The sequence below is a fragment of the Mesoplodon mirus genome, assembly GCF_964341445.2.
Source record: "Mesoplodon mirus genome assembly, chromosome: 1".
Lineage (NCBI taxonomy): Eukaryota > Metazoa > Chordata > Mammalia > Artiodactyla > Ziphiidae > Mesoplodon > Mesoplodon mirus.
In genome coordinates, this window is record NC_138976.1 from 44,788,515 (window position 1) to 45,365,230 (window position 576,716).

General features: G+C 40.7%; 3 protein-coding genes across 11 annotated transcripts; 2 read left to right on the forward strand and 1 right to left on the reverse strand.

The window, feature by feature from the left end:
• Window positions 1–15,351: 15,351 nt before the first annotated feature.
• UBQLN1 (ubiquilin 1) lies at window positions 15,352–59,224 on the forward strand. Of its 2 annotated transcripts, XM_082611732.1 has the most exons (11): window positions 15,353–15,774; window positions 38,577–38,728; window positions 39,852–39,967; window positions 44,175–44,437; window positions 44,914–45,072; window positions 45,244–45,478; window positions 50,716–50,858; window positions 53,793–53,876; window positions 55,084–55,199; window positions 55,458–55,626; window positions 57,236–59,224. In XM_082611732.1, the coding sequence occupies exons 1-11, from the start codon at window positions 15,592–15,594 to the stop codon at window positions 57,386–57,388; spliced, it is 1,773 nt and encodes a 590-aa protein (XP_082467858.1). In that variant the 5' UTR covers window positions 15,353–15,591; the 3' UTR covers window positions 57,389–59,224. The 2 variants fall into 2 exon arrangements, with proteins under 2 accessions (XP_082467859.1, XP_082467858.1); XM_082611733.1 differs by lacking the exon at window positions 53,793–53,876 and having other exon boundaries at window positions 15,352–15,774.
• A 15,876-nt stretch (window positions 59,225–75,100) lies between these two features.
• Window positions 75,101–95,461, reverse strand: IDNK (IDNK gluconokinase). 7 transcript variants are annotated; one of them, XM_082612190.1, is made up of 5 exons: window positions 95,344–95,421; window positions 91,012–91,042; window positions 90,499–90,581; window positions 78,001–78,044; window positions 75,101–76,121 (listed from the first exon to the last, which is right to left on the reverse strand). In XM_082612190.1, the coding sequence occupies exons 3-5, from the start codon at window positions 90,532–90,534 to the stop codon at window positions 75,776–75,778; spliced, it is 426 nt and encodes a 141-aa protein (XP_082468316.1). In that variant the 5' UTR covers window positions 90,535–90,581; window positions 91,012–91,042; window positions 95,344–95,421; the 3' UTR covers window positions 75,101–75,775. The 7 variants fall into 7 exon arrangements, with proteins under 7 accessions (XP_082468316.1, XP_082468315.1, XP_082468317.1 ...); XM_082612189.1 differs by having other exon boundaries at window positions 95,348–95,390; XM_082612187.1 differs by having other exon boundaries at window positions 75,102–76,121; window positions 90,499–90,585.
• Window positions 95,462–157,833: 62,372 nt separating this feature from the next.
• FRMD3 (FERM domain containing 3) lies at window positions 157,834–467,298 on the forward strand. 2 transcript variants are annotated; one of them, XM_082611517.1, is made up of 14 exons: window positions 157,834–158,067; window positions 312,825–312,929; window positions 341,204–341,246; window positions 360,804–360,882; window positions 366,493–366,590; window positions 377,469–377,592; window positions 393,746–393,833; window positions 395,377–395,465; window positions 398,476–398,539; window positions 399,604–399,692; window positions 408,152–408,226; window positions 408,537–408,605; window positions 414,684–414,808; window positions 463,279–467,298. In XM_082611517.1, exons 1-14 carry the CDS (start codon window positions 157,921–157,923, stop codon window positions 463,875–463,877), a joined length of 1,794 nt encoding a protein of 597 aa, XP_082467643.1. In that variant the 5' UTR covers window positions 157,834–157,920; the 3' UTR covers window positions 463,878–467,298. The 2 variants fall into 2 exon arrangements, with proteins under 2 accessions (XP_082467643.1, XP_082467644.1); XM_082611518.1 differs by lacking the exons at window positions 157,834–158,067; window positions 312,825–312,929; window positions 341,204–341,246; ... (8 more) ...; window positions 408,537–408,605; window positions 414,684–414,808 and adding an exon at window positions 437,864–438,124.
• Window positions 467,299–576,716: the final 109,418 nt, after the last annotated feature.

The following is a 576,716-nucleotide window of genomic DNA, read 5'->3' on the forward strand; positions in this document are numbered from 1 at the left end:
AAAATTACAACCTTACAGAAAATCTATACGTACAAAAAACTTTCTTTTCCCCTGGTCGTTTGAGAATAAGTTGCCAACCTGATAGTCCAGAATACTTTCTCTGTTTTGTAAAAACAAGGACAGTCTCTTACATAACTGCAATATAACCATCAAAATAAGGAAATTAACACTGTTACATTACAACAGCTCAATTCTTAGCCCCCATTCAAGTTTCTCAAACTGATGGAACAATGTCCTTTACAGCAAAAGCACCCAGCTCAGAACCACATGTTGTATTTGGTTGGCCTGTCTTCTTCCTTGTCTCCAGTGTGGAACAGTTTCAAAGGTTTTCCTTGATTTTCATAATTTTGACACATTTGAGGATTACAAGCCATTTATTTAATAAAATATCTCTCAGTTTGGTTTGTATATTTCCTCATGATTAGATTTAAATTATGCATTTTAGGCTGGAAAATCACAGAAGTGATGCTGTGTTCCTCTCATGGTATCCTATTAAGTGATGCATGATACAGGTCTGTCCCATTCCTGAGGTTGTTTGCTTTGATTGCTTGATTGATATGGTCTACAGGTTTCCCCAGTATAAAGTTACTCTTCTCCCCTCTGTAATTAATAATTTGTGTGTGTGTGTGCTTTAAATTATGTAAATGTACTAATCTTCATCAAATTTTCAATTTATTCACTCATTCACTTATATCTTATGGACTTGTGGCTTCCTATTCTATTCAATGAGTTGTAATCCATTATTTTGTTCTCAAATTGTCCCCAATTTGGTCATTGGGAGCCTCCTCAAGCTGACTTTTGTGTACTTTTGACACGTCCCATTGTTCTCTTAGCACGTTTTTTTGCTTTCTGGGACAAAAAAGATGTACTTTTCCTACTGCAGCCCTGTGAATCAGGTATTTTCCAGGGAACTCTGGGTCCTTTTTTAAGGGGGGAAAGAGCCAAGATCTGTGTGCTTGGTGTGCTTATTGCTCCTAGGCCTCTCAGTGGACAGAGTCAGGAATAGACACATGCACACACACACTCATGGATACACATATTTCCATTTATAGTCATATCTATATTGAAAACTACGAGTTCAACAGATTCCAATCCCAACATTATAAAATTCATTCTAGTTTTCTCCTTACCACATTTGTAATTCCCTTCTCTGACAGGAAGAAACCTGGCTTCCATCATCCTTAATATATTTACAGTTGAATCTCATGATTTGGGGTAGTTTGTTCTATAATGTCACTGCAAACACTGAATCATTGCTCCTAGGGGAAATACAGAGTTAGGTCCCTGTGAGCCTCTCATTAACATTTTTATCAACTGATCAGTATATAACCTTGTTTTATGTGTTTCTGTTTAAGGACATTTTATTAATATATATTATTGATTCATTAATATTGAATTTATGGTTAACAGCAATATAACTCATGCTGGAACAAACCTCATTTAACACACGTATTTTCTCTGTAAGGCACATCACAGGGTTCTTGCCCTTAGGAGCACTAGACTGCACTTCAGCACTACGATTGGGGCCATTTTAAACAGTGAAATCACCAACAAAAAGCCCCAAATGTTACAAAACAAAAAAATTAGACTGTGGAAAGGACACTTGTTTATAATGTGGAAGCTGAAACAAAGGCAAGAGTGTTACTTGTCTGACCTCAGCTGGGAATGTGTGCATCAAGTAACTCAAATTTTTTGCCACTCTGTGCATGTCTACAAATGATTGTGAAAGCATCGCAAGTACTGATTTTGAGGTTACAAATGAATTTTTGCAAGTAAGTGAATTTGCAAATAATGAGGATCTGTATTCATTTGATCAATTTCCCTGTTTATAACCAATCTCCCATGGGTGCTGCCATCTCCTCCACGTGGGAATGCCCTTGTTACCTTGCTCAGGCTATAATGCCTACCTACCACCTAGCCTCTTCTTCCCTATTCTCGCACTCACCTAATGGTTTTAGGACTCTTTCAGGAAGAGAAAGAGGAAGGAGACTACTTCGTTTTGAAGGGTTTGAAAAGAATCTCTCCAAATTAATGAGATATTTCAGAGGTACAAAAGATTAGATAAAGATGCAACAAACATTTGTGTATCGATGTGCTTAAAGAATAAAACAATACAGATAAAACAAAGTCCTTTGTCTATGACATAGGAGCCTTGTGTCTTCTGTCCACATCCACAAAACTGTGGCAGACTAATCCATTAGCTTGCAAGTAGGGCAAGTAGAGGCTGATACTAGATCAGCCTCAGGTTTACCCCACTGTAACAACTAGTACTAAGTTTTGCCGTCTTTCAGACAACAGTGACAGAGACATGCATTACATTGAACATAGAGGGAAATTTGCAACTGCTATGGCAGAAACCAGGTAAATTTTTATAACTCTGGCTGGTTGGCTAGGGAGTGGGCATACAATGCTTGTTAAGAATGGCAACAGGGGGCCTCCCTGGTGGCGCAGTGGTTGAGAGTCCGCCTGCCGATGCAGGGGATACGGGTTCGTGCCCCGGTCTGGGAGGATCCCATATGCCGCGGAGCAGCTGGGCCCGTGAGCCATGGCCGCTGGGCCTGCGCATCCGGAGCCTGTGCTCCGCAACGGGAGAGGCCACAACAGTGAGAGGCCCGCATACCGCAAAAAGAAAAAAAAAAAAAAAAAAAAGAATGGCAACAGGGCCTCCCTGGTGGCGCAGTGGTTGAGAGTCCGCCTGCCGATGCAGGGGATACGGGTTCGTGCCCCGGTCTGGGAGGATCCCATATGCCGCGGAGCGGCTGGGCCCGTGAGCCATGGCCACTGAGCCTGTGCGTCCGGAGCCTGTGCTCCGCAACGGGAGAGGCCACAACAGTGAGAGGCCCGCGTACAGCAAAAAAAAAAAAAAAAAAAAAAAAAAGAATGGCAACAGTTAAACTGTTCTTTAGCTCATCCCTTCCTTGAAGTCTATCATGCTAATCTTAGATCTATCCAGAGATGACAGTAAAGGTTTTTTTTTGTTTTTGTTTTTTTTTTAACAGCACATCCAAACTGCTAAAAGAAGCTTTGGCCCTCTCAGAGAGATTTTCCTCAGGCAAACTAATTCCTGTGGGAAACCATAAATGAGGCATTTAGATTAAGGCTCTTACTTCCCCAGATTGGTTTACAATGCTGATGAAGTAACCCAATGAAGACTGAGAAACAGACCCAAAGAAATATAGATAACTTCTTGCAATCAGCCCTGATATCATGGAGAACTCCCCCTAGCACTTACATTTAATTTAAGATATCTTATTTTGATAATGGGGCAACAGATGGCTCAGATTAAGGTGGACTCCTCCAAGAAGATTGTCAGCTGAAGGACACAAACTCTTGCCATAGCTGGAAAACGTGGCTGCAGCTGCCACAGAGCCTAAGGCTGGAATAATGTGGGCAAATAATAACTTTGGGTGGACTGAAACATTGGAATTTTGTTTGGTTAAGCTGAGGTCAGCCACTGCACTGCTTAAAACAAAGTCAATGCACCTTGTTTTCCACAAACGGTCACTCTCTCCTTCCATGCCTCTTACTCCCTCCCTTCTCCTCTACCCCAGTCTCAGCTACTTTAAGGGAAAGATGATTAGGGGAGGGGCCAAGATTTCTATGTCAACATGGGGCACTGGAGGTCTATGCACCTGGCAAGTATGCTGGGAAACTTCGGTGAGGGGAAGAAGTTGAACTTGTATGGCTCTGCTGGATACAGGTGCCCAAGTCACCATTCTACCAGACCCACAGGGGAACTGGCTCCTGGATTCAGCTTAATGGGGTTCAGGCAGGGTTCACCTAGGGAAGGAGAGCTGACATGACCTTGTGGGTGGGGCCCTCCAAGCCAATTCAACGTACTGTTGCTGTTACTTTTACATCTAAATGTACAGTAGGAATCAATGTGTTATATACTTGTGTTTCCTCATACCATAAATGCCAGAGGAGATTCTCCTGATTGGGAAGAGCTGCACGTAGAGAAATGTTAGTACTTTTTTTTTTTTAAAGTAAGAAAACAATTTTATTTACAATAGCGTCAAAAAGCATAAAATACTCAGGAATAAATTTAATCAAGGAGGCGAAAGACATACACTGAAAACTACACAATGTTGTTGAAGGAAATTAAAGAAGACACAAACGGAAAGACATCTTGTGTTTACAAATTGGAAGACTCAATATTGTCAAGATGTCAACACCACCGAAAGCAATCCACAGATTCAACGCAACCCCCACCAAAAGTCCAGGGACACATTTTGCAGAAATAGAAAAATTTATCCCACAATGTATTAGGGAATTTCAAAGAACCCCGAATAGCCAAAACAACCCTGAAAAAGAAAAGCAAAGTTGGAGGTCTCTCACTTACTGAGAAATGTTAATACTTTTGAGGCTTCACAATTTCAGCTACAACTCTACAGGACTGATGATTTTGCCCACTGGAGCCTCTGACAATGGCAACCTCCATTTGTAGGTGCTCCTGGGGTTTTCACTCATAGCTTTCCTAACAAACAGGGCTGCCACATATACCCCTTTTAAAAAGCAGCTATTAGCTTGCTACTGAGCTCTGGTTGAAACTGAACGCCTGACTGATAAAGGCTTTGCAACTCAGCCTAATGCTCCCATTTTGGGGTGGGTCAACTTGGACTGAAAGACACCAAGGTGAGAAGGGATCAGTAAGGCTCGCTTATCAATGGAAATATGTTCAAGAATACCACTGTTCTGGCCCCAGTGGCATCTTGGTTTTATATGAAAAAGTGGTAGTTATCCCCCAGGAGAAAAGTTATCCTTCACCTTCTCCTCCCTCTGGCTTTTCTGCTTAAAGCAAAGCCACTGGCTCAATGGGATCCTCAATTCACAGTTTCCCCTAAATGCCTGGGTCTGATTCACTGATGGTTTGGCTACACTGAGACCTGATAGGAGTTCTTGGACCTGTTGCAGCCGTTCAATCCCAGTGTTAACATGTAGAACCTAAAGTGGACAAGGTCACTATACTCAGTGGGCAGAATTCAAGGCCACTCTCTTATCTCTTACCAACAGTCCTCTTGATGAACCTTGTTATATTTGTACTGACTCTTAGGCTGTTGCCAATGGCCTAGCTCTTTGGTCTGTACTTTGAAAACTACAGACTGGCAGATTAAAAACACTCATCTTCTGTGGAGATGTGAACTGTGGAAACAAACCACAGCTGCTGATCCAACCACTTGGGTCTCTCATATAGATATCTATGGTGGAGCCATTCTGATGGGACTAACTGGAGTCAAGCTCCTGACAGAGCTTTGCACTGCCTTTATTGCCACTACTGCTGCCTGTGTCCATCATTGTACTGGACATGATCCACACCCATCAGAGTAGGAGTCTATGTTTCTGATGCAAAGGCTACCACTGCATGTCAGACTTGGACTGCTGACAAAAGGTGACGCATTTGTCTCACAGAGAATAAGGCCACGTTGCATGAGTGTGGCCCCCACCCACTCCTGGCATTTTGAATACATTGGACTTTAGACCCTTGTCTCAGGGCTACTGGTGGTACCTCACTGCTCTTGACCTTTCTTAGCTTGGGTGTTATTGGTCTAGTCCAATCAACTGACTATAACCACACCATTGTGGCCCTTGAAACTAATATGTCATGTTTCTGGCTTTCTGGACCATTTACAGTCTGACAATGGTATACTTTTTATTGCAAAAGCCACTCAACAATGGGCTACTGGCCAAGGTACTTAGAGGACTTTCCATGCTCTCTATTATCCACAGACATCTGGTATAGCTGAGTGTTGGAACAGTCACCTCAAAAATCGACTCAAAAAGATCTCTTACTCTATATCCCTCATCCCCTCCTAGTTCACATGCTTCAGTACTAGGTATTTTGGTCACTGAATGGGGCTGTCTCCAGATAGGGATCATCTCTTCTTGCCCACTTCCTAGGTAATGATAAGGACAAAAGGGGTGGGGTAGGGGTGTATAAACCTACTTTGAAAATCCAGAATTCTACCCTGGGCATGACACTTCTTTCTTTCCCCTACTGACAACTGCAGGTTGGCCTGGTTGGTACACCCTCTTGGTGGCAGCCCAGCCAAATGGAGCCTATGGGATTTAAATATAAATCTGTTTCAGCTACTTGAATTCTATTGTTAGATGGATATGGTCCTAGCTTATAAGGATAATGACTACATAGTTGAATATCTTGCTCCTTGAGTCCCCCTAACGTGTTCCATAAGGGCCAAAATGGGAGACATAATGGGTCCCTATATATTTTATAAAAATGTTTTTATGCCTTTTGCACCTACCTTTCTGGATAAAAGGTCTGGGTGTGAGTAGGGGGTGACTGGGAGAAGGTGAAGTTATCGTTACTGGAATGGGACACACTGATTTTTGGTGGGGTAGGTAAACAATCCCAGCACTAGGAGAAGGAACATCTTGGACCTTGGGAGGCACAGGAAAAGGAGAGACATATAAAGATCTTCCATCTTTCAGAGCTATCCCTGGGTCTTTCCTCATGAAGAAAAACACTTAGGTGAGGCTCTCCTAAACTAGCAAACACTAAATTTAACTCACTGCTGGGTCTGCCACAGCTCACAGGATAGCTCTGACCACAATTGCCATTCTCCTTAACCTTAGTAAGAAGCCAATTGAAAATGACAGGGAATGGCCTGGCCCCTGCACCTCCCATGCAAAACATGTGTCAGTACCTCTGGATATCTTTCCCACTCCCATTCCTGTAGCCTTCACTAGTCACTCTGTGGGGTGGATGAATGCCACCTGGTGGGCAGCAAGGATAAACAGGACAGTTTGGACTGCCTGCCTATAGGCAGTCCCTCCATAAACAAGGACTAGACTCAATTATTCAAACTGAACTAGGAACCCTAAGGTCTACCAACCAGCTGCTGACCACATTTAGGGGGTCCCAATAATTATAAACATTTTCTTTCCAGGGACACCATGTGCACCCCCAGGACTGTACGTCTTATGTGGAAGTTGGGCATTAACTTGCCTCCTCTTAAAAACACAGTGGCTTGTGCTTTAGGGGAGGTCATATGAGACCTTTAAAAAACACCGTCAGTAGATCACAGAGCCCTCAGATTACTGGGAGGACTATATGAAATGAAGCTGCTCTTGATAACTTGGGGGAGTTTCTCAGAGGGATTACTTACTTACTTGCCATCTATATGCAACCACTGGGCAGTTATTCCTACAATGAGAACCACTGAATTAGAAGAGGTAGGACAAAATTTGTCCTGACTTCAGCTGAAGGTGGATGACATTACATTGGCTCTAGAAGGCATTCAAGCCAGCCTCAGTTCACTGCTCAGAGCTGTTATGATTGATATAATTGCCCTAGATTTCTTCCTTGCAGGCCATGGCAAAATATGTGCAATTGCTAAGACATCCTGCTGTAACTAGATTAATGCTTTGGGCCAAGGGGAAAAGTCAATACAGAAACAATACCTAGGAAGCAGCCAAAGTAGATTCTGATGGTTTATGGGATTTGTTCAGCTGACTTGGTCTGAACCCCTGGGGAGCACAGTAATTAATACTGCAGGTTGGCCTCATCCTGCTATTTGGAGTCTATTGATGGTACCCTTATTAAATGTTATACGAAACAAATTTAATGGACTTGGTCCCAGCCTCTGATGGTCAGATTAATCAGAATGACAAACAGAGTGGCATACTGACGGGAAAGTTTGCCAGAAGCCAAGAAACTGTAGAAACAAGGAGTGGATATTATTGAGAGAAAATTCTTTATGAGTCTCTCATAATTCTGCACATCTTATAAATACAGGCACTGACTGTCTCTGGTGGGCGGAATAATGGCTCCCCAAAGATGTCCATATCCTCATCCCCAGAAACTATGAATCTGTCACCTTACATGCCAAAGGGACTCTGCAGATGTTATTAAGGATCCTAAAATGGAGAGATTATCCTGGATTATCTGGGAGGGCCCAACATCATCTCTGTGAGGTCTTTATAAGAGTAAGAGGGAGGCAGGAAAGTCAGAGGAAATTGACAATGAAGCAGATGTTCAAGTGATCTGGCCACAAGCCAAGGAATGAGGACAGTCTTTAGAAGCTGGAAAAAGCAAGGAATGGATTCTCTCCTAGAGTCTCCAGAAAGAACACAGCCTTTCATTTTTAGCCCTTTAAGATCCATTTTGGATTTCTGACCTCCAGGGTTGTAAGAAAAATCTGTGCTGATTTAAGCGACTAAATTTATGGTTGTTATAGCAGCAATAGGAAATTAACACACTGCCTTTGTCCTGGACCATTTTTTCAAGGATATTTGTACAGTGGTTTTTGAAAACATAATATCTCCCTCCAGAGCAAAGGGCTGGAGGCTTACTGCACATTTAAAAGACATGGGCTCAGGACTTCCCTGGTGGCGCAGTGGTTAAGAATCCACCTGCCAATGCAGGGGACAAGGGTTCGAGCCCTGGTCCAGGAAGATCCCACATGTTGCGGAGCAACTAAGCCCATGCACCACAACTACTGAGCCTGCACACCACAACTACTGAAGCTGGTGTGCCTAAAGCCCGCACTCTGCAACAAGAGAGGCCACCACAATGAGAAGCCCACGCACCGCAACGAAGAGTAGCCCCCACTTGCCGCAACTGGAGAAAGCTTGTGCACAGCAAATAAGACCTAACGCAGCCAAAAATAAATAAATGAAATAAACTTATTTAAAAATAAATAAATAAAAGACATGGGCTCCCCACGCTCTTATAACGCAACCCATTGCATGTACAGGTGTCACCTGGTCCCCCTTGCATCATTCTGCAGAAGTTAGGGATTGGGGAACCAGTGCAAGAAGATGCTGATTCACTGCCCACTGCTACTGCTGTAACAAAGCCCTTTGTTTCTAACGTAAGAGTCATGTGCCTTCTGCCAGTATTCCATGAAACTGTTAGCTTATAAAGGAAAAAATCTCAAACCCTTCACAATTCTTGTTAGATTATAGAACAACTCAGATAAGCTATGATGTTGTCTTCACCTTTCAACTCATTTGAGAACCAAGATTTTAAGAATTATTTGGATGAAATGAAAGGACTGGATGACTAAATTTTTTTAACACTTGTCATCTTCAAGTTGCCTTTTTTTTTTTTTTTTTTTTTGACTGCACTGTGCAGCTTGTGGGATCTTAGTTCCACAACCAGGGATTGAACCCAGGCCCTCAGCATTGACAGCGTGGAGTCCTAACCACTGGACTGCCAGGGAATTCCCTTTAAGTTGCCTTCTTGAGTGCTACAAAACTCCCCAGCATCTGAAAGCATCCTTTTTTTTTTCCAGAAGCATTATTATTCTCTGAAATTCCTAGATGATTTGCTTCATAGATTTTGTACCCTTTAACTTACTTCTCTCTGCCTTCAGAGAATAACTAAAATTTCTCCATGGCTCATTTGGTTAGTTTATACAACAAGGTGGCAGACTCTTCATATAAGGTAACCTCCTAAGGTCAGGAAACACATTCCAAACACATGTGTTTGAATAAATCTGTCCTCTGAAAAGAAATCATAAGGCTTGGAGTTTTACGCAGAATAAAACCAAGCTTGAGTCTAATTACAAAAATATTTATCCCTGTATTTGTATGTTTCCAGGAGAACCAGTCTTACTACTTCTGTAAGATATTCAAGGCTTGCCCTAGGAACTGTGTCTCAGGTTATCAGTATTATCCTATTTATAAGAGAAGTCAAAAGAGAATAGTCTATGAATATTTTGAGGCACTTTCATAAGGCCTGAATAAATTCAGACTCCTAATAGGAGATGAGTAGGTGAAATGTAATAACATTAAAAGCAAGTTTATAATGGAATCCTGGCAATACTTACCAATATTGGAGAAAATCCAAAGTAAGGTTTATCATGAGTAATATAATCAATTCAGAATTAAAGAGACTGTAGTGAAATATGATTTTTTGATATTTGATAACATTTGCTATTCTACTTTGTGACAGAGGCATAGGAAAAATGTAGATAGTAGGGATGATCCCACCAGCTCTCTGTACAGCTTGGTGCCCAAGGGACATTTGGCAATGTCTAGAAACAGTTTTGATTGTCATAATAGTGGTGGGGTGGTAGTACTACTGGCATCTACTGAGTAAAGGTCAGGGATGCTGCTAAACATCTTACAATGCACAAGACCACACCCCACCCCCCCTCAAAGAAAGAATGATCTGGTCTCAAATGTCAGTAGTGTCAAGGTTGAGAAACCCTGCTGTGTAGGAACGATAAAAAACAGTGAGACTGGTGATGGAATAGTGCTGTATCCTGGCACCTAGTTATGGTTACATGCATCTATACATAGGATAAAATTGCATAGAACCACATACACACATGCACAAATCAATGAAGATTTAAAAATATGGTGAAAACTGAATATGATCTGTAGTCCAGTTAACATATCAATTTCCTAGTTTGATATTATGCAGCAAAAATTTAAGATGTCACCATTGGGGGAAGCTGGGTGAAGGGTACAAGGACTCTTTGTAGTACTATTTTTGCTACTTCCATCTCAGTCTATAATTATTTCAAAATAAAAATTAAAAAGAAATGGTGAGGGGGCTTCCCTGGTGGTGCAGTGGTTGAGAATCTGCCTGCCAATGCAGGGGACATGGGTTCGAGCCCTGGTCTGGGAAGATCCCACATGCCATGGAGCGACTGGGCCCGTGAGCCACAACTACTGAGCCTGCGCGGCTGGAACCTGTACTCTGCAACAAGAGAGGCCGCGATAGTGAGAGGTCCGTGCACCGCAATGAAGAGTGGCCCCCGCTCGCCGCAACTAGAGAAAGCCCTCGCACAGCAACGAAGACCCAACACAGCCATAAATAGATAGACAGATAGATAGATAGATAGATAGATAGATAGATAGATAGAAAGAAAGAAATGGTGAGGGACTTCCCTGGTGGTCCAGTGGGTAAGACTCCATGCTCCCAATGCAGGGGGCGCAGGTTTGATCCCTGGTCAGGGAACTAGATCCTGTATGCCGCAACTAAGAGTCCTCATGCTGCAACTAAGAGTCCGCATGCCACAACTAAGAAGCCCGCATGTCACAACTATGAGCCTGCATGCCACAACTAAAAAAAAAAGAGATCCGCATGCTGCAATGAAGATTCCGTGTGCTACAACTAAGACCCAGCACAGCCAAAATAAATTAATTAATTAAAAAAAAAAAGAAATGGTGAGACTGGAGCAAAATAAGAACCACAGGTGTGTTCTTCAGAGAGGTTTCTCTTCCCTTGTGCCTCTGCTGGCCCCCTCGTGGCTTCTGTATGTTATACAGTGGCTGGCACAGTTGTGAGATCCTACTTAGCAGCTTGTATTCAAAGCTTGTGGTGGCTGTAGATGTATTTGTACATTCTACCCAGTGGCCTAAAGTTTTAGTTGACAAATTAATAAACAACCATCCTCACCACCTCTTCCACAGTCCTAAGGCTCAGAAACTTACCGAACATTTTACTCTGTTCCCTTTGATTTGGAAGTAGCCCTAGAGATATTTGTGGACTGTTCCTAGGCTGTGGACCACACTTTAAGATCAGTGTCCTAGCAGAGTTTCTATTTCTCACCACTGCATCTTTCTCATGAAGTTGCCCCTTTCAACACACTTAACCAAATCATATCCATTCCTCAAGGTCTGGCTCAAATCATTTCCTTTAAAACCCTTCTCTGACTCTCTCTCCTTCCCTGGCACCAAGCAGGCAGTGAATAATGTTTCCTTCCTCTGAAACTACTGCAAAGCAAATAAGGCTCAGGTTATATATGGTATGTATTATCTATCTATCATCTACCTATCTATCACTGCACTATAAACCTTGGGGGAGACAAAGGAGTATAAAATATGATTTACTGATCTAAATGAATTTCTTCTCTAGTGGTAAAAATGACAGTTCGACAATTCATGTTAGCAGTAAATGCTCTCATGCCAAGAAATTAGCTTAGGCATTGTGTGGTACTAATGATGATTAAGACTTGATCCCTGTATTCAAGGACCTTGTCTAGTAAAAGAAATATGCACATAATATAAGTGACAGCAGAAAGGTAATAAAGTCATATGGGAATATATTTAGAGAATATGTCTGATCAAAAAATGTAATCAGGGAAAAATTGTTAGGGAACATCACATTTCAGGTAAGTCTTGAAGGATGGGTAAAACAAGTCAAAATGAGAGGGAAGAATTTCTACTTGCAGTGAAAATGTTGTGTTGAAACCTACAGGCAGGAAAGCATGAGGCAAGCTTGGAATGCTTAGTGGACTCATTTGGTTGAGGGTAAGATATGAATGAGGAGCAAGGTTTTTTGGTCACAGAGGGCCCTGGACGCCATGCCACAAGTTTAGATATTATTCTGAAAGTTTGGTGAGAGTTAATGACAATTTTCTGGGTGTCATAATGGAAGCTTAGTTCTGGAAGGATAACATATGGCACCAACAGAAAATAGTTTTGAGGATGGTGACTTTAGACTGAGGCAAAGGAATCTGTAGGTTACAGAATTAATGAGAGTGTGAACTAGACTGGTAGCAGGAGAAATAGTTTTAGATAACAGAAGGTATGTTACAAGTGATGAATTGTCAGGTGAAGTGTACAAATAATTATGATGGTCAGAGGAAAAAATTATTCTGCTTGGGTGTTTTCTAAGAGAGAAAGCAGCAATAATGGGCACAAACTCGGGGGGTGTAGTGACTTGAAGGAATGATCATAGGTGAGAAAACTACAATGTACATGTGCTTCTAGAGATGAGAGTAAATATGTTTGACTGCAGCAGATTGTATCTATAAAGTAATGGGAGTGAAGCTCGAAAGACCAGGAGTTAGTTGTAGAAGGCCTTGCATCTAGTTAAGAAGCTTGGGCTTCAGTTTTGAGACAATGGGAGTTTATGATGGATCTCAAGTAGAGGAGTAACATGATGAAGGCGTGTTATTTACACCACTTATTTGACATAACATATGTACCACCTTGTGTTATTATGTAAGTTTAATCCTGGACACAGGATTAAAGTTTGCTCAATAAATTCTTGTTGATTGACTGAATCGATTGACTCATTTTGTCAAGGAAGAATTCTTCTGCCATGTGAATAATAATCTCATTAATATACTTGAATTTTGAATATTGAGACTTATAAAAAGGGATCTATCCAGTTAGATCTGGCTCATATTGGCTTGTGAAAACTGAATGATAAATTTCAGGAATTTTGTGAGCAAGGACCACAAGTTGGTAGCTTGAGATCGGCCATTTTGCAAGTATTTACATCAAGGAGATTGGGAAATGCTAAAAAAGCAAAGCTTGTTTTCTGGAGAGTTGGTTATTAAACATATATCACCACGGCACTGCTTATCTCCACCTCCCTCCATTCTTCTACCCCCCACCAAGGTATTTGAGGGCGGAGACTGAATCTTATTTGTCTCTGTATCCTCAACACAGTATTTGGACATTAACGTGCTCAATTAATGTTTATAGAATGAATGAAATATGCTCTTGTAATATTTTTTTTGTTTATTTAATAAACAAAAATCATTCAAAAGAAATTCAAATAGAAAACTAGACCTTGCGGGCCAAATTAGATCCTATGCCTGTTTTTGTAAGTAGTTTTACTCGGACACGGCCAGGCTTAGTCATGTATGTATTGTCTATGGTTGCTTTGTGCTACAAGGACAGAGCTGAGTATTTGAGATAGGAAATGTATGGCCCACAAAGCCCAACATATCTACTATCTAGTCCTCTCTGAAAGTTTGCTGATCCCTGATCTAGACCCACACGTCCAACAGTTTCTTAAAAGGTAGGATGGTTTCTAAAAAGGTCCATAATGAATTACTATACTGTATATTCTTATAGATAAATTATATTACTTCATAAATTGTGCATAGACATCAGAATTTTGTAGAAATTAATGTAGACACAGATAATTATAGAGCAATTTCATAAGCGTAGGGTTAGATATAAATGGTTTTCCAGTGGTGGAACTTTCTACCTTGAGAAGTAATGATTACCTCACATGTAAACATAAGCAAATAGTCATCCTTTAGCAGAAAGCCTTGTGTAATTTGTTCATGTTATTGAACAATGCTGCCAGAAACATAGCTGATCTGAAATGATGTCTATATTGCAATTTATACTTTAAGAACTTCTCTTAGACACAGATTCCAAAATGGCTCTGCTAAAAAGTGGTCTTCATGCAAGAGTACTTATAGCCAGAACACAGTTGTACGGTTTAAGAACAGAAATACACAGTGTATCTTTGCATATTTGGGTCACGGTGTGGTGTCAAGAGTTTACATTTGCAATACTGGTTAATAAAGTTCAGGTCCAGTGCTGTACATTCCTTGCAAGTCATCTTTAAAGGCAAATGACGAGGTCATTTAAAATTTATAATTCTCTACGGGAAAATTAACTTCCTGTTATTTGTACCCATACTACATCGATAATAATTTTTGAACAACTACCTTTAATGCCACCTAAAGTCTGAAATGGAGCAGTAACTTAATTTGATAGAATATAAAATGAACACCTCAGCTACATTAAACTGTCCCAGTTGGGTAGGCACTCCTTGGGTACACTGTTTCTGCCCCAAACATCCTGGGGGACCGTATTCACAGAGAATTCAGGAGTGGGCTAGCAGGGCTGTCAGCGCGGGAGCGGAGGCCACTGTCAACACAGGTGGCCTGATCACCTGACCAAACCGGGCTGACCCGAGGGTGGGAAGCTATGGTCGTGGAGCAATGACTCCGCGGAATTGCGCAGGGTAGCTACTGGCGCGTACACCATTTTCCCTTCGTTATGATGAGGATTTTTTTTCCCTCCATTAACCTTTCACCTCCGGCGCATCGGACTGTAAGAGCAAGCGTTTAAAAATTTTCAAGTATGCAAAACTTAAGCACATTTAAAAATGAACCACAAAAAACCTCGCGGGCATTTGTTTCAGACCCTCCTCCCAGTAGGGTATGCGAAGCCAGAACAGGCGCGGAGTGAGGGCGCACCGTAACCGTGGGGTGTGAGATGACTGGGTGGAAGAAACTACCTAGCCCGCCAGCGCGCAGGCGCATTTCCGACCGCAGCGCCCAGTGGTCGAGCCCCCTTTCCAGTAATTTCGCTAGCCGTGACGTCATCCCCGTGCGCCCTTACGGTGCCTCCCAGAAGCCGCAAATTCATTTTTTGGTAAAGGGGTAAAAAGGAATGAACTGACCTCTTCCGCCCCGCTTTGTTTTCAGTCCTTCTCTCTGAACGCGCCTACGCTTTGAGCAATGGAGCGGGAGAGGGAAAGAAAAGCGGCCAGAGCTCCAAGCGGCAGCAGCCAGGAATGACTCGGCGACGTCGCCAGCCACGTTACCCGGCGTGCCTCGCGCAGCGCCGGCGGAGGGACGTGGGGGGAGGGGCGGGGAGGAGGAAGCGGCGGCGGTTGCGGATGTCGTTGCGACCGAGTGGCGTCTGAGCACAGGGCGGCTGCTGAGCGCCCGACCCGGGCCTGCGCCGGAGCCCACGCCAAGCTTCGCTGCCCCTCGCCCGCTAGGGCGGCCTTGCGCCCGCTGTCACTGAGGCGACGTGCCCCACGTTCTTCGCTGCTCGGGCTGGCCGGCTCTGGCGTCCCCTGGCTCCCCCTCGCTCGCCCGCTCCCTCCTGCGCGCCTGAGTCACCGCCGCCGCCATGGCCGAGAATGGTGAAAGCGGCGGCCCTCCGAGCTCCCAGGACAGCGCCGCCACTGCCGAAGGTGCCGGCGCCCCCGCCGCCGCTGCTGCCTCCACGGAACCCAAGATCATGAAAGTCACCGTGAAGACCCCGAAGGAGAAGGAGGAGTTTGCAGTGCCTGAGAATAGCTCCGTCCAGCAGGTGAGGGCCGCCCGAGGCTCGGGGCGGGGTGGGGATGGCGGCAGGACCTCCTCCCGCGGAGGGAGAAGGTTTTGCAAGGGCCTGGGAGGAGGGGGTCGTCCCCGGAGGTGCCCTCGGCTTTTCTCCCGGGCCTCCTCCCAAGTTAGATCACACCCAGGTTCGTGGGTTTGCACCTGGGGACACCGCAGAGGTTTGTGGCGGGGCCTCGCGGCCTGTTTGCGGGAGGTGCCGACGCCGCTTCCCTCAGCGCCTTCCTCCTGCTCGGGCGTCCGCAGACCCCCAGCCGCCTCCCCCAGCTCCCCGCCCCCAGCCGCCTCCCTCCGGCTCCTCACAAAGGAAAGGGACCCGCCACCTGGCTCCAGGCGGGGTGGAGGCTGGGCGAGGGTTTGCCTTAGCCTAGTCCGCGGTTTTGTCTTATGAAGGGAAAAAAAAAAGAGGGGGTGATCATTGTTTTACCTGCCTGCGGGTTAAGGTGGATTTTGGGGGGTGAGGATCACGTGTACATTTAGTTCTGCTGAAATCTTTCCCACCTTCCAGTCTTTAAAGAAAACATTAGCTATGATGTAGAAATTGCTTTCAGCCGCATCTTGATAGTACAAGGCTTAAGGAGAAAGGTGGATGACTTTCAGTGACGACTTGCTGGATTTCTTTTTACAGTATATTTGTTATCCCTTAGATGCTAATCGTTGGGGAGGATTTTGTTTCATTTTAGAGGGATAGCTATGTTCTTCAGATACTAGCGCTTGCAATCGGATAAAAGAGAACGAAATTGGAGTTACTGGAGAAAAATAAAAAATAATTTACGGCTTAAAATCTGTTCAGGAATACAAATTTTGTAGTTAATAATCTTGAGGAATTTAACAAATCGTTTTAGTTTGTTATTGAATATACGTCCCAGGATATTGCCCTAATTACTGAATTGATTTCAGGCAATGTGAACAGTTTATGAAGAAGCAAAAATTCCTGAAATGTACCTACAGATTTCCCTAGGAATAATAAATGATTGGGGTATTTTTTTATGTAATTCTGAAAGGTGGTGTGTAGTGAGAAACTTTGACCACCTATTGAATCACTTTTGGTCTTTCAATTCTCCTATAAAAATTTTCCTTAACATTTTAATATTTTGCGACATACAGGAGAATTGAAATAATCGTGCAGTGAACACCCATGTGTCCATCACCTAAGTTAGCGTTTTGCTTTATTTGCTGTATGGCACAATTAATCATTTATCAGTCAATTTTTTGGGTGCATTTCAAAGTAAGTTGCAAGTATTAGTACATGTTACCCTTAAAAAGCACTTAAGCAATGTGCATATCATTAACCTGAGTTCAGTTTTTAACTTAAAATTTTATTTACGTAAGTTTGACTTGCAGTGAAATGCGCACGGTTGCCACTCCATGAGTTTACACAAATACATACACCTGTTTAATCCGAAGCCTAATGGAGTTGTAGAACTTTGTAATTAACTAGAAAGTTCCCTCTTGCCCTTTTCCAGTCAGTTCAGTCACTCCCCTCTATCAACCAGTGTTTTGATTTTTTTCCTTCATGGACTTGTTTTGCTTATTCTAGAATTTCACATAAGTGGGATTATATGGTATGTACTCTTGGGAAAGGCTTTTTCATTCAGCTTAGTGTTTTTAAGACTCGTGTGTCCTCAGTAGTTCTTTCCTTTTCATTACTGTGTTGTCTTCCGTTGTATGAATATACCACCATAATCTATCCATTTTCCTGTTGAGGGTCACCTGGGCTCTTTCCAGTTAGTTGCTATGAGTACTCATACAAATCTGTATTGTTGGACAAATGCGTTTATCTCGCCTGTTAGAAGTGCTTAGAAGTGGAATGACTGGGTCATAGCGTAGCTGTAGGTTTAGTTTCATAAGGAACTATGTTTTTTAAAAGTGCTTGTACCATTTTACAGTCACACTGACAGTGCATGGGAATTCCCGTTGCTCCACATTCCTACTAACATTTGATAGTATCAGTCTTTTTTTAGTGGGTGTGTAGCCATATTAACTTTTGAAGCCCATAGTTCTATTTAGGATTCCTGGTTCAGGTCTTCACCATCCTGGCTGCTTTCAGCATTTTACTGTAAAAGATTAGAAATAAAGTCAATATTTTGTAAATAGTAGAATTCATTTAGTTCAGTTTATTATGCTTTTATCTGTGAGGATGTTTTAACTTTTTGTGATGGTGAAACTAGAATTTCAAATTCTGTGGAAGTTTTCATTTTACTTCTCTGTAACCAAAGTAAATTTTTAATAGATAAAATTAAAGTCTTTCTGTAGCAACTTTTTCTCATGGCAGTTGAATTTTTGTTTTGATGAATACTTTCTGTTGAAGCAGAAAACGTGATAAAAATTGAAGCTCAACACTGCATCACGAAGCAGAAGACAAATTGAACTACCTATGGGCTCTGTTAGGGGAAGTACATACAGAAAAATGTACAAGAATAAGAAAAGTAGTTTTCACATGGTTTGTAAAATTCTACTTGAAGCACAAAAAAAGATCTGTCATTTTATAATTTAAAATTTTTTCTAAGGGTTTCACAGATTTAAACTATTTGCTACAGATTAAAATTTGTCATTAAAATAAACTTAATGACATTGAGATTTCACTAAAAATGTTTAGTAAAAAATTGGGAAGTATTTGGTCCAGAAAATTCTTATCTAATCTTAGAGGTAAAGAAGGTAAGTAAAAGACCTACAAAAGGATAATATTGAAAGCTTAGGCTTTCTATCAGGCAAACCCCATTTTCTGCAATTTAAAATTTCTTTCACTGTTTCTATATAATGTAAATTCTCAGTACATTATGCTGAAATAGTATTTATATGAGCATGTTCTAATAATTGATGAAATTATATTAAATCTCTTAGGTATAAAAAAAGTTGTAAGGTGGTTATTAATTTTCTTATTTTTCCCTCAATTTCTGTTTGTATATAACAGGCAGAAACAAGATACTTTAATACAGTTTGTATTTAACATTTTTAACTTGTTCGATTGATAATAAAGCTTACACTTTTTAAAAATTAAAGTGAAATTTATTTTTCATTACGTACTCAGAATCAGTCGAGTAATGTTTAAATTTCTAACTAAAGGTGGTTAGAATATAAACTTCACTATGTATGTTCCAAGGTTGTTTCATTAATAAGGGTTTTCATAATATAAGTAGATTTTTAAAAATGTGTAATGGCAAAAAGTCCCTGTGTATGAGATTATGTTTTCTATTAATTATTCATTATTTTCTATGGGAAACAGTTTGAGGATTTCTAAGTGTCAACAAACAAGATGAAGTCCAGAGGAATGTTGTCTGTGTGTGAGTGGTTACAATTAGTGCAGAGAATAGAAGGGCAGTTCTGTATACTAGCTCCTAACTAGCTTGTTCTGGGATTTTGTGGCTCTCTAGATTATAGTGTAAGATTTTGAAATGCAGTCATCTGAAATATTCAGGCGGTGTATATTCTAGTTTTAGAAAATATATTTGTCACTTGAATCTTTTAGAAAAATACTAACATACTTAGACATAAGGTAAATAGTATATATTGAATAGAAGTGAACCTTTCCTTGATAAGGGAAATTACATTGCGTCAGTGTCATCATCACAAACATCATTTAAAATTATACTTTATAGGGTAGATCTAGAACTCTTGTCCACAGTGGTGCCACCAGCCACATCTGACTGTTGAACACTTAAAATGTGGCTAGACTGATTTGAAATGTGCTGTAGGGGTAAAATACACACCAAATTTTGAAAACTTGTGGCTTATTTCTTTGCATAATGTTTTCAACATTTATCCATGTTGTAGCATGTATCAGTACTTCCTTTTTATTGCTGAATAATATTCCCATGTATGGTTATATATGTTACATTTTATTTTTCCATTAGTTGAGGGACATTTGGGTTGTTTCTACTTCTTGACCATTATGAATAACACCTACGTGAATACTTATACAAGTTTTTTGTGGCCATAAGTTTTCATATTTCTTGAGCGTATGCCTGTGAGTTGAATTACTGGGTCATGTGATAGCTCTCTGTTTACCTATTTGAGGGACTGCCAAACTATTTTCCAAAGTGGCTGTACCAATTTTTATTCCTACCAGCAGTGCATGAGGATTCCAATCACTTTCCATTGTGTATAACACTTGTTATTGGTCTGTCTTTGATTGTAGTCTTCCTAATTGCTGTCAAGTACCTTACTGTGATTGCTTGGCTTTCTCTTGCTCAAGCAGCAGTTCTTAATATGGTCTGGGGGGTCCCCAGGGCCCTTCTAGGAGGATCATAAGATCAAAATTAGTTTCATGATAGTTCTGAGAGGTTATTTGTGTTTTTCACTCTAATTTTCTCACAAACAAGCAGCATACTTTTTCAGAATCTTTTAGATGTGAAACGTGAAAATCCAGTTGTCTTCTATTATGAGACTAAAGTGATTTGCAAAAATTTTAAACAGTGCTATTCTTCAAACTAGGAAAATAGTTATTTTTCATAAAGAAAGGTATTTAATGTAATGAGTTTATCTTGAATGAATTTTTCAAAGATTTCTCAGTCTTAATTTCTAGTATATCAATAGATATAACCTACATAAACAAAAACTCTGGGGTTTCAAATTTGTAAGAGTTGTGTCCTGAGGCCAAAAATTGCTGCAATGGAGTATTTAATAGATTACGTAGATACTTTTAAGATTGAGGATTGGGCTTCCCTGATGGCGCAGCGGTTGTTGGGAGTCCACCTGCCAATATAGGGGATGTGGTTTCGATCCCTGGTCTGGGAAGGTCCTACATGCCATGGAGCAACTAAGCCCGTGTGCCACAACTACTGAGCCTGTGCTCTAGAGCCTGTGAGCCACAACTGCTGAGACCAGTGTGCCACAACTACTGAAGCCCGTGCGTAGAGCTGTGCTCCACAACAAGAGGAGCCACCGCAATGAGAAGCCCGCGCACCGCAACGAAGAGTAGCCCCTGCTCGCTGCAACTAGAGAAAGCCCGCACGCAGCAGTGAAGACCAAAGCAGCCAAAAATAAATACATAAATTAATTAATTAAAAAAGATTGAGGATTGACTTCAGTAAGTTATTATTTCTTGCCTAGAGACTATGGTAGCCTACTGGTCAGTCTCCTCCATTAATTCCTAGAGCAATCTCTAAAAAATAGTAATGAGATCATTTTATTCTCTACATAAAACTAACAGCTCCATATTGATCTTGGACTTATATAATGTGGCCATGAGGCCCTGTGTGATAAGATTCCATCCTGTGTCTCCATTCTGACACCATCTTTCCTCCTTGGCTCTTGCTTTATTGACTTCTTAGTTCCTTGATCTGTTAATCACATTTTTTTTCCTGCCTCAGGAGTTTTGTGCAGTTTGTTCTTACTACCTGGAATGCCTCCCACTCTTTGCCCATTCTCAGTGCAAGGGTCACTTTCTCAAAGAAGTATCCCTGATTTTCCAGAGTTGGTTGGGTTTCCCCATTGTACTTCACAGCACCCTGTTTTTGGTCATAATTTATTACAGTTTAAAGTCTATATTTATGTGATTATTTGATTAATGCTTATTTTTTTGCTAGAGAGGACCTGTGATTGTTCACTATTGTGTTACCAGAGCTTAGCACATAGTATGGGTTCAGTAAATATTTGTTTACAAATGAATATATTGTGTTACTAGAGCTTAGCACATAGTATGGGTTCAGTAAATATTTGTTTACAAATGAATATATTGTGTTACCAGAGCTTAGCACATAGTATGTGTTCAGTAAATACTTGTTTACAAATGAATCTGTCATATGCATGATAATGTGTAATTAATAATTACTACCAGTTGTTCAGTCTTTACTGAGTGAAGTACAGTTGTCCCTCCCTATCTGCCAGGGATTGGTTCCAGGACCCACTGTGGATACCAAAACCCACAAATGCTCAAGTTCCACAGTCGCCCTCTGCATTTGTGGATTTGGACGGCTGAGTGTGTACATAATCTCATTGGTTTCTAGCCCTCCTCTCACGGCTTCGTTTTAAACTGCTCTCCCCTTAGCTCATCACTCTTGACTGCCACAGGGTGTTCACTCTCGCTTCTGGTTACTGGAACAATTCTTCTAGAATAGCCTTTCTTAATTGAGGATCTTCATCTGAACCACAGAGCACAGCAGGGATTTGAATGACTGTCAGTTTTTCCAGCTAATATACTTTTAAATGCATAGGAGAGAAGTTAATTCTTTACATAAAGTAGGATGTGCTGGTAAATGTTCATCAACTAGTTCTTTGGGAAAAAACAGCACTGATTTACTGTAGGGTTTGCTGATTTCCATTTGTAAATACCTCTCACCATGGAAGGTTTTAGGCTACTGATACTAAACTGGCTTACACAATTCCTGAAAATTCAGCAGTCTGAGCCGGTAGGAGCCATTGCTTACAGTGGGTGTCTTAAGGCAGGTGTCAGCAAACTAGAGTGGGACAAATCCACCATGCCCATGCATGTCTCTATTATCTGTGCTTTCAGGACAGATCATGTGGCCCACAGAGCTGAAAATATTTACTGTCTGTCCCTTTACAGAAAGTTTGCTGACCCCCGCCTTTAGGGCATTAGGGCTTACTGGATCTCGACCTTGTCACACTTCCTCAAAACCCTTCTCATTGGAAAATTTTGCCATGACTTAAGTTTAACAGTGTGACCAATAGAGATAAAATGCAAGCTACATATGTAATTTAAGTTTTCTCAGCCACTTCAAAAATAAAATTAAATTTTTATTAGAATATTTAGAACATAAAATTTACCATCTTAACCATTTTTGAATGTACAGTTCAGTGACATTAAATACATTCATATTTTTCTGCAACCATCACCACCATCCATCTCCAGAACTCTGTTCATCTTGAAAAACTGAAACCCTGTACCTGTTAAACAATAGTTCCCCATTATCTCCTCCTGCCAGCCTCTGGCAACAACCATTCTACTTTTGGTCTCTATGAATTTGACTACTATAGGTTTCTCATAAGAGTGCAATCATAGGGCTTCCCTGGTGGCGCAGTGGTTGGGCGTCCGCCTGCCGATGCAGGGAGCGCAGGTTCGTGCCCCGGTCCGGGAGGATCCCACGTGCCGCGGAGAGGCTGGGCCCGTGAGCCATGGCCGCTGAGCCTGCACGTCCGGAGCCTGTGCTCTGCAATGGGAGAGGCCACGACGGTGAGAGGCCCGCGTACTGGGGAAAAAAAAAAAAAAAAAAAAAAGAGTGCAATCATAGTATTTGTCCTTTTGTGACTGACTTATTTCACTTAGCGTAGTGTCCTCAAGTTTCACCCATGTTGTAGCATGTGACAGAATATCCTTCCTCTTTAAGGTTGAATGATGCTCCATTGTATGTGTATACCATTGTATGTATATACCCACTTTGTGTATCCATTCAGCTGTCAATGTCACTGGGTTTCTATTATTTGGGTATTGTAATGTTAAATATGTTTTATTTAACCTAGTATATCTTAAGTATCATTTCAACATGTAATTGATATTTTAAAAATTGAGATATTTTACTTTTTTTTCATACTAGGTATTCAAGATCTGGTGTATATTTTATACACACAGCACATCTCAATTTGGACTAGCCACATTTCAAGTGCTCAATAACCACATTTGGTTAGAGACTTCTGAATTAGATAGCGTAGCTAATAAAATCTTCATGCTTCGTTTCCTACTTACCTCTCTCCCTTTATTCACTGCATTTCAGCCATTTTTAAGTCTTTCCCTCCAACTATCACTAGCTCTTTCCCTTTTTGAGCTTTTGCCAGTGCTGCTAATGACAGTAACATAACTACTTATTCCAGGCTTATCAAGGCATACTGCATTATTGTTATTTTTTTTAAGTTTCACAACTTTATGATGAAAGTACTGTTGTTACCTCTTTTTTAAAGTGAAGAAACCGAAACTCAGATTAGTAATGTGATTAAATTTATACGCCTGTTAAATAGTGGAGCCTAGATTGAAATCCAGTGACTAACTTTGGAGCCCACACCTAACCACTGCTCCAAGCTGCCTTGACTTTCCTCTGGTTGGCTTTTCAGCCTTTGGGTTTATTTAAATGTCAGTTCATTAAAAGTTGATTGGACTCACCAATCTAAATTAGATCAATGACTATAATCTCTTGATACCATTTTGTGATTATATGGACTTTTTCCTCTCCATCCCATACTGTGAGAATTTACAAAGGGGTGTTTTGCTTACCTCTTAATCCCATTGTACCTGCCTAGTATTGCACTTGGCACACATTGAGTAATGCAAATATTTATTGAGTGAAGGAACAAATAGTGTTTTAAAGATTTATTTGCAGTATTTTGTACTTAGTTGGGACTATTTTAACAATGTGATTAATGTGACGTTTATTCTTAGTTTAATCAAATGTCTAAAGGCATTATTTTAGTTGTTTTTGTATCTGAGCAGCTTAAAAAGAAAATCCCATTAAAATTAGGATTGGGAATTTTTTAAGAGACTAAAGTTGCGATCTCCAAATCTGTTTGATGCAAATATTACTGAGTTAACAAATTCCATTTATTATAGGCATAAATAAAATGTATATATATGCACCTCTATTTTGCAACTACTTTCATTACAAGAAGATCTGAACCCTGGTTTGTTCCAGGTAAATTTATGCCATTCTGAGTTAGTTTGATGTTCTGTAGATATGACAACACGGACTGCTTGGTTTATTGATTAAGCAGCTTCTATACAGATTTCTAGACTAGTAAAACGTTTTTTGATAAATTTTTTATAGCCTTTAAAACTCTCTCCAGTTTTTATAAAGGATATGGCTTTATTCATTTTTAAAATACAGACTGCAAAGAAAATGAAATACATTATGCATGCTGTTACTTTAGGAAGTTCAAATGATGTAGAAAAGTATGAAATAAGGGGACCCGTTCAAAAAAAAAGTTACTCTAAGTGTGTATCTATCTATCTGATTCTGTCCGGAAAAGTGTTTCTCTATTTACCCATATATAATTTTCTATTTATTCCTGTTAAGCAGATGGATTATTACCCACACTTTTACCTTACTCTTTTTATTTGTATTTTTGCAGTCTTTCCATATTGGCATGTGTAGAGCTAACTCATTCCACTATTTGTGATTATTTGTGTTTATATATTAATATTTTGAGAAGTGAGTAAAGGGTGTTGTCATTGTTAGTATTGAAATGTGGTCTGCATTTTGGAGAGAGCATGAACCTTGGAATTTGAGAGATCTGACTTTGGGCAAGGCGCTTTACACCTCTGAGCCTCACAGGCCACATTTTTAACATGTGATATAATATCTGCTTCACGAGATTGTTCGGAGGATTTCATGAGATAATATGTAAAAGTACCTGGCTCAGAGTTTATATACTTTACTTGTATTGGTTTCTTTCCTCCTGTACTCTTGTTTGCCAGTGAATTGAGTCTTAATTTTTTTGTAGTAGAAGGAAGAATGCGAGCATGTGTAAGTGAAACATTTTAGTTTGTGGATGTTAGATTTAGGTCATAGAAACTCCTAGAAATTACATTTTTATTGATAATGCACTATAACATTTTTGACTGAGTGTTCAGTTTTATATTTATAAGAAGGTGCCCTTTTCTCATATAGTTGCTTATGTCTCTAGTTTATCTTATACCCAACATCTTCGTGTAAGATGTATGCAGTGTTTTTTTTGTTTTTGTTTTTGTTTTTTTTTGCGGTACGCGGGCCTCTCACTGTTGTGGCCTCTCCCGTTGCGGAGCACAGGCTCCGGACGCGCAGGCCCAGCGGCCATGGCTCACGGGCCCAGCCGCTCCGCGGCATGTGGGATCTTCCCGGACCGGGGCACGAACCTATGTCCCCTGCATCGGCAGGTGGACTCTCAACCACTGCGCCACCAGGGAAGCCCGTTTTTTTTTTTTAATATATATTTTTAAAATTTATTTTTGGCTGCGTTGGGTCTTTGTTGCCGTGTGCGGGTCTTTCTTTAGTTGTGGTGAGCGGGGGCTACTCTTCATTGCGGTACGCGGGATTCTCATTGCGGTGGATTCTCTTATTGCGGAGCACGGGCTCTAGGCATGTGGGCTTCAGTAGTTGTGGCACACAGGCTTCGTTGGTCCGTGGCATGTAGGGTCTTCCCTGACCAGGGCTCAAATATGTGTCCCCTGCATTGGCAGGCAGATTCTTAACCACTGCGCCACCAGGGAAGCCCCTGTGCAATGTTTTTTAATGAGGGTACTTTAAGGTTACTCAGGCTCAGGCATTTGTTGCAATAAATTTTATGTTTCTACAGAGGAATAGTGTTTGTGGACTGCCTCTGTCTAAAGCTGCTTTGAGAATTTTTAAGATTGCTAATTGTTTTTTTTCCTAAGTCAATATTACTTAGTTTCTGATTTTTTGTTGTAGTATTCAATAAAAGTGTAGTAGGTAAAACAGACATAGAAGTAAAGTTCAAATGTTAGAGATCAAATTTTGGAAAATTTGAAGCCACTGTAAACTATTTTCTCTGCCTTTTTTTAGAGTGCAGAATAGAAGTTTAAGGATATATGAAGTATGTGCAGGATTTTTGGCTCTTCTACAAACACATAACATTGTTTAAATTGATCATATTTTGATTAAAATTTTATAAAATGCAGCTTATTTGGGAAAGTATGGCATATCTCTTTGATATGGTACAGTTAAAAACTAAGATTTATTCATTTTTGTTTCTAGTGGAGTGGCAGGCAGCTGAGTGTCGTAATCCTTGGGTTTTGTAAGTTTCTTCCAAGCTTTGGGTAATTTACTCAGAGTAAATGAATATTACATTAGTTTATTTGGGAGTAGTTCTCATACCTAAATTGTTTGACATCGGTTGTTTGAAATGTAAAATGTATTTGTATAAGAATCAGATTATAATAGGTAGTCAGATTATACAGTTTCCCTTTGTATGGTACTAGAAGTATAGCTGTACCCTATCTCTGTCATAATGCTTTCCAGCTTTCACCATGAAGTGCTACAAACTCATACTTTTGAATTGGCTTAGGTGCCCCTCAGAACCAAGAGTTCCATGAGGCTAAAGGATCCTAGTATCAGTGATGTTAATTTTCAACAATGCTGTAATTCTGTAGGAGGAAGTTATTTCTTATGGGTCTTGTTAAGGACTTTGGTTTCTTGAGATTTTGTTGTGAGGATTGAATGAGATGATGTGGGGTGTGGTTCCAGGCACAGTGTAGCTGCTAAATTAACAATGAATGTAAATGCTTTTTGAACTGTGTGCCTTAGGTTCTTACTCTTTTGCATCTAGGATACCATAGAGAAGCCGGTAGTCTGTCCAGAAAGCCCACCTATCCTTCCTAACACTGACAACTCATGGCTAGTAGGATTCCAGCCCTTAAATATTACTAAGGGCTCAACTAAACTATTCACAACTGTTCTATAAGCATTTGATGCTAGATAATGATGTTCATGGATGACTGTCTCTTATTCTTGGGTGATCATCCCTGCTGTGATTCACATGTCTTAGAGCCACTCTGGTCTGCTACCTAAAACTAAGGTATCTTTTTTTTTCTCTCCCAAGACAAGTTTTGTTTATTTATTTTTTAATTTTTATTGGAGTATAGTTGATTTCCAGTGTTGTGTTTCAGGTGTACAGCAAAGTGAATCAGTTATACATATATCCACTCTTTTTTTACATTCTTTTCCCATATAGGTCATTACAGAGTATTGGGTAGAGTTACCTGTGCTATACAGTAGGTTCTTACTGGCTATCTATTTTATGTGTAGTAGTGTGTATATGTCAATCCCAGTGTCTCAATTTATCCCTCCCTCTTTACCCCCTGGAAACCATAAGTTTGTTTTCTACATCTGTGACTCTTAAAACTAGGGTATCTTCATCCCAATTTGTTTCTGATGACCTACCCAAGACAAGGTATATGATAGCTTTCTGGCTAGTTGAGTCACTTGAAATTGGATGCTCAGGAAAGTTGGTCATTTACATTTCGACTTCCTGCTGTTTCTTATTTGTAGGGCATTCACAATCAACTTTTAAACCTATTTTAATTTAAGTATAGTACAGAAGAATGCACACATAAATGTACAGCTTCATTTATTAGCACAAAAGTTAGAAGCAGAATATTATCAACTTCCCAGATGTCACTTGTGATCCCTTACAATCACCACCTCCTCTTAACTACAACTTTTCTCACTTTTGACACTATGGTTTTTGCCCCTTTCCTCTCTTTTAACTTATGTTAATGATACCTTATGTTAATGAAATAACATAGTTTATTGTCATTTGTGATAGGCTGCTTTTGCTCTACATTGATCCATGGTGACATGTGACTGTAGTTCGTGTGTTGTCATCGTGTGTAACAGTCTATTGAATATATCACAATTTGTTGTACAGTTGAGGGTTTGGGTTGTTTTAAGTTTTGGGGTAATAAAGTTTGAACTTCCTTGAACGTGTCTTTTGGTGTATCTGTGAACACATAATTCATTAGATAAAATCCTAGAAGTGGAATTGTTGAGTCATAGAATAACATACATTCAGCTTCTACTGTGAAATGTTTTTCTGAAATATGTGAATTTATACTTCTGTTTGCAATATATGTGGATTCCAGTTGCTCCAAATCCTCTGCAACAGTCTATAACAGTCTTTTTAAATAGTACAACAACTTTATTTTTTTATTTATTTTGGCTGCATCAGGTCTTCGTTGCAGCATATGGGATCTTTTGTTGTGGCACCCGGGCTTCTCTAGTTGTGGCCAGCGGGCTCCAGAACGTGTGGGCTCTGTAGTTGTGGCACACGGGCTTAGTTGCCCTGCGGCATGTGGGATATTAGTTCCCCCACCAGGGATCGAACCCGCGTCCCCTGCATTGGAAGGTGGGTTTTTAACCACTGGACCACCAGGGAAGTCCCTGTAACAGTCTTTATACCGGACTGTTCGGTGGGTGTGTCACTGGTTTTAAAGTTACCTGATGTTAATTAGGATGACTCCCCTTCCTTTGTATTATTGGCCATTTAGATTTCATTTTTGTGAAGTTCTTATTTCAGTCTATTGACTAGTTTTCAGTTGGGTTGTCTCTTGCTGATTTTCATGCTTTATGTATAAAATCTGGATTCAAGCTCTCTGTTGGTTTTTGGTATTGTAGATACTTTTTCTCTGTTGCTTATCTTTTTACTCTATTAATGATAGTTTAATTTATTGTGCCTTTTTTATGGCTAAATCTTTTTGTGTCCTGTTTAGGAAATCTTTTCCAGTTGAACTAATTTTTTTTTTCTTTTTCTTTTTTTTGCGGTACGCGGGCCTCTCACTGTTGTGGCCTCTCCCGTTGCGGAGCACAGGCTCTGGACGCGCAGGCTCAGTGGCCATGGCTCACGGGCCTAGCCGCTCCGTGGCATGTGGGATCTTCCTGGACCGGGGCACGAACCCGTGTCCCCTTCATCGGCAGGCAGACTCCCAACCACTGCACCACCAGGGAAGCCCTGAACTAATATTTTATTGATTCATCTTTTTGGTACTGTTTAATTGCAAGGTACTGTTTAATTTGCATGTAGTTAGAGTACATACTCCATATGATTTAAAATTTTTGAAATATGTCGACTTGCTTTATGGACCAGTATATAAGTTTGTAAATGTATTTAAAAAGAATAATTATTCTGTAGTTGTTGGGTACAGTGTTCTATACATGCCAGTTGGGTCATCAGTTAATTTTGTTGTTCAAAGCTTTTATATCTTTTTTTTTTTTTTGCCCTGTTTTATTCTATCAGTTACTGAGGTAAATATGCTAAACTATCTTACTTTACTTTTGGATTAGTCTGTTTTTCTCTAGTTCAATTTGATTTTTGCTTTATGTATTCTGAAGCTGTATTATGTACATATATACTTAAAGTTTTATCTTCTTGTGAGTTGAACACTATAATGTTGAAATGTCCTAGTTGCTTTTGTATTAAAGTTTGCTTTTTCCAGGGAACTATATTCAATATCATGTGATAAACCATAATGGAAAAGAATATGAAAAAGAATGTATATATATGTATAACTGAGTCATTTTGTTGTATAGCAGTAATTAACACAACATTGTAAATAAACTACACTTCAGTTTAAGAAAAAAGTTTGCTTTGTCAATTAGAGTAGCCTCACTAACTTTATTTGGTTAGTTTTTACATGGACTATCTTTATTCATTCTTTTTATTTTCAATCTTTCTTTTCCTTAGTAGTTTATGTGTATATCCTTTTTAAGCAGCATGAAGTTGGGTTTTTTAATCCAGTCTGGCAATTTTATCTTTTTAACACATAGTCTGTTATGTAATCACTGATACATTTGATTTATGTTTACCATTATACTATTTGATTTCTGTTTTTCCTGTCTCTTCTATGTTGCTTTTTTCTCTTTCTTTTGGATTGTTTTGTATTATTCCAATTGTTCCCCCCTTTTTCCCAGTTGCCCCTTTTATTAGGTTGGTAGATGCATGCTGCTTAAACTATTCTTTTAGTAGTTATCCTAGAGATTACTATATGCATCTTATAAAATGTCTAAATCAGTAAGTACTTGTACTTTCCAGTTAATTCAAGAACCTTAGAACAGTTGAACACTGTTCACCTGCCTGTGGACTACACTTGATCTTCCTTCCTTCCTTCTTTCCTCTCTTCTTTTCTTCCTTCCAACACAAGACATTGTTACTAATGCTTTATAAAGTTGGTTTTTATTTCAATTTATTCTTTCCATTTTTTTATTCCTTCATCTAGGAGAAGATCATTTTCTTTTGTCTGAGGAACATTTCCTGTAGTCTGTGTATGCTGGGTGACAAGTTCTCTGTTTTTGTGCATCTGAAAATGTCTATTTTGATTTCATTTTGAGGGATTTTGCACTGGATATAAAATTTTAGTTTGCCAATTACTCTTCCCCCTTTATAATTTTTTTTTGTGTGGTACTCGGGCCTCTCACTGTTGTGGCCTCTCCCGTTGTGGAGCACAGGCTCCGGATGCGCAGGCTCAGCGGCCATGGCTCACGGGCCCAGCTGCTCCGCTGCATGTGGGATCTTCCCGGACTGGGGCACGAACCCATGTCCATGTCCCTTGCATCAGCAGACGGACTCTCAACCACTGCGCCACCAGGGAAGCCCTTTTCTTAATTTTTAAATCATGGATAATTTCAAATATACAGAAGTAGAGATAATCGTAAATTAGCCCTGCCATGAATCCTTCACCCAGCTTTGACAATTAATTTTGGAGCCATCTTGTTTCAGGTGTACTTTCCCTTAAGGGCCCTCTCCATACCCCATTATTTTGATGCATCTCTCATGCCTTATATTACTTCATCCTTTAATATTTCAGCATGTACCTCTAAAAGCTAAGGATTCCTTTAAAAAATGCAATATATTTCCTGCTTTACCAATTAATAATGTCTTAATTTCACCAGTCCAGAATTTCCCCATTGTTTCAAAATGATTTTTAAGTAATGTTGGCATTAATTTATTATTATGTAGTTTTAACTTTTAAAAAATACTTTACTTTTTCGAGCAGTTTTGGATTTACAGCAAATGGAGCAGAAAGTACAGAGTTCCCATACTCCCTGCTCCCCCTACTTTAACCTCCCCCACCATCGACATCCCGCCCCAGAGTGGTACATTTGTTACAATTGATGGACCTCTATTGACACATCATTATCACTCAAAGTTCATAGTTTAAGATTCACTCTTGGTGTTTTGACAAATGTATAGTGTATGTGCTCTACCTCTACCCTAACTCCTGGCAACCACTGATCCATTTACTGTCTCCATAGTTTTGTTCTTTCCAGAATGTCGTCTAGTTGGAATTATACAGTACATAACCTTTTAGATTGGCTTATTTGACTTAGTAGTATGCATTTAAGGTTCCTCTATGGTTCTTTTCATGGTTTGATAGCTCATTTCTTTTTATTGCTGAATAATATCCCATTGTCTGGATGTACCAAGATTTATTTATCCATTCACTGGTAGAAGAATTTCTTGGTTGCTTCCAAGTTTTAACATTAATGAATAAAGCTGCTATATACATCTGTGTGCAGGTTTTGTCTGGACATAAGTTCTCAATTCCTTTGGGTAAATACCAAGGAGAGGGTGATTGCTGGATCGAATGGTAAGAGTATGTTTAGTTTTGTAAGAAATTGCTAAACTGTCTTCCACAGTGGCTATACCATTTTGTATTCCCATCAGCAGTGAATGAGAGTTCCTATTGTTCCATATCGTTGCAGCATTTGGTAGTGTTATCTCTTTTGGTTTAGCCATCCTAGAAGTTGTATAGTGCAGTCAGTCTCCTTATTTTAATTGGCAGTTCCCCTAATGGCCTATGATACAGAGCATCTTTACAGATATCCTTATTTGCCATCTGTATATCTTCTTTGATGAGATGTCTGTTACAATTTTTTGCCCATTTTTTAATTCAGTTGTTCAGTTCTTGTTGAGTTTTAAAAGTTCTTTGTATACTTTGGCTAACAGTCCTTTATCAGATGTGTCATTTCCAGATATTTTCTCCCAGTCTGGCTTGTCTTCTCATTCTCTTGCAAAATATTTTTTTTTCAAGTGGGATCCAAATAAAGCTCACACATTGCAAGGGACTGATAAGTTTCCTATTTTTCCTTTTCTGGCAAGTAGGCTTTTATTTCTTTTTCCTGCCTTGTTGCATTGGCTGATATTTATAATATGCTGTTGAATAGAGTGAATAGAGAGCAGACATCCTTGTTTTGTTACTGATCTTAGAGGGAAAGCATTCAGTTGTTCACCATTTCTACACCAAATTGTAGATATTTTGTAGATGCACTTTATCAGATCTGGGTAGTCCCCTTTTATTCCTGATTCCCTGGGACTTTCGTCATGAATGAATGGTTTCAAATGCTTTTTTTTTTTTTTTACTGTCAATTGATAAGACAGTGTGGATTTTCTTTTTCTTTTGTCAGTGTGGTGAATTATTGATTTTTCAAATGTTGACTTACTTAGCCTCACATTTCTAGGATAAACCTAACTTGGTAATGAAGAATTATTCTTGTTCTATATTGCTGGATTTGTTTGCTAGTATTTTACAGAGGATTTCTGCATCTGTGTTCATGAGGGATATTGGTCCCTAGTTTTCTTTTCTGGTTTTGGTATCAGGGTAATATTGGCCTCACAAAGTAAATTGGGAAGTGTTTCCTCTTCTGTTTTCAGGAGAGAGTGAATGAGTCCTGGCAGCTTGAGTCTTTAAAGAAATTGGTCCATTTCATCCAAGTTGTCAAATAATTGCATGTAGTTTTCCTTATTCTATTAATAAAATCTGTGAGGTCTGTAGTCATTTCCTTCTGTTGTTCCTGATATTGCTAGTCTATGTCTTCTTTGTTTTTTCTTGGCCATTCTATCTAGAGGTTAATCAATTTTACTAACATTTTAAAAGATTTTTCTCTTATTTTTCTGTTTTTATTTTGATTTCTGCTCTTATTTTTATTTTTTGTTGGGTTTCATTTGCTTGTCTAGTTTCTGAAGGTTGAAACTTAGATTACTGATTTGTGATCTTTCTTAAATTTAAGCCTTTAATACTGTAAATTTTCCTAGGCATTGCTTTAGCTGCATCTCAGAAATTTTGACATATTGTAACTTCATTTTTGTTCAGTTGAAAATATTTTCTAATTGCTCCTCAAGACTTTCTTTTTGACCCATGAATTATTTAGAAGTATTTTGTTTAATTTGGGAGTTTTCCAGATATCTTTCTGTTATTGATTTCTAGTGTAATTCCATTATTGTCAAGGAATATACTTATATGGTTCAATTATTTAAAATTTCCAAGGTTTGTTTTTATGACCCAGTTTATGGTCTTACCTTGGTTGAGTGTCCCTTGTGTACTTAAAAGTATCATTTCATCTATAGGTTCTCCTCTGCTTTTGCCCTGTAGCAATTTATTTGTTAAGGACACCTTTTTTGTTGATTTTAGTAGCTGTATCCTTTTAATGTCACTTAATGTATTCCTTTATTGCCTACATATCTGGGGGAACTTTATTAGACCTAGAGCAGGCAGTGGTTCTTAGTAGTGTCCATCAGAATCACCTGGGAAGCTTGTTAAGCCATAGATTACTGGGCCCCATCCTCAGAGTTCCTGATTTGGTTGGGGCCTGAGAATTTGCATTTCTACCAAGTTAACCTGAGAATGGCGAATGTTGCTCATCTGGGGACAGCACTTTGAGAAGTACAGCAGTTTCTCAATCTTGTTATTGATTACATTTGAGTTGGAAAATTCTTTGTTGTTGGGGCTGTCCTGTGCATTGTAGGATGTTCAGCATCTTCGGTCTCTACCCACCAGTGGTACTTAAGCCCTGTTGTGACAACCAGAAATGTCCTTAGACATTGCCAAATGCTTCCCAGGGCAGATAGAGGCCTCCATTCACTTTAGGAACCTCTGCTTTAGTGTGACTAACTGGGGAAAACTCTTAGATCTTTATCTCTAAGTTTGTTTATTTTAGCCTGGTTAGATTCTCCTTGGAGACACTATATATTATAATCTTTCTGCTTGGATGTTGAAGGTCCAGATGCCAGCATTCTGTTTGATAGGTGTGAGGTGAAGGGGGAAAGGCTCAGCATCTGGTATGTCTCTGTTTACTTAATCTTCTGTTTTTAGTGTTTTATGTCTGTTCGCAATGTGTCTGGTGTGTTCTTTAGTTCAGAGACCCTCTGTTCCCCTTCCAGAGAGAAAAAAAAATCTTCTAGTCTTTTGTTGGGTTTGGGGAGGGACAGTTGCTTGCTTAGTGTGCAGTGAAGATGTGTCTGCTTCTTAGACTTTCAAATCCCCTTATTTTAGCCCTTAGGCACCTCTCACCTTATACCTTATCCTCAGCCTCTGGTGGTACCATGTCAAGTCTTCCAGGAATTCTGTAGATTGTGGGGATTGAATTAGCTTTTAGCTTGGCTTTCTGTATTGCCAGTTCAGGATTCAGTTCTCTTGGGTCCACTGGATGTCTGGGTTCAAAACTTTGTTCCAGTTAAGACCAAAAGGTCTCAATTTGTTCTGTTGTCTGAGTTTCTGCTTTAAAAATTTCTTTGTGCAGATCGTATGTCTGATAAGACTTGTATGTAGAATATATAAGGAATTTTTACAGCTCAATGATAGAAAGGCAAATAACCCAATTAAAAAATGGCAAAGGATGTTAATAAAGTTCTCCAAAGGAGACATATAAATAAGCACATAAAAAGATGCTCAACATTGTTAGCCATCAGGGGAATGCAAATCAAAACTACTGCACATCTACTAGGATGGCTATTAAAAAAACCAGTCAGGTAATAAATATTGGTGAAGGCATGGAGAGATTAGAACCCTTATACATTGCTGGTAGGATTGTACAATGGTATAGCCATTAGCCACTTTGGATAACACTTTGGTGGTTCCTCAAATGATTAAATCAAGAGTTACCATATGACCCAGTAATTTTATTCCACATCTAGGTATATACCCAAGAGAAATGAAAATATATGTCCACAGAAAAACTTGTACATGAATGTTTATAGCAACATTATTCATAATAGCCCAAAGGTGGAAACAGCCCCACTGCCCATCAGTTGATGAATGAATAAACAAAATGTTGTATATTCATACAGTAGAATATTGTTTGGCCATAAAAAGGGATGGAGTATTGATATATATACCATGACATGGATGCACCTTGCAAACATTGCATATTATATGATTTCACTTATTGTGAAATGTCCAGAATAGGCAAATCTATTTGACAGAAAGTAGATCAGTGAGTGGTTTCTTTTTTTCTTTTTTTGTTAAATTGGTATCTGTGGGGTCACTGACTTCTTTTTTGTTTTTTTTGGCTGTGCCACGTGGCTTGCAGAATCTTAGTTCCCCAACCAGGGATTGAACCTGGGGCCCTGGCAGTGAAAGTGCCTAGCCCTAACCATTGGACCACCAGGGAACTCCCCAATTAGTGGTTTCTTATGGTTTGGAGTGATGGGAGAATAGGGAGGTGATAGCTAAAGGGTACTGGTTTCTTTTTGAGAAGATGAAAATTTCAAAATTGACTGTGGTGATTGTTGCACGTATCTGTGAATATACTAAAAACCATTGTACACCTTAAAAGGGTGAATTGTATATGTGAGTTATATCTCCATAAAGCATGAAGAAATCTTTCCTCGTTGTTTCAGTGGGCATTTGAAAGGATGTAAGAGATGTGTGTCATCAATCTGGCATCTTACCTTCAAGTCCTAAAATGTGCTAAAATGCTATATAATTGTATGTTAAACAATTAAATTATATATTTTGGAATGACATGAAGTGTATCAAGGATTCTGAAAAGGATTTCTTAGTTTAAGGTTAAGAAACACAAACTTAGATTAACCTCATTTTACATATGAAAATGTTTTGATGTTCTTGAAGTCAGACCTAGATTTCAAGCTTAACCTAGCAGTTTATTAGCTGTGTCACTGTGAGAGGAGGGGGACATATTGAACCTCTCTGTTTCTATATCTGAAATAGATTAAAGGTCATCTTCTTCAGTTACTGAGGATTAAAAGAGCTGGCATTGTAGTAGCTACTATTTATTGACCACCACGTATGTGACTGATGCTTGAATTTTACATACATTCTCATTCAACCCTTATAAAAACATGTGTTCTGCTCGTTATCTTATTACTATTTCTAATAGCTGCCAAAGGGAGAATGAGATGTTTAATAATAGGAGAATGGTTAAATCATGGTTTGACTTACTTCTTTATATAGAATATTGTGCTAATGGTACTTTAAAAAGATTTTTCTTGTTGGAAATTGCTTATCTTAGGTGTAAAAGGGTTATATATCATTTATGTCCTTTTTTTAAATTAGTTTTTATTGGAGTATGGTTGCTTAATAATGTGTTAGCCTCCACTGCACAACAAATGAATCAGCTATACACATACAGATATCCCCTACCTTTTGGACTTCCCTCCCATTTAGGTTACCACAGTGCATTAGGTAGAGTTCCCTGTGCTGTACAGTATGTTCCTATCAATTGTCTATTTTATACATAGTATCAATAATGTATATGTGTCAATCCGTCTCCCAATTCCTCCCACCCCACCCCTTTCCCCCATACATTTGTTCTCTGTGTCTGTCTCTATTTCTGCTTTGCAAATAAGATCATCTATACCATTTTTCTAGATTCCACATATATGTGTCATTATAAGATATTTACTTTTCTTTTTTTTTCTTTTTCTTTTTTTTTTTTTTTTGGCGGTACGCGGGCCTCTCACTGTTGGGGCCTCTCCTGTTGCGGAGCACAGGCTCTGGACGCGCAGGCTCAGTGGCCGTGGCTCACGGGCCTAGCCACTCCGCGACACGTGGGATCTTCCCAGACCGGGGCACGAACCCTTGTCCCCTGCATCGGCAGGCGGACTCTCAACCACTGCGCCACCAGGGAAGCCCTGCTTTTCTTTTTCTGACTTACTTCACTCTGTATGATGCTTTCTAGGTCTGTCCATGTCTCTATAAATGACCCAATTTCATTCCTGTTTATGGTTGAGTAATATTTCGTTGTATATATGTACCAGATCTTCTTTATCCATTCCTCTGTTGATAGACATTTAGGTTGCTTCCATGTCCTGGCTATTGTAAATAGTGCTGCTGTGAACTTTGGGGTGCATGTGTTTTTTTGAATTATGGTTTTCTATCATATATTTTCAAATAAAGGAAGGAAAATTCAGATGGAAAAGGTCCAGAATATTTATTGCAGTATAATTTCGCATTATCTATATGAGTTTTTAAAAAACCAGTTGGTTACATTGAATGTTGTAACTTGATTATGGAAAATTTCATTTATACACAAAGGTAGAATGTGATGAACTTTTGTGTACCTCTCATTTTCAACAGTGATTGGCATATGGCCTATCTTGCTTTATATTTGTATTCCTCTTCATCTCCCTTCCTGCCCCTGCAAGAAAATGTTAGATATCATTTACTGTGTCTTTCCACTTACTGTGACAACCAAAAATATCCCCTTTTATTTCCAAAACATTGCCTTGGTGATAATGCTATCATCTATCGAGAGCCACTTCTGTAGGGCATTGGTGTATGTAGGGCATTGGGGTAAGATGTGATTCTTTTAATTTCTTTACCACCCTGAGGTTTCCTGACTTTGACAGTGGAGTAAAAAAACCTAAGTATACAGGTGATTTTGATGAAGCTTTGAGAAACTGATCTAGTGTAGAATAAGTAAGCTTTTCTTATAGTATGACACTCTTCTTTTCTCTGTTTTTGCATTTTATTCTTGTCCCTGGGAAGCCTTTCTTCACGTTTTCCTGGCTACTTTCTAATTAGTTTTCACTGGAAAACTTTCTCAAACTACCCTTTGTGCTTCCTCTGTACTTTGTGGTTTACTGACTGCTTGCCTTCAGGGAAAGATTTTTGCTTTCTATCTTTGCATCTGCATGATACTGCTTGTTAATAAATGTTTAATGAAAGAGGTGGGATGTAAAGTCAGTATAATTGGCTTTCTTTATATTGAGCTAGAAAGGAGCAGGATTTGAGATGGAAATCTGAGGAAAAGATTATTGTAAACTTGGTAAGAGCTATGTGTGGCTTGAACTACGTTTAGCACCATTGATATAAAAAGAATAAGGCTATGACAAAGAAGTGAATTATTGGATCTTAGCAGAAGATTGAATATAAGATATGTACACCTGTAATAAAATGTTTGCATTAGAGATGAGTGAAGTGGTAACACTCATTTCCGACTAAGATCAAGATATGGACACAGAAAGACTATGTCTTTATATTTGAGTTGTTGCAGTATCTGTAGTGGGGGCTTCTTTTGAGGCACTTCTTCTACAAACTAGACTAGATGATGTTATGCAAACATCTGTAATACATATTTATTTTATCTTATTTAGTTCAAGGAAGAAATCTCTAAACGTTTTAAATCCCATACCGACCAACTTGTGTTGATATTTGCTGGAAAAATTTTAAAAGATCAAGATACTTTGAGTCAGCATGGAATTCACGATGGACTTACTGTTCACCTTGTCATCAAAACACAAAACAGGTGTGTTTTTAGAAGACATTTAACTTTAAACCATGAATAAATGTTTACATTTCTCTCTTAAAAATAACCAGTCTTGGCTTTAAATGGCTTTCTGTCATTAATATGTAAATGGATTAAAATTCATTTATTTGCTGCTCATGTAGATAGCAAATGTTTTAATGATTCAGTAATGCTAATGCTTACACATCTGATATTTTAGGTTTATCATTATTGAGTTATTATTTGAATTACAAAACAAGCAAATTAATGTTTTTAGCTATGTTTTTTGTTTAGAGAGATTTTTGGACAGAGATCAGGGGTGACTCATCTTCTTGGCAAACCACAAATTAGTAACCATGTTTCATTAAATCTAAGGCATCATTCAGTTTTTAAGAGATGCCTTTGTGTACCACTAAGTAAAAATATCACCAATCAAATTGGTATATTTTCTTTTCACTTAAAATTATTTTATACTTAGTGAAAGAGCTCCTAGAGCTCCCTTAGACTTATTCAGATATGGTATTTTATCATCATTCAGATGAAATGAGATTCAGAACTCTTAACTCATGTCACATGGAAAGGGTTTCCAATAAACTCTCCTTATTTTTTACTTAAGGATATTAAGTAATAATCAGTTATTACTTGTATTGATTTCTCAGCCTTCTTTTGGTGAAGTCTCTCTTTATTTTTTACTTTTAACTTTTTTAGGTTCTGAGTAAAAGTGCCCCCCCCAAACCTTAAGAACTTAGAAAGGGGTAGATAAAAAGTAGCTTATATAGTCAAGCTTTGTGATTGTGACCAGTCATTGATTCTCTTCTGTGAGGTGACCTATCTCCCTCTCTGATCCTCTTCTGTGAGGTGACCTATCTCCCTCTCTTACATAATCAGTATGATTGAAAGTAATAAAATATTTATGACAGTATACTTGAGGAAGGGCAGTTGAAATATAGTTTGGATTTTGTGGGGTTTCACTATGTTTCTTTATATTTGTGTTCCTAGTGCTTAGTTATTTCACGGTATTTACTCTATGATAATTTGAGTTGTTCTGAAAACTTAAACTTTATTTCTGCGTATTGGAGTTCCAGAGGTTCTTTTGAAATAATTAGCTCCAGTGTTTATACCATGATATAATTATTTTTCCTAGGCCTCAGGATCATTCAGCCCAGCAAACAAACACCAGTGGAAGCAATGCTACTGTATCATCAGCTCCTAATAGTAACTCCACATCTGGTTCTGCCACTAGCAGCCCTTTTGGTTTAGGTAAGTATCTTTAGTCATTTTTTATAAGGATTTTTTAAAAACTTCCTTCCCCCCAGGGTAGTTTTAAATAAAATGATAGAATTAAACATTAAGTCACTTTAGCAATGAAAAAAAAACTTGTATAGCTTATTTCTGTAGTTGTAGGTATTAAGGGAGTAGTAGTTGGGAATACAGATGTACTTGCTTAGCTTACATTTACATATAATAAGTGGTCAGTAAGTGACACATTTCTTTTCAATAATGAAAGAAATGTACTGTATGTATACCTGATCCGACCACCACATAATTGACTCTGGAGAGGATTAGCTAGTTGTTGATCATAAGCTAATCCCCTGAATACAATTTTCTTGTTTGTAAAATGAAGGGATCAGATTGCATTAGTGATTTCCTAACTGTTCTAAATGCTCACAAAAAGGCCTGGGCCTGGGAGCAAGCCCAGTGGTTAAGAAGCTTCTCCATCAGCCAAAACTATCAATAGTTTTCTTATATCAGTTTTTACACTGAGGTTCTTTGGGAGGTTTTTGGGGGAAAAGAGTAGTCTGAAGCTAACAAAAGTTGAACTAGGTAGATAAATGGCTTAATGCTTCTTTCAGTTCCGAAGTTGTATGACAAGTATAGTACCTTGAAATGACATTTTAAAAAATATGTACAGTTTTCTCATATCGAGGATCAAACCTTCCACCTCTTCCAGAAAAAGTTTTTTAGTAATGGCATGGATTCACATTTGCCTTTTTTTTTAATGTTTGATGCTCTTATTTTTTAAAATGATCTTGGGTTAAATGTGTCTCTTTGGGTTGAAGCAGATGAGTTTTAGATGGCAAAATTATTAACATGAACAATCTAGAGAGATGAGGATGAAATTATTTAGTGTTCAGACTCATGAAAGGTATTTTTGAGGTAAATCTCTCCCCTCTTCCCTCATTTTATAGACAAAGAAATTGAAGCCCACGGAGGCTTTTAGTTAATTTGTCTGAGGCCATACATCTCCCTAGTCCCTGCATTTCTTATCTCATTCCCACCCCCTCCTATCTTAGTTACTTTTCTCCATCAGTTATTCCATTTACCCTATATATTCAGCTTTTCTTTTGCTGTTTCTTTTCGTTAAGGTCTATTCCATGTTTAAAAGCCACAGAATCCCACTACCACCTTTCTTCTGCTTCCTTTGTCCGCTATCTTTGGAAAAGGCATTTTCTGTTTTCTGTCTATATTTCTCTTTCACTAAGTTTGCTGTGCTCCATTTCTTGTCCCCATCACTTTACTGAAAATTCCCTTGATAAAGTCACCATTGACCTCTTAGCTTGCCAAATTTTTTAGATTTTTAGATACTTAGATTAAAAGAAAGTGATTTAAAATATAATTCACTCTCTTCCAATGCATACCAGGCTTTCCTTGAAATTTTTTTTCTTTAATTCCTGATATTCTTTTTCCCTGGTTAATTTTCTGACCACTTTTTTTCTCTCTCATTTGTGGGTCTCTTCTTCGTATTCCTTATATTAGTATTGTTCCCCAGAGTTCTGCCTTGTTTTTCTTCTCTTCTTTTACTCTATTTTCCCCAAGTGACATTATCCTAACTATAACTTGTTGACTCTCAGATCTTTACCTCAGCCCACATCACTTCTGAACTCCATGCCTTGTATTCAGCTCTCTTTGATATTGCCTGATGTTCTCTGAGTCCGTTAGCCTGCATGTGCCTCCTTAGAAAGCAAAGAAGAACAAAACAAATATAAAAACTCATCATCTTGTCTCAAACTACTACCTCTCCCCAACCAAATCTCTTGGTCCATAAAATCTTCTCTATCCCACCCCATGCAATTATTCTATTCTGTTGTTACTTCCGTGATGTAGCTCCTCAGCTTTTAAAAATGTTTGCTCTGTGTCATTTCCACACTGTTATTAGAATATCTTAAGTGACTGTCTTGCTTTTAAAATCTTTCAAGACTTTGTGATGTGGTCCCCATCTACCTCTCCATCCCCATTTCTTACCATATCTCAACAGTTATACTAGTTAGGATAGGCTATCCTGTGGTAATAGATAACCCCAAACTCAGTGGCTTATTACCACAAAGCTTAATTTCTTGCTCTAAAGCTTTTCTTCATTCTTCGTTTTTTAAAAAAATTTATTTAATTGAAGTAGAGTTGATTTACAGTGCTGTGCCAATCTCTGCTGTACAGCAAAGTGACTCAGTTATACACAGAGACATTCTTTTTTTATATTCTTTTCCATTATGGTTTATCACAGGATATTCAGTATGGTTCCCTGTGCTATACAGTAGGACCTTGTTGTTTATCCATTCTAAATGTAATAGTTTGCTCGTGCTTCATGTTCTTCACTGGTCAGTGAGGCCTCCATCTACATAGTCCTCAGGGACTCAAGCTAATGGAATTCTGCCATCTTGTAGCTGCACCATTTGGAATGTGGCAGATTAGACAGCTAAAGTGTCTCAAGCTGGACCTTGTATTCTGTACTTGGGCCAGAAGTGACACACATCATTTCTTGCAATCCTTTGGCCATAACTAGTCACATGGGCCTGTCCAACTGCAAAAGAAATAGAAGGCTGCACATGAGACGTTTGGTGAGCACTGCTGTTTGCCCTTTTGGTCATACTGAATTGTTTGTGGTTTTAAGAATACATCAATTCTCACATTTATATCTGTGCTTTTGTATATAATGTTTGTTGTGCCTAGTATTAAATCTTCCTCCCAGCACTCCCTACTTCTTGCCAACTTACTCATTTTCCAAGTTCATTAAATGTCATCTTGTGGGAAAGCAGGCATTTCACTTAGGTACTATATTACCGTGATATCCTGTGAATGTCTCTTTTGAAGTACTTATTCTGCATTTGTTTTCTTTGTCAATCTTTCCCACCAGATTGAGTTCTGAGGGTATACTTGTGTCTTTCTTGTCACCTTATTCCCAACATGTAGCACAGTGCTCAGTAAGTGAGGAATGAATGCATTTGGCTGGTTATATAATTTTACAAAGTTTTACAATAAGCACTTAATCATCCTCTTTGGATCTATTAGGTTTCTCCATGATTTAATTCCTCCAGAGAGGCATCTATTTTCATGATTGGCAGCAGCTCTGTTCCAACCAGTCATAAGTGAATTCTACTTGCTACGCTTAAAGTAGTCTTCTGGAAAGAGATTATTAGAAGTATAATCTACTGTATAGTTTTCATTTCTTCCTTTGCGGACATATTCCGGGGTGTTTTTCTGATACCAGCCAGTTCTCCAACACTGCCTGGGTGGGTATCCAGTAGTTCAATTCGGACATTACCTACTTGGAGTTAGTGTCAAATCCCACAAGTTAAAGGACTTAGTCCCCCATGACTGCTCCTACTTCAGATACCAGTCCAAGTCTCAGGCTACCAGTACTTCTGACTGGCAGGCTGTAAATCGGGTGTTCCCACAACCCCCTTATCAGGTTTGGTAATTTGCTAGAATTGCTCACAGAACTCAGGAAAACACTTTACTTAAATTTACCAGTTTATTGTAAAGGATACATCTCAGGAATAGACAAGTGGAAGAGAAGCATAGGGCAAGGCATGGGGGGTGGGGGAAGAGTGCGGAGCTTCTATGCCCTCTCTGGGCGTGTCCTCCTAATAGCACCTAGATGTGTTCACCAACCCAGAAGCTTCTGAACCTCATTGCACAAGAGTTTCACAGAACTCCATCTCTATATCCTTTTCTAGTCCTGGAGGTTGGTGGATGGGGCTGAAAGTTCCAGCTCTCAAATCACTTGGTCTTTGTGGTGACCACCCCATCCTGAGGCTGTCTAGGGGCTCCACCCTAAGAAACATCATTAGCATAAATGAAGTATGATCCAAAGGGGCTTGTTACAAATAACAAAAGACATTCCCTTTAGTCAGGAAATTCTAAGGGTTTTAGGAGCTCTGGGCCTAGAACCAGGGACAAAGACCAAATATATTTTGGTATTATACTACACATAGGAAATATATATTTATTTGGTTTTATTACTTATACTTAAATATCAAAGTGAATGCATTTTTACAAGTCTGAATTATAGAAATTAAACATGTACTTATGAAAGTAATAGGAATTCTATTTTTGCTTTAAACTGAATGGTTTTCTGTTAATAGGCTATTGATTCAGTTAATATTTTTGCATCTTCATATTTTAGCCTAGTCGTATTAATGATGAAATTTCTGAATTTCATTTATGTGTGTTTTTCCCTTTATCTTCTTAGGTGGGCTTGGAGGACTTGCAGGTCTGAGTAGCTTGGGTTTGAATACTACCAACTTCTCTGAACTACAGAGCCAGATGCAGCGGCAACTTATGTCCAATCCTGAAATGATGGTCCAGATCATGGAGAATCCCTTTGTCCAGAGCATGCTTTCAAATCCTGACCTGATGAGGCAGTTAATTATGGCCAATCCACAAATGCAGCAGTTGATACAGAGAAATCCAGAAATTAGTCATATGCTGAATAATCCAGATATTATGAGACAAGTACGTGAAAAGTTTCATTTAGCTAAGAAATTATATACTTATTTCTTCCTATTTAATTTTCTGTATTTAAAGAGCTTGCCATATTTATAAACTAAAAAAAAATTCCTAATCCTTGTTCAGGAAAACTCAACAAAGCTGTAATTCGAACTATTTAAACTTTGAATTTTATGCTGTATTTTAAAGATTTTTGTAAATAGTTATTTTGCAGATTTGGGAAACAAAAAGAGTCCAATTCAAGAGATGGACAGTCATGCATAACAAAGTGCTTCTCTTTTGATGTTATTTGAATGTTAGCTTGCTTTTTGAGGTGATTTCCAACAGGAATTATTCAAAATAATTTTCTGATTTAAATATTGAAGATTCCTAATTCATAGAATTAGAAAACTTATAAAATTAACTGTGGCAGTTAATAGCTAAAATAGTTCATGTGTATTTCAGTGCCTTCTTTTTCCCCCCCCTGGAAATCTTTTTCTTAGACATTGGAACTTGCTAGGAATCCAGCAATGATGCAGGAAATGATGAGAAACCAGGACCGAGCTTTGAGCAACCTGGAAAGCATCCCGGGGGGATATAATGCTTTACGGCGCATGTACACAGATATTCAGGAACCAATGCTGAGTGCTGCACAAGAACAGGTAATAACACTGGCTCTGAGGCTCAGGCCAAGGCTCCTGTTTTAACTAAATATATGTGTGGTTGAGGGTTGCCTTTATATGCAGAAATGCAATTTTCATTAACAGGGAGTTCCATATCTGTTATTTAAGACAAAAGCTTATTCTTTATAATTTTTCTGTCTTTTATTACAGTTTGGTGGCAATCCGTTTGCTTCCTTAGTGAGCAATACATCCTCAGGTGAAGGTAGTCAACCTTCCCGTACAGAAAATAGAGATCCATTACCCAATCCATGGGCTCCACAGGCTTCTCAGAGTTCACCAGCTTCCAGTGGCACCACCAGCACTGTGGGGGGCACGAGTAGTGGTGCTGCCGGTGGCACTGCCGGGCAGAGTTCTACTGTGCCAAATCTGGGGCCTGGAGGAGGAGGTATGCTCGCTACAGCTGATACTTGTTCCCTTTGTTCTCACGTGTTTGGACAACAAAAACATTTCTTACACTGGTTTCCTAAGTGCTTTGTGTGTGAATGAGGAACAACTTTTGTGAACTGCCTTTTCATGTTGCAAGGTGCTCTTTTTGTTTTTTAAATACATAATAATTAGTATTAATCACTTGTGTGCATTTTAGTGCAAAAGGTTACTGAAGGTTTCCAGAGGCAGTTTTGTGGTTTTCTCTTCTCGTAAGGTGGTTTGGGAGAAGTGGGTTGTCTTCTCCTTTCAACAGCATAGGAAAACTGAAGTGTAGGGGTAACACAGTTACCTGTATACTTAATCACTTGGACACATTTTCCTTGGCTTTAGTCCAGTTTTGTGTTCTTCTATAGAAAACAATGGGTGTCCACTCCTGACACCAGGACTAAACTAGCTGCATCAGAGTACCTGCCAGATTTGTTTAAAAATCAGATTTCTAAGTCTTAACCTCAGACCTTATGGATCAGAATCTGCCACAGTGGACTTTAAGATCTGTGTTTGTGTAAAGTTGCTAGAGATTCTGATGTGTGAGCAGGTTAGGAATTTACTTTTAGTCATTTTTCTGTAGACTAGACTCAGTAAGTGGATATCCTTTTCAACTATTCAGATGTTAACATGCTAAGAATTAGGTCCAAAATCAGTAGCTAGAATGATGATTTTAGTCCTAATAGTTAGCATTTAAATGAGAAGAAATGAAAGCATGGACCCATGTCCCTAAGGTGAGAGTGATTAGGTATGTTTTAAAAGACACCTATGTTTTGGCAGAGGAAGTAGAAAAATGGGATGCTGGATGAGGAATTTTTAAAAATTCACTACTGAAAGGAAATAATCAGAATGGTCACCGTAGTATATATTCTTTTATAGAATACAGTGGATATCATCAGGTTTTTGGATAAAATACAAAATGTTTTTATAAAAATTTAATACCATTTTAAAAAATTAAGGTATGATTGACATATAACGTATTAGCTTCAGGTGTCAGGTGTAAAATGTAATGATACAATATTTGTATAGATTACAAAATGATCACTGCGATAAGTCTAAACATCCAGATAATACCATGTTTAAAACAAGGAAAAGAATTATCCTGTTCTGATTTTACTTAATGCTTATTTGATTCTTACTGACAGACTTTTGAGAGAAATGCTTTATTCACATTTTAGAGGTCTAAGAGCAGAGACAACAAAGGTTTAATCGGGTTTCCCCACTGATAGGCGAATTGCTTTTTTACTGTAGCATGGTGTCTGTAGTAACAACTTTGTCTTACAAACAAAAAATGGTTTTGCAACTTCTTACTCAGATTTTTTATTTAATGGCTTGATACAGTATTTAAGATTTCATGTTAATATTTCCATCAAAGGAAAATAAGAAACAACAAAAACGAATGTACCCTGATGGCTTAACATTGTTATTATATATTTTTTTACTATTATAATGTTTACTCAACTCTTCGAAGTTAGTTAGGTATGCATATATATTCGTAAGTACACCCCATATACCTGAAAGGTGAAATTGGTGACTCTTCTTTTGCCCCGTAAGCGCTCACTCTGGAAGCTGAGGAAATCTTAGAGCAGGGGTCAGCAAATTTTTTCTGCAAAGGGATTATAATACTTTAGGCTTTGCAGGCCAAGAGGCAAAATCAAGAATATCACATTATGAAGGGAATTCCCCAGTGGTCCAATGGTTAGGACTCCATGTTTTCACTGCCTAGAGCGTGGGTTTGATCCCTGGTCAGGGAACTAGGATCCCGCAAGCCACATGGCGTGGCCAAAAAAGAAAAAAAAAAGTATTACATTATGAGAGAAAACAAAGTTCCACAGTTCTTTTATTGATGGAATTAAAAATATAATAATAATGGGTATAACATTTTATTACACATATCCACTAATGATAGGAATGGAATTCTTTTTAGGGATGACATTTTGCTTAATTGATGTTCACAGTGTTTCCTTTTGTCAGTTGCAAATCATTTGCAAATGTTCATCTGTTAATACTGATAGGTAATGAGATTTTACTTATTTCATTCAAATGTGTATTCATTCCCAAAATATATTATTATAGTAGCACATTCATCAGTTGGAAAGCATTTATAGGATTCTGTTAGATTCTTTTTGGCTTTTAGCATGTCATGACAGATGAATCACTTCCAATTGAAGATTAGGTGGTAGTGCCTCAATTATACAATTAAATGAATTTTAAAATGTGGGTATTTCTTGGCGCTTGCACTGAGGTCCAAAAAATGCTGTTGGAACAATACTGTGAGCTCAAAACTATCTTTACTGCACGTTTGTGGGAATGGAGAACTTGCTGCTTGTTTTAACTTGACAGCACGAGAATGTATAAAGCAGCCTGACATTGCCTGTGATTCAAACAATTTCATTTGTTGTCAGAATGACTTAACCACAGTATGAGTTTGGCGTATAAATGCTGTTTTGCCTTGTAATTTTGGGAATTCATTGAGAAACATTACCAAGTCTTTAGCAAAAGATAATTTCCAAAGTCATTTATTGTTTGATAACGGTGGTCGAGTGGTTCAGAAGAATTTCAGTCTTAGCTCTGAGCTAGAAAAATTGCAGTAAAACTTTACCTCTTTAAACACAAACAAACAAAACCAGAAAACTTGACCTCTGTTAAGCCATCAAACTGCTGTGTGTTTGGGCAAGTCAGCATATTTCTGACAAAAGTTCATGAAATTGACTATGGCTGAGTTCACAAGAGTGAAGTGAAGTTCATCATTGATACTCTTACCAGTTGAATAACGTGAAAGTTCAAAATATGTTCCAGAGTACCTGCTGATGAATAAGACAGTGATTAACTATAGTCTTTAAATACCTTATAAGCATTTAAATACTTATAAGCATTAAAAATACTTTATAAGCATTATATCTTTGTCCGAGTAATTCTTTTAATACTCCACATGTGTTTTTATCATCATCAGATGTAGCATATCTTAGCAGATTCTACTTCAGGTTGTACCAAATGAGTGTTCTCTCAACTTTGAAAATAGTTTTGCCTGTTAGTCCATGCAGACTGTTTATAAAAACTAATTTTTCAGTTACTTCAAACTTGACATTGACTCCTCAAATACAAGAACTGAGCAGTATCAGTAACATTTGTCAAGAAGCAAGGAATACTACTCAAAATAATTTGCATTTAAAAAAATTATGTAGTTTCATATTCTGTATAATTTTTAAAAATATATTTATTTATTTGGCTGCACCGGGTCTTAGTTGTGGCACGTGGGATCTTCATTGCCGCGTGTGGGATCTTTGTTGCAGCATGCGGGATCTAGTTCCCTGACCAGGGATCGAACCCAGGCCCCCTGCATTGGGAACACAGAGTCTTAACCACTGGACCACCAGGGAAGTCCCTGCATTGTTTTTTAATTGATTATTGATGTAGAGCCCAATGTCCTTTAACTCTTTTTTTTTTTCCTTTAACTCTTGAGAAACTGTTCTCCTTGAAAGGCTAATGGTCTTAAGTTTATTTTCTCTGGACACATTTATTTGGCAGCTGCAGTCAAGATTTAAATAACAATGCTAATTAATCACCACTAGTATACTGCTTTCCTTGCTTGGCTAACAAAAGAACCATTTGGGAACCTAACTTTGGTTGCAGCCTTATTTTCATTTTTTATTTTTTGTGAAGCAGTTTGGCTATGATGAGATAATTGTATTTTAGATTTGTATTTTTCTGACTTTACTGTGAGTTGGGAATACTGTGATAAGTGTTGTAGCAGTGTTGAAGTGTATTCTTTTAGTGTCATTGCATAGTAAATACGGTTTTGCCATCTCATTTGATAAAATAATCCATATTCTTCTGTGCCTTAAAAGCAGGGCATTCATAGTCCAATTCTCCCCTTTTTCTTGTTCTGATATAATTGGTATTCAGTGGTAATGAAAAAAGAAATAACAGCATGGCTACAGTGATTCGTATGGCATGAGGTATAACTGACTCACTGTGATTTGTGGTATGCTGAACAGCAGTATAGAGCAGTATGATAGTGCCATGTGGAGCCTCTGTCGAAACTACTCTGCTTTTGTAGTGCAGAGGCAGCTATAGATAATAAATGAGGGAGCATGACTATGTTCCAATAAAATGTTACTTATGGATCTTGAAGTTTGAATTTCATACAGTTTTCAGATTTTATTATTATTTTTTTCAACCATTTAAATATGTAAAAACCATTTTTAGCTCAGGGGCTGTACAAAAACAGGTCATGGGCCATATTTGCCCTGCAGGCTGTGTTTATCAGCTATCTTTGAATATCCTTGGGCTCTAGGATGTGGGGGGAAGAAACCTAAATTGAAATAACATGAGAGAATAGGAAAAGCAAAAATTATTACAGAAAAAGAGCAGAATTATGATAAACTAGAAAGGTAAGCTGGAAGAGTCAAATATTTTGAGCCCATTAAACTACACTGGGTGGAATAAGAACAGAAGGGAAATGAAAAAGCTAATCCGTTGTAAGTTTACTTGAGTTTGAGTATATCTAGCCAGCAAGTGAAAATCTGGATATATGTTGAACAAATTAATTAGCTTTCAAAGAATGTTGAATTCTTGTAAATGTAGCTATAGCTCTCTACAAAAAAAAGAGAATAATAGTAACAAGCATCTACACATTAATTGTCAAAACCACTCTATCAGGTAGATACTGTTTACCCCATTTTACAGATGGGGAAACTGAAGTATGAAGAAGCTCCCTTAATTTGGGGTTGAATCCATTGAGTGCCAGGATTCAGTGAAAATGGGGTGGAGGCCTGGGCGAGAAGGCTTCCTTCTTTCTTAAGTGGGAACATACATTGAGTGCTGAATATGATTCTAATTAAGCGATCCTGGAGGAAAAGTTGGCTCAGACTTCTTCACTTAATGCGGTTTTTTCAATAGTAATTTTTACCATATCAAATTTTTGCCTTAAATTGATTTTTTAGAACCTAGCCTTTCCATAAGATGTGATTTTCCTATAAATGCAACCAGAATGTTTAAAGTCCATAAACCCTCCTTTATTGGTATATGTTGGGCGTGTAGTTTTGGAGATCTTAGTTTTAAAATTCTTTCTTAGTTCAGTTGATAAGTAATATGTGTATTTATCTGCAGTTGCTAAAATTATGCATAGTATATATTGTGTTTTAAAACTTTCTTTTATGTATCTTTTCCTTGATAAAATGTCTTTTTTTTTTTTAAACAAACTTTCAGCTAGTATGTTCAACACACCAGGAATGCAGAGCTTGTTGCAACAAATAACTGAAAACCCACAACTTATGCAAAACATGTTGTCTGCCCCCTACATGAGAAGCATGATGCAGTCACTAAGCCAGAACCCTGACCTTGCTGCACAGGTGAGTTTATAATTGTATTATAAAGGACTGAGCACTGTGTATTGAAGTGGCCTAATCAAATAATTGTGATTTGGGCACATTTGTGTGTGCTGCCTTAACACAGTAGAAAAGTAGGCAAACTGCATCTCCAAGTTTTTGGACAGTTTGTTTCTTTACAGTAAATTAATACTTCATAATATAATTAAAACAGCTTCGTTTCCGCTGTTCACTCCCTTCAGAAAGAAGTGCAGGTTTAGTTTGTATCTACATATGTTGATATAGGAGATGAATACAAAAGTTTTGAATTGCTCTCCCTTTTGAAGCCTATTCTTTAGTGTAAGGTAAATCTTGAAGGTGATTTAGAAGTATTAATACATTTGATACTTTTATTAGATCACACAGATTCTGAATAATAGTCATGTTCAAAATGGCAGTTATAAAATAGCCTGAAATTGTCAACTATTGGTGGAGAGAGATTTGTGGGGACAGTATTCTCATTCTTTCCGTTACAGATCTCCGCCCAAAGTTAGTATACTGGTCCTTTATTAAATAATTCATTTTCTAACTTGTTTCTGAACAGACCATAACTAAAAAAAATGAGTGGATCTCAACCCTAGCTTAACATTTAGAATGACTTTGGGAACTTTAAAATTAAAAAAAAAAAAATTCTTAGCCCTGTCCTGAGAGATTTTGATATAACTGTATTGAATTTTTTTCCCCCAAGTTCCCTAGGTGATTCTGATATACCCATAGGGTTAAGAACCACTGGGCTTGAAAAACCTTGGAGAATGTGAACTAAATCTTGATCATCTGTGATTTGTATTTGCTATTTATTAAAAATGGCTTCCCTTCTGTGGAATGTTGGGAATTTGAAAGTTTCCTTTATAGTCACTTTCCATTTCCAAAATTTTAAAAGCTTTTAAAGTTAATCACTTTCTTCATTATGTCAATTGAAACAGTTTTTATACTTCTGAAATTTGGAACCATGTTGATTCAAGTATATAGCAGATATCTTTGAGTTGCAATCCTCAGCAACAGCTTCTGTCCTATTAAAATTTGTAAAATTGGAAATAAAGATTTTTTAGATAAATTTTTTGTATACTTTAAATTTTGTATATTGTAGGTATGTTTTATGAAATATTGTTTTATTCATAAGAAAATTATTAGACTGAGTTATTAGTATTAAATACTTCAACTTACTTTCATAGTACTTTTGTTTAAAATAAATGGAAAATATGTATGCAAAGTGATCCTATTCGTATGGTTTTAAATGTATATTTAGCTAATTAATAATAAGCATTAAATGTGCATCTTGCTTTAAAATTTTGACTTTAACAAGCACATTCCCGGCCATTTAAACTAACAGTTTTACATTTATAAAGTGACTTGAGCACTTTTGTATGCTGCTTTTTTACTCTAAAACAAAATGTTGACAAAAGAAAGCTAGATATGAATCGTCCTTTATTATAGACAATTGTTAGAAATGCTTACAATGTACTTTGGTTACCAGCAGATTAAAGTTTGTAGTTTCTCTATTCTGATTTTGATTTTTAGGTATTCAAAAAAGTCTGATTGTAGAAACTGTTGTTATATATAGTCAGGTACATTAGGAGAAATATCCTAATCAAATGAGATACAATTTTCTGAGAAGGAATGAATCAGTTTAAGATGACACACTTGTTCAAATAACATGAATCCTGAAAGATAAATGTGATAACTTTATTGATATATGTTCGTAATAAAAAATATTTGACTGGAGCCGTTAAAGAAGCAGGTTTGTTGGTCTCAAGTAGGTTTTACTTTATTTACTGTGAACTTATTGGTCACTGTGAAATAAATGCTGTATATCCATAAAACATTGTCTGACTTCTTCCTACTTTATTTTGTTGAAATTAACTTAATCTGCTTTGCAACAATTGATAAACTAAAGGAGGGAGGGAAGAATTCTCTCTACTTCTAGTAGTTAACATACAATTACTCTCAAATATAGTTACTTACTTGAGGGCAAGGATCATCCCCCACCCCCCCAGACTTTGGATGTGGACTGGTAAATAGGCTATCAGTAAAATCATTGTTAGTTGACTTTTCACTCCATCTGGGGAAACTGATATAAAAATTTGTCTTTTTTGAAGCTGAGAATTTACTAGTTTCTGGTTATGCTGATCGTGTATTGTAATCTTATTTTCAGGTATACAACATCATGTTAATATTGACCCTGACTTTTTAACTCTTAACACCCATTTGAAGGTTAGGAGGCATGCCATTTTTCTCATTTGTGGTGGTAATGAGGTGGAATCCAGAGGCTAATCTTCGTGTTCTCAAATGGATTTACATCTTTTAAGGTCTTTTTAAAGCATTTTAATACTTTATCCCCAGAGATCTATCGGTGCTAGTCCTAGGCTTATATTCACCTAGCAGCTCCATTTCTCTGGCAAGTTGGTTGCTGTTCTGCGGTGTTATTTTTCTGGACCTAATATTACCTGTTTTGCAGTAGACAGGTAGATACAGCAGCTCCAGATCTGGATTTTCTCTGTGCTTGCCACTTGTGTGTTGAGGTGTCTGTGCAAGCCATGTATAGTTTCATGTATTGATGCTTATGTTTATTCTGTCAGTGTAGCAGAAAATATCTCTTCATGAATGCCAGTTACTCCCATTTTTCTTTCAAGGGCAAATATTCACCTTTACTCAAGGAAAAGTCAAATGTTTGCTTTTATTTTTTAGGATATTGCATGTCATTACCATAATCACCATTCCCATTGAGAGAGAAGATGCCTTGTTTTTGTTTTGTTTTGGCAATCCCTTTTGTGGACAGTATCTTCCCTTTTTTATTCATGTTCTACCTTCCTCCTTGTTAAGTGCCAGATTAGGCACTTGGAGGAAGATAGACTATTAAACAAGGTACACTACTTGTTTCAGATATTTCCAGTTAAAATTGTTTGAACACTTGCCCCATAGATGATGCTGAATAATCCCCTATTTGCTGGAAATCCTCAGCTTCAAGAACAAATGAGACAACAGCTCCCAACTTTCCTCCAACAAGTGAGTAAGAAAAGAAGCTAGTTATCTTCGGTAATGATTTGCTTGAAAAAGTTTGGTGGTAAATATTTTCCTTGCTTTTCTCTGGCTGATAGCAAAACGTAGAATACAGTCTGCTGTCAATTTGCAGAGAATTCAGCTTGATCTTAATTGAGCCCCATTTCACTGCTGACCTTTTGCTTATATTTTTTAAATATAAATTCTGAGGAAAGGACCATTTGGTTTTTGCTTTTGAGGATTTAGGATTTTGAATGCTTCGTTAATACCATAAACCATTTCCTTTCACTTTACTAACTTTGAAGTGCTTCATTGTCATGTTACACTTTATGGTTTAACTAATCTCTAGTAACAGGAAAGAGCTACCCTATCCTATTTTACATGTTTGATTTCTTTGTAATGTTTCAGGTACTCCAAATTAATAGAATGCCTGTTTTCCAAGGGGTAGATCTCATTCCTCAAACTCGAATTAGCAAGATTAAAATTGTCCGTGTTGTCATATAAAGAAGGTTTTATTATTAGAAAAGTACTTGAGATGGCCATGGTAATTTTACTATTTAAAAAGAAGAGAAGTCAGTCTTGGCATTTTGAAACTCGTAGTTCTAGGGAGGGATTTTAAATATTATGCAAATGATCCCCAGGCCTGTAAACCATAATCCAAGGTTAGTGTCCTTGATCTGTTGTAATGATGGAAGCCTATCTTTTTTTGGTTAGTCAGGTGGTGTATATTTGGAAGTAGGGAAGCTGACCCGGACACATGTATTAACTTCACCTTTGGAACTATTGTTTTAGAGTGTATCTGACTGGTAAAATTGTTACATCAGCAATAGATAACACTTGGTCAGGAGGAATATGTGGCTTTCACCATTATTACCATGTTATATAAACTGTGCATTTGGAGGTTGTCTCTCAGAAATAATACTTTTATCTGTTGGAAAATGGGGAACAGCTGCGGCTTCCAGAGGAGCTCCTGATTGTCTTTCATTATGAAAAATGGCTTTCATGATGGACTTGGGAGGAGGTCAAGTAACGATTTGCACACTAGATTGCTGTCAAAGAGGAGGTGCTTGTGTTTATTTTGGGAAAGAAATTATGGATTCACAGTGTCTAGGAGTAAGGTATTAGATTTTCTCAAGAAGCGTAGCAAAGAAAACATTTAAATTTTACCTTCACTGACTTTAATTCCCTCGTAACCACTGGTTTTCTTCCTTAGATGCAGAATCCTGATACGTTATCAGCAATGTCAAACCCTAGAGCAATGCAGGCCTTGTTACAGATTCAGCAGGGTTTACAGACCTTAGCGACTGAAGCCCCCGGCCTCATCCCAGGGTAGGTTTGCTTGGGGAAGATTATGAAAGTGCACAATGGTTTTCTTCTCTGAGAATTTCAGACTTAATGCCATCCTCCCTTTTTTTGGTTGAGATTGTTTTATTTAAGACAGAGGTTTTCAAAGTTAAAAATGGTTATTTTAAGAAGATAACTTGGCTAATACTGTGTTGAAATGTAACTGATTTACCATCAGCTGGCCTGGTCTGGCCTCTTGTTTTGCAGGAGTTTAGGTTTACTAACAATTTACGCTTTTTCTAGGTTTACTCCTGGCCTGGGGGCATTAGGAAGCACTGGAGGCTCTTCTGGAACCAGTGGTTCTAATTCTGCATCTGGTGAAAACCCAAGTCCCACAGCAGGAACCACCGAATCTGGACACCAGCAGTTTATCCAACAAATGCTACAGGCTCTTGCTGGAGTGAATCCTCAGGTAATGATTCTTTTCTGCTCTTCTTAATGTTAGTAATTAGAAATTTCAAGAAAAGAAAAGAAGGTGGCCATCTCTTTGGTTTAGCCTGTAATGAAAAGTGCATTCTTAATTATATTGATTCTAAAAAACAGGCATTACAAAAATGGTTAACTTTGGTACTATATTGGACACTGAAGGAAACGTTACAGTTGAAGGGAAGAAGAAATGCTTTGCCTTGATTTTTGAAAGTTGCCTTTAAAAATGCATTCTTTTTTGCAGTCCCTGTTTGAAAATTATTTGAAATAGGTTATATTTTATGAAAGTTTGTCAGGGAGGGGCTTCCCTGGTGGCGCAGTGGTTAAGAGTCCGCCTGCCGATGCAGGGGACACGGGTTCGTGCCCCGGTCTGGGAAGATCCCATATGCCGCGGAGTGGCTAGGCCCGTGAGCCGTGGCCGCTGAGCCTGCGCATCCGGAGCCTGTGCTCCGCAACGGGAGAGGCCACAACAGTGAGAGGCCCGCGTACTGCAAAAAAAACAAACAAACAAACAAAAAAAACAGTTTGTCAGGGAGGAATAGAAACTTGGTTATTCTCAGTATCTCCTGAATTCTATCTAGTCTTTGTACTTTGACGTAAAAGAATTCCTAACTACCTCACCCCACCCACTACTGCCTCCTGTGGTAACTTTTATTACATATATACACCTCACAGATACGGCTGAAAAATGTGAATGCCTAATATTCTTGCATCTGGAATCATTTATTTACTAAGCATATGCCATTATGATTCCCAGTTCAAACCTATCACAGTAGCTTGTCCTTAAACTTCTACATGGTGAGAATACAGCATAGTTTTTTTATTTTAAGCCTTATTAAATACAATAAAAACAGGTCAGAGTTCTATAAAGAATTTGTATTCCCGATACCTAGCATAACTTCTGGCTCAGTAAATATTCTTGGAATTAATAAGAAAAAACGATTTCATGTATTAGGCCAAATTGTTATCTAAGTTGAACAATCTACAGGCCTCACCATTATCAGGTTGTCCAGAATTGAGTGATCATTTATGTATTTTTGTCTTATATCATTTCTGAAAAGGAGGTGCAGCTGAATAGTCAGAAGTGTAGTCTGTGCGTGTGAAACTGGAACTCTTTTCTGAAGATTTGATTGGCTGATACAGAAATTAATTCTACATTCTAAGCCTCATTAGAACTTTAGAATTTTATACATGAGGACACTGGCTTTTATAATTACCCAACTGGTCAGTAGCTACAAAATAAATAATCTAATTCTAAACTATTTGCATACATACTGTTTAAAGTTTGCCTGTACGTTCATGAGCTTCTTAAGTAATGGTTGAAGTCTATTAAGCTTTTTTTTTTTTTTTAAAGCAGAGTTATGTGATCTTTGACATCATTGTTTAGGTATAAATTAGATTGTTTAAAATAAAGTGCTAATTGAACTTTTAAATATGTTGAATATGTTTCTAGAGAGGCCAGTGCTTTTATAGCTCAGTAGTCTAGCATATGTTATTTTAAAAAGCAATTAAAATTTTTAAGATTATTTAGGTGTGACATGGACTGATTTTCCTTAGAGTTTTTGTTTGTTTGTTTGTTTATTTTTCTTTAACAGCTACAGAATCCAGAAGTCAGATTTCAGCAGCAACTAGAACAGCTCAGTGCAATGGGATTTTTGAACCGTGAAGCAAACTTGCAAGCGCTAATAGCCACAGGAGGTGATATCAATGCGGCTATTGAAAGGTTACTGGGCTCTCAACCATCATAGCAGCATTTCTGTATCTTGAAAAAATGTAATTTATTTTTGATAACGGCTCTTAAATCTTTAAAATACCCGCTTTATTTCATTTTGACTCCTGGAATTCTGTGCTGTTATAAACAAACCGAATATGATGCATTTTAAGGTGGAGTGCAGTAAGATGTGTGGGTTTCTCTGTGTTTTTGTTTGTTTGTTTTTTGTTTTTTCCTGGAACAGTGGGAATCAATGCTTTTTCATTTAAGGCTACTGCATGCATCAACCACTTCTGCATTTATTGTAATTTTTAAAAAACATATCACCTTTTATAGTTGGGTGAACAGATTTTTGTCTTGCATCTGTCCAGTTTATTTGCTTTTTAAACATTAGCCTATGGTAGTAATTTATGTAGAATAAAAGCATTAAAAAGAAGCAAATCATTTGCGCTTTGTAATTTGTGGTACAATATTGCTTATTGTGACTTTGGCATGTATTTTTGCAAACAAAAATGCTGTAAGATTTATACTACTGACAGTTTTTGCTTTATTTGTATACAGAATGTGTGTGCACATTTGGGACTGCATTTCTAGAAACATTGCAATAGATCATCTGAGCAAAAACATCTGTAACCAAAAAAGTGAAGATAAGGAAATACTTTAAAGCTGAGTATTTCCTAATTGTGTAGAATCTTACAGCATCTTTGATACACATCTCAGCAAAAGTACTGGTTAGTCGGGTTTGTTGAAAATATAGTAGAAAAGCTGATTCTGGTTATCTCTTTAAGGACATTTAATTGTACAGACAAGATGATGTAACATTGTCTCAACATTCACAGATTGACTGTAAATTATCTTAATCTTTGTGCATACTGAAGGAGCACTGTAGTATAACCCAAAAGTGCATTTGCCTAGGACTTTTCAGCTTCTCCCATAGGTAGTTTAACAGGCATTACAATTTGTAATTGAAATGTTGCTTTCACTGAAAGTGTCTTGATGTTTCAGTTATTTTTAATTGCCATATAAAAATAGAACTGTCTTCTGGGTTTATCATTTTTCTTATGCACAGGCAATACATGAATTTAAAATGATTTGTGAGCCACTTGTTTCTGAAGTGTTTTGGTAGTTCTATTAAGAAATAGTTAAATATTGTGCTTTTCAGAGCCTGAGAGAGGGGAATTTTGGGGGTGGGGTGGGGATCTATCCTGGATTGGGCCAGCCTAAATAATACTGGCAACCAAGATTCTGTTAGGATTTCTGTGCATATAGTGTAGTAAAGAAGTATCTTTAAGGGTGAAAACAAAGAGCCGTTTTAACAATGTTGAGTACATTTGGCTGTTCCACAGCTTTTTTCTTCCCTCCCCAAAGAAATTCTGTTTGCCTAACTCTCAAACTGTTGGGGTGGTACATTCCTTTAGGACCAATTAAAACATAACTTTGGGGTCAGTAATATATTTGGCTGACTCTGGTTCAGTATTCTCTTAGGTCATTATATTCTCTCATGTACAGTTAAAGGATGTAAAAGTAACCTAAAGTGAATTCAGACCAGTAAAATCAAGGGAAATACAAGTTGAATTCTATTACTTCTGTAAGTTGCTTGCTATTAAAAAAGGTAAAGAGGCAGGTTGCCCACCATTTCGTGCACTGTTCTGACACTTTCCCCTGGAAAAAAACATGTACAAAGGTCAAGATGGAGGCATGACTAAGAGGAAGTTGTTAAGGATGATATTCATGTGTCTGCTCTCTCTGCCTTATGCCTCAGAATGGTTTTAAAACTTTTGTACTGGCGAATGGTGGTATACAGTGTGGGATAGTGTCATAACCAATTTGACAATTTATTAATCACAAAATAACAATAAATCTCTAGCTTTTACACTTGTTTGTCTTGCCTTTTTTGTAGAAAGAAAAAGGTGTCTTCAATTTACTTTCTCTAACCATGTCTTTTAAAGACTATTGGAGTTGGTTTACTTGATTTTATTACACTTGAGATTATTTTTCATTAACTTCTTGTTTCCTCAATTAAAATATATGCATATATACTATATTGTGTGTTAAAAAGAGAGCCAGCTGGGAAGTCAGGTGGCCTGGGCTTTGCTTGCTCTTTTTGGTACTTGACTAGTTATTAGATTTTTGAGTCAGGGTGTCATGATTTCTCCACTGAAAGTGGTGGTAAGGCCTGTGTGGCACACCCAACTGGGTAATCTCTTAAGTACCTTTTAGTTGTTGCCCTGGTGTGATTTTTGTTGTTGTTTGTTTGTTTCTAATATGTTCATCTTAGTTCAGGAGTTGAAAATACTTAAAATTCTCAAAAGCATTAAAAAAAACTCTTGAAATAATAGACTTAAATTGTTCTCATATTGGGTTATTACAAAATGAATAAAGAATAGAGTGGTGAAAATAACATTTCAGGATTTTATTTCCCAAGTGGAATATTTGTGATCCTAAACAAAGTGCAGCAAATCAGATAAATGACAGCTGGCCTCTGTATTCAGAATTGGAGTTTCAGACTTGGCTTAAATATAGTAATGAAAGGAGTTTTTGGTTTGGGGAGATATTATCACTATGTTAATTTAATAGGCAAGTTACAACAAATTAGGACAGATAAGAATGTCACTAACATTAGTGATAAAAGTGAAGCTAGGGCACATGTTTGTGTCCTTGAGCAAAACAAAAAAGGTTATGTTGTTAAGGCAGGGAAATACTGCATACTGTATTAACATTAAACATGTTAAGTCAATAAGAAGTCCTGCATTAACGAAACCTTTTTAATACAGCTTTGTCCTATCCTCTGCTGTCCTTTTTTAAATTTTCTTTTCTTTTTTCTTTTTTTTATTTTTTTGCTGTACGCGGGCCTCTCACTGTCGTGGCCTCTCCCGCTGTGGAGCATAGGCTCCGGACGCACAGGCCCAGCGGCCGTGGCTCATGGGCCCAGCCGCTCCGCGGCACGTGGGATCCTCCCAGACCGGGGCACGAACCCGTGTCCCCTGCATCGGCAGGCGGACTCTCAACCACTGCGCCACCAGGGAAGCCCCTCTGCTGTCCTTTTAACTATTCTTTAAGGTAACGCTATATCCAGTGAACACACTTGGGGAAAACTATACTTAGTAAGTGCTGCACATGGTATTCTCTTCTCTGGAATTTCATCTGTCTTCTTTGGCTTATATAAAGCCTACTGTGCCCTCTGGGATCAGTTTTGTAGTCTTCCTAAACTTTGCTAACCAGTTGATATACTCTGAACTGTCAACTGCTGCATTCTGTCCCTCTCATGCATTTACAGTTTGGGGGATTTTTGTTTGGTTTTCTGCTCTGAAATTTTCTTGGCAGTTACTTAGGTAACAATAAGTGTTTCTCTTCAACTTCTTTGTATCTTTCCTCTCATCAACCATAGGCAACCACTGACTCAGAAAGTAAACATTCATTGAACATCTGTGGAGTAACAGGTTCTTTTCTAGTTGCTCAAAGTGTATAGCAGTAAATAAAGTCTGCCCATATGGGGTTTAGGTAGTAGAATGTAGGGAGACAGTAAACAAAACACATATATGACCCTGTTAGGTAGTGGCAAGTGCTTTGGTGAAAAATTAAGCAGAATATTAGTTCAGGACGAAGGGATTTTATTTTGTATAGGGTAGTCAGAGGAGGCCTCGTTGAGAAGGTGACATTTAAGTAGAGACTTGAGGAATATGTGGGAGGGTGAACAGCTTTTCAGGAAGAGGGGCAACTAATGAGAATACCCTGTAATGTGAATGTTTTGAGTGTGTTTGTAGAATACAGGGAGTTTGGTGCGACTGGCAAGGTGAGCTAGGGAGAAAGTGGTGAAGGGACTGTGGCGAGATGGGGACAGGTAAGTGGTGCAGGTGTTTGATGTGGGGGGCTTAATACTCCAATTTTTTTTGTGTGTCCCATCCCCAGAGTTTCCGATTTACTAGTCCTAGGGTTGGAGGAGAATTTGCATTTCTGACAAGTTCCCAGGTGAAAACCATTGGACTAGGGGAACCAGGGTGGAAGCTGAGAGACTGTTAAGAGGTAATATCTCAGAGATAATACCAGCTTGGGCTGGATTGGTAGCAATAGAGGTAGTAAGAAGTAGTAGTCAGATTTGGGGTATGTTTTGAAGGCAGAGCCAGTAGGTTTTACTGATGGATAAAAGTGTGAGGTGAAGAACAAGAGAGATGTCAAGCAAGGTGAGCAAGGTACATACGGGGAGGAGTGTAAGGCTAGTTTTGATGTGTTAAGTGAGATGTACTTGATTAGATATATAATTGGAGATAATGAGAAGGCAGTTGGAGGAGAGGTTCAGGCTACAGACAGGTTATACAGCTGCCAGTGTGTATATAGATAGTATTTAAAGCCAAGGAACTAGATCCGTGGTTCTCAACCAGAAGGGACTTTGCCCCCCAGGGGGGCTTTTGGCAATGTCTGGAGACACCTTTTTGACATCATGATTGAGGCTGCTATTGGCTCTAGTAAGTAGAGGTCAAGGATGCCACTGAACATTCTCTGATGCACAGAGCAGCCTTCCACAACAAAGATACCTATCTGGTCCAAAAATGTTAATAGTGCCAAGGCCGAAAAATCCTGACTAGATGAACTTCAGAGATTGTTTATAAACATACTTTGGGAAGATTTGAGTCCTGGTTTACTCTAACTTCCAGTTCAGAGAGATGGTAGGAAACCAGAAAAGGATATGAACAGGCAGGTAGGCTGAAAAGCAAGTGGAGAAACTTTTTCATGAGGAGAAAGATGGTAAATGAAGTGTGTTAAATGCTGTTGCTGCTTCAAGTACTCATCATGGATTGAATAGTAACCTATGGATTTAGTAAAGGGAAGGACCTTTAAGACTATGACAGGGGTTTTAAGGGTGATTAGCGTAAAATTCTGGTTAGAGTGAACCTAGAAAATACCAGGAAGCAGAATTTTGAAGTAAAGAGAATCAGAGAAATGGGGGCAGTAGCTGTGGTGAGGCGAGTGGTGGCGGTATAGAGGAAGTTTGCCCTTTGTGTTCTTTTAAGATGGGAAGTACTGCCGTGTGTGTGTGTGTGTGTGTGTGTGTGTGTGTGTGTGTGTGTGTGTGTGTGTGGGTGGGTGGGTGTGTGTGTGTGTGGGTGGGTGGGTGGGGGGGGGGGCTTGCTTTTGGAGGAGAGTATGGAATAATTGTTTTCTACCAAAAACTACAAACAGAAAAGGGTTACCACCACCTTTGATCCCCAGAATAGGTTTGATAGATCCAGATAAGCAGGCAGACACATTTGTTATATGGGCTAAAGTTTGAGGGAGAGGGTTTCTTTGTCTTTCAAGCCATCATCTTCCTCAGCTAGGTAGCCAGCTGCCTTTCCTTGTCAGTAGGAGTGGTACCTTCCAGGCCCATCTGAGCTTTTTGTGGTCAAGGAAATGGAGGAAAAGCAGCCCCCTCCCAACATCTTTGCTTTGGTGAGACTGAATAGAAATAAGGTTGAGGTTTTTTCCAGAGCTGAGATGGTGATGAAGCACATTCTCAGTTTGTAATTCCAATTTATACATGTTACCATTTGTGCCTCAGACTCCCTTAATTATAATGTAACCTGTCGCAGATTCACAACCCAGTCTCTTGCTTACCACTGTATGCTTAGAACAGAACTAGGCACATATAGGAGCTCCCAGTATAGTTTCCCTCAAAAGACCGAAGCTGAATGTGGGGTCTGATTCTTTAGTGGGATGTATAGTAGTTGCTGTATATTCAAGCTAGATGTTTTTAAAGCTATTCATAGACCCATTCTCCACTCCTTATACTTTCTAGAGAGGGAAGGAAATTTCCACTGTGTTGTGGTTATCTAATGCTTCATAACAAACTACCCCACAGCTTAGGGGCTTAGAACAAAAATCAGTCACTAATTCTATTCATGAATGAGCAGTTTGGCAAGGATTGGTGAATACTGCTGGAGCAACTTGACTGGGTCTGGAGAATTTATTTTCAAGAAGGCTTATTCACATAGCTGTTTAATTACTACTTTCATCTGGGAGTACAGTTGGGGTCTCAGTTCCTCTCCACCTGGGCCTTTCTACAAGGGCTACTTGTGCTTCCTCACAACATGGTGGATAGGTTTCAAGAGCAAGTATTTCAGGAAAAATGAAAGTTGTCAGTTTTTTAAGGTCTGGTCCCCCAAACTGGCCCAATGTCATTTCTCCTGTATTCTACTGGCCAAGCAGTCTTAACTTGCCCAGATTTAAGGTTCATAGGCCCAACTGCTTGATGGGTAGAATGTCACAGAATTTGTGATCATCTTAATCTACCATACACTGTGATCCCAGAAGGGGAACACTGTTGGAACACATTTTTGTTCTTCAGTATTCACTCTTTTCCAAGGGAGAAGTAGTGACTTAACTGCTTATTGAATACTGTAGAAGGAACAAGGTACACTTGACCGAGCCCCTGTTCTTTGGGAAAGTCTGTCCAAAGGAAGCATGCATTCTGGTCGGCTGTCTTAGCACATATGGTAATAAGGTTAGTGAGAAAGCTCTTCTTGTGGGGGAAGACCTGTGGTTTTCATTTTTTCTAAAAAATACAACAAAATTTACTGTTGTAACCATTTAAAAATGTGTAGTTCAGTGGTATTTAAATACATTCACAGTGTTGTGCAACTATCACAGTCATCCAGAACTTCTTCATCACCCCAAGAGGAAACCCTATAGCCATTAAGCAGTCACTCACCATTCCTCCCTTACCCCGGGCAACCACTAGTCTGCTTTCTGTCGTCTGTGCGTTTACCTATTTTGGATGTTTCATATAAATGTAATTATATAATACAGGAGATAGTGTGGGTTCAGTTCCAGACCACTTTAGTAAAGCTAATATCCCAATAAAGCGAGTCACAGTGTTTGGTTTTCTGGTGCATATAAAAGTCATGCTTACACTATACTGTAGTCTATTAGTGTGCACTAGTATTATGTCTAAAAAACGATGTATATACCTTAATTAAAATATTGCTAAAAAATGCTAACCATCATCTGCACCTTCAGTGAGTCGTAATCTTGTTTTATGGTGGAGGGTCTTGTCTCGATGTTTGTGGCTGCTGACTGATTAGGGTGGTGGCTGCTGAAGGCTGTGGGGTGGCTGTGGAAGTTTCTTAAAATAAGACAATAAAGTTTGCCCCATTGATTGACTCTCCCTTTCACAAGTGCTTTTTTGGTAGCATGCAGTGCTGTTCTTTTTTTTTTTTTTTTTTTTTTTTTTTTTTGCGGTACGCAGGCCTCTCACTGTTGTGGCCTCTCCCGTTACGGAGCACAGGCTCCGGACACGCAGGCTCAGCGGCCATGGCTCACGGGCCTAGCCGCTCCACGGCATGTGGGATCTTCCCGGACCAGGGCACGAACCCCCGTCCCCTGCATCAGCAGGCGGACTCTCAACCACTGCGCCACCAGGGAAGCCCTAAAGTTTTTTTTTAAATTAAGGTTAGAAAAAGTTGATCAAGTGAAAAAGACAACCCACGGAATGGGTGAAAATATTTGCAGATCGTGTATTTGATAAGAATCTAGTATCCAGGTTATAGAAAGAACTCTTAAAACTCAATAAAAAAGACAATCCAATTAAAAAATGGACAAAGGATTAGAATAGACATTTCTTCAAAGAAGATAAGCAAATGGCCAATAAGCACATGAAAAGATTAATGACATGCAAATCAAAACTTTAATGAGATGCCACTTCATATCCCATTAGGATGGCTATAATCACGAAGACAGGGAATAACGTGTTGACTAGGATTGCTGGTGAGAATGTAAAATGGTGCAGCTACTACTTGGAAAAGAGTTCAGTTTCTTAAAGGTTAAACCATGGAGTTAGCATTTGACCCAAATATCTGTGAACTGATGACTGGATAAATAAAATGTGGTATATATATACAATGAGAATACTATTTAGCAATAGAAAGGAATGAAATATTGATACATGCTAAATCAGGGACAGACATTTTTAGAGGCCCTGGGTGTTCCTTGGACAAATGTGTTTGCTAGGTGGGATGAGAGAACTTCTCAAGGTCTTCCAGCTTTGCATACCCTAACCACTAGAGCCCTAGTTACGGAAGGGGAAGGTATGTGTCCTGGGAGATTAATCTACTAGCTCCCTGTCATTCAGCCCTCTGACCTCAGGGATAACCAACTACCACAATCTTGCCCTTACTGAAGGTGGAAAACCTACCAAATTCTCATTTCTTGAGAAGGGAAGTTCAAGTTAAACCCTCTGAGCTCTTTGCTTATTGTAAAGATAAACGTTATAAATGATATGTCCTCAGCTATTTCAAATCAAGGCCTAAAAAATCTTAATGACAAGGATCTCTGATGATGAAGGAAAAGCAGTGCCTGTCATCCAGGAGCTGGCCTAGTACTAAAAGGTAGGCCTCTCTGTCCTGCTAAAAATAGACAGTTTCACAGAACACCTACAATACTGCTCCGTGACCGTGGTCAAGACAAAAGACCATTCTGTAATTCTGCCTGAATGAAGAGAAAAACATGAACATCGTCCAAACCACAAAAATGACCAAATATTGGGAATTCCGTGGCGGTCCAGTGGTTAGCACTCCGCGCTTTTCACTGCCAAGGGCCTGGTTCAGTCCCTGGCCAGGGAACTAAGATCCCACAAGCCGCATGGCATGGCCCAGAAAGAAAAAGACTAAATATTCTGTCTCCCTGTCCTGGCTAATGTACTTCTTTAAGAATGATAGTTTTAGCCTCACTTCATGCCTCTTACATTACTGAGATAGCCAATCATCCTGCACTTCCTCACAGCATCCATTTAGAGAGAGCCCTGCTTCTTCGAACCCTCCCCCAAATCACCTAACTTGTCCAAATCACAAGTCCTTTGTAGCATCCTATGGAGATTTCCCCTCACGATTCTGAAGGTGTGTGTTCTCCCTTATGCAGTGAGCAATAAACCCAACTTGTTTAATGCAGGTGTGTTCCTCATCATCTGGCAATGAGTAGTGGCTGCCCTTTTTAGATAAGGCATGGATTTTCCATTTTCCACGGTTTTGGCCTCAGCACTTTGCATGTGTTATATCACATGTGTTATATCCGTTCCTACAACCTTATGAGGCAGGTGATGACCCCATTTTATAGGAGAGGACAATGTTTAACCTGAACTTCCTCCAGTGGTGGGGAATGGAGAGAGGCAAAGTGGAGGGAGTGCTGCCAAAGGGGGTGGTAAGTGGTATTTGCAGGACTGAGGAACTCTTTGGTTGGCTTCTGTTTTTGAACCACTGCAAACGTTTTCCCGCCTGCCCCTTCTTCCAGGTCATAGTGGCTGGGCAGGGGTGTGGTCAGGGCTGGGTGAGCAGCATTCCACCGCCCCTGACCCAGGAACTGACCCTCAGTGACAGATTCTCAGGGGTGGGAAAGCAGTTTGTGCTTGCTATGTCCCCCACAGCCACCAGAGGGCAGTACTGGTCCACACCTTGGCCTCCCTGCGGCCATCCTTGGGAAGATTAGAGCCCTGATTCTCAGCCCCACCAGACTCCTTTTTCTTGTTTGTTTTTTAAATAAATATTTTCTAATGCCCCCTTTGCCATCATGAAGTGAAATTAACTCCGAATAAAACTTACCTAAGCAAATAATATGATACTTTAACTCTGAAAGGAGAAAAAAAGGAAAGTAACGTAATAAACTGATGGGTTTCAATATGTGATGCTTGGACATGGCTACACTAGATGAGCACAATAGAGTTAGTTTGATGCTTTGCCATCGGATCACTGAGAATGAAAAATTACAAATGCAGGTGGATGTAGGTTGTATTTGACAGAAGTTCACTGTGATTTTCTGAAATGGTAACTCTTGGTATTGGTAAACTTAAAAATAAAATAGAATCCAATTGTCCCTTTATTGCATTCTTGGAAATTCCAGTGTATATTAAAACTGCAAAAAACCCCACAAAGCTTTTATTTATGTATAAAATAGAGTTAGATTCAATGTCCTATAATTAAAAACACTTTTTCATTTGGTCCTACATGAAAGTCCAGCAGGATATTTGAAAATTAATTCTTGTGAAGAACTGCCTTCACTGAGAACTCTAGCTGGTATCAGAGGATATGAGATGCCCTATCTTTCCACCCCAACTTAGGCCCCCTGAGAGCCAGAGCTTTGTGTTGCGGGTCCTCAAACCCTCCAGAGTGCCCATCACAGTACCCAGTACTTACTAGTACACTGAAATGATTGAGTCCTTTCTCTACACCTTGGGGTGACTCTTGTCCAGCCAGAGTATATTGCCTGGACAACTTAAGGGCCTAGATCCTGAATATGAATGTTGATGTAAACCAAAGCCAGGCAGGAGGTGCCCCAAATAGTCTGGCAGTGACAAAAATCCAGGGCTCCACATTTTTTTTTTTTAATTGGGTATAGTTGCTTTACAATGCTGTGTTTTCTGCTGTACAGTGAAGTGAATCAGCTATATGTATACATATATCCCCTCTTTTTTTGGATTTCCTTCCCATTTAGGTCACCACAGAGCATTAAGTAGAGTTCCCTATGATATACAGCAGGTTCTCATTAGTTATCTATTTTATACATATTAGCGTATATATGTCAATCCCAATCTCCCAATTCATCCCACCCCCCTTCCACCCATTGGTGTCCATACATTTGTTCTCTACGCCTGTGTCTCTATTTCTGCCTTGCAAACCAGTTCATCTGTACCATTTTTCTAGATTTCACATATATGCATTAATATACAATATCTGTTTTTCTCTTTCTGACTTCACTCTGTATGACAGTCTCTAGGTCCATCCACGTCTCTACAAATGACCCAATTTTGTTCCTTTTTATGGCTGAGTAATATTCCATTGTACATATGTACCACATCTTCTTTATCCATTCATCTGTTGATGGACACTTAGGTTGCTTCCATGACCTGGCTATTGTAAATAGTGCTGCAATGAACACTGGGGTGCATGTGTCTTTTTTTTTTTTTTTTTTTTTTTTTTTTTTGCTGTACGCGGGCCTCTCACTGCTGTGGCCTCTCCCGTTGCGGAGCACAGGCTCCGGACACACAGGCTCCGCGGCCATGGCTCGCGGGCCCAGCCGCTCCGCGGCACGTGGGATCCTCCGGGATCGGGGCACGAACCCGCGTCCCCTGCATCGGCAGGCGGACTCTCAACCACTGCGCCACCAGGGAAGCCCGCATGTGTCTTTTTGAATTATGGTTTTCTCGGGTATATGCCCAGTAGTGGGATTGCTGGGTCATATGGTAATTCCAGTTTTAGTTGTTTTTGTTTTTGTTTTTGTGGTACGTGGGCCTCTCACTGTTGTGGCCTCTCCCATTGCGGAGCACAAGCTCCGGACGCGCAGGCTCAGCGGCCATGGCTCACGGGCCCAGCCGCTCTGCGGCATGTGGGATCTTCCTGGACCAGGGCACGAACCTGTGTCCCCTGCATCGGCAGGCAGACTCTCAACCACTGCGCCACCAGGGAAGCCCCACTTTTAGTTTTTTAAGGAACCTCCATACTGTTCTCAGTAGTGGCTGTATCAGTTTACATTCCCACCAACAGTGCAAGAGGGTTCCCTTTTCTTCACACCCACTCCTGCATTTATTGTTTGTAGATTTTTTGAAGATGGCCATTCTGACTGGTGTGAGGTGATACCTCACTGTAGTTTTGATTTGCATTTCTCTAATAATTAGTGATGTTGAGCAGCTTTTCATGTGTTTGTTGGCCATCTGTATGTCTACTTTGGAGAAATGTCTATTTAGGTCTTTGGCCCATTTTTTGACTGGGTTGTTTGTTTTTTTGATACTGAGCTCCATGAGCTGTTTGTATATTTTGGAGATTAATCCCTTGTCCATTGCTTTGTTTGCAAATATTTTCTCCCATTCTGAGGGTTGACTTTTTGTCTTGTTTATGGTTTCCTTTGCTGTGCAAAAGCTTTTAAGTTTCATTAGGTCCCATTTGTTTATTTTTATTTTCATTACTCTAGAAGGTGGGTCAAGATCTTGCTGTGATTTACATCAAAGAGTGTTTTTCCTGTGTTTTCTCTAAGAGTTTTATAGTGTCCAGTCTCACATTTATGTCTTTAATCCATTTTGAGTTTATTTTTGTGTATGGTGTCAGAGAGTGTTCTAATTCATTCTTCTACATGTAGCTGTCCAGTTTTCCCAGCACCACTTATTGAAGAGGCTGTCTTTTCTCCATTGTATATTCTTGCCTCCTTTATCAAAGATAAGGTGACCATAGATGTGTGGGTTTAACTCTGGGCCTTCTGTCCTGTACCATTGATCGGTATTTCTGTTTTTGTGCCAGTACCATACTTTCTTGATTACTGTAGCTTTGTAGTATAGTGTGAAGTCAGGGAGCCTGACTTCTTCCAGCTCCATTTTTCTTTTTCAAGATTGCTTTGGCTATTCAGGGTCTTTTGTGTCTCCATACAAATTTTAAGATTTTTTGTTCTAGTTCTGTGAAAAATGCCAATGGCAATTTGATAGGGATTGCATTGAATCTGTAGATTGCTTTAGGTAGTATAGTCATTTTCACGATATTGATTCTTCCAATCCAAGAACATGGTATATCTCTTCATCTTTTTGTGTCATCTTTGATTTCTTTCATCAGTGTCTTGTAGATTTCTGAGTACAGGTCTTTTACCTCCTTAGGTAGGTTTAGTCCTAGGTATTTTATTCTTTTTGTTGCAATGGTGAATGGGATTGTTTCCTTAATTTCTCTTTCAGTTTTTTCATTGTTAGTGTATAGGAATGCAAGAGATTTCTGTGCATTAATTTTGTACCTTGAAACTTTACCAAATTCATTGATTTAGCTCTAGTAGTTTTCTGGTGGCATCCTTAGGATTTTTTATGTATGGTATGATGTCGTCTACAAACAGTGACAGTTTTACTTCTTTTCCAATTTGTATTCTTTTTATTTCTTTTTCTTCTCTGATTGCTGTGGCTAGGACTTCCAAAACTATGTTGAGTAACAGTGGTGAGAGTGGACATCCTTGTCTTCTTCCTGATCTTAGAGGAAGTGCTTTCAGTTTTTCACCATTGAGAATAATGTTTGCTGTGGGTTTTTCATATATGGCCTTTATTATGTTGAGTTAGGTTCCTCTATGCCCATTTTCTGGAGAGCTTTTCTCATAAATGGGTGTTGAATTTTCTCAAAAGCTTTTTCTGCATCTATTGAGATGATCATATGTTTTTTTATTCTTTAATTTGCTAACATGGTGTATCACACCGATTGATTTGTATATATTAAAGAATCCTTGCATCCCTGGGATAAATCCCACTTGATAGTGCTGTATCATCCTTCTAATGTGTTTTAGATTCTGTTTGCTAGTATTTTGTTGAGGATTTTTGCGTGTATGTTCATCAGTGATATTGGTCTGTAGTTTTGTTTTTTTGTGATATCTTTGTCTGGTTTTGGTATCAGGGTGATGGTGGCCTTGTGGAATGAGCTTGGGAGTGTTCCTTCCTCTGCAATTTTTTGGAAGAGTTTGAGAAGGATGGGTGTTAGCTGTTCTCTAAACATTTGATAGAATTTGCCTGTGAAGCCATCTGGTCCTGGACTTTTGTTTGTTGGAAGATTTTAAATTACAGTTTCAGTTTCATTGCATGTGATTGGTAATTATATTTTCTATTTCTCCCTGGTTCAGTCTTGGAAGGTTATATGTTTCTAAGAATTTGTCCATTTCTTCCAGGTTGTCCAATTTATTGGCATATAGTTGCTTGTAGTAGTCTCTTATGATCCTTTGTATTTCTGCAGTGTCCACTGTAACTTCTCCTTTTTCATTTCTGATTTTGTTGATTTGAGTCCTCTCCCTCTTTGTCTTGATGAGTCTGACTAAAGGTTTATCAATTTTGTTTAGCTTTTAGTTTTATTGATCTTTGTGATTTTCTTCTTTGTTTTTATTTCATTTATTTCTGCTCTGATCTTTTATGATTTCTTTCCTTCTGCTAACTTTGGGTTTTGTTTGTTCTTCTTTCTCTAGTTCCTTTAGGTGTAAGTTTAGATTGTTTATTTGAGATTTTTCTTGTTTCTTGAGGTAGGCTTTTATAGCTATAAACTTCCCTCTTAGAACTGCTTTTGCTGCATCCCATAGGTTTTGGATCATCGTGTTTTCATTGTCATTTGTCTCTAGTTATTTTTTTATTTCCTCTTTGATTTCTTCAGTGATCTCTTGGTTACCTAATAGTGTATTGTTTATCCTCCATGTGTTTCTATTTTTTAGGTTTTTTCCCCTGTAATTGATTTCTAATCTCATAGCATTGTGGTTGGAAAAGATGCTTGAAATGATTTCAATTTTCTTAAATTTACTGAGGCTTGATTTGTGACCCAAGATGTGATCTGTCCTGGAGAATGTCCCGTGTGCACTTGAGAAGAAAGTGTATTCTGCCACTTTTGGGTGGAATGTCCTATAAATATCAATTAAATCTATCTGGTCTACTGTGTCATTTCAAGCTGTGTTTCCTTATTAACTTTCTGTCTGGATGATCTGTCCACTGGTGTAAGTGAGGTGTTAAAGTCACCCACTATTATTGTGTTACTGTTGATTTCCCCTTTTATGGCTGTTAGCATTTGCCTTATGTATTGAGGTGCTCCTATGTTGGGTGCATATTTATAATTGTTATATCTTTTTCTTTGATCCCTTGATCATTATGTAGTGTCCTTCCTTGTCTCTCTCTTTTTTATTTTTAAAGACTGGGAGCATTTTATTTTTATTATTTCTTTTATTTGTGGCTGAGTTGGGTCTTTGTTGCTGTGCATGGGCTTTTCTCTAGTTGCAGCGAGTTGGGGCTATTCTTCGTTGTGGTGTGCAGGCTTCTCATTGCGGTGGCTTCTCTTGTTGTGGAGCACAGGCTCTAGGCCCACAGGCTTCAGTAGTTGTGGCACGTGGGCTCAGTAGTTGTGGCTTGCGGGCTCTAGAGTGCAGGCTCAGTAGTTGTGGCACACGAGCTTAGTTGCTCTTCAGCATATGGAATCCTCCTGGACCAGGGCTTGAACCTGTGTTGCCTGCATTGGCAGGCAGATTCTTAACCACTGCACCACCAGGGGAGTCCCCTTCCTTGTCTCCTGTAACATTCTTTATTTTAAAGTCTATTTTATCTGATAGGAGTAGTGCTACTCCAGCTTTTGATTTCCATTTGCATGGAATATCATTTTCCATCCCCTCACTTTCAGTCTGTATGCGTCCCTAAGTCTGAAGTGGGTCTCTTGTAGACAGCATATATACAGGTCTTGTTTTTATATCCATTCAGCCAGTCTGTGTCTTTTGGTTGGAGCATTTAATCCATTTATATTTTAAGGTAATTATCGATATGTATGTTCCTATTACCATTTTCTTGGTTTTTTTTGTTGTTTGTTTGTTGTTGTTGTTTTTTGCGGTACGTGGGCCTCTCACCGTTGTGGCCTCTCCCGTTGCGGAGCACAGGCTCCGGACGCGCAGGCTCAGTGGCCATGGCTCACGGGCCCAGCCGCTCCGTGGCATGTGGGAACTTCCCGGACCAGGGCACAAACCCGTGTCCCCTGCATCGGCAGGCGGACTCTCAACCACTGCGCCACCAGGAAAGCCCTGGGTTTGTTTTTGTAGGTCCTTTTCTTCTCTTGTGTTTCCCACTTAGAGAAGTTCCTTTAGCATTTGTTGTAGAGCTGGTTTTGTGGTGCTGAATTCTCTTAGCTTTTGCTTGTCTGTAAAGCTTTTGATTTCTCCGTCAAATCTGAATGAGATCCTTGCTGGGTAGAGTAATCTTGGTTGTAGCTTTTTCCCTTTCATCAATTTAAATATATCCGTCCACTGCCTTCTGGCCTGCAGAGTTTCTGTTGAATAATCAGCTGATAACCTTATGGGGATTCCCTTGTATGTTATTTGTTGCTGCTTTTAATATTTTTTCTTTGAATTTAATTTCTGTTAGTATGATTAATATGTGTCTCGGTGTGTTCCTCCTGTATGGGACTCTGTGTGCTTCCTGGACTTGAGTGACTATTTCCTTTCCCACGTTAGGGAAGTTTTTGACTATAATCTCTTCAAATATTTTCTCAGGGCTTCCCTGGTGGCGCAGTGGTTAAGAGTCCACCTGCCGATGCAGGGGACACAGGTTTGTGCTCTGGTCCGGGAAGATCGCACATGCCATGGAGTGGCTAAGCCCGTGAGCCATGGCTGCTGAGATTGCGCTTCCGGAGCCTGTGCTCCTCAATGGGAGAGACCACAACAGTGAGAGGCCCGCCTACCACAAAAAAAAAAAAAAAAAAAAAAATTTCTCAGACCCTTTCTCTTTCTCTTCTTCTTCTGGGACCCCTATAATTTGAATGTTGGTGCGTTTAATGTTGTCCCAGAGGTCTCTGAGACTGTCCTCAATTCTTTTCATTCTTTTTTCTTAATTCTGCTCTGTGGCAGTTATTTCCAGCATTCTGTCTATCTTGCAGCTCACTTATCTGTTCTTCTGCCTAAGTTTTTCTGCTATTGATTCCTTCTAGAGTATTTTTAATTTCAGTTATTGTGTTGTTCATTACTGTTTGTTCTTTAGTCCTTCTAGGTCCTTGTTAAACGTGGTTTTTTTTGTATTTTCTTCATTCTATTTCCAAGATTTTGGGTCATCCTTACTATCATTAGTCTGAATTCTTTTTCAGGTAGATTGCCTATTTCCTCTTCATTTATTTGGTCTTGTGGGTTTTTACCTTGCTCCTTCGTCTGCAACATATTTCTCTTCTTGCCATTTTGTTTAACTTACTTTTTGGGGGTCTGCTTTCCTCAGGCTGCAAGGTCATAGTTCCTCTTGCTTCTGGTAAGTCCACTCACAGTGGGTGAGGTTGGTCCAGTGGCTTGTGTAGGCTTCCTTGTGGAGGGGACTTGTGCTTGCGTTCTGGTGGGTGGAGTTGGATCTTGTCCCTCTGATGGGCAAGGCCGCATCAGTTGGTGTGTTTTGGGGTGTCTATGAACTTAGTATGATTTTAGGCAGCCTCTCTGCTAAAGGGTGGAGTTGTGTTCCTGTCTTGCTAGTTGTTTAGCGTGAGGCGTCCAGCACTGGAGCTTGCTGGCCGTTCAGTGGAGCTAGGTCTTGGTGTTGAGATGGAGACCTCTGGGAGGGCTCTCGCCAGTTGATATTCCCTGGGGCCGGGAGTTCTCTGGTGGTCCAGCGTCCTGCTCTCGGCTCTTCCCACCTCAGAAGCTCAGGCTCGACCCCTGGCCACAGAACCAAGACCCCAGTTATGTGGAGATTTTCTTGCCTTTCTGGAAGTCTGAGGTCTTCTGCCAGTGTTCAGTAGGTATTCTGCAGGAATTGTTCCACATGTAGATGTATTTTTGATATATCTGTGAGGAGAAGGTGAGCTCCACGTCTTACTCCTCCATCACCTTCCTCATTCTCTCCACATTTTCTTAGGCAAGGTCCGTCCACCCAGAAGGGCCCTTTCATTCCATTGGCACCCCATGCACATACTGTATTTGTGGTTCCTGAGACAAAGAAATGCATATCCTTGTGAAAGAAAACAGGTCATTGGTTCCAAAACTCACTTTTTGGCCAGAACCAATCAGTGGCCCTGCAAAGTGGCTGGGTCTTGTGGCCCTGGTTAGGATAGAGGGATAAGGAAGCTTCTTCCTGGCGCCCCATCAGGGAAGGCTCAAACCCAACCCATGCTGGCCAGATTGCAGCTTTCCCTGCTGGTACCTGGTAAGCTGCATGCCAGCAATGCACCAGTGCCCCTAAGCTCCCCACAGCCTTGCCCAATCCTGCTGCCACTGGCATAAAGCTGCCCATTGGAAAGTTTCGTTTCAGTTTTCGGCCATAGCAGCTCCTCTGGTGTTCCTTCCTAGCCTGCCTAGTGTTCATCATTGACAGCTTTTACAGCAGGAAGGTGGGCAGGTTGATAACAGCCTGGTCTCACAAGGGTTTCTAAAATGAGGTGGGGGCAGGCTGAATCAGTGAGTCATGCCTTTCATTCACTCAAGTTCCACCTTTGCAAACTTTTTTTTTAATCTGTGAACTGCGTGTGCTTTTTATTTACCTAGAAATGACTCAGAGAGAGAGAAATAAGAGGTGTGTGGTGTAACATGACTTGCTGGTGAGTTGTCAATTTTATACGCTTTTCTGCTCCTGAGACCGATCTCCAGAGGGTGCCAAGTATAGCCAAGTTTCATTTATTTGTCCAAGTACAGGCATGATCAAGAGTGTTCTAAATAAGTCATGGTTTACAGCATAGATTATAGAATTTCCTCTGATTATTTGATTGGGTCACACGAATTTAAACTTCAATTGAAGCTTCACTTTCAAAGTTTCCTCTCCTTTTCTCTGAATATGCCAGAGCATGATGACGAAAGTATCACAGATTCCTAAAAATCCACCCAAACAAGCATATCTCAATACATTATGGTTTATTCACCTTAAGAAGAATCTAGAATACAGTATCAACAAGGATACTGGAACATGGTTTGGGATGGGAGACAGAGTTATGCCCAGTTGTGTTCTGGACCACTGATATAAATTCTCACTTCATTTTAGAGTTTCCATAATTGTAGCAATTATCTCTGAAAGATTTTTGTCCACACTGATTTGAATGAAATTTTCTGGAGCTGATGGGGGCTCCAGAGTATCAAACTGGGACTGCAATAACTCAGGGGACATAAAATGCCCTTTTCTTTTGAGTAAGCGTCCAGAGATGACCTCGAATGACCCAGTCAGATGGACCACAAGGAGCTTCACTTCAGCCAGCTTTTCTTCCTTTCCTGACTCATCACACTTCAGAGGTGCACCATCTTTTCCTTGTATTAAGATGTCTCTGTATACTTTCTTCAGAGCTGAACAGGCAAGTATTACATGCTGTCCAGAGGCTACATCTCTGTTGAAAAAATAAAGTGTGTGGGGGGAAGATGCTAGAGTGAAGACATTTAAAATAATTGGTGTCAAGTCTAGGTTGAGGACTAGAGTCCCACTTCTCCGACAGTGGAAGGTGTTACAAATGGTGGCCAAGTATCAGGCAGTCCTGGCTTTGAGGTAAAGATCTTCCACTAGTGAGGCATCTTGGGTAACATATTTACCTCCCCGAGCATCAGTTCATCATCTGCTAAATGCAACTACTCAAAGTACCTGCCCATAGAACTGTGATGAGTAAGTTTATCAAGGTGCCCAGCACACAGGAAATGCTTGGTAAGTATTGGCTCTGCCCCTTGGATGTAGGATGTGACTGAGCCACCACTTGTAGACATGGGTGGCTGCTGGCAGGCACCTGTGCCCCACACACAGCACAGCTCAGGCTCTCCTCAGGTATTCAGGGATTTGAATTTCACAACTGGCTTCTCTCCATTCCTACTCTACAGAATGCTGGGAGTCTGGGGAAGTTACCAGTGCAGAGCTAGAGAAAGGAGAAAAAGGAGCATCAGCCCCTGTGTGGTCAAGGTGAGCAGGATGTGAGAAGTTTCCAGGGATGTGCTAAGGAAAAAAAAAAAAAAACTGAGCCAGAAATAGAGGTAGAGTGACAAGGCACCAATAAGGGGAAACCAGTGTGGTTCAAGACCATACATGAGGGTGAGCCCCCTTTCCACTAAACCTACATGTACCAGCCAGAAGAGGCAGTCATCTTGGGGCCAGGAAGGAACTGTATAAAGAGGTGAAGGGTCAAAGCTGGCTTGGGTACTTAGAAATTTCAGTTCAGAACTGAGAATTCTGAAGGGGCCTGCCTTGATTCATGGCCATTGTAGACTGGAGACCCAGTGGATAGAGTGTGTCATCAGCAACAAACCTATGTACCTGAGCCTTCTGGCTCTTCCCAGGGGCCATGAGTGAGAGCTTGTTTATTCTGAGCCTGGAAGTCTGATCTCTATTCTCCTGAGGATCTTCACTTCTGCTTCCATCACAGGTCAGTATGTTAGATCTCTGACAAGTCTATTTATGATAGAGACCCAAGTGGGCAGGAGTTCTCAATTCCAAACCTTAAACCCCTAAGCCCATGCAAAGACAGGGCTGCCAGCCATGTCTGTGCAGTCTAAAAAAAGTAAACTGATTTTTAATCATAAGTATACTCTAATTTCATATGGCCCACATGGTTTTAGATAAAACATGACTTCATCTGAGACAGCAAGATTTAGAACCTATTCCCTGCCACTTCTTTATCTTCCATGTCCCAACCAGGATTCCCAGGGGTCTGGCCCACAGATGGGTTGCGGAGGACCTCGTTTGCTCAGAGGCATGCTACAGAGCTGAACAATTTGAGACTTCAATCCTGGTGGCCAGTTATCTGTTGACTTATGAATGACCCCAGGTCTTCCTGGTTGTCAGAGTTTGAAGTAGGAGGCAATAAAAGTGGTGGCTAAGGTATAGCTATACGTCATTATTATGTTTTTAGCACTTACTATATATATTAGGTACTGTTCTAAGTGCTACCCATGCTTCATCTCACTAATTCCTCACAACAGTCTATGAGTAGGAACTATATTTATCCCCATTTTCAGATGAAGAAACAGGTTTATGGAAGCCAAGTGGCTGACCAAGATTCCCAGCTAGTAATTGTGGAGTTGTTTAGAAGGTTGACTCCAGAACCCAACTAAATTACACACCTGTGGCTGATTAAAATCATTGTTGGTTACTTGATAGAGGTGCATTTCATTTCTGGGATGCCATATCAGCAGTCAGTTGTGATTTCAAGAGTGTATTTTTTCCCCTGTACTTTGTGATGGGTTTTCTTCACTCACTGGCTTACCTGGGGCCTGATTTTCTCTTACCTTTGTAAAATGTCATGCAAGTTGCAGAGCCATGGAATCCTGTCCTGAAATTAAGGCAGACACAAAGTGGCTTTTCCAGGTTTTGTTCGTTTTTACAGAAAGTTAATCATGTTCATCAATGTTAAGGTCCAGAGAGATCTTAGTGGTTTTAAGGAGCAGGCCATGCACAAGGCTCAGGGGTCAAGTCACTAGGCAGTTTAGCACAGAAACATTTTCCTGGTCCAGGTGTCAGAGGCTCTTTTCATAATAATAAAAATTGCCCTAAAATACCAGTATGTAACTTCCATCATCTTCATCTTCCCATTTTAAGTATATTTTCTCTGGTTCTGATATGTATATAAATCTTTTATTACACTGCGTGATTCTTTAGGTGCCTCTGATCTCAAATGCAGAGAGGTATTCACAGAAACCCTTATGTCAGCTGCTCCCTGGTCCTATTCTTCAAACCCTCCAAAAGCAAAGCTCTACTCAGATATAAGCAGTGTGAGAATTTTGTATTTCTCCAGAGAAGGCAGAGGAAGTTTACATAGGGCACCCTACAGTGTTTCACAAAGGAATCCTCCTAGGGTAAATACTGATTGGCCATAATGCATTTAAAGAAAAACATAACTTTTTATTATGGAAATTTTAAACATATTCAATGATTTTTGGCTCACAGTCTGATTTTATATATGTCCCAGCCATATCCTTACCTGTGCCCTCCTCCTTTATCATTTTGATGCATATTCAAGAAATATGATGTGTCTTTTTTGTGTGTGTGTGGTACGCGGGCTTCTCACTGTTGTGGCCTCTCCCGCTGCGGTGCACAGGCTCCAGACGCGCAGGCTCAGCGGCCATGGCTCACGGGCCCAGCCGCTCCGCGGCATGTGGGATCCTCCCGGACCAAGGCACAAACCCGTGTCCCCTGCATCGGCAGGCAGACTTTCAACCACTGTGCCACCAGGGAAGCCCATGATGTGTCTTTAAAAGTCCTTGCTCTTAAACATTTGATTACTACCATTTTATTTAGGATTTTTGCATTTATATAATTGAGATTGACCTGCATTTGTTTTCTTGTATAGTCCATGTTAAATTTTGTTATCAAGGTTATACTAGCCTCAAAATAAGTAGGGCAGCTTTCCTTCTTTTTCTGTTCTTTGAAACAGCTTGTATACAATATATTATTGTTATGAGCTGAATGTTTTTATTTCCCCAAAATTAATACCCCCTAATGTGATGATATTTGGAGGTAATTAGGTTTAGATGAGGTCATGAGGGTGGGGTCCTCATGATGGGATTAGTGCCCTTTTGAGAAGAAACCAGTGAGCTAGTGTGTACTCTTTCTCTCCTTCCACTGCCCTCCCCCTCAATCACTCAGTGAGGACACAGTAAGAAGGCAGCCATCTACAAGCCAGGAAGAGAAACTCCAGGCTCAGAATAACCAAGAACCTGACCATGCTGGCATCTTGCTCTTGGACCTTCACCCTCCAGAACTGTGAGAAATAAGTGTCTATTGTTTAAGCCACCCCATCTATGATATTTTGTTACAGCAGCCTGAGCTGACTAAAACTCATCTTAAAAACTCTGTGCCTGGGGCTTTTTTTTTTTTTGAGGAAAGATCTCTGATTACAGGTTCAATTTCTTGAACGAGCATTGTGTTATATTCAGATTTTTCTATTGATTCAGTTTTGGTAACTGAAATACTTTAGAATCAGCAAGGTCACATTTTCATTGGGGGGGGGGCGGGGAGTAGACTGTGTCCCTGAGCACTGTCTCTGCCATTAGATCACTGTCATCCAAGCCTGTTTTCCCACAGTAATTTATATTTTTCTATGAAAGTGTCCAATTTTGTCTGTCTTAAAATTCACTGGTATCAGATTTTTCATGGCCTCTTTTCATTCCTAGTCTTAATTGTGCTTTTTTCCCCCCTTGATCAATCTTGCCAGAGATTTGTCTGTTTTTATCTTTTCAAACAATTAGTTTCACTCATCACCTATATGGTTTCTTTGTTTTATATTCCATTAATTTCAGCACTTATTTCTAAATTTTTCTACATTCTTCCTTTTTATTATTTTTTTTCTACTTGAACCCTTAGATCATCATTTTCATTTTTGTTATTTTTCCAAAAGTGCATTCAGAGGCTGTAAATTTCCTTCTAAGTACTCTTTCAGCTATATCCCATAAGTTTTAGTTGACAGCACTTTTGTCATATATTTCCAAATATCTTGTCATTTCCACTATGATTTTTAACTTATGAATTATTTATATGAATGTCAATTTTTATTTTTCAATTTTACTTATTTCTAGTTTCCAACCATTTTATGATTTGTGAGAATTTTTATTATTGATTTCTAATTCTTGTGCATTATGATAAAAAATGTGATTGATTGGTATGATATTGACTCTTTGGAATTTGTGGCAAATTGTGCCATATAGCACTAGTACCATGTGGTCTAGTATATGGTCAATATTTATAAATATTCCATATGTACTTGAAAAGAATATTTTTTATTCATGCTTTTCAATATACTTGTTATTTAAATCTTCTATATCTTTACTAATTTTTCTTGTCTGTTTCGTGTATCTTTTGTCTGTTTTGATGTTTTCAAGAGAGTTGTTTTAAATTCTCCCATAGATTAAGAATTGACAGTTTTCCCTTCTGTCTTTGTGTATGTCTGAAAATGTCTTCTGCTCTTACTCTTACTCATTTTAAATAAGATTTCAGTTGGTAAAGAATTCTTGGTTGACAGTTATTTTCCCTCAGCAGTTTGAATACTTACTCACTGTCTTTAGGGTTCTATTGTTGTTGAGAAGTATCTCTTGTTATATTGGGCAATCATTTAGAACATGTATTTTCTCTTTGGTAGCTATAGGTAGAAAATAAACCTCTGTCCTTGATGTTTTGCAGTTTTACTATTTATCCTGTTCAGGACTCATTTTATATATTCAGTCTAAGGAAATTGTTAATTATTATCTCTTTGAATGTTGCCTTTCCCCCACTTATTCTATTCTCCTTGGATTCCTTTTAGCTGTATATGAAACTTATTTTATTATACCAGTCTCTTAATTTTTCTCAAATATTTTTCTAGTTATCTAGCTCTCTTATTCACTCTGGGTAATATCCTCTAGTCTGCCTTCTAATTCACTAGTTCTCTCTTCAGCTGTGTCTAGTTTATTGTTTAATCCATCTATTGATAATGAAACATTATCAATAAATTTTCCATTTCTTGTCTTTCATTTGATTCTTTAAAAAAAATTAAAGTATAGTTGATTTGCAATATTGTATTATTTCATTTGATTCTGTCTGTTTCTTGGAGTATGACATTCCATTTGTGCTTTTTTGCTGATTCTCTCTCACAGTGGTTCATTTACCTGTATGGTTTGTACTTTTTGACTGCAGGTGCATCTTCAGATTTTTTTCCCTTGTAGGAGTGCTGAGTTTTGGAAACATTTCCATAGGTAGTTTCACCAATTCCAGACTAGTATTACATTAATTTTTCAACTTGGTCTATGTCATATGAAGTGAATTAGGCGTAGGAAAGTCTCTGGTTTTCCACCTGTGGTCCAGGGGAGACAGCCAGATTCTTTGCTGCTTCTTGAATCTAGTGAGTGGAGATATTTGTAATCTTCACTCAAATAAAGTCTTCCTTTAAATACTTTATGCAAGTCCTCGCACTTAGTTTCAGGTCCAGCTCCATGCATCATATAGGCCTCATCTCCCATCTCTACAGGGGCATCAGAATCTCAGTCCCCAGCCTCCTGGCTTACATGCATTTCCAAAACTTGGGGGAAGAGGTTATTTAGGTTTAATTAAATCTTGACACTTTGATTCTGGCACCTGAGAATTTCTCAGTTTGCTTCTGACCTTGGTTAAGCCCTTGGCTATGCCCCCCCGCCACACACACAATCTTTTCCACCAGGAGCCTTTCAAGTTCTCCAGCTCTGGGTGAGCTCCTTTAGTTCCTGAATATCTCCCCTGGGCTCAGGCTTTCCCATTTCTCATTCAGAGTAACTAAATACTCAATAAGTGAAAGGTTCATTCCACCAAGGCCTTCACTCTACTCAGCAAACTAAAGACCCTCCAGTTACTAGGACCCACCCTTGTCAGGAAGCAGAAGAGGATTTTACACACACACACACTCACACAAAACACACACATATATTTAATTTTTTCATATTAAATAAAATTTTTAAAAAGCATGTGTGCTAATATTGGGTTGAGGTTCCTGGAAGTTTTACTAGTGATAGAATTTTTTAAGACTTTACCTCTATGGGGACTTCCTTGATGGCGCAGTGGTTAAGGACCCGCCTGCCCATGCAGAGGACACAGGTTCGATCCCTGGTCCGGGAAGATTCCACATGCTGCAGGGCAACTAAGCCCATGTGCCACAACTACTGAGCCTGCTCTCTAGAGCCTGTGAACCACAACTACTGAGCCCACGTGCCACAACTACTGAAGCCTGCATGCCTGGAGCCCGTGCTCACAATGAAGAGTAGCCCCTGCTTGCAGCAACTAGAGAAAGCCCGTGTGCAGCAATGAAAACCCAACGCAGCCAAAAATAATAATAATAAATTAAAAAAAAAAAAGACCACCTCTATGTACACACTAGTCAACCAGAGACCACTTAGAAGTATAAATGCAACAGTTACAAAATCCACACAAGACACAGATCAAATGACAACTATCACCTAACTTACACAAATAATAAAACAGCTATTAATACATAATTCACAGAAATTATTACTCAAATTACAACAGCTACTACAATGTGCACACATTGTAGCTCAAATTTAATGAATGAAACATTTGTTTATGTTAGCACTTGTCTGACTGTAGTCAGTAGAACCATTGTGGTTCTTTTTTTTTTTTTTTTTTTCTTTTGTGGTACACGGGCCTCTCACTGTTGTGGCCTCTCCCGTTGCGGAGCACAGGCTCCGGACGCACAGGCTCAGCGGCCATGTCTCACGGGCCCAGCCACTCCACGGCATGTGGGATCTTCCCGGACCAGGGCATGAACCCGTGTCCCCTGCATTGGCACGCGGACTCTCAACCACTGCGCCACCAGGGAAGCCCAATTGTGGTTATTTCTAAACAAAGTAACAAGATAATGAGGCTTACCAGCTCCAGATTTGCAGACCACAAAGAACTCTGTGCTTTATGAGGAGACCTATGTGCTCTTGGAAAAGAGTGTATGTTTAAGGTTTATTATTGGCAAGGTTTTCTAAGACATCATACTCAAAAACTAAATGTTCTGGAGAAGTCTATGAGGAGAAAAAAAGTTGTAGGAGCTATACTTACGGAACTTGAAATTGCCACTGTAACACAGCATTTTCTGGGCTTATGGCAGGGGTCCAGGAAGAAGAGTGTCAAGGATTATAGATAGCGGGGATAATCAGATGGACTTACTGAGCTGTGCAGTACTTTATGATGGAAAATTGCCCATGGGAAAAGCTGCCAATTCAAGCACAGATTTGGATTTCCCCTTTCCTTCATCCATTTACAAGTGTTTGTTGTGTGCTTAGGGAGATCCAGACACTCTGCTCTGGGTGCTTACTTTCAGTACTCTAGACATGATCACCCTAAGTTTAACTTCTAAGATTCCATTTGCACTCAACTTTCTAAATTCCTTTCTTTCCTGTACTCTTACTGTGAATAGCTAAGCTTTTCTACTATATTCATGAACTAACAGGGATGAAAAAGAGAACACTGTTAGTTATACAATGACCTTAAACAAAATGTTTTTAAACCTCTTTGGCTATATTTTCCAAAACAGCTCCTCTAATAGAAGGCTGTAGCAGAGCAGGGTGACTGGGCCTTAAAGACTCACACGTCAGCAGGATGAGCAGTTTCCTACCTAGGATCCAGTCCTACAAAGATATAGTGCCTTTCAGGCCTGCAGGAAGGGCAGCACAGGCCACTTCCTTGGTAAAGTGGTATCCTAATCATTAAGGGGACTGACTTTATTGTGTGTTTTACATGTAAATGGGGGCATCCCATTTCAAGCTGCAGAAATGATGTCAACTTTTAAAAAGTTAAGGAGTCTGCTTATAGCATATGGGGCCCACAGTGAGGTAACTTCCTAAGCACTTGGAAAAGCAGGAAAGAAGCTTGTTCTTTAAAGCTTTAATTTAAAGAGCAACGCTTAATAGAAAGGAGCAGAGATGTATAAACTCACCTGAAGGAGTAAAAATGACCCTCAGGCTAGCAGGACATCACTATGATCCAACTACATATTTTTACACACATAAAGGAAGCACATCTGTCCCAGCAAGGCTTGGTGGGTGTGAAAGCCCAGGGCAGGAGCATTATGGAATTAAACAGCAGAGTACTGACCAGAGGACATGTCTGGCCATAGGACTGAGTTCTGGCCATAGGACTTTGAATATCATAATCTCATTATCAAACATCTTCCTGTAAGGGGACGGATGGTCTCACACCATTAGAAACTTCAGCCCTAACTCTCCTACTCTTTTGATTGCGTGTTCACTGAGAAACCTGATTGTATGTTGGCTTCTGAAATCAGATCCATGTGAAGTGTTACGGGCCATGTGGCACTTAAATTTCTCCTTGTAAATTAATCAACTGGCGTTCTGGTTTTATGTAGAAATCTTGTGAACCTGACTAGTGGGGTTCTCATATGAGACGTGAATGCGTGTTCAGTGTGTTGACGGTATCAGGCATTGAGCTGACAAGACAGAGCCTGACTACCCTTGTCCTATCTGGGTAGGCAGACAGCCTTTTCCACAATACATCCCTTGTCACTGTACAAGTCTCTAGGTGAAACAAAATCCTGAGACTAGTGCCGTGGGCTGCTAACCCCCATTCAGCAAGAATGTTTGGTTTAGAAGAGGTAGTTGGAAGGTTCAGAGGGCCAAATGCTAATTCACATATTCAGTATTCACATACCTACTTAGAGTTCAAGGAGCAATTATAATGATGCATTAGGACTGATTCACAGATGCAAACACAACAAAAAAATGAGTTGTTCTTCTGCATGAGTAAAATGTTCCTAGTGGGTTTGGATGAACCAAGGAGAGGGGATAATTTGTTTAATTTCTAGTACTTTAGACATCTCTTCTTTCTTCACATTAGCATAGGAGCAAACTTGTGTTCTGTTGTTTTACTTAGATTGCACATTTCCTCCAGTCCATCAGCACAAATATCTCTTTGTACAGAGATCAATCTCTGTATTATTTTATGGCTTAGGAAACAAATATGTTATGGTGTTAAGTTGGGTATTGACTTTATTATTCATTACATTTTCTGCATGCCTGAAACATTTCACAATAAAGACAAAACAAATTAAAAATAACGGAAAACATGTTTGGGTAATAAGCTTCCTATCCCATGTATAGGAAAATGGAACTTTACTTTGAATCCATATTTTATTGTTTTAACAGTGCCTCAATATGTGCCTTCGTCAAGAATTAAGCATGTTGCATCACTTAGTCATAATAAAATTCCTCAGAAGCTCAACCATGAAAACTAATATTAATACATGGAAACATTAAACTTTTTTTTTTTTTTTTTTTTTCTTTTTGCGGTATGCGGGCCTCTCACTGCTGTGGCCTCCCCCATTGCGGAGCACAGGCTCCGGACGCGCAGGCCCAGCGGCCATGGCTCACGGGCCCAGCCGCTCCGCGGCATATGGGATCCTCCCAGACCGGGGCACGAACCCGTTTCCCCTGCATCGGCAGGCGGACTCTCAACCACTGCGCCACCAGGGAGGCCCGACATTAAACTATTTAAACAAAAATGGATGCTTTCAGACATCTGCCCAATCAGAATGTATGCTGGACCAGTTTATTCACTGCACCAGTAAGGTCTGGGTCCACCAGCCATAAAAACAATGAGAGAAGGTTGGAGATAAAACAGAAGCACTTTCAACTTTATTTTACAGAAGTTTCCAAGTATTGAGTCATAATTACACAATTGGGATCCTTCCTTGGAGGATCACATGGGGCCACAAGCAGAGAGTTTTTCCAAAGCAGCTCCAGAGGCTACCTAGACTCCCATGTGGAAACCAGAATTCTCAGACCTGCTGTGTAAAGCCAGGTGTCACCTGCCTCAAATACCCTTCAAGGCCTAGGCCCCTACAATGGATGTGCTCACTGAGGGCTGTGCCTCTCTCCTGCTCTCACCCTCACCCTTGCTTTCACCCTTACTTGCTCCACTTAATCAACCCTGATTCACTTGTAGATTATTTGTGTGTGTGTGGAGTATCAGGGCCTTTAACACAGTAGAAAAAGTAGAGTCTTAGAGGTTAGAGAGATCCCCCTCACTCTGTGCCTTTGCTCAAGTTACTTAACTTCTCTGTGCCTCCCTTTGTTCATCTGCAAAATGGGGGAATCATATATAATAAATTGAGCTGCTTTGGGACTTAAACAGGAAAAGGAGTAGACTCCATTTTAAACATTACTTTTTGGCTGATTTAATAGCTGCAATAAACAGCATTCATTTCCAACTCTGAATTTTGAAAAGACCTTTAGTAAATAAATTTAGTATGCAGTGGGCTCTAACTCCACAAACAATGAAACTTAATATGTGCAAAGCACCATATCGAGCACTGGGGATATAAATATGAACGGTGCAGTCCCTGTCCTCGAGGGGGTCACAGCCTGAGGATGGGTATTTATCAATTAATCTACCCACAGGACAGTAATGAGGGCTCCAAGAAATATAAGAAGGGCTATGATAAGACAAGGGGAGAGAGCAATTTTGATCAGGCCCTAGGAAGACTAAATCTTAAAGGGTAAAGAGGATTTTAATGGAAGCAGGGCCTGTCAAGCAGAGGGAAGGACAAGACTTGGCATATTAAAGATGGTTTACCAAGACTCTGGTCTAAATGGATGAGGCAGGAGCTCAGCACTGGTGAACAGGAGGTGTGGGAGTTGATAGGTGAGGAAGGTCAGGAGAAACTGTCAGGACTAGAGAGTCAAGATCTTGAGTGACCTGCTAAGGAGTCTGGACTTTATTGTTAGGGTCTTAGGGGGGACTTGGACACATGAGCTCCAAATTTTGTATTCATGTTTGTGAAAAAAGGGAATGATTGAGATCTCCTTTTCACAGGTGCAGAAACTGGGGCAAAACAGAGGATATATCAAAGCAAATTCACTGAACTCTGTGTGTAAATAGTTACTACGGACAATATGGTAACTAAGGCAAGTCAAACACACAAAGTCTTAGGGGAAAGAGAGGAGGAAACAACATAACCCAAATGAACATCCCTGCCTGCTGGATCTGATGTTCTAGGTCCCTTCATTCCTGATAGTCTTTACATGCAGGGATGGGGGGGCAGTGTACCCTGAACCCCCAGCCCAGTGCTTAAGCACTTGGCCTATCTAGAGAAACAGTGTCTTCTGGAAAGGGATGATGGTTAAAGGGCAGGGCAGGAGCTCAGAGGAACAGATGGAAGATAAGTGTGTCCAGCATTGCTGGGGGAGGTGGAAAGAGGGCAAGGAAAGTAGGAGGAGAGGACAACGGGCGATGGACTGGTTTTATCTGGTGCAAAAGTGAACTTAAGCCCACAGAGGAAAGAATGCATGTAAAAATAATATATACCCCAAAAAAGACAAGGGGGAAAAACTCAAATTCAATTAGTAGGTGTTTTTGGAAGATGAAACCAAGGGTGATGAAAATTCTGTGAAAGGATTTTTCGGCACTGGTCGAATTTTCTATACAGGATAAGTATTATATTTATAATCAGGGAAAAATTTTCAAAAAACCCTCTTTTAAATAGACTTTGAGGTTGAAGTCTGCTCAAGTGTCACCATACGCTGACAGGACAGCATGAACCTGGCACATATGGGAGACTCACTGACTGGCAGCTTGGAAATTCTTTATTATTACCCTCATCATCACGCTAATAATGTATTGCATCCTGGGTGGCATATCTTTCTATACCAGCGCTGTCCAACAGAGCTTTTTGCCCTGAGGGAAATGCCCTCTATCTGTGCCACCTGGATTAGCAGCCACCAGCTACATGTGGCTGTTGAACACTTGAAATGTGGCAGTGCAACCCAGGAACTGGAGTTTACATTTAATTTAATTGAACTAGACTTAAGGAGCCCTTGGTATATTCAACTCAGGTTCTTTCTCTTCATATCTTAGCCTTCTGAGCACAATACCCTCCCCAAACCCTCCTGAGACTCTTTCGCAAGGCCAACCGCTATGTCTGCCTCTAACACTCTAACTGATGTTCAGTACAGTATCTTTGGGGTGGGGGGCTGGTTGCCAGAGCAACCAGGAGGTCCTTGGTGCCAGCTCAGCTGTGACCCACACCTTCACTCTTAGACTCGCTGGGCTCTCATCAAAAATGTAAGCCATCTGCCACCTTACCTCTTTCTCTCTGCTTCTAAGGTCAGGCTAACTTGTACAGCTGCCTCTGAATATATTTAGTAACTTGTTGTGTTTCTTCCAGTAACTGATAACCTTCTCTTCTGTACAATAAATTCCTCTTCTGAATTCTCCTCCCCAGCCCCCCATCCATACTGCCCACTTAACAAGCCTCACTTGTGAACAAGAGGAAGGATGCTCAAATGCCATTTTAAAATCTGTCCATTTGGGTTGCTTTACTTTGTTCCTTATTTTAATTTTCATTTGTACTTGCCAAGGAGAAAAATAAAATAACCCTAGCACAGTCACACTTTACACACTCCACAGAAATGGTTTCTGTTACATGTATGTATCTATAGATAAGATGTTAGCAACAACAATAAGAAGTGATATTTACTGAATGCTTCAGGCACTTCTGTGTACATTTTTCATATTATCTCATTTAATACTCCCAAGGACTCAATGAAATAGGTCCTGTCACCATCCCTACTTCACAGGAGGAAAATGAGGCACAGAGAGACTAAGCCATCTGCCAAAAGTCACAGAAGCTCAGTGGTGAGGCCAGGTTATTCTATATTATGTTTATTATCTCTCGTATAATATCATTATTATGTTTAAGTTATTACTCTGTATCCCTTTTTTGCTTCCTTCCTCCTGCCTTCTAAGGTCAGATGCTGTAAACTTGATTTTGATGGTTTAACGTTTGAACTATTACACACTCGAGGCGCACTCCCTGCGACAAAGAGAAACCCTCAGAGTGCTCTAGAATTAGACCTAACGTGGGTTAATGACTCCAGTCCTTCACGGCAGGACAAAGAGAAGAAAGTAGAGCCCAACTGGGGTGAGCCAAGGTCATGGCAGTGAAAACACCAGTGTTGCTCTTTGGCCAGTTCCATACCATACCTGCCCTTTGGACACCCTTGGCACGTGGGCCCAGCTAGAGCCCCTGCTCTCAGCTGCTCTGTGGACTCAGCCCTACACCCTGCCCTCAGTCCCTCCTGGGTTACAGCTAATCACGCCAATGAATCCAGTTTGTGACTCTGGTTTGAGAGAGACCCTCTAGGAAAGGGCCTCATGACAGTGTATAAAGAAGTGAGGTGCTAGTCATTCATTCTTACACTCATTCATTCATTCACTCACAAATTTGCCACAAATATTTTCTGACATGTACTGTGTGTCAGGCTCTGGGGATCTATAATGGTTAACAGAAATGGCCATAGTGCCTGCTGCCCTTTTGGAGGTAAAATCTAGTTGTAGAGATAAACAGTAATCAAATTCTCACACCATCGAATGCCATGTTGCAACTGGGACAAGGACGATAAGGGATACGGTGCCATGAGAGTTTATTATAGGAGGTTTTACCTAGAAATCAGGGAGAGCCTCCCTGAAGAGGGGGCAAAGGAGCTGAGATGTGAAGCATGAGCTGGGTAACTGAGAAGAGGGCAGGGAAGTGCATTATTCCTCACAGTGGGAACAACAGATACAAAGGCCCTGCGGGGAGGAGCATGGTGGTAGAGCAACTGAAAGAGGCAAGGGTGGCTCCAGTGGATACAAGGAGGGGACGCGTGGCTCCAGAGGGCCAGATCTGAGTTTGTGAAACCCACCGGAGCAATTTTGTTTTTCTCCTTGGTGATCATAAATAGTGATGAATGAAAAAAAGAGCTGCAGCAGCCCAGGGAGCAGGATTCGTGACGTGACATCAGAGCCCTCCCCACTCCTGCACCTGGATGGGTAGTGGGGGGGGTGCTCCTCAGGCTGCTGGTCGGGAAGCAGCCAGGGCTTTGCTTTGCCCGGCAGAGATGCCAGGGCCTGGTGAGGTGGTAGGCTGATAAGTCCTGGGAAGAAAAGATGAACTTCCCCACATATGAGGCAGAGGGGAGCCTCTGCCCTCTCAGGGATTACATTCTGCAGATTAAAATCCCTCAACAAAGTGTTCCGGCAGATCCTGCCGAGCTGGGGCAGAGGGTGGCATCACGGTTGATGCCAGTTTAGAGTTTAGATGGGAGTTCAGGGCCAGAGCTAACATATGTGGTGGACCCGCTGTGCGCCTGGCTTTTGGAGCACTGTACGTGAGTGCGTGACTCAGGAACTCCACTACAGCAAGCGCTGCAGGAATCTTAACCTGCATCACCCTGCATCACGGGACATCTGTGTTGGAAATAAAAACAGACAGCAAACCTTACCTGGTCATTCAGAGGTATCCCTTTTCTCATCTTCATTCGATTTTCCTCTGGGTGATAGTCATCTGCATCGTAGAATTTCCATCCTAGCTTTAAGAACAAAGTGAAAGAGGGTATGTGGCAGGTAGTGCGGCCCACGTGACAGCCACTGTGGGGTTACTAAAACTAACGGGCAGGTACAGAAACAACCCTGCCACCCTCTTCCCCACCAGCAGCCTGAGGAAACCACTGCCCCCCGCCCCCCACCCACCCAGGTGCAGGAGTGGGGAGGGCTCTGACGTCACGTCACAAATCCCTCTCCCTGGGCTGCTGCAGCTCTTTTTTTCATTCATCACTATTTATGATCACCAAGGAGAAAAACAAAATTGCTCTGCTGGGTTTCACAAGCTGCATGGAGGTGTCTGTGGTGAGTTTACAAACCACTCAGGCCAGAAGAAAAGGCAGGGAGGGGAAAGGGAGAGAAGCAAAGAGACAACATGATGGGACTAGCAACTGGGAGGCATTAGAACAGGTTACCTGGGATGCCAGCAGGGTACCGACGGTGGATCTGTGGAGAGGACATAAATGTTACAGGACTGCCCTTTTCCAGCCTGCGCTGTGCCTCTTCCATCCGAGGAGCCCTGGGAAGCAGAGGGCTGCCCTACTGGTCTTAATCACCGACAACTTATGATACTGAAACTGAGACAGATGCTCCTGACCCTGGAGCCTAGAGCATGGCTTTAGTTTTCTCCAGGAACTTAAATGAAATAATTATCCAGTCATCACCAATTTTTCTCCCAAAAGCAATACATAAGACCTCATTAAACTCCTGAAATTTTTTCCTTAAGTTTTTGGTCCCTGTTTCATAGATAATTATTTTTTTGAGAAAAAATATTGAATTATTAAAGTGATAAATTCTACTGAGGATATTGGAGGGAAAGGTCTGACAGGGAATTTAACCTCTAAGCACCCACACAAGGTTCAAGGAGCTCATAAAAGCATTAAAGTATTGGGGCTTAAAAGGGGCACACTCTTCAAATAAAGGACATGGAGAATTACCAGCACTCATTATTAAGTCTGGGAGTTGAATGCTCTCCGTGCAATGCATCTGAGAATGATCTACCTGTCCAGACCCTAACAGGCTGCATGGTCAGTGAAGAGGGCTTGGGTCCTAGAGACTGAGGTCTGGCCACGGTCTCCATTCTGCCACTAAATGACTGTGTCCTCCTGTGTAAGTCACCTTGTCCTCTAAATCTCAGTTTTCTCACCTGTAAAACAAGGGAACTGAGCTACATTTATCCATTCACCTACTCATTTCACTCAGCCAATATCTACTGAGCACCTACTAGCTCCTAGGACATAATGCTCAGCCCACTGAGACTGGCCATCTTGAGGCTTACAGGCTAGCGCCGTGGCGTAGGGGTGGAGGCCGTCAGGCAATTAATTAGAAACGAAGCCCCTTCATGCTATCAGTTTCTGAAGTGTTACCCAAAATGCCAATCACTGAAGTATGAACTTCAGAATTTTTTACTGTATCCTCCTACCATTTCATCATGCCCTCTTGCCTAAGTTTTACACACACTTTTACAATTAACTACTTGTTATTTTTGTTTAATTCGTTCACTCTTTAAAATTAAACAAATGTGTTAAACAAGAAAACTCTTTCCTTCCCTTATACAGGAAGCCACCCTCACTTGCCTTAAACAGGAGGCAACCAAAAAGATGTATACAGTGAAAACAAAACATTGTGATGAAATTCTAGCTGCGTACTATTGCTTACCAAGGGTCCTCTCTCTTTTGTTAAGAAGGTATCAGGGAAGTTTTAAAAAGACACACTTGTACCAAACTGAGACTTGCTCCCGAAGGTAACCAAAGGATTGAGAGAACTGGAACCTCTCCCACTATGTTCACTCCTTTGCAGGCTGCATAGGGTGACATGTTGTAGCCTACTGGTGACTAAACCGTCCCAGCCGAACTCCAGGGCTGGTGAAATCAGCGCTGTGTACAACGGACCAAGTTAGATTAGCCAGGAATGAACATGTCAGCCACCAGTCATAATTTAAAAGAAAAGCTAACTATATTGGGGTGTAGACGGGCAGGAAGGAGATAGAAGAAAACAGAAAAACCACTCTCTACCACTCTAACCAAACTTCCTAACCAGAGGACAGCTGGACTGTTTGAATATGGACCAGGGACCCCCAGCAGAAATACGGCAAAGTGCTCGGCTCACAGGAGACTGGTCAGGGCCAAACATTACAAACCAGTTTGGGGCCCAAATGTCTTCCAGTGGGATGGTCTAAATCAGGATCAAGGAGACTTAAAAAGACAGTAGGCAGTAGGCTGGGGCACAGAATAATGAGAAAGGTATTGAAAAGGCCTGAGCTTGTTGCGACAGCAGGAAAAAGAAGGAAACACGGAAAGAAGCTGAGGATGGCTTCACTAAGATTGTTAAAATATAAAGAAAGCTAACACCGCCACCCACTCAAATGGCTCCATTCATTCATTCATCAAGTCAATACATATTTACTAAGCACCTACTATGTGCCAGGCATTGTTCTAGACACATGTCAATAAACAAAAAGGAAAAAGATCCCTTACATTCAAGTAGGGGAGGGAAAGGCAATAAACATAATAAACTTATTACTTGACATTACTTTAACAGTGTTTTAAATGGGATCTTTCTGGTTTGAGACTATTGTTTTCTTAAGGTATTACCCCATTGCTCCAAATGTTATGGAGTATATTTAAAAATCCTGCAGGGCCCTAAGAGGGGCTCACAAAAGTCACCAAAGAACTCAGTGTTGCTACATCCAATGATCAATGTAATCAATTCTCAGGCATTTTATCACTCAGTCCATCGACAACAGTTGACATTGACCTAACCATTAGAGGGCCCAGGGCTCAGTCCTTGGCCAGCTTATCCACACTCACTCCCTTGGTGTCCTGAACATCTATGTCTTTAAACATATCCACACACCAATGAGTCCTACATTTTCACCTAAAGTCCCTCTCTCCTGAACTCGACTTGGATATCTGATTGCCCACTTGACAGATCCACTTGGATGACTGATAGGCATGTCCAACTCACCACATCCCACACTGAGCTCCTGAAATTTTCTTCCAAACCTGCTCTGCCTATTGCTTCCCCATCAGTCAACAGAAACTCTTTTCTTCCAGTTACCCAGGCCAAAAATCTTGAAATCATCCATGACTCTTCTCTCCTTCATATCCCACATCCAGTCCATCAACACATCTTTTTGGCTCTACTTTCAAAATATTCCAGCATATGACCACTTCTCTTCACCTGCATTGTTTTTCTGACCTCATCTCCCAATCACTCTGCCACAATGGCCTCCCTGCTAGTCCACAAGAAAGTCAAGCCTTAGGGCCTTTGCACTTGCCATTCCCTCTGCCCATATGCCCTTTCCTGGCTATCCACGGGCTTATTTCCTCTCTTCTTATAGGTCTTTCTCCAACACCACTTCCTCAGAGGAGCTCTCCCTCACTATCCTGCCTGGCTTTGTTCCACTTACCTTCCTTTATCTTCCCCTAGAGCACCTACTGCTGCCTGGTGCACTGCACATGTTTTTATTCCCTTACTGCCTCCCTCCCTTACTAGGATGTAAACTCTGAGGGCAGGGATTTATCTGTCCTGCTCACTACATGTCAGTGACTTTGAGGAAGGATTGAGCTTGATAAACATTTACTGAATGCATGAATATCATAACCATATGACATATGGTACAGTCTCCCCTCATCTGATCCAAGGCTTGGGTCGGGGGGCAGCACGTGAACTGCCCAAGCTCACAACCAGACAGCAGTAGAACCAAGACCTAGGGCTCTTGACTTTCACTACATCACACCAGAGCGGCAGTTTTTCATTCTCCGAGTTCTTCAGTCATACACAGTGAGGGACTTTCTGGCTCTGTGTTTGATTTTAAATTTTCAGTTCAAGATTCCCTGTCTTTGAGGCTAAAAATGCCACAATAATTTTTGGAAGCTAAACCTACCTACCTGGAGAAAGAAAGAGTCTTTAAAATACACTGGACCGCATGGGCAGTTCCTGATTCAGATCATTCTAGAAGGGTCTGGATACGCCTTTGGAGGTTGTGATATTTTAGTTGTCTTTTGCTGCCTCTGGTGGAATGCTGCCGTAGCTGCCTTTTCTAATAAAGGGCATTGTCAGACTTTGGTCTAAACAGGAAGCCAAAGGCTTCCTCAGCCCCCAAGTTGGCCAGACTGGGCTGGGCAGAGGTTTTGTGGTATGCAGTGCGCCTCCCTGCTCACAAACTTTCAGGGGCCACTCTTCATTTTAACACCGAATCCTTCCAGTTGAAGGGGGAACACAGTAAATAGGCAGGTTAAATTGACGTTCCAAAATCTAATCAGGAAAGTCCAGGGCCCGGCAGGAGGGAGCTGGCGCGCTGTCCAGCTTGACAAAAGTCTGTAGGAGCCTGGGACGAGGCTTGCCCCTGCTCTGTGGGCCTTGCTCCCTTGCACGGTGTGCCCACACGAGGCCCCCAAACACGGGCACCTGTGACGGCCCGGGCCGCTCCAGGTGGCGCGGGGAAGTCGTTACTCTATTCGCGCCCCAGCAGGCGCCTCTTCACAAGGCGCTTTCGCTAAAGCCTCTGCCTAAATTTACAGACGGAGAGCCCGAGTCTGGGGTGTGGCCCCGGGCCGGGCGCCCCCGAGGCGAGCAGGTTGGCAAGTGGGGAGAGGGAGCAGATGCCCCGGGCCTCAGTTCCCGCATCAGCAAAGGGAAAGGACCCTCCCGTCGCCGCGGGCCTGGAACGCCGGCGGGTCTGGCCTCCGCCGCCCCGCGCCGCCCCCCAACTGCGCCCCCCCCGCGCCCCGGCCCTCCCGGACCTACTTCCCCGAGCCGCTCACGCCCATCACCAGCAGCGCGCCGGGCGCCGCCATCGCCCACAGTCCCGTCGCCTTCTGGGGCCGGTCTGCTCCGCCTTCCCAGCCACGGGGGGCGGAGCCGCCCGCCACCCAGCCAGGCCCAGGCGGACTCCACCCCAAAACCCCCACCAAGACCCCGCCCCAACAGTGCCCCACCCCTCATCCCGTCCCCAGCCGCCCTCCACCCACGCCGACACCTTCCCCGCCCCCTCGCGCCCCTTCCCCGACGAGACCCGTCCCACGCCGAGACTCCGCCCCCATGCGCTCCGCCCCCAGCCGCCCCACCCTCCGCAGCGCCCGGCGAGACCTGCGAACCCGGCGACCCACCGCTTCCCCTTTCCCCCACTTCCACCCAGTTCTCGCTGCGCCCTCTGTGCCCGTTTCCCTCGTGCGGTAAGTGGAGCCTCCCGCAGGCAGGAGGGAGCCGGCCCCGAGTCCCTGCACCTGCGGTCCTCCTCTCGTAGCCCCTCTCCGTTGCAGGGAAGCCTTGCCCTTGCAGGCCGGACCCTCTGGCTCCTCCTCCTTCAACAATGGAAAGAGCATTTATTTGTTTTTTAAATGTTGTAAAAAGAAAAAGCAGAAAATGAATTCACACTTTCCCGCACCTGCAGGCAACAAGCGTCCGTTCCCAAAATGATCCCCCGTCCCGCATAGATAAATGGGTGTGAATATTTTATGAAGTTGGGATCATGCTGTACACGGTGTTTTGTAACCTGGCATTTTGTCACAATAATACAATACAAGGCAGATTTCTTTTGGTGTCAAATATAGACTGGTCCATAGTGGCACATGTCATGGCTCTGCTATTTAATCTGGTTCCTGTTCTCAGGTAAATTACTTAAGGGGAAGAAGCACCCTTTGACCATTTGCTTTAAAACAATGTTAATTATGTGCCATTTAAAATACTTGATTAAAAGTACTTCCAATGACATTCTGCCCAACCTCCTTCGTTATCCAAGATCATATTACTCTGTGTTCTTGAAAACAATGAAGCTGACATAAAAACATTTATCTAAAGAATATTTCAATTACCCCTGCACTGACTTTTTTCTTATGTAGCTCAAGCGGGTGAAATTTCAGTGTTCCTGGATAGAGGTTGTACAGATGAAGGAACAGACCTGGAGAGAGAGGTGACGCCTAAGGTCTTACAGTTCAGTTGTGTTTGATGAACACTTCTTGAACATCTACCATCCGCAGGACTCCAAAGGTGAATACTGTTACCCTCCAGGTGCTTCCAGGCAGGTAGGGGGATAGATGTATAAGCATTGCTGTAACCTGTGCTCTGCTTTACCAGTTCGGGTAAAAAAATATATATATATATAGAGAGAGAGTTCACATTTCTTTCAAAATTCAAACGCAGAATGGTTAGCAGAAATTCTGTTTCTTCTCCCCAGATGTCCCTCCCAAGATATGTCCAAGGATCTCATATTTTCTATACTAGTCATAGTGGTGGCAAGAAACAGCACACTCAAGTTGGGTTATTTGAAAAGGGTTCAGTAAAGGGGCTATTTACAGAGATGCAGGTGGGGTCAGTTAAAGCAACACAGGGTCCTAGTCTTAGTAAGTGAGGGGAGGTGTGAGGGGCAGTGGAAGGGAGCCTTCATTGGGCTAGAGTGGGAGGGGAGAGAGAGAGCGAGTGTGAGTGCTGTTTGGATAGAGACGTCTGATAGGAAATGTGGCCTTAGGAAGAGAGATAGATAGACACCCCTTATTGAACCAACACGGAGGGAATCAGGAGAATAAATGACCTCCCCTCCCCTTCTCTTGCCCTTTGATCTCCTGCTAGTGACCAAACCCCACTGGCCAGTCCCAACTGGAAGACAGAGAGCTAGAGAGTCTGTTGGGTCCGCCAGTGCATGCCAATCTCTCGGACACAGAGGAGGGAAGAGAAGGTTGGAGGGTGTATCTGATGGGTCAAAGGAAAGCTATCCAGCACTTTTTTTCTCAGGAGTCAGTGAACAAATCCTCCTGTGCTTGCTTCCAGGACAGCAGAACTCAGAAGTGACCCTAAGAGCTGAATTTCACATTTTTGACTACCGAGAGTGCCACCTGCTGGTCCTGGTTGTCTCAGGGCTCAGCTGTTGGGCAATCTGATATTAGGTCCTGTCTATCTACTGCAGGAACTGCTGTACTAACTGAGGCACATGGTACCCTGGAAGCCTGAAGAGACCCTCAGCAAGGCACTGCTTTCTGCATGTGTTACTATAGTGACCCAAGTCCAGATCACCCCCAGACCGAGAACATCCTGCACTGTAAGTCTTATCTGGTAATAGTGGCTGTAGAAAGCCTCCTGTATGCAGCTGCTCCTCCTACAGGGGTTAGATGGGGTGCAGGGGGGAGCACCTTAATGCACACAAGCACTTCCCTAGGAAGCAAAGCATCTACCAGGATGGCTGGGCAGGGCAGATATTCCCATAACAGTGGTCTTACATCTGACAAGTCTCATTAAGAAGAGGTTATATCAGCACCTCTTCCCTTCCAGATGGGTCCTTGATCTTGGTTTAATTTTGAGAATTCAAATAGATGCATGGAAGAGCTCCACAGACCAAATCCCAAGTCTTAATCAAGCCCCAAGGTAGCCTATTATACATTCTCCTGGAAGTAATGGTTGTGAACTTGCTTCACATCTTCATAACTAAAAAGGGTCACTCAAAGGGCCCAGAACAAAGTTTGTACAAAGGTAAAATGATTTTTGCTACCTCAATAGATGCAGAAAAAGCATTTGACAAAATTCAACATCTCTTCATGATAAAATACTCAACAATTTAGGAATACAAAATCCTCAACCTGATAAAGAGCATCTGTGGATCCCACGGCAAATGTTCTACTTAACAGTGAAAGACTGAATGTTTCCTCTATGATCAGGAACAAGCAAGCATGTCTGTTCTCATCACTTCCATTCAGCATTCTACTGGAGATTCTAGCCAGGGCAATTAGACAAGAAAAAGAAATAAAGGCATCCAGATTAGAAAGGAATAAGTAAAACTATACTTCCAGATTATATGATGTTGTATACAGAAAATTCTGAGACATCTACGATGACCCTATTAGAGCTGATAAATGAGTCCAGAAAGATTTCAGGCTACACGATCAACATACAAAAAGCAATTGTATTTCTATACACCAGCAGTGAACAATCTGAAAGGGAAATTAAGAAGAAAAATCCCATTTACAGCAGCATCGAAAAGAACAAAATAATTAGGAAAAAATTAATAAAAGAAATACAAAACTTATACTCTGAAGATGTATATATGGGATATTAGGAATTAAGAATACTCATCCTCCGCTGGGAGAAATGTAAACTGGTGTCACCTTTCTTGAAAGACAGTTTGGCATGATAGAATAAAACTGAATAGGCATATACCATACAGTTCTGCAATTTTATTCCTAGGTTAACACTCCAGGACATATGTACACAAATGTACAGGAAGTTGTGTTCATAATAGCTCCAAACTGGAAACATCCTGAATATCCATCAGCGATGAGATGGCTTAATAAATCATTGCATATTCAAATGATGAAACACAGTATAGCCAATAGTATGAATGAATTACAGCTATTGATACAAAGGCATATCAAAACCATAATGCTGATTAGAAGAATTACATCTATGTAATTCCCATTTCTTGTTTAAAAACAAGAAAATTAAGCAATATGTTTATAGTCTAAGGATATATACATGTATAATAAAACTATGCAGAAAAGCAAGAGAATGATTAACCAAAAATTCAAGATGATGTGTGTCAGAAGAGGCACAAAACGTCTTCTGGTAAACTGGCAATATTCTATTTTTAACCTATATATTGGACAGTGTGATGGTTAATTTTACATGTCAACTTGACTGGGCTAAGAGGTGCCCAGGTAGCTTTTAAAACATTATGGGTGGGGCTTCCCTGGTGGCGCAGTGGTTGAGAGTCCGCCTGCCGATGCAGGGGACATGGGTTCGTGCCCCGGTCCGGGAAGATCCCACATGCCGCAGAGCAGCTGGGCCCGTGAGCCATGGCCACTGAGCCTGGTGTCCGGAGCCTGTGCTCCACAATGGGAGAGGCCACAACAGTGAGAGGCCCGCGTACAGCAAAAAAAAAAAAACAAAACAAACAAACAAACAAAAAAAACCCAACATTATGGGTGTTTCTGTGGGGGTGTTTCTAGAAGAGGTTAGCATTTTAATTGATAGACTGAGTAAAACATATGACCCTCACAAATGCAGGTGGGCATCATCCAGTACACTGAGGGCCTGAATATAACAAAATGGCAGAGGAAGGGTGAATTTGCTGTTTCTTTTGAGCTGGGACATCTGTCTTCTTTTACCCTTGGACATTGGGCTCTTGGTTCTCAGGTCTTTGGGCTTGGACTAGAACTATGCCACTGGCTTTCCTGGGCCTCCAGCTTGCAGAAAGTTGATCATGGTAGCACACCACAGACTCCATAACTGAAAGAGCCAATTCCTCATAATAAATCTTCTATATATCTATATATTTCCTATTGGTTCTGTTTTTCTGGAGAACCCTGACTAATACAGATGCACAAGTGTTTATTATTTTACCTTAAACTGTACATATGCATTTTATATACTTCTATATGTATGATATATCATGCACACACACAGTTGGGATCTTTCCTATCTAATTTACAAGTCCCAGCAGCAGTGAGGGACTCAGGAAAGTGAGCTGGTGAAGCAGGAATGAGTAATGTCTGTCATGCTAAGAATCTAAATTGACCTTGACTTTCATCTCCTCCAGCTTGGTTTACTTCTTAACTGGCTGCTAGTGTTTCTGCTGACGTTGCACCTGATGGTAACTATCACTGACACCAATGATGTTGTAGAGTATTCCTTTATTGGCGTTAGGTTGTGAATACTCATTTTAGTTAAATTAAATCCACTTGAAACAGAACAAAAATACACTTTTGCCTATTTTTTATCATGTCTCTATCTCTTCTATCTTCTCTATCAGTGGCCAGTTGATTCAGACAACACTTTGATGACATACATTACCTATTTTCCTTCCCTCCCTCCCTCCCTTCCTTCCATCTTTCCTTCCTTCCTTCCTCCTTCCTCCCTCCCTCCCTCCCTTCCTTTCTTTCATTTAAACACACTCCAGATACATTTTCTCTTACCTTTTCATCAATACAGTAATGACGATAGTCTTTACAAGTATAAATCCTCCAGACGACTAAGTTTCTCCTCCAAATTCTCTTTGAATGGTAGATACTATTATGCTGCGTAACTCTGGTAAAGATAGCTTCTTCTTTTCTTTATCGTCTTGAAGAAAAGTTAGTTGAGTTTTCTTGGGTTAATTCAAAGTATGCCAGTGTTTCAAAACTTTTGCTCATGTGGTATACATTTTCTAAGTTTTCTTTACAGCATTCTTTTAAATGAATGAAAATTGCTGAGTTGCTTATTATTTGTCTCCTCTCCCTTACTCTTTCTTGGTTCTTCTCTGTAATAAATTCTTAGTTACCCTGAAGGGGCAGGGAAATATGGGTTTCAGCTTAATCAAACTTCCTTGCTGACTGAGGGTCATGATTAATGTCACCAGGAAATTTGAATATAACTAAGCCTTCAACAGTATCAGGAGACCTTCTGCAATTGCAGCTTCTTATTGACGATTCAGAAAACATGTCAGGATATTTCAGTGCTCTGGGTCATCATTATGAATATCAATGATCATCCCATACGGTATTTTATTGATGCATTACAAATTACCCCAAAACTTAGCAGCTCTAAAACAAGTATTTATCATCTTACAGTTTTTGAAGACCAGGAATCTGGGACTGGCAGTTGAGCTCTTAGTGGGGCTGCAGTTTCATCTCAAAGCTCAACTCAGGGAGGATCTGCTTCCAAGCTTACTCACATGGTTATTGGCAGGATTCAGGTCATCACCTGATGTTGACTGGAGACCTCAGTTCTTTGCTGTGTCTGCCTCTCTGAAGGCTGCCTGAGGGTCTTCATAACATGGTAGCTGGTTTCCTTCAGAATGAGTGATGAGAGAGAGGGAGAGAGAGCAAGAGAGAGAGAGAAATGAAAGCCACAACCTTTTATAACCTAGTTGTGGAAGTGACACGATCACTTCTGGAGCAATGTGGGAGGAGACTACACAGGTGTCAACATCAGGAGGTTGGGATTTTTGGAGGCCTTCTTGGAGGCTGGCTACCACAGACAGAATCTATAATGGAATAATTTTGCTCTTTTTATTAATTTATTTTTTTTTGTTTTTATTTTTTTAGCTGCGCCTCGCAGCTTGTGGGATCTTAGTTCCCTGACCAGAGATTGAACCTGGGCCCACGGCAGTGAAAGCCCCGCATCTTAACCACTGGACTGCCAAGGAATTTCCTAATTTTGCTCTTTTTTTAAAAAAAATTCAATCCTGGTAAAATACATAAAATTTATCATCTTAACCATTTTGGAGTGTGCAGTTCAGCAATGTTAAATATATTCACACTGTTGTGCAACAGATCTCCAGAACTTTTTCGTCTTGCAGAAGGGAGTGATTTTTTTAGAGCTGTATTTCTTATTGATCGAATGCTAGTGGATGGCATTACACTGTTCTTGGTGCTCTGTTTTGGTTTAGCTACTTATTCTTTCTACCTGTCTGAGGTATATATTGACTTATTAGCCCTGTTCTTCCCATGCTATACCCACACCCGTTGCCTTTGCCATGTGACTTGGCAGCTCCTCCCCCTAGAGCTGAGTGTAGTTTTCTGCTTCTTGACTCTGAGCTTGGCCATCTGATTGACTGGCTGATGGGATGTGGACAGAAGGGACAATGTGCGTATTTTGAGCCTAGGCCTTAAGAAGCATCATATTTTTCTGTTTGTCCTCTTGTGCTTCTGTCATCACCTTGAGAAGAGTTTGCCCTCAGTAGCTGTTGTTCTCTGAATCAGAGCTCCAGACTTGACACACATAGAATTGGCCTGAGCCCAACCCACTCTGAAGAGCCACACCTGGCTGGACCTGCTGCTTAGAGCCAAGCCACCCAGCTGAGCTTAGTCTGGACCAGCAAAGTGCCGATCAACCTGCAAACACATGGGAGGGCTTAGCTGAGATTGGCAGGGCCACCTCCAGCCATGTGAGAAATAAACGCTGAATGTTGTATGCTGCTGATGTTTTGTGGTTGTTTGTTACAAAACATTATTGTAACATTAGATAATGAATATTCTGCCCCTTTCCACTCTGGTCTCTGTGCCAGTGAGTTCCCAAGTACACTACACGCACACACACTCACATAGATCGGATTGATATTCCCTCTGCACTGTCATGGCCACCTGTCTGCTGTTTGAATTGACTTCATCAGGGTCCGGAAGCAGTCTATTCACTGAGAATGGGCAGGAAAAGAATAACAGTTTCTCCTAATTGCAGATGTGGGAAGCACCTCAAGAGGGTTTCTACTCCACACAGGGTTTCTGGAAAGCAGCTGATTTTGCCATGAATGTTTACCTTCCCTCTGGGGAGTAGAATCTCATCTGGGGAGTGCTCTGGGGCAGCGGATTTGGTGTGGTCCTGTTCTGTGCAAGATGGGGTGTACTGATTAACTATGGGGTGGCTTGTGATTGATCACGATGGATTCAGTATGGATGGATTTATCATGGATTGTAATAATGTTTGCTTTATGTCTTGATTGTTACTTTATTTCTTTCATTTCAAGGGATCATTCATAACCATTTCCATAGCCTTTGTCTGTCCTCCTGCACCCCTTCCCCACTCCTCCTCAAGCACTGGTGTCTTGAGAAGGTGTGTCTGTAAACATATTTCACCTTTTATAGGTCTCGTGTTCATAGCACCCAGCACACTGTTGAGTTCACAGTGGATGCTCAAATGTCAATGACCTTACACAGTGCTTTTCATGGGAGGTGCTCAATAAATATTTGAATAAATAAATGTATTGACTACATAGAATTAAAAATGGAATCACTTCTCTTGGCCTCAATTTTTCTCATCTGTTAAATCAAGGGGAGTAGAGTGGTAAAGTAGGTGATTCCTAAGACCCCTCTTGAGGCTCAGCCAGTATTACACTTGTATGACACAGTACTGGGGAGCTGGCTACTGGCCTGACCCCTGAAATCTGACCACCTGAGGAGTGGGAGAGGAAGAGGCTCACAGTGGTCAGATGCAGGGCACAGCACTTTTATACACTGTCTCTTACTTTTCATAATGACCTTGTGAGATTGCGATTTATCAGATGAGAAAATGACACAGCAAGGTTAAAGAACTAGTTAATAAATGGTGAAGCAGGAACTTGAAAAAATGTTTACCTGAGTCCAAAATCCAAAATCCTTTCACTTTTAACCATAACATCACGTGATCCAACATGATTTATAGTAGCACCTTGGTTTGGATAGTGTCCTATTACACATTTGAGATGGAAAATTCTAAGCCAAGTTGTTTTTACAGTATATACCTTATTATTTTTCAAGAATATGGTTAAATGAATTCAAAGTGAGAAATATTTGTACAAGTGCAAGATTATAATGTTAATAAACATTTTACATTGGACACAGAGAGCCAAAGTTAGAGGTAATGACTGTGCATAGCTCTTCAGGAGAGGTGTGTTTCTGCAGTCTGCCATTCATTACGTACATGGCATTGTATTTCAATAAGTCATGTATACAGAATGGCCTCAGTCCGAATTCTTGCTCATGTTGGTGATTTCTCAGGGGGATCTCAAGAATAACTGGCTGTTATCCAGGATCTGGGATTTGGTTAAGAAATCAGGACTCCAACAAGCAACAAAATCAAAAATCAACAAGTGAGACTGCATCAAACTAAAATGCTTCTGCACAGCAAAAGAAACAATCAACAAAATGAAATGAAATGAAATGACAATGAAATGGGAGAAAATATTTGCAAACCATATACTGGATAAGGGGCTAATACCCAAAATATACGAAGAACGCATACAACTCAAAAACAAAACAAAACAAAACGCAACAATCTGATTACAAAATGGGCAGAAGAGTTTGGCACATGGTAAGAGCTCTGAAATTGTTGGAGATCTTGGTCGTTATTACCAACTCCACCTATGACAGCCTGACCCTTGTTTGTAAATGTTGGGGCTCCCCAGCACTCTGTGTTGGGTCATGTTCTTTTCTCTTTCCACCAGTCCTCCAGTGCCATGCTTTTGTATACAGACAGAGACACAGCTCCCTGGTGTCCTCACCTTGCCCATCTCCATGTCAGCCCTCTCGTCCAAGCTGCCTGGTCTCTCCCCGATTTGCTGCAATTGTCTCCTATTGCTCATCCAGCTTCCACTTCTGAGGCACCCTGCATCTCCCCACCCTCAAATCCATTGGATACCTGGTAGCCAGAGGGTCTTTCTGAATTAGACCATCCCTTTTATGCTCATGGCCCTTCATTGGGGGAATCATCATACTTAGAATGAAATCCAAGCTCCTTTACATTACCTACAACATCCTGTGTCACCTGGCCCTTCCAAACTCTCTGGCCTCATCCTGGGCTACTCTCCTTTTTTGTCACCATGTACTGGCCTTAGTTATACCCCTGTATCTGGTCAAGTGCATCCCCTCCTGGGCCTTTGCACTTGCTGCTCCTTCTGACTGGAACATTCCCATTGCACCCCTCCCTCCAACTCCTCTTAACTCCCACGTACTCCTCAGATCCCAGCTCACATGGGCTTCCTTCACTTCCACTTCATAGTGGAAGATTCCTCTGACTGCCTCTGGCTTCATCTCTCTCAATCATAGAATCCACTCTCTTCCTTCATAGCACTCATCACAATTTATGCTTAGACATTTATTTTGTCTTTCTTTTATTGGAGTACAATTGCTTTACAATGTTATGTTAGTTTCTGCTGTACAATGAAGTGAATCAGCTCTATGTATAACTATATCCCCTCCCTCTTGGACCTCCCTCCCATCCCTCCCCCCATCCCACCCATCTAGGTTGTCACAGAGCACCGAGCTGAGCTTCCTGTGCTTTATAGATTGTTCCCATTAGCTATCTATTTTAGGCATGGTAGTGTACATATGTCTATCCTAATCCCCCAATTTGTCCCACCCTCTCCTTCCCCCTCGTCCACATGTCCATTCTCTACATCTGTGTCTCTATTTCTGCCCTGCAAATAGGTTCATCTGTACTATTTTTCTAGATTTCACATATATACGTTAATAAACGATATTTGTTTTTCTCTTCCTGACTTACTTCACTTTGTATGACAGTCTCTATGTCCAACCACATCTCTACAAATGACCCAAATTCTAACTTTTTATGGCTGAATAATATTCCATTGTATATATGTACCACGTCTTCTTTATCCATTCATCTGTCTTGGACATTTAGGTTGCTTCCATGTCCTGGCTATTGTAAATAGTGCTGCAATGAACATTGGGGTACATGTGTTCTTTTGAATTATGATTTTATCAGGGTATATGCCCAGTAATGGTATTGCTGGGTCATATGGTAGTTCTATTTTTAGTTTTTTAAGGAACCTCCATACTGTTCTGCATAGTGGCTGTATCAATTTACATTCCCACCAACAGTGCAAAAGGGTTCCCTTTTTTCCATGCCTCTCCAGCATTTACTGTTTGTAGATTTTTTGATGATGTCCATTCTAACAAGTGTGAGGTGATACGTCATTGTAGTTTTGATTTGCATTTCTCTAATAATTAGTGATGTTGAGCATCTTTTCATGTGCCTCTTTGCCATCTGTATGTCTTCTTTGGTGAAATGTATATTTACATCTCCTGCCCACTTTTTAATTGGATTGTTTGTTTTTTTGATATTGAGCTCCATGAGCTGTTTTTATACTTTGGAGATTAATCCTTTGTCCATTGCTTCGTTTGCAAATATTTTCTCCCATTCTGAGGCTTGTCCTTTCATCTTATTTATAGTTTCCTTTGCTGTGCAAAAGCTTTTAAGTTTCATTAGGTCCCATTTGTTTATTTTTGTTTTTATTTTCATTACTCTAGGAGGTGGGTCAAAAAAGATGTTGTTGTGATTTATGTCAAAGAGTGTTCTGCATATGTTTTCCTCTAAGAGTTTTACAGTGCCTGTCTTACATTTAGGTCTTTAATCCATTTTGAGTTTATTTTTGTGTATGGTGTTAGTGTTCTAATTTCATTCTTTTACATGTAGCTATCCAGTTTTCCCAGCACCACTTATTGAAGAGGCTGTCCTTTCTCCATTGTATATTCTTGCTTCCTTTGTCATAAATTAGGTGACCATATGTGCATAGGTTTATCTCTGGGCTTTCTATCCTGTACTGTTGATCTATATTTCTTTTTTGGTGCCAGTACCATACTGTCTTGATTACTGTAGCTTTGTAGTATAGTTTGAAGTTGGGGAGCCTGATTCCTCCAGCTCTGTTTTTCTTTCTCAAGATTGCTTTGGCTATTTGAGGTCTTTTGTGTTTCTATACAAATTGTAAATTTTTTTGTTTTAATTCTGTGAAGAATGCCATTGGTAATTTAATCGATTGCATTGAATCTGTTGATTGCTTTGGGTAATATATTCATTTTCACAATATTGATTCTTCCAGTCCAAGAACATGGTGTATTTCTCCATCTGTTTATGTCATCTTTGATTTCTTTCATCATTGTTTTATAGTTTTCTGAATACAGGTCTTTTGCATCCTTAGGTAGGTTTATTCCTAGGTTTTTTGTTCTTTTTGGTGCAAGGGTGAATGGGATTGTTTCCTTAATTTCTCTTTCTGATTTTTCATTGTTAGAGTACAGGAATGCAAGAGATTTCTGTGCATTAATTTTGAATCCCACAACCTTACCAAATTCATTGATTATTTCTAGTAGTTTTCTGGAGGCATCTTTAGGATTTTCTATGTATAGTATCATGTCATCTGCAAACAGTGACAGCTTTACTTCTTTTCCAATTTGTATTCCTTTTATTTCTTTTTCTTTTCCAATTATCATGGCTAAGACTTCCAAAACTATGTCGAATAATAGTGGTGAGAGTGGACATTCTTGTCTTGTTCCTGATCTTAGAGGAAATGCTTTCAGTTTTTGAGAATTGAGAATGATGTTTGCTGTGGGTTTGTAGTGTATGGCCTTTATTATGTTGAGATAGGTTCCCTCTCTGCCTACTTTCTGGAGAGTTTTTATCATAAATGGGTGTTGAATTTTGTCAAAAGCTTTTTCTGCATCAATTGAGATGATCATATGGTCTTTATTCCTGAATTTGTTAATATGGTGTATCACATTGATTGATTTGTGTATATTGAAGAATTCTTGCATTCCTCAGATAAATCCCACTTGATCATGGTGTATAATCCTTTTAATGTGTTGTTGGATACTGTTTGCTAGTATTTTGTTGAAAATTTTTGCGTCTATGTTCATAAGTGATATTTGTCTGTAGTTTTCCTTTTTTGTGATATCCTTGTCTGGTTTTGGTATCAGGGTGATAGTGGCCTCGTAGAATGAATTTTGGAGCATTCCTCCCTCTGCAAATTTTTGGAAGAGTTTGAGAAGGATAGGTGTTAGCTGTTCTCTAAATGTCTGATAGACTTCACCTTGGAAGCCATCTAGTCTTGGACTTCTATTTGTTGGAAGATTTATAATTACATTTTCAATTTCATTACTTGTTTTAGCTCTGTTTATATTTTCTAATTCTTCCTGTTTCAGTCTTGGAAGGTTATACCTTTCCAAGAATTAGTCCATTTCTTTGAGGTTGTCCATATTTTTGGCATATAGTTGTTTGTAGTAGTCTCTTATAATCTTTTGTATTTCTGCAGTGTCAATTCTGATTTCTCCTTTTTCATTTCTAATTTTATTGATTTGCGTCCTCTCCCTTTTTTTCTTGATGAGTCTGGCTACAGGTTTATCAATTTTGTTTACCTTTTCGAGGAACCAACTTTTAGTTCTTTTGATCTTTGCTATTGTTTTCTTCGTTTCTCTTTCACTTATTTCTGCTCTGATCTTTATGATTTCTTTCCTTCTACTGACTGGGTTTTCTTTGTTCTTCTTTCTCTAGCTGCTTTAGATGTAAGGTTAAATTGTTTACTTGCGATTTTTCTTGTTTCTTGAGGTGAGTTTGAATTGCTATAAACTTCCCTCTTAGAACTGCTTTTGCTGCATCCCGTATGTTTTGGCTCATCGTGTTTTCATTGTCATTTGTTTCTATGTATTACTAAATTTCCTCTTTGATTTCTTCAGTGATCACTTCGTTATTAAGTAGTGTATTGTTTTGCCTCCATGTGTTTGTATTTTTTACAGATCTTTTCCTGTAATTGATACCTAGTCTCATAGCGTTGTGGTCAGAAAAGATACTTGATACAATTTCAATTTTCTTAAATTTACCAAGGCTTGATTTATGACCCAAGATATGATCTATCCTGGAGAATGTTCCATGAGCACTTGAGAAAAATGTGTATTCTGTTGTTTTTGGTTGGAATGTCCTATAAATATCAATTAAGTCCATCTTGTTTAATGTATCATTTAAAGCTTGTGTTTCCTTATTTATTTTCATTTTGGATGATCTGTCCATTGGTGAAAGTGGGGTGTTAAAGTCCCCTACTATGAATGTGTTACTGTCGATTTCCCCTTTTATGGCTGTTAGTATTTGCCTATGTATTGAGGTGCTCCTATGTTGGGTGCATAAATATTTACAATAGTTATGTCTTCCTCTTGGATCAATCCCTTGATCATCATGTAGTGTCCTTTTTTGTCTCTTCTAATAGTCTTTATTTTAAAGTCTATTTTGTCTGATATGAGAATTGCTACTCCAGCTTTCTTTTGGTTTCCATTTGCATGGAATATCTTTTTCCATCCCCTTACTTTCAGTCTGTATGTGTCTCTAGGTCTGAAGTGGGTCTCTTGTAGACAGCATGTATATGGGTCTTGTTTTTGTATCCATTCAGCCAGTCTGTGTCTTTTGGTGGGAGCATTTAATCCATTTACATTTAAGGTAATTATCGATATGTATGTTCCTATTCCCATTTTCTTAATTGTTTTGGGTTTGTTATTGTAGGTCTTTTCCTTCTCTTGTGTTTCTTTCCTAGAGAAGTTCCTTTAGCATTTGTTGTAGAGCTGGTTTGGTGGTGCTGAACTCTCTCAGCTTTTGCTTGTCTGTAAAGGTTTTAATTTCTCCGTCAAATCTGAATGAGATCCTTGCTGGGTAGAGTAATCTTGGTTGTATGTTTCTCTCCATCATCACTTTAAATATGTCCTGCCAGTCCCTTCTGGCTTGCAGAGTTTCTGCTGAAAGATCAGCTGTTAACCTTATGGGGATTCCCTTGTGTGTTATTTGTTGTTTTTCCCTTGCTGCTTTTAATATTTTTTCTTTGCATTTAATTTTTAATAGTTTGATTAATATGTGTCTTGGTGTGTTTCTCCTTGGATTTATCCTGTATGGGACTCTCTGTGCTTCCTGGACTTGATTAACTATTTCCTTTCCCATATTAGGGAAGTTTTCAACTATAATCTCTTCAAATATTTCTCAGTCCCTTTCTTTTTCTCTTCTTCTTCTGGAACCCCTATAATTTGAATGTCGGTGCATTTATTGTTGTCCCAGAGGTCTCTGAGACTGTCCTCAGTTCTTTTCATTCTTTTTTCTTTATTCTGCTCTGCAGTAGTTATTTCCACTATTTTATCTTCCAGGTCACTTATCCGTTCTTCTGCCTCAGTTATTCTGCTATTGATCCCATCTAGAGTATTTTTAATTTCATTTATTGTGTTGTTCATCGTTGCTTGTTTCATCATTAGTTCTTCTAGGTTCTTGTTAAATGTTTCTTGCATTTTTTCTATTCTGTTTCCAAGATTTTGGATCATCTTTACTATCATTATTCTGAATTCTTTTTCAGGTAGGCTGCCTATTTCCTCTTCATTTGTTAGGTCTGGTGGGTTTTTATCTTGCTCCTTCATCTGCTGTGTGCTTTTCTGTCTTCTCATTTTGCTTATCTTACTGTGTTTGGGGTCTCCTTTTTGAAGGCTGCAGGTTCGTAGTTCCCGTTGTTTTTGCTGTCTGTCCCCAGTGGCTAAAGTTGGTTCAGTGGGTTGTGTAGGCTTCCTGGTGGAGGGGACTAGTGCCTGTGTTCTGGTGGATGAGGCTGGATCTTGTCTTTCTGGTGGGCAGGTCCACATCTGGTGGTGTGTTTTGGGGTGTCTGTGGACTTATTCTGATTTTAGGCAGCCTCTCTGCTAATGGGTGGGGTTGTGTTCCTGTCTTGCTAGTTGTTTGGCATATGGTGTCCAGCACTGTAGCTTGCTGGACGTTTAGTGAAGCTGGGTGCTGGTGTTGAGATGGAGATCTTTGGGAGATTTTCGCCACTTGATATTATGTGAAGCTGGGAGGTCTCTTGTGGACCAATGTCCTGAAGTTGGCTCTCCCACCTCAGAGGCACAGCACTGACTCCTGGCTGCAGCACCAAGAGCCTTTCATCCACATGGCTCAGAATAAAAGGGAGAAAAAGTAGAAAGGAAGGAAGGAAGGAAAGAAAGAAAGAAAGAAAAAAAGAAAGAAAGAAAGTAAAAAAGAAAGGAGATAAAATAGTTATTAAAATAAAAAAATAATTATTAAGAAAACAAAACAAAACAAAAAAAAAATGGACAGATAGAACCCTAGGACAAATGGTGAAAGCAAAGCTATACATACAAAATCTCACACAGAAGCATACACATACACACTCACAAAAAGAGGAAAAGGGGAAAAAATAATAAATCTTGCTGTCAAAGTCCACCTCCTCAATTTGAGATGATTCGTTGTCTGTTCATGTATTCCACAGATGCAGGGTACATCAGGTTGATTGTGGAGCTTTAATCCGCTGCTTCTGAGGCTGCTGGGAGAGATTTCCCTTTCTCTTCTTTGTTCTCACAGCTCCTGGGGTTCAGCTTTGGATTAGGCCCCGCCTCTGCATGTAGGTCGCAGGAGGGTGTCTGTTCTTCGCTCAGACAGGACGGGGTTAAAGGAGCAGCTGCTTCAGGGACTCTGGCTCACTCAGGCCCGGGGGAGGGAGCGGTGCGGATGCGGGGCGAGCCTGCGGCGGCAGAGGCCAGCGGGATGTTGCACCAGCCTGAGGCGCGCCGTGCGTTCTCCCGGGGAAGTTGTCCCTGGATCACGGGACCCTGGCAGTGGCAGGCTGCACAGGCTCCCCGGAAGGGAGGTGTGGATAGTGACCTGTGCTCGCACACAGGCTTCTTGGTGGTGGCAGCAGCAGCCTTAGCGTCTCATTCCCGTCTCTGGGGTCCGCGCTGTTAGCCGCGGCTTGAGCCCGTCTCTGGAGCTCCTTTAAGCGGCACAATTAATCCCCTCTCCTCACGCACCAGGAAACAAAGAGGGAAGAAAAAGTCTCTTGCCTCTTTGGCAGCTCCAGACTTTTCCCGGACTCCCTCCCAGCTAGCCGTGGCCCACTAGCCCTCCCTTCAGGCTGTGTTCACGCCGCCAACCCCAGTCCTCTCCCTGCGCTCCGACCGAAGCCTGAGCCTCAGCTCCCAATCCCGCTCGTCCCGGCGGGTGAGCAGACAAGCCTCTCGGGCTGGTGAGTGCCGGTCGGCACCGATCCTCTGTGTGGAAATCTCTCCGCTTTGCCCTCCGCACCCCTGTTGCTGCACTCTCCTCCACGGCTCCGAAGTTCCCCCTCCACCACCCGCAGTCTCCGCCCGCGAAGGGGCTTCCTAGTGTGTGGAAACCTTTCCTCCTTCACAGCTGCCTCCCACTGGTGCAGACCCTGTCCTTATCCTTTTGTCTCTGTTTTTTCTTTTTTTCTTTTGCCCTACCCAGGTACGTGGGGGAGTTTCTTGCCTTTGGGGAGGTCTGAGGTCTTCTGCCAGCGTTTAGTAGGTGTTCTGTAGGAGTTGTTCCACGTGTAGATGTATTTCTGGTGTATCTGTGGGGAGGAAGGTGATCTCCGCGTCTTACTCTTCCGCCATCTTCCCCCTCTCTCTCTCAAGTGGTAGTTTCTTAAAGTCTAATTGCAACGTGGAATCTGAATCCATATGAATGAACTTTTTGTTCTCTTTTACATTAAAATCCCTTGATCAGTCTTGCACTTTGAATGGATCTTTTACCTATGCAGTGATTTTGTAACATCATGCACCGGTCACTTGGAAAATAGATTCACAGGTGCAAATCACCCATATGTTGACACACTTCATTATACAATATATTTTAAAAATCATCTTTGTAATATCACCATCGATCTCATCAGAAAGGACTTTAAGTCTTGGGAAGCCGTCAAGCTCCCAGGGGATCCCAGGGTTCTGTGGACCTCACTTTAAGAACTGCTGTTTTAAGAGTTGTTTGTTAACTGCTGACTGAGGCAATTAGCTTCTGTTCTGATTACCTTTTCTAACCAAGGTGAGTAAAAGCATATAAAGTTTGTAATTTCATTTCCACATTTACTTTTTTAGCTGTCCGTCTTCACGCTACTCTTGTCTCCATGACTGTGGGAGCCATGTCTGTATCCTTAGCATCTCGTGCTGTGCCTGGTGTATAGCAGGTGCTCAAAATACACCTGCTGAAAGAAGGACTGGGAGGGAAGAAGGGAGGAATGAAGAAAGGAAGGGGGGATGGGAGAGAGGGAAGAAGAAACTTACCTCTGGTACCTCATTGGCAGGGACTGGCTTGGATTTCAAGTAAAGCATGACTCCTAGTGGAGCTGGTTTGTTGGATAAGCTGGACTGAGAAAGTCGCAAGCAGAAAGCACCTTTCTCACCTTGACCTCCCTCAAGTGCATTCTGTCAGCTTGTTTTTCTCTGCCCCTGTATGAAATTCTGAGCATATCCCATAGCATTTCTGTTCCTCATTGGAATCAACATTTCTTGAGTCAGAAGTACATAATATTTTTTAAAATATTTATTTATTTATTTATTTAGCTGCGCCAGGTCTTAGTTGCAGCACGTGGGATCTTTTAGTTGAGGCATGTGGGCTCTTTTAGTTGTGGCATGCGGAATCTTGTTCCCTGACCAGGGATGGAACACGGGCCCCCTGTATTGGGAGTGCAGAGTCTTAACCACTGGACCACTAGGGAAGTCCCTGAAGTATAGAATATTAATGATCATTTATGGATGGAAAAAATTAGATGAAAGTTGAAGATTTTCCCAAGGTCACAGAGCAAGTATGATTACCATCTAAATTTAACTCAGCTCTTATACTTGAGTGTGGGATGATGTATCAGGTGGAGTGAACAGTTTTTCACTTTTTAAATTCACAGAACAATCACTTTATTTTATACATTCTTACTTGGTTTTGTTTCTTGGTTTATCTCTGGCTTTTATCATATGACATTAAAACTAGATATCTGAACCAAACTTACCATGTTTTAACCTCATACAAAACTTCAACACAGCATGGAATGGGAACCACCCATGAGTGTGGCCTTCAGGTTGGAGTGAAAAAAAAAAGTAAAGCAACCAAGACTGAATAAAAGTGAATGAACCATGAATCATCTGAAAAGACTGCTTGGCCTCAGATGAACTAGAAAACTGTTGACTCACTAACCTATATTCTTCTCTGCTTATACCGTTAGCCTGCTTTAGTCACACAGTATGTTAAATAACTTGGATCTTCAATATAAAGCACTTCACTGAGAAATTTTTGCTTCTTTAGTTGTGTGTGGGAGTTACATTGTCATAAGCATGTAAGAACAAGGGGATAGATGTTGAGAGAGAGGCAGAAGGAAAAAAAAATCCTGTCTCATAATCACGTGGTTCTGATTATGTATTCCAGGAAAGTAGTTAAAAGTTTTGGCAACCTTACTCAGGAAAAAGGAAACCTAAGAAAAATTATCATACAAGTGAAAGGCTTCTTTGTTCAGATGCTGAATGTTTACTGACATCCAAGCCAGGTGATTGAATTTCTTCTTACCCTCGCTGGTTGGATGGAAATACCTCCCCTCTCTCCTGAATGGCAGGAATGGAATGTGACAGATTCCAAATGAAACCACCAGCATCCTTCAGTTTGAGATTGGGAAGCATACTGAGCAAAGCTGTGAAAGGATAGAAGCTTATCTTTTTTGCCTTTACTTTTAAAAAATGTGGTAAATTGCACATAACATTAAATTTACCATCTTAATCCTTTCTCCGTTAAGTACACATTGTTGTGTATACTCACACAACAATGTAAGGGTACCTTATACTCAAGAACTTTTCATCTTGCAAAACTGAATTTCTGTACCCATTAAAGAACAACTCCCCACTCCCCCTGGTAGCCATCATTCTACTTTCTGTCATACCTCATATAAGTGAAATCATACAGTATTCAACTTTTGTGACAAGTTTATTTCACTTAGCATAATGTCTTCAAGGTTCATCCATGTTGTAGCATGTGTTAGAACTTACTTTTTAGGACTGCATAACATTCTAATGTATGTATGTATCACATTTTGTTTATCCATTTGTTGATGGACATTTGGGTTACTTCTACCTCTTGTCCATTGTGAATAGTGCTGCTATGAACATGGGTCTGCAAATATCTCTTCAAAACCCAACTTTCAGTTCTTTTGGATATATACCCAGAAGTGAAATTACTGGATCATATGGTAGTTCTATTTTTAACTTTTTGAGGAGCCTCCATAATGTTTTCCATAGCAGTTGCACCATCTTACAATCTCACCAACAGTGTACAAGTGTTCCCTTTTCTCCTCATTCTTGCCAACACTTGTTTTTTTCCTCCCTCCTTCTTTCTCCGTTCCTTCCTTCCTCCCTCCCTCCCTCCCTCCCTTCCTTCCTTCCTTCCTGCTATCCTAATCAGTATGAGGCAAAATCTCATTGTGGTTTTCATTTGCATTGCTTGCATGGTTAGTGATTTTAATCATATTTTTATATGCCTGTTGACCATTGTCTTTGGAGTAATGTCTATTCAGCCTTTTTTGCAATCTTCCTCCATCTTAGTGGACTTGTCCATCTCCTTTCTTATTTATTTATTCCCCACCTGTATCCTAAAGGAGGAGTTGTGGCAGCTTCCAAAGATATGTTTAAGAACACAAAATGAAATAGTTGAGAAAGTGGAATAAAAGGAAGCAGAACAAAGAAAAGAAGATGAAGCTAGGAATAGATGAGTGCACAGGTGCATTTCAAAGCCCTCTCTAGTTGCCGTAGCTGCAAGCTCCTTAGCAGCCAGGACAAGGTGGGGAAAATAATTATTCATCATAAGGTAAACCCAAACCGGCTTCTCAAAAAGCACAGCCCTTCCTGTCGCTGTGGCCTGAGAGAGGTTTTCCTTACATAGGGGACACTGAGAGACATTGAGGACGACACCCTCTATTCCTTCATTACAAACAATTTAATAGCAGTTTCCACACATCTCTTTCTTAAACACCCCTCCACATCAGGCAGTGGCAGGAGAAGACTGATATCTCAGCCCATTCAGTCAGGCAGAGAGAGAGAGAATTCAACCTTCCTTTGCCTTTTTGTTCTATTCGGACCCTCAACGGGTTGGATGATGCCCACTCACATTGGGGAGGGCCGTCTGCTATACTGAGTCCACTGATTCACAACTTAAGCTCTTCTGAAAACACCCCTCACAGACACACCCAGAGATAATGTTTATGCAGGCATCTGGGCATCCTGTGACCCAGTTAAGTTGACACATAAAATTGACATCACACCTCCGTCAGCCAAGTCCTTCCCCAGTCCAATGCCGGAATTCTCCATCACTAACCCTTCTACTCCCAGGCTCTTCCCAAACAACCTAAGTAACTATTGTTACCTACAGCAGAAGTTTCGAGCCTATTCATGTCAAGATACATAGAGAAAATTAAACATTTTTATTGCACCCAAGTATGAACTGGAGGGGTTTGGGGGTGTATGCATGGTGCTTGGTGAGAAAACGTTACTTTTTCTTTACATAATTGTAACAAGAAAAAATGCTAGATATTTGGGAAGATATGAAATAATTCATCTGCATTAAATGCCCAAATAATGCCTCTTCAATTTATTTATTGAGGTATAACATATATAAAGTATACAGATAAATGTTATAAATTTTTACACATACATACATCCATGTAATCACCTCCTAGGTAGAGATATGGAACATTCTAGCACCACAGGAGGCTCCTTTCTGCTCTGCTTCCAGCTCGTAACCTTCAAGGGTTAAATGCCATTCTGACCTGTATTATACATCAGTTTTATCCACTTTTGAACTTCATGTACCCAGAATCCTAGAATATATACTCTGTAACTGATTTCTTTTATTCAATATCACATCTATGTGATTGATGAATGAACTGTATTAGCCATCCATTTCTTTTCATTGCTGTGCCATATTTGTTGATTAACATAACACAATTTATCCATTCTGCTATTAATAACCATATAGGCTGTTTTCAGGTTTTGGGCTATTATAAATAAAGCTGCTGTGAATATTCTTGCACATGTCTTTTGGTGGGCATAAGAGCTCATTTCTTTCTTTTTTTAAAATTATTTTAAAAATTATTTTTTTAAGACTTTTTTTTGACGTGGACCGGTTTTAAAGTCTTTATTGAATTTGTTACCGTACTGCTTCTGTTTTATGTTTTGGTTTTTTGGCCCTGAGGCGTGTGGAACCACCAGGGAAGTCCCATAAGAGCTCATTTCTTTGAATATACCCGGGAGGGAATTGGATTGTTTAAACCTTCTACATTATTACTACCTTTCTGTTTGTTTGCTTGTTCTATCAGTTACTAAGAGAGATTGTTAAAATAAGTTGTGAATTTGTTTACCTCTCCCAGTAGTCTGTTAGTTTTTGCTTTATATAATTTGAAGCTATGGTATTAACTGCATACACAATTAAGATTTAAAAAATCTTCCTATTGAAATTATTCTTTTATTATGAAAGTTCCCTCTTTATCTCTTTTGCCATTTGGGATACTCACTATCCCTTTCTTCAGGAACCAGCATCAAATATCTAGTTTCCCTGATTATGTTGTACACTCACAAACTTAAAAAATCTTTTTAGATGGCTAATGTGTCAAATTTCTGTACCATTTGGGATTATATTTGTCTGCATGTATCAGAAAAGCCAAAAATAACAGTGGATTAAATAAATTGGAACTTTATTTTTCTCTCATATAAAAGAAATCTGGAAGTGGGCAGTTCAAGACTGGATGGTAGTTTCACAAAATCGTAGAGGACTCAGGCTCTTGTCTATCTATGTTAGCACAGGCTTCCAGGCTCATGGTCACCTCATGGTTCAAGATGGCTGCTCAGAGCTCCAGCCATCATGTCTACATTCCAGGCAGCAGAGAGGAGGAAGAAGAAAGAATAGGATAAACTCACTTCTGCTTCCATCCCATTGTTATCTGCTTACATCCCATTTTGTTGTCCCAAAATTTAGACATATAGCCACACCCAACTTCAAAGGATCCTGGGAACTGTAATCTTTATTTATGGATGTATATATAACAGTTTGTTACTGTGTTATATTTAGTATTTCTTTAAGAAACCGAGGGTAGTCATCAGTTAGATTCATTAAACTATAGCTTGCTTAATAAATAATGAACTGTAATCTGCCTTCACTGACCAAGCTCGCTTTAACTGTTTTTACAAAAACTTGCATGTCCTACAAGCATCAGGTGGCCTAAACAATAAGGTGTTTGCCCAAGTTGTTATTCAGTAACTTGGAGTCAGGTGTGTCCAATTTGAGCTTGAGCTGGTTAAGACTGGTTGGGAACACTGACCCACCAACCAGGCATGCACGAGTGTCCTTTTGACGTCAGAGGGCCCAAAACTCCACCCTCCGAATGTGCTAAGGCACCGTTTTCTGAGTACATGTCCCATGAAGAAGCTTGTAGCTTAGTTGCACCTGTGCAGAATGATGATTATCTCACCTTTTTCTTATTTCCAATCACCTTCCTCCATGCTCCTGACAACCCAGCTTTATCCTGTGAATATCCTGAGCCCCTCGCCTTTGGGGAAGCGGGTTTGAGATTTGTTCTCCAGTCTCCTCGCTTGGCTGCCTTGGAATAAACCTTTTCTCTGCTGCAGACCTCCGCATCTCATCTGGCTTGCTGCAAGTGGGACGAACACCTGGTTCGGTAAGACCCCCCTCTCTTGTTGGGTTCTTTTGGCTCTCAGGCCTTCCCTCCTGGGCTCTTATGTTCCTATATTAAAGGAACCATCTTGCTCCTCCTGGTTGGGAGAGGTCTCCAGTTCGTATAGGATGAGTCTGACTGTTGGCTGCCCTGTGGGTTTCTGACTCACTCCCATCCCTTCTTCACCTGCCAGTGACAGTGCTGTCCGTGCTCCAAATGAAAAGTAGACATTTCCAGGAGTTTTAACGTGGTTCTAGTTTAAGAAACCTCAGACATAGGGCTTCCCTGGTGGCGTAGTGGTTGAGAGTCCGCCTGCCGATGCAGGGGACACGGGTCGTGCCCCGGTCGGGGAAGATCCCACATGCCGCAGAGCGGCTGGGCCCGTGAGCCGTGGCCGCTGAGCCTGCGCGTCCGGAGCCTGTGCTCCGCAACGGGAGAGGCCACAACAGTGAGAGGCCCACGTACAGCAAAAAAAAAAAGAAACCTCAGACATAAACACAAGGTGAATAGAAATGCTTTATTCTTGTTCCCAGGAAGCCCTTGTCTTTCAGTGTCTTACTATGAAGTTTTCATTTATTTAATTTAATTCAATAATAGAAGTTTCAATGTAATCATAACAGGTAACACTTACTACATGCCAGGGATCTTACTTGTACTACTATTGCCCTATTTCACAGACCAGACAACTGGAAATGTTAAGTAATTTCCTGAGGTCATATAGCCAATAAACGGCAGAGTGCTGGGCTTGTGTCCTGGGAGAACCACTGGCCCTCCCTTCTATTGCCTTTTGAGGGAAATTGGAAGAGTTATGGCACAATTTTGAAAGCAAAGTGAAACTCGCTTGAAATCTCCCAAGACACTGGTTTCAAGAAACACAGCTTTCTAGCCTCCTTCCTAGTGTTCACTCTTTCATCCCCATGAGGGTTATGGTTAGGAATAACAGTGCAAGGGGTACTTCAGTCATTATCTCATCTCTCACCTTCTCTCAACTGCCTCCCGTGTGCTCTCAGCTGATCTCATCGCCACTGAGGTGTCAGCTGACGATCTCAGAGGCTGTCATGCGCAAGGAGCAGGGATCTGGTGGTAGAATTTCAGGCGTGGATGAGCCCTGTGTAGGTAGGATATGTTTCTTCAGAAAGGCAAGTCCCTTCTTAAATCATCTCTGATCCAACTTTCCCTCTCCATTTGCCCCTCTCTGTCCATGTTTTTCTCTGGTTAGAAAACATCTGTATTTTCCATCTTGGTACATAATAATGTGAGACGCTTCAAAGGCCCTGTGATCCAAGTTGTGGAATACACGGGCAAACAGCAGTCTGAATACATCCTTTCTCCCCAGGGTTTCAAGGAGGAAGCTCATTTCCTCCTATGAAGGGTCCCATGCTTCCCACAGCCGGCTCCTCTGTTCAGGTGGCCTCCAGCAATGGATCCCTTAAGGGGAAAGCAGATGCCCTAAGGCAGAGAGTCTGACTGCTTCAGATTCCCCTGGAGGGCTTGTTAAAATGCAGATCTCTGGGCCCCACCCCGAAACTTTCTGATTCAGCTGGTGTGGGGTCTGAGAATTTGCATTCATAGCAAGCTTCCAGGTGATGCTGCTGGTCCAGGGGCCAGCTCTCCCTGTTGTCTCCAGCCAGGGAGACCAAGGGTTACTCCAAGCATTGCCTGACTGACTGTGGACGTTCTGTGTCAGCTGTATTTCTCCTTCTGTCAGAGGAGAAGGGAGGAAAAGGTCCAGGATGAGAATTTTCAAGCGTGTTTTTCAATGCCTTGCTACTTGCTTAAGTTACTGGGATTGGATGCTTAACCTAGCTGGCCCCAAACTTTCCTTCTTCTTGTTTATTTGTTAATAGGTCTGGAGAAATAAAAGTGTTGGATCTCATATTTTATACAACAGTGTCAGGGTAGTAATTTACCGGGATCCTGGGACAGTCTTCCAGAAGCTCAGGGAGAGCAGCAAATCTTTGCTATTTTTTTTTTTTCTTTTTTTGTGGTATGCGGGCCTCTCACTGCTGTGGCCTCTCCCGTTGTGGAGCACAGGCTCCGGACGCGCAGGCTCAGCGGCCATGGCTCACGGGCCCAGCCGCTCCGCGGCATGTGGGATCTTCCCGGGCCGGGGCACGAACCCATGTCCCTTGCATCGGCAAGCGTACTCCCAACCACCGCGCCACCAGGGAAGCCCAAATCTTTGCTATTTTTGAGGTTAAAAAAAAATTACCCAAAGTGGAATATGTTTGTTGTAAAAAAATTTAAGTGCCATGGACTTTTGTAGAGCATAAAATGATAGTCTCCAGTAGTCCCTCTCTTCTCTCCCAAGGCATTTGATGCTAAAGGTCTAAGGTGTTTCCTTTCGGACCTATCTTTAAGCACATATTAAGGACTGATACCTGGCTGGTTCCCAAATATAGGGCTGTGCCAGTTACTAAAATATTGAAATGCCTCTATGAGCACTAGTACACAGCCTCTGCCTGAGCCCCCCGAGTGCCCTGCCTTCCAGGTTTCACACTGCAGGGAACTTGTTTAAATTGGAGTTGGTTGGTTGTGGTTTGTTTTATTGAAGTATAACTGACTTACAATGTTATATTAGTCTCAGATATACAACATAATTATTCGATATTTTTATATATTACAAAATGGCCATCATAATCAGTCTAGTTACCATCTATCCCCATACAAAGTAATTACAATATTATTGACTGTATTCTGTGCTGTACATTACATCCCCAAGACATTTATTTCATAACTGAAAGTTTGTACCTCTTGATCCCCTTCGCCTAATTCACCCATCCTCCCCCTCTCTGGCAACCACCAGTTTGTTCTCTGTATCTATGAGCTTGTTTCTGTTATGTTTGTTCATTTGTTTCATTTTTCAGATTCCACATAAAAGTTAAATCATATATCTGTTTTCCTCTGTCTTAATTCACTTAGCAAAGATCCCTCAAAGCCCATCCATGTTGTCCCAAAAGGCTGAATAATATTCCATTGTATATATACACCACATCTTCTTTTTTTTTTTTTTTTTTTTTTTGCGGTACTAGGGCCTCTCACTATTGTGGCCTCTCCCGTTGCGGAGCACAGGCTCCGGACGCGCAGGCCCAGCGGCCATGGCTCACGGGCCCAGCCGCTCCGCGGCATGTGGGATCCTCCCAGACCGGGGCACGAACCCGTGTCCCCTGCATCGGCAGGCGGACTCTCAACCACTGCGCCACCAGGGAAGCCCCTACACCACATCTTCTTTATCCATTCATCTGTTCATGGACATTTAGGTTGCTTCCATATCTTGGCTATTGTAAAAAATGCTGCAATAAGCATTGGGGTGCATATGTCTTTTTGAATTAATGTTTTCATTTTCTTTGGATAAATACCCAGAAGTGGAATTGCTGGATCATATGGTAGTTATATTTTTAATTTTTTGAGTAACCTCCATACTATTTTCCATAGTGGTTGCACAAATTTACATTCCCACCAACAGTGAAATTGGAGTTCTTTGTGAACTCAAGTCAAAGGAAATCTGGAAGAGTGGCTGGAAGCCCACAGCATGTTCAGTGGATTTGGTAACACAATTTAAGTTATTCTTTGAGAAAGATGATAAAAATATACTTTCCTTCTGGCCAAAATATAATAGAAATATGTCCAGTACTGTGGGAAAATTGGGGAAAAGAAAAAACAAGCTTTTGCATTCTAAAATTGCTGCTAGTATTGGGACTTCCCTGGCGGTCCAGTGGTTAAGATTTCACTTTCTAATGCAGGGGGTTCAGGTTTGATCCCTGGTCAGGGAGCTAAGATCCCACATGCCTCTGGGCCAAAACTCCAAAACATAAAACAGAAACAATATTGTAACAAGTTTAATAAAGACTTTAAAAATGGTCAACATCAAACAAAAATCTTAAATAAATAAATAGATAAATAAAATTGCTGCTAGTATTGCTAGAAAGGACCTCTACTACTCCCTCTGGTGGCAGGGCTGGAACCCAGCTAGTTTTAAACACAAGTTTAAGGGAACCAGGTGTGAGTAGGGTGATGTATGGTTAAGTTCTTAACGTTGAAGTTTTCCAAAGTGAAATTTAGCCTTTTTTTTTTTTTTTGAGAAGAAAAATCTGAACAAAGTAAATTTTTACAAGGTCAAGTTCATGTGCAGAAAAGGCAGTAAAAATTCAATTTTCAAAACACATTGCTGTCTTATGAGTGAGATATATTCCACGTTCAAAACTTTTGTGGGCAAAATGACTACAGGCTTATCTACCTCAACTGCAATTTCTCCTTACTATTAGAGATTGATTTCTGGGTCTCTGAGAAATTTCCTCAGCTCCTTCACTAATTGTACCTGACCTCAACTCTAGGTCACAAAAGCAACTTAAGTTTGAGAACTGACTCACTGATACTATAAGTTAATGTTTGGAACCTTTCCAACGCTACCAGTTCCAGGGAATTAAAATTAAAATGTAGCATCTCACCAATATTTCATTCTTCTGCTTAATTCACATTAAGCTTATAATCAAGCTTATAAGCTGTCACTATGGAGAGCTTTGTACCTCATCCGAGATTGTAATTAGAGCACACTGTCATATGTGGAAGTTGGTGATTTTGGGGGTGTTCCAGTGTAAGGGTTGGTAGCATATTTTCCTACCCTAAAATTTTAAAATGAAAAGGCCACTCTTTATTAAAATATCCACAAGTGCTAAGTTCCCTAGTAAAGCAAGTTTAAGAGAAAATAAACTCTGTGATACCACTTTAACTGAATTTAACCTTGGAAGTTTTCTTTTTTAAAAATTTTTTATTGAAGTATAGTTGATTTACAATGTTGTGTTAATTTCAGGTGTACAGCAAAGGGATTCAGCTATATATATATTGAGTTATATATACCTATTCTTTTTCAGATTCTTTTCCATTATAGGTTATTGCAAGATATTGAGTATTGTTCCCTGTGCTGTGTAGTAGGTACTTGTTATTTTATATATCATAATGTATGTATGTTAATCCAAACTCCTAATTCACCCTTCTCCTCTCCTTTCCCCTTTGGTAACTGTAAGTTGGTTTTCTATGTCTGTGAGTCTTTTTCTGTTTTGTAAATAAGTTCGTTTGTATCATTTTAGAAGTTTTCTTAAAGATCCATTGGCTCTCTTTTCACTGAACCTGGAATGCTTCCAGTCTCAACATTTTCTGATCTGGGTCTTATCTCAATACTTGCTTAAAGATGGTTACTAGATTTATTGTGGTGATCATTTCATAATGTATGCAAATATCCAATCACTATGTAGTATACACAAAACGAACATAATATTGTACATCAACTATATTTCAATAAAAAGACTTGATTTAGATAGTTCTTTTTATTTTTATAATGGCTTTACTGAGATATGATTCACATACTGTACAATTAAAAGTGTACAATTCAGTGGTTTTTAGTATACTTGCAGAGTTGTGTGACCATCATCAAAGTCAAGTTTAGAACATTTTTGATCACCCCCGAATGAAACCCTGGACCCATTAGCAGTTCTCCCCGTTTTTTCTCAAATGCCCTGCCCCTTAACCCATTCTGGACATTACATATAAAATATTCATAAATTATGTGGTGTTTTGTCATGGTTTTCACTTAGCATATTTTCAAGATTCATGTTACATGTTATAACATGTATCAGGACTTTGTTAGTTTTTATTGCCAAATAATATTCCATTGTATGACTATACCATATTTTATTTACCCACAAATCAGTTGATGCATGTTTGGGTTGTTCCCACTTTTCAGGAAGCATTTTGAATAATGCTTCTATGAACATTTTTGTGCAAGTTTTTGTGTGGACATTTGTCTTATTTATTTATTTAATTTATTTACTTTTGCCTACGTTGGGTCTTCGTTGCTGAGCGTGGGCTTCCTCTAGTTGCAGTGAGAAGGGGCCACTCTTTGTTGCGGTGCATGGGCTCCTCATTGCGGTGGCTTCTCTTGTTGCAGAGCACAAGCTCTAGGCATGCGGGCTTCAGTAGTTGCGGCTCATGGGCTCAGTAGTTGTGGCTCGCGGGCTCTAGAGTGCAGGCTCAATAGTTGCGGCGCACGGGCTTAGTTGCTCTGTGGCATATGGGATCTTCCTGGACCAGGGCTCTTACCCATGTCCCCTGCATTGGCAGGCAGATTCTTAACCACTGTGCCACCAGGGAAGCCCTGGATATTTGTCTTTATTTCTGTTGGAATTGCTGAATCATTTGGTAACTCTTTTATATATATATATATTTTTTTTTTAATTTTTATTTATTTTATTTTTGGCTGCATTGGGTCTTTGCTGCTGCATGCGACCTTTCTCTAGTTGTGGCGAGCAGGGGCTACTCTTCGTTGTGGTGTGTGGGCTTCTCATTGCGGTGGCTTCTCTTGTTGCAGAGCATGGGCTCTAGGCACCCAGGATTCAGTAGTTGTGGCATGTGGGCTCAGTAGTTGTGGCTTGAGGGCTCTAGAGCGCAGGGTCAGTTGTGGCACATGGGCTTAGTTACTCTGCGGCGTGTGGGATCTTCCCGGACCAGGGCTCAGACCTGTGTCCCCTGCATTGGCAGGCAGATTCTTAACCATTGCGCCACCAGGGAAGCCCTATTTTGTATTTTTAATCTTTTGATTAATCTGTGTTTAATTATTTGATAACTCTGTGTTTAATCTGCCCAAGTGCTTCCCAAAGTAGCCGTATCATTTTACATTCCCATTAACAGTGTATGAGGGTTCCAATTACTTTACATCCTATCAATACTTGGTATTATCTGTCTGTTTGATTATAAGCATCCTAGTGGGTGTGAAATGGTATACAGTTGTGATTTTGATTTACATTTCCCTAGTGATTAGTGATGTTGGGCATTTTTTCATGTGCTTATAGGCCAGTCGTATATCTTTGGAGATCTATGCAGATGTTTGCCCTATTTAAAATTGGGTTATTTGTCTTCTTCTTATTGAATTGTAAGAGTCCTTTCTACATTCTGGATACAATTTCCTTATCAGATATATACTTTGAAAATATCTTCTCTCATTCTATGGGTTGTTTTTTCACTTTTATGATACATTGAAGTACATATTTTTAATTTTGATAATGTCTAATTTATCTGTTTTTTCCATTGCTGCTTGTGCTTTTGGTGTTATACCTAAGAAGTCTTTGCCTAACCCAAGGTCACAAAGATTTTTACCTATGTTTTCTTCTAAAAGTTTTAATAACTTTTGCATTTAGGTCTACGGTCCATTTGCAGTTTTTGTGTGTGGTTGAAGAATGGGTCCAATTTCATTTTTTTTTTTTTTCGTATGGAGGTATCCCATTGTCCCAGCACCATCTGTTGAAAAGACTATTCTTTCCCCCATTTAATTGCATTGACATCTGTGTTGAAAATCAATTGACCATAAATGTGAAGATTAATGTGTGGATTCTAATTCTATTCCATTGGCCTATGTCATCCTTTTGTCACTACCACACTGTCTTCATTACTGTTGATTTGTTGTAAGTTTTGAAATTAGAAAGTGTGAGCTTCTAACTTTTTTTTAAAAGATGGTTTTGGTTATTCTGGGTCCTTTATATTCTCATACAAATTTTTGAATAAGCTTGTCAATTTCTGCGAAAAAAATAGTCATTTAGGATTTTGATGGAGATTGCACTAAATTTGTATATCAGTTTAAGGAATAGTGCCATCTTAACAACATTCTTCCTATCCATCAACATGGGATGGGATTCTTTCTATTCATTTAAATTGTTAACTTTTTTGAACAATAATTTGTACTTTTCAGTTGTACTCCTCTAAATATTTTATTTCTAAGTATTTTATTTTTTTGGTACTATGGTAAATGGAATTATTTTCTTAAAATTTCAGATTGTTCATTGCTAGGGTATAGAAATGCTATTGATTTTTGTATATTGCTCTTGTGTCCTGAAACCTTGCTGAAAGTGTTAATTAGTTCTAATAGCTTTTTTGTGGATTCATCAGGATTTTTTGTATATACAATAATGTCAGAATAGAGATAGTTTTATTTTTTCCTTTCCAATCTAGATGTCTTTTATTTTTCTTGCCTAATTGCCTTGGCTATAATCTTCTACACAATGTTGAATAGAAGTGATAAGAATGAACATCCTTGTCTTGTTCTTGATCTTAGGGAGAGAGCGTTCAGTCTTCTAACATTAAGAATGATATTAGCTGTAGGTTTTTTTGGTAGATACCTTTTATCAGGTAGAGGAAGTTCCCTTTTATTCTTTGTTATTTTTATTACAACAAAGTGTTAGGCTTTGTCAAACTTTTCTGCAAAGCTTTTTTTCAAACAAAGCTTTTTCTTTTTTTTTTTTTTTAAAGAATTTTTGAAGACTTAGAAATTTGGCAAGATGGGTACACAACTTGATAAGGTCCATCAAATGCAAGACTGTCTTTTTTTAAAATTACTTAATTAATTTATTGATTTTTGGCTGTGTTGGGTCTTCGTTGCTCTGTGTGGGCTTTCTCTAGTTGTGGTGAGCGGGGGCTACTGTTTGTTGTGGTGTGCAGGCTTCTCATTATGGTGGCTTCTCTTGTTGCAGAACACGGGCTCTAGGCGGGTGGGCTTCAGTAGTTGAGTCACGAGGGCACAGTAGTTGTGGCTTGCGGGCTCTAGAGTGCAGGCTCAGTATTTGTGGCGCTCGGGCTTAGTTGCTCTGTGGCATGTGGGATCTTCCTGGACCAGGGCTCAAACCTGTGTCCCCTGCATTGGCAGGTGGATTCTTAACCACTGCGCCACCAGGGAAGTCCTCAAACAAAGCTTTTCCTGCATCTATTGAGATTATCATGTCCCTTATTCTATTGATATGATGCATTACATTAATTTATTTATGACTGTTACGTCTATCTTGCATTCCTGTGATAAATTCTACTTGGTCATGGTGATTAATCCTTTTTTATATGTTGCTGGATTTGGATTGCTAGTATTTTGTTCAGGATTTTTTCATCTATATTCATAAGAGATATTGATCTGGAATTTTCTTTTCTTAAAAACCTTTGTCTGGCTTTGGAACCAGGTCACACAGAATGAGATGGAAATTGCTCCTTTCTTTCTCTTCTAGTTTTTGGAGGAGTTTGTGAAGAACTGGCACTTTCTTCCTTAAACACTTGGAAGAATTCATGAGTGAAGCCATTTGGGCCCAGGCATTTCTTTGTGGGAGGTTTTAAATTTACTAATTCAGTCTCTTTACTTGTTATAGGTTTATTCAGATTTTCTATTTCTTCGTGAGTCAGTTTTGATAGTTTGTGTCTTTCTGGGACTTTATTCAATCTGAATTTTCAAAATTTGTTGGTACACAATTTTATATGATTATTGACCAAGTGTATCCCCCCTCTTTTTGGGAATTGTCCACCCCTTTTCTCTGTGGTTACTGTGGCAGTGTTCCCTAGCAACATTTATAAGATATGAGCCAGGCTGTATAGATACTGTTGACTGGTCCATCTGACCAACGAGGGGTTGAGAAAGAGCTACTTTCCCTTCAGTCACATAGACCAGTTAACATGTAAGGTCAGAAGCTATTGGCAGCCACATTTACCATCCCGTTGCCTGAAAAACAGAAAACCATTCTGCAGTGAGAGGCATCAGCACAGCTGACTTGAGTGAATATGGGAGGCAGAGGTTTGGTTAGAATTAAATCCTGGTTTTAGTTCATGTTATTGAAATTGGGTTGCACCCCTGCCAGTGATCCCTCACTCTCACAGCCTTTTGTTTATTAAATCCTTTGAGAAGACATCTTTCACATACAACTAATATAAGAGTCTTGACTAGTAGAGAACCCAGTCCTGGGGAGTGGGCATTGTAAATGGAGGCAGGTGAGGCTGCATTCTGTGTTCTCAAGGTGGTGTCACAGTCAGTGGTAAGTCTCAGTCTCAGGAGTTGGGCTGAAAGTAGTCAGAGAATGATAGAAAAAGGATGTAAATCATCCAGAAACATCCTTCCTGTTAGTAGCTAGTGAACTGAGGCAATTTAAGTTCAGAAAATCACTTGTTTGGTTGAAAGATAATAGGTGCATTCTCTGTTATACCCCATTTTAAAAACTAAGATTGAGGTTCTCATTAAGAAGGTGGAGAATCTGGCAGTTAGGAAAGAAAAGTCTTGGAGGACCTACATCTCTGCAAAGCACCTTCTTCTAGGACTTTCATTGAACCAACGGATGTAGCTTTCAGGACTAAGGATAGAGCCTAAGTTACAGGGGCAATATTTCAATGTAATTTTAGAGGAAAGCCACCTTGCTATCATATCCTACATTCCAGTTTTGCATGTGTGGCCCAAGACCAAGGTCCATAAATTGATAGAAAGGTGATGGGCAGAATCCTCAGTGTTTTTGCTAAGGAACAAAAGGTGCATGAACTTAGCTCTGTTCCTGGAGTACTACTTAGCAGAGTTAGGGATGTAAAGGTAATAAAAAGATTTCCAAGGAGGACTATTGTCAAATGAAGTTCCTTAAATGGAACTTATTAGTGATCCATGAAATACACCAGTAATTTCATGTACCTTGTTGTGTCTAACAAAAGGGTAAGATATATATTTTGGGCCAGTGACCATCTAGAGATCTGTTTTTTGTAGTTATTTTCCCTTCACCATTGTATATTGGGTAAGGGTTGGTTACATTTATCATTTTCCCACCAGTTGCAAAATCAGGAAGAAGCATATCTGGTCCAGGTTGGGATTGTACTAAAGAAATAATAGATGTTACCTAAAGATCCTGAATGAAGAACAGTGGTTCTGTGAAATCTCCTCTCAGTACAGTAGCTGGGTGTGACTTTGCCCTTTGGGAGATGATAGTTGTAGTATGTTAGGTAAGGTCATTTTTGGAATTTTGTGTGCAGTATAAGAGTGTATGAGGTAGGTAGAAAAGGGAAGGATGTAACTGATATCTACTGGGATGATAGCCCTGCTAATTTTGAGAATGGTCTCTCCCTTTCATCCACATGCTTACAGTGGTGGGACTCCCAGCAGCCATGTTTTGAAAATATAACACAACCCTTTGGCCACTTTTGATTTATTCAGAGGTGTCCATCTGGCCCCAGCTTGGCCAGTATCTCTTGAGGAATGAAGGCAAAGCAGAACAGAGGTGACAGACAGAGAGACTAGTTGAGTTGAGTTCAGGTCCCAGCTTCCAGCTTGCTCCCAGGGTCCTACTGTCTACTGCCCTTAGGTTCTGTGATCCAGTCCTTAAATCATATCACCCCCTTTTTGCTTTAGTCAATTTTAGTAGGTTTCTACTACTTACAACTAAGAGAATATTAACTAATGTAGTCTTTTAAAGAGACTAACATCCTATTTGCCACATTTACGGTAATAGTTTTAATATAATGATATATTATACAAAGAGAAACAACAATATCATTCTTAGCCTATATGCTTCCTAAGTATAAAACTATAATTTCTCCTTCCCCTCTTCCTTTTTTTTTTTTTTTGCGTCCTTCTCCTTTTTTTGTTCTCTTGGAGCCCAGCACAGTGCCTGACATCAATAGATGCTCAATTAATGTTTAATGACCTGAATTGAACATAAAATAAAAGGAAAGTAAGAAAGAAATTCCCCCCAAATCCTGCCACTAAGTGAATCAAACCATTTTACTTCTCTCTGGACCCAGATTTGTCCACATTCTTTCATCATTTTTATTTAAGTGTAATTCCAGATCAGACCCAGTTTTGTATTCTACTTTTTTTCCCCAATAATGATATATTATAAACATGATGTTCACAGCCTTCAAAATTGCTATTATTATTGCTTCAGTAATGGGAAAGATAAATTTAGAAAGTATTTATACTGAATATTTCATAAGGCAAAACAGAAATTGAAAGTGCTTTCATCACAGCCAACAAGGCAAATCTGCTTCTCCCCTTCTGTATTGTCTTTCCTTGCAAAATCACATACTGCTCAAATCCAAGTCTTCTCTTATACCACACCAGCTCCTGCACTTCTGAATGTGGCTGGAGGAAATAAAACACAACCACACTGGACAGGTGTCACTGTCAATTTCTGATCGCTTAACCCCAACAGGACCCTTGATGCTGCACAGCAACCATTGCATATTTTTCGAATCTATTCAAAGTCCCATTCTCCTAGATTATTTCATTCTTTCACTTCCAGCCTCTATGTGAGCTGATGACCTTGCATTTTCTTTCACTGAGATATGAGAGGCAATCAGAAGAGAACTTACAAGACCTTACTACTGCCCTCCTAGCTAACTCCATTTGTTCCAATATGCTCTGCTTCTCCTCCTGTTACTATGAATGAACTGAACAGGTTCCTCTTTAAGGCCAGCTCTTTCTTGGCATTGATTCTATCCTTTCTTACCAGCTCAAAGATTTTGCTTCAGCAATTCCCTACCAGCCTTAACACCCCTGTCTCTTGCATCACTATTATTTTCTTCTTCACTGAACTCTTCTCATTAGATTACAAATGTATCATTACTTCTTTCCTTAAAACACACACACACACATGCACACGCACACACATGCACACACCCAAAAAACTTCTCATGACGCATTTCACTATCTTTGTACTGCTCCATTTCTTTCTTTCTTTTTTTTTTTTTTTTGCGGTACACGGGCCTCTCACCGCTGTGGCCTCTCCTGCCGCGGAGCACAGGTTCTGGACACGCAGGCCCAGTGGCCGTGGCTTACGGGCCCAGCCGCTCCGTGGCATGCGGGATCCTCCTGGACTGGGGCATGAACCCGTGTCCCCTGCATCGGCAGGTGGACTCCCAACCACTGCGCCACCAGGGAACCCCTCCATTTCTTTTTTAAATTGAAGTATAGTTGATTTACAATATTATATTAATTTCAATTGCTCCATTTCTTACCTTTCTTTCAAGCAGAACTCCTTGAGTCCAGTGGTTCTCAAAGTACACTTTGAGATGCAGCATCAGCATTGGCACCACCCAGGAACTTGTTAGAAATGAAAATTCCTGGGGCCCCCTTCAGATCTAATGACTAAAAAATTCTGGGGGTTTTTACCCAGCAATCTTCTCTTTAACAAGCCCTCCAGATGATTCTGATACGGGCTAAAAGTTGAGAACTGCTGTTTAGCATATAGTTGCTGACTCCAATTTCTCTCTTCTCATTGTCTCTTGAATGCATTCCAGCCAAGCTTTACATCCCTGCATTCTACAGAAACTGCTTTGTTGAGGTCAAAAATAACTTCCAGGGGGCTTCCCAGGCGGCTGGGCCCATGAGCCATGGCCACTGTGCCTGCGCGTCTGGAGCCTGTGCTCTGCAACAGGAGAGGCCACAGCAGTGAGAGGCCCGCATACAGCAAACAAACAAACAGAAAAACAAAAAAACAAACTTCCATTGGTGGGAGCTACATTTCCAATTGTCAGAGAGGAAAGCTATAGAGAAGCAAGATAGGAAAACTAGAATGAGCCCAGTGGTACTGAAGCAGAGTCAGAGACAGCAGTATGAACTCATGCTTAGCTTAATATATGTATATGTATATTATATATATGGAAATAATTCTAGATAAGTGTGTATATATGCATGAGCATACATGTACGTGTTACCTAGCCCAGTCTGCTGAGGGGACCTAGAAGCAATAACACCCCAGTAGCAATGAGCACATTCAAGGCCTAGATATTAGTTTCTAATACCTTTCTCTAATAAAAGGAACCAGGGCCCCTTGAAGAAATGGCTGACTTTAGGGCTGGGGTGGGGGAAAATACAAGATGAGGTAGAGCATCTTATAAAACAAGAAAGTAGCAGCGTGCTACAAACAAATGTTTCTTAGTTCAGGACACTATAGGCCCTAGCTTTCTTTTTATCTCACTGGCTAATTGTTCTTAGTCTCTTTTGCTGATTCCTTCTCACCTCTCTGACCTCTAAATATTGGTGTGTCCCAGGGCTCAGTCCTTGGACGTTTTCTCTTTCCATCTACAAATTATTCCCTGTTGATCTCATTCAGTTTTGTGACTTTAAATACTATCTGCAGACCCCAAATTTCTATCTTAGCTAGACACCTCCCCTGATCCTAGACTTTTATATACAACTGTCTACCTGAAATCTCAATTCAAATGTCAACAAGCAAATAAAATTCAACTTGACCAAAACTGAGCTCTCGATATCTCCCCTGCAAACCTGCTCTTCCTACAGTCTTTTCTATTTTCACGACTGGTGGTTTCATCCTTTTGGTTGCTCAAGTGAAAAACTTTGGAGGTATCTTTGACTTTTCTTCTCTTACCTCACATTTAGTCCATTAGAAAAATTCAGTCCTACTGTCAAAATACATCCAGAATCCAATCCATGCTCACCACCTCCATTGCTATCATCCAGGTCCACATCATCATTATTTCTTGTCTAGATTATGGAAACAGATTCCTAATTGGTCCCCCTGCTTCTTCCCTTGAATGTCTCATGTTCTTAACACGTTCACAGTTAGTTTGTAAGTCAGATCATGTCACCTTTCTGCTCAAAATCCTTTGTTGACTTCTCAGCTCTCTCAGAGTAAGAGTCAAAATCCTTGAAATTACCTAGAAGTCCCTTCATGATCTACTTAGCCCACAATGCCTCCTGACTTGGGATCCAATTATTCTTCTGCTCTCACTCCAGCTCAGCTACATGGACCTTAATCTAGGCACACAAGTGCCTCAGGATCTTTGTACTCACTGCACTTTTGGCCAGGAATGCTGAGTTTGTGGTAATTTGTTTTGCAACAATAGAAAACTGACGTAGATTGAATGACATGAAATTTCCAGTCATCAACCATGTTGACCTCCAAAATAACAATTTCATATAGTTCCCCTAATAAATTGCAGCATCCATCCCTACTGTCAACACCCCTATTTCCTTTCTTTGCTTATTTTCCTTCAAAGTACGTATGACCATCTATCTTACTATTTTCCTATTCTTATTATTTCTCACTATAAGGTAAGCAGACATCTTTTGTTCATGCTGTGTTCTCAGTGTCCAGAGGGGTGCATGACCAATAGTAGCTATGGGGTTGGCCAAAAAGTTCGCTTGGGTTTTTTGTACCATATGTAAAACCCGAACGAACTTTTTGGCCAACACAATATTTAGTAAATGTTTGTCCAGTGTTGCATGAGTGAAAGGAGGTTGGTGGAGGAGGTGGGAATTAGCACAAACCACTTTTTTTGACAAAAACTCAAGCTGAAAAATCTGGTGGGAACTTGAATGAAACCCAGGAGCTCTGTACCTACTCTTAAACTTTGGAATTTACAGAAACCAGAAAATTCTAGAGAATTTTACCTTGTGTGTTGAAATGTTTTCCATTTGACATAAAATAACTGAAATAAAAAACTTGGATGGAAAATATTCAAGTGATTTAACCTCAGATGATCAGGTCAGAAAATCTGGGAGCTAAATTTAGAAAATTGGGAATGGAAACAGCAACAATTAAATAGCCACTTTCCTTACTCCTTTGATTTGAGGCTACTTGCAGGAGAGGAAGGAAACGCTGCAGAGTTCCAAGGATGGGCTGGGCACCGGACAGCACGTCCACATTTCCATGGGCAGCATGCTCTCACCTCAGCCCTCAGGACAGGTGGATGCCTGTGGATGGGCCGAAGCTCTTTAGATTGATTTGGGGGAGAGTCTATTTATCCCAAAAGACCACCTGTAAGAGAGAGATCTCTAGTGTTATTGAAGTTTCCCAGCCCATCTAAGATAAACATGCTTGGTAAAAAGATGGCATGAGTCTTTTTAAAATGGCATTAAATCTCTACTTGTTTTATTCGGTACAGTCCGTATCTGAACACTGATATCTCCTTGATCTACCTTCCGAGAGTCTCTGGAACCTTCAGGCTAGAGTGTTTGTTACCAAATCCTCCCTTTTCTTAGACTATTATCTTTGCAAAAAAAAAGTTTATGGACAACTTCAAGGAAACAAAACTGGTTCTATAATCCTACCCCTGACTGTATTGGCTGTTTATATTTTCCAATACTGTGTCAAATATCATTCATATTTATATGTGTTTTAAAAATAGTTACAATTATAGTATAGATACTATTTTGATTTTTTTCATGTAGCATAATTTAAAATGTACTTGAGCATATTTCTACATAATCCTCATAATTGTAATGTCAGAAGCTGTACTAGATTTCCCAGAATTAATACATGGCTATTTCCATATTTTTGGATAATTGGATTATTTATTATAAATAGTGCTTTAACACACCACTTCAGAGCCTCTATTCCTCTTACAGATGGGGTATGCAGAGCTGGCTCTGTGTGTCAGCTGAATAATTGGTGGCTTATTTGATGTGAAATGAGACCAGTCCCCCCCAATTTTTCCGTTAGCCTGCTGTATTACCTAAAATCCCCATCATTAGCACAAGTCAGGTCAAGGCTCAAACTTCAGTTAAGTGCATGTTAATTTTACTTGGAGGGATGACACTTGTGTCATTGTCACCCATCACATCCCTATCATTCACTAATGTACTGGATTGACCCGCCATTCACCAGCCAGATGTGAAAGGAAAGGGACTGGGGACAGCTGGGGTTTGGCCTGGGGCATGGGCAGTATCTGTGCAGGAAGTCATGTGTCTTAGGCTCAGGAGCCCTGTGGCTGGTGAGGAGCCTCCAGGAGGAAGAAGAGGGGTCCTGATCTGGGGGTGGACGGCCCCACGCTGGAATCAACTTCCTTATACTTCATGTCTGGGTAACATCTTCCTCCAGCTCTCGGTCTTCCTCACGGTTCTGTTGTGAAACTATAGCATGTGCTTCCAGTAATCCAAAGTGACCGTGACATCAGTAGACGATCTCTAACCTTGGGCACTTTCGTATCCGCTCACGATGACCTGGTACAGCAGGGCCCAGTGAATCCTTGAAGGATTGGGAGCGCTGCCACTGTGCTGGGCGGTGGTCTGTGCCCTTTGCTTCCATTTCAGAAATAGTGTCAGCTGTCTCTGGAATATTTCAGCAGAATAACAGAGAAAGGAAGGCAACTGCAACAATTGTGTACATGATAAACTCTCCTTCTTCTTCTTCCTGGGAAATGGCCTCTCTGGATGAACGAATTCATGCAGTGTTTACATGGGGAAAATTAAGTTAAATATCTCTGGCACCAACAACCTGACTACCAGCCAGCTCCAGCTGGGCAAAAGCCTTAAGTAGAAGGTGTTTTCAATGTCTGCCTCTCCTTTCTGAGGTGATTATTTTCCAACTTTGCTCAGTGCCCCCAAGTTGGCTGGCCTGCTCCACCTTATGGCCTCTTGATGTTAAAAAGCCGATAATCAGCTCTGCTGTTATTCTGGGTTCCCCCTTTGACAAGCTAAGTGGAGTTTCTTTAAGAAATACGTGTATTTTTTGCCAGCAATCAGAGATATCGGTGACTGAAGTGATGGCTCTTGAGCACGAAGGAAGCGTGTATTTCTCTCTCTACAAAACGGTCCCATATCTGCCAACTCAACACAGACCAGCCCACAGGAAGCTTTGGATAATGGAGGCAGATCAGAGATGTGCTTTCCCTGAACTATCAGTTTTCTGCTGTGCTTTAGTCAGGGAAACCAGCCCTTGTTTTCACCTACTGCTCTCAGTTGGGCTTTCATATTAAGTTGTCAGGTTTTAGACAATCTGATTGTGATGGGAGACCTCATAGTCATGCAAATGTGCAAATAGGAAAGGATGAGACTGCTGGCCCTGACAATGGTTACTTTCCCCAGACAGTCTAGAGCTCGGCACTTAATAGGGATTTAGAAAATTCCTCCTTCCTTCTTTCCCTTTCTTCTTGCTTATATGGTGTAGAAGAGGAGAGGAATATTTAGGCAGTAAGTGGACATAGTTTTATACAGCAGTGGGGATGATTTAAAAGAAATTAAATGAATGGCCAATGTTCTCAGTAGGTCAGTCAATGAACCTTTGATCATGGTCTCCACTGTTGATGTGACCACTGTACTCAGACTGACTCAGAGTCTCAGCCTCGAGACCCCTGAAGGAGTAGGTGGGACTGAGACCTGAGCATTCCTTTCTCACTGGCAACAGCCTTTAAATATCGTGACAGTGAATTTAATGCTGTTAAAGACTAAGGAAGGGCCCATGGTGATGAAGTTTCATCAGATGTGGGCATACTGAGTTGGCACCGCAAAGTAGGAATACCATCAGGTGACTGATTTTAAATAAACATGTCAGAATGTATATAGCAAACGTTACTGTTTGAATATTCTTTCCAGTGAAAATGCTTGGAAGACCCTCACGCACTTTGTGGCAGGATAACGTTTGAGAGGTTGACTAGTCTCCCCAGCTCCATGCCCCATCATTTGTCATTTTTCCCTCTTTGGCGGAAAGCAGAGAAAAGAAGGCTTCTTCCTACCTTTGCATTTGGAAAGCCCATGCCCTCTGTGACCCACAGAGGACTGGGGCATAGCTAATGTGTTGGGAAGGCGAGGAGAGGCCCCTGCCTAGACTAGCTGGGGTGGGTGGGGAGAGAGCAGACAGTCACTGGAGCCAGAGGGAAGCCGTTTCACTCAGGGCCCACCGGGAGCGGCACTGTGGCCTTGGTTTGAGCACCCAGGAGCCAGCTGGGGTCCCAGTCAGTGCTCACACTTGAGTGAACATCACTCAGCATCTGAGCCAGGGGCTGGGATAACCCAGCATTTTGTCGGGGATCTGTGAAACCTTTACCTCCATGACCACTAGCACCTCACTCAGAGGCTGTGCAGCAGGATTGTCACATTGTAAGGACAGCCCTCCTGACCCTACACTCTCTCAGGACACCTGTAGGACCCAAGAGAAGTGGCGTGGCATCCTAGACACCCAGCAGGTGAGGGTGGGGTGACAGGACAGTTCCCCAAACTCTCCTGGGAAGTGGAAAGGTCGGGGAAGGGGGGAAACAACTCGGCAAGGCCATGAGCTGGGACAGTGGCTAACACAGCCTTGTTACACCATAAAAGGCCCTGGTTGGGTGCTAGAGGGCCTGGCTTTTAATCACAGCTCTGCTTCGATGTCACCAGGTAATCCTGGGTGCAATACTGCATTTCTTTGAGTCTCAATTTCCACATTGTATGCGTGCATTTCTTCATTCACCCTCTCATTTGAAACTTTTTTTAATTTAACAATTATTTACTTACTGTTCACCTCTCACTTGTTCAACAAACATTTATTGAGCAGCATTCTTAGGCGAAACTCTGCTGGGCACAGGATTTTCAAACAGACATGACTGTGTCCTCAAGGAACTTACATCCCAGAGCTCCAAAATGAGGGGTATAAGTGGTTGGTCTCTAAGCTTCTGCCAATTTGACATTCTATAATTCTATTATTATTGCAAGTTTTACATTGATATCTTGCCTCCCTCCTTCCCCTCCCCCAAAGGGTAAAATCTTTCTTTCACAGAGCCTGTGGTTCAATGACAGCAAACTCTTGCCCTGAGGGATTAGTTTCAGTATTTGGAAATGGCTAAAGGTCATGTGGACCCAGGTGCGGTGGCAAAGGCAGCTAAGGCCTAGAAAAGAACCAAGTTCCAGGTGTCCTGGCAGTGGAGTCTTAGGATCCTGTATTTATTTCTGCTTGGAGTCACCTTGAGCACGGCCGTGAATGCCCTGTGGTGGTCTGCCTGGGGATGTGGTTTTTGTTAGGCTTTCAAATCATTTCCCCAGAGAGAAACTTGCTGACACTGGAGTGAGTGCCTCCCGGCTGCTTGTGGGCAGCCTCTGTCAGTGAGGTCACTGCGGTGGCCTGCTTTGTCATCAGCTTCTCGTGTCTCTGCTTTTGCCACAGATAGTGCTATTTCATCCTCCCTCTCCCCCAGCTTCCTTCAAAGATTGACAACACATTCAAGTAGTAAAGGATGACACATCTCAGAACCTACTCATCATAGATGCCAATTACATGCCCACTCTCATCTCAGTTTATAGATACTATTCTATCTTCTGGGCAAAGAAGCCAGTTGAATTGAAGAAGCCTTTGTCATCTCGTCAGTACTTCCTAAATATCTAGTCAGATTGTCCCGTGAGTGTTCACTTGCATATCTCACACCTTTTCTAGACCAGGAGCTCTTGATTCCATCCACACCTTTATTCCTTTATCCTCCAAGTAGATAATAGTTACCTGGTACCAGGCATTGTGCTAGGCTGGGATGATGCATAAGACCTGAGTCCTATCTGATGAAGCTTATAATACTGGAGATGGGATGGACACATACATAATTAATTGTGATACAGCATAGTAAATACAGATAGAGAAGTATAACAGAGACAGTGGAAGCACAGAGGAAAAGAGGGCAGCCTGAGTTCTTCTTTGTGGTAGTCTGTGTTCTTCTTTGCATAAATATACTGCTCTTCTCTGTGGCAAGGATTATACTTCCCTACTATTGTTACTCAACTTCTCTCTATTACTGTCAGGCTTGGCCATGGGAATTATTTGGCTGATTGAATGATATATATATCATTTTGAGGCAGAAGCTTTAACAGCCAGACTGTAATCTGTCATATTCTTTTCTTTTGCTTTTTGCCACGATGACTATCAAATATTCCAGATTACTCTGTCATCCTGCATCCTTGAGTGAAGCTGACATGTGATGGTCATGCAGAATAAGCAAGAAATAAATTGTTTAAAGCCATTGAGATTTTAGGGTCATTTGTTACTGCAGTATAACCTAGTAAATTCTGTCTAATAAACTTTTATTTGCCTCTGTACCCTGGTATCTGGTGCATACTAACTCCTCCATAAAAGTTTTTGGAATGAATGAAGAGCTGAAGGGGTCAGATAGGCTTGAAGGAGAGAGTAAGGAAGGGAGGTTCAGTGGGGTCTCGATAGTCTTATGTAAAGAAATTCAGAAGGCACTTGGCTATGATGGGTGTCATAAACTTTTCCTTATGAACTGGACAGGAAAGGCTCATAGTGCTTTTGTCTCTTTTGATGTCTTCTGTTTGCTTGCTATGTCACAAGCAAGCTTTGGAAGCTGACTGATTAGCCAGAAAATAAGTGATATTAAAAGGATATTGGGTAGCTCACAAAATCATTGGGGAGGGGGAAGTGGGATAGAGAAGCAGACTTGGGGCTAAGTTTTTAGGAGTAACACCTCAGAACTTCTCAGAGAAGGCAGTGTCTCCCAACTTCATTAGTAAGGGTAAAAGTAAGTGGCTGTAACAAAGATGCTCAGTATACCATGGTTTAAAGACTATGGACTTTCTCCTCTTTCATCTAACGGTTCCAAGGGGAGCACTCTAGGTTGGTGGTCATCCAGGGACCCAGAATATTTCCAAGTCATCATTCCATTATGCTATAGGGAATTGTCATCATATGGATTATCAAAGCTGAGTGGCTTCCATATCTGAGTCCTTGCCATTGAGAGAAGAGGAAGCACATTCATAGCCTTGCCCAGATCTGAAAGTGGCACCTAACACTTCTGCTTACATTTTATTGGTAAGAAGTTAGTCACATGCCTGTACTTAGCTGCAAGGGACACATAATGTAGTGAGGCAACCACGTGTCCAGTAACAGGACTATTAGTGTTGGATGAGAACTACTAGTATGTGGGTTAGTTAACTACCATAGCACTAATGCTACGCAACAAACCTCTCCTAAACCTGGTGGCTTTAAACCACAAGCATTTATTCTCACTCTGACAAGTTTGCTCATGGGCTGCTGTTCAGTTGACTTAAGCTTGGCTGGGCAGGAATGCTCTGATTAAGGCTACAGGCTGGCTGGGCATGGTGCCAGGCTGTGGGTTCGATTCAGGCCTATTCCACATGTGTTTGTCCTGGCACCCAGGCAGAAAGGGAAGTGTCTTTTTGGGGCATGATATTCTCATGATAGAAGTGCACAAGAATGCACAGAAATGCTTGATGCTTCTGGAGGCTCAGCCCAGAAGTGCCACATTGTCACTTTCACCCAGTTTCCATTGGTCGAATCAAGTCTCATGACCAAGCTCAACATCTATAGTGTAGGGAAATATTCTGCCTATTCTATTGGGAGATGCTGCAAACTCAAATAGCAAAGGTGTGTGTGTGTAATTCTGTTACAGGGAGTATGTGAATAGTTGAGAACAATAATTCAACCTACACCCGATGAATTAAAGGGAGAATAGTATATTTTGGTTGATAGCTAGAAATCTCTGCCACACCTTTTTCATTTCTTGGTAGTCAGAGTGTTCCCACCATGAGGACAAGGACACTGGCAACAGAAGTTCTGGGAAGTACTCCTTGGTGTGAGCCCTCCCAGAATCCGCCATTAGCCCCACCAAAGAGCCTCTAGGCTCCAGTGTTGGGTCGCCTCAGGCCAAACAACCAACAGGGAGGGAACCCAACCCCACCCATCAGCAGACAAGTGGATTAAAGTTTTACTGAGCTCTGCCCACCAGAGCAACACCCAGCTCTACCCACCACCAGTCCCTCCAAAGCAAGAAACTTGCACAAGCCTCTTAGATAGCCTCATCCACCAGAGGGCAGACAGCAGAAGCAAGAAGAACTAAAATCCTGCAACCTGTGGAACAAAAACCACATTCACAGAAAGACAGACAAGATGAAAAGCAGAGGGCTATGTACCAGATGAAGGAACAAGATAAAACCCCAGAAAAACAACTAAATGAAGATAGGCAACCTTCCAGAAAAACAATTCAAAATAATGATGGTGAAGATGATCCAGGACTTCAGAAAAAGAATGGAGGCAAAGATTGAGAAGATGCAAGAAATGTTTAATAAAGATCTAGACGAATTAAAGAACAAACACCTAGAAGAATTAAAGAACAAACAAACAGAGATGAACAACACAATAACTGAAATGAAGAATACACTAGAAGGAATCAATAGCAGAACAACTGAGACAGAAGAATGGATAAGTGACCTGGAAGACAGAATGGTGGAATTCACTGCTGCAGAACAGAATAAAGAAAAAAGAATGAAAAATGAAGATAGCCTAAGAGACTTCTGGGACAACATTAAATGCATAGCCTAAGAGACTTCTGGGACAACATTAAATGCACCACATTCGTATTACAGGGGTCCCAGAAGGAGAAGAGAGAGAGAAAGGACCCGAGAAAATATTTGAAGAGATTATAGTCGAAAACTTCCCTAACATAAAGGAAATGGCCACACAAGTCCAGGAAGCTCAGAGAGTCCTAGGCAGGATAAACCCAAGGATAAACATGCTGAGACACATAGTAATCAAACTGACAAAAATTAAAGACAAAGAAAAATTATTAAAAGCAACAAGGGAAAAATGACAACATACAAGGGGACTCCCATAAGGTTAACAGCTGATTTCTCAGCAGAAACTCTACAAGCCAGATGGGAGTGGCATGATATATATAAAGTGATGAAAGGCAAAAACCTACAACCAGTATTACTCTACCTGGCAATGACCTCATTCAGATTTGACGGACAAATCAAAAGCTTTACAGACAAGCAAAAGCTAAGAGAATTCACCACTACCAAACCAGCTCTACAACAAATGCTAAAGGAACTTCTCTAAACAGGAAACACAAGAGAAGAAAAGGACCTACAAAAACAAACCCAAAACAATTAAGAAAATGGTAATAGGAACATACATATTGATAATCACCTTGAATGTAAATGGATTAAATGCTCCAACCAAAAGCCACAGGCTCACTGAATGGATACAAAAACAAGATCCATATATATGCTGTCCACAAGAGACCCACTTCAGACCTAAGGACACATACAGACTGAAAGTGAGGATATGGAAAAAGATATTCCATGCAAATAGAAATCAAAAGAAAGCTGGAGCAGCAATACTCGTATCAGATAAAATAGACTTTTAAATAAAGAATGTTACAAGAGACGAGGAAGGACACTACATAGTGATCAAGGGATCAATCCAAGAAGAAGATATAACAGTTATAACTATATATGCACCCAACATAGGAGCACCTCAATACATAAGGCAACTGCTAACAGCTCTAAAAGAGGAAATCGACAGTAACACAATAATACGGGGGGACTTTAACACCTCATTTACACCAAGGGACAGATCATCCAAACAGAAAATTAATAAGGCTTTAAGTGACACAATATAAATAAATAAATAAATAAATGACACAATAGACCAGATAGATTTAATTAATATTTATAGGACATTCCATCAGAAAACAGCAGATTACACTTTCTTCTCAAATGCACATGGAACCTTCTCCAGGATAGATCACATCTTGGGTCACAAATCAAACCTCGGTAAATTTAAGAAAATTGAAATCATATCAAGCATCTTTTCTGACCACAATGCTATGAGATTAGAAATAATCACCGGGAAAAAACATAAAAAGCACAAACACAGGAGGCTAAACTGTATGTTACTAAATAACCAAGAGATCACTGAAGAGATCAAAGAGGAAATATAAAAATACCTAGAGACAAATGACAACAAAAACATGATGATCCAAAATCTATGGAATGCAGCAAAAGCAGTTTTTAAAGGGAAGTTTATAACGATACAATCCTACCTCAAGAAACAAGAAAAATCTCAAATAAACAATCTAACCTTACACCTAAAGGAACTAGAGAAAGAAGAACAAACAAAACCCAAAGTTAGTAGAAGGAAAGAAATCATAAAGATCAGAGCAGAAATAAATGAAATAGAAACAAAGAAAACAGTAGCAAAGATCAATAAAACTAAAAGCTGGTTCTTTGAGAAGATAAACAAAATTGATAAACCTTTAGCCAGACTCATCAAGAAAAAAACGGAGAGGACTCAAATCAGTAAAATTATAAATGAAAAAGGAGACGTTACAACAGACACCACAGAGATACAAAGCATCCTAAGAATCTACTACAAGCAACTCTACGCCAATAAAATGGACAACCTGGAGGAAATGGACAAATTCTTAGAAAGGTATAAACTTCCAAGACTGAACCAGGAAGAAATAAAAGATATGAACAGACAAATCACAAGTAATGAAATTGAAAACGTGATTAAAAATCTTCCAACAGGGCTTCCCTGGCAGCGCAGTGGTTGAGAGTCCGCCTGCCGATGCAGGGGACACGGGTTCGTGCCCTGGTCCGGGAAGATCCCACATGCCGCGGAGCGGCTGGGCCCATGAGCCATGGCCGCTGAGCCTGCGCGTCCGGAGCCTGTGCTCCGCAATGGGAGAGGCCACAGCAGTGAGAGGCCCGCGTACCACAAAAAAAAAAAAAAAATCTTCCAACAATAAAAGTCCAGGACCAGATGGGCCTCACAGGTGAATTCTATCAAATATTTAGAGAAGAGATAACACCCATCCTTCTCAAACTATTCCAAAAAATTCCAGAGGAAGGAACACTCACAAACTCATTCTACGAGGCCACCATCACCCCGATACCAAAACCAGACAGAGATACTACAAAAAAAGAATATTACAGACCAATATCACTGATGAATATAGATGCAAAAATCCTCAACAAAATACTAGCAAACAGAATCCAATAGCACACTAAAAGGATCATACACCATGATCAAGTGGCATTTTTCCTAGGGATGCAAGGATTCTTCAATATACGCAAATCAATCAATGTGATACACCATATTAAAAAATCGAAGAATAAAAACCATATGATCATCTCAATAGATACAGAAAAAGCTTTTGACAAACTTCAACACCCATTTATTGTAAAAACTCTTTAGAAAGTGGGTATAGAGGGAAGCTACCTCAACATAATAAAGGCCATATATGACAAACCCGCAGCCAATGTCGTTCTCAATGGTGAAAAACTGAAACCATTTCCTCTAAGATCGGGAACAAGACAAGGTTGCCCACTCTCACCCCTGTTATTCAACGTAGTTTTGGAAGTTTTACCCACAGCAGTCAGAGAAGAAACAAAAATAAAAAGAATCCAAATCGTAAAAAAAAGAAGTAAAGCTGTCACTGTTTGCAGATGACATGATACTATACATAGAGAATCCTAAAGATGTTACCAGAAAACCACTAGAGCTAATCAATGAATTTGGTAAAGTTGCAGGATACAAAATTAATGCACAGAAATCTCTGGCATTCCTATACACTAATGGTGAAAAATCTGAAATAGAAATTAAGGAAACACTCCCATTTACCACTCCAAGACAAAGAATAAAATACCTAGGAATAAACCTACCTAAGGAGACAAAAGATCTGTATGCAGAAAACTATAAGACACTGATGAAAGAAATTAAAATGATACAAAGAGATGGAGAGATATACCATGTTCTTAGATTGGAAGAATCAGTATTGTGAAAATGACTATACTACCCAAAGCAATCTACAGATTCAATGCAATCCCTATCAAATTACCCATGGCATTTTTACAGAACTAGAACAAAAAATCTTAAAATATGTATGGAGACACAAAAGATCCTGAATAGCCAGAGCAGTCTTGAGGGAAAAAAATAGATCTGGAGGAATCAGGCTCCAGGACTTCAGACTATACTACAAAGCTACAGTAATCAAGACAATATGGTACTGGCACAAAAGCAGAAATATAGATCAATGGAACAGGATAGAAAGCCCAGAGATAAACCCACACACCTATGGTCAACTAATCTATGAAAAAGGAGGCAAGGATATACAATGGAGAGAAGACAGTCTGTTCATTAAGTGGTACTGGGAAAACTGGACAGCTATATGTAAAAGAATGAAGTTAGAACACTCCCTAACACCATACACAAAAATAAACTCAAAATGGATTAGAGACCTAAATGTAAGACTGGACACTATAAAAGTCTTAGAGGAAAACATAGGAAGAACACTCTTTGGCATAAATCACAGCAAGATCTTTTTTGATCCACCTCCTAGAGTAAAGGAAATAAAAATAAACAAATGGGACCTAATGAAACTTTAAGGCTTTTGCAAAGGAAACCATATACAAGATGAAAAGACAACCCTCAGAATGGGAGAAAATATTCGCGAACGAAGCAACTGACAGAGGATTAATCTCCAAAATATATAAATAGCTCATGCAGCTCAATATTAAAAAAGAAACAACCCAATCAAAAAATGGGCAGAAGGCCTAAATAGACATTTCTCCAAAGAAGACATACAGATGGCCAAGGAGCACATGAAAAGCTGCTCAACATCACTAATTATTAGAGTAATGCAAATCAAAACTACAATGAAGTATCACCTCACACCAGTTAGAATGGGCATCATCAGAAAATCTATAAACAACAAATGCTGGAGAGGGTGTGGAGAAAAGGGAACCCTCTTGCACTGTTGGTGGGAATGTAAATTGATACAGCCACTATGGAGAACAGTTTGGAGGTTCCTTAAAAAACTAAAAATAAAATTACCATATGACCCAGCAATCCCACTACTGGGCCTATACCCAGAGAAAGCCATAATTCAAAAAGACACATGCACCCCAGTGTTCATTGCAGCACTATTTACAATAGCCAGGTCATGGAAGCAACCTAAATGCCCATAGACAGTTGAATGGATAAAGAAGATGTGGTACATATATACAATGGAATATTACTCAGCCATAAAAATAACAAAATTGTTCATTTGTAGAGACATGGATGGATCTAGAGACTGTCATACAGAGTGAAGTAAGTCAGAAAGAGAAAAACAAATATCATATATTAACGCATATATGTGGAACCTAGAAAAATGGTACAGATGAACCAGTTTGCAGGGCAGAAATGGAGTCACAGATGTAGAGAAAAAATGTATGGACACCAAGGGGGGAAAGTGGCAGGGGTGAGGTGGTGGTGTGATGAATTGGGAGATTGGGATTGACATATATACACTAATGTGTATAAACTGGATAACTATTAAGAACCTGCTGTAAAAAAAAATAAAATTTCAAAAAAATTTTTAATTGAAAAAATTTTTATAAGTAAATATGTATAAAATATAAATATTTCATTATAAAACAATGAAACTAGAGGCCTTTGTGGCTTCAGAAAATCTTTGGATCAATATTTCTAGGTCATCTTCATTCTTTAGAATGTTTTAAAACAAATTGTGATGGGGGGATTCTTGGAAGATGGTGGAGGAGGAAGTACCAGGAATCTGTCTACACTCCTAGGCAATAATTGCATTGGCAGAAGCTGTATGATGTAACTGTTTTGGAACTCAGAAATTTATTGAAGGCTTGCAACTTCCAGGGGAAGCTTGGACAGTAAGTTGTAAACTGTGGTTAATTTCAGTCAATTACTTCTCTTAGCCAAGTAACAGCTACCTATCCCTATCCTCTAGCCCCATGGCAGAAGCCCTGAACCCATTCCTGGAGCAGCCTACACACAGCTTGCAGGAGCTAGGATGGGCAATAAGGACCCTGTCTTCCAGATGTCAGGGATCTGTGCTCTGATTGCTGATTGATGCTTCTGATCACAGAAGTACAGGCCAAAGAGGAGGGTGAACATTGTTGTTGTACCTCCCTTCATTCTTGCAAGTCCCTGTCCAGCTGAAATGACTTCCAGATTTAAAGGACTGACACCTTTTCTCCCCTCTCTTCATTAAAGCTAGGACATTCAAAAACAATTGCACTGCACATATAGAGAAAACTAGAAAGTGACCGTGCATGTCTAGGGAAAGCCGCAGACTCAGAAAAGACCTGAGGAGACCTCAGGCTCATCCCTTGAACAGAGACAGCCTACAACAATAAAGCAAGCAAACAAAAGAAACAATAAACAAAACAATAACAAAACCCAGCATTCCTGGGCAGAAGGAGAATCTGTTTTCAGAGTTACCACATTATTAGACTTAAATATCCAGTTTTCAACAAAAAAACTACAAGGCATAAAAACAACAGGAAAGTGTGGTCCATTAAAAGGGAAAACAACAAAACAAAACAGAAATTGTCCCTGAAAAAGACATGATGGCAGATCTACTAGGCAAGGACTTTAAAACAGCTATCTTAAAGATGCCCAAAGAACTAAAGGAAGATATGGAGAAAGTAAAGAAAACCATGCATAAACAAAAGAGAAATATCAAAAGAGAGGAAACAGGGGAAAAAAAAACAAGAAGTAATTCTGGAACTGAAAAGTATAATAACTGAAATGAAAAAGTCACTAGAGGGATTCAAAGGCATATTTGAGCAGACAGAAGAAAGAATCAGTAAACTTAAAGATAGGACAAGAGAAAATTTTCTAGGCTGAGCACAAGAAAGAAAAAGACTGAAGAAAAGCAAACAGAGCTAAGGGACTGGTAGGACATCATCAAGCAGACCAACATACACATTGTAGGAGTCCCAGAAGGGGAAGAGAGTGAGTAGGGGGCAGAGAGAATATTTGAAGAAGCAATGGCTGAAAAATTCCCAAATTTGATGAAAGATATGAATACAGACATCCAAGAAGCTTAAGTAAGATGAACTCAAAGAGGTCCATACATTAAAACAAATTAGTCTAAAATCTAGTATCATTGTAACTTTAGTTCATAACTACAAATTTAGTTTTCTACATAATTTAAGAGACTAATGCATTGAAAAGAATTATTAGTTTATGGTTTGGGGCACACAATGCACAAAGATATACTGTGACGTCAATAATTAAAAGGGGCGGTGATAGAGCTGTGAAGGAGGAGATTTTTGTATACTATTGAAGTTAAACTGGTATAAATTCAAATAAGAGTTTTATAACTTTAGGGTGTTAAATGTAATCCCCATGGTAACAATAAAGGAAATAGCTATAGAATCTACACAAAAGGAAATGAGAATTTTAAAAGTTCACAAAATTGTGAAAATTAACACAGTCTTAACTAGACGATCAAAGAAAAAATGAGAGAAATTAGAAAATACTTAGAGATGAATGAAAATGAAAACACAACATATAAAAATTTATGGGACACAGTGAAGCAGTGGTAAGGGGTAAATTTACAGTTATAAATGCTTATAGTAAAAAATGAGAAAGAACCCAAATCAACAAACTAATTTTATAACTTAAAGGACAAGAAAAAGAAGAAGAAGCTAAGCCCAAAGCTAGAACAAGGAGGAAAATAATAAAGGTTAGAGCAAAGATAAATGAAATAAAAGATAGAAAAATAATAGAGAAAATCAATGAAATGGAAACTTGATTCTTTGCAAAGATCAACAAAATTGACAAACCCTCAGCTAGACAGACTAAGAAAAAAAGAGAAGACTCAAATTACTAAAATCAAAAATGAAAGTTAGGACATTATTACTGGTTCTAGAAATAAAGATTATAAGAGAGTACTATGGACAATTGTATGCCAAAAAATTGGATAATCTAGATAAAATGGACAAGTTTCTAGAAATGCAAAATCTACCAAGGCTATATCACAAAAAATTAGAAAATCTGAATAGACCATAAATAGTAAGGAGACTGAATCAGTTATCAAAATCTCCTGACAAAAAGCCTGGGTCTAATGGCTTCTCTGGTGAATTCTACCAAACATTTAAAGAACTAATACCAGTCTTTCTCAAACTTTCCAAAAGTTGAAGAGGAGGGAACACTTCCTAACTCATTTTATGAGGGCAGCATTATCCTGATACTCAAACCAAAGTCACTACATGAAAAGAAAACTACAAAGCAATATGCCTTATGAACATTGGCAAAAATCCTCAATAAAATATTAACAAACAGAACTCAGCAGCATATTTAAAAGATTATATACCATGACCAAGTGGGATTTATTCCTGGATGCAGGGATGGTTCCACATATGAAAAGTGATCAAACTAATACACCAAATTAACAAAATAAAAGAAAAAACCCACAGGATCATCTCAATGGATGCAGAAAGAGCATTTGACAAAGTTCAACAAACTTTCATGGTAAAAACACTCAACAAACTTGGAATAGAAGGAAATTACCTCAACATAATAAAAGCCATATATGAAAACACCCAGCAAACATCATACTCAATGGTGAAAGACTAAAAGCATTTCCTCTAAGATCAGGGGCAAGGCAAGCATGCCAACTCTTGCCACTTTTATTCAACATTGTACTGGAAGTCCTAGCCAGGGCAGTTAGGCAAGAAAAAGAAGTAAATGCATCCAAATTGGAAAGGAAGAAGTAAATTTACCTCTGTTTGTAGATAATATGATCTTATGAGTAGAAAACCCTAAAGATTCCACAAAATCCTGTTAGAAGTAATAAGTGAGTTCAGTAAAGTAGCAGGATACAAGGTTAACATGCAAAAATTAGTTACATTTCTATACACAATGAACAATATGAAATGGAAATTACAGAAGCAATTCCATTTACAATAGCATCAAAAAGAATAAAATACTTAGGAATTAACCAAGGAGGCAAAAGAGTTGTACAATGAAAATTGCAAAACATGCTGAAATAAAGAAGACATAAATAAATGGAAACACATCCCATGTTCATGTACTAGAAGATTTACTATTCTTAAGATAGCATAATGTCACCCAAAGTGACCTATAGATTCAATGCAGTTCCTATCTGAATTCTAATGATGGTTTTTATAGAAATAGAAAAACCCATCCTAAAATCCATATAGACTCTCAAGGGACCCTGAATAGCCAAAACAAACTTGAAAAAGAAGAACAAAACTGGAGAATCCGCACTTGCTGATTTCAAAACTTACTATAAAGCTACAATAATCAAAACAGTGTATTACTGGCATAATAGATATAAAGACCAACAGAATAGAATAGAGAGCCTAGAAATAAACTCTTGCATATGTGGTCAAATGATTTTTGACAAGGATGCCAAGATCATAGTGTGGGAAAGGACAGTATTTTCAACACATGATGCTGGGAAAACTGGGTATGCAGCATTAAGTTGGACCCTTACCTAACACCATATACAAAAATTAACTCAGAATGAATGAAGGATCTAAATATAAGACTTAAAGCAATAAAACTAGTAGAAGAAAACATAGGATGAAAGTTTTATGACATTGGATTTGGCAATGATTTCTTGGATATGATATCAAAACCACAGGTAACAAAGGAAAAAATAGACAAATTGGACTTCATAAAAATTTTTAAAACATTGTGCAACAAAAGACATTATTAACAGAATAAGAAGGCAACGTACAGAATGGGAGAAAATATTTGCAAATCATGTATCTGATAAGGGATTAATATCCAGAATATATAGAGAAATACTAAACAGCACATAAACAAACAACCCAGTTCAGAAATGGGCACAGGACTTGAATAGACATTTCTCCAAAGAAGATATATACATGTCCAGTAAGCACAAGAAAAGATGCTCAACATCACTAATCTTTAGGTGAATGTAAATCAAAACTACAATGCTCACACCCATTAGGATGACTACTATCCAAAAAAAAAAAAAAAACAGAAAACAAGTGTTGGAGAGAATGTGGTGAAATTGGAACCCTTATGCATTGGGGGTGGGGATGTAAAATGGTACAGCTGCTGTGGGAAACAGTATGGTGGTTCCTCAAAAAATTAAAAATAGAGCTAGCATATGATTCAGCAATTCCACTTCTGGATATATACCCAGAAGAATTGAAAACAGGGTCTCAAAGAGGTATTTATATATCTATGTTCATAGCAGTACTATTCACAACAGCTAAAACATGGAAGCAAGTCAAATGTCTATCAATGGATGAATGGACAAGCAAAATGTGGTATACATACAATGGAATGATATTCAGCCTTAAAAAGGAACAAAATTCTGTAATATGCTACAACATGGATGAATCTTGAGGACATTATGCTGAGTGAAATAAGCCAGTCACAAAAGACAAATACTGTATTTTTCCACTTACATGAAGTACATTGGGTAGTCAAAATCATAGAGTGGTGGTTGCTGGGGGTTGGGGGGAAAAGGAATAGGGAGTACTGTTTAATTGCATAGAGTTTCAAGATGAAAAGTGTTCTGGAGATGGGTGGTGGTGATGTTTGCACAACATTATGAAAGTATTTAGTACCACTGAATGGTACCCTTAAGATGGTAAATTTTATGTTATCTGTATTTTACAACAAAAAAATTTAATAACATCAAAAATTCAAAGAAATGAAGTGTGCAGTAAATAAAATGAAAAATTGACTTTAATTTTCACTTAACAAAAATTCTGAAAAAAGTACTCAAAATATAAATATTAATACCCTCATATAGCATAAAGTATGTTGAAAAATCAATCTCCTGAAATTGCAAAGATACATTTAATGAATAGAATTCATTAAATTATGTTTCTTCTTATGTTTTTAGAAATACAAAGAAATTCCAGCAATACCTGAATTTGGCTAATTGCAAATTTCAAAAGCAAATAAAAAATGAAAAGCAAGAAGCAACAATGGAAAGAATTAATGAAAATCAATCAGTCATTTCATAGCAAATAATATCAACAATGAGAAACCAAATGTATTTTTATGTTAATTGAAAAATTGTGAAAAATTGTGAAAATTAATTTAAAAAAGAAAACTAAATATTTTACATTCATCTGAAAGACAAATCATAAAACCAAATTAACCATCAGATGAATTGTGATGGTCTAATAGGCAGGTGCTAGGCAATGTTGCTACTGCTTGGTGCTCTCCGGCGGCAAGTCAATAATGCATGGAGTTATATGCCCCCAAATAACATTTACTAAATGCAAGAATTTAATAGAAGGAGCCATATAAATGGTGTTCAAAATATTTTCAATGATCAATTTTTGTTGTTGTTGGCTTAAACAATAGAGATTAATTTTCTCACAGTTCTGGAGGCTGGGAAGTCCAAGGTTAGGTGGTGGCCAATTGGGTTCCCGATGAGAGCTCTCTTCCTGGCTTGCAGGTGGCTGCCTTCTCCCCATGTCCTCACATGGTGGAGACTGATCTGTTTTTAACTACACTTAATTTCTTATTTTTAAGATTTTTTTTGAAGTGGACCATTTTAATTAATTAATTAATTTATTTTCTTGCGGTTTGCGGGCCTCTCACTGTTGTGGCCTCTCCCGTTGCGGAGCACAGGCTCCGGACACGCAGGCTCAGCGGCCATGGCTCACGGGCCCAGCTGCTCCGCGGCATGTGGGATCTTCCTAGACCAGGGCACGAACCCGTGTCCCCTGCATCGGCAGGCGGAATTTCAATCACTGCGCCACCAGGGAAGCCCAAAAGTGGACCATTTTTAAAGTCTTTATTGAATTTGTTACAATATTACTTTTTTTTTTTTTTTAATGTTTTGGTTTTATTGGCCACAAGGCATGTGGGATCTTAGCTCCCCGACCAGGGATCGAACCCACACCACCTGCATTGGAAGGCGAAGTCTTAACCACTGGACCGCCAGTAAAGTCCCTAAATACCCTTAATTTTTTAAGAGCACTTTCACGTTTACAGAAAAATTGTGCAGAAAGTACAAAGAGTTCCTATATATCCTACCTCCCCACCTCCCGCCCCTGCTTTCCCCTATTATTATCATCTTGGCCTTTCCCAGAATGTCACATAGTTGGACTCATACAGTATGTAGCCTTTTCAGACTGGCTTCTTTCACTTAGCAATATATATTTGAGGTTCCTCCATGTCTTTCTGTGGCCTTGATAGCTCATTTTTTAAAATTTGTTTTTATTGCTAAATAGTATTCCATTGTATGAATGTACTACAGCTTATCCATTCACCTATTGAAGGACATCTTGGACGTTTCCAATTTTTGGCAATTATCAATAAAGCTTCTATAAACATTTGTGTGCAGGTTTTTTTGTGGACATAGTTTTTGTCTCATTTGGGTTGATACCTAGGAGCACAATTGCTGGATTGTATGGTAAACCTATGTTTAGCTTTGCAAGAAACTACCAAATTGTATTCCAAAGTGGCTGTACCATTTTACATTCCCACCAGCAATGAATGGGAGTTCCTGCTGCTCTGTATCCTTGTCAGCATTTGGTGTTGTCAGTGTTTTGGATTTTAGCTATCTAATAAGTATGAAGTAGTATCTCAATATAGTTACTATTGCAATTATCTAATGAAGTATGATGTTGAGAATCTTTTCATCTGTCTATTTACCTTCTGTATACCTTCTTTAGTGAAGTGTCTGTTAAAATCTTTTGCCTATTTTTAAATTGGATTATTTGTTATTTTGAGCTTTAAGGGTTGTTGTGCATTTTGGATACAAGTCCTTTGTCTGATATGTGTTTTGCAAATATTTTCTTTCAGTTTGTAGTTTATCTTATTCTCTTAACAGTGTCTTTTGCAGAGCAGAAGTTTTAAATTTTAATCAAGTCCAACTTATCATGCTTTTGGTGTTGTATCTAAAAGTCATCACCGAACTCAGAGTTAGCTGGATTTTCTCCTACATTATCTTCTAGAAGTTTTATAGTTTTACATTTTACATTTAGCTGTATGACCCATTTTGAGTTAATTTTTATGAGTAGTATCTAGATTATTTTTTTTGCATACAGATATCAGGTTGTTCCAGCACATGAAAAGGATAGTAAAAAAAAAAAAAAAACAAAACAACCCAGCAACAACAACTATTATTTTTCCATTGGATTGACTTTCCTTTTTTGTCAGAGATCAGTTTACTCTGTTTGTGTGGGTCTATTTCTGGGCTCTCTATTCTGTTCTATTAATTTATTTGTCTATTCTTTTACCAGTACCACACTGTTCTTCTGATCACTGTAGCTTTATACTGTTTTAAAGTCAGGTGGTGTCAGTCTCCATCTTTGTTTATCTTCAGTATTGTGTTGGCTATTTTGGGTTTTGTGCCTTGCCAAATAAACTTTAGCATAAATTTGTCAATATCTACAAAATAACTTTCTGGGATTTGATTTCAATCGCATTGCATAGATCAGGTTGAGAAGAACTGACATCTTAACAATGTTGAGTCTTCCCACTCACAGACATAGAATATCTCTCCATTTATTTAACTCTTTGATTTCTTTCATCAAAGTTTTTATATAGAATGTGTATATATTTTGTTAGATTTATACCTAAGTATTTCTTTTTCAATCATCAATTTTAATGGCTGTAAAAATGCTTAAAAATCTTTTTTAAAACCCAATGCACAATATTTACAACCATCAAGCTTTTGGGGCCAGGCCACCTGTTTTCCATTTGTGGCTCATCAAAGTGCTATGACCCATGGGTTGGGAATTTTTCGGTAAGGAGCAGCAGCTTCTACCACTGAGCATGAGACATCTCTCCCACTGCTACTTCTTTATTAGGAACTGGACCTTGCCAGTTCTTCTCTGCTGTGGCCAATGTTCTCACTCCTCAGGTGGATCCATTTTTCATTTACTCAAATGTCTCTGGTTGTCTGTAGGGACAGGTTCAGATTTGGAAATTTTTGGAGGGGAGTTTTAGTCAGGCTTTTGTTTATCAGACCTAGAAATTTTATCTGTTCTACAGATCAAATAGGACCTTAGTTGGATGTCTAGTGATCAGCAAATTCCTGTGGGTCACATCACTCTGAAGTCATTTGGGTCCCACTGCTCATGACTGTCTCCGTGCCCTCCTGGGCACTGAAGGTTAAGTACCACTCTTTGTCCTCTGCTAATCCAGGCTCCGATCATCTCCATTTAAATCAGGGAGCTCCTTTTAACTGCAGAAGTTTTCAAAGCACCCCTGGTCACAGAGAACAAACACTTTGGTACTTTTCAATGATGGCCGTGCTTCCTTCAGCAATGATTCTCCTAAAGCTGTGGTGGAGGCCCCCTCAGGACTCATGGTTACGAGAGAGGTGAACTGGCTTCATATGAGCATCCACTTCAGTATTTCCTTCTCCTTGATTCTTTGGATTTTTTTCCTGTACGAATATTGGGGGATTTCTTCCTTCTCATTTTCATTTAGCTCAGTCCAAAAGTCAGTCAATTTATTTAGATGGTACATTGAAACCAGAGTCACTGAAAAGTGCACTCAAATCAACAACTTTAGGTTTATTTACACACATACTTTTCAAGTTAAATTAGCAAAACCTTGTAATTCTTTCTCTTCCTGGGGTTGACTTTGTAACTGGCTTTCCATGGGTGCCTGGATCTGATTCAATATTAAGAGTGAGAGTAGTCAGAGGTGGTGGGCAAGAGGTGGCAAGGAGATTGTCTTCCCTTTCCAGGGTAACTGCCTCAGGTGAGGTCGGAATAGGGTCTTCAAACAATGCAGGAACAGCCTTTTTAGATAAGGGAAGAGGCTTTGCTTCTGCTGTCAAGAGGGACTTGGGGGCTTGAGTTACTAGGAATTAACCAAATCCTCCTTTATGGCCCCATTTCTATTCCCAGATTCCCAGTCTTTCCTGATGATAATTATCTCTCACACATGAAATCTGGTGAGGCTGATGATTCACTTGACTTTGTAATTTGGCAACTTGTAGAAAAAATTTTGAGTTTGCTTTTTAGCCTTGTGGTTCAATTAATAAAAAATTCTTTTAGCTCTGTCATAGAAAGAATACGGCTTTTTAAAAAAGTTGTGAGCTGAGAATTTAGGACTCAGTGTGTCATTGCTTTTCTTTAAGTGGCCCAGTTTTAAGCTCACCTCTTGAGTTCATTCTTTGAATTCCTCTTGCTCTTCATGTTATTTCGTGACCATGGCCACTCAGTTTCCCAAAGCCTTGTCTTCAATGGGGACTTCACTCCAGGTGACCGTATGTGGTAATTTCCCCAGCTGTTTTTCATGTATTCCAAGGGCTTCCCAAGCCCACATTATACTTGTTGAATCTCAGCCTTCCAAACCAGACCAGATAGCCAATCTCAGATTCTTCTCATTTCCTCAAAATGCCGTTGCTTGCAATCCCACTTTCGGTGACCTCTGTTCTGTCCTTTTCCCTAGTGTCCTTATTCGACTTCCCTGAAATTTGAGATAACAATTTTGGGGTATTGAGCTTGACTCTTTTGGAGCTGAAAGCTTGCTACAGTAAGAAGAGACAAGTATGTAGCCTTAAAAGAAAAGCTTGGGTTGTTCTGCATGGTGACTTTTCTTTGATCTCTAGGCTATCTTAGATCTGCTCTTTGGGTTGGGAGAGATGATTCAACCCCAGTTGTAGTTTTCATACTGGAGTGGAACAGTCTCAACACTGCCGTCTCATATACATATGGAGCTTTATAGAGTACAGACCTGTCCTCCACTGGCCTTGTCTCATCCCAGCTTCTCAGCCACCTGTGAGATGAGCAGAACAAACATAGATGGGCTTGCCTCTGAAGCTGAGAAAAGAAATGAAGAGGCTTTCCCAGGATTCTCAGGGTCGACCAGTAGCTAGGCCAAGAGTCAAATCCACATCTTCCCAGACTCTCCACACTGACCTCCCTGTCAGGTCCTGCCCTAACATTCCTCAGCCCGGGGCAAGAATACACATGGGGGCCCACATACTATTATCTAAATATTAACAAGGAATAATCAAGCTGTCAATTGTTAAATAAAATATACTCTATCCTCCTATCTTGACAGTTTGGAGTTTCCAGAAGCAAATGCTGAGACTGAATTTGGCCTATTGGGTATTTATTAGTTATTAACACAGGGAGGAAGCAGGAGCAGGCAGAAGGAGGAAATTGACTGCAATGCAGACCCCAGGCAAGCCTCAGCCAATCCCACGGGGGCGTCCTAGAGCACTGATGGCCCATCAGAGTGTATCAAGTTTAGGTGAAATGACTGGGCCATCCCTCCCACCCCAAGTACAGGGCATACCTTTGGATGAGGAGGCTCTGTGCAGCTGCAGCAGGAGCCGACAATTGGGCAATGAACCCTTCCTCTAACAAATACTCCTTAATAACGACCTGTTCAGCCCAGGCAAGGGCAGCAGGGTGAGAGACCCTCCTTCTCTTCCCACTTCTGGATGTCTTGGCCTCCACATCCAAAGTCCACCTGCCTCCACAGCCGCCCTTGGGCCTATGGGCACACCACACAGGGGCTTGAGACACCCTGGGAGAGACAGAGGGGCAGGAGACGCCTACCCCCTGGAGGCAGAATCCCAGGGTTCCCAGTACCCAGAGATTGGCCTAAAACCGGACAGGGCATACCTCCATTCTTGGACAATGCGGGAGCAGAAGGAAGTCCCTTAAGGGTCCCCCTTAGGGCAGGATAAGGACCCTCTTGCTCGGGTCTAAGGTACTGCTACCAGAGATCGAAGTGAAATGTTGGGAGACAAAAAAAGAGAAATTGCTTAAGGAAGGTTCTGAATTTCTTAGAGAAGGAGATTGACTCTCAGTTAATATTAAATAAAATAAAAGCTTACAAAAATCCCCATGAGTACCAGGGATTGTGACTGTTAGCCTTTTTGCCGTTGTAGCCAGGCAAGGGCTTCATGTCACTCTCGGGGTTCGCTCTTGGTCCAGTAATCCTCTCCCGCAGGGAAATCCTCCTTGCGGGTGTAGGTCTGGATCGCCCTCCACCCCCCGCCCGCCGCCAGGTCCCTGGGGCCAAACAGAGCAGGTCGCTGTCGGGCGCCTGGGGGAGCCGGGGCAGGGACGTGCGCGACCAGGAGCCAGAGTGATCGCGGCCGGAGAGGGAGGAGGCTGCCGGGCCCAGCCTGACGCAGAGGCGGCGGCGGCGGCGGAGCAGGCCACTGCCGGGGCGCCCCGGCCACCAGCGTTAGCCCTCTCTCCGTCTTCTCCTGCCGCGGCTCCTCGCGAGTGGGAGTGAGTACGTCGCGCACCAGCCAGGGGTCGCGGGCTCGGGGCATCCTCTGCAAGCGAGCCCGGGCGGAGGGAGGCGCAGGAGCGCGCGCGAGGGGCGGAGGCGGGGAAAGGAGCGGGCGAGGCGGAGGCGAGGGAGCGGAGGGAGGGGAGCGAGGAGAGGGAGGGGCCCGCCTGCCGCGCCCCTGCCGCTCGGTGTGTGTGGCCGCAGGCGCCTGTCGCCGCTGCTGTCCCGGGGCTGAGCCGCGCCCGGGTTTCCAGGACGGTGCGTGAGCGAGTGTGTGTGTCCGCGCGGGCGAGCGCCGCGCCGGCCCGGAGCCTCTCGCTCGCTTCCACGGGCCGCGGTGCATGTTCGCCTCCTGCCACTGTGTGCCGAGAGGCAGGAGGACCATGAAAATGATCCACTTTCGGAGCTCCAGCATCAAATCGCTCAGCCAGGAGATGAAATGCACCATTCGGCTGCTGGACGACTCGGAGATCTCCTGCCACATCCAGGTGCTGGGGCGAGGGAGTGGACTACACGCCGGGCGCAGGACTGGGGGGCCTCTGCGGGTGGGCGTGCACCGGCAGGGGCGAGGAATCCAGTCGGGGGCCTGCTAGAAAGCCACATTTCTCTTCCTCCTCCCCCTGAGACTGGGAGCCCTACCCAGGGATGGGGGCACTGTCCCCCGCAGGCACCAGGCGCGCGTTTTGCGTTCCCGGGGCCCCTTCCTCTGGCTTACGCGCTGCGCTCGTCTCGCTGCGCCTAGGCTGGGGGCGCAGGGCACCTGCCTCCTGGGGGACTCTAACCCCTCTGTTCCCTACCTCGTCGGGATATATGAGTTCTGAGAGCCGAGAGGGGTACCTGCATGTCGCCCACTTTTTCCTTCCTCCCTTCCTCCACGTGGAGAAGGCATGCACCAGTATGGGTTCACTCATTTCTTTCTCCGGCGCCCGGGCTCCGAAGGTGCCCTCAGTCCCAGGGACCTGCTCCCTCTCCCTGCCTCCCCTCTACCGGTGGCCTTTACTTCTCAGCGTGGAGCGGCGGCGAAGTTTCCCGGGAGTGAAGAGAGGCCAGGCAGCCCCGGGCTCCAGCCTTAAGGGATGGGGCGCGCGCTGCGCGGACTGGAGCTACCTCGAAAGGAATCGTGTGAAATCTGAGTGTTTCAGAGAAAAGAAAAGGGCTATGAGGCCGACAGGGAGGGAACCCTGCAGGACCTTGGTTCCGGGAAAAAGCGCCCTTTGGGATATTGGTGGACATTTGCTCTCGTCCAAGTTGGAGAAGGCCACAGTTGTTTGGGCGAAGGCAGCTTTGCTGGCAACCCCGTCCTCGGGTAGTAAGTGCCTTTGGGCTTGCAGTAGATCTAGTGTGAGCTGCAGCGGTGTGTGTGTGTGTGTGTGTTCTTTTAGTGCGTGTATATGTAGGCAGGTATGTGTTCTGTCCCAAGACCCACTTGGGGCACACAACCTGGAAAGGTCATGTCAGGGTTCAGCACTATTGGCTTCTGACTTTTAAATCTCTTTACTTATTTATCTCTGTGATTTCCTCTTCTCACATACCTGAGTCTTGAAGCTCCAGGACGGAGTGAGCTGTTTTAAAAATACTGGGCACCCTACCCCAGTTCTGGTGAGAGATGAATGGAAGCAGCGTCTCCCAGGGGCAAGAATCTGCCTCTGGGCTGTGTTAACCAAGAATGAATGAATGAATGAATGAATGGTCTTCCCCCTTTTTTTTCCTTTTCTTGTGGGAGTTTGTGACATAGGGACAGTGACAACTAATTTGTGAGCTGACAACTGGATAAGTTTCAAGGGAGGAATGTGGTGCCCCATGACCTCCCAGGAAAGTAGGCTCCCACTGACTTTTCTGGAGGATCTTGAATTTCATTCTGGGCTAAGCATTGCTGCTAAACTTAATAATAAAAGGATTAGCAGGATAGGCAGTTTTTCTGCTGCCACAGGGTTGCACAGAAACATTTGGCATGTACTCTCTTGTGATTCAGAGAGAGTAGTTTGTGCATTTTGCTTTAAGTCCTAAAGTGGGTATACAAGAACTTTAACCCATATTGAATATGTAGATAATGAAGGGACCAGTGGCAGAGAGTGGGGCTGTTGAGTTCTCCTGGGCTCTCTCAGCCCTCTCTCTGCCCTGTCCTTTCCCACTTGGAGTTGACACCACTGTTTTTTTTCCCTTTGGGGGAGGATGTCTTTCTTAGAATAGATAAATAGTCCCCGAAGGACATGTATACATTGCCTGGTGTTCTGGGAAACAATAAATTATAGCCAGTCTAATAGCAATTTGGAACGTTAGAGTTTGTATGGCCCAACTGATGCCAAAGAGGTTAAAATGCTATGTTCCAAAATGTTGATTTTGGCATTGCTTAAGAAAATCAAGTGTTTTATTTGGAGGCACATCTGCCCCCAAATGGTGATTATCATTTAACCAATTAAAATGAATTAAAAGATTTTATTTTGATAATTTTGGACCTTATACCTTCCTAGAATATTTCAACCTGGGAATTGATGTTACACCTCTGAGCATAAGGTCACAAAAAACTTTCCATTTGTTTAGGGTGAGGACAAAATGATTTTTTTTAAAAAAGAAGCTTTTGGAGTCACCAGTACATGCCCTGGGGAATCCACCTGTCTTTCCTTTCTTGCTTGCCTTTTTCCTCCATTTTAGGGAATCACAAAGTTAAGAGAGTGTAGATTGTTACACAGTTCTTCCCTCTATAACCCACACAAAATATGAGTTATGGATTTTTTTTTGCAAAACAATAGCTTTTAAATATTCTTTTACAAACTATATAATTTGGGTGGTTATTGACCAAAAAAACCCTTTCAAACAAACAATGTAATGGCTCAGTGTCAGCAGCCTGATAGCCAGTTCCAGTAGGAGATGCCAAGAGTCACTTGCTGTGGCTCTTCATAGGATCTAGGATGCTGTCCCATTATGTCATTTGCATGTGAATGTTTAGGTAGAGCGGAAGAGGAATTCCAACCAGATAGGGAGCAAAAGGAGAGTCTAGGGCATCTGACAGAGGCCTGGGGAGGGGAAGGAGTTGCTAAATGTTCCCTATTGGGCTTTTCCAACTGAGCCATCCCTTGAAGTCTGGAGACTGTGGAAGGACATGGCTTAGCTCTCACCTCTTTCATTCAGTCTTGCTGCTTCAAGTAGAGCAGAGTCCTAGCCATCCTCCCCATTCCATCCACGTTTTCAGACGCTGGCAGGGTATTCACAACTCCTTCTAATGAGCTTGCCATTTTTAATACTGACTTTTATTGAGTAAAATATAGACTTTTTACATTATTTCTTTGTTAGCAAATCCTGGTAAACATGGTTGCTATTATTGGAATTGCCTGGAAGTTTGTACTTGTATTTGAATAGAAATCCTGGCACTGTGCCTAGTACACAGTAGGCACTTAATAATTATTTATAGATGTAGATTGAATAATTTCTGTCTGGGCTGTTAAATTCATGAGGTTAGGAACTTTTGTTGTGGTAGTTGTTCAAGGAGTCCTCAGTACCTAGAGCAGAACCTGGCATATAGTTGTGTTCAGTAAACACTTGTTGAACGAATGAATGCTACTGGCCCAGTATTTAATGTAGCTCATTACCTGTCAGCATGAGGGTAGCATGACAGCATTGGACTGGGAATCAGGAGATACATGATTTAGTTATGTTACCAGCCAGTCATGTGACACTGAGTGAGTCATTTGACATTTGGAATCAATGTTTCTTATTTTGTAAAATAAGGGAGTTGGGTTAGAATGGACGGCTCCAGTTTAAAAAGTCTGTAGTTTAACTATTACCTAGACCAATTACCTTTGAGTAAAACATTGCTGTTGACAGAGTGGTTGTACACACATTATCTCATGTGATTTTCATTCCTATCCTGTTATCTCCGTTTTATTGATATTATTGTGTTCTTGAGTGTTATCTCAAGTTTATAGGTGTAGAAAATGAGGTTCAGAGACATTAGGCCACTTGAGTCACCTGGCAAGTAAGTAGATTAGAAGCCATGTCATTTGACTCAGAATCCAGAGCCCTTTCTTCTCTGCAGCTGCCTCCTGAGACTTGAGAATTAGGATGCGTTAGGCTGCAAATAAGACAGTGGCCAAGTTAAAGTGGCTTAAATAATAAGGATGCTTATTATCTTACCTAATGAGAAGTCCAGAGGTAGGGTAGCTTCGGAGTTGTTCAGCAGCTGTGCGTGGACCTAGGTACTTTCCATCTTTCCACTCTGCCACCTCAACACGTCACCTTTGTCATTTATAGTCCTGATTATAAGGTGGCTGTAGTAGTTCTGAATGTCAGTCAAGTACTAACACATCCACCGTATAAGAGGTGGTGTTTCTTCCTGCATTTCTTTTTATCATGGGGGAACACCATTCCTGGAGGCCCTCATCAGTCTTCCCTTCAGATCCCATTGGCCAGGATTAGATCCTATACCCAGGACTTAGCTGCAAAAGAGTCTAGAAACGTGTATGTTTGGTATCTGCTTCACTCCCTATAACGGGAAGTGGGCTTTGACATCACGGAAGCAATGGAGAGGTGTGTGTACGTGTGCATGTGCCTGTGTGTGTGTAGTAGGAGTCTGGGGAACTGCTGTTGGCTAAGCAAGCAGGAGTGTCTTTCAGAATAGGTCAAACTGAGTTACAATTATTGTTACAATAAAACTGTCAGGAAAGTTTAATAAGATGTTAAGTAAGCCCAGGCTTATTTTAGGCAATCTTTGTATGATCAAATTCCACAACAGGGGCTTCCCTGGTGGCACAGTGGTTGAGAGTCCGCCTGCCCATGCAGGGGACACGGGTTCGTGCCCCAGTCCGGGAAGATCCCACATGCCGTGGAACGGCTGGGCCCGTGAGCCATGGCCGCTGAGCCTGCGCGTCTGGAGCCTGTGCTCCGCAACGGGAGAGGCCACAACAGTGAGAGGCCCGCGTACCGCAAGAAAAAAAAAAAATTCCACGACAAGAAAAATTATTGGATAGTCCTTTGTAGTTGGTGTCGTTAAATCAGTTCAGTCCTTACTGAGCTGGTGGGTTCTGGGCAGCTACAAGCCATCTTGTATAGAGCAGGCACCTCTGCTCTTGTTGAAGTGTCAGTATGGCAAAGTGGTTGAGAGCTTATGTTCCCGAGTGCTACTTGCCTGGGTTTGAACCCTGGCTCTACCGTTAACTAGCCAGGTGATTTGGGCAAGTCACTTTACCTCTTTAGGTCTCAGTTTCCTCATCTGTAAAGTGGGGATAATAATGGCACAACCTCATGGGCTTGTAACGATTAAATGTGGGATATATGCCGAGCGCTTAGTACCTAGTCCATTGTAAGAGCTGAAAAAATATTGATGGTTGTCTTACTATTATGTGAAGGTATATTAGATTTAATCCTAAGTAGTGGGAAGGCTTTGGCTTGGAATCTAATGTCTTTAAGACCAAACTCCATTACATTTTGGTTGTGCAAGACCCTAAGAGAGTCACTGGGCCTCCTGTTTTTTAATCTGTGAAATGGGCATAATAATTCCTCAATTGCCAGTCTCCATTGGGTTGTTGAAGTGATGTCTATAAAAGCATGTTGCAAATGTTAAAACATCACCCAAATGTAGAATACTATTCTAACTAATTCAGTTGAAAAAAAAAAAAGAGAGAGTAGTTTACTGCATCCTGATTTTCTTATCTTCTGGAATAGGAATTGGATGGTCACATGCAAACATACATATGTGCTAAATATCAGGCCCCATGATGATTCTGCTGGTGAAATTCAAGCTAGGTGCAGCTGACAGCCACACCTTTTCTGCTAGTAAGGACAATGCAACTCTTTTCTCTATCAAACTCATTGAGAATGCCATTCAGAGTACAGTGAAGATCAGACACAAAAGGAATAGGAGAGACAGTTTGTTAAATACTGTGGTCTAGCTCTGACGTGTTTAGGCCTAGATTACATGGGCCAGCTCTTTGTATTAAGTATATTCTGACAAAAAAAGTGATGTTATTTCAATAGTCTGCTAAGATCTTATCTCGTGATGTCCTCAAAGCAAAGGCAAAGTGTATTGACTGTGGGGAGAATGCAGTACTGTTCGCTCCACATCATTTGGACAGTCTATCAGCTGGGTGCTTTTAACTAACAAATTCTAATTCAAACTGGCCTTAGCGCTAAGGATGTTTACTGGATCACATATCCAGAGGTGCTGATTTAAGTAAGGACCTAGTTCAAGGACTATCATGCCTTTTTGTGAGGCTTTATCCTCAGACTGATAGTGAAATGGTTATAGTAGTTCCAGTTCTCACATTTTCATTGGACACCCTCCAGAAGAAGAGAAAAACCACTTCCCACTCAGCATTCCAAGCAAAAGTCCTGCAGTCATTCTGATCAGACCTCCTGGGTCACATGCCCACCCTGAACAGTGAGTGTAATCAATAGAAGGGAATGTGCTGATTAGCTTAAGGTGACCAGAACCTGACCCTGGGACTCAGAGTGGAATCAGCTTCCTTCCTGGTGGTGGTCTGCATGGGGGAGAGGTCAATGCCTAGAAATCAGGGCTCTCCTCCGAAGGAGGAGGGGGGAGGGCTGCTAGAAGTTAACCATACTAGATTCTTTGTCTGTCTGGGTCAGTGATTCTCAAAGTGTGTTCTGGGGACCCCCGGGAGTCCCTGAGATCCTTGCAGGGGGTCTATGAGGTTCAAGCTATTTTCAAAATAATAAGATGTTGTTTGCCTCTTCTGGGTAAAAGAGTTTTATCAAGGTATAATTTGCATACCAAAAAATTCACCCATGTAAAGTGTACAATTTTAAGATCTTCACAGAGTTGTGCAACCATTACCACAGGCAATTTTGGAACATTTTCATCATCCCCAAAAGAAACCCTATGCCCTTTAGTAGTCACACTCCCCTTTCCCCTTAAACCTCCTAGCCCTAGGTAACCACTAATCTAATTTCTGTCTCTAGAGATTTGTCTATTGTGGCCATTTGATACAAATGAAATCATACAATGATCTTTTGTGTCTGGCTTCTTTCAGTTAGCATAATGTTTGCAAGGTTCATCCATGTTGTAGCATGTATCAGTATTTCTTCACTTTTAATTGCTGAATCTATTCTATTGTATGGATAGATCACAGTTTATCAGTTTATCTGTTGATGAAAATTTGGGTTGTTTCCACTTTTTGGCTATTATGAAGAATGTTGCCGTGCATATTCCTATAAAATTTGCCATTTCTTTTCGGTATACACCTGGGAGTGAAATTACTGTGTCATATGTTTAGTAACTCTGTTTAATTTTTTGAATTGAACAGTTTGCCAAACTGTTCTCCCAAGCAGCTGCACCATTTTACATTTCCACCAGCAGTGTATAAGGGTTTCAGTTTCTCCACAGTCTTGCCAACACTTGTTATTATCTATTTGATTATAGCTATCTTAGTGGATGTGATGTGATATCTTATTGTGGTTTTGATTTGCATTTCCTTGATGCTAATGATGTTGAGCACCATTTCATGTGCTAATTGGCCATTTGTATATCTTCTTTGGAGAACTGTCTGTTTGGATCCTTTGCACATTTAAAAGTTGAATTGTCTTTTTATTTTGAGTTTTAATAATTTTTTATATATTCTGGATACAGACCCCTTATTTAATAAATGATTTAAAGATTTTTTTCCCCATTCTTAGGGCTGTCTTTTTACTCTGATGGTGTCAACATTTAAGAAATTTTGATGAAATCCAATTTATCTATTTTTTCTTTTGCTGTTTCTGATTTTTGTGTCATAGCTAACTATTGGCTAAACCAAGGTCGTGAGATTTATACCTGTGTTTCCTTCGAACAGTTTTATAGTTTTAGCTCTTATATTTAGGTCTTTGATTCATTATTTTATTGATATGCGATCACATACCATAAAATTTCACCATTTTAAAGTGTAAAATTCAGTAGATGTAGTATATTCACAAAGTTGTACAGCTATCACCACTAATTCCAGAACATTTTCATCATCCCCCAAATGAAACTGTACCCACTAATTGTCCCCACCTGGGACTTCCCTGGTGGTCGAGTGGCTAAGACTGTGTACTCCCAATGCAGGAGCCCCAGGTTCCATACCTGGTCAGGGAACTAGATCCCACACGCGCAAATAAGAGTTCGCATGCCACAACTAAAAAAAAAAAAAAAAAAAAAAGACCCCACATGCCGCAACTAAAGATCCTGCGTGCTGCTACTGAAGATCCTGCATTTTGCAATGAAGATCCTGCCTGCTGCAACTAAGACCCAGCGCAGCCAAATAAATATTAAAAAAAAAAATAGTCCCCATCTGATCCATTTTGAATTAATTTTTTTTTTTTTTTTTTTTTTTTTTTTGGCGGTACGCGGGCCTTTCACTGCTGTGGCCTCTCCCGCCTTGGAGTACAGGCCCCGGACGCGCAGGCCCAGTGGCCATGGCCCATGGGCCCAGCCGCTCCGCGGCACGTGGGATCCTCCTGGACCGGGGCACGAACCCGTGTCCCCTGCATCGGCAGGTGGACTCTCAACCACTGTGCCACCAGGGAAGCCCCTGAATTAATTTTTGTATATGGTGTGAGGTAAGGGTTGAACTTGGTTCTTTTGCATGTGGATATCCAGTTGTCCCAGCCCCATTTGTTGAAAAAATTATTTTTGTATTTGTCACCCTTGTTGAGATGTTGATTTGCCTTTTCCACTCTCATTCTCTCATAAGTATACAACAGAGTTTTCCAGAGGCTGCATGATATGTGATATTACAGCACATTGACTGTGGAAGCAGATGTGAGAATCCAGCTGTCTTCTGTTGAGCCAGACAGTAAAGATATTTACAAAAATGTAAAAAGCACTACTTTTCTCACTAAATTAGTCTTTATTTTGTAAGATAAAGTTATTTTTCATAAAAGTATGCTATTTATGTTAATGTGCAATGGGTTTATTATTTTTTTTAATGAATCAATGATTGAATATTTTTTAAAATTGTTAGCAAATATTGAGATATACAACCCAAATAAAAGTTCTATAGATCATCAATAATGTAAGGAAGGGAGTTTTCAGGCCAAAAAGCTCAAGAATTGCTGGTTTTGGTGGCTATCAATTTACTGAACTTCCTGAAAAAAATTTTAAAAACCCTAAGTAAAACAAAATAGAACTCCCATGCACCTTGGGCCTCCAAGATTGCAAGTTACAAGTACTTGAAATGATGTCAATTAAATAAAGAACCCAGTTATACATGGAGAATGTGTATATGTATATTTGAAATTCTTAGTATGAACGATATACCTGTGTGTGTGCATGTGTGCATGCATGTGTGTGCGTATGTGTGTGTGTGCAATGCAGTATTAAGAGTAGAAGATCAAGGGCAGGCTCTGCTGTTGTAAGCATTTCCCAATTGCACTTGCTCTCCAGCTGAATCTCGATTTTTTTCAACTCTAATACTTAGATAAAGCCTTGTCTTACTTTGAGACCCCTCTTTTGATTATGGAAAATGTACAGCAACAGTGCATTAACATGTAAACTGCTTGAATCAGGCCCATCAGTCACTGAATTCTTAAGTTGTTACTTCTTTTTCTGAGTAGGCATTTTGGGAACTTCTAAAAACATGGGATAGGGAGGGTGGGAGGGAGACGCAAGAGGGAGGAGATATGGGGATATATGTATATGTATAGCTGATTCACTTTGTTATAAAGCAGAAACTAACACACCATTGTAAAGCAATTATACGCCAATAAAGATGTTAAAAACAAAACATGGCAGGAAGAGAAATATTGGAATTTGTCCCACGGAGAATCTAGTATGAGATTCACATGCGTGAGTGATAGGCGTTCAATAGCTAGCAGGGTTCTCTCTCAGTTCCCACTTTGTGTGGGGAAGGATTCAATTTGCCCCTCCTGTGAAATAGCAGAGAGCCAAATGTGGAGTCCAGAGATGGGGAAAAATGGGATTATGATCAGGAGCCACTAGGGCAGGTTTTGGAACTGAGGTTTGAACTTAATTCAGACTAAAAAGAGTTGGCGTTCAACTCTTGGGAGAGATGTATAAATGCTTTTCAGTCTCTGACATTCATGTGGATCTTCTGTTCTGTTGTTAAAATGCACATTCTGATTCAGGAGGTCCTGAGGAGTGCCCTGAAATTCTGCATTTCTAACAGGCTTCCAGATGATGCTGATGCTGCTGCTCTGTGAACCACACTTGGAATAGTAAGGCGTTAGTGAAATTTATCTGTTTTATAATAACATTCTTAATTTCCTTAAGTGTGGGGCTTTTTGGCCCTTGTCTCCCTTGATAATACCTCACCTGGCATATTTCCCTCAGTAGAGGTTCAGTGAATGAGTGAGTGAATGAATAAAGAAATCCATCCAGGTGTATCCATCACTGATAGACTGAAGTGCTGATTAGATATTGATGCTGCGGATGAAATGATTTCTTTTAACTCCCCGGCCCAGCCAAATCAAGAGATTGTTTTTCAAACAGGATTTCCTGTGTTGGCCAATCTGATGAAGCATTGGACGTCCGTGAGAGCGCATGGGGGCCCAGGATTAATGAGAGAATTCTTGTCCCTCTGGGCCACACTTCCCACTCTTGCTTTCCTGTATCCTGGACTCTGGTGGCATTGTGGAGGAACTCTGGCAACTTCTTGACACAAACAAATCATTGTGTATAAGCCATCAGTGCCTGGAAATTCCCAGAGGCTTAGGGGACCCAGCTGTTCTTGTTTTCAGAAGTGACCTAGGGGGACAGTGACCCCAGAGGACAGTGAAAAATACATTTGAGGTGTAACATAAGCTCTGGAGCTGTTTGTCTGGTGACTTTCCCTGAAGGTGCATGAGGGAAGTGAGAGGATCACTTTGGAAAAACATGAAGTTAATTCTAAAGGGAAAGATCAAGCAGTATTGCTAAAGATCAAGCAATCATGTTTTTCAAAAGTGAATTAGTAAAGTTTTTTGAAATAACATCAATCTTTTCCAGTAAACATTTGAAAAATATCTTCTACATGCCAAGCACAGAGCTGGGAACTAGAGATAAAAAGAAAATAAAATCAGACATCAAGAGGCTGATAGTCATTTGGAGGCAGAGAAGCAAGATAATGATTCAAGGACAAAATGACAGATATATGTGGGTGGAGGATGAAGAGGAGGTGTCTGTATGAGGCTGAGACATCAATCAGTACCTCTGGTGTAGATGAATCTTAATTAATAATTAAAGGACAAGTGGAAATCAATTCTTTGAAGAAGGGAAAAAGGCGTTCCAAACACGGTGAGCCCTTGCTTGGTGTAAAGCCATGGCCATGAAACAGTATGATTGGACATGGAAATGAAGGAAGAGAATCTGGGATTAGTCCCAGGTGGTTGGTTTCAGTGACAGGGGTCATGGTGATACCAATCCAGTACTGGCCACAAGTTTTGGGGACCCACTAGAAAATGAAAATATGGGGCTCCTTGTTAAAAATTATTAAGAATTTCAAGATCACAAGAACAGACCATTAAACCAGATGTGGGATCCTTCTTAGCATGGATCCCACACCCATGAAACTGACCCTGAGAAGACAGAATAAAGGAGAAGCAGGTTAGGGGAGAAGATGTTGAGTCTGGGCATGTTGACTTCGTGGTGCCTGTAGGGAATCTGAGTGGAGAATTACTGGTAGCTAGTTGGAAATAAGGAATGAAAGTCAGCAGAGAGGTCTGGCATGGAGACACAGATAAGAGTGTCCTTAGTATTCATGCAAGTGGTGGTAGAAACCATGTGCTATGAATGAAACTATTATGATGGGTCTTCCATTTTTGTCTTTCTGCTTGGGGCATCCTTGTAGATCAAACCAATGGAGTTTGAGCTCTGGAATTCTTTCCAAGAGCACTTGATCATTTTCCGTTAGTCTGGCAATTCCCACCTGAACGAGAGCTTCTCCATTTCCTTCTGCAAGAAAAAAAGGCAGCCAACTCAGAGTTCTCGGTGGAAAAGCACTTTCCTTCTCTTAATTCTCATTTTCTAGCTTGGAATAACAGATGAAAAAAAGTCCTCTCCCAGCTATAAGGCTCTGAGTTACAAAGCATAGGATTTTCACTCTAGGGAAGTTACCCTTTGAGACAGTGTCATGAACATTAAATAGATAATACATTTTAAAATCCTATCAATGTGGTGTAAAATTGAAGTCAACATGTCATATGAGGAGCAACTTTGCAAGTTATGCTGCAATCATTTATCTTTTTAAAATATTTATTTATGTCTCAGATATCTCCAATGGCAAATTTTGTTTTCTATTTAGTTTCCAGGAGATTATTGTGAATGTTGATTAAAATAAATTCAAGTTCTGTAAAATCCCTCAAAGAAATTTTTTTTTTTTTTTTTTTTTGCGGTACGTGGGCCTCTCACTGTTGTGGCCTCTCCCGTCGCGGAGCACAGGCTCCGGACGTGCAGGCTCAGCGGCCATAGCTCATGGGCCTAGCTGCTCCGCGGCACGTGGGATCTTCCCAGACCGGGGCACGAACCCGTATCCCCTGCATCGGCAGGTGGACTCTCAACCACTGTGCCACCAGGGAAGCCCGAAATAATTTAATATTAGTAACATAATGACCTGGATCTTAGATGTACAACAGAGCTTTGTCTGAATATATCTATTATTATGCTAAGGTTTGAAATATGATTATTCTGTAGTAGGGGAAGCAATTAGCATATTAACAGATTACAGTTTGGTTTATTACCTCTCACCTCAGAAGCATAATTTGTTGCTTTAAGGCAACATTAAACATCACCAATTGATGGTGAATGTTAGTCTGGAAAGGATTGACTGAATCAGGGTCTTCATATGCAAACTGTGAAAATTCAAGTGCAATATCATTTACTAATGGATTGGTAATAAAATTAAGCAATCTTAAATCAGTAACTAATTAGCTTTATTAATAGAAGAGAGCACAAAAGCCTACTCAGTAAGTTGGCTAATAATTCTCCCTTGCTGTTACTAACCAATGTTATTTTTGGGGCTGGTTTATACACATATGACTGCCCATTGTTCTGAAAATAATGCTAGTCTCTGTGATCTTCATCCATATGTAGGTGTCATCTACAATGTTGTGATGGTGGGAATTTATTGGCTCTTTGTTTAGCAGCATCCTTTCTTTCTGCTCATATGCCTCTTGATATCCTTGAGTAGTATGCTCATAAAGTGTATTAGCTAGTTGATTAAATTGAGATCCAGAGGTGTGATTTGCCTGAAGTTGCCTATTTAGCAAAATTAGGGTGGGGTATGGTGTCTTGGGTTATCAATTTGCTCCTACTAAATACTAAACACTACCCTTCTTTTGTTTTTGAATCTTTCTTGGCAGTCTAAATGATGTAATTCTTTTCCACTGACAACTGTTAATAGCACAAGGAAAAAACCTCACACTGACCACATTTCTGGGTAAAGAAAGCATGTTGATGTCTTAGAACTGTCATCTAAGGACACAGTTTTAGTTCTTCTCTACTTTCTTTAGTCAATATATGGCTCAGTGTACTTCCAAATGAAAATTGACATCAATTGATCAGGTAATTATGAATTGGCATCTAACATTGCTAGATATTGAAAGATGTCTTCCCTTTCCCTTTACATGTTTGGCATGGTACCAAGTAATACGTTGCTTGTATTTTGAAATTTCAAAGTTACTTTCAAAAAATTACAAAGGAAAAAAAGAGGGAGGATGATGTCATAGAATTGTCTATCTATCCTCTGTGGTAGTTTACCCTGTAGTTTTGAGATTGACTCAGGAAGTCAGATTCTTAGCAATCCCAGGCCATGGTATTTAGAAGACTGCTAGAAAAATATGAAAGTAAAGTTTTTTGGTTAGGCACTAGTTACATCCTGGTCAGACTCTCTTTGTTTTGAAGGCTTAGGTAGAAGAGTAATAAAATCTCTGGAGTCAGGGGTGGAAAAAACACTTCATACCACCTGGAGCCTTGTCAAGGGTAACTTCACCTCTTGTGTTCCCAAATCTCAAGGGAGATGTATTTCTGCTGAAGGATCATGGCGGGGGGGGGGGGCAGGGCACCTTGAATGACATATTTTGTCTCCACATTTGGAGACATATAGTTTCTCCACCAGGTGTAGATGGCGCCTTCTTGGTTCAGTGCTGATTAAAAGAAAAAAGGAGGAAAAGTTGTACAGTAATTCAAGGGCAGCCGTGAAGTCTGAGTTTGCAGCGCCAGCAGGAGTGTGGTAATTTGAGAATAGCAAATTAGAAGAACAAAGCAGATTTTAATCATATGCCACAGAGAGGAAGGTGGTTTAGGTTTATCTCCAAATTGTCCCTCCATTAGAGAAAGGGAGGTTTTTAATGCTATAATCCAGTATTTATTATTAAAGATTTCTTTGTTTCTTTCCCCCAGCCTTTCTTTACTACACTCACTGGGTGGGAAATGCCAGTCTTTTTTCCCATCCATGTACTCAGCAGTTGTTAAATATGAAACATGTTCTTGATGTTATTGGAAATGGAGAGGGGGGACAGATTTTGAGATTTGAAATTCAAGATCTTTACCTTTAGGAGATTTTTTTTCTGAAGGCAAAATTGTCCCCTCCCATCCTTTCCATCCACCCATCCACCGACCGATCCATCCATTCATCTGTCAACCCAGCCACCCGCTCCTCCACTCATCCATCCAGCAGACATTTGCTGAGCATCTCTCTTAAGGACCAGTCTGGGTATGAGAGATAAAAAGATAAGTAAGAATATGGTCCTTTCCAGTCTGGTAGAAAAGACAGACACATAGACAGATTCAAGGTGATACTATTACGTTTGAAGAACACTAAGGTATTATTGGAGCATATACAGAAACCGAGGTATCAACTGGGGGAAGGTGTAACCCTCCTTTAATCTCTAATCACTCTCTTCCAAAGCCACTACTCCTCCAAAGGATATTCTTCGAAATGGATCACTGATATTTTCTTACTCCCATTTAAATGTGAATAAGAGCATCTTTAAGAACTTTGCTCTTTGTCTTGCAAATATCTCAGCAAAAATTGTACCTTGCTATAAAATGTGATTTCAAGAGAAGTCACACACCCCATTCCCTGCTTTCTACCAGCTTTTCACCCTCAAAGTGTGTCCTATATAGAAATTCTTGAGCAGCCACTGGGGATCCTAATCCAGCCTGGGAAGGACAGCGAAGAGTTTTTTTTGGAGGAGATGATGTCTTAGAATCCAAGACTTAGATGAGTTTTAAAGAAAAAGTAGACATTGTTTGCCCACTAAATTGGGGGACTGTGTTGAAAAGGGGTACAGTTAGGAAAAGAGGGGCCTCTGGCAGAAGGCTGTACATAGGCAAAGACATGGTATTTGCTAGAACTAAGAGAAATGCATTGATTTTATATGTTAACAGAGAGGTCCATAACATGCAGTGGGGAGTTGGCAATTATCTGCTCAGACTATGCAGACAGTGGAGTGGGCAGCTGGAGTCTAGAAAACAGTATTGGCTACTGTTTACTAGGGAATAATTAGGACAACCCCACTAAGGCATGGTTTGTGTGGTTCAATGACCATCGCCATTGTTTTGCAGGGTCAGCTTGGCTACACTTCCAGAGTGAAAGGTAAGACGTGTCGCGTGTTTTATCTCAGGCACCGCCCTGAGGAACACTGGAGTTTTCAAGTTCTTAGTTGAGGTTTTAAACTTCTATGTGCTGTTGGGGTGGCGATGGTTCCATGACCTGTGACCTTCAGTGAGCCCAGTGATGAAGCGAATCTTTCTTAATTACAGATCAGGAAATTGACAGACTTTTCCAAAGCAACTCATCCCCTTAACCTGTTAGGGTGGTCCTCAGCCCAGCCAGAGAGGGCCTGATGGAAGTAGTTTGGGGGTTTCTGGAAATAAGTGTTGAACAGAAGTGAGAGGAATTGAAAAAGGCCTCCTTCTGCATTTTAGATCAGCACTGTCCAGTAGAACCTTTGTGATGATGAAACTGTTCTTTATCTGTGCTGTCCAATTTGGTAGCCACTGGCCTCACGTGGTGATTGAGCACTTAAAATGTGACTGGTGTCACTGAGGAACTGAATTGTCAGTGTTATTTAATTTAGTTCATTAAAATCTAAATTCAAATAGTTACATATGCTAGAGGCTGTCATACTGAACAGTGCAGTGTTAGCCTCTTAATGGTGGTTAACTCTTGAAGGAGAGAGGAATTGAGAGTCAGGGTGTGGAGTAGCACCGGAAAACTTTCCTGCTTTCCTCTGCATACTGCTATACCATTTACACTTTTGGTAAGCATTTGTTACTTTTGCATTTTTAAAAACTGTGTGACGTTCTGGAAAAGGCAAAACTTTGGTGACAGTAAAAAGATGAGTGGTTGCTTGGGATAGGAGAAAGAGGGATGAATAGACAGACAGCATGGAGTATTTTTAGAGCAGTGAAACTATTCTATATGATGCTATAATGGTGGATACATGATACCGTTAATTTGTCCAAACCCACGAAATGTATAAAATCAAGAGTGAACCCTAATGTAAACTCTGGACTTCGGATTATAATGATGTATCAATGTAGGTTCATCAATTGTAGGACATGTACCATTCTGGTGGGGGCTGCTGATACTGGGGGAAGCTCTGCATATGTGAGGATGGGGGGTATATGGGAAATCTCTGTACCTTCTACTGAATTTTGCTATGAACCTAAAACTGCTCTAAAAATAGAGTCTATTAAAAAAAAAGACATTTTGGAGAAGAAATATGTGCCTTTATTTTCAGAGAGGACTTAGAAAGTTGGAAAAGATTTTAGATTTTTAGTCTAATGCCTGCAACTTTCTCAGGGAGCATCTAAGTCCAGAGAAGAGAAGGGACTCACTTAACCTGGTGAGTGACAGAGGACTAGGACCCAGGCATCCAGATTTCCACTTTCATAGTTCTTTCAATTTCATGATAAGGCATTGTTTATGTGAGTTTGGTTAATGTTGCTATGGTTTTCCTGTGTACCTAGAAATAAGTGACATGCCATGATTTAAGTTCAAATTCAACTGTTCATTGCTGGCATATAGGAAAGAGATTGATTTTTTTAATATTAACCTTGTATCCTACAACCTTGCTATAATGACTTATTAGTGCATGAGTTTTTTTGTTGATTCTTTCAGATTTTCTACATAGACAATCATGTCATCTGTGAATAAAGACAGTTTTATTACTACCTTCACAATCTGTGTACCTTTTATTCTTTTTCTTGCCTTGTTGCGTTAGCAAGGACTTCTAGTATGATGTTGAAAAGGAGTGAAAAGGTGAGAGGGGCATCCTTGCCTTGTACCTGATCTTAGTGGGGAAAGCTTTGAGTTTCTCAACATTGAGGACGATATGAACTGAAGGTTTTTTGTAGATTTTTTTTTTTAATCAAGTTGAGAAATCTCCCCTCTATTCCTAGTTTACTGAGAGTTTTTATGATGAATGGGTCCTGAATTGTCAAATGCTTTTTCGGCATTTATTGATATGATCACATGATTTTTCTTTTTAAAAAAATATTTATTTATTTATTTTATTTTTGGCTGCATTGTGTCTTAGTTGCAGCATGCAGGATGTTCGTTGTGGCATGTAGGATCCTCCGCTGTGGCACACTGGCTTCTCTCTAGTTGTGGCGTGCGGGATCCAGAGCACATGGGCTCTGTAGCTGCGGCACGCAGGCTCTCTAGTTGTGGCCCGCATACTCAGTAGCTGCGGCGGGCGGACTTAGTTGCCCCAAGGCATGTGGGATCTTAGTTCCCTGACCAGGGATTGAACTTGCATCCCCTGCATTGGAAGGCGGATTCTTAACCACTGGACCACCAGGGAAGTCCCTTGATTTTTCTTTTTTAGTTTGTTGTTTTGATGGATTACATTAATTGATTTTTTTATTGTTAATTTTTTTAACATCTTTTTCGGACTATAATTGCTTTACAATGGTGTGTTAGTTTTTGCTTTATAACAAAGTGAATCAGTTATACATAAACATATGTTCCCATATCTCTTCCCTCTTGTGTCTCCCTCCCTCCCACCCTCCCTATCCCACCCCTCTAGGTGGTCACACAGCGCAGAGCTGATCTCCCTATGCTATGCAGCTGCTTCCCACTAGCTATCTATTTTACGTTTGGTACTGTCTATATGTCCATGCCACTCTCTCACTTTGTCACAACTTCCCCTTCCCCCTCCCCATATCCTCAAGTCCATTCTCTAGTAGGTCTGTGTCTTTATTTCCGTCTTACCCCTAGGTTCTTCATGACATTTTTTTTCTTAGACTCTATATATATGTGTTAGCATACAGTATTTGTTTTTCTCTTTCTGACTTACTTCACTCTGTATGACAGACTCTAGGTCCATCCACCTCACTACAAATAACTCAATTTCATTTCTTTCTATGGCTGAGTAATATTCCATTGTATATATGTGCCACATCTTCTTTATCCATTCATCTGTTGATGGACACTTAGGTTGCTTCCATGTCCTGCCTATTGTAAATAGAGCTGCAATGAACATTTTGGTACATGACGCTTTCTGAATTATGCTTTTCTCAGGGTATATGCCCAGTAATGGGATTGCTGGGTTGTATGGTAGTTCTATTTTTAGTTTTTTTAAGGAATCTCCATAGTGTTCTCCACAGTGGCTGTATCAATTTACATTCCCAACAACAGTGCAAGAGGGCTCCCTTTTCTCCACACCCTCTCCAGCATTTATTGTTTGTAGATTTTTTGATGACAGCCATTCTGACATTGTAGTTTTGATTTGCATTTCTGTAATGATTAATGATGTTGAGCATTCTTTCATGTGTTTGTTGTCAATCTGTATATCTTCTTTGGAGAAATGTCTATTTAGGTCTTCTGCCCATTTTTGGATTGGGTTGTTTGTTTTCATGATATTGAGCTTCATAAGCTGCTTGTAAATTTTGGAGATTAATCCTTTGTCAATTGCTTCATTTGCAAATATTTTCTCCCATTCAGAGGGTTGTCTTTTCGTCTTGTTTATGGCTTCCTTTGCTGTGCAAAAGCTTTGAAGTTTCATTAGGTCCCATTTGTTTATTTTTCTTTTATTTCCATTTCTCTAGGAAGTGGGTCAAAAAGGATCTTGCTGTGATTTATGTCATAGAGTGTTCTCCCTATGTTTTCCCCTAAGAGTTTGATAGTGTGTGGCCTTATATTTAGGTCTTTAATCCATTTTGAGTTTATTTTTGTGTATGGTATTAGGGAGTGTTCTAATTTCATACTTTTACATGTACCTGTCCAGTTTTCCCAGTACCACTTATTGAAGAGGCTGTCTTTTCTCCACTGCATATTCTTGCCTCCTTTATCAAAGATAAGGTGACCATATGTGTGTGGTTTTATCCCTGGGCTTTCTATCCTGTTCCATTGATCTATATTTCTGGTTTTGTGCCAGTACCATACTGTCTTGATTACTGTAGCTTTGTAGTATAGTCTGAAGTCAGGGAGCCTGATTCCTCCAGCTCCGTTTATCTTTCTCAAGATTGCTTTGGCTATTTGAGGTTTTTTTGTGTTTCCATACAAATTGTGAAATTTTTTGTTCTAGTTCTGTGAAAAATGCCATTGGTAGTTTGATAGGGATTTCATTGAATCTGTAGATTGCTTTGGGTAGTATAGTCATTTTCACAATGTTGATTCTTCCAATCCAAGAACATGGTATATCTCTCCATCTATTTGTATCATCTTTAATTTCTTTCATCAGTGTCTTATAATTTTCTGCATACAGGTCTTTTGTCTCCTTAGGTAGGTTTATTCCTAGATATTTTATTCTTTTTGTTGCAGTGGTAAATGGGAGTGTTTCCTTAATTTCTCTCTCAGATTTTTCATCATTAGTATATAGGAATGCTAGAGATTTCTGTGTATTAATTTTGTATCCTGCTACTTTATCAGATTCATTGATTAGCTCTAGTAGTTTTCTGGTAACATCTTTAGGATTCTCTATGTATAGTATCAGGCCATCTGCTAACAGTGACAGCTTTACTTCTTTTACGATTTGGATTCTTTTTACTTCTTTTTCTTCTCTGATTGCTGTGGCTAAAACTTCCAAAACTATGTTGGATAAGAGTAGTGAGAGTGGGCAACCTTGTCGTGTTCCTGATCTTAGTGGAAATGGTTTCAGTTTTTCCCCATTGAGGAAGATGTTGGCTGTGAGTTTGTCATATATGGCCTTTATTATGTTAAGGAAAGTTCCCTCTATGCCTACTTTCTGCAGGGTTCGTAACATAAATGGGTATTGAATTTTGTCAGAAGATTTCTCTGCATCGATTGAGATTATCATATGGTTTTTCTCCTTCAATTTGTTAATATGGTGTATCACACTGATTGATTTGTGTATGTTGAAGAATCCTTGCATTCCTGGGATAAACTCCACTTGATCATGGTGTATGATCCTTTCAATGTGCTGTTGGATTCTGTTTGCTAGTATTTTGTTGAGGATTTTTGTATGTATGTTCATAAGTGATGTTGGCCTGTAGCTTTCTTTCTTTGTGACATCTTTGTCTGGTTTTGGTATCAGGGTGATGGTGGCCTCGTAGAATGAATTTGGGAGTGTTCCTCCCTCTGCTATATTTTGGAAGAGTTTGAGAAGGATAGGTGTTAGCTCTTCTCTAAATGTTTGATAAAATTCGCCGCTGAGGCCATCTGGTCCTGGGGTTTTGTTTCCTGGAAGATTTTTAATCACAGTTTCAATTTCAGTGCTTGTGACTGGTCTGTCCATATTTTCTATTTCTTCCTGGTTCAGTCTCGGAAGGTTATGCATTTCTAAGAATTTGTCCATTTCTTCCATGTTGTCCATTTTATTGGCATATAGTTGCTTCTTGTAATCTCTCATGATCCTTTGTATTTCTGCAGTGTCAGTTGTTACTTCTCCTTTTTCATTTCTAATTCTATTGATTTGAGTCTTCTCCCTTTTTTTCTTGGTGAGTCTGGCTAACGGTTTATCAATTTTGTTTATCTTCTCAAAGAACCAGCTTTTAGTTTTATTGATTGTTGCTATCGTTTCCTTCATCTCTTTTTCATTTATTTCTGATATGATGTTTATGATTTCTTTCCTTCTACTAACTTTGGGTTTTTTTTGTTCTTCTTTCTCTAATTGCTTTAGGTGTAAGTTTAGGTTGTTTACTTGAGACGTTTCTTGTTTCTTAAGGTAGGATTGTATTGCTATAAACTTCACTCTTAGAACTGCTTTTGCTGCATCCCATAGGTTTTGGGTTGTCGTGTTTTCATTGTCATTTGTTTCTAGGTATTTTTTTTATATCCTCTTTGATTTCTTTAGTGATCTCTTGGTTATTAAGTAGTGTATTGTTTAGCCTCCATGTGTTTGTATTTTTTACAGAGTTTTTCCTGTAATTGATACCTAGTCTCATAGCGCTGTGGTCGGAAAAGATACTTGATATGATTTCAATTTTCTTAAATTCACCAAGGCTTGATTTGTGACCCAAGATATGACCTATCCTGGAGAATTTTCCATGAGCACTTGAGAAGAATGTGTATTCTGTTGTTTTTGGATGGAATGTCCTATAAATATTAATTAAGTCCATCTTGTTTAATGTATCATTTAAAGCTTGTGTGTCCTTATTTATTTTCATTTTGGATGATCTGTCCATTGGTAAAAGTGGGGTGTTAATGTCCCCTACTATGATTGTGTTACTGTCCATTTCCCCTTTTATGGCTGTTAGCATTTGCCTTATGTATTGAGGTGCTCCTATGTTGGGTGCATAGATATTTACAATTGTTATATCTTCTTCTTGGATCGATCCCTTGATCATTATGTAGTGTCCTTCTTTGTCTCTTGTAATAGTCTTTATTTTAAAGTCTATTTTGTCTGATATGAGAATTGCTATTCCAGTTTTCTTTTGATTTCCATTTGCATGGAAAATATCTCTTTCCATCCCCTCACTTTCAGTCTGTATGTGTCCCTAGGTCTGAAGTGGGTCTCTTGTAGACAGCATATGTATGGGTCTTGTTTTTGTATCCATTCAGCCAGTCTGTATCTTTTGGTTGGACCATTTAATTCATTTATATTTAAAGTAATTATCAATATGTATGTTCCTATTACCATTTTCTTAATTGTTTTGGGTTTGTTATTGTAGGTCTTTTCCTTCTCTTGTGTTTCCTGCCTACAGAAGTTCCTTTAGTATTTGTTTTAAAGCTGGTTTGGTGGTGCTGAATTTTCTTAGCTTTTGCTTGTCTGTAAAGGTTTTAATTTCTCCATCAAATCTGAATGAGATTCTTGCTGGGTAGAGTAATCTTGGTTGTAGGTTTTTCTCCTTCATCACTTTAAATATGTCCTGCCACTCCCTTCAGGCTTGCAGAGTTTCTGCTGAAAGATCAGCTAACCTTATGGGGATTCCCTGATGTGTTATTTGTTGTTTTTCCCTTGCTGCTTTTAATATTTTTTCTATGTATTTAATTTTTGATAGTTTGATTAATATGTGTCTTGGCATGTTTCTCCTTGGATTTATCCTGTATGGGACTCTCTGTGCTTCCTGGACTGGATTATCTATTTCCTTTCCCATATTATGGAAGTTTTCAACTATAATCTCTTCAAATATTTTCTCAGTCCCTTTCTTTTTCTCTTCTTGTTGTGGGACCCCTGTAATTCGAATGTTGGTGTGTTTAATGTTGTCCCAGAGGTCTCTGAGACTGTCCTCAGTTCTTTTCATTCTTTTTTCTTTATTCTGCTCTGCAGTAGTTATTTCCACTGTTTTATCTTCCAGGTCACTTATCCGTTCTCCTGCCTCAGTTATTCTGCTATTGATCCCTTCTAGAGAATTTTTAATTTCATTTATTGTGTTGTTCATCATTGTTTGTTTGCTCTTTAGTTCTTCTAGGTTCTTGTTAAACGTTTCTTGTATTTTCTCTATTCTATTTCCAAGATTTTGGATCATCTTTACTATCATTATTCTGAATTCTTTTTCGGGTAGACTGCCTATTTCCTCTTCATTTGTTAGGTGTGGTGGGTTTTTTCCTTGCTCCTTCATCTGCTGTGTGTTTTTCTGTCTTCTCATTTTGCTTAACTTACTGTGTTTGGAGTCTCCTTTTCGCAGGCTGTGGGTTCGTAGTTCCCGTTGTTTTTGGTGTCTGTCCCCAGTGGCTGAGGTTGGTTCAGTGGGTTGTGTAGGCTTCCTGGTGGAGGGGACTAGTGCCTGTGTTCTGGTGGATGAGGCTGGATCTTGTCTTTCTGGTGGGCAGGTCCATGTCTGGTGGTGTGTTTTTGGGTGTCTGTGGCCTTATTATGATTTTAGGCAGCCTCTCTGCTAATGGATGGGGTTGTGTTCCTGTTTGCTAGTTGTTTGGCATAGGGTGTGTCCAGCACTAGCTTGCTGATCGTTGAGTGAAGCTGGGTCTTGGCGTTTAGATGGAGATCTCTGGGAGATTTTCGCCATTTGATACTACGTGGAGCTGGGATGTCTCTTGTGGACCAGTGTCCTAAACTCTCCCACCTCAGAGGCACAGACCTGACACCTGGTTGGAGCACCAAGAGCCCTTTATCCACACGGAAAAAGAGAAAAAGTGAAAAAAATGTATATATCTTTGCTCCCAAAGTCCACCTCCTCAATTTGGGATGATTCGTTGTCTTTTCAGGTAATCCACAAATGCAGGGTACATCAAGTTGATTGTGGAGATTTAATCTGCTGCTCCTGAGGCTGCTGGGAGAGATTTCCCTTTCTCTTCTTTGTTCGCACAGCTCCTGGGGTTCAGCTTTGGATTTGGACCCTGTTCTGCGTGTAGGTCGCCTGAGGGTGACTGTTCTTCGCTCAGACAGTACTGGGTTAAAGGAGCAGCTGATTCGCGGTCTCTGGCTCACTCAGGCCGGGCGGAGGGAGGGGTACAGAGTGCGGGGCTAGCCTGCAGCGGCAGAGGCTGGCGTGACGTTGCACCAACCAGAGGCACGCCATGTGTTCTCTCGGAGAACTTGTCCCCAGATCACGGGACCCTGGCAGTGGCGGGCTGCACAGGCTCCCGTGAGGGGCCGTGTGGATAGTGACCTGTGCTCGCACACAGGCTTCTTGGTGGCGGCAGCAGCAGCCTTAGCGTCTCATGCCCATCTCTGGGGTCCACGCTGATAGCCGTGGCTCGTGCCCGTCTCTGGAGCTCCTTTATGCAGCGCTCTTAATCCCCTCTACTCGCGCACCAGGAAACAAAGAGGCAAGAAAAAGTCTCTTGCCTCTTTGGCAGCTCCAGACTTTTTCCTGGATTCCCTCCCGGCTAGCCGTGGCACACTAACCCCCTGCAGGCTGTGTTCACGCCTCCAACCCTAGTCCTCTCCCTGCATTCCAACCGAAGCCCGAGCCTCAGCTCCCAGCCCCGCCCGCCCCTGCGGGTGAGCAGACAAGGCTCTCGGGCTGGTGAGTGCTGGTTGGCACCAATCCTCTGCGCGGGAATCTCTCCGCTTTGCCCTCCGCACCCCTGTTGCTGCGCTCTCTTCCACTACTCCGAAGCTTCCCCCCTCCGCCACCCGCAGTCTCCGCCCACGAAGGGACTTCCTAGTGTGTGGAAACCTTTCCTCCTTCACAGCTCCCTCCCACTGGTGCAGGTCCCGTCCCTATTCTTTTGTCTCTGTCTTTTCTTTTTTCTTTTGCCCTACCCAGGTACATGGGGAGTTTCTTGCCTTTTGGGAGGTCTGAGGTCTTCTGCCAGCGTTCAGTAGGTGTTCTGTAGGAGCTGTTCCACATGTAGATGTATTTCTGATGTATTTGTGGGGAGGAAGGTGATCTCTGCATCTTACCCTTCCGCCATCTTGAAGCTCCTCCAATTGATTTTTTAAAATTTATTTATTTATATGGCTGTGTTGGGTCTTCGTTTCTATGCGAGGGTTTTCTCCAGTTGTGGCAAGCAGGGGCCACTCTTCATTGCGGGGTGTGGGCCTCTCACTATTGCAGCCTCTCTTGTTGCGGAGCACAGGCTCCAGACGTGCAGGCTCAGTAATTGTGGCTCACGGGCCCAGTTGCCCCGCGGCATGTGAGATCCTCCCAGACCAGGGCTCGAACCTGCGTCCCCTGCATCGGCAGGCAGAGTCTCAACCACTGCGCCACCAGGGAAGCCCCCCTCCAATTGATTTTTGATTGTTGATCCTGTCTTGCATACCTGGGATGAATCCCACTTGATTGGGTCATCTAATGATTTAGACAGAGCAAATTAATTCCTAAAACTTGTCTTTTTTGATAAATAAACAGCACCTCTCAAATCAGTTATTTTCCCTCCATCATTTATTTTGGAGATAATATCTTTTCTCTTTATTAATTACTATAGAGCACATAGTAAAAGTTCAAATAATACAAAAAATTTTTAAATGAAAAATAAATGCTCCTCTAACACCAGACCCTAGATGCACTCCTCAGAGGCCACCACTCTCTACAGATTTATTTTGGTGCATCCTTCCAGAATTTCCTTCCAGAATTTTCTGTTTCCTTTCAGAAAAAAATAATGACCTCCTTTTATTATGGACTAATAACAACCCTACTGAGGTGTAGTTTTTATGGGCCAAGTGACCTGGAGAGTTGTTTTATAGGGCTAGCTTGGCTGACACTTCTAGAACTAGAGGTAAGATGCATTGGGTTTTTGTCTCAGGCTCTGAATGCCTCCAGAAATGTTGAGATCCACTTGATGTTTCTCTCGGCTCCTTTATTCTCATTCATGGGCTTGTATTTGTGCTGGATGACTGATAGTCACATCCTATTTTGGGGGGAGTGTCCTCACTGCTTCTTTCATTATGTCATTTTATATTCCCCCTGTACCGTGACTGGAATAAATGAAGAACGCTTCCATGCTCTTCCCCTTCTCTGCTCACCTCTGTGTCTTGCAGACTTAGGATGTCTTCAAAGAGGACCTTTCCTCCCAAAGACCCTGTTTAAAATTCCACTCCCTCAGTGATATGTGAAGAACAGTCAGAGATGCTGAAAGACGTTTGATGTGTGAGATTCCTTCCAGGGAATAGTGACTTACTTAGATCCCAGAGGACCCCAGTCAGTGAGGGGCAAGAAGAAAGGGGGCCTGGCCTCAGGGCAAAGGAGAGCAGAAAGGGAAGCCACAGGCATTTGCTCAGGTAGTGTGTGAGCGTGCCTTGCAGTGAGGGTTTTAGGTGCCTGTACGACCATGGTAGTCCCTGTGCACATTTTTGCAGGAGGGCTTAGAAAGATTTTCCAATCACAGTTGATCAACCAGTAAGCATTTATTAAACCAACAAAGTTTTAATGCCCCATCACATACACTATCTGAGTCTTCTCTCTAAAGTGACACTCCAAATCACATTGCTCCTTGTCACTTTTTTCATAGCACTTATGGCTATTTATTAACTTCTTCAGTCCTTTGGGTGCCTGCTTGCTCTTCCCCACTAGACTGGCAGCTCCGTGAGGGCAGGGATGCTGCTGCATCGCAGTGTCTAGTGCCTGGGATACTGTAAGTGCTTAATACAAATATCGATTAGCTGAAATAATACATAATGAATACACTTTACCAAATAGTAATGACAGTAGGAGTGGTCACCACCATTTGTGGAGCACTTACTATGTGCCAGTTCCTGTGCTAGCCACCTTTCATCTCATTTAATCCTCAGAAGCAGCTCTATGAAGTGAGAATTAATATCCCTATTTTATAGGTTAGGAAAATGGGCCAAGAAATATATCCTGTCCCAGGACATACAGCCAGTAAGCAGTGGGCTGAGATGTGAACCTTGGTCTGTCCAAGACCACGAAGTTCAAGGTCTGAGGTATAATCCCTAGGGATGTTAACCATGAGTAGTCACTGCAGAAACGGGCCCAAAGGGCCCAAAGGAGCAGGTTGCCACCTTCCAGGTGAGTGTCAGGTGGCTGGTGGCAGGCCAGGCATCTGCTCTTCAGGAATTGAAATGGAGACACCCAGACAGTCGTCAACACCGTGCTGCGGGGTGGGTTTATCCCTGATGCGAGTTCCTGGTAGATATTTTGAGCAGTTGTGAATTATTTAGGTACCGAGGCAGAAACACTTCCTGGCATTGAATCCTAACTGAAAATTGCACATGAAATTAAAGTCAAGAGGTTCAGCAGTTATTTATTTATTTTTTCTGTTAATGAATGAGGAAAAAAACACCCGTTCAGCCATCAGCTTTATGTTTCACCTTCTTGTTTCTCTTCCCTGGATCTCCAAGTGGCTCCTCAGTGCTTTGTGAGTCTTTTTTTTTTTTTTTTTTTTTTTTTTATCATATCTTGCAAAATACCTGAGAGCCATTTTCACTGTTCTGAGTGCCCAGAGAGTGCTCAGTTTGATCCGTTCTCCCACAAGGAGAGCTTCAGCAGATAGAATTGAGGCCTAATGAGCCCCCTCGTCATGGCAGACTCCCTCCTTCTCTGGGCCCTCTCCGAGCCTTGCTGCTTTCCCTCCTTCTGGGCTGTTGTGCTAATTGGAGATCAACTGAGCTATTATTGTGAATTTATACAACACATTATGTGTTGTAAAATGCCTCATATTTAGTTTTTCAGTCATTTCTTAAGTAAGTCACTAACTAGGGAAGGAGGAAAATTCAGAAGGATCTAGGCCCAACTTGCAGGCTTATCCTAGTGGGTTAACCTGGTGAGGGCAAAACCTGTAAGAGGGACCAAGTGCATGTTCTTAATGAGGGTCGGTGCTGGTCAGCCCCTGAGAGGGATCCCTGCATATTTCCATGTCTTTTTTTTTTTTTTTTTTTTGGCTGCACTGCGTGGCTTGCGGGATCTTAGTTCCCCGACGAGGTATTGGACCTGGGCCCCAGCAGTGAACGCAGTGAAAGCACCAAGTCCTAACCACTGGACTGCCAGGGACTTCCCCCCATGTCTTTTTTTTTTTAAGTTTTATTGAGATATAATGCACATACCATACAATTCACCCATTTAAAGTGTATAATTCAGTGGGTTCTAGTATATTCATAGGGTTGTACAACCATCACCACAGTGAACTTTAGAGCATTCCATCACTCCCCAAAGAAACACCAGACTGCTTAGTCATCACTCCACCCAACCCCTGCATTTCCCCCAGCAGCCACTAATCTACTTTCTGTCTCTATAGATTTGCCTATTCTGGACATTTCATATACATGGAATCATAAGATATGTGGTCTTTGTGACTGATGTTTTTCAATTAACATAATGTTTTCTGGGTTCATTCATGTTGTATCAGTACTTCATTCATACTTGTATCAGGATGTATCAGTAACTTTATTTCTTTTCATTGCCAAATACTATTCCATTGTATGGATATACCACAGTTTGTTTATCCATTCATTTTCTGATGGACATTTGAGTTGTGTCTACTTTTTGGCTATTATGGATAATGCTGCTATGAACATTTATGTACAGGTTTTTGTACGAACATACATTTTCATTTACCTAGGAGTAGAATTGCTGGTGCATGTGGTAATTCTATGTTTAAGCTTTGAGGAACTGGCAGACTGTTATCCACAGTGGCTCAACTATTTTACATTCCTGCCAGCAGTATGTGAGAGTTCCATTTTCTCCATATTCTCACGAATAACATTTTATTATTTGACTTTTTGACTACAGCCATCTTAGTAGGTGTGAAGTAAAGTGGATTTGCACTGTAGCTTGGGTTTGTATTTCCCTGGTGGCTTCCACTGTATCTTGACAATAAAATTTTTTATACATATCTAATTATTTTTGGTGAGAACACAAGTTCTACTCTTGGCAAATTTCAATTATATAATACAGTGTAATTGACTATAATCACTATGTTTTACATTACATTCTCAGACCTTACTCATCTTATTTACCAGTCTTATAGCTGAAAGTGTATACCCTTTATCAACGTCTCCCTGTTTTCCCCAGCCCCTGGCAACTACTTTTTTACTCTCTATTTCTTTGAGTTTGACTTTTTTTTTTTCTGATTCCACATATAAGTGATACCATGCAGTTTTTGTCTTTCTCTGTCTGGCTTATTTCGCTCAGCAAAGTGTTCTCAAATTTTATTCATGTTGTCGCAAATGGCAGGATTTCATTCTTTCTCATGGCTGAATAATATTCCATTGCTATGTATATAAATTTATCCTTTGATGAATACTTAGGTTGTTTCCATATCTTGGCTATTGTGAATAATGCTGCAGTAAACATGGGAGTGCAGTTATCTCTTCATTATGCTGCTTTCATGTCCTTTGGATATATACCCAGAGGTGGGATTGCTGGGTCATATGGTGGTTGTATTTAAAAATTTTTTTTATCAAAGTACAGTTGATTTACAATATTGTGTTAGTTTCAGATGTATAGCAAAGTGATTCAGTTACACATATTTTTTTCAGATTATTTTCCGTTATAGGTTATTATGAGGTATTGAATATAGTTCCCTGTGCTATACAGTAAATCCTTGTTGCTTATCTATTTTATGTATAGTAATGTGTATCTGTTAACCCATATTCCTAATTTCCCCTCCCCGCTTCCTTTTCCCTTTGGTCACCATAAATTTGTTTTCTATGTCTGTGAGTCTGTTTCTGTTTTGTATATAGATTCATTTGTACTATTTTTTAGATTCCACATAAAAGTGATATCACATAGTATTTGTCTTTCTCTGTCTGACTTACTTCACTCTCTGATAATCTCTAGGTCCATCCATGTTGCTGCAAATGGCAATATTTCATTCATTTTTATGGCTGAGTAATATTCCGCCTTCTTAAACCAATCATCTGTTGATGGGAATTTGGGTTGTTTCCATGTCTTGACAATAAAGTTTTTACTTAGGCAGCTGGATGTTCTGCTGGGGGTTAATATTGGAACAGACGAGGAGAGTGACTGTCTCTGGAACCCTCCTGTCCTCAGGCAACCTGACGTCCATGGGGCATCCCTCACCCTTGAGCCTTTTCTGTCCATGGGACTGGGGGAGGGGGTAGACCAAGTCTGAACCACTGCCCAGGCCTTCACTCTGTTAGCCACCTTCAGAGTTGGCCTTCTGCTTTACTGGCCATTCTTAATTATCCCATGACCCACAAAAAGCATGAAGATTTAAAACAATTTGCTTTTAAAATTCAGTTACAGATGTCCTGTCATAACTGCAAGCTGAGTTATGAAAGTTTCTAAGGTCACAAGTGTTTTTATGAAGACACTATATGTCAAGCCCGCAGCACAGAAGAAAGTCTGTGTTTTCCAGCTTTCCTATGTCCTCAAAAATGAATGGATAAGCAGAGCCCAAATCCTTGGAAATATGTTTTTTTTGAAAAATTAAATTCCTTATCTTGAGAGAGTTGTAGATTTATATGCAGTTGTAAGAAGTAATACCAAGAGATCCCATCCTTGGGCTGTTTACCTGTGGGAGAAAATAAAGATTTACTGAGGGACTGGAAAATAACTCTGGAAGCATGCCAGGAATTCCAACTATTTCTGCTGCCATCAGCTCCCTGCTTTCCCCAGGATGAGGACCATATGACCCAACAATCAAATAAGCTGCTCCGGAGGAGTGGTTACTTATTGACAGCAGCTATTCAGTGTTGCGATTTATTTTGGCTTAAGGTGGACAAACCTAATAACACTACCTGCTTCTCTTCCTTCTCATTCTTGTTCTTAAGGGTCAGTTGCTAATATTGAATCTTTCCTGCCATGGCTGCTGCTGCTGCCCCTAATCCTTTGAACTTTTAAAAGACATTAAGCCTGCCAAAGGTCTCATTTTAACTTAGACCTACCCACACTGGGAAAAAATCCTCTAAATGAGGCAAAGAATGTAAATAAGCTAATGATTATAAAATTGGTCAGTGTAGTACCTGGCATATCATTTGAGTTTGGTTCTTTCACTGATTCCACACATATTTATAGAACTATAACTCTGTGTTAGGCATTGTTTGAGATGCTAGGGATACAATTAGAGAAAAAAAAACACGTAGAAATTTCTGCCCTCATCTAGCTTACATTCTCCTGAGGGGAGACAAAAAAATTACAACAGAAAACAAAACCAAAAAGTAAGATAATGGATAAAAAGTAGGGAGTGGGGGCAAAGTGGGGAGGAGGAGGCAGTGGGGATGGATTCCATTAAAAAAAACCTTTTAATATTGTGCTGTACATTACATCCCCAGGACTTATTTATCTTATAACTGGAAGTTTGTACCTTTTGACCCCCCTTCACCCATTTCACACCTCTGCCCCTCCCACCCCTCACTCCTGACAACCACTGATCTGTTCTACCTGTGAGTTCAGTTTTTTGCTTTTTTGTTTGTTTGTTTGTTTTGTTTTGTTTTTGCGGTACGCGGGCCTCTCACTGTTGTGGTCTCTCCCATTGTGGAGCACAGGCTCCGGACACGTAGGCTCAGCGGCCATGGCTCACGGGCCTAGCCGCTCCGCGGCTTGTGGGATCCTCCCGGACCGGGGCACGAACCCGTGTCCCCTGCATCGGCAGGCGGACTCTCAACCATTGCGCCACCAGGGAAGCCCTGCTTTTTGTTTTTTAGATAACTCATATAAGTGAAGTCATACAGTATTCCTCTTTTTCTGTCTGACTTATTTCACTCAGAATAATACCCTCCAAGTCCATCCTTGTTGTTGCAAATGGCAAAATTTCATTCTTTTTTATGACTGAGTAGTATTCCATTGTGTGTGTGTGTATGTGTGTGTATCACATCTTCTCTATCCATTTATCTGTTGATGGACACTTAGGTTGCTTCCATATCTTGGCAGTTGTAAATAATGCTAAATAATGCTGCTATGAACATCAGGGTGTGTGTATCTTTTCAAATCAGGTTTTTGTTTTTTTGGATATATACCCAGGAGTGGGATTGCTGGGTCATACAGTAGTTCTATTTTTAGTTTTTTGAGAAACCTCCATACTGTTTTCCACTATAGCTGCACCAATTTACATTCTCACCAACAGTGTACAAGAGTTCCCTTTTTGCTACATCTTTGCCGACGTTTGTTATTTGTATTCTTTTGATGATAGCCATTCTGACAGGTGTGAGGTGATATCTCACCGTGGTTTTGATTTTGCATTTCCTTTATGATTAGCAGTGTTGCACATCTTTTCATGTGCCTGCTGGCCATCTGCATTTCCTCTTTGGAAAAATGTCTATTCAGTTCTGCCAATTTTTTAATCGGGTTGTTTGTTTTTTTTGATGTTGAGCTATTTATATATGTTGGGTATTAACCCCTTATCAGTCATATCATTTGCAAATATTTTCTCCCATTCAGTAGGTTGTCTTTTCCTTTTGTCAATGGTTTCCTTTGCTGTGCAAAAGCAGCCCTATACATTACATAAAGGAATGAGCATGGCTGCGTCTTATAAAAGTTCATTTACATAAATAGGCAGAAGAGCAAGTTTGGCCATGGACTGCAGTTTGTCAATCCCTGCACTAGAATAAAAAATGTGAGGGAGGTGAGAAATCAGGCCCTGTGGATGGGTATCTTCGGGGAGAGCGTTCCGAGCAGAAGCAACAACCAGTGCAGAGGCCCTGAGGTGGGTTTGTGGCTGGCCTGAGAGAAGAACAGTAAAGGCCGAGTGAACAAGTGGAAAACTAGTAGGAGACAAGGTGGGAGAGGTGGAGGGGCCATTCCTATGGGGGTTTGTAGGCCAAGGTAAACTCAATGCATGTTTACTAAGAATATTCAAAAGAATAATCAATGAACTGCTTTTTTAACAATTGAAGTATGACATGCATATAGAAAGGTATTCAAGCATACAGCATGACACTTTTGTAAAGTGAACACTGGGTGACAGCACCCAGATCCAGAATCACAACCGGACTGGCACTTCAGAAGCCCTCCCCATGCCTCCTCTCGGGCACTGCTCCTGGTGGGTGACCACTAGCCTGGCTTCTAACACCACAGGTTAGTTGTGCCCATTGTTGAACTTCATATAACTTTTCATAAGAGGCACGTGTGGTATGCTCTCTGTTGCCTGCCTACATCTGACTCTTTGGGCTTAAGGTTATGTTTCTGAAATTCATCCTTGTTGCTGCTTTTGGTTATAATTTAATTCTCCCTAAGGTGTGGGAGTCAGTTCTATGAAGATATTATTTAGTTGTGTTTTCCACTGTTGATGGACATTTACATTGTTTCCAGTTTGGGCCATTACAAGCTGCTTTGTTAGCTTTAACTTAAAAAAGAAAACCAAACTCAAGCACACAGAGTCAGCCAAATATTTAGGGGCTTTTGGAGTTTTTGGAAAACAGTTGCAAGTGTTTGAGAACAAGACAGGCCTGGACCATTCACAGACTGTCCAGGGATGAGGTTGTTGTTTTCCTGCTGCAGCTCAGGAGGTCCAAGGCGGCCAGCACTGCAGCTGCCACAGGCCTAGCTGTGTGGCCTGCGATCATGGAGTTGGTGTGGTTTGCTCAAGTGGCCAAGCCACCTTCCCCTGTGGCACTCCTCTAGCAGACATCTGTCCGAGTGTTCCGGAAAGAGGCTCTTGTGGTGGGGCCTCTGGGGCTCCCACGAGCACTTCTGCAACCATGGTCTGCGGGATCACGGAGAACGTGTGTTCCCTAAATCTGTAAACCTGTGATGCAGAAACGCGAAACTTTTTGGGCCATGACACTTTCTTCCCACATCCTTGGAAAGAACGTAAAAATTTAGGCAACTCAAGGTCAAATCTGCCTGGAGAAGGGAAGTCTGTGTCTGCGAGTATTCTTCATGAAGTGCTCAGGCAGCACCATGAGCAGATCACTTTCCGGTGCTTTGGAAGCTGACCTTTCTGAGCACGCGGGTCTTGTGCTGAACACGCAGGCCAGATGCGCTTTGCAGCTGCAGAGTCATGAGGTGGAAATCTGATCACTCTTAGGAGGACCTTGGTGGCTCTCCCGTTCCTCCCGGCTCTCTCAGGCCACGTGTCCTGTTGCCCCTCTGCTCAGCCAGCACACCCTCTCCCATCTACATCATCCTCTTAACGATGCAACGTGGCCCCGGCTGCCCATCTGGTGGCCTCAGCCCTTGGCTAATCTTAGAACACTCCCAGGTTACCACTGGGGCTCACACAGCCTCCGTGTCCTTCTTGAGCGCTTTCTGATTTGACTGGAGGGGGAAGTTCCTCCTTGTAGACTCATTCTAAATTGAGGAGCCCAAGAAGACACACCAGTAGGTAAACTGAGGAAATAGGTGGGCTGGAAAAAGCAAGAGAGAAGGCAGCCTCCCAAGTTAGCAATTCTGAGCTTTCTCACCTGTTCATAGATGTAAGCTCTATTTTACAGGATTTCCCAATAGCATGGATATTTCTAGACTCTTCCATCGCTTCTACAAGAGTCATTGTAAAATACCCCTTTCATGGTGCATTATTATATGGGGGGGTGCTCTCTTTCTGTGTAGAAGAAATTCTCATCATAGGAATAGACACCAGGCACAGAGCAGATGTGTGGAAATTGTTTGCTGAAAGAATGAATAAGGAAAGTATGTCTTTGAACTTTCTATAGCAACTCTGACATCCCACTGTATGCGGTCTCCTGAACCCAGCATTGTTTGTTGTCTGACTCTAGCTGACCTAATCTGACAATGCAATATCGCGTAGAAGACTTCCTGTCACTCATTCATTCATTCACTCATCAAATATTTACTGTGAAAGGTCCTGTGAGAGGATCTGGGTATGTAGCAGTGAACAAGACAGTACAAGTTCGTGGAGCTTCTATTCTAGTGGGAAGAATCTGGCAATAATCAAACAGTAATACAAATAAAAATTAGGAAAGGTGGTGATGAATTCTATGTAGAAAAGTTCAGTTGGGTCAGGGGGATGAGAGAGTGAGGTGGAATAGGGATGAGGCAGTGTTCTTTCTAGGGTGGCTGGGAAGGTCTCTCTGATAAGGTGGTGTTTGAGCAGAGGCCTAGAGGAAATGAGGGAGAGCCAAGTGGGCATCTGGGAGAAGAACATTCCAGGAAAAGAGAAGAGGTTGAAAGGCCTCAAAGCAGAAGGGAGCATGTTGTATCTGAGGAACAAGAGGGGTTGGAGGAGCGAGGGGAGAGGGCTGGGAGAGAAGCCCAGACAGGTGGAGGCAGGTCCACCTGATGGGTCTTCCAGGTCGCTGGAAGCACTTGGAAGCCACTGGAAGGTTTTACTAGAGGGCAGCATGGTCAGACCTGTGCGTTTTAAGAGGAGCACTCAGTTGCTGTGTGAGAATCGGCTCAAGGGGGACAGGAGCAAAAGCAGGGAGACCCACTGGAAGGCTGATACACTCTTCCTGGTGAGAGATGTACCCTTGTGTGGTGAGAATTTTTAGAATGCCCAAGGCTGCCAGACTGTCCAGTGGTCCAGAAGAGGGTGTTCTACTTTTGTGTGAATTTCAAGCTCAGGATATAAAAACCTGCTTGGACTTGGAGAGGGAGCTGGTGAGGGCTTCCCTGGGCCCCTGCCCCCCACTCCTCTTCCTCTCCAAGGGCCCTCACCACAGAGCGCCGTGGGGCACAGACCCCGTGAAGCCAGGCAGCATCTGGGTGTTAGCAGCACTTGTTGCTCACCCGAAATGACAGCAGGACGCAGACCCCATTGTCTAGGGTGGCTGGGAAGGCCTCTCTGATAAGGCGGTGTTTGCGCAGAGGCCTAGAGGAAATGAGGGGGAGCCAAGTGGGTATCTGGGAGAAGAACATTCCAGGAAATGACAGCAGGACGCAGACCCCATTGTCACCAGCTTCAGGGCAGCCCCCTCCTCCTCTGAGGAGGAGAGTTTCACCTAGCTTTCATCACACAGGGCCTCCACAAGCTATAGTTCCCCTTACCCTTCTTGCTGGAGTGAATTGGGCCTTTTCTTTCCTCCCTCCCTCCCTCCCTCCCTTCCGCCTTCTCTCTCTCTTTCTTTCCCTCTTTCTTTTCTTTCTTTCCCTCTTTCTTTTCTTTCTTTCTCTCTCCCTGTCTTTCTTTCTCTCTCTCTTTCTTTCTCTCTCTCTTTCTTTCTCTCTCTCTTTCTTTCTCTCTCTCCTCCCTCCCCACTCCCACCCTTCCCTCCTTCCTTCCTTCGCCCCTCCCTCCCTTCCCTTTTTTCCTTTTTAATTGAGATATAATTTACATATAGCATTGAGTAAGTTTAAAGTGTACAACGTATTGATTTGACACATTTATACGTTGTGATTTGATTACCACTCTAGCTTTAGTTAACACCTCTAGCATGTCACATAATTATCATTTCCTTTTTGTGAGAACATTTAAGATCTAGTCTCATAGCAATTTTGAAATATTATCATATAGTATTGTTGACTGTAATCACTGTGCTGTGCATTAGATCTCTAGAACTTATTCATCGTCTAGTTGCAAGTACCCTAAACAACATCTCCCCAATTCCCCAACACCCCAGTCCCTGGTAACTACCACTCTACTCTCTGTTTCTATAATTTCACCTTTTTTTGATTCCACATATAAGTGCTATCATGCAGTATTTATCTTCCTCTATCTGGCTTATCTCACTTAGTATAATGTCCTTGAGGTCCATCCATGTTGTTGCAAATGGCAGGATTTCCTTCTTTTTCATGGCTGAATACTATTCCATTGTATATTTATACCACATCTTTATCCATTCATTTACTGACAGACACTTAGGTTGTTTCCATGTCTTGGCTATTGTGAATAATGCTGCAATGAACATGGGAGTTCAGACATCTTTTCAATATCCTGTTTTCATTTCCTTTGAATACATACCTAGAACTGTGATTACTGGATTATATGGTAGTTCTATTTTTAATTTTCTGAGGAACCTCCCTACTGCTTTCCATAGTGGCTGCACCAATTTACATTCCCACCACCAGTACACAAGGGTTCCCTTTCTGCCACATGCTTGCAGCACCTGTTATCTCTTGTCTTCTTGATGATTGCCATTCTCACAGGTGTGAGGTGGAGTTGGGCCTTTTCTGTCCATGATTTCAACCATGTCTTCTGGGGTGTGGCTTTCCTTACACGTCTCTGGATCTGGACTCACCCGGTTCACTTAGGTGGTGGAAGTGTGGCCCTTGAGTGTTGGCCATTCCAACCCGTATGTCCAGTTTACACCTCTTTGTCTTCACCATTTGGATTCTGCCTTGGTTATCTACTGCTACATAACAGATGACCACACGCCGAGAGCCTTAAGACAACACTCATTTACTAGCTCTGTAGGCCAGAAGTGTGGTGGACTCAGCTGGGCTCTATGCTCAGGGAATCACAAAGCCACCGTCAAGGTTCAGCTGGGTTGGGCTTTTATTTGGAGGCTCAGGGAAAAATCTGTTTCCAAGGTCATTCAGGTTGGTGGTAGAAGCCAGTTCTTTGTGGTTGTAGAACTTAAGACCCATTTTCTTGGCTGTCGGCCAAGAGCTACTCTCAGCTTCTAGAGGTCACCCACATTCCTTGTCATGTGGCCCCCTCTGTCTTCAAGCCACAATGGTGCATTGAATCCTACTCATGCTTTGACTCTCTCTGACTTCCCTTCTGCCACCAGTTGGAGAAAGCGCCCTGTTTTTAGGGATCATGTGATTATATTTGGCCTATCTGGATAATCCAAGGTAATCTCCCTACCTGAATGTCAGCTGTGCCGTGTAGCACAGCGTAAGCATGGGGGCGCTGTCTCATCATAATGACTGGTTCTGGTGATAAGGGCAGGACATCATTAGGGCCATTTTAGAAATTCTGCCTACCCTGACAGATTCTTTTGCTTCCAATATCAATAGTATTTGCAGACCTGCCTTTGCCCTCATGACTGGTGTACCTTGGTGATTACTACAGTGTGCTTCTACTTCCAGGACCTGAGTTCCTTCTTTTTTAGAGAGGCAGTTGGCATTTTGAAGCCACTTGGTGCCCTAGAACCCAGCATAGTGACCAAAAATTGGTGTTTAGTGTTTGTCTGACGCTGAATAGGAGGGAACCAAGAAATGGTGGCCTATTATATCATTATATGATCACTAAAGCTTCTCATTAAAGCTAAAATTATAAGGGCTGAGATGTTCAAGGCCCTGTGTGTTTGAAGTTCTCATGGATCATAAAATGGGAAGTGATCTAATGTCCTAGTGCATCTGCTTTTTCCTGTCACAGCCAACTTCCAGGAAACGTACCAGAGGAGTCTTCCCACCTCTGCTGGAACCTCCCATGATCAGGAGCTCATTACCTTATGATGCAGTCTATGCCATTCTTGAACAGGTCTATTTATTTAAAAAATCTTCCTTCTATTGGCCCACATTGGCTTCCTTCTGACTCACCCAGTGTACCCATTTATAGCCTATAGCCACACCAAATGCCTCTTTTCTCTTATGAAATATGCTTATGCAGAAGTTTAGAGGCAGGCACCAAGCCTTGGAGCATCTCTTCTCCAGCTAAACTCCAGCTTTTCAGGCAACCTGGCACGTTGCCTTCTCTTCTGGTGCTGGGTACACCTTTAGAATGCAGGCTCGCTCAAGGGCAAGGCACTTTTTCTGTTGTACTCATCACTGTATCCCCAGCACCTAGCACAATGCCTTGTACATAGTAGGTACCAGTAAATATTTATTGATGGGCCGCAATCTCCTTTGGAACTTAGGTGTTTGCATGTTCTCCCGGATTGACATTGCCCACTCTTGTGAGCCATCCCAGGTCTCTACCTAGAAACAGTTAATGTTCTCTGTCTTAAATCCTTTCCAGAACTAGGCATATAAATAGATAAATAAAACAAGTTAATGATTCAGGTGCTTGAGAGAGTTGCTTCCATAAGTAACAAATTTTGGTGCTTGATTTAAATTGTACCTCAGAGTTGCAGCAGGCAGGAGGAGGTAACTTCATTACAGAGGAAAAAAGGATCATATTAAACTTGGAATTGGTTTGCCTTCTCCTCTCAAGTGCATGGAGTCACTTAATTAGATGCATCTCTCAATGTGAGCACTTGCTCCAGAGATGGGAATGAAGCCCCACTGACAATAAGAAGAAATTCCTTTCCAGAACAAATAGAAGATGTGGTTGCCTTGCTGCTTATTAAATAGTGGTCGCCTTGGTACCTAGAGACAGCAAATATGGGTATTCATGGTGGGTATTTGCCACAATATTCTAATATTACTGCTCAGTTTAAAATGCTTAGTTTTGTATAACATAATTATTGACACATTTGCATCATTTTTCTACAGGAAAAAGTGTAGGTAATTATATCGGTAAGAAATTGGAAGTTAGAGACACTGGCTTGGTAGCTCAGGTCTCTAACCTGAATGCATTACAATGCTCCCGTGAAAGAATTCCACACATAAAAATTTCAGGATGTTGTTCTGCTCTCTGAAAAATTGATGTGGTACCTTATAGGTAAAATAAGGGTCTTGCCTCGTCTTTACAACATTTATCGCTCCTCCTTCGAGCAGGTATTTACTGATTCCTGTGATACGTAAAGAAGTGCAGATTTTGAATAGAACTTTCAAAGGAAAATCTCTAGTTGTATCATTTAAGATAGCTAGAAAAACAATGATAGAAAACAGTCGTTTATTGTCTTTTAATACTGTTTGATAAACATCAGAATAAACTAGTTTGTTTTTGACAACTTTTATCTGGACATAGTGTATTTCACACATATTAGACAAATCAATTATAAAATAGAGCTCACTATTCTGGGTAGGAAATTTCAGTTGTTTAATTATTTATTTGTTATCTCTTTCAATAGTGCGCCTAATAATTAACTGACATGATTATAAAGCTTTGAATTGTAAGTTATATAGTGCTAGAAAGAAGCTAACCCCTATTCTCCATTCTTCTCCTCTCTTCCAAACTCATATTTTGCTGTCTCTAGATTTTTGCATGTTGTTAGAGTCCAAAGAATACATTAATTCTGCAACCTTTTTAGCTGAATTTCATTGACTAGTTAATTGACTCATTCAGCAAACATGCATTGGGCCTGCGTTGGGTTTAGATCACAGCACTAGGGTTAGAGAGTAGAAAAACTCTATAAGAGATAAAGGAGACTAACCTTAAAAATTTTTTTCTAAGTTAACAACACACCCATCACCTCACATAATTACTTTTTGTGTGTGTGTGGTGAGAGATTCAAGATCTATTCTCTTAGCGGCTTTCAAGTATATACTACACTATGGTTAACTATAGTCACCATGCTGTACCTCAGATCCTCAGAACTTATTCATCTTGTAACTGGGAATGTGTACCCTTTGATCAACATCATCCCATTTTCCCCACCTCTCAGCCCCTGGCAACCACCACTCTACTCTCTGTTTCTATGAGTTTGGCTTTTTTAGATTCTCAGAAGTGAGATCATGTAGTATTTGTCTTTCTCTGACTGCTTAATTCACGTAGCACGTTGCCCTCAAGATTCATCTGTGTTGCAAATGACAGAATTTCCTTCTTTTTTACAGATGAATAATATTGACATTATATATAAAAATATACCACATCTTTATCCATTCATTTGTCAATGGACACTTAGGTTGTTTCCATGTCTTGGTTATTGTGAATAATGCTGCTGTGAACATGGGGGTGCAGATATCTCTTTGAGATACTGGTTTCATTTAGAGGAGGCTTACCCCTAATTAGTCTATAGGCCAGTAGTTCTCAAAGTATGGTCACACCCCAGTATTGACATTGTGTATGTGTTTGTGCACACACATGCATGTACTGTATACATGCTGATAGCCCTGGAATATACTACAGTAGGAAATGGACATTCATGATTTAAATAAAATTAATGCACTTTATTTTTTAGAGCAGTATTACATATACAGAAAAATTGTGCGGAATATACAGAATTCCCATCTACCCCTTTTCCTCCATCTCCCCCACTCTCCCCTATTATTAACATTTTGCATTAGTGTAGTACATTTGTTACAATTGATGAACCAATATTGATACATTATTATTAACTAAAATCCATAGTTAACATCAGGGTCACTCTTTGTGTTGTGTAGTTTGTTGGGTTTTGACAAATGCATAATGTTATATATCCACCATTACAGTATCATTTAGAATAGTTTCACTGCCCTAAAAATCCTCTGATTTCTACCTGTTCATCCATCCCTTCCTTTCCCCAAACCTTAGCTACCACTGATCTTTCTACTGTTGTTTCTATAGTTTTGCCTTTTCCAGATTGTACTGTAGTTGAAAGAAGACATTTTATACCCTGTTTAGACTGGCTTCTTTCACTTAGCAATATGCATTTAAGGTTCCTCCATGACTTTTTGTGACTTGATAGCCCAGTGAATAATAAATATTCCATTGTCTAGATGTGCTAGCTTTGTTTATCTATTGAAGGACATCTTGGTTGCTCCCAAGTTTTGGCAATTATGAATAAAGCTTCTGTAAACATTCATGTGCAGGTTTATACGTGAATATAAGTTTTAAACTTCCTTGAGTAACTACTAAGGAGCACAGTTGCTGGATCCTATTGTGAGACTATGTTTAAGTTTGTAGATTCTGCCAAACTTCCTTCCAAAGTGACTGTAACATTTTACATTTCCACCAACAGTAAAAGAGAGTTCCTGTTGCTCCACATCCCCACCAACATTTGGTGCTGTCAGCATTTTGGATTTTAGCTATCTAATAGGTATGCAGTGGTATCTCACTGTAGAATATTTATTTATTTATTTTAATTGAAGTACAGTTGATGTACAATATTATATAAGTTATAGGTGTACAATATAGTGAATCATAATTTTTGAAGTTTAGATTCTATTTATAGTTATTATAAAATATTGGCTATATTCCTTGTTGTACAATATATCCTTGTAACTTATTTTATACCTAATAGCTTGTACCTTTTAATTCCCTACTGCTGTATTGCCCTTCCCCCTTCCCTTTCTCTGATGATAACCACTTGTTTGCTCTCTATATCTGTGAGTCTGCTTCTTTCTTGTTATATTCACTAATTTGTTGTATTTTTTAGAGTCCACATATGAGTGATATCATACAGTATTTGTCTTTCCCTGTTTGACTTATTTCACTTAGCATAATACCCTCCAAGTCCATCCATGTTGTTGCAAATGGCAAAATTTCATTCTTTTTTATGGCTCAGTAGTATTCCATAGTGTGTGTGTGTGTGTGTGTGTGTGTGTGTATAATATATACATACATACATACATACATACATACCACATCTTCTTTATCCGTTCATCTGTTGATGAACACTTAGGTTGCTTCCATATCTTGGCAATTGTAAATAGTGCTTCTATGAACGCTGGGGTCATGTATCTTTTCAAATTAGTGTTTTTGGGTTTTTTTTGGACATGTACCCAGGAGTGGAATTGCTGGATCATATGGTAGTTCTGTTTTTAGTTTCTTGAGAAACCTCCATACTGTTTTCCACAGTGGCTGCACCAATTTACATTCCCACCAACAGTGTACGAGGATTCCCTTTTCTCCACATACTCGCCAACATTTATGTTCTTTTCGATGGTAGCCATTCTGACAGGTGTGAGGTGATATCTCATTTGTAGTTTTGATTTGCATTTCCCTGATGATCCTGATGATTAGTGATGTTGAGCATCTTTTCATGTGCCTGTTGGCCATCTGCGTTTAGGATAATTTTCTTTTTAAGAAAGCAACCTAGGCACCTGAGCCTCATAAATGCACTGCACAGATAGGCAGGAGTGGAAAGCTGTAACATAACTAATGCATTCTGAGTCCTGCATGTGTCAAAAATAATTTTCTTCATCATCATTTGTATTCATTAATATAGCTAGTTTCAGTCAACTGTCAGAAATGGTAAGAGCTCTCTGAGGCCCTCTCATCCACTCCTCTATTATACTGAATTTTTTTCCCTGCAGCATATCCTCCACAGTTCTTCAGTTTTAAAGAACCGGTCCTGTTGGGCTTTTCATCTTATTGTCAGTGCAGTGAGTTTGCAGTTGATTTGCCTGCAGGGGAAAAACATCTTGCTGTAGGTATCTTCTGGTGTCATTTTGGACAGTACCTCACACAGAGTTTTGGTTTACATAGATGGTCCCCTGGTATTTTCTAGGCTGAGTTTGCTTTGGTGCCCGATGGAGGTCAGTGTCAGTAATAGTCATGATCGTCAGCTTCACCAACTCTGCCTGTTTCAGGATTTTTGCATTTCGGTGGTAAAAACCAAAGACCCAGAAAATCGACAGGATATTGCCATGTTAGAGGTAACATACACTTTGCACATCATGCCTCATCTCAAAACTCTTTTTGAAAGTTAATATGGCAGATCTTATGGTAAAGCTCTTTTTAAAAAAATCTCAGAGCTATTTCTCTGAAGTTTTGCTTTTCTCTGTTTTATCCCATTAATAATAATTATAATATTAGTTGGGAGAGGGGGTTGGGAGTCTTGTCTTGGAGCTGTTTTTGCATAGAAAGTATATTTCTTTTGCTCATGTATACATATATATGTGTGTTTTGCTCATATAAAAATACATGTGTGTATATACATATTATATATTATACATTATACATTATATACTGTTTATATATTTTTGGCTAGGGTATTCTAGGCCAGTTCTGTCCAATAAAACTTCCCTGAAGATGGAAATCTTCTGCAATGTCTACTACAGTAGTCACTAGCCACATGTGTCTTTTGAACATTTGAAATGCAGCTAGTGTGGCTGAGGAACTATATTTTTCATTTTTAATTAATTTAAATGTAAATGATATGACCCCATGTGGTTAGTGGATGAGAAATATAGGGGAGCACATAGACTGCTTGTTGAGTGCTAGCTCTTTCCTTTGGCAAATTCACAGATATTTTATGGGAGGTGGAACTAAACTAAATCTAGAATCCTTTTGGCCTATTAACTTCAACTATGGAATTTGAGATGTTTACTTAAAAATGTTTCTTGATGTGATTCTCTGTGTCCAGTGTGACCCCAGATAGTTCTAAAGAAGTTTGTAAATAATGCACAGGAGGTTTCAGGAACATGAAGATTCAGTCTTGCCGTTGGCGTGCTCTGTGGGCCAGGACAAAGAGCTGAACAGTTCTGAGCTTCAGTTTCCCACATATAACGAGAACCATGGAAAGTACACTGTCAAGATATCTAGCTTCAGTGGTAGATGGGACCTGAGCAGAGCCATGGAATGAATTCCCTCTGCTCTGGAGAATTCTGATTTGGAAACCAGAGAAGTCAGGTGACTGTGAAGTGTACTAGTCAGGACTGGCTGGGTTATGTTGTGGCAACAACAGGTCCACCCAGAAATCTCAGGGACTTAACATCACAAAGGCTCAGTTCTAGCTCCATCCAAATCTAATTGGATGGGCAAGTGTCTAATTGTCATTGGGCAAGTGTTCAGGGTCCTGTCCTCCATGAAGTCACTCCACGATCTTGGCTGTTGCCATCTTGTGCCTTCATCATTGAAGCCACCAAGTTCCATGCAAGAGGGAAAAAGAGTGTGAAGGGTTGCACACCAGCTCTTAAATGTTTAGACTCAGAAAGGACACAGTCCCTTTTGCTCACACTCCAAGGGACAGTGCTTGACCTTGGCCTTGACCGTGCAAGGGGGCTGGGGAATGTGGAGGAGTCCATAGATATTTGGTAAGTAGTAAATGTCTTTTTCATACCAAATCCTTTGCATTTAAAAAATTCGAACACTTTAGAGTGATTTTGGAATTTTCAACTATTTCTGTTAAGTCACTTAGATATAATTTGGAAGGTTGTGCAAGATATTTTATCTCTAGGCTTTAGTCCCAGTTTGGAATTTAATTGGATACTCTATTTCTCAGTAAATTTGACTTCTATTTCATGTTTAACGTTTGCTGTTACAATGCTAATTCACCTTGAGGTCCTTTGGGCACAGGTGCTCATGGATTAAAAAAAGTTATTGATAATAATTTCATTATCCAGTTGAGCAGATTTAGTCCATATCTTTTGGGATGTGGACTAAAATACAAATGGAAAGAGTATCATACATAATTTCCTCAAGCTTGTACTGAACTTGGGCATTACTGTATTTTAGAAGCATGCTGTGATTTGTTTTGTTTATTTTTAGTTTTGCAAAACCCAGTGTACTACAGATCCTGGTGAAATTCATTCTTCATTCATAACAGCCAGCTTTAAAGTGGCAAACATGGAGAAATCACTCCATTTTTTCCTAAATCTCCTCTTCCCTCAACTATCATTTTTCTGCCATCAAATGGAACTTATACAGATGTGCTTTCTGTCATTATATCTGAAATTTTCCCAATCATAGAAATTTCCAGGGCATTTGCCAAGAATGCAGATTCCCTGTTTTCAGTGGATCTGAGATGTGGTCTAGGAATGTGTATTTTAACAAGTGCTCCTTTAAAAAAATATTTATTTATTTATTGAAGTATGGTTGATTTACAATATTGTGTTAGTTTCAGGTGTACAGCATAGTGATTCCATTTTTTTTGCAGATGATATTCCATTATAGGTTTTTACAGGATATTGGGTATAATTCCCTGTGCTATATAGTAAATCCTTGTTGCTTATCTATTTTATGCATAGTCGTTTGTAGCTGTTAATCCCATATTCCTAATTTGTCCCTCCCTGCTTCCTCTCCCCTTTGGTAACCATAAATTTGTTTTCTATGTCTGTGAGTCTGTTTCTGTTTTTGTATATACATTCATTTGTATTATTTTTTAGATTCCACATATAAGTGATAACATATAGTTTTTGTCTTTGGCATGTTTCACTAAGCGTAGTATTCTCTAGGTCCATCTGTGTTGCTGCAAGTGGCATTATTTTATTCCTTTTTATGGCTGAGTAATATTCCATTATATATATATAATATCTATAATGGAATATATCTATATAATGGAATATATATACATATATATATAAGATGTGAGATATATATATATATATATATATATATATATATATATATATCTCACATCTTCTTAAGCCAATTGTCTTGATGGGCACTTGGGTTACTTCCATGTCTTAGCTGTCATGAATAGTGCTGCTATGAACATTGGGGTGCATGTGTCTTTTCAAATTAGAGTTTTCATTTTTTTTCCAGCTATATACCCAAGAGTGGAATTGCTGGATCATATGGTAGCTCTATTTCTAGTTTTTTAAAAAACTGCTGTTTGCATAGTGCAACCATAGTTTTCAAAAAACTACTGTTTTCCATTCCCACCAACAGTGCAGGAGGGTTCCTTTCTCCATATTCACACTAGCATTTGTTATTTGTAGATTTTTTTCATGATGGGCATTCTGACCGGTGTGAGGTGATACCTCATTGTAGTTTTGATTTGCATTTCTCTAATAATCAGCAATTAACAAGTACTTCTTGATGATTCTAATGTTGGGATAGTCTGGGAACTCTGCTTTATCTTATTTTAAGGTAATCAAGTTGGTCTAGGATTGGGAGGTTGGATTCTTGTCAGGCTGAGAATAGGATTCTTGTTACATAAGTAAGGTTAATGACAAAACACTAGCTAGTGTCCTTGACAAAGTACAGTTGATAAATTGGGTTGTATTTCATCAACTTCTCAAACTTCAGTCATTGCTCTGCCATTTTCACAGTTTTTGTGTGGTCTCATAATGTGTACAGTTATTCAATATTTTTCTTTCCATTACATAAACCAACTTATTTAAATGGGAAATTTTATACTGTGAAATCATGATTTTACCATTAAAAATTTTTGTGTACCACTTATAATTATTTCATGTACTCAATGTGAAGCCTGCACCATATTTGGGGAACACAGTGTAAATTAATTCGTTGTTCTGTGTAAGAAGGTCTCTGCTTTTCAAGTACCAGTTTATGGATTTGTTGGCTGAATTAGCCCTGTAAGCTTGAGATATGCAAACATGCTTGTCAGGATTCAAGCATTTACATTTCATTCATAGCCATCAGTAGCCTTTATCAAAGCAGAACATTTTTGGTTACACTAATAAATACTCAGAGCTCATAATAAATGATCATCACAACTGTCATTTGTGAATATAACCATTTGTTTGACCCTGCCTTTAGTTAAAGGCTATGCTCATCTCTATGTTTATTTATGGTCATCACAAAAAATAATACTATTTTCAAATAGCCTTTTAAAAAAAGTAAATACTAAGTCCATTCACCATGATTTTTGTTTCAGAAAAGGTGCTCACTGTACATATCACTAAGTACCTGTACATATTGTTCAGACATGGGACGTTTTCCATGTTCTGCAGAAGGTTCTGAAAGGTAAATTTAAATGTGTACAGTGTTGATATTTTTGGCAATATCTAACAATTCCATCTTAACTGAGAGCTACATCCTTTCCATTTTCTTGTATTTACCATCAGTCTAACACCCTCTCTTGACCCCATGTTCTTCTCAGTTCCCACCTTTAAAGGAAATTTCTCTCCCACTCCAGGCAGGCTTTTCTCCTCTTATCATGGGCACCAATGGCTTCTGCTTTATTCAGTTCAGTGGCTGGTTCTCAGATCTCATCTTATTTGACCTATGGGCTGATGTTGACACAGATGGCCGCTCTTTCTTCCTGGAGACTTGTTGTCATTTGGTTCCCAGGATGACCCCTTCCCTCCACCTTGATTTCCTTGTGCCTCTGGGTCTCTACTCCTCAGTCCCCTCGGCTGAGTCCTCCTCATCTTTCCTCCCCTTTACATTGGACTCAGATAAAGACAGTGAGACAAAGACAAAGATGCATGCAGAGAAATGTTTCACAGGATAATTTATTTAAGTAAACAATTGGAAACAATAGGAGGATGGTTAAGTAAATCATGAAATGTCTATGTAATGGAATATTGTACAGTGTTAAAGCATTTTTTTCAAAGAATAATGAATGATATTGGAAATATCAGTGATCTTTTAAATAAAAGTAGGATATTCAACTGTTTATAGAATTATGCAATTTTATAAAAAATTACATACATATACAAGCACACTCATATGTATCACATACATGCAGAGACAAAAGGCAGGTATAAATATATCACAATTTTGACAGATGTTAGCTATTTGAAAAATTCCAAAAAGAACACGTTATTATTATAAAGAAAATAATTTTTGAAAACGAAAGCAAAACTTGTAAAGATTGGAGAAAGATCTGCTTCCATGGGTGGATTTCCAGGGAACTGTATGGCAATGGGGCCAGTGGAGAAACATGCCAGATTTTCCTGAACCATGTCTTTTGATGTTGCCTTTTTATTTTAAACTGGCATGAAGTCCAAGGATATCATGCACAGTTGCGTTCTGATGTTAGAAGAAAAATACATGTGGAAAAACTTGATGTGATTTTCTGAATATCCATTACTTAAAAATATTTTGCTCGTGGAGGAGCCAGGACAGAAGGGAGGACAGCTGTGGAAGGAACCCTTCTATGCTGTACTGCTGGAGTCACCAGCTTTGACCTGAGCTTGAGGTTCAACTGTTTAATTGACTAGGACTGAGTCTTAAATACCCATACACACCTGTTCTAATATCGTTGAATGACTGGAAAGTTATGGAATGTAGATATCTTTCAGTAGGAAAGCAGAGTTTGATGTAGCACATTTGGGGCCAGTTTTGGGGGAAAAAAACCAAGGCAAACCCCATGCCATGTGTACAGCCCAATGAAAGGAGATTTCTTAATGGATGGGTTTGCATGTGCTTTATTATCATCTCCTCTGTGAAGTGCATCTTTATTAACCAGGACTCATGGTGTGGTTGCCAACTTTTTGTTGCTCTCTCTCAGTGTGTCAGTTTTAGGTTCCAGTGGAAAGATGTTTCAATCAAATCATCTTCCATTTAGGACATTAATTCATCGAGGGCTGGATTGTCCTGCAGTGACCTAGGACAATGACAGAAGTCTTGACTTACTTTTAGTATATATGGGACTTTTCCCCTTGGACCCAGGGTGTGATGCATATACATTTAAAATTAAAAATTAAATTATGTATTTCACAAATACATACAAGAGTAGATAATAACAGACACCATCAACTGCCATCCAGTTTCAGAAGCAGCACGTTAACAAATATATTTTAAAAGTATTAACAAATGCTCGAGCCCCATTCCATGGACGCCTGTCCCTGTCCCTTTTCTCCCCTCTCCAGCATCACCTGCCATCCTGAATTTGGTGTTACAGGTGGATGTTAATTTGCTTTGGGGAGGATAACTTTTCCAGGCAACTATATCCGGTTAAGTAGACGAGAGCTCAAAATACCCCTTCCCAACTGAGTGTAACGTAATCGCTCTTCTACCAGTGGTCGGGGTCAGCCTCCAAGGTGGTTTTCTTGGCTGACCTTCCCTTTTCCATTGTGCTGGCACCGCCAGGATTTGTGTGGAAGGACAAGGGTTGACTATAGCTTTTGGAGTTGTCGATGCAGCAGAATCTTCCAGACAGGTGACCCCTGACGACTCAACACAGACTGGGAGTGCTGGTTGGTGCCTTCCAGTGTGTGGCATCTCTCTCCAAGATGGGTGGGGGGGTGTCACTGGATGAGGCTCCTCAGTATGCGTGTCCCCCCAGGGCCCTGGCAGAGAACATTAAGAGTCCAAAGAGTCAGGAAATCCAGCAAGCACCATCTTTATTGTCTCCAATCACATTTATGATCTTTTCTTGATCAGGGTTCAATTTGTTGTCAAAACCCTCCCCTCTTACCCCTGGTGGAACAGTGGACTAATCACTAAGTTTTCTTTTATCTCAAGTTCCTGTACTCAAATGTTGTAATTGAGGTAGCTAAGAGGATGCAAATTAAGTGCAGTAGTACTTCCTGAAATAGTCTAGGTATTCCACTAAAAAAGGGATTTCATGGGAGATGCAGGTTTAAGTAAACTCCTTAAAAAATGGCAAAGCTTCACAGAAGCTTCAGTATGCTAATTTATTGTGATCCTCCAAGAGTGAAATATATATGTAGTGATTATCAAAGTCATTTGACATGGAATTTTAAAAATTAAGCATCTCATGAAATGATAGGCTTGGGAAAGACTTTGGAATCTGCTGGAATATAATATTTACTTTCCATGCTTTTTTTCACTTTGTTATGCTTGCTTTCTAAATGGCTGCCCCTGGCAACAACAGGAACTGTGTGTGTGTGTTGGGGCGGGGTGGGGGTGGGTAGGTGTGTTAACAAACTGGATCTTTCCCAAACTGGTTAATTAGTTTATCAGTCTGCAAATTATAGAAAGCTCATTAAAGGCATTTTTTTTGAAGTATTTTGGTTTTCTAGCATCCAAGTCTCCTACATTCTCCAAATCTCTTTTGTGCCAAATAAATGAAAAGTTAATTCCATTATGGAGTGCTGAGCTGCAAAAGGAAGTTCGAAAAATGCCCATTTATTTTTCCATTGCAGCCTTTCCCAGGAGAGTCTGTCTTCGGACCCATTCTGCCGCTAATGGTCTAGTGTTTTTGACAGATTTGCAGTTGTTTTTGCTTCTTGGATGAGCAGATTGCAGGGAAGTTCCTGTAGTGACTGTGGGGAAAAACACAATTAGCTGATAAAAAGCCACGTGATAGAAAATAAAAAGGGGTTGAGTGTTAGTGTGTTTTAGAGTGAGGTGATTGAAGGGAAGAAGAGCAGGAAACACAAATCATATTTATTGGGATTGGAACAGAGTTTGGCTGCCCTCTTGTCTTTGAAATTTCAGTGGCCTGGCCCTGGGGGTATCTAACCTGGGGAGGCTGAATGTACGTCATGAGCCTCCTTGTTTCTCTTGTGTTGATTGGACCTGATTGTTACATTTACTGAGATTTTGACTAGCAAATTACCCAGAAGCATTAATTTTAAAATTTTAATGGCATTATTATTTTTTCATGCTATTATTTTTAATAGTATTACTTAATTTTTTCTACAGCTACTGGAGCTTGAATTGAAAATAATTTTAAAAGTGGTAAGTTCAGTACGGTTGTATGTAAGACCAATTAAAAAATTGTATGTTGAATGACTAAACTTGCATTTGAAGGTGGCGAAATCAGTGGAGCTGTGTGAAATTATGTCTGAGATAAAGGGAAATGGCATCTTTGATTATTGTGGGCACCAGACAGTCCAGGTGGTTCTGCTGAGTTTCACAATGAGCTTATATTAGTTTATTATTCTAAATGCCCAGCTCTCAAATGGCCCTAAAATATGGTGCCAAGTCCCCATAGTACAGCAGTTGGAACACTTTTCTTTCTTTCCACCTCTGCTTACCTAATATGGGATCCTACAGACTTCTGCCATGGGTCACAGCAGGGCCACTTGAGAGGACTGTTGAGATGGCCAGAGACCTGAGCAGAATATCCTCCTTTCCTCCTGTCATTTATGACCCACACACAGATGCACACACACACACACAGACACACACACACACGTATGTCTGTGGGGGTGAACTTCCACTGAGGAGGAAATGGGAGACTTCTGATGGTTTCACAATCTATTCACTCTCTGTCGCCCATTTTCCTGTGGTGTTTTCTCCATTATGCCGCACAGACAATGTCTAAAGTCATTTCCTGTTCCTTTTCTTTACTTAGTCAAACATTTAATGGGGGTGATGCTAATAGTCCAGTATTAGGTTTGGTGAGTGGGAAGGAGATTTTTCAATGAGTGAGACATGGTGCCTGCCCTTAAAAACCTCACCATTGAGTGGGTGGACCTGTGTTATTAGCCAGAGAGGTCTTCGTGGAGAAAGTGAGTTATGAGTGTTAAATGAAGTGGGGAGAATGATTCAAATATCAGAAGAGTGGAAGTATTGTGACCAACTTTTTTCACACAGGGGTTCCCTTTTCTAAATTGTAGATATTCTACTTATAGCTTCATTGGCCATTTATCTTTTGTAATCCCTTGTGCACTAATCCATAGTTTTAAGCAGTGGAATATTGCTTTTCACTGTTGATCAATTTCTACATGGGTTGTAGTGGTATCCAGGACTAAATTTGCATTGAAAGATGGCTAAGTCAATGGAGCTGTGTGAAATTAATGTTAGCTCAGGACTAAATTCAGAATGAGGTGTGTCAAAGGGCTCCAAACAAAATATTTTTATTTCTGTGCTTCCTTTTTGTGCATTGGTATGTTCCTCTGCAGCTGAGTTGAAGGGGAGCATATTACTGGGATGTTTGTGCATTCTTTTTTTTTTTTTGCGGTATGCGGGCCTCTCACTGTTGTGGCCTCCCTCGTTGCGGACCACAGGCTCCGGACGCGCAGGCTCAGCAGCCATGGCTCACAGGCCCAGCCGCTCCGTGGCGTGTGGGATCCTCCCGGACCGGGGCACGAACCCGTGTCCCCTGCATCAGCAGGCAGACTCTCAACCACTGCACCACCAGGGAAGCCCTGTTTGTGCATTCTTGATGCCAGTTATTTCCTTGTATGTAAGTTATGTAACTGTAATAGAATTCTAGGAAAGAACCTCAGGGGTTAAGTGTGCTTCTTTCAAAAAGAGGTAAAAGCAGTATATATTTTGATATAGTCAGATGTGAGACTACTAATGCTAATAGGAAAACTTGTAAGAGTTAATAGCTTGGGCTCTTTCTATTCTGGCTATAACCAAATATTGGTGAAAATTCAGCCTCTGTTCTGGATGGGAACTTGAATGAAAATTTATTTTGACCTAGCCTTACACTGCTGTGATGGGTGGTTAACCCATGGTAAGCTTCTGGTGAAGACGTTTGGTGAAATTTTAAAAATCATTTTTGGAGTGTTAGATCCTTGAGTTTACCCTTTCCCCCCAAACTTCAACAATATTCCTGTCCCAAAGCCCCTGGTATGTTGTCAGCCCTGGGAAGTCTCTTGACGCTATCCTGACACGTTTAATCATTCCCTCCTTTGTGCTAGCTCATAGTTTCGCTGTTGTTCCTTCTACAGAATAATCTGTGGTTAAATCTCTCTCTCCCCAACTCAACTCATCAAGGGTTCTCCCAGTACATCTGCATTCCCAAGTCTGCAGGCCAGGACTGTCACGTAGGGAGTGCTTAGTAAATATTTGTTGCATTCAATTCATTTGTTGAGAGCCTACCTCTACTGTGATGTTGGAAGTTCACCAACTCCAGCAGCGTCCTGGAAATCTGTTATTACATCCCACCTATGTCTTCAGAAGCCTTTCAGCAGATTTCTGAGATGAGGAAAAGATGGTTCATATTAAAATTGAATTTCCTACAAGTAGAGAGAAATATACAGATGGTCTTTATCTCTCTCTTATTCTATTGAGATAGGCTTTGAGATAGGCTTTGGGGTGGAGAGGGGAGGGAGGTGGTGAAGTCTTGGTTTTTAGGAACAAGAGAAAAATTAGAAGTGCTTTTAACAAAACCTGCTTGATTCATTTTGGAAGGTGGCTTTTTAGTGACCTTTCATAATCCACTGCTAATGGGATTTTCCCCACTGGCATAAATTTTGCTTCCTGGTGATGATAACTTGGGTGACACCATTAATATTCTCTTCCTTGCTCTGCTGAAAACAACAGCATGTCAAATGAGATGAATGGCAGGGGCTATATGGGAAGTAATGCTGTTTGCTGTGCAAGCAGCGTTGAAAGGATCCCTGCTAACCAAATGCTTAGACAAAACATGCGTACAGTGGCTCTTGGGAGAATATTCATAATCAGTCTATGGCATCATGTTGATTCAACATGTCATTGTTAATGCAAGAGTTTACTTCAAATTCAGGCATAGTGCTGAATATTCAGTGATTGCTATCAAAGGACTTAGTGGTGTGTGTGTGTGCGCGCGCGTGTGTACTGAAACACTAACTAATGTTCCTTTGAACAAAGGCACAGAATAAGCCCCATTATGTTACAGGTTTTAATGACTTAGACATAGATTCATGGGCCAGTGGAAACAGGTAGGCTCACCTGGAAGAATATATAAGCTGAGAAGATGAGCTGGGGAAGGGTTTCACCACTTGAGCGTCAAACACCCTTGAACTGCCGTAGTTGAGAAAGTACACCTCTTTTCTCTGCTGCCTGCTGGCCACCAAATGTAGCTTCCCAGGGACTATGGAGGCCCTGATGGCCAAGGCCTTAGCCTATTGTAAAGTGTACAGCCTAGAAGAGATGCTTGATGGTGGTCAGCCTTGGTGAGCTCTCAGCATTCTGAGTATGCAGATTATGTTTCTATAGCTCCATTGGTCTCAGCTTTCACAGTTGTGCCTTTGGGTGGAATTTAGTGAATGTATATTATTCACCGTTGATCAACAGAGATGTGTGCTCGTACAAGCGGGTAGTATGAGCAATCCTTTGCTGTAGGATTATACATTAGTAATATATATTCACATATACATTATATTATATATTATATACAATATTATATATTATACACATTATACATTATATGGTATGTACATTAATATATTAGAATCTGGTAAAAGAGGTTTTTTTCCCTGAAAATATTTTGAAGGTGTTTAAGAGTCATTGGCTTGTAAGGGGACTTGTAGTCTCTTGGTTGAATCCACCTAATTTTTATAGATAAGCAATCGTGTGTGTGTGTGTGTGTGTGTGTGTGTGTGTGTGTGTGTGTGTGTGTGACATGATACATTAGTGCCTGAGTAGAGAGCTGGAATTCAGGGCTTATAACACCTGGCCTAACACTCTTTGTACTACTCTACACTAACTTGTCCTTTCTTTGCTCTTCCCTGGTTGACTTGAGTCATGTCTGGGTAATGGGAATCCCCAAAGCACACTCTTAGTGATTCAAGGTAGTATTTCCCATCTGTCCCTGAAATGGGAGATAGTACAGGTTGCACCACACCCCAAAGGGTTTGACAAGAAAGCCAGCTTTAGTAGTGAGACATGATTCCTCTCTCTTTCAGAATTTAATGATCTTAAGAACGTTACTTCTAAATTATTTTTCTCGGTTTTAATGACATTGCTTAATGTAATTAAGTGCTATGCAGCAGTAAAGAACGATGCACTGTTTACAGATCTCCCATATCCTAAAGGTCAAAAAGGAACTGGAAAATTAGTCATGTGCCTTTTAAATTATTTATGAATTACGCTGTAGTCCAAAGAGATGGATGTTAGTGTTAAAGGGAAACCAGCTGATTTTCCACATCAGATTACAGAAGGGCATTTTAATATCAGAAATAGAAACTATAAGTACATGTAATTCTACACACCAGGGAGCAAACATCATAACGCAGGTTTGTTGTTTATGGACAATCTTTCCTGGCCCCCTGTGTAGAATTCTGATTTAGGTTCATGTGTCTGATGTCAACTCAATGAGGATTTGTTAGTGAATGCCCAGACAGAGCTAGTCATTGATATTTGTTTCTCTGCCTGAAGCCTAGGGACAGAGTTACAGCAGTCCTCCAGTCCACAAGGAAGCTAAAGCATTGACATATGTTTATTTAGTATCCATAGCAGTGGACTTTATTTTATGTTTTTTTGGGGGGGATTATCAGACTGTGTCTCTAGACATATATATTGTTTCTTTTTACAACTGCTTTGATTTTACTAGGGTGCAAATAATATTTCCCAAGCCCAAGTAATTTCCCTTCCAGTATATCTGAGACTTTTGCTTGACTAACCATTAATATTTTATACCCCTTTGAAAATTAGCAACATATTTGTAAAATACCCATGTCTACACATGACTGACTCCCTTTTCCTTTGCTATATGTCTCCATGATTGATTGAGGGAATTTTATGACTTAGAAAAACTCCAGTACATGTGTTATCTTCTATATTGGCAAGGACTATTATTTGGAAACATGCTCACTTTCATAAGATCCCTTCCCATGGCTAGTGTGGAAACAGAGAAGGAGCACTTGATCTAAACCCTTTAAAGAGATTTATAAAAGATTGTGAGGGAAGGTTTTGTACTAATTATTATTATTTGTTTTTAAATTTATTTATTTTTAAAATTAATTTGTTTTTAGCTGCACTGGGTCTTTGTTGCTGCGTGCCGGCTTCCTCTAGTTGCGGCGAGCGGGGGCTACTCTTCATTGCGGTGCGTGGGCTTCTCATTACGGTGTCTTCTCTTGTTGCGGAGCACGGGCTCTAGGCACGTGGGCTTCAGTAGTTGTGGCACGCATGCTCAGTAGTTGTGGCTCATGGGCTCTAGAGCGCAGGCTCAGTAGTTCTGGCAGATGGGCTTAGTTGCTCTGTGGCATGTGGGATGTGGGATCTTCTCAGACCAGGGCTCGAACCCGTGTCCCCTGCATTGGCAGGCGGATTCTTAACCACTGCGCCACCAGGGAAGCCCATGTACTAATTATTAAGAAGGCCTTTAAACATACTCTCTTAAGGAATAAGCACTCATCCTTAAGCTCCAAAATTTCATCAGAAATGTTCTCTTTCAGCAAGGAGAATAAATTCTCTCTAGTGAGTCTGAAGGCCTGCGATGTACCTTTAGAATCAGAGGCTTTTTCTGAAACACATTTCCCATGACCCATAGGGGTGTGTGCAGGCTCAGTACAGGCACTTGGAATCCTTGCACCCAACAAAATTTTAAATTCACATCCTGTCGTTTTATACTGTGCCACGGTTTACATTTGTATCAGACAAGGTTTTAGTTGCGGACATTAGAATCTGCAATAGCTCACTTAAACACAAAAGGATTTATTAAGTGGTATAGGTAGCTCACAGATGCACTGGCAGGTTGGAAAACAGATTCAAACAGATTCGGGGCTGAGCTCCCAGGAATGATTCCAAAACTGCACTGTCGAAGCAGACTGTCAAAGGTGCTGCTGCCTCTGCTGTGACCAGGGCGCTGCCTGCCATGCCAGTATGTCCCTGCAACAGCCCCTAGTCCTCCTCTGCCGTCTCCTAAACTTTTACAAACACAGCTCACGGCGCTCTCGGGAGGGCATGGGCCCAGTGTTCATGGCTGGAGTTTTTGACTTGAATTGGTTTGCTGGTGGCATCTGTGCTCCTTCCTGCCTGTGGGTTTGCACAAGCCTTTCTGCCTAATTGCTGTACCTCTCTTTCTTCCCTTTTGATTGAATTTCCATCATCCTTCCTTTGGCTTGTAGCCCAAGATGTCTTACTTCCAAGAGTCCATCCTTAATAGCTGCTGGCTTTAGGAACTTTCCTATTTCATAATGCCCTACAGTATTTTTTAATAAAATAGAAATTATATATATTTAATGTGTAAAAATGATGTTTTGATATATACGTTGTGAAATGATTACTACAGTTAAGCTAATGAACATATCCACCACCTCACATAGTTATCATTTTTGTTGTTGTTGTGAGAACACTTAAGATCTACTCTCTCAGCAAATTTTAGTATAAAATACTGTATTATCAACTGTAGATACCATGCTGTACATTAGATCTCTGGAACTTACTCATCCTACATAACTAAAACTTTGTACCCATTGACCAACATCTCCCCATTTCCCCTACCTCCCTGTCCCTGGTAACCACCACTGTACTCTCTGTATCTATTATTTTGACTTTTTAAAGATTCTGTATATAAGTGAGATAGTGCAGTATGTTCCTTTCTGTGTCTGGTTTATTTCACTTAGCATAATGTTCTCCATGTTCATCTATAGAGGACAGGATTTCCTTCTTTTTTAAGGCTGAATAATATTTTTAAGGCTGAATAATATTCACTGTACGTATGTATGTGTGCCACAAATTCTTTGTTCATCTGTTGATGGACACTTAGGCTGTTTCCATATCTTGGTTATTGTGAACAATGCTGCAGTGAACCTGGGAGTGCAGATATCTCTTCCAGATACTGATTTCATTTCCTTCAGATAGATGCCCAGAAGTGGGATTTCTGGATCATATGGTAGCTCTATTTTTACTTTTTTGAGGAATCTTCATACTGTTTTTCACAGTGGCTGCACCAGTTTACATTCCCACCAGTAGTGCACCAGGGTTCCCTTTTCTCCACATCCTTGCACTTGATATCTTTTTGATAATAGCCATCCTAACAGAGTACTTATTGTATGTACCATTCTCATTATAATATTAAAAAGTTTACATGTCCTATTTTTCTGAGTAGCTTGTAACCCCACATTTTATACCTGTTTCCATCCCCTACACCTAGTAGAACCTACTGTAAATGACCTATATGTATTTGTTGTTGGTAGTAAAGAACTATAATCCCTGAAAGCATGGAGTCTGATTTTTCATGAAATGTTCCATCCACCCTCTCTGAGGCTTTCTAAATAGTAAATGCTTAATGGATACTGTTGGCCACCCTATAGACAGATTGTAGTACCCATTGATGTCTTTAAAAAAGAAAAAACTCTTTGTCCATTGTTATTCTGTGAGTTACACATAGTAACTGACAAAAAGCTTTATAGTTTTTGTTGAAATCATCTGGTGGGGAATCCAGCAAATAAATATTCTTTGAAGTTTTCAAACAGGTGGGTGCTACTTCCAAAAGTGTATTCGGTAGGAACTCCCTGTAAATGAACCTTCCTCACGCACAAGACTTGTCACCAATGGCTGTGCCGTCCTGTAGACAGCGAAGAGCCTCAGAAGAAGAGGGGCTGGCAAAGTGCAAGTGGTGTGCTGCCTTCACTTCTGTTTGCTTTCTTTGTGTGTCTGATTTGTTAGGCTTCCCTCCTTCATCGTCCTCATGAAGTTACTTTATAAAAAAAACAAAAAAACAACTAAAACACACAATAGCATTTCCCAAGTGTGATCTGGAGGCAAGATGTTGGTTCTCTGCGAAAAGGGTTCTGTGGTCAAATACCTTTGGGAACCACTACAATACCCCTCTTGGTGATCACAGTGCGCATTAGCATGTAAAGCGCTATGGGAAGAAGAAATGGGTTTGATTTTATTGAGCTTTCAGAGTTTCCCCTTCTTATTAGACTGAAGACTCCTCTTTTCTAGATTACTTTGGAAAGTCTCATAGAATTACTCTTAAACTGAATACCCTGGAAATTTTGGGCAAACCAAAGTTTTATACATGGAATTTGGGTTTAAATAAATGATGGTACTTACCTTGTAAAAAAGTTAGTATTGGACTCCTTGCTGATGTGATTAGTCCCCCCTTCCACGTTTACTTAGTGTAAATTTATATATATATTGATTTTCCTTTAATGGTGTTATTGTAGTATTTGGTTTGTCTGTATATGGACAGTCTTCTAAACCATGATCATTTTAAAAAGCTTGTAGCAGAATTTCTCTTAGGAAGGGAACTATCCTTTTTTTTTTATCAATACAGCTAGAAAAGTCATTTTCCCCCTTTGGTTTTTGTTTTTCTTTAAAACACCTCTAGATGACATTTTTCCTGACTGTAGCCGGGAGAACATGATCTTGACAGAGGTTTAGTTGTATCTTGGAAGGGAGGGTTAAGGCTAATATTTTTAAGGTCTGGGATTCCCTTGCCATTTGTTTAAGGCATATGTTTCAATGTGGGATTGAATTGGGGTTGTTGGTCAGAGTTCTCAATATAATAGTTACAGATTGGAAGACACAGAGAGGAAGGGAGTGAATCTTGGTGAATAAACAGTTATTTGATATGCAAAACAAAACAAAACAAAACAAGAAAAACACCTCTGGGACACAGAATTGGATCAATCATAATACCTAGTTCATGATATACTCACACTATTGGAAAATGGAAGGGATCCCTCTTATTTGTTAGTTTGTTTATAATAATGTAATCAGTATCCATAAACCTGGGACCTTAGCAGTAAATAACATCTGACATATGCATCCTCCCAAATCACATCTTTCTGCTTCTTTCTACTTGGGGTAGAATTAGAAGGAAGAAAGAAAAGGAAACAGGAAAGTTTGTTAAGAAATACATGCTTAAAAATAATTATTTGCTATATCAGGGAAATGTCTCCTAAGGGCTCTTCCAACTTGGAGATTTTGCTACTCCTTTTCCTTGCCAAGGAGAAATATAGAGGCAAATACATACATTAGTTTGTTTGTTCTTTTGTTCAATGATCATATACTGATTAGGCCATGTTCTAGGGACTCACAGTATGTAGGCACAGTCTCTGTATTATAGGTATTCATCTTCTAGTGCAAATAAAATAATTACAATAAAATGTGTATTATACTGTAGAGGCCTTGTAAAATTCAGATGAGGAAGTGCCTTACTCTGCTTGAAGGCAGTTGGGGAGGCTTCATACAGGTTGTCATATTTGAGCCAATTTTTTTTGGTTTTTTGGGTTTGTTTTGGCCGCACCATGAGGCTTATGGGATCTTAGTTCCCTGACCAGGGATTGAACCCAGGCCCTCAGCAGTGAGAGTGCAGAGTCCTAGCCACTGGGCCACCAGGGAATTCCCTGTCTGAGTCAAGTTTTGAAGGATAATTGACCAAACAGATGAGGCAGAGTGGCAGTGGGGGATTTCTTAAAGCCTTGCAAATAAATGTTCATGATAGCTCATTGAGTGAAGGTGAATGGGTCTGAGGCTCAGCCTCTCCTGTTAAGGTAGAGGCTCATAATTTTGGGGGTTCTCTTTTATTATGGTAAAATAGAAATAGAATTTTAACATTTTAACTACTTTTTATTGTAGTAAAATATATGCAACATACAATTTGTTATTTTTACCATAATAACCAGAACTTTTTCATCATCCCAAACTGAAACTTCATACCCACTAAACAATAGCTCCCCATTCACCCCTATTCCTAGCCCCTGGTAACCCCTATTCTTTCTAGCTGTATAAATTTGACTACTCTAGGTACCTCATGTAAGTGGAATCATATAATATTTGTCCTTTTGTGTCTAGCTTATTTCATTTAGCATAGTGTCTTCAGGGTTAATTCATGTTGTAGCATGTATTAGAATTTCCTTTTTTAAGGCTGAATAATATTCCATTGTGTAAATATACTTCATTTTGTTTATTCATTCATCCATTGGTGGATATTTGGGTTGTTACTACCATTAAGCTATTATGAATAATGCTACTATAAACATGGGTATACAAACATCTGTTTGAGTCTTTGCCTTCAAATCTTTTGGGTATATACCCAGAAGTGGAATTGCTGGATCGTATAGTAATTCTATATTTAATTTTTTGAGGAACCACCAAACTGTTTTCCACAGCAGCCACACCATTGACATCCCTTCAACAATGACAAGAGTTCCAATTTCTCCACATTCTCACCAACACTTGCTGTTTCTGTTTTTTTTTCTCCCCCAATGAATAGCCATTCCAATGGATGTGAAGTGGTATTTAATTGTGGTTTTGATTTGTGTTTTCCAATGACTAATGATTTGGAGGCTCATTTCATGTTCTCAGGACTCTCTTGAAGATCTGATGAAAATTATGGACTTTGTGCCTAGAAAAGTGAACATATTTTCACCATACACATTTACATAACAACCAAGGGGAGAACATCACAGGCTCCCTGAAGCCCATATGGAGAGCCACAGGGCCAGATTTAGAACCCTCCCAAGGGGATTGATATTATGGTTAGGTAGCTCTCTCTAAGCCATTGGCATAAAGAGAATGGACTGCATAGTTTCACCTTTCATTAAGTGTGAGAAATCAACAGTTCTAATATAAGTCTTTGGACACAGGAGCTTTCATTTTCCAGAACATAGTTCTGGGGATGAGAAAGAGGAGAAAAAAGGGATGCCAGTCCTGGGGAAATAAGTAACACTGTGGTTCAGGCAAAGAAAATTGGTCTAAGCCTTAGAGCAGGGCAAATAGTATTTTAGGATGAGCTCATGGGAGGAGGTGAGAGTCTGATGGCTCTTCTCACACCGGGAGCTCAAGTCTCAGTGTGAAAGGACAAGCAATATGTAGATTCTTTTAAGGAAAGATCCAGACAAGGCTCAAGGCTTGGAAGTCTAAAGTGAGTTGGGGAGGGGTGGACAACTGGAAGTCCAGGTGGGTAGCACCAAGGAAGCCTGAAAGCAGAGATGGGGATGGCAAGGGGACTGAAGTTTCAGGGTCAGGAAGTAAATAACTGAGTCATAGAAGGTATCTTCAAGTACCAGGGTGGGACAGAATACTTTTGCTCTGTAGGCTCAATCAAATGATGCTGGTGGATGAGAAAAAACCCTTTTCTTCATCAGTAATAGATCCTTGACATGGGAAGGCCTTGGTAACTGGCTGGGAGAAGTACAGTCATTGAGGAGCTTGGCAACAAAGTCTTTGTGTTCTAGGAAGGGAAGCAGGGTATGATCAGGTTCTGAGTGAGACCAGCAATCAGCTGGCCCAAGGGTTAGTTGGTCATCCGCTGCCCTTAGGGGATTGACATAACCCATGACTGGAGAGAGGCTTGATCACAGTCTGGGGCACACCTGGTTAAGAGGCTTAAGCTGTAGGAGTTGGAATTATCCAGGGAAGTGTTTCTCAACCTTGGCTGGGCATTAGAGTCACCTGGGCAGCTTTACAAATCCTTGTGACCCAGCATGTTCCAGACTCATTAAATCACAATTTCTAGGAAGGGGAGGTGAGATCCAGGTATTAGAATTTTCTGAAACCACCCAGTGACACTAATGTGAAGCCAAAGTGAGAACCTCTGATTTAGGGGCAAGCAATCGGATAGTCATTACCCAGCCTAGTTGTCTTTGAAGAAAATTAGTTCTCAAATAATTTTGGTTGAAACCATGTTACTGAGTTCAAAACCATTTCCTTCATCTCCCTCCACTCATTCAGGGGGAGGTTTTCTTGGCCTAGTTATCAAAAGTGCCTACAATGAGCTTTTCCAGTTTTGTGTGCATACAGATCACCTGTGGGTTGTGATACAGTAGGTCTGGGGTGGAGCCCGAGACTTTGCATTTCTAACAAGCACTCAGGCGATGGTGATGCTGTTGGGTCACAAGTTGAGTACCCGGTTTCTAGCTCATAACCATTGAGCTGAGTTTGCTCATTCTTTTGTTCATCACATTTGTTGGATGGTGCTTGCTACCTTCAAGACACTTTGCTAGGTACTGGGAATGTGGTGGTGAACAAGAAAGAGACAGCTCTTGCCCTCAAGGATCATAAAATCTAGGAAGAAAGGCAATACATTCATCATTCCACCAAAAATTACTTAAATACGATTATCATTAGGGCAACAAAGGAAAAGTACAGGCTTCTATGAAACCATGTGATAGGGAGCCTTGATCTAGTTAGTGGACAAGATCATGACTCATGAGACCCAGGAGACCCATGTTGTGTACCAGTGCGCTCTCTGATTGTGGGAACCCGAGGACTTCTTCCTGCAGTTTCCAAAAGCACTGGCTATATTTAGTATATTGACCCTCTTTTCCTGCTGTACATTTTCCCATGGTGGCCTCAGCCAATCTCTTGACTTTCCTTATTCACACTCTCTCCACTACCACCTCTCTTCTGAGCTCCAGGTTCAGGTTTCTAACTATGGAGGAACATTTCCAACTAGGAGACACCTTAGCCCCTAAAACCCACATATTCAGGGGACAAACTCCTTATTCTCTTCACCACACCAGCTCTGACATTGTCACCACCATGTTTTTAGCCAGTCAGGCAAAAACCCAGCATTTTCTTTTAACCAATGTGGACTTCATTATTAGTGACTCAAGGAAGCAGCACATAATTTTCTCATAGGATCTGAAATAGATGCATGTCATGTTCATTTGATTCATATGGACTTAAGTTGAATAAACTGCCCACTCAGTGAATACTGTTTAAATAAGTGAGACTTGGGGGAGGAGGGAAGGGAACGGACATTCATTTAGTCTATGTATTTTTGCTATGTATTTTATGTACCTTAACTCATTTGATTCTCCTGATACCTCTCTAGGCAGGTATTGTTACCCATAGATAAGGAAACTGAGGCTCTTAGTATATCCAGGTAGTAGATGACAAAAGCATGTGAACTTAGTTTTTTCCAACTTCAAAGACCATCATGTTCTTTTACTAGGGATCACACTTCGTACACTTTAAAGTGTTCTCTAAACTTTTATTATTATGAATATATATTTGAAACAAAAGCTCTTTCAAGTATTATGAATGCTTTTTCCTGAAATTTGTAAAATGCAAATTGTTGTCTCATGAAACCAGACTTAGTTCTTGAAAATAACTGTGTCTGGCCTGTAGCATGTACTCAATAAATATCTGTCCTCTTTCATGGATTCAAATATTCTCTATTTTGGTTTTCTTTGGATTTTTCCTTTTCCTTTCCATGCTCCACTCTGGATATTTTCTACTGAAACATCATCTTCCAGAACACTAATTCTCTTTTCAGCTGGGTCTATTCTGCTGTAAAGCCATCTACAGCATTCTTAATTTCTTCAATTACATTGTATTTTGCAGTTCTAGAATTTCCATCTGATTTTTTAAATATATGGATTCCAATTCTTTGGTGAGATTTTCATCTTGTCACCTATTTTTTAAACATGTTCCTCAGTTATTTTAAAGTCTGTGTCTAATAACCCCAATATCTGGATCACCTGTGAGACTATTACTATTATCTGTTTTTATTTTCCTCTTGGTCCTGTCTGTTGGTATGCCTGGATCCTGGGCATTATAAATGAGAAACCATGGAGGCTTTTGATGATATATTCTTCCACAGAGGATTTTTTTCTTTAGCTTCTTAAGGGCAGGCAAAGTTTAGAGTAGGAGCAGATCATTTTAATTCAATCTTAGAAGATGTAGCCCTTCAGGGGTCCCAACTGAAAACTTGGAGTGTATACCAGGGATCCTCTGCTTTGATGGGCTCTGAACTCCAATTATATCTCCTTATTAGTGGTGAGAGCTCTGCTTAGTTTACCATCCCTCTAGCAGGTGTTTTCCGCTCTGCTTCTGTCTTCTCTGCCTGTGAAATTTACAAATTGGCAAATCCCTAAGTGATGGTAGTGGGGAAACATTTGGGGCAACTTCAGGCTTCCTTACTCTGGGAACTTGGCCTTTTGGGTTTTGGTTGTCTTGGTAACTCTTAGATGCCTTCAAAGAGATTTTTGTTTTTAAACTTTATGCAGGCTTTCTATTTGCTTGTCTATCAATTTTTTAAAAAGCTTTGAAATTTAAGTAAGTCTTGTTTTTGATTCATCAGATTGCCCCAGAAACAGGTGCCATTCAGGTGTGCAGGTGAGAGATCTCTGCTTGAGCTGTAGTCTAGTCTGCTACATGTTTGTCCTACAAGAACCTTTGACTTTTCTCTCGTCATAAATTTTGCTTTGCATTCTGAGGAGGTAACTTGAAAATGAGTGAATTGAATATTATGTACTTTATCAGATGTAGAATGGTAGCTTTATTTAGCAGGGAACAGGCTTAAATAAATGATAGAGAAAAGGGTACCTCAGGAGACAGATTTCTAGTTTGATCTCCTAGGCAGTAACAAGGGACAATAATTCTTCCACAGAGGAAGGGAAAACCATGGTTATTTCTAGTGGTCTGATGCTGATATTTTTAGTGTACTTTGTCTTATTGAAGGTTTGCAATTTTGAATGGTATAGTTTCAAAGTTTGAATTGTTTTCAATGCTATTTCTCTTTGTGTCTGTGTATTGATAATGTGTGTGCATATATACACACATGCAGTACACAGCCTTGTTTTTGTATCCCCTGCTCTCACAAAGGCACTGAATGCAAAAGCATAAGTTCTTCTCAATCTCAACATCTAGGAAAGGGAAGAAAATTTAAACCAAGAGGTCGGCAGGAGTTTATGGCTGTAAGATTTCATTGCCTTGCTGTCTTACCTTGGTACAGATACATCTGCCCCCGTTTATTTATTTTTCTGCTTCCTCCTCTGCCAGCAGTGACCCTGGAGCCTGAAGGAGGCCAAGCTGCATTCCTTGTGATGATTTTGAGGGAGGAGCCCCAGCTTTTTGGAGAGAGGAAGTTGGCATGAATACTTTCCTTCAGAGGGTGACTTTTCCCACTTGAGTTTACTGACTGGCCTTTTCCTTTCCTTTCTACCTCCTCCTGTTTTTATTATTGTTAGTGGGATTACAAAGAAAGTGGGTGATGTGCTTTCTGCCCCTAAGTAACTTGGAGTTTAGTTGTGTGGAAAGTCAAAGATGTGAAAAATTAAATATCAATAGAAAAAATTAAATAGCAACAGAAGTTAATAAAAGATGAGAGTACAGGTCCTGCTGTGGAAATCTGCTGAGAGGGAGGACTGCACTGGAGTCACATGGAAGATTTTGTGGATTTGAGGATTGGGAGTTCCTGTGGATTTAGAGTTGGCAAGGCATGAGGTGGCTATCTCTATCAGGGAGACTAGAGTGTAGAAAGGCTTGGGATCAGGAAGGAGCAAGGTGGGCTTAGGGCATCAGAGAGTGTCCTATAAGAATGTGGGGAAGACATGGGTGGAAGGCTGATGTCCCGTGGTGGAGAGCCTCAAACGCCAGTTGCTGGGTTGGGTTTGGACATCCCACAAGCAGAGGGGGGACCTCAAAGGTCTCTGAATGGGGGGTACAGTGATGCTTGTTTTAGGAAGGTTGAGTTAACAGGATGCAGAATGAGTCGGGAGGGGCAATACCGTAGGCATGAAGAGTAGGAGCTTTTGCGACGATCCCAGTGAGTGTGAGGGTTGGTGACATGAAAAGAGAAATGAAGAGGCAGATTGGAGAGTGCTTTTAAAAGAACACTCGTGAAGGATTGGCTATGAGTAAAGGCTGTTGGCACTTTATGCAAATGTAAATTATGTGCATTTGAAGTAGTACAACAAAAAATATGAACAAAGATTATTTTATGGGAAAAATTTTGGAATAACTCTAAACCCTTCTTTCTCACCTGTGGCAGTCACCTCTCATGGTCCAGGCTTCCACACTTTACAAAATGGATCCATTCACACAAAAAGCAATTTTTCAGTAAGTAGAATCTGATTTTTCTGATAATTTGCAACATAAATTTAGAGATATGTTCTCATGAAAAAAAAAAAAAAGCCCCTAATGGATACTGTGTTGGGCCTCTAATGAGGAAGAGCAGGGATGGGCCTGGCCTCCCAGGGGTGGATGCAGGGAGTGGATGTTGGTGGATGCTGGTCGCCTCACGTGGGCTGGCGTGGTGTTCCTCTGGCTGGTGTTCTTCTTTTTTGGTAGCATTGTCCTCATTCGTGACTCTAGAATGTCTCCTCCGTCGTGATGGTGCCTGGGTAAATGCCAATCAGGAAATGTCATATCCCACAGGGTGGCTGAGTGAGCCACTCTCTCCCATGCATTACCAATGCGATTTGCTCTGGATGAGCATTTCCCGAACTGCGGGCCACGAGACACTCTTCTTTTGTCAGAAAAGGAATTCTTTGCAGAATTAAGTTTGAGAAAGGCTCCTATTTTAAGTCCCACCTTGAGTCTTCTCTGAAGATGGCAGTGCACATTAGTATATCAATGGCTCTGAGAAGTTGGGCGAGCCAAGAAACTAGTTGAACATTGTTTAACGCAGTGTTGGTGTACTTATTTGCCCGTGGAACACTACTTGTGCATTACACTTATTAACATCTGGGTGTCGAAATCCAGTTCTTCCAGGTGGCCTCCCTGAGAGCAGCAGAGTCCCTTCAATGAGTGAGCAAATGAATGTTTATAAGGCCCCTGCTCTGTGCTGTCACAGTGCACGGGAAGTTACTTGTATTCTTGCATTCAAACCTCAGAACACCCCTCCGAAGTGCATCTAAGGAAACTGAAGCTCAGGTGAGTTGGGACACCTGTCTAAAGTGACATGGTTAGGAAGTGACAGGTCCAGAACTGGAGTCCAGATCAACCCAAGTCCTGAGTGGGACACCTTTGCTAGCAATCTGGAGAGCTGTGAGTTCTCTCAATAAAACAGCAGCTATTTCATCACAGAGGTTTCATGCTTCACCACTTAAACAAATACAAATATCTCTGTTGGTAAATAGACATGCCACGTATTATCAGAGGTGGTCTATCGTCGTGATCAGAAAAGAAGTTTTGAGCCAGGTGAATCTGTCACGGCTCCTTTTCAGCCCTTTCCTGTGGGAGAGGACCTGAGTACAAGTGCCCACTCACTGACTCCCCTCTTCCTTTGCACTGAGCAGTGTGGACTCTTGAGGACCCGTCCATTCAGCCCTCACTGTCCTGCTCTCATCTTCTGGAAGCTGGTGCCCCACCTATCCTCACTGATCCACCATTGTGTCCTCAGGCCCTTCCCTGTGAGTGATCGTTCAGAGCAGTGAGAGGAATACAGTCACCTCCCGACCATCATAGCAGAAGGCCGAACATTGACATAAGACAGTGGAACAGGGATGTGCAGATTATTACCTGTTTTTCCAGTTGCTTGAGGGGTTGCAGGATTCTCTGATGGGCCTAGGAATTTCTGGCTTGCTCAGAATGTTTCAGTTTCTTTTTCCTGCTTCTTCTTTTCAGTAGTGGTCTCTGCTTGGCTAGGAGGGCAGGCGGCCAGAGCAGCTCCCTGTGCTGTGGAGTCTGTGCTGTGTGTAACTTACAGAGCGATTGCTTGTTTGTTCACCTTTTCTTCTCAATTTCCTCTCACCTGTCAAGAAGTGGAAGGATGTCACCTTGCTCCCCTAAAACTGGAGCTTTATAGGCTAGAGTTAGGTGTGAGCAGTTTTCCTCTAGCAGTTAAGCAGGGCCATTAAATTGCTCTTTAAGCTGTTCACTTCTATGTTCTGTTAGTAACAATTAATTAGCTTTAAAGACTGAACAACTAAAAAGATGAGAGCTTGTTTAAGACTTGATCTTCAGTCAGTTTTATTGAAAGCGAGGGAAAAGGAGAATCACCCCCAAAATGAAATTCACAGGTTATCTCCAAACCTCCTTTGAGTCATCCAGCCCTCAAATATTCATTTATTCCTCATTGGCAACGTGCAGGGCACTCTGTGAGATCTTGGACACCAAAAATCATTGCATCAAATCCTACCAGATCAATCTGTATGTTCTATGCATGAATGTTGACCCTCCTGGGAGGTCAAAAGTTAGCCCTTTCCTTGGGGCGAGGTGTGCACTGGTGTCAGACTTGGAGAGCTGGGTTGTCACAGGCAAAAGGATCTGAGGCCAAGAACCCATTCCCTCAAAGGAATGAACAGTTATTAGGCCCCTGCTCTGTGCAGTCACCATGCAATGTGATTTACATATATTCTCATACTTAAATCTCAAAACAGTCCTCTGTGGCAGATCTGAGGAAATTGAGGCTCAGAAGAGTTAGGGAACTTGTCTAAAGTTATATGGGACATGGCGGTGTCTGAATGGGAGCCCAGATCAACCCTGAGTCCACTGTGGGATCCCATCGCTCCTTTTCTGGTGTGGTGGGGTTGGATCCAGAACCTTCCCTGGGCTTTTCTAGATGTGCTCTTGTGGAGGAAGAACTTCTATTTGAGCTTCAGGGCAGCTGGAATCAGGGGCTGTGGGTAGTAACATCCTTTCCTTCATTAAAAAATTCTTTTAAATTTGCTGCATCAATTTTTCCTGGAAAATTGGAGATGGTTATGAGCTCATAGCTCCTCTTAGCCAGATTCAATGGTTTCAACACTCTGGACCAGCTGCATTTTACAAAGTGCAGATGCCCAGTGCTATCCCCAGAGGCCCCTGTCCTGGGAATCTCTGCTTTTACAAAGCTCCAGGGGATTCCAACGTGCATCTGAAGTTTGAGAACCGGTAGACCCGAGTGACTCATTCTGGCTCTTCTAACTCATTACTGCTCATCCAGGCTTCCTCCCCACCTCCATCTTAGTTTTCTGAGACATCCCATGGGTGAGGAGGCACAGGCCACATGAGTTTTAATTATGTATGACCACGGAGCCTTTACCTGACAACTGCTGGTTTCTAATTTCCATCTCAGCTTTGAATTCAGTCATCTCTCTGTCTCCCAATTTAATGTTATTTTTTTTTTAAAAGGGAGTTCTTGCTCTTATATAATTCCATGCACTTAGTGAGGTGTTTTACGCATTTTTGTCTTTATCGATGACTTTGAGACGGTGCAATTATTAGGTTTTAAGTTTCTCCTCCACAAGTGATAGGCTCATTAATAAGATATGGCTCCTTTCTCTCAGCAGGCACTTCTGTACTGCCCTTGTAATCTCTAACTTGCCTTTGCGATTTTGGCCCGTGGAAATTCATATTCCCCATGGCAGGTGTGAAATCCTTAAGCCCCTTGACCTGTAGCTATACTGTCTAGTGATTGTCCAACGAACATGCTGACTTCCTCAGAACTGGCATTACCAGGGCGAAGTTTTGATTGAATCTCTACTGGATTGATTTTGCCAGAGTTGAGCTCTTTTAGAGCCACCTGAATAGCGGTTAACCCTTGGCAGTGAACTGCTGTTTACCAGCTGTGGAGATGAGATTCCATCCCCGGCTTGCTTTGGGTAAACCAGAGTTTTAATTTTTGTCTGCGTCCCTCTCTGACTTCGGTGGCTTTTATTCACTTGGTGATGGATTGTCTGTAGCCAGTGTAATTCCTCATCCTTGGTGACATCTGTATCTTGTCACATTTTAGTTGAACCTCCTCTGAGGGCTTTCTACGCAGTTGGACATTTGTGGAACATTTTGGGGTGGCCTGCCTGAGTTAGCTGTAGTGAGGGGCTGCAGGTCAAAGCCACAGCTGTCATTCAGCTGCTTGGCTGCTGTCATGGACTGGGCCCTAAAGAGGAGCTTCCTTGTCCCTCTCTGCTCACCTCCCAGGCCCTGTGTTGCCTGGGTGCCTATTCCTCCCCTGGCCCCAAAGCTGGGGCAAAGGTCAGGAGGTGAGCAGTCGCTGTGTTTATCCCTTGTTAATTTTGGAAAGGTTTCTGCAAGCAAGTTTACTAATCCTGCTGTCAGGCGAGGGTGGGAGCAGTTTACCAAGCCTCAGATTTTCTGAGGAATCAGGGACAGTAGGGATTTGTGGAGTTCCCATGTGCTGGGAACTAGATCCAGCAGGACTTGACTTGTCCGGGCCCCAAGTCTAAACCGTTTCTCATGGTTAATAAAAAGAACAAACAAACTTTCACAGACCCGACGCTTCATCTCACTGCACTTCTCTGTGTGGCCTGTGCTTCTAGAATCATTTGGTTCTGAACTCTGCTACCTGAAATTCCTGGTTGGGTTACTTCTCTCTGTAAAGCAAGGATTCATTGAATGTAATTTGAGAATGTAGCTTCAGGTGGTCCTTCCGGTTGTTGGTGGATGATATTCCTGGAAAAGACACATAAATAGAAATGACTTAAGTCAAGTATATTTTCTCATGGAAATAAAGTTTATCAAGAGGCTCTCTTGAATCTCTCTTTTAACTTCTTCTACAAATAATTTCAAATGATTACAAAGTTTATATTTAACTTTCTTATGGAAATGATCACAAAACTACATTTATTCAGACGGCCTTAGCTCTCCGCAGTGTCATTTTAACATGATGTCTAACAAGATGTATTACTGACAGTGAGCTCAGAAGTAGATTTTTCTGGGCTGATGTCTTCTTTCTCCAATTAAAAAAATTTTTTTTTTCTAACGGTAGCTGGGACTGAGATCCTAGCATGTCCCATGCCCACCTGATGTTGTGTGTTGGAGAGACAGTACAACTTGCATCTTAACATCCAGCAGGCCCTTGGATGATTAAAAGCATCTCATGTTTGTTAATCCTTCAAAAAAAATCACAATGTTCACTGTGACAGAAATCAGTAAGTAGGATTTTGGTGGCAGGGAGATCTCTGTGAGTAAACAATGCAGTATTCAAACTGATGAAAGCTTCGGGTGGAGCCCATGCACTCTCTGGAGACAGAAGTCAAGATGGCGGGACTCTGTAGAGTGCTGGCCAATCATGGCATAACCACTCCATCCTGTCTTGGTGAGGCAAAAGGAGGTGTGCTTGTACAGCTTTCAAAAGTATATGTTGGGGCTTCCCTGGTGGCGCAGTGGTTGAGAGTCCGCCTGCCGATGCAGGGGACACGGGTTCGTTCCCTGGTCCGGGAGGATCCCACATGCCACGGAGCGGCTGGGCCCGTGAGCCATGGCTGCTGAGCCTGTGCATCCGGAGCCTGTGCTCCACAACGGGAGAGGCCACAACAGTGAGAGGTCCGCGTACCGCAAAAAAAAAAAAAAAAAAGTATATGTTGGTCGGGACTTCCCTGGCGGTCCAGTGGTTGAGACTCTGTGCTTCCACTGCAGGGGGTTCAATCCCTGGTCGGGGATCTAAGTATGTATAGGTCAATTAAGATGTAATCAATTCAGGTATACCTTTATTTAACATGGTGCATGCTGCCATGGACTACTATGCAATGTCCTGCGTTATTTTTACTGAAGCAAATTAGAAGGAGGTGTGAAATTCAGGAGGGTCTCTTTTGGCGAGCTTGTGACAGGTACCTTGGAGGAATCGTTTAGTTCTGTTTGCTTAATGGTCTTTTGAGAAATCAAGGCAGAGCTCTCTGTTTTATTATTATTTTTCACTCAGAGCAAATTTCTCCAAATCCCTGTGGTAATAATAGCTCTGAAGGTGGTTTTTTCCTGACCAAGCACAGGTAACAGGGACTCAACTACAGGGCTTCCTCTTGAGGTCAAGATTGTGATATAATTCTTTAAAATTGGCTAGGCAACATCTTCTGGTTTGGGTGACACCTGCCCATTTCCTCATGATTTGTGAAAGACATCTTTCTATCATTAATGCTTTATTTTCGGATATCTTTATGGCAAATAGTTTGGTGTTTTCCCAAAGGATTAACAAATTGTAATTTTTTAACTTGTTTTAAGAACCTGCTGAATATTAAGATGCAAGTCTTATGGTGTCTCTATTAGACCTAGTTCTCTATTAAACCTAGGTACAGTTACTGATTAGCTGGGAGGGGGAAAAGGTAGGTGGAACCTTGCCTCTCAGCAATGGGAATGTGATTTTTCCAGGCCCTTTTGTTTATTTCAGTAGTGCTAGCATCTTTTGGGGTGGTCCAGCTTAGATTCTTCCATTTCGAACATTCTCACAGACACTCACCACCTCTGTCTTATTTACTGAACAGTTGGGCATTTTGCAGTTAACCTCCCGTATATGCCTGTACACATGCACACATGTGTATGTAGCAAGTGTTAGAATTATTCTGAATTTCTCACAGGGAATCCTAGTTGAAGTTCAGTACAACAGAGGTCTGTTTTGAAATGACACACCTCTAGACACTGTTTCAAGCTCACCATATTTGCTCGTACCAGCTGGTGCCCATTTCCTTTGCAGTCTTTCTATGAACTGGGTTACCTAGAAAGGTTTGGCTCTCAGAGTGGCCTGGTGGGGTGCAACAGCTGTTTAGGTAAATGCTCAACACAGAGTATGTAAACCTGCTATTTTCCCTGAGGAACAAACTGAGATTCCTTTCTCAGAAACATGTAGCAAACAAATGTGCAGCAGAGGCTCAGTATTTTGGGCCCAGCAGGACTGAAGAACTCAGCTTCATAGCCTTTATGTGTAAGGCAAGAATTTGAAGCAAGAGTTTTACCACCTTGTTACGGGCTGAATTGTGTCCTAAAATTCATGTGTTGAAGCCCTAATCCCCTCAGAATATGACTATATTTGGAGACAGGACCTTGAAAGAGGTGAATAAGGTAAAATAAGGTCATGTGGTGAGCTCTAATCCAATAGACTGGTGTCCTTATAAGAAACGGAGATTAAGACACAGATACATACAGAGGAAAGACTATGTGAAAACACAGGGAGAAGGTGGCCATCTACAAGCCAAGGAGAGAGGCCTCAGAAGAAACCAACCCTGCCAACACCTTGATCTCAGGCTTCCAGGCTCCAGAACTATGAGACAATAAATGTCTGCTGTTTAAGCCACCCAGCCTGTGGCATTTTGTTATGGCGGCCCTGGCAACCCAATACACACCCTTATAGGCAGTCTTTATTGCCAGAAGAAGAGCATATTGTCTTTTGGAGGTATTTGCCTCAAACCAAAATACAAATTCTTAAAGAAATAAAATGCAGAAAAATCAAACCTACCTCTGCTTGTAGTGATAGCTTCATAGACAGGACCTCTGGTCCTGTTTTTTAATTTTTTTAATGAGTTGAACACTGGTTTAATTGACTAGCTAGAAAATAGGCCTTAGTTTCTAGAACTTTCTTTTCCACCATCTGCTGGACTTTAAAGCTGAGAGGGAGAATTTCAGTTTAGTTGAGGTAGGCCGCTGCCAGGGGTAGCTCGTAGACAGGTTCCACTGTTAGGTCTTTTCTTACCTTTTTTTTTTTTTTCCAACATCTTTATTGGAGTATAATTGCTCTACAGTGGTGCGTTAGCTTCTGCTGTATAACAAAGTGAATCATCCATACGTATACACATATCCCCATATCCCCTCCCTCTTGTGTCTCCCTCCGGGTCTTTTCTTATCTTAATGTTACCTTTATTTCTGTGACTTATGTGCAGATTTCCCCTTTCCAAGGAGTTTAGGCGCACAGAGAACTGTTTTTACAAACACTGGAAAGATGAAAAACAAAAGAAAAAGTCAAGAAAAAAGGCCTGGAATTTTTCTATAATCTGGAGGAGGATTTGTGTGGTATCTGCATTAGGGAAGGAGGAAGGAAGGAACGGAGGGAGGAGGGAGGAAGGAAGGAAGGAAGGAATGGAGGGAGGGAGGAAGGAAGGAAGGAGGGAAGGAAGGGAGGGAGAGAGGAAGGTAGGAAGGAGGGAAGGAAGGGAGGGAGGGAGGAAGGTAGGAAGGAACGGAGGGAGGGAGGAAGGAAGGAAGGAGGGAAGGAAGGGAAGGGAAGAAGGGAGGGAGGAAGGAAGGAATGGAGGAAGGGAGGGGGGAAGGAAGGAAGGAGGGGAGGAAGGAATGGAGGAAGGGAGGGAGGAAGGAAGAGAGGGAGGAAGGAAGGAAGGAAGGAACAGGGGGAGGGAGGAAGGAAGGAGGGAAGGAAGGGAGGGAAGGAGGGAGGGACGGAGGAAGGAACGGAGGGAAGGAAGAAGGAACAGAGGGAGGGAGGGAAGGAGGGAGGGAGGGCGGAAGGAAGGAGGGAAGGAAGGAATGGAGGAAGGGAGGGAGGAAGGAAGAGAGGAAGGAAGGAAGGAACAGGGGGAGGGAGGGAGGAAGGAAGGAGGGAAGGAAGGAAGGGAGGGAAGGAGGGAGGGAGGGAAGAAGGAACGGAGGGAAGGAAGGGAGGAAGGAGGGAGGGAGGGAGGAAGGAAGGAGGAGAGGAAGGAAGGAAGGGAGGGAGGGAACGAGGGAGGGAGGAAGGAAGGAGGAGAGGAAGGAAGGAAGGGAGGGAGGGAACGAGGGAGGGAGGGAGGAAGGAAGGAGGGAAGGAAAGAGGGGAGGGAGGGAGGAAGGAAGGAAGGGAGGGACGGAGGGAGGGCAGGAGGGAGGGGAGACTGGAGTTTGGGGGAGAACATGGAACAGGACCCAGGATGCTCAATTGTCATGAACTTACTGTGTGCTCTTGGGCACGTTTATTATCATATCCTCATGTGTCAAATCTTCATCATCCCCTATCAACATCACAAGGTTGTTGGTGAGTTTGAAAGGAAAGTGTGTGAAAATGAAGAATGAAGTGCCAGTTGAGCTTAATAGAGTCCCTAGGAACCAACGATCCTGTTCTAAAGAACCTCGTTAATCTTTGATCAGTTTTAATGTCCAAGTGGGAGAGGGCTTCTCAGAGGGATGAAATCCCATGACACGGGAACAGAGTGTCAGTCAGAAAGAGCTGTTCGTCATTAAATTGCCTCTCCGATACAGATCAGTCCCATGAGTTTTAGTCAGGCCTCGGTGTGTCAGGGAAGCTTGAGCCCACTTTCTGAAAGCCTTTTCTCCAGGAAATGCTGACCATGAAGATCCCAGACCTCTTGAGGGAGTGAGTGGATTTGATCTCAGAGTGGGGAGGCGTGACAGTGACCCGTGAGATCGTCTACCCTTTACCACCTAATGTGACAGAGCAAGAGCCACACCTAACTGGCCCCACTTGGGAGAAGTGGCTGGTTCCTGAACCAGCAGGCGGGGCCGAGGATTTGGGCTTGGATCTGAAGGCCACTGCCTGGTCCTTTGAGAATCCAGAAAATGATGGCTGGATAATACTACAGTCTCTGATCAGAACAGCTGTTCTTTACCAGCCCCGATGAAGAAGCTGTTGAATAATTCATGAGGACTGCCTTCAGCAGTAACAGTGGGCATGGCCCAATCTGAAGTTCAGAGGGTGCTGGCTACTCCTGGCAAGTGTCACGATGGGGGAAAATTTGATGGCCTTGGTTGCCAGTGAATAATGATAAGTCATGCGTTGGGTGTGTGCAATTAGAGTTGGACCCTTGGACAGATGTGCTGAGGGTAAGAGGAGCTGCTCAGGATTCCTGAGATGGGAGGGATGCAGGGAGGCTGGGAGGAGTAGCAGCAGGAGACTACATAAGTCCTCATGGGACCTGGTGGCTAGGCAGAAGTGACTACACATCTGAGGATATGTCCTCCCCTTGCCGTGCCTGGCAGAGAACAAAAATTCAGATGGGTGCCTTGGCCTAATTTCTCTGTGAGGTGGGTGACAGGTGGGTGTTCCACTAAATGTGAAGCGTTTTGTAAATAATGTTACTGTGATTCTGAAAGGGTCTTCCCTAGGGTGGGGGTGGGGGCAGAGGATTTTCTTTCTAGACTGGAATGAATTTCATTCATTCATTCATTCATTCAGGGAGAAACCACCCTATTGTCTATTGTTACCAATAGGGACTCTTGAATATTTCAGTGTTTAAGATTAACACCTTCATGAACAGAATAAATATTCTGAGTGTGATGCTTGTGGACCAACTTCTGAGTCCCTATTTTGATCTTAAGTGCTTTCATTTCCTTCGCTGTCAGCGAGTACTCAGAACAGTGTGGTGTCATTTTTTCTTTTAATTTTTATTGAGTTATAATTTACATACCATACAATTCACTTGCTTTACTTGCACAGTTCAATGATTTTTTTGGTATATTTACAGAGCTGCGTAACTATCACCACAGGCATAGTGTTTTGTTTTGTTTTGTTTTTTTTGGCTGTGCAACATGTGGGATCTTAGTTCCCCAACCAGGGATCGAACCCACACCCCCTGCACTGGAAGCGTGGAGTCTCAACAGCTGGACTGCCAGGGAAGTCCCTGTGGTGTCATTTTTACACACTCTAACAAGTATAGAATATTTATGTGACCCTGCCAGCCACCAAGCAAGTGGGACCATGTGTTTGGACTATATCAGGGGTCCCCAGTCCCCGGGCCCCGGACCGGTACCCGTCTGTGGCCTGTTAGGACCCGGGCTGCACAGCAGGAGGTGAGTGGCGGGCAGGCGAGTGAAGCTTCATATGCTGCCTGAACCACCCCCCGACCCCCGGCCCCGCTGTCCGTGGAAAAATTGTCTTCCACGAAACCAGTCCCTGGTGCCAAAAATGTTGGAGACTGCTGGACTGTATGATACTGAGAGACTATTGTTATTTTGGAGGGAATACTTGTTAATAAAGACAACTTTATAGTCATGAGTGCTCAAGTAGTTTTTTCCCCTATGGAGTTATATATTAACAAAAATTTATGATCACCTTTTCTCAAACATAGGTGTGCCAGGATAGTTCATTGAGATATTAATTAGTAAACATATGGTCTCCCTCTATAGCCTCCTCTCCTCTGTGATCTAATTAGAGAGGAAGCTGAAACTACTGGAAGATTGCAGTTTTTCCTTTCTTTTGAAAAGGTGAAACTCTAGAGAGAAGTATCTCCAAGAGTTCCTGATGGATAGAGATGAGGAAATGGGTCTTTGAGATTAATAAGGAAGTGAGAATAGGGACATTCCCAAAGCCTGGGAAGTGTTTACTATGGGAACAAGTTTCTAGGGAGGTAGAATACCATGGAGGAGGCGGCATCATGGTGATCCCATTGAGGGTGGACCTGGGGACATGGACTCACAACATTGCCAAAGAAACATTGAAACAATTGGACCTGAGTTGCTGGCTGGGATACCTGACCTCATCTGTTTAGTAGTCATAGATAGGCATTTGGTTCACCTAATCTAACTTGCTAAGTTCACAAATGAAGACAGTGAAACTAAGAACTGTGTAACTTTTTGAGGTCCCTCACTCAACCTCTCGAGGTCTCTTATTCACTGATCTGTAAAATAGAGGGAATTGACTAAAAATGCCTAAGCGAGTGTTTGAAAAATTGCTGAAAAAAATTGGCAATTGAGCTAACAACATCTATAATCCTGTCATTTAAAATGCCTTGAAATTACCTGAATAGACACCACGGGGCCTTTGCATATGCTACTTCCACTCCTTGGAACTCCCACCCTTAAACCTTGTTCATCCTTTAGGACTCAGCTAAATATCATCTTCTCTTGGAAGCTTTCCTTGAAACCTCTTATCTCCCAAGACTGAGTTGGGTATCTCTCTTGACATCCTGGGTTTAACTTATGTGTTAATTTCTTATTGCTGCTGTAACAAGTTACCACAAACTTAGTGGCTTGAAGCAAATTTATTATTTTATAGTTCTGGAGCTCAGAAATCTGAAGTGGGTCTCACTAGGCTAAAAATCAAGGTATCATCAATAGGGCTATGTTTCTTCTGGAGGCTCTAGGGGATAATCCATTTCCGTGCCTTTTCCAGCTTCTAGAGATCTCCTTCATTCCTTGGCTTGTGGCTCCTTACACCATCTTCAAAGCCAACATCTTCAAATCTTTCTCTGGCTCTGAATATCTTTGCCTCCTTCCACATCTAAGGACCCTGTGATAATGGTGGACCCACCTGGATAATCCAGGATAAACTCCCCCTCTCAAGGTTAGCTGATTTAACAACCTTACTTCCACCTGCAACCTTAATTCCCCTTTGTCCTGTAACCTAACATATCCATGAGTTCTGGGGAAAAGGACATGGACATCTTTGGGGAGCCATTACTCTGCCTACCACACCCCATCAGCACTGTTGCCACCCTGTATGGTAATTGCCTCTCACTTTGGCTGTCTCCTTCTCTTGACTCCTAGAGCTCAGATTCTGTGTTTGTTTCCTGCTGCCTTCCCAGCAATTTGTACAGACATTTCAAACTGGAAGCTTTGAGATGATGGTGTGATCTGTGCAGTGTTATGAATAGATATAAATTCGTTAGCAACATTTAAAAATTAGGAGACTTTGCATAAAAACTGTGAGTCCGTTTTTAGGAAAAGCATGAAACTTGGCAGCACTGGACACGTGGCACAAGGGGATGTCTTGGTAGCCACTGTGATCTTGGAGAAGCCCTGGGGCAGAAGTGAGGATGTGAGATGCTGTCAGAATAAAAATGAGCTGGAGCCTACATGGAACTAGGCTGAAATGAGGGGTGACGCTGAGAGCATGTGAGTCAGGGCACCAGATGTATCTGCTTGTAGAAACTTGGAAATGTTCCAGGCTGGGGATCAGGGTTCAGGGGTCCCAGGATTAGGAGATAGGGAGGGAACAAGCAGACAGGCTGAACGCACTGATGGGAAGTCAAAGGCCAGGGTCAAGTGGCCAGAGCTCTGAGGAGTGTGTGGGTTAATAGCCAAGCAGACTCTTTTTTTTTTTTTTTTTTAAGATTTTTATAAATTTCATGTAATGTCTGAAACATTTATATTAACATATTTCCATACAAATAACCCAAAGAAAGTTTAGTATTAGTTGTTTTTTTTTGTTTGTTTTTTTATACTGCAGGTTCTTATTAGTCATCAATTTTATACACATCAGTGCAAGCAGACTCTTAAATGATGAGTGAATTGAATCTGTAGATTCTCCATGGGACTCAACTTCAATTCCTCTCCCAACCTCTTGGATTACATCACACAACTTTTACTATTGCTATTTACCTGAGTAAGGTCAACTGCCAGGAATTTAATTTTTCCCTCTGTTCACACTCCATTGGGTGGGGGCCAGCTACTGAACAAATTACTTGATGGCAGGTGGCAGAAAGGTAGCTGAGTATAACAAAATGTCTATAATGATAAACATTTACTAAATGAAGGAATGATTACTTCATGAATGGAAACTGGTGCTTGGCCAACTGACCATATTTCTTCCTATTGTAGGTCTAGTTTTGTTTCTTGAGGTTTTTTTCCCCCCACCAAGTTCCTGGTTTTGTTTAGCATTTTTTTTTTTTTTTTGCCTGTGGAATTTCTGTGTTTGATAAAGCTGGCCATTATGACTGCATCGTTTTTTCCAGCTTTATTAAGATATAATTGACGTGTAATACTGTGAAAATTTAAGGTGTACAACGTGATGGTTTGATACACATATGTATTGTGAAATGTTTACCACAATAAGATTAGTTAACGCCTCCATCACCTCACATAATTACCCTTTTGTTGTTTTTATTATGGAGAGAGCATTAAAGCTCTACTCTCACAGTAACTTTCAAGTGTACAATATAGTATTGTTAACTGTACTCACCATGCTGTACATCAGATTCCCAGAACTTACTCTTCTTATCACTGAAAGTTTATACCCTTTACCCACATCTCCCCATTGCCCCTCTCCCAGCCCCTGGCAACCCCCATTCTACTTTATGTTTCTGAGTTTGATGTTTTTAGATTCCACATATAAGTGAGATCATATAGTATTTGTCTTTCTCTGTCTGACTTATTTCACTCAGCATAATGCCCTCAAGGTCATGACTGCATCTTGATTTTGGATATTTTCTGCTAACTTTTCCATTTCGCTGGATTTTAAGTTATTTTGATGTAGTCTTCTTGTTTCTTTAATACCCTTGCTTTTCATTTCTGTGGATAGCACCCCTTCTGGAAGTCCTCAGGACCCATCATCCCATCACAGACTTTGTAGCTGATGACTTGGGAATCCATTTAGTGGAATCTGTCTCTTTGGCTTTATGGCAGGTGTGTGTCCAGATGTGATATAACCAGTACCATTGCAAGGGTCTTGAGCTGAGTGAGTCCCATGTCCCACTGGTTATAATCTTCATTGAACTTACTGATTCCAGAATGTATTTGCTCATCCCCCTCAGGCATGGTATGTGATAGAACAGGTGCTCCTGTCGGTCAACTCCTTGGACAGGTCCTGGGGTTATAATACCCTTATTTAATGCACATAGAAATCTCTGTTCTTTGGTTTCAGAGGCTACTGACCACCCCCAAGCTATAGCCATGCATCCAGCAAATGCATGTTAAAACGAAGGGGAGTGAAGGCCTCTGTACCTATTCATTCTTAGAAAAACCGCTAGTCATCCATTAATCAGTGGCATCAGGAGTATCTTTCATCTGGGAGGGACCTCAAGGAAAAATCCACTTCAGCGTTTTTAGTTTAATAGATGAGGAGCTGGAGGCCACAGGGGTCAAGTGACTGGACTGGGTTCACTCAGTGAACCAGTAGCCAAGCCCTGTCTGGTTCAGAACCCAGTGGTCTAACTCCAAGTCTGTTGTTGATCTGAAGGATGGGACATTCATGGGGTCAGTGAGAGTGTATGTGACGTTGGGAAGAACCAATTTCTTTTACCCTCAATTTGTCCTTCATCTATGTTTTTCACTAGTTAAGTGCAGGAAAATCATATAGCATATAGCATAATGCAGACTTTCATGTATAGTACTGATATTTCTGAGTAGTTGAACTTTAGGCAGCTGCTGGGTGGTTCTCTCTCTATGAGTTTTTATGAAGCTTGTACCTGTGTCAACCTTATGAATTAGTTTATTAGAAGAGATTGGGCAATGTTATAATTAGATATTTGTCTTTATTACTCATGTGAAACTAATATATGCCTTTATAGAGTAGTACCATACCTTGAGTTTTGCAGCTTGTATTTCCTCTTAACAAATTCAAAGTGGTTCATTCATTAGGCTTTTCATATCCCTTAGCTTGTATTGTTTACTTATTCTTGAAACAGAATTTTAAAATGTTTAAAACATTCATAAATTACTATTTCAATGAGGTACCATTTATCACTTAGCTCAATGAACAGAGCACACAATGCATTATATTGGCAAAAGGCAGGGAGAAAAGATGCTCTTTTACCTGTCTGGTGGGAATTAAAGCGTATAACCTCTAAGGAGGACACTTTTGTAACATCCATCAAAATACTGCATACACACACACACACACATATGTATGTATATAATACCCACTCTTTTGTTCAACAGTTCCACTTCTAGGTATGTGTTTTGGATATTCTTGAACATTCTGAAATTCCACGTATATGGGAGTATTCAGAGCAGTACTGTTTCTTCAAAGGATTTGAAACTACCTCTCAATCTATGGGAGAGAGGCTAAATCAAACATGGTGCATCTATACAATGGATGCAGTGATTAAAAATAATAAGGTAGTATATACAAATATAGAATTGTTTGTTGTACACCTGAGAGCAATATAATGTTCTGTGTCAATTTTGCCTCAATTAACAAAAAAAGAATGAGGCAGCTCTATACACACTAATATGAAAATATCTCCAAGATATACCTTTAAATGAAAACAGCAAGGTGTTACCATTTGTGTCAAAAGAGGGGAAGAGCATATACACGATTGCTTGTTTATGCGTGGAATCTCTGGACATATGCATAAGGAATAATATTGGTTACGTATGGGGCGGGTCACTGGGTGGCTGGGGACAAGGGCAGGAAGAGGCTGACTTTTCACTGTAACTCTTTTGTATATTTAGTACCATTCAAAAAATTCTAATTTAAAGTTTATTTTAGGAAGGAAAAGAAACACGTATGTAAGTAATTTCCAATCTGCCCATTCAAAATTTTTAATGATTATGGAATATACTGAGCTCTTTCTACTATTCTTGCTGTGAACTGTATGCTGTGTGTATGAACATATATAGTCATATGTAATATTTAAATTTATACCCCTTTATGTGTGACTTGTGTGGTGACTAAAAAGAAAAATTTATTTTTCTACCTGAAAACTTGATAAACTTTTGAAGTTTCTAGTGTGATCAGATAGTTACTTATCTCCAGTTTATGTACATTTTTAAAAACATCTTTTTAAAATACACTTATGTATATACAATTCTAAAACATGTCGAGCCACTTATTGCTTAAGGAGACATGAATGTATAGTAAAAGTATGAAGAAATGTATACACATCATAAACACTAATTCTGTGAGATCAATGGTGAGGGAAAATATGGGATAGAATTTAGGAGGGATGGGTGCATGGTTGTTCATTGCCTTTTAAAAAGTATCTTCTTGGGCTTCCCTGGTGGTGCAGTGGTTGAGAGTCCACCTGCCGATGCAGGGGACGTGGGTTCGTGCCCCGGTCTGGGAAGATCCCACATGCCACGGAGCGGCTGGGCCCGTGAGCCGTGGCCGCTGAGCCTGCGCGTCCGGAGCCTGTGCTCCGCAATGAGAGAGGCCACAACAGTGAGAGGCCCGCATACCGCAAAAAATAAAAAATAAAAAAAAATAAAAAAATAAAAAGTATCTTCTTGTATATTTCAAACATTGCATAATAATTTTAAAAATAATATGTGTTTCTAACTTACTGCTGAGAAATTATAGTCAGACTTCTGTGAAATCATAAGATGCAGAAATGGTGTGGCCTTTATTTTCCTTGCTCTCTGTTGTATCACACCAGTACCTAGAATAGAGCCTGGCAGAGGGTAGGCCCTAAAAATGTTTGTAAAAATGAATAAACAGGCATAAAAGCCCTCTGAGCTGCTGAAGTGGTGGATGATGGGTTCTGTGATCTTCCAGTGTATCATCTTGTGTCATGGGACCCCAGGAAAAAAGGTGGATGGAACTGACAATGCCTACAACTTTTCAGATGGGCAGGAAGAAAAGAACACTGGGAATTTCTCACTAACTGGAACTAAAGATGAATATAGAGAGGTGACTGGGTGTCTAATAAAATACAGTTGCCACCTGTACTCCAGAGCACCTTGCTTGAAAAAGACCTCTTTATGGTTCTTAGTAAGACTGTACGTTTTCTTTCTGTGTCACACTCAATGACCCTCTTTATAAAAGTTTGGTTAAGATGGCTAATGTGAGTGTAACTCGTGAGTTCCTCTTAGCAATTTCACGACTGTCTGTCATGTATCTTTGCCCAGCCCAGGAGCCAGGTTGTATGGCAGTGACTGGAATGACTGGCATTTACTGCTGCCCACTGTCAGTGGTAGAATAACCTTTGCTTCTTTGGGTAGCAGTCAGTCATTTAGTTCACATATTTGTTTAATATTAAGACATAGGATGAAAGAAGTATGGGAAAATAATAAACATTACAATAATAAATTATTATTAATAATACAATAATTACAAAAGTGTTAATATATGGAGACAATAAAGGAATAATATGCTGCTGTTGCTGGTTACCCCACCATATGTAGCTAGCTAGAGCAGTGATGTCCAATAAAAGTATTACATGAGCCACATATTTAATTTAAAATTTTCTGGTAGCCACATTAAAAAAATAAAAAGAAATAGATGAAATTAATTTTAATCATGTATTTCTTATAACCCAATATAAAAATCATTTCAATACATAATCAATGTTAAAAATTATTAATGAGATTTTATATTCTCTTTCTTTGTAGTAAGTCTTGGAAATCCTATGTGTATTTTACATCTCCAGTCGGGTGCTAAATTTTCATCAGAAATACCTGATCTGCATTTAGCATTTACAGAATTTACAGTTGAAAAGGTAGATTCACATACCTAAGTTGTTCCATAAATACTTAATTTTTTTTTCCTGTAACTGCATCAGACATCCATTTATTTAATTAATTAAAATTAAATAAAATGAAATATTTAGTTCCTCAGTCTCACTAGTCACATTTCAAGTGCTCAATACAGTGTAGAGGTAGAGTTTATTCATAATTTACTACAGTAGATTTTTTTCCCCTGATTCCAAGAATCTGTTTGTTAGTGGGTTTTTTTTTTTTTAACTTTTAAAACACATATTTATTTATTTATTGTTTAACATCTTTATTGGAGTATAATTGCTTTACAATGGTTAGTTTCTGTTGTATAACAAAGTGAATCAGCTATACATATACTTATATCCCCACATCTCCTCCCTCTTGTGTCTCTCTCCCACCCCTCTAGGTGGACGCAAAGCACTGAGCTGATCTGCCTATGCTATGTGGCTGCTTCCCACTAGCTATCTATTTTACATTTGATCGTGTAATATGTCCATGCCACTCTCTCACTTCGTCCCAGCTTACCCTTCCCCACCCCACCCACCGCCGTGTCCTCAAGTCCATTCTCGACATCTGCATCTTTATTCCTGTCCTGCCCCTAGGTTCTTCAGAACCCTTTTTTTTTTTTTAGATTCCATATACATGTGTTAGCATATGGTATTTTTTTTTTCTGACTTACTTAACTCTGCATGACAGGCTCTAGGTCCATCCACCTCACTACAAATAACTCAATTCCATTTCTTTTTATGGCTGAGTAGTATTCCATTGTATATATGTGCCATATCTTCTTTATCCATTCATCTGTCGATGGACATTTAGGTGCTTCCATGTACTGGATATTGTAAATAAAGCTGCAACGAACATTGTGGTCCATGACTCTTTTTGAATTATGGTTTTCTCAGGGTATATGCCCTGTAATGGGATTGCTGGGTCATATGGTAGCTCTATTTTTAGTTTTTTAAGGAACCTCCGTATTGTTCTCCATAGTGGCTGTATCAATTTACATTCCCACCAACAGTGCAGGAGGGTTCACTTTTCTCCACACCCTCTCTAGCATTTATCGTTTGTAGATTTTTTGATGATGGCCATTCTGACCCATGTGAGGTGATACCTCATTGTAGTTTTGATTTGCATTTCTCTATTGATTAGTGATGTTGAACATCCATTCACGTGTTTGTTGGCAATCTGTATATCTTCTTTGGAGAAATGTCTATTTAGGTCTTCTGCCCATTTTTGGACTGGGTTGTTTGTTTTTTTCATATTGAGCTGCATGAGCTGCTGGTAAGTTTTGGAGTTTAATCCTTTGTCAGTTGTTACATTTGCAAATATTTTCTCCCATTCTGATGGCTGTCTCTGCCCCTTGTTTATGTTTTCCTTTGTTGTGCAAAAGATTTTAAGTTTCATTAGGTCCCCTTTGTTTATTTTTGTTTTCATTTCCATTACTCTAGGAGGTGGGTCAAAAAGGATCTTAATGTGATTTATGTCATAGAGTGTTCTCCCTATGTTTTCCTCTAAGAGTTTGATAGTGTCTGGCCTTATATTTAGGTCTTTAATCCATTTTGAGTTTATTTTTGTATATGGTGTTAGGGAGTGTTCTAATTTCATACTTTTACATGTACCTGTCCAGTTTTCCCAGCACCACTTATTGAAGAGGCTGTCTTTTCTCCATTGTATATTCTTGCCTCCTTTATCAAAGATAAGGTGACCATATGTGTGTGGGTTTATCTCTGGACTTTCTATATTGTTCCACTGATCTTTCTGGTTTTGTGCCAGTACCATACTGTCTTGATTACTGTAGCTTTGTAGTATAGTCTGAAGTCAAGGAGCCTGATTCCTCCAGGTCCGTTTATCTTTCTCAAGATTGCTTTGGCTATTTTGGGTCTTTGTGTTTCCATACAAATTGTGAAATTTTTTGTTCTAGTTCTGTGAAAAATGCCAGTGGTAGTTTGATAGGGATTTCATTGAATCTGTAGATTGCTTTGGGTAGTATAGTCATTTTCACAATGTTGATTCTTCCAATCCAAGAACATGGTATATCTCTCCATCTATTTGTATCATCTTTAATTTCTTTCATCAGTGTCTTATAATTTTCTGCATACAGGTCTTTTGTCTCCTTAGGTAGGTTTATTCCTAGATATTTTATTCTTTTTGTTGCAGTGGTAAATGGGAGTGTTTCCTTAATTTCTCTGTCAGATTTTTCAACATTAGTGTATAGGAATGCTAGAGATTTCTGTGCATTAATTTTGTATCCTGCTACTTTATCAGATTCATTGATTAGCTCTAGTAGTTTTCTGGTAGCATCTTTAGGATTCTCTATGTTTAGTATCAGGCCATCTGCTAACAGTGACAGCTTTACTTCTTCTTTTCCAATTTGGATTCCTTTTATTTCCTTTTCTTCTCTGATTGCTGTGGCTAAAAGTTCCAAAACTATGTTGAATAATAGTGGTGAGAGTGGGCAACCTTGTTGTGTTCCTGATCTTAGTGGAAATGGTTTCAGTTTTTCCCCATTGAGGATGATGTTGGCTGTGGGTTTGTCATATATGGCCTTTATTACGTTGAGGAAATTTTCCACTATGCCTACTTTCTGCAGGGTTTTTAACATAAATGGGTGTTGAATTTTGTCAAAAGATTTCTCTGCATCGATTGAGATGATCATATGGTTTTTCTCCTTCAATATGGTAATATGATGTATCACACTGATTGATTTTCATATGTTGAAGAATCCTTGCATTCCTGGAATAAACCCCACTTGATCACGGTGTATGATCCTTTTAATATGCTGTTGGATTCTGTTTGCTAATATTTTGTTGAGGATTTTTGTATCTATGTTCATAGTGATGTTGGCCTGTAGTTTTCTTTCTTTGTGACATCTTTGTCTGGTTTTGGTATCAGGGTGATGGTGGCTCCGTAGAATGAATTTGGGAGTGTTCCTCCCTCTGCTATATTTTGGAAGAGTTTGAGAAGGATAGGTGTTAACTCTTCTCTAAATGTTTGATAGAATTCGCCTGTGAAGCCATCTGGTCCTGGACTTTTGTTTGCTGGAAGATTTTTAATCACAGTTTCAGTTTCAGTGCTTGTGATTGGTCTGTTCATATTTTCTATTTCTTCCTGGTTCAGTCTTGGAAGGTTATGCATTTCAAAGGATTTGTCCATTTCTTCCATGTTGTCCATTTTATTGGCATAGTGTTTCTTGTAGTTAATCTCTCATGATCCTTTGTATTTCTGCACTGTCACTTATTACTCCTCCTTTTTCATTTCTAATTCTATTGATTTGAGTCTTCTCCCTTTTTTTCTTGATGAGTCTGGCTAATGGTTTATTGATTTTTTTTAATCTTCTCAAAGAACCAGCTGTTGCTTTTATTGATCTTTGCTATCATTGCCTTCATGTCTTTTTTCCTATATTTCTGATCTGATCTTTATGATTTCTTTCTTTCTGCTAACTTTGGGGGTTTTTTTGTTCTTCTTTCTCTGATTGCTTTGGGTGCAGTGTTAGGTTGTTTATTTGAGATGTTTCTTGTTTCTTCAGGTAGGATTGTATTGCTATAAACTTATCTCTTATAACTGCTTTTTCTGCATCCCATAAATTTGGGTCCTTGTGTTTTCATTGTCATTTGCTTCTAGGTATTTTTTGATTTCCTCTTTGATTTCTTCAGTGATCTCTTGGTTTTTTAGTAGCGTAGTGCTTAGCCTCCATGTGTTTGTATTTTTTACAGATTGTTTCCTGTAATTGATATCTAGTCTCATAGTGTTCTGTTTGGAAAAGATGCTTGATACAATTTAAATGTTCTTAAATTTTCTGAGACTTGTTTGTGACACAAGATATGGTCTATCCTGCAGAATGTTCCATGAGCACTTGAGAAGAAAGTGTATTCTGTTGTTTTTGGATGGAATGTCCTATAAATAGCAGTTAAGTCCATCTTGTTTAATGTATCATTTAAAGCTTGTGTTTCCTTATTTATTTTAATTTTGGATGATCTGTTCATTGGTGTAAGTGGGGTGTTAAAGTCCCCTACTATTACTGTGTTACTGTCGATTTCCCCTTTTATGGCTGTTAGCATTTGCCTTATGTTTGAAGTGCTCTTAGGTTGGGTGCATAAATATTTACAATCGTTATATCTTCTTCTTGGATCGATCCCTTGATCATTATGTAGTGTCCTTCTTTGTCTCTTGTAATAGTCTTTATTTTAAAGTCTATTTTGTCTGATATGAGAATTGCTACTCTAGCTTTCTTTTGATTTCCATTTGCATGGAATATCTTTTTCCATCCCCTCACTTTCAGTCTGTATATGTCCCTAGGTCTGAAGTGGGTGTCTTATAGGCAGCATATGTATGGGTCTTGTTTTTGTATCCATTCAGCCAGTCTATGTCCTTTGGTGGGAGCATTTAATCCATTTACATTTAAGGTAATTATCGATATGTATGTTCCTTTTACCATTTTCTTACTTGTTTTGGGTTTGTTATTGTAGGTCTTTTCCTTCTCTTGTGTTTCCTGCCTAGAAAAGTTCCTTTAGCATTTGTTGTAAAGCTGGTTTGGTGGTGCTGAATCCTTTTAGCTTTTTCTTGTCTGTAAAGGTTTTAATTTCTCTGTGGAATCTGAATGAGATCCTTTCTGGGTAGAGTAATCTTGTTTGTAGGTTTTTCCCTTTCATCACTTTAAATATGTCCTGCCACTTCCTTCTGGCTTGCAGATTTTCTGCTGAACGATCAGCTGTTAACCTTATGGGGATTCCCTTGTATGTTATTTGTTGTTTTTCCCTTGCTGTTTTTAATATTTTTTCTTTGTATTTAATTTTTGATAGTTTGATTAATATGTGTCTTGGTGTGTTTCCCCTTGCATTTATCCTGTATGGGACTCTCTTCCTTCCTGGACTGGATTGACTATTTCCTTTCCCATATTAGGGACGTTTTCAATTATAATCTCTTCAAATATTTTCTCAGTCCCTTTTATTTCTCTTCTTCTTCTGGAACCCCTATAATCGAATGTTGGTACATTTAATGTTGTCCCTGAGGTCTCTGGGACTGTCCTCAATTGTTTTCATTCTTTTTCTTTATTCTGCTCTATGGTAGTTATTTCCACTCTTTTATCTTCCAGGTCAGTTATCCGTTCTTCTGCCTCAGTTATGCTGCTCTTGATTCCTTCTAGAGAATTTTTAATTTCATTTCTTTTGTTGTTCATCATTGTTTGTTTGCTCTTTAGTTCTTCTAAGTCCTTCTTAAACATTTCTTGTATTTTCTCCATTCTATTTCCAAGATTTTGGATCATCTTTACTCTCATTACTCTGAATTCTCTTTCAGGTAGACTGCCTACTTCCTCTTCATTTTTTTGGTCTTGTGGGTTTTTACCTTGCTCCTTCTTCTGCTGTGTATTTCTCTGTCTTCTCATTTTGATTAACTTACTGTGTCTGGGGTCTCCTTTTCACAGGCTGCAGGTTTGTAGTTCCTGTTGTTTCTCGTGTCTGCCCCCAGTGGGTAAGGTTGGTTCAGTGGGTTGTGTAGGCTTCCTGGTGGAGGGGACTGGTGCCTGTGTTCTGGTAGGTGAAGCTGGATTTTGTCTTGCTGGTGGGCAGGACCGCATCCGGTGGTGTGTTTTGGGTTGTCTGTGAACTTATGATTTTAGACAGCCTCTCTGTTAATGGGTAGGGTTGTGTTCCTGTCTTGCTAGTTGTTTGGCATAGGGTGTCCAGCACTGTAGCTTGCTGGTCATTGAGTGGAGCTGGGTCTTAGCGTTGGGATGGAGATTTCTGCAATAGCTTTGGCCATTTGATATTATGTGGGGCTGGGAGGTCTCTGGTGGACTGATTTCCCTAACTCGTCTCTCCCACCTCAGAGGCTCAGGACTGACACCTGGCAGGAGCACCAAGACCTTGTCAGCCACACGGGTTTTGGGGAGTCTGAGGTCTTCTGCCACTGTTCAGTAGGTGTGCTGTAGGAGATGTTCCACATGTAGTTGTATTTTTGATGTATTTGTGGGGACGAAGGTGATCTCCACGTCCTACTCCTCTGCCATCTTGAAGGTCCGCCCCGTCAGTGTGTTTTTGAGCATATAATAAAGGTTAGACATATTCTTACTCTTGAATGGATTATAAACTAATAAAACAGATGTAATATATCGCTTTGGGTTAAATTAGTTTTCTGAGTGAGCCTTGCAGCTGTTTTGATGAACCTTATTCTGAGAACTCAGATCTAAGATCTGAGATTTAGGGTGAAAAAAATCCTGGATGATAATTCTTTTACAAATATACTTAAGCTTGGGTCAAAAGATCCAAGTAGCTCTTACCCTAAGAAGTGATATCTAACTTTCCAGTTTTTAGAGAAAAAGATGATACATTTGGGAAAAAAGAAAGATGTATCCAAAATCATGAAACTGAACTTCAAAAAATATGGAAAATATAAATTCATTGTTTAAATGAATCTCAAGAATTAGCTAACAAGAGGATGAGTAATTTAGCTGCTAGAAGAATAAACTAGTAGAATTGAAACCGAGCAGGAGTCTGTGAGGCCTTCCGAGGGACAGACCCCCCCCTCCAACCCATGTCCCCCATCTCTTGTTTGAAAAAAAAGCTTTAGCATCCTAGGCTTTCCCGAAGTTGCAAAGAGCAGATTTAATCAGAGAAGTGAGAAAATGCAGAAACAAAGAACAACAGTCAAGCATGACAGAATAATATTAGCTTAAGTTCCTCCTCAAGGGCTATAGATAATATTCTGAGCCATATCTTTGAGTTGTTCTGCAGATATTAAAACCCCCGCTGGGTGGAACAAGTTAACTGAATGCTGACCACAGGCATGTAGACCCCAGACTGGTTGTAACCAGAAGGTTGATGTTGAGATTCCGGAAACGTCACCCTGTTACCTCCCCACCAGCCAATCAGAGAACAAGCTGATGACAGACCCTGTGACCCTCTCCTGCATACTAAGTTTGGGTCTTTTGAGCATGAGCTGTCTGTTCTCCTTGCTTGGCCCCATCTTGGGTGCCTTGCAGTAAACACTGTACTTTACTTCACCACAACCCAGTGTCACTAAATTGGCTTTGCTGTGCATTGGGTGAATGGACCTAAGTTTAATTCAGTAACAGAATTTGAAATTGAGCACATCTATTTTGAGTATAGATTTTATTACAGATTTTTGATACCTCCCATATCAGGTAGGAGGATATTGATATAGACATGGACAGTCTGTCACCATCAAAGGTGCAGTTACTAGGAGAGACTGTTGGAGGAAGGTCACAGTTACTGGTTCCCCTGTCAGCAGAGCTGCTGGAAAGTTCTAAGAGCCCAGAGGAAGGGGGCCTAAGGTCTTTAGTGATCCTGTCTCCCTGCTGATTTCTTATCTTGAATTAAGTCCTGGCACTTGCGCTTTTCATAGAAAATAGAATTAGTTCTTCTCCGCAAACTCACAAACCACCAACAATTCACTGGGGATCCCTGAAGTAGTTATTAATAATGTACAGGCAACCTGACAGGCACTTCTGTCTGTCAAAGTGAGGGGCAGGGCAGGGACCAAATCTGATTTGAGTGCTATTGCGTGGGATGGATCCTGTGGACGACTCATTTTCAGGATGGAAATGGCTCTCTCTTCTCACCTCATCCCTGCCATCTCCCACTTCACTCTCGTGCCTGGTTAAACCTTCAACCTGGTTTCCCAGCATATCCTGTAAGAAGCTAGCATGGGTGTTTCCTCAAAAAGTCAGCATCCCTGTCAGGCACTGGCTCGGACTAGCTGGCAGCTGTCCACACGGCACTGTGGCTCTCTCTCCCTGCAGCGTTTCTGAGACAGTCACCGGGTAGGTAATCACTGTTCTCCATTACAATAGACACACAGCAGTGGTGCTCAGCACTCACACGTGTGCGTGTGTATGTGCGCATTGGGGCAGTTGAATATTTCCTTCTTTTGCTCTTAAAAGAAGTTTAAAAACTACCTTTTTGGGCTTCCCTGGTGGTGCAGTGGTTAAGAATCCACCTGCCAATGCAGGGGACATGGCTTCAAGCCCTGGTCCAGGAAGATCCCACAGGCCATGGAGCAGCTAAGCCGGTGCACCACAACTACTGAGCCTGCTCTCTAGAGCCTGCCTGCCACAACTACTGAAGCCCGTGCGCCTAGAGCCCGTGCTCCACAAGAGAAGCCACCGCAACAAGAAACCCGCACACCGCAACGAAGAGTAGCCCCTGCTTGCCGCAACTAGGGAAAGTGCGCTCGTAGCAACAAAGACCCAATGCAGCCAAAAATAAAAATAATAAATATGGGCTTCCCTAGTGGCGCAGTGGTTGAGAGTCCGCCTGCCGATGCAGGGGACACGGGTTCGTGCCCCGGTCCGGGAGGATCCCACATGCCGCGGAGCAGCCGGGCCCGTGGGCCATGGCGGCTGGGCCTGCGCGTCTGGAGCCTGTGCTCCGCCAGCGGGAGAGGCCACAGCAGTGAGAGGCCCGCATACCGCAAAAAAAAAAAATAATAATAATAATAATAAATAAATAAATTTAATTTAAAAAACCCCCAAAACTACCTTTCCTGGTAAATACATGCATATTCTGGAAAGTATGGAAACCCACAAAGAACAATATAATCTCTCCTAATTCCCTACCTCAAGATCATCACTGAAGTAGCTTTTCTTCCTTCAGTGTTTAAAAACAATCCTTTACAAAACATTCCACTGACTTTGTTTAAAAGGATAAAATGCATTTTTTTTCATCATAACAACAAGCAAACAAATTGCTTGTAGCCTATGGGACCTGTGCTCTTGGGTTGAGGATAATTTTGCAATAGACTGCTTAGGCCTCAGAGCTTCTGTACATACCATATTTCATATGTGGGTATTTATTAAATGGGCATTCATTAAAGTCTCATTTCCTACACTTCATCCCTGTGGAAAGATCACCCTCCCCCCTCCTCCAATTTGAAATAGTGTCTTTTTTACACTGCTTCGACTTTGAATTTTCTTGCCAGTGCAAGCATTCACGTATCCAGGTTGCTGGCTCTGGCGCTTGAGTTCCAGTGTGGTATTTTTCTAGAGACACAGTTTCTTAACAATTTTGTTTCTCCTGCTCAGGATGATGGGCAGGCAGTCCCTGCAGCAGCAGCCACAGCTGATCAATATCCAGTCCGGTGGCCACGGAGACCCCGGCTCTGCCATGTCCCTAGAGTCCCAGCCCTCCCCTCCCCCCCTTCCCAGAGAGCTGAGGCTCTTGGTTCCAGACTGCCACATGGGGACCTTGCTATTCCGAAGAGGAGGAGAAAGAAAGCTGATGAGATGCGTTTTGCCCATAACTGCCTTTTGGGCAATGGTCTTGGAAGAAAACACAAAAAACAAATGTAAAAACTGAGAGTGACAGTTGGGATCTCATTAGCTTAGTGGCTGTCACAATACATCCAGGAAAGAGGCAGTGGGCACGTGGCTGACTGTGAGGAACCGAAACAGCATGTCTGTGTGCACGCACGTGTGTGTGTGTGTGTGTGTGTGTGGCTGTGTGTGTGTACTTGGGCGCCTGGAGGTGGCTCAGGCTTTACCACGTGATTACTTGCTTCAGCTTAAAAAAAGTTGTCAGTTGCATTGCATCAGGCTTGGTTATCTTTCTTTATGGGTGCGTCTGTAAATATCTTTAAATTTCAGCTTAAGCTTTTTAGAGGGGCATTCACTGTGAAGAATTAAACATATTATGGCTTTGCTTTTTTTTTTTTAACCTGTGGCACGAAATGCAGACAGCAAATGCCTCAAGTGCAGTATCTTAAGCCAGCAGCCTAGATCAAGATGAGGGCATTTCCGAACTCTGGAGGGTACAGGGTCCTCATCTGATCATTTTAAGAATAAATTGTTTCCAGTCTCAGTGGACCACCGCTGTCCTTCCTTACCCCTGCCAGCCCAGTTCCCAATTTCCGAATCTTCTTGTAAAGCTGCTGAGATGAAGCCTGTCACTTGATTGTAATTTCCAACCAACCAAAGTGATTCTAGTGCTGAGATATACCTGCACCTGTTTTCCCCAGACGAAGCTGAGGTTGGTAAACAGTGCGCAGGGCCGTGGAGGTCAGATGGACACAAATGGAGGGAATTTGTGCCTGAAGATTCCTGGAGTGGGAGCCAGAGTCCTGTGTTCTGGATTCAGCTCTTTCATAGCTGGCAGGGAACCTCACTGTGTTTGGGCTTGATTTCTGGAGTCCTACTCTACAATTTGATGGCAGTATGATTCCAGTGGAAATATGGCCTTTCATGCAAAAAGAATAAACCCCATAACCCCAGAATTCAGCCAAGAAACTTCTGTGATCCGGGGATGAGACCAGATGTCCCTCTTCTAAAAGACATGTTACAGCTGTTCACTAGCCTCATTCTGACTTCCCAGAGGCAGTGGCCAGGCCTCTCAGCAGGCTGAATGGAAGTTTATAGAGCCATTCACTAGTTCTGTGCTTGGCTTTTTATTTTTTAATTTTTAAAATATTTGTGCTAGCTTTTCAAAACTGCAAAATGTGGGCTCACAATATTACTTTCTCCAATGGTCTGTTGGCTGGTGGGACACTCGTTCTGATTTGGTAGTGCTGCCTTGCTGTTCCCTGTTGTTAAATATTTTAACAGGGTCCCCACTGGAGGGGAGGGCAGCTGTTCCACTCTCATTTTGTTAGAAACATGATGTGCCGGCTGCGAGGAGGGATTGGGAGTGATTGTGTGTGTGGCGAAGGGGCAATTCGCTGTTGAGGTTGTCTTCTCCTTCCCTTTCACATATTCTCAATTATAAATAAATGAGAACATTTGGAATCCAGTAAATTTAACACCTCCTCCTCAAGTGCCCCAGAAATGCTTTCCTGTACATGGGGTAAATGAAGAACAATCAGTGGAAGGTACAAGAAAAGGACTTTCCTACTTGGCGTGTGTTTTCTTGGGTGTGGACGTTGGCTGCGGCAGACGGAGATTTTTATTTTCAAGCGTAGGTTATAGTTTTGTTCAGAGATCTGTATTTCAGGTTACCTAACTGAGAGAGAGGAGCCTTTGGGCTCCTGGGGGAGTCACGTGAGAGCAGATCTCACACCCTGGGGTGTCCTGCTCAGGGGTCCCTGCTCTCTGCTCCAATGGTGCCATGTGGTTATGTCCCACGGGCATCTTCTGGTGGAAGCGACCTGTATTCTTATCTCCTCCTAATGTAAATGAGTTATGTGCCCTTGGACAAGTTACTAACCTCTCTGAGCCACAGTTCTCATATTTACATAATGAGAATAATGAAAAATTACAGGGTTGTTTTGAAGATTAGATGAGATTAAATCTATAAGGTGTTCCTCGTGAATGCTGAAATGCTCTGAAGCACTAGTTACTGTAAGCATCAAGCCCTTCAGACTTTCAGGCTTGTGTTTGGACATCTGTACCAAGTCGTGAAGTAGGTAAGTGAGTCTTAGCTCCTTCCCACTCCCTCTGTTATATCAAGAAGCCCTGTAGTCTGTGAGCTTGCCTGTCCCAGAAAAGTAATTCCCCACCATGTAAAATATTCCTGATCCCCAAACGTTCCTTAAATCTTTCATCAAACTCAATTATCCTTCTTCTTCCATTTTCTCTTTTCTTAAATTCACACCTGTGCTGAGCTACATATGATTAGACGGGATCAGAATAAACTTCTTTTCAAGGATAAATAGTGAGGCATCCTTCCCAAGTATATTTGCCTTATCACCACCCAAGAATAGAAGAAAGTAATTTTGCTAAATGAATGAATTTCAAATGGTGAAGCAATGTAAGTCTGAGACAAGGTTTTGGTGGCAAAAGGAGAGGCCCAGTCTGGTGCCTTGGGGGCCTACCCTCTGGATGGAACCTCTTTGACATGGTTGGTGTGGTGTCATGTTAATTTATATTGAATGTATTTTATGTAGGATTTGAGTTGGCTAAAAAGTGATACTAGAATAAAAGTACTAAGAAATAGTACAAAGGAAGAATCAGAATAAATGGAATGTCAAGCCCATGGGGAGAAGCTGAATGCAAGTTTGTGGGCTGTGTGACTGTGCAGTTGCTGTGAGCAGGCCATGTGTTTGGTTGTGAGCTTTCTGCAAGGCAAGTTGAAAAGGAAATAACAATCCAGCCATGAGAGAAAAAATTCATCAGTTACTGTGAAAGGCAAAGATTTCTCGGTGCTTAACTCCACCGCAGGGCTGCACAGACAATAGGAGATGTAGTCAACAGAAGCCTCTGCAACATCTCACAGTGAAATCAGAAGTGGGTTTCTAGCCTCTTGTTTCTTGGAATATGACTTCCAGAATCTGGTGTTAATGGTAGCCTGCCACCTTGGATCAATGTGGTCCAAATACACAGCTTTCTATGGCTGTACTGACTTTGGTTTGGGACAGTGAGAACTGATGTCACTTATGCTGAGCCAAACGACACATGATTTTTGAAGGAAGCTCCAAAGATAGCCCACAGTGCTTCCTATTGTACCTGGGAAGATTTGAAGAAGACAGGCTGTATCTTGCTCCCGGCTTGAATTTTCCCAGGCAGCCCAGGCAGCCCTGACTAGGAGAATCATCAGTCATTGCATGAGTGACATGGAGGCTAAGCCAGATCTAAGCTTGGTTTTATGTGTAAAAATGGTCATTTGGGGAAAGGTGGGAGGAGGGTCATTGGCATGTCAAGAGGAGCTTGGGAGAGCCTGGCTCTCTGACTGAGGTCCAGCCCCTTGCCTCATGTGAGCAGGTCCGATGGGCATGCTTGTAGGTCTCCCCACATCCCTCTGGAGTAAATGCTTGTTCTCAGATCCACTGTGGTTAATTAAGGCAGCCTGTTCACAATGTTGAAGGAACATCAGGCTAATCAGCTCTAAGTGCAGACTAGATTTTCTCCTGTGCATTAACTGCAGCATTTGAACATTTTTTTTAAGTAAGCAAAAACTAAGAAATATATTTTTAGTGACTGAAATACCCTTGTTTATTTTGGAAACAATAAATGCAAATGTTAAAAAAATTTAAAAGAGCCCAGTAATCTCCTTCCGTGTCCTTGAAAACACTTAATTTTTTCCTGCTTCCCCAAGAAATGCATTCTCATTAGACACAAAAAAACTTAAAGATATTAAAAATAACCCATGATTCCACGACCTACAGATAATCATTGTTAACATTTCCTTCCATTTTTTTCTGTCTTTATATCTGTATATACATATCTAAAGCTATATATATTTTTATGTTGATACCTATATCTTTATAGGTTAATGGGAAGATTACTATGAACATCAAGCTATGTTCCAGAAGTCTTTTTAAGACTACTGAAGATTCCAGATTCGGAAGTAATATTCCAGATACACCATTGGGAAAAAAGGTGGAAAGGTAAAGAGCTGGTGGATAAAATGAGATGGGTATCCCACCTCTCTAGGTGGTCACAGAGCACGGAGCTGATCTCCCTGTGCTATGTAGCTGCAAAAATAAAATAAAAAACAACAACAACAAAACCCAAAACACTGGCTGAGGTCCACTCTGGGTCGGGGCAGCACTGTGATTTCTATTAACCCCGAGGGGTAGGCTTATGGAGTCAGTGTTCTCAGGATTAAGAGCTCAGGCTTAGGAGGCAAACAGGTCTGAATTTGCATCTTGGCTTTACTTCCTGCTAGTTTCGAGCCTCATTTTTTCTATTTGTAAGATCCATGTAAATCCTTCCTTCATATGGTTACTGTAAGGACTTAAAGGTGTAATGCACATGAAACACTTATGCCTGGCATACAGCAGGCACTTACAAATGGTAGCTCTTATTGTTAGTATTATTCTAAATATGAATAAACTGAGTCTCAGAGAGGGTCTTGTGCCTGAGGTCACACAGCTAGTAAGTGAGAAAGATGGGATTTGAACTCAAGTCTGTCTGGCTTTGGAGCTCACGTTTTTATATTGCACTAGGTCAATGGCTAAGAAGAAAAGATTACATTTATTTAATAATACAACATATTTCATTTCTTCTTCACCAAATGTCTGTAAGGAGTGATTGCCAGCACTTGGGAGTTCATGTTAGCCTTTTCTGGCAACTACAAGGAAAGTGAAGCATTCTGCTCTCTGTTTAGATGTAAAGTTCCTCTTCTGTAGTGGCAACTACAGCTGATGGCATCTGCAGATGACAAGGGAGGAAGGGTTAATGTGTGTGTTTGTTTTTCCCCAGGAAAATGGCAATGAATTTCATGATTGGGGTGCTGACTACTATTTAGCAATGAAGGTTTTTTTCCCACTAGATTAGGAAACAGATGTTTTCTGGTCCATTGAGGAATTTTAAAGGCTGGAAGTACTTAAGACTTATTTTTCAGGGCTATTGACCTCGATTCTTGGATTATGATCATTCTGGCTGGGGCCCAGTGCGTTGGAGCTTTTAATCTGCAGAAACTCTTTTGTGTATTTATCCTACTCTGTTCAATGTAACCTTTTAAATCTGTAATTCATGGAAACATAGTTCAGATTTAGGAACTGAGATTATTTATTTTCACTTCTTTTAAGTCTAAATAACTAATGTATGAGGTTCCTTGCCTGGTGAACTGCCTTGAGATCAGTCTTTACTTAGTTCAGTTGGAATCTTTGACTTTCTGACATTCCCACCTCCCTTTTGAAGGCAGCACTTTGAAATAATAAAAGCAGAATCACATTAGCTAGAACTCATTGAGTTTTATTCTCTTAGTATGGGATAAGTCATGCTACAGTAACAAAACACTCCCAAATGTCAGTGGCTTCATATAAAATTTCTTTTCTTGCTCATGCTATTTACTTCTGTAGGGGATTTCTACTAACCATGGTCACACAGTGACCTAGGAAGACAGAGGCTTCACCTGGGATACTTCCATGACCAACATAGTAGTGGGAAGAGAGTGTGTGAAGGGAGTGAATATCTCACTGGCTCTTTAAGCTTCATTGGCCAACACAAGTCACGTGGCCAAGACCCACTTCAAGTGGAGCTGGAAAATACAGTTCTATCATGTGCCTGGAAGGAGAGCAGAACCAGAATACATGGAACCTCCTGAATGACTACCACACCTCCTGGGTACCAGACTGTGTTAGGTGCCTCACATATGTCATCTGTAATCTTCACGCCAATTCTGCAAGGTACAGGTCCTATTTCCATTTTATAGATGAGAAAACAGACTCAGAGTGTTAAGGTGAGTTGCCCATGGGCACACAGGGTTGGGATTAAAAGCCAGTCTGTCTGATACTAAAATTTATGTACTTATATGTTTCACTCCCTTTGATAGCTTACCCTTGCACCATTTCCCCCAACTGGATACTTCCCACCTGGATAATAATGGTGCTAGTTAATCCTCCAACTGTGATCAATTTTTGTATGCACTATGATTGTCAAAAATTGCCCTGGGAGGCTGGAAATTGCTAATGGCCCTATGATAGTGGTCCAGCTGGGAGCTGGTCCATTGAATCATGTCTGTAGGGATAAGGAGAGTTCAATGGTCACTAGCACAGAAACAGGGGTCTTTAGGGTCAGTCAGAAGCTGAACAAATACTCTTCTTGGTCATTGGAATCTAGGGACCACTATATGACTATTACACCAGCTGACACACTGATTAAGTTTACCTTTACAAGGGGAGCTTTGTGTTTTATTTATCTAAATGATAATTCGGTCAAAAAATGTCCTTGGGCATGACCTGGATTGCAGAATTAGAGTAACAAGTGAAGTGCTCTCTTTGAAATGATCCAGACCTCTAGTCAGTGGCTAGAAAGGGGTCTCAATCTGGTCTTTTCTGCTGACAGAGAGAACAGCATTCTGTTGGGCAGCCAGTCTATGCCAACAAACATACTGATGCCCAAGATCACTTTCCCTGGTTCTCATAATGACTAATGCCAGGCAAATAGTGCCACTAAGGTGAAAGTGGGTGAGTATTTGGACCTTGAGATAGATCTTGAAAAACAATTCCTTGCTTGAAAAAATATTCTGAATTATAATTAAATGAATTAGAAATAGTAGATTAGTGTCTCCTCTCTGGTCCCCTACAAGCTCCTCTTTATTTTATACGTATTACTGCTTGTGTTACCTCTGTTAACTTACAGATAACTAATTGTTATAACTTGCTGACTGAACAACTTCTGTTGGCTTCTCATTGCCTACAGGGTAAAGGTCAAACACTTTAGCAAGGCATATGTAGCTCTCCATGATCCTCCTCCACCAACTGATCAAATATTTGTAATGTGTATGTAATGTCACTGTTCAGGAAGTTTCTATATGACAGAGAACCCATTTTCAATTTCCCACCAAACAGAGAGAATTCCTGCTAAGAGGGTGTAAAGAAAAACTCAGTCCTCCTCCCATGTTTTTCCTTTACTCTCACACTACTCACACTCACACTTCTGACACCAAATGTGTGGGAGTTTTTATTTTTGCTTTTTTCCAGTTTTATTGAGACCTAATTGACATATAGCACTGTATAGGTTTCAGGTGTACAGTGTAATGACTTATATACATCATGAAATGATTACCATGACAAGTTTAGTGAGCATCCCTCATCTCATATTGATATAAAATAAAAGAAAAAGAAAAAACATTTGTTTTCCTTGCCACGAGAATGCTTAGGATTTACTCTCTTAACAACTTTCATATGTAACACACAGCAGGGTCAAATGCGTGGGAGTTTTTCCTCACAACAAGTAATTCTCAGACACCAGACGGGCGTCCTACAATTTAACACAATTGCAACACTGTCTACCTGGAGACAGTATCAGACCCCACAAGTTAAGGACTCAGTCCCGTGACATTGCTGCCGACTTCAGATGCCAATCACAAGTAGTGGGTCCCTAGGTTGCCCACAACTTCTGTCTGACTTAAAACTATGAATTGGAGGTTCCCATGACCTCCTCCTCCTTGGATTCAATTATTTGCTAGAATAGCTTACAGAACTCAGGGGAACACAAACTTATAAAAGATGATAAATGATACAGATGTAAAGTCATGTGAACAGACATGTAGCGCAGGGTTTGGGAGGGTCCTAAGTGCAGGAGCTTCTGTTCCAGTGGAGTTGGGGTACATCACCCTCCTGGTACGTGTTCACCAACCTAGAAGCTCTCTGAACTCTGTATTTTTGGTATTTTTAGGGAGGCTTCATCACGTAGGCATGATTGATCATTAACTCCATTTCTAGCTCCTCTCTTCTCTCTGGAGAATGAGGGGTGGGGCTGAAAATTCTAAGCTTCTAATCAGTGCTTGGTCTTTCTGATGACCAACCCCCATCCAGAAGCCTGCCAAGAGTCACCTCATTGGAACAAAAGATACTGCTATCACCCAGAAATTCCAAGGGATTTAGGAACTCTGTGTCAGGAACCTGGGTCAACGACCAAATATTAGAACAAAAGATGCTCCTAGTGCTCTTATCACTTAGGAACTTACTGTGGTTTTAGGAGCTCTGTGCCAGGCACTGGAGACAGAGAGCCATGTATATATTTCCATTATCTTGCAGAGGGGTTCTGTCTTTCCTACCCACTCAGCACCATGCTGATCCTGCAGAGAGAAGCTGCAAGAAAGATGGGGGACTTGGAGTGGCCACATTAGAGAGACAGATGCTTCAATGTTTTATAACCAGTGAAGACTGAGGGTCCTCTCTGGTCCATAATAAGCCAGAAGTAGGCTGCTCAGAGTAGTCCAGACCCAAGGAAGAAATATTCCCTGTGTTCACCGAGAGAAGAGGAGCTAGACCCAGTTATTACAGGGACCTTCCCTCGGTTAATTATGGGTTGTTATCATGTCCTTAAGGAAGAGGAATTGGAAACTAGTATCATAACTCACTCTGGAGCCTAATGGACAGTATCCATTTATGGACATTAAATGTTTATGGCTCTTGTGGCCTAAATAACATTTTACCGTAGTCATCAAATCTTAAGTCAAACATAAATGATTATATATAGTTTCTTAGACTGCGTCTGACCCCCATTTACTGATGAGCATCAAAATACTGGGGCTCAGAACGGGCAGGTCCGGTGAGCAGTGGTCACTCACGGACGTCTTTCTAAAAGTTCACGTGTGTCTGGAGGTGCAGCTTGCACGAAGGGTTAGGATTTGAAGGCATCTCCTCTTTCTTCATCCAGAAGAGTTTCCTTTCTCTGGACAGTGACCTTTTGCAGCTATTTCTTGTGTAGGAGGGAGGCTAGGCCGAGGCAACGCCCAGAGGCAGGAGCAGCTCCTGATGGCCTGTGAACTGTGGGACACACAGAACGCACAGAACAAAGAGGGCTTTTTCTAAATCTTGCCTCCAGTAAGGTCGTTTAGCTTAATTCAGATGCTGTGCCCTTGGTCAGGCCTGATTGTACAAGTCTGTGTTTGTGTGGAGAAAGCATTCACTCTTTCTGAGACACATAGACTGGGCAGAGGGAAACTACCTGGGACTCCTTCTCAGTGCCCACGTTCAAGAACAATTTAGGACATCTTCTGTTAGTAACCACCATGATTTTCCCCAAATAGCCAGTAAGTATTTATTTCAGCAATTTGAGAAATGGATTTCGTAGGTTTTATCCCTTTGGAGTAATGCTCTATGTGCTTGGCCACCGTATACTTTGTGGCTTGCTTTGGAAAATACATTTTCTTTGCTTCTTTCTTTTTAAAAAAAAAAAAATCCAGTAAGGTGTTTCCTTGAGTCAGATCTTTTCTTGGTATGCTTAATAGTAATTTAGCAGAAATTTTTAGCCTTGCGCTGGCACTTCCAGCCTCACTGGGAGTCTGCTTATAGCACCAGAACAGCCAGTGTGTGGGAGGTGAGGCTGAGAGTGGAGGATGATTCTGCAAAAGTAAGTGTGTTTCCCACATGTGCCCTCACATGCTCTCATTCTCTCTCTTCCCTGGCTTCCTTTTATTCCACTTGCTTTTGTGCTCTTGAGGATAACCCCTGCTTCATTAATTTAGCTTTGCTCTGTCACTTGCCATGACATCCACGTTCTTCTAGAATGCTAAGTCTGGTACAAACTTCATGCCCTGGAGCCAAAAAGAGATAGGGTACTGGACTTAAAAAGATACAAGTGTGTCTTGGCTCTCTCTTCTTTGCATTTTGTTCTGCTTCTATGGAAGACCCAGATCTGTGCACCTTGGTTAAATGCTGAGTCTGAGCCTGGTCCAAGGATGGTAGGGTTGGTAGAACAGACTGTTTGGTGTTGGCTGGAGGAGGAGCCACTGAGAACTTGGGCAGTGGTGATGGGCCAGCGACAACTGTGGAGCTAGATGGAAACTTCCTAGGCTTCATGGCATTTTTGAAATAATTTTCAAGCTCAGACTTCAGAGAGAAAGAACAGAGGAGGCATTTGTTTCCAGGGCTGGAAAATGTGTGGACCAAATGATAGAGTCTCAGTGTATATAGTTTTCAATAAGTTAAAATAAATAGGGTTTTCTGAGATGCAACTGAGATATGTAATGTTATATAAAGTGATAAAACCATAATCTTTGGCTTATTTCTTCTGTGGGGCAGAAATAATGTGTAGCTTATCAATCGTCTACAAGTTAACATCTAACTTTACGGTTTCTGGACTCTACAGTTTAGTGAATGTTAAGCCCACTTCCACAAAGCATCAGGTGCCCTGTGTAGCTTTGTGAGACAGTGTTCTGTGTGACCTTGAAAGGACAACTAGCCATATTTTTGCCTTATCTCCAAATTTCAGATACTATTTCTTGACAGTACCTATGGAACCATTGAACAGTCTTCTGATTTCTTGTTTGACATCAGTTCTAAATGGTTAGCTATTATAGGGGTACCCATGGTTTGAACATTGTCTCAGTTGCTCCATCCTTCTTTCTTTCCAGTGTGGTATGTTGTGACTGTCTTCAGGGCTGGTGGCCTCTAGGGAAACCACCTGGATCAATATTCTTTCCTTGTCCAGCTCTCTTGTTTTTTTCCCTTGGTCCAGATGGGAAAACTTCAATCATGGGGTAAAAATGGGGAGGGCATGATTTAGAAATAAAACTGTATTTTTATCTAGATTCAGAACAGAGTTTTAAACAAATCTTGTGAAATAACTTGTTTCAATATAGGTAAAATGGCTATTTTATCTTTAAGTTTATAAGCAGCAGCATTTCTTATTTTTTAATTGAAAACTTTAAAATTCTCTCTTTATTGCCTGAAGCAAGGTTTTCTTTGCTAATGGGTTGATCCCTTGTGCATGTACAGGCACACAACACACAGACATACATACAATAAATCTTATTAATTTAGACTTCACGAAAGAAAAATGTTTGATAAATTCAGACACACTAGATTCTTATTTAAGAAAAAGCTGAATATTGTCCTTTGTAATGCCTGCTGTGCAGACTGTTTTATGTTTCAATTATTTTATTTAATTATGTTTCCGGAGCTGTGATTTGACCCCCAGAGTGACAGAACAACAAATGGTTCTAATGTATTTCCATAGTCATTTATTTCTTTTGGGGCCACTTAATCGCAAGGAAAATGCTGCAAAGTCAGAGTCCAAGATCAGAACCTCCTGAGAGGGATTGAGGGGAATAGGAGCAGGGTGAGCTGGAGTCAGAGTTAAGCTAGGAGCCATGAGTCAAAAACAAGACCCAAGTCTATGTCATCAACAAGATACCTTCTTCAAATATAAAGACAAATATAGGTTAAAATTAAGTGGATGGAGAAAGATATACCATGATAACACGAATCAAAAGAAAGTGTGAATAGCTATTCAAATTATTAATTTCAGACAGAGCAGGTTTCAGAGCAAGGAAAGTGATCAGGGCTAAAGAGGGGCATTGTATAATGATAAAGGGGTCAGTTCTCCAAGAAGATATAATAATCCTTAACATGTATGCACCTAACAATACAGCATCAAACTACATGAAGCAAAACTGACAAAACTTCAAGGAGAAATAGGTGATCCACTATCATAGTTGGAGACATCAATACCCCTCTCTCAGAAATGGAACTGTGGGTGAACAGAGTTGGCGTGGTGCAGGGCTGCCAGGGAGGCCTTGGCGCTCCAAGAATTCCCAGACGTGCATATTTTTTTAAATTTTAATATTTATTTAACCCAATATAGCTAAAGTACTGTCATCTCAATATAAAAACGAGTTCAAGGGTCTCCCTGGTGGCGCAGTGGTTGAGAGTCCGCCTGCCGATGCAGGGGATACGGGTTCGTGCCCCGGTCTGGGAGGATCCCATATGCCGCGGAGCGGCTGGGCCCGTGAGCCATGGCCACTGAGCCTGTGCGTCCGGAGCCTGTGCGTCCGGAGCCTGTGCTCCACAGGGGGAGAGGCCACAACAGTGAGAGGCCCGCGTACAGCAAAAAAAAAAAAAAAACGAGTTCAACACTATCATGATCAATATAAAATTATTAAGAAATTTATATAAGTATATATTTTACACTTAGCCCACATCTCAATTCAGACTAACCACATTTTAAAAACTCAGTAGGACGTGGACAGCACAACTATAGGGATTGAGTTAGGTTAAGGTTGGAAATAAAAATTTGATGGTTAAATTCGAGTTAGAGAATATAGAGAGAAGGGAGGTGTCTCCATGTACTTAAAGAATAGTAAAGAAAATCAGAATGAACATGCCCCTTTAGCCTCCTCTTATCTCAGTCTGACGAAGCATCAGATATAATGAATATCACTCTCCATCTGATTGAACCTTTCTCCATTGGGACTGGTTTTCATCTGCCTTTGGTAAAACATTTCAAACTGTGTGTTAGTTGACCCTCAGTTCAGACCCAGGTGTCACTCACCCATTTTGCAGACTCATGTTGGGCCGAATCCCTTGCTTGGACCTGCGGGAGTTGGATCCTCCCACCCACAGATTAGTGTGAGATCTAGCACGCATCAGGGCAGAAGGAGAGGCTGTGTAAAACCCTGAGGACGTAAGGTATGGATGGAAAGTTGGCGCTGGAGATATGGAGCTGTGGGAATTTGGGGAGTGGAGGAGAGAGGGGAATGGAACGGCAAACCAGATTGACATGCATATTTAGGGTTCTCTTTTCCTAATAATTAGTTCATGGGGATTTAACTTCTGTAGCAAGCCAGGTTCTAAGGTTCTAGGGATTTTTGAATGGTACAGCCTGGCCAGTTTCTCCATATTGTGGTCTGAAGACCATATTAGGGTCACAGGGACAGGAGGTTGTTAAAAATGTGTAGATTCTTGGTTTCCACCTCAGGTTTACCAAATCAGAATCTGGGGGTGGGGCAGGGAATCTCCATTTTCAACAAGCCCCCCAGGTGAGTCTCAGAAGTTTGAGGAAACAAATTGAGGGCACACTGCATGTTGACTAAGAGGAAACGAAATGGAAGTCTGTGTGTGTAGAACTGATGTTCCACGTGGGCATCCACAGAGCTGGAGAAACACTGAACAACGAGCACTAAATAAAGGTTTCAGGAGTTAGCATCATATGTTAATTAGAGTTTCTTTTTTATAGGAAAGGTCATGGTGCAACACTTTCCCCCTTGCTCTACTTTGGAAACCACAAGAATCCCCAAGCAAGCTTTAAGTCTAAGACGCTGGGAGAGAATTGTTCATAAACATGGCTTGGGTCTGCATTGGTATGAACTAGTTTGCTTTTAAAAGCTTGTTAAAATGACTTAATGATCCAGAAACCCTACTGGTCTACTGTGGTTACGTTGTGGTTGAGGGATAGTTGAGTTGAGGTTTACTAGGCTCCTGCCATCTGTCGGGTAGGGTGCCAAGTGCTTCACATGTACCATCTCATTTAATGAGGGACACTTGTCCTAATTCACAGTTGAGGAAACTGAGGCTCAGAGAGCCAAGTGCTGTGTCCTCGGTGACACAGCCAGGGATGGCCAAGGCCAGGATGTGAACTGAAGTCACTTTCTCTCTAACATCATTGCTTGGACCACAGGCTAAATTATTTTTTTCTGACCTGTGGAGACCAGTGGCACAACATCCTAAAAGTGACCTTGAGCTCCACCTGGGACTCAGGTGGCCAAAGTCCAGTAATCAAGGCACACAACAAGCCAGGAGTAGCATTCATTTTTTAGTTTGTGGAGAATTTGATATTTGTGAAAGCAAATTGTTCAGTCTGTAGCCTTGAGGAAAGAAGTCTATGAAGAAGCCTTCTGCCTCCTTTCAGTCTCAAACAGTGTACCCCCTGCTGCTCTAAAGAAGAGTTGGTAAAGGGGGAATTTGCAGAGCTGAGCAAGATGGCAGCTCTTGACACATCCCTCTAAGGATTGCTGCCTGTGAGGAAGACAGGACAGGGACAAGGCATGGTTCCGGGAGAAGGCCTAATCTTTCTTCCCCTTATCTTACCTTCTATCCTAACCTCTTGTTTCCACCATTATGGCTGAGCATGCAGAATTTTGCGATGTGGCTAAATGTCACTTCCACCCATGTCCTTCGTTAATACAATGCTAGGCTTCCTTACTGTCCCTAGATTTTTTTTTCATAAAGAAACATTTTAAGAATGAAAATGATTCAAGCGCTTTTATATTGCACTTGAACTTATATTGTACATCAACTTATACCCCTTTGATATTATACTTGCAAACAGATATTTCTGCAGGTTTTGTGTGAGTGACCTATAACCTTTGTTTAAAAAGTTTAACCTCCTGGGCTGGACAGCCTTGCAAGTTCCAGAGGGCTTGGGGCTGTGGGTGGCATTTTCTATGGTGTGGTGATGGGGTTATGGGGTTAACTGTGATAAGACCTTGGAATGTGAGTGGGCCATTGGCGAGCGTGGGCCTGGCCAGGCTGTGGGAGGACAGCCACACAAAGGGCACACAGTCACATTCCTCTGGGGTCACCGGGCAAGCATGGTGGCTGCTTGCCATTTGGCAGTGTTCTCTGGTATTTGCCTGGGAGTGGATTCCTGGATTCCTTGGTGCAGGGAAGTGCAGTACCCCAGGCAGAACACTGCTCTTGGCTCAGTGACAAGCCCAGAGCTGTAGAAGCAGTTTATGGAGGAGGTTGCAGGGCTTATAAAGGATCATCATTGTGGGAAGAGACTAGGCACCCAGAGGGTAGGAGCATGGGGAAGACCCTTTAATTTCAGTGCTTTGATTCTGGCCCTGCCAGGTATATGGCATGGTCCCCTCCAGCCTCCAGATTTGAGAGTGCATTAGGGGAGGGGAATTGGTTGAAAGCTTCAAGTAATAAATGGGATGTTCCGTGCCTAGTGAGGATTGTCTCTGTCTAGAGCTGCCATGGGTTCCTTCTGAAGAGTCCCAGGGTTTCTCTGAATAAGGCAAAGCTTCACATTTAACTAAGTGTCCTCTCTCTATACAATGGCGCGCTAGCAGCTGGCAAGCAAACATGTTTATGACTCGGTGATCTTTTGATAAGAGCTCATTCCTGAAAGGCAAATGGAAACTTCCAATTAGAATTCATGTCAGGTCATAGGGTGAGAGTATGGAAAAATATCAACAAATGCAGGCACAAAACTGGGAAAGCCAAAATAATAAGGGAACTGTAAGATTGTAGAAATGAAAAAGGGCATTAAAATCAACAGATCAGAGGAAAGGGAAGGCCAAGGCAAGTGACACTTATGACGTCTTTATATGTTCAGGAAAAGCTGATACTCCTGGGAACTAAAATAGCAGAGATGTCAAATGTTTAACCTCAGCGTTAAAAGAAAAAGAAACAAAAATGGAACCACAAAGGTATTTAAGATTATAACCTGTGAAATACCAAGTAAAATGTTAAAATAGAATAGAAAAAAACAGAATAGAATAAGGAAGAAAAGGATTGAAAACAAACTAAGATAAATTCCAACTTTGGAATTTAATTGTTTGTCCTAGAGTTTTTAAGAAAACAAAGGTGATCTTGAAGGGCAGAACAAGTCATCCTAACTCATATTCCTGAAACTGTACTAGAATGCATTGTTCACAGGGGAATAATAAACATTTGGATGCACACGTGGTGCCAGTTTCGTTTTGCAAAACAAGAAATATATTACACCAATGTAATTCATTTATGGCTGGAAGGCTTGTGGGACGAAAGAAGTAGTACATCTAAAGTGGCCGATGTTCTGAAATCGTGCTATTGGACAGCCTCAACAAGCTAGAACTGTGCAATCTGAAACACACTTGCTCCTTAAATGGGTTCAGTAGACCCCATCTACGAGGTATGCTAATTAGTGTTGGCTTGAAACCAGTATATACATACATACTAGACATACTTTGTGTGTCACAGGGCTCCAATGTCATTTTATATAAATTACAATAAAACCTCATTGTTTAAACTAGGGACCAAAGCATACAATTCCTAGTGGGTCAGATACGTGATCTCAATGAACTCATGGGAAGTGAGTGGGTGGCCTGGCCAATGGGTGGACATTGTTATGCTCCCTGCCATGGGCACGCTGAGCCTGTGTTACTGGATCAGGTGAGTTTTTAAGGGAGGCTAGTTTTTCAGATTTTAGGGGAAATCTTCTAATTTTTAAACATTGGCATTTAGACCTCAAAGATATGGCTGTTCAAGCCCCCAGTGTGCTAACTCTGGCTTTAAACTTTAGAGTAAATGAGATGACAGGTGAATGTTTTCTGGCTCCTTGGCGTGAAATGAAAGAATAATTAAAAAAAAAAAAAAACAAAGCAAGTTTGTGAAAGTAAAAAGAGTTTTCTTTCATTTATTAAGGTCATAATTGTGTAATTTTAACAACTTGAAGAATGGATATATGAAGAGATTGATGGTGTGTCAGCTTACTTATTACTCTTTTCTGCTCTGAGCCTTAGTCAGATCTTTGTGATCTGTGTGTACCTAGACATGTATGATATATATTTATATACTTATGCACATGTCCATAGGTAAAAATTCCTCCACATGGCTCTTGGTACTGATTACTCACTTTCTTCCAAGCTGAGCTGATCCTTGGTTTTTATTTGGCAGATGCAGTGGGCTGCAGAAGGAGGGGTTGTGGCAGAAACAGGGCTGTTCTCTCTGAAGTGGTTTGTAGGATAAGAGGAGGATGAGATGGGGGAGCAGAGAGATTAGTTAGGTAGGAGTCTCTTGAAGTTGTCGTCACTAGAGTTGTTGAGACCAAGAGTTAAGGATAAAGTAGCTTCAGTGTGATGAGGAAGGGCTTGATAAGAGCATTATGGGTTGTATAAAATAAGACTGGATTTAGTAAGTGATTAGTGATGGGGAGACAGAGGAGTTCATGATGGTTACCAAGGCTCAAATCAAAGAAACTGGCAAATGATGATGAGGAGAAGCCGGTGGTGAGTACTGGGGATCAGAGTGATCAGAGGTGGTGAGTCTGGCTCGGGACCTGTTGATTCACAGTGAGACTTCAAGTCTGGATATAGAGCTTGAGCGCCGTCTGCTTCTCTGCATAGAGGTAACAGTTGGATCTAGGGGACCGATGAGATCCCTCAGCAAATGACAGACAGAGGTAAGAGACAAAGACCCAGGTCCAGGAAAAAGAATAGGGAGCTAAGTGGAATCCAAGCAAGAAAAGAGTTTGAAGAAGTGGCGGACTGTCAATGTGGCACATATATACAATGGAATATTACTCAGACATAAAAAGAAGTGAAATTGAGTTATTTGTAGTGAGGTGGATGGACCTAGAGACTGTCATACAGAGTGAAGTAAGTCAGAAAGAGAAAAACAAATACCGAATGCTAACACATATATATATATATATATGGAATCTAAAAAAAAAAGAAAAGGTTCTGATGAACCTAGGGGCAGGACAGGAATAAAGATGCAGACGTAGAGAATGGACTTGAGGACGTGGGGAGGGGGAAGGCTAAGCTGGGATGAAGTGAGAGAGTAACACTGACATATATACACTACCAAATGTAAAACAGATAGCTAGTGGGAAGCAGCCACATAGCACAGGGAGATCAGCTCAGCTTGGTGCTTTGTGACCACCTAGAGGGGTGGGATAGGGAGGGTGGGAGGGAGACGCAAGAGGGAGGAGATATGGGGATATAAGTATATGTATAGCTGATTCACTTTGTTAAACAGCAGAAACTAACACACCATTGTAAAGCAATTATACTCCAATAAAGATGTTTAAAAAAAATAGTGGAGGACTAATGAGCTCCCACTTGATACCTGGCATCATATACACGTTCTCACTGAAGGCCCTTGAGGGCTTAGGAGGAGCCATCATTGCCCGATTGTTATAAATAAGGAGACAGTTAAGCCAGGAGAGGCTGGCAAGGAAGTGGGATCGTGGGACAGACTAGGATCCTTCAAGAAGGTGGGTGGTGAAAGGAGTGAGAGGGAGCTTGGTGGGGACAGCACATCTGAGAGAAAGAAAAGGGCATTTCTGAGGATGTCCTGAGGAGCGTATTTGTCATCTAAGGGAAAGGATCAAAGGGAGAGGGAGATAGAGAAGATGAAAGCTGGAGATGGAATACATAATTGATGGGGCTGAGTCAAAAAGCAGGGGGTGAGAGATGGAGTCAAGAGAGATCTTCAGAGTGACAGGAACCTGAAACGAAGCTGTCTATGGACAGAGTACCTGAGCCCCAAGCAATGGTGAAACATCACAGCAGGAGAGCCACAGGTTTGAAAGGAGTGACCAGTTCTGGAAGCCGATGGCCAATTTCACATTACCTTGAGGAGCACTATTAGCTGTTTATTTTCTTTTTATCAAAACATTTTCTATGGATCGTTCATGTTAATTTGCATGAATTATAGATTCTTCAACACAAATTAATCCAGCCTAGATTAGGTAGAGATGACTTTAATTGCCTTTCATTTTCTCCCAAGGAGACTATGCTATTGCTAGTTGCTGTCACATGAGTTGGTTCTGTTTTTTGTTTTTAGCTTCAGTGAAGAATAGGGCTACACATCAAGAGCAATATTACAGGAATTAATTTGTTATTGTGCTTACATCCTTATCAAGATAATGGGTTTAACACATACTGTTGTGACTGAGATTTTTCTGGAAAAAGCTACCTGTTATATGGTTAGAAGGAACTTGGATTTTGGAGTTATTTGGTACATATATGACTATAGTATTTCCCAGTGGTGTGATCTTAGGCTAAAGGAATTGCTTTATATTCTCCAACTATAAGGTCGTAATTATACCTTACAACATTTTAATGATAATTAAGAATCTATGAAAACACCTAGCACGTGCCTTAATAAATGGTGGAAATAATGATAATAATCACTAAATGAACTGAGGACTAAATTTATAAAAGCTATCAAACATAAAAGCATAATATATACAATATGTATGTGTGGTTTGTGTGTATATGTTCATATGTGTAGATGAATGGTATTTTCCCATTCTCTTGTTGGCTATTTGAATTGTTTCCAGTTTTATTCTATTATAAAGCATGCTATTGTAAACATTCTTATACATATCTTCTGGTACACATGTGCTAGACTTTTTCTAGGCTTTCTCCCTGAGAATGGAAGTACTCTTGTGCTCACCTTCACCTCTGCTAGGTGTTGCCAAATCATTTTCTACATTGGTTGTGCTCATTTGCATACCTACCAGCCAAACTTTAAAATGTTTGCCAATCTTATGGGTATGAAATGGTATCTTGTTTTTTAATTAGTATTTCCCTGATTACAGATCAGTTGAGCATCTTTTCATGCTTTCTGGCCTTACAAGTTTTCCCTTCTGTGAAATGCTATTTATGCTTTTTGCCCATCTTTTTTCTAGACTCATTTTTTTTTAAAGTATAAAAAGTATAAGGGCACGGAGTCAGGCATCTATCTATCTATCTATCTATCTATCATCTGTCAAAGTTCAAGAGTCAATTCATACTAATATTAACTGACACTTTATCTGGCAGAAGAATCAAATTGATTGCCTGTACTTGATAGATGCCTGTACGCAACAGTGCTGAATGATGAGTATTGGATGAATCAAATATGGGGGAAAAACAAGCCTGCCACTAAAGATGTTCAGTGAGCACATCAAGCGTGATACCTTTCCATAGGGTGTGACCATAGGGCCTGTGAATCTGAATTTTGAACAAATTCCCCAGGTAATTCCTATTTCTAGATATCTTTGAGAAATCCTGCTCAAGTCCCATTCCTGAGACTGACTTACAGTGGGGGAAGGTCCTTTGAGTGTTTTTCTCTTTTTTTTCCTTTTTGGCCACACCACACAGCTTGTGGGATCTTAGTTCCTCAACCAGGGATTGAACCCAGGCCCTTGGCAGTGAAAGCACTGAGTCCTAACCACTGGACTGCCAGGGAAGTCCGAGTGCTTTTCTTATGACTTCTTTGGCACAAATCTACCTGGGAAGCAATATAATTAGGGGAAAACAAGTGGCTCCAGAAAGAAGTTTTGTTGGTTTCACATAACCAGCTAAGCTCCCCTCCCCAAGTGCTTAAGCCTGTGCCAGATGATTCTTGACTCCTGCCAACCCACTGCTGGCCGTGGGCCACCTGACCTCTTTAGTGTCCCCACTGCCAGGTACAATGATGTGTCTTGTGATTTTCTCCATGGCCCCCAAACCTGCTTCTTCCCCACTGCTGCCAGGGCAGTCCTTCTAAATGTCCCCAGCATAAGACATTTCAAGGGATTTGAGGGCTCTTACAAAAGACCTAGCTGCGTCCTGTCCCTTTTCAGAAGCACTTTCTTTTACCACTTCTTGCCTCTCACTTATTCTGTGCTTTGAGCATGTTGATCTCTGCATGTTGGGAATGTGGGACCATCTCTCTCACGCCAGTCATTTTGCTTCTGCTCTTTTCCTCTGTCTTAGATCTGCCTTCCCATTTCTCTTCCTCTGGCCAACTCATCCTTATACTTTAAGACAGTGTTTCTTAGATCTTAACATGCATACAGATAACCTGGGGATCTTGTTAAAATACAGATTCTGATTCAGTTGGTCTGGGGTGGGGCCTGAGATTTAGCTTTCCTAGCAAGCTCCCAGATCCTGCAGGATGCTGCTAAGTCTGGGGACGACACTTGAAGACTCAGCTTGGCATTACCTGCACCTCCCTGAGTTGTAAATGCCCCTCCTTTGGGTTCGTAACACCTGGGCCAACCTCTGCTGTGCTTCTCACACTGTATTATGACAACTGCCTTGTCTGTCAATAAGTTTCTTGAGGCAGGAATTGTGCCTTGTTTATCTTTATTTATATTTGCAGTGCCTGGCATGCAGGAAACACTCAACAAATATTTGTTGAACAAATAAATGATTCCAACAATCCAGACAGACATTTGTCTGGCTACATTTTGCTGTTTGTGGCTGTTTCCCTGTTGAGGCAAATGACTCACTGCTTTTCCAGATGGCGCCCTGTGGCCTGAAGGGTTGGCTCCACTTTCTACAAAGCAGCAGACCTTGCCAGGGTAGGAACAGAGGAGTGGGTGGTTAGCTTTGGCATTGGAAGAATCCAGCTTCTTTGTGCCTAATTTAGGTCAAGCTTAGTGGGTTTAAAATTAGCCCTGAATTCTGTATTTTCTTTGGATGGTTTTCTCATGCTTGTGGACACACAGGCACACATCTCTTATGGAGTAAGTTTCTGAGGTTGAATAGCCTCTTCCTCTTCTGACCCTGTTCTCCACACACATGCCGGAATGAGTTTTGCCAAATGGAGATTTGGGTTATGCCACTCTGGGTGGCCCCCTTTCTTTCCGGGGAAAACTCCACATTTCCCTTTCTGGCTCATGGACAGGGTGCCTGGGATGATGCACGCTTACTCCCGTTGTCCCCGAGTACCCCCTTTCCCTCTCAAAGCTGTCCCAATTAGTATGATGAATAATGTGACTGCCCTATTCCTAAGGCCTCTCCACACACCTCATGCTTTACCTTCTTAGCCAAGTCCCTTGGTTGTGAGGACATTCGCACCACTGGTCCAGTCCCAAGCTTCCAGCTCTGGCTGCAAATTCTCATGAAGAGAATTGGCTGCAAATTCAAATTCTCTGCTACCAGCTCCCTCTTGCATTTGCTCTGGACAGTTATTCTATAAACTGGAATATATATCTATTTTAACCTATAATTAACTGTATATTCTCTAAAACCCAGCAAGATCAAATAATGAACACAGTGGTTTATGTTCTCCCTCAGCACGTTTAGCAGAAATCTCTTAATGATGGCATTAATCCTTTAATGGACTAATGGGTGAGACATTCTACTTGTGGGTGAGTAAATAGTAGCTAGAGGGGAGAAGAGGTTGCAGGTATGTAGTAGTTATTTTGCTTAAAGTGTGTAGTCTTCCTCCTCTTCATAAACTTGTTTTTCAGTGCTGATTGGACCATGGAAAGAGTATTAGGTGGAAAGCCAGAGAGACCTAGGTGAGGCCCAGGCAGTTTCTCAGGCAGTGAGAGTTAGTATTCACACCTGTAAAAATGAAAATAATAAGACCTACTTTATGTGGATAGTTATGTTGATGAATTGAGATCATGTGAAAATGTTGAGTTATATACAACGTAGGTAAGACTTTCTCCTTGTTTTCAAGGACTAACCCAACTGAATTATTTCTGTTTGGAAACAGTGGCAGTGCTACAAATATGTTATTTGGTCTTGACTTGTGGCATTATGCTTTTCTACTGTGATGCCATGTTCTGTTTTTAAGCCAGGAAAGTGTCTTTCTTCCCCTTTGTTCCTCTATGTATTTCACTGATGCAGCCACATTGAATCCCTTCGCGTGCCTGACTGTTCCTCTCCGAGTTACCACTGTGTCTGGGATATAAAAGAACTGCTCTTGGGCCTCCCTGGTGGCGCAGTGGTTGAGAGTCCGCCTGCCGATGCAGGGGATACGGGTTCGTGCCCCGGTCTGGGAGGATCCCATATGCCGCGGAGCGGCTGGGCCCGTGAGCCATGGCCGCTGGGCCTGCGCATCCGGAGCCTGTGCTCCGCAACGGGAGAGGCCACAACAGTGAGAGGCCCGCGTACGGAAAAAAAAAAAATAAATTAAAAAAAAAAAAAAAAAAAAAAGAACTGCTCTTATCTTCTGAAAACACAGCTGCTTCAATTACATCACGCCAGGCTTTCCGTTAAGGAAACCTCCATTGCAGATAGTGGAAACGTAGCAAAGATAGAGATTCAGTGCACTGCACATATTTTCTGTGAATCTTGGAATTTTTTAAAACCAGAAAATGCAAAGTGGAGAGGTAGGCAAGGGAGAAGGATTTAAGAATTTCTATATTGTTGAATGTTTGTTGTTTTGAGGAACTGCCATGTGAACCTAAAAGGCGCTCTTTGTGTTAGAGCAGGAGAAACATTTACCATTCAGCCCAAGGGCAGCGGTTTACAGGATTGCTGTGAATTTGCCCAGCCTCTCAGTGGTCCACGGGCCAGGACCGTGAGCATCACCGGGAGCTTGTTAGAAATGCAGTCACAGGCCCCTCCCCAGACCTCCTCAATCAGAAGCTGCATTTTAACAAGATCTTCAAGTGATTCAAATGCACATAAAAGTTTAAAGAAGCTTTGCTCTTGGCCAGCACTGTCCAGTGGAACTTTGTGAGGTGATGGTGATGTTCTATATTTGTGCTACCTCGTATGGTAGACACTAGCCATATGTGGCTGAGAACTTGCAACAGGGCTAGTGCGACCAAGGACTAAAGTTTAAATTATATTTAACTTTAACAGTTATAATTTAAATGTAATTAGTCACATGTGGTGTGTGGCTACCAAACTGAGCAGTGCCGCATGAAATTCTACCAGGTTTTGCTTGTGGGATTCTTCGTGAGGGTAATGCTGGCTCCCCATCACTGCCAGGGGGGTAGTCACTTCTCCCTGCATGGCCGAGCAGTATCACTGCATATTCCAAGGTCCTTGTCCATCACTGTGGCCCATGCATAGTCCCTGGAATGAGTCCAGGAGCCTTGGCACTCCTGACACCCTTACCTTCTCCTCTAGAGGCTCAGAATGGTTAGCTGGTCAGTCTTGGAATCAGATAGGAAAAAAAAAAAAACTTGACCTGCCCTAAGCCAATACAAGACACTGAAAACTATTCTTTTTTTTTTTTAAATAACTTTATTTATTTTGGGCTGCATTGGGTCTTTGTTGCTGCGCACAGGCTTTCTCTAGTTGCAGCTAGCGGGGGCCACTCTTCGTTGTGGTGCACGGGCTTCTCATTGTGGTGGCTTCTCTTGTGAAGCACGGGCTCTAGGCACGTGGGCTTCAGTAGCTGAGGCGCACAGGCTTAGTTGCTCCGTGGCATGTGGGATCTTCCCGGACCAGGGCTCGAACCCGTGTCCCCTGCACTGGCAAGCAGATTCTTATCCACTGCATCTCCAGGGAAGCCCACTATTCTTTTCTAACTGTGTTATTTCTGTTATTTCACAAATCCCTGAAGATCAGGAGACATATTTCTCTACTTTGCTTCATCTGCAATGTATCTGACTTATAAAATATAAATTGATGCTTTTTATTGGCTTGCTTTCTCCTTTAATATTTCACTTCCTCCATAGGGAACTCTAGTTCAAATTATTTTCTTTATTCCCCGAAGGGGTCTTGAGAAACTTTCCTTTCTACATCTTTTCTCAGCCATTCCTTCTCTGTCCTCTTGGCCTAAGCTGTGCCCAAGTTGGGGCAACTACTCTATAAACATCACCTCTGTTATTGTGCTGACTTCAGCAGATTCTGTAACTTTAAGACATCTCTTGTTTTTCCTACCTTCCCCATGCTGATTATCTCCAATCATTGTTTCAAACGTGAATTCTTTTTATCAGACTTAGCAACACCAAATACTTCCCAGCTGTTCACTGGGTACACATGGCCAAGCAATGATGCAAACATCTGTTCTGGCTGGAATAACCCTCATATTTCAGCAAATGGCGTTCTGGGACCATCTGTCTCCCCCTCCTCCCATGTGACCCCAGAGTTCTGTTGAGGTGAGGGAAATCAAAGAGCCTTTTGGTGAATGAAAATGAAGTTTAGTGTGATAGCAAATAGCTTTTATTCTATTTTATCTTATTCAATAGTTTTATTGAAACATGTATTGACAAATGTACATTTGATTACACCTTGGAGATGTTTTATCATCAGGTATAGGGGGGACTTGTCATCTCTTTATATTAACGTTTGTCCTTAAATATCACCTGATTAGGAGGCGCTCTCACTTAGACCCTGAGAGTGGGAAGGGGCTGGAGTGATCATCTCATCGTACGGAGGAGTAAAGCGTCTTCCATAGAGCTTCCCTGGGCGTGGCCAAAGAGCCAGCTTAGAAGCCTGGGTCTCTTGACTTACAGGTCTGTAAGTGGGCTTCAGGGAGTCCATGAACCCCTAAAATTGTCGCTAGGTTTTGTGTGTGTGTGTGCAGTGCTGGGGTAGAGAATCCAAAGCATTTATTAGAGTCTCAACATTGCATCATGCTGTTCTTGTCCTTTTGAATTCTCCTGGTTTGGTGATTAGTTTGACCTCCAATTTCTCAGATATAGGATGAGGCATATTTAGGATATGGGCAGATTGAGGATGAGGCATTTGCTAGAAAATGATGATGTGCAGAGAAGGTAGCTATGATGAGGGAGAACTTTGTTACACACCATTCTGCCATGGGTGACTGCTGGCTTCAAGGAAGAGAGGGCAAGAATATTTAGCCTATTCAGAGGAAAGTCATCACTGTGATAAGGAAAAATAATGCTCAGCCACTATCTCATTGATCAAGGGAGAGCAGGGCCATCCTCTTATGTGAAATATAGCTTTTTGCATGGTCTGTACAGATTTTGGAGCCAAATGACCTGAGCTTGGAGCTCTGCTCTGCTGCTCCCTGGCTGTGTGGTCTTAAGCAAGTGATTTATTTTTGAACCTTGGTTTTCTCATATTAAAAATATAGGGATAGTGATACCTGCTTTGCAGGGCTGTGATGAAGAGTCAATGCAAGAATGTACAGAGAGTCCTGAGCATACAGTAGACCCTCCACAAATGATCACCATTTCCATTTTTCTCTGGTGACCATTTCAGAGCTGCTGAAGACTTGTGTCTTTCTAGATCAAAAGGCATCTTTTAGATTTACTGTTGCCATAAGCAGAGGAGTGGGCTGCTGAGGAAACCCAGTTCCTGGGATAGCCTACCTTTGAGCTGCTCTGAGAATGATTGTGGAATATGTACATTTGTTAATTTGGAGACTGCAGGAGGTATAACTGTTTGCTCATATTGTCTGATTCCTTAAAATGTAAATGCTCAGTGCCTGCATCTGTGAAGCCAACTGGTCCACTTGCTGCTGTTCAGCCTTTTGAGGGAGTTCAGGATGATGTGGTAGATTATTCTTTTCTTTGCTGGCTCTTCCACTCTCTTTCTGTCACCATCCACGAGACGTTCCCATCTATCTGCTGGAATTCCATTTCCTGCAGTGGAGTTTACAGGTTAGCAGAGCACATGATCTTACAGGAAGCTAAGTGTTGTCTGGACACATCATTTGGGGAACAGAACCATTAAGACACTTCTAGCCAATGTGATCTGCTTTATAAGGAGAAATAGGAGAAGGATATGACTTTCTATTCTAAGCCATGAATGAATCTTCATGTGTAGGGAGCATGCAGAGTTTCTAGTCCGTGGTCCACCTTGGGTTGTTTTGTGGCCTGGGTCAACTTATTTCCCTTATCTGTGGAAAAGAAGTACCTCCAAGAGCTGGTGTAAAGGATGAACATTTGTTTTATAATAATAATAATAATAATAATTGGGGGCTTCCCTGGTGGCTCAGTGGTTGAGAGTCCGCCTGCCGATGCAGGGGACACGGGTTCGTGCCCTGGTCCTGGAAGATCCCACATGCCGCGGAGCGGCTGGGCCTGTGAGCCATGGCCACTGAGCCTGCGTGTCCGGAGCCTGTGCTCCGCAACGGGAGAGGCCACAACAGTGAGAGGCCTGCATACTGCAAAAAAATATATAATAATAATAATAATTGGGTATTTGGGATTAGCAGACGCAAACTCTTATATGTAGGATGGATAAACAACAAGATACTATGGTATAGCACAGGGAACTATATTCAATATCCTGTGATAAATCATAATGGAAAAGAATATGAAAGAGAATATATATGTATAACTGAGTCACTTTGCTGTGCAGCAGAAATTAACACAACACTGTAAATCAAGTATACTTGAATAAAATTTAAAAACAATAATAAAACAAATTCAGATGAGACAGTTACTTAACTCTCTCAGTTGGCTGATGTAAGTGCTTCTTAGAATAAGGTGAACACAGAATATGAACCATGCCTCCCAGGTCTTTCCTGTCTTGCTTCCCACAATTCCCACCATCTCCACCACACACACACACACACACACACACAGCCCCTCACGATCATGAATGCTGTGGTGACTTCTCTTGCATGTAATATGCTTGTGAGGCTGGGGACCCATCATAATGCCTGTTAAAACTACTATGAACACATGTTTTCTTTTAAGGCTTCTCTTTTCCCAAATTAAAAAAAAGTTACAGCAAAAACAAACTCAGCTGTAGACTTTATTTAAAAGCAACATATACTTCACTAGTCAAGTTCTCTAGGAATGGAAAACTGCAATTCAGGATAAAAATTAGCACTGGCTTGTGTGTCTTGCCACCAGCAGAAATCTAATTGCACCTCCAAATATATAACTAATGCATGCCTTAGAAGGTAGTTGTATTTTGAGGTTTAGGTGTTTTTAGTTAATATTCAGTGCATTCTCTTGAGAGAGCAGCACTTGTGAAAGGAATGATTCTGACAGGTGCTATTTCATTCTCACCTGGGAAGAGTTTCTTTCTTAATCACCACCCCTGTGGTTGTGCTTCTTCCTCTTTGAGTGAGATCTGGTGACTCACTCTAATGACTGAACGGGTAGCCTTTCTCTGGTCTATGGCCCCATCTCTCTCTATTATCTTGGTTCCCACTGCAGCTCACTCCTCTGTGTTTCTTTGCTTTACCCACTCTTCCTTCCCTGTCCTTCCTGGAGCCTGTGGCCTTGAAGCCAGCATCACACTACCAGTGTTCTCAAAGTGTGGCCCCAAACTAGCAGCTTCAGCATCATCCAGTGTGGTAGCAGGATGATGACCTTCCAAAGAGGTCTATATCCTAATCCCTGGAATCTGTGGGTATGTTAAATTACAGGTCAATGGGGAATTAAGGTAGCACATGTCATTAAGGTGGCTTAGCAATTGACCTCAAGATAGGGAGAGTACTCTGGATTACCCAGGTGGGTCCAATTGTAATCACGGAGTCTTTAAATGTGGAGGAGGGAGGCAGTGTCAGAGTGACGTGATGCAGCGAAGACTTGCCCAGCCATTGCTGGCTTTGAAGATGAGGGATCGTGGCCATGAGCCAAGGAATGCAGGTCACCTCTAGAAACTGGAAGAAGCAAAAAAATGGATTCTCCCCTAGAGCGTCCAGAAAGAAATTCAGCCCTGCAGACACCTTGATTTTAGCCCGGTGAGACCCATTTTGTACGTAACGTTTTGAATTCCAGATCTATAAAGTAATACTTTTAACTTGTGTTGTTTTAAGACGCTAAATTTGTGGAATTTCTTAAAGCAGCTACACCTTGAACTTCTTACAAATGAAAATTCTAGGATACCCCCCACTCCAGACCTATTGTATCAGAAACTCTGGGGGTAGGGCCTAGGAATCTGCATTTTAACAAGCCCTCTGGGGGAATCTGATGCATGTAAAGTTTGAGAATCTCTAGGGCATCTGTTTCCAAGTGGAAGGAGAAAGGAGAGGTGTTTGGTGAATGTGGTTGGGAAGATGCTGTGAGCTAGATGAAATGGCGTGGCCAGGTGACTGTGTGTGGGCTCACCATTGAGCTGACTGGCTTTGCATGACATTGTTGTCCCTAGAAAGGGACAATGTGTAATTTGTGATGTGAAACAACATAACAAACTGCTCCTGCAGCTGGTCAGCCAGCTTTTCAGAGAGAGAGAGATGTTTTAGGGACATCCTTGAGTCTCTTTAACTTAAAACAGGTGAACTTGTTTATTACAGAGGTAGCTGAGTTAGAGTGGGTGGCAGACTTAAGGCCAGGTGCTGCCAAAGAGAAGTTAAAGATCCAGTTACTTGTTTATTTAGCATACATTTAGCCTACCAGGTGCCAAGCACTGTGTGAGGCTCTGACGATAAAGGCTGAACAAGGCAGACAAGATCCCTGCTCACAAGGACCTTTGTTCTAGTGGGAGGAGACAGCAGACATATACTTTGATAAATTATACGATTTCTTTTCAAGTTCAGAGAAACCTCCTGCCCAGATCCACTTGGTTTTGCTTTGTGCCATAATCAGGGAAGTTTAGAATAAGAGGTAACTGAACTATGTTTCAGATCACTGAGGCTGGTGAAACAGAAGTATGCATTCGCATGCTTCTTGATGGACACTTTGAAAGCCTTTCAAGAAAAGCGATGTAGACAACATCTTGGATCCTGTACTAATGGAAACTGTGGTTGAGAACTGTGGTGAGCGATGAAGAGCGGGGGCTCATGGGAGCAGGTTGGGACCGCTGAGAAAGTATGTTGTGATGGAGGGGAGATGAGAGGAGAGGCTGGAAGGTCCCTTTCAGGCTGTTCAAACGAAGAAGTCCCTGTTGAAGAGGAGATTCACTTCACATCTCTGGGATAATAACCCTCCCCAAGTGCCCAGATGCTGGGCTCTGAAGTGGGTTTAAGGAAGAACAACCCCCTCCGAGAAGGTATATTGTTTATTCCTGAGGATGTGTATTTCACTTTTGGACAGGAGTCAGCTCTATGTCTGATCGATAAGAAATAAATTATGCAGGGCATTATCTTGGTTGGGTAATATACTAACGAACTGCTATTCCTTTCCCCTCTTCTTCTCCTTCATAAATTCCATATGAAAAGCTTATGAATCTCCTTTTCAGTGAATCCCCTTTTTGTCTCCCAGGAGCATAGTTTTACTGGTTGTGGCCTTTGTTCATGATTTATTCCCTGCATGTTTAAAAAGAGATGCCAGACAGCTTACAATGGAGTGCCAGATCCCTTCCATTTGTCCTTCCAGAGCCACTCTGCCTTCTCTGCCACAGAAGGCTGATCTGATCAATGACAGTACAAGAGCTGCCTTGTCCTTTGGCTTCCAGTTGGGTTTGACCAATAGGGGCCGCAGCTAGGAGGCTGCCTGGATGAGTGAGGTCTGGGTATTCTGATTGAGTGTGCCACCTGCTTCCTGTTGGGATTTTGGAAGATATGAATATCAAAATATATAACAAGGAGATAAACACCGTTAAACGAATCAAAAGGCATAGGGATACAGAACTAGGAATTGAGGTAGCCATGACATTTGTGTGCCTTTTCGTGTGTATTGGACAATTAGATATCTATTTTTTGTGAACTACCTGTTCAAGTCTATTGCCCATCTTAAAATTGGTTGTTAGTCTTTTTATTTATTTGTAGGAATGTCTTAAAAATATATTCTGGACATCAGTCTTTTGTCAGATATAAGTATTGCAAATATCTCTCCCCAGCCTGTGACTTGCCTATTCACTATCCTAATGATGTCTTTGTCTAACAGATATTCTTAATTCTAATGAAGTCCATTTTATCATTGTTTTTATTATATGGTTAGTGGTTTTAGTGTTCTGTTTAAGAAATCTCTGCTTACTCTAAGCTCGTGACAATCATATTTTCTTCTAGAAGCTTTATGGTTTTACCTTTCACATTTATGTCTATGATCCATCTCAGATTGATTTTTTAAAGAACAGCTTTATTGAGGTATAATTTACATACCATTAAATTTACTCATTTAAAAATTTATTTATTTGTTTTTATATATTTATTTTTGGCTGTGTTGGGTCTTCGTTGCTGTGCTCGGGCTTTTCTCTAGTTGCAGTGAGTGGGGACGACTCTTCATTGCGGTGCATAGACTTCTCATTGTGGTGACTTCTCTCATTGTGGAGCACAGGTGCTAGGTGCGCAGGCTTCAGTAGTTGTGTCACTCAGGCTCAGTAGTTTTGGCTCGTGGGCTCTAGAGCGCAGGCTCAGTAGTTGTGGCACATGGGCTTAATTGCTCCATGGCATGTGGGATTTTCCTGGACCAGGGCTCAAAGCCGTGTCCCCTGCGTTGGCAGGTGGATTGTTAACCACTGCGCCACCAGGGAAGTCCCAAATTTACTCATTTTAAGAGTTCCATTCAATGATTTTTTTAAAAGTAAATTTACAGAGCTGTGCAACTATCTCCACAACCTAGTTTGGGAATATTTTCATCACTGAGGAAAAAAAACTTGTGCCCAGTTGCAGTCATTTCCCTTTCCCACCCTCAGCCCCAGGCAACTACTCATCTACATTCTCTCTCTATAGATTTGCCTTTCAAATTCGTGCGTGTGTGTGTGTGTGTGTGTGTTTATGTGTCTGTGTGTATATGTATGATGTGTGGTTATTATGCACAGACCTTAATTCCAAGCTTCTTGGAAGCCAGAGCAAAAAGGGCATCCCAGTGTTTTTCATGGTCTTCCTGGCTGGTCCCTGCTAGGACTACAAGTCCATCATTTCAGGAAGAGTTATTTGTATCAAGTCTTATAACAGGCATTGGGTAATATAATGGGCAATGTCTTTGGCTACATTTTGGCATGAGATAGAGAAATCCCAAACAGTTATTTCTCCTGTTGGCACTCTCTCAGAGTTCAAGAATTATCTATCACCCAGTTGAGACTAGGGAAGGCACTTCTGTGAGAAGCTACAATAATAAGGATTATGCTCATGGATTTCTGATGATCTAAATGAATACACTGGGGGAACTTAAGTCAGCTAAGGCACAGGCAGGCAGTATGGTTCTGTTAAATACACGAGTCTGAAGCAGGCTTTTGGTGAGGACAGATCAGTCTTTTTCACAGTTGGGTGAGTGTCTGAAGTGCCCCAAAGCTGTATTGTTTATTTTTTTTCTAAAATTTCCCCCCCAGCTTTACTGAAGTATGATTAACAAATAAAAAGTGACTACTTTGTGTGTGTGTATGTGTGTGGGTGTGTGTGGTGAGAACACTTAAGATCTGTTCACTGTTCTCATAGCAAATTTAAAGTATACATGCAGCATTAACTATAGTCACCATGCTGTACACTAGGTCTCCAGAGCTCATTTATCTTATAATGGGAAGTTTGTAGCCTGTGACCTATATCTTCTCTCTCCAGCACACCACCCCCCCCGCCCCAACCCCTGGTAATCACCATTCTATTCTTTGTTTTTCTGAGTGCAATTTTTATTAAAGTAGGATCCATGTGCTGTATCTAACAACCAGACATTCAGGTAGCAGAGTTGACATATTGTGAACATTTAAGGGCCTGGTGTGTCCTTGTATTTCTGCCTATCAATGACTGGCACACTTAGCCCTTGTGCATGGATGCCAGGGGACCTGTGAGTGGGACCAGCATTCCCCACTGAAAGGACCTTCCATTCTGCTCTCGCACCTGGAAAAATAGATGGCTGGTTCCCTAGCTTTCTGCAACATAAAGTATGAGAGAAAATGGTTTGGAGCCTACATAATTTTAAGAGTTCTTACCACTTCGCCACCTCAAAAGATATACTTATACTTTTGATATACCCAACAAGATCGGTTAATTTTAAAATATAGCCTTACATAGCTGTTTGAATTGACCTGTTGGGTAGAGTTACTTGTAGGCCATCAAATATTGAATATCTGCCAAATGCAATGATTTATTTGGACCGTATTTTAATGTTGAAATGTTTTCAAGTCGTCATTTAGCCAGCACATTCAGCTGCTCACAAAGGCTACTCTTCTAGTTGATCATGGCAAAAGACATATCACTGGCACAGAGAAGGTTGCTTTTCTGTTTGTCTTAACAGTAGTAGGATATGTATCCACTTTACCCAAAAGCTATATTAGTTAAACACGTTAAAAAGGGATACTCTTGCACTGCCAGTGAGAATATAAATTGGTACAACAATTTTAGAAAGCTCTCTGGCAGCATCTACTATAAGTAAACATATACATACTGTATGTCTTAGCAATTCCACTTCTAAGTATATACCCAATAGAAACGATTTTATATGTTCACCAAATATATGTACAAGTATGTTCATAGCAGCTTTATTCGTAATAACCCAAAACTGGAAACTACCCAAATGCCCATCATTACACAACTGTAGAATGGATTAATGAATTGTGTATTCATACAATAGAAATACTCTAGAGCAATAAAGTGAATGACTTCACACAACAACATGTATGAATATCACAAATTATGTTGAACTAAAGAGCAGGAACAAAGAATATACTATAGGATTCCATTCACTTAAAGTTCAGAAATTGGCAAAACTGATGATAGAAATCAGTAGTGGCTACCTTCGGGGAGGTGATTAACTGAAGGGTATGAAGGGGTTTTTGAAGCATGAGTAGTGTTTTAATGTTTGATCTGGGTGGTGGTTATATAGATTTGTTCATTTTGTAAAAATTCATTGAGCTGTATACTTCTGGTTTGAGTATTTTACTGTATATATGTTATATCAATAAAAATTACTTAAAAACAAGGAGGGCAGTTAGAACAGTCCTGCCTTATGTGTTGAAGATTATCTGATAAAATTCCATTTCTGTACATACACTGATTCCAGAAATGGTGCAGATTTTGAAGAGTCATGAATAACCTGAGATAAAATATGAATGAAGCTTGGCTCAGAGAGAGAGTTTCTGTATTTAGACTCAAAGTTTGACAGGGATTAATGCAGGAAGTGAGAAATTGCATATTTTTTTCCATGTTCACCTCTCTTTGAGATGAAATAATGTATACTAGTGAGTCTTGGTGAAAGAGTTGTATCTAACATGGCTGACTTCTCACCTAAGATATTAAACTAAGAAACTCAGATTTGTGCTCTCCACCCCCTCCACCTCTCCACTTACCTAGACAAAATGGCAGTCCAGCTTTACAAAGGATATCTGGCAGAATAATGGTCTATACTTTTGAGGACTTTTTACCTCCATCCCTCCTTGAGGAACTGGGACAAAATACTTCATGTCCTTGTTAGAGCAAATTGGGAGTTGAGTAGTTTGGTGTGGGTTGGGACCTACCTTCTCCTTGGTCCTACAGGATCTGGCCACCTTCTCTTCTCTACCCTCACCTACTCCTGTCCCCTTTGTTCACCCTGCTCTGGCCTTACTCCAGCCTCCCTGACACTCCTCAGACCCACCCTGACACTCCTGCCTTTGTACCTTTGCCCTATCTGTCCTTGGATACACCTTGGATGCATGCCCTTATGCATCTCTACCCCTAAGGCCTTCATGCCCTTCAAGTCTTTGCTCAAAGGTCATCCACCCAATGAGGTCTAATCTGACCATCCTATTGAATACTGCAGTCTTCCTCCCCAACCCCTTCACTGGACTGTTGAGAAATTTCTGGACACATGTAGGAGACAGCGTGAAGGGATGGAAGAAACATGGGCTTTGGAACAAAATCGAACTGGAGTTTGGAATTTGGGAGTTGCTTAGTATTTCTCTGGGTCTAGTGTCCTCAAACATAGAATGAGGCCACCTCATAGGATTGTTGCCAGGTAGGATACTGTAGGTGAAGCACCAAGCCAAGAGCTTGTACGTGGCAGTTCACAATAAATAAAATCTCTCATCCCCTTCTCTCTAGCCGTTTCCCCCCTGCCTCAGTAGGGTCTGATTTACACAGTAAGATATTCCAGGAAGTCAGTTCCAGGTGAGGATTAATAACACATTTTCACAGGATGAACAAACTAGCATTGAAAAGTGGAACCTCTAATATATTAACTGAAATTATTATGGTTTGCCTCATCTTACCTACTCAAAAATGACTTTTTTTAAAAGCCTGGGAGAGGAAATGGCCTGAAGCCTTTGACACAGATGGGAACTGACTGTTTAATAAGCCAAGTCTCTGACGGGCAGGTGATGTTACAGCCCTAGAGGAAGGTGAGAAGATAAAGATCTTCACTCCTGCCCCAGACATTCTGAGGCATTCCAGGGAGGAGCTGTGTCATTAACAATCATGTTCTGAAACACTCTGGGGGTCAGCAAAAGGTACCATTTGCCTTTGGGGCACAGGGATGTGTGTTCTAGTTACTAAGCAACTTGCCCTTCTGGGCTGGCCTGGCCTCATTATTCTGCCTATGGTGGTGGGAAGCAAGTCTGTTGTTTTTGGAAAGAGAAGCTAAGGTTTCCTCGTCCTTCCATTTATTAAAGGATATATCCTGATGAAAAATGAGTAAGACTCAGGGAGGATTCTGTCCCTTATGTGGTGAGAACAAGATTAGGAGGGGTCTTGACCTGGAGGGAAGGCTGTAGAAAATTGAAAGGCAGGTATCTGTCCATAACTTTTACACTTAGTCCAGTGAAAAATCAGGAAACCTGCATGAAAGCCTGGTTGGTTGAGTAATAGAAGAGCTTACTGAGAAAGAGGTGTTCTCAAAGTGTGCACACCAACATTTGAGAACCTGTGACTTGGTGGGAAAGAGCAGAAGCTTTAGAGAGACATAGAAGAGAGTTCAGGCCTTGGATCTAGCTCATATTTGTTGTTTGAGTCTCTTTTTCCTCATCTGTAAAGTGGAGATCATAACAGTGATATCTACCAAAGTGACTGTGAGGATTGAATGAGCTAATACATGCCCATGGCTTAGCACAGTGCCAGGCACACTGTACGTGCTAAAAATGTTTGCTTTTATTGAAAAGTGGTTGTAATTGTATACAGGAGTGTGTTGTGGCCACTCTGAAGAGTCTCATGTTTTCTTACAGAAGTTCTTGTCCGTATGTTTCTGAACCAGCTTGGGAAGAAGCTGATAGAGATTTTCCCTGTGCCGATGGAGTGTTGTTCGGTTTTTTTTCCTTGGGGAAGGGCAGAAGTTGGGTGACAAGGCAGAGTGCCACAGTCAGAGAGCAATTAGGAGCTTAATAAATGAGCGTCCGGTTGGGTGGAGGGAAATGCTAGAAAGGGAGATGTAAGCTAAGGGCAGCATGAGTTAGGCAGCCAATCCCATTTGCAGGTCGGTAACTTGAAAAACCAGGAGTGTGCATTCAATTCCATTGGTCTGGCTTCTTGTCCTGGGTTGGATATCATGTACTTTTAAAGCACTCTGTGCCACCATCTTCTGCTCAGCATCCCACCTCTATCGGGACTACTCTCTGGGATCCTGGCAGAGAAGAAGTGAACCTTCATGTATGCAGACACACAACTTTTGCACTCCCAAGTGTGCTGCTGACGTGCACAGAACTGATTATTTTGGGGAAGTGGAATAGAGTATATAATTCATTGCAACATTCTTGGAGCTGCCTAGGGAGAATTTGGGGACAATAGATTGGGTGTCATGTTGGTTTTAGCCGAGTAGCAGTCCTCTTCCTTCTCTCCTTTTTCCCAACATGGGGTGGAGACTCCATCTCCAAATTGAGCTCTGGATTAGTCTCTCCACCATCTTCTCTGTGCTCGAATGGTTGATTTTTCAATTCATGTGCTGCTGTGTGCCTGTGGTGGCTTAACTCTGCTCCGGTAATTGTAATGAAAGGAGATAACAAGAGGGCTTAGCTTTGAGAGATAGAATCACTCTTTACTGAAGACTCAAATCGGAAGGAGTAAAATTTAAGGTCTGATACCCTGTGTTATAATATTGTCAGTCCCCATCCCAAGGTGGAAGAGATATTGAAACTCTGTTTTCCGTAAGTCAACCTAATTTTGATGCCAATCTCCCACTCTGCTAGTTTGGTTGGGAGTTCCTCGTCTGTCTTTGCAGAACTTTTCCCCACTTGGGCATGTTCATCATTGGCTGTATGTCCATATCAGCTCATCCCTTGAACTTGGTGGATATTCTTGGGACATGGCAACCTAGTGAGGCCAGAAAGCCCAGTGCTTGTGGTTGTGTTTCTCTGGATATACCACATCTTTCCTCCCTAACATCTTTCTGCCAACACAGAGTATAGCAAGGGAGCAAGCCCAGGTCATTAGAGCATGTCCCCTTCCTTCTTTTTAATCTGGAAGAAGTTTTTTTCCCCGTGATAGGTTAAAGATAGGCATAAATTCGTTGCTACTCCTCCCATTGAGAGAGAAAGTCAAATTGCTCTTACCTTGAATCTGGGCTGGCCTTAAGGACTCACTTGTAACCAATAGAATGCAGTGGAATGGACATTGCATGAAAGGTAACTTCTGCTGGAGCCCTTTGGGAATGCTCATCATGGAGGAAGCAAGCTGCCAGTTAAGAAGTCTGGCTTGAGATTGCCATGCTGTGAGGAAACTCAAGCTAGCAGCACAGAGTGGCTACATGAAAAGAAAGACAAAAGGGAGAAGGAGAGAGGGGGGAAACTCCATTAGCCCCCATCTGTTCCAACTAGCCCAACTCAGCCAGGCACATGAATAAAGACATCTTCAGATGCTTCCAGCTGTAGCTACCATCTGACTGCAACAATGGAAGGGACCCCCATCAAGAACCATCCAGGTGATCAATCAGTACACAGAATCATGAGAGATAATATTGTTTTAAGCCCTTGTGTTTTCAGAAGTTTGTTACACAGCAGTAGATAACTGGACCAATCCTCATACTGTTCTCCTCAGTGCATTTAGATGTTTGGAAACAAAATCCAGCTATTAATTTTCACTCTGCCACAGGCATCCTTTGAGGTTAGGAATCACAGAGCTTGCTACCTCTTAATGGGGGAAGAAATCTGGGTAAAGGGAGAGAAAATAGGGATTTAAAAATTCCATAAATTAACATCTAAAAAATTTCACCCATGCCCAGTTTAATTTTGACTTCCATTAGGATGTAATTCCATTGTTGCACTCTCTACGGGGTTGGCTATTTTGAGATTTTTTTGGCTTTGTGAAATTGATAGGTAAAAAGTATATTTCATTATGGCTTAATTACTACTTTTAATCATTTACTATGTACAAATTATCTTGTGAATTCCTATGAAGAATTCGAAGAAGACATTTACTTGAGAAAAAAAAGCTTGAGAGAAGTGATAAACCCCAAGTTATGCCATCATGCATGACAGCGATGAGAGGACCAAGGCAGTATGTCATCAATTTCCAAATGAGATCAGAGGACAGAGGCGTCATTGAGGGTGTGGGTAGTCTGTGAGGATTCTAGTGTAGGGACAGCTCCTGCAGTGGATTCTCTAGCACGAGCAGGCGAACACATCAATAACAGAATTTTGGTAGGTAGAGGGGGGAAGAGCTTTGTTCATGTGGGGGAATGGCATGAGTGAAACCATTTTGCAGAGTATTTGAGTGATAAAATGAACTGGAGGAAAATAAAAACCAAACAATAATAACAAAAAATAAAACTCAGCTCTACCATATGACCCAGTAATCCCAGTGCTAGGCATATATCCGGAGAAAACCATAATTCAAAAGGATGCGTGCACCCTGATGTTCATTGCAGCAGTATTTACAATAGCCAGGACATGGAAGCAACCTAAGTGTCCATTGACAGATGAATGGATAAAGAAGATGTGGTGCATATATACGATGAAATATTACTCAGTCATAGAAAGGAATGAAGTAGTGCCATTTGCAGAGACATGGATGGACCTAGAGATTGTCATACAGAGTGAAGTAAGTCAGAAAAAGAAAACCAAATATTGTATAATATTGCTTACATATGGAGTCTAGAAAAATGGTACAGGTGAACTTATTTGCAAAGCAGAAATAGAGTCATAGATGTAGAGAAAAAACTTACAGTTACCAACGTTGGGGGGTGGGATGAATTGGGAGATTGGGATTGACATGTACACACTACTATGTGTAAAATAGATAACTAATGAGTACCTACTGTATAGCACCAGGAACTCTACTCAGTGCTCTGTGGTGACCTAATGGGAAGGAAATCTAAAAAAGAGTGGATATATGTATATGTATAACTGATTCACTTTGCTGCACAGCAGAAACTAACACAACATTGTAAAGCAACTATACTCCAATAAAAATTAATAATGAAAAAAAACTCAGCTGCCTGAACCACAGATAATACAGTTTACGTTTCTGAATTTGTCTGTTCTCTTCATTGGTGTGCATCCTCGCTGACATTGGCTAACATCTACTGACCACCAAGTGAGGACCCTTTGGCATCCTGTTCATTGTCCAATGCCCAAGGAAGTAACTTTCTGAGGTGCAGCTTATAACTTGGGGAAGCAGCATTCATGGTTGGAAGGTGTGTTCTGATCTGGGAGGGTTATCACCTGGACCTTTCCTTGACTTGGCGGGAGAAAAGCCTCCTCATCTTCCTTTCTTGAGATCTTTGTAATTAACCAGTGATTGTTACCTGTAGGGGCTTTCATCCCTCCCAGGGGGCCTAGCTGGAATCTTTGGGGGCTGGTTCTCCTCGTGGGCACAAAGCACGTGTTTGTAGACTCTGCAGTGGAGTACTCGACTCAGAACCATTCTTCCAGACTGGTTCTCCAAGGTACTTCAGGTCATCATAAAGAATTCTTTGGCTCTGGTTGCCTCTTGACTTGTGTCCTCATCTTCTAACTTTTGGCTGTGTAGATGGTGGGGAAAGATTGGGAAGCCTTCATAGAAAGAGACAGGAGCTAGCATGTGTGGGTGGAGGGCAGTAGAGGAAGCAGGGAAACTTAGTGTCCCGTGGCTGGAGGCAGAAGCAGCAGAGAAGGACTATGCTCTAGGAAGTCTGAAGACGCAGGAAGTTGCTAAGCAGTACTCTTTATCTGATTCCCTAAGCCTGGCTGCCTTGCATAAATATCACAACCAACTTTTCAGAGTGTGTGTTTGAGGGGAGTGGGGGTGGGTGTGGAGATAGGGAATGGAATTTGATAGAATTGCTGCAAAAGATAAGAAATTGGCTATGTAATATAAAACGTAAATTACTTTTTTTCTGGCTTATAGTTTACCTATGGATATTAGAGATTAGCCCTGGTATTTTTCTATTTCTTACCCTCTTCCCAGCTTTATTGAGGTATAATTGACATATAACATTGGGTAAGGTTAAGGCATACAACATAGTGATTTGATTTATGTATATGAAATATACAAAATGATTACTACATCTATCACCTCAAGTAGTTGTAATTTTTTTGTGTGTGGTGAGAACGTTAAAAGTCTTCTCTTACCAACTTTGAAATGCACAATACAGTATTAACTGTAATTGCCATGCTGTGGATTACATCCCCAGAACTTATTTATCTTATAACTGGAAGTGTGTACCCTTTGACCATTTTCATACATTCCCCCCACCCCATAAGTTACTATTTGATTTAATCTGTGACTGAGTAAAACTGGCAGACTTTCCATCAGGACCGAAAGCAAGAGCCAATCATGCAGCCCTGCCCCGTTCCCAACAAACTTTTCAAGCTATAAACCTCTGTCAGCTCTGGTCCCACCCTCATTGCAGGCTTGGAAGAGGGGTGATGGACACGTTCAACATCATCTTTCATTATCTCAGAGCTGTTCCCTCCTTGTCCCATGATGTAAGTTTCAGGGACACCCCCACTAGTTGTGTTTGGATGGAAATGAATCAACGTGAGCACTAGACAAAGTGGGGCAGCCCTCTGCTGAGGAGCCAGTGTGGAAACCCAGAACTGCCGGAGCTTGGGTCTGGGATGGAGCCTCACAGTCATCAGGGCCAGCCTGCTGTTGCATACCTGGGCACCTGGAGGCCCCAAAAGGCGGGTTGGTGGCTTTCCCAGTGCCATTGGTTGGCAGAAGCAGGGAACTCTAGGTCTGTACTGGACTTCAAGTTCAGAAACATCTTCACCACCCGCAGCCTCTTGCCTCTTGCTTCTTTTTCTTCCTGGATGAAAGGGAGGTGGGACTTTCAGATAATATGAGAATAACTGGAACTCTGGTCTGTGAGCCTTAAGGATACTTCAGGCCATTGGTGTGAGGGAGGATAGTCTGTATGCTCCTTTCAGAGAGTAAACCAGTGATTAAACCTTAGTGATTAAAAAGTGATTAGAAAGAAATACATTATACTGACAACCAGCCTAATGCTTGCTATTTGTAGAAAAGCTGGAAAACGCAAATAGGCACAAAGAAAAACTAAAAATAACAAGCTCTCGTCTCCCACAGATATCATCATCAACATGTAGTCTTTTAGCCTTTAAATCTTTATTCTTCGTGTCTAGATGTACCTATAAATGCATGCGTATAAATATACACATATATGTAAAAATGGGAATTTTACCAAAAATGTTCATTCCATCTTATAATCTTTTTTTTTCATTTTTTATTGTGTCTTAAATATCTTCTCATGTATTCTTAAGAGTGAATCCCTGAAGGGGTTCTCACTTTTATACTTGTTTTTGAACAAGAGTCTCTGTGCATTCTTATGTGTTTATACAGTGCCATCAGGCTCTGTGTTGTGCATTGCTAAACAATGGGCCAAAATTCCTTGGTATAAGGAGCTGGTAGACTGCATCTGATATTTTCCTTCCTTCAGGAAGCTCCTGTCTGCTGCAAAGAGTAAAAAAAAGCAGTGGAGAGTTAAAGAAGAAGGCTGGTTTGTAATAGCTGATAATGGCTGTTAAAATTAACATCAATCATTCCCTATATTTTTAGTTTCATAAGGAAAAAACAAAACAAAACACAGCACCACCCTTGGCTTGGGTTGCTGTGTAGTCAAAAGAGATGTAAATATAACCAAGATGTTGTTCCTCCTTTGTGACTAATCACTTGAAGAAAGGGGGAGTGTGATAGTCAGGGAACCCAGCCTACGCCTTTCAGTCTTTAAATATTTGTGATAAATCGTTTATGTTCGTGTGTGTGTGTGTGTGTGTGTGTGTATGTGTGTGCCCCGGGAATCCCCACAGCACACAGAAGGTTGTTTCAGGGGTTTCAGGGGCTATGTGGACTACAGGCCAGCTAATCACCTGACTAGTGATGTGAGAATCTTCTAGAATGATACTCTTGAAGTGAGGTGTCAGGCCTTCACAGAGTGGAAATTATGGACCATGCTGGGTTAGTCCTTTGCCAGATAAAGAGTTGTGTCTGAGAGAAAAACAAAAAAATGCAGCTTGGAAGAATTAGGAATGGAGGTGGGAGGAAATCATACATTTCTAGAAGGTCATCCACCCAAATAAGGCTGGTGCTAGGGTTGTTGGAAGGAGTGAATGATGTAATCTCTGTGCAGCTCTTAGCATGGGCCCTGGTTTATAGTTAGTACTCAGTAATTTGTACTATTATTCCCACTATGGTTATGACCATTGTCATATTACTTATGAGACTGAATTAAATTCCACGTGGGGCAGCCATGTCTAGACGTGTATATGCTGGAGTAGTGAAATATATTCTGGGACTAACCTATTGTCCAGTGGGATCTCCTCTTTCCTTCCCAGCCCATCCCATCCTGTCTTAGCAACTTTGTCAGGATGCTTCTTGGGCAGGCTAGACAGGATATGCGGTGATGTGTCCTGGGCCATTGCAGAGTACCCTTTAAAGCCACATCACCTCTGTAGTTCTAAGCATGTGTGAGCTTTCAAGCCACCCTCGGGCCCAGTTTCTCCCTCCTCCTTTCTCCTGGAGAGGAAAGATTTCTTGCTGCAAATAAAGCTACCAACCTACATCTTAATAGGGGAGAGGGAGGGAGTAGGAGATAAAAGATGAAGCCATTAGTTCGTCAATGGGAACTTGGGGGTAAGAGTCTTCACAGCACCTGGAAGGGACGAGACAATTTGGAGAGGCTAAAAGGGGTTAGGGAAATGTTGTGGGTTAGACCTTGGGTTCTCTTAAATGTTCCTTGAAAACGAATACTGGAGAGTTGGATTTCTTTTCAGTACTTTAAATGTGTCTGGGTGGGGTGCAAAGACTGAGCCATGTCAACTCCCATTGATGTAGTAGGGCTACAGGTATACAATCTTCTTGCTAATTTCTGCCTCAGTGGAAGAAAGTTTTTCCACCAACCTGAGCAAAGCCTCACTAACCATGTAAGTGGTTTTGAATTTATCCATAAATCATTCAACAATTCTTGTTCCATCTGCTTTACGTCATCACCTTGGATGGGCCAAGATCTGCCCTGTCAGATTAGCCTCAGAAAATGGAGGATCCCCCTGCCCAAGGCTCTTGACACATAGACAGGACTATGAAGGGGATCCATGCTTAATTGGTCCCCAGTTTTTTTTAAAACTATTGAGCTCAGTGTAGACATCTGTATGCAATTTCAGGAGGAATTCTATCTTCCCTATTAAGCTCCTGGGTGTATTACGAACTCCATAAACAGAAATGACCTCTTTGCTCTCCCTGTATATGAATGGCAGCTTCTAACTATGTTTTTCTTGGAGCCCTATATTCTCATATAACTGTTAGAATAATATGATCAGCAGGTGATTCCAGCTATTTCATAGACTCCAAACTCACTGAATTCCTTAAGTTTTTACAGAGAGGCCTAAGGTAAAATGTGAAGATTGTAAAATGGATGGCAATAGTGTTGTTCTAGGTGAATATTTTAAAAATACTCTTGTGGAGGGCAAATCTAGCATATTATGCTAATTAAGTTCAGCGTTAGACCAACCTTAGTGTGATAGGTATTAGGATTCTTTTTTTATTATTATTTTGAATTTTATTTATTTATTTTTTGTACAGCAGGTTCTTATTCGTTATCTATTTTATACATATTAGTGTATATATGTCAATCCCAATCTCCCAATTCATCCCACCACCACCACCTCCACCCAACCACCCACTTTCCCCCCTTTGTGTCCATACATCTGTTCTCTATATCTGTGTCTCTATTTCTGCCTTGCAAACCAGTTCATCTGTACCATTTTTCTAGATTCCACATATATGCGTTAATATACGATATTTGTTTTTCTCCCTCTGATTTACTTCACTCTGTATGACAGTCTCTAGGTCCATCCACGTCTCTACAAATGACCCAATTTCATTCCTTTTTATGGATGAGTAATATTCCATTGTATATGTTTGCCACATCTTTTTTTTTTTAACATCTTTGTTGGAGTATAATTGCTTTACAGTGGTGTGTTAGTTTCTGCTTTATAACAAAGTGAATCAGTTATACATATACATATATCCCCATATCTCTTCCCTCTTGCGTCTCCCTCCCTCCCACCCTCCCTATCCCACCCGTCTAGGTGGTCACAAACCACCTAGCTGATCTCCCTGTGCTATGCAGCTGCTTTCCACTAGCTATCTGTTTTACATTTGGTAGTGTATATATGTCCATGCCACTCTCTCACTTTGTCACAGCTTACCCTTCCCCCTCCCCATATCCTCAAGTCCATGCTCTAGTAGGTCTGTGTCTTTATTCCTGTCTTACCCCTAGGTACTTCATGACCTTTTTTTTTTTTTCTTAGATTCCATATATATGTGTTAGCATACAGTATTTGTTTTTCTCTTTCTGACTTACTTCACTCTGTATGACAGACTCTAGGTCCATCCACCTCATTACAAATAACTCAGTTTCGTTTCTTTTTATGGCTGAGTAATATTCCATTGTATATATGTGCCACATCTTCTTTATCCATTCTTCTTGTTGATGGGCATTTAGGTGGCTTCCATGACCTGGCTATTGTAAATAGTGCTGCAATGAACATTGGGGTGCATGTGTCTTTTTGAATTATGGTTTTCTCTGGATATATGCCCAGTAGTGGGGATTGCTGGGTCATATGGTAATTCTATGTTTAGTTTTTTAAGGAACCTCCATACTGTTCTCCATAGTGGCTGTATCAATTTACATTCCCACCAACAGTGCAAGATGGTTCCCTTTTCTCCACACCCTCTCCAGCATTTGTTGTTTATAGATTTTCTGATGATGCCCATTCTAACCGGTGTGAGGTGATACCTCATTGTAGGTTTTTTTTTTTTTTTTTTTTTTTTTTTTTTTTTTTTTTTGCGGTATGCGGGCCTCTCACTGTTGTGGCCTCTCCCGTTGCGGAGCACAGGCTCCGGATGCGCAGGCCCAGCGGCCATGGCTCACGGGCCCAGCCGCTCCGCGGCATATGGGATCCTCCCAGACCGGGGCACGAACCCGTATCCCCTGCATCGGCAGGCGGACTCTCAACCACTGCGCCACCAGGGAGGCCCCCTCATTGTAGTTTTGATTTGCATTTCTCTAATAATTAGTGATGTTGAGCAGCTTTTCATGTGCCTCTTGGCCATCTGGATGTCTTCTTTGGAGAAATGTCTATTTAGGTCTTCTGCCCATTTTTTGATCGGGTTGTTTGTTTTTTTAATATTGAGCCTCATAAGCTGTTTATATATTTTGGAGATTAATCCTTTGTCTGTTGATTCATTTGCAAATATTTCCTCACATTCTGAGGGTTGTCTTTTCATCCTGTTTATAGTTTCCTTTGCTGTGCAAAAGCTTTTAAGTTTCGTTAGGTCCCATTTGTTTATTTTTGTTTCTATTTCCATTACTCTAGGAGGTGGGTCAAAAAAGATCTTGCTGTGATTTATGTCACAGGGTGTTCTTCCTATGTTTTCCTCTAAAAGTTTTATAGTGTCCGGTCTTACATTTAGCTCTTTGACTCATTTTGAGTTTATTTTTGTGTATGGTGTTAGGGAGTGCTCTAATATCATTCTTTTACATGTAGCTGTCCAGTTTTCCCAGCATCACTTATTGAAGAGACTGTCTTTTCTCCATTGTATATGCTTGCCTCCTTTGTCATAGATTAGTTGACCATAGATGTGTGTGTTTATCTCTGCGCTTTCTATCCTGTTCCACTGATCTGTGTTTCTGTTTTTGTGCCAGTACCATATTGCCTTGATTACTGTAGCTTTGCAGTATAGTCTGAAGTCAGGGAGTCTGATTCCTCCAGCTCCATTTGTTTTCCCTCAAGCTTGCTTTGGCTATTCAGGGTCTCCATACACATTTTAAGATTTTTTTATTCTAGTTCTGTAAAAAAAAAAAAAATGCCATTGGTAATTTAATAGGGATTGCATTGAATCTGTAGATTGCTTTGGGTAGTATAGTCATTTTCACAATATTGATTCTTCCAATCCAAGAACATGGTATATCTCTCCATCTGTTTGTATTGTCTTTAATTTCTTTCATTAGTGTCTTATAGTTTTCTGAGTACAGGTCTTTGGCCTCCATAGGTAGGTTTATTCCTAGGTATTTTATTCTTTTTGTTACAGTGGTGAATGGGATTGTCTCCCTAATTTCTCTTTCTGATCTTTCATTGTTAGTGTATAGGAATGCAAGAGATTTCTGTGCATTAATTTTGTATCCTGCTACTTTACCAAATTCATTGATTAGCTCTAGCAGTTTTCTGGTGGCATCTTTAGGATTATCTATGGATAGTATCATGTCATCTGCAAACAGTGACAGTTTTACTTTTTCTTTTCCAATTTGTATTCCTTTAACTTCTTTTTCTTCTCTGATTGCTGTGGCTAGGACTTCCAGAACTATGTTGAATAATAGTGGTGAGAGTGGACATCCTTCTCTTTTTCCTGATCTTAGAGGAAATGCTTTCAGTTTTTCACCATTGAGAATGATGTTTGCTGTGGGTTTTTTTTATATGGCCTTTATTATGTTCAGGTAGCTTCCCTCTATGCCCACTTTCTGGAGAATTTTTATAAATTTTCATAAATTGGTGTTGAATTTTGTCAGAAGCTTTTTCTGCATCTATTGAGATGATCATATGGTTTTTATTCTTCGATTTGTTAATATGGTGTATCACATTGATTGATTTGCGTATATTGAAGAATCCTTGCATCCCTGAGATAAATGCCACTTGATCATGGTGTATGATCCTTTTAATGTGCTGTTGGATTCTGTTTGCTAGTATTTTGTTGAGGATATTTGCATCATCTATATTCATCAGTGATATTGGTCTGTAATGTCCTTTTTTTGTAGTATCTCTGTCTGTTTTTAGTATCAGGGTGATGGTGGCCTCGTAGAATGAGTTTGGGAGTGTTCCTTCCTCTGCAATTTTTGGGGAGAGTTTGAGAAGGATGGGTGTTAGCTCTTCTCTAAATGTTTGATAGAATTCACCTGTGAAGCCCATCTGGTCCTGGACTTCTGTTTGTTGGAAGATTTTTAATTACAGTTTCAGTCTCATTACTTGGGATTGGTCTGTTCATATTTTCTGTTTCTTCCTAATTCAGTCTTGGCAGGTTGTGCATTTCTAAGAATTTGTCCATTTCTTCCAGGTTGTCCATTTTATTGGCATAGAGTTGCTTGTAGTAGTCTCTTATGATGCTTTGTATTTCTGTGGTGTCTGTTGTAACGTCTCCTTTTTCATTTCTAATTTTATTGATTTGAGTCCTCTCCATTTTATTTCTTGATGAGTCTGGCTAATGGTTTATCAACTTTATCTTCTCAAAGAACCAGCTTTTATTTTTATTGATCTTTGCTATTGTTTTCTTTGTTTCTATTTCATTTATTTCTGCTCTGATCTTTATGATTTCTTTCCTTTTACTAACTTTGGGTTTTGTTTTTTCTTCTTTCTCTAGTTGCTTTAGTTGTAAGGTTAGATTGTTTACTTAAGATTTATGTTGTTTCTTGAGGTAGGACTGTATCGCTATAAACTTCCCTCTTAGAACTGCTTTTGCTGCATTCCATAGGTTTTGGATCATGATGTTTTCTTTGTCATTTGTCTTTAGGTATTTTTTTATTTCCTCTTTGATTTCTTCAGTGATCTCTTGGTTATTTAGTAACATATAGTTTAGCAAAACTCCATGTGTTTTTGTGTTTTATGTTTTTTTTCCCTGTAATTTTTTTCTAATCTCATAGCACTGTGGTCGGAGAGATCCTTGATATGATTTCAATATTCTTAAATTTACTGAGGTTTGGCTTGTGACCCAAGATGTGATCTATCCTGGAAAATGTCCTGTGTGCACTTGAGAAGTAAGTGTAATCTGCTGTTTTTGGATGGAATGTCCTATAAATATCAATTAAATCTATCTGGTCTATTGTGTCATTTAAAGCTTGTGTTTCCTTGTTAATTTTCTGTCTGGATGATCTGTCCATTGGTGTAAGTAAGGTGTTAAAGTCCCCCACTATTATTGTGTTACTGTCGATTTCCTCTTTTAGAGTGTTAGCAGTTGCCTTATGTATTTAGTTGCTCCTATGTTGGGTGCATATATATTTATAATTGTTTTATCTTCTTCTTGGATTGATCCCTTGATCTTTATGTAGTGTTCTTCCTTGTCTCTTGTAACATTCTTTATTGTAAAATCTATTTTATCTGATACAAGCATTGCTACTCCAGCTTTCTTTTGATTTCCATTTGCATGGAATATCTTTTTCCATACCCTCACTTTCAGTCTGTATGTGTCCCTAGGTCTGAAGTGGGTCCCTTGTAGACAGCACATATATGGGTCTTGTTTTTGTATCCATTCAGCGAGCCTCTGTCTTTTGGTTGGAGCATTTAATCCATTTACATTCAAGGTGATTATCGATATGTATGTTCCTATTACCATTTTCTTAATTGTTTTGGGTTTGTTTTTGTAGGCCCTTTTCTTCTCTTGTGTTTCTTGCTTAGAGAAGTTCCTTTAGCATTTGTTGTAAAACTGGTTTGGTGGTGCTGAATCCTCTTAGCTTTTACTTGTCTGTAAAGCTTTTGATTTCTCTGTCTGATCTGAATGATGCCCTTGCCAGGTAGAGTAATCTTGGTTGTAGGTTTTTCCCTTTCATCACTTTAAATATAGCATGTCACTCCCTTCTGGCTTGTAGAGTTTCTGCTGAGAAATCAGCTGTTAACCTTATGAGAGTTCCTTTGTATGTTATTTGTCATTTTTCCCTTGTTGCTTTTAATAATTTTTCTTTGTCTTTAATTTTTGTCAGTTTGATTACTATGTTTCTCGGTGTGTTTGTCCTTGGGTGTATCCTTCCTGGGACTCTCTGAACTTCCTGAACTTGTGTGGCCATTTCCTTTATCATGTGAGAGAAATTTTCGACTATAATCTCTTCAAATATTTTCTCGGGTCCTTTCTCTCTCTCTTCTCCTTCTGAGACCCCTATAATGCAAATGTTGGTGCATTTAATGTTGTCCCGGAAGTCTCTTAGGCTATCTTCATTTCTTTTCATTCTTGTTTCTTTATTCGGTTCTGTGGCAGTGAATTCCACCATTCTGTCTTCCAGGTCACTTATCCATTTTCTGTCTCAGTTATTCTGCTATTGATTCCTTCTAGTGTATTTTTCGTTTCAGTTATTGTGTTGTTCATCTCTGTTTATTTGTTCTTTAATTCTTCTAGGTGTTTGTTCTTTAATTCTTCTAGGTGTTTGTTAATCATTTCTTGCATCTTCTGGATCATTGCCTCCATTCTTTTTCTGAGGTCCTGGATCATCTTCACTCATTATTCTGAATTCTTTTTCTGGAAGGTTGCCTTTCTCGACTTCATTTAGTTGTTTCTCTGGGGTTTTATCTTGTTCCTTCATCTGGTACATAGTCCTCTGCCTTTTCATTTTGTCTATCTTTCTGTGAATGTGGTTTTTGTTCCACAGGCTGCAAGATTTTAGTTCTTCTTGCTTCTGCTGTCTGCCCTCTGGTGGATGAGGCTATCTAAGGGGCTTGTTTGGTATTAGGATTCTTCACAAGCATTCCATTTCTCATCCTTGTGGGCACATGGTGGAATTTCATTTCCCTCTCCTCATAAATTTAGGCAAGATTTTTAACTTGCTTTGGCTGATGAGATGAAGTGACATATTTTTTTTTTATTGAAGTATAGTTGATTTGCAATATTGTATTAGTTTCTGCTGTACAGCAAAGTGATTCAGCTATATATATATATATATATATATATATATATATATATATATTCAGATTCTTTTCCATTATAGTTCATTACAAGATATTGAATATAGTTCCCTGTGCTATACAGTAGGACCTTGTTTATCTATCTCATATATAGTAGTTTGTTTCTGCTAGTCCCAAATTCCTAATTTATCTCTTCCTGCCCTTTCCCCTTTGGTAACCATAAATTTGTTTTCTATGTCTGTGAGCCTGTTTCTGTTTTGTAAACAAGATCATTTCTATAACTTTTTAAGAGTCCACTTACAAGTAATATCATATGATATTTGTCTTTCTCTGACTTACTTCACTTGGTATGATAATCTCTAGGTCCACCCATGTTGTTGCAAATGGCATTATTTTATTCTGTTTTATGGCTGAGTAATATTCCATTGTGTGTGTGTGTGTGTGTGTGTGTGTGTGTATATATATATATATATACATATATATACATATATATACATATATATACATATATATATATATATATATATATATATATATATACACACACCCCATATGGAAGTGACATGTTGCCAAGCATGTATGGGATTCACCACATTCCCTTCCCACTACTCTGGTGATTGTTGAAGCTGTTGTCAAGAGGATTTCATCATTTGGAGTCCTTAAGCTATGATGAGAAAAGCCCTCCCCTACCAATCAACATGGGCTGTGTATTATAGGTGAGAAGTAAACCTCTGTGCTATTAGCCCACTGACATGTTGTAACTGTTTGTTACTGCAGCTTAACCTAGCCTATCCTGACTGATACATCTTGGCTCCAACTCTTGATTTTAAGTCTCAGTTCAACAGTAATTCATGTTATTTCATTTTAACCTCTCTGAGCCTCAGCTCTCCCATTTCTGAAATGAAGTGTTTGGATCAGATTCTCTCTACAGTACCTTCCAACTCCAACATTCTCTAATTCTTCCCCTCTTAAATGAAAGTATTGCTCCTTTTAATAATTTTGGTCTTTTTTTTTTTTGGACTGAGAGGCTGGAGTTAAAACCTGAATTTTGCCATTTACTTGCTGTGTGTCTTTGGGCAAGTTACTCAGTCATTCTAAGCTTTATCTTCCTTTCCTAGAAAATGGAAAAGCAGCTAGCTCCTGGGACTCATGTGGATTAAACCGGATGACTAGTTGAGGTAGTTTATGGAGCGTGGCCCAAAGTGCTAGGCACTCAGGAGTTTCTAAGCAAATACCTGCCGATTCCAATCTCAGAAGAGGAGGAGTTGCTAGCATCTCCTCTCCTGTTGATGGGGCTCAGGGAGACCAAGAGGCACAGAGGGGTTGGCCTGTCTATTTAACAACACTTGTTCGTGAAACAAATGTTGCAGATCATAGGATAGACTAAGGGAAAAAACAGGTGTTAAGTGAAGATGTACTTAAATTCTGAAAGTATTGATTAATGAAAACAGCTTGAAAGCCCTTTGCTTAAAATCTTGTCTCAGCTGCTGGAGTGGAGTTTGCTTAAAACTGTACTTTTCCCCTTTGGAACTTTAAATAATGAAAGAGAAGATCTTTATGTTCACTTTGATTTTGAATAATTACAAGATTATTTTGTTGAATTTATTTCCTTGGTCTGTCTCCTGAGTTGCAGTTTTTATGTTCATGTCCCCTGAGGTGCTCTGCTGGTTTCCTTCTTCCCTCCCTCCTCCCTCCCCAACCTTTTTCTTCTTCCTTTTTAAATGAATAGACTTTATGTTTTAGAGTAGTTTTAGGTTTACAGAAAATTTGAGCAGAAAGTAGAGTTTCTATATAATCATCACCCCCACCCCCAGTTTCCACTGTTACTAACATCTTGCATTAATTAGTATGGTACATTTGTTAAATTGATGGACCAATAGTGATACATTATCGTTATCAACTAAATTCCATAGTTTATATTAGGGTTCCACTTTGTTCTACGGACTTTGACAAATATATTATGTCATATATCCACCATTGAAGTGTCGTACAGAATAGTTTCACTGCCCTAAAATTGTGTGTTTCACCTGTTCACTCCCCTTGCCACTGCAGTAGCCACTGATCTTTTTACTGTCTATATAGTTTTGCCTTTTCCAGAATGTCATTTGTATGCAATATAATAGGTAGCCTTTTCACACTAGCTTCTTTCACTTAACAATATGCATTTAAGATTCCTTCATTTTTCATGGCGTAAAAGCTAATTTCTTTTTATCACTGAATAATATCCTATTATATGGATGTACCAATTTGTTTATCCATTTACCTATTGAAGGACATCTTGGTTGCTTCCAATTTTTGGCAGTTATGAATAAAGCTGCTATAAACACTTGTGTACACATTTTTGTGTGGACATAAGTTTTTGACTCATTTAGGTAAATACCTAGGAGCAAAATTACTGGATTGAGCTTACATTTAACTTTGTAAGAAATAGCTAAACTGTCTTTAGAAGTGGCTGTACCATTTTAGATTTCCACCAGGAGTGAATGAGAGTTCCTGTTGCTCCACATTCTTGTCAGCATTCGGTGTTGTCAGTGTTTTGGATTTTAGCCATCTAATAGGTGTGTGGTGGTATCGCATTGTTGTTTTAATTTGCAAGTCCCTAATGACATACGATGTGGAGCATATTTTCACGTGTTATTTGCCATCTGTATATCTTCTTTGGTGAAGTGTCTGTTAAGATCTTTTGCCCACTTTTAAACTGAGTTATTTGTATCATATTGCTGAATTATAAGAGTGCTTTGTATATTTTTGGATACAAGTCCTTTGTCAGATATGTGTTTTGCAAACACTTTCTCCAAGTCTGTGGCTTATTTTTTCATTCTCTTAACAGTTTCTTTTGCATAGCAGATGTTTTAAATTTTAATGAAGGCCAACTTATCAATTTTTTCTGTCACAGACCATGCTTTTTGGATTGTATCTAAAAAGCCATTACAAACTCAGGTCACCTAGATTTTGTCCTGTGTTTCCTTCTAGAGGTTTTATAGTTTTGTGGTTTACATTTAGGTCTATAATCCATTTTGAGTTAATTTTTGTGAAGGATGTAAGGTCTGTGTCCAGATTCTTTTTTTTTTTTTTGCATGTGTATTTCTAGTTGCTCAACACCGTTTGTTGAAAAGACTGTCCTTTCTCAATTGAATTGTCTTTGCTCTTTTGTCAAATATTAGTTGACTTTATTTGTGTGGGTCTATTTCTGGGCTCTATTGGTGTGGGCTCTCAATTCTGGTTTTTGCTTTATTTGTCAATTCTCCTGCAAGTACCACACTGTCTTGATCACTGAAACTTTGTAGTTAGTCTTGGAGTTGGGTAGTGTCAGTCCTCTGACTTTGTTCTTCACCAATATTGTGCTGGCTATTCTGGATCTTTTCCTCTTTCTGTAGTAATATTAGAATCAGATTGTTGATATATACATAGTAACTGCTGAGATTTTGATTGGGCTTGCATTGAATTTGTAGATCAAGTTGGGAGGAACTGACATCTTGACAATATTGAGTCTTATCTACATTAACATGGAATATCTCTCCATTTAGTTAGATCTTCTTTTGTTTCTTTCATCTGAATTTTATAGTTTTCCTCACATGGATTTTGTACACATTTGTACCTAAGTATTTAATGGTTTTGGTGCTAATGTAAGTGGTTTTAATTTCAACTTCCAATTGTTCTTTGCTAATATATAGGAAAACAATTTACTTTTGTATATTTAGCTTTGTATCCTGCAACCTTGCTATAATCACTTATTAGTTCCAGGAAATTTTTTTTTTGTCTTTTCTTTTGGATTTTCTACATAGATGATCACTTAATCTTCAAATAAAGACAGTTTTATTCCTTCCTTCCCAATCTTTTATTTTCTTCTTATCTTACTGCATTAATTAGAACTTTCAGCATGTTGTCAAATAGAAGTAGTGAGAGGGGACATCCTTGCCTTGTTCTCGATCCTAGTGAAGAAACATCTGGTTTCTCACCATTGAGTACGATGTTAGCTGTAGGTTTAACGCATCTAGTTTTTCTCCATTAAGTATGATGTTAGCTATAAGATGTTCTTTATCAAGTTAAGGATCTTATTTCTTTTTAATCATTGGCTATAATAACCAAATCAAGCAGACCTGAGTTTAAATACTGACTCTGCTACTTTCTAGTTGTGTTGACCTTGAATAAGTTAATTAGGCTCTCTGAGCCTTTGAGTCCTCAGCATGAGATTTTTTTAAAAAAACACTTTTCGAAATTGTGGAAAGGTTTGGAGTTGGAAAACCCTAAAATTATTCAGAGGTGAGTACCTTCAAGAATTGGGCTTGGCAATGGCACTACACCCTGATATAGGAAGAAGAATAAAAGATGTGGAAGGAAGAACCTTTTGAGTACTGAGCAGTGGCAGAAATTGCTAAGAACAGCTGACATGTCAAATATGATTCCCCAAACATTGGGATGGATCTGTGTGCCAGTTAGAATAGAAACGGCCCTCTGATTGAGCACAGACACAGAAGCCATCCTTTAGGATGAAAGCTGTGGAACACTGGAGAGGTAACCGAGGTGGAAAACACCCAGAAGAAAAACAAAGAGATGGAAGCATTACTGATTCCAAACCACTCTGCCTGCTTAGCCATATGACACTCCTTCAGAAGACACCAGTCAGGACTTGGGCAATGGATTGGCCAACCCATTCTGGCTGCTTTACCTTGTGTAGATGCACTGTTTCTTTGTCTTTCTTCCATAGGGCCCCTTTATCTTCCCCAGCCTTGATACCACTAAGCCTCTAGCTGTGAGGATGGCAGTCTATTTCTGTCTCCTCAGAGTGTGTACAGGCTACCATAGAACTGGGATAGGCAGTTGGTTTTGACTTTCTACCAAAGACCCTGGTGGGTCTAGGTGACCACTTGTGTCTTGCCTGTATTTTTTTAGCCAGATACTTTCAGGCAATTATTGGTTTTTCCCCCCAGTAAATGTCTGGCTTTGGTAGTTGTTTTGCTATTTTCTAGCTTTTCAGTCACTGCTACAGTCATAACCATGCCTTTGCTTCCCCCACCTTATGAATATGTATTGTCCACAAAAATGCCTTTAATTGATCTAGCCTATATTTTCCTAATTATCTTAGCCATAATATACTGATTATTACTATAAAGCAGATGTGTATTTGGAATTAGGTGCTCCAGCTTCTTGAAACCTTGGTTTTACCTTTCATACATCTGAAAATATTTGAATAACACAAATCAAAACAACTTTTAATTTCTGTGTGAGAACCACAGATTGAACCATGAGAGATCCCGCTATTCTTTTTTTCCTTTACATTTCTCCCCATTTTAAAAGCTTTAATATTACTTCTTTCCTCACTGTCTGAGGATGATGCAATTTTCTGAATATATGTCACAGCCAAATATTAAATACCAGTTATGGCTGCAATGGGAAGGAACAATTAACAAAGTGAAATATCACTTGCTATTTAAATTCCAATTATAAAAGCTAATTTCTTTCTAAAGTGTTGCTCTGTTTTGGTTAAAGCTGTGGTGCCCACCATAACAAAAAGTATGAATTTACATAAATATGCTTGAACTTTTTAAGCACAGATATAAACAGAGCATTTTTATGTTATTCAATCAAGCCATAATCTTTCTTAAATTAACAAATGCTTATTCTTGTCAATAGAAGCAGAACTACTTAGTTTGCCAGTTTCTCATTATTATTCTTTGTTCATCTGTCAGTGAAGGTGAATGGATTGAAGCCCTTAATTCATGCAAGAAATGCAACCACCTGTCCCTAGAAGACATGCTCCTGGCAGCAAAATGAGTATTCAGTTGCTGTTTCAGGCCTTATAACTGTCTAGAGGCCCCACTTGGAGCTTCTAGGTATCCAGATGGGAATTGGATTCTTCCTTCCCAGGTAGAAGACTTAGCAGAGACTGACAAGTCTGCTCTTCCTTAAATGTGCATCCATGGGGGCTGCCCCTTTTCAAGAGCAACTCCTGCAAACATAGAGTGCCAGACAAAAGGGCCCTTTGAACAAGAACCTCACAACTTTTATTACTAGAAAACTAAGTCTGGCAGCCCCACTTCTGTTTCTCAGAGAGGGTTCCTGGGGGCACAGTACCAGCCCCAAAATGAACTGTTTCCAGCGTCCTGGTTGGTGCTCTCATTCTTCAGACCATTGGCTGCTCCCCTCATCTCAGTGATCCTCCCTCAAGTCTGGTCTATGTTGGACCCTTCTTCCCTCAAAGGTCCTAGGATTTCAGTGGCTGGATGGCCTCAGAGGGCAACTCAAAGCTGTGTCCACTGAGGACTTTTTCTGGCTGTGAGGGTGCTTCTGAGCAGTTCCAAGGAAAACTCTTTCAAGGAACCCTTTCGAAAGCCTCTAGTTTGCCTCAGGTCAGGGTTGTAAACTCAAATTCCTCTGGGGATCAGGGAAGTAAGCGAAGTGGAAGATGTGGAAGATGATAGAACGGATGCAAGACCCCCAACTCCCCCCACCCCCGCCTCCAGAAGGGGCAGCCAATCCTGAGCTCAGCAGACCTTCATGGCCTAGTTTCCAGACCCTCCACCTTTTCAAGAGCAGCCAGCATCCAGATTTCATGTGCAGTCTCCCAATTTAAAGATACAAAAACACTGTGCTGGCCAATAGAACCTATTGGTAGATGGACTTAGCTCTCTGGTTTATTAGTCAATAACCTCTAATTGTGTTTCACACCAGCACTATTGTCCTTTCTGTGCTCTCCTACTTGGCCTGAAGCACTGGTTTACCTTCTCTCCAGAGTCAACATTTTGGGTGCAACAAGCAGAAAAATCAACTTGTACTGGCTGAAAAAACAAGGAATTTTGTTGGCATCCTTGGAAGTTCACACTTAGGGTAAGCTTCATGATTGATAATCTGGAAACACAAGCTCCACTTTCCTTGTAAATATTTTGGCTTCACCCAGTGTTACCTTCATCCCCAAGCTGGTTTCAAAATGGCTGCAGCAGTTCAAGGCCTCACACCTTTATGTCACATCATCCAGAGAGAACAGAAAGTCTCTTCCATAAGCTCTTTCAGAAGAGTAAACAAGAGCCATCCCAGAAAATGTGGTCAATTCTTCTCGTGTCTCATTGGCCTAAACTAGGTCCTGTGTCCTTTCCTGAGCCAATCAGACAAGATGGATGAGATTACCCTTATACCAGCTGAGCTTGAGCCCTGGAGGTAGGGGTGGGTTATAGTTTCCTGAGGCTCATGGGCTTTGCATCTACCTGTGTGTGTATATATGTATTAGGTGTGTGCACACATATGTGTATACCTGAACAAAATCTGGGTTCTATTAGGAAAGACAAAGGGGTGTATGGATGCTGGACAATTAACCAATGACATCTATGATAAAGTGGTTTGTATTTTATAAAACTGCGTCTCTCTAGGTCTGGTGTGGTGGTTGATAACCCAGTGCTTCTTCCTGCCAATGTCCAAATTCTAGGAATTGGGGCACTTGATACTGTTCCCAAATCCTCATGTTGTTGTTTTTCTTCTGTCTCCACATAGAGAATAGGGGTCAGATAGGAAAACTGAGTTCCTACAACTGCTTGGGTACTGTGTTGGACCTGGGTTTGACACACTTACAAACAAACTTAACTTTTCTGAGTTCCTTTAAAATATCTGTAACATGGGGAGGACATGAATTACCTCAGTGTGTTATCCAGAGATTAAATGCAAGTATGTAACACAGTTCTTGGTGTACAGTGTTTAATATATAGTAATTATCATTATTATGTTGAAACCGTCATTCCTGAAGTTACCTTTTCAAACTCTAAGTGTTAGTTTATAGCAACACATTAAGTATTTTGGGGGTTGGTACTCTTTTCCTCATTTAACCAATATCTAAAAGGTATGAAAATGTCTTGAATATATATATGTATATATGTACGTATAACTGAATCACTTTGCTGTACACCTGAAACTAACACAACACTATGAATCAACTATATTTCAATAAAAGTTTTAAAAATTTTTACATAAAAAAGGAATACTTCCAGCTAAACAAACAAACATCTTGACCTAGTGTTTTAGGAATTAAGGATTAAAATCTGCCATACTTTTTCATTGAAGATAAGCCATGGCTGACTTAGCCAGTTGACTTTGCTTGTTCTTTTTCTTTAAGCACAAATTTATTGTTATTTTAGCTTTGCCATTGAACCAGGGAGTTGAAGTAAATGAATCACCAGCAATTGGCTGCAAGAGGAGTTAAGCAAAAATAATGAGTTCTTTGTCTCTTTGTTCACTTTCTCACCCACAGAGGCCAGTTCTGGGAGGTCAACACTATTCCTCTTAACTTCTTTATATCTTGATCTTTGAAACTCGAGACAAAGATTTAAGATTACGATAATTAATATAATGACAACTTACTAGTGCTTTGCAGTTTGCAAAAATGCTTTCACATTTTACAAACCACAGAGTTTTAAGGTCTATGAGATTGTAAATTGTGTTTTGCTCACTATTTTTCTCTAATTCCTATCCCAATACCTGCTGTATAATAGATGCTTAACAAATATGTGAATGAGCCTCAAAATAATATGGTGGGGTAGATTTGGAAGTTATCATTGTTATTCCCCTTTCATACAAGAAGCAACTAAGCCTCAGAGATTTCATGACTTGCTTAAGGCTTTCTAATACATGCTTTGGGGTGGGGAGGAGAGATGGGATTTTCTGAAAAGTAGTCTGGTTTGTGATTACAAAAATTAGGTTCCTTTCCAGTCTGTGGGAGAGAACGCTGAGAGAATGTGGGATTATTGCAAGGAGTTCAGGGATCCACACGCATACCAAGAATTGTCCACAAAAACTGGACAAGGAAGATGGAGAGAGGGCCTAGCCCCCTTCATACTTTGAGGTTTCTGGGGTAAAGAAATCCCAAACCAAACCCTCAAACATGGCAGCCCAGTTTAGATCAGCACATCAAACTGTCTGTGGTGAGAAACTAGAACTAGATCTTGTTCCCCCGATCTGATTTGGACTAATACTTGTAGAAAACACAATAAAATAAATTACTCTTAATTTCTCCACTTATGAAAGACTGGTAACAAAGATTTTACATTCCAGCACTGTCCACAGACCACACCTTGGCTAGATTGGTTTAGATTTTTAACACATTAAAATATTACAACTATATTTACAATATTTTAGTATAGTCTTTATAAAAATATCAATTCACTGTGCTGCACTATAGGTGGTGAGAGCCAGTATTGGGACACCAGTTTAACTGTGTATGGTGAACAAATTATTCTTTCAACCCTGAGACTGTATAACCTCATTTAGAGATGGCATCAAAAGTCTATATTTCTGGAATCTAAAAAAAAAAAAAAAAAAAAAGGTTATGAAGAACCTAGGGGCAGGACGGGAATAAAGACTCAGACCTACTAGAGAATGGATTTGAGGACATGGGGAGGGGGAAGGGTAAGCTGTGACAAAGTGAGAGAGTGGCATGGACATATATACACTACCAAATGTAAAATAGATAGCTTGTGGGAAGCAGCCACATAGCACAGGGAGATCAGCTAGGTGGTTTGTGACCACCTAGAGGGGTGGGATAGGGAGGGTGGGAGGGAGGGAGACGCAAAAGGGAAGAGATATGGGATATATGTGTATGTATAACTGATTCACTTTGTTAAACAGCAGAAACTAACACACCATTGTAAAGCAATTATACTCCAATAAAGATGTTAAAAAAAAAAAGTCTATATTTCAGGCACTTTCTTGAGGCATAACATCCAGCTGACCCCTGTAGGAGGCCCTGCTCACACATTTGTGCCCTATTGTTTTCCACATGTGTGAAATGCTGTTGTGATTAATAAAACACAACTTGGGTAACAGCTCTAAGGAAGTTATATTAGCTATTTGATTTTTTTCCCCTCTTCAGTTGGTACTGGAAATATAACCAATATCTTGTCAGAGAATCAACAAAATTTTGACATTAAAAAGAAGTCCTTAAAAAAGAAGTTCTTATACTTGAAATCTTTGGTTAGCACTTCTCTGTGTAGACCTTGATGGATTAGGGTGAAAGTTGGCTAATTGTACTAAGTTTGAGGAGTCTTTAACACGAGGACTGTGTTGTCTTACCTAAGGCTCACTGTTAGTTTCCAGAACCCAAGTTTTTCATGAGAGAAAGCAGTGCCCCATTTATTCATTCGATCACACTCAGTGTGCCAGGTACTGGCTTAGGTAGCAGGATAGGGTGTGAACAATGACCTCTCCCCTCAGAAACACCAGGAGGAAGTGAGGGGAGGGTTTGGGTTAGTTCAACAGAGTTCCAGCAGTGGGAGGTAGGGGGAAGAACCAGTGCTCACCCCCAAGCTCCTTCCCTGAAGTGAGATGTGTGAGGCTGGCAGCTGGACTTCTGCATCCTCACATAACATACCTGAACAAACTCTTTCAACTCTTGGTACTGGGCCTGGGTGGCCTTTTGTTTAGTGCAAGAGCTGGGCTTAATGCACAGAAATGATAATGATAGGTACTTACATGACTTAAGAACATTGTCCAGCTCTCCAGGCAGGAGTGGAACAGAGCAGAACGTGAGGCTGTAAACTGGCTTCCTTGGCACGAAGCAGCGACATAGAGCATCTCGAGATGATGAGGTTGGCTGGCAGCCTACAGATTCAGGGGCAGTTTGTGTTCTCTAGACTGGAAAAACCTTTGATTTTTTTGAGTTGAGGAATGGACAATTCTCAAGGGAAAATGGGCATTTTTCCTAGTGGGCTCTGGAGACAGGTACAATTTTTGCACTTTTCCCATGTTGGGGAAATTCCTCTAGACCAATGCTTCTCAAACTTGCATGAGCATATCAATAACTGAGGGAAATGCAAGTTAGGTTAGGTTGGTCTGGGACAGTGCCTGAAATTCTGTGTTTCCAACAAGCTCCCTCCCGGGTGATGCTGAATTTGCTACAGTATTGCTGGACTGAGGGTGGTGCTCTGAGGATCAGAGACCTGGAACCCACCTGGTGGCCTGGACCCATGGGAACTGGCCTCACCTGCTTTTGTGGAAGGCATTGACCCCTGTTTCAGATGCAGTTGTATTATCCAGTCATTACATTGTCTGCTGTGGTATTTCCTTCTCTCAAGGATCTTAGGTAGTCTGAGATATTGCTGTTGAGTATATATTGGTTGCTGTGTTTAATCATTAAAAAAAATAATCTTTGTTGTGCTTCGGAGTACTACATGTTCTTCAGGGCACAGTAGCTGTCATACACAATCAGGGTCCCAAGTCATTACAAGGCATTGCCTTAACCCACATGTCTTGTGTGTCTCGCATATGTTGGGGGTAGTCCACCATAGTAAATTCTGCTTTGGAGAGCTTGGCAATCCAATCATAAAATGATGAACTCATGTGTTAGGTTCAGTGATTTGATCCTGCAGCAGCCTCTAAGATGGATGGGTTGCAGAATAAATCTATGAAAGAAACTATATCCATTGATTATATTCTGGGCATTGAATTTAGCTGTCATCAGATATAGCTTGTTGTTTGAGCCTTCTGGGTTAAAAACAATTACAGAAATCTAAAAACAAGTTCCATTTTGATGTTTTGTTCCCTGTGAGCTACGTCAAATGGGTTCTTTTTTTTTTTTTTTTTTTTTTTTTTTTTTTGCTGTACGCGGGCCTCTCACTGCTGTGGCCTCTCCCGTTGCGGAGCACAGGCTCCGGACACGCAGGCTCCGCGGCCATGGCTCGCGGGCCCAGCCGCTCCGCGGCATGTGGGATCTTCCGGGATCGGGGCACAAACCCGTGTGCCCTGCATCGGCAGGCGGACTCTCAACCACTGCGCCACCAGGGAAGCCCGTCAAATGGGTTCTTTTATAAAGAAAGTAAAGGTTCAAAGCTCATCCAAAATTATACTCAAAAGTGATTTCAGGAAAATGGAGGCTTCATATCACAGTATGTGCTAATAAGCCCCAGTCCTTTGTTCAGTGGGGTGCATCCCAGGCCAGCGAATGACCTTTTCATCAGCTCCCCAAGCTGGTGGTAGTTGTTTCTAAAGAAAAGATAATCAGGTAGCATAGACCAAACTGATCTTCCAAAATTATTTTTAGTGGATTGGAAGAGTGGCTTCACTTAATGTCTCTGATTTCTTCATTTATTTTTGTAGGTCACATTCCATCCCTAAAACATTCCATGGGTCTGTCAGCAACTTTGATTGAAGCAGAAAGTTATCAAATGTCCTGATGAGGGCTTGGAAGGGTCTTTGCTCTTAAGGAGTTTTGTTGTAATGGTATTTATCTTAATCAGATTTGGCTAATACTTCTCTTACTCATAGAGTTTTAGAAGGAAAAATAATCTAGCCAACTTAGAAATCTAGTCTAACCAACTCATTTTACTGATGTGGAAACAGCTGGGGAGTTTGCTCAAGGTCACCCAGACCTGTCTCTGAATCCCACTCCTGGACTCCCCGCCCCAGTCTACCTCAGTGCCTTTCTATGTTGATTTATGGGTGTGATATGGAGGCTGTGAGGCCTGAGGCAGCAAGTTTTGCACCTTTCCTGGTGGGAGTTAGGGTGTTCTATCTGATACATTCATTGCATTTCCATACCATCCAGACCCTGTGTTCTAGCAGAGTCACAGTACATTAACCAATGTTCCAGAGAGGCAAAGTGGCATGGAGCCTGGATTCTATAGCCTGGTGACCTGGGTCAAATCCTACTTTGCTCCGTACATGTTGTGTGACTTTGGGTAAGCCACTGAGCCTCTCTTCAGGTATAAAACGGGACCTTCCTTGCAGGATTGTTGTGAGGACTGAATGAGCAGTTAAAGCAAGCAGCCAGGTGCATTGTATTTGGAATTGTATGTGGTTTTACAAACTGTGGATCTCTACTAGGTATTGAGTTGTGAAATCAGTGTTCTGAATCATAAATAGCATTAGAAAAATTAAATGGCATACACTAGGATAAAATAGAACATAGTAGAATGTGTTGCACCTAGGCAGGGTATTGTTTGGTATCCTTTTGTTTCCCCTTTTTGGTGTTCCTTTGGTTTTGTGTGTGTGTGTGTGTGTGTGTGTGTGTGTGTGTGTGTAATGGCTCACAGTATAAAATGAATTTCTCACTGTGGATTGCAGTTAAGAGTTTGGAAGCTCCTGCTCCAGAGAGCAGGGTGAGTGAATTCATCTGTCTTAGCACAGACGTATTGGAGGGAATGAGGCACATTTTAGACATGAATGTACAAGGCAAACTCTGGCTGAAACATAAATGTGCTTCTTTTGCAGAGGGAGACCAAAGGGCAGTTTCTTATTGACCACATCTGCAACTACTACAGCTTGCTGGAGAAGGACTACTTCGGCATTCGTTTTGTGGACCCAGAGAAGCAGCGGGTAAGAGCTGACCACTATCTGGACCCATTTGGGGGCGGTCACTCAGGCTTTGGGGTGCTGAATAGGTTCTTCTCAGAGCAATTGTGGTGCACTTGTTCTCATGGTTATTGACCACATGAAACTTATCAGCCTGGGTATGTGTGTGCGCACGCACGTGTGTGTGTGCGTGTAATTGTGTATAAGAATCTGGCACTGTTCCCACTGGACTGAATGAGACAGGGGGAAGGGAAACTTAACATTAGGGCTTTCCAGAAAGCTGCTCCCACCTGGTTGAAGAGAGAATGTTCTTGTGCCCTTTGAACCCAGAGTTTGCCAAAGCTTCTCAAACAGTGGCTACATAAAATCTCATTACAGAGAAAATCCACCCCTCACTATAAAAAGTTATTGGTAGAGAGAGGAACAAGGGAGTGACTGTTTTAATGGCATGAGGTTTTCTTTTGGGGATGATGAAAATCTTTGAAACTTGATATAGGTGATAGATATACAGCATTGTGAGTGTACTAAATGCCACTGAAGTGTACACTTCAAAATGGTTAATTTTATGTTAATTTTACCTCATTTTTAAAAAAAGCTTTGGCGGATGATGGGTTAAGATAGTTTTCAAGCTGCTCCTTGGGCACTACTAAATTTGACAGCCTCCATTGTATTCCTGCTCCTGGACACACCTATCCTTCCTGGTCTCTGTTGATGCATAAGAGTGAGCAGCGGAGTCTTGGCTTTTGACCCAGTGTACCAGCCTAAGAGTGTTCGGGTATGGCATGTGTGAACTCACAGTGATGCGTGTCCCTCACATCAAAAGACCCCAGGAATCTCCATCCCAGCTCCTACCACCTAGGGTTTCTCATTCCTCAACCCTACTGTGGGTCCCAGCTATGGGTTAAAAGGCCCTGTACCTGCTCCAGCCTGTGTTTCTTACCCTGCCCTACTGACAAGCAGGGCAAAGTGTGAAGGGGTTAGCTGAGGATGACTGCCTTCTTTAATTTGCTCTCCTCCTTACCAGTGTCTCTGGTCATCTTGCTGTCCCCTTTTCCCCTCCTCGCAACCCCACCTGGTTCTTGGTTTTGTATTTACTGACTAATACCATGAAGGAGAGACTCTCAGAGTGTATTTTTGTAAAGGAGGAGGATGTTGAAGGAATAGATTAATCTTCTGAAACATGGAGAATCTTATTGACCTCTCAGTAGGACCTAATCCTCTATAAAGGGATATAATGCAGTGGCTCAGAAGAAGGAGATTTTGGTTTCCTGGAGCACTTGAGGAAGCCTTGAATGGGCCAAGCATTTATCTGAGTGAGAGGAAGGTAGCAGGATACTGTGAGGATATAGAGCTGACATGAGATCACGGAGGGAATTTGCGTGGTGTTTACTACTGAGTAACAGTGATTTCCAGGCCTGGCCCTGCAACTAAGTCAGTTTAGGTATTTGCTAAAAATCCTAAGTGTGGACCTTATTCTAGACCTCCTGAATCAGAATTCCTGGGGCTAGGGGTCAGGAAGATGTATTTTTAGACATCTTGATTCTAATTTTGATGCATTCATCCCAGCTTTGTCTCCTGACCAGTTTGGGGGACCATGGCATAAAGATGTTTATAGACATAATTTCTTATGGCCTATGAATATATTACCCTTGTATGGAGGGAGAAACAGGCTCAAAAACATTGTTACTTGCCCAAGGTCCCACGGGTAGTAAGTGATGCAGTGAGTATTTGAATTTAGAATTATGGTTCAGAGTCCCCATGGCCAAACAGACTCTGTGAACTATATTAGTCATCTAAGCACCACTGAAAATAGATTATTTTTGTGCAAAATTCTAAAAAGCCACCTGCAGAAGTAACTCTGGCTACCATTAGTAGAACATTTATTATATGCCAGGAATTTTATCATATGATCTTTAGTGTTCCCCAAAACACTTCAAGGAAGGGGAAACTGAGGCACAGAGTCAGTGGCTTGCCTATGCTAGTAATTATAAGAGGAAGGATGGAATCTGAACCCATACTCTTTCCATTTCATCTCTCAGATGAAAATTTGAAACATAGCCTAGACTAGGGATCTGTAAACCCTTCCCGTAAAGGGCTAGATAGAAAATATTTGCAGCTTTGTAACTCAAAAAACTTCTGTTGTAATTACTCAATTATTAATTTCTAGTGGAAACTGGCTATAGACAATACCTAAATTAACGGATGTGTCTGTGTTCCAATAAAACATTTTCCAGTGAAAGTATTTCACAAAAATAGGCAGTTGGCCATAGTTTGCTGACCCTTAGTCCACACAATAGCTGGACACCATTTAAATGCATAAGCCTTTTTCATTCCTCTTGACCCTCTCATTGGGGAGATACTGGATAAAATATTAAGCAAAATCTTTAGAATTAGAATCAGGGGTATCAATATGAAACCATGTTTTTTAATATACATAGATAAATACAGAAATAAATATAAGGGGTGTGTGTGTGTGAGTGTGTGTGTATTAGGGTGGGGGGTTAGTAAGTATACATATATTTCCAAGTCCCACCTGCTGAGATGACTTAGAGGCAATGACACCACTGTAGTAATAAGTACACCTAGCCTTCAGATCTTGGTTTCAAATACCATGCTCTAATAATAGGAAGAAGGGCTCCTTGCAGAAAAGGCTGACTCTAGGGCTGGGGTAGTGAAATCACAAGGTGAGCTTGGAGCATCTTGTGGCACCAGGAAGTAAAAAATTACTCAAAAAACAAAATGTGGAGCACTAGGAAAGGCACAGAGCCGATGTGAAAGAACTGCCAGTGACCAAAACTGGAACAATTGGAGTTCAAAAACAAATGACAGGCGGCTTCCCTGGTGGCATACTGGATAAGAATCCTCCTGCCAATTCAGGGGACATGGGTTCTAGCCCTGGTCTGGGAAATTCCCAAATGCCATGGCGCAGCTAAGCCCATGCCCCACAACTGCTAAGCCTGTGCTCTAGGGCCTGCGAGCCACAACTACTGAGCCCATGTGCCACAACTACTGAAGCCTGTGTGCCTAGAGCCTGTGCTCTGCAACAAGAGAAGCCACTGCAACGAGAAGCCCATGCACTGCAATGAAGAGTAGCCTCCACTCGCTGCAACTAGAGAAAGCCCACGCGCAGCAACAAAGACCCAATGCAGCCAAAAATTAATTAATTAATAAAAAAACTAAATAACAATAGCATTGGATTATAATCCATAGAATGAAATAAATATCAATGAGACTATACTGATATAAATAAATAACTGCATAAATAAATAAAAGGGGGAGAAGAGGCAGCTCTTCCTTACAGAAGAATTCCAATTAATTATTGTAAGGGGAATGAGAGAAATAGAAATCTACCATTAGAGTGCCAAAATAATAATTGTTGTGGGCAAGATCGATCAATGAATGCTAAAATTAATGGGCAACAGTTTGAGGAGAAGCAGGATATTTGCACAGTCTCAAGGAATCCTCTTCCCTCCTGCCCTAAGCCTGGTATTTTTTTAAATGTTTTTTGTTTGTTTGTTTGTTTTATTTTTGGCTGCGTTGGGTCTTTGTTGCTGCGTGTGAGCTTTCTCTAGTTGCGGGGAGCAGGGGCTACTCTTTGTTGTGGTGCGCAGGCTTCTCGTTGCAGTGGCTTCTCTTGTTGCAGAGCACAGACTCTAGGGACACAGACTTCAGTAGTTGTGGCACGTGGGCTCAGTAGTTGTGGCTCGCAGGCTCACTAGTTGTAGCACACGGGCTTAGTTGCTCCGCAGCATTTGGGATCTTCCCGGACCAGGGCTCGAACCTGTGTCCCCTGAATTGGCAGGTGGATTCTTAACCACTGCACCACCAGGGAAGCCCGAGCCTGGTATTTTTAAATTATTGAAACAAGGGGAAAAAGAATAACTTTATAGTGGAAAGACTTGGCAGACACCACTTTAACCAAGCGATCAGGGTTAATATCAGCAATAAAAAGAAATACCAATGTCATGGACTCCCCGATACCATGCACTGAGAAGGGCACTCTGTCTCTGTGGTATCCTTCGCAACAATGTATAACCTCATTCAAATCTGGAGGGAACATCAGACAAACTAAAGGGAGAGACATTCTCCAAAACAACTTACCAGTACTCTTCAAAGCTGTTCAGGTCATGAAGGACAAGAAAAGATTGGGGAACTCTCACAGATTAGAGAGATGCATCAGCTAAGGTAATATGGAATCCTGGATTGGATGCTGGAACAGAGAAAAGTGTAGTAGTTGGGAAAACTGGTGAATTCCAGATTAAATCTGTAGTTTAGTTAATAGTATTGGGTTAATATTAGTTTCTTAATTTTGATAATTGCTCATGGCTATATAAGATGCTAATACTAAGGTAAATGAGTTGTTATGCTATTTCTGCAACTTTTCTGTATGACTAAAATTATATTTTCAACTTAAGCCTCTGGGTTAATATGCTTCATTGTTCTTTATATTTTGACTTGGTTTACCTTAATTTTTAGTGTCCAGACTCAGGTAGTAGATTAGTGGAAAAAATAAGGGCCACTCCAAAACAAAACCATCTTCTCTGATGTATTCACTAAATTGCTTAGAGGGCTGCCTGAATAGTTCTGTTTTCCCCTACAATATAGCCGTTATAGCCTTTTGATTTTGAAGATACAGTGTGAGTGTAACTTCCACATGGATTGCAAAGTAGTTGCTATACAAAACTGTACAGACTTTGTACTCAGAAAGAGGCTTGGACTTTGTACTCAGAAAGAGGCTTGGACTTTGTACTCATAAGGATGCTTGGACTTTGTACTCAGAAGGATGCAGATTAAATCCCCTCTCTGCTGGTTAGAAAGCTGTGTGATCTTGACCAAGTTATTGAGCTTCTCTGAGTCTTTGTCCTGATTGTTAATATCGATAACAGTACCTAGATGTAAGGTTGATATGGGAATTCGAGATAAGCTATGTAAATGCTTAACAATTATATATATGGAGTACATGTTATGTGTTATTTTTATTATTAATTGTTATTATTACTTTTACTATGTATTAGCTAGGTCTAGGTGAGACAATTGCAGGAGGAAATACAGCCATGATTGGCAAGTCTAAAACCTAGCAATGTTCACAATAACTTCTTTTAAAGGCAGGATAGCCATTATTATGATCTTTGGGGAGAGAAGAGGGAGGAAGTGAACCTTGGATAATTATTGGGTTGGCCAAAAAGTTCATTTGGGTTTTTCTGTGGAAAACCCAAAAAAAAAACCTGAACCTGATTTAAAAAAAGGGCTCAAAGACACAACAATATGCTGACATGAGAGTTTTAAGCAGAGATTAATTGACAAGCATTGGTTTGTTTTTTGTTTTTGTTTTGTTTTACCAGCTCGTGTACTTTTTCTCAATGGAAAATAAAGCAATGAATTATTTGGATAGAAAGCTAATCAAGAAAAAATCAAGTTAGTTAGAAAGCCTGAAGTGGAACTTACCTCTGCTGTGGGAGTTGGTGGTTTGCCTACAACTCTTCACAATTTGATTTATGGTACACCATTGTGGAATATTAAATATTTAACACTATTACATTTGGAATACCATATGTTTGACAAGATGTCTCATGCCCATATGCTGTGAGAGTGGTGAGGACTGAGTCAGTAAATGATGACTATATTTTGCTATTTTAATAGCAAGGGCCCAGAATTTCCATTATTTTAAAAATGTGATGTAGGGTGGGACAGATTGAATACTGGTCAATAAGAGTCCTCTTGAATTTCCACCACATTTATCTTCTGAATAACTCATATAATCTTAGTTGCCTAAGATTAGAGAAAATGCGGGTAGTATCCTCCTCATTTTATTGGGAGAGAAGCTGGGACTACAAGTTTAGAGGACTTGGAAGCAATAATTCCAGAAGAAAAAGATCTTACTTGGCTTGTCCAGATATTTTTTCTTAAATGTAGCATAATCTTTCTACCACTTCTGCTCAGGTGCTAGGGTAACTTCCCTTTGGAAAGATGAAGTTTTGAAATAATTAGTTCGGTTTCATAATTCTACTTTCTATGGCTATGGTTTGAGATGTCCACTGTCCTGGTTTCCCTTCTTATTCTTCCACACTTCCCTCTTTCCCAAACCCAGCTAGGGAAGTCACCCCCAGTGCCTTAGAACTGAGGAAGTACCCCAACCCTAGCCAGCCAGTGGAGGAATTATACCAGGACTTGATTTATAGACTTCAGGGAGATTGAACGCAATGCTTTTGATTTTTAACTTCCCTATATCTAAGCATCTGTTTAACCCACTTACATGACTGTCATTGACTTTTCTAACTTAAGGGCTATTCTGACTCATACCCAAAGACAACAAATTTAGTTTGGAAATCCACACCCCTGGGGCAATCTCTGAAAGCACCCTTGTTTTAGGGCGTTCTGTGTCATGTGACCGCCAGATGTCCTTTCTGATAGGATGACCTGGGAAATCATGGATGCTAGGACATGCTGAACGCTAATGCCTCCTCCCTCCAAATACAATTACAGCCCTGAGGTTTTTATGTTGGCAGCCAGAAAGAACAAGTGAGCCTATCAGTGAGTCTTGTTAATAATGGGAAAAGACCTTGCCTATGTTAGAGCAATTTGCTTTTTCTGGAAGCAGCTTTGGGGAGGACATGGAATGGAAAAAAACAGGCCCAGTGATTTGAAGTTTCACTCTGGGGATGGTGCCAGGGAGCTAGACAGCATTATGTCCCACCAGCTGCTCCTGCTTTGAAAGGCTACTTCCTGGGGAAATTGCTTCATAGATGCTCGAAACTAGGAATGAGAGTGGTATCTGAGATCTAGGGCAACCCTGCACTAAAGAGGAGGGCTGTATTGCTGCCTCAAGCCACTGGTCATGAATTTGCTTAATGAGTCCTCTTTTACTTTTGAGTCTCAGGGGTATTAAATATTAAGAGTACTTGGATGTCTGTTTTGGGAGGGGTATGGACAAGTAACTTGGCTTTCCAGGAAAAGACTTTGGGTACTCAAGTTACAAGGAACACAGCACTATCAACAGCTTGAAAATTGGATATATTGTGTAGTGGTTCAATTGTGGTCCAAGGTATTAACACTGACAGATTTGGGGAAATTGTCATATTCTTTCAGAAGAAAGCAGAACTTGGTGTTTAACTAAAATTATTGCTCATCATTGACTCTATCTACACCTGATGTCCTCTCCTGGGAAGGAATGGGATGCCTGATAAAGACAGGTTGCAATCTGGAAGTCACTTAGCCAACTGAGATGTTAAAATTTTAGTGGTGGGGAGGACCAAACTCATGAACTGGTTATCTTGTTCAGGTCAAAAGGCAAACATAAAGAAGAACTTCTGGGAATATGGCAGAGTAGGAAGACCCTAGCTCACCTTCTTCCATGGGCATACCAAAATTACAACTGTTTACAGGGCAGCTATCTATGAAAACAACCTGAAGACTAGGAGAAAAGATCTTCCACAACTAAAAATACAAAGAAAGAACCATAACATGACAGGTAGATGGGGTGGAGACACAGTATGGTCACACACCTGGAAGGTGACCCACAAACAGGAGGATAGTCACAAATGCAGAGGTTTTCTCCATGAAATGAGGACCCTGAGGCCCACATCAGGCTGCCCAGCCTGGGGGTCCTGCACCAGGAAGATGAGCCCCCAGAACATCTGTCTTTGAAGGGAAGCAGGGCTTGCATATGGGAGAGCCAGAGGGACGTAGGAAACAGATTCTGCTCTTAAAAGGTGCACACAAAATCTCATACACTCCAAGTCCCAGTGAAGAGGCAGTCATTTGAAAGGATCCTGGGTCAGACCCCCTTGGTGATCTTGGAGAGCTTCCTGGAGAGGCAGGAGGCAATTGGGACTCCTGCTAGGGACATAGACACTGGCAGCAGCCATTTTGGAGAACTCATTCTATCACAAGGACACTGATAGAATGGTGAGAAATGTAACCAACCTTAGGCAAAATGGAGACAGAGGAATATGTTCCAAATGAAGGGATAAGACAAAACCCCAGAAGAAGAACTAAGCAAAGTAGAGATAAGCAATCTACCTGAAAAAGAGTTCAAGTTAATGATCACAAAGATGCTCAACAAACTTGAGAGAAGAAAAGATAAACACAGTGAGAAATTTAACAGAGTTAGAAAATATAAAGAACCACAAAAAAGCTAAAGAACACAATAACTAAAAAAATAAACTAGAAGGAATTGACAGTAGATTAGATGATACAGGGGAACAGATCAGTGGGCTGGAAGATAAAGTAGTGGAAATCACCCAAGCTGAACAGAAAAAAAAAAGAAAAAGAATTTTAAAAAATGAGAATAGTTTAAGAGATCTCTGGGACAGCATCAAGCATATTAATATTTGTATTTTAGGGATCCCAGATGGATAAGAGAGAAAGGGTCAGAAAATTTATTTGAAGAAAAGATAGCTGAAAATTTCCCTAATGTGGGAAAGAAAAAAGACATTTCGGTCCAGGAATCATGAAGAGCCCCCCAAAAGAAACCCAAAGAATTCCACACCAATACACATTATCTTTAACTTTTGCCATTTTAATTATAAAAAGAGAATCTTAAAAGCAGCAAGAGAAAAGCAACTAGTTGTGTACAAGGGAACTCCCACAAGACTATGAGCTGACTTTTTGGCAGAAATTTTGCAGGCCAAAGGGAGTGGCATGACATATTCAAAGTGCTGAAAGAAAAAAACCTACAGCCAAGAATAGTCTACCCAGCAAGGTTCCCATTAGATTTGAAGAAGAGACAAAGAGTTTTATACACAGGCAAAAGCTAAGAGTTCAACAACACTAAACTGGCATTATGAGAAATGTTAAAGGGACTTTTCTAAGCAGAAAAGACCGCAACTAGAACTATGAAATGAGAAATCTCATAAGTAAAGACAAACATGTAGTATAGGTAGTAGATCAATCGCTTTTAAAGCTAGTAGGAAGGTTAAAAGACAAAAGTAGTAAAATCATCTATATCCACAATAAGTAGTTAAGGTATACACAAAACAAAAAGATGCAAAATATGATGTCAAAAACAGTAAATGTGGAGGGAGGAGTAAAAATGCAGGGTTGTTAGAATGCATTCAAACTTTGGAGAGCAGCAACTTTAAAAATTGTGCATGTGTGTATGTGTGTGTGTGTATCCTCATGGTAGCCACAAACCAAAAATCTTTAATAGATACACATGCAAAAAAGAGAAAGAAATCCAAATATAACACTAAATATAGTCCAGCAGTCCCCAACCTTTTTGACACCAGGGACCAGTTTCATGGAAGACAATTTTTCCACTGACGGGGATGTGGGGATGGTTCAGGTGGTAATGCAAGCAACGGGGAGCAGCAGATGAAGCTTTGCTCGCTTGCCCACCGCTCACCTCCTGCTGTGTGGCCCGGTTCCTAACAAGCTGTGGACTGGTACCAGTCCATGTCCCATGGGTTGGGGACCCTGGATACAGTCAACAAATCACAAAAGAGCAAAAGAAGAAAGGAACAAAAAATAACTACAAAGACAACCCCAAAACAATTAACAAAATGGTAATAAGTACATACCTATCAATAATTACTTTAAATGTAAATGGACTAAATGCTCCAATTGAAGGACACAGTGTGGCTGAATGGATACAAAAATAAGACAAATATATATGCTGTCTACAAGAGACTCACATTAGATCTAAAGACAAACACACAGACTGAAAGTAAGGGGGTGGAAACAAGTATTCCATGCAAATGAAAATGAAAAGAAAGCTGGAGTAGCAAGACTTATATCAGACAAAATCGACTTTAAAACAAAGACTGTAAGAAGAGACAAAGACAGATGTTACCTAATGATCAAGGGATCAATCCAAGAAGAAGATATAAGAATTGTAAATATATATGTACCCAACAGAGGAGCACCTAAATACATAAAGCAAATATTAACAGACATAAAGAGAGAAATTGACAGTAACACAATAATAGTAGAGGACTTTAACACCCCACTTACATCAATGGACAGATCATCCAGACAGAAAATCCATAAGGAAACACTGGCTACACTGAGGTATCACCTCACACTGGTCAGAATGGCCATCATCAAAAAATCTACAAACAATAAATGCTGGAGAGGGTGTGGAGAAAAGGGAATCCTCTTGCACTGCTTATGGGAATGTAAATTGATAAAACCACTATGGAAAACAGTATGGAGGTTCCTTAAAAAACTAAAACTAGAACTACTGTATGACCCAGCAATCCCACTAGTGGGCATATACCCTGAGAAAACCATAATTCAAAAAGACACATGCATCCCAGTGTTCATTGTAGCACTATTTACAATAGCCAGGACATGGAAGCAACTTAAATGTCCATTGACAGACGAATGGATAAAGAAGATGTGGCACATACATACAATGGAATATTAGTGAGCAATAAAAAGGAAAAAAATTTGGTCATTTGTAGAGATGTGGATGGACATAGAGTCTGTCATACAGAGTGAAGTAAGTCAGAAAGAGAAAAACAAATATCATATATTAATGCATGTATGTGGAATCTAGAAAAATGGTACAGATGCACCTATTTGCAGGGCAGGAGTAGAGACGCAAATGTAGAGAACAGATGTGTGGACATGGTGGGGAGGGGTGTGTGATACCTGGATGACCTGGGAGATTGGCATTGACATATATACACTACCATGTGTAAAACAGATAGCTAGTGGGAACCTGCTGTATAGCACAGGGAGCTCAGCTTGGTGCTCTGTGGTGACCTAGATAGGGTGGGATGGGGGGGTGGGAGGGAGGTCCAAGAGGGAAGGGATATATGTATACATATGGCTGATTCACTTCATTGTACAGCAGAAACTAACACAACATTGTAAAACAGCTATACCCCAATTTAAAAAAAATAAGGAAACACTGACCTTAAACAAGACTCGAGACCAGTGGACTTAATAGATATATATAGAACATTCCATCCAAAATCAACTGCATACGCATTTTTTCAAGTGCACATGCAACATTCTCAAGGATAGATCACATGCTAGGCCACAAAACAAGTCTCAATAAACTTAAGAAGATGGAAATCATATCAGACACCTTTTCTGACCACAGTTCTATAAGACTAGAAATCAACTACAGGAGAAAAACTGAAAAAAACCAAAAAACACAAAACACGAACACATGGAGGCTAAACAATATGCCACTAAACAACCAATGGGTCAGTGAAGAAATCAAAAAGGAAATTTAAAAAATGAGAGAAATGAAAATGGAAAGACAATGATCCAAAATCTATGGGACGCAGGAAAAGCAGTTCTAAGAGGGAACTTTATAGCAATATTAACCTGCCTCAGGGAACAGGAAAAATCTCAAACAATCTAAACTTACATCTAAAGGAACTAGAAAAAGAAAAACAAACAAAACCCAAAGTTAGGAGAAGGAAAGAAATAATAAAGATCAGAGCAAAGGTAAATGAAATAGAGACTAGAAAGACAATGAAAAAGATCAATGATACTAAGAGCTGGTTCTTTGAAAAGATACCCATAATTGATAAACCTTTAGCCAGGCTCATCAAGAAAAAAAGAGAAAGGGCCTAAATAAATAAAATCAGAAACAAAGGAAGAAAAGTTACAACTGACATCACAGAAATACAAAGGATCATAAGAGATTTCTAAGAAAAATTATATGCCAACAAAATGGATAAACTACAAGAAATGGAAAAATTCCTAGAAATGTACAATTTTCCAAGACTGAATCAGGAAGAAATAGAAAATATGAACAGACCAATTACCAGTAATGAAATGGAATTAGTAATTTAAAAAAAACCTCCCAACAAATAGAAGTCCAGGACCAGATGGCTTCACAGGTGAATCCTACCAAACATTTAACATTTATCCGTCTCAAACTATTCCAAGAAATTGAGGAGGAATGAATGCTTCTGAACTTATTCTATGAGGCCAGAATCACCCTGATACCAAAACCAGACAAAAGACACCACAAAACAAGAAAATTACAGGCCAGTATCACTGATGAACATAGATGCAAAAATCCTCAACAAAATACTAGCAAACAGAATCCAACAACACATTAAAAGGATCATACACCATGATCAAGTGGGGTTACCCCAGGAATGCAAGGATTCTTCAATATATGCAAATAAATCAATGTGATACACCATATTAACAAATTGAAGGAGAAAAACCATGTGATAATCTCAATAGTTGCGGAAAAAGCTTTTGACAAAATTCAACACCCATTTATGATAAAAACCTCTGCAGAAAATAGGCATAGAGGGAACCTACCTCACATAATAAAGGCCATATGTGACATATCCAGAGGAAACATCATTCTCAATGGTGAAAAACTGAAACCATTTTCTCAAAGATCAGGAACAAGACAAGGTTGCCCACTCTCACCACTGTTATTCAACATAGTTTTGGAAGTTTTAGCCACAGCAATCAGAGAAGAAAAAGAAATAAAAGGAACCCAAATTGGAAAAGAAGAAGTAAAACTGTCACTGTTTACAGATGACATGATACTGTTCAGATGACATGATACTATACATAGAGAAACCTAAAGATGCTACCAGAAAACTAATAGAGCTAATCAATGAATTTGGTAAAGTGGCAGGATACAAAATTAATGCACAGAAATCTCTTGCATTCCTATACACTAATGATGAAAAATCTGAAAGAGAAATTAAGGAAACACTCCCATTTACCACTGCAACAAAAAGAATAAAATACCTAGGAATAAACTTACTTAAGGAGACAAAAGAGCTGTATGCAGAAAACTATAAGACACTGATGAAATAAATTAAAGATGATACAAACAGATGGAGAGATAGACCATGTTCTTGGATTGGAAGAATCAACATTGTGTAAATGACTATACTCCCCAAAGCAATCTGCAGATTCAGTGCAATCCCTATCAAACTACCAATGGCATTTTTCACAGAACTAGAAAATTTTTTTTCACAATTTGTATGGAAACACAAAAGACCCTGAATAGCCAAAGCAATCTTGAGGGGAAAAAATGGAGCTGGAGGAATCAGACTCCCTGACTTCAGGCTATACTACAAAGCTGCAGTAATCGAGACAGTATGGTACTGGCACAAAAACAGAAATATAAATCAATGGAACAGGATAGAAAGCCCAGAGATAAACCCACACACATATTGTCTCCTTATCTTTGATAAAGGAGACAAGATTATACAATGGAGAAAGGACAGCCTCTTCAATAAGTGGTTCTGGGAAAACTGGACAGCTACATGTAAAGGAATGAAATTAGAACACTTCCTAACACCATACACAAAAATAAGCTCAAAATGGATTAAAGACCTAAATGTAAGGCCAGACACTATAAAACTCTCAGAGGAAAACATAGGCAGAAGACTCTTTGACATAAATCACAGCAAGATCCTTTTTGACCCACCTCCTAGAGAAATGAAAATAAAAACAAAAATAAACAAATGGGAGCTAATGAAACTTAAGAGCTTTTGCACAGCAAAGGAAACCATAAACAAGACAAAAAGACAACCCTCAGAATGGGAGAAAATATTTTCAAATGAAGCAACTGACAAAGGATTAATCTCCAAAATATGCAAGCAGCTCATGTACCTCAATATCAAAAACACAAACAACCCAATCCAAAAATGGGCAGAAGACCTAAATAGACATTTCTCCAAAGAAGATATGCAGATTGCCAACAAACACATGAGAGGATGCTCAACATCACTAATCATCAGAGAAACGTAAATCAAAACTACAGTGAGGTATCACCTCACAGTGGTCAGGAAGGCCATCATCAAAAAATCTACAAACAATAAATGCTGGAGAGGGTGTGGGGAAAAGGGAACCTTCTTGCACTGTTGGTGGGAATGTAAATTGATACAGCCACTATGGAGAACAATATGGAGGTTCCTTAAAAAACTAAAAATACAACTACCATACAACCCAGCAATCCCACTACCGGGCATATACCCTGAGAAAACCATAATTCAAAAAGAGTTATGTGCCACAAGGTTCATTGCAACACTATTTACAATAGCCAGGACATGGAAGCAACCTAAGTGTCCATCAACAGATGAATGGATATACAATATGTGTTACATATATAGAATGGAATATTACTCAGCCATAAAAAGAAACGAAATTGAGTTATTTTTAATGAGGTGGATGGACCTAGAGACTGTCATACAGAGTGAAATTAAGTCAGAAAGAGAAAAATAAATATCGTATGCTAACACATGTATATGGAATCTAAAAAAAAATAATGGTTCTGATGAACCTAGGGGCCAGACAGGAATAAAGCTGCAGACATAGAGAATGGACTTGAGGACACGGGGAGGGGGAAGTGTAAGATGGGACAAAGTGAGAGAGTTGCCTTGACATATATACACTACCAAATGTAAAATAGATAGCTAGTGGGAAGCAGCCGCATAGCACAGGGAGATCATCTCAGTGCTTTGTGACCATCTAGAGGGATGGGATAGGGAGGGTGGGAGGGAGACGCAAGAGGGAGGGGATATGGGGATATACGTATACGTATAGCTGATTGATTTTGTTATACAGCAGAAACTAACACAACATTGTAAAGCAATTATTCTCCAATAAAGATGTTTAAAAAAAATCTTCAACGAAGTGTGAGCAAACCAAATTTAACAATACATTAAAAGGATCATGTACCACAATCAAGTGGGATTCATGCCAGGGTTGCAAGGATGTTTCAATATCTGTAAATCAATAAATGTGATACATCACATTAATAAATTGAAGAATAAAAATTATATTATCATCTTAATAAATGCATAAAAAGCTTTTGATAAAATTCAACATCTATTTATGATAAAAACTCTTAACAAAGTGGGTATAGAGGGAACATATCTCAACATAGTAAAGGCCATGTATGACAAGCCCACAGCTAATGTTGTACTCAACAGTAAAAACCTGAATGCTTTAAGATTAGGAACAACACAGGGGTGCTCACTCTTGCCACTTTTATTCAAGTCCTAAACACAGCAATCAGACAAGAAAAAGAAAAAAAAGGAAATCAAACTGATAAGGAAGAAGTAAATCTGTCACTGCAGATGGCATTATACTATACAGTAAGTCCCCTACATATGAACCTTCAAGTTGTGAACTTTCAAAGATGCAAATGTGCGTTCGCATGTCCAGTACATAAGTTACTTCACATGTCTGGCATACACTGTCACGTGCATGCATCCTCTACAAGTGGTTGTGCTTTTGTGTACTTTACAGTACTGTATAGAGTACAGTAGAACAGTATCTTTGTTTCAAGCTAGATCCGCAAGAGGACAACTTCATTGAACTCCTTGCTGTACAGCACGAGGAGCTTATTAATGAAGACCTAATGGAATTGGCGGCCCAGAGGAAGGATGAAGAGAGACAAGAGGAAGAAGAAGTAACTGAAGAACCAAAGAGATTCATGACACAGGAAATAGCAAGAGGATTTTCTTTATTTGAGGAGGCACTGTTAGTTTTTGAGGCACAGGACCTGAACTGTACATGAAGGTTGCAGCAGCCGTTCAGAATGCAATCCAGTGCTACTGTGTCGTCTATGATGAGAAAAAAAAAGCTACTACCGAGACAACACTGGATTGTTTTTTCAAGAGGGTAGATAGAATTGAATCCAGCAAGGAACCAGAACCTGTGACATCATCGTCAGGCGTGAGTGAAATTGCAGCTTGCCCTCCATCTCCTATTGCTGACAATCCTTCAGCTCGACCATCTCCCACTTCCTCTCCCTCCTCCAGTCAGCAACTCTTCTTGCCTGTTCATTCAGTGCCAGCTCCTGTATGCCAGCTGTTGTACTGTACTACTGTACTTTTCAAGGTACTGTACTGTAATATTAAAAACATTTTCTTGGGCTTCCCTGGTGGTGCAGTGGTTGAGAGTCCGCCTGCCGATGCAGGGGACGTGGGTTAGTGCCCCGGTCTGGGAAGACCCCACATGCCACAGAGCTGCTGGGGCCATGAGCCATGGCCACTGAGCCTGCGCATCCAGAGCCTGTGCTCTGCAACAGGGGAGGCCACAACAGTGAGAGGCCCGCATACTGCAAAAAACAAAACAAAACAAAACATTTTCTTAATTTTTTGTGTTTGTTTTTTGTGTGTTATTTGTGTGAAAAGTATTATAAACCTATTGCAGTACAGTACTATATAGCTGATTGTGCTGGTTGGGAACCTAGGCTAACTTTGTTGGACTTATGAACAAATTGGACTTATGAACATGCTTGGAATGGAACTCGTTTGTATGTAGGGGACTTACTGTACATAGAAAATCCCAAATTCACCACCAAAAAACTATTAGAACTAATAAATGAATTCCATAAAGTTGAAGGATACAAAATTAGCATACAGAAATCTGTTGTGTTACTATATACTAACAACAAACTATCAGAAAGAGAAATTAAGAAAACAACCCCATTTAAAATTGCATCAAAAAGAATAAAATACCCAGGAATAAATCTAAGTAAGGAGGTAAAAAACCTGTACTCAGAAAACTATAAGACATTGATAAAAGAAATTGAAGACAGCACAAACAAATGGAAAGTTATACTGTTCTCATGGATTGGAAGAATTAACATTGTTAAAATGATCATTCTGCCCAAGGCAATCTACAGATTCAATGCAATCCCTATCAAAATACCAGTTACATTTTACACAGAACTAGAACAAATAATTCTAAAATTTGTATGGAATCAAAAGACCCTGAATAGCCAAAACAATCTTGAGAAAGAACAAAGCTGGAGGTATCATGCTCCCTGATTTCAAACTATATTATAAACCTATAATAATCAAAACAGTATGGTACTGGCATGCAAACAGACACGAAGATCAATGGAACAGAATAGAGATCCCAGAAATAAACCCACACTTAGATGGTCAGTTAATCTATAACAAAAGAGGCAAGGATACACAATGGGGAAAAGACAGCCTCTTCAATAAATGGTGATGAGAAAATTGGACAGCTACACAAAAGAATCAAACTGTCCTACTTTCTCACACCATACACAAAAATAAACTCAAAATGGATTAAAGACTTAAATGTAAGACCTGAAACCATAAAACTCCTAGAAGAAAAAACAGGCAGTATGCACTTTGGCATCAATCTTAGTAATATCTTTTGGATAAGTCTCCTCAGGCAAGGGAAACAAAAACAAAAGTAAACAAATGGAATTGTATTAAACTAAAAAACTTTTGCACAGTGAAGTATACTCTCAACAAAATGAAAAGGCAGCCTACTGAGTTGGAGAAGAAGTTTGCAAAGATATATCAGATAAGGGAATAATATCCAAGATATACAAAGAACTCATACAACTCAACATCAGAAAAACAAACAACCAGATTAAAACATGGGCAGAGAACCTGAATAGACACTTTTCCAAGGGAGACATACAGATGGCCAACAGACACATGAAAAGCTGCTCAACATCATTAATCATCAGGGAAATGCAAATTGAAACCAGAATGAAGCATCACCTCACATCTGTCAAAATGACAGTAACCAAAAAGACAACAAATACGAAGTGTCGGTGAGAAAATGGAGAAAAAGGAACCCTTGTGCACTGTTGTGGGAATGTATATTGGTGCAGCCACTATGGAAAACCCTATAGAGGTTCCTCAAAAAGTTAAAAGTGAGACTGCCATATGATTCAGCAATTTCACTTGTGGGTATTTACCCAGAGAAAACCAAAACACTAATTTGAAAAGATATATACACTCCAGTGTTCATTTCATCACTATTTACAATAGCCAAGATATGAAAGCAACCTAAGTGTCCATCGATAGATGAATGGATAAAGAAGATGTGATAATATGTATAAATATAAAAAAAATTTAAAAATGAAATCTTGCCATTTGCAACAATATGGATGGGTCTAGAAGGTATTATGCTAAGTGAAATTAGTCAGGGGAAGACAAATAGTACTTGATCTCACTTATTTGTAGTCTAAAAAGCAAAACAAAACAAAAACAGACTCACAGATACAGAGAATAAACTAGTGGTCACCAGAGGGGAGAAGGGTGGGAGAATGAGTGAAAGAAGTGAGGGAGATTAAGAAGTACAAACTTCTAATTATAAAATAAATAAATTATGGGGATATAATGTACATCATGGGGAATATAGTCAATAATGTTGTCATAAGTTTGTATGGTGACAGACGGTAACCAGACTTATCATGGTGATATTATTTTAATGTATAAAATTATTGAACCACTATGTTGTACACTTGAAATTTTTTTTTTTTTTAATTTTTGGCCACACCCTGTGACATGTGGGACCTTAGTTCCCTGACCAGGGATCGAACCCACACCCCCTGCATTGGAAGGCGGAGTCTTAACCACTGGACCTCTGGGGAAGTCCCGAAACTTTTTTTAAAAAGGCAGACAAGGGCCTCCCTGGTGGTGCAGTGGTTGAGAGTCCGCCTGCCGATGCAGGGGATACGGGTTCGTGCCCCGGTCCGGGAGGATCCCATATGCCGCGGAGCGGCTGGGCCCGTGAGCCGTGGCCGCTGAGCCTGCGCATCCGGAGCCTGTGCTCCGCAACGGGAGAGGCCACAACAGTGAGAGGCCCGCATACCGCAAAAAAAAAAAAAAAAAAAAGGCAGACAAAAGAATAAGTAAGGCTGGGAAATGCCATTTTATCTCTGTTTGAGTTAGAATAAATGGGAAGATATCCAATGTAGGACAATCTTTCTCCTTTGTGGTGGGAACCTCCTGGGTTTGGTTCAGATGAAGGTACAAATTAATTAGAGAGGTAAGGTTTAAGTGCCATCATTATAAAGAGAAGCACTCACTGGAGGCTTCCAGCAGGGAAGAACATCAGAGCTGAATGGAGACTGAGCAGGTTTGGAAGTTTCAATATAACTTTAAAGACAGTTTTTAAGTCCAGCTGGGAAGAGATTGGAATATAAGTATGAGTATAGTGTATCACTTGGAGAAACAAAAACAGTAGAGATTAGGAAATGACAGTATGAAGCAGACCTATTTCTTTTTCATTCATGCTCCAGCAGATATCTTTCAGAGTTCGCTTGTAATTGTGTGTTATGGAGGTAATGATGACAAGTGTCTTAGTCAGCTTGGGCTGCTACAAGAAAACACCGTAGACTAGGTGCTTAAACAGGACGTTTATTTCTTACAGTTCTAGAGGCTGGATAGTCCAAGAGCAAGGTGCTGATGGATTTGGTTCCTGGCAAAAATTGTCTTTTAGGCTTGCAGATGGCTGCCTTTTCCCTGTGTCCTCACATGGCGGGGTGGTGGGTGGGAGGAGCTCAAGAGAGAGTTCTGGTCTTTCTTTGTCATCTTACAAGGACACTAATCCCATCGTGTGTGTCATACTCTCGTGACTTCTTTTTAAACCTTATTACTTCCCAAAGGCTTTACCTTCAGGACTATCACATTGGGGTTAGGCTTCAACATGTGAATTTGTGGTACAGGGGCACATTCAGTCTGTAACAAGGAGGAAGAGTTCTAGTTATCTATTGCTGTGTAACAAGTCTCCCCAAAACTTAGTGGCTTCAAACAACACAATTTTATTATATTTCAGGATTTTGTGGGTCAGGAATTTGAGCAGGGCTCAGCTGCGTGATTCTTCAGCTCTGCATGGGGTTGACTGGGCTCACTCAGCTGGTGGCTGGTCTGGTCTGAGGGTGTCCAAGACATCTTTATTCATATGCCTAGTACCTCGATGGGGATGACTGGAAGGTGGGGCTTGGGGGCCCCTTCCCTCTGCATGTGTTTTTGGGGCCTCTCCACATGGCCTTTTCAGCAGAGTGTTTGGACTTCTTACATGGGTTCCAAGCACAAGTAGAACCATTTACCAGATAAACTGTACAAAAAGAGTGGGTTGATAAGTTTTGGACATGTTGAGTTGGGATGACTGTGAGATGTTGAGGTAGAGAGGTTTAGGGTATAGTTGAAAGTATTGATCTGAAGCTTACTGAAAAAGTTTTAGGTCACGGATGGAGATTTTTGGAGCCATGGGGTCCTCACTACTTTAAAGCCCTGAGAAATAGATTGCAGTGCTGAGGGAGAGAGTATAAACTGAGAGGAGAATCTGAAAGCTGAAGAACATCTATATTTTAAAGGATGGTCCAGAAGGAGAAACGTGCAGTGGAGACTGACCAGGAACATACAGAGCAGAAAGAACAGAATGAGGAGAGAGAGACATTCTGGAAGCATGGGTAATTACAGAATTAATGAAAAGGAATGAGCTGCAGTTTCAAATATCAAGAAGAGGGGGGCTTCCCTGGTGGCGCAGTGGTTGAGAGTCCGCCTGCCGATGCAGGGGACACAGGTTTGTGCCCCGGTCCAGGAAGATCCCACATGCCGCAGAGTGGCTAGGCCCATGAGCCATGGCCGCTGAGCCTACGCGTCCGGAGACTGTGCTCCGCAACGGGAGAGGCCACAACAGTGAGAGGCCCGCGTACCACAAAAAAAAAAAAAAAAAAAGAAGTGGGAAGATCAGAGGACATTACTGCTCAAGTGCTAAGAGCACTGACACCAGGAAGATGGGGTCAAATCCTGTCCCTGCCATTTGCTGTTTGTATGACTTTGACCTTAACCTGTGCCTCAATTTCTTTATCTGTAAAATGGGGATACTAAAAGTATCTACACCATAGGTGGTTGTTTAAATGCATTACTCCATATTATCAACATCTATAACTTATCTTTTTACCATTCCATGCTTTAAACAGTTTGAAAAGATCCATGGGTCTGGAGACTAGAAAAACTTTGACTTTAGAAAAATTTGGCTGATAGTGTTGTTAAATTTATATGACATGACAGCAAATGTTACACAGTGGTAAATTCCATTGTAACAAGCATGAAGGAATCCCATAATTTCCCTTATGATCGCATTTTGGTATTTTACTGTACTTTAAGATGCACAGCAATAAATACTTTTTACAAACTCGATTGTATTTTCAGGCCACTACTAGCTTTTTCTTTAAGTGTGCATTATGGATTTCTTGGATGTAGAGCAGAGGTTGGCACCCAAGGGTCAGGATGGCCCTCATCTGGTTTTGTAAATAAAGTTTTTTTGGGACACAGCTACTTCTATTCATTTCTGTGTTGTCTGTGGCTGCTTTTGTGTTCCAATGGCAGAGCTGAGTAGTCCTGACAGAGACCATATGGATCACAAAGCTTAAAATAATTACAATCTGGTCCCTTATGGAAAAAAAGGTGCTTATGCTTTCCTGTTCCCTGCAGTGTTTCTTCTCCTTGCAGTTACTTCTATTTTGCTCTTCCTTAAGAACCTAGAAAGCAAAAGCAGTTATGGCTGAAGGAGTAAAAAACACCGTAACAAAGCCATGGAGGTTTTCTTACGTAGACTGACTTACGAATAGACAATAACTTTGAGTATACCTGATCTACAGATATTTTTGTTGCTGTAGATTTTATTGAAACTGGAGTGGAAACCATTGTTCCTGGGAGTGAAATAACTAGGGCCTAGGCTAACTTTATTATCCAGAACACTGTTAAGGCTGCATTCATTTCGATGGCGTTCTTTTTTTCCCCAGCAAAGGCTGATGGGTCTAGAAATGGCATAAATTGGCTAGCTAATGCGGGGACTGAGTTACTCTGGGGCTTTGTCCAGGTGAGATGTGAGAATCAGGCCATCTTTTCAAGGCTATGATGGGAATTGGTGAGATTTTGGATCTGGTTACTATTGAGGGGAAAAACAGTCTCCTGTTTGGGAAGGTACATTCATTCTTGTTTAAAGCCCCATTGGTTATTTAACACATTTCTTTAGTCTACAGATTACTTTGGTGTAGGGAACCAAGGGTTTTGAGAAAGATAACAGAGGGGTGTGTAATTTATTCTGTAATCATAGGCTGGATCAATTTCAACAGAAGCCCAGCATTGAGGATAACTAAGTGTTATATTGTTTACTTTGGGGAGCTTTTTTTTTTTTTTTTTAATCTCAGCAGCTACCAAATTGAAAATCAATCTACTTAGTCATAAATCACTAACTCACACCCACCCTCTTTTTCCCCAAACAAACCAAAATTAGAAAGTATGAAAGAAGTGCATCATTTCTGTGATGGGGTAGAGAAAAATGATCTCTTAGGGCTAAATGCAGCAGCAAAATTATAAAGAAAGAAACATTTGTTGGCAATGTTCTCATCCTTCACTGCCTAGTATGTGGAATGTGAGAGCTAAAGGAATCTTAGGGGCTTTGGAATCTGCTACCCCCAACCCACAAAATCACAGAGAAGGAAATCAGGGCCTAGAGGGTTTAGGCATCTGTCTACTTTTCACCTCTTTTGTGTAGCTATCTTCTACTCTTCCTCTTTTTCTTCAAGCTACTGTCAATCAAAATATATTTGTTCTAAGAAATGGCTTGAATTGTAGTCAGGCTAGGTCGTCAATACTGAAAACAGTACTAAAGTGGGACCCCTTACAGGGAATGTGCAAGTTACCAGGGCTCAAGCCTAAGGTGAAAGGAATAAACATTGAACAGAAGAATTTTAAATACCATGGAGGGCAGTTTTTGGTGGAGAGTTAGGGAGGCTGTCTTAGGTTCAGTTCCTAGAAAGCAGAACCTGAGATAAAAATTCCAGTTTTATTAGGAAATGCTCCCAAGAGAAGCTTTTAGGAGAGTGGGGGATTGGACATGGAAGAGAAGGAGGGTGTGCAAGTGTGCGATGTTGGGCAGAGTCAAGTAGAAAGTAACTTAGGCTCGGTCCCACAGAGGAGCTCAGGAAGAGTGTAGGTCATGCCTTAGAGATGTCCCAGCTAAGGGAGCAGAGGTATTTATCCTTCCACATCTGTCAGTTATTAGTTAAGAGCTGACTTCCTGTGGGATTGGGGTGGGGGTAGGTGGCAAGATTCATTCTCTACCTCGAAATGGATTCCAGTAACCTGAGAGCAGCCTTCTAAAAAAAAAGTCAGACAAAAGGGAAAGGGGATCTGGGCTGAGCCTTCACACACCCTCCTGCAGACACCTTCCTGATACTTTCAAATCATGCTAAGGATGCATCCTCTAGTTCATCTTTCTCCCGAAGCTCAGTAAGTAGAATCAATGATTGGGTATTAGCTTCCTTAGTCTTTGCAATTTTTATGCTAAATAAGAGTTGAGGAAATGAAAGTTTCAGCCACAAATTCAGACATTTGGTTGGCAGGTTTTCCTTTCTTCCTCTCTCTGGGAATATCAGTTTTCAGCAAGGAAACAGACTTAAAAAGATATCATATATTCCAAGTAGCAATTGAAGGGGAAAATAGCAATGTGATAGATGTTCTAAGCCTTATATCTAATTACCAAGCACACCACATCATGGTTGTTATTTTCTCATGAGCGTGTAATCCATCTGTACAGACAGTCTCAGCAGGAGTTGTTGGTGTAGTCCAGACTCAACTTCATTGCCCAACTCTTAACTCTAAAAGAAAGAATGAAAGAAGGAAGGAGAATTATATGTTCATGTAGAGCAGAAGGCAGGTGGGGTGGGGAGGGAGAGAGGAAGAGAATGACAAATGTGGGCTCACCACCATGGCACCAACTTAGAAGTCTCAGTGAACGGGAGGAAGATGGGAGCAGCTGGTGTTTATTGAGCCTTCACTATGATCCAAGATCTGTTCTAAGGGTTTCTAAATGAATTAACCCATTTAAACCTCACGATGATGCTGTGAGGAAACAGAGGAACTTGATGGAGGTCACACCACTCACTAGTAAGTGGCAGAGCTGGCATCTGAATCCAGGCCTGGCTGGCTCCTGAGTCAGATGGCACTGTCAACCCTGGGTGCTTGACTGGCTTTGGCATCTGCCTGTTATATGTGAAATTCTTCCTCTTGAGTCTAAATTACATGAAATCCACTTTTACTCTCTGGATAGAGCTTAGGTTTTTCTTTTCAATTGATTTTTAAATATTTATGTAATGCATGAATACGTGTAAAAATTTAAGTTAAAATATCACAGATAAAATGGAAGTCATGGTTTTCTTTGACCAACACCACTAAATTCCTGTTCTCTCCCTGTTACCCACCTCACTGGATCAATTTAGTATCATTTTAGATGTTTGAAAATACATTTAGATGCTTGTTATGTATTCTTTGAAAATATATGGTAGTGTTTTGTACTTTTTACTTTTTAAAAGAAAACACATTAAGGGACTTCCCTGGTGGTCCGGTGGGTAAGTCACGGTGCTGCCAATGCAGTGGGCCCAGGTTCAATCCCTGGTCAGGGAACTAGATCCTGCATGCATGCTGCAACTCAGAGTCTGCATGCCGCAACTAAGAAGCCCACATGCCACAACTATGAAGTCCGCATGCTGCAACTAAAGATCCCGCATGCCGCAACTAAGACCCGGCACAGCCAAAATAAATAAATAAATTAATTAATTAATTAAAAAAATAAAACAATAAGATGCTATTAAAAAAAAAGAAGACACATTAATTGTATGATACCATAGTTCAGAGGTTCTCAAACTTTCTTGGTTTATGGCTCTTTCAGTATCTTAGTAATTATTTCATGGTGCCCTAGGTCAAAAGGATATTTAACAGTTCCATCTAATAAGAGTTAGATCCAAGCAACTTAGTAAATATTTATGTCCTAACATACCCATTATGGCCTTAGTAGCCATTTAAAACATTACACACATAAAAATAGTATTTTCAGTTTATTCTTAACTATAATTACCTACTCACAGGCAGTATGTGCTTATTGGACACTCCATGGCTCTCAAATCCTGGGGTCAGATCAGATGCTACCACACTCATTGCCTGTTCCACACCTATTTTTGCACGGTACTCGTTTTTAATCACAGCAACCACTGCAAACCCAACTTTGCAAAACGAATGACATCAAAAGAATTATAGTATGTTCTAATATTGGAACTGTGGGCCTCCTTGAGCTCATAGTTTGCACGGTGTCCAGCAGATGTCTAGTATGGCTGCACTTCCCTGGGATGCTTCAGTGCACAATTTGGGAACTAACTCTGGCCACAGTTATAAATTTTGCAGTTCACTTTTTTCATCCCAAACTGTGCCTTAGGGATTCAACCATGTTACATATAAAGATCTACCTCCTATAAAACACTGCCGCAGAATTACCCAGAATTTATTTACCCATTTTATTTACCCATTTTCCTGATTATGGCCATTAATGTTATTTCTAATATTTTGTAATTTTATATAATATTGCAGTGAAAGTTCTTGTTTGTTCCTCTTTGTTCACATGGCCAAATTAGAGAATAAAGGAATTGCTAGGCCATAGGCCAGTCAGGCTTTTTTGTTTGTTTGTTTTTTGCGGTACGAGGGCCTCTCACTGCTGTGGCCTCTCCCATTGTGGAGCACAGGCTCCGGACGCGCAGACTCAGCGGCCATGGCTCACAGGCTCAGCCGCTCCGCCGCATGTGGGATCTTCCCGGACCGGGACACGAACCCATGTCCCCTGCATCGGCAGGCGGACTCTCAACCACTGCGCCACCATGGAAGCCCCAGTCAGGTTTTTAAATTTTAGTACATACTAATAAATTGAGCTCTTTGAAGAAATGATTTTCTGTAATCCCTTGAAACATGATTACTGCTGGCTTATTTTTCTTAGGACTCTATACCCTATGACTATGCCATTGGGGAAGAATAGCTGTCTTGGAAATGTATATAGTGAGTGATTATATTGTAGACAAAGGTAATTGAGAGGCAAGGGCAGAATATGAATAGGCTGAGAGGAAGAGGAAGGTTGGAGCCCGATCAGAAACTGCAGGGCGTATTTTGTAGGACAATGAGAAGGCCAGTTCATTTAAAGTAAATAATTTATGTAGGGCACAGATGGCAAATACCTTGCGGCATGCCTTAAATGTTTCCTCCCCCTCGGTGGGAGACATACTCAATCCATCATGGCACAGCAGACATAACCAATCCATCGCCGCACTCATTCTCCCTAAGCCTTCACACAGTCTTGGAGTTTTCCTCACAGCTCTGGGAGATTACCACCAACTAACTAGTGTGGGCACACAAAATGAAACTTACCTGTCATTCCTGGAGGCAGTGAGAAAGTGGGGAAGTAGGTTGAAGTTAGGCAGAGAAGGGCTAAGGAGTTTAAAGAATGCCAAACAAGGAGAATTTGGAAAACTTATTTATATTTCAGACTTTATTAGCAAAATGACTGGTGATCCTCCTATGTGAAACAGTAGCAATAGTTATTGATCTCAGGCTGCTGTTATTTGTTTTCATGCCTTAGTTCTAAATTATCCTATTTATTTATTTCTAGAAAAGTAATTTAATCACTAGAGGCCCCTCTTATTATTCTCTTCCATGTGTCCCATATATTGAAAGACGTGGTCAACCAATTGAACTGTACTTATTAATTAACAACAACGGCATCAGCAAACAAGCATTCGTTGAGTATTTTTCACGTAACAGGCACTGTTTAAGCAACCTTACGTTTATTAACTTTTTATTAACTTTTAAAATCGTCACAACAACCTTACAAGGTAGGTACTATTACTATTCCCACTTTATAGTTGTGAAATTGAGACAGAAATTAAACATTCTGCACAAGGTTATATAGCTAGTAAGTGGTATAATCAGTATGCCTTTCTCACTGTTCAATTTTAACTGTGTAAAGTCCAAGCATAATTTCTGATTAGAAGGAGATAATCAAAAGTACAATGGTACCAAGGGCCAAGAGGATGCGGGGAATGGGAGTTATTGTTTAATAGGTATAGAGTTTAAATATTACAAGATGAAAAGAGTTCTGGAGATGGATGGTGGTGATGGTAGCACACCGTTATGAATGTATTTAATATCACTGAACTATACACTTAAAAATGGTTAGAATGGTGAATTTTATGTTATGTATATTTTACCACAATAAAAAAATCAGGGGAAAAAGGAGATAATCAAGGTTCCCAACATGAGTTGGTATAATTTTGGCCAGAAGCAAAGAAATTTGCTATATTAGTTTGCTTGTGCAACATGTCAAGGGTAAATGCATGGTTTCCTGGCAGATTCTTCATTTAGAAGAGTTAGATTTATTTTAAATAGCTAAAAGACCCCCATTCTTGTTTAAAGGCTGCAAAGATCTGAACCCCAAGATTGGAAACTACTGATTGGACACTCAATTCTCCAGCTCCTGGGGAGGTAGGGAGTGTCCAGCAAGGAGAATAATACATTTTAGAGTGAACTGATCTGTTGGGAGGCCACGTGCCTGAGGTTAAGGGCCTGTGCTCTGGAATCCCACTGAGTGCTCTAGCTTCACCATTTCTTCCCTTTGCCATTTCCTTGGCAAGTTCTTTAACATCCTGAGCCCCAGATTTCTCATCTGTAAATAGGGTGGTAGTCACAGCTCATGGAAACTCTTGGAAAGTCTGGCACTTAGTGAGCACTCAACAATGCTAGCTCCTATTAAACTTTATGGCTGTGCATTTACATCAAACAATAGGGATAATACAGAACCTTGAGGCTTACTGGATGCCACAAATGAGATAGAGTGAGGTGTAAGTGCTCAACTGATGGTAAGTTTCCTCCTCTTCTTTCGTCTCCAGTAATCAGCAGGGAGTGGGTGCCCCATAAGTGAGGGGTCCCTGACATCTGGATGGATACCCATTGGCACCCCTCTTATCATCTTTATAAACTTCTGGTGTATAAAGTGATGCTTCCTGACGTTCCTTAAGCAGCTTCAGGGGCATCATGATTAGTGATATCAGAGGCTGCCCTGATCTCGGCATGTCAAAGTGACCTTTACTCTTGGTGTGGAGAGAGCTAGGCGCTGGGGCCAGCATTGTGTCTGCTTCAGATACCTGTCAGTAACACGATTCTGAGCTATTCAGGACTTTGGGCTTCTCTGTTTTGTGTTGGAGCTTATTTTGCTTCTTGATGACCTCAGGCCTCTGAAATAAGATATTTAAAATAATTTGTTCCTCCCTACTGTGAAGGAAGAATTGCCTCTGTGTGTGACAGAGCTAATGCTGGCTTGGCCCACTGTTAACCTGAAAGGATGCTGCTGGACTGTGACTCGTAGAGGTCACGGATGTCAAAGTCTTTAGCCATCTGTGGTTTGCCCAGATCAGTGGAGCTCAAAGAATCACCTAGGAGCCACCTAGAGCCACTGGAACATCCAATTTAAGTGCATGTTTTCTCCCTTGTCCTTCTCTCCTAGCAACTGTATGACTCAAATACTACTTAGAAAGTATTAATTCTCTGTAATTTATACCCTTGCCTGTGGTATTATTATTGCCAATTGTTCATGTTGATCTTTAGAGGGTGGAACCCTGAGGAATATCTATGGGGAACTGAGGCTGTACTTTGGAAAAAGAATATCTTTATTAAATTCGTTTTAGTTATTAAGTATGCATCACATGGTCCAACCGTTTGACCCACAATCTCTCTTTTTCTCCCCAGCACTGGCTTGAACCTAACAAGTCCATCTCCAAGCAAATGAAATGTAAGTGTCAATCTGTGCCTTCACTTTTGCTATGAAATGTCCAAAGATAGACTCTACTTCTTTACAAAGTTTCTCCTGCCAGGGAAGAAATGGATGGAGTTGAAGATCTGGGGGTTGGGGGCTTCTACCGCCCAGGGAGAGCTGTGTAACTTCTCTCTTATTTGTTGGCCTCGGTCCTCCCTGCAGTCACTATTCCTATAGCTGCCTGTGTCTCTCACCCTCCCCACCATCTTACCCTCATATTTCATATTCGAACAGGGGTATTGGTGCCTGGTTCCCTTTGATTGTTGGGGTTGCTAGTAAATGGTTCAGGGTGGGAGATAAGTCTTGGGGGGCCAATGAGAGAGGCAGGTGTATTTTGAAACTATGATCTTGCTGCTAACTCTACTGAAGATTGTAGTATTCTTTTCCACCCCTCAACCTCCCCAATATATTTTTCTGCATAATAGTTTTCAAGCTCTGGTGTTCTGAACTGCCTCTTTTTCCCCCTGATGAGCTCTTGGAAGAGTCGGCTAGGAAAACATCTCTCTGGAATATAGGATATCTGGTCATGCACCTGGGACATTGTGAGGAGGGCGTTGACTGATGGTCCTGGGTGGCATGACGTTTTGTCCTAGTCACCCGTGCCAGGCTGTAGTCAACCTGTTTTTATTTATGGTTTAGAGGAGAGCTTCTGAAATGCACCTCAGAAATTCATTGCCTGCCCTGAAATCCATTTATCCCTTCATGTCAACGTTCCCAGGGCTCTGAAATATAGGCGATAAATCAGTTTCTCATCAGAGATCAGGTTAGCGCATATTATGTCACTTGTCATCATTCAAGGGATTCTTTTCTTTTTCAAATATGAAGAAATTATTCGGGGCAAGGTTTTTAAGTGGGAGAAGGAAGAAACTGAACATGGATGGCAAACTAGTAACCAACATACCTATTCCTTAACTCTTTTCTTTTTCCCTCCCTCCCTCCCTCCCCCTTTTTCTCTCTTTGTCCTCCCTCATACCTCTCTCTGTCTGTCCCTTCCCTTTCTTCACCCATCTCTCTCCCATCTCTCAAGAGCAAACTGGCCAGTTCAGGGCACACAGCCAGCCAGGTTGTTCAGGCTAACACCCAGGGCTGCTGTGGGCGATGGGCGCTGCAGAGAGAGGGCAGGAAAGATGTGTGAGATGCAAACAGGGGCAGCAGTGCACATGCAAAGTTCAGAGAGGTCAGGCTCTTGGGGTGAAGCTGGAATAGAGTTGGGACAAACATCCCAGAAGAAGTAGCAGAACAGAATTATCAGGAAGCTTTGTATAGAATGATATGCAGGATAGTGAGAATGAACTAACTTGTCTGTGAAAAAAAATAGCTCATGCCTGGCTTTTATCCCTTAACTACAAAGTTTTGATATTTTTGTTAATATATTTTAAAATATTTAGATAATTTTCCAGTACACTTATTTATAGTAAATAGTTCTTTGACTTTTGTTCTTAAATGTCATGAAATATTTTCCTTAGGACACACATTTTTGAAATATAACTTGTCTCTAAAGTAAGATGTATTTCAACACTTAATAGAAGAGAAAATTTTATATTTGTGAAGAATTTTCTGCTTAAGAGCTTTGTGTCTACACATACTAAATCTGAACAACCAACTCAAGATATATAATGTTTTGGGAAATGTGGTTTCAAAATTGATGTATGACTATTGGCCAGTTTCAATCTAATGACAAATAGAATCTGAATCTGGAAAAAAGAATTGTGTAGAATTCAATTTCTAAGCCAGACACGGTGACTCACTGATTCTAGGAACCAGCAAGGTTCCTACCTGTCACCTAGTCCTCTGTTGTATTGTTAAGAACATTATTGATCAAAAAATTATGTAATTTTTCTCAAGATCACAAACCTCGTTTTGTTGTTGTTCTTGATGTCTTTTAGTATCAAGAATTTCTTGTGTTCTTGTGCATATGTCCTGGAAATATTCACTATAATGTAAATTAGAGAAAATTTAAGCTAGGGCTTATAGACTGTTAACCCAGAAAAACTGGATCCAACCCTTGGGACTCATCCATGAGTTTATCAACAGGATCTGGTTGCAGAACCAATACCAGGAGCAAAAGAGGATATGTCACTACAGACCCCAAAGAACAACTCTAGGTATGAAGTTTGACAGCTTAGATGAAATGGACCAATTCCAAAAAACCCACAAATTACCAAAACTCACCCAATAAGAAATACATAATGTGAGTAGTTTTACAATTATTTAAGATACTAGGTTTAAAATCTTCCAGAAAGGAAATCTTCTGCCTACTTGGTGCCATTGCTGTTGCTGCCAGAACCCCTTTTCTTGCTCTTCAGGCCTTAACTAGGAGCTTCTAAGTCTGTGCTGATGCCCAGGTATCTCTGAGTTCTGTCCAGGGGACACAAAGGGGAAAATGTGGTGAACTCAACACTGGTTCACTGATTCTTTGAATGCTTGTCTTTGTTTCCAATCTGCCTGCTACTGTTTACTTTCCAGAGACCTTAAATGGCTGCTGCACATATTCTATCCAGGTTTTATAGCTGCATTCAAGGCGAGAGACAGGGTGGGGTGCAATTAGTCCATCCTGCCCGAACTGAAACTTTAAAGTCAACTTTTTTTTTTTTTTTGCGGTACGCGGGCCTCTCACTGCCATGGCCTCTCCCATTGTGGAGCGCAGGCCCAGCAGCCACGGCTCACGGGCCCAGCCGCTCCACGGCACGTGGGATCCTCCCGGACCGGGGCACGAACCCGCGTCCCCTGCATCGGCAGGCGGACTCTCAACCACTGCACCACCAGGGAAGCCCTAAAGTCAACTTTTAATAATTCCTTGTCTACTGGGTAAAAATGCAGATAGGCTACATAATTTACTTGGGAAACATTGAGGGAATGTCTTTCTTATTTCCGTGTTCCATCGCTGTATATCCCTAAGTACAAATGTGGACTGAGCTGGTGATTTGTTTTTCTTTCAAAAGTATTCAGGTAATAGACTGCCTGCAAACAAAGTGTCAAATGAAATGCATATATTTTTTTTAACATCTTTTTTGGAGTATAATTGCTTTACAATGGTGTGTTAGTTTCTGCTTTATAACAAGGTGAATCAGCTATACATATACTTATATCCCCATATCTCCTCCCTCTTTCATCTCCCTCCCACCCTCCCTACCCCACCCCTCTAGGTGGTCACAAAGTACTGAGCTGATCTCCCTGTGCTATGCTGCTGCTTCCCACTAGCTATCTATTTTACATTTGGTAGTGTATATATGTCCATGCCACTCTCTCACTTCGTCCCAGCTTACCCGTCCCCCTCCCTGTGTCCTCAAGTCCATTCTCTACGTCTGCGTCTTTATTCCTGTCCTGCCCCTAGGTTCTTCAGAACCTTTTTTTTTTTTTAGATTCCATATATATGTGTTAGCATATGGTATTTGTTTTTCTCTTTCTGACTTACTTTGCTCTGTATGACAGACTCTGGGTCCATCCACCTCACTAGAAATAACTCAATTTCATTTCTTTTTATGGCTGAGTAATATTCCATTGTATATGTGTGCCACATCTTCTTATCCATTCATCTGTCGATGGGCACTTAGGTTGCTTCCACGTCCTGGCTATTGTAAATAGAGCTGCAATGACGAAGTGCATATTTTGAATGTTTGGTTTTCAGAGTCCTAGCTTTCCGTGCAGGAATGTTGCTATGTAATACATACTGACTCTTCTCACTTCAAACCTATAGCTTTTTTAGCCTTGTCCCCATGACCATGGAATGTAGCCCAATGTGTATACATGCAGAGACACACATCAAGAGGACAAAAATTACATGTCCTATAGGATCTATATAACCACACAAATTATACTAGCATGTAAAGGTTTTAAAAAGTTATACACTATGATTCAGAGGTATGGAAATGTAACATTATTTCCCCATGACTGAATTCCACTTTCTGTGAGCCCCTATCTCCTCTGGGGGTGAAAAGTTAATCTTGCCACTTCAGGGTAATTCAGCATCTGCCTGTTTAGTATTTGACCTCTTTCAGCAAATTATTCAGTGAATTCATAATTTAAACATAGTCACTTGAAAGTGCGTACCCTATGTTGGAGTATTTCTTTTCCTCCTTCCCCAAAATGGCATCATGAGGCAGGGGAAGCTTACTTACCATCCACCATGACCACGAGGGTGACATCTCTCTCATGCACAATCCTGAGTCCTGAAGGACTCGTGTGTCTCATGTGATTTGGCCTCTGGTTGCTGGCATCTTTCCCTACTGCATGCTCTCTGGATGTAATTGGTCTCACTTGGCCTTTGTGCGTTGGCATGTGCTGCTAAGACCTGTGGCTCCTGCCATGGTCTCGACCTTCAAGGCTATAAACTCTGCCCTCTTGTGGTCCCCACTCCATCCATGTCTCTTTCACTGGTTGCATCTCAGCACTTCTGTATTCACCACTGGGACAGGTAGAAACTGCTTAGCCTCTTCTGTGCCATGCTTCAGCCTCAGGGAAACTCGGTACGCTATCTAGAGGCTCACCCTCTGCTTGAACACACCGTGCTGCCATTTCTTCAGTGTGCTCCAAAGTTCCAAACAGAACACTTCCCCTAAACTCTGGGGTTTCCTTGTCTTGCCTCCACACCTCACTCTGTTCAGCCAAGCCTAGTGTGCTGAGGGGTGCTGAATTCCTTCTCATAGCTCCAGAAAGCATCTTAGCCTTAGTTATGTCCTCTCTGGATCTCTCCAAGCTCTCCACCTGCCACCCCTTCCCCACAACTAATATGGCTTCTGCCCTTGGATATAAGATTAATGTCCTAATGCAATAGCTTTTTTATACACAAGCTACAGCTGTCTCTCAAATGTAATGAAAAAGAAGTGCTATTATTTACAATAGCACGAACAAGTAAAAACATAAATTTCTTATAAATAAATGTGCAAGATCTATATAAATAAAACTATGAAATTTTACTGTGGAGTTACTGTAGAGTAGATAAACAGCTCAATAAATGGAGACGTCTCATGTTTCTGGTTAATATTAATGAAATCAATTTGTCACAAATTAATATAGACATTCAATAATGTTTCAAATCACAGTTTCAGTGAGGTTCTCTATGGCATTTAACAAGCCAATTCTAAGGCTCATTTGCAAAATAAAATGCTCAAGAGTAGCCAATAAATATGCAAAAAAGAACAATGAACAATGATGGGGTTTTTGTTCTATTAGCAAATCAAGGCCTATGAGCTATAGTAATTACAAAAGGACTCATGATAGACTCACATAATAATTAAGATAAAGTCAGGAATAGGAAAAGAATCAGTAGAACAGAAGAACAATCCCATTATTTATGGAAATATGGGTTATAAGAAAGATTGCATTTCATATTAGAGACAGAAAGATTCAAGGTATAATTTTGGGGTTGCCTTTTCACTTGGGAAAAAAAGGCTAAAGCCATACTTCACATCATACTTCACATCATGGGATTAATAACAAATGAATTCAAAAGCCCAATATATTTAACAACTTATAGAAGTTTAGATAAAAATTTAGGAATATTTATTTTTATTTTTCAGTAGTATGTTTATTTTTTTGGCCTTGTTAGAGGATTATACAATAAGCAAGAGATTTGCTATTAATCTGTTAAAATAGAGAAAGATAATTTTTTAAATTGTGATATTTCAAAAGCTGATCTTGGGCTCAATGGAAAAAATGTAGAATGGAAGTTATCATTTTGTCTCAACATGCTTAACTTTATGTTTATTCATTAATGAGCTATATACACTATGATAAAAATGCTAGGTTAAAAATACTAAATAATACTTATAGAATGAAAATTGAATGAGTATAGTCAATTCTGTATTCTTGTTTTTTTTATGAGATGATTCAGAGTGCAGTTCAGCCAACATATTCATTCATTCAACAGAAATTTTTTATAACCTTTTGATCTGTTCAGCCATTTCTCCCATCCCCTACCTCTAGCAATCACCAATCAGTTCTCTATCTATTGTGTATGTTTTTGTTTTTGATTTTGTTTTTTTAATTCCACATTTAAGAGAGATCGTATGTCTTTCTCTGATTTTTTTCACTTAACATAATGGACCTTGAGGTCCTTCCATGTTGTCACAAGTGACAAGATTTCATTCTTTTTAATGGCCAAATAATATTCCATTGGCAAGAGTTCATTCTTTTTTAATGGCCAAATAATATTCCATTGTGTATATATATACACCACACTTTCTTTATCCATGCATCCATTGATGAACACTTAGGTTGTTTCCATATCTTGGCAATTGTGAATAGTGTTTCAGTGAACATGGGGGTGCATATATCTTTTTGAGTTAGTGTTTTTGTTTTCTTTGGATATATACCCAGAAGTGGAATGCTGGATCATATGGTAGTTCTATTTTTAATTTTTTGAGGAATCTCCATACTGTTTTCCATAGTGGCTGCATCAGTTAACATTCTCACCAGAAGTGCATAAGGGTTCCCTTTTCTCCACATCCTTGGCAACACTTTCTTGTCTTTTTGATAATAGTCATTCTAACAAGTGTGAGGTGATATCTCATTTTGGTTTTGATTTGCATTTCCCTGATGATTAGTGATGTTGAGCATCTTTTCACGTGCCTGTTGACCATCTATATGTCTTCACTGGTAAAATGTCTGTTCAGATCTTCTGCCCATTTTTAAGTAGATTGTTTGGTTTTGTGCTATTGAGTTGTATGAATTCGTTATATATTTTTGGTATTAACCCCCGAGATATATGATTTTCAAATATTTTCTCTCATTAAGTAGGTCGCCTTTTTATTTTGTTGATGGTTTACTTTGCTGTGTAGAATCTTTTTAGTTTGATATAGTCCCATTTGTTTGTTTTTGCTTTTGTTGCTTTTACTTTTGGTGTCAGATTCAAAAAATTATTACCAAGACTTATATCAAAGAGCTTACATCCTATGCTTTCTTCTAGGAGTTTTATGGTTCTGTATTCAAGTCTTTAATCAATTTTGAGTTGATTTTTGTGTGAGGTGTAAAATAGTGGTCCAGTTTCATTGTTTTGCATGTGGCAAGAGAATTCCCAACAACATTTGTTGAAGAGACTAACACCATTTATTGAAGAGACTGTCCTTTCCCCATTGTATATTTTTGGGTCCTTTGTCATAAATTAGTTGACCATATATGGGTGGATTTATTTCTGGGCTGTCTCTTCTGTTCCATTGATCTATGTGTCTGTGTTTATGCCAATACCATATTGTTTTAATTATTATAGCTTTGTAATAGAGCTTTAAATCAGGGAGCATGATGCCTCCAGCTTTGTTCTTCTTTCTCAAGATTTTTTTGGCTCTTTGGGGTCTGTTGTGGCACGATACAAATTTTAGGATTAAACATTTTCTGTGAAAAACACCATTGGAATTTTGATAGGGATTTTATTGAATCTGTAGATTGCTTTGGGTAATATGGACATTTTAATAATATTAATTTTTCCAATCCATGAGCATGGAATATCTTTACATTTATATGTATCACCTTCAGTTTCTTTCCTTAACGTCATGTAGTTTACAGTATACAAGTCTTTCACCTCCTTGGTTAAATTTATTCCTAGGTATTTTATTCTTTTTGATGCAATTGTAAATGGGATTGTTTTCTTAATATCTATTTCTTTTTTTTTTTTAAGGGAACACTATTTATTTATTTATTTATTTATTTTTGGCTGTGTTGGGTCTTCGTTTCTGTGCAAGAGCTTTCTCTAGTTGTGGCAAGCGGGGACCACTCTTCATCGTGGTACATGGGCCTCTCACTGTTGTGGCCTCTCTTATTGTGGAGTGCAAGTTCCAGACGCACAGGCTCAGTATTTGTGGCTCACGGGCCTAGTTGTTCCGCGGCATGTGGGATCCTCCCAGACCAGGGCTTGAACCCGTGTCCCCTGCATTAGCAGGCAGATTCTCAACCACTGCGCCACCAGGGAAGCCCTTAATATCTATTTCTGATAGTTTGTTATTAGTGTATAGAAACACAGCAGCTTTTCACTGTTGAGTATGTTAGCTGTGGCTTGTCATAAATGGCCTTTATTATGTTGAAGTATGTTCTCTCTATACCCACTTTGTTGAGAGTTTTTATTATAAGTGGATGGTGAATTTTGTCAGATCCTTATTGTGCAACTATTGAGATGATCATATTATTTTTATCTTTTATTTTTTAAATGTGGTGTATCACATCAGAAGTATTTTTTATAATTATGGAGTCAAACAGGGTTTCCTAAGGAAAACATCAAACCCAGAAGTAACAAAGCAAAATGCTAACAAATTTGTACAAAACTTAAATGTTTGTACTAGAATATCTGGTTTGTTCACTGAGCAGAGTAGATTCTCAGTAAATATTTGTTGGATGAATGAGTATAAAAATGAATTATAAACAAATTAAAATACAAGCAAAATAATGGGAAGAATATTTGTCAAATATATAAAAAGTAGTAATATGCAAAATATATAAAGTATGATGCTACAAACCCAAAGATAAACAACTCAATAGAAAAATGTAAAAAAACACATAGCAGGAATAAAAATAAATGGCCAATAAATTCATAAACAGATGCTCAACATCATTAGTAACAAGAAAAATACAAATTAAAACAAGATATTTTTGTTTATTATTCTGAGAAAATTCTAAATATTGATAATATCCAGTTGCTGTGGATGAGGGTAACACTTCTGGTGGGAATGTATAAAACTGGTAGAGCCATTTGGGAGGGAAATTTGGCCATATCTTTCAAGATTAAAAATGCCTATCTCTTGTGATCCAATGTCACTTCTGTGAATCTATTGAAAGCAAAATTGATTCTGTAACAGGTATATGTGCAAGGATGTCCACTGCAGTATTGCTTATAACACTGAGAATTGGAAGCAATAAAAAGCCTAGAAACTTTGGCAAGGCTAAATAAATTATGTGGAGTACATGTAGTCATTTAAAGGAATGAAACAGACATATATTATTGACATCAAAGCGTTTTTTAGATATATAGTAGAGTTTTAAAAGCAAGTAAAATTCCACATATAAAATGATCCATTTATATGAAAATAAAAAGGTTATTTTATATGAATATGTAAGTGCACGGAAGAAGGACTAAAAAGATATATACTGACTGTGGTTACCACTGGGGAAGAGAATGAGGTAGAGAGAAGTGAGGTCCTCATGTTTTATTACATATAGTTATATTTTACTCAGATCTCTTACAGTGAGAATATATTCATGTATCACTTGGTAATAAAAAAGAGAAAATAAGAGGAAGCTTTATGCAAAAGTCAAGAAAGGAATAAAGATAGAGAGGAAGAAAAGGAATCAAAGTACATTAAGCATGTACAATAGAAATAGAGACCTAGATGAAAGAAAGCCCATTTAGTCTTCTAAAGAGGCTCTCTGCTTAATCCTGGCTGGTGCCTGTTTAGCCCACCAGAGTAGTTAAGATCTTATTCTTGCTCTATTTATCAGGTACTACGCTGCTGCCAAGTTCTGTGAAGGGACAGGGGTTCTTGGAAATGGCTTCTGCATGCAAATCAAGGTGGGGAAGACCCCCATCCTCTGTGTAACACATGGATTTGATTCAGCCATAAGAGCAATCTTGAGTCAAATTGCTGGCTGATGTCTTTTGTGCTCCCTCCCCTAAGTTACAGTGGTCTTTCGTGGAAGCCTGAGACGGCGTGTAATTTGTGTCTCTGGTAATATTTATGAAACTTCATGTTTATGTCGCATTCCTTAGCTTTTCCGTAGTCCTGGGAGCTAACCTAATGAATGGGTCCGTAGCTGCTGAATGATTTTGTCAATAGGGAGCATATATTCCTCTGTAGCATAGGCAGAGAATACCAGGAGCATAGACTTTGCTCTGGTGTCAGGAACAGGAGAACAGCCACAGGTCCATACCCATTCATGAGGACAGTTGATGCCTGACTCCCAATTCTGTTCTTCCAATTATTCCCTGTGCTGAGTATTATTAGTTCCGAAGACTGCCGTAACAAACTACCATACACTGGCTGGCTTAAAACAATAGAAATTTATTCTCCCACAGTTCTGGAGGCTTAGAAGTCAAAATCAAGATGTCAACAGGGCCATGCTCCCTCTGAAGGCTCTTCTAGCTCTTGCTGGTTGCTGGCCAGCCTTGGCATTCCTTCCTCAGCTTGTAGCTGCATCATCCCAGTGTCTGCCTCCACCTTCACATTGCCTTCTCCCTGTGTTTCTCTGTGTCTGTGTCCAAGTTTCCTTCTCCTTTCTCTTATAAAGGTATCAGTCATTGGATTTAGGGCTCACCCTAATGCAGTATGGCCTCATCTTAATTAATTACATCTTCAAAGACCCTGTTTCCAAATAGTGTCACATTCGGAGATTTCAGGTGGATATGAAATGTGGGGGGACACTACCCAGCTCACTGCACCGAGCACCCCAATTTAGATTTCCCACACCCTTCAGCATTCTTATTTACTTTTTGGGTGACCTTCATGCTTTTGTTTGGTGGCTCATTTTCCCTCCTTTGTGTATGTGTTCTTCTTTGCTGAACTTGACCATATGCTTCTGACAGTAAAGCTTCATACATTTTACTTCTCCAAACACCCATAGTCTCAGTAACCCCATCTCTAGACCTATTGGGGCAGCCTGTCCCATTGCCCTCATGTGTATATACATGCTCATCTAATCAGTTCCCCAGTATTTAGTTTGGAAGATTTCTTTACTTGGTCCATGGCTTACTACAAGGCTAGGCATGTGATCAGTTCATAATAAATGCTTGTTGACTAGAATCAAAATACTTTTTTAGGGAGCAGGCAGAAGAATTTAAACTGCTGTGTTCTTTAAAACAAAGCAAAACACACACATCTGAACAAAACGCATTGCATAATCAAGTACGTGACACTAAGTTCCCAATCGCTGTGGAATAGTCTTGGCTGGTTTTGCTCTTTCCAGTTTTCTTCTTTACAATGCTTCTGTCCAGCTTTGGGAGCAGGTTTCTTTTATTCTAGTCACAGCTCAGTACGGTTGGCCAACTTTCTCTTTTTCTCCCAGGTTCAACAATTTCATCCAAAATTTCCATTTTTAATCCTTCTTTCAAAGGATTAAAATATAATTTCCTATAATAATTTCCTATAATTAGTTTCCTATAAACTAATTTCCTATAAAAATTATTTCCTATAAATAATTTCCACATTGTGCTCTTTCTTTATTTTCCATCATGGATAGAAATAATGATAATAAAAGTAATGACAAAACCCCTTAATTTTATAATGTGCAATTCTAAATGATGTGTACATTTAATAAGCCACAGATTTCTAATTTTTAACCTTATCCTTATGATGTGGTTGGTGGTGACATTGATGTCATTTTGATTGGGTACAATGGTGGGCTTCGGGGAGGACCCAGCACTCCTTGTGGGAAGGAGGGAATGTGTCAGGGGTGGTGGAAAAAGCAGAGGAAAAGGAGCATCCTCCAGCAGAAGCCCTTATGTCACCGGGGAGATACTTTCAGGGCTTCCTTCTTCCTTCAGGAGTGCCCATATTGTTTCATAACGGACCATGTGATTCAAAACTACAAGTGTGTTGGCAGCATAAAAGTCTGAATGATAACCATGATGGGCCAAGAGATTCCATGCTTGGTCTGTCAGTACTAGAGGTGGTTCAAATGCGGGTCAACCAGGTTAGGAAAGCTCTATTCATATCTGTTTCCCTTTGTTTGGAAATACTTTATAATGCCTCATTTTTAGATGCAGTTTTGTAGTAAAAAAAAATCTCAGTACTAAGTTACATAAGTAATTGCATTAGGCTGTTATAATTATTATTATTATTATTACTAGTTGATTTATGCCAACCAGCATAACTCCTGAGGGGCCAGTTAGTTACACAACATCTGTAGCAAGCAGGCATCTGGATCTCTTGCCTTAAGTTATTTCATGTACTTTTGCTAACTTTTTTTTGGCTGAAACTCTCAGGTCACTGCACCCTAGTCCCAGGCAGCAAAGCTCTTCTTTAGAAGCAGGACTGCCAAATATCTCTTCCTATGTGCACCTATTTCCTGTGTATTCTATCCCCACTCCTTCCTGAAAAATGACAGTTCCCCTCTCACCCTTTGAACCAAGATATAGGACTTAGGTCAAGTTGAAGGGCTCTGCCTCATCCATGTCGGTTTCTTCTTCAACCTCTAGAGTAGTAATAACTCCTGTGGGTTTAGTGTGAAGGTCTCAGGCAGCCTTCTGAGTGCTCGGCATTATTAACTTGTGCCATTCTCATGGTGATCTCTGTAACAGGGCCCCTGGGTCAGACCCAACCTGCTGTCTGGTTTTGTATGGCCACAGCCTGGGAATAGTTTCCATATTTTTAAATGGTTGGAAGAAAAAAAGAAAAGATGATATTTTGTGCCATATGAGGAGTACATGAAATTCAGATTTCCGTGTTTTATTGGAACACATCATGCCATTTGTTTACATCTTGTCTGAGGTTGCTTTCACGCTACCACAACTGAGGGGAGTAGTTGAGATAGTGACCTTGAGACCTGCAAAGTGAAAAATATTTACTGTCTTACCCCTTATAGAGAAATTTTTTTTTTTTTTTTTTTTTTTTTTGTGGTACGTGGGCCTCTCACTGTTGTGGCCTCTCCCGCCGCGGAGCACAGGCTCCGGACGCGCAGGCTCAGCAGCCATGGCTCACAGGCCCAGCCGCTCCGCGGCATGTGGGATCTTCCCGGACCGGGGCACGAACCCGCGTCCCCTGCATCGGCAGGCAGACTCTCAACCACTGCGCCATCAGGGAAGCCCCTTATAGAGAAATTTTGCAGATCCCTACTTTAGGTGGCTGGTTGCACTATTATCCCCATCTTACAGATGAAGAAATGTAAGCTGAGAGTTTTAAGTTTGTCTGTAGCCATTTGTCCAAATGGTGAACTTGAGATTAAACATGTTGGATATCTAAGTCCCTGTTGGAGCTTCTCTTGAGCAGCATAGGCAGTCGGAGAATTCCAAGAACAAGTATTTGTGAGGGAGCTTCTCAGCACTCCAGTATCCTCTAACAGAGTTCTTAGAGTGTGACTTCATTCTGTGCACGTGTGTGTGTATGTGGGCAGGCCTGTGTGTATGATTAAAGCATAAGAGAGAGCAATAACAGGAGGAGGATGAATTAAATAAATATTTTTTTAAATCCCTGCTTTAGAAATAGAGGAGATGCGGTACCAGTGACATCTTGGAGGCTGCTGCTTGTCATTTCAGTAAAAGAGGGATGGAAGGATTATCCCTGCTGTTGATGATGATAGTAACAGTTGTTGCTGAATGATAATAATCACTTCCAGCTAGAAGAGAGCAGTCGTTAAGAGAGCAGTTCTCTGTGGCTGGCTTATTTGATCATATCCCAAGAGTTATAGTTCGGTAAATGAGTGAGTGAGTAATGCTTTGCCCTTTTGGCGCTGTCGTTTTGCACATGTGCAGAAAGAGTGTGTGCTCCTGAGCTGTTTCATCACGGAGCGCCGCTCATCAGCATCCCTGGGAGCACTGCTGCCCAACGGAGAGGTGGGGTGTGGTCCTCAGCTCTCACTCTAAAAGCCCTGGAAGGAGCTGGGAGGGACAGTGTTCATTTGGTTGGGAATAAAAAGGTGTCAGTTGTTCTGAACAGGCCAGGAACCCCTGACGCCTACTTGGAGTCCTTTGGAATGCAAGCCTCTTATTTGTGGGGTGTTAGGGGTCCTTTCTGCAACCAAACCCTTTGAAATATTTCTCCAGAGTCTGAAGGAGTCTGACAATTAGTCACTTTTTTTTTTTTTTTTTTTTTTTGCCCAAGAGAGTCCCAGAGGAGGGAGTTGTAAGAGAGACATATTCCAGGTGTGGGTATTGCCCTAACATCTGCCTGCCAGAGCCATGGGCTCTATGCCTTAACTACTGTTTGAAGGAGTTTGTGAAAGTTTTTCATAGCTGTCAGCCAGAATGTGTATGAGAAAGATCTTGAGTTTATGTGTATATTCCCAAAGTTATGTTTTTTGTTTTTTCTACTATTCTTTACGGTGATTGGAGGAAGACCACTGCATTTTAAGGAAAGCTGCTAAGGGATGTTTCACTAGCAAAAGCAAACACAAAAAAATGAGATTTGCTTTTACAAACGTTTGAGGATGGTTGTTGGTTAAAAATAGAAAGTCATTTTTTTCATTTTCACCAGGGAGCCTGCCTGCTCACCTAATCGTTTCTTATCCCCATCCCCATTTCTGGGCAAGGTTTCAAAGTGGAGATGAGGAAGTCTGTCTCTGCTTTATAAATGGCTATTCCTCTCCCCGTGTTCTCAATGTTAACAAACCACCCAAATGATAATACCCTGAGATCTGCTGATGCAAAAAGGGACCCCTAAGCTGCCCTGTGGTGACACTTGGCCTCCCCAGCCCTCGTCTGGCAGGTAGCAGAGGGCTGTGGGAGAGGAGCCCTGCCGTTTTCAGTGCAAATACATGCTCCTGGCATTTTAAAGTGGAGTTTTGCATTTTTTCCCTTCTCTGCTCCTCAGTGGTGTTCTCATTGTTAGCACTTACATGGCTGAGTAAATGCTTTTCAGCTGTTGACTTAAGTAAAATTCAGTCTTCTACATCTCTTCCCTCCCATTTCCAACCTCCCCTTTCCTTCTCTTCTTCTCGTAGGAGTGTTTACCTAAATGTGAGCTTTTGTTTGTTGGGATATTGTGCCATGTGCACGTACCAAGAGCCCACTGGATCTGTCCGAACACCTCTGGGGAGGTCAACGTGAACCCCGATGCTGTTCCCTCTTCCAAAGCAGGAACAGAGAAGTTAAGTGTCTTGCTCAAGGTCACTGTCTGAAGTCCCTTTTGAAGTTTGGGCACTCATACCCTGGGGGATTTGGGGTTGCCACCACCCCGTGTGCTTCTATCACTGATGCCAAAGCCTTAGTACTACAGGAGAAATGAACTATGGTGTTGCCAACCATGGGGTGACCATGCTGCCCAATCTAGTAAAGCCGCATAGTGGCTCTTCATGATGACACTGTCGGGGAAGGGCCCTGAGCAGAGTGTGGGCTTTATTGCCTGCGTGTTACCTCCATGCCAGGTGTTTCCTGCTCTGCAGATAGCTCCTTCATCAGACATTTCCAACTCTGATTCTGCGCCAAATGTTTGGCACAAGTAAGAGGCATCCTTTGCTTCCTTCCTCTGTCCCCGTAGCTTAAGAATAAAAAACATGGAAGCTTGAATGGCAGAGACACTGAGCTGCTAGGAGAAGGGGTAGGCTCATCTCCAAAAGGGGATTTCGGGGCTTCCCTGGTGGCACAATGGTTGAGAGTCCGCCTGCCGATGCAGGGGACACGGGTTCGTGCCCCGGTCCGGGAGGATCCCACATGCCGCAGAGCGGCTGGGCCCGTGAGCCATGGCCGCTGAGCCTGCGCGTCCGGTGCCTGTGATCTGCAACAGGAGAGGACACAACAGTGAGAGGCCCGCGTACCACAAAATTAAAAAAAGGTGAGGGGGGGGCGGATTTCGACCTTAGACTCATACCGGGGAGCACATGCCGGCTATCACCTGGAGCCTGGGAAAGCTCCTTTTCCAGAATTTACACAGCTGGTGTTTTGACCCCAAACCACTGCCAACACCCATGGGGGGTTGTTTAATGATTAAAAATTTTAAATAGTTGTATTTCTCCCCTTGTTTAGTTTTCTAGAAGGTAGTAAAGAGAATTGCACTTACATTTGTGGATTTGGTTGCGTGGAGATGAGAAAAAGGGAATGGGTGGGGGTGGTCTTCCCTTATCCCTTAAATCCTTTATTCTCCTCCATAGCATTTATGACCTTCAATATCCTATATATTTTGCTTATTTATTTTGATTTTATACCTGTTTACCCCACTAGAATGTGTCCTCCCTGAAGACAGAATTGCTTGTATTTATATCTAAACCTGGGCCTGATACCTAATAGGTACTCAGAATTTTTGTTGATTGAATTCATTAATCCTTCCACTAGACGTAGCTATTTGAACCAACTCCAGAGTCCCTGAATTTGTTCCAGATATTTAAGGGCGGAGGCTGAATTGTAGGACCTGAGATTTTCAAAATATAAATCCTAGAAATTGCTATAGTGATTCAGACGGTAGACCTTCTAGACTAGTATTTTGATGGGATGAATGTTATGGCAACACCTGGCTGTTCGCCTTGACATCTGCCTCAGAGGTTGGGTGGGCATCATCATTCATTCATTCAGCCAGACAGGCAGAGAGTCGATCTTTTATCAATAATTAGCTCTGGGGATAGAAAGCTGAACAAGATATATAGGCCCATTCCCTCATAAATCTTGTCATCTATAACTAGATCAACATTTTGGGGGGAAATTATTTATCTTTTCAGCCTCTTCCAACCCTCTGAAGAAGCATTCCTTAGTGTCAGTGATGCTGGATCAATATGAGACAACAGTAGGGGTATGTATGATGGTGGAAGAAAATGGGTAGAAAAGTTCAGACTTGAAAAGTGCTGCCTCCTGATTTTTCTGCTACCTGCTTGCATCCCTTCTCTGATAAGGGGTCTAGTGGAGTACCTTGTATTAGTTTCTTCCATGATCACATCCTAGCAAATGGCAAGATGCTTAGTGACTTTTTTCTGTATGGCTTAGCAATAGCATATATGAAAAGAATTCCAGCTGTTGGTCTTCTGTAGATTCAGAGGGAGTCAACATTGAGATGAGGCTGTTGAGGGTGAGCAACAATTATGTCCAAAGCGAGGCCAGTGATGGTCCCCTCACTTGAGCAGCTCTGGCAACCCCTGGAGCCCTGTGCTTGAGGAAACAGAGGAGGGAAGAATACACCCAGGGTGAGGGCACTCAAAACTGTTTCATATGAGGAACAGTTAAAAGAACTGGGGATGTTTATTTTAGAGAAGACTCAGAAGAACCATAAGTTCTGTCTTCAAATGGCGGAAGGGCTCTCCATGTGGGAGAAGCATTAGATCATTCTGGAGCCTCAGGTCTTGGAACAAGGATGGCTGGGTGATAGGGCTTCCTACAGTCAGGGTATTGAAAGGTGGCCGCCTGGGGAGCCACCTCTGAGCCTCACTGCTTAATCCCTTAGGAGGAATGCAAGTCCTAATTTGTATCCTATCCGATGAGCCCAGATTCCTATTGAAGCCAGCCTAGGGCATGGCAAGCAGATATGCTGACCAGGTAGAAGAGAAAATGACAGCTCTCATTTGGGTCTGCCTTCTGTGATCCTCCTTTCCTCTGTTTGCCTTCGGTCAGCTGATTTTATTCCCCAAAATTCAAATATTCGGAGTCTCTATTAAAATATATATATTTAATAATATATGAAATAGTTAATGATACATGGAATAAAAATACATGCATTTAATGATATATATAATATACATTATTATTATATATAATATATATATATATTATGTACATGATAGAGTTGCTTGTATTGTAATGTGGGAACAACCTGAATGATGATTAAAAAAGAACAGTTGAGTAAATTCTAATGTATTATATGAACCATTATGCAGTTATTATGGACAATGAGTTAGATCTGTATCTACTGCCCTAGATGGATGGGCAGGCTAGAGAGTTAAATGAGAAAAGCAAGAAAAACATATTCAATACATAGTATGAACTTGTTTTGTGAGAATAAATTATATTTTAAATATTACATATATAATCATGTTGGCATATAGTTTGTGTGAGGATGGCAAAAGTGGGGAAGCATAGAGATGAAGTGGTTGTTAACAGTGGTTGGAGAGTTTTGGGTGGGGTGGGGACCTGAGGGACAGAAGGGGCAGGAATAGAGACAAAGTGAAGGAAAGTGAGAGGGGGCGGCTCATCCATCTGTCTGTCTATCAATATCCATCTATCTACCTATCTATCATCTATCTATCATCTGTCTATCTAGCTTCATTGGTTGTGCTTAAACATGCCTTAATTTTGAGGACTTTAATAAAAGAAAGGAGAAAGAAAGAAAGGAGAAAAAGTCTTTCTCTTTTATGCTATTTTCTTTTTTTTTACTCTGTTGCTCTTATAAAAACTGTCTCAACGTTTCTATTAAGGACACTCCAGAGGTTTTATAATAAAAAAAAAACTATTAGTTTTCATTCTTTTGAGATGATGATTTAAACAGTTGAAAGAAATCTGGGGAACGTATAAAGATAAAATATTTTGAATCAAAATTGAGTTTCAGGATATCGTGAAAGATGAATGACTTAAGAATCATTTGTATTTTTCTTCATTGTTTCTTTGCTGTATAAGAGGTGTCCATTTTCTCCTAGTGCTCCAGAAAAATGTTCCCTTTCTTAAATCTAGGGAACACAGGGTCAGGTTAGGAGCACCCAACTCAGTTAAGAAATTTGCTAGTTTCTGGTGGGGAAGTGGAGCATTAAGTGGAGGGTTCTGACATCTGTGTGTGTGTGTGTGTATTTTTGATCAGTTTTTCTCTGGTGAAGTATCCAGTAAGATGCTGCTATGTTTTTCTGGGATTTGTATACTTTCTTTCAAACTATTTTAAATAATTGTTTTCCATATTAAATTATCCTCATTATACATTCATTTTTGATGCCGATAGTTCTTTCTACATAAAGGATTTGTCTACATACAGAATAGCCCCATATGTTGTAGAATTGGCTGGTGATTTAACCCCTGCTGATTATGAAAGAAGATTTGAGACAGAATAGGGTGCTGTTTCATATTCACATTTGGATGTAGTCTCAGAGCTGATCCCAAGCAGCCATACTGATACAGAGACAAATAATGAGCGGGTATGTCAGATCCATAGAAATAATCATACTAACCATCGTATTTCTTTGATTTTAAGATGCTCATTTTATTTACTAACTGAAATCTGAATGCATCTTACTGCACTTGTGTGCATTTATTAGATTAATATTGCAAGTCAACAGTGGTCTTATAATTAAAAGAAACCCTATAGAATCCCCTTGGCTGGCTATTGAGTTCTGGAAGTTTTAATGCAATTAGAACATTCCGGAATCAATGAACCTCAACCAGAATTTCAGCCTGCATAGTGCTATCCTGATTTAGACAAAGCAGGAAGTTATAAAAGTGTTTCTTTTCATGCAAGCAACTGCCTCATTGATAGATAACACTAAAATAATCCTAAAATTATATGAAGTAGGATCTGTGCATGGCGACTCCATTTTTAAAATCCTGATTTTAGGGCAACGGCACCATCACTTTGGGAAATCTAGTCATGTGCAGTGACATTTTTCCACCTCACAGGCTAAAAAAATATTTCACTAGGCCAAAAACCTGAGTGGTACTTATGAACAATTTGTCTGTCAGAAGAGAGTGGGAAGAATGGAAGAGAAAATGTTATTTGAATCTGTGACCTGGAGAGAAGGAAAGAGCCATGACATGGAAAGCTGTGCTGACTGACTAGATTGCCTGTATCCTGAGTTTGCTTTAGGTGTCTTGTCAAGCATTTCCATTGAGTTTTGTTGTCACTGTTGCTTCCTTTTCTTGGGCATAATATCTGTTCTTTCAGAAAATCCCCCTGCCCCTCCCCCCAGGCTAGGCTGGAAGGCTTCATGGCTGACTCTCCTGTGTGTGTTTGAGTCCATGGTCTTTTGCTGCTTTTCTCATGCTTTTTCTTTATGACGTTTCAGCTCATCCACCATACACCATGTGCTTTAGAGTGAAATTCTACCCACACGAACCCTTGAAGATTAAAGAAGAGCTCACCAGGTATTTTTTTGTTTGTTTATTTGTATGTTTAACGTGCCCCTTGAAGCAGCCAGGGCCTCTGAGTTTTACTCTTGTCTAGAGCGGAGTGTCTCCACCAAGCAGGCGCTCAGCTCAGCATTTGGCTTGGAATGTTTCTCTTACACTTAATTGTCTTGGGACTTTTCAAACCGTTGTCATTGGGACTGTAATTAACTGCACAAAAAAGCAGTGGGTTTAAGGAGGAGGTGCTCTCTGAAAACACCTGACAGTGGGATGCTAAAAATAAATAGAAGATGACTGCATTTAGGATATGGGCAAATTCATAGCTAGTGCAGCCCCTGGGACCTGTCTTTTGGATCTAAGCTTTTCTGAAGGGAAAAGATCCCTTGACAGAATGATGAACTTTCTTGTCATCCCACATTCCGCTTGCTAAATGACCGACCGCGGAGCCGGCTTCCCTCTCCTTGTAGACTCTTCTCAGCCCAACTCTCTGCATTTTTCTGGTCCTTGGGCCAGGGCCACATGCAAATAGTCCACCTTCTGGGTGTTTGGCTTCCGTGAACAGCCTTGGCCAATGCCACTGAGCAGGGTCCCGAGAGGGCCAACTCGGTGGATGGAGAAGAGCCCATGTGTGCTTAGCTCTTAATGAGCCTCTGATCTGGTGACCGAAAAATGTCATTGTGTCTGGTCATCTCTCAGAATAATCTGCGTGGGTCCGAATGCAGCAGAGAAGCAAAGGCAGTTGACTCTGATCATCACGTGCAGAGTCACGTGCTGGGTTCTAGGGTATTGTGCTCTCTCATTATCCACGAGGGTCTGGTAAAGCTCCACCATAGTGACACAAGGTGATGTTGGAAGGGAGCCATTCTCTGTTAGTAATTTGTGCACAGCTGTTGGTGGAGGTTTGTGCTTGGGGACGGGGCAGGGTATGCGTGGGAAAGGAGGTGATGGACATTGTAAGTAGTGGTTGGTGTTTTGCAATCTGGCCTGCTTTTTTTTTTTTTTTTTTTAATTAAGGTAAAATTTACCTAACATAAATTTTTTTCACCATTTCAAAGTGTACAATTCTGTAGCATTAAGTACATTCACAATGTAAGGCAACCATCACCATTATCTAGTTCCAGAACATTTCTTATCACCCCAAAAAGAAAGCCTATACCCATTAGCAGTCACTATCCACTCTCCCATCCCCCAGACCCTGGAAACCACTCATCTACTTTCTATCTCTATGGATTTCCCTGTTTTAGACATTTCATATAAATGGAATCAAATGGTATGTGGCTTCGGCCTGCTTTTGGCTTGAAAAATTTATTCATTTATTTGTTAAGTACTTCCTCAGTTCCTGCTGTCTGCAAGGGCTATATGAGCCACCTAAATAAGTAAATAAAGATATTTGTCCTACCCTCTGGGTGCTAACACTGTAATTAGGAAGATCAAATCAAATACTAATGCCAGGCATTATTTCATCAGGGGCCAAAATAGCTCACTTTTGTCACTTGTTTTCTTTAAAATCTTGTCCAGAGGATAAAAATTGAATATGTGTCACAATATAAATTAAGGATGGGTCTTTTGTTGGTGATGTTGAGAAAAGTCCCATTTGAAAGTAAAAGGGTACAAAGTTTTAGTTAAATCCCTCTCAATTAAATTTGCTAGCACTTCCCTGCATTTGTCTGAATAACTAAGGTATGAATTGTGCGACATTGCAAACATTTTTATGTCTCCAAAGGAAATTAAGACAATACAGGTAGAAATGGGCTTTTCTGAGTCAGCACAGTCCTTAGAGTTCAAAAGGAATCTACAAACTATGGAATGACTCAGGTACTTATGATTTAAACCCTATCTTGAAAGAATTTGGTTTTTATTGTTTGATAAGCTATTTTATCATAAGATTAATCTAAAATTTAAGAATTTAATAAATGAGAAGCTAAGATCACATTCATGACCAGGCTAAGGGGTAAAGAAACATTGAGAAAAAAGCAGTTTTAAAAGAGCAAAACAACAAAAATACTCACCAAAAAGGATATTTGAAATCATTTTTTTAAGCCTTTTATCTCTCCATTTACACAGTCACCTTACAGTCCTTTAGATTTCTGAGGCATTTGTAAATGCTATATATAATTGAATGTAGTAAAAGCATGTTGGTTTTAAATTTTTTAGTAAGAACCACCTTTAAATTCATGTTAGATAGAGAAGCATATCATTAATGTTGGCATAATAATGTATGCTCCAGATCCTCTTGTGTTTTTGTTGCTTAATTCTTTCATGCAGGGAGGGGTGAGACTGAAGGAAAATGCATTATTATTATTATTATTTTGGTGGCTATTATATTTAAAAATGAGTATCTGAACCTGAAGCCATTTGTAAGGCTCAGTGGATTATGTGGAATCCATAATAATCCATGATTATCTCTAGAGTTCACTAATATGAGCAAGGACCCCAACTCAGCTGTTGTGAAAGCGGATTTTCTTTTCTCAGGAAGCTTTTGTCAAACTCAATTTCTGAGTTATGGGATCAGAACCCAAATGTCTTATTCATCAGTAAGTATTTATTTGAAACTATTTTCCACTACTAAACTCACCAAAACGTGGAAAGGAATGCTCTTTGTTCAATGCATACGTGCAGCACGTAGAAAAGCAACTTGATGGCATTTAGCCAGGTAGTTTACATTCTTTAAGAAAGGAAAGATTTTATCATCTCAAGTATTTGTGTGACCTTGGTCTTGTGAATGATCTAGGGCCATGGTCCTCAAAGTCACGTCCCTGGGTTAGCAGCAACAGCATCACTTGGGAACTTGGCCCCTGCCCCAGACCTGGGATGGGGCCCTGCAATCGGTATGTTCACAAGCCCTCCAGGTAATTTTAAAGCATGTCAAATTTTAAGAACCATTACTCTAACCATTACTTTCAAAAGTATTACTCTAAGGCAGTTGGCTTTTCAAAAGTATTAGTTTCTTTAGGCAGATATTAGAGTGTACAATTCAGTGGGTTTAGTATGTTCTTAAAGTTGTGCCACCATCACCGTGATCTCCTTCCAGAACATTTTTATCACTGCAGTAGGAAACCTAGTATTCAAGCAGTCTTTCCCCATTCCCCACTCCCCCCAGCCCCTGGCAGCTACTAAGCTATGTTTTTGTCTCTGTAGGTTTGTCTATTCTGAAATTTTATACAAATGGAATCATATAATATGTGGCCTTTTTTTTTTTTTTTTTTTTTGCGGTACGCGGGCCTCTCACTGTTATGGCCTCTCCTGTTGCGGAGCACAGGCTCCGGACGCGCAGGCTCAGCGGCCATGGCTCACGGGCCCAGCCGCTCCGTGGCATGTGGGATCTTCCCGGATGGGGGCACGAACCCGTGTCCCCTGCATCGGCAGGCGGACCCTCAACCACTGCGCCACCAGGGAAGCCCATATGTGGCCTTTTTTTTTTTTTTTTTTTTTTTTGCTGTACGCGGGCCTCTCACTGCTGTGGCCTCTCCCGTTGCGGAGCACAGGCTCCGGACACACAGGCTCCGCGGCCATGGCTCGCGGGCCCAGCCGCTCCGCGGCATGTGGGATCTTCCGGGATCGGGGCACGAACCCGTGTCCCCTGCATCGGCAGGCGGACTCTCAACCACTGCGCCACCAGGGAAGCCCCATATGTGGCCTTTTATATATGACTTTTCCCTTAGCTTAATCTTTTCAAGGTTCTTCCATGTTGTAGCATGCATCAGTAGGTACTTCATTCCTTTTATGGCTGAATAATATTCCATTGTATGGATATACCACTTTCTTTTATCCTTTCATCAGTTGATGGGCATTTGGTTTAGCTATTATGAAGAATGCTGCCAAGAGCACTCATATACACATTTTTGTGAGGACCTAGATTCTGATTTAATTGGGTCTAGGGTAGGGTCCACGTTGGTATTGTTTAAAAGCTCCTCCAGGTGATTCTAACATGCAGTCAGGCTGAGAACCTCTGGTTTAGAACCTTATTACTCAAGTGTGGCCCATGGGCCTGCAGCTCAGCATCACTGGGGAGCTTATTAGAAATATGGACTCTTGGGCCCCACCCAGACCTACTGAACCAGAATCCACATTCTAACAGCATCTCCGGGTAATTCACGAGCTCACTAAAGTGTGAGAGGCACCAGTTTAAGGAGATACTCTGGGTCCTTGATGGCCAGTGTAATACTGTTCCCGTGACAAAATGTACACTAACTCCAGATAAGGAATTTATTAGGGACTGCCTTTATGTCCTGCACACAATTCCATACAAAGTTGGGGACAGAGAGTGTCATTTGAACCTCCATCGTGTGCCCAGTGCCTAGCACTGTCATGGCATAAAGCGGGTGTGAGATAAAGATTCATCGAGTGGAAGCACCAGGGAGCCACTGAACCCTACAGTGCATCTGTGTGTCCAGGGATGGCGAGCTCCAGCGCTCGGGGATGTGGGGAGGGGGGGTGCGCTGCCAGCACCTGAGTGATCTGAGTACCTTAGTTATGTGCTCTGAGCACCTCAGTTATGCGCTCTGAGCGAGGTTGTGCATGAGGCTGCTCACAGGCTGAGTAAAGATCAGATTGTTTGAGCCCTGGAGGTAGTGACTGGGACCGATTGGGTGGTACTCCCCACCTGGCCTCAAGAACCTGGAGAGAAGAAAAAAAGTTTGGTCTCTGCGACTTAAACTTCAAAATAAACAGAAAGAACCTTCACACACCTATAAAGTTAGTCAGAAACAATAGACTCCAGGCCTGAGCCTTCAATGAAAGAATCAGTCCTGCAAAGACATAGGAGGAGATCTGAAGAGGGCGTGATCAGCGTAGAGGAACAGAGGGGACAGTGACAAGATGAGCCTGAGCCAGGGGTGGTAAACTGACACCACCACCCCCCCACCCGCCATCCCCAGCTGAATCAGGTCCACGCGTATTTTTCGTTTGGCACTCCAGTGTTTTCAAAAATAGAGTTTGCTGCAACATTTAAAATTCGAAGGATTTCACTTCTAAACCTGTTGCCGTGACGCTGGAGCTGCACAGCAGCTGACCCCTTCGTGGGAGCCAGCACCCTCTGTTCTGCTTCCCGACCCCCTTACCACAGCATGTTTCACTCAGTAACAGGTTTGTCTGGCCCTGAGGCCATCTGTTTGCCATCCCTGGAGAAGCGGAGAGGACACTAAACAGATGACCGTTCGTGCTGTGAATAAGTTGGCTTTCTGGCCTCAAAACCAAGTCTTCTTGAGATTGATTAACATGAGTCTGTCTGCCCCCGGGACTAGTCTCTGTAGACTGAGTCCGATTCCTGAGTCCTCATTACACAGAGAGCTCGGGCAGCCTGTAGCTGAGGTGCTGGTGGTGGTGACAGTGGCTGTGGTTGTCCTTGTGTGGGACTTTCTGCCAGGGACGGTGGCTGCTAGGCCCTGTGGCTCTCCTCCATCCTTCCTGTATCTCTTTGGAAAGGGCCAGCCACACAGCTCTGGAAGCTGCTGCAGACACTTCAGGTTTTCTGAACTCTGGGGGCTCCTCCCAGTTTTCCTCTCCTTGCCCTCTGAGGGGCTTGGGTAGGACTCTGGTGACCCAGGTGCATGAAGCATGAGCAATCCTTCCACTTCTTCCAGGCCTCGGCCAAAACTTAGGGCGACTCTTTCTCCTTTTGCATTGCAGGTACCTTTTGTACCTGCAGATTAAAAGAGATGTTTTCCACGGTCGACTGCTGTGCTCCTTTTCAGATGCTGCCTACCTGGGTGCCTGTATCGTCCAAGGTAAGTGTGGCCATGGCTGCCCATCCCCACTATTGTACTGGACGGTAGAGCTTTGGCTGTTTAGAGACTCCCTCCTCCCCAGCCTGTGCCCATCCAGCCCGTGTCATGGTTTGAGGCCAGGCAGGGCTGGGTACTTAGCAATGGACCCCCGCCTCCCCTTCCCTCCCAAGCCTCTGGGGTCCTGGTGGAAGGCTGGGCTGCAGTGGTCACAGGGGCCTCTGCAAGAACGGAGGTCCTCAAGGCCCCGAGGTAGAGCTCAGACTCTCTGTTTCAAAGGGGCTGGAATGCTTGACTTTATAAGAAGCTCTGAAGGGATATGGGGTGTTCTGTGCTCTGAGCTCCAACCACCAGGTGTGGGGCGTGATGGGTATATTGAGCGGGGAATCTATGTCCAGGAAGGTAGGTGTCAAAGAGGTGTCCTTTCAAACCTTTGAAGTGAAATATCAAAGCATTTATACATATGTATTCACATGAGTAGTATGTGTATATATGTGCACTGTATCTAATGCTTCAGCTTTTCTAGTCACGGAATATGGTGAGGAGATCACCAGGCTCACAGCCTGTCATTCTGCAGTTTGAACCTGAATTCCCATTTCCTGGTTATTTCACCATAGACAAATGATTTAAACTCTTTAAGCTTCGGTGTCTTCATATATTGAATGAGGTGGTCATACTTGTGTGACAATTTCATGAGACTCATTCTCAGGGTTGAACAAGCCCCAGAAGGTGGGGCATTGGGAAGCAGCAAGCATAGAGGACCCAGGGTAAGCTTCTGGATGTTTCGACCTGTAAGAAAAAAGTGTTTGAGAGAAGGCTTGTCTCCAGAGCCCAAGGCAGAGCATCGTCATGGGGACGGGCCCAGGACCCAAGTGAAGAGTGACTCAGATGTTCTGTTCCCCTGGGTCAGCTGGGAGGCAGCTGGCAGCAGGGCCTGCTTGGAGGGAGTCAGGTGTTCCAGCCATTTGTAGCATGAATGCTGATGACGTGTTTATGAGAGAAGGGGAGGGTGGAGAGGGGAACTAGGAGAAGAGAGGAGGGCTGGAGGGGAGAAGGAAGGAAGCAGGTGAGGACAAGGGGAGAGAGAGAGATTACCAAGTGAGCATGTCACCCTTATAAAGGATCTGAAATAATGAAGGAGCTTATGATGGGATCATAAGTGGATCATGACAGTCGTCTGTCTGATCACAATTCCAACCTTCATTCACAGCTTAAGAGAGACACCCATCATTCTCCTGGGGGTTTCACTGTCACTCACCACTGTCCCCATGGGATGCTCTGTTCTGTGAAATAGTTCCTAGGACCCTGTTTCCAGGTGTGTGTGCTCTCTGAGAATTCTGAAGTCTATCTGTGTTGCTTTTCCCCATCCGCTGGGAGGAACCTAGTGCCGCTCAGCAGATTTTGGCAGTGGTGTTAAAACCCTTGGAGATTTTTTAAGGAACCTCCATACTGTTCTCCATAGTGGCTGTACCAATTCACATTCCCACCAGCAGTGCAAGAGTGTTCCCTTTTCTCCACACCCTCTCCAGCATTTATTGTTTCTAGATTTCTTGATGATGGCCATTCTGACTGGTGTGAGATGATATCTCATTGTAGTTTTGATTTGCATTTCTCTAATGATTAATGATCTTGAGCATTCTTTCATGTGTTTGTTGGCAGTCTGTATATCTTCTTTGGAGAAATGCCTATTTAAGTCTTCTGCCCATTTTTGGATTGGGTTGTTTGTTTTTTTGCTATTGAGCTGCATGAGCTGTTTATAAATTTTGGAGATTAATCCTTTGTCAGTTGCTTCATTTGCAAATATTTTCTCCCATTCTGAGGGTTGTCTTTTTGTCTTGTTTATGGTTTCCTTTGCTGTGCAAAAGCTTTGACGTTTCATTAGGTCCCATTTGTTTATCTTTGTTTTTATTTCCATTTCTCTAGGAGGTGGGTCCAAAAGGATCTTGCTGTGATTTATGTCATAGAGTGTTCTACCTATGTTTTCCTCTAAGAGTTTGATAGTTTCTGGCCTTACATTTAAGTCTTTAATCCATTTTGAGCTTATTTTTGTGTATGGTGTTAGGGAACCTACCATATGACCCAGCAATCCCACTACTAGGCATATACCCTGAGAAAACCATAATTCAAAAAGAGACATGTACCAAAATGTTCATTGCAGCTCTATTCACAGTAGCCCGGAGCTGGAAACAACCTAAGTGTCCATCATCGGATGAATGGATAAAGAAGATGTGGCACATATATACAATGGAATATTACTCAGCCATAAAAAGAAACGAAACTGAGCTATTTGTAATGAGGTGGATAGACCTAGAGTCTGTCATACAGAGTGAAGTAAGTCAGAAAGAGAAAGACAAATACCGTATGCTAACACATATATACGGAATTTTTTAAAAAAATGTCATGAAGAACCTAGGGGTAAAACAGGAATAAAGACACAGACCTACTTGAGAATGGACTTGAGGATATGGGGAGGGGGAAGGGTAAGCTGTGACAAAGCGAAAGAGAGGCATGGACATATATACACTGCCAAACATAAGGTAGATAGATAGTGGGAAGCAGCCGCAGAGCACAGGGAGATCAGCTCGGTGCTTTGTGACCGCCTGGAGGGGTGGGATGGGGAGGGTGGGAGGGAGGGAGATGCATGAGGGAAGGGATGTGGGAACAGATGTATATGTATGACTGATTCACTTTGTTATAAAGCAGAAACTAATAAAAAAAAAAAGAAAAAAAAAAAACCCTTGGAGATACTCAAGTTTAAAGTTAGAATGACAGTGATAGCCTGATGGGAAATAGTCCTTCCATCTGCCCCAAGGTGGAGTGTGTGCTTCTGAAAGCTGCCTTTCTTATATAGAGCTAAGGAAGGTTCAAACCCCATAGTTCTTCTTCCCTGTGAAGACTGCACGTTCCTAGTTAGGGTGCACTGTCTTCCATGAGGGAAAAGCGAATCGATACTAATCCAAGCAACAGACTGGTATATGAGGATTTCAGGACGCATTTAGGCATTAGTGAATCATGGTCAGTTGTCCAAGGACAAGCTCAATATGGATCTGTAATGGGAAAACTCTCCATCCTGTTTTATGTTTGAAATAAAGCCACAAAGCCTCCATCCAGATGATCAGGAACCTATTTTATCCCTTGTTGCTGTTATCACTGACCATACTCACAGATGCTGTCGAGAGAGCAGAGTTGGAAGTGAACTGACAGACCTCAAGAAAACCTTTCAGCTCTAAAACGCAGCAGTGTCCATGGACCATTTGTAGCAAATCCAGTAAAAGCTGGATTCATCAAGTTCTCTGATGCTCGGGGTGGTATTACAGCAGCTCTAGAGATCATTACAAATGCAGATAAAGATCTGCTTTGTCAGAACTGCTTATGCTTACAGAGAGTGATAGGGAATGTGGAGTAAATGATTAGAAAGCAGAGGACATGTGACTTTTTACTGGCCCCTTGTTTGCTAACACTCTTTGAAGGAGCATGTTTTAAGCTTCAGAATATTGAGTGTATAAAACAGGCAGCCACCCAGAGTTTTGCCTGTACCCACTGAATACAGTGAGCATATTCAATACATGCTTTGCATTGTCTTCATAATACCAGTTGCAAAACAAACACACGAAACCCTAGGAACCTATTTATGTTCTTTCTTGATACAAATATCTTTCCTGTTCCTTCTACAAAACAGCAATATGGCAGGATTACTGTTCTTATCTCCCCTGCCTGGTGTGTCCAATCCCTGTGGGTCTGTGGCTCCGTCTTGATATTCAGAACTCCGTTCAGATGTCACTTCCTCTGAGAAGTCTTCCTGGACTACTAAAGTAGCCTCTCTCTGCACATCATTCTTCTCATGCCTCTGTTCTGTTGTCTTTTAAGCACTTATATTTGAAATTATCTTGTTGAGTTGTTTGGGGGCTTATTATACGTTGCCCCTTAAGTAGGATCTAAATTCCATGGAAGTGGAACTCTGGGGTCTTTTTCACTGCAGTATCCCCGTGTCTGGCACACAGTAAGTTCTCCACTAAATATGTTAAGTGAACTAGGGCGCTTGCCTAAATTGCACCAATGTATGCTTTATTTCTATACTTGGGAAAGAGTGGTTGTTTCACTACCTCATCCATGTATTTGTCATGTGTTCTCTCAACATTTATTGAAGAGCTCCTAGGTGGCAGGCCAGTGCACTGTGAAGTCCCTGTGGGGGGAAGGGGACAGACAAGTAAACAGGAAGCTGTGATGATGTGTTAATGTCTAAACAGAGGGACACACAGGGCCCCTGCTCTGAACCCAGGAGGGCCCCCCACTCAGCAAGGGTAGTCAGGGAAGGTTCCCAAAGGAGTTGACCCTGGGGCTGTAACGTCCTGTATCTCAAGTTCTTTTGGAGTGAGTCCTCTCCAAACCAGGGGAAATGCCATTGTCATGCTTGCCCTTTGTACTTACCATCACCTGATCACACTCATCCTTTTGCTTCAACTCCTGGATTTTGCTGACAATTAAATTCTCTTTAATTTTAATTTAATGTAACCTTAATTTAAATTCTCACAAGCCATCCCATGTACTGTATGTTATTTGTTGTAACTTTACCCTCATCGTCACATGTGGGAGAGAGAACCACAGGCTCCTTACCCAACTCCTCTATGGAAAACAAAATTTGAAGTTAGAGGTCCTTAATCATTTATAAACGGCCTTTTGCTTCAGGGGAAGTCAGAGTTAAAGACAAGCTTTAAGGAACAAGAAAGCTGGGCATGTGATGGGGGAGACGTCGACATTTACCTTGTCAGCAACCCTGTGCAGTTTCCATGGCATTTCTTCTCTAGTTTGCTGGCATTTGCCAGGCTACTTATTTGCTGTGTTTAGCAGTACAAGGCCATTGACAAGTTTTCCTGGAAAGAGAAATGCCCACCCAAAACAAGCACAAACAACGCCACCTGTCAACTGTGCAAGGTGACATTGCATCGGACATGGCCTAGTTTAATATCAGTGGTCCATGCCCTGTGGAAAAGCAGGCACTGGGTTATACCATCCCCTAAATTTTGGGGTCCATAGCCAGCTCACATGTGTATGTGAGCTGTGTGTATGTGTGTGTGTTTGCGTGTATGTGTAGGTGTGTTATGTGTGTTTCTTTTGAAACACTATCTATTTTACATTTGGTAATGTATATATGTCAGTGATACTCTCTCACTTCGTCCCAGCTTACCCTTCCCCCTCCCCGTGTCCTCAAGTCCATTCTCTACATCTGCGTCTTTATTCTTGTCCTGCCTCTAGATTCTTCAGAACCCTTTGTTTTTTTTTTGATTCCATATATATGTGTTAGCATACGGTGTTTGTTTTTCTCCTTCTGACTTAACACTCTGTATGACAGACTCAGGGTCCATCCACCTCACTAAAAATAACTCAATTTTGTTTCTTTTTATAGCTCAGTAATATTCCATTGTATATATGTGCCACATCTTCTTTATCCATTCATCTGTCAGTGGACACTTAGGTTGCTTCCATGTCCTGGCTATTGTAAATAGTGCTGCAATACACATCGTGGTCCATGACTCTTTTTGAATTACGGTTTTCTCAGGGTTTATGCCCAGTAGTGGGATTGCTGGGTCATATGGTAGTTCTATTTGTAGTTTTTTAAGGAACCTCCATACTGTTCTCCGTAGTGGCTGTATCAATTTACATTCCCAACAACAGTGCAAGAGGGTTCCCTTTCTCCACACCCTCTCCAGCATTTACTGTTTGTAGATTTTTTGATGATTGCCATTCTGACCGGTGTGAGGTGACACCTCATTGTAGTTTTGATTTACATTTCGCTAATGATTAGTGATATTGAGCATCCTTTCATGTGTTTGTTGGCAATCTGTATATCTTCTTTGGAGAAATGTCTAATTAAGTCTTTTGCCCATTTTTGGTTTGGTTTGTTTGCTTTTTTGATATTGAGCTTCATGAGCTGCTTGTATATTTTGGAGATTAATCCTTTGTCAGTTGCTTTGTTTGCAAATATTTTCTCCCATTCTGAGGGTTCTCTTTTCGTCTTGTTTATGGTTTCCTTTGCTGTGCAAAAGCTTTGAAGTTTCATTAGGTCTCATTTATTTATTTTTGTTTTTATTTCCATTTCTCTAGGAGGTGGGTCAAGAAGGATCTTGCTGTGATTTATGTCAGAGTCTTCTGCCTATGTTTTCCTCTAAGAGTTTTTTTATTTTTGGAATTTTATTTTATTTATTTTTTTATACAGCAGGTTCTTATTAGTCATCAATTTTATACACATCAGTGTATACCTCTAAGAGTTTTATAGTGTCTGGCCTTACATTTAGCTCTTTAATCCATTTTGAGCTTATTTTTGTGTATGTTGTTAGGAAGTGTTCTAATTTCATTCTTTTACGTGTAGCTGTCCAGTTTTCCCAGCACCACTTATTGAAGAGGCTGTTTTTTCTCCATTGTATATTCTTGTCTCCTTTGTCAAAGATAAGGTGGCCATATGTGCTTAGGTTTATCTCTGGGCTTTCTATCCTGTTCCATTGATCTATATTTCTGTTTTTGTGCCAGTACCATACTATCTTGATTACTGTAACTTTGTAGTATAGTCTGTATTCCGGGAGTCTTATTCCTCCAGCTCCATTTTTTCCCCTCAAGATTGCTTTGGCTATTCAGGGTCTTTTGTGTTTCCATACAAATTGTGAAAAAATTTTTTCTGTTCTGTGAAAAATGCCATTGGTAGTTTGATAGGGATTGCACTGAATCTGCAGATTGCTTTGGGTAGTATAGTCATTTTCACAATGTTGATTCTTCCAATCCAAGAACATGGTCTATCTCTCCATCTGTTTGTATCATCTTTAATTTCTTTCATCAGTGTCTTATAGTTTTCTGCATACAGCTCTTTTGTCTCCTTAAGTAAGTTTATTCCTAGGTATTTTATTCTTTTTGTTGCAGTGGTAAATGGGAGTGTTTCATTAATTTCTCTTTCAGGTTTTTTATCATTAATGTATAGGAATGCAAGAGATTTCTGTGCATTAATTTTGTATCCTGCTACTTTACCAAGTCCATTGATTAGCTCTATTAGTTTTCTGGTAGCATCTTTAGGATTCTCTATGTATAGTATCATGTCATCTGCAAACAGTGACAGTTTTACGTCTTCTTTTCTGATTTGGATTCCTTTTATTTCTTTTCTTCTCTGATTGCTGTGACTAAAACTTCCAAAACTATGTTGAATAATAGTGGTAAGAGTGGGCAACCTTGCCTTGTTCCTGATCTTAGTGGAAATGGTTTCAGTTTCACCATTGAGAACAATGTTGGCTGTGGGTTTGTCATATATGGCCTTTATTATGTTGAGGTAAGTTCCCTCTGTGCCTACTTTCTGGAGAGTTTTTTTGAATTCTGTCAAAAGCTTTTCCTGCATCTATTGAGATTATCATATGGTTTTTATCCTTCAACTTGTTAATATGGTGTATCACATTGATTGATTTGCATATATTGAAGAATCCTTGCATTCCTGGGATAAACCCCACTTGATCATGGTGTATGATCCTTTTAATTAGCTGTTGGATTCTGTTTGCTAGTATTTTGTTGAGTATTTTTGCATCTGTGTTCATCAGTGATATTGGCCTGTAGTTTTCTTTCTTTGTGACATCTTTGTCTGGTTTTGGTGTCAGGGTGATGATGGCCTCTTAGAATGAGTTTGGGAGTGTTCCTCCCTCTGCTATATTTTGGAAGAGTTTGAGAAGGATAGGTGTTAGCTCTTCTGTAAATGTTTGATAGAATTCACCTGTGAAGCTATCTGGTCCTGGGCTTTTGTCTGTTGGAAGATTTTTAATCACAGTTTCAATTTCAGTGCTTGTGATTGGTCTGTTTATATTTTATATTTCTTCCTGGTTCAGTCTCAGAAGGTTGTGCTTTTCAAAGGATTTGTCCATTTCTTCCAGGTTGTCCATTTTATTGGCATAGAGTTGCTTGTAGTAGTCTCTCATGATCCTTTGTAGTTCTGCAGTGTCAGTTGTTACTTCTCCTTTTTCATTTCTAATTCTGTTGATCTGAGTCTTCTCCCTTTTTTTCTTGATGAGTCTGGCTGATGGTTTATCAATTTTGTTTATCTTCTCAAAGAACCAGCTGTTAGTTTTATTGATTTTTGCTATTGTTTCCTTCATTTCTTTTTCATTTATTTCTGATCTGATGTTTATGATTTCTTTCCTTCTGCTCACTTTGGGGTTTTTTTTTTTGTTCTTCTTTCTCTAATTGCTTTATGTGTAAGGTTAGGTTGTTATTGTGAGATGTTTCTTGAGGTAGGATTGTATTGCTATAAACTTCCCTCTTAGAACTGCTTTTGCTGCATCCCATAGGTTTTGAGCCGTCGTGTTTTCACTGTCATTTGTTTCTAGGTATTTTTTCATTTCCTCTTTGACTTCTTCAGTGATTTCTTGGTTATTTAGTAGTGTATTGTTTACCCTCCATGTGTTTGTATTTTTTACAGTTTTTTTTTCCTGTAATTGATATCTAGTCTCATCGTGTTGTGGCCGGAAAAGACACTTGATACGACTTAAATTTTCTTAAATTTACCAAGGCTTCATTTGTGACCCAAGGTATGATCTATCCTGGAGAATATGCCATGAACACTTGAGAAGAAGGTGTATTCTGTTGTTTTTGGATGGAATGTCCTATAAATATCAATTAAGTCCATCTTGTTTAATGTATCATTTAAAGCTTGTGTTTACTTATTTATTTTCATTTTGGATGATCTATTCATTGGTGAAAGTGGGATGTTAAAGTTCGCTATTATGATTGTGTTACTGTCCGTGTCCCCTTTTATGGCTGTTAGCATTTGCCTTATGTATTGATGTGCTCCTATGTTGAGTGCATAAATATTTACTATTGTTATATCTTCTTCTTGGATTGATCCCTTGATCATTATGTAGTATCCTTCTTTGTCTCTTGTAATAGTTTTATTTTAAAGTCTATTTTGTCTGATATAAGAATTGCTACTCCAGCTTTCTTTTGATTTCCATTTGCATGGAATATCTTTTTCTATCCCCTCACTTTCAGTCTTTATGTGTCCCTAGGTCTGAAGTGGGTCTCTTGTAGACAGCATATATATGGGTCTTGCTTTTGTATCCATTCAGCCAGACATTGGTCTTTTGGTTGGAACATTTAATCCATTTATATTTAAGGTAATTATCAATATGTATGTTCCTATTACCATTTTCTTAATTGTTTTTGGTTTGTTATTGTAGGTCTTTGCCTTCTCTTGTAGGTCTTTCCTTCTCTTCTTCTAGAGAAGTTCCTTTAGCATTTTTTGTAAAGCTAGTTTGGTGGTGCTGAATTCTCTTAGCTTTTTCTTGTCTGTAAAGGTTTTAATTTCTCCGTCGAATCTGAATGAGATCCTTGCTGGGCAGAGTAATCTTGGTTATAGATTTTTCCCTTTCATCACTTTAAATATGTCCTGCCACTCCCTTCTGGGTTGCCGAGTTTCTGCTGAAAGATCAGCTGTTAACCTTATGGGGATTCCCTTGTATGTTATTTGTTGTTTTTCCCTTTTAATATTTTTATATTAAAAATATAATATAATTTATATTATAAAAATTATATAATATTTAATTTTATAATATAAATATTATAAAATCTGCTTTTAATATTTTTTCTTTGTATTTAATTTTTGATAGTTTGACTAATATGTGTCTTGGCATGTTTCTCCTTGGATTTATCCTGTATGGAACTCTCTTTGCTTCCTGGACTTGATTGACTATTTCCTTTCCCATATTAGGGAAGTTTTCAACTATAATCTCTGCAAATACTTTCTCAGTCCCTTTGTTTTTCTCTTCTTCTTCTGGGACCCCTATAATTCGAATGTTGGTGCGTTTAATGTTGTCCCAGGGGTCACTGAGACTGTCCTCAATTCTTTTCATTCTTTTCTCTTTATTCTGGTCTGTGGTAGTTATTTCCACTATTTTATTTTCCAGATCACTTATCCATTCTTCTGCCTCAGTTATTCTGCTATTGATTCCTTCTAGACAATTTTAAATTTCATTTATTGTGTTGTTCATCATTGTTTGTTTGCTCTTTAGTTCTTCTAGATCCTTGTTAAACATTTCTTGTATTTTCTCTATTCTGTTTCCAAGATTTTGGATCATCTTTACTATTATTACTCTGAATTCTTTTTCAGGTAGACTGCCTATTTCCTCTTCATTTGTTTGGTCTGGTGGGTTTTTACTTTGCTCCTTCATCAGCTGTGTATTTCTCTGTCTTCTCTTGCTTAACTTACTGTGCTTGGGGTCTCCTTTTCACAGGCTGCAGGTTCGTAGTTCCCATTATTTTTGGTGTGTTCCCCCAGTGGGTAAGGTTGGTTCAGTGGGTTGTGTAGGGTTCCTGGTGGAGGGGACTAGTGCCTGTGTTCTGGTGGATGCAGCTGGATCTTGTCTTTCTGGTGGGCAGGACCATTTCCGGTGGTGTGTTTTGGGCTGTCTGTGAACTTACTATGATTTTCGGCACTCTCTGCTAATGGGTGGGGTTGTGTTCCTGTCTTGCTAATTGTTTGGCATAGGGTGTCCAGAACTGGAGCTTGCTGGTCATTAGTGGAGCTGGGATTTAGTGTTGAGATGGAGGTCTCTGGGAGAGTTCTTGCTGATTGATGTTACCTGGAGCTGGGAGGTCTCTGGTGGACCAATGTCCTGAACTCGGCTCTCCCACCTCAGAGGCTCAGGCCTGACACCTGGCCACAGCACGAAGACCCTGTTAGCCACACACCAAAGCAACCCAAACGTTTATCTTTCTGGCTTGACAGAAGTTGCCATATTGCTGCTAATGTTGGAAGGTCTCCTGAAGAGGCAGGGGTAGGCTGTGGTTCAGTGCCAGGACAAGGACACTGCTCTTGTTGTTTTTAACCTTTCTTTTTCTCTTTATTTTTTCTGGTTACAGCTGAGCTCGGTGACTATGATCCTGATGAGCATCCTGAGAATTACATCAGTGAGTTCGAGATTTTCCCCAAGCAGTCACAGAAGCTGGAAAGAAAAATAGTGGAAATTCATAAAAATGAACTCAGGTAATAAGGGTAGACATTTGTAGAAATGATAGAGGTGAGAAAGTGTTCTTATTGCAGGGAATGTGGAAATCGTGTTGTGAAGAATATTTGTAATGTATGGGTAGACTCTTTCAGGTGGCAGGTCAGTATTTCTGGGCACTGTCAAGATCCTCCATCAGTGACAATCTCAATAATGTGGGGTCCCCTGTGTGGCTATTTATGAACCATCAGCAGTTATTAGAGCCATATATTTTCTTCTGGGTTTTAACAACCCTGAGTTTCTGAACATGAAATTTAGGATAAATAAGTAATCCTTTCTATTTTGAATTTTGCATTGCCTCTTCCCCTCCTGTGGCCATTGCTGAAAGCTTTGACTCCAAGTAGAGTAGAATCCATTGACAAGGTTTCCTTTGCTGAGCTGCTTTCAAGATGACAGATTCAGCATCTGCTTCTCTTTTCCTTGTCTGTGATGCTCCAGGATGATTGATAACTACAGAGGAATAGGAGTAGCGAAATCACATACAGTATTTATTCACTGTGGACCAGACACTGTTCTCAGTACTTGTGCACATTGACTCATTTAATCTTCACAACAACTTAGGAGATAGGTGTCATGGTTGTTCCCATTTTACAGATGAGGGAACTGAGGCACAGAGTGATTAAGCATTTTACCCAGGATCACACAGCTAGCAAGTGACAGAGGCTGGATTTGAATCTAGGCAGCCTGGCTCTAGAGTCTGTGCCCTAGAGCATTGTGATGCTTCTGTTCTGCATAGGCTACCAGGAGGGAAATGAAGCATGAATAGGAATCATCACCAATTTGGAATCCAGGTAACTCAGGTATTCTAATCTGTAACTAGAATATAGATCCCTGCAAATCAGAGAAAATTGATTTTGATAATCATAGCAAGCCTGGGCTGTGCTATGACAAGTATGGATGAAGAACTGTGCGTGCTGAGATGCTCCCATCTTATGCGCTTCTGGTAATTATAAAAAAAATCAAAAACAAAAAAACCCATAGTGTCACTGGATTATGAATCCTGGAACAAATAACTGTCCCCTTGAGAGAGAGTGCTGAGATCCCTGCTTTATGCAGGCACTCCCCCTGCTGGTAATTCTGAGAAGAGTGTACATGTGGGCATTAAAGGTGGCAGCATAGTTCAGCTTTAAAAAGATGACCTTTGTCCTTAAGAGGGAAAGATGATTAGACATCAAAAATTGTACAGAGGACTTCCCTGGTGGTGCAGTGGTTAAGAATCCGGCTGCCAACACAGGGGACACGGGTTCGAGCCCTGGTCGGGGAAGATCCCACATGCCACGGAGCAACTAAGCCCGTGCGCCACAACTACTGAGCCTGTGCTCTAGAGCCCATGAGCCACAACTACTGAGCCTACGTGCCACAACTACTGAAGCCCACGTGCCTAGAGCCTGTGCTCCGCAACAAGAGAAGCCACTGCAATGAGAAGCCCGCGCACCGCAACGAAGAGTAGCCCCCACTCCCCGCAACTAGAGGAAGTCTGTGCACGGCAACGAAGACCCAATGCAGCCAAAAATAAATAAATAAATTAAAAAAAAAAATTGTACAGATTTCAGAAAGCAACATGCCATCTCTATGGGTAATTTTAGGGTATTGTCTCCCAATGAAAGCTTTGTTGAAAATATGACAGTCTGCCTACTCTTTTTACAATTTGGGAACAAGCATGCTAGAGGTAAAAGTAAAGTTCCAGTGCTGCAGTTGAGGGCTTGTGGACCAGCAGTGTCTGAGCAGCACAGGATGAGACCCTCTGGATGAAGCAGCCACATCCACTGTGCAGATTGGTAGGGAAAGGGGATTGAACGGTCTGCTGTGACCAGAATTTGCAGGGTCTCAAATGCTCAGAACATATGATAATAAACATTTTATATATATATATACATTTATTTACTTATTCATTTATTTAATTTTTGGCTGCATTGGGTCTTTGTTTCTGTGCGCCGGCTTTCTCTAGTTGTGGCGAGCGGGGGGCTACTCTTTGTTGCGGTGCATGGGCTTCTCATTGTGGTGGCTTCTCTTGTTGCGGAGCACGGGCTGTAGGTGCGCAGGCTTCAGTAGTTGCAGCTCGCGGGCTCTAGAGCACAGGCTCAGTAGTTGTGGCGCACAGGCTTAGTTGCTCCGTGGCATGTGGGATCTTCCCAGACCAGGGCTTGAACCTGTGTCCCCTGCATTGGCAGGTGGATTCTTAACCACTGCACCACCAGAGAAGCCCGATAATAAATGTTTATGGAGCTCTTACTGGATGCCAAACACTGTGCTAAGAGCCTTACATGCATTGCCCCACTCAGCCCTGCCAAACTCTACAAGGTTGGTGCTATTGTTGTTCCCTGTCTGAGGTGAAGAAAGCGCAGCCTGGAGTGGCTGAAGGACTTGCACTGTTAGTAGCAGAGTCAGGACTTGAACCTTGCTCTTACCTGACACTCATACCCATGCTCTTATCCCCTGTGCTGAGCAGCCATAAGGCAGCCTGGTAGTCACATTGATGTTCCACAGTGATCATGATGACTGTGGCCCAGAGGGTGGAGACTGTGGCAGGAGGATCAGTTAGAGCTGTCATCCAGGCAAGACATGCTGGGGACCTGAACAAGAATTGGAGTAGAGAAAACTGAAAGAAGAGGATTTCGAGAGACGTTGCAGGAAGACTTGGTGACCCACTGGATTTCATGAGCAAATGAGTGGATCCAAGAAGATTCCAGATTGTTTTTTATAACAAGAAAGCTGTAGATTGGACCTTGTGCCAGCATCTGAATTTGTTGACAACCCTGAAAGTAGTCTTTATGTATCTAGAGAACAGACAGGGTCAACAGTCAGCTATGGTTTGTAGACCTTGGAAGTAAACTCTATGGCTTGGCCAAAGCTGCTTTCCTGTGGCCCAACACATTTGTAACACCCAGAAAGCCCTTGTGAAGAAGTCAAAGTTGTATGTCTGGAGGATGAAACAGCCAGATATCCTGTGATATTGAAAAGAGACATTCAGAGGGTATTTTCCTATGTGTTTTTGCTCCTTTTTCTCCTTAGGTAGTCATGTGTTTCCTTCTGCATCAATGCAGCAGAGAGAGAGAGTTTAGGTTTGGATGGAACGATAAGAAGAGCAGGCAAGCTGACAACGCAGAAGAGAAGGGGCTTTCTATCAATAGAATCGGTTGGAAACCTGCTACAGAGACTGAGGTTGCCCTGGGGGATCAGTGAGCCCTTTGCACACAGGTCATGAAAGTATCGATCTTCTTGTGTGTGAATTGGACCTCTGGTTGGATTGCTCTGCAAACCTGACAGTTCCAGGAAGGAGTCATAGATGGCAGAGACCCATATGAGGCTGCACCAAGGTGTTACCATCTTACTCTCCAAGGTTATCACAGCACTCATGACCCTCCCACACAGCAAAGGGATAATGCGTGATCAATGATCTGTTGTTATGGAAACTTCCTGAATGGTTTTCAGTTGGCCTTTGTTGGGTTTTGAGCCCGCTCCCCCCACCCCCAAATAACCTGTTGCTCCCTACCCGGTTTCTGACCCAGTCAAGGAAGAAAACAAAAGAGATGCCAATAGAGACACTCAGACATTAGCAGAAATGACCATGATTTGCCTGATAAACAGGATTAGCTCTGTGGGTTCACAGTCTTCTCCAGCCTTTTTACTTGATTAGAATCCTTCTTCTCCTGTGTTCTCTGTGGAAGGTACTAAAGCTGTGATTCTTGGGAGAAAATGAATCAGGGCGGAAGAACTTTCCTCCTTAGGAGGCTACACAGTGCTTGAAGGTGGACCCAAGATGGATTAATAGACAGGCATTAATAAGGGAGTTCTTTAAGGGGAAGAGAGAGAGACAGAGAGAGAGACAGAGAGAGACAGAGAGAGACAGAGAGAGAGAGGGAGAGAGAGAGAGGGAGAGAGAGAGAGGGAGAGAGAGAGAGGCGGAGGGAGGGAGAGAGACTCTGGAATTTTGAGGTGCTTGAAAATATAAGGCCAAGGTTTTAGTAAGAGTTTGCACGGACTAAGTGCTTAGACTCCTTTAACTGTTGAAGAGATTTGTGAGTGAAGATTGAAGTTCGTGGCTAGGTCAGCTTTGCTTCTTCAGATGTGCCATATCATTGACAGGGGGGGAGAAGACATAGTTTTGCAAATATAATATCATAGTTATTGATCATGTCTGTACCAGTCAAGGTAACTAGATTTTCCTGAGGAAACAACTCCAAAAGCTCACAAGAAAGGTTTGTTTGTTTGTTCATTTATTTATTTACTTCTTGCTCTGCTGTATACTCACCAGAGGTCAGCTGGGGGCTGTGCTAGTCATTGTCACTCGAGTCAGTCACAAACTTGAGTTTTCCAGGAAAAAGAGAGCTGCAAAAGGTCTTGCTTCAGCTTGGAAGTGATACATATCACTTCTGCTTTACCACTGTGGCCAGAACTAGCCACATGGTCCCACCCAACAGCAAGGAAGTGCAGTTCTATCAGGTGTCCAGAAGGTGCAGACTGGAAACAGCTGGCAAACAGCTCTTAATGGCCTTCACAATCTCATTGACTAATAGAGTTTTTGTTTTAATAGACTTTATTTCTTAGAAGAGTTTTAGGTTCACACCAGAATTGAGTGGAAGGTATACAGATTTCCCCTATATTCTCTGCCCCAACACATGTACAACCTTTCCCATATCATCATCCATCCCCCACCAGAGTGGAATATTTATTATAATTGATGAACCTACATTGATACTTTAGGGTTCGCTCTTGAGGTTGTATATTCTATGGGTTTAGACAATAGTATAATGACGTATATCCACCATTATAGTATCATACAGAATACCTTCACTGCACTAAACACCTTCTGTGCTCTGCCTTATTCATCCCTCCCTCCTCCCTAACCCCTGGCAATTGCTGATCTGTTAACTGTCTCCATAGTTTTGCCTTTTCTAGAATGTCATATAGTTGGGACCATACAGTATGTAGCCTTTTCAAATTAGCTTTTTTCACTAAGCAATATGCATTTAAGATTCCTGCTCGTCTTTTATTGATAGCTCATTTCTTCATATTGCTGAATAATATATTCTGTTGTATGTACCACAGTTTATTTATCCATTCACCTACCGAAGGACATATAGTTGCTTTCAAGTCTTGGCAATTATGAATAAAATTGGTATAATCATTCATGGACAGGCTTTTGTGTGGACATAAACTTTCATCTCCTTTGGGTAAATATCAAGGAGCATCATTGCTGGATTGTATGGTAAGAGTATATTCAATTTTGTAAGAAACTGCCAAACTGTCTTCCAAACTGGCTGTACCATTTTGCATTCCCACCAGCAATGAATGAGAGTTCCTGTTGTTCCACATCTTTACCAGCATTTGGTGTTTTCAGTGTTCTGGATTCTGGCCATTCCAATAGGTATATAGCTAACAGAATTTTATTTAGAAAGATTTTATAAAGGCATCTTTGGGCCTCTTAATAACCTGTGAACTGGAGAATGTAGATATGTATCAATATGATTCACATTTTTGAATACATGTCTCTGCTAAAACTCACTGAGGCTGAATAATTCTTCTAGATCAGGTGTAGTTAATAAATTTGTTTGGCTTTCTGGGCTTTATGGTCTCTATTGCAGCCACTCAGCTCTGCTTTTGTAGAGTGACATAGACAATACATAAATGAGTGGGCTGTGATTCACTAAAACTTTATTGACAAAACAGATGGTGGACTGGATTTGATTCATGGGTTCTAGTTTGCTGACCTTTGTTTTAAACATCTAGTAGAGCAGGTCTAGAATCAATTTCTGCTCACTATCCTGACTCTATAGATAATTTTAAGACAAAAGATACATATTTGTTTTTAAAACTATGTATTAGAAATAATCTCATAATTTATAGATTTTATTTGAGTTTGGTATGCAGAGATGAGATCCTAGCAATGGAACTGCTTAGAAATAGGTTATTCCTCCTTCTAGAGCCCTCTAGTGGCTGGAGGAAGCCATTGCAACAATCCCCGGGGACGTGACAGTTGTTATTTTTGACTCTTTTGGTTTCTGTTTTCCACAGCTTTAATCATGACCATCTGGGTTAAGAGGGAATACCCATACCATTAGTCCTGGGGTGTCCTCAGAGGGGGTTGAAGCTCAAGAATAAGATTGATTTCACTATCAGGAACCGTGATAGGTTTCTCTGGAGGTTTTCCTGGAGTTTCTACTCAGCTAGTTCATCAGGTTTCTCATTAGAAGCAAAGACCTTTGGATTAGCTTCAGTAACAGGTCATCGGCTTTTAAATATTCAGAAAGCTCAATTGGCGGTGAAGCAGTTTGATGAAGTATATTCCTTGCCCTTAAAGAGCAGAAAAAATATTGGATTAGCCACCCCCATAATGATCTAATGCAGTGAGGTTTGTGCTGGAAGTAATAATGACACTGAGTGTATTTTAAACAGAGTCAGTATCTATTTTTATTTCTCAAAGCTCACAATCTCTGTAAATCATGTGCCATGGCTTCCTGGCAAGGATTTATAGTTTCAAAAATGTCTAGCTTTCTAGGACTACCCTGGTGGTGCAGAGGTTAAGAATCCGCCTGCCAGTGCAGGGGACACAGGTTCGACCCTGGTCTGGAAGATCCCACATGCCGCGGAGCAACTGAGCCCATGTGCCACAACTACTGAGCCTGCACTCTAGAGCCCGCAAGCCACAACTACTGAGCCCACGAGCCACAATTACTAAGCCTGCACACCTAGAGCCCGTGCTCCACAACAAGAGAAGCCACCGCAATGAGAGGCCCGCGCACCGCAACAAACAGTAGCCCCTGCTCACTGCAACTAGAGAAAGCCTGCGTGCAGCAGTGAAGACCCAACGCTGCCAAAAATAAATAAATAAAAATGAATTAATTAATTTAAAAAAATAACAGTCCTTGGACTACACTCTCATCCAGATGTAGATTCTTTGGCCAAATAATAGTTTTAGAAAATGGAATCAGCTCCCATAAAGTTCTAGCTTTACTTGCAACTGGGGGATTTGGTAACATGCCTGTCACCTACATGACAGCAGCAGCACTTTGAAAGAATCATTTGTTCTCTGAGTCGCCACCATCCCTGCTCAGTCAATTCACCTCAGTCCTCCACTGGATTGTTTGAAACCACCTTCTTTTACCAATAAGGAAACGGAGGCCTGAGAAATTAACTTACTCAAGGCTACACAGTTGTGAAGCAATAGAACTTGACCTGAAACCTAAGTGTTCCTGTAAAGCACTCTGATGTCTTTCTAAGTGGCTGTTCTTCTATGTGTCTTGCCCCTGTCCCAGAGCATCACCATATGTCTCCCCCATATCATGGCAGTCACCCAAATTTGTAGTGTTCTATCTAATGCTCTGCACAGATGCAGTTCCTAATGTTCCCCAAGGAGCTTAGGAGAGATAACATCCCTAAGTAAAGAATTAGAAGTTACAGACTAGGGACTCTCACTTCCAGTGAGGATATGGAAAACACGAGAGAGGGATCTCCCTCTAACACCAAGACAGCACCAACAAGCTAGATAAACTACAAAGTCTTTTTTTTTTTTTTGCGGCACGCGGGCCTCTCACTGTTGTGGCTTCTCCCATTGCGGAGCACAGCCTCCAGACACGCAGGCTCAGCGGCCACGGCTCACAGGCCCAGCCGCTCCGCGGCATGTGGGACCTTCCTGGACCGGGGCACGAACCCGTGTCCCCTGCATCGGCAGGCGGACCCCCAATCACTGCGCCACCAGGGAAGCCCCAAAGTCATATTTTAAAAACACATCTGAGAGCTGAGGATGCAAAGAAACCTAAAGGTACTAAAATCCAGAATGCCCTTCCTGGGACAGCAGAGACCTGCTGTTGCTTTTACCTCTGGTGGTGGTGGGAGGGGGAGGAATATGCCAGAGGTGGGGGGCAAGGGGAACGAGCCAAACCTTTAACAAGCATTTAGTGACCACGAGTGGGCTGACCTGACTGATTGGGACCCCAAAGACTCCAGCTACAGAGTGAGTTGCACTTTCCCACCACCATTGGACCCCAGGCCTTCACTGAGTGAAGAGGGGCAGTATGCCAACGTCAGACAGGGCAGGAGAGCTGAGTGAAACCCCTCGGAGGCACTGCAGACCTTCAGCCAGGGCAGGACATCCCTTGCCAAGGGCGGGGGACATGAGCACAGGAAGGAAAACAGTCATCTGAGGTGCAGAGAGCCGTGGGTGGGACTGGAGAGCAGAGGAGATTTCCTGCAGCTCAGAAAGTTGGCAGCCAAGCCATAAAGCATGGAGAACTCTCCAGAGTCTCGTGGATGCTAAGATCCCAAGCCCTGCTGAAAGGCAAGTTCTGAGAACCCTTTCAAGCTTTGGAGCCAGTGGTAAACAAACTCTAAAGTTGCAACCAAGTTGCAGCAAAACCTAACCTAACTCAAATTGAGAATTCTACTTTGCAGTAGCAGACCATTCTATTGGTCTTTTACCCAAGAGTTTAATTCTGGAGCTCACAGACCCAAATGGTTCAGGTGGAGCCAATTCCACCCCCTTCCCTGTCCAGCTGTGCTCCAAGCAGCCCAAGTCATTGCTGTCAAGACCCACACCTCACTCCACAATTAACGTCCACTAATAATTTGCATTCATCCTTGGGACGCTGTATGTTTTTGTACTCTATGCAGTGGTATGCTAAAGGAGGATCAATAAGAGAGAGAGTGTTTCTCTTGGCAAAAAAGTTTTCAAGACAGGCAGAGGGAGATACATAGCTAAGTACATAATTACTTGACCTCACCTAGTTTACTAGAAAAGTATTTCTTTAGAGAATTGTTAGTTCTTGAAAAAGAATTCAACTAAACACTGGTCTTTATCTCTAAATGACTCATTAGAGACACTATTCATCTTAGCAGAACAATTCCTGGTGCCAGATTTAAAGGATAGAAAATCATTATTTTCCATTACCAAACAGAGTTTTGGCCAGAAACAAATGTCCAGTGGGAGATTTGAAAGGAAAACAAATTTCTATTTAATTGATCTTAATGTCTTCCTGAAAACCTGACTATTAAATGATTTCCTCCTCAGTGAGTCAGGGGGACTCAGGAGTATCTTAGTGCTCTCAGGGTCTCTACCTTTTCTCCATTGGTTTTGAACCCTTTTCCTTCTCTGAACATTTGTAGCTTTTCTCTGTGTATGAATTTTTAGAATAAGTCTTTGAAATGCTTAGGCATTGGAGATCTGAGTCAAACCCAACGCAAATGATACCAATTCGGGGACTTTTATTTTGAAGAGAGCCCTTTGCTCTACTGTAAATATCTTGGCATGCTTCCTGACACTTCCAATCAAAGTCATATTTCTGATTTCAGTCACGTGCAGGGCTAGGAAGGGAACAAATGCTATTCTGAGGGCAAGGAGAGAGCATGCTCTGTGCCAGGCACTAGTCTAATGGCTTTACATCTGTTAACTGCTTATTCTTTACACCAAATCTTGGAGATAGGTACTATTTTTAATCTCCATTATATGGAATCAAACAGACACAGCTTCAGTTGTTTTCTAGTCCTGTGTTCAGTTCCTAAATCAGGGTTCAGCAAACTTTTCCTATCCTAGGCCATTTAGTAAATACCTTAGGCTTTGCACAACATATGGTCTCTGTCACAACCTCTCATTTTTGCCATCGTAGCATGACAGTGTCCACAGAGGGTACCCAAACAAATGGGTGTGTCTTTGTTCCAATAAAACTTTATTTATGGAGACTGAAATTTGAATGTCATGTAATTTTCACAGGGCATGAAATATTATTCTTTGATGGTTTCAAGCCATTTAAAAATGGAAAAAACATATCTAGCTCCAGGGCTGTACAAAACCAGGTGGTGATCCGGATTTAGCCCGCAGCCTCTAGTCTGGGGATCTCTGACCTAGATTAAAAGAAGATATCACTGCTCTCTATTCAGATCTAAATATCTGTCGTCTGGGATGGAATGCCTCAACACTGATAACATGAAATGTTTAGAATTTGAAAAATGCTTCCTAGAAAAACCAGTAGAAACCATGTCATTTGGAAATGCTCAGCCTGGCATCCAGGAGAGCAGGCACATGGCCCTGGACCATATCATGTTGGTCGTGATGGTAGCGCAGGTCCCGAGAAGCCCTTTGGAATCAGGCTGCCTTGGGTTTGCATTCACTCCTCCACCTAATACTTGAGTAACCTTGAGCAAGTTACTTTTCCTCTTTGACTGTCAAAATCCTCATCTATAAGATGAGCATAAGAATTCCTTCTTGGTGAATATTAAGTGAAAAAAATATATATACTGCTTCACAATATAAGCAGTTATATATTGCTCAGAACAGGAGAGTTTGGTAAAAGGTTGCTCTGCGTGGATATCTCTTATATTCCTGACTATTCTGTTTAGTTCAATGGTGCTTTTAGATTGCATAATACTTCACCCAATAATTCTCTTACTAAAAAGGCAGGACTTGTTTCTCTTTTAATCACTGTAAATGTATAATATATAAAAGAGTATATTCAATATACGTATAATTTAAAGAGTAGTTGAAAAACCACCCATGACCCCCTAACTCTGCTTATGAATTAGAACATCATCAGATGATCTCAAGTCTCCTAACCTGACCCTTCCAGATTACCTCCCTCCCTTCTCTATGCTATTCTGAATTTTAGGTTATTCATTCTCTTATTTTGCTTTTATAAATGTACTCCATACATCAACAAGTAATATATGCTTAGTTTTTTCCTACTTTTGACTTTCATACAAATGGAACCATACTCTATTTGTGTATCTCACTTTCTCCTACCAACATGATGTTTTTGAGGTTCTTCACATTGATCCATACAGCCATAGGTCTTCTTTTTTTTTTTTTTTTTTTTTTTTTGCGGTATGCGGGCCTCTCACTGTTGTGGTCTCTCCCGTTGTGGAGCACAGGCTCTGGACGCGCAGGCTCAGCGGCCATGGCTCACGGGCCCAGCCGCTCCGCGGCATGTGGGATCTTCCCGGACCGGGGCACGAACCCGTGTCCCCTGCATCGGCAGGCGGACTCTCAACCACTGGGCCACCAGGGAAGCCCGGTCTTCATTTTTGCTTCTGTGTAATTAATTTTTTGTCATATGAACATGTCACATTTTATGTATCCATTCTCCTGTTGACATTGGGGTTGTTTCTAGGTTTTTGCTATTACAAAGTTACTATGGCTTCTTGAATACTTCTCATAGGGGTGTATGTAAAAGAGTCCCTAAGTGTAGGTACAAACCTAGGTGTAGAAACCAGGTACAAGCTTGTGCCATAGAGTTTGCAGAAGTTCAGCTTTTCTAGGAAATTGTGGCTTGTTTGCTGAAGGGGTTGCTTCATTCACACCTATAATTTATGAGGGTTCCCAGTGCTTCACAGCCTTTTTTCTTTCTTTTCCTTTTTTCTTAAACTCTTAAAAATGGAAGCATAACACAAATTCAGAAAAGCCAACAAAACATAGATGTCAAGCTCAATGAATTATTACAAAGCGAGTATGTATGTAACCACTACCCAGGTCAAAGTGAGAATTTGTGACACCTCAGACGCCCCTGTTATGCCCCTTCCCAATATTTATCTTCTCCCTTCCCCCCACCAAAGGTAATCACATCTCTAACTTCAAATAGTTTTGTTTTGTTCATTTAAAAAGGCCAGGGCCTCCCTGGTGGCGCAGTGGTTGAGAGTCCGCCTGCCGATGCAGGGAATGCGGGTTCGTGCCCCGGTCTGGGAGGATCCCATATGCCGCGGAGCGGCTGGGCCCGTGAGCCATGGCTGCTGAGCCTGCGCGTCCGGAGCCTGTGCTCCGCAACGGGAGAGGCCACAACAGTGAGAGGCCCGCATACCACAAAAAAAAAAATAAATAAAAATAAAAAAAATAAAAAAAATAAAAAGGCCATATAAATGGAATTCATTCAATGTGTATTCATTTATATCTGGCCTGTTTTGTTCAGTTTTATTTTTGTAATAGTCACCCATCTTGTTGTGTGTGGCTTGAATTCATTTATTTTCACAGCTGTATAGTGTTCCATTGTATATCCATTCTACTGTTAGTAGACATTTGTTTCCTATTTTTTGCTATTACAAATGGCGCTACTATGAAAATTTATGTATTTCTTGACGCAGCAGGCACTCATCCCTGTTGTATGTATAACTATGAATGGAATTGCTGTGTTATAGGGTAAACATGTTTAACTTCAGTAGATAACATCAGTTTTCCAGATAGTTCTACTAAATTAGCCTTCTACCAACAGTATATGAGAGTTGCTTTTGCTGCACATGCTCATGAGTGCTTGGTATTTTTTTTTAATTTTGGCTGTCAGATGGATGTGTAAGTGACTTCTTAGAGTTTTTCATTTTCCTGATCTTAGAGAGGTTAAGCACATTGTCACGTGGTTGTTGGCTATTTGGATATCTTATTTTGTGAAGTGTCTATTCAAGTCTTTTGCCATGTTTCCTTCTGAGTTATCTTTAAAAATTATTTTATTGTTGTTTATTGATTTATTGGAGGTTTTAAAAAAAAATATTCTACATAGGAGTCCTTTTTTGATTGTACATGTTGCCAAAATCTTTTCCCAGACAGGGACTTACCTTTTCACGCCTGGATGACAGCTCCTGATGAGCAGAGGTCTTTGAGTTTAATGGTGTGTCCTCTGGAGCTGTGTAGCACTGCACCCTGCTGCCATCTGGGGTTGAGTGTTTGCAATTAGGTGCTCATCAGATTTACAAAGGACAGGGAAGTGGTCAGAAAGAGACCACCTAGGCAAGCAAAAAGTCCTGACTTTCCAATATGAACTTCCAAACTATAGCCTTTCAAAATTAACTTGTTCCCAGACTGAATGGAAAAGAAGGGTGTGCTGTAAAACCAGAGTCGAATTTCAAGAATAAACAGTCTGTAGCTGTTTCGACAAAGAGGTTGAAGGTTTGCCACAAAGGGGAACGGCCAGCTCTCTAGAGGCAGAGTGAGGGCCTTTCATGTGAAGCGGCAGGATTATCCTGGAGCAGAGCTGGTGGCCTGTGGCGTGGGAGGTGCTGGGCTGCTTTAGCTCTAGTCCTGCTTCTCTTTGGCCTCAATCTGGGTCATTAGGCTGAAGTTTTGCCTTGAGGGCCACCAGAGTGGGGTACTGCTTAGCAACATGCTGGACAGCTCAGCTTTGTGCTTTGTCCCCAGCCAGGGGGGTGAGGGAGTGTATGAACGAGTGAGTGAGAGAGAAAAGAGAGAGTGTGTATGTGGGGGCAGGAAGCCCCCAATATTCAGATTCAATAATTATCTTTATTTGCTGGTGAAAGGTAAGCTTTTACTTCAGGAACTTATGAGAGAACTATGAAGGGAGAAATACCTGTATGTATTGCAAAAACTTACAGAAAGTCCCCTTTCCCTTCCCCATCAAAATACTTGGTGATTTTCTTGAATCTCTTGTTCCTTTATCAAAAAGAGAAACAATTATAATGACTATGGCTTCAAAAAAAAAGAATCAAAGAAATGGTCAAAGAAAGATAACATTTGTTAGATTGAAAGGGTCATAAAGTGCTGATCGGGGTGAATAAATAAGGAGGCTCCCTTTATGTATGTCCCAGTGAAACTTCAGAACATCAAAACTAAAGAGGAAATTCGGAAAGGCTTTAGAAGGACTTTACTTTCCTAAAGAAGGTGTTTGAGTTAATCCCTCAGGAATATCTTGTGTAAAGGATGGATTTAAAAATTACCTCTTCTATTCAAAGAAAGAGGTAGCATATGTGACTCCCTTCCCTTCCCTCTCCAAGTCCCTGTGGATAACAGAAAATGTATTAGAAAGCAGATGCAAGAAAGAATACCATCTTTGGATCAGAAGTCCTGCGGTATCTCTGGAAGATAGGAAATAGATGGAAGGAATCCAGGTCAAAGACATACGGAATAGGAATGGTTCTGGGTGCTTCAGGCAACAGATAACAGGGCAGCCATCATGGTGGTTGGGCAACTGCATCTGGGACATTTGGGCAGCTTTGACCTCTTCCTCTGGTTCCCTTATGTTGAGTCATGGGCAGCAGCAGGCTTGAGCTGGAGGTACCTTATGTGGACGATATCCAGAAGGACCTACAACCTTCAGCCTGAAATCAAGTTACTAACTCACACTCTTCCCATGTGGCCTGTCTTGCCCTCCCCTACAACTTCTGGAGGCCACTGTATTAAACAAATAACATAAAATACAAAGATGAGCATCCAACCATGAATCACCAAACACTTTAGGAAACATCAGTTCATTGCATAAGACACTGATTCAGCAAACCAAAGGGCTGTCACCAAGAAAACAGCATTAATGGAGTAACAGGGATTGGACTTTAAAAGAAGCAAAGTGGATATCCTTAGAGGAGTAAGAAGAGTTTATTCCATAAAATAAGAACAGTCATCTGTTTCAAGAGCCAAATAGACATCACATTAGAAATGAAATATTTAATTGATATTTTAAAACAACTCATCAGTGGGATGGAAAGCAGGATGCACACAGCTGGAGAAGAAATTAGTGAGCTGGAGGTTTGAATAAAGAAATAATTCAGAATGTAATACAAAAAGCCTTAGATTTAAAAGAATGAAACAAAGGTTAAAAAGACATGGAGGATAGACCTAGGAGTTTCAAAATCCATTTGCTAGGGTGTCTCAAAGGAGAGAAGAGAGAGAGAGAGTGGTTGAGGTGAGGAAGAGCCCGGGAAGGGAAGAAAACAATCAAAGAAATGGTCAGAAATGAGTTGTTGGATTACAAGGGTCCCCACAGTGCTGATCTTGATGAATAAATAAAGATGCTCCTTAGACATATCAGAGCAAACATTCAGGGTAAAGAGAAGATCTTTTTTTTTTTTTTTTTTTTTTTTTTTTTTTTTTGCGGTATGCGGGCCTCTCACTGTTGTGGCCTCTCCCGTTGCGGAGCACAGGCTCCGGATGCGCAGGCCCAGCGGCCATGGCTCACGGGCCCAGCCGCTCCGCGGCATATGGGATCCTCCCAGACCGGGGCACGAACCCGTATCCCCTGCATCGGCAGGCGGACTCTCAACCACTGCGCCACCAGGGAGGCCCAAAGAGAAGATCTTGAAAGGCTTTACAGAGAAGGAAGATGGGATACTGTTTTCATTAGAGGCATGAGGACTCTTCGCTGTCTTGAGGGGGTGAGGAGGGAATCCATCTTTGAGGAGAGGCTTGGGTGGAAATAGAGTTAATATTGCAATATAGTTTTACATTGTGAACATAAAACTGCATTCCTGTTGTTAGCAAACTCTTCTTGGTTGTTCAGGTTACATATTATCCTTGGAGAATGGTTTGGATTCTCTAAGATACATGTGAGATATTGTTGGTCAAAGCAGAGTCTTTGAAATGCTGCACAATCCTGGTTTGGAAGTTAGCCCTGAAAGGGCTTCATAGCCATCTGTATATGCAGCCCCGTTTTTCTGCCTGGGGCCAAGACCTTGTTTACCACCCTGGAGGACACAGCTAGGACTAGAAGTGGCTGAGATTTCCTTTCAAAATCCAGGGCTTTCCAGTGGAATGGTTGACAGCTCTTCTTACCCAGATGGCTCTGTTTAGGCTGCTGATGGGGTAACAGGCTTGCCCACTTCCTACCCTGAGCAAAAAGAAATGCCATTTATCCTAGATAATCTTTTAAAGTAAGTAGGAAAGAACAGATGCTGAGTTTTAGTTCATATTAAGATTGAATTTGCTAGGGCCTGCTTATTGGTAACTTGATAACCTTGATTAACTGTCCAGGTCACTGGAGTCCTCACAGTACTTGTGGGTTTATAATGGAACAGTTAGCCCTGGAACATGGGCTCAGATTTCTTAGCAAAGGGCTCCTCGTGGAGAGGAATAATGACCAGTCTTACTATTTATGGGATTTCTCTCTTTATTTAGTTAAGAATAGCACATTTTAGGGTTTCCCTGGTGGCGCAGTGGTTGAGAGTCCGCCTGCCGATGCAGGGGACACAGGTTCGTGCCCCGGTCCGGGAAGATCCCATATGCCGCGGAGCAGCTGGGCCCGTGAGCCATGGCCGCTGAGCCTGCGCGTCCGGAGCCTGTGCTCCGCAACGGGAGAGGCCACAACAGTGAGAGGCCTGCGTACCGCAAAAAAAAAAAAAAAAAAAAAAAGAATAGCACATTTTATTGAATGAAAGAACTCCATGTTTCTATTATTTTTCATATTAACTCCCTAAACTTTTCTTGTGTGATTTTAGAGGCCAGAGCCCACCAGTTGCTGAATTTAACTTACTCCTGAAAGCTCACACTTTGGAAACCTATGGGGTGGATCCCCACCCATGCAAGGTAATGCCCCTCACTGCAGGTCGACATACAATGATCGTTTTGCCCAGAAAAGAGTTAATTGGTATGCAGGTCTGGAGGATCCCTTCTAGAATATTTCCACAGCCTGACCCATCACGCCTAATCATAAGGGACAACAGTGGGCTGCAGTCACATGCTTGGGTAGTAGATTTTCTCTATTGGCCTCTTCTAATTGCTTGCTAATTCATTCAGCCATCAAGTGGATGGTTTTACTCCTGAGAAGTTATAGGATCCTAACAGGTTTATTTTCAAAGGCCATTGCCAGCAAGAATGCAGTCTTTAAAAATGGGTAAGTGGAAGGAAAAAATTAAAATTCACATTAGGAGTACATATTTGTTTTTCTTTTTTCCTTTTTCTCGAATTAATACTTGACAGCATTTCTCTCAAGTGGGAAACCCAGACCACCTGTGTCAGAATTACCTAGGCCCCACCCCAGGGCCCCTGAATCAGAATCACTGGGGGTGCAGCTGGGGAATCTGCCTTTTAAACAAGCTCCCAAGGTGAGGCTCAAGCACATGTTTTCCAGAAATGTTTTATGAAAACGGTGTTCTTTCCATATCCTAAACCCTACGTCAGTCAGACTCTAACCTGAATTCTAAACTAAGCGTTTATATCAGCCAGGCTCTTAAAGGTATGTTTTTGAGTCATACTAGAACATTTTTTTACCCAGATGGGACCAGCTAATAGTATTTGGTGAAGTCCTCGTGCTAGAGATGTATCTCAGGCTGCTTATTTGAAGGACCTGGGAAGCTTCATAAACTCCTGTTGCCCAGTGCCATCAGGATCTGTGAGGGTGCAGCCCGGACAGAGAACCAGTGGGGCCTGTTTACAGTGGCATGTGCATCTTCTGGCTCTGCCCGCACAGTTATTTTAGAATATTTGCCAGATGTCTCTTCCTGCTAATGGTATAAATCAGATTATTCCATTTAGTGAATTAGATTTTATCCACAAATTTGAGCCTGTCTGTTTTATTTATTACTTGGAGACCGACTTGGTGTTTTTTGTTGTTGTTGTTCCTTTGCCTTCCCTTATCAATGCTTAGTTTTCCCGGTGGAGGCTGGAATCAAAGTAGGCATTTCCAGGCATGTCTTTATATTTACATTGCCAGAAATCCTGTGTGGGATTGAGTCCAGTTAGATTAGACGCTCAGGGATTTGGTTTCAGGGCTAATGAAAACCAAGAACAGTTTGCCCACATTGTAGGGCAGATCTGAGAACTCAGGCAGCACCAGAACGCACTTGGAAGTAGACTAGTGGTTTGGGACTAATCTATATTTTCCCAGGAGGTTCCTGGTGAGGCAGAAGGTCCATTCCTCAGACGGGAAAGCTATACATTCCTGGCCCTCGCCCAAATTTTAGGCGTACTATGGTTGGAAGTCCCATCTCAGAAGCTTAGTTTATTTCTACAGTCATTGTAATTAACCTGAAATTAACCCAGGGTGAGGATGAATAAGCATATCATTTATCCTTTATTTTATATTCCTTAATCCAAATATGTTTTTATTTCTTTCTTTATTTTTTTTCAGGATTCAACAGGCACAACAACATTTTTAGGATTCACTGCTGCAGGCTTTGTGGTATTTCAGGGAAATAAGAGAATCCATTTGATAAAATGGTGAGTAGTGAGTACTTCTTTGGAAAAATTTGTTTAATCTTGTTTTTTTTATTAATCTCGTTTTTCTTTCCCAGCCTTTGACTTTTTGCTTGGAAATGTCAGGTAGAATGCCTAGGATCCATTTCTCTGCCCTGGAACTTCTTATAAAGAGATTATTCATCTCAAAATGGAACCCAATCTCAGTTGTCTTAGACCTTGGGAGACCTGGGGTGTGTCCTGGGCTCAGGGGGCTCTGCCTTTGAAGAAAAGGTGTCCAGGATTGCTGGTGAGGAAACACTGGCCAGAGGGGTGACCACGGGCTGGGTCAGGGCAGGATAAATGTGCAAGTTCCCTTGAATAACTCAGGACCCCCTCTCTTCCACTCACTCCTTTCCATTCCCTTCTGTTGAATCCTCACTTTAGACTCCCCCTTTGTAATCCAGTGTATCAGTGACGATGCTTTTCACTCAAAGGAACAGGAATGTCTGCTCACAGTGGCTTACAAATGAGAGGACTGATTATCTCAAACAGCAAAAGTTCCAGGGGTCGGGCAGCCCCATGGTCCTTTAACTTAACTGCCTGACAACACCGTGAAGGACTTGGACCCCTCCATTCTCTTCTCTGCCATCCCAGGGTGGTGGGTTTTATCCCCAGGGTTGTGCTCATAAAATGGCCATGCGTGCAACTCTGGCCCTTACATCTTCACACAGCAACACTCCCTGAAGGAGAGCAGCCCCTTCCATGTGTCTCATATTAAAACAAGGATAACTTTTTCAGAAGCTCTGTAGGAAACTTCCTGTGTATCTAATTGGGCAAGATAGGGTCATATGCGCCTCCTTAAACTAATCCTTCCAAGAAGAAGAATTCCACAATGAGGTTGGTCAAATCAAGGTCCATCCTTTTGGGGCTGGGAAGAGCATCATCTGCATGAACAGTTGGTCTAGAGGAAGAATAAAGTCTGGGTTGTGTCCAGAAGGACATGGGAGGATGGACCGGCAGTGCCCACTATGTCCAATCAAGGAACAAAGTAGCTTTAGTAAAGAGTGAAGAAGGCTGAACATTTTATATGCGTTAGAATATTGTAAGGGCTTAGTCTTGTTCATAGCTTCAGCTTAATTTGGTCCCCTCCCTGATGGTCCCTGACAGATTTGTTACCCAGTGTCTCACTGAGTGGTGGGCTCACTCTTTTGGCCTGAGCCCTTGGGTCTGAAGTTCTTGATGGGCCAGTGGGCATCCATCCTCAGTCCTGGGTTTGAAATGCTCTTTTGCACTTACTTGAACCTCTGTTTCATGGTTCTGTTAGCTTCAGGATTTCTTTCAGCACTCTTTATCAAGTCCCCCCACCACCACTTCTTGGCACTCTCCTTCCCTTCCCTTCCTGCCTTCCCTTCAACCCTTCTCTACTAGATTAGCATCAGTCAGCTCATGCTCTTTTTTTATTATCAGCCCTCTCTTTCCAAGAATGCTAATTTATCTAAGTATCTTCTCTTCCCACTCTATCACTGCCTTTATTCATGTCATACTTTCAGTTCCCATCTGTGCCCACTTATTCTCTTCCTCCACAATTATCATTCTCAAACTCTCATGTGCCTCTAATAAATCACTTAACTCTCTGTGTCTCAATGTACTCATCCATAAAATGGACATCAGTTATATCCGACTGCTTTATAGGAAAGAAAGGAGATGGGGGAAAAGCAGGTAAAATAGTGTGTGTGTGAGTGATTTGATTTGTGAACAAGGATGTTTTATGAATGTATAACATGGTAGAGTTACCAGTTTTCTTCCTTGTATTTTCAGTACCTGTAAAGAAGCTCCAATGTTAACCACACTTCAGTCCATTCCAGAATAAGTTCCCTAGCGATTTCTGCTGACTTTGGGGAGCATGGGCAATGTGGGCAGGGACTTCCCCATCCTCTCTTAGGACTACAAAAGGCTTGAGGATGCTGAAGGGTGTTTGATTCTCAGGTACTACTCAACTTTGGAGTAGCTGGGTTAGAACTTGACATCTGTCACGTGCAGATTAATTGCAAGTCTCTCCCATTTGGCTCTTTAGTTTCTTCTTGGGTACACTGAAGAGTTGAGATGGACAATCACCAGACCACTTGTTTCTGGATTCTACATCTTGGTGTTCCTGGTGGGGTGCTGATGTCATCCCCATCACTTCCAGCCACGGCTTAGGCACATATTTGTAACAGCCATGTACATGTTACTAAAATAAATTTTCTTCCCACGTTAAACCTAGTTTTGTTTTTGACATCCATTGAGCTTTGTCACTCTTGCAAATCCTCTCCACAGCTTAATATGACCACACAATTCCTTTTCCCCCAGGAAAAGCACAGGGGCACACATCACTGTCCTAGGAATTAGATCAAAGGAATAAAAATAGAATTCTCTCCTCTCTTTACACGTGTCTCCTCACCAAGGAGGTGACCTTAGGTCTACATTTCAGTCTGATTTTAACTGAGCGGCTCCTTAAGATGAAGCCTCAAGTCTTTTGACTACAGTTGATCAAGTTGTCCTTAACAGTTTTGAGCATCTCAGTATCTAATACAATTATTCATTTATCAACAGGGAGAGCAGAAATGAAAATTTTGCATTGTGGTGTGTGTTCCTTGGAGATGGATGTGAAAGGTTACAGATACTGTGAATCCATATTGTTTCATTAACCGAATATGAAATAACTACATTCTTCCTATCTCGCAAAATGGGCTGACCAATTAACATTGTTCTGGTCATTAATGTTCATGGAACCCCTAGAGCTCCTTGGAGGAAAGCTGCAGCTTAACGGTAAAAACAATGGAATAAATCATTCTGAGCTGCCTACGGAGCCTCTCTTGGGAAGAAGATTGCTGTATCATTCACTTGGGGGCTCTTTGCTGCTCATTAGACCTTCAGCCATGATAAGATAATATCTCATTTCATTGCAGTCTGCTTGGCATTTGTGAGTCAGGTGGATTCCAATGGGAAAGCCAGGTACCTTGGTTAGCTGCTACTTTTTTTCTTCTCACCCAAAGAGATTTTCTTTTCTTAGGCCGGATGTCTGCAAATTGAAGTTTGAAGGGAAGACATTTTATGTGATTGGCACCCAGAAGGAGGTCAGAAACTGTTTTTCTCACTGTCTGTTGTTGTGTGTGAAGGTGTGTGTGTGCAGGTGTGTGTGTGCAGGTGTGTATGTGCAGGAGAAAGAGTCAAGTGTAAAATGTGCCTTTAGTCATGTAGCCCCCAGAAGACCATGATGTTAAAGTTTGTGATGATACTGGAAGTTTAGAGTTAAATAAACACAGGCTTTGCACATTTAAGAATAAATTCAGTGGGCTTCCCTGGTGGCGCAGTGGTTGAGAGTCCTCCTGCCGATGCAGGGGACACGGGTTCGTGCCCCGGTCCGGGAAGATCCCACATGCCGTGGAGTGGCTGGGCCCATGAGCCATGGCCGCTGAGCCTGTGTGTCCAGAGCCTGTGCTCCGCGACGGGAGAGGCCACAGCAGTGAGAGGCCTGCGTACTGAAAAAAAAAAAAAAAAAAAAAGAATGAATTCAGTGAGCAATGCTGTCCATATACCCCTGTGTAAAAATAAGACTGTGATAAACTTGAGAAGTAGAAAATTGAACTTCCCCCTACCTCTGTAATTTGCCAGAATGATGAAACAAATGAATAATACTTAAAGATAGCTATCAGCCAGCGCTGGTTAGAGTTTTATAAACAGAGTCTGTAAGTCCAGGGAATCTTAAAATGTTGGTTGGCTTCATCCTTTGGGAGGAGGCCATTACCGAAACATTGAGCCTCAGAGCTAGGTCTGGAAGTTTCTGGATTTTCTTGACCCTAGTTTTTGGTTTAAGCACTAGATATTCAAGAATGGCAAATAAGTTTTTAAACTCATCCAACTCTGATTGAGAGTTAGGCAGTGCTTGGAGTGTTGAGAAGGATTGTGAAGCCGTTCTTTATCAGAAACAGGGCCTGGATGGGTTAGTAATATCTGCAAAGGGTGAGGGAGGGGAGAATACCATTTCAGGAACACTTCTAAGAACACAGTAATGCATCAGTTACTTCAGATCCATTTGGTAAGCGGCAGGATGCAAATAGGTAAATTCTTGAAGGAAAAACATGAAAAACATACACTGTGTTTAACATGCCCTTTCTTGTTTTGTTATTTTTTTTATTAGAAAAAAGCCATGTTGGCGTTCCATACTTCAACACCAGCTGCCTGCAAACATCTTTGGAAGTGTGGGGTGGAGAACCAGGCCTTTTATAAGTAAGTAGCTTTTATTCATTTAATCATAGGTTTTAAAAGCACCCCTGGAACCCTTTATGTTTTGCAAACAGCTGCATATTCATTTCTTTTAATATAGTCCTTTTCAGTATATTTAAGTGAATTATAAATTTGGTACATTGTTCAGGGTGACTCCCAAGCATTGCTGGCCTGATCAAGTCCTGAACTTTATTTTACATTGGGTGTTTCCCATAGAATTGCTGTGGGCTTTTTTTTTTTCTTTTGATATTGCTATTTCCATCCAGCCTGTCATGCAATCTTTTTTCGGATCGTGTCTCCTCAGAAGCAGACCTTGAGAAGAGTTTTGTGCAAGTAGTTTCTTTGGGATGTGGTTACTGAACATACCAATAGGGGAGTGGAGGAGGGAGAAATAAGCAATTTAGGACACGTTATTGAGCAGTCACTACTGAGAGCAGCTGGGCTCAGCTCTGCTGGGGAACTTGGCAGACTGTAGAACAGGCTTCAAAGTTCTCCCACTGACCCGCAAGGAGGTTGGGCTGTTTATCTACTAATTCCCCATTCGTTTTGGCTTAGAGACACTTACGAGGGCAGAGTTAATACTCTCTGAGCATGACTTGAATGTGCTCTCAACACTAGAAAAGAAACCTTGGGCAGGGAGTCACACATGTTCATAGTAAGAAGGCTTCAGTATATAGAGATGAGAGTCAGTGCTGGACAGGACTTCAGAAACCAACCATAAAGCTCTCAGCTTTCAAAAGAGGTTAAAATTTAGGATTTTTCCATGAGTTCTAGCTTCTCCTCTTTGAGACACTTGCTGACTGGAAGAACAGTGGTGATGGATGCAGTCAGGAACCTAGCCAGCCCCGCCTGGGGTATCAGCACTGCTCACCCCTGGAGCTCATCCAGGCAGCTTTTGCTCTATTTCCCGACTCCCTCCCCACTGAAATACTGTCTTTCTTATTAGACTTACCTGAAAATGCTGAATCTCTGAATGTCCTAGGCTTTGGCTGACAAGGACCATCAAGAGAATGAAGGCTGGAACAGTGTTTTTCAAACCCCTTTTCAGCCACAGAACTCTTTCCCTTAAACAGAAAGTGTAGGCAAAGCCTAATATGTAAAAAAGATAAAAATAGAGAAGCTGTGTTGTTGGTGGGGACCAGAGATGGGATTGGGGACTGGAGACCCTTCACTCATTGCTCACTGCTCCCCAGGAGGTTGGGTGACCAGTTGTGTGAGTTTGCCCGGAACTTTCCCAGGTTTAGAATGAGAGTCTGGTGTCCCAGGAAACCCCTACATCCTGGGCAACTCCTGTCAGGAGCATGAGATGATTCACAAAATGCTGTGCTTCTTGGAAGGATGATATGTATCGATGAGACCTCAAGGCATCTGTGAGTCCCCTGCAGCGTTTGAGAACTGGTAAACAAAGAACACCTGATGGCCTCTGAAAAATCAGCATGTCTAGACCTCTCCATCCACATGAGAGTGGAGAAAAGGAAAAGCAGACAGTCTGGTGCTCTTAGTCTTTACTTGGAGCCTGCACATTTTTTTGTTTTTGTTTTTAATCATTTAAAAAATTTAGATAATACTCATATACCATAAAATTAACCCTTTAAAGTATACATTCAGTGGTTTTTAGTATAATTCACAAAGTTATGCATCCGTCACCACTATCTAATTACTTAGGACATTGAGTAGTTTTTTTTTTTGCACACATATTGTTTTATCACGTGTGAGCAAGTCAGTTGGTATATGGAGTCAAATAAGGTAAAAACAGAATTGAAAAGAGGGGGAAGAAGGGGAAAAAAGCCCACAGTCGAAGGAATCCGTTTTGGACGTTTTGGGATACAGTCATTATCTGGCAGCTAACAAAGTGGTCTGATAATTCTGTCATTGAATGGGCCAACTAGGCATATCAAAGAAACCACTTCCAATCATCTGTAGATGCTTCAGAACCCAGGGAGTGTAGCTGTGAGCACAGGTGGCGCCCTATAGAGTTGGCTGAGTCCTTGCATCAGCACCTCTCTCCCGTTAGGACTTCTAATCACTAATATTTGTACTGATCTGAGTTTTGCCCAAATCTTGTGTTCCTCCACTGTCCCATAACCATCCCTGTTCCTTAGGAAAGAGGAAAGATATAGCTCGTCCTGACCCAGCTGTGTGACCTTGGACCAGTGGCCAGCCTCAGCCTTCTCCTATGTAGAATGGAGGGAGCTGGGACTCAGGCATGGTTTGCTTGCATCACTGGGGCCTAGTGTTAAGGACTGTGGGCTTTAGAAGCCAACAGGCTTGGGTTTGAATCTTGACTCTGTCGCTTACTAGCCGTGTGGCCTGGAACAAAACACTGAACACTTTGAGCCTCATCTTTATTTTTCATCTGTACAATGTGACTGGCAATCCCTGCCCTGCAGTGTTTAGTTCTGCCAGGCACATTGACCATCGATAAGTGGTAGCTGCTGCTATGACTATGACAACTACCCCCTCCACTAATGGTGAAAGTCTTCTGAGTGCCAGTTAGTTGCTGAGCCCAGTCACTTCTGAAGGGCTCTGATCCTGTGAAGCTCAGGAGTGGGCTCCTGCTTCCTCTCCTGCTCCGTCCCTTTCCCAGGCAGTGGTTTTGGCCCTGCTTCCAGCTGACCAGCACTGTGCCTTCATGGTTTCGGCTGGCAGAGCAAGGGCCCTGATCTTGTTTTCTGGGTTGGGGGTGATTTGCTCCCTCCTTTTCACTTCACCTGCCATGAGAACAGGGAGGCCCAGTGGCCAAGAATTCTCTAGTGTGCTTTTAACATATGACTATGGTGCTAGTTGTCAGCTGGCCCGGGGCCACTGATCAGGTTTGAAAGCCCTGACTCTGAGATTTGCTGCCTGGGAACAGAGCCCAGAAGCAGAAACTCTGATTCTCCCTCCTGCTCCAACCCCCAGAGGATCCCCAACACAGACTTAGATAGTCACCATCTCAGAGCTTCCTCTATGCCGTGTGTTTTTAGGTGCTACCACCTAAAATGAGCACTGGAACATGCCATTTCTGGGCGCTGATTCCCTGAAAGCACACTGGATTCCCTGAAGGGTTCAGTGGCTCCCTGGTGCTTCTATTTGATGAATCTTTATCTCACACTAGCTTTATGCCATGTCAGTGCTAGGCACTGAGGGCACAGTGGAGGCTCAAATGAAACTCTCTGTTCCCAGCTTTGTATGGAATTGTGTGCAGGACATAAAGGCAGTCCCTAATAAATTCCTTATCTGGAGTTAGTGTACATTTTGTCAAAGGAACAATATTATACTTGGTTGTCAAGGACCCAGAGTATCTCCCTAAACTGACACCTCTCACACTTTAATGAGCACGTGAATTACCCAGAGATGCTGTTAGAATGTGGATTCTGGTTCAGTAGGTCTGGGTGGGGCCCAAGAGTCCATATTTCTAATAAGCTCCCCAGTGATGCTGAGCTGCAGGCCCATGGACCACACTTGAGTAATAAGGTTCTAAACCAGAGGTTCTCAGCCTGACTGCATGTTAGAATCAGCTGGGAGAGCTTTTAAACAATACCAACGTGGACCCTACCCCTGACCCAATTAAATTGGAATCTGGGTCCTCACAAAAATGTGTACACGAGTGTTCATAGCAGCATTCTTCATAATAGCTAAACCAAATGGCCATCAACTGATAAAAGGATAAAGGAAAGTGGTATATCCATACAATGGAATATTATTCAGCCATAAAGGGAAGGAAATACCTACTGATTCCTGCTACAACATGGATGAAACTTGAAAACATGATGCTAAGTAGTAGAGGAGATAAGGAATGGAAGAAGGAAGGAGTGGAAGAAGGAAGGGACTGCCAGTGGGTACAGGGGGCTTCCTTTTGGGGTGATGAAAATGTTTTTTTGATGAATTTTTAACTTCGTGCATTATACTGAAAACCACTGAAACATAAGATCTAAAAGGGTGAACTTTATGTTATGTGAATTATATTTCAATAAAGCTGTTATTTTAAAAATTCAGAATCTGGGATGAGGGGACTAGATGTTGGTAGTAATACACCTTTCCCAGGAAGTGTGAGCCTGCAGCCTAGGGTTCAATGCTCTAATCCAGTGATTCTCAAAGTTAGGGTCCCTGGACCAGCTTCAGCATCCCCTGGGAACTTGTTAGAAAGGCAGATTCTTGGGCTCCAGCCCAGACTTACTGAATCAGAACCTTGTGTTTTCAAAAGCCTGCCAGGTGATCCTGATGCTTTCTGAAGTCTAAGAAACTGCATGGCTAAAGCATTATTTTAAAAATACAGACAAGCCTGGGTTTGCAGCCTGGTTCCTCCAGCTTCTATGGTGTGACCATTGTTAAGTGACTTCACCATTCTCTACCTCAAGTTCCTCATGTAAAAATGTGGATTGCTTCCTCCTAGGAGAGAGCTGTGAGGATGAAATGAATTAGTGTATTTAAGATGCTTTGGACGGTGAATGGCCCCTAGTAGGGGTCAATAATAACATATGTTGTTACTGCTCTGATTACTCCAGAAGCTGTAAACCATGGGAAAAAGGGAAGTTGTATTGTTAGTTCTAGAGGCGGCCTTTAGAGCACCACCCAGTGTGCTGACCTCCATCCCCAGCCCCTGTAGTAGCAGGTACCAGAGGAGAGAAGCTAGAGGCAGGGGTGAGTGGAGGCGTGTTCCTGCAGAGCTATGCTGTGTGTGCATCGGATGATACTGACACTCAGAGAACACTTTGCCTGCTCCAGACACTGTCCTCATGTGTTCACACCTCACATATATTACCCCACTTAAAACACACCTTCAACGTCAGGAATGGGCACAACTCCCTAGTGCCATGGAAGGCTACAGTGGTCTCTGGGTACAGTGGCTCTGCCCTGGCAATTCTGGGGTGGGGGTGGTGGAGAGCTGTGGCAGCAGAAAGGAAAGCAGTGGTGAAGCCACCATGTGAGTACACAGGTGTTGCCAAGTCATGTGCTGGTCAACTGGGGACTGGATTTCTCTGTGAGGTCAGATGTTTGAGAATAGTCAGTGCTTCTGTGCTGGAAGTTTGATGGGGAGTTGGAGGTGGAAGGAGGGAGAGGGCAGGCCTGGAAGAAGGTCGGAGGAGAGAGAATTGCTATTTTCACTAGGTAGTGCCTTGATTGCCTTCGTTGGGAGGAAGACTTTTGCTCTGGGCTCGTTGATGGGAGAGACTGGGAACAGAGAGCTGGAACAGGTCAGCTAGAGCTAGAGCATAAAGGCTCTTTTATTGGCCTTCAGAGTGTTTGACACGGTTCCCGGGATTGGTCATGGCTTAAAGGATTGGCTTTGGTAGCTCAATAGTGAGAAGGCAATACAGAGGTCTGGAGAGTGATAATGGGGGTGGGGGAAAGGGAGAGAGGGAGGGAACGTATTATATAATGAGCAGGTAGTACTCTAGGTGTTTTCAAATCATTTAATCTCATTTAACCCTCCTCAGAACACTATGAATTAGGTATTATAATACCCTTACCCTTTAAAAAATTTATAGAGAAACTAAGGCTCAGAGAAGCAACATGACTTGACCAAGGTCACAGGATCAAAAGCAGGAAAGAACCTGGCCCCTTGTTTCTTCAGGTAAAATGCCACCTGGGAGTCATTCAAGGAGAATATGGGGACTCAGAGTTTCTCCAGTACAAGTAGGCTGCCTTGGAATGACCTTGGAGTGTTTGATAAAAATACAAACTCCCAGACCCCTCTCCAGACCTGCTTTATGAGAATCTGTAGTGATGCAACCTGAGAGCTGGTATTCTTAACCCCTACTCCAGGGGCAGCTGATGCACAGCCAGGTTTGGAAGGACGGCTAGGTGCATGTCCTGTGACCCAGCCACCTTTCTCTTGCCCCCGTGCATTTTCTTCCATCCTACTCTCTGTTTCTCAATTCCCAGCGGGGGGTTTGTGGGGTTCAAGCTCTCAGAATAAATTCCCCTGTTAAAATTCCATTAAATATCTCAGCCCAAACATTATCGGGCGTCTCCCTGGACATTTGGGAGGGTGTGGGTTTGGTGGTAATGCTCTCGGTAGAGTGTCTATGAGCAAATGGAATCATGCAAAGAATCATCAAGGGCACTCAGCTGCCAGGAAGAAGCCAACACTTTTTTCAGTCCTCTCATCCTGAGCAGAAAGCTATTCACTTTCTCTGCACAATGTGCCTTCTGACCTGTTTTTCTTGAGGCACTCTGGGTTTGTGTGGATGCAGTGGAGCACTGAGGCCACCCGCCAAGGGGCTGTTCTGGGTGTAAGGAGAAGACAGTGGCCTCCACATGGGACTTGGAAGGGCAGGAGCTGAGGCTGAACCGGTGAGAGATAGAGCCGCCCACTGCTCCCCAGAAGAGCCCCCTGTCACCGGAATTGCTGTGCTGTCCACACCCCTTTGAGCTTCTGGCATCTTCCATAAAATGGGCACAGAGTTGAGTCTGAATTCCAAAAACTGTAATTAAGACTCTTTTGGTGTGATGAATTGGGAGATCGGGATTGACATGTATACAGTGATGTGTATAAAATGGATGACTAATAAGAAAAAAAATTAAAAAGACAACAACAAAAACAAACAAACAAAAAGACTCTTAGTAATCTTTTTAGCAGGCTTCCTTGCCCCGAGGATCCTTAGGAACCTAGAACAATAACAGCAAAACAATAAAAAAGCAGAAGCTGCTTTAGAGTGTTTCTCCACCCTCCATCTCTGAGTACATGGGAGCAACAACCCTGCTGAGAAGATGGGGAGAGGCATCCGGTGACAGAAAATGTGTCAGGCCCATGGCTCTCTAGGGCTAAGGTTGGAGGTGGGGGGAGCAGACAGGCCCAGAGCAGGCACGTCCTCAGAGGACGAGGCACAGTGGATGCTGCCCCACATTAGCCAAGCTTGCTGGGCCATTTTCTCCTCTTGACTGGGTATGGTCTGTAACCTGGCTTTGGCCAGCAGCCTGTCCTAGGTGTCCAGACCCCCTCCGGGGTGTGGATCTCGTGTGCCCTGCTTGTCCTTAGGGCTCCCACATTGTCTTCTCTGGGCGCTGCCTTGACAGGAATCCCCTTCCCTGGGCTTGCGCCCCTCTTCCCTTGCCCATCTTGCTCTCTAGATTTATCCTTTGTAGCCAGGGCCCTTCTCTGTGGGTTCAGGCCATTTGCAAGAGTGTTTCTGTGGCTTTCCATTGTTCTGACGACAAAGACCAAATCTTTAACAAAGTCAAGTCCTGCTACATTAGGGGGGAAAACGTGTGAGCCAATGTGTGTAAAACAACCGTAATAACAATACCGGGAAATGCATGTCAGATCATCTTCTTAGTTCTCCAGTGCTCAGGCTCAGAGCTTTTGCCTGCTGGGCTTTCTGCCTAGAACACTGCCACCACCCACCCTGTTAACACCTTCCCTCCCCTGGATCTCAGCTCAAAGGTCCCTTCCTCAGGGCACCTTCTGTGGCCCCCAGACTAGATCGGCACCACTTTCACCCTAACACTTTCGTTGCATCTTTTCCTTCATGCGTGCACCACAGCATGTAATTTACATCTGTTCACTAATTTATGGGGTTTTCTAGATGAATATCTAGGCCCTCCGGGCCTTACATTCCACAAATGCAAAGTCTGTGTCTTCCTGAGCTTAGCACAGGAATTAAGTGCCCTGTGCGCGGCTTCTGGGCAGTCCACATTCTAGATTTTTTTTCAGAGTGTTTTTGTTTTGTTCTTATTTACGGGAAAGGATCAGAGGTGCTGAATCAGTGCTTGGCTGGGCATCTATTCCTTGTGTATCTTAGTCATCGACCAACACAGGTTCTTTTTCTTTTTGGCCACGCGGCACAGCCTACGGGATGTAGTTCCCTGACCAGGGATCAAACCCACGCCCCCTGCAGTGGAAGCACGGAGTCTTAACCACTGCACCACCAGGGAAGTCCCAGCGAGGGTTCTTTTAAAGGGCACTAGGTCGTGGTGACTTAACCCTTCTTAATACTCAGAAGCCAGTGATTGTTTCCATGGTGATATGGGCCTCTGGTGCCAACTCCTAGAAAATACACAGTAGGTGGGTTCTGTGTGACATGGTGAGTGACCTGCATCACCAGGAAGCTGTTTTCTGCCGCAGCGCTGGTACAGGCAAGAAGGTCCGTCCAGCAAGGAACTTAATGATGCCCTGTGACCCAGCCCACCCTCTCCATATCGCTCAAGCAGAAACTGGGAAAGAATTCCACTGATCATCAACATTACCTGGTCCTTTTTGCAGGTCATGATCCAGTAATAGATTACGAGACCAAATGTGTGGGTCATCAGCAGCATATAAAAGAAGGAAAAAAGATCACATAGAAAAAATCAGATTGCAATACACATGGTGAAAGTAACTTTTCTTTCAGGTGTGTGTGTGCGTGCACGCGCGCTGAGTCATACAGTAAAATGTATTTCTTTCTTGGTGGTCAAAGATATCGATTACCACACTCTATGGCATGTTCTGCTTGGACTTTCCAGTGTCACTGCCACCTCTCCTCTGCTCTCTCTTACAGGTATGCAAAATCCAGTCAGATCAAGACTGTGTCAAGCAGCAAGATATTTTTTAAAGGAAGTAGATTTCGATATAGGTGGGTACCCATGCTTCCATTTCAATGATGAGGCTGGGTGGGGGCAGCTATTTGCATTGGAATATGGTACTTATAAATCAGTGCACTTTGGCCTATACCCGTTTGGGTCCTCCCTTTCCACTCCACTCATTTCTTATGCCCACAGGGCCCCTTAAACTCTATAGTAATGTTCCCTCGTGAAGGAGGAGAAGGCACGGATTCCTAGAGCTGGGTCAGACCACTGTGAAGTAAAAAAAATATTAAAAAAGTGTGCACACCCCTCCCCTTGCACTCTGTCTGTGCACAGACACTGTGTTTCTGTCTTTTGCAGTGGCAAAGTTGCCAAAGAGGTGGTGGAGGCAAGCTCCAAAATCCAGAGGGAGCCTCCAGAGGTGCACAGGTGAGTGGGGTGGTCCCTAGGGCGCCGGGAGATTTCTGGGGTGGACAGAAGGATTTAAAGTCTGGCTTCGCCAAATCCACTCTAACAAGAAGGAAAGTAAGGACACCAGCTGCCTGGCCCTATGCATTTACAGGCCCTGATTCCTGGCATGGCACTCTCGCCATCCCCCATATCTCACTCAGACAGATTTGGCTGGGCTCCATTCTGAGTTACTTGCGCTGTGTGGAGTCACTGCCCTGATTCAGCCTGGAGGGTCACGTGAACAAGCAGGAAGTGTGTGAGGCACGGGTGGCTGGGTTATCTACTGGCTGAGTCCATTGTCGTGTCCTCTTAGAACTGCTTTCTCTTCCGGCCTCTGTTGATCAGACGTAGCCAGTTCCCATTGGCCCAACTCCTTCTAGGCTATTTCACATGAGGGGGTGGGGTACTCATCTCTCATTGGACCCTTTAGTCCCAAAAGCCACTTAGAGGAATGACGACCTTAGTCATTAGTGGGTCAAGGGTATGCTTCTACATTAACATGGCAATATATGTAATTCTTGGGAATTAAATACTCTCTTGATCATGTTGTACTGCTTACCACCACAGTTTACACAAATCATTGTACATCTTAAACTTCAAACATGCTAAATATCTAAAGCAGAACATTCTTATCCTGATGTTCCCCCTTCTGAAGGCAAGATCATCATAAGATATATTCTTTAGGAAGTTCCCACACAGTGGTGGGCACCGGTCCTTCCTTCCCCATCTTTGAACTTGGAGTCTTCCTATGCTCAGATATACCCAGTCTCCTCTATCTCCAAGGTGACCCAGTGAACTGGGTACCTCTCACCTTGTCCTTGGGGCTGTCAGGCAGGAGGAGGCCATAGTCTCTCAGAAGTGTAGCTAAGCCAGCCAGTGTGGGCATCCAGACAGTGGAGCAGCCCAGCGTGGGCTCCCACACAGGGGAGCAGGACTGCAGTCAGCACGGAATCTTGTGCAGATGTGTACAGAGAATAATTCATCCCTGGCTTTGGGTGACCCAGTGGAAAGCTGTCACATACAAGTCTGCAAAGCAGTCTCTCCTGCTTTGAGAAGCAGGAGAAAACTGTGGGCAAGGGAATTTGGAGCGCCTTGGCTAGGACACCTTGGTGCAATACCTGTGAAAGTCTTAGAGCTTACTACCTGTTGATGACAATAGTCATTTTTTAATAGTCTTTTTACAACCCTTCCTCTGCCTCAAATTGTGGTTACTCAGTGCAGCAGAAACAGAAAAGAAGAAATAATTGAACATATCATTTAAATGTTTCCAGCATCTTTGGTCTAGAATGACCTCAGAGATCACTCAGTTTAATGATTCTATCTTACAGTTAAGGGAACTTGAGTCTCACAGAAGTTAAATGATTTATCTGAGGACATAAATATTTTGGTGGCAGAACTAAGCCTAGGACTCCAGCATCCTGCTCCTGAGTCCTATCCTCTTTTCTCTGTTGCACCTGCCACCCTGAAAGCCTCTGCATTCTCCTAGAAGCTGGGGGGCAGACCTACCCCAGGGGCTCAGCTTGGTTTTATTCTTCCAGCTTGAAGCTTGAGTGTTTGATCTTAAAATAAAAAGAAATACTCGATTCTGGGGAGTCCCCTTGATGGCACAAACACAAAGTAGGAAAATGTTTTTAACAATATACTTTCAGAGAGACATATTCCAAATATGCAGAGCTTTCCAAAAGCGCATAGTTACCATCGATGGATGATGGTTAATGAGATCAGAGAAGAATTTTTAAAAATACTTCTCTTTGGGGCTTCCCTGATGGCGCAGTGGTTGAGAGTCCGCCTGCCAATGCAGGGAACACGGGTTCGTGCCCCGGTCTGGGAAGATCCCACATGCTGCGGAGCAGCTGGGCCCGTGAGCCATGGCCGCTGAACCTGCGCGTCCGGAGCCTGTGCTCCGCAACAGGAGAGGCCACAACAGTGAGAGGCCCGCGTACCGCAAAAAAAAAAAAAAAAAAAAAAAAAACCTTCTCTTTTAAATTTATGATTGCACAATGTATGGGAATTAAGGCTTCCTAGGTCAAGGCTTCTCAAACTGTAGCTTGAACAAGGATCACCTGGGGATCCTATTAAAATCAGATCCTGATTCATGAATCTGGCATTTCTAATGCTCTCCCAGATGATGGCCAAGTGGCTAGTTCATGGTTTGCACCTTGAATAGCCAGGCTCTAGATAACTGCTGGGGGAGGCGTTGAAGGGAGCAGATTGGCCCTAGTGAAAAGCTTTTCCTGGAGTGGACTGAACCACCAGAGCAGATGGGAAATGAAGCATCCATCAATTTATAGTTTTTCTTTTCTGGAATTTTCTAAAATCTCCCAGGATATTACTGCAAACAAGGCTCTATAGGCCCGTTCGACACCGGTTCACATGTTCTTTCTTGCTGTTCCACTACCCGCCTTTACCTGTTTGTGAAAGCCTACTGAGTTCACATCCTCTGGATGCCTCTCTGGACCTCAGTTCTTTGGCAGTATCTCTCAAATCTCTGACATTACAAGGAAGAATTTGTTTAAAGTAATAATACAGAGTAAGCTCTGGGAGGACAAAGCTTGTGCCTATCTTGGTTATCTCCATCTTACCCGTCAATTAACACAGTGCTTGGCTATAGTAGGAGGTCAGTAGATATTTGCTGAATGAATGTATGCACTAGGAGTGTGAGATGACAGCTTCACATCTGTAATTTTCTGAGACTTGAGATCTGTCCGTGGCGCTGCCCTGGGGACCTCGCCCTCCCAAGAGGCAGCACTGTGGTCAGAGCCACAGGGATGTGTGCCACTTTCAGTAGCAACTTCTTGTTCCTTCCCAGTAGCTGGTTGCGTGGTAGGAAATGTTTCTCTTAAACAACTATTGTATTTTCGAATTGTTTTGACTTCTTTGATGTGGCTGTCAAAAGTGAGAGTATAGTAATGAGCTGTCTTTATCTGGCAGTGCTCAGAGAGGCCTGCTAGTCTAGAATGGTGATGGTAAGGCTTCAGTTATCTTTCCTCTCACTTGAGATTCTCCTCGTCAAAGAATAGCCAGTTCATGGACTCCTACTCCTGCTGAGATATGTGTGACACAGAGAAACACACACAGATTAAGAACACTGTCTGGGGTTTTTCTTTTTTTCAAAAAGAGAAGAAGCTCACTCTCATGTTAGCTCATTGAACTTTGCTGATGACAGGATCCCCAAGTGAAACCCTATCGGCTGGCTACTTGGTGAGAATCACCTGCCCATTCCAAGGCCCAATGAGGCGGAGGGCTGTAGCTCTGAGAGTTCAGGGTCGGCTCTTTAAGCCTCCTGGGCATAAAGCCACCACCAAGGGATACCCAGAAACAGCACTTGTACCTGAAATGAGCACCCATCTAGGAGTCATGAATGGGTCTAATCTCGGCTGTGTTGCTATGTCTTGCGTAAGTCACTTAACTTCTCGGATCATCAGTTTGTTCATCTATAAAATGAGATTCTTATATCTTTCCCCGACTTCTAGGTTTTGTTATGGGCATTAAAATAAAGGGTATTAAAATTATAAAGTATCATAAAAATGTGAGGTGGTGATATTATTATTATCTCTCATCCAAAAATGGGAAGCTAGAATCTGACAGACATGTTCACATTGAAGTCTCTTCAGATGGAGTTTTTACTCACAGGCCAGCAGCACTTCCTTTCATTCCAAGGAGTGGTTGCAGTAACTCCACTAGCCTCGTATTTGTTGCTCGATTTTATGCCACCATTTCTTGAAGCCAGTCTTAGAATATACCTACAGTTGCCGAAGGAAACCTTTCTACTCAGTAGAATCCTTAACGGCAGTTTCACTCGGAAACTGTTCTATGCCAGGAGTGCACGTGAGTGGGCTGCAAAGCAGGTCAGGCATTTTGGCCAAGTCGGCTGGTGCCTGGACCCCGAGAGCGGGGGAACACAGCATGGACCCTCACCTGACAGGGAGCAAAGGAGCCTCCATAAAGGCTCGCTAAGGGTCCCTCCCTGTTGTGATATACATAGTAATTTCTGGGGGAGGGGAACTGCTGCCAGTTCAGCTGGCATGGATGGTCAGAGATGGGTGATTCAGAGTTGGTTTGTGCAAGAATGGAAAATGAGCTTTTCAGAGGTCAGAAAACTACATAGTCCACACAGACATGGCAACATGTGCTTTGCAGAACTATGATCACAGTCATAAAGGTCACAGGGCTAATGGAAATCCCATGAAAAACTCAAAAAAATGAGAGCCCTTCACAATAAAAGAAGTCATTGCTCATGGTGAATTTTAATCCCCCCTTGTTATTCCTTCCTTCCTTTCTTCCCCCTGCAAGGAATCCCCACCTCCACTTCTTTCCCTATAAACCCACCACGCGTGCCAGGACTTACCGCTGACATCACCTTCCCTGGGAGGTCTTTCCTGGCTCTCCCCTCACTCACAGCAGGATCACATGCCCCTCTCTGGTGCTCCCCTGGGACCTCGGCCGCCAGTCAGTCTCTTCCATGAGATGTGTGCTTTTCCAGCTGTGGCTGTAGCACATTAATGAGTCAGGAAGTGAAAATAGTGGTCAAGACCAGCACTTTAAATGAAATTAAATAGAATGGAAAGTAAAGCATAGTGGCTCACACATAGCAAGAGTTACGATTGTTGCATGAAACATTCTCTTTAGCTGTGCACTTGCGGGTGTGTGTGTGTGTGTGTGTCTGTACAGAGATATGATATCAAATGTAGTTTTTAATGTAAGTCTTGGTCAAAAAAGTTTGAAAGTCATGGCTCTAGAGAGTAAGTTATCTAAGGTGAGGACCATGATTTCCCAGAACAATACATACATACCAGCTGCAAAATAAATGGTTGTAGAATGAAATAATGAAGAAAAGAACTCCATGGTTAAGCAAGTCCTTATAAATTTCCTTTCCAGTCAGTGGCAGCTGGGCGGAGGGGGCGTGGCTTTTAACTCTAGATGCTAACAGCTTCTTCCCTGTCCAGCTCCTATGCCCAACAGAAATGCCTGGGCTGTAAGGCAGTCCCATCAACTGGCCTGGAGAACACCTGTGACAGTCTGAAATGGCAACTTAATGCCAAGTTTACTTCAGTTTCAAACTGAACACCCCTTAACAAGATGCCAAGGGAGGAGCTATAAGGCACCTGAGAATGGATAGGTCAGTCTCTGCCCTTAAGTTGCTTTATCAAGGTGGGGCTGAGTAGTACCCCAATAATTACAGGGCAACAAAGGTGACAAATATGATGAGTTGTGAAAGAAGGGACAGTAGTGTGAGAAGGAAGGGGGAGAGGGAGTTCATTGTGAAGGCAATCCAGGAGGGCTTCAAGAAGAAGGAGACATTTGACATCATCTTTGAAGGATGGGTTGGTTTGGGTTTTGACAGGAGACCTGGGGATGGGAAGGGTGCTGAAACACCCACCAGAGGTACCCCACATCCCTGTCTGTCAGGGCAGACAGTGTAAATGGGCTTCCTGGCTATCAGCCAGTAGCCTTGACGAGACACATTTCCTTGCCATCTACTGCCCATTGAGCTACTGACATACGTGTGCTCCTTTCAAAAGGAGAAAGTGGAGCTGGGTTCTGTGTTTGGTTCGTGAGTGGGGTGTGAATTTGAATGGGAATATTAAGCATCGATATTAAATGTTGGACATCCAGCTCATGGCTATAGAAAGCCTGTGCCATCTGCCTGGCAGAGTTTTTTTGTTTTTGTGTTTGTTTGGTGGTTGTTAAATTACTTTGAGCCATGCCCTTCATTCACTTTTCTGCACATGTAGTTCAGTGATACCTGCCTCTTGTGTATCTTTGTTGCCCATGTCTTTTCTCAATGCCTTGTCACATAGCATGTCCAAGTCTGATGACATGTGGGGAAATACGTTTTCTTTCACTGTGTTGCATTAGAACACATGGACATTATACCACGTATCAAGACCTTAAGGATAACAAGGGCTGTGTGTCTTAAGTGCTATGTCATCTTTACCACTGGCCTGATGCACTGTGTGAGTCTAGGGGCAGTTCCCAGCTCGGGTAGCCAACTGAGATGGAAGGGCCGGTGTTCCCAGTTGAAACCAGTTCCCTCTGGCTTGTGTCTGTTTTCAGAACCAACATTAGTCAGAGCCGCAGTTCCCACTCCTTGAACAAACAACTCATCATTAACATGGAGCCCCTGCAGCCCCTGCGGCCGTCCCCCAGTGAGCAGGAAGAGGAACTTCCACTGGGTGAGGGTAAGTACACTTCCTTCCAGAGCCTGGCATTGCAGGCTTACTCTGGGGGAATGAGGGAGGCACCAACCCTGGGTACCTTGGGTAATGGGTTGGGGTAGGCGTCAGAGTGAGTCATAAACTGTGTTTTTAGTAAATAAACTCTTCAGAGCTGGAAGACTGCATTATATTGAGAGTTCTATCAGTTTCTCCTAGAGAGAGTTCACTGGTACAAAGCGTTCCTAAAATTACAAGTTAAAGCAATAGTGGTGTTAGACCCATACTATCCAATACGGTAGCCATTAGCCATGTGTAGCTATTTAAAATTAATTTTAAGTTAATTAAAATTAAAAATTCAGCTCCTCAGCCACATTAGCTAGATTTCCAATGCTCAACAGCCACATGTGGCTAATGGCTACCATCTTGGACAGCTCAGACCAAGAACATTCCCATCATTACAGAAAACTATTAGATGGTGATGTTTTTGACTATAATCACAATTAAATTAGTGGTTGTAACGAATTCTCCACAAATATCTCTACACTGGTCATCCCCTTGCTGCTTCACTATTTCTGTGTCCCTTAATAAGAATTCCCTTTTCCACAGGGCCTTGTCTGACAGTTTTGATACAAGCTAAAATATATATGGTCCATTTCAGCCCCAAAGTTGTTATATTTGTAAAGGCTATAATATGTGTGCTTCTAGGCTTCTTTCTTTGCTTTTAAGGGCTTTACTTCAGGGAAGAATCTTACCACACTGCTTACCGCATACACCTGCTGAGGCAAATATCACTCTCATTAATTTCAAAGTAAATTTTTAAAAATTCACATAAAATAAAATTATTGGAAACTTGAACCCAAACATAACATGCTTTCCTTAAATTTATGTGATTTTAGTTTCATCATTTAAAATCTGGGTACTGGGCAGTTTCAAGAAGGCGGGTCACTGTGCCCCCGAGAGATCACCTTTACCTGCAGCTTTAAGTCAAGAATCCCTTCCATAGGGGAAAACTCTTCAGCCCATAATAAGAACATGGCTTGGGATGCAAACATCCTTGGGAGAGGTCGCAGCAGCTGATTCACACTGAAGCATAAGGGGTTTTAGTAAATCTTTCCCTGAAAGGAAACTTTAATGGTTGGAAGGTGGACTGGGCAATGGGATGCCATAACTTTCATGGGTGGAAGGAAAATGTGCCAGATACGAAGGATGGGGTCTCAGGAGACACCTTTATCCCCAGCTCAGCCACAGGATGATGATAACCAGAACGATCTTGTTATAATCGCCTTTATGCTCTGTCTCAACAACCAACTCCGTAAGCTCCATGCTAAATTACATTTCTTAGCCCAGGGGTCCCTGGGTCCATGTTGCTTGTCTACAGTTTTCAGCACCTTCTCTGTTTTTCTATGTTCCTCAAAGTGCAATGAAAGCAGCTTTTGTTTCTGATCACTAGTGATTTTCTGGGCTTCCTCCCATATGTCTGGAAGTTGGTTTGAGTGGAAATCATTTTTTCTGGCGGTCAGGATTAACCCAAGTTTGAATGAAGGAGGATATGGCTAATGGAGAAGAGGAAGGGAAAATAGATAACCCAAGCTTAGGATTGTGAATTTGCCTTGTCTGCAGAGATGGAAGCCTAGATGGGAATAAAGCTCGGAAGACCAGTTACCATGGGGAATATGGAAGCCAGGCCACTGATGCCTTGTGAGCACCCTAGATGTGAAGGGGAGCCTGGGCAAGCTTTCCCTGGACAAGCTTTCCCCGGACCCTTCATTCCATTCAATTAAAAGAAACTTCTGTTTTGCTCCATTTTCTATAATGAGGTTCCATTTCTAAATACTAACCTTGTCATTAACATGACAACTGTGTGGACAAGAGACTTATGCATTATAATTAACTGCAATAAAAATTAAAATGTCCATAATATATGATAGGAATCCGTGAGCTACATTTTCAATTTTTCCAGTTATTTAAAATATGAATCTTTAATTCTTTCACCAGCTGTAAAGTCAAACTGATAGGTTTCTCTGTTTAAATGTCCAAAATAGCTCTATAACTATCTAATAAAATTCTCTTTTCTAGGAGAACTGTCCCCTTATGGAACATCTTTTGGGTTTTGAAACTCAGGCAAATCATAGCAACTTGCAGGATATAGAATCAATTTAAAAGGAAGAGAAGTAGAAACGACAGTATTGTTAAATGCCCGGTATATAGAAGGAACTTCCCAGTCTAGAAAAGAGAGCAGAATCTTCTTAGGTATCGTAAAATTCAAAGTTATGATTCCCACAGTCAACATAGCTATGTTCTTGATACCCTTATATCTCAGTTACTATTTTAGAGTCAAATTCTGCTTCATGTGTCTTGTCTTTGAGTATCAGTTAAGGGGATTTAAACATTCTATAGGGATAAATAGATTATTTAATAGATCTATATGTCTCTGATATATGAAGAGAAGAGAGGCAGAGAATACAGCTTTCAACAAAGATGTCTCCACTTTTGTGGATGGGCAGATGCAGTGTGATAAATTTAATTTCACCCTTGTATTTTGATATTGCAACTTTTTATGTCTGAGCAAGAGCCAAATTGAAGAAATTAGAATTTCACTCCTTCCTTAATACAACAGCTCTGGCAAAGATGTGGTATACAACTAAGTAGACCATACTTAGCTGTGAAAGTTGCTGTGGCCCTATGAAGATGAAGATACTCTCTTTTCCCTGGAGACTCACAGCCTGTTGGGGAGACAGCAGTGGGATCACAGAGGTGAAGAGTAGATTCTACCTCTGCTGATTGGGTTGCATACTCACTTTTCTTTGTGCCTCACGAGATATTAGTGCCTCAAGCTGCCTGGAGAGCCTCTTGTTCCCTTTCAGTCTTATCAGAGTATATGGCATAAAATTGAGGGCACAGGAATCAATGGATGAGACTGACAGGCAGACGGAGTTGTGGGTGGTCTAGTCAACTTGCATTGGATGCTCGTGTGGCTTCCAGGGAAGAGGGGGCGGGGGAAGAATGAAAGGTGAGGCAGAAAGTTAGGGAAGGACCAGATGGTGATGGGCCTCACCCAAATTGCTGGAGAGTTTAGACTTTAACCCAAGGGCAGTTGGGAGGCACTGGAGGATTTCAAGCATGGACCTGATTGGAATTGTGTTTTGTATCTTTTGTGTGTGTGCAGAGGACAGATTAGAGATGGGTATGGCTAGGGCAGTTTTTCAATCTCAGCACTATTGACCATTGAGCTGGATATTTCTTTGTCGGGGGCTGGCTTGTGCTTTGTAGGATATTTAGCAGCATCCCTGGCTTCTATCGAGTAGTACCCAACCCGTCTGCAACCATAAATGTCTCCAGGTATTGCCAGATGCCCTTGGGAACAAAACAACTGCCTGAGAATTACTGTGTTGGAAGCACAGAGACCCCACAAGAGCCACTGCAATAGCCCAGAGACTAGATTAAACGAGGGTTGAGCTGAGGCAGAAGGTGGGATGGGGAGAAGGCAGTGGGCTCTAGCTAGTAAGCAGCAGAGTTGTTGACACACGTAAGATGCCTGTGGATTCCTGTCCAGGTGCTGCCCTTGTCTCCAAGAACTTGACAGGGGAAAGACCTTAACCTCTTCGGAAATGAGACTGTTCTGAGACACAGGAATGTTCAAGTGACATGTCAACATCAGAGAGGCGATGGCAAAAATGATTTCATTTAGATATTGGACCCTTTGGAAGAGTTAGGTACTTCACTGAGCTTCAGACACAGAGTGGAGGAGACTCAGACATCTCTGCTTACCTTTGATGTCGTTATTCCTCATCTCTATACAGTGGCTCCGATTCTTGTTTGCGGGATTCAAATCACACATTTTGAAACTGGATCCATAAACAAGTGAAGATTGGCAGTCTGAGCCCTGTTAAAAGAGTTGTCTGATTAGGAATTATTAAAAAATCAGATTGGGAGAAGAAAGAAGGACCTTAACCCTGACCCTTAGAGGCACCATCTCCTGGAGGTCATGGGAAGGTCCTGGTGCCTTGTCTCTCATGGGTGCCATGGTGGTGACATCTCTGCTGCTGTCATGACTCTCGGTGGTCCTGACCACCCATTTGTCTGACAATCTCTTTCTGTTCTTCCTGGAACTTCAAGATTCTCAAAGACAGCTGGAGAGAGCATGATTGCCCAGATGAGCTCAGGGGCGTTCTGGGAGAGAACGCGTAACCCCGTTGACCTAAATGACAGCTGGAGGATTATCTCTGAGGTTGGCTGTGTCTGTAGAGAAAAAACAAAATCAGTTCCTAGGCAGCAGTAAGCAGTGAGAAAGTTTTCAATGTTACCCCAAAGTTGCTCAGCTACAGGATCCGAGTAAGTGAGTGCTGTGGAAAGCTTTAGATGTGAATAGCAAACCATTTGAAAAGTGCCACTTAGAGTTTATAAAAATTTCTGGAAAAGAAAAAATTGAGAGTGGGAATTGTTCTGGGTGAAAATGACATTTTCAGGAGTGATTAATCTGAATAAATTCACATGCAAAATGGAGTAGGGTTCCCACAGTGTATACAGCAAAATGCTTGCATGTTTTATTAGTAGAGTATATTTTTCGTTAAGGAAAAAAGATTATGGTAGAGAAGGGGAATGGAATGAATCACGTGAGACTTGGTAGCTGGCAATTACCAACGCCCGGCGAAGGTCACTCTTGTCCACCAGAGTGATGGTATGAGCTGGCATGATTAAACAGGCAGGAAACCATGCTTTCTTCTCCTTGGTAGACACAACTAAATAAGAGTTGAAAACGTTTGACACCCTCCTGCTGGCAAAACAAAAGCACAATGGAGACACCAAAATTTCCATAAAGGAATGTCTTGGGGATGGCAGTGTGATTGGTTAGAGGGTGGCTTAAAGCTGCATTTGCATACGATTGAGAAAATGTCTATATCAATGAATAGATGGGAATTAAGTAGGGCAGTAAAACTAACTCTCCCGAGCCACACTTTTGCACTGTCCCTGTAAGTGTGTATGTGTGTGTTTGTGTGTGTGCATGTGTATGCGAGTGCATGTGTGTGTCATGAATGTGGCTCTGTGTGGGGTGGGTAGGGGGCAGTGGGGGTGTTTTAAGGGTCATTTACAGTGTCCGGCTCTAACCATAGGTGACTTAAGTTGCTGTCATTGAAATTCTAGGAAGTCTGTATGTGAACCTGTGAAGGCATTTTGAGCATATAAAAAGCGTATAGTTATCCGTCAAGCATGCCACACTTGTGACCCCACCCTGCTCCATCCTAACACTTAACAGGTGACCCGCGGGGCCAACTGTGGTCTCCATGTGCAGGTTTTTCTGCACCATAGCAGGCAGAGCCTTTCATACCCTACACAGTTGTTCCAATCCCATCACTGTCAGAATCTCTAACAGCCCACGGCTGCCATGGTTACACTGACTCCAGTAAGTCTGGTCTCCTCCCTGGTTATCTGCTATGAAAATTTTTCTCCCTCTTTTCTTCCTTTGTAGAGTTCCATGGCCAGGGCTCAAATAGATTTACCCTCTTCTCAGGGTGTCAGAGTCTTTCTTCCATGCCATTGTCCCCCATGTGCCAAGTAATTTCTTCCTTTTGGCTTAGGATATGTGAGGATATGCATTGGGAGTGACGCACTGGTCTTTTTGAAATTTCGTTTATGTTATGTTTCATCCAACAGTAGGAGCTGTTTCTAAATCCTGTGGGACCACCTTTCCCCTGTGGTTACTGCTACCTGGTGACGGCAGACCGTTAGCACCAGCTCTAATTACTCGTGTCCCTGCCATTGGGTTTGGGGTGGCTATTTGTTTGTATTTTCTCATTATAAAACTAATTTATCATCTTCTAGAAAATCTAGAAAGAATAAAAAAGCATAAACAAGGAGAAAAAGACCACCTTCCAGATTGTCCTACCTGCTGGAGTCAGTCGATGTTAATGTGTTAATAATTTTTGTCCCTACGTGCTTGCTTTAAGGCCATTTCCATCATCCTGTGTGTAAAATTTTTTAAATTCCTGCTTTGTTTGCTTAATGTTGAAAACGTGAGTGCATGAAAACATATGATAAATTGAACTATAGGTCAAACCATGAATTGGGAGCATATTTAATGCAAATGTGGACAAATGGGTTAATATCCTGAATTGGAAAGAACTCACACAAAGTGCTGTTTTAAGCATCTTTTTGGCATTGCTCAGGTTTGGGCTCTCCCAAATTTTCCATTTAATGGCACCCTCAGTCTCCCACTGCTGATAGGCATACAGCAGCCAAACCTGCTTCCACAGGGCTAGGAGCCTCCTCAGAGCAGAGGCCAGCTTCTGGTTTTATTTATAACTGCAGTATCGTATTAGCAGAGCCAGAATTCAGAATTCTTTATCACATTTATTGAAGTCGGGAAGTTTGGATCGGCAACTGCTCTAGGGTAGGAGATGCCAAGAGCAACTTAGGGAAAGAGATAAAGGCCTCCTGAGTGAGCTCTGCAAATTCATATTTGCAAGCTCTTCAAAGCTTTCACCTTCCCCTTTGGTGCTTTTCTTTGGAGTTGGTGTCATCTTTGGAACTTTGGTTTCTGGTATTTACTGATGACTTAACGTACTTGAAAGAGAGCTTTGTAATTTGAAGCATTTACACTGCTGGAAGGAAACTAAATGCCTTGTTCCTGATGCAAGTTAAGTGTTTTTATCTTACAAGGATTTTGTATTTTACATCATACGATGTCAACATGTGCATCATTTCAGTTCTGTAGTTGGCTAAATGTGATAAATGGTGCATTTTAAGAAATATCGTATTCCTCAGCATTAAACACAGCAGTGCTTTGGGTAGCTGCTCTGTTTCTGCATTAATGCCTTGCACCAGTGGGGAAACACAAACTCTGGTCTCAGATCATCCACCTTTGGGAGCATCCTATTCCTCGGCTCTGAGACAAGAAGATAGGACTTGAGCACCACTCAAACGCTTTCTAGCTCTAAATTCTTCAGTTCTTTTGCTTAATGTCAAGGTCAGATTCCAGAACTATGGTTTGAGGTCTTTCACAATAAGTATGCAAACCTGGGGACAGGAATATTTTTCATAGCTTTTGGGGGTTAGAGGGAATGTTTAGGATGTTCTAGCACAAGGGTTGGCAAACTGGCCGGTGGCCCACTGCCTCTTTTTTTTTTCTGGCCCAAGAGCTAATGGTTACATTTTAAATGATTATATAAGTACCTACATAGTATCCTTGAGTTTACCTCTTGGCCCACAAAGCCTCAAATGTACCATCTGGGCCTTTAGAGAGAATGTTTGCTGATCCATGATGTAGCACACCCCCTCTGGATTCTACAAATGAGAAAGCTCAGAGAGAGGAGACTGTTTGCCCAGAGTCACGGAGCTGGGTGAGTACTGGGGTTGGGATCTGGTCCTGTTTGTCAAATTCCTGGCCCAGGTATCTTAGACGACATGAAATACATCTAAAACAGCTCAACTTCTTGCGAAAACAGAACCATTAACTACGGAACTACAGTTAGTTTTCAGTGACAACAAATGAATTATCAAAAGAGACATCTTATCCTATATAAACGATATATAGGATGTGATTCAGTGTGATTCATTGAGAAGAGCTGCTGCATATTCGGGGCAGGGTTTGAGTGTTTGGCCTTCAGTCACAGCCTGCCAGGACCCTGTGACTCCTCAGAGACATCCAGCCCACCAGAAGCATCTCCTTCCCTGGGCACCAGTGGTGGTGAGGCTGTGGACGCATGTGCCACACCAAACAGAATTCCTAGTAGACCCAGGTTGCAGGGCAAACAGCCTTCAAGTAGGAAGGCTCTCTCCCCTCTGGGAATCATGTTCTCATTTTAAAGCTGAATTTGTTAAATAAGGAATGGCTCACTCCGGGCCTAGTTCTAATTACTCATAATCTGTATTGAGAATCTTTGTCTTATTAGTGTGAACAACTCAGTTCTGAGCTTCCCAAATCACTGCTCCAGCTCAGGTTGGCACTTGGCTGCCACACCTGAGTATTAATAATCAATTGCTTTAAAGGATTCAGTTGGGGTAAAAAAAAAAAAAAAAAAAAAGTCAGTCAAGTGTCCCATGAAGTAATCTGATCACGGTCCTTGAGGGTTAGGATGTGAGCCAGGTGAGAGTGTCAGCATATAAGCAGCTGTGACAGCCGGAGTGTGATCTGTGACAGGGAAGACATTCTTCTTTGGCCCTTGGACAAGAAAACATTCCCACCACATCCCTAAGAAACCACAGGAGAGGAAAAGTGAAGATATTGCTAAACCATTGTCATTAGAAAGCAGAGGCTATCATTTTCTGGATTCCACAGTCAGCATGGGGTCCTATTTTGTACTGTTTCAGTCAGCATGGGGTCCTATTTTCTACTGTTTCTGTTAGTGGGTTGGTAGTGAGTGTTAAGTAAATGTTCTTTGTGATACCCAGGCTTACATTGAGGCAGGAGCTCACAGAATCTCCCTTTCTCCCACCTCTTTTGTTAAGACCCTGTGCCAATTATGTGAAAGAAAGTGTTGGGCGGTGTAGGCTAGTTCCACTCTTTTAGGGAGGTGTCTCGGGCAGTACGGGCAGGGTTCAGAAAAGAGGCTCTGGTCAGTTGGCACAAGGCTGGATGTTGGGTGTGTCCACTGGGGTGCATGTCCAATGCCATCTGCAGAGTGGTGCAGCTTTTCTCTTGGTTTGGCTGATGGAGAATTGGAGGCCCTAAAGCCATGACTTCCAGACCCTGGATTTATACAATGGCCCCCTGGGGTGGAGAAACTAACTATCCAGACTTCTACTGGGATTTTACTTTTATCACCTCCTCAAAAAATTTCTATTGCATAGGTTTTATAATGGATATAATATATCAAGAGAACTGTACATGTATCCAATTTATAAATAAATACTCATTTTTTCATAAGTATGAACAAACATGTTTCCCCAAAAAAAAGGTTTGGATATAGCTGCTCTAGATCTTACCGATGAGTACACCAAGAAGAAAAGGCAGGGCGTGTTTTTGAAACTCTCAAATCCCTGTTCATGCCAAACCTCCAGATTCCTAAAATAGATGTGCGATCTATCTGCTCTAGTTACGGTGGTGACATGCCATTTTACATGCTTTTGGTCTTTCATGCTGGTAAACCAGGGTGAGTCATCCAAGCACAGTCTAGACCTTCGCTAAGCTATTTGGTAGGTGCTGTGTCACTCTCACTGAAGTGTTCTGTGGTGGCCCCGAGTCCCTGATTTACATGAATGCTGGACTCTCTTCTTGTTGTTGTTATTGTTATTGTTGCAAAAATCCTTCAAATTCTTTTTTTAAATTTATTTTATTGAAGTATAGTTGATTTACAATGTTGTTAATTTCTGCTGTACAGCAAGTTGATTCAGTTATACACATACATACATTCTTTTTCATATTCCTTTCCATTATGGTTTATCACAGGATATTGAGTATAGTTCCCAGTGCTATACAATAGGACCTTGTTGTTTATCCATCCTATATATAATAGTTTGCATCTGCTAATCCCAAACTCCCAGGCCATCTCTCCCCTACCCCACTCCCCCTTGGCAACCACAAGTCTGTTCTCTATGTCTGTGAGTCTGTTTCTGATTTGTAGATAAGTTCATTTGTGTCATAGTTTAGATTCCACATATAAGTGATATCATATGGTATTTGTTTTTCTTTGTCTGACTTACTTCACTTAGTATATTAATCTCTAGGTCCATCCATGTTGCCGCAAATGGCCTTATTTCATTCTATTTTTATGGCTGAGTAGTATTCCATTGTATATATGTACTACATCTTCTTTATCCATTCATCTGTCGGTGGACATTTAGGTTGTTTCCATGTCTCGGCAATTGTGAATAGTGCTGCTATGAACACAGGGGTGCATGCATCTTTTCAAATTATAGTTTTGTCCGGATATATGCCCAGGAGTGAGATGGACTCTACTTCCTGAGTGTACACAGGACACAACCTTAGTGGGGATCCTCTGGTGGTGGGAAGAGCATTGAATAGAGACTGAGAGGGCTGGGGTTCATTCATTCACTTGATAAACAGTTACTTCTTCTCTGGTACGTGCTGGACACTGGCAGTACCTGGATCTTATTTCCTCTTTTATAAAACAAGGTGAGATGGTTTCTAAGTTTCCTCCACACTCTGACTGTCCTTTAGTAATTCTTCCCCATATTCCTGCTGTTCTTAATTACGTGCTTTTGGATCACTCATCATTACCTGCAAAAACAAAAGGTATAAACATCTTCTTTTTAAATGTGGTTAATGAAACAGTAAGCATGTGGCACAATGATTTATAAAAGCAGGGTTACATTTTTTGTAAGTTGCAAACTTCCAGCATAAAATTGAAAATTAATAGCAGCTAGCTTAAAAGGGAATATAAAATGAACACTTCCTCACTTAAAAGAGCCCTCACCTCCTTTAATGTCTCCTCTTAGAAGAGAAGTCCGATTTGGGGGCTTTTTAGTCCCCCAATCTCCACTTCAGCATTAAAAAAAAATGTGAAAATGGGCAGATGGTCTGGCTGAAAGAAAAATAAATAGGGTTTTCAGGATGACCCATGTGATAATCTGAACACAGACTGGATTTTGCCATTAAAGGAAGGAGTATCCATACTGGAAAAAAGAGAGCAGCCCTTGTGATCTATGGCTTGTCAGTCTCTGCCTGAGCCCCTCTGCAGCTGCACCATTTGGCCCCTAAATAGAGGCTTAGCCCCACCCCCGACTCCAGGGCCAATCCTACCTTGCTCTAGGAGGGAATGAATAAGCTGAAGCCCAGCCTCGTGGCTCAGGCTGTGAGTCCTGCTCTCTCTATTGCTCTGCCCCATCTTCTCCTGGTCCGCATGCCAGCCTTGCTCCCTTCCTGAGTCTCTGCCCTGGTGGTTCCCCTGGTACTCCACTCCTCCAGGACCTTGAAGGCCCCTCTCCCTGGGGCTAGGCCATACTCTGCTGCTTGACAGCCTGCATGGTGCTCCCTTCCTGTCTTGTGTTTCTCAGGGCCATGTTCTGTTCCTTCTCAGAGCAGACTCTTTCCCAGCACTGGCCCCATCTTAAGTAGAGGGGTCTGATCTTAAATGCCCATCTTCTCTGGTTAAACTTCTCTCACTGCCCAGTGGTGTCATGGGGACAAATACATCAGCAAAATCCTTTTCACTTTAACCTTTCAAATATACCCCAGAATCATTGCCACTGCACCACTCCAGCTGCAGCCACTCTTGTCTCCCTCGAGAGATAACAGTATCTCTGCTTCTACACTGCCCACCTCCCCTGACCCCTGTTTTCCACACAGCAGCCAGGGTGATCTTTTATAAGTGGAACTTGGATCTAGTTAGGTTCAAATCTAAGCTCCTCACTCTGGCCTATGAGGCCCTGTGAACTTGACCCCCACCCACCCTTAGACCACTTCCTACTGCTTTCCTCTTGAATCTCTGTGTTCCTACCACATTGGTCTTCTGACCTTGTTGCCACCACAGGGCCTTTGCACAGCTGATTTATCTACCTAGAAGGGCCCTTCCTCTGATCTGTGCATGACTGGCTGTTACTTTTTTTTTCTTTCTTTCTTTCTTTTTTTGTTTTTAACATCTTTATTGGAGTATAATTGCTTTTGGCTGTTTCTTTAAGTCTTAGCTCAAATTTCAGCTTCCTGGAAACCCTGAGTACCCAATTCTGAGTAATTCTCCAAACCTAGCCATTTGTTCTCTCTTGTGCCACCACCTTGTTTGATTTTTGTCAGAGTGTTTAGCACTACCCAGCACTTTCTAATTTACTTAGTTGTCCTCTTGTTTGTTGACTGTCTCCCTCGACTAAAATGTCAGCTCCACGACAGCAAAAACTTTGCCTGCCCCACCCCGACATTGTCCCTACCACTTAGAGATGTTCTGACACACAGTAGGAGCTAAATTAATGCTTGTCAAATTAGTGAACAAATGAATGAATGAGTTCTAAATGCAGCCAGGACAGCCTTTGTTTATGTAAAAGAAAGCATATAAGGAGAATATTCTACTGGGATTAGGGTTTGCCAGAAGCCAAACTTGTTCTGTTTTATTTTGTTTTTGTTTTGAATCTGAAATCAAAAGCTATAATTTACATAGTCATTGTAGAAAATCTGGAAAATACAGAAACCACAAATCCAGAATTTTAAAAGCACCTGCAATCTCCTGTGTTCAAACTGTGGTATGAATGTGTATAATCCATTCTATATATTTTTAACAAATATTGGACTACACTAGAGATACTATTTTGTCATCTGCTTTTTCACTTATCAATATAACATGAACATTTGTCTATGCATTAAATATTCCTCCACTATTTTAATTTTAATGGACATACATTATTCGATCACATAAATAGACAAAAATATCTTTCACCCCCTCCATCTCCTACCTAAATTATATATATATATGAATGTCTCTTATGTAGCTACAGAATTTAGTATAACCGTTTTTTTAAATCTTTGATAATTTGAAATGCAAAACTTAGAGTAGTTGGACACTTTTCTTGCATTTCTTGCCATTTGGGTTTCTCTTTTGAGCACACAACTAGACTGTGAGAGAGAGAGGCCCTTGGCTGGTGTGCTGGGTGAAGGATCGGGTCCTGCCGCCTCTAGTTTCTTGGTTACCTAGCAGCAACACAAGGAGCCCATAGTTCCAGAAGAGCCTGTTTTTTTCAACAGGGAGACACAGATGCCTGTTTCTTAATACCATCTGCAGAGCTGTCGGGAAATATGGAAAAAAATTGGAGCTCCATTTATTGATGCAGCCCAATTCAATTTCCTTTACTCAGAGAAAAATGGTTCCTCTGTAATGGCGACTTGTGCCTGGAGGGAGTGAAATAATACAGCAGAAGTGATGAGAAAACAAATTCATCCTGTACAGAGACAAAGGAAATAGATTCTTGGTTGAGAGTTCTAAGCAGACGAAAGGAGGCTGTTCTCACTGGAGCCAGTAAGGACAGCGTTGTCACCCATTATTCTTACAGAAAAACCTCTGGGCACTAACATCTGACAACAGTGCACTGTGAATAGATTACCTTGATATATCTAAGTTATGGAACATCAGGCAAATTTCAAGTCCTAGGTTTGACCAGGATAGAGGAAAAACCCTTTGTTTAAATGGAGGGAATAATCTGAATTATAGATCATCTTAGTCAGAGAGATGGCTTAAATTCTTGTCCAAGGAAATTCCTCATGCATGTTTTTGAAGAATGCAATATAGTTGTGAAATTCGTGGTCCCTGTCCAACATCTGTGGGAGATTTTCACCTGGTTTCATGTATGGACAGCTGTGGAAGTTTTCCCTTCATGTTACCATCACCCCTATAGAGGGGTATCTATAGGTATTCAGGCCCTATCTTTATTCACAGGGTTTTAAGAGCACCATGCGCCAGTGAATAAGAGTGTCTCCTATAGTAGATAAATCAGAGAGGGAATGGACAGTTCTGCATCTGCACAGTCTATGGGTGGTTTGTTGGGTGATGACTCCCATAGGCTCCTTGGTGCTGTCAATGGATGGTACATGATCCTTGGAGACTGGAGTCTCTTATTTTACACTCTCCTCTACTTGTAACCCCTTCGATTTTCCTTTTACTCAGAATTCTGTTGTGCAGTCTGCAGGTTGAGGAGGTCTTTCTGTCTTCGAGAATGGTGTGTGAGATTAATGGCTAAGTATTTGTGGTCGTTGTTTTATTGTTGGGTAGGTTAGGTTTGCTCTCTGGGCTGAGGATCAAGAAAAGGCTTCCAGGACTTTTGTGAGCATGGGTGAATTAATCAATTAACATTTTAAAACATTGCCTTACCACAGCTGGAAGACAGTAAAGCTTGCTCTTCATTGGTGTTTGGAAATGGAGAGACCACTGAACTTGGAATAAGGAGACAGGATTCTAGGTGTGGTGTTTTCACTGATGAGGGTGACCTTGACCTCCTCTCTGTTCCTCTTGAATTAGCTTCCTTGTATTAGAGCTCAGCCTCACACTGCCACCCTATACTCTCAGCTGCTTATTGGCCACCTCCACTAACGCCACACAACAGCTCACAGCTCACACATCAAACTTAATAGTTTTATGACTACACTCGTGTTCTCATCCTTCCCCAAATCCCAGTCTCCAAACTGCTCCTGCTCTGACTTGGTTAATGACAGTACCATCCACGAAGTTACCCCAACCAGAGAGACCTGGAGGCCATCCTTGCCTTGATACCCCTCCCATGCTCCACATCCACTCGGCCACCACCGTCAAGTCCATCCCAGAAGTAACTCTGACATCTGCCCCGGCTCTTCAGCCTGCTGCTACAGCTTCATTTCAGGTCCCCTCTTCTCTTTCTGGGGACACTGTAGTATCTTCCTTATTGATCTCCCTATAACCCATCCTGTAAACTCCTGCTAGAGCAATCACCCTTATTTGAAGTAGTTTCTAGAATCTCCTCATTGACTGTGGAGTAGAGTCCAGCCCCAAAAGGTGTTCATGGCTCCTCACAATCTGGTCCACGCTCACCTCTCCAGCCTTATTTCCCTCCTTTGGTCCTGCTCAACCCTCTCATCATTCTGTGAATGCAGCTCCCCCCGCACTGCCCCAGTACCACAGGCCCACGTGGGCTCCTCTCTGCTGGTTCCTTTACTGGGGCTGCTCTTCCAGCTTCCCTCTGCTCCATCTGCTAGATCCATACTGTTTTGTCAAGTGGCTCCTCCTCTATGAAATGTCCCTGGCTTAAAGACAGAACTAATACCTTTCTTCGCTTTCATTCTTGCATTGATTCTTCTTTTTAGCTTTATTGAGATATAATTACATATAACATTGTGTAAGTTTAAGGTGTACAATGTGTTGATTTGACACATTTATATGGTGCAAAATGATTACCACATAGAGTTAGCTAACACTTCCATCCCATCACATAATTATCATTTCTTTCTTATGGTGAGAACATAAGATCTACTCTCTTAGCCACATATAAGTATATAATACTGCATTATTAGCTACAGTCACCATGCTGTACATTAGACCCCCAGATGTTGTTAATCTAATAACGGGAAGTTTGTACCCTTTGACAAATATTTCCACCACCACCCCGCCCCGCCAGCCCCTGGTAACCACCACTCTGCTGTCCATTTCCCTGGAGGCACCACTTACATTTGATTCTTAAAACTCCTCTGTCTAACCATTAGTTTACATGTCTGGTCTAGCTGGGTGCCCCTCCCTGCACAATGCCTGGTATCTGTTCATTAACGGGTAGATGGTTGAATGGAAGGGGAGCCATTCTAGCCAACTTTTCTGTTCCTGACCCTAAGCCATACTATGGAATAAAACAGAAAAAAATTCAGAGTTCTCACCTGCTTCCACTGAGAACTGCATATTTGTAATACATTAGGCTTTTTCTATCATTTAAAAATAACCAGTGAGGTTTTTTTTTATATTCTTTGCTCTAACTTTATTTTTTAAGGATTTAAACATTTCCCTATTGGAACAAAGTATGCTCATTTTAAACATTTAGGAAGAAATCTTGTAGTCAATTTTGGGGGCCAGGAGCTAAATTCATTCTTCGGAAGATAGAGGCAGTGGCCCAGCAATACTTTTATCTTAAGTCACAAACATGTTTTTTTAACTTTTGTTTCTTACCCAAAGCTGACTGCTTGGAATGATATGCTCTTTCTTGTTTGGAAATACGATGGAGTGTCAGGAAAATATGAGGAAGTGTGGGAGGTTCTTAGGCTGTCAGCAGGTCTCTTGATTCTCAGTCTCCGGTGGGTGCTTTCATGGCTTTTTCTGCTTGGTAGAAAAGATTTGGAAATAGAGACTGAGATGCCCATTTCATTGCAGCTAGAGCATCACATGCTACATCTAAGGCTTTCGTAGAGTTAGACTTGTCCTGCCCCTCACCCCACTGTAGGTTTCCTTTCTCTTTGATTTGTTTGATAGAATCTGGATTACCAGAAAACCAAAAGAAAAAAAAATCCTAAAAGACAAAGCATTAAGCAAATTCACTTGAGAAGTTACTTAATACCTTTTCTCCTAAAGCTCTAGAGAAGTTTCCAGCATTATACTCTGGGACCTAATTGGGAAGGTTATTTAAGCAAATGTCATTCTTCATCTTTAGATTTTCCATTAAGTGTATGGAATGTATCTCTATTTGTTAAGATTCTGTGGCCCTGAGAAATTATCACTAAGCTTTTGTTCTAAATTTATGAGCTAAAAGTTCCAAGAAAATCCCTACTGGATATGTTTGAAAGAGGCTCTCTGACAGTTTGAAGTGAGTGAAGTGAACAGATGTGTGTTTTTTAAAACTTGCTTTGTATCTAGATGCTCTGAGATGAATGTGTCAGAGGGTGAGAGGGCAGATGAATCAGACTCCAGTGAGGTGGCTGAGACTGGGAAGTGGGTGAGGAAGAAGAATTAGGAGGTGGAATTGACAAGTGGGTGTTTGTCTAGATAAAGGGTGAGGGAGAAGGAAGGTTCAGTGATGCTGTGTGTTTGGGGGAAGGTATGATGTTCCTGGAAGGCACTCCTTTATTTTTGTAGGACGTGGCTCCTAATCTTTAAGCCTCTGTTTCCTTATCTGTAAAATTTAGAGATAATAACCCTAGTTAATACAGTAGTCATAAGTATTAATTGACCTATTATATATATATTTTTTAACTATGAAAAAGACAAAGGTACTCTCAAAAATAAGATCAGCATTCCTGAGAGAATGTGTATGAAGGGCTTAGAGCAAAGCCTGGTGCATATCAAGCCCTCAGTAAGGGTGACCTATCATTACTCTAAAGCAAAAGTAATGAAGACTCTGATTCAGGTGCCAGAAAGAAAGCCCCCAAACAGACTTCCATATGCCAGATAAGCATTCAGTATGTGATAAGGTATCCTTGCATAACTGGGATCCTTCTGTCTTCTCTTAAGATGTAGGGTAAACTGTCACCCTGAGATGGTCTTTCCCCAACGGCTCCATCTGAAGCTTCACCCCCAAAACCACTCCTGCCAATTTATTGATGATGATAACATCCTTTTATTCCCTTCATAGCACTCATGCTGTCTTGTCTATTTGTTGGATTACCTGTTGCACAACTAAATCGCCCTCCAGGATGGGGCCGAGACCATGATCAGGCTCGCATTCAGTGTGCTTAGCACACTGAAGGTGCTCAGGGAGTATCTGTTGGATGAATGAATGACTAGCCAACCAGTTTGTGAACTGGCTCACCTGGATGCAGGCTTGTCTGTCCTTATGGAGCATCTTCTAAAGCAGCCTTTCATGGACACTCTGTCAGAGAAGGAAGGAGGTGAAGAGCAGGCAAACTGAGGCTTGCTCAGATCTTGGTAAATAGCACTCAGAAAGTCAGACCCTGAAGAAAAAAATTCAGTTTTAAAATTTTTAGCTCAAAACATCACACACGGGCTTCTCTGGTGGCGCAGTGGTTGAGAGTCCGCCTGCCGATGCAGGGGACACGGGTTCGTGCCCCGGTCCGGGAAGATCCCACATGCCGCGGAGCGGCTGAGCCCGTGAGCCATGGCCTCTGAGCCTGCGCGTCCAGAGCCTGTGCTTCACAACGGGAGAGGCCACAGCAGTGAGAGGCCTGCGTACCACACACACACAAAAAAAAACCATCATGCAGAATGATATATAGCACAACACATTGGTAGTTTAGGCTTTGAGGTTAAAATTTCACACTCAATTATGGCTTCTCTAGACCTCACCAACTGGGAAATATTTTAACTATATTTGCAACCCTTTTGAACTTAAAGCTCCTGCAGGTCTGGTAGGAAATAGAGCAAATTTCAGCAGCAGTTTTCTCTGGGCTGTCACTTTTGAGGGACTGTTGGGATCTCCACCCATTTCCTAACTTCTGGTAGTTCTCCACTTTCCTACACTGTGCAGATAGTGCTTTTTGTAAATAATAATAATAATAATGACAACCACCTGAGATTTTATTTCAAAGATATTGACACTGAAAGGTTGGGGGGGAAAGTGAGGGACAGGACGCAGGGAGGCAGGAAGGGAGAGCGGGGCAGTGTCTGATGGAGCATTCTGTCTGTATTTTCTGCCCGTCTAGAAATCATCACCGGTGGCCCGAGCGGACGGAGAGAGGGCCCTGTGATGCTCTGCCTGCCTTCCCACCTCTCTGTCTCTCTCTCTCTGTCTCTGACTCTCTCTCATTGTCTGTCTCGGTGCGCATAAGCTGCCTGTCTAGAGATAGCACAGTTATCAGTGTATGGGATGGTCAGGGCAACAGATGGATGAGCCCTTATGCTAGAATCCTCTACAGCCATGAAGTTCCTGTGAAGAGCATTCTCCTTCCCCTCAATGATGTTGAGGAGAGCCCAGCTGTGCTGTTTAATTTCTGTTCTTTTCCGTCTGCAACTGTAATTCTCCAGAGAGGTTTATTGGCCTCTTTCCCACCACTGCGTGGTGATGCCTGGCCCCGCCGAGCAGTGCTCTCATTTTACAGGCAGGAAGCACTCAGTGAATGCTTCATCTAATAAGGGGGATAATAAAAGGAAGAGCATTTGATATGCCTAAGCACCTTATACATTTTCAGAGTTTTCTTCACATGAGTTATCATAATTTGAGCCTCATGACCATTTCCTTGACATGGATAGAACAGATAATGTTGCCTCACTTTATGAAGGAAGAAATTGAATTACGCAGATGATTGACTACCTGACCGAACAGCCCTGTCACTTAGTGGTGCTGGGAACTGCTTCCATTTCTCCTTATTATACACCCAAGAATATACCCACTGTATCACAAATATAGTATTAAAATGTTTTATATCATTATTATATTTTATTATATGATAAATATAATATGTGATAGTGCCCAGGACTCTTAATAATTGGTACTTAATGTCTAAATGTATTACAAAGAACATTTAACGTATGTAATAACTTTTTATTATCTTTCTAATTGGAGTTAGCAGTTAGCTAAAATTTCAGTGAATCTCCATAACTCTTTCAACTAATGGCCGAATCCACTACACCTGTGAAATCTGTGAGTTTTCAAAACAGCTACTAAGGTACATGATATTTATTGTGCCTGCTATATATCAGGCACTCAGTTACGTAAGTGCCAACATCAGTACTATTCTACAGGCAGAAAACTACAGTTCAACAAGCGTATGTAGCTTTCCCAAGGTTACAGGGCTGGTCAGGTAAACTTAACAACCTGCAATGCCGCTTCCCTACTATCTGGGGAGAAGTAACTAGAAATGTTAGAGACAGATGGTTGATAGAAGGAGGAAAATCCAGATGATTTAAAATCCTCACTGTCTTCCCCTTGAGCAAAGGAGAGAAAGGAATGAGCCTGTGTTAAAAAAAAAAAAATCACTAATTTTTCTTGAGTAACCTGTGCTGGGCACTGATCTGAGCATGCCACGTGGATTACCTGTTAATCCTCACAACAGCCCTGGGAGGTAGGTCCTGCCTTTGCTATGTTCATTTTACAGGCGTGGAAACTGAGGTCAGAGATAAACGGTACAGCCGGTATTAGAACACAGAGCTTGTGCTTTAAACCTTGCTTTCTGTAACTCCTTAGTAAGTTCTGGTTCATCAACCAGGAACCAGCACTACGCAAGGCAGTTGATATACATGATCTCATTTCCTTGTCCTAACATCCACGGGAGAAGTATTGTCTCCATTTTCAAATGCACCAGGGTTCCAAGTCATCCAGTAGCTCCCAGTCACCCACAAATCAGAGACAAGCTTGTTCCCTTGCCTCAAATCTGTGTCAGGAAGTTTGTCACAAAGTAGACATGAAATCCAGGCTCGTGAACTGCTCTTACCATTGAACTCTGTTCCTCTGCTGTGGCTTCTGCCTGATTTATCAGTGTTTCTGACATCTCACTGTGGAAAATCGATTCCCCTCTTCACACATATCCACTGCTTTCTTTAGCCTCTTGTCACGCCCAGACATGCATTCCTGATTCTTCAAACAAAGAGACAAATCTAAACAGGAAGGATATTCAAGAGCACCCAAATGTTGTGCTGTTGATATCAGTCTGTGACCGCAGTGCCTCAAACGAAAACAAGCCTCCTGTGCGGTTCCTCCCAGAATCCTTGGGTTGGCTCTGCATCCCTGCCTTCCTTTGCTTTTTCCTCTTGAAATGTAGCCACACCTTTGGGTAGAGTAGGGCAAGGTAGAGAGGAATATGGGACAATATGGGATGCTGGTCCTTCTAGGTTCCCTCTCTCTAAATAAAAGCTGAAGGTCCCCAGAAGAAAGAGGGTGAAAAAATCTACTTAAGATCTCTGAAAAGTAGCACAAAGAGTGGGAACAAGCTAAAGAAAGGGAAAATTTTTACATGCACGAAATGCAAAATATTATAACTAGTAGTTAATAAAAGGAAAGAAGGAGACACTTCAAAACAATAGTGAGATTTGAAGCTTGAGAATTAATGGAGAATAACTCTCCTGGTGGAAAAGAACAGAAATAAAGTATGGTGGTGGTTTTGTTTCAGGTTTTTAATTTGCTTTCTTGGGTTTTTTTGTTGTTTGTTTTTGTTTTGTTTTGTTTTTTTGGAAGGGCTGTTCGTTTAGAGTGGGCTCTCAGGTTCACATCATGTTGTCTTTATAATTTATAATGATAAGCACACAGATTCATCTGTATTCCCTCCAAACAGGCAAAGGGAGATTTTCTCAATATCTGAGCCCTGGTCTACTGCTATGCAAATGAGCCCACATTAATCTTTGAAATCTTTTATCTGTGTTACTGCACAGCATTGATTCATCTGGGATGGGGATTTTCTGATCTGTTTTCCAGTATCCTAAAGATTTTCAGTAGTTCTTCAAGAACCACTGTTGGCGGCTAGTGAGGCAAGACCTAGCAAGTACTACCCCAGGGCCCCAGTCTGTGCAGTCTGTTTTATATATGGGGATTCTGCTCAGAATTATATCACAAGGGGAATTGCAAAGGCATGAAGGTTTTGTGAATTTTTAGGGGTATTTAACTTTCAAGTGTAGGGTTTGGAAATTGACTGATGGCCGTGAGAGTAGGAACTGCCCTACTATACCTGGAACTGACAACCCGTGGGCAGGGCGAGGGAGCCCCCTGGGAGGTCTCTAGTGGTGACCTCAGCCCACAGTGCACAACGGGCTACCACCCTTCTCCCCTTTCAAGATTTATACTCTGGTCCGTAATGTACATTTTTTACATAGTTGAGGTCATACTGCTTATATAAACTGCTTTTTCCACTAATCAATACATTGCAAGCTTTCCCTCACATCATTAAACTCCTAAACATACATTTTAATGGATGTGCAATATTCTATCACATGTATTTAATCATTTTCCCACTGGAAATTTAGATTTATTTTTTTCTTTTGCTATAATAAATGATACTCTGATGAAAATCTTTGTCCAAAAATTTTTGTCAATGTTTCTCATTATTTCCTCAGGCTAAATTCCTAAAAGTGGAATTTCTGAGTCAACGAATATCACTCCTATAAAACTCAATATATTTTTCTAAACTTCTTTCCAGAAATGCTAAATCAATTTATATTCCCACAGTGAAGTATAACAATGCAGAATTTCAGCTGACTGCCCTGCATATAATGGTTTGTTTTGTCAGGAGAGGGGGAAAAAAAGATTTTTATTAGAAAATTATCTTTTGCCCTCAGTAGCTATTTAAAGTAGAAAAACGCATGCATGAATAATTAAATAGTGGGAGGAAAAGTTTTTTCTTCTAAAAATGAGAGTGGGAAAAATATACCAGCCAAGAAATAGAACTGAAGGATAGTATGTGGGGCACAGTTGTTAATCAGTTGAAATTTTTTCAAATATAGGAATTTTTCAATACTCTGAAAACATTTTGCTCCCTGAGCACTTACTCTGGGATGCAAGCACATTTCATGCCTCAGCGGTACAAGTGCAGGACTTTCAAAAGTCCTGAGAGAGAGAATGTAACATTTAGATCCTGCATTGAAAACACATGTGGTTAGAAGTGGGGGCAGTAACAGCTCTCTTCCTGGGGGACTGTCTTCTTAGTCAACTGATGTTAATTGGATGCTTAGGTTCAAATCATGGCTTTGCCACTTACTAACTCTATAAATTTGGTCAGGGCAGTTACTTTCTCCAGGATGTTGTTTCCTTCTCAATAAAATGAAGAAAATTTTACCATCCCTGTGAGAACAGAGATAATGCTGTGAGGAGCTCAGCAATTTGTCCAGAGCTGTGCTGTCTAACACGGCAGCCCCTGTGGCTGCTGAGCACTGGCAATGTGGCTGGTCTGAATGGAGACATGTTTTAAGTGTGCAAATGTACACCAATTTCAAAGACTTAGTACGAAAAAAAGTATCTAAACTATTTTATTATTTTGATATTGTTATATAGTGAATAATACTATTTTGGATATCTTGGTTTTAAATAAAGAGCATTATTGGGGCTTCCCTGGTAGCGCCGCAGTTAAGAATCCGCCTGCCAATGCAGGGGACACGGGTTCTGGCCCTGGTCCGGGAAGATCCCTCATGCCGCCGAGCAGCTAAGCCTGTGTGCCGCAACTACCGAGCCTGCGCTCTAGAGCCCGTGAGCCACAAATATTGAAGCCTGTGCGCCACAACTACTGAAGTCTGCGCGCCTAGAGCCCGTGCTCCACAAGAGAAGCCACTGCAATGAGAAGCCCGCGCACCGCAACGAAGAGTAGCCCCCGCTCACCACAACTAGAGAAAGCCCGCACATAGCAACAAAGACCCAATACAGCCAAAAATAATAAATAAATTAAATAAATAAATTTTAAAAAAATTAAAAGAGCATTACTAAAATTAATTTTAATTATTTCTTTTACTTTTCATATGCTTTCTTCTTTAATGTGGCTTGCGTTGTATTTTTACTGGACAGCGCTGCTCTAGAACTTAATAAAGATTCAAATTATTTTTAAAAGAAATCAAGGGGGCGTTCTCCATTGCACAGTTGTCCAGTTGTCATTTTTATCTTTAGGGGGGACGTTCAATTCTTAGGACACTGTAGGGCATTAGGCTGGGGTCCTCTGGCCTGGATGGTTTAGGACAAGCTGGGGTAGGAATGATGCATATTATTTCATTGTCTGTTAGGGGAGTGAGTGGAGAGTTTAAAAATAGCAGCCCCCTCCCTCCTCCGGCCCCATGCTGATCCCTCCTGAGTTATTTCTGTTGGCTGCATTAGGAGCCTGACATTTGATTCATTCAGTGCGCCCTGCCTCGGTCCTTTAAAACAGAATGGACAGTTAGTGAAAGGTCAAAGCCACTATGGCTGGCGGTAGCTGCCCTGGGCCATGACAGGAGGAGGAGAGTGAGGGAATTGAAGAACCAGTAATGGCAAAATGCTTGGTCAAGATCCAGACTCGGAGGGGTCTCCGCCTGCAGTTGGTGAACCACTGCAGCAGCAACGTGTTTGTCCGTCTGCTGAGACACAGTTCCAAGATCACAGCCAGAAACACGGGTACGTGCCCTGCGCTGGGCTCTCCTCCGCGCCTGAGAAGAGTGCGGGCTTTCCAGCTGCCGGCTCACCGCGGGCTGGCGGCTGGGAGAGAAGCCTAGGCGAACCCAGTGTCAGAGGTTTGTGATAAGGATGAGAAAGAGAGGGAGGGAGAAAAGCAGAGAGGCAGGCAGGCAGGAAGGAGAGAGTGAGCAAGCGAGCACTGAGGGAAAATGGGAGGGCTTGAAATGGGGGTCCTGGCCCTCCTATTAAGTGAAATGGTATGAAGTCATCCTAAAGGCTAATAAATTACATGCCAGTAGTAGCCTGGTTAGGAAGGAGGCAGCAGTGGGGTGTCCAATCCAGATGGCCCAGGAATGACTGAAGATCATAGAGAGGACAGATTGGATGATCAAAACATGCTCCCCCCTCCTTTTATTGTTCAAAGTTTAAGATCTTCAAGTGTGCTTGCCTGGATGAGGCAAAACTCCCCTTTATCTTCAAAGTAGAGCTGTCCTGAAATACAATAGCAGTTAAAGAACTGGGATAAAACTGATGTTCTGCTAATTTCCTTTTCACTGAAAATGTATTTTGTGTGTTATTTTGTGGTCCTTGGGGGAAAATAAGAATTGAAATAGGAATTTTAAAAAATCAGAGCCTACAACAGGAAAGGAGCTGCTGTTATATATGGATATGTAGTTTTCACCAAATGATTAAAATTTTTAAAATCCTGGGAAATGTCTGGAATTGGCCATACCACATGCACATGTGTGGAACTGACTTCTAAGTGAACTGAAATGAAATTAATTGTATTTGTATAATGACATAGATAATAGATGATGTGTTCTTCTTATAAAAGATTTTTAAAGTACAATTTTATAGAATGTTTTCCTTGACCCTAATACTCCTGATAGCCAGTCTATGCACATTGACGTGTAGAATGGATATAGGATTTTGTTTTTACATAAATGGGATTGTTCTGTATGTATTATTTTACAATTCATTTTTTTCACTTTATCATATGGCTTGAAGGACTTTCCATATCAATACATATTAATCTGTGTCCTTCTAAAAATTGGCTGAATAATATCATGTAGAGATGTCATAATTTATTTAATCACCAAATTACTGTTGGAAAACTGATATTTCCTATTTATTAGCTGTAACAGTGCTGCAATGAATGTGCATATACAAGTATTTCTCTATGACGGATTCTTAAAAGTTGAAGGATATACACATTTTAAATTTTGATGGAAATGGGCAAATAACTTATCCTCTGAAAGACTAACACTCACTAACAAGGTGAGTACGAGAATGGCTGCTTCCTCACATAAGCACTAACCCTGATGTGACCAATTTCTAAGATTGAAAAAAAAAAAAGAGATTTTATTGTTTTAATTTGCCTGTTCCTTTTTACTAGTGAGGGTGAGCATCTTTTCAAAGGATAATTGTCCATGTGCATTTCTCCTGGGAACTAGTTGTTTACTTTGTGAATTTCTGTTTTGGTTTTTCCCTTCCCTTATAGATTGTGGGAATTCTTTTATAATCTGCATATTAATCTTTTGCCTTTTACAAGTATTAACTTCTTTCCTCATAATTTGTTCCTGGCTTTTAACTTATTTTAATGTTAACTTTGTAGCACAGGCACTTTTCATATGCACAGACAGCTTCTGCATGTGCAGACTACTTAATTTTTCTATGTTCTAAGTTTTATTATTTTATGTCAGTTTCCCTCATTCCAAGATTATAAACCTGTTTTCTGTGTTTTCATCCTCATAATTAATGCATTAGCTTGAACTATGTGAAATTGCTGATACTCAACTGCTTTTGACCTACAAAAATGGTGATTTCATGTGGTTTGATCTCATATTTGTTTTTTGGGGGGTTTTTTGTTTTTTTCCATCTTTATTGGAGTATAATTGCTTTACAATGGTGTGTTAGTTTCTGCTTCATAACAAAGTGAATCAGTGATACATATACATATGTTCCCATATGTCTTCCCTCTTGTGTCTCCCTCCCTCCCACCCTCCCTATCCCACCCCTCTAGGTGGTCACAAAGCACCTGATCTCCCTGTGCTATGCGGCTGCTTCCCACTAGCTATCTACGTTTGTTTTTATTTGATCTGTTAACTTCTTTGGAATTTTTATGTGTGTTTGACATGAAGAAGGGATATACTTTTTCCCTCTCCCAGTTGGTTAGTGATTTTTCTCAAAGTTATTTATCATAACCTTTCATTATTTTCAAAGGTATATTTCTGAATTGCATATTTTAGTATTCCTGCTCCATTATTAACTATAGTATAGTTTTGACATCAGACAGGTCAAGTTCCCCCTCATGGATCTTTTTTTATCCAGAGTTTCTTGATTAATCATGTGCACTTTCTCCATTTGTCATTTCTGAAAATGTGTTGAGATTTGTATTGAAATTGCAGTGAATTTTAGTTTAATTAGAGGAGATCTAGAACTTCAAAATAACTGACTTCTATTCAGGAACACTGCTATATTCCTTCATTTTTTTCAGATTTTCTTTTAGGTTATTCAGCTATGTCTTAATGTCATCCTCATGCAAGTTTTGCATATTTCTTATGGATATCCTGGATATTATGTGACTATTCTAATTTGTGCATTTAGCTATTTTGAATGGGATTTTCCATTATCATATTTTTTATGGTCTTTGCTTGTGTGTAGTAAATCATCTGCTTTGAATCTGAACACCTTACTGACTTCTGATTAATTCCCCTAGCTTGTTAGAATCTTTGCTTTTTCTTGTAGATGATACTATCACCTGGAAATAGTGACAGTTTTGTGCCTTCCTTTCCAATATTTACACTTCTTATTTGTTGTCTTTATCATATTGCATTATTGAGGTCCACCAGGATGACGCTGAAGTTCAGTGAGGGTTTTCTGTCATGTTCCTGACTTTGGTGTGATGATTGATTGTGATGACAGAGAGACCCATGAGATGGTGACAGCTGCATCAGTTAGCATGACATTAGCAGCAAGGAACTCTAACAAACACTGGTTTAAATAATAAAGTGATTTATTATCCAAGACAACACCAAGTCCAGAGTCAGGGATGACTCCAGGATTGAGAAACCAGGTTCATTTTCTCTCTCTGCACTGCTCTTCTCAGTTGGCCAGAACTCCCCCTCAGACCATTTGCCGTCAGCATCATAGGATGGCTGCCAGAATTCCTGGTGTCTCTTTCACATACAATGTCAAAAGAAAGTCTGTATCTGTCCAGTATGTTCTTCTTAGAAGCAAGAAACCTTTGTCAGAATTTCCCCCTCTACCTCTCTCCCCCTGGCGACTCTTCCCTTCATTTTTCATTTTCAGGGTTGGCTCACATACCCACTTCCAAACCAGAGACCGCCAAGAGAATGGAATTACCATCTTTGGCTGAGACTAATCATCTGGGAGAGAAATGAATGAGTCAACCATGGAAACTGTAAGATAAGCATCTTCCGAGAGGAAGTGACAGATGAGGTCTTAAAGAATGAGTAGGAGCCATGTGAGTGCAGAAGGACATTCCAGGGAGAGGCAACAGTCTGTGCAAAGGCACAGAGGCATGATACAGCGTAACACATTTGGGCACCTCTAAATAGATAGGAACGGTGGAAATGTGTGGGGTAGAGGTGTGCTTTTTATACTAAGCTGGAGTTTAAATTTTATCCTGAAAGCCATGAAAAACCTTTTAAGAAGAGGATTTGTTACCGACCAGGGTTCATGGCCTTCCCTAGGCAATAGAAATTGACTAGAGGCAAGACAAGAAATTCAGGCAAGGCTTTATTGGGGCCCCTGCTGCAGCAGGTGGGAGTGAGAACAAACAACAGGTTCCCTTGCTTGCTGGCTCCCTGAGGGGGGCAAGCTTGTTCCTTATATGGGGTGAGGGTAGGGGTGTGTCCAGGGGTCGGGCCAGAGGGGTGGCTTAGGTGTTTTGCTCACCCCTCTGGTGGTGTTGTGTGCAGGAGGTATTCTCAGTACCCTGCTTTTGCTCCTGACACCCTGTTTTTGCTCCAGGCTCTTCAAAAGTGGCAGTTGGGTTTTTTGGTCTCTGTATCTTTTGGGTCCAGTAGTTGCCCCAACTGCACATGCACACAGTTATTTTTAGTCCCATACAGTTTCTTTGTATTTTGTTGCTGGAGGAGAGGTGTGTCCAGGTGCAAGCACTGCAGCAAAGGGTCCCAGGTCCCAGCCTGACTCAGATTCATATGACTAATTAGGCATTTTAAAATGATTGTTCTGGCAACAATTCAGAAGGAGCCAGACTGAGGTCAGGGAAACCAGTGAGGAGGCCATTGCTGTCATGCAGTTGAGAAGTGGTAAGCATGGGGGGGATGGAGAGGCAGGGACCGCTTTGAAAGTGAATATGGTGGCAGAGTTTGTAGAAGCTGGTGACAGATATGGGGTGAGCAGTGAGTGAGAAGTCACGGCCAACCCTTAGATTGCTGGTGTGGGTAGAAGGTGATGCCACTTACTATATAGTAACTGGTAGAGGAGGGGAAGTCTGGGGTGAGAGATACAGACTGGATGTAGGATACGAGCCTACATCCAGGTGTGTGGTGAGTCTGCAGCTCATTGGACGGTTTTGGGTTGAGATGGGTCACAGATTCAGTAACATGTGTTTCTCAAACTAAACTAAGTCATGTTCAAACTTCTCTGGTCAAATATATTTGGGAAATATTGAGTTAAATAAAGCAAAACTGGTTTCTTCTCTTTGGGACCTCTCAGACATTTTAATAGGTAAATAATACTGTTACTGAGTGTTTACTGTGAGCCAACCACTTCCCACACGTTAATTCATGACTCCTCTGTGCACAGTATCCCCACGCGGTATGGCCTGAATTTTTCCATTTTATAGATCTCACTGAACAGAGCGATTAAGTAACTTGTCCAAGGTCACATGACAATACAAGGCCAGGATTCAGACACAGAAAGATAATTTAAGAGCTAGTATTCTTTTTAATTTCAGCTTTATTGAGGTATAATGGACAAATAAAATTGAAAGATATTTAAAGTATATATTGTGGCAATTTGATGTACATTGTGAAAAGATTCCCCCTACTTAACTGATTAGCACATTCATTACCTCACATATTTATCAGTTTTTTGTTTTTTTTTTGGTGAGAACATTTAAGTTCTACTCTCTTGCAAATTTCAATTGTATAAAACAGTGTTATCAACTATAATGACCATGTTTTACATTAGAACATCAAACCATATTCATCTTACAACTGAAAGTTTGCACCCTTTCCCTGTTTCTCCCACCCCCTAGCCCATGGCAACCACTTTTCTACTTTCTGTTTCTATGAGTTTGACTTTTCTTTGTTGTTGTGTTTTTTTGTTGTTGTTTATTTTAGATTCCACATATAAGTGATACCGTGGAACATTTGTCTTTCTCTGACTTATTTCACCTACATAATGCCCTCAAGGCCCATCCATGTTGTAACAAATGGCAGGATTTTCTTCTTTCTTATGGTTGAATAATATGCCACTGTGTACATATACCACATCTTCTATCTTCTTTATCCATTCATCCATTGATGGCCATTTAGGTTGCTTCCATATCTTGGCTATTGTGAATAATGCTGCAATGAACATGGGAGTGCAGATATCTCTTCAAGATCCTATTTTCATTTCCTTTGGATATATACTCAGAAGTGGGGATTGTTAGATCAGATGGTAGTTCTATTTTTAATTTTGGGGGGACCCTCCACACTGTTTTCCATAGTGGCTGCACCAACGGTGCACAGGCGTTCCCTTTTCCCTACATCCTCACCAGCACATGTAATCACTTGTCTTTTTGATGATAGCCATGACTTTTTTTGAAGTATAGTTTTTGTACAATATTATATAAGTTAGGGGTATACAGTATAGTAATTCACAATTTTTAAAGGTTATACTCCATTTATAGGTATTATAAAATATATCTGAAGAAAACCATTTTTTGAAAAGATATGTGCACCCCAGTGTTCATTGCAGCACTATTTACAATAGCCAGGACATGGAGGCAACCTAAGTGTCCATTGACAGATGAATGGATAGAGAAGATGTGGTGCACATACACAATGGAACATTACTCAGCCATAAAAAAAATGAAAGAATGACATTTGCAGCAACATGGCTGGACCTAGAGATTATCGTACTAAGTAAAGTAAGTCAGACAGAGAAAGACAAATATCATATGATATCGCTTATATGTGGAATCTAAAAAAATGATACAAATGAACTTATTTACAAAACAGAAATAGACTCAGATATAGAAAACGAATTTATGGTTACCAGAGGGGAAAGGGGGTGATAAATTAGGAGTTTAGAATTAAAATATACACACCATTATATATAAAATAGATAACCAACAAACACCTACTGTATAGTACAGGAAACTATACTCAATATCTTATAATTACCTATAATGGAAGAGAATTTTAAAAAGAATATATATGTGTATATATGTATATATATATATATATATATATAACTGAATCACTTTGCTGTACATCTAAAACTAACATAACATTGTAAATCAACTATATTTCAATAAATTTTTTTTTAAAAGGAAAAATAAAAATCAAATATTGGCTATATTCCTGGTGTTGTACAATATATCCTTGTTGCTTATTTTATACCTAATAGTTTATACCTTTCAATCCCCTACTCCTGTATTTCCCCTTCCTCTTCCCTCCCCCAACTGGTAATCAATAGTTTTTTTCTCTGTGAGTTTGCTTCTTTTTTGTTATATTCGCTAGTTTGTTGTGTTTTTTAGATTCCACATATAAATGATATTATACAGTATTTGTCTTTCTCTGTCTGACTTATTTCACTTAGCATAATGCCCTCCAAGTCCATCCATGTTGCTGCAATGGCAAAATTTCCTTCTTTATGGCTAAGTAGTATTCCACTGTATATATACACAACATCTTCTTTATCCATTCATCTGTTGGTAGACACTTAGGTTGCTTCCGTATCTCGGCAATTGTAAATAATGTTGCTGTGAACATTGGGGTGCATATATCTTTTTGAATTAGTGTTTCTGGTTTTTTTCTGATATATACCCAGGAGTGGAATTGCTGGGTCATGTGGTAGTTCTATTTTTAGTTTTTTGAGGAATCTCCATATCATTTTCCACAGTGATAGCCATAATTTTTGATGAGAGCTTGTACTCTTAACCTTAATAGTAATGTCCAAAAGGTGATAGTGTGCACAGTTTCCCAAACTAATTTCAAGGAACAATGGGCAAGGACACAAGTGACCTGCAGAGCTGTGTTGAGTAATGCTGCAGTAGCATGGCGGAGCCATGCATATGGTTGAGACTCTAAGGGGGAGGGTACAGAGTGACAAGAGCAGAGAGCTGAAGCTACCACAAATAGAGGTGAAAAGACTGTGGAAAAGACAGAGGTAGCTTAGAACCATGAGATGGAAACCAAGAGAGTGTGAAGTCACAGAGGTAGAATGGTCAGTAGGAGGACAGAAGAGAACACACTTTGTCTTTAGCAACATGGTGATCATTGGATATCTTGGTGAGAGCCATTTCAGTGGTCTGGAAGGGGCAGTTGACTTCTGCAATATGAGGACAAGGATTGACTGAATTCTCTTGAATTCTAGATATTGAAATCAAAAAAATGGTAAGACAAAGGTTTCAAAATGTTCAGCTACTCTAGAGGCATGACCAGGAGGTTGGTAGGTGATGACCACAAGGAGAAGTGAGATTGATGTTCATGGCTTAGGAAGAACATTAGGATTTGCTGTGAAGCGTGTGTGTGTGTGTGCGTGTGTGTGTGTGTGTGTCTAAGTTTCCATTCGTCTATACTTTCTGGAGTCACTGGGATGACTCTTATGGGTTTTAAATAGAATGAGCAGGCAGCTTCCCAAGGATATTCAGAGGCATCAGGAACATTTCTAGTGTGAGATATTTTGCAGTGTCCGTGCCTGAAAGTGAAAACCCTCATCTGAAAGAGTACATGTCATCTCAGGATCTTTTCTTTAAACCCATGAGACATGAGCTTCACTTGAAGGATTAGACTTTATCCCCAGCAAAGGGAAGATAAAGGAGTCACACAGGAGTTTAATGGCGTACCATCTTACTACATTTGGAAGTCCGGCTGCTACTTAATGTGGATAGAAAACATTTGGGGCACTGATAGCACATGCATAATACAGTGAACCTGAAAGCTTATTTCTAACTTAAACCATTAATCCCCACAACAGCAAGTGATTTTTTTTTTTTTTTGGCTTCCAGGATACAATCACAGGAGGTATGACATATGAACACGTAATTGGGTGACCATAAAATCTATTAGGCAAACCTTTTGAGAGTGAAAGGGGCACTTTAAAATGCTGCTAGGAAACAGGCATACCGTGGGACTGTACCAGGCAAATGGGGACAAGTGGTCACCTTACATATAATGATACTGTGGTTTCAGCAAATGAAATTGGCCAATAACACAAGACTCTTCCTCTTTAGTTAAGAAGTGAGGGTCTTTCTGGGCCTCTCAGATCCCCTTCTCTTCAGGAAAACATGGTGGTTTGGAACAAGCTTTGGAGTCAGGCAGGCTTGGGTACAAACCCCTGCTCTGTTGTGTCCTGGCGTCCTGACCTTGTACAGGTTACTTAACATCTCTGAGCCTCAGTTTCCTCATCTCCTCTTATGAATATCACATGATCATGTGCTTAAAATATCTATCCCTGTAAAAATTTATTAAAAATTTTAGTGCTCTTGTCTTTTCCCCTCTCCCACAATGTTTCTCAATAGATACAGGAGAAACAGCTCTGCTTCTTATATGCAGGTGATTGGTGCTTTCAGGGAAAGTATATGTATAGTGTCAAGTGGGACTTTTTTTGAGAGGCCTAGACTGGAAGGGATCTGGTCCATTTTTCAGGTAAAAAGCCTAAGACTCAGAAGTCTTCACTTCAGAACTGAAGTGCCATGTCGGAGGACACACAGAGAGTTCTGTGGAACCGAATCTAGGTCCCCAGAATTCCAGGCCACTGTCCTTTCCACTCCATCATATTTCCTAGAAGTGGAGGGATGACCTCTTCCTTCTCTCCCACTCTTCCTTCACTCTTCTTGTCCCTATCCTCAATTCAAGAGTACAGCACACCTCCCAGAGACAGGATGGCTACACCGATCAACATAAGTAGATCAGTCAGAAGTTAGCCCACCTCAGCAAGGACGGTTCTGGTTAATACGCAACAAACATGTGAACTCCATAGAGACCTGACAATTTCGTGTGTTCTTGAGCAGTGGTTGTCAATCCTTCCAGATTCAGTGTGCCCTTCAGATTCAGTAACAAAGATCTTAATGTTCTCTCTACCATCCTGAAATGAAACTCAGAGAAAACACGGTCTACTTACACATAACTTTAAAAGTCAAAATAATGCTCGAAGTGTAATGACAGGAGAACTTAGAAGTAATTCATAATAAAATAGTTAAGTCTTTCCAAAGGTTTTTCTTAAGCTTGATTCACCAGGAGGCAGAATGAAGGCATGGAATGCTGGCTCCTCTGTGAATGTAATGGGGGGACATGGGCACCACTCAACAGATGCAAGAACGTGTGCTACTATATAGGCATCTTGGACACCTTAGCCATTTCAGACAGCAGTGATGTGATTCAAACAGCTCATTTCAAACAGCTCTTGGCAAGATACCTTCAATTTACCCAGTGGTTGTATGCCTGAAAAATTCAAAATATGTTAAAATCATATCTAAATGCTTTAGGTTTAAATGTAAAACACAGGTAGATTCTAGATTCAAATCATTCTAAATAGGTTTCTCACCAACATGGATAATATTTAATAGGACATCTAAAAGTTATGTGGGATGCAAAATAATTATTTTGTGGGACCATCCTATGCATTTTTTGATGTCTGGCATCCTTGACGCCCTCCCACTAAATGATGCTGACCCTGCCAATCATTGTGACCACCAAAAAAGCCTCTACAATTTTCTAAAATACCCTCCTGCCTGCCAGTTGGTGGTACCGCTTTCTTTGTGTCCCTGCTCTGCAGGTTTAGGGGGCATTCCATAGTTGGGTACCAGCACAGAGTGACTTGGGGTGCCACAGAGGGAACCTGAATGGTGGTGACCAGTGATGCCATTTGCCAAAGCCTGGAATGAGCAGTGCACAACCTGCTTGACTGTACACAGCAGGCACACAGGCTGTCCATCATCAGTGGCCAGTCTTTTCCTTCAGCATCTTTTGATTCTCGCTGTTTCACTTCATGAAGTATTTCTTCAACTTGACTAATGATAATAATGGTATAAAAATAGTTATATTTACTAAAATATAAGTTAACATTATTTCCTATGTGTCAGAAACTTTCAGCTATTACATAATTTTTTCTTTTCCTTTAATCTTTTTATTTATTTATTTATTTTTACATCTTTATTGGAGTATAATTGCTTTACAATGGTGTGTTAGTTTCTGCTTTATAACAAAGTGAATCAGTTATACATATACATATGTCCCCATATCTCTTCCCTCTTGCGTCTCCCTCCTTCCCACCCTCCCTTATCCCACCCCTCCAGGCGGTCACAAAGCACCGAGCTGATCTCCCTGTGCTATGCGGCTGCTTCCCACTAGCTATCTATTTTACTTTCGGTAGTGTATATATGTCCATGCCACTCTCTCACTTTGTCACAGCTTACCCTTACCCTTCCCCATATCCTCAAGTCCATTCTCTAGTAAGTCTGTGTCTTTATTCCTGTCTTACCCCTAGGTTCTTCGTGACCAGTTTTTTTTCTTAGATTCCATATATATGTGTTAGCATACGGTATTTGTTTTTCTCTTTTGACTTACTTCACTTTGTATGACAGACTCTAGGTCTATCCACCTCATTACAAATAGCTCAATTTCGTTTCTTTTTATGGCTGAGTAATATTCCATTGTATATATGTACCACATCTTCTTTATCCATTCATCCGATGATGGACACTTAGGTTGTTTCCATCTCTGGGCTATTGTAAATAGAGCTGCAGTGAACATTTTGGTACATGACTCTTTTTGAATTATGGTTTTCTCAGGGTATATGCCCAGTAGTGGGATTGCTGGGTCATACGGTAGTTCTATTTGTAGTTTTTTAAGGAACCTCCATACTGTTCTCCATAGTGGCTGTACCAATTCACATTCCCACCCAGCTATTATATAATTTTAATTGGGCTGCATAATTATAGAAATTTGAAAGCTATTTCCTTTTCCTTAAGCATTGTCATATCACTTCTAAAAAACGTTTTTAGCCATTGAGCTTTGTGAATACATTTAGGAGGCTTCTCATGTACTGATGAAGTAAAATAAATTTAATGAAACAGTGTAGATTGTCTCACTAATTTAACATTTCTGGTCTCTTTGGACATTCTTGTCCAGTTCATCAGAAAAGGCATGTAGGAAACTTTAAGCATCTATCACATAAAGAAAATTAAGAAAATATGGATAACCAACTATAATATAATTTCCCTTGTACTCTGTAATAGTGGACTTGTTAGAAAACTAATCTGTGTTGATAAAACGATATTGCTTGTCAATAGATTGTATGTACATATTGCTTAGAAATAGGCCAATGTAGCCTAATTTTCTTTGGTAAGATAGTAACATATAATTCCTATAGCTTTTTTTTGATACAGACAGCACTTATGCATCCATAATTTTGTTTAACCCTCACCCCAGCCTTATGAGGTAGGTGTTACTTCTGTGTTGTTGTTAAGCAAGCTGAGCTCCAAGAATTTTTTAATTTTTATTTTATATCAGGGTATAGTTGATTTACAATGTTGTGTTAGTTTCAGGTGTACAGCAAAGTGATTCGGTTATACATATATCTATTCTTTTTCAGATTCTTTTCCCTTATATGTTATTATAGAATATTAAGCAGAGTTTCCTATGCTGTACAGTAGGTCCTTGTTGTTTATCTATTTTATATATAGTAGTTTGTATCTGCTAATCCCAAACTCCTAATTTATCCCTCCCCCACTCCTTCCCCCTCTGGTAACCATAAGTTTATTTTTGAAGTCTGTGAGTCTGTTTCTGTTTTGTAAATATGTTCATTTGTATCTTTTTTTTTAGATTCCATATATAAGCCATATCATATGATATTTGTCTTTCTCTGTCTGCCTTACCTCACTTAGTAAGATAATCTCTAGGTCCATCCATGTTGCTACAAATGGCGTTATGGCTGAGTAATATTCTTTTATATGGCTGAGTAATAGTCCATCGTATATACGTACCACATCTTCTTTATTCATAAATTGGTCGATGGAAGTTACTTAAGAACTGAAGTCTCATAAGTAAGTGGCAGAACTGGGTTGTCCAACCTTTGTCTGGTCTAGTTTCCACTCTATCCCACTAAAAATTTGAGCCTAGAGATGAGGGGAAAAGTATTATGAAACCCCAGCACATCTAATGCTAGTGGTTAGAAAAACTATGACAGGGAAGAAAGCATTTATTTCCCCGCCTAACTCCTCCTTTCCAGAAACATAAGAGAATACTTCTGTTGTTAAGATCAAAGTACTGGAATACTTGGGCGACTTTGAAACATCAGTAAATCTAGCTGATTTTATCACAGCATTTATCTAGTAGCATTTGTAGACTAGCAGCCTATAGGCCTAAAAATACCCACAGGCTCTTTCTGTATGGACTGCACAGATTTTTTTTTTAATTTGAATTTTAAAGCTTTCAGATGGAGCTCAATATGGTCAATTTTCCCTGGTCACCACCACTCCCTACTGTCCCATACCTGGCCTGCACTCATTCACACCAGGCACCTGCCTGGCCTGTAGAGGCACTCCCTTTTGTGACCCTGAATTAATGACCATGATTATGTCTCTCCCAGAAGCCACAATTTCACCTTGCTAGTGCTCTATTTTTCCTTCTTAGAGCCTGGATTCCTCAGAAGAAAAATAAATTTGGGAAGGGGGATAGGGAGTGCTGGGGAGATGGGCTGAAATTTTACATACTGTCACTGAGAAGGTGACACTTGTTTAACAACCTGCAAAGAGGGACAGAGTGTGAACCTGTCTGAAGGCAGAGTGCTCCAAGCAGAGAGAAGAGCAAGAGAGAGCTTAACTGGCATGTTTGAGGGACAGCCAGGCTTCTGTGGATGGAGTGGCATGAACAAGGGGGAGGGTCCTAGCAGAACAAGGTCAGAAAGGTTAGGAGAGGAGGGGAGGGCTCACTGAGTAGAGCCCTAGACATCCCTGCAAGGACTTGGTTTATATTCTGAGGAAGATGAAAAACCGCTAGAGGACATTGAGCAGATGAGTGGCGTGATCCATGTTATGTTTTCAGAGGATGACTCCAGCTGCCGTGTTGACAATGACCCTTACATAGGCAAGGGCTAAAGCAGGGGGACCAGATGAGATGCTGCTGCAGTAATGTAAGTGAGAAAGATGGAGGCTTAGACCAGGCTGGTAGCGGTGGACATAGTAGGAAGTGATCCGATTCTGGGTGTGCTTTGAAGGTAGAGACATAGAAGTTGCTGATGGGTCCATTGTGAGAGTGAACAGAGGAAAGTCAAGGTTTTTGGTCTGAGCAGCTGGAAGAATGGAGTTGCCGTCAACAAAATACTGCAGTCTGGAAACTTGAGGTTTCCCTTTACCTCTTATTCTAGGAGAAGGATATGGAAAACAGAAGGCAGAGGGAGAATAGGTTGTGTATTAGGAAAAGGAGACTTAAGGAGAAAAGGCCATTTACGTGAGAAAATGCTGTTAGGTAAGAACAAAGAGCATGGAAGATCTTTGTGACCACAGAATGGTGAAAATAGCCAAAGGGGCTGGGAGTGGTCTTTCTAGAGCAGTTATGCCACTCATATACAATATGTTGCTTTCACTGCTTTCCCAAAGAGGAGAGTAAAATGACCTTTCTTCTGGGGATATGGAATACCAGATATGTAAAGATGTAGTATTCCAGAAAGTCATAACTCTTGTCATCTTTCCTTACACTGCGAACATTTTCTCCCTTCAGGTTTCATGGAGTAATATGGTGGTAGAAAAATTACAGCTTGCATTTATTTTTTTTTAATTTTTATTGAAGTGAAGTTCATAACATAAAATCAGCCATTTTAACATGAAAAATATAGTACCATTTAGTACATTCACAGCTTTGCAACTAACACCTCTCTCTAGTTCCAAAACATTTTCATCACCCTAAAAGGAAACCTGGTACCCGTTAAGCAGACACTCCCCATTCATTTCCTCCCTCAGCCCCTGGCAACAACCAGTATGCTTCCTGTCTCTATGAATTTACCTGTTCTGGATATTTCATATGGAGATAAATAGAATCATATGTTATGTAAGCTTCTGTGTCTGTCTACTTTCACTCAGCATGTTTTTGACATTCATCCATGTTGTATCATGTCTATAATGATTGAATAATATTATTATATGGATAAACCACATTTTATCTATTCATCCGTTTATGGACGTTTGGGTTGTTTCCAACTTTTTACTATTGGATTACTGCTGCTTTGAACATTTTTGTACAAGTATTTGTTTGAGTACTTGTTTTTAATTCTTTGGAGTATATACCTTGGAGTAGAAGTGCTGGATCATATGGTAATTCTGTTTGACTTGAGGAACTGCCAAACTGTTTTCTGTAGCAGCTGAACCATTTTAAAATCCCATCAGCCATGTTCAAGGGTTCCAATTTCTCCTCACCCTTAACCAACACTTGTTATTTTCAGGTTTTAAAAAATTATAGCTGTGGTTTTTGTCAAAAAGTGTTTTCCTCTAAGAGTTTTATAGTGTCTGGCCTTACATTTAGGTCTTTAATACATTTGGAGTTTATTTTTGTGTATGGTGTTAGGGAGTGTTCTAATTTCATTCTTTTACATGTACCTGTCCAGTTTTCCTAGCACCACTTATTGAAGAGGCTGTCTTTTCTCCACTGTACGTTCTTGCCTCCTTATGGAATCTAAAAAACAAAAACAAAAACAGAAAACCATGGTACTGATGAACCTAGTTGCAGGGCAGGAATAAAGAGGTAGACATAGAGAATGGACTTGAGGACGGGGTGGGAGGGTGAAGCTGGGGCAAAGTGAGAGTGGCATGGACATATATACACTACCAAATGTGAAATAGTTGGCTGGTGGGAAGCAGCAGCATAGCACAGGGAGATCAGCTCAGTGCTTTGCGATGACCTAGAGGGGTGGGCTAGGGAGGATGGGAGAGAGGCTTGAGGGAGGGGACACGGGGACATGTGTATGCATATGGCTGATTCGCTTTGTTGTGCAACAGAAACTAACACAGTATTGTGAAGCAATTATACTCCAATAAAGATCCATTAAAAAAAATTATAGCCATTCTAGTGGGTGTGAAGTGCTATCTTATTGTGGTAACAACTAATGATGTGGAGCTTCTTTTCATGTGCTTGTTGGCCCTTTGTATTTTGTGTGCATGTTTTATGGTATCTTTCATTTAGGCTGCTCAGGACTGTCATACCAGAGCTATTAGGAAATATCTGTTGATATTTAAATGATGAAACCAGTAATTCAGTCCTGCACATCATTTTCCCCCAGTTTTATTGATACAATAGACATACATCACTGTATAAGTTTAAGGTATACAGCATAATGGCTTGACTTACAAATATTGTGAAATGATTACTGCACTACCTTTAGTTAGCATCCATTATCTCATATAAATGTAACAAAAAGAAAAAAATTTTTCCTTGTGATATGGACTCTTGGGATCTACTCTCTTAACTTTCATATATATCATATAGCAGTATTAACTATAGTTATCATGTTGTACATTATATTCCTTATACCTATTTATAACTGGAAGTTTGTACCTTTTAACTACCTTTCTCTAATTCTCCCTCTCGCCACTCCCTGTCTCTGGTAACCACAAATCTGATTCCTTTTTCTATGAGTTTTAAAAAAGAATTAGATTCCACATATAAGTGAGATCATACAGTGTTCGTCTTTCTCCACCTGACTTATATCATTTAGCATAATGCCTTCCACGTCCATCCATGTTGTCACAAATGGCGGGATTTTCTCATTTTTTGGTGGCTGAATAATATTCTGGTGTGTGTGTGTGTGTGTATCACAAGTTCTTTGTATATATATATATATATATATATATTCACAGATGAATGGACACTGAGGCCGTTTCCATGTCTTGACTATTGTAAATAATGCTGCTATGAACATGGGGGTGCAGATATCTTTTCATGTTAGTGTTTTTGTTTCCTTTCAATATATTCTCAGAAGTGGAACTTCTGGTTCATATGGTAGTGCAAAATTTTAACTTTTGCACTTGTAACTTTTTGAGGAATCTCCATACTGTTTTCTATAGTGCCTGTACCAGTTTATAATCCTTCCAACAGTGCACCAGGGTTCCCTTTTCTCCACATCCTTACCAGCATTTGTTATCTTTTTTTTTAACATCTTTATTGGAGTATAATTGCTTTACAATGGTATGTTAGTTTCTGCTGTATAACAAAGTGAATCAGTTATACATATACCCCCATATCTCTTCCCTCTTGTGTCTCCCTCCCTCCCTATCCCACCCCTCTAGGTGGTCACAAAGCACCGATCTGACCTCCCTGTGCTATGCGGCTGCTTCCCACTAGCTATCTATTTTACGTTTGGTAGTGTATATATGACCATGCCACTCTCTCACTTTGTCTCAGCTTACCCTTCTCCCTCCCCATATCCTCAAATCCATTCTCTAGTAGGTCTGTGTCTTTATTCCCGTCTTGCCCCTAGGTTCTTCATGACCATTTTTTTTCTTTTTTAGATTCCATATATATGTGTTAGCATACGGTATTTGTTTTTCTCTTTCTGACTTACTTCACTCTGTATGAGAGACTCTAGGTCCATCCACCTCACTACAAATAACTCAATTTCGTTTCTTTTTATGGCTGAGTAATATTCCATTGTATATATGTGCCACATCTTCTTTATCCATTCATCTGTTGATGGACACTTAGGTTGCTTCCATGTCCTGGCTATTGTAAATAAAGCTACAATGAACATTTTGGTACATGACTCTTTTTGAATTATGGTTTTCTCAGGGTATATGCCCAGTAGTGGGATTGCTGGGTCGTATGGTAGTTCTATTTTTAGTTTTTTAAGGAACCTCCCTACTGTTCTCCATAGTTGCTGTATCAATTACATTCCCACCAACAGTGCAAGAGGGCTCCCTTTTCTCCACACCTTCTCCAGCATTTATTGTTTGTAGATTTTTTGATGATGGCCATTCTGACTGGTGTGAGGTGATATCTCATTGTAGTTTTGATTTATATTTCGCTAATGATTAATGATGTTGAACATTCTTTCATGCGTTTGTTGGCAATCTGTATATCTTCTTTGGAGAAATGTGTATTTAGGTCCTCTGCCCATTTTTGGATTGGGTTGGTTTTTTGATATTGAGCTGTATGAGCTGCTTGTAAATTTTGGAGATTAATCTTTTGTCAGTTGCTTCATTTGCAAATATTTTCTCCCATTCTGAGGGTTGTCTTTTCGTCTTGTTTATGGTTTCCTTTGCTGTGCAAAAGCTTTGAAGTTTCATTAGGTCCCATTTGTTTATTTTTGTTTCTATTTCCATATCTCTAGGAGGTGGGTCAAATAGGATCTTGCTGTGATTTATGTCATAGAGTGTTCTGCCTATGTTTTCCTTTAACAGTTTGATAGTGTCTGGGCTTACATTTAGGTCTTTAATCCATTTTGAGTTTATTTTTGTATATGGTGTTAGGGAGTGTTCTAATTTCATTCTCTTACATGTAGCTGTCTCATTTTATTTATTTGTCTTTTTGATGATGATCATTCTAAAAGGCATGAAATGTCATTGTGGTTTTGATTTGCATTTCTCTAATGACTAGTGATATTGAGCCTAGTTTTGTGTACCTGTTGGCCTTTCATTTATTCTGTTTAGAAAAAATGCCTATTCAGGCCTTTTTCCCATTTTAAAATTGAATTATTTGGAGGTTTGTTTTTTTTTTTTTTTGCTATTGAGTTGTATGAGTTCTTTACATATTTTGGATATTAACCCCTACTCAGATATGGCTTGGAAATTTTTTTCCCATTCCATAGGTTTTCACTTTGTTGTTTGCTTCTTTTGCTTGCAGGAGCTTTTTAGTTTAATGTAGTCCACTTGTTTTTGATTTGGTTGCTTGTGCTTTAGGGATCATATCCAGAAAATCATTGCCAAGACCTATGTCAAGGAGCTTTTTTTCCTATGTTTTCTTCTAGGAGTTTCATGGTTTCAGGTTTTACATTTAAGTCTTTAATCCACTGCAAGTTAACTTTTGTGAGTAGTGGAAGTTTGGGGTCTAGTTTCATTCTTTCACATGTGAATATCCTCCTGCTTTGTTCTTCTTTCTCAGAATTGCTTTGGCTATTTAGGGTCTTTTGTGGTTCCATATAAATTTCAGGATTTTTTTTCTACTTCTGTAAAAAATTTCATTGGAATCTTGATAGGGATTGTATTGAATCTATAAATGGCTTTTGGTAGTATTGACATTTTAACAATATTAATTCTTCTAATCATGAACATGGGATACCTTTCCATTCATTTGTATCTTCTTTGGTTTCTTTCACCAGTGTCTATATTATAATTTTCAGAGTAGAGATCTTTCACCTGCTTGGCTAAGTTTATCCCTAAATATTTTATTGTTTTTGATGCTGTTGTAAAAGAGATTTTTTTTCCAGATAATTTATTGTTACTGTATAGAAACACTACTGATTTTTCTATGTTAAATTTGTATCCTGCAACTTCAATGAATTTGGGTATTAGCTCCAATAGTCTTTTGGTGGAGTCTTTAGGATTTTTCATGTATAAAAATGTCACATGCAAATAGAGATAATTTTACTTCTTCCTTTCCAATTTGGATGCCTTTTATTTATCTTTCTTGCCTGATTGCTCTGGCCAGGACTTTCAGTACTATGTTGAATAGGAGTGGTGAGAGTGAGCACCCTTGTCTTGTTCCTAATCTTAGAGGAAAAGCTTTCAATCTTTCACCATTGAGTATGATGTGAGACATGGGCTTATCATATATGGCCTTTATTATGTTGAGGTACATTCCTTCTATAGCTAATTTGTTGAGTTTTTATCAAATGGATGTTGAATTTTGTCAAAAGCTTTTTCTGCATCTATTAAGATGATCATATGATTTTTTTTCTTTCATTCTGTTAATTTGATATATCACATTAATTTGTGTATGTTAAACCATCCTTGCATGCCAGCTCTAAATCCCACTTGATCACAGTAAATGATTCTTTTAATGTGCTGCTGGATTCAGTTTTCTGGTATTAATAATTTCTGCATCTATATTCATCAGGCATGTTGGTCAGTAGTTTTCTAATAGTGTCCTTTCTGGCTTTGGTATTGGTAATGCTGGCCTCACAAAATAAGACTGGGAGTGTTCCCTCCACTTTGATATTTTTGGAAGAGTTGAGAAGGATTGGTGTTAATTCTTTAAAATTCACCAGTGAAGCCATCTGGTCCTTGGCTTTTCTTCACTGGGAAATTTTTGATTACCAATTCAATCTCCTTACTAGTAATTAGTTGATTCAGACTTTCTATTTCTTCTTGTTTCAGTCTTGGTAGTTTGTATGTTTCTGAGAATTTTTCCATGTTCTCTAGGTTGTCCAGTTTGTTGGTGTATATTTGTTCATAGTAGCCTTTTATGATCCTTTGTATTTCTGTGGTATCAGTTGTAATGTTTCCTTTTTCATTTATAATTTTGTTAATTTGGGTCCTCTCTTTTTTTCCTTGGTTAGTCTAGCTAAAAGTTTGTCAATTCTGTTTATCTTTTCAAAGAACCAACTCTTAGTTTGGTTAATCTTTCCTATTTTCCTGTTCTCTATTTTATTTCTGCTCTAATCTTTAGTTTTTCCTTTCTTCTGCTAACTTTGGGCTCAGTTTGACCACCATTTTCTAGTTCCTTAAGGCATAGAGTTAGGGGTTTTTTATCTTTCTTGCTTCTTAATATAGGCATTTATTGCTATGAAGTTCCCTCTTAGAACTGCTTTTGCTGCATCCCGTAAGTTTTGGTATGTTGTAGCTCCATTTTTGTTTCTCAAGATACTTTATTTCCTTGTTAATTTCTTCTTTAATCCATTGGTTGTTCAGGAGATTGTTTAATTTCCATTATTCATGAACTTTCCAGGTTTTCTCTTATTGATTTCTAGTTTCACACCATTGTGGTCAGAGAAGGTACTCAGTATGATTTCAATCTTCTTAAATTTGCTAAGATTTATTTTATGGCCTAACATATGGCCTCTCCTAGAAAATGTTCCATGTGCACTTGAGAAGAATGTGTATTTTGCTGTTGTCAGATAGAATGTTCTCTATATGTCTGTTAGGTCCATTTGGTCTATAGTGTTGCTCAAATCTGCTGTTTCCTTATTGATTCTCGGTCTGGATGATCTGTTCATTGTTGTGAGTGGAATATTAAAGTCCCCACTGTTATTGTATTGCTGTTTATGTCTCCTTTTAGCTGTGTTAGATTTTGATTTATGTATTTGGGTGCACCAATGTTGGGCACATAAATATTTACAATTGTTATATCTTTTTGATGTATTGACTCCTTTATCATTACCTTCTTTGTATATTTTTACCATTTTTAGTTTACAGTCTTTTTTTAACATCTTTAGTGGAGTATAATTGCTTTACAATGGTGTGTTGTTATCTGCTTTATAAAAAAGTGAATCAGTTATACATATACATATGTCCCCATATCTCTTCCCTCTTGCATCTCCCTCCCTCCTACCCTCCCTATCCCACCCCTCCAGGCTGTCAGAAAGCACTGAGCTGATCTCCCTGTGCTATGTGGCTGCTTCCCACTAGCTATCTGTTTTACGTTTGGTAGTGTATATATGTCCATGCCACTCTCTCACTTTGTCCCAGCTTACCCTTCTCCCTCCCCGTATCCTCAAGTCCATTCTCTATTTTGTCTGATGTAAGTATTGCTACCTCTGCTTTTTTTTTTTTTTTTTGCCATTTGCTTGAAATATAGTTTTCCATCCCTTCACTCTCAGTCTATGTGTGTCTTTATGTCTAAAGTGAGTTTCTTGTAGGCAGCATATCATAGGATATTGTTTTTTAATTTATTCAGCCATTCTATGTCTTTTGATTGGAGAATGTAATCCATTTATGTTTAATTATTGATTTTTAAAAAAGGGTTTACAATTGCCATTTTGTTACTTACTGTCTGGCTGTTTTGTAGATCCATTGTTCCTTGTTTCTTACAGTGCTATCTGTTTCTCATTTTGATGTTTTGTGGTATCAGTATGCTTTGACTTCTTTATCATGTTCCTTTTGTAATTACTACAGGTTTTTCCCTTGTGGTTACCGTGAAGCTTACATAAAAATATCTTAAAATTGTAACACTCCAGTTTAAGCTAATAACAACTTAACTTCAATACAATCCCTGAGCTTTACACTTTTACTTCTCCTCCCCCTCACATTTTAGGTTATTGGTATTACAATTTGCTTTTGTTATTGTATAACTAATAACAGATTATTGTAGGTATGGTTATTTTTACATTTGTTTTTTAACTTGTAAACTAGATTTGTAAGTGAGTTGTGCACCAGCACTACCATACAGAATCTAACTTTGACTATATTACCAATGAGTTTTACACTGCCTTCTTACATTTTATGATGTTAATTAGTGTCCTTTCTACTTAACAGACTCCCTTTAGCATTTCTTGTAAGGTAGGTCTAATGGTGATGAATTCCTTCAGTTTTTGTTTGGGAAAGTCTTTATCCCTCCATTTCTGAAGGATAGCTTCGCCAGGTATAGTATTCTTGGTTGAAAGTTTCTTTCCTTCAATATTTTGAATATGTCATGCCATTAGCTTCTGGCCTGAAAAGATTCTGTTGCGAAATCTGCCAGTAGTCTTATGGGGGCGCCCTTACATTAACTTATCTCTTCTCTCATGCTGGTTTTAAAATTCTTTTGTCTGACTCTTGACAATTTATATTTATGTCTCAGTAAAGCCCCTTTTGAGTTCAACCTATTTGGGATCCTTTGGGCCTCTTGATGTCTATTTCTCTTCCCAGGTTTGGGAAGTTTCCAGCCATTACTGTCTTTAATATATTTTCTGTCCTTTTTCTATTCTGTTTTTGGAATTCCTTTAATACGAATATTGTTTCTTTTCATTGTGTCCCGTTAAGTCCTATGGGCTGGGGTTGGCTTCACGTTTTTTCATTCTTTTTTTTTTTTTTTGCTTCTCTGACTAGATAATTTCAAATATCCTATCTTCCAGGTCACGGATTCTTTTCTTTCTTCTGCCTGGTTGAGTCTTCTTTTGAAGATCTCTATTGATTTCTTCATTTCAGTTATTATATTTTTCAGCTCTAGGATTTCTGTTTGGTTTTTAAAAATGGTTTCTATTTCTTTGTTGAGCTTCTCATTTTGCTCATTCGTTGCTTTCCTAATTTTTTTAGTTGTCATGTGTTCTTGTAGTTCACTAAACTTCTTTAAGAGGATTATTCTGAATTCTTTGACAGTTCATAGATCTCCATTTCTTCAGGGTTATTAGTGCTTTTTTAGTTTCCTTTAGTGTTGTCATATTTACCTGATTTTTCATGGTCCTTGATTCCTTACACTGGTATTTGTGCATTTGAGTAAGTGGTCTCCTCTTCCAGACTTTGCAGATTTGCTTTGGATTCATCAGCCAGCTCAGTTTGGGTTTCCGGTGTCTGCTGTTAGCATCCTTGGGCAGGTGAGACCTGCTATTAGAGTCTATTTTGGGGCAAGGCAACTGTTTAAGCTCTGAGATTGTGGATGGGGGTGTGTGCCACTGGCTGAGAACAGCTGGATAGGACTGAGGGCTTCATTCCATGCCCAACTGAGGCTATAGTATAGGCTCTTTTGTCTGGATTTTCTGGTCAGGCTTACTAGATGGTTGGGGCTAGGAACTACACGCAGCAGTAAATGGGGCTATGAATTAACTTCCCTACCCTGGTAGGGCATCAGGATGGGACCCAGGGCCTGCATGGCTCATTGTTTGGGGACCCAAGTCAGGCAAGAGTGTTTACTGGATATCCTGGTCAGGTGAGACTACCAGTTTTGCTCTGCAGACAGGGGAAGCCATGGGCTATACTTTTGGTTCAAATGCCACTGTTAAGCAGGGCTGTTGGATGGGCTACACAGCTTTCTGTATGCTCTGCTAAGGTTCCCTGGTCAGGTAAGCTGAAGGCTGTATTCAGCAATGAGTCGGGCTATGACTTAGTTTCCCTACGTAAGCTAATTTAGGCACAGTGGGAGAAGCAGCTCCTAGGCCACTCTGTTTGTGGTCTTCAATCAATCTGATCCAGGCCCCAAGTTCCATGGCCAAACTGGACCACTTGCTTTGCTCTAAAAGCTATCAGTTCTGCCTGCCCACCTCTCAGCTCCAGTGTGGCTGGATAATGCAGCTTCCAGGTGTTCTTACCAGCCCTTCCTGTCAGATGGAGCTATGACTCAGCCCTCCTGCCTGGGTAGGACTGGGAGAGCCCACTTCAGGTAACTCCCAAATTTTCCCAAACAGGCTTTCTGGTTGGAAGAGACAGGGATCTAGGATCCACAGTGGGTGGGGTTATGACTCAGTTCTTCTGCCTGGGTGTGAGTAGACCAGGCTCCAGGGCTGTCAAAACTCCTCCTTTGAGGATCTGAATCTGGCAGTCCTTTCCCTGGTTAGATGCACCATCAACTAGGTTCTGCATATGAGCACAGCCACTGGTTGGGACTAGTACTTGGCTCTGCAGATAGGAACTCAGTCTGCCAAGATCTGAGTGCTGACTGTTGGAAGCCCCCCCGCCTTCTCCATCATGAATTCCCAGTGGTTGAGCCCCACAGATTCCCCTGTGATACTGGGGGGTGAAATACAGAGTAAGGGCTCCCATAAAGTGACCCACAATGCTAGGTGGGGAGCTGGATGTCACCCCTGGCTCTCTTTTCCCACTGAAGGAACAGGAGTCTCTGAGGAGATCTCTCAGTGTGATGTTGTGCCAGCCTAGGGGAGAAGCAGTGTGATCAGCATAGCCATTCCTCTTACCCTACCAATGCAGTCTGTCTTGTCTCTGTGGTACAGGAGGGTTCTTCAGCCTCACTTCCATGTTTTAGGATTTTCTCAGTGGTGTCTTGTCCATGAATGGTTGTTAGTTGTTCTTCCTGTGAGGGGGAGAGAAGTCAGGAACAACCAATGTTGGCATCTTGGTGATATCACTTCCTGTACATCTTGAAGAGAAGGAAATACTGAAATGCATTCATTAAAAGCAGGCTTACAGTTACCTAATGTACTTGGCTACCAATTTGGTATTATACTGTACATCCCTCCTGGGGAACATTTCTTTGATTCTACCCTTCCCACTAAGAACCCAAGACTCAAAATTAGGAGAACTGGCCCTAGGCCTGATATTTGAAGGGTTTCCCATCTATAAAATGAAGGGTTGAGAAATACCTCTCCCCCAATAAAGGTTAAGAAATAATGTTCATACCTTTTGACCAAGCAATTTTTCTTTCAGACATCTGTCAGATGAGCTGAAACAAGAGGTGATAAAGACTGTATATGTAAAGATGTCTCATGGCATTCTTTTTTCACAACTGTAAAGCAATCTAAATGTTTGCCAATAGGCAACTATTATTGTATTAACTAAGTAGAAAATTTGGCAACCATAATAAATGCCAGTGGGAGTTTGTCAACAGAGAAAATGTCTAAGTTAAAATGTTAAAGGAACAAGATGTAAATTTGTTCATACAGATATGATTGCAGTTATATGAAACAAGAAACCACAAAATTGTGCCTAGAATGAAGACTAGAAAAAAATACATAACATAATAAAATATGCCATTAGATAGTAGACTAATTTTACTACAATACTTTACTGGATGACAGTGTTGACTTCCAAAAGACACCACTCAAAATTATAATAGTGATTTCTTGTCATTTTGTTCTTGTAAACATGACCAATATTGGGGGTTTTCAGACCATAATTGCACATGTAAATATTGTAAATGCCGCCAACCATTTGAGATATTTTGGTTATCTTGGGTTTAACATGTTGACCTTAGAACTTATGGTATAGGATCTATACTAAAAATGACTTTGTTAAAAGTCAGGATTCCACAGAACAATTTCATGGATTCCCTAATTTCCATTCATTAGTTAGTTTTGGTTTGTTTCCATTTACAGATTTTTGTGGAAGAAGAAAACTTGAAATTTAAAATTAAGAAAAATATGTCTCCTTATAGGTGTTCCATTGCCCAAAGAAGATGACATTTCTGCCCCCTTGACCTCCAGCTCACCAGTAAAGGAATCCCATGAGTATGAAGAGCCCTCAAGTGAAGAGGAAGATAAAATAAAAGAAGAGCCCTTGACCATCTCTGAACTGGCATACAACCCAAGTGCCAGCCTGCTCCCTACCCCCACTGATGATGATGAGATTGACATGCTCTTTGACTGTCCATCTAGGCTGGAGTTGGAAAAAGAAGACACAGATTCGTTTGAGGAACTAGAAGCAGATGAAAACGCCTTTTTAATGGCCGAAGAAGAAGAGCTGAAGGAGGCTCACCAAGCTTTGTCATGGAGCTATGACATTCTGAGTGGCCATATTCGGGTGAACCCACTGGTCAAGAGTTTTTCCCGGCTCCTTGTGGTGGGCCTGGGCCTGCTGCTCTTTGTATTCCCCCTGCTCCTCCTCCTTTTGGAGTCAGGTATTGATCTCTCCTTCTTATGTGAAATCCGCCAGACGCCCGAGTTTGAGCAGTTTCACTATGAATACTACTGTCCTCTCAAGGAGTGGGTGGCTGGCAAAGTCAACCTCGTTCTTTACATGCTGGGTTGCTCATAAAGCTCATATCTCATATGACTAAGGGCTATATTCAATACTAGTGATTTCTTTTTTTTTTCAGCAAAGGCCTTGTTCTGAATGGTCACAGGACCATCAACAGGTGTTCCTTACTCATAACTGATTATTCAGACCTTTAAGTTAGCTTTCCATAATTCACTGCAAGTAAATAAGTTTAAATCAAATACAGTTATTTTAGTTACAGGTCAGGAAGATGGCCTCTAAATAACCAAAAATATGTTTATTTTTTATTATAGCACAGACATACTCTTTATCTATTATAATAAATTGAGCTGAATTAGATTTCCTCTTTTTTTAATAGTTAACACCATTATAAGCTATAAGGTTCAGAATCAGAGTTTTAGTAAAAACCCAAGAGAAACTTTTTTGAATATAATCCTTAGTGAAAACAATGTTCTCTAACCAATGCCTATACAACTAAATTTATGCTGGGCTTTTGTTTTTGTTTTTTTAAAAATATTTTTATGTGTTCAAAATATTTTGGTAAATTTTTAGCAAAAAAAAAAAAAAGAAGCCTCCTGGAGTTATTTAAGTGTACAGATTGTAAGACTAACACACAAAGGGTATGTCAGGAATTTTTTAATGTTTTGGCACTGGTTTGTTTTTTAAAATATTTTTGGCTGAACATAATTTGTTGTTACCTGCATATGAGATAGAAAATAGGTAGAAAAACACTGTAGAAAGTAAGCTTCTGAAACGGATGATGGAACTGGAGGAAGTAGAAATTGAGAGCATCAAGTGGACACAGGGTCCATTTTTCAAAGTATTTGGACAAGATGACTTGTTACTTTCATTTGCATCCTGTCCATATATTTTGGCTCTGGAAATAGAATGTTTTTAAAAGAAAGTGAAACTTTAAAGGATAAAAGTTAAAGGAGGGCTTCCCTGGTGGCGCAGTGGTTGAGAGTCCGCCTGCCGATGCAGGGGACACGGGTTCGTGCCCCGATCCCGGAAGATCCCACATGCCGCGGAGCGGCTGGGCCCGCGAGCCATGGCCGCGGAGCCTGTGTGTCCGGAGCCTGTGCTCCGCAACGGGAGAGGCCACAGCAGTGAGAGGCCCGCGTACAGCAAAAAAAAAAAAAAAAAAAAAAAAAAAAAAAAAAAAAAAAGTTAAAGGAGATGCTAATTAATTGCATATTATTGTACATTAACCCAAGAGTGGAAGCAGGTGGGAATTGGACAACTGGTAAGTTGCAAAACAAGAGTTCTGGTGAGGCTGGTAGGCAAGTGATGGTAGACAAATGATCTATTTTATGAAAGTGATGGTGATGCAAGGTATTGGATGATGTAAAGAACAGTATACTCACTGTCCAAGTTGACATGAATATGTTTAAGTGGATCTAAATAAAAGTGGAGAAACTTGAAGGCACATTTTTTGGTCCCTCATGCCATTCATTGAGATTCTGTAGAAGAAACTTTAAAAGAAGTGTGTGTGTGTGTGTGTGTGTGTGTGTGTGAAAGAGAGAGAAAAAAAAGTGAGAAAGAGTGTGAAGAGAATGGATTTTGGCTTTTCGATAAATGCCTATGATCTTTCTTTGTGGCGGTCATTATACTCTTTTCCTTTCCTGGTTTCCTTAAGATTTTAACTCATTTATAATTGGGGCTCTCATTAAGAAAGTGGAAGGGACTCAACTCATTAGATAATATACCATTTCAGCTTGGGTGAAGTAGTGAAATGACTCCCTAACTAGACAGTAGATGGGACAAATGCTCTAGTACCTTCCTTCATACCATTAAATCCATGACAGAAAGGCTCTGAGGCTTTCCATGCACAGTACTTACCAATACTGTGAAAGAAAAGAGTATGGAGCTTAGGGCATAGAGCATAGGGATTTCTCCATAGATTGTAAATGAAGGCATGGAATATTTTCAAAGGGATTGGGCCGCCTATAATTTCTCCCTAACTCCAAATCTATCATTAACATAATCTCCAAATTGGCCATTCCAGTCCTACTCATTCATGGAGCTCTAAGTGCTTTATTAGACATTTAATTTTGTAAATAAGTTTTAAAAGTCAGCTCATGAAGCCTTCAGTTGAGCAAACTATAGTATAATTTGCTATTAAGTTTATAGTGTGTTCTTTCTCATGTGCATTGAGTGATTGATTTTGCTTTTTAATAAAGAATATTTGATACCTGAAATTTGATACCAAGGTAGAAGTATATTTTCTATAGGTTATTTGGAAAGTTTGCAAATGGCCTCCTTTGAAGCTGAAGATTTTTCCCCCTTGTTTTTGACTTAAAGTCATACTTTCTTACATAAGGGTACTCCAGTGTAGTCTGCACAAAATTAGTTCCCTCTTCTAATCATGCTTCAAATCATTTTCTTTGAAGTTCTAACCATAACAAATCATCTAGCCCTTGCCATTTTACACTAATATTAAATAATATTTTTTAAACTAGGGAATTAATATATTAGCCATCATAAAACATTGAAAAATACTGACAGAATAAGTATCACCCATAGTCCAGCCAAGCAGATTTATAGTAAGAAATATTAAATATATAATCTTAACATTTCTAGCTAACATCTCTTTTCTCTTAGGCAAAACCTTCAGTATTGAATAGAAATGTTTTTAAGTGAAGGAGTTGACAGGATAGGGTCTGCAGAATTTAAACAATAGCTACCAAAAGTAAAACTTGGATCTTGAAATGCCATTTTGTCGGTATAGAATCAGAGTCTTTTGAAATATCTGCTTAAGTTTTCTTAGAAGACAGTCACCAGTTGCCTGAATCAAATGAGGAAAAGACTGCTTCCAAAGATGGAGAATATATAATACAGTAAGATACAGAATTCAAAGCAAGTGTGTGAGTATATGTATATTCCATATTATTGGTATATGCGTTTATAATATGAATCTGTATATATGTGTGTATTTGTATACACACAACTGATATGCCCTTCATAGGTAGTTGTTTTTATTTTTCCCCAGTTGAGGAATTTGTGACATGTTATTGCTTTTCCCTCTCAGACATCATAGTGGATAAAACCCACAGTCTCAAAGGTTTCAATTTTCCATGAAAACTACCATTTGTGTACATTTGTGGTTTTATACACACACACATATGGCAAATACATATACACACACAATCTTGTCTTTAGTGCTAATGCAAGTTGGATCATGAAAAAAACGTAGGTAAAGTATCGTGTATTTCTGTCCGTGCTTGGAACATATTGTAAAATGTTATGTATCTGGAATATATTTTGTGGTTTGTCTACTATTTATAAAGACAACTCTGGGAAGAAGTCAAAATGAATTGATTTCATTGAAATACTAGAGAGTTGGGGGCCATGTTACCTGTGATTGGAGCCTTATCTTTGTATAGTGAAATTTGCATTTCTGTGTCAACATCCAGATTGTTTTATATGTTAATATGGTGGCAGGAATCCCTAATAAAAAATACTCTGGGGAAAAATGTTTCTGCAATCATTTAGTTTTATTCAAAGTGAAGTTGTATAAATAGTCCATTGGAAACTACAGAAAGGTGCCATCTGCTACCATGAAATGAGGTCACCCTTGAATGGTGATAGTATGGAAAAAAAAAAAAATCACAGGTAATGGATGGGATTAACCCTTCCTTTGCAGAAGTCACCCAGGCTCAAAGGAAAACTATTGAGTGCACTAGAAATGCACCCAAATACAAAAGACAGCTGTAGTTTAATTAGTGGCATCAAGATAGAAAGAAATAGAAAAGCACAGAAAAAAAACCAGAAAAGGGGTGTTCTGTATGGCAGGCAAGAGGAAGGATTTCAGAGTGCAGCAGTTAGTATGTTCTCACTTCCTGTGCCGAAGAGAGCTACCTCAGACTCAGCTCTGCAACTTTGCCATTCAACTTCTATCTGTTCACAGGCCCTGGAAGAATCTTGCTATTCTACTCCTGTCGTCCCCTCCATGCATGGCCTAAAAGGACCTCCGCTTTGCTTTGGCCCAGAGCTAACAACTCCACACCTGACAGTTAAATCAGAAGGTGTTAGTTACTCTGAATGGAATAAAAGGGACTCTCTTTACTACAGGAACACCATAGGTGTCCAGCTGAATTGTACCCTAGCTGCGGTGGCCAAGTTTTTTGGGTTTTTTTTTTTCAGTTTTATCGAGATATAATTGACATATACCAGTATATTATTTTTAGGTATACAACATAATGATTTGATATACGTATATATTGCAAAATGATTACCATCATAAGTTTAGTCAATGTCCATCACCTCACGTAGTTAAATTTTTTTTCTTGTGATGAGAACTTTTAAGATTGCTGACTCTTAGTAACTTGCAGACATACGATACAGAATCGTTAACAGAGTCACCAAGCTGTGTATTACATCCCCAGGACTTATGCATCTTAAAACTAGGAATTTGTACCTTTTGACCTCCTTCATCCATTTCACCCATCCGGGGGTTGGGGTGTGGGCGAAGTCTGTCAAGTTCTTCCTCAACGGTCCTCAGGGGTCTGAGCTCCAGAGCACAGGAAAGAAAAGGAATTCAGTGGCCAGTGTCCAGGTGTGAGGTATCGGGAGTCAGTCCCAAGCCAGCACCTGTTTGTGTTAGTGGCTGCACACTGGGAGGCTCACACAAAATGGCCCTTAGCCACTTGTTCACAGAGCAGCCCAGGCTCCTAACCCAGCCTCACCTCATGGGAGAAACCCTTTTCCTTATTCATACACTCCTTGCTCAGCTAATTAGGGTAAAGATCTCCTAACTACATTTCAGCTTGGAAAGAAAGGATGGGAGAAGCTTCCACCTGGGTGACCTCGGGATGGTTGTGGTTGATGAACTTGAGACTCTTGGGGCCGCCTTTCTCTACTGGGTGGAGATAATGTGCTAAAGGACCCTGCTTACTTGTCCTCCTGCTTTTCTCTCTCTCTCTCTCTTTCTCTTGGACCTGCTTTTGGGCTTCCAGTCTCCATGCCGTAAACAGACCCAGAAGGACCTGCCCATGGTGGGCCCACCCAGGACTTGGCTCTCCATGTTCCAGCCTCAGTCTGTGGCAGGGTGGGTAAGTTTGGTGAGCCCCACCCACTGCCCTCAGCTGTCACCACTTCAGAGAGGATGAAAGAAACCTCGCTTGGGCCTCAGATCCCAACTGTGCTCTTCAATTCATCAATAAAGCCGATTTTAATCCTCTTCTGGCCATATGTCTGTTGTCTATGGGGAAGTGGGGTGTGAGATGGGGAGTGGTGCAGGATTCACACTAAGTACACGCAAGACTGTTTAGGATCCGTCACTTCCAGTGTTGCAAGTGAGGAAGGAGTCGGGGAGGCTACTCCCGGCTGAACCTCAGGCATCAGAGGATGTCTGCCACTGGCATCAGCCCTGACAGTCCTTGTAGATGGGTGAGGGAACTTGGGACATAATATTAGAAAAGAACAGAGGATTGCTTGGAACCACACATCCTTCTTCTTTACCTGTAGCTGATGCTGACCCCAAATATCTCTTTGGAAAGAGAACTAAAGCCGCTTTCCTGGTTGCAGAGGAAAACCCTTAGTAGGACACAGGATATGCTTTGTGTGGATACCAAGTATTGAAACCTGTCTTGCAAATTACTGTAGTTCCTCCAGCTAACAGGGCTCACTTTGATCTCCTCATCCACAAGAATTGTGATTTTGATAATTCCAAGGGTTTTGAGCTTTCCAAGGAGGCTACACTTCAAGGGAGGGAACATACTGACAAACCAACATTGGTTTCCACTCTGGCAGTTATATTCTTCGTAATAAGTTAAAAACACAGCATCCTGGTTTAGGGATCAGTCTCCTGTCATTTCCTTGATGTGAATCGGCTTGCTCCCATGCTCAATCAGCCTCAGTGTCCTGCTAACCCTTGTGCTGGTTCTGTCAAGTTGCAAACCAGACCCTGAACAGTGGTGGCCACAGAGAGGTACTACTCCCTGGTTCTAATGATTTATGTATAATTTATTGTCCAAACCGGGACTCTTTTTGAGAGTGAAAGGGGGTGTTTTTAATGACTATGTCACAGCAATGGGTGTTAACTAGGACTTTTCCAGACACTCTGTCTGTAGGGCTTTGCCTCATCTGCTAGGTGCCCTCTTTCAACAATTCTTCCAGCTTGTTTCCTCTAAAATATTGACAAGGTGAAATAGGGAAGGATTATTGCCCTATAGTCATAGATCTACTACTTGCCATAAAGAATCAGATTAAAAGTCACCAAAAGTAATTGTATCATGGGTTTTGGTGTGAGACTATAAATTACACAATTTTTTTTTTTGCTGTACGTGGACCTCTCACTGTTTTGGCCTCTCCCGTTGCGGAGCACAGGCTCCGGATGCGCAGGCTCAGCGGCCATGGCTCACGGGCCCAGCCGCTCCGCGGCATGTGGGATCTTCCCAGACCGGGGCACGAACCCGCGTCCCCTGCATTGGCAGGCGGACTCTCAACCACTGCGCCACCAGGGAAGCCCGAGTTTGACATTTCTGATCAGCACATACACAGCGATGATGGTCAGCTTAACTATGAGCAACAGGGTACACTCAAGACTGATTTATGCCAAAATCAACTTGCTAATTTATAATGAGAAGTGTCAGTCAGCTTTGCACTTATTTGATGCTGGATACTCCATGCATGATCTTCCTAGAACATAAGCTGTAAAGTGAACCAAACACTATTAACAAGTCCAAGGAATCATAGCTAGAAAGCTGCCTCTCAGGGAAGTCTGCCCCAAGAGACCATGCCTGTCTCAGAAGGGCTAGGGATGCCTTATATACATTTTACTCTAAATCTCCCATTTTTGCAAATTTCTTGTGGCAGAGGCTGGCAGGGGATCTCCAAAACCATTTCTTCTTTATGCTGTGCACAGAATTAGACTACATTTCCCAGCCCTCATGTATGTAGGTATGGTCGTATTCCTGAATTCTGGCCATTGGAATTTGAATGGGAAGTGATCTGTATCACTTCTAAGCCCTGGACTAAGTGTGAGCCTTTACGTGCCACTGGATGTCAATACCTGCCAGCAGCTTAGATCCTTGAATGACTGTGATGCAGAGCAGCCTACACCTCACCCTAACCCTGACCCACCTTATACTGTTACTTGAGCAACAAAGTCTTACCTGGCAATTTCCATGTCCGTTGTTGTCACCACGCCGTCTCCCATCACTCAAGCTGTCCAGCTCTCTTGAGGAAGGAAAGTACAGCTGAGAGCAGCTATAGGAACTGCCCAGGACTGGAGTGTCCCAGAAGGTTCCACTGGACAATCCCTGTGCTTGAGAATGCAAAGAGAAGGGTTAGGGCCTACTTTGGGTGCTAATATATCTTGTCACTCTTGCTTTCAGGGGCTCAATTGGAATCTCATGTAATTAGAGCCCCAAGTAGCCCACCCTGATAGGCAAAATGACCGCTGATTGAGAACTACTGGATTCAGGAATGGTTTCATGGACACATGTGTGACCTGTGAACGTGTACAAGGCCCTGCTCTCAAAGGCTTTGTTCAGTGCTCTGCTCTCACATCTTGAAATTCTTAATAATAATATCTTAGAACCTGTGTTATGTAACTGTAGTCCAATGGGACAACAAAACGTGCAGGAGATCAGTCAGGCAACAGGCACCATGCATGCTGAGCATTTGGTCTGAGCACGAGTCATACACACACACACATACACTGGGCAGTCTGAGACCCCAGGGGTCCCTGAGGGGACTCTATGCACCAGTGGAAGCTGGCCCTGGGAGAAAGGAGGTGTTCCCTAGGGACAGTACTGTAACCTGGGGTGGGGGGCCTGCTTGCCAATCAGTCCCTGGAGCCCATCTCTGAAGTATCTGCACAGATATTTTTTTTTCTAAAAACTTTACAGTTACTTATTTAATCCTCACAATAATCCTATGAGGTAGGAACTATTATTTTTTTTTAAGATTTAAAAAAAATTTTTTTAAGTCCTATTGAATTTGTTACAATATTGCTTCTGTTTTATGTTTCGGTTTTTTGGCCACAGGGCATGTGGGATCTTAGCCCCTGACCAAGGCTCAAACCCACACCCCCTGCATTGGAAGGCGAAGTCTTAACCACGGGACCACCAGGGAAGTCCCAGGAACTATTATTATTATCTCCTTTTTTAAATTAAAAATTTTAAACTGAGGTATAATTGACATACAACATTATGTTTGTTTCAGGTGTACAGAATAATGATTTGATATTTGTACATACTGCAAAATGATCACCACAATAATTCTGGTTAACATCTGTGACCATACATAATTTTTTTTCTTGCATCAGCGCAGATATTAACTCTGTGGTCTGAGCACTGGGACAAGATCTGCCACCACTTAGGCAGTACACTTTGTCATTAACGAATTACAACATGAAGTGGACACATGGATATTGCAATAAACTATATCAGAGACTAATTAGGATTCTTCAAAGAATTTAGAATCTCTGGTTTTGAAAACCACTGCAACACTGCACAATAAATATCCAAAGGCTTGGAAATAGAAATTAAATTTAACGATCCTCACACTTCACAGAAAAAGGCACTATTTTCATATAAAAACTTGCATGGACCAATTATTAACAAATAGATGACTGTAACATTATTTTTCCTTGTGATTGAAGATACAGTGTTAGAAATCAACAGGCATTTAAAATTCCATACAAATCATGAAACCACTTTTCAGCTTCTTGTACAACCTCCACAAGTTACAGGAAATGTCAGAGGAAACAGTAAAATGCTATTATATTTATTAACATTTAAACCTAAATTCAGAATTACAGAAAACTGATTTGTAAGAAGAGTTAAAACATTTTAGAAAAAATTTTCTACAAGAAGCATCAGCTCTAAGATATATTTGAATTTATATTTCAAAATAATTGATAACTTTATTTTAATGTTACAGCCTATGAAATACTCTTAAAATTACCAATAACAGTTTCATCAACAGAGATGCTTTTCAAAATTAAAAATTATCAAAAATTATTTGTTAAGAGTGACTGATGTTACTTTCAATTATACCAATTGAAAATGAAGTTGCTAAAATAAGTTTTAATGGCCTAATAAATGAATTTGCAGAAAAGTGAAACCTAAAAAATTGTTATCAATCAAGATATATCTATATTGACATATAGATACAATAGAGTATCATTATTTATTGTATTATAAAAAATCATGGCACCAAACTATTGTTTTTTGCAATTTGTGACATTACTTGTTGTAACATAAATATTATTACTCATCTATCACTATTACTCTTTCATGCTTTATAATAAAATATTTTCAAAAGAAAAACCTTTATATTTTGTACCTTTAACTGCACTTTCCCCCTGTATTTTGAAAAAGGGGCTTCACGTTATAATTTTTACACTGGGCCCTGCAAATTATGTCACTGACCTTGACTGTGTTAAAAGAATGGAGGGAGGGAACACTGGAAGAGAATCCTTTAATGACTAGAACTGAAGATTTAAGTGTGAAAGTCAAATGCATATGGCTAATTTTTCCTTCTTTGAAGAATTTAAAACCATTTAACTGATAAAGAGTCTATCTTACAGAAAAGAATTCCTCTTTCTTTATAAAGATAAGAAGTGGGGAGCTATCTTTTTGCTAATATTTTTATTTTCTCAAACTTTGGTGATTAGACTGGGTTAAATAAGGTGTCTCTAACTGAAAAAGAATGGGTAAAAATTAAAACTCAGCATCTAGGATTTGGTAAAGCTTTTTCTTGTACATTTCTGTGTAAGTGAGAAAGTAAATGATCCAAATGACAGTGTGACAAATCCTTCTGCAGGTCAGATCATTACAAATTATTTCCTTTAAATAAAATTGAAATAATAGCTAGTTGAATCAATGAAACCAAAAGCTGATTCTTTGAAAGGAATCAATAAAATTGGTAAGTTTCTAGCCAGGCTAACTAAAAAAAGAGTGGGAGAGAGAAGACACAAATTACTAATATCAGAAATGGAAAGGGGACATCATCACAGATCTCATGGACATTGAAAAGATAATGAAGGAATACTATGAACAACACTGTGCCCACAAATTAAAGTAGATAAAACAGACAAATTTCTTGAAAGACGCAATCTGCTAAAAGTCACAAAAGAAATATAATAGATAATCTGAGTAGGCTTATGTCTATTAAAGAAATCAAATAAGTAAAATCACCTTTCAAAAGAGAAAGCACCTGGCCCAGATAGGTTCACTGGTGAATTCTACCAAAAATGTAATGAAGAAATAGTACCAATTCTCTACAATCTCTCTCAGAGTTTAGAAGCAAAGGGAATACCTCCCAAATCATTTTATGAGGTCAGCAGCACCCTGAGACTAAAACCAAAGATATTGTAAGAAAACTACGCACCAATATCTCTCATGAGCACAGATATAAAAATCAACAAAATATTAGCAAACTTAATGCAACAATGTATAAAAAGAATTATATACCATGACCAAGGGGGATTTATCTCCAGTATGCAAAGCTGGCTCAACATCCAAAATGAGTTAATGTAATCTATCACATCAATAGGCCAAAAAAGAAAAATTACATAATCATATTAATAGATTGAGAAAAATTTTTGACAAAATTCAACACTCATTAATGATAGAAATAGAGGGCAACTTCCTCAACTTGATAAAGAATATCTATAAAGAATCTATAACTAACATTATATGTAATGGTGAGAAATTTGAAGCTTTCCCACTAAGAACAGGTACTAGGCAAGATTATCCCCTCTCAGCACTCCTTTTCAACATCAAACTGGCAGTTCTAGTTAATGCAATAAGACATGGAAAGAAAAAAAAAGGGTATAGAGATTGGGAAGGAAGACATAAAATTGTCTTTGTTCTCAGATGACATGACTGTCTGCGTAAAAATCCTCAAGAATGACAAAAACACCTTTTGGAAGTAATAGGCAAATAGAGCAAGAAAACAGGGTACAAGGTTAATATACAAGTTGATTTCTTTCCTATATACCAGCAATGGACAAGTGGAATTTGAAATTAAAAATATAATACCATTTACATTAGCACTCTCCCAAATAAAATACTTAGATATAAATATAACAAAATATGTACAAGATCTATATGAGGTAAACTACAAATTCTGATGAATGGAATCAAATAACAGCTTAAATAAATGGAGAGATATTCCATGTTTATGGATAGGAACACTCAATATTGTCAAGGTGTCAATTCTTCCCAACTTGATCTATAGATTCAATGTAATAGCAATGAAAATCCCAGCAAGTTATTTTATGATATTGACAATCTGATTCTGAAGTTTATATGGAGAGAAAAAAGACCCAGAATAGGCAATACAATATTGAAGGAAAAGAACAAAGTTGGCTGATTGATACTACCTGAGTTCAAGTCTTACTGTAAAGCTATGGTAATCAAGACTGTGTGGTGTTGGTGAAAGAATACACAAACAGATTAATGGAACAGAATAGAGAGCCCCAAAATAGACCCAAATAAATTTAGTCAAACTTATCTTTGACAAAGGTGCTAAGACAATATAATAGAGCAAAGATAGTCTTTTCAACAAATAGTGCTGAAACAACAGGACATCATCCACTTGTAAAAAAAAAAAAAGAATTGAGGCAGAGAATTTAAACTCTTTATAAAAATTAACTCAAAATATAAATCAACTATACTTCAATAAAATAAATTTTTAAAAATTGGGAATTCCCTGGTGGTCCAGGGGTTAGGACTCCACACTTTCATTGCTGAGGGCCAAGGTTCAATCCCTGGTCGAGGAACTAAGATCCCACAAGCCGCACAGTGCAGCCAAATAAATAAATTAAGTAATTAATTAACTCAAAATGGACCACAGACCTAAATATAAAACACCAAACTATAAGACTCCTAGAAGATAACATAGGATAAAACCTAAATGAAATTGGGTATGGGGATGACTTTTTAGATACAACACCAAAGGCACAATCCAGGAAAAAAAATAATTGATAAGATATATTTCATTAAAGTTAAGAACTTCTGCTGAGAAAGACATTGTAAAGAGAATAAAAGGCCACAAACGGGGAGAAAATATTTGAAAAAGACACATCTGATAAGGAACTATTATCCAAAATATACAAAAAACTCTTAAATCTCGGCAATACGAAAATAAACAACCTGTTTAAAAAAATGGGTCAAACAAAAGCCAAAGTTAGTAGAAGGAAAAAAATCATAAAGGTCAGAGCAGAAATAAATGAAATAGAGAAAAAGAACAGACCAGCCACAAGTACTGAAATTGAAACTGTGATTTAAACACTCCCAAGAAACAAAAATCCAGGACCAGATGGCTTCACAGGCGAATTCTATCAAACATTTAGAGAAGAGTTAACACCTATCCTTCTGAAACGATTCTAAAAAATTGCTGATGGAAGAATACTCCCAAACTCATTCTATGAGGCCACAATCACCCTGTTACCAAAACCTGACAAAGACACCACAAAAAAAGAAAATTACAGCCCAATATCACTGATGAACATAGATGCAAAAATCCTCAACTAGCAAATACTAGCAAACCGAATCCAACAATACATTAAAAGGATCACATATGATGATCAAGTGGGATTTATCCCAATGATGCAAGGATTTTTCAATATCCGCAAATCAAACAGTGTGATACACCACATTAACAAATTAAAGAATAAAAAGCATGTCATTACCTCAGTAGATGCAGAAAAAGCTTTTGACAAAATTCAACACCCACTTATGATGCAAAGTCTCCAGAAAGTAGGCATAGAGGTAACATACCTCGACATAATAAAGGCCATATATGACAAACCTACAGCTAACATCATACTCAATGGTAAAAAGCTGGAAACCTTTCCTCCAAGATCAGGAACAAGAAAAGGTTGTCCACTCTCACCACTTTCATTCAACATAGTTTTGGAAGTCCCAGCCATGGCAATCAGAGAAGAAAAGGAAATAGAAGGTATCCAAACTGGAAAAGAAGAAGTAAAACTGTCACCATTTGCAGATGACATGACACTATACATAGAAAATCCTAAAGATGCTACCAGAAAACTACCAGAACTCATCAATGAATCTGGTAAAGTTGCAGGATACAAAATTAATACACAGAAATCCATTGCATTTCTGTACACAAACAATGAAAAATCAGAAAGAAAAATTAAAGACTCAATCCCATTTACCATTGCATCAAAAAGAATAAAATACCTAGGGATAAACCTACCTAAGGAGGCAAAAGACCTGGACTCTGAAAACAATAAGATGCCGATGAAAGAAATCGAAGATGACACAAACAGATCGAAAGATATACCATGTTCCTGGATTGGAAGAATCAATATTGTCAAAATGACTATACTGCCTAAGGCAACCTACAGATTCAGTGCAACCCCTATCAAATTACCAATGACATTTTTCACAGAAGTAGAAAAAAATTTTTTAATTTGTATGGAAACACAAAAGACCCCGAATAGCCAAAGCAATCCTGAGTTGGGGTGGGGGTGGGGGGAACGGGAAACGGAGCTGGAGGAATCAGGCTCCCTGACTTCAGACTATACTACAAAGCTACAGTAATCAAAACAGTATGGTACTGGCACAAAAATAGAAATATAGATCAACGGAACAGGATAGAAAGCCCAGAGATAAACCCATGCACATATGGTCAATTAATCTACAACAAAGGAGGTAAGAAAATACAATGGAGAAAAGATAGTCTCTTCAATAAGTGGTTCTAGGAAAACTGGACAGCTACATGTAAAAGAATGAAATTAGAACATTCTCTAACACCATATACAAAAATAAACTCAAAATGTATTAAAGACCTAAATGTAAGGCCAGATTCTATAAAACTCTTAGAGGAAAACAGAGGCAGAACACTCTTTCACATAAATCGCAACAATATCTTTTTGGATTCACCTCCTAGAGTAATGAAAATAAAAACAAAAATTTTTAAGTAGAACCTAATTAATCTTAAAAACTTTTGCACAGCAAAGGAAACCATAAACAAAGTGAAAATCCAACCCACAGAATGGGAGAAAATATTTGCAAACGAAGTGACCAACAAGGGATTAATCTCCAAAATATAAAAACAGCTCATGCAGTTCAATATCAAAAAAACAAAAAACCCAATCAAAATGGGTGGAAGATCTAAATAGACATTTCTCCAAAGAAAATGTATGGATGGCCATGAGGCACGTGAAAAGATGCTCAGCATTGCTAATTATTAAAGAAATGCAAATCAAAACTACTGATACAATGAGGTATCACTTCACAGTGGTCATAATTGGCCATCAACAAAAAGTCTACAAACAATAAATGCTGGAGAGGGCGGGAAGAAAAGGGAACCCTCCTACACTGTTGGTGGGAATGTAAATGGGTACAACCACTATGGAGAACAGTATGGAGTTTCCTTACAAAACTAAAAACAGAACTACCATATGATCCAGCAATCCCACTCCTGGGCATATATCCAGAGAAAACTATAATCTGAAAAGCTACATGTACCCCAATGTTTATTGAAGCACTATATATAATAGCCAGGACATGGAAGCAACCTAAATGTTTACCAACAGATGAATGGATTAAGAAGATGTGGTACATATATACAATGGAATGTTACTCAGCCATAAAAAAATAATGAAATAATGCCATTTTCAGCAAGATGGATGGACTTAGAGATTATCATACTAAGTGAAGTACTAAGTCAGAGAGAGAAAGGCAAATATCATATGATAACACTTACATGTGATATCTTAAAAAATGAACTAATTTACAAAACAAAAACAGACTCACAGACTTCAAAAACAAATTTATGGTTACCAAAAGGGAAAGACGGTGGGGGGGGCAATAAATTAGGAGTTTGAGATTAACAGATACACACTACTATATATAAAATAGATAATCAACAAGGACCTACTGTATAGCACTGGGAACTCTACTCAGTACTCTAATAACCTCTATGGGGAAATAATCTGAAAAAGAACAGATATATGTATAATTGAATAACTTTGCTGTACACCTGAAACTAACACAACATTGTAAATCAACTATACTCCAATATAAAATAAACAAAAAAATAATAAATAAATGTGATACAAGAAAGAAAACTTTATTCTAAAAAAATAGAATGTTATGTCTAGGTCACATGTTGGAAATACATTTAACTTTTTAAGAAACTGTTGAATTTTTTTCCAAAGAGGTTGTGTCATTTTATACTTCCATTAGCACTGTATAAGAGTTCCAATTCTTCCATATCCCTGACAACACTTGATATTGTTAGTCCTTTTTTCTTTTTAACACATTTATTGGAGTATAATTGCTTTACAATGGTGTGTTAGTTCCTGCTTTATAACAAAGTGAATCAGCTATACATATACATATATCTCCATATCTCCTCCCTCTTGCATCTCCCTCCCACCCTCCCTATCCCACCCCTCTAGGTGGTCACAGTTAGTCCTTTTAATTTTAGTCATTCTAATAGTTTATAGTGGTATCTCATTGTGGTTTCATTTTTCATTTTCCTAATGACTAATTTTGTTGAGGATACTGCCATTCGTATATGTTCTTTGGTTTAGCATGCATTCAAATCTTTCACTCTTTTTTTTTTTTTTTACTAGGTTGCTTGTATCCTTATTATTGAGTTTTGAGAGTTCTTTATATATCCTGGGTATTACTTTATCATATATATACTTTGGAAATATTTTATCCCAGTCTATGGTTTTTCTTTTTGTTTTCTTAACAGTATCTTTTGAAGAGCAGACGTTTTACATTTTGATGAAGCACACTCTATTGATTTTTTTTTCTTTTATGGATTGTACTGCAGTATTGTATCAAAGGGATCTTCATCTAACCCAAGGACATAAAGATTTTCTTGTATGTTTTCTTCTAGATATTTTATACTTTGAGGTTTCACACTCAGCTCTAAGGTCCATTTTTCCTGTCTTTCCCTTCCTTTATTGTGGGGACTCCAATTACAAGTATAGTAAACACTGATGCTCTTTTCATTTATTTAAATACTTTTTCTCTCTGTGTCTCATTTTGGACAGTTTCTATTGTTATGTCTTTAAATTCACTGATTTTTGCTTCTGCAAAGTCTGACATGTAGTTAATTCAACCGTGTGTGTGTGTGTGTATAATCTCATACAATGTAGTTTTCATCTCCAGAAATTTGATTTAAAAAAAAATTATCTTCCATGTCTCTACTTAATCCTTTGAGCAAATAGAATACCTTTAATGTCCTTGACTGCTATTTATAACATCTGTGCCAGTTCTGGGTTTGTTTTGATTCTTCTTGTTATGTGTCATATTTTTCTGCTAATTTGTATACATGGTAATTTTTTAGTGGTAATCTTTAATTGAGTGCCAAACATTGTGAATTTTACTTTATTTGGTGCTGGATACTTTTCTACTATAAATATTCTTTTGCTTTCTTCTGAGATGCGCCAAGGTTTCTTACAAATAGTTTGAACTTTGGGTCTTGCTTTTAAGATTTGTTAGGAGAGAGTGGAGCAGAATTTGTCACAAGGCTAATAATTCCCCACCTCTGAGGCAATAATCTTCTGTGTATTTTACCGAAAGCCCCATGAGTTACAAGTTTTTCAGTCTTGCTTATGGGAACAGGCACTATTCCCTGCCCTGTGCTAGTGCCAGACACTATTTCTTCTAATCTCTTTGGTGGTTCTTTCCCAGTTATGAAGTAACTTCCGAGTGCCAGACACTATTTCTTCTAATCTCTTTGGTGGTTCTTTCCCAGTTATGAAGTAACTTCCTCAGGCACATGTGTTGACCATTACTCTGCCACATCCTTTAGGGAGATGCTGCAGATCTGATTTCTCTTTGTGCCATTCTCTCCTTTCTGTTATTCTGGTTTGTGTTATTAACAAAGAAACTGACACTCACAAATTTCCCAAATACCACACCCAAGCTCACATAGTCAGGAAGTGATAGGGCTAATATTTGGAGTCAGATCTTCCTTAGTACACGGCAGAACGCAGGCCTAGCAGCAGGGGTTGGGGAGAATAACTGGTTTCATTTTCATGGTCACCTGAGTAATTGATAATGAGAGGTATGAGTAGAGGGCAGTCAGCTCTCAAATAGTGAGCAGAAGAAGGCCTCAAATGTTGGCTTTTGATGGTGGACAGGAGGTAATGCTTTTTCAAAAGATATACGGTCAGGTAAAATTGGGAAATACATTTTGCTAGAAGCTCAGCTGCAAATAAAGGAAAACCTTAGTCAAGCAAAGAGGCAGCGATCAAAGGAAGCTCAGTCCACTTATGTAGAAAGGAATGTCTGAGAGAATAGAGGATGTACCTTCCTCTTGTCCTTGGAGCAGATGATGGCACTATTTATGGAATTCTCCCCTGGAAGAACACAGACTCTTTCCTTCAAGCTAGAATTGGCATGTTTGCAAAAAGATTTATCAAACGTTAGAGATTTACTTTGCGGGGAGGAGCAGGGGCAGACCATGAGGATTCCAGTGAATGGGGCAGTTTGCACCCAATTTAAATTTGATCTAGATATTACAGGCCAAACTTTTGGAAACGTAATCCTCTGGCAGGACCTGTGGGCTGGAGGCCAGAGATCTGATAGCCATGCTGGTTAGCGAAGCCAAAAGCCAACACAGTTGAAAAGAGGACTGACTTTTAAAGTTGTCAGGCCAGAGCAACGGACCATGCCAAGTGGCCTCTGGGATGGGCAACAACTGGTCAGGGACAGAATTGCAAGGCTGAGTATCAGAATAGTTGGATGCTTGGAGCCAACAAAGAGGCATGAAAAAGTAGAAGGGAGAGAAGTCATGCAGCCAGGGAACATAGGATGTCCCCAAAGTGAGACCCCAGTGCTGCCAGGAAGAAGTTAGGGGGTGGTCAGATGATGAAGGCAGAAAGCTTAGGATAAAGGTTGATGGATATATTTTTATTGAGAAACCATAAAGCAGAACACTCTGAGAAACCCCCTTTGCCCCACAGTGAAGGATTTAGCATTATTCCAATGTTGAAAAACAAAAATCCAAAGTTAACATTGGTTATTCTTGTGCGGTAGGATTATGGGTAATTTTTATTTTGTTCTTTGTAACTTTCTTTTTTAAGCTTTCTTCCATGGGTTTGGATTCTTTTCATAATAATTATGATGAAAACCAGCAGCCTGGAAGCCACAGGAGGGCAAAACAGGGTTGGAGCGCCTTCCAAGCCTCATTAGCAGAGAACTGTCATTATTTGACCCACCTAGTGCTTCCCTGGAAGACTCTACTTGCAGTGCTATCTTGATTTGACCTGACTTAGGGCTTTCCCTGACTGAGAAAAGCTTTCTCCCCAGGGACGCTTGCATAACACATTTAGAGTCAACTGTTTAAAGGCCACCTGAAGCAGTGAATAACAGTTGTGGCGAACAACAGGCTTATTAAAAATCTGAAAAGAAAAAAAAAAAGAAAATCTGGGGAATGAGATGCCCATTGGGCCTTTGAAAAGCTCTGATATATTGCTAGGAATCTAAAAAGCCATGAGCATACAGCATACATACAGCTGTAACATGTCCTAGAGAGATGTGAGAAGGCTCTAAGTTCTCACCTGAGGCTCTTGGCAAGCAAGAAGTGAAACTTAAGGCAGAGTTGTCAACTGCCTGGCAGTTGTGTTGAAGACACACATACACATACACACACACACACACACACACACATTGCCCATTAGCAAAACCTGGGAGATTTATTGGTTCCCAACATTTACAGAAATCTCTGTCCAATCATTAGCTGAGAACTAACCTGAGCAAGCAGAGACTTCAATAGCTGACAAAGAATACAGACTTGACATAATTAGTTCAGAAGAGTCACTAAATAAACAACAAACAGCAATAACAACAGACCGTGAAGAGGGGGAAATTGTGAATTCTAAAACTTCCACAATATATTATTGAAAATGTACATTTTCAACAAAAAATTATGAGACACACAAAGAGAGAAGAAAATATGGCCCATAAACAAGGGGATAAAAGGAACAAATAAAAACTAGCCCTGAGGGAGGACAGATGTTGGACTTAATAGACAAAGGCTTTAAATCAGCTATTTCAAATATGTCTGAATCATGTCTAAAGAACTAAATAAAAGTATGAGATTAATGTCTTTCCAAATAAACACCAGTAGAGATAGAAATTATAAAATGAACCAAACAGAAATTTTGGATTTGAAAAATACAATAACTGAAATGAAAAAAATCACTTGATGGGCTCAACAGCAGATCTGAACTAGCAGAAAGAATGAGCAAACTTGAAAATAGGTTGATTGAGATTATCCGGTCTGAGGAAGAGAAATAAAAAGAATAAAGAAATTTGAACAAATTCTAAGAGGTCTGTAAGACACCATCAAGTGTACTAACATAATCATAATGGGATTCCCAGAAGGAAAGGACAGAGAAAAAGAGGCAGAAAGAATATTTGAAGAAATGGCTGAAAACATCCCAAATTTGATGAAAAACAGTACACATCCAAAAAGCTCCACCAACTCTAAGTAGGATAAACTCTAAGAGATCCACAATTAGACATATAATCAAACACCTGAAGACAAACACAAAGAGACAATCTTGAAAGCAGCATCAAGTAAGCGATCCTTAGAAAGGCTAACACTTGATTTCTCATTAGAAAATGTGGAGGCCAGAATGAACCGGGATGACATATTTCAAGTACTAAAAGAAAAAGACTATCAACCAAGAATTCTATATCCGGCAAAACTAACCTTCAAAAATGAAGAAGGGATTAAGATATTCCCAGATAAACAGAAAATCTATCACCAAGAAACCTGCCCTACAAGAAATATTAAAAAGTCCTTCAAACTGAAATGAAAAAACACTAGATGGTAACTCCAACTCACATGAAGAAACTGATAGAGCTAAATCAATAGGTAAATATTAAATATAAATATGAATAGTTTTTGTTTGTAACTCTTTTTCTCCTCTATTATTTAAACAGGCAACTGCATAAAGTGATAATCGTAAATCTATGTTGATGGCCATACAATGTACAAGGATGTAATGTGTATCACAATAACAACATGAAGGTTGGCACAGAGGCACAAAGCTGTATAGGAGCAAAGTATATCACTGAAATACAGCCGGTATTAATAAGAACCAGATTGCTATAAACTAACATGTTAATTGTAATCCCCTGGGCAACCACTAAGAAAATGACTCAAGTCACATAGGAAAATAAATGACAGGGAAATTAAAATGGTACACTAGAAAATAAATACTTAGTACAAAAGATGGCAGTAATGGAAGAAGAGAGAAATGAAAGACATAAGACATATAGAATACAAATAGAAGAATGGCAGATGCAAGTATTATCAGTAATTATATTAAGTGTTAGTGGACTAAACACTCCAGTTATAAGATATTGACAGAATCACCCAACTATATGCCATTTATAGTATACCACAATTAGAGATCAATAACTGAAGGAAATATGAAAAATTCACAGATGTGTGGAAATTAAACACACTTTTAAACAAACAGTGGATCAAAGAAGAAGTCACAAGGGAAATTAGAAAATACATTGGGATGAATGAAAACACAACATATCAAAACGTATGGGATGCAATAAAAGCAGTGATCAGAGAGAAATTTATAGTTGTAAATGCCTATGTTAAAAAGAAGAAGCGGTCTCAAATAAATAACCTAGCCTTCCACCTTCATAACTAGAAAAAATAGAGCAAACTAAACCCAAAGCAGGCAGAATTGAGGAGAGAATAAATATTAGAGCAGAAATAAATTAGAGAATAGAAAATTGATAGGGAAAATTAATAAAACCAAAAGTTGGTTCTTTGAAAAGATAAACAAAACTGACAATTTTTTAGCTAGACTGACAAGAAAAAAAAAAAGATACTCAAATTACTAAAATCAGAAATGAAAGATACTATTTCTGACCTTACAAACATAAAAAGGATTATAAGGGAATAATATTAACTATTGTATACCAACAGATTAGATAATGTAGATGAAATGGATAAATTTCTGGAAAGACACAAACTACCAAAACTGAATCAAGAAGAAAGAGGATATCTGAATAGGCTTATAACAAATAAAGAGATTAAACTGGTAATCAAAAACTTCCCACAAAGAAAAGCCCAGGCTCCGATGGCCTCACTGGTTCATTCTACCAAACATCTAAAGAAGAGTTAAGGAACTCCTGTAAAAAATATACGAGGAGGACTTCCGGGTAAGATGGCGGAAGAGTAAGACGTGGAGATCACCTTCCTCCCCACGGATACACCAGAAATACAGCTACACGTGGAACAACTCCTACAGAACACCTACTGAACGCTGGCAGAAGACCCCAGACCTCCCAAAAGGCAAGAAACCCCCCACATACCTGGGTAGGGCAAAGCGGAGAGATCCCCACACAGAGGATCAGTGCCGAGCGGCACTCACCAGCCCGAGAGGCTTGTCTGCTCGCCCGCCGGGGCGCGCAGCGCTGGAAGCTGAGGCTCGGGCTTCGGTCAGAGCGCAGGGAGAGGACTGGGGCTGGCGGCGAGAACTCAGCCTGAAGGGGGCTAATGTGCCACAGCTAGCTGGGAGGGAGTCCGGGAAAACTCTGGAGCTGCCGAAGAGGCAAGAGACTTTTTCTTCCCTCTTGGTTTCCTGGTGCGCGAGGAGAGGGGATTAAGAGCGCTGCTTAAAGGGGCTCCACAGACGGGCGCGAGTCGCGACTGAAAGCGCGGAGCCCAGAGACGGGCGTGGGACGCTGGGGCTGCTGCTACCGCCGCCAAGAAGCCTGTGTGCGAGCGCAGGTCACTGCCCACACCGCCCTTCCGGGAGCCTGTGCAGCCCGCCACTGCCGGGGTCCCGGGATCCAGGGGCGGCTTCCCTGGGAGAACGCACGGCGCGCCTCGGGCTGGTGCAACGTCACGCCGACCTTTGCCGCTGCAGGCTCGCCCCGCACTCCATGCCCCTCCCTCCCGCCCGGCCTGAGTGAGCCAGAGTCCCCGAAGAGGCTGCTCCTTTAACCCTGTCCTGCCTGAGCGAAGAACAGACGCCCTCCGGCGACCTACACGCAGAGGCGGGGCCAAATCCAAAGCTGAGACCCAGGAGCTGTGAGAACAAAGAAGAGAAAGGGAAACCTCTCCCAGCAGCCTCAGAAGCAGCGGATTAAAGCTCCACAATCAACTTGATGTACCCTGCATCTGTGGAATACATGAATAGACAACACATCATCCCAAATTGAGGAGCCAGGAGTCAGTGCTGTGCCTCTGAGGTGGGAGAGCCAACTTCAGGACACTGGTCCACAAGAGACCTCCCAGCTCCACATAATATCAAACGGCAAAAATCTTCCAGAGATCTCCATCTCAACACCAGCACCCAGCTTCACTCAACGACCAGCAAGCTACAGTTCTGGACACCCTAAGCCAAACAACTAGCAAGACAGGAACACAACGCCACCCATTAGCAGAGAGGTGGCCTAAACTCATAAAAAGTCGGCAGACACCCCAAAACACACCACCAGACGTGGACCTGCCCACCAGAAAGACAAGATCCAGCCTCATCCACCAGAACACAGGCACTAGTCCCCTCCACCAGGAAGCCTACACAACCCACTAAACCAACCTTAGCCACTGGGGACAGACACCAAAAACAACGGGAACTACGAACCTGCAGCCTGCAGAAAGGAGACCCCAAACACAGTAACATAAGCAAAATGAGAAGACAGAAAAACACACAGCAGGAGAAGGAGCAAGATAAAAACCCACCAGATCTAACAAATGAAGAGGTAATAGGCAGTCTACCTGAAAAAGAATTCAGAATAATGATGGTAAAGATGATCCAAGATTCTATTTCCCAGATCCAAAATCTTGGAAATAGAATAGACAAAATGCAAGAAACAGTTAACAAGGACCTAGAAGAACTAAAGATGAATCAAGCATCGATTAAAAACACAATACATGAAATAAAAAATACTCTAGATGGGATCAATAGCAGAATAACTGAGGCAGAAGAATGGATAAGTGAGGTGGAAGATAAAATAGTGGAAATAACTGCTGCAGAGCAAAATAAAGAAAAAAGAATGAAAAGAACAGAGGACAGTCTCAGAGACCTCTGGGACAACATTAAACGCACCAACATTCGAATTATAGGGGTTCCAGAAGAAGAAGACAAAAAGAAAGGGACTGAGAAAATATTTGAAGAGATTATAGTTGAATACTTCCCTAATATGGGAAAGGAAATAGTTAATCAAGTCCAGGAGGCACAGAGAGTCCCATACAAAATAAATCCAAGGAGAAATACGCCAAGACACATATTAATCAAACTGTCAAAAATTAAACACAAAGAAATCATATTAAAAGCAGCAAGGCAAAAACAACAAATAACACACAAGGGAATCCCCATCAGGATAACAGCTGATCTCTCAGCAGAAACTCTACAAGCCAGAAGGGAGTGGCAGGACATAATTAAAGTGATGAAGGAGAAAAACCTGCAACCAAGATTACTCTACCCAGCAAGGATCTCATTCAGATTTGATGGAGAAATTAAAACGTTTACAGACAAGCAAAAGCTGAGAGAGTTCAGCACCACCAAACCAGCTTTACAACAAATGCTAAAGGAACTTCTTTAGGCAAGAAACACAACAGAAGTAAAAGACCTACAATAATGAACCCAAAACAATTAAGAAAATGGGAACAGGAACATACATATCAATAATTACCTTAAATGTAAATGGACTAAATGCTCCCACCAAAAGACACAGATTGGCTGAATGGATACAAAAACAAGACCCATATATATGCTGTCTACAAGAGACCCACTTCAGACCTAGAGACACATACAGACTGAAAGTAAGGGGATGGAAAAAGATATTCCATGCAAATGGAAACCAAAAGAAAGCTGGAGTAGCAATTCTCATATCAGACAAAATAGACTTTAAAATAAAGACTACTAGAAGAGACAAAGAAGGACACTACATAATGATCAAGGGATCGATCCAAGAAGAAGATATAACAATTGTAAATATTTATGCACCCAACATAGGAGCACCTCAATACATAAGGCAAACACTAACAGCCATAAAAGGAGAAATCGACAGTAACACACTCATAGTAGGGGACTTTAACACCCCACTTTCACCAATGGACAGATCATCCAAAATGAAAATAAATAAGGAAACACAAGCTTTAAATGATACATTAAACAAGATGGACTTAATTGATATTTATAGGACATTCCATCCAAAAACAACAGAATACACATTTTTCTCAAGTGCTCATGGAACATTCTCCAGGATAGATCATATCTTGGGTCACAAATCAAGCCTTGGTAAATTTAAGAAAATTGAAATTGTATCAAGTATCTTTTCCGACCACAATGCTATGAGACTAGATATCAATTACAGGAAAAGATCTGTAAAAAATACAAACACATGGAGGCTAAACAATACACTACTTAATAACGAAGTGATCACTGAAGAAATCAAAGAGGAAATTAAAAAATACCTAGAAACAAATGACAATGGAGACACGACGACCCAAAACCTATGGGATGCAGCAAAAGCAGTTCTAAGAGGGAAGTTTATAGCAATACAATCCCACCTTAAGAAACAGGAAACATCTCGAATAAACAACCTAACCTTGCACCTAAAACAATTAGAGAAAGAAGAACAAAAACATCCCAAAGTTAGCAGAAGGAAAGAAATCATAAAAATCAGATCAGAAATAAATGAAAAAGAAATGAAGGAAACGATAGCAAAGATCAATCAAACTAAAAGCTGGTTCTTTGAGAAGATAAACAAAATTGATAAACCATTAGCCAGACTCATCAAGAAAAAAAGGGAGAAGACTCAAATCAATAGAATTAGAAATGAAAAAGGAGAAGTAACAACTGACACTGCAGAAATACAAAAGATCATGAGAGATTACTATAAGCAACTCTATGCCAATAAAATGGACAACCTGGAAGAAATGGACAAATTCTTAGAAATGCACAACCTGCCGAGACTGAACCAGGAAGAAATAGAAAATATGAACAGACCAATCACAAGCACTGAAATTGAAACTGTGATAAAAAATCTTCCAACAAACAAAAGCCCAGGACCAGATGGCTTCACAGGCGAATTCTATCAAGCATTTAGAGAAGAGCTAACACCTATCCTTCTGAAACTCTTCCAAAATATAGCAGAGGGAGGAACACTCCCAAACTCATTCTACGAGGCCACCATCACCTTGATACCAAAACCAGACAAGGATGTCACAAAGAAAGAAAACTACAGGCCAATATCACTGATGAACACAGATGCAAAAATCCTCAACAAAATACTAGCAAACAGAATCCAACAGCACATTAAAAGGATCATACACCATGATCAAGTGGGGTTTATTCCAGGAATGCAAGGATTCTTCAATATACGCAAATCAATCAACGTGATACACCATATTAACAAATTGAAGGAGAAAAACCATATGATCATCTCAATAGATGCAGAGAAAGCTTTCGACAAAATTCAACACCCATTTATGATAAAAACCCTGCAGAAAGTAGGCATAGAGGGAACTTTCCTCAACATAATAAAGGCCATATATGACAAACCCACAGCCAGCATCGTCCTCAATGGTGAAAAACTGAAACCATTTCCACTAAGATCAGGAACAAGACAAGGTTGCCCACTCTCACCACTCTTATTCAACCTAGTTTTGGAAGTTTTAGCCACAGCAATCAGAGAAGAAAAGGAAATAAAAGGAATCCAAATTGGAAAAGAAGAAGTAAAGCTGTCACTGTTTGCAGATGACATGATACTATACATAGAGAATCCTAAAGATGCTACCAGAAAACTACTAGAGTTAATCAATGAATTTGGTCAAGTTGCAGGATACAAAATTAATGCACAGAAATCTCTGGCATTCCTATATACTAATGATGAAAAATCTGAAAGTGAAATCAAGGAAACACTCCCATTTACCACTGCAACAAAAAGAATAAAATATCTAGGAATAAACCTACCTAAGGAGACAAAAGACCTGTATGCAGAAAATTATAAGACACTGATGAAAGAAATTAAAGATGATACAAATAGATGGAGAGATGTACCATGTTCTTGGATTGGAAGAATCAACATTGTGAAAATGACTCTACTACCCAAAGCAATCTACAGATTCAATGCAATCCCTATCAAACTACCACTGGCATTTTTCACAGAACTAGAACAAAAAATTTCACAATTTGTATGGAAACACAAAAGACCCCAAATAGCCAAAGCAATCTTGAGAACAAAAAATGGAGCTGGAGGAATCAGGCTCCCTGACTTCAGACTATACTACAAAGCTACAGTAATCAAGACAGTATGGTACTGGCACAAAAACAGAAAGATAGATCAATGGAACAGGATAGAAAGCCCAGAGTTAAACCCACGGACATATGGTCACCTTATCTTTGATAAAGGAGGCAGGAATGTACAGTGGAGAAAGGACAGTCTCTTCAATAAGTGGTGCTGGGAAAACTGGATAGGGACATGTAAAAGTATGAGATTAGATCACTCCCTAACACCATACACAAAAATAAGCTCAAAATGGATTAAAGACCTAAATGTAAGGCCAGACACTATCAAACTCTTAGAGGAAAACATAGGCAGAACACTCTATGACATAAATCACAGCAAGATCCTTTTTGACCCACCTCCTAGAGAAATGGAAATAAAGACAAAAATAAACACATGGGACCTAATGAAACTTAAAAGCTTTTGCACAGCAAAGGAAACCATAAACAAGACCAAAAGACAACCCTCAGAATGGGAGAAAATATTTGCAAATGAAGCAAGTGACAAAGGATTAATCTCCAAAATTTATAAGGAGCTCATGCAGCTCAATAACAAAAAAACAAACAACCCAATCCAAAAATGGGCAGAAGACCTAAATAGACATTTCTCCACAGAAGATATACAGACTGCCAACAAACACATGAAAGGATGCTCAACATCTTTACTCATTAGAGAAATGCAAATCAAAACTACAATGAGATATCATCTCACACCAGTCAGAATGGCCATCATCAAAAAATCTAGAAACAATAAATGCTGGAGAGGGTGTGGAAAAAAGGGAACACTCTTGCACTGCTGGTGGGAATGTGAATTGGTACAGCCGCTATGGAGAACGGTATGGAGGTTCCTTAAAAAACTACAAATAGAACTACCATATGACCCAGCAATCCCACTACTGGGCATATACCCTGAGAAAACCATAATTCAAAAAGAGACATGTACCAAAATGTTCATAGCAGCCCTATTTACAATAGCCCGGAGATGGAAACAACCTAAGTGTCCATCATCGGATGAATGGATAAAGAAGATGTGGCACATATATACAATGGAATATTACTCAGCCATAAAAAGAAATGAAATTGAGCTATTTGTAATGAGGTGGATAGACCTAGAGTCTGTCATACAGAGTGAAGTAAGTCAGAAAGAGAAAGACAAATACTGTATGCTAACACATATATATGGAATTTAAGAAAAAAAAATGTCATGAAGAACATAGGGGTAAGACAGGAATAAAGACACAGACCTACTAGAGAATGGACTTGAGGATATGGGGAGGGGGAAGGGTAAGCTGTGACAAAGTGAAAGAGTGGCATGGACATATATACACTACCAAACGTAAGGTAGATAGCTAGTGGGAAGCAGCCGCATAGCACAGGGAGATCAGCTCGGTGCTTTGGGACCGCCTGGAGGGGTGGGATAGGGAGGGTGGGAGGGAGACGCAAAAGGGAGAGGATATGGAAACATATGTATTTGTATAACTGATTAAATTTGTTATAAGGCAAAAAATTAAAAATAAATAAAAAAATTAAAAAAAAATTAAAAAAAAATATATACGAGGAAGGGACACTTTGCAAATCATTACCATGATACCAAAACAAATAAAGAAATCACAAGAAAACTACAGACCAATATCACTTATGAATATAGATGTAAAGATCCTCAATAAAATGTAAGCAAACAGACTCCAGCAACATATGAAAAGGGTAATACACTATGACCGAATGGGATTTATTCCAGGAATGCAATGTTGATTCAATATATGAAAAGCAATCAATGTAACATACCATATTAATAAAATAAAGAACAAAAAATTATAATCATTTCAATAGATATGGAGAAAGTACAGGCATGCCTCATTTTATTATGCTTCACTTTATCGCACTTTACAGAGTTTTTTTGTTTTTGTTTTTGTTTTTGTTTTTACAAGCTTAGGGTTTGTGGCAGCCCTGTGTTGAGCAAGTCTATCGGCACCACTTTTCCAACAGCATTTGCTCACTTCATGTCTCTGTGGCACGTTTTGGCAATTCTTACAGCATTTCAAACTTTTTCATCATTATGATATTGGTTATGGTGATCTGTGATCAGTGATCTTTGATGTTACTATTGTATTAATAATTGCTTTGGGGTGTCACAGACCACAACCATATAAGACGGCGAACTTAGATAAATGTGTGCGTTCTGACTGCTCCACTGACCAGCTGTTTCCCATCTCTCTCCCTCTCCTTGGGCCTATTTCTTGAGACAAAACAATATTGAAATTAGGCCAATTAACAACCCTATAATCGGCCTCTAATTATTCAAGTGAAAAGAAGAGTCACATGTCTCTCACTTTAGATCAAAAGTTAGAAATGATTAAGCTTAAGGAGGAAGTAATGTCTAGAGCTGAGAGAGGCCCCAAGCTAGGCCTCTTGCATCAAATAGCCAAGTTGTGAATACAAAGGAAAAGTTCTTGAAGGAAACTAAAAGGGCTACTCCAGTGAACACACAAATGATAAGAAAGCTTAACAGCCTTATTGCTGATGTGGAGAAAGTTTTGGCAGCCTGGATAGAAGATCTAAGCAGCCACAACATTCTCTTAAGCCAAAACCTAATCCAGAGCAAGGCCCTAACTCACTTCAATTCTATGAAGGCTGAGAGAGGTGAAGAAGCTGCAGAAGAAAAGTTTGAACCTGCAGAGGTTGGTTGATGAGGTTTGAGGAAAAAAGCCGTCTCCATAACAGAATAGTGCAAGGTGAAGTAGAAAGTGCTAATGTAGAAGCTGCAGTAAGTTGTCCAGAAGATCCTAGCTGAGAAAATATATGAAAGTGGCTAAATAATAGCTTTCCAATGTAGACAAAACAGCCTTCTATTGGAAGAAGATGCCATCTAGGACATTCATAGCTAAAAAGAAGAAGTCAGTCTGACTTTAAACCTTCAAAGGACAGGCTGACTCTCATGTTAAGGGCTAATGCAGCTGGTAACTTTAAGTTGAAGCCAGTACTCATTTACCATTCCAAGAATCTTAGGGCCCTTAATAATTATGCTTAATCTACTCTGCTTGTGCTCTATCAATGAAACAACAAAGCCTGGATGACAGCAGACTTGCTTACAACATGGTTTACTGAATATTTACAGCCCACTGTTGAGATCTATTCCTCAGAAAAAAAGATTCCTTTCAAAATTTTACTGCTCATTGACAATGCACCTGGTCACCCAAGAATTCTGATGGAGATGTACAGTGAGATCAATGTTGTTTTCATGCCTGCTAACAAAACATCCATTCTGCAGCCAGTGGATCAAGAAGTAATTTTGATTTTCAAGTCTTATTTAAGAAATACATTTCATAAGGCTGTACCTGCCATAGATAGTGTGATTCCTCTGATGGATCTGGGCAAAGTAAATTGAAAACCCTCTGAAAATGATTCACCATTATAGATGCCATCAGAAACATTCGTGATTTGTAGGAAGAGGTCAAAATATCAACATTAACAGGAGTTTGGAAGAAGCTGATTCCAACCCTCATGGATGACTTTGAGGGGTTCAAGACTTAAAGTGAAGGAAGTAACTGCAGATGTGGTGGAAATAGCAAGAGAACTAGAATTAGAAGTGGAGCCTGAAGACGTGCCTGAATTGCTTCAATCTCATGATAAAACTTTAATGGATGAGGAGGTGCTTCTAATGAACGAGCAAAGAAAGTGGTTTCTTGAGATGGAATTTACTCCTGGTGAAGATGCTATGAGGACTGTTGAAATGACAACAAAGTATTTAGAATATTACATAAGCTTAGTTGATAAAGTAACAGGAGAGTTTAAGATTCACTCCAGTTTTGAAAGAAGTGGGTAAAATGCTATCAAACAGCATTACATGCTACAGAGAGATTGTTTGTGAAGAGTCAACTGATGTTCAAACTTCATTGTTGTCTTATTTTAAGAAATTGCCACAGACACCCCAACCTTCTGCAACCACCATCCTGATCAGTCAGCAGCCATCAACATCGGGGCAAGACCCTCCACCAGCAAAAAGATTACAACTAGCTGAAGGCTCAGATGATGGTTAGCATTTTTAGTAATAAAGTATTTTTTAATTAAGGTAGGTACATTTTTTAGACATAATGCTATCACATTTAATAGACTACACTATAGTGTAAACATAACTTTTATATGCTCTGGGAAACCCCAAAATCCATGACTCACTTTATTGCGATATTCGCTTTATTGTGGTTGTCTGGAACTGAACCTGCAATATCTCTGAGGTATGCCTGTATTTGACAAAATCCAACATCTTTTCATGATAGAAACACCCAACAAACTAGGAAAATATAGAAACTTCTTCAGCTTTGTCAAGAGCATCTTGTCAAGAAAAACTTACGGTTATCATCATGCTTAATGGGCAAAAACTGAAAACTTTCCCCCAAAGATCAGGAAAATGTCTTCTCTTACCATTCCTTTTCAACACTACATTGGAGGTTTTACCCTGGGCAATTAAACACGGAAATAAAATAATAAGCATACAAATTGGAAAGTAAGAATTAAAACTATCTCTATTCTCAGATGACATGATCCTGTAAAATCTACAGATTACACAAATGTAAAATCTACAGATTAGAGCTTACAAATGAGCTCAACAAGGTTGCAGGATACAAAATCAATATACAAAAATCAATTGTATTTCTATAATCTAGCAATGAACAATCAAAAAATGAAATTAAGATAACAATTCTATTTACAATAGCATCACAAACAATAAAATACTCAGTGATTAATTTAACAAAATAAGTGCAAGACTTGTACACCGTAACAAATTATCATTGAAAGAAATTAAAGAAGACCTAAATATATGGAAATACGTCCCATATTCATGGATTAGAAGATTCAGTAATATTAAGATGGCAATACTCACCCAACTGATTTCCAGATTGGAGGCAATCCTTATCGAAATCCCAGCTGTCTGTTTTGCAGAAATTGGCAAGTTGGTCCTAAAATTTCATATGAAAATGTAAGGCACCCAGAATAGCCAAAACAATCTCAAAAAAGAACAAAGTTGGAGGACTCACACTTCTGGATTTCAAATATTAATACATAGCTACACTACTCAAGGCAGTATGGAACTGGCATAAGGATAGATAGGTTGATCCGTGAAATATAATTGAGACTCCAGAGGTAAATCCATACGTTTATGGACAACTGATTTTTTTTTTTTTTTTTTTTTTTTGCGTTACACGGGCCTCTCACTGTTGTGGCCTCTCCCGTTGCGGAGCACAGGCTCCGGACGCGCAGGCTCAGCGGCCATGGCTCACGGGCCCAGCCGCTCCGCGGCATGTGGGATCTTCCCGGACCGGGGCACGAACCCGTGTCCCCTGCATCAGCAGGCAGACTCTCAACCACTGCGCCACCAGGGAAGCCCTGGACAACTGATTTTTGACAAGGGTACCAAGACAATTAAAAGGGGAAAGAACAGCCTTTACACCAAAAGGACAACTGGATAGCCACACAGAAAGTAATGAAGTTGTACCTATTCCTCACACCAAATTTAAAAATTAACTCAAAATGGATCAAAGGTCTAAATGCTCTTAAAAGAAAACATAGGAATAAAATTCAGTAATCTTAAATTAGGCAATTGTTTTAAAATATGACAATGAAAGCACTATCAACAAAATAAAAAATGGAGTTCATCAAAATTAAACACTTTTATGCTTCAAAGGACCCCATAAAGAAAGTGAAAAAGACAACCGAGAGAATGGGAGAAAATATTTTTAAATCATACATCTGTTAAGAGTCTAGTATCTAAAATAAATGTTACAATTCAGTAAAAACAAAAATAACCCAGTTTTAAAATGAGTAACAGATATGAATAGATATTTCTCCAAAGAAGATATACAAATGTCCACTAAGCACGTGAAAAGATGCTTCACATCATTAGTCTTTAGGGAAATGCAAATCAAAAGCTCAATGAAATACCACTTCATACATGCTAGGATGGCTAAAAAAAAAGATGGTGAGGATATGGAGAAATTGAAACTCTCATGCATTGCTGAAGTACAGCTGCTCTGAAAAATAGTTTGGCAGTTCCTTAAAAAGTTAAACACAGAATTACCATATAACCCAGCAATTCCACTCCTAGGTATATACCCAAGAAAATTGAAAACATATGTTCACATGAAAATAGTTGAACTTGAATGTTTGTGACATTATTCAAAATAGCACAAAGAGTGGAAACTACCCAAATGTTCATCAACTAATGAATGGATAATAAAATGTGGTATAGCCATAGAATGTGATATCATTCAGCCATGGGAAAAATGAGGTGCTGATGAGACAGGCTGGGACCTGGGACCCTTTGCTGCAAGCGTTTGCACCTGGACAAATGTCTCCTTGAGCAACAGAAACTATACAAACTATACAAAGAAACTATGAGAGACTGAAAATAAATGCTGGCACTCACAGTTGGGGTGAATTATGAACAAGATACAAAAAGACCAAAAACCCAACTGCCACTTCCGAGGTGTCAGGAGCAGAAGCAGGGTACTGCGCATGCCCCCTGCACACACCACCACCAAAGGGGTGGGCAAACCACCCCTCTGGCCTGACCCCTGGACCCGCCCTTACCCTCACCCCATATAAGGGACCAACTCGCCTCCACTCAGGGAGTGAGCAAGGGAACCTGTTACTTGTTTTTGTTCTCTCCTGCTACAGCATGAGTCCCAGTAAGGCCTTGCCTGAAATTAAAGAGGCCAAGAACCCGGGTCAGTTACACTGATGCATGCTACAACATGAATGAATCCTGAGAACATTATGCCCGGTGAAAGAAAAACCAGACACAAAGGGCCACAATGTTGTATGACTCCATTTTTATGAAATGCCCCAAATTGGCAAATTCCCAGAGACAGAAAGTAGGTTAGTCATTTCCAGGGATGAGGGGGATGGGAGAATGGGTGGAGAGTGACCCCTAATTGGTACAGAGCTTGACTGGGGATAATGAGAATGTTCTGGAATTATATAATGCTAATGGTTGCACAACTCTGAATAGATTAAAACCACTGAATTGTATATTGTAAATGGGTGAATTTAGTGGTAAATGAATTATATCTCAATATTTTAAAAAGTCAGTCAGATCACACCATTCTTCTCAAAATGCTCCAACTAGTTCCTAGCTCAGAGAAAAAGTCAGAGCCACTGCTCTGACCACTGCTTCTCTGAGCTCATCTCCCATCACTCTCCCACCTGACAGTCCCCTCCAGTCACACTGCCTTTCTGTTCTTTAAACACGTGATCATGCTCCCACCTCAGGGCCTTTGCATTTGCTTTCCCCTCAGCCCTGGATTCAATCCTCCACATCCCTGCACAATTAACTTCTGCACCTCTGAGGTCTTTGCTTGAAAGTCCCCCTTTCAGTGAGGGCTACCCTAACTACATGCCCCAGTACTTCTTTTCCCCATCCCTATCTGTTTCTTCTCTTTTGCATTTATCCCTGTCTAAAATACAACACGCTTCTCTTATTTATTTCTTACTTCGTATTTATTGTCTGTTTCCTCCCACTAGAATTTAAGGTCCGTGATAGCCAGAATTTTTGTCTGCTTGTTCACTACTATATGTTTCACACTCTACTGGGCAGACAGTAGGTGCTTACTAAATATCTGTTGGTGACTACAGAATAAATGAATGCCTACAGGGATAAACGGATTTGGAGAACCTGTTCTGAGAATGAAAGCATTTCCAGGTTCAAACAACAGACATACAAACGACTTTGGGGATAAACTTTTTTGAAGGTTGGATACTGCCTTTTATCAAACACTTATTCAAGCCTAAGAGCTGTCAGATGTTTTCTGACACCTGCTAGTTAATCATCGTGACCACACATGAAAGTGGCAGTCCCCAGGCCCTTTTCTTTCAGCAGCCAAGTGTGTGAGCTTTGCTCAGCTTCTCATCTTTGATGCTCACATTTTGCTTGTACTTCTTCCTAGATTTCACACAGTGACATGAACTGCTAGGGAACTCTCTCTGTCTCTCTGTCTCAGGACATTTGTGCTTTGAGTCTGTCTAACTCTGGACCAGCTCTGCACACTAAAGACACTCTGGATGTGCCTATTGATAGGAGAAGGAGTCCTCCAGCAGGAACTCCACGCCATTTGACCTCGCAGCCTCCTGAGCGCCAGCCTCCTGAGCTCCAGCCTCCTGAGCTCCAGAAAGCATCTTTGTTGTGCTTCCACATGCGCCCTGCAGGAGCACACATGATTAAATGTACAAACGTTTAAGAGCAGGCTCAATGCACAGACTTTTGTATTATTGTTTTTAACTTTTGATTCATTCACTGTAGGATTCAGCCTTTCCTTGATGGAGACCTAAAACATGAGAGAGAGAAGTTTTTTGGGCTTCTAAAAAATCATAGTGCTTTCAGGAATTTGAGCCTTAGCACGAAGAAATACCATCTGCTGCTGCCAACTCCACTTTCTATTCTGCAGATAAAATAGCTCTTGCTTTGTGTCTGTGTGTAGAGCGTGGCAAAAAGATAGGAAACTCAAAAAATGTCAAAGGACCATTTCTGTCATCTTCAAAATCTCTTTCTCCTCTGGTATCCTGAGATGTCTGTCCTCTTTAGTCATAAAAATGTTTTCTCTGCAGCAGCTAATCCTACCTGTGCTAATGATTTTAAGTAGCACCTGTAATCCAAATTAGTATAATCCAGAATCTAGCCCCAACACACCTGTTTTTGGTTTGCCTAAATATCCCACAGGTCCTTCAGGTTCTTTCTATCCAAGACTAACTTGTTATCTTTCCACCAAAACAAATTATTTTTTAATTTTAATTAAAATTAAATTTATTTATTAAATTAAAATTTATAAAATTAATAAGAAATAAGAACCCCTGGTTCTCCTTCTGTTGTCAAGCCTGACTAATAGCATTACTTTCTCCCCCTCAAGGAAACCAGGATATTCAAAATCAAGCTTGGCTCTCTGCTCTGGCTCCATGCAAATTCTGTCAGTCACTAAATGACTGCTTTGACCTTATTTTAATGAACTTCCTAAATTTTCCTGACCATTTATCTTTTGAAGAAGGATTACTCCCATTCAAAAGCCAACAGTGGGGGCTATCTTCTGCTCACGGCTCGAAAGCTGACTGCCCTCTACTCCCACCTTGCAACACTGATTACTCGGGTGACCGAGAAAATGAAACCAGTTAACCAGTTGTTCTCCCCAGCCCCTGCTGGCTGCCCTGGTGCTGGGCCTGGGTTCTGCCTTGTGCTAAGGAAGATCTGGCTCTGTTACCGAACCAAACTTGGGTCCACTCGCCCAACACACAACTACGCCCAAATCTACCGACACTGGGCTGTGGTGAAGGAAAGTACAGTGGTTACTGCAAGGGACCCAAGATGGGGCCAAGCAAGGAGAACAGGCAGCTCATGCTCAAAAGACCCAAACTCCCTGATGGCTTCCAAGGAAGGGTTTTTTAAAACTGTATGAGGGAGAGGGTCACAGTGTGTATCATCAGCTCCTGCACAGTTCTGATTGGTTGATGGGGAGGTAACAGGGTGCTATTTCGGGAATCTCAACCATCAACCTTCTGGCTCCAATCAGTCTGGGGTCTAAGCGCTGTGAGGTCAGCACGCAGTTAACTTCTTCCACCTGGTGGGGGTTTTAAGTATCTGCAAAACAACTCAAGGATAGGGCTCAGGACTTAACTATAGCCCTTAAGGAGGAACTAAAGGTCCTTGACTTTGTTTTATGCCTAAACTGTTATTATTTTGTCCTGCTGGACTGTTTCCTTTGTTTTTGCATTATCTCATTTCTCTGATTAAATTTGCTCTTGGAACTCAGGAAAGGCCTAACAGGTTTCAACCCTATCACTTCCAGCCTATGTGAGCTTGGATGTGATATTATATGCCATGCATGCAATAACACAGAAATCAGACCTATAAACATAGGTTATCATAAGAAAGCATGGTAAATGCATAAGGTAGTAGAGATCCATAGGTTATCCCATTCTACTGGGCTGAGCCTCCCTAGATTTCTAAGGAAGGCTGTGCAAATTTTGCAGCTTCCATTTTTAATTTCAGGGAGGACTATACTATGGGAATCCCCACTACTTCAGAAGCTGAGTCCCTCTCCCGTTTCACCACCATGCTGCCTCCTGAAAGTGGGCAAATGAGGCCCATGGTTCCCAGGGGTCCAGAGGGCTGGGAAATCTGTTGCCTAGTGCACATGCATTATTCTCAATGAGAACATTATTTCTTTACAAATACAGATTCATTGTTCTGAATCCTAAGTGTGAACCAGGAATTGGAGCTAAGAGAATCTTACATTTAGAGCCCTAGGCTCAGCTACTGTCCCACTCCTCCTAAGGAGACATCTCTCTCTGCACCCAAGACCCACTTTCTAAAAGAGCTTATATTAAGGAGACTGAAGCCGGAATTAACTGGACTATATACCGTGGGCCACTGCTTTGCCAAATGAACAGGAGCGAAGGACGAGGCTGCCCCCAAGTGGGAAACCCGCAAAAAACAGCGACGCTTCCAATCACCTTGCAGTTCAGTTCAAGAAACTGAACGGGCTCTGCATTTCCACCTCGCAGGAATTCCCCTCCTAGAAAGCTGCTGGGGAGGAAATTAGGGTGCATATTCTTTTACTATTACCGGGGAGGGGGGCTGAGAAAACAGAATAGGCGGACCCCTTGTCTCCCAACCTCCCGACCCTATAAAGCACCTGGTTAAATGCAGACTCCGGATCCTCACCGCGGAGATTTTGTTTTGCTAAGCCAGCAGCACTGGGAACCTGGGGTCTAGGTTTCCAACCAAGTGATACTGATCATCCGGCAGATTTGGAAATTCTGGGATGGGAAGCAACTTTCTGTTTTCCTTCCCGGGTCTCGAGCAGCAGCCGAGCTCTTGTGGGCCATGGGAACCCAGAAGTTGCTCTCTTCCCTGAGCTTTCTCGCAGCCCCCGGCCGCCGCTCTGGCGTCTCCCCAGCAGCCACTGCGGAACCCCGCCCACCAGCCCTGGGTCGGCCCCGGGTCCGCCCAACCACTGTGGTTTCCATGGCGACCCGGGCTGCGCCGCGTGCGGCTTCCCTAGCGCAGTGTAAGGTTGCATCTCTCTGCCCCATCGTCCACCGCCCGACCGAGAAGGGGCTTCCAGTCCAGGACAGTCAAGCTAAGAAGTAACTTTTATTATTATTATTATTGGTTTGAGTATTTCTTGTGCCCATTTCTTATTTAAAGTAAGCTGTAAGAGTTTTGTTTTTGCTGGGGGTGGGGGCGTGGGGGAGAGGAATTCGTGTGACGTGTCTTTCTAGTACTTTTATGTCACATCTCACCTGCGTATTCAAATGCTTGGGATAGCATTTGGCTGAAAGAATTCATCATTTCTACTTGCCTCAGCGGTTTACCTTTCTTTGCACAGTCCTTCCGCGGTGCACGCACGAGGACACTCAGGTGTGTGGCTTATGCATGTAGGTAGTAACCGCCCGCACCGAGGTGATTCCCAGACCGTGGGCTTCCTGTTCCTTACTTTACTATCCCGTCCTGCCCTTCCTTTCAAGGGCTGCTGCCTCTGCCAAACCAGATGGAGGACATCAGGTTCTCAGGGGGCCCAGGTGGGAACGCAGAGACTGTGCTCTCAGAAGGTCTGGGCGGAGCTTGGCCCTCAGAGTCCTTGTTATTCTAATCAAGGAGCCCCAGCTCATTCTAATCAACTTCCTTTAGGAGAGGGCCACAGCTTCTGGAAGGGCTGGGTTTTCTGGTTGTCAACCCTTGGGCCTGGGCATACTGTCAAAAGGTGGCATAAGTAGCATGGTCTTACCCCGGGGGGCCAGTCGGCTTTTCTTTTTTGTCATCCAGGAGGACCAATGAGTTAGGGTGCTTCCTTGGGGCAGTTTGGCTGTTCAGGATGGCCAGAGGCTAAGTGGAAACCTAGGCACCTCAGGAATCCTGTTGATGTGTGGAATAAATGCTGGGGAGAAATGGGGAGCTCTAGGGAGGGGTGTTGCTTTTACTTTTCTCAATAACCCAATGGGGAACTATTATTATCTCAACTTTACAGAAGAAGAAAGGGGAGAACAGAAAACTTCAGAAACTTGCCCAGTGGTGGAGTCCAGAATTAAACCACGCAGGGTCTGGCTTCCAAGCTCAGTACCTGAACTTAGCTTCATTTTCTTTTGACATAATGGAACTTTTATTCAAGCCTCACCCCTCATTAATTTTAAAAAATTTTTTATTGGAGTATAGTTGATTTAAAACTCATTAATTCAAGCAAATTCATTCACTCATTTAACAGCTGTTTCATCTCCCCCTTTCCGGACCCCCTCCAACTGTAGTTCCATGGGGACAGAGACAACCACATCAATTTCATTGTGTTCAGGAATGTTTGCTCCCAGGAAAGTTTGGTGAATGAATAAAGAGCAAAGAGAATAAGTGCTTCAGAGTTTTTTTGCGTTTATCATATAAATTAAAAGAAGGAGACATAACAGATTTATAATTACCTTTTCTGGGCCAGGCACCTAAGATATTTTATCCCTATTTATTCCTGAAGCATGAGATAGGGATGGAGTGTAAGTTTCACTTGTTTCCCCTCTTTTTTTTTTTTTTTTTTTTGATGAGGAAACAGGTTAAGACACACTGATCGCTTGTGGTGGAGCTGGGATTTAGACTCAGCATTGTTTGCCTGAGTCCTGACCCTACACTTTTCCCACATAACCACACTGCCTACTGGAGCATCGATCATGACATCCTAGGGATCAAGGGGAAGGTAGAATTTTTTTTCTAAGTGACAAAATGGCAAGTGAAAATTTGATTGTAGGTGTGTTATTCTTTGGCCAGACAACAAGCGCATGCCCGAGAGGAGAGAGCAAGTATGTGAGTAATAGCAAAGTGCAGAGGCTGGGAGAAAGTTCCCCATGTCCAGAGGACTGTTCTTTGGCTTAGGTCCTGGCTTAGGAAATCCCGAAGGTTCCACATGAAAACACAGGCATTCCTGCCTGTAAAACTAGATGATTACTTACCAGCTCCTTCCATCACAGGCTTGCCTGAGATGAAATTGCAGGGGTTTTTTGTTTGTTTGTTTTAAGCACCAGAAACAGAACAATGTTGGATTTGGCGGGGGGGGAGTTTGCTGTAGAATATGTATTTCTTAAAGCCTGTGTTGTGTGTCCTGGTTTATCTTCCTAGAAGAGTCTCTTCTGGGTTCTAATCGTTTATCAGAGGGCATGTGGTTTGGTTTTAGGTAAAAGCCAACCTCTGTTTCCAACGTGTAACTGATACACTCTCCTAGTTTTCCCGGCCCTTAATTTGTTAACACTTATGTTTTCTTTTCTCTCGTTCGGTTGCCATTTTCCTTTATATGTCCCCTGTTGTCCCTCTCAGTGTCGCGAGTTTTTGTATTAACCATGCCCCTTGCCTTTGCCTTGACTTCTGCTCCGCCTGCCAGGGTTTTTACGGATGATAGTTAAGCAATCCTGGTGGCTACCTTGGAGAAAACCAGAGTCTTGTTATGCCTGTAGGTGGCATGTGCAGACTGCAGTCTGGGGTTGGGGGTCGGGGGGCAAGGCTTAATTTCTTGGAAGATTTCAGGGGATTGCAAGAAACAGTATTGAAACAATGAAGTACTGAGGTCTTAAAAAAATCTTGGCATTCAACAAGGAGTGAGGTAGGGACTTATTAAGCAAACATCTGTTTATCTGCATATACTGACACCACCAGTTCTCCACTATGCTCTCAAGTAATTGCAAACCATAATTTGAAAACAGCTTTTTTCTTTTTCTATTTAGCTTCCGATGTTTTCTTTTCCACAGGCAGGCCAGTCTGTTTGTGTTTGAATTAATCACCTGTCCATTGGAATCTAAAAGCACATCTTGACTGTGTATCGGTTATGTCAATGCAGAGCCAACTGAGTAATTGAAAGTAGTATAAATTAAAAGTAGTAGTAATTACAAGAGAAGTAGTAATTAAAAAAGAAGTAATTAAAAGAGAAGCCACCGCAATGAGAAGCCGGCACACTGCAACAAAGAGTAGCCCCCGCTCGCTGCAACTAGAGAAAGCCCGCGTGCATCAATGAAGACCCAACGCAGCCCAAAATAAATTAATTAATTAATTTAAAAAATAACAATAATAAAAATAAAAAGTAGTAGTAACTAAAAGTAGTATATCCAAGAGTTAAAAGCCAGAACTCTGGAACCAGTAGGCCTGGGCTGGAATTCTAGCTGTCCCACCTATGAGCTGTGTGACCTTGGGCAAGTTATTTAGCCTCTCTGTGCCTCAGTTTTCAAAATATTATGTGCTACGTGTTAGCAATAATTGTTATTTCACAGTTGTCCATAGATCCCACTGGGCCATTTGATAGAGAGAGAGAAGCATTCATAAGATCTGTAATCGCAAGAATAATTTTTTTTCCTGTGGTACGCGGGCCCCCCACTGTTGTGGCCTCTCCCGTTGCGGAGCACAGGCTCCGGACGCGCAGGCTCAGCGGCCATGGCTCACGGGCCCAGCCGCTCCACGGCACGTGGGATCCTCCCGGACCGGGGCACAAACCCGCGTCCCCTGCATCGGTAGGTGGACTCTCAACCACTGCGCCACCAGGGAAGCCCTCAAGAATAATTTTTACAACTTTCCTCCAAAAGTTCCTTATTAGAGAATCATCACTGAATGCCACCAGCATCACTTCTTTTTCATTTATTTATTTATTTATTTATTTATTTATTTTTTTATTTTTGGCTGCGTTGAGTCTCTGTTGCTGCGCACAGGCTTTCTCTAGTTGCGGCGAGTGGGGGTTACTCTTTGTTGTGGTGCATGGGCTTCTCATTGCGGTGGCTTCTCGTGTTGTGGAGCACGGGCTCTAGGCGCGTGGGCTCAGTACTTGTGGCTCGTGGGCTCTAGAGCACAGGTTCAGTAGTTGTGGTGCAAGGCCTTAGTTGCTCTGTGACATGTGGGATCTTTCTGGACCAGGGCTTGAACCCGTGTCCCCCGCATTGGCAGGTGGATTCTTTTTTTTTTTCTTTAACATCTTTATTGGAGTATAATTGCTTTATAATCGTGTGTTAGTTTCTGCTGTATAACGAAGTGAATCAGCTATATGTATACATATATCCCCATATCTCTTCCCTCTTGCGTCTCCCTCCCACCCTACGCATCGCACCCCTCTAGGTGGACACAAAGCACCGAGCTGATCTCCCTGTGCTATGCGGGGCAGGTGGATTCTTAACCACTGTGCCACCAGGGAAGTCCCCAGCATCACTTCTTAACTGTGCTCTCCTCTTCCTCTTGACACCGCTCAAGGAGGAAGTATCAGGCTCAATCCCAGCAGCTCTGTGTGAAGATGGATCAATATGCCCATCAGAACCTCAGCAAGGACCACTCTCCACGTTGGTTTTTCTGTGGTTCCCGTGGGCTGCATTTATGTGGTCACATAGGACATGCTTCTTGAAGGCGGAAAGCTACTCTTGTGACCAGTCACAGCTCTGCCCCTCAGTAGTGCACCGCCCTTCAGAGATAGAGTGGGTCCATTTTGTTGAGAGTTTTCAGTGCCACACATCACAGAAGACCAGCTTGCCCTTTCTGTGTAGGGAACTGTCCATTCTTCATTAAAGGAGCAGCACTAGAGAATTTTCATCAATCCACGAGCCGTGTAAAGACTTACGTGATCAGACAGGGTTGGATTTTCATGTCTACCATCAGCTTCCCACCCTCTGAATTACTATAAAGACTGACTTGCACACATCACCACCTGAAGGAAACTCCTACCAGGATGTCAGAGATTCAGGGAGGCAATAATTAACACTTCTTCCCTTCCCAATTATGGGGAGACAGGAGTCAGAGAGATTAAAATACCAACTTTATTATGCTTCAGCACGGCTGAGGTTATGGGTTCAAGTTGGCCTCAGACGCACAAGACATGATAGGTTTTAATCTCATATTACATTTAGGGGGCTTTATAGAAAGATACAAAGCATGACGTGCAGTAGGCACAGTATCTTCATGCTATCCAGAGGCATGCGGGCTCACGTGGACGCACAGAAGCCATAACTCTTCTTCCTTGTTAATGTCATACATCATTCTAGACATGCAGGCCCGAGGCCTACATGCCAACTCACCACTCCCCCAACCCCAGTGCAGAGTCACTCAATCGAATGGAAAAGACACTCCCCATTTATCTTTGCTCTTTCTAAGGTAGTTCTGAGGTGGGCTTACCATCACTAATTTAACATGTCCCCAGTCAACACCTGATCCTCTCCACCCCACCTGCCCCTCCTACAGCCTTCCCATCTCAGTCAAGTCTGACGCCACCTGGCAGTTGTGCAGACGGAGCACCTTAGAGGAATCCCTGGCTCCTTTGCTCTTCCCTGAGCCACACCTACTGCCACCACCTGGCCCAGGCCGCTATCATCCCCGGCCTGGCTGGTCCTCGTGCTTTGGCCCTTTGCCTTCCCACACCCATGACTCCCATCAACAGATTATTATTATTATTATTATTATTTTTTTTTTTTTTTGCGGTATGTGGGCCTCTCACTGTTGTGGCCTCTCCCGTTGCGGAGCACAGGCTCCGGACGAGCAGGCTCAACGGCCATGGCTCATGGGTCCAGGCGCTCCGCGGCATGTGGGATCTTCCCAGACCGGGGCACGAACCCGTGTCCCCTGCATCGGCAGGCAGACTCTCAACCACTGCGCCACCAGGGAAGCCCCATCAACAGATTATTTTAAACAGGGCAGTCAGAGTGAGCCCTCAAGAAAGGAAAAAACTTTCTTCCTCTGCTCAAAGCCATCTGCTGACCTCCCCTCTCACACGGTCTCGTTCCTCCGCTCCTGTACTTATTCCCTTCCCTCTTCGCTAACTCTCTAGCCACCGGCCCTGCCTCTTTAGAGCACTGACAGCCCCCTGGCCTTTACACATTGATTTTTTTTTTAAGATGTTGGGGGTAGGAGTTTATTAATTAATTTATTTATTTTTGCTGTGTTGGGTCTTCGTTTCTGTGTGAGGGCTTTCTCTAGTTGTGGCAAGCGGGGGCCACTCTTCATCGCGGTGTGCGGGCCTCTCACTATCGGGGCCTCTCTTGTTGTGGAGCACAGGCTCCAGACGCGGAGGCTCAGTAGTTGTGGCTCACGGACCTAGTTGCTCCGTGGCATGTGGGATCCTCCCAGACCAGGGCTCGAACCCGTGTCGCCTGCATTAGCAGGCAGATTTTCAATCACTGCGCCACCAGGGAAGCCCTACACATTGATTTTTGCTTGTTGTCTTTATTCCCCTGCAAGTATGTTTGCTCCATGCAGGCAGGAATTCTGTTTTTGATTTGTTTTCCCACTGCTGTATCACCAGTGCCTAGAACAGAGCCTGGCATGTGTAGGAGATAAATAAGTGTTTGTTAACTAAGGAACCAAAAAATGCATGAATGGTTGACTGACTGACATGGCTTAGCAGTGTGGCCGCAGTGGGCCTCCTCATCCTGTGCCCCTAAGGGAGTCCGACTTTCCACCCAGTCATCAGCTTACTAGACAACCCCAGGGCCTCCTGACAGGGTCAGACGGCTGACCGCTGCCCCTGCTCTTCTGTCGGGCACATTGGAGAGAGAGAACCCTGAGGGGGTTAAGCTGACTTAGTTCTCTCTTTCAAAACTGCTGAGCAGACAATTCACTGTACCTTCCCTGGGGTGAGTGATCAGTGAGAGAGAGGGCAGGAAAATTACTCAAACTGAAGCCCCACCACAGAAAAAGCATGAAGCCCCTGACACACAACAACCATAATTCAGTAAGAAGATGCTGGTGGACTGAACACGTGCCCTAGAGCAGGCCTCCAGAGGAGGGCTGAGCCTGTCAGTTGCAGCATGATCTCAAAGTGCAAAAACCTATGGCAAAACCCCCAGTGCACAGATCTTGCTTTCTAGTACCATTCGCTCATTAAAGGAAGCTGTTCTCCTTGGAGAAATGGCTGATTCTAGGGCTGGTACAGGGAGTATACAAGATGAACCGAGACTACCTTGTAGTATCAGAAATGAAGGAATTGCTCAAAAAGCAAAAGGAATGGGGCAGGTCAAAGGGATGCAGGAGCCATCCTGGAAGAGCTGACCAAAGCTGGAATAATTTAAGCAATAAAATAAATAACCTGATATTGGATTATAACTGAAAGTATAAAATATCCATGAGTCCATGCTGATATATAACTGAATGAGTGAATAAGAAAGTAAGTGAGGGAGAAGAGATGAATCTTTCTTACTCAAGGATTCCAAGTAATTTATTTATTATTACTTTATATAATAAGGCGGTGGAGCTTAAGCCTCCCTTGACTATTACAGTATGGGCTATACTTAGTGACTTATTAGAGTGTGGAAGTGGGGAAAAAAGTAACCTTACAGTGGAGGAACCTGGCCAGCACTACCTTGGCCAGGTGGTCAAGGTCAGCATCATCAGTGGTAAGTCATGTAGCTAGAATGTGGCCCATGATGTATAAGAAGAGCGCTATGCCTCTGTAGTCTTCTTCCCCCAAACCCATAAACCTAGTCTCACCAGGAGAAAAACATCAGACGATCCCAAATCACGGAACATTCTACAAAATACCTGACCAGTACTCCTCAAAACCATCAAGGTCTTAAGAAACAAGGAAAGTCTGAGAAACTACCACAGGTAAGAAGAGCCTAAGGAGCCATGATGACTAAATGTAATGAGTTACCCTGGATGGGATCCTAGAAGAGAAGAAGGATGTTAGTGGAAAAACTATTATTAAAATATGAATAAACTGTGGAGTTTGTTTAATAGTAATTTGCCCATGTTGGTTTCTTAGTAGTAACAAATATACCATGGTAATGTAAGATGTTAACAGGCAAAATAGAGTGAAGGGTATACAGGAACTCTGTATTACCTCTGCAGCTTTTCTGTGTGTCTAAAACTATGCTAAAATAAAAGTTTTTTTTTTAAAAAAAGTGATGCAAAATTAGTAAGTACTTCCACTTACAGCCCACCTGAGCCCATGCAGCCAAGAGCTTCAGTGGCTTACCCTCCTTGATTCTTGGAGGAGCTTTGTTGGATGTGGACTCAACAGGCCTTAAATATAAAATGCCTTTTATGGCATCAGGCTTCAGTATACTTGTTTCATCTGTTTATGCAAATGCTGTACCCCTTCAACACTGCTGGTGAGTCTTCAGCCATTTACTGCCTAATTTACACTGTCTATCTTTATTTGTTTTAGACATATATGATTCTCCTTGTCTCAGATGTCACATTCACTACCGTAAAAAAAACATTTATTTAAAATTTTAATATATAACTCCATAGGTATGAGACCATATGGAGGGAGGAAGCTACCATTTATTGGGTACCGCCTACATTGCAAGCTCTGTGTTCGGTGTGGTTTCATTCAATCCAAATAATGCAGGAGGGTTTGAATTTCGCCTAGCCCAGGAATGGATTCTCTCTCTAGAGCTCATTGAAATGCTTAGAATTACCAGCATACTAATCTTGTGTATAAAATTCCACTCATCCTAGTGAGGGTGGAGAAAAGATATTCTATACGTTGAGTGTCCTCAGTTCTTAAATTTTCTTTTCTCTGATCTTGCCTAAATTGTAGGTAGTTATATCTTAAACAGGAGAGTAAACCCCCTCTTTGTTCTCTCTCATCTTTCACAACAGGGATGGTTTCTGTATTGCCCTCCTTCAGGTCTGTCTGTTGAGTGTGACGCTGGTTGAGGTATATTAGGGCAGGCAGGGCAGGGGTCTGGGACCAGAGCAGTCCACCAGGAGCGTGGGAGCACAGTGTGATGGACAAGCACATGGTTTTTGTGGTTCTTTTCTATCCCACTTTCTGGCATTGTCTATTACTCCTGCTGCACTTGGATCACAGAAGCAGAGAACACCAGCAGCTCTGCACAACAAACGCATTCCTTATTCTGTACCTGAAACCTCAAAAAGGCCTAGCATAGGGGTGGATGTAGTCATTTAACTTCTGGAGCTTATAACCCGTTCTTCACTAGAATTCTAGGTATATTGTCCAGTGCACCTTCTTATGGATTTTTCCACAGTACAGGCATCTTTATAAGAAAGAGGAATAAAACAGTTTGCATTTCAGCATGATGCTCCCATTTTCTCTTTCTCTGTGATTAAACTGCACTCTTCATTGCTTCAGTTAACCTGAAGCTATTTGTTTTACTTGCTCCTGATACAGTCTTTATCACTGTTGTCATTATCTAACGATTTTTTTTTAACTTTTTATTTTGGAATAATTTTACATTTACCAAAAAGTTTCAAAGATAGCACAGAGAGTTCACATAGCAGTCATCCAACTTTCCCTAATGTTAAAATCTCTAAATAATGTTTTAATCCAAGTCATTGCAAAACAAAACATTTTTTGTCAGGGGTAAGGGTGAGGGAGGTGGGAGGAGGGGGCAGGAGTTTGATCCTTTGAAGTCAGCAAATCTTCAGAGGAAAACAATGATCAAGCTTAAGGCTTTTTTTTTTTTTTTTTTTTGCGGTATGCGGGCCTCTCACTGTTGTGGCCTCTCCCGTTGAGGAGCACAGGCTCCGGACGCGCAGGCTCAGCGGCCATGGCTCACGGGCCCAGCCGCTCCGCGGCATGTGGGATCTTCCCGGACCGGGGCACGAACCCGTGTCCCCTGCATCAGCAGGCGGACTCTCAACCGCTGCGCCACCAGGGAAGCCCTTAAGGCTTTTAAAATTTTTATTTATTTATTTATTTATTTGGCTGCATCGGGTCTTAGTTGCGGCATGCGGGATCTTTATTTGCGGCACTCAAACCCTTAGTTGTGGCATGTGGGATCTAGTTCCCTAACCAGGGATTGAACCCAGGCCCCCTGCACTGGGGGCACGGAGTCTTAGCCACTGGACCACCAGGGAAGTCCCCAAGCTTAAGGCTTTTAAACATCATGGGCTTGTGTTTTCTCCAAGGGACCGTGTGTACTGGCCTGATATAATCACAGACCACATGTGGTTTTTTCCCCATAGATTCCAAGTGTTTAAAGAACGAGGGCTAAAAACTGTGACCAAGCTGTGCCTTAAAATTGTTCAGATGAAATGAGTGAATCCACCTGGTGGCTTTCCTGTTTGCATCACCTGATATTCTTTCATTTTCAGTCTGTCAAGTAATAAAGGGATAGCTGTGAGGTGGAAGGTGCTATTTCTGCAGGGAATTATAATTGGTGCCTGCCAGTTCATCACTCTGTAATAGAACAATATAATCAAACTAAGGTGCCCTCTGTGTGCAGAAGGGCGATCATCTTTTCTGGAGCCTTTGTTAGTGAGCTGGGTTTCCTGGTGATTGAAAGTTCAAAACCCACAGACTTGTCACAGCTTCCAGTCTAGGCTCTCCTTTCTCTGAATTAAGTGTGGTTACTTGCAGCCTCCTTGAGGCTGCGGGGGTATTTGTTCATTACATTAGAGGGATGTGTTGCTGTTTGGTTTCCTCTGATGTATCTCATGAGCCATATTTCTTTTCTTCTTCTAGAATCTGTTGAAAAATTCCTTGGCAAGAATGTGCCTCAAATGTGGAGAAAGAAAATGAGGTACCCAGGCCATGCACTGTGTGAATAATCAACCTGCTAGTCTCAGTGTTTTTTAAATTTTGAAGAATCCAAGTGTTTCCAAGTGGGAAAAACCTTGCTTGAGTAAGAAAGTCATTTGGTGATCAGATGGGCATGGAATTTGGTGGATGGGAGAAGCTGATGAGTCCCTGAATTATGGTTTTTCCTAAAGCCAGGTGAGGATTTCAGAGTTTTTCCCAACAATCACTGCTTTAGCAGAGTTGTGGCATTTGGAGTGGAAATGCCTTTAAAGTGGATCATGGGTAATTATGTGTATTAACAAATGATTTAATGCAGGTGGGAATCTTGGCAAACAGCCATGCCTTCTCCAGGTGTTCCTGCTCTCTTATTTTGGCACATTGTTCCTCTAATATGCAAAGTTGCTATCATTAAGCACCAAGATAAAAAGTGCAGCTTCACAGAATAAAAATATTGAGTATTGTGAAATCCATAATCCTAAGTTAGATGAAAGGCTGAGAGGGTAATAACACAGTGTATTTTTCACACTGTTTTAAAGAGCATGTTTCCCATGGGGCTTATATTGTTCATATAGTTCAGATGCAAATACTTCATGTAGCAGGGACAACAAACTGTAAGTACAGGACTATTTACAGCCTCTCTGGCTTCTTGAATCCTAGAAATTTGTGTCGATGATTAGAATATTGTGGGAAAAGTGCTGCAGAATTGGAGGAAGCCAAATAGACCACTAAGATTTTATACTAGAAGGAATAAAACTAATAAAAGGAGGAGATAATGAATTCATAAAGGCAGGGGGGTTGGAGTGAACTGGATGGGGAGGACAGTTTTGGGGGAGCTTAGAGAAAGAAGTACAGTCCCAGGGGCAATCCAGAGTGTGAGAAGTTTGAAAGAGAAATAAACAGGAAAGCAGGAGTTGAAGACATTTTATGGGAACTGGGTCTCCTTTGATATTTTTAGAAAGACTCCAGTAAATACTTGAATTGCTGCTTAAAGTATTTTTGATGGTTAAATTGATGTTTATTTGAATGAGACACACAAGGACAGGCTGTAGAAGAGACGTGTTACATTTTTGCTACATTGACATAGGATTCTAGATTGGAGGTGAGTGTCTCAGATTTATTCAAGAATTGAGACAAGAGTACAAACTTATCATGTCTGCCTTATCCATGGAATTTATTAGGTTATAGAGTGAGCAACCAGAAGACATGAAATATGATCATTCTTAGAGTTAGGCTGAAAGCCAGAAGGGTACTGGGTTGAAATTGGGATTACAACTTTCCAGAGAATACATAGTTTGGGAATAGATGTTCCAGATGGAGACCCAGTCTTGTGGGATATTATGAGAGATCTCCAAGGTGAGGAAGTCTGAAACCTTCCTAATAAAATGTCACCTGGGAGTTAGATTTTTATCCAACCTCAATAGTAACACAGTTTCTCAAGAAACTGGAGTCTTCCATGGAAGAGGATGGAAGGCTGGTGACAGACCCTTTCATCAGTTCAAGGTTCCTTTCCAGCACCAGCAGCTGAGGCTACACCCCCTGATGTGGACTGGGCCATAGGTGTGGGGTTGCAGTCAAACAGGGAACCACAGAACCGTGGCCAGGGCTCCTCCCTGCCAGCCACCAGTGATATTTGTAGACAGCTCCATGCCAGAGACCAGATAGAATACCCTGCGCTGTGGTTAGCCAATGCCGATGAGACCCTGCATGGCAGTGAACCTAGAGGGGTTAAGAAGTCTGGGGATTTCCCTGGTACTCCAGTGGTTAAGACTCCATGCTTCCACTGCAGGGGGCGCAGGTTTGATCCCTGGTCGGGGAACTAAGATCCCACATGTGGCAAGGCCAAATAAATAAATAAGTCTTCTGTTGGGTTTCTCTATTGATGGTTTCCATTTTGGTTTCCAAACTTTGGGATCTGGGCTCTGTGTTGTGCATCGATGAGCTAGGCTGAGATAGGTAGAAGGAAAGAAAAGAGAAGAGATACTTAGTCTCCGTGCAGTATATGTGCTGTGTGCAAATGCCATGCATTTAATTTCTTTTGTTTTGAAGATGTATGACCTTTCCTCTCTGTGCTAACCTTTTAGTTACCCATTGTCTCCTGTTCCATTCCAGGAGCACAAAAGAGATACTGATTTCTCACAGTGGCTACTACTGCCTGAGGAAATGTGGATTTGTGTATTTTCCCTTCTGTCACACCAGGAGCTTGCTCGGGTTGCACAAGTGTGTCACCACTTCCACCGGCTTGCAAGTGATGAAAGCCTCGGTAAGCAGACAAAGCAATATTTCAAATGAATGGGCCATAATTGGGAAGAAAATGTCTGTTTGACTTCATCAGGTTTGCTTTATAGTTTTTCTGTTATGTAAGGGAAGTCCTTTACACCTTCCTGGCCATTGTCATGTTGGCTGGTCTGTACAATACTGTCATTTATTAATTTGTTCATCCATTCATTCAATCTATAAAATAGGTGCTGTGGTGATAAAGAGGAGAGTGAGACATTGGCTCCACCTTAAAAGTATTTTTGTGCTAGGGAGACAGATCTATAGCCAGTTAACTGAGACGCAACAATAATGGCAATAATAATGATAATTGCAGTCATTTACTGAGTACTTTCTATGTGTCAGGCATTATGTTGTTTCATGTACTTTATCTCATTGATTTCTTCCAGCAATAATATGACTCAGAACTTTCTCCATCCCCATCTTGCAGATGAAGGAAGTTAGTCTTGGAGAGGTTAAATAATGTGCCTGCATTCTCATGGCTGGTAGACGGCAAGGCCTACTGTTGAACCCCAGTAGTGCTATTACGCAGATGAAAGGCAAAGTATTGGGTAGCTGTGGAAGAAAGGAGTAATCCAGGAGGAGATAGCATTTGTCAGCATTTGTTCCAAATATTGAAGAATGAGTAGTATTTTGAAAGGTGGAGAAGTGGAAGGTAGAGCGAAGAAGGTCATTCTGAAGAGGGTGAATAGCAAGATTAAAGCAAAGAGTCATTGCATCAGGAATTACTTTTGGCTACTGGTTTCAGAGACATGAAGTAACAGTGGCTTAAACTAGAAAGGGTTTTATTTTTTTCTCATATAACATGTAACCTATAGATAAGTTGCCCAGGACTGATTTAATAGTTCAGTGATATCACTGAGCCAGTTTCCTTCTCTATTTTTGTCCTGCTATCCTTAGGTCATGGCTTCCATCTTCAAGGTTACTTGATGGCCACAAGATGGCTGCTGGAGCTCCAACCATTGTATCAGAGTTCTAGAAAGAAAAAGAAAAAGTAGGGAAGGGTAGAAAGGCAACTATCATCTGCATAAACCCCATTTAAAGATTTCTTTTCTTGAAACTGCTTCAGTGACATTTTACATCTCATTGGTCACCTCTTCTTATTAGATAGAGAAGGAAACTCAGGTCTTTTTATGTGGGTACATAGTCTTACCCAATGTTACAGGGCTTCTGTTAGGAAGAAGAGGAACATGGATATTGGAGAGGTAATTAGCTGTACTTGCTGTAGACGAGAAGAGTGAGCACACAGCTTGTGGAAAGTGGAGTCAAGAATATTGTGGAGAAGGAGGCTGGGGTCAAGCTGTGGAGGGAGTCCCTTAAATGTTATATACTAAGCTTATATTTTATCCTCTAGATAACAGGAAACATTTGAAGGTTTGAGCAGGGAGTGACAGTTTCAGAAAGATCAATCTGGAAGCAATGAGAAACATGAATCAGACAGAGAAAACTCTATAGATAGGAAGAAAACCCAATAAATTGAAGTCTGCAGTGCATCTCAGGCAGAAGAAGGTGTCAGGATGCCAATAGTGGGCACGGAGAGGAGGGGATGCATGCCCAAACTCTCTGCCACTAGAATCAAGGGGGTGGGGTAGCTGGTGATTGGTGGGGGATTGGTATCCACAGCAGCTGAGGTTTCTGGCCTGATGGACAGGGAAAATGCAGTGGCTTCCCTAACTATTATCGTGGCTTCATTCCATCATTAGAGAAACAGTGCCCAATAATATATTGAGAACAAATCCCAGCAGCCTAGCTCTGTTATTTCAAAGGCAGGGCTGAGTTTTAAACAAGGCACTGGGGGTTTAGTGAAGGAGTTTCCTAATTTGGGTCACTTGGCTTTTTTGGATAACTTACCCCTGGGTGTTTGTGGTAACCTTTCCCCTAGGCAGCAGAAAGATCAAAGGATTCCAAAACCAGAGGTTGTAAACTTTGGCCAGAGGGGCCAAATTTGGAAGCCACCTATTTTTATAAATAAAAAAAATTTTTGGAATGCAGCCATGCCCATTTGTTGACATGCCTGTGGCTGCTTTCTTGTTACAGTGGCAGAGTTGAGTACTCTGACAAAGACCATATGGCCTACAAAGCCATATTTACTATTCAAAGTTTCTTTAAAACTTTTACAGAAAAAAGTTTACTGGCTTCTGCCTAAAACATTAGACTACCCAATTCCTCTTTTTCCAGGGTAATTTGTATGGAGGGAGAATTTTGTGGATCCTTTTTGCTCCTAATTGTGAGATTGGGGGCTTAATTAGTACTTTTTATGTTTAAGCTTTCTTGAAAAACAAAATTTAAAAACTAAACAATATCAGATAAAACAAAAATAAAATTTTGTTCTATTTGCCTATTCTCCCGGGTGTTTATATAAATTATGTGGCCATAGAAACGTATTAGAAATTAACCGCAAGCCCCTGACAGGGCTTTCTTTATGTTTCACATTTAATACATACTTGTTAATGCCATCTCAAGTGTATATACCGAGTCCTCAACTTTAAATTTTCTTCTAGTGGAGCAAGTAAGAAAAGCAAACCTCTTAATTATTTGTGGCTAACCTTAATTAAAGATCATTTTAAGGTTAAGATTTTAGGCATCATGCGTTTCAACACTGGGACAAATGTTTGGAGGAGAGTGGAAACAAAGAGAATAACTCTTGTGTGGAGTGAGAGAAGGATTCTTTCAGGAGACCTTTACTCTGCAAACGGTTGCTAAGGCAGCCCCTCTAATTTACACTACACCCTAGCTTCACATTCACTAAACTGAGAGGGGAAAAAGTCAGGAATAAATAAGACAGCCCCTGAGCTTTGGGGCCACGTGGCTGTGCATAGGTCAGGAGTCCCATGGAGGGAAAGCGGCTGAGGCCTCCGGTTCATCTGTTCTAGGCACCCTGCAGTCTCTCTCCCTGGTTTAAGTTCAGACCTTCAAGAGCTGCTAGTCTCCCTGCTTTGCAGTGTCCCCTCAGGGGAATTTCATCTGGCCTGTGGCCATTTTCAGTTTCAATTGAGAAACAGCCCTTGGAGACTCATTGTGCTTTCTGGAAGCTTGTTGAGAACATCACACTCTACATTACACAGCCTCTCCCTGTGGCACCTGTGGGTAGGTCTCACTACCCGAGATAGTTGTACTTCTCCTAAGTGATTCTATTCTTTCGTCTCATGACACTTAATTGTGTAATTGTGCTGCCTTAGTCCTCTTAACATGTATAAAGTACTTTGGGGGTATTTATTGTTGACCCAAAACAAACAGACCGCCAGGTATTTCTCCAGCAAAGATGAGTTTATTTGGGATCAGCAGAGACTGGCAATCCAGGGTCAGCAATCATGGTGAGCCGTGTGTAAGTTCTCACACAGCAAGGGAAGGGGACTGCGGGAAAAGGAGGCTGGGAGGGCTGTAGTAAACAAAGAGTCCATGGCTTTTCATTGGCTGAGTCCTTGCCAGGAGAGGAGTCTTTCTTCTTTTTGTTGGGCACTGCTATTCCGGCAAGGTGTGAGAGCTCCCCCTTCTGGTCTCTTGACTCTTTAATTGAGGTTTCTGTTCATTTTTCACATTATTTTGTTGACCAAGCATATTCCTGGCTCTGGTAAGTTTTCCTATCCTTGTCTTCTCTTTACATCATTTTTTTGTTCCTATATAAAATATTTTTATAATTTAAAATTATACACTGTACTGTCTACAAGCCCTTATAAGCTGCCTGAATTTGTTTGGGGTTTCAGGCTTGTAAAAAGCAGTGGTATTTAAACTTGATCATGGGTCCACCTCACCTGGAAGCCTTGTCAAAACACAGATGACTGCCCTCCCCCAGTTTGTGATTTGTGTAGGTCTGGGTGGGGCCTGAGACTGGGCTTTTCTAGCAACATTTCCAGGAGATGTTGATGCAATCTGCCAATCAAGTAGTGAGGTTTTTATTTTAAAAATCTTATTATGTACCTGGTGTTGAACTGGGTGTTGTGTGGTGATGGTTCTTGTCTTGAGGGAATTTTATTTTTTTCTTTTTTTAAAATACTTATTTATTTATTTGGCTGTGTTGGGTCTTAGTTGCGGCATGCGGAATCTTCGTTGGGGGATGTGGGATCTTTCGTTGTGGTGCCCAGGCTTCTCTAGTTGCGACACTCAGGCTTCTCTCTAGTTGTGGCGCACGGACTCTAGAGTGCGGGCTCAGTAGTTGCTCAGTAGTTGTGGCGCACGGGCTTAGTTGTCCTGCGGCATGTGGGATCTTAGTTCCCTGACCAGGGATCAAACCCGCATCCCCTGCATTGGAAGCCAGATTCTTAACCACTGGACCACCAGGGAAGTCCCTTGAGGGAATTTTCTGATTGGCTGCACAGATGAGAAATACATATAAATCAAAGAAAAGGACCGTGTCTAGCCAAGTGTTGATCAGAGCTGGGGCAATTCAATGTGAATTTGGGTCTTTAAGAAGGAACACAGGATGACGTAGGGCTTGAGCTGATCTTTTTTCTTTTTTTTTTTTTTTTGCGGTATGCGGGTCTCTCACTGTTGTGGCCTCTCCCGTCGCAGAGCACAGGCTCTGGATGCACAGGCTCAGCGACCATGGCTCACGGGCCCAGCCACTCTGCGGCACGAGGGATCCTCCCGGACCAGGGCACAAACCCGTGTCCCCTGCATCGGCAGGCGGACTCTCAACCACTGCACCACCAGGGGTCTTTGAAATGAGAATGGGGTTTGAATGGTGGAATAAAGGATGGTGAGGAGGAACCTTGTTAGAGGATTTGCCTGGGCAGAGGGCTAGTGCTGGGGGGAAAAAGAACCCATTAAAGCCATGGCCTGCTGCACCACGCAGAACACAGAACTTCTAACTCTGGAGAGCAGTGCGCCCTCCTTGGCCACGGAGGAGAGCGTCCCCCTAAGTTGGCGCCACCCTCCAATCTCATCTCCCCGCTGCTTTCCATTTGATCAGATTCCTCATTGTTCCCTGACAACTTTCTCTATTTTCCAAGGCCTTTGCTGAGCCTTTGCCCCTGATATCTCCTTCACCTGACCTACACTTTTCTCCTTTCTCTACTGTCCCATACATGGTGCAGCTCAAATGCTACCAAAGACTTCATGAAAACACTCTGGTTCCTCCCTAAACCCTCCTTGAGTGATTAGTGAGCAGCTTACATTGACGAGGATATCATTCCTTCCCCATTTACTTGTGTCCAAGTTGTACTCATCATCAATAAATTGTAGAATCCCTCTTCTTCCTCTGTGACAACCCCTGTTCTCAAAGTGTGGTCCAGAAACCAGCAATATCAATCAGCCTTACCTGGGGACTTGCTGGAAATGCTAATACTCCTCAGACCGCACCCCAGAACTGAATGGGAAACTCTGGGGTGGGGCCCAGCAATATAAGGCTTCACAAACCCTCCAGGTGATTCTGAAAAATGGAGGAAAGCTAATTATTGACAAATGGCCCCTGAATTCCTTCCAGAGGGCTGCCTCCCCAAAGATGAAATCCCTGCTCTCTAATTACTAAGTCCTTTTTTAAAAAAATATTTATTTATTTATTTATTTTAGGCCGCGTTGGATCTTCTTTGCTGCGCGCGGGCTTTCTCTAGTTGTGGCGAGTGGGGGCTACTCTTGTGGTGTGCAGGCTTCTCATTGCTGTGGCTTCTCTTGTTGTGGAGCACAGGCTCTAGGCTTGCAGGCTTCAGTGGTTGTGGCACGTGGGCTCAGTGGTTGTGGCACGTGGGCTCAGTAGTTGTGGCTCACGGGCTAAGTAGCTGTGGCTGGCAGGCTCTAGAGCGCAGGCTCAGTAGTTGCAGCACATGGACTTAGTTGCTCTGTGGCATGTGAGATCTTCCCGGACCAGGGCTCGAACCCGTGTCCCATGCATTGGCAGGCGGATTCTTAACCACTGCACCACCAGGGAAGTCCCTAACAGTCCATTTTAAGAGTGGAGAGTTTGTGTTTCTTAGAAGATGAACAGTTTTAATTTCTTTAACAGTTTGCTTTAAAAACAAAGTGAGGCTGTTTTCCGTAAGTTTAACATTTCACATGTGGTTCAAATGCCCTGACCGCTTTTTTAAATGATTATAATTCAACCACAGATAATGAATGCTTTGGAGTGCTGTAACAAATTGGATAATAACAATGATTTAATCAAAGTCAAGCTAGCTAACAGTAGGAAGAAAAACCCTGCTGATTAAATTCATTTAAAAAAAATGTCCGTTTAAAGTAAACTATTTCCATATTGAAAATCTTCTAATGCCTTGATTTTTGTCTAGTATATGTATGCTTTCTCATAGGAAGAACTGAAAAAATAATGAGGAATTCAGTTCAAAACTGCAGCATTCAAGGATTTGCAATGTATTGCTTATTGTACAGGGAGCTGTTAACTGCTTGACCGGGTACGCAGAGTATGTAAGAATGCTTTTTCTACACAAACACAAAATTGTGTATATATACATAATTTGATGAGTTTTAATGGTTACACTCATGAAACCACCATCACAATAAAGATATAGAACACTTCTGTTTCCTTCCAAAATTTCTTTGTGTACCCTTGCATTCTACCCAACCCTGCACCCCTGGTCTCAGGCAACATTTTGTTACTATGGATAAATTAACATTCTATAAAAATAGACCCATACAGTATGTGCTCTTTTGTGTCCAGCTTCTTGAACTCTGCATGATGATTTTGCGATTCATCCATGTTGCAAATAGTAGTTATTCATTCCTTTTCATTGCTGAGTCATATTCCATGATATGGAGGTACCACATATTGTTGACCCATTCACTTGTTGATGGACATTTTGAATTTTTGGCAATGGCAAATAATGCTGCAATGAACATTCATGCACAAGCCTTTATGTGGACATGTTTTCATTTATCTTGGGTAAATGCCTAGCGAATGCTGGGTCATATGCTACATATAAAAATGTTAACTTTTTTTTTAAAACAGCCAAACAGTTTTCTAAAGAGTTGTATGATTTTACGTTTCCACCATCATGTATAAGACTTCTGGTTGTTCTACACTTGGTGTCATCAATCTTTTTATTTTTGATCATTCTGATGTGTGTGTAGTGGTACCTCATTGTGTATTTAATATGCAATTCCCTGATGACTCGTGATATTGAGCAGCTTTTTACATGCTTATTGGCCTTTTGTATATCTTCTTTTGTAAATTGTTCAAATAGTTTACCCCCGTTTTTTTCTTTGCATTGTTTTTCTTATTAAACTGTAAGGGTTCTTTATATATTCTGGATATAAGTCCTTTATCAGATACATGTATTACAAGTACTTTCTCCCACTTTGTGGCTTGTTTTTTTGTTTTCTTAATCATGTCTTTCAGGCAGCAAAGCTTTTTTCATTTTGATAAAGTACATCTTAATTTTTTTTCTGTAGCATGTGCTTTTTATATCCTATCTAAAAAACAATCATGGCCTACCACTAGGTCACAAAATATATCTCCTATGTTTTTTTTATAGAATTTTTATCGGTTTAACTTTTTAAAATTTTTATTTATTTATTTATTTATTTTTGGCTGCCTTGGGTCTTCGTTGCTGCGCACGGGCTTTCTCTAGTTGCAGTGAGCGGGGGCTACTCTTCGTTGTGGTGCGCCGGCTTCCTGTTGCAGTGGCTTCTCTTATTGCGGAGCACGGGCTCTACGCACATGGGCTTCGGTAGTTGTGGCTCGCAGGCTCTGGAGTGCAGGCTCAGTAGTTGGGGCGCATGGGCTTAGTTGCTCTGCGGCATGTGGAATTTTCCCGGACCAGGGCTCAAACCCATGTCCCCTGCATTGGCAGGTGGATTCTTAACCACTGCGCCACCAGGGAAGTCCCTATCAGTTTAGCTTTTACATTTAGGTTGTTTATTCATTTTGAGTTAATTTTTGAGTGATGTTCATTTTATTTCCATAATGATATCCGGTTCTTCCAACACCATTTGTAGAAAAGACTGCCCTTTCCCCTGTATACAGCCTCATTATCTTTATCAAAAATCAACTGACCACGTTAAATGTGGATCTATTTCTATACTTTCTATTCTGTTTCATTAATCTCTGTGTTTATCCTAATGCTAATACTGTACTATCTTCCAACTCATGAACATGGTCTATTTCTCCATTTATTTCACTTCTTAAAATAATATTTCTCAGCTATGTTTTAGACATTTTATTGTAGCAGTTTGCATATCTTTTGTTAAATTTATTCCTAAATATTTTATGAGTTTTGATGCTACCGTAAATGAAATTGTTTTGTAAATTTTATTTTTCTAACATTTGCTGTTAGTAAAAAATATATACAATTTTTTATAGTGACATTGTATCCTGCTACCTTTCTAAGTTCACTTTTATATATATATAATATTTGTTTTTAGATTTTGAGGTTATAAATAATGATGTTACCTGAATGTAGAGACAGTTTTACATCTTCCTTTTCAATATTTTTGCCTTTTATCTTTGATGCAATGGGTAGGACCTTCAGGACAGCATTGAATAGAAATGGTGAGAGTGTTCATTCTTGCCTTTTTCCCAATTTTAGGGGGAAATAGCTTAATATTTTACCATTAAGTATGATGTTGGTTATTGGTTTTTAATAAATGACATTTATCAGATTGAGGAGGTCTTACGCTCCTAGTTTATTGAGGGTTTTATCATAAATTGATATTGCATTTTATCAAATGTTTTTTATGATTCTAGTGAAATGACACAATTTTCCCCTTTATTTTGTTGATATGATGAAGTACATTGATTTTAGAATATTAAACCAATTCTTCATTTGAATATTAAACTAAAGCACATCATGGTACATGATCCGATCATTGAGTTCTTTTTTTTTAAATTTAGATATAATTGACCTACAATACTATGTTAGTTTCAGATGTACTACATAGTGATTTGCACAGATTATGAACCAATCCCCATGATAACTCTAGTAACCATCTGTCCCCATATAAAGTTATTACAATATTATTGACCACATTCCTTATGCTGTATATTTATTTTATAAATAAGCCTGTGGCTTATTTATTTTATAACTGGAGGTTCATACTTCTCAATCCCCTCCATTTCACTCACCCCCTCACCCTGTCCGTTGAGTTCTTAATATTTTTTCTTCTTATCTTTCAGTTCTAGAATTTGTTTCTTTATCAAATCTGCTATATCACTTTTAGAGTTTCTGGATTCATTCTAAGATGTTATTTTCTGGAATATAGTGACCGTGCTTCTTTCGTAGCCTGTGTCTGATAATACGTAGCTCTTAGAGTCACTTTCTGTTGTCTCTTATTTGAACAGGGTTTTATTCAGGTTATCTTATGTCCTTATAAGGTTTGTTTTCTTTAAGTATATGTGGAATATTGTTTTTGTAAAGTTATCTGTGGGAAAATTTGAGGCCAGTTACTTTATTTGATTCTGCTTGGCCTCTGGGCTCACTACTAACACAGTATCAACTTTATCCAATTTTAGTGCTTGAGATTTTCTTGGCCACCTGGAAAAGTCCAAGTCCCAAGACTGGTTTACTTACAGTCACCCTTACTCTTAGAATTCAGATTAAACCCATGAGTGGTTGCCTTGGGAACTTGTCCTGTCCTGGTCCTTGCAGGGCTGGGTTCTTTCTTATGATTCCCTCTGTCTCCAAGAGACTGAGAAAATCACTGCTTGGCCTCTCAGCTGCCTTTGCTGGTTAGGCATATGCCTTAGGGAAGACAGAATTTCAAACGCTAGTCTCACCACACTGGGTTATAGCTTTTCCAGGATTTTAGCAGGTAGTTTCTCACCGTTTGTTTAGCTTTTTAGCACTTTCAATGACTTTTAAAAAATGCGTTTTACTTAGATTTTTCAGTTGTCTTCAGTGGGAGATTTGGTTTGAATTATCCACAGCTGATGCCCTGATGTTGCCTCCTGGATCCCTTTTAAAATAACCGCTAGATGATAATCACACTGTGGATTTTGTATCTGTTCCCCAGATCATATATTGGGTTAGCCAAAAAGTTCATTCGGGTTTTCCCGTAAGATGTTACGGAAAAACCCAAACCTGCTCTTTTTGTTATGGAAAAACCCGACCTGCTCTTTGGAAGAGAGGAGTTATTTCCCATATTTCTCTGGTTTGCTTGCACATTTGCTTCAGCCTGTCTCTCCCTTTTGGGCTTCCTTTTATTTAGGGTTGAGTTGAGTCAATACCAGTCCATCCTGTCCTACACACTCCAGGAAGCGCATACCAAGCTCCAAGCACATACCAAGCTCCTTGAGAAGTCTTAAAGTATCTCTCTCTAGGCTTGAGAGGACTAAGTACATGGTTGTTACCCACAGTACATTAACAATTCTTTCTAAAGAAATTCTTTCAACTCCAACTTCTAGCCTCTTCAACTCCAACCCTTTGATCCTCTCAAAGTAGATGAGTGGCTAAGTGTTGCAAAACTGGTTTTCAGAAACTCCCTTAATAAAACATTTAGAACCCAGGTAATTGGCACATGTTGCCTTGGTTGCTGAAGTTGAAATATTTCAACATCCTATTATGTATTTCACAAATGTTTTCCCAGTTTGTTATGTGCCTTTTGATTTTTTATGGTGTTGTTTAGATGTAGCAATGTTAAATTTTAATAAAATGACATCTTTTTATGGTTTCTGACTCTGTTTTTTTTTTAAAAAAGCACATTTTATACTTTTGGTTTTTTTTTTTAATATTTACCTATATTTTCTTCTGCTACTTTTATGAATTCCTTTTCTACATATTTAATCCACCTGGCATTTGGCAAGTTAGGGAATGTAACTTTTTTTTCCCAAATGGTAAGTCATCCAAATACTTATATGTATTTTTTTCTGAGTTCTTATATTCTTTTTCCATCGGTCTATCTGACCATTCTGCTAATGATAATGTAATTGATTAATTCAAACCAAAATATGGATGCATTTGTCTAAGTGTTTACACTAATCTGATGATGTAATTCTTTGTTAAACAATTGCTTTTTAATTAAATAGCCTTATTGAAGATGTTTCCACGAAATTATACTTAAAAATTAAATCACAGATTCCTTTTGATTCACAGTATATTTTTGGTCATCCAGTGACCATCAGTGATGACATATGTGTAGGAAACTGCCAGTTTTCGTGATCCAGTCTAAGAAAGTTTTAAGGCTGTAAACAGAACACGTTTGAGGTGGTGCCAATGTCCGGTGACTAGTTTGAATTTCACCTGCTAATAATCAAAGATTCTGGCTTCTGTGACATTCTCACGGTGAAATTCAAAGTTAATAATTAACTGGCTGTGTTAACAAGACTGAATGGCTGGAAGCAGCAAATTCTTGTATCTCAGACACAATGCATTAGTGTTTTAGACATCAGGCACATTGTTGTTTATAGTGAGCTGAACTCCCGGGCTAGCATCCTGAAAATGAGGCTAAATGCTTTGAGCAGTTGCATGCTCAGGACACCCAAGGGGACTGTGTGGTCATCTTCAAGCCACACCAGAATCTCCTTCATCTGAAATGGAATTCAACTTGACGTGTATAAGAGTAGATACTCACTTTGGGGTACGATCTGAGCTGGTTATGTTTCCGTGTTTCCAGGAGTGGATAAATATACAGAAAGGAGTTTGTACAATATTACCATGAATTTTCATTTTTGTTTACTAAATTGTGTAAGAAGGTAGTTTTGTAAATACTTAAGAATATTTTTATCACGTTATTATTTATCTATTCCCTACTTTTTTCCTAAAATGATTTGAGATATTTATAAAAATGTAAGAAATATAAGTTTCATTTTGTAAGATAATGATATCAGGGCAAAAGAAAAATATGGGTCAGATAGAAAAAGGCAAGGGGGAATAAATACATAGAAATTTATGTTCTTTTTATCCTTTCATAATCATAAAGTCACTGCACCATGGACTGAATTTTATCGGGCCTAGAGAAAGAGGTAAACATGCTATATCACAAACTTCTCATTGTTCAGAAAAGAAAAACAGGCCAGTTACTCAGAGAAATGGCTTTTCATAGGAGTATATTCTTTGTTTGGGAGGCACTTCTGCAGTGTTTTGTTTGTTTGATTGATTGACTTTAGGACAGTGATATTACTGTCTATGTTACCTTTTTTGATGCTGTTTAGGTTTTGTGTTTTATAAACAAATTTTATATGTGATGAATATATCCATCAGTCAATTTCACAGACACTGTCTCTAGCCCATATATGTTAATCAGTTATTTAATAAGTGCCTCTATGTGCACAGTATTGCTTGGTGCTAAGAGATATAAAGATAAAGAACACCAGTTATCACATTGCCTTTTGAAATAAACCTAGGTAGGCAAATAATGATACTGATGATGGCGATGGTGGTTATTATGGCAAAATCATGAATGTAGTGCTCAAGTGACTGAAGTTGGAGAACATGGGTGTAGATGATAGTGGTGCTAATGAAAAGGTTTTGGTAAGGGATTAAATAATCAGATTTGTGGTTTAGAAAGATCACTTTTGGTTGCCATGTGGAGAATAGATTGGCAGTGGGGAAAGATGGAAGATTAGCAAACAGTAAAGGCTTGAATTAAGGCAAAGACATTATGGAAAAAGGCCAGCTTTCAGGACAATTTAGTGTGAATTGAGAAGGGAGGAGGACCTGAGGAAAGCTCCCAGATTCCTGGCTTAGGTGACTAGATACTTGGATATAACTAACCAGAATATGGAGTATAAGAAGAAAGACCAACAAGCTTTGGAGAAAAAGGGAAGTTCAATCTTAGATGTGTTTATTATTATTTTTGAGGTGTCTGCGAGTCATAACAAAAATGTCCAGTAGGCAGTGGATTCATGGTGCTGGAGTTCAATGGGAGTAATTGAGGCATGAGATATACAGAAAACAAAATATTTATATGAGATGTAGACACAAGATATATAGAAAATAAAATGTGAATGGATTAAACAATCCAATAAAAAGGCAGAGAGATGTGTCAGACTGGCTAAAAAAAATAGATCCAACTATATGTTACTATAAGACACACTATACATCAAAGATAAGACATAAAGGAATGAAAAAGATATACAAACCACAGCCAGAAGAAAGCAGGAGTGGCTTTGCTAATATCAAACAAAAAAGATATTGAAATTGAAAAATTACTAGAGAAGAAAAGGGATATTTTGTAATGATAAAAGTGTCAACCCATCAGGAAGATATAACAATTATAAACATATACACACAACAGAGCCCCAGATACATAAAGCAAAACCCGAAAGAATCAAAGTGAGAAATAGACAATTTAACACTAAGAATTGGAGACTTAAAAACTCCATTTTCAATAATAGGTAGAATTACTAGGAAGAATATCAACAGGGGAATAGAAGAATTGAACAACACTTACACAAACTAGATTTCTATAAAGCAGTCTACTCAACAAAGGCTGAATACACATTCTTCTCAAGTGCACATATAAAATTCTCCAAGATACACCAGATACTAGGCCAATAACCAAGCCTGAGTACATTTAAAAGAATTCAGATGGTACAAAATATGTTCTTTAACCACAATTAAATTAAATGAATACAGACACAAAACCTGAAACAAAATACTAGAAAACCAAATCCAGTAACATATAACAAGGATTTTACACCATGACCAAGTAGGATTTACCAGGAATACTAAGTTGGTTAACATTAGAAAAAAATCAGTTATATACTATATCAATAGAATAAAGACAATAACCACATGATCATCACAATAGATGCAGAAAAGCAATTGACAAAATCTAACGCCCCTCATGATAAAAATACTAAACAAACTAGGAATAGAAGAGAACATCCTCAACTTGAAAAAAAAAAGGTGTCTATGAAAAACCCACAGTTAACATAAAACCTAGTGGTGGAAAACTGAATAGTTTTCTCTAAGATAAGGAACAAGCCAAAGGTGTCTGTTCTCACCACTTCTATTCTAACAGCCAGAGCAATTAGGAAATAAAAAGAAAAAACAGGCATTCAGATTGGAAGGGAAAAACAAAAATTCTATTCACAGGTGACATGCTTTTGCACTTAGAAAATCCTAAGGAAGTCACTTAAAAACTAATTAGTTCTATTAGTAGAACTAATAAATGAGTTTACTAATGTGATAGGATACAAGATCAATCTGCAAAATTCTGTTGTATTTCTATAAACCTGCACTGAATAATCTGAAAATGAAATTAAGAAAACAATTCCATTTACAAAAGCATCAAAATAATAAAACATTTAGGAATAAATTCAACAAAGAAGTGCAAAACTTAGAATATTACAACTATATAACATTGTTGAAAGAAATTAAAGAAGATCTAAGTCAGTGGAAAGACATCCCATGTTCATGTATCAGAAGACTTAACATTGTTAAGATAGCAGTACTCTCCAAATTGTTCTACAGATTCAGTGTAATCCTTATCAAAATCCCGGCTAGTTTCTTTGCAGAAATAACTGATCCTAAAATTCACATGGAAAATCAAGGAATACAGAATAGCCAAAACACTCTTGAAAACCAACAAAGTTGGAGGACTCACACTTCCTGATTTAAAAGCAGGTGTCTGATTAAAAACCAAGATGGTATGATACTGACATGAAGGCAGACTTACAGATCAATGAAATAGATTTGAGAATCCAGAAATAAACTGTCACATTTATATCAATTTATGTTTGACAAGAGTGTCAAAACAATTCAATGGAGAAAGAATAGCCTTTTCAGTAAATGGTACTGTGACAACTGGATATCCATCTGCAAAAGAATGAAGTTGGATTCCTTCACACCATATACAAAACTTAACTCAAAATGGATCAATGATGTAATGTAAGAACTATAACTCAGAAGAAAACATAGGGGCAAATCTTCATGACCTTGGACTAGGTAATGGTTTCTTAGATATGTCACCAAAAGCACAAACAACAAAGAAAAAATAGATTAATTTGACTACATAAAAATTAAAAATTGGGGGCTTCCCTGGTGGTGCAGTGGTTGAGAGTCCGCCTGCCGATGCAGGGGACACGGGTTCGTGCCCCGATCCCGGAAGATCCCACATGCCGCGGAGCGGCTGGGCCCGCGAGCCATGGCCGCGGAGCCTGTGTGTCCGGAGCCTGTGCTCCGCAACGGGAGAGGCCACAGCAGTGAGAGGCCCGCGTACAGCAAAAAAAAAAAAAAAAAAAAAAAATTAAAAATTGTTTTGCTTCAAAGAATACCATCAAGAAAGTGCAAAGACAACCTATCAAATATTTTCAAGTCATGTATCTAATACAGGATTTGTGTCTAGAATATCTAAAGAACTCCAATCACTCAAAGATATAAAGACAAATTACCCAATTAAAAATGGGCAAGGGATCTGAATGGAGATTTCTCCAAAGAGGATATGCAAATGACCAATAAGCACATGAAAAGATGCTCATCATTAGCCATCACGGTACTACAAATCAAAACCACAGTGAAATACCATTTCACACCCACTAGAATGGCTATAATAAAAAAGACATAAGTGTTGACAGAGATGTGGAGAAATTGAAACCCTCAATGACTGCTGGTGGGAAAGTTGGTACAAGGCTCTTTGGAAAACATTTTGGCAGTTCCTCAAAAAGTTAAACATAGAATTAACCATATGACCCATTAAGTCCACTTCTACATATATGCCCAAGAGAACTGAAAACACATGCCCACACAAAAACTTGTACATGAATGTTCATAGCAGCATTATTCATGATAGCCAAAAGTAGAAACAACCCAAGTGCTCATCAACTGATGAGTGGGTAATAAAATGTGATGTATCTGTATAACAAAACATTATGCAGCAATATAAAGGACTCCAGTATAAAGTGTTGATCCAACATGGATGAACCTTGCAAATATTATCCTCCATCAAAGAACCCCATCACAGGGAACTCTCTAGCAGCCCAGTGGTTAGGATTCCTCACTTTCACTGCCAAGGGCGTGGGTTCAGTCCCTGGTCAGGGAACTAAGACCCCACAAGCCATGTGGTGTGGCCAAAAAAAATAACCCCATCACCAAAGGCCATACACTGTATGATTCCATTTGCATGAAATGTCCAGAATAGGTAAATTTAGAGACAGAAAGTAGAGTAGTGGCTGCCTAGCTCTGAGGGGAATGTGAGGAATGTGGAGCGACTGCTACAGAATATGGGTTTTCTATTAGGGGATGTTAAAAACATTCTAAAATTGATTTTGGTGATGACTGTGCACAACTCTGCAAAGTTAATAAAAACCTCTGAATTGTACACATTAAATGGATGAGTTGTAAATGAATTATATGGCAATAATGCTGTTAAAAGAGGAAAGAAATACAGGTGGTATATCCCCAACATTAATAGAACACTTGTTTACAAAGTGTTGCTGCCTCCAGCATCTCATGGGCTTTCATCGCCATCCTAGAAGGAGATTGCTTATTGCCAAACTAAGTTGCAAAAAATAAGGCATAAAGACTTTCAGTGATTTACCTAAGATATTGGCTGGTTTGTGGTGGAGCCAGGAGATGCCAGCCCTCACTTGTAAGGCCAAGCCCAGTGTAAATTTCACTATGCTATTTTTTCCCCAGGGTTATCTGCTCACTCATTTACTTTGCCTCAATTAGCTTATTTAGGGAATCATAAATAAGTCTGCTTTGTGCCAAGTACTTTCTAAGTCCTTCAAGTATATTAACTACAGTTGTCCCTAGGTATCCATGGGGGATTGGTTCCAGGACCCCCGAGTATACCAAAATCCATGGAAGTTCATGCCCCTTGTATAAATGGTGTAATATTTGCACTACACACATCCTCCTGTATCTCTAGATTACTTACAATACCTAATACAATGTAAATGCTATGTAAATAGTTGTAAATACAATGTAAATGCTATGTAAATAGTTGTAAATACAATGTAAATGCTATGTAAATAGCTGGCAGTGCATGGCAAATTCAAGTTTTGCTTTTGGGAAATTTCTAGAATTCTTTTTCTGAATATTATTGGTCCATGGTTGGTTGAATCCATGGATGCAAAACCTGTGGATACAGGGAGTCAGTTGTAATTAAATTCTTATAACAACCCTCTGAATAAGGTGCTACTTTGACCCCATTTGCCGATAGGAAATGGAAGCATGGAGATGAACTTTTCCAGCTCACCCAGCTAGTCAGTGGCAAAGTCAGGATTCGAACACAGGAGTCGAGTTTGGCTCCAGCCTGGATTGCTCTTAAACCTCAATACTCTGCAGATACCTGCTCTTCCTTGACTACTTGTATCTTGTATCTCAACCTTAATTGTAAAAAGAGATGAAGAGAGCCACTCTCCCTGTGCAGCTGTACTGAGCTCTGACACCGGAGCCCTACCTGAGTGTGCCGGGGTGGCACAGGGTTCCCCAACACTAGAGTCAAAGGTGAGTGGTACCACGGAATTAATGACTTCCAGGCCCAGAGCTCAGCCCAGAGCACTGTTTGCTTTGCAGTAACTAAGCAAATCCTTCATCTATCAGGTGATCCGGCTGGGGTAGGGGTGAGGTAGGCAGGGGAGAGGAGGACCCCGCAGAGTTTGTAAGTGTGTACTCAGTCTTAGGAAAACCACACCTGGAAATACACCACCACTGAAGAAGGAGCCTGGACAACAGCTACGAGACTCAAGAAGTCTCCCTCACTGCGTGCACTTGCGCACACACGCACGCACACACACACTTCTTCTGATGGCAATAACACAGTCCTTACAGTGTCTAAGTGCTGACGCAGCCACAGACTTGCATATTATTTTACACTCTGGCTCCTGGGATCCTGCGTCATTGGGCAGCCCACAGCTAGTTCCTGGACTTGGCTTTCTGGTTGATTGTTTAGAAAAGGCTTACAGGTATAATAGTACTTTTCCTGTGAACTTCAGTCTTGATTAGCAACTCTGTGTGTCAAGTGTAATTAAGAATTCTTACCAGGTCACACAGGCTGCACCTGGCTATCTCAGGAGAGGTCCAGCCACTCTTGTGTTTGCTTTGCGGACAAGGGCCAATTTGTTTCTTTCACAACGTGTTGGGACACTCAAACAGTTAAATGTGCAGATCCAGGCTTGGCGTGGAGGAATGTGCCGTTTCCTGGTGCTGACTTGGGAGAGCAGAGCTGCGTTCACCTGCCCTGGGAGCTGTCATACTTGCTGCTCAGGTGGTGATTAAATCCAGGACTGTGTTCTTTTTTATTCAGGGGACAGTGTGCAGCCTCGGTGAGGATTAGTAATGGCTGGGCCTTTAAGAGTATCCTTTTAGAGACAAGCCTTTGTTTATAATCTGGAGTTTCTGCAACTTATCCTCCCCTTAATATACCTGAGTGTATCATCTCCTTGATGTCCTGTTTACTCTTTATGTTGAATACAACTTAAATCTGAACTGTGATTTTATTTTAGCAGAAAACTGTTATACATGCCTCTGTACTGAAAGTTGAAGAGTAGCTTAGAAATGTTGGTAGGATAAAAGGACAATTCAGTTTTATGCTACTTCCAGTGTATTTTGGTTTCTACTGTTTAGTGATTGCAGCTTCCACCATCCCCTGAACCTTTCTCTGTCTTTCATTTAGCTCTTGGCTAAGAGGAAGAGTAATAAGAGATAAAGTGACGGGTAATAGAGCCAGTTTGTAAAGGTTTTATGATGCCATTGTGAGAGGTTTAGCTTTTAATTCGGAAGGAGATGAGAAGACATTGGAGATTATTGAGCAGACATTTTAAAAAACCTAATTGCAGTGCCATTTTCATACCCCACAAAATTAATAGTAAGCCATTAATATCATCACACATCCAACCAATATTCATACTTCTAATTATTCCATAAATGTCATACTTTGAGTTGTTTTTAAAAATCAGTATCCAAATAAGGGACACACATTGCAATTAGTGGATATGTCTGTTAGTCCTTTTTCATCTGTGGGTTCCCTCTTTTTCTCTCTCTCTTATTTTAGTTTTAGTTTATTTGTGGAAAAAAATCCAGATTGCTGTTGCTGAAGCTGTAGAGATTCCACATCCTGGACTTGTGATAGCATCTTCTGGTATACTCTAACATGCCTCTCTGTCCCCTGTATTTCCTATCAATTGTTAATTAGACTTAGAGGTGTATCAGATTCAGGTTTGATTTTTTTTCAGATAGCTTTTTAGATGGTTGTGTTCTTCCACCAAGAAGTACAGTAAGTCCCCTACATACGAATGAGTTCTGTTTCGAGAGCGTGTTTGTAAGTCCAATTTGTTTGTAAGTCCAACAAAGTTAGCCTAGGTACCCAACTAACACAATGGGCTATGTACCGTTGATTTACGCTTGCTTCCAGACATCCTGGGCTTGAAATAAATATACTGTACTACCGTACTCTATACAGTACTGTACAGAATGAAGTACCCAAAAGCACAACCACTTGTAGAGGATGCAGGCACATGACAACATATGCCAGACATGTGAACTGATTTACCTAATTGGACATGCAAATGCACGTTTGCATCTTTGAAAGTTCGCAACTTGAAGGTTTGTATGTAGGGGACTTACTGTAATTCTTTTTTACTTTGTTGGATTAAATTCATTAATATGTCGTTGAGGATTCTTAAATCTGTGTTCATGAGAGATATTGGTGTGTGGTTTTCTTGTCTTGTAATGTCTTTGTCTGATTTTGGTATTAGGCTAATGCTGTCCTCATAGAATGAGATAAGTATTCCCTCTGCTTTGTTCTTCTGAAAGAGATTATAGAAGAATGCGATAATTTCTTTCTTAAATGTTTGGAAGAATTCACCAGTGAACCCATCTGTGCCTCATGCTCTCTGTTTTAGAGGGTAATTGATTATATTTTTATTGACATTTAGTTGATTTACACTCTTATGTTAGTTTCTGCTGTACAACAAAGTGTTATACATATGTATACAATCTTTTTTTATATTCTTTTCCATTATGGTTTATCACAGGATATTGAATATACTTCCCTGTGCTGTGCAGTAGGACCTTGCTGTTTATGCATCCTATACATAATAGTTTGCATCTGCTAATCCCAGACTCCCACTCCACTTGTCCCCCACCACCACCACCCACACCCAGCAACCACAGTCTGTTCTCTTCGTCTGCGAATCTGTTTCTGTTTTGTTGTAGACAGGTTCATTTGTGTCATATTTTAGATCCCACATATAAGTGATGTCATATGGTATTTGTCTTTCTCTTTCTGACTTACTTCACTTACTTTGATAATCTCTAAGCCCATCCATGTTGCTGCAAATGGCATTATTTTCTTCTTTTTTATGGCATAGTATTCCATTGTGTATACATATCACATCTTCTTTATCCATTCATCTGTTGGTGGACTTTTAGGTTGTTTCCATGTCTTGGCTGTTGTGAATAATGCTGCTATGAACATTGGGGTGCATGTATCTTTTTGAATTATAGTTTTGTCCGGATATATGCCCAGGAGTGGGATTGCTGGATCATATGGGGCTCTATTTTTAGTTTTTTGAGGAGCCTCCATACTGTTTTCCATAGTGGCTGCACCAACTTACAGTCCCACCAACAGTGTAGGAAGTTTCCCTTTCTCCACATCCTCTCCAGCATTTGTTATTTGTAGATTTTTTAATGATGGCCATACTGACTGATGTGAGGTGGTACCTCATTGTAATTTTGATTTGCATTTTTCTAACAGTTAGCGATGTTGAGCATATTTTCATGTGCCTGTTGGCCATCTGTATGTTAGAAAGTGATTAATTATTGATTCAATTTCTTTAATAAATATATAGGCCTATTCATTCATATGGTTTATTTCCTCTTCTGTGAGATTTGGCAGATTGTGTCTTTCAAGAAATTGGTCCATTTTGGGCTTCCCTGGTGGTGCAGTGGTTAAGAGTCCGCCTGCCGATGCAGGGGACGCGGGTTCGTGCCCTGGTCCGGGAGGATACCACGTGCCACAGAGCGGCTGGGCCCGTGAGCAGTGGCCGCTGAGCCTGCGCGTCCGGAGCCTGTGCTCCTCAATGGGAGAGGCCACAACAGTGAGAGGCCCGCGTACCACAAAAAAAAAAAAAAAGAAAAAAGAATCTGCCTGCCAGTGCAGGGGACACAGGTTTGAGCCCTGGTCCAGGAAGATCCCACATGCTATGGAGCAACTAAGCCCATGTGCCACAACTACTGAGCTTGTGCTCTAGAGCCTGTGAGCAACAACTACTGAGCCCGTGTGCCACAATTACCGAGCCCGTGTGCCACAGCTACTGAAGCCAGTGTGCCTAGAGCCCATGCTCCGCAACAAGAGAAGCCACCTCAATGAGAAGCTCATGCACTGCAACGAAGAGTAGCCCCTGCTCACCGCAACTAGAGAAAGCCAGCACACAGCAAGAAAGACTCAACACAGCCAAAAAATAAAAATAAAAATAAATTAATTTAAAAAAAGAAATTGGTCCATTTAATCTAAATTATAAAATGTGTGGGCATAGAGTTGCTCATAGTATTCCTTTATTATCCTTTTAATGTCCATGGTATCTGTAATAATGTCTTCTTATTCTGATATTAGTAATTCATGTACTTGTTCTTTTTTCTTAGTTAGCCTGGCTAGAGGCGCACACACACACACACACACAAGTACATTGTTGCTCTTATTTTGAACAAACTGTAATGCATTAGGTCAGTTAAGAATAAGAAAAACAAAAGTTTTTATTTTACTTTTTCTCTGATCCTCTTCCTTTCTTTTTTTTTTTTTTTTTTTTTTTTTTTTTTTGCGGTACGCGGGCCTCTCATTGTGTTGGCTTCTCCCGTTGTGGAGCACAGGCTCCGGACGTGCAGGCTCAGCGGCCATGGCTCACGGGCCCAGCCGCTCTGCGGCATGTGGGATCTTCCCGGACCGGGGCACGAACCCGTGTCCCCTGCATCGGCAGGCAGACTCTCAACCACTGCGCCACCAGGGAAGCCCTCCTTTCTTTATATAGATCTAAGTTTCTGACCTGTATCATTTTTCTTCTGGCTAAAGAACTTCTTTTAACATGTCTTACAAGGCAAGTGCAAGTCTGTTAACAACAAATTTTCTGTTTTTGTTTGTCTGAGAAAGTGGTTGTATTTTATGGTTACAAATTTGAAACTGACACTTTCAAATGATTTTTCCTCTGTAGACCATCATATTTTTAATCAATACACTGTGCTTTTTTTTTTTTTTTTTTTGCGGTAAGCTGGCCTCTCACTGTTGTGGCCTCTCCCGTTGTGGAGCACAGCCTCCAGACGCACAGGCTCAGCGGCCATGGCTCACGGGCCCAGCCGCTCTGCGGCGTGTGGGATCTTCCCATACCGGGGCATGAACCCGTGTCCCCGGCATTGGCAGGTGGACTCTCAACCACTGCGCCACCAGGGAAGCCCACACTATGCTTTTTATAGGTGCCTGTATACCGAGTAAGCTCACAGTAAATCCTGCTAAGTGAATGATAGTCTCATTTACAATTTTTCTGTATCGAAATTTGTAAATATAGCAGCCATAATGTTTTCATTTGTGTCTTTTAACAGATACTTTTTCAAGATGAAACTCATGAAGTAAGTGGTCTATGACTATTGTGAACGTTTTTCCAAAGAAAAATGACATACGTTTTTCTCAATTTGAGAAATTTTTGTATGTTTTCTCAATTTGATTCCATTTCAATTTAAAACATATAATTGTTCAATTAAAAATAGGAGCTCCAGACGTCCCTGGTAGCGCAGTGGTTAAGAATCCACCTGCCGATGCAAGGGACATGGGTTCGAGCCCGGGTCTGGGAAGATCCCACATACTGTGGAGCAACTAAGCCCGTGCGCCACAACTACTGAGCCTGTGCTCTAGGACCCACGAGCCACAACTACTGAAGCCCAAGCGCCTAGAGCCCGTGCTCCACAAGAGAAGCCACCTCAATGAGAAGCCTGCGCACTGCAAGGAGGAGTAGCCCCGCTCACAGCAACTAGAAAAAACCCGCGTGCAGCAACAAAGACCCAATGCAGCCAAAAATAAATAAATAAATTTATAAAAAGAAAACAAAGAAATCCCATGGGCAGCAGCGAAGACCCAACACAGCCAAAAATAACCAAATTAATTAATTTAAAAAAATAGGGGCTCCATCAAAAGAGTATTTTTGTAAATCAAGATATCTAAAAACAATTAGAAAATTTCAAAGCTAAATACTGTTTACTGTGTCCCTCAGATTAATTTTTCATTTCCTCTCTTGCTTTTATAGGAATACATTTCAGTAAATTTCTGCTTTTAAGCTTTGTTTTTATAATTGGGACTTTTTTTTTTTTTTCGGTACCCAGGCCTCTCACTTTTGTGGCCTCGCCGGTTGTGGAGCACAGGCTCCGGACGCGCACGCTCAGCGGCCATGGCTCACGGGCCTAGCCGCTCAGCGGCATGTGGGATCTTCCCGGACCGGGGCACGAACCCATGTCTCCTGCATCGGCAGGCGGACTCTCAACTACTGCGCCACCAGGGAAGCCCTTTAATTGGGACTTTTTAAAGGAAATAACAAAAGCTAAAACTTTTGGTATTCCATTCATTGAATATTTGACTAAAAATTTCCAAATGATGCTAAACAAAAGGTAAATTTAGAAAATTTATTTATTTTATTTATTCTTTTTTAAGTTTATTTATTTTTGGCTGCGTTGGGTCTTCGTTGCTGCACATGGGCTTTCTCTAGTTAGGCGAGCGGGGTCTACTCTTCGTTGCGGTGCATGGGCTTCTCATTGTGGTGGCTTCTCTTGTTGCAGAACACGGGCTCTAGGTGTGCAGGCATCAGTGGTTGTGACTCACTGGCTTAGTTGCTGCATGGCATGTGGGATCTTCCCAGACCAGGGCTCAAACCTGTGTACCCTGCATTGGCAGTCAAATTCTTAACCACTGCGCCACCAGGGAAGTCCCAGAGAATTTGTTTATAAAATGTTCAATACAATGTAGAACATTAGGTTAATTTACAAAGTATTTTTAAAGGCTCAAGCTTTCCTAAAATGTGATTGATGGTGCAAAAATAATTTTATCTTCAATATTAACTTTTTAAATTAATTCACAGTGACATTTGCAAAATGCCAAATGTTTTACTTTAGGCAGAATACTCCCAGAAGCTTTATTTATTTATTTATTTATTTTAACATCTTTATTGGAGTATAATTGCTTTACAATGGTGTGTTAGTTTCTGCTTCATAACAAAGTGAATCAGTTATACATATACAAATGTCCCCATATCTCTTCCCTCTTGCATCTCCCTCCCCCCTACCCTCCCTATCCCACCCCTCTAGGTGGTCACAAAGCACCGAGCTGACCTCCCTGTGCTATGCAGCTGCTTCCCACTAGCTATCTATTTTACTTTCGGTAGTGTATATATGTCCATGCCACTCTCTCACTTTGTCCCAGCTTACCCTTCCCCCTCCCCATATCCTCAAGTCCATTCTCTAGTAGGTCTGTGTCTTTATTCCTGTTTTGCCCCTAGATTCTTCATGACATTTTTTTTTTAGATTCCATATATATGTGTTAGCATACGGTATTTGTTTTTTCTTTTGACTTACTTCACTCTGTATGACAGACTCTAGGTCCATCCACCTCACTACAAATAACTCAATTTCGTTTCTTTTTATGGCTGAGTAATATTCCATTGTATATATGTGCCACATCTTCTTTATCCATTCATCTGTTGATGGACACTTTGGTTGCTTCCATGTCTTGGCTATTGTAAATAGAGCTGCAATGAACATTTTGGTATATGACTCTTTTTGAATTATGGTTTTCTCAGGGTATATGCCCAGTAGTGGGATTGCTGGGTCGTATGGTAGTTCTATTTTTAGTTTTTTTAAGGAACCTCCATACTGTTCTCCATAGTGGCTGTATCAATTTACATTCCCACCAACAGTGCAAGAGGGTTCCCTTTTCTCCACACCCTCTCCAGCATTTATTGTTTGTAGATTTTTTGATGATGGCCATTCTGACGGGTGTGAGATGATATCTCATTGTAGTTTTGATTTACATTTCTCTAATGATTAATGATGTTGAGCATTCTTTCATGTGTTTATTGGCAACCAGAAGCTTTATTTTGATCCCATTAGTTAGATTAAAAAATCTAAGCCTTATTGAAATTACTTTAAATGATTGTCTACTTTTGGTATATGATCATATTGAGATAAAACTGGCATCATTAACTTATCACTTCAGTTTTCTTACATGAACAAGAAAACTTGGAATCAAAAATGAACTAAATTAATTTTGAAGAGCAGTTATTTAATCGATATGAAATTACATTTAAATGGACCTGTTGTAGTTGCCCTTGCTGAATCATCTCTGGGCATCGCTTTCTTGCAATCACTATCAAGGCAACTTTGAATTAAGTGCTGATGCTTCTTTAGTAGATTTGTGTCTGTTTTTCATATGGTCACTGATATTGCTGCAGCCCCATGGTGGATGCTAAGTGTCAACAATTTGTGTAAGTTATACTTTATCTTTTTTTAGGCAGGTAAATTCAGTGCTTAATTTTTCATTAAACATGCACTTTTATTACTTTTTTAGCTCACTGCTGCTGAAAAGATTTATTGCAAAAATAAAAACTATATTATCAAAAAAAATTAATAAGTAGTTGTAGATTTATACCCTGCAGTAAATGACAAGACCTCTGTAACAAGATCTACTAATCTAAGACTAATTTACTCATAAACCTGTGCTCAGTCTCTATTTCTTGCATATTTTTCATGTTCACCTGACTTATGTTTCCTGTGTTTCCTACTGACCTCACTCACTGTCTAGCTGCTTGTATCTTCATGCATCTTGCAAGCCATGGTGGTGTTCATGGCAAAACTGGCTGGTACACCAAGTGGCCAGCTGCAGCAATAGCTTCCAGTACTTTTCCTACCACTACCCTATACCAGGAGTTAACCATCTCCTCTAAACAGCACATTTTTTTTTTAACAAGCAAGTATCCTGTATGTTGAAAGGGAAACACTAGTTATATTTCATCTGGAAAGGGTTTGGAAGAAAGAGATGAATTACACGTTTTAAAGTGAAAACTCTGTTTACTGCCTATGCATCTTCCACATTACTAGACAAGACCATGGCAGGAGGAGCTGGAAGTACAAAGTGGAGATCTTGCAAACCCGTCCTAGCTTATTGTAATTAAAATGGTATTGATAGTACTTCATTAAAAATGAAAAATCCAGGACACATGCCAGATCAAATGTGATGCTGCTGGGGCCATAACCACAATCCAAGATTTTTCTATGCAAACCAAGAAGGTTCTGGAGAAATGGATGCATGATTACCCCAGTATTAGATAGTCAAGCAGAGATAGTCATGTAGGCAGTTAGATAAAAGAGCCTGGAGTTCCTGGGAGGCAACTGTTCTGGAACATATTTGGGAATCTATGCGTTCGGGAATCATCAATTTGTACATCATATTTAGAGCCATATATCGGATGGGGTCACCTATGGGAATAAGTGTAATCAGGGAAGAGGAGAGGCCCAAGGACTACGAGCTGGGCATACTCCATCATGGGGAAGGGGGCGAAGATGAGGAACCAACAACAGAGACTGAAAGTTGAAACAATTGCAGAATGTCACTTATCAGATTGCAAAGAGTACTTGAATTTCAGAGAGCCAGAATATTCACTGAGTGCTTGCTATCTGCTTGGAGCCTTCATACCCTTGTAGGGTTGCTGAAGAAGAGGTTGAACTCAAATATACCTGTAGGCCTGGGCAAAGAACACAAACCCCTGATGCAGGTCAGTATAAAAGCAGAGGGAGGAATGAAGGGTGTGCCAAACAGGAGAAGGCAGGCTTCTTCTAAAGGAATGTCTAAAACACTTTTCACAATTCTGTGAACCAAGGAAATTATGTCTGTGGACCAGATATGGCCCATGGGCCCTAAGTTTCTTATACCTGCTACATGTTAAAACTTTTCAAAAGATATTCACATGTTTCCATGTAGGATCAATGCATCCCAGGGCCACATAAATATTAAGTGACAGATCCTGAGATGGAAACAAGTCAGTGGACTGCAAAGCTGGCGTTCTTTTCACTGCACCAAACTGCTATCCTGGAATTTCGGAAACCAAACCTCGCTGGAAATTGACTGATAAATCTAAGCATCGAGCTGGCTATGTCTGTGTGTCTGTTGAGGTGAAGGTAAAAAGTGGAGAAAATTATATTTTATTTGTTCCAGAATACTCTCACTGGTAGTTTTAAATATTTCCCTTCCTACTGCATCCAAGTACTGGAAAATGGAGACACTTTTCTTTATTTTTTACTAGAAGAAGTCCCATGTCTTTGAAGTCTGAAGGAAAGGTATGGAACTCAGAGCCACAGATGTAAGAAGAGGATCACAGAAGCATCCAGGAATTTTAAGGGCCTTACATAGTATTAATGGCTCTTAACATGACTCTGAAAGGTTGAATGACCCCAAAATGCTGCCCATTGTTCTTGGAGCCAATGACGTTTTTCTTTATTTCCTTTCTGGTTTACCTCTGGATTCAGGCTGTCTGTTTATAATAGATGGCATTAAGTGTTCCCTCTTGGCTGTGCCTCTTGTTTTTCCTATGGAACCCACAAGGGGTGGTCGTTAGCACGTTGACTTTGAGTCAGCAGGCTGGTGTATGGGGCCAGGCTTGGCCACGTACTAGCAATGTGGCCTTCGGGCAAGTCACCCAGTCTTTCTGGGCCTTGTTTTTTTCTTTTTTAAATTCTAAAATAGGGATAAAAACACCTTTCCCCATTATTTCCAGACGTGGTTGAGAACCTACAATAGAATGTTTGTGATTTCGTCTATTTGAGAACAGGTTATTAACTCTGTGAGTGTAAGGATTCTTATTTTAAAAGCAAGTAGGGGGAAAGAAGTATGCTGGTGTGGAGAGAGGAGATTTGCAAGCAAGGGAAGAAAGAGAGATGGCCAACTTATATAAAAAAACCCATAGGGAGTTAACTCCAAACTTTCTGTGCTTTAAAAGTTCATGAATTTTTAGTGTTTCGAAGGTAATCATGTGTACCCAGGGAATGGGAACAAAATGTCAGGGCAGGGAAAGGGAGGAGATCAGCTTTCTGCCCAGCTGTGAGTTTTCTCACTGTGACTCTAAAGCAGAGGGAGATCCAGTGTTCTGGAGTTCCTGGTGCTTCTGAAATTACATGACTGAAAATATGACTGCGGATGGTACTTTCAGTGCTGGGGAAAAAGAGTTCTAGATAGGTTTGAACTTTTAAATGAGATCATTTTTTCTCTTTTTAAAAATTGAAGTGTAGTTGATTTACAATGTTATGTTAATTTCTGCCATACAGCAGACTGATTCAGTTATATATATATTTATATATGTTCTTTTCCATATGGTTTATCACAGGTTATTGAATATAGTTCTCTGTGCTATACAGTAGGACCTTGTTGTTTATCCATTCTATATATTGTTATAATAGCTTGCATCTGCTAAACCCAAACTCCCAGTCCATCCCTCCCCCATCTCCCTCCCCCTTGGCAACCACAAGTCTGTTCTTTATGTCTGTGAGTCTGTTTCCGTTTCGTAGGTAAGTTCATTTGTGTCATATTTTAGATTCCACATAAGAGAATCTTATCGGCAAATGGATAAGGCAAGGAGGCCCAAGGAGACTGTCACTCAAATCAGTTTGCACAGTACTGTTGTTCACGGGACTTTCCACATCCCATCTCTTCTTTCCTCATAACAGCAACACTATGCAAACAGGGCAGATATTATTGTCCTTGTTTTATAGCTAAGCCAGCTCAGGCCATATTGACTGAGAGCTGGTAAATGGCAGAATGTAGACAAGAATGTGGGTCTGCTGTCTTACTCTGCTCTTTACCTACCAAGCCATCCAGGGTCCATATTTGTTGATGCCTAGAGAGGTTAAGTGACTTCTGAAACGTCACACAGCAATCAATAGCAGAGCCAGGACTTTATTCCAGACATTCAGACTCTATATCTCATGCACTTTCTACTATTCCACTCAGCTTCCCTAAGGGGCAGTAGATAGGTTATCTGACAACAGCTGGGCACTCAGCAGGTGCCAGGGCAACACCCCAGCCTCACTGAGATGGCATTCAACGGCACTGGGTGATACACCTGGGCCTACCACACCTGCCTGGAAACATGCTGCACAGCCTTCACTACGTGGTTAGGTGCTGCTTTTGAAGTTTTATCTTTTTATGTCCCTTCTTAAGGACCCTCCTACTGAGGACTAGAAGAGAATATCAAAAGAAGAAAAATCAAACAGTCTCATACAGTGGGTCTGGTATGAGAACACAGTGGCATGGGGTAGAATTCAAGAGTTTTTGACAAACAGCTGAATTACTAGGTTGGAGGAGAAAGGTCTCTGTCACTCCAGGGGAACTATAGAAGGCAGCTCAGGGTCCCCATGACAGAGAAACAAAGCACAGGGGGCCCTGGTAACTTGCAATGGATATAGACCCTCTCTGAGGTTTTGACAGCATAGAGATGGGGACAATTTTGTAGTGCCTTGGAAATTTTAAAGTAATTAGTGGGTTCCCTCGAATGAGCAGGGAACAATAAATTTCTTACACACAATAACATATTCAAATAAACAGGAAATGTCTTTAATGAGGTAGAGATCATTTAATAAATGCTTTGCCATGGGGAGAGCAGTAGATCTGAAGTAGAGAGAGAGAGAGGGGTGGAGGATAGTAAGGGAATGTCTAGGGTATGTCAGGGGAAGTGGTGATGTTATCGATAATATCTCACTGTAGGGGAGAGAACTGATTGAAGTCATAGCAGGTGAGTTAGAATTGATCAAACTTGCTTTCAATTTCCACTGTATTTTATATTGCAAAACAAGTTTTCTGGAGCTGTTTTTTGTGGGAAGATTAAGCAGCACAGAGTATTCTATTAGGCCAGAGGAGAAAACATTGGTCTGTCCAATTCTTCAATGGTCTGTTGTATTTTGTTCTGAATGCAGCATCACTAACTGCCATGGGAGGTGTGCATGTGTCTAGCAAGGTTTAGTCTTCTCGACAGTGCTGCAGTTTTCTTATTCGTCTCTTTGTTACAGCTAATACTATCAATACTGCCCAAGGGATTGGAAAGATTGATGGGAAATAAATAAGCAGGGTTTCTGAGTTAGGCTTTAGTTACAGTTTCTTTTGTGTATGTGTACATACATATTCAGAGAATCAAGTGGCCTTCACTGATCATTTTTAGTTTGCTAGAACATGAAAGTGGAATTCCCAGGAATGAACCATAATGACACTTTTAAAGAGAGAATATTTGGGGGAAAAAACCCCTATAAAACATTTTCAATTTAGTTCTACACACGAAGAAAGACAATGAACCTATAACATGAACAGTGGCCTGGGAGGGAGAAGATGTGGGTTCGAATCCTGACTCACCTTTACTGAAGTATAGGCTTGTTTTCAACCTGGACTTCCTTAGAACAAGAGGTGTAAAGAAGAGAAATGGTGTGTAAGGCCCCTTCCAGCTCTGATTTTTGAACCTGTGATTCATTCTGATGAACGGAGAGCATAATGTTAATTACTCTGGAACTGTTCATCCCTTCTGTAGAATTTTAGAGCTGAAAGAAACCTTTTGGGCCAATCTCAGATGAGTTACATTATTTGATTGAGGCTGTGCATTTAGTTTTTCCTAGTGCTGGGTCTAGAGCCAGGAAATTGATTCCTAGCCTAGTGTACCTTCTAGTCCATCTGATTTCCCATCATTTTGCAATTATTGAGCACCTACCACATGTAAGACCCTGTGTCTAGGCACTGGGGATATTAGAAAATCCAGTCCTGTTCTCAAGGAGGTCATGGTCTAACTGGGGAGAAAATACACCTGCCGGGGGGGGGGGGAGCCATAAACACAGCACCAGTGGCCTCTCTCTTGTCTTGATTTTAGTGATACTCTCCTGGCTTTCTTCTACATCTCTGGCAGCCTTCCTGAAACCATGCTTAAAACTTCTTTTAATCTGTTTCTAGAGAAAAGAAAGTCTGCATTGCTCCCTTCACACCACCTACCCTTTAGGTCTAAATTCCAGCTGTCCCAGAGACTGACGACATCTGTAGGCAGTTCTTCTGTGGCATGGCAGAGTGACAAGCCCTGTGTTTCTTTTCAGCATCTCCAAAGGATGTTCCTAAACTGCAGTTTGGCTGAGCTACTGCACATGATGAGCCAAAAATTAACCCTGGCTCTTCTCCTAACTTGCTTTTGGAAAAGTGATGGAACCAGTCAGTGCCTTGGTTTTCCAGTTGCAAACTGGAAATAATACTTGCCAACAGATCCTCTTCTAAATGTGAGAGTTCATCAAGGTTGAGAACTATTACACAAAGCCCTCTCCGCAGGCAATTACATCCATTCTTGTGGCATCAGTCCCCCTCTACATAGCAATGAGTCCACCATCCCACTGGGTGCCCCATCCGGAATACTGGGAGCTAGCACACTCTTCTTCCTACCCCCACCTGCATATCCACCTAGTCACCAAGTCCTAACACCTAACACCTACATTCCTCTCAAATCCATTTTCCCTAGTTACGCCTCTGTTTTCTCTCCATGGGCTTCCCTCCTGGCGCCCTCCTCCAAATCCCTGGCTCTCCTTCAGCACATTCTCCACACCAGCAGTGTCCCAAGGGCCGGGTGGAAGGAAAGATCTGCCCACGTGCAGTCAGTAAGGGGATGCACTGACTGTAAAGAATCAGTCTGGTTTTTTTATTATCACCATGCACTGGAAATGCTAAATAATTTCGGCAATAAAGTACTAATCCTTGAAAAAAATCTTTTGATGGTTTTAATTCTATACAATTGCTGTAGCGGCTGCTGAATTTTCATAATGAATATACAAGCTTTAAATTAGTCATTTTAATACTAAAATTAAAATGGAAATGGGGGGGTTGGGATGAATTGGGAGATTGGGATTGACATATATACACTAATATGTATAAAATAGATAAATAATAAGGACCTGCTGTATAGCACAGGGAACTCTACTTCATTTCACTATACAGTAGAAACTAACACGACATTGTAAAACAACTATACCCCAATAAAAACAAAACCACATAAATACCAAGAAGTGCAAAGCCATAAAGTTGTATTTCTTCTTTTTTTTTTTCAGCTTCATTGAGGCATAATTGACTAATAAGATTATAATATATTTTAAAAAAAGAAAATTTTAAATTACAAATATGGCTTATATTACATGCTTATTGTATTATTTTATTGTGTTAAACTATTTTATCATATGCAATTTATTATATAGTATAGTGTGTTGGTCTAGAGACTTCAATTTTGAGCAGATAGATAGGGGTGGGGAGAGATAGATATAGATATATTGGTTCTAAAAGATGAAAACTTCAAAACCCAAAATGTTGAAGTCTTATATATATGCAAAAATTAATATTGTCTGTGTAAAACTGGAAAAAAAGAAAAGGAAATTAACTCAGAGAGCTCCCAGTTATACAGTGAGCTCCTCAACATAGCAGGTACTTCAAACCAACCTGCATTGGTTTGAAAGTTAAGTTCATGATGGTTCAGGATCCGAGGTTGTGGATTAGTTCTAGTTCATGTCTCCAATCCTTATGTAACTACACATTCAAGCACTTAACCGGTAGATCTAAAGTAAACAATAGCACAGCGGTTATAAAGATAAGGAAACAGAACTTGAGTTACTTCAGTTTTATTATTCTATGTGACCTCATGGAGACTTCATATGTTTAACATTTAAAACAGCAAAACTTTGGTACATGTACTTTTTTGTTCATATGTGAAGTTATTTACTACATTTAAATAATGTCTTTAAAATGGAAAGAACTTTTTCAAAGCGATTGCCCTAAAGCTAAACAAGTCCAGAAAATAATAATTGTTATACAAAATAATTTTGCCCTACAGAGGAGGGGGGTTGTTAAAAATGATTTACCTCACCTCCACGAGGTAGCCACAGTGATCTTTTTTTTAAAATTCAAGTCCGGGGGCTTCCCTGGTGATGCAATGGTTGAGAGTCCGCCTGCCGATGCAGGGGACACGGGTTCGTGCCCCGGTCTGGGAAGATCCCACATGCCGCGGAGCGGCTGGGCCCGTGAGCCTGCGCGTCCGGAGCCTGCGCGTCCGGAGCCTGTGCTCCGCAGCGGGAGAGGCCACAACAGTGAGAGGCCCGTGTACCGCAAAAAAATAAAAATAAAAAAAATTCAAGTCTGATCCTTGCTTAATACCACTGGGTTCAACCCTCATTGTGCCCTGCAAGGCCACACACAGTGTGACCCCTGCCTGTCTTGCTGCCTCATCTGGGTCTCTCCTTCTCACTGTCTAAATGCTGGTCACACCAGCCTTTATTCATTTCCTCTGTGCCAAGCTCCTCTGGTCTCAGAGCCTCTCCCACCTGCCACCCTCTCCCTTTACCATGTGAATTCCCACCCTCCTTCACATCTGAGTATAAATGTCTCTTCCTGGGGAACCCTTCTCTAACTCTCCAGTGTCACCCTGTGATATTGTGATTTATGAGAAATATATATTTGGTCATTCAGATGGAAAAAATATATTTTTTATATATTTTTGGTTTTCATCCATGGTTCCTGGCTCCCAAAACCCTTGGAATTTCCTGAGCGATAAGAGCAATGGGAGCATCTTCTGTTATAATATTTGGTCTCTTGTCTTCAGTTCCTGAAAATGCTTCAGAGCCGTAACGTAAAGGTGGAACAGGTGTCTTGTTATTCATAACTTTTACATCACAACTGGTTTATGTTAATGAGTGACTTGTGGAGAGCATCTGTGGATAGGGGCTGGTTGCCAGGGGAACCAACCATGGAACTTCGGACTTCCAACTGCCCTCCAGAAAGGAAAGAAGGGCTGGAGTCTGAATCAATCACCAATAGCCAATGATTAAGGCAATCATGCCCATGTACACTTTGCTGTACACCTGAAACTAACGCAACATTGTAAACCAACTATACTCCGATAAAACTTTAAAAAAAAATCATCCCATGTAATAAAGCCTTCATAAAAATCTAAAAGGTTTTCTCAGAGAGCTTGCAGGTTGGGGAACCAGAATTCTCCCAAGTGCCCCCTGCTGGGCCTCAAACCGCCTGAGGACAGAGCTCCTTTGTTCAGGACTTCACCCTACGTATCACTTCATCTGGCGGTTGATTCGTATCCGTTGATATTCTTTGTAATAAACTGGTAATCTAGTGAGTAAACTGGTTTTCTGAGTTTTGTGAGCCACTCTATAAAATTAATTGAACCCAAGGAAGGGGTCATGGGAACGTCTGATTTATAGCCAGCCCATCAGAGGCACAGGTAACCCCCTGGGCTTGCAGTTATCATTTGAAGTGGGGGGTACAGTCTTGTGGGGCTGAGCCCTTAACCTGTGGGATCTGACGCCCTCTCCAGAGTTGAATTGTAGGACACCCAGCTGGTGTTGGAGAATTGCTTGGTGGTTTGGGAACCCCTCCCAAACACATTGCAATTGGGTACAGAACCCTGACACCCCTAATATAGTGGCCCAGCGTCTTGTACTTTAGCGTTTATCAGTGTTGCTAATTCAGTTTCACAAGTGACTACCTGATTGAGGTTGGCCTCCCCAGCTAGCCTCTGAGTGGCCCCAGGGCTGGCACCATATCTGTGTGGTTCCACCTTCGCCGTTGCCTGAGTCCCTGGCACATGTTGGTGCTCGAGAACCTTTGTGGCACACCAGAGAACACCCTGGAACAGCCCTTTCCTGAAGGTGTTGTTGAAGAGGAAGGCTTTAAGTTCCCCGGTTTTATTTATTATTATTTTTTAACTCCCCCAGAGAAGCAGGTCCAGATCACAGACTGCTGTGTCCTAGAGGATGACTGGCTGGTGGCTCTGGCTTGCCTCCAGCCCCTCTCTCTCACTCTGCACCGCTGCTGCCACGCCAGCCGGGGCTGTGATGGACCAAGGCCTGAAATGACTTTTCCAGCACTGCGGGGCTATTCTTCAGGTATCAGCACTGGCCCCCTTGTAGAATAATTTTTGCCCTGCAGGGAATTGTATGGATTGGATTCTAATGGCTTTCTACCCACTTTCCCCCTCACTCCCCATAAAACAGTACCTCTTTTGCATGGAGTTATATAAAAACTTTAATATAGTGAATGAGCCACTACATTCACTTGTCTTAAAAAATGAACATGGTATAAAAAGATATCCTTTGAGAAGCTTCACTCTCACCCACATTGTATTAGTTTGCTTAGGGCTGTCTTAACAAAGGACTGTAATCCGAGTGGCTTAATCCACAGAAATTTATTGTTTCACAGTTCTGGAGGCTAAAAGTCTGAGATCAAGGTGTCAGCAGGGTTGGTTCCTTATGAGGCTGTGAGGGAGAATCTGTTCCAGGCCTGTCTTCTAAGTTCTGGTCGTTTGCTAACCATCTTTGGTGTTCCTTGGCTTGTAAAGCATCACCCCAATCTCCTTCTTCATCTTCACATGGCATTCTCCCTGTGTGCATATCTATGTCCAGATTTCCCCCTTTTTATAAGGAAACCAATGATATTGGGTTAGGGGCCCACCCTACTCCATTTTGACCTCATCTAAACCTAACTAATTACATCTGTAATGAACCTATCCCCAAATAAGGTCACATTCTGAGGCACTGGGGATAGCACTTCAAAATATGAAATTCTGGGAATCATGCTTCAACTCATAACATATATTCTACATGATATTTTAATTTCTGATTGGACATCTGTGCAGGTGAAAAAACACTTTATAATTTTCTGAGCATAGAATGTAACACTGTTTTATGTATACACTCAAAGTAATTTTTGCACAGTTTTAATGTGCACTAAATTTCTCAGAAATGCAACTACAGATTTATTGAAGAACGAGTATGCTTGTTTTATTTGGAAATTTACCAAGAGTTGTTCATGTCTTCAGAAAATCATGTCCTTAAAAGCAACACTGTGCATAGTATTTGGGTCACCAAGATAGCACACCTAAAGCACTTTTCATTTAGAGAAAAATATCAGGCTCCTGCAACTGTGAAAACAATGTGGAATGTGCTTTTTTGTTACATAGTTTTTCTTCTTTCTGAGGTGGAAAGAATGGATTGCAAAATGTTCTAAGCCAGATTTATAGATATTTCCTCCCAGAATATTATAGGAAACACACACACACGTGCATACACACACACACACACACACACATACATGTATATTGTTGGGAAGGAAGAAATTTTCCTCTACCTTTCTAGATTCTTCTGGCTGCTCTAAGAATTAAATTGACATGAGGCAGATTGACAGGAGAAAATCACACAAAATTATAATAGCATGTGTACATGAGAGAGACCCAGAAAAACTGAGTAACTCACCAAAATGACTGAAACCCTCAACTTAAATACCATCTTCAGCTAAAGATAAAATAGGCCATTGGGGGTAGTGGTTTGGGACTTCAAAGGAGAGGAAGACAAGTTCCATGAAGATGGAAAAGCAAATGTTTATAAACAAATGTTTGCTGGGCCATGCAGAGACAATGAGACACAGAGTGAACTCTGATCTCCAAGAGTTTCTCCCACCACGCCTAGCCCATATTCATTGCAGATATCTCTGGTGATGGCTCTATACCTGTCATAGACCAGGCCCTCTTTCTAAATTCTTCAGGCAGTTAGGGGGGAAGGTCAAAGTTTCTTCCTGAGATTTTTGAGCCTTGATTGTTTTCAGCTTGAAATAATCCACAAGCCAAAGAGAAATATTGGGGTGATAAATTTTGCTTCCCATACATACATACATACATATACATATACATATATATATGGTACATATGAGATATATGTATAAAGTTACATATTTGCATCATCTGGGAAGTACTGAGCATAATGACATTGTAAAATACCTTGAAGATTCTATTACCTTTTAAAATTCCTCTTAAGATCATTAAATTTTTGTTAGTCTCCCTTCCTTTATTTTCATCCAGTTGCTGGGGGCTCTGTCTTTTCTGCACAATTTTGTCCCCAAGTTTTCAAAAGCCCAACACATTTTAGTTGTGTCTTCAGTTAAGGGTTTTTAATAGTGGAGAATATACCTGGGAGTTTGAACCCGATGACACTTTAAAACCGTGGGGTCTTAAGTCTTGCTTATTAGCATATGCACATATTAGTTTGAAAATTTGTCCGACAGAAACTGTCAACAAAGAGTTTTGAATATTCAGTGAGAATTTCCAACCTTCATCTGTGTTCAGAGATGAAAAATTTAGAAGGACAGAGGGTGTCCACTCTCTGTTGACATTCATGGATCAGTGGGTGTGCAAATATTAGATTCTTTCTGGCTATAATAACAGGCAAACAACAGCAAATCTACTCTCCAGAATAGCAAAATTATGAAATACTCACTCAAAGGGGAATGTGTGTCTTCGTGTGTATGTGTATGTGTTTAGAATTAATTTTATCCAGGAAACAGCACAGAGAGCACATAGTAGGAGCTCAGTAAGAATTTAATCAAGAATTACAAACATTTTTTCAGAGCTAGAAAGACCTTTAGAGATTATCTAGGTTATTCCACCTGCCTGTCATCCCCCACCTTTTCAAAATGATGATCCTGAGGCCCAAAGAGATTAACTGAGTTGCTAGTGATTGTTCATATCCTTGGTCTATTTTGCGGGATCTTATAAAAAACAGTTGTCTTGCATTTTTATACTGATGTCTTTGAGGACTCAACTTGTGAGCCATCGTATGGCTCCCCAAGGAGTGTCACCTTCAAGAATACTTTGCTTTTCACTTTTTTAGCACTTTATTTGTCCACTTCAAATTTCATGGATTGTTAAACTTTAAGGCAAAACATTCTTTACAGCTACGTTATAAATTGTCCTCTTTATGAGGACCTATGAAATAAATTTCTCAAAAAACTCAGACTGAGGGATATTTGTCATTCTTCTGCGTAACTTGTTTGTGTTTACTTTATGGAATAAAGCATGATTATGCTTTCTTCTTCAACTTTGCTGTTAGGAAATCCAGGCTCAGATTTGTGAAATTAAACATCTTAATAAGACATAGCATGTTATGACTTATATTTTGTAAACTAACCTAAAACTTTGTCCTTATTTTATTTTTTCTGCCTTTTTTTCCTGTTTATTCTTATTTTCTCCCTTCCTTATTTTTATCTTCTTGAACTGTGGGTAGTTTGAAATTATATGCGATCCTTTTCAATATTATGCTTAACAAGCTTCTTCCGTCTATTATTTATTGCACATCAAAATATGTGAGGCATTGTCAATAGACTCACTTTAGAATTTGTGGTGAGACAGGCTTAAAAGATAGAGAATCCAAATAAGCTGTCTTTTTAGTATTGAAAAAAATTGGGGGCCCTAATAGGTAGGAAGAATATGAAAAGAATAAAGGATTCTTTCAAGTTCTAAGGGGAGCTAAATGGAAAAATAAATTATTGTATTAAACACATATTTAAAAATACAGTATATCTTAAAAATATACAGTTGACTACGGAACAGTGCGGGTTGGAAAGGCAAGAAGCTGAAACACGGGACCTCTCCCTGGAGTGGTTCATTACCCCCTTTGCTATTTTCCCCCTACTTTGACTAAGCTGTGTTGTGTGCTGATTGTGTGCAATAAACCGAGTGATTCAAGGGAAAAAAAAGAAGAAGCTGAAACAGTTCAGATAGAATCAGGACTGAAACCCTAGTTCTTTTGATTCCACATATTGTGATTTCTAATCAAACATAGACTCTCCCCCTTTTAGTTAAAAATCTGTAAAATGAAAATACAAGTGCAATATTTATTGAAAAAAAATCCTCGTGTAAGTGGACCCATGCAGTTCAAACCTGTGCGTTTCAAGGGTCAACTATATTCTGTTAAGCATGAAAGTAACCCAGAATTCTCTCAAGTGGTATAGTAACCCTGGATGGCAGTTATAGGCTCAAATCCGACTTGAGAATTACACTATGGTATGACTCAACCCCAGAGATGTGTAATGTTTGATTATCTCCTTCTATAAATTTTATAGTCCTTGTTAAAGATATAAATAGAGCTCTGTCTCACCTACTTTTTGAACAAGAATTTTTGAACTGCCTGCATTTCAGCCGGTCATTCTAGTTGTTAGGGATTTTTAGCAAACTGAGGATGCAGCCCCAAAGATTGCTTGGAAGAGTAGCCTCAAAATTGTTTGGTACGATTTAAATTGTTTTCTTTATGAGTTAATAGATTTTCATCCTAGAAATTAAGACAGGAAGTGTTGATGAGAATCAAGCCCATGATATTTTGTGTAAAAATCTGTACATATTTGTGCTATAAGTATTTATAACATTTAAGAGGAATTGGCTTATTAAAATAACAGGTGATGCTTATGATTCTAACTTAAAATGTATAACTGAACACATGTTTCATTCATATAAGATAGGATCTACATCCTTACGGCTCTGAGGCCTGTTTTTTCTCTTCCTCCATGCAAATACTGTAAGAAAATGATTGATTAATGTAACTCAATTACTCACCAGTGAACAGGTTAATGCTTAATTTCTGGGTGCTGTTTCCTCTTGTCTACCAGCTGTCTCATTTTCCCTGAAGGTACTGTGTACTTTCACACCTATGTGTGTTTCTTCAGGCTGTTCCAGACACCCATTGTCCTATTTCTGCTTGAAAAAACTTAACCCATCCTTTAAGGCACAGTGGAAAAGTCCCCTTGGCTGACATCTTCCCCCTCCTCCTCTGTAAGCAGGGTTTTCTACATGCTCTGTGTGTTCTGCTTTCCCTGCCTTGAAATAAGTACGTATGGCTGTCTATGGTGTGATCATGCATCCATAAAGGCATAGTGTCCGGTCCATAATAATCACTTAATACATATTAAATTGAGCTAACCTAATGAGTTAAATTGGCATAAGTTAAATATGCTGACCAGCAAGATAACAGACCATTCATTACTCAGCCATCTCTTATTTAGGATCTCATAGAAACAGAGTTATTTGAAAGATAATCTAGTTATAGCTCACATTTTGTGTTCTATGGAGAATTCAATTTGAAGGAAGGCTTCTGTGGCATAAAACAGCGTGAAAGCCACTTATTCTGGACAAACTCTCTATTTTCCGATGAGTAAACTGAAGATTTTTTAATATAAAATCTAGATAGTATGATTTCTTTTGAAAAATTAAAAGACCGAGCAACATGGTTTCAGTTTCTCATTGTTGGAAAGTGTCAATCTTCTGGAACCTACTCCAGTTTGCTACAGTCCTCACCACTCCCTGATGCAGAAGCTAACTATCAAGAGCAGCACTAAACCCCCAAAATGATGACTCTGGCATACCAAGGAAATACACCTGGCCTTCTCCCTTCACTTGTGTTACTTGACTATCACTGAAGACAATTGAACTTGAGGCTTCAGATTTGCAATAGATATGTTTCTATGAAGTATTGAGGGGGAAATATTGTTTACAAATTAAACTCCACCTGAAATGCATATAGCATGCTATTCAGAGGACTCAACTGTAACTGTAAACTAACTCTTTTGTACATCAGCTGGGCACACTTGATTATATTTCTATTGCCTTGACAAGAGCTACATCTTAGTTTGGCATATAATTCTGAGAGCTCAATTTGTCCTATTAAAATTCTATGAAAATTTCTTCCTTTTATTTTTATGACATTGACTTTTGCACAGGGGAAGCTTGGGTTCAGCGTGATCATTCTTCCTTTGCAGGTGATCTGTTTGTGTGGCTTTCTTTTTCTGCATGGATAAGATCAGGGTTCTTATACAGTTTGGGGCATGAAAATAAAACTGTTGCCAAGACAATTGAAGACTGAGCAACAATAACTTTTGCCAGGGGCATGGTGAGCTCATTAGAGTTGTAAATTTAGGCTTTTTTTTTTTTTTTTTTTTTACCCTAGCAAGTTTTCCTTCTTGCCTGTAGTTTCAAAAAACTTTTAATGATGTATCAATTTCATATAAAATTTACACATGCTAAGTGGTAAACGGTTTAATGATTTTTGGTTTCAGAACATTTTCATCATCCCCAAAAGTCCCTTTGTCCTCATTTGTAGTTAATCCCTGCTCCCCCCCCACCCCACAGTCCTAGCAAAGCCTGAGCCAGGAATATACTTGCCCCAGTCATGACCTCAACCTTGGGCAGGTATTGGCCCTCCTTATTCACTCATCACTGAGGTCATCACTTCCACCAACAATGCCACTGGACATGGGTGTTGTGATCACTCCAAGTGGAGGGAACTCCCTTCCACCGAAGCTCAGCCTGTCCCCTGCCCTGGCAGCATCCCTGTGCCTACTGAGCTGGAAGGGCTCCAGGCAAGAATGCTTCAGACTCCCACTGTTCCTACTTCAAGTTCAGCTGTTTGTTTGTTTGTTTGTTTCTTGCGGTACGCGGGCCTCTCACTGTTGTGGCCTCTCCCGTTGCGGAGCACAGGCTCCGGACGCGCAGGCTCAGGGGCCATGGCTCACGGGCCCAGCCACTCCGCGGCATGTGGGATCTTCCCAGACTGGGGCACGAACCCGTGTCCCCTGAATTGGCAGGCGGACTCTCAACCACTGCGCCACCAGGGGAGCCCTCAGCTGTTTTTTAAGCACAGATGTTTCACAGATTGTTGTTCGCAGTTGTTTTGGGGAAAAGGATTTGTTGACCTCCTCATTCAGCCGTTAGCCAGAAGGCTCACTTTTATATGTTTTTTTCTTCAATGATATCAATGGCCAGCTGATTGGAACTTTGTAATCTATCGCTATCTCTTTTTATCTTACCATCTTCAACTGCTTCCTCTGCTCTGTACCGACTTCAAGATGGGCATTAATTAGCTATCGCAATATTAGATTTATTTACATTTGTATTGTTTCCTTGCTATCTACCTTTTTATATCAACCTGGTATCTCAGTTCTGTTTTTATCAGGTTTTTTCCCTTAATTTTATGAAATTACTTTCCTTCTGTGTTTTTGAAACTAGATGTGCTTTTAAAATTTTTATCTGACTTCATAGTATTAATAATTTTTCTCTGTATTTTTGGAGCAACAATATTCTTCTTTGATTTTCAAATGCTGCATGTTATAGAATTTTCCTAATTACTCAATTTGAATAAAGAAGATAGATCCTGGTCTAATATTTGCCTGCTGATAGGACCCATATTGTGTTTGGATTCTCTTACCATCTACCAATGTAGAATTCTTTTTCAGGAAAAAAGCTAGAGGCCAAGCAGATGCACACATCCCTAGCATTTAAGTTTTTAATGTCTAGAAGACATTTATCCTGTTCAACATGACTTTATTGAGGGAGGCATGACTACTTTTCTTCCTATTACCTGGTTTTCTAACTATGAGCTAGTGTATTTATTACTGAAAACTTTGAATTAGCATGTAGCTCTTGCTTTGTTGGAAGTAGACCATGGGTAATCCAGTCTCCAAAGTGGATTGCTTCCTCTTTCTGCCCCCCACCTACTCATACCTTGACACCACAGGGTACAATATTGATTGACCCTTGAGCTCATGACCAAGTTCAATTACTGGGTGTTATAAGACTCCAAAGTGAATCTAGCAATGAAGCACTGAAAAATCCTCAGGGAAGAATTCCTTTAGCGGGGAAGATTCCCCTCAGGAACTAGGTCTCTAATGTAATAGTTAATTTTTATGTTTGTATTACCGTCTTTCAGAGACCCTTATATGACCCCACTGGCCATCATTTCTCAGTATGACCCATCTACGTTACAGTTAGGACTAATTCCTCCCAATGATTAAAAAAAAATCCTTGATATCATTGATTTAGTTTCTACTGCTATTGTATTTTCCTACCACATTGATCAAAGGGGGAAATTAGCAACCTGATACTATATACTAAAAATTTCCAAATATTGGCTAAACTAATGAAATGTTTTCATGTTCAGAGGGAATTTTTTTTCTATGACCCTTAATATTTTTAGCTTAAGTCCCTAAAAAAATACAATTTCTGCTCTACTTTAAGGACAAAGAAATATCTTGGAGGGGCGTGTACTAGAGCAGCGAATCTGAAATTTTAATACACAGTGCTTCTGAAACTTTAACGTGTGCACAGATCCCCTGGGGATGCTGTTAAAATGCAGCCTCTGCAATTTTCACAAGCTCCCTGGTTACATGGCTACTGCTGTTAAGAGCTTCCAGTAAGGTGCTGGAAGAGCTAACATGATTTGGAGCCAGCTCGGGTTTGGATTACCATTCAGGAAGATACAAACAGGGAAAATTCTGCAACATCTCCATTTCCAGACTCACCGAGGGCCTAGTGTTCGGTGACCCCTGCCCCCAAAGCGGAGACTGTCACCAAATGATTACTCTGTCAGTAATTGTGTGCCATTTCACATTCAACGACTCATGGTCTTTTTTTATCTGGGAGGAGATTGTTAGAGGAAGGAGGTGGCAGCCACAGATAAGACTTATCATTTTCATGATACCAATCATATGTTTTTATTTATTTATTTATTAAAAGCTTCTAAGAGTTTGAGTTTGTTGTATAGCAGGTGACATAAAAATTCAGACAGCCCTTTGAGGCCATAGATACAGGAGCGAGAGATTCCATAGCTCCACAAAAGTATTTTTGAAAGGAATGCAATTTTCCTAGGAAAATAGCCAAGGGTGTGTTTGGAGCTATGGGAAAAGAAGCAGCAGGCTGGCTCTGCTCTAGAAGAACTGAGTTGTGGATGTTTCAACATTCAATACAAATAAATACCCTTATTGATTTGGAAAATTTAACAGTCAATAAAATAAATGCCCCTATTGATTTGGATAATATGTTATAGAAGTCCCCTCACAATAGATTCCATTGTAGTCTTTTGTTTGGCAATTTGGGCATTTTCATGGTGTCAAACTTAAGTCAGAGTTAGTTTTCAGGGTAAGACTGCTTTGATCCCCCTGCCTGCTTGTCATCCACTATTTTCTAGAACTCTTGTCCAGCATAATTACTTCCTTATGCTAACATTTTCTTTAGAGAATCTTCTTCATGACTGATAGTTTCAGTTTATGGGTTATGTTGTGGCTTAGAATTATAAGGCAGTTATCTGGAAATGCCTAAAAAGTGTGTCTGGCTTCTTTCTTTTTTTTTTTAATTGGTATAGTTGATTTACAATGTTGTGTTAGTTTCAGGTGTACAGCAAAGTGGCTTCTTTCACTTAGCATAATGTTTTTAAAGTTCATCCATGTTGTAGCATGGATCAGTATTTCATTCTTTTTTTATGGATGAATAATTCCTTTGTTAATTGATAATACCACATTTTGTTTATCCATTCATCAATTAATTGATGGCCATTTGGATTGTTTCCACTTTTTGTCTACTATGGACAATGTTGCTATGAGCACTTACTTACAAGTTTTTGTGTGGATGTATGTTTGTTTTCAGTTCTCTTGGCTATGTACCTGGGAGTTTAATTGCTGAGTCATATGAGAACTCTATATTTGACTTTCTGGGGAACTGCTAGACTCTTTTCCAAAGCAGCTACATCATTTTACAATCCCATTGCAGTTGGCTTTTACGTTCTTCTTTCATTTAATTATTCTTCTATAATGGGCATATATTATTTTAATACTTGGGAAAAAAGTGATTTTTTAAAAATCTGTGAGCCCCAATCTATGGGCCACAGTCCTGTTGCGATGGGCTTTTAATCCATTTGGGTACCAGTTTTGTCTTTAAACTGAGCAGAGACTCCCTTATGCTATATATAAAAGCTATTGTGATCAAAAAGGAACAAATACTTTGTTGGAGGAAAGAATCTGCTCCTAGTCAGTTTGTCCAAAACGATAGATATGTTGCAAAGAGGTGTGGACTAAATGTTCTTCACAGGATTTCTCTATGTGAGTTATTGAGTTCCTATCCTGAGTGTTCTCTGTTACATGTACCTGTGAAAGTACAGTAAAACCACCTCTGCTGATCAGGTGACTGAAAATAGGGAAGGGGAGAAGAGGGATGGGAAAACCTGTGAGTGGAAAAAAATCCATTTCAGAACATTTGGGATATGTTGCTACGTCTATACAACTATCTATCTATATATGTCTGTATACCCATATCCATGTCAATAACTATATCTGTTGAAGTTGGCCATCAGAATTTTAACTCATTCAGAGTCCTGAAGTGATTTGCTTAAATAAATAATATAACCTATATGTAAAAGAATGTTTCTTAGTAGCATGGGGGAACCTAAAACAACTTAAGCATCTATTTCTTGTCTGTCACAATTATGTGTGACAAATTGGTGGAACTCAATTTATGTGACTTTTAAGGCTCATTAACAGTGCTATGCTGAGGTATATGGGAACCAGAGGCAAAAGGAAAAATAAGTAATACTGATCCTGATTTTGTTGAAAGTTTTGACATTTTGTTCATCATAGATTTTGTTGGCATTAATTTTGATTTTTTAAAATATTGCACTAAATATTATATATCTTGATAACTGAGATTTTGGAACTCTCTTAAATTGTGTGCCCAAGGGGAGTGCCTCATTGGCTTCACCTTAGTTCCAGCTCCTACATTGACTATATTTAGAGTTCCTTAGGTAAAGGAGCTAGAAAACTGAGTGGCAATTTATTCATGGAGAAACTGAGACATGGATTAGATCATATGATGTAGTCATATAGCGACTAATGGGGAATCAGAAGAGTAACCCCTCACTCCTATTCTTATATCAAACTATGGGTGATATGTCCCTGTTATATATTTACTGAGGTTTGATCCCTTCACCTTAATTCCAATTTCAAATATTTGATTAAAAAAATGAAATATTTCTAACTCTTTGAATATTGTTTCTCTAATTTTTTAATACTTACAAAGTAGGTAAAAATTTTCCCAGTCACTAGCAATTTAATCCTCATTCCTGGCCTTTCAGAGTTTTCTATACAGAAGTACTCTATTTTAAAGCCAAGAAGGAAATTAGTATGACATTGGAGTGGAATTTGGAATTTTCTGCATAGATCCTTCATTCCTGTCAAAGAGATTAGGGGAAAAAAATCTCTGTATTCCTCTTTTTAGCCAACTTCTTAGAGCTTTTCAGTTTGAAAGTAAGATATAAGAGCCAGATGGTTATGAAAATTTAGTGCATCGAAATGTTTGTCAAAACCATTGGAAGAACAGCACATCCTGGAGCTATTATTGGCACAGCAAATAATGAGTGACATTCAGAGTTTATGCTGTTTGCTCTCTGATACTGCTGGAATGAGTTTACGTCACACACAGGAGTTACCAAGTGGTGACTCTTTCTGGGCTGTCCAATAACTGTTTGTTTTTCAGTTTATTATCACTGAAGTAAAATCTTCATTGTCTATAGTTCAGATCACTGAGGAAGAGAGAAACTGACCAATGGGAAGAGAGCATCATTTTAGCCTAGCATTTCCCAAAGTTATCCCTTTAGGGTAGTTATAAAAATGGTTTCCTGGAGAAACGAGTTGGAAAATACTGCATACAAATACCAGTCTTGGAGGTTGTACATGCTCATTAGCATAGGAAGGCTCTGAGAAATCCTGCAGGGGAAAACAAAAACCTATAGAGTTTGGTTTAACCCAGTTTTGACCAATTTTTGTTATGGAAACTTGTGAAACAAACTGCTCCCAAACTTAGAGGCTTAAAACAATAATCATTTCATTATTTTTCATAGTTTCTATGGGTCAGGATTTTTTGAAGGACTCACCTGGGTGGTTGTGGCTTGGAATCTTTCATGTAGTCCAGTCAGGTGATGGTTGTTGCTAGGACAGCAGGTAGGATCAGCTGGGGACTGGCTGGGCATCTCTCTTCATGTCACATTAGGGCTTCTCCTGTGGTATCTCTATGTAGGCTACACTGGGCTTCCTCGCAGCATGGTTGTCTCAGGGTAGTAGGACTGTTCCATGGAAGCTCAGAGTTCCAGTGAAAGTATTTCAACTCACAAGGTGAAAGCCACAGTGACTTCTATGATATAACCTTGGAATTTATGCAGCATCACTTTCACTGCATTCTGTTACTTACAAGTGAGTCACAAGAGCAGGGGAATTCAATTCCGCATCTTGTTGAGAAAGTGGCAAAATTCCATAAGAGCCTGTAGACGGGAGATACTATGGCTACTCTCTTTGGAAAATATAGAACCCTTTTTTTCTATGTATCTATTCACCATGAAATACTTTGTGAATTCTGCTTTAGGCAAATATCACCAGAGCTGCTTCTAAGTAGAAAGACAGACTGGTCAAAAAAGATCTGTCTTCACAAATTCTGGAGATATCCAGATATGCAATTCACAAAGAGATTATTTGGCATGACTATACTAAAAGGTACCATTATTTAAAATCCTAAGTGGGTATACCCACTTAGGTGTTTATATTTTATGACTCAGAAAGAGTTAATACTCTAAGCTTCTTCATCAGGGCCAGTGACTGAACCAGGTTGTGTGGAATCTCTTGGCACTTATATATCTAGACTGGAGTAGGTTTAGAAGTGATCTACTATAATTCATAATTGCCCTGGAAAATATTCTGCAAGTAAGATGGGTCCTTAACAAACTGAATGGCTTCCTGGCAGTATAGCCAAGTTTCTAAAGACATTACCAATAAGCTACTGGTGTTTCCTGAACCTCCTAACACTCAAATTCTTGTCCCAGGGTCTATTTCTGGGGCAACCCAAATTAAGACATGCATTGTTAGGAGTGGAAAAGTACTTAAATATTTGAAATACTGTGTATGGCATTGCATCAATGCCAAGAGCACAGAGAAAATGAGTTGAATTTTGCATACAGATGGGGGAGAAAGATTATGAGATGCATTGTTAGAGAAAAGGAAGGATTGATAGGCAATAATTTACCAAAAGAGCTAGCTTGAGGACAGTGTCACCCAGCAGGAGGTTACTCCCAAAACACTGTGTAGTAGATTTTCAGCACTTGAAAGCTGGGGGATTAGATGAACGGTAGCTCATCACACTGAAACCATCCCCTCAGAAATGGAGGGCTTGGTGATGTCTTTCAAAACTTGGCTACCCTGCCTCACAGATGTTTTTTCCCATCCTGGACGTTCTTCGTACATGCTTACTTTCAGGCTAAGCCTGATCTAAGGAAGAGCCACACATTCTGAAAATAATGAACAAGCTTCCATTTAATATCTCACTCGTGTGAATTGTAGGCTTAAATGAGAAAAGGGCACCTCTTTTAGGAATAAATCCTCTAGAATGATAGCAATATTTGAACTTAAAGCAATAGCTGTTAAATCTTAATTGACTTTAAGTCAAGGTACTTAAAACTCACCCCCACACTAGTGATGAATTTTTATTGATTTTATCCAAAACATCTTGGCCCCAAAAGCACTATTTGAAAGTCATCTGACAAGAGTTAGGAGTATGTAGTCTGTGACATAAAAAAATAACTCGGTTTTTCTTTTGTTTTTATCTAAAGGTAACTGACCTATGTAGGGATAAAACCCATTGATTTTGCTAAAATTGTGATTAACAAATTACTAGGGTATGGGTTTAAAAGAATAAAATAATATGGAATAAAAACTATTATATTGAAGCTGTCATCATTATTTTTAAAGAGTTTCAGAAGTACTAAGATGCTTCATAATGAAAATATTTTGTCTTTATATAAATTACAGAGCATAGAAGTAGAAGCGTTGGATATAATTCTATTTTTTGCAAAAAAATCCCCTTTGTAGTAGTAGGCACTCTGTTTTTTGGTGCTGTTCCTTGAGTTTCGGATCAATGAATAGGAGCAAATAGCAACTCATCTAAGAAATATGGGAAATACTGTCCACCACAACCAGGTTTGGTTCTGGATGAAATGTACAAAAAATTAGGGAAATCATCCCTAAATTTGTTTCTTTGAGTCAGTGGCTCCCGCAGGCTTTGTGGTATGTATCTTCGTAGACTGCCAGGTTTCCTACATCCTTGCTGTTAGTATCCTGTTTCAGGGCTGCTCGCAGACAAAGGATCACCTGTAAAAGTGGTCACACCCTCGGATCAGGACACGCTGTAACTAACCCTCACCAGTGGTGCCTCGAAAATGAAGCTTTCTTTTTTGTTCCAATCTCTCATTTCACTTTTGTTCCTGCCTTTTCTTTCTCCACTCTTACTGCCAGCACATTCACTACACTTTTATTCACATTGCTAGAATTGTTCTACTCTGGCACTCAGTCTCCCAATCTCATTATTCTCTCTCCGAGACTTTTTCTCCCCCTGCCCCTGCTTTTCCTTTCCCAGCTTGCTCTAACTGAAGGATAGATAAAGTCTCAACTAGGGGGCTCTTAACCTGGGGCCCCTGGATAGAATTGAAGGGGTTTTTGAACTTGGATGGGAAAAAAAATCATGTTTATTTTCATTGCTATCCTACAGTAATTTAGCATCTCCTTCTACCATGACTCTAGGTAACTGATCATGTATTAGCAATACCTGTGACTTGGTCACCAATAGAAATCATACTTATTTTCATTTCACATTAAAGTTGTTGCAGAATCTCAGGGCTTCCCTGGTGGCGCAATGGTTAAGAATCCACCTGCCAATGCAGGGGACACGGGTTCAAGCCCTGGTCCAGGAAGATCCCACATGCCGTGGCGCAACTAATTCCATGTGCCACAACTACTGAGCCTGTGCTCTAGAGCCCATGAGCCACAACTACTGAGCCCATGTGCCACAACTACTGAAGCCCACGTGCCTAGAGCCCATGCTCCGCAGCAAGAGAAGCCACTGCGATGAGAAGCCCGCACACCACAATGAAGAGTAGCCCCTGCTCGCCGCAACTAGAGAAAGCCCGCGCACAGCAACGAAGACCCAACACAGCCAAAAATAAAATAAATTTTTTAAAAATAATAAAAATAAAATTTCCCAATGCCATCAACCTGAGAAAGTCTAACTGGATAGTACATTAGATGTGATGATATGTTAAAATCATGGCACATGATGACTCCAAGGTAAATTGGGAGTCTGATGTACAGTATTCTCAAGTCTCTTTGTGAAACATCCTCACTTTGATCAATTCTCTTCCTTATTATTTTATAAATCATGAAGCATAAAAGTCAGTTTATATTGTATTTTTGGAAAGAGTATCTGAGAGACTCTCAATATTTACTTAAGCCTGCGGTTATTTTGATGCCTTAGACTTTCTACTTTATAAGCAGAACAAGTATTCTACTAAACTGATCTAAGTAATTGGCCAACTTGTTATGAGGAGGAACTATTAGACACACTATAATTGGTTTACAGATTACCTATCCTGCTACCTATTGATATAGTGCCTCATTTTTTTTTTTTTTTTTTTTTTTTTTTCTTTTTGCGGTATGCGGGCCTCTCACTGCTGTGGCCTCTCCCGTTGCGGAGCACAGGCTCCGGATGCGCAGGCCCAGCGGCCATGGCTCACGGGCCCAGCCGCTCCGCGGCATATGGGATCCTCCCAGACCGGGGCACGAACCCGTATCCCCTGCATCGGCAGGCGGACTCTCAACCACTGCGCCACCAGGGAGGCCCTAGTGCCTCATTTTTTCCTCTCAAATTCTTACTACTCTTTGAAGCCTTCTTTGAGTAGTAAGTGAAAAAAAGTAGAAATCATATAGACCTGTTCATTAGTTCTGTGAATTTGGGAAAGTTATATACTTTCTGAGCCCTAGATACCTTCTTTATAAAATGTGGGTCATGGGCTTCCCTGGTGGCGCAGTGGTTGAGAGTCCGCCTGCCGATGCAGGGGACATGGGTTCGTGCCCGGGTCTGTGAAGATCCCACAGGCCGCGGAGCGGCTAGGCCCATGAGCCATGGCCACTGAGCCTGCGCGTCTGGAGCCTGTGCTCCACAACGGGAGAGGCCACAACAGTGAGAGGCCCGAGTACCGCAAAAAACAAAAAATGTGGGTCATAATAAGCATCAGGGAGAGCTGTTGTGAAAATTAAAAGAAATAATATACATAAAACCCTTAGTCACTAGTACTTAGTATGTGCTCAATAAATGTTACTTTAATTATTTTATTCCAGCCTACATTGATTATCCGCCTCTCTGAATGCCTATAGCACACACTGGGTGTTCCCTACTATTTCTATAATTATAACCTTGTCTCCTTAACCAATTTTTAAAGCAAGAATACCTTTTACACCTGCAGGATCTGGCACAATGCAGGAAATAGTTTGGGGAAACACCATGAATCCTCCCAAGGTCAACAACATGTGAACTGTGTAATAGCTTATTTGATAGAAAAACACACCAAGGAGCATGAGCCCTGTGGTTAAAAAAAAAAAGGCTGGAGCTGGCCAATAAAAACCTCATCAAATTGAATTCTGATTGGCAAAGTATACAAGTAAATTAAGAAGGCCAACATTTCTTACATAAATCAGCAGCAGCTTGTGGTTTCCCTGAATTATCTCAAGTCTTTTGAATCCTAGTCCTTGAACAATTTTGACATAGTCAACATTTAATGGAAAGATAAAACTAGAAATAAAGTCTTGGCAGGGAATTCCAAAATGGTCCCTGTTGCCAGTTTCAAATCTCACCATCACTCACTTTGGAATATTAATACCAATCCTTTGCTTCAGAAAAGTTCCAGTGTACTTTTCTTGTTTCTTTGTTAAAACTATTACCATTTGGATATATTTGCTTTCAATTGTTTCTAATGCATAGGCTTCTTTTTTTTAATAGTTGTACCTTTTTTTGGTCTTCAGCATTTTAGCAAATATTTTCCTGCATTATTGAAAACTTACCATTAGCATTATTTGAACATTTGAAAAATGTATTAGACATCTCTTAAGTTTTGAATGGTTAGGCCGTTTCTAATATTTTAAAGTAAAAGCTGCCCCAATGATACATTTTTTTTTGCACGGAGATTCCCATCTCCCATTCAATGACTATTTAGGCTAGATTCTCCAAAGTGGGATTCCTGGGTATAATCACATGAAAAAAAACCTTTAAAATCTTGACTTACATTTCCAAATGTTCTCGAGGATTGAACTAACTTATACTCCATCAACAGTGGAAGAGAATGCCTTCATCATACCATTGCCAGTCACTGTTCTTTGGGGTGGGGATGGGGACTTGAGGGGCAGGGACAAAGTGAACTTCACTGATTTGAGAGGGGAAAAAAGGAAGTTGCACTCTTGCAAGATTGCTTTATTACTCTTGTCTTTGATTACTTGGTTTTATCTTTATCCTGACGTTTGCTATTGGCATTTCTTCAATTGTAAATTTCCTACTCAAGTCCTGTTGAAGGCATAGTGGTTTTTGTAACAAAGAAATTTCATTCATTACTTTTAAGAAGCACGGTTCTTTTCTATCTAGATATCGGATTATTATATCCATATTTTATTTTACTTCTTATATATTGTTGAAAACTGACTCAAATCCATAGGGATTTTTACATACAATGCTTATTTTAAAAAACATAAAAGCAATGTTTTTAAAAAATTTAGAACATACAGAATTAGATAAAGAAGGAAATAGGGACTTACCTGGTGGTCCAGTGGTAAAGAATCCACCTTACAATGCAGGGGACACAGGTTTGATCCCTGGTCTGGGAAGTAAGATCCCACATGCCACGGGGCAACTAAATCCACATGCCACAACTACAGAGCTCACACGCCTCAGCTAGAGCCCACGGGCCTCAAACTACAGAGCCCACGCGCTCTGGAACTCACGTGCCACAACTGCAGAGCCCACGCACCCTGGAGCCTGCATGCCACAGCTAGAGAAGAGAAAAACCCACACACCACAACTAGAGAGAAGCCCGCACACTGCAACAAAAGAGCCCGCAAACCGCAACAAAAGATCTACGTGCTGCAACTAAGTCCCTATGCAGCCAAAAATAAATTTTAAAAATCTTAAAAAAAAAAGGAAGGAAATAAAAATTGTCCTTAATTTTATTTTTTTTATTTTTATTTTTTTGTCTTAATTTTATTTTATTTTATTTTTTTGCTTTATAACAAATTTAATCAGTTATACATATACATATGTTTCCATATCCCCTCCCTTTTGCGTCTCCCTCCCACCCTCCTTATCCCACCCCTCCAGGCGGTCACAAAGTACCGAGCTGATCTCCCTGTGCTATGCGGCTGCTTCCCACTAGCTATCTACCTCACGTTTGGTAGTGTATATATGTCCATGCCGCTCTTTCACTTTGTCACAGCTTACCCTTCCCTCTCCCCATATCCTCAAGTCCATTCTCTAGTAGGTCTGTGTCTTTATTCCTGTCTTACCCCTATGTTCTTCATGACATTTTTTTTTCTTAAATTCCATATATATGTGTTAGCATACAGTATTTGTCTTTCTCTTTCTGACTTACTTCACTCTGTATGACAGACTCTAGGTCTATCCACCTCATTACAAATAGCTCAATTTCATTTCTTTTTATGGCTGAGTAATATTCTATTGTATATATGTGCCACATCTTCTTTATCCATTCATCCGATGATGGACACTTAGGTTGTTTCCATCTCCGGGCTATTGTAAATAGGGCTGCTATGAACATTTTGGTACATGTCTCTTTTTGAATTATGGTTTTCTCAGGGTATATGCCCAGTAGTGGGATTGCTGGGTCATATGGTAGTTCTATTTGTAGTTTTTTAAGGAACCTCCATACCGTTCTCCATAGCGGCTGTACCAATTCACATTCCCACCAGCAGTGCAAGAGTGTTCCCTTTTTTCCACACCCTCTCCAGCATTTATTGTTTCTAGAGTTTTTGATGATGGCCATTCTGACTGGTGTGAGATGATATCTCATTGTAGTTTTGATTTGCATTTCTCTAATGAGTAAAGATGTTGAGCATCCTTTCATGTGTTTGTTGGCAGTCTGTATATCTTCTGTGGAGAAATGTCTATTTAGGTCTTCTGCCCATTTTTGGATTGGGTTGTTTGTTTTTTTGTTATTGAGCTGCATGAGCTGCTTATAAATTTTGGAGATTAATCCTTTGTCCGTTGCTTCATTTGCAAATATTTTCTCCCATTCTGAGGGTTGTCTTTTGGTCTTGTTTATGGTTTCCTTTGCTGTGCAAAAGCTTTTAAGTTTCATTAGGTCCCATGTGTTTATTTTTGTCTTTATTTCCATTTCTCTAGGAGGTGGGTCAAAAAGGATCTTGCTGTGATTTATGTCATAGAGTGTTCTGCCTATGTTTTCCTCTAAGAGTTTGATAGTGTCTGGCCTTACATTTAGGTCTTTAATCCATTTTGAGCTTATTTTTGTGTATGGTGTTAGGGAGTGATCTAATCTCATACTTTTACATGTCCCTATCCAGTTTTCCCAGCACCACTTATTGAAGAGACTGTCCTTTCTCCACTGTACATTCCTGCCTCCTTTATCAAAGAAAAGGTGACCATATGTCCGTGGGTTTAACTCTGGGCTTTCTATCCTGTTCCATTGATCTATCTTTCTGTTTTTGTGCCAGTACCATACTGTCTTGATTACTGTAGCTTTGTAGTATAGTCTGAAGTCAGGGAGCCTGATTCCTCCAGCTCCATTTTTCGTTCTCAAGATTGCTTTGGCTATTCTGGGTCTTTTGTGTTTCCATACAAATTGTGAAATTTTTTGTTCTAGTTCTGTGAAAAATGCCAGTGGTAGTTTGATAGGGATTGCATTGAACCTGTAGATTGCTTTGGGTAGTAGAGTCATTTTCACAATGTTGATTCTTCCAATCCAAGAACATGGTACATCTCTCCATCTATTTGTATCATCTTTAATTTCTTTCATCAGTGTCTTATAATTTTCTGCATACAGGTCTTTTGTCTCCTTAGGTAGGTTTATTCCTAGATATTTTATTCTTTTTGTTGCAATGGTAAATGGGAGTGTTTCCTTGATTTCACTTTCAGATTTTTCATCATTAGTATATAGGAATGCCAGAGATTTCTGTGCATTAATTTTGTATCCTGCAACTTTACCAAATTCGTTGATTAACTCTAGTAGTTTTCTGGTAGCATCTTTAGGATTCTCTATGTATAGTATCATGTCATCTGCAAACAGTGACAGCTTTACTTCTTCTTTTCCAATTTGGATTCCTTTTATTTCCTTTTCTTCTCTGATTGCTGTGGCTAAAACTTCCAAAACTAGGTTGAATAAGAGTGGTGAAAGTGGGCAACCTTGTCTAGTTCCTGATCTTAGTGGAAATGGTTTCAGTTTTTCACCATTGAGGACGATGCTGGCTGTGGGTTTGTCATATATGGCCTTTATTATGTTGAGGAAAGTTCCCTCTATGCCTACTTTCTGCAGGGTTTTTATCATAAATGGGTGTTGAATTTTGTCAAAAGCTTTCTCTGCATCTATTGAGATGATCATATGGTTTTTCTCCTTCAATTTGTTAATATGGTGTATCACGTTGATTGATTTGCGTATATTGAAGAATCCTTGCATTCCTGGAATAAACCCCACTTGATCATGGTGTATGATCCTTTTAATGTGCTGTTGGATTCTGTTTGCTAGTATTTTGTTGAGGATTTTTGCATCTATGTTCATCAGTGATATTGGCCTGTAGTTTTCTTTCTTTGTGACATCCTTGCCTGGTTTTGGTATCAAGGTGATGGTGGCCTCGTAGAATGAGTTTGGGAGTGTTCCTCCCTCTGCTATATTTTGGAAGAGTTTCAGAAGGATAGGTGTTAGCTCTTCTCTAAATGCTTGATAGAATTCGCCTGTGAAGCCATCTGGTCCTGGGCTTTTGTTTGTTGGAAGATTTTTTATCACAGTTTCAATTTCAGTGCTTGTGATTGGTCTGTTCATATTTTCTATTTCTTCCTGATTCAGTCTTGGCAGGTTGTGCATTTCTAAGAATTTGTCCATTTCTTCCAGGTTGTCCATTTTATTGGCATAGAGTTGCTTATAGTAATCTCTCATGATCTTTTGTATTTCTGTAGTGTCAGTTGTTACTTCTCCTTTTTCATTTCTAATTCTATTGATTTGAGTCTTCTCCCTTTTTTTCTTGATGAGTCTGGCTAATGGTTTATCAATTTTGTTTATCTTCTCAAAGAACCAGCTTTTAGTTTTATTGATCTTTGCTATCGTTTCCTTCATTTCTTTTTCATTTATTTCTGATCTGATTTTTATGATTTCTTTCCTTCTGCTAACTTTGGGATGTTTTTGTTCTTCTTTCTCTAATTGCTTTAGGTGCAAGGTTAGGTTGTTTATTCGAGATGTTTCCTGTTTCTTAAGGTGGGATTGTATTGCTATAAACTTCCCTCTTAGAACTGCTTTTGCTGCATCCCATAGGCTTTGGGTCGTCGTGTCTCCATTGTCATTTGTTTCTAGGTATTTTTTAATTTCCTCTTTGATTTCTTCAGTGATCACTTCATTATTAAGTAGTGTATTGTTTAGCCTCCATGTGTTTGTATTTTTTACAGATCTTTTCCTGTAATTGATATCTAGTCTCATAGCATTGTGGTCGGAAAAGATACTTGATACAATTTCAATTTTCTTAAATTTACCAAGGCTTGATTTGTGACCCAAGATATGATCTATCCTGGAGAATGTTCCATGAGCACTTGAGAAAAATGTGTATTCTGTTGTTTTTGGATGGAATGTCCTATAAATATCAATTAAGTCCATCTTGTTTAATGTATCATTTAAAGCTTGTGTTTCCTTATTTATTTTCATTTTGGATGATCTGTCCATTGGTGAAAGTGGGGTGTTAAAGTCCCCTACTATGAGTGTGTTACTGTCGATTTCTCCTTTTATGGCTGTTAGTATTTGCCTTATGTATTGAGGTGCTCCTATGTTTGGTGCATAAATATTTACAATTGTTATATCTTCTTCCTGGATCGATCCCTTGATCATTATGTAGTGTCCTTCTTTGTCTCTTCTAGTAGTCCTTATTTTAAAGTCTATTTTGTCTGATATGAGAATTGCTACTCCAGCTTTCTTTTGGTTTCCATTTGCATGGAATATCTTTTTCCATCCCCTTACTTTCAGTCTGTATGTGTCTCTAGGTCTGAAGTGGGTCTCTTGTAGACAGCATATAGATGGGTCTTGTTTTTGTATCCATTCAGCCACTCTGTGTCTTTTGGTGGGAGCATTTAGTCCATTTACATTTAAGGTAATTATCGATATGTATGTTCCTATTCCCATTTTCTTAATTGTTTTGGGTTCATTATTGTAGGTCTTTTCCTTCTGTTGTGTTTCTTGCCTAGAGAAGTTCCTTTAGCATTTGTTGTAAAGCTGGTTTGGTGGTGCTGAACTCTCTCAGCTTTTGCTTGTCTGTAAACGTTTTAATTTCTCCATCAAATCTGAATGAGATCCTTGCTGGGTAGAGTAATCTTGGTTGCAGGTTTTTCTCCTTCATCACTTTAAGTATGTCCTGCCACTCCCTTCTGGCTTGTAGAGTTTCTGCTGAGAGATCAGCTGTTATCCTGATGGGGATTCCCTTGTGTGTTATTTGTTGTTTTTGCCTTGCTGCTTTTAATATGATTTCTTTGTGTTTAATTTTTGACAGTTTGATTAATATGTGTCTTGGCGTATTTCTCCTTGGATTTATTCTGTATGGGACTCTCTGTGCCTCCTGGACTTGATTAACTATTTCCTTTCCCATATTAGGGAAGTTTTCAACTATAATCTCTTCAAATATTTTCTCAGTCCCTTTCTTTTTCTCTTCTTCTTCTGGAACCCCTATAATTCGAATGTTGGTGCGTTTAATGTTGTCCCAGAGGTCTCTGAGACTGTCCTCTGTTCTTTTCATTCTTTTTTCTTTATTTTGCTCTGCAGCAGTTATTTCCACTATTTTATCTTCCACCTCACTTATCCGTTCTTCTGCCTCAGTTATTCTGCTATTGATCCCATCTAGAGTATTTTTCATTTCATGTATTGTGTTTTTAATCGATGCTTGATTCATCTTTAGTTCTTCTAGGTCCTTGTTAACTGTTTCTTGCATTTTGTCTATTCTATTTCCAAGATTTTGGATCTGGGAAATAGAATCTTGGATCATCTTTACCATCATTATTCTGAATTCTTTTTCAGGTAGAGTGCCTATTACCTCTTCATTTGTTAGGTCTGGTGGGTTTTTATCTTGCTCCTTCTCCTGCTGTGTGTTTTTCTGTCTTCTCATTTTGCTTATGTTACTGTGTTTGGGGTCTCCTTTTTGCAGGCTGCAGGTTCGTAGTTCCCGTTGTTTTTGGTGTCTGTCCCCAGTGGCTAAGGTTGGTTTAGTGGGTTGTGTAGGCTTCCTGGTGGAGGGGACTAGTGCCTGTGTTCTGGTGGATGAGGCTGGATCTTGTCTTTCTGGTGGGCAGGTCCACGTCTGGTGGTGTGTTTTGGGGTGTCTGTGGACTTTTTATGATTTTAGGCCACCTCTCTGCTAATGGGTGGCGTTGTGTTCCTGTCTTGCTAGTTGTTTGGCTTAGGGTGTCCAGCACTGTAGCCTGCTGGTCGTTGAGTGAAGCTGGGTGCTGGTGTTGAGATGGAGATCTCTGGAAGATTTTCGCCGTTTGATATTATGTGGAGCTGGGAGGTCTCTTGTGGACCAGTGTCCTGAAGTTGGCTCTCCCACCTCAGAGGCACAGCACTGACTCCGGGCTCCTCAATTTGGGATGATGTGTTGTCTATTCATGTATTCCACAGATGCAGGGTACATCAAGTTGATTGTGGAGCTTTAATCCGCTGCTTCTGAGGCTGCTGGGAGAGGTTTCCCTTTCTCTTCTTTGTTCTCACAGCTCCTGGGTCTCAGCTTTGGATTTGGCCCCGCCTCTGCGTGTAGGTCGCCGGAGGGCGTCTGTTCTTCGCTCAGATAGGACAGGGTTAAAGGAGCAGCCTCTTCGGGGACTCTGGCTCACTCAGGCCGGGAGGGAGGGAGGGGCACGGAGTGCGGGGCGAGCCTGCAGCGGCAGAGGTCGGCGTGACGTTGCACCAGCCCGAGGCGCGCCGTGCGTTCTCCCAGGGAAGCCGCCCCTGGATCCCGGGACCCCGGCAGTGGCGGGCTGCACAGGCTCCCGGAAGGGCGGTGTGGGCAGTGACCTGCGCTCGCACACAGGCTTCTTGGCGGCGGCAGCAGCAGCCCCAGCGTCCCACGCCTGTCACTGGGCTCCGCGCTTTCAGTCGCGACTCGCGCCCGTCTGTGGAGCCCCTTTAAGCAGCGCTCTTAATCCCCTCTCCTCGCGCACCAGGAAACCAAGAGGGAAAAAAAAGTCTCTTGCCTCTTCGGCAGCTCCAGAGTTTTCCCGGACTCCCTCCCGGCTAGCTGTGGCACATTAGCCCCCTTCAGGCTGAGTTCTCGCCGCCAGCCCCAGTCCTCTCCCTGCGCTCTGACCGAAGCCCGAGCCTCAGCTTCCAGCGCTGCGCGCCCCGGCGGGCGAACAGACAAGCCTCTCGGGCTGGTGAGTGCCGCTCGGCACCGATCCTCTGTGTGCGGATCTCTCCGCTTTGCCCTACCCAGGTATGTGGGGAGTTTCTTGCCTTTTGGGAGGTCTGGGGTCTTCTGCCAGCGTTCAGTAGGTGTTCTGTAGGAGTTGTTCCACGTGTAGCTGTATTTCTGGTGTATCCGTGGGGAGGAAGGTGATCTCCGCGTCTTACTCTTCCGCCATCTTACCCGGAAGTCCTCTGTCCTTAATTTTAATACTCAGTGATGAGCACTGTTTATATCTTCTGTACTTCCTTTCAGTCTTTATTCTATATGTGGAAAAAAATTTTTTAAACAAAAATATAATCACAAGGATAGTTTTATAGTATTTATTTTCATTAAATACATGGAGAGAGTATTTTCAATTCATTAAATATCCTTTGAAAGTATAGTTTTTAATAGTTGCATAAAACGAATGTACAACTTCACTAACAGATATTTGGATAATTACTAAATGTTTGTTATTATGTGTAGTATGATAAAAATATTAAGATAGAATCTTAGAGGTGGAATTACTGGATCAAAGGGCAAGAATACAAATACTGCAAGATAGCTTTCTAGGAAGAGGTGACAATATGCATCCCAATAGAATGTGAACATGTAATCTAACCTCATTTTGCTAGCATTGAGCACTATTATAATTTTAAATTTAAAAACTCTGCTTCTTTGATAGATTGGTTATATATTATCATTTTGCTTTGCTGCTCTTTGATAGCAAAGTTGAACATTTATTAGAACAGTTGTTTATCATAGTTATTGTTTCTTTGCCGCTGCTCTCCTGTGGAATATGTTTGTATTCTTTTCACACTTAAATATTTATTATTTTGGAATATATTATTCTGGATATCCTTTGGAAACTAAAAATGTACATCAATATAACTATATGTATTCTTAACACCCCAGATTATCTGCTATTAATATTTAAATTTTTTTCAGTCTTTATCTTTTCAAGGAAAAAGTCATCTACTTATGATTTATATGCTCATTATTTTATTTTTCTTCATATTTGGAGGATTGCTGAGAATTCTCAGCATTTTATTGATAGCATAAATTCTGGGTGAGTGTGTGGGGTAGGAACTAAGTCATACTAATCCTTCTCTGATCCAGAATCTGTTTCTTTTCTTTAATAAGTTTCTGAAATTTATTGCATTCAATGACCCTTGTCTTTTTTGGTTGCTCTTGAAGAGTTTTAGATGTTTTCACTTTTTTCATGTTTTTCTTGTTCATTTCATTGGCTATTGGGGAAAAGAGATTCAATGTTATAGATACAACCCAGAAAGTCTCTTCTCACTCTTATTCTTGTCACTGGGGTAAGGTGAGGATTTGGCATAAGTTCTGTGAGATGAGCCAATTTTCTACTGCTACCTGCTAAATAGTTTTAGAAACGTTTCTAAATAGTACCCTATTGGTTTGAAATGCTTTCTTTAACCTATGGTAAATTTTCCTCCTCATCAGAAAATATTTAATTCTATTACATTATCTGTCAGTTCTTGTGCTAATATCCCATTTTTCTATTATATTTTTATTAAATATGCTGAAATACAAAAGGAGAAGCTCCTAACTTCATTTGTAAACATTTTACTCTCCATTCATCCCTGTTTGATTTTCTAAGCAATATTTAGAATTGTTTTCTCAATTTCCTTCAAAACTTCTCTTGAGATTTTTTATTAAACTTTTTGTAAAACTTTAAGTTATTTTGGAAGCACTGTCAGCATTTATAAACATTTGCATTCTGTGTATTGTCTTCAGATCTTTTTCTGGTTCATTATTTCTTCCATTGCATGCAATTTGCCATTTAACCCATCAATTTTTTAAAATTTTAATTATTACATTTTCATTCTTAGAAATTTTCTTTTTTTTTCAAATCTGCCTAAACAATTTTGATAGTTTCTTGTTATTTGCTCATACTTTCAATACTATTATTTCTTTAGTGATATTATGCATTCTTATTTTATATTCTGCACCCAAAAACTCCAATATCTGCAGGATTTTCATGTCTGACTTTGCTACTTGTTTCTGGTAGTTCTTGCTCATGGTGCCTTGTTTACTTACGTGGTTTAAGATTTTTTTTAATGTCAGCTCATGTTTCAAATGCCCCTGGAACCCCTAGAGGATTGGGTGAACATACATTTCTCCAGTAAGGATTTGCTTTTTCTTCTTCCTGGTTCCTGGAATACTACTAACCCAGAATCACTTTAAAAGAAAGTCTGGACTTAGGGCTTTTCAGACCAAACATGAGGTATACATTTAGGCCACAAAGCACTGTGAGAGCCAACTTATGATTGTCATAAATAGTCAGGGGAGTTGGGCAGTTTCTGTGATGTCTCCTTTTGGGGCAAGCATAATTTATTTTTCACTGAAAGTGGGGACGTTTAAGATCCTGACTCTGTGGGCATATTTCTCTTCTGACTTCCCTCTTTGTACACACCCTAGGCTTTAGATCTCATCTTCTGCAGTGCCCTTAAAATATAAGATTTGAGACAAGTACCTCCATCTTCATTCCAAATCAAGATGCTAGGCCACCCATATAGGACATGCTAAGAGAGTATAATATTAGTTTTGCAGGATGGCAAACACCTACCCTCACTGTGTGGGTAGTGAAGGTTGAAGAGTTGGGGGAGGGATTTTGCAGGGAATGAGTCATTGGTATATCCTTATGGGGGAGGGAAGTGCCCCTTGGCCTCAAGTCAAGAGGGGAGGGTTGGTGAGAACCACTAGGAGAGTTTGACCCATGTCCCCTCTGGTTTAGGAGCCACAGGTCCTAGTGTCTGCTTTGTGTTCTTTGAGTCCATTCTGGCTCCTAAATATGGTTGTTCTGAGAGTCGTCCTCTGTCCACACTGAGATGGCCACTCTCCATAGGCTGATGTGTGCCAATTGCTCTGAGGCCTTAAGAATGCTAACTACTAGAAAGGAATACAAACATTTCATTTTCTTTAAAAATATCATTAATAAAATGATTTTTTGATAAACATGAGTTCAATGTCCCTACAAATCTGTGGATTCTTATCAGCTTGATACAAAAAGTAGCAAATGTGGACAGAACATGTTCCCTCCACTTTGGACGCTGATTCATTGGAATTAGAGAGATTTAGCCTCTTGAGGAACCCATAAAACATTTTTATTGTTACAGAAAAAGCATTCAATCTAATTGAAAGGAGAATATATAACATTGCATCTGGGAAGAAAATTAGATGTGCTAAAGCTTGTATGGTGATGGAAATGATGATTTTTTATTAACAAATTGTCAGCATGGGGCACATTCCTTCAATTTTCAGCAATTTGAAATCCCAGCATTCATCAGCTTTCGTTAAATGCCACCCGCTGTTCGTACAGCAGCGAGGAAGGCCGTAATGAAAAATTGAAAAACTAGCATTGGATCAGAGATCATGCTGGCTACAGAATCTTTATTTTGTGTGAAGACCTTTTTTTATTATTCTGGAATTAGGCAAAACATGCCATGTCCTCATCAAATGACTTCTGTGAGTGCTTTCTTTCAGAACAATAAATGGTGCTAATAAGTTGGCCAACCTCCCACCAACTAGACCTTTGATATATGTTGTATCAGCACATTAATAACAAATTAGAATTAGAGAAACATAGGGAGTGTTCCCCACTCATAATTGTCTTTTTCTGTAACACAAAATAAATCAAACTATCACGTTGCTCCCAGGAAGCCTAAACCATTTATAAAACAACTTTGTTTTTTTATAAATTGGTTTAATTTATCCATTTTTAATTGCTTATTAGGTTCCTACAGTGTGCAAGGTGCTGCAGGGACTAAATGGATGCATAAAAATGGCCCTGCTGTGAAAGAGCTCACAGTATCCACATACACTTCATTGTTTGGTCCACAAGTTTTACTTCCTCTGTATTTTTGGTCTATATACTTCCTCTATATTTTTGGTCTGTTGAATAAATGTGCCAGTATTCTTCAGATA

Coding starts and splice junctions, on each gene's coding strand:
- UBQLN1 (XM_082611732.1), top strand. CDS start 15,592: ATGGCCGAGAATGGTGAAAGCGGCGGCCCTCCGAGCTCCCAGGACAGC. Junction 45,073..45,243: donor TGAGTGCTGCACAAGAACAG/GTAATAACACTG, acceptor CTTTTATTACAG/TTTGGTGGCAATCCGTTTGC. Junction 55,627..57,235: donor TTGCTGGAGTGAATCCTCAG/GTAATGATTCTT, acceptor TTTCTTTAACAG/CTACAGAATCCAGAAGTCAG.
- IDNK (XM_082612186.1), bottom strand. CDS start 95,397: ATGGCGGCGCCCGGCGCGCTGCTGGTGATGGGCGTGAGCGGCTCGGGG. Junction 91,043..95,347: donor GGCGTGAGCGGCTCGGGGAA/GTAGGTCCGGGA, acceptor TCCTCTCCACAG/ATCCACCGTCGGTACCCTGC. Junction 76,122..78,000: donor TTGCATGACATTTTACAAAG/GTAAGAGAAAAT, acceptor TTTTTTCAACAG/AGATGTAGCCTCTGGACAGC.
- FRMD3 (XM_082611517.1), top strand. CDS start 157,921: ATGTTCGCCTCCTGCCACTGTGTGCCGAGAGGCAGGAGGACCATGAAA. Junction 377,593..393,745: donor ATTCATAAAAATGAACTCAG/GTAATAAGGGTA, acceptor GTGTGATTTTAG/AGGCCAGAGCCCACCAGTTG. Junction 399,693..408,151: donor GAGAACCAGGCCTTTTATAA/GTAAGTAGCTTT, acceptor TCTCTCTTACAG/GTATGCAAAATCCAGTCAGA.